Source organism: Bos taurus, chromosome 10 (genome assembly GCF_002263795.3).
Source record: "Bos taurus isolate L1 Dominette 01449 registration number 42190680 breed Hereford chromosome 10, ARS-UCD2.0, whole genome shotgun sequence".
NCBI classification, from domain to species: Eukaryota; Metazoa; Chordata; class Mammalia; order Artiodactyla; family Bovidae; genus Bos; species Bos taurus.
Genome location: NC_037337.1, coordinates 71,695,416 through 72,272,131, shown reverse-complemented (window position 1 = coordinate 72,272,131; position 576,716 = coordinate 71,695,416). Strand labels below are relative to the sequence as shown.

Genomic DNA, 576,716 nt, shown 5'->3' with positions numbered 1-576,716 from the left:
ATGAGAAGAGTTGACTCATTGGAAAAGACTCTGATGCTGGGAGGGATTGGGGGCAGGAGCAGAAGGGGACGACACAGGATGAGATGGCTGGATGGCATCACCGACTTGATGGATGTGAGTGTGAGTGAACTCTGGGAGTTGGTGATGGACAGGGAGGCCTGGCGTGCTGCGATTCGTCAGGTCACAGAGTCGGACACAACTGAGCGACTGAACTGAACTGAACTGAAAATTTTATTACACAAAAACTGTGAATGGTCAAGCCTCGTCACTGGCCCTGGATTGAATTCCTCTCCTTTGGAGGCCAAGAATCCTGGCATCTTTCATGGCTCAGCAACAACCTTTCATACCCACTCCAGTATTCTTGGGCTTCCCTTGTGGGTCAGCTGGTAAAGAATCTTGCCTGCAATGTGGAAGACCTGAGTTTGATCCCTGGGTCATAGTTAAAAGGAGATCATCCCAAATTCTAAGTTTTATAGCAGAGTAATTTAAAAAAGTCAGCCAGTTTCTACACCAAAACAAAACAATATTAAATTCACTGACTAACAGAACTCAGACACAAGTGCTTGCTTCTACTCTTATAAAATTATAATTTACTTCTTTTTATGTAACATTTAATTGGAGCTAAGAGCCTACAGCATGACTAAACAGTAAGATCTAATGTTTTAAAACATTAAACACTTCTCATAGTGTATGATAGCTTATGAGTAAATAGTGAAATGACATGTTACTTAAATATAAGGACTATTTTAAAACTAGTCACGAGTGCCTGCAAACACACACACACACACACACACACAGCCACACTAAATATTCTATGCAAGGGTATGTTCACAACCATAGTTAATTTTGTGTAAGTAGTAGAAAAATAAAGTAAATAATAAAAGTTATAATTAACATTTACAGTCAATCTTCATAGAAGTCAGAAGACTACTTCATAGAAATCAGATCACTTCGACATCTACATACTGTTCAGCAATGCAGTTTCCTTGCCTATAGTTAAAGGGCCCTAATTTTTAGCTTTCCAGATTGTTTGTAGAATTGTCCTTTAATTTAAAACAAATCATTTTATTATGCATTTGACTGCACTCAAACTTATCAAGACATTTGCTAGGGGGTAAAGAACTAATTTTACTGTAGAAATTAAACATTTTCCCTAAGCTAAATACACTGAAAGAAAATGAATAGTTTGCAGTTTCTACACACATTAGGGAGCAACAACAGCTGATTCAACAGCACATTAGGAATGATTACATACCAGTTCATTTGCAGTAATTGAAAAAGCAATGAATTTAGAGTTGAAAGAATATAGAATTTGGTGTGATATCTTTTCCTGTTAAGGCCCTTTTTTTTTTTTTTAATCTATGAATGGAGACAGTGCACGCTATATCTACTTCATAAGTTATTAGGATTGTTGTTGTTTGTCATTTAGTCACTAAACTGTTTTGCAACCCCATGGATTATATAGTCCACCAGGTTCCTTTGTCCATGGGATTTCCCAGGCAAAAATACTGGAGTGAGTTGACATTTCCTTCTCCAGGGGATCTTCCCAACCCAGGGATCAAACCCGAGTCTCCTGCACTGGCAGACAGATTCTTTACCACTGAGCCACTAGGGAAGCCAAAAACATAGACAAGTGGTTTATAAAAATAAGCACTACTTGCTTGTTTTGTTATAATTGGTGGTGAAGTGTATTATGAATAATGTAAAATTTCACAGTGGATTTACTTAAAAAAATCACTTAGAGCAGATCTAAAGCAGATCTGTAAAAACATCTCTCATATTCAATCATATTTTCATTTGTTTTGTTGAACAGGAAGGGGATGAAGTTATATTGCTTTAAGAACTTCACATACCAACAGCTTAACCTGTCTGGGCATTCCTAGGGGAGTATGTTGTATCATCATCTGCTTTCATGGTAGAAAAATCTTCAGAACTACTATGCCAATCGTCTTAGTAATCATCCCCTCATTGCTTTCATATGGAATTATTTATTATATTTAATATTAAAATGTTCTTAAGGTTGAGTCAGTGTCTTGTTTCTGTACAGCACCCAGAAATGCCTAAATATGTTTGTTATTATTCTCAGTGTTTGTTACTATTAAGTATTACAAATTTACTTTCAGGAAGAAATTCAGATTAAAATGTTATAATAAAAATATCTCAATTGAACAGTGTGTTCATAAAAAGTCAAATGGTAGATCTCAAATATATTAGAAATGCATAGAAAAAGTGGCTAAGGAAAAAAAATTTCAAACATTAAGTGGATGCTGAATAAGGTATGTTTTTCCTGCTTTATACTTTTCTACTCTTATAAATTTTTCTCCAGTGAAAACCTGTTTTTCCCATCCAGTTTATTATTTACAAAGACACTTTTTACTATAAAAGTAGAATATACTGAGCATTTCACTTACACATAATCATGAGAGGAAGAAAAAGCAAATGATGTCAAGTTAGTAGCAAATAATAATGAGCAGATGCTTATCACAATACTAGTGAAAGCAGTTTTCAAAACTAAAGGGTGACAAAGACATCTTCTGGACATCTTAAGAACTGCATAGTTCCTTTTTAAACAAAGGATCTTATTTGTACCTTAGAGTAATAGTTTAAACACCACGCATTAAGAAGGGTAAAATCAATCTGTATTAGGTTTGAAATTTTAAATATTACATGATTAAGTTACAAACATACAGTATTTAAAGAAGACTCAAAATTATTGCATGCACATTGGAATTTCCAAAATATCCTTACAACTATTTCCAGATAGATTATAAAATACAAGTATTTTAGTAAAAATAATTTATTTTCATGGAAGGAACACATTAAATAATCTGAAAATTATATGCAATGTTGAACCGCTTCCTGAAAAATTTAAACAGAATACTTCATGAATCATGGAACCTTTTGATATAAATATGATTGGCAATTTAATCATTAAAAATAATAAATGTGTTTAATACATTCAAAACCACATTTGATTGATTTGAGATTTGTCCTAGTAGTATGCAATATAATTATTTTAGAAAAATTATTTCCAATGAAATATGAGTCCATATTTTAAATGTGTCCACTCATTTTGAACATCTGTTTACTTAGCCTACAACTTGTTTGTAAAATTATATCACTATGGGCACATTGAATGAATTTTGTATATGAAATAGGATTCTTTTATTCTTGTAGCATGAGTTGCACTCATAGTTAGCCACCTTTAGGAAGTATTGATGCCTATGATTTACATCTCTAAATAATTCTTAGGATAAACCCCGTTTAATGCTATTTTTTAAAAAAAAGTATAGTCCTAAAAAAACTAATCTGTAGTTCAACTAACAAAACTCAACCTGATTTAAGAATAGTTGTGTTTGGTAAGAAATGTATGCTTTAGTTTTAGATAAGCCTAAATGGATAGATATTCTACAAATGAAAACATACTTATTTCCTAAAATTACCTTTGCTTAGTGTCTTTATATATCAAGTCAAAATGAGATTTTACAACTAAATGCTTCCAATAACATGACTAAATATTTGATTCTTTGGACTTGATTTTCTGTCACTTGTATCTTTTCAAATTGTTGTATATTTCATGATTTTTCTAACATAGAAAATCAAATGAATAAGGTAACTGTAAAGAAGGTTTAAGAGAGGTGATATTAAATAAAATTCACCAAGGATGATAGAGATTATCTTCATATGGAACTGAAGTGCTTCAGTAACATAAGTACCATGATTATCTTATATATATTTTTTATCACCAACACTGTCTGCTAGTTTTTGCACAACTTCTAAGTGGAAATTGGTTTCTTGGTGTATATTCAGTTCTCTTTAGGCAGTTACATTCGATTTGATCTTGGAAAGTGGCTGCCAGGAATTCTGTCAGAAACAAAATATTTATGAGTTAAACAGTGGTGACAATTTCTTAATGGATCAGCTAACTTAAGGTAATTCTGAAGTAAATAATTTTTGTATTTTATATGTGTACAATTTCAAAAAGACACCACAAGAGAGAAAAATATCATGAGGATAACTCATTGATATAAAAATATGATATTAACATAAAGTGAAGTGCAAGTCACTCAGTCATGTCCAACTCTTTGCAACCCCATGGGACTGTAGCCTGCCAGGCTCCTCTGTACATGGAATTCTTCAGGCCAGAATACTGGAGTGAATTGCCATTCCCTTCTCCAGGGAATCTTCCTAACCAGGAATTGAACTGGGGACTCCTGCATTGCAGATTATCAGCTGAGCTACCAGGGAAGCCCGTGATATCAACATAGTATACTCAGTAAATATATACTTAGTGAGACATGCCTGATTATAGCAGGAAAGTCAGTACAGCAAGAGCCAGGCTTAATAGGTGTTCCAGAGATTGGCTACAAAGAAGCTGCTAAGTCACTTCAGTCGTGTCCAACTTTGTGCAACCCCATAGAAGGCAGCCCACCAGGCTCCCCCGTCTTTGGGATTCTCCAGGCAAGAACACTGGAGTGGGTTGCCATTTCCTTCTCCAATGCATGAAAGTGAAGTTGCTCAGTTGTGTCTGACCCTCAGCGACCCCATGGACTGCAGCCCACCAGTCTCCTCTGTCCATGGGATTTTCCAAGCAAGAGTACTGGAGTGGGGTGCCATTGCCTTCTCCGACAAAGAAGCTAGAGGGCAAATATTAACTGGAAATCTGGGTGGATAGGCTTTGGCAGCAGAGTGAAATCTTAATAAGAATATCAGGTTCCTTGGCCTTCAGCTGGTCTCTAAGGACTAGGATCCAAACTGGAGGAAGGGCAAGTGGGAATTATAAGAAGTCTGAAGAATTTACATAATTCTCAGCCTTTGTGATTTCAGAGTTGAATTTATCTGTTGTTTAAAATATAAGTGAACTGCTTTGCATATTCAGGAAGTAGAAATGACTTGAAAGACAATACAATTAAAAGTGGTTCCCATAGTTGTTTCAATATTCCCTCAAATAAGTACAAGGTGAGCACTATTCTACCTTGAAAGCCATTTCTGTTTGAATTATGATGTATATGCTGGACTTTGAGAAAGATTTGGTGAATGTGAGAGAATAAGCCTTATGCTGACAGTCTTCCCCCAGCTCACAGAGTAAATACATAATAGTATATAACAATATTTCCTATTTCTATACGTGATTAGCAAATTTGGGAGGTTTTATGATGAGAAGCAGACACTTTACTGTCTGAGCCACCAGGGAAGTCTATTTCTGCTTTATTGACTATGCCAAAGCCTTTGACTGTGTGGATCACAATAAACTGTGGAAAGCTCTGAAAGAGATGGGAATACCAGACCACTTGACCTGCCTCTTGAGAAACCTATATGCGGGTCAGGAAGCAACAGTTAGAACTGGACATGGAACAACAGACTGGTTCCAAATAGGAAAAGGAGTACGTCAAGGCTGTATATTGTCACCCTGCTTATTAAACTTATATGCAGAGTATATCATGAGAAATGCTGGGCTGGAAGAAGCACAAGCTGGAATCAAGATTGCCGGGAGAAATATCAATAACCTCAGATATGCAGATTACACCACCCTTATGGCAGAAAGTGAAGAGGAACTAAAAAGCCTCTTGATGAAAGTGAAAGAGGAGAGTTAAAGTTGGCTTTAAAGCTCAACATTCAGAAAACGAAGATCACGGCATCTGGTCCCATCACTTCATGGCAGATAGATGAAGAAACAGTGTCAGACTTTATTTTTTTGGGTTCCAAAATCACTGCAGATGGTGACTGCAGCCATGAAATTCAAAGACGCTTACTCCTTGGAAGGAAAGTTATGACCAACCTAGATAGCATATTCAAAAGCAGAGACATTACTTTGCCAACAAAGGTTCGTCTAGTCAAGGCTGTGGTTTTTCCTGTGGTCATGTATGGATGTGAGAGTTGGACTGTGAAGAAGGCTGAGCGCCGAAGAATTGATGCTTTTGAACTGTGGTGTTGGAGAAGACTCTTGAGAGTCCCTTGGACTGCAAGGAGATCCAACCAGTCCATTCTAAAGGAGATCAGCCCTGGGATTTCTTTGGAAGGACTGATGCTAAAGCTGAAACTCCAGTACTTTGGCCACCTCATGCGAAGAGTTGACTCATTGGAAAAGACTCTGATGCTGGTAGGGATTGGGCAGGAGGACAAGGGGATGACAGAGGATGAGATGGCTGGATGGCATCACCGACTCGATGGACATGAGTTTGAGTAAACCCCAGGAGTTGGTGATGGACAGGGAGGCCTGGCGTGCTGTGATTCATGGGGTCGCAAATAGTTGGACACGACTGAGTGACTGAACTGAACTGATGATAAGAAGTGATATTAAAACACAGAATAGCTTTACCTTCCCTCATCCTGGTTGTTCTGGTACATCTGTGCACTTGGAGATGCCATATTCTGGTGCGATAAAAGAGATGGAGAGAGATTTATCCCCCTGAGTTGCCGAAAAGCTATTTCTGCATGGATGCTCCGAGGATTATTTGTTAGAATCCCTGCGTTCTTGGATTTTTTGTCTGAAATTAGAATTATGAAACAATGAAAGGCATTAATAAAATAAATTAATAAGCTATGGTTGTCCTTCAATTGACTGTATGCTATACACATTTCACAGCATGAATTAAAAATTTTAAATAAAAGTTAAAATTGGAATATATTTCTAGCACTTAAATGCTGTTTAAATTTTTCTGAGTTAGTGAATCAATTTGATATTTTCTTGGTAATTTTAAAAAATATAAATATCCAGAGCTGTGTGCTGTAAAGAAATACATAGATAAAGTGACCATACTTCTCAAGCAAAAATTGGGGTACTATACTCAGAAAATAGGAAAAAAATAGGACTTTTCCAGAAAATCTTAAAAAGTAGTTGCACAATGAATCTTAAAGATATCTCAGGAAAAAATTATGGAAATGAATCCAGGGTTGAACTAATCCCCAACCCCCACCCCCACCCCCCAAAAAAGATACTGAAGACATTCCTGAAGATGATAGTGATGAAACTGTACTCTTAAGGAGGCTAATAACAATTTGGTATACCAGTTTTACTGATAGTTATGTCTTCTGGACAAAAGCATTAAAATTCTCACTATGATTAAATCTTAAAGCTATAAGGAAGTAGAAGTATAAAGAATAAGTTTAAAAATAACATCTTAGACTAAATTACATTGGATTTTTAAAAATTGAGTTTCTTTTTAGAATAACTGCATAGAAAGATCTACTATTCTTAGTAGGGTTTTAGATCATTTTATCATTATTGTGATACTCAGTTTTAGAATTTTATTGTCTAACAGTAGTCTGAGGCAAAGTGAGATGTTAAAAAGAATGGAAGAGGTGAGCCCTCAGGGAAAGAGTTGTTCAGTCACTAAGTCATGTCCGACTCTGCATCCCCATGGACTGTAGCACACCAGGTGCCCCTGTGCCTCGTTATCTCCGGGAGTTTCCCCAAGTTCATGTCCATTGAGTTGGTGATGCTATTTAACCATCTCATCCTCTGCTGCCCTCTTCTCCTTTTGCCTACAGTCTTTCCCAGCATCAGGGTCTTTTCCAATGAGTCAGCTCTTCGCAATCATATGGACAAAGTATTGGAGCTTCAGCTTCACCATCAGTCCTTCCAATGAGTATCCAGGGTTGATTTCCTTTAGCAATGACTGATTTGATCTCCTTGCAGTCCAAGATACTCTCAAGAGTCTTCTCCAACACCATAGTTCAAAAGCATCAATTCTTCGGTGCTCAGCCTCCTTTATAGTCCAACTCTCACGTCCATATATGACTACTGTAAAGACCATAGCTTTGACTATACAGACCTTCATTGGCAAAGTGATATCTCTGCTTTTTAATACACTATCTAATTTTGTCATAGCTTTCCTTCCAAGAAGCAAGGTCTTCTAGCTACCCCCAATTTCATAAAAATGATAGCCAGACAACATCTGGAATTAGGGAAAAGGCTTCATCTAAGCCTGAATGCAAATGTAATAATAGAATGAACCATTTCCATGCCTTGACATTTTAATATACTTCCTTCCTTTACAGAGCTACCTCTTGAAACACTTCCCTACTAATAGCTTCATGAATATACAAAATAATATTGTGGTTTCAAGGATGAAGTTTGATCTTCTCTTTGTAAGACACGTTTTGAGCGCCAAGAGTCTGTTGTTATGAATATTTTTAAACCTCTACTTTTAGCAGAATGCACTACAGGTTTTAGTAGTCATTTGCTATGAAATACACAAAATGGAATAAAAGCTTTGAAAGGAAATACCAAGAAAAATCCAGTAAGTATCACAAAGTTCTAAGTGCAAGCAAATCTTTAACTACAACATATTAGTAGCTGAGTAGAACCAAAAAATACAATAGATTCTTTGAAATCAGAATGATCACATGAAACTTGAACACAAATTCACTTTTAGGAAGTGTAAATTTGTAAATTTAAAATAGGCAATTTTAAGTAGTATTAGAAATCAAAGTGAGATTTTTGTATCAAATGGAGTGTTTTTTTTGTTTTGTTTTTTACATTCATTCAGAAACTCTCAAAATACCTTCAACTTCAGGAGTTAAAGTGAAGTCAGATCCCAAGTAATGGCTAAATCCACCAGGCAGAATTACATTTGTTATCTTTATGGGAGGAGCTTTCATTTGGCTAAACGATGTACCATCCACAGGAGAGCTGGTAACAGGAATAAACTACATGATAAAAACAAAAGTTAAGAACACCTTGCCTCTAAAACTCAGATCAATAGGCTTAGCCTTACCACAAGCCCCATTTGAAATTCAACTTAAAATTTTTAGGTCAGAAATTAAATGGTTGCCTTAACTCAGAGTTGGTAGAGAGGCAAAAACAGTGAAATAGACAGCCTTTGGGGTCCTTAACCCCCCATCAGAACCTTATTTTTTATTTTTTTCAGACTGCATTGTACGCATCACTACAATTTAGTGTGATGGCACCTCCCCATTCCAAAGGGTCCTAACATGGTAATATAAAATTAGGAAAATGAGAAATAAGCCTTTCCTCTTTTGTAATATCTTTTTTTCTGAACAGGAGTTTCTGGATGGTAAGAGTTATATCTTCTACATCCTTGTACTCCTCACATTACCTCTTCAATTGTCTTGCAGTTAATTAGTTTTTCAAAAACAAGTAAATAAAGTGGGGACTAAGGAAAGCATTTGGCTTCCCAGGCAGTGCAGTGGTAAAGAACCCGCCTGTCAATGCAAGAGACATAAGAGGTATGGGTTTGATCCCTGAGTTGGTAAGATCCCCTGGAGGCGGGCATGGCAACCCACTCTAGTAGTCTTGTCTGAAGAATCCCACAGACCTAGAGGAGCCTGGTGGGCTATAGTCCGTGGGGTTGAAAAGAGTCAGACAGGAATGAAACGACTTAACATAAGAAAAGCATCTTACAAGAATCACTTTTAGTGAGTGCACTAACCCTCTAAACAGTGTTTACATTTTGTGTTAATTGAGAATTAAAGTGAAAGTGTTAGCTATTCAGTCCGACTCTGGGACCCCATGGACTATATCCCACCAGCCTCCTCTGTACACAGGATTTCCGAATTAAGAGGTTAAAGAGCTTCAGGAATCAACAAATTAAAAGAGCTTCAGGAATCAACAGATGGAGGAGAGGGGTATTATAGACTGGACACTATTAGTGTCACTAATAGTGTCACTGGACACTTATTAGAAATGTATGCCTGCTCTGTCTTTAGTAAGACTGACCTCGTTTATACTTTAAAAAATATGAATTCTGAATATATAATTCAATTTATCTAGAGATACAGGCTTACGCATTTCTGTAAAATTATACATTTCCCTCATATTTCAGAAAATGTAACCAAAATGCAGCTTTGTCATGAGCACTAAGGTATCAGGCCTTTTAGTAAAGCAGATCCCAAATTCCTTAACTAATTCCTTCATTGGAGTTTCTTCCCATCACTAATCTAGAAAGCTGTCAAATTTCTTCTGAAACCAAAGCACCAAAATGTTATGGTTTAAAGGGCAACTTTAGATTTCATTTATTCCCTCTTTATTTGCTGTTAGAATAAAAGAACAACAGCAACTAAAACAAAGGACAATACATTAGAATGAACTGATAACACTTGAAAAGTATTCTATTCTTATGTCTTCTGAACAGCTAAATGAAATAATAACTCAATTTTGTTCTGGATAGGAAAATAAAAATTATTATTGTATCTTAAAAAATAGATTTATCTGAAATAAAGACTTCAAATACTCCCTTTATTTCACTAATCATATATAAATGAATATTAAAAAACCTAACTGTAAAATAAAAAGAAAATATATATATATATAGGATAAATGGAAAGATATTCTTTCTATTCTTACATATGGCACTGATTCAAATAGCAACAATAGGTATCTAGAATCACTGAAAACAAATCATAGTATGCTGCTGCTGCTAAGTCGCTTCAGTCGTGTCCGACTCTGTGTGACCCGATAGACGGCAGCCCACCAGGCTCCCCCATCCCTGGGATTCTCCAGGCAAGAACACTGGAGTGGGTTGCCATTTCCTTCTCCAATGCGTGAAAGTGAAGTCGCTCAGTCGTGTCCGACCCTCAGCGACCCCATGGACTGTAGCCTTCCAGGCTCTTCCGTCCATGGGATTTTCCAGGCAAGAGTACTGGAGTGGGGTGCCATTGCCTTCTCCGAAATCATAGTATACACTGGGGGAAATGTTAGTTCACTATATGATAAATAGAAAAGAACCAAAAAAAAACATTTAGTGAAATACACATCCATCAATGACTAAAATTTGAGTTTATGTTTTGTTTGTTTTTTTTTGCTATATTAAAGCAGTTAAAAATATATATGGAAACTGATATCTTTGAAGTTGCTCTGAGTGATTTCTTCATAAGGAATTTAGTATTTATGAAGTTATATGGAATTTTTTAAACGTAGCCAGCGTTACCTTAAAATAGAATTTATAAAATTTAATGTTACAATTCATACAGGTCTCTCACTGGAGGCCTCACATATGTGGTATGGTAGACATTATAATGCTACCCCCCACCAAGATGTCCACATCCCAGTCTCCAAAACCTGTGAATGCTTTATGTGGTATAATGGACTGTACAGATATAATTAAATTAAGGATTTTGAGATGGGGAGATTATGCCGTATTAACTAGGTAGGCCCATCACAATCACAAACATCCTTATAACAATGGAGAGAAGATGTTATGATGGAAGCTGAGGCCAAAGTTATGCTATTTGTTGGAAGAGGGCCACGAGCCAAGGGATGCAGATAGCCTCTAGAAGGCTGAAAGGCAAAGACCAAATTCTCTTGAGGAGCTTCCAGAAGATATTGCAGCCCTGCCAATACTTGTGCTTTTAGCTCTACAGGACTAATTTTTGGACTTAGGATCTCTAGAAATTTAAGATAATAAATTTGTGTTGTCTGAAGATACTAAAATTGGGGTAATTTGTTATAACAGCAACAAGAAACTAAAGTTTCCTTTAGTTTTTCACTTCTGGAAGGAAGAAGTGACTTGCTCATGGAATATAAGAGAAAGGGAAAGGAAGCTTAAATCTTTGGACTAAATTTTATTTGTTCTCTTTTTAAAGACTAGAGACTGTGACAATAATTTTGGTAGATGACATTTAGATGGTGCTCTCAATTGTATCATATAGATTAGTAGCTAACATTGTTTTTCACAAAGCATAGTTCTTAGAAAAACTTTTGTAGATATAACCTGTATATGAACCAATTTCCTTTGCCTAATCTAGATAATCTTTATTAACATTGTACAACTGTAAGTTTCACATGTCTCTACAGCTATTTTGATCTATAATAGAATCCCCTTGGTTAATAAAAAAAAAAGTCCAGGAAATAATAAGAATTAGACCTTTAAAAGATTTTAAAACATAAAAGTACATGGGCCCACCCATCTTTGGATGAAGGGCCAACGCCTTTTCTGTAAGGAAGTATCCTTTGCCTGGTATTTGGTCTGACTGATAAAGCCATCACAATTTCCAGTTTGGTTTCATTAAAGTAACAAGAATTCAACAACATATGGAGAAAATTTGAATACAAGAAACTGCCTAGATTTTTAAAAATTTCCCCACATATTTTATCTGACTTTTTATAATTCTCTCCCTTATTTTGCAGGGTTTTTTTTCTCCCAACCTAATTTGATATTATTTGTGTATGTGTGTAGTTGATCTTTGTCCAGATTCTGCAGAGGATTTCATTTGGTTTTCAAAAAAACATGGAAATAATAATTTAAAATGTGTATTTGTATATTTATTTAAAATAAAAGATTGGCGTAAGTTTTTGAAAAAACACAGCCAACTTTTAATAAATCTGTGATTCTATTGCTGAAGGCAGACGTCAGAGAGGAGCCTACTAGTATTAAATGCTAGGAATTGGTTAGTTTGTTTTATAGAGGGAATGGAGAGTGTGGAGTAAGCCAAGCATCTACAGTAGTCTTATCTCTTTCCTCTTCAATTAACTTTTAAAAGTAATCTTTGTTCACTGACTAATGCCCTTGCTCTCTGGCTTCAACTTACATTAGAGGTTTACTTACATTTCACTGCCCCACCCTAGTCCAGGTCTTCATAATTTCTCTCTTGGATTATCCTAAAAACCTCTTAGTTTATTTCTCTGCCTCTAGGCTTTTCTTCCTTAAACTTTTCAAAGGCACAGCTCTAATGATATTACTTCTTTGCTCAAAAACCATAGCTTTTCTGTGTTAAGTTTAGTCTTTTGAAGATGGCTATGAAAAATCCTGGTGGTCAATGATAGAATTACCAAATGATATGCTTCTGTGGCTTCTTCCGTCTCTAACCTCTTCCCTATCACAGTCAGATATCTTACTAGGATTCATGGGCAAAAGGTCCATGAACAATAAAACTCTTTCCATTTAGGAGATAGAAAGGGAAAGAGTTTTATTGTTAGTCACAGTTTATAAGAGTGATATGTTATAGTTTCTTAACTTCTAGCAGCACCTGACATATGGAACAAGAGGCACACGGTTTTAAATAACTTGCTCTACATTAAAGTATGTTTTTATAATAAACAGCTTTCCTAGTTTCTATGTGTGTGTATGTGCTCTATTCACCAGATCAAGTTGCTTTTGACAATAATCATTAAATACATACTAAAATAGTCTACAGAAGCATCATATACTAGATTTAAACATTTAAGTAAAAAACATGACATAATGTTCATCTACTACTAATTTATATATTTTAAAAGGAAAAGTGTAAATAATTATTACCGAATTTTTCTTTGCTTGTAGTTCAGAGAAGTGAAATTCAGCTTTTGCCCTATCATCTGAATTCACAGGAATTCCATCTAACATCTGTAAGTTAGGCAGTCGAAATATAAGCACGTGGCGATGTAGCATTTTTCTACAAATCTGAATAAAGTTAAAAGTAACAATTCATTCCTTAAAAAAGCTCTTTATTTCAATAATTAACCTTTATAGAGAAGGATATTTAGCACAGACAGCAAAGATGACAGGTAACAGCTAATATATAATATTAAATGATACAAATACAAACTCCCTTTTAAAAAGATTTCTCAATTTTCTGTTACGCTAAATGAAGATGAGAGCTTTTTTTTTTAAACCAAAGCTATGTGGAGGTTTAGTTTCTTTGAAGAGTATATGATATTGTTCATTAACTACAGGCAATCCCAACTCATGAATAGGATTATATTATAAAAGTTTACTTATAAGTAATTACTTTGAAACTTACAATTTCCCATAGGTACTATGCAATTTAATTCAATGCATATCTGTTGAACTGTATGAATCATCACTTCATAGTGTTAACCTACTCTAAAATTACTTGCATATATGCATGAGAAAGTGTGTGAAAGAGTTAACATAGTCAGTTTGAGGCTGTTAACTTTAGAAGGATCTGTTTGCAAGGGTAAGTTTTAACAAGTGTTTGGTACTTGGATTTTGGAAGATTTCCCACCATTCCTTAAGTGATAAAGGTAATTCATTATGCCTAGACTACTTTTACAAACAGTAGGATTCTTGTGCAACCTGCTTTCCTTCTCAGGTCCTGGAATTTTTGTATGTGATAGGCAGAGGGTACCTATGTGACAAGCCTCCAAAAAAAATCCTTGAAATCCATTAAATCTAATGGGATTTCCTGGTCAGAAAACAACATTTGTTATTGGGTGAGGAGTGTACACTGTGTGATTCCCTCATGTGAGGAAAAAAGCATAAGGAAGCTTGCACATGGATTCCTTGACTCTGGTTATGTTTTTTTTCTTCATCACCTGGCTTTGTATCCTCATTATGTCACAGTAATAAACCTTTAGCCATGAGTACAACTATATGCTAAGTCCCATGACTTTTAGCAAATCTTCTAGCAAATCTCTGAATATGGATATGATCTGGGGGACTGACAACACAGATGTATGCAGCACTGTTTGTGATTGAAAGAAAGGAAGGAAGGAAGAAAGAAACATTATCAAAAGGGAATAAATAATCTATTTTTTTAATGTAGTAGATACATATATATTAATGAAGAGTGATCTCTAAGTCATAAATTGAGTTTAAAAAATAACCACATTCTAGGCCACAAAGCAAGTTTCATAAAACCAAAGACTGTATAAAATGTCTCTTCTGATTAAAATATAGCAACACTAGAAATAAATTACAAAGAGATAACTAGAAATACATAACAGGTTTGAAATTATCACACTTCAATAATTCACAGTTAAAGAAGAAATCTTTTGTAAAGTAGATTCTAAGAAATAACTGGGAAAACACTACATACCAAAACTCTTAGGCTGTTGCTAAAGCAGTATTTTGTATCCTAACATTTATTAATTTAGAAGAAATATTAAAAGTTAATGAGTAGGCATTCTACTACTTCAGATTTTTTTTAAAGTAATTCCAAGAAACTAAAGATAGAGGGTAGAAATTAATGAACTAAAAAAAGAAAAATTATACTTGATAAATCCAAAATATGGTTATTTGAAGAGACTAGTATGATAGTAAGACTCCTCAAATACAAGAGCGAAAAAGCAAAAAAAATAATTTAGCTATGAAATAGGTGACAAAACACAGATATAATCAAGATTTTAAAAATTTATGAAAGTATTATGATGGAAGTACATTTAAAAGTTAGATAAAAGGACAATTTTATTGAAAAATGTAAGTTCTCAATATTGAACTTAGTATCTGTTCTTAATGGAGAAGGAAATGGCAACCCACTCCAGTATTCTTGCCTAGAGAATCCTGTGGACGGAGGAGCCTGGTGGGCTACTATCCATAGGGTCACACAGAGTCAGACATGACTGCAGCGACTTAGCATGCATGCATGCATTGGAGAAGGAAATGGCAACCCACTCCAGTATTCTTACCTGGAGAATCCCAGGGACAGAGGAGCCTGGTGGGCTGCCGTCTATTGGGTCGCATAGAGTCGGACACGACTGAAGTGACTTAGCAGCAGCAGCAGTGTATGTTCTTAAGTATACTGTAGTATATGTTCTTATCAGTTTAATAGAAAATGACAAGATATATATCCAATTCAGTTCAGTCTCTCAGTCGTGTCAGAGAATTTGAATAAGTTGTTCAAAGTCTAACTTCAAAAAATATTAAGTTCAAATGGTTTTAGAGATAAGATCTAATTATCCTTCAAGGAACATACAAGTCTTCTTTTATATAAATTAATTCATAGACTAGAAAAAGAGAGGAAGTGGAAGTGAAAGTCACTCAGTCATGTCCAACTCTTTGTGACCCCATGGACTATATAGTCCATGGCATTCTCCAGGCCAGAATACTGAAGTGGATAGACAGTTCCCTTCTCCAAGAGATCTTCCCAACCCAGGGATCAAACCAAGGTCTCCTGCATTGCAGGTGGATTCTTTACTAGCCAAGCCACCAGGGAAGCCCAAGAATACTGTAGTGGGTAGCCTATCCCTTCTCCAGGGGGTCGGTCCTCCCAACCCAGGAATTGACCCAGGGTCTCCTGCAATGCAGGCAGATTCTTTACCAACTGAGCTACCAGGGAAGTTCAACATATCTCTATGGAAATAAGTAAAATTATTATGATTTTATTCTCTTATGCTATTCTTTTCAAGTTGATCAATGCTGTTTTGCCTCATAAAATTAATTGGAGAGTTCTCTCTAGCTCAGCTGGTAAAGAATCTGCCTGCAATGGCAGGAGACCCTGGTTTGATTCCTGAGTCAGAAAGATTCCCCTGGAGAAGGGATAGGCTACCCCACTCCAGTATTCTTGGGCTTCCCTGGTGGCTCAGCTGGTAAAGAATCCGCCTGCAATGTGGGAGACCTGGGTTCAATCCCTGGGTTGGGAAGATCTCCTGGAGAAGGGAAAGGCTACCCATTCCAGTATTCTGGCCTGGAGAATTCCATGGACTGTATAGTCCATGGGGTCACAAATATGTTACATGAAATTTTAATAAATGAATCCAGTAAAGTATAAAAGATGACCAAGTAATATTCATCCCAGGAATTTAAGGATGGTTAGCACTATATTCTATTAATTTAATTTGCATATTAACAGATTAAAGATAAATACTATATTACCAATTAGTTAAAATCCAGTGTCCATTCCTGATAAGAACAAGTAGCAAACTGGAATTAGAAAGGGACTGCCTTAAAATGCTGAAGGTTATCTACCCATGGCCTATAGCAAACATCATATTTAATAGTGACAATTTAGAAGCATTCTTTGAAGTCAGTAACTGTGAGTGTGTTTATTGAATACTGTACTAGACGTCCTAGTCAGTACACTGAGAGGTGTAAAGGAAATAAAACCATATAGATTGGAAAGAAAGGTTAGAGTCATTGTTTGCAAATATTATGATTGTCTACAGAGAAAATCCAACAAAATTTACAATCCATTAGAATTTAAGAGAGAGTTCAGAAGCTATTTGGATAAAGAGTAATATGCAAAAAATCAGAATTTATATACTCTAGCAGCAAACAACTAGAAAAATATAAAAAAGATATTGTTTAAAACAGCTATTAAAAGAACAGAAATGAAAAAAAATAAAACAACAGGATGATTAAACCAAAGATGACTAAAACTTTTAGGAGAAAATCACAGATCTTTATTGAAGGACATAAAATAAACATAGGGATATTTACATTTGTGAATGAGAAGAATGAAAGCTAAAAATATTGGGGGAGACTGCTTACTGTGTTTCTTTCTTGGTGGAAGTAACTCTGTGATGTGGCACTACGGCTGTCTCAGTCCCTTCACTCCTCTACTTGGGGAAGTAGAGTGACTTAACTAATAAATCTGGGAAGATTAAACTGGTCATTTAGTTCCTGTCTTTTCTCTTCAGAAAGAGCTTATTGCTTTTGCTCCTGCAGGAGAAGCTCTCCTTCCATGTGGAAAGGCCTCAGTCAAACCATTCCTGCTACTGAGTCATCAGGATTAATTCTGGCAACTGTTGGCAGGGCCATTTGGCTTTGTCAAAATTCTAAACTAAGCACAACATTCTCACTTCTCTGTCTGCCACGGTCACATTTCTCAGTTTGTTCAAATTTTAGGTGAGTAAGGGTGGTTGCTTATTTTATCCCTTCAAAGACTCCAACAGTAAAAGTGGCAAATTTTCCCCCAAATTAATTTATAAATACAATGCAATTCCAATTCCCAATTAAATTATCAACAAGATTCTCAGATAACTTGAGAAGCTGTTCCCTGAGACTCACAGGAAGTGTAAAGGTCCAAGGATAGCTAAGACAGTGAAGGAAAAAAGAGAGAAGAAGGAAGAGAGGGAAAATTAGAGGTTCCTACTCAACCGGATATCAAGACTTACTATAAAACTTAAGTAATTAACATAGACTGATAATGTTATAGGGACTGACAAATAGACCAATGAATACAAAATAGAACCAAGAAGTAGACCCTGTTGTATATGACAATGGCAATTTATATTGTAATCAGTTGGAAGAAGACACTAGTCAATAAGTTGTATTTGTCAATAATAAATTGGATAACTTGTCTGTGCATGTGGAAACAGATAAAATTAAATATTTTATCACAGTATATAAAAATAAATTATATACAACTATAGATTATATTTAAAGTAAATTAACTGATAAATTAGAAAAATAACACTCACTGGATTGCCATAAACTGTAAGTTCTCTGAGGGAAGATATACCATCAAGTTTTTCCAGTTCTGCCATATCCTATTAAAAATTAAGCAGTAAATTATTATTTGGTTATCCAACATCTTCAAATATATGCTGATTTGAAGTTATTATATGTAGGTGTTGGACTGTAATGAGTTGAATCTTCTGAAATGAGCTTGAGTGACAATATTCTGTATTGTTGATTAAAGATAGATCTGTTTACTATTGATTTCAAATACATGATTGGGTAAAGATGATGTGCCAACATGGAAAACAGGCCACACAGCAGTCCTTGTTAGGAAAGACCCTATTTTTTCAGAAGAGTTATGATCTATTCTAAAACTCAGATTGTATTTGGTTAATTCCTAAGAGGACTGACCTAGATGTATGGAAAAGGAGGTGAATTCTAGTCTAAACAATTTCAAAGGTATATATCAAGCACAACCTTAACCAGGATGGAGCATGTCATGTTGAATGGACTGAATACTGACATATTTGCTGGGAATATATATGGTAGAAAAACTGCTTCTCTAATTAAATGAGTTGCTTTTGCTACTGAATGGGATTATTTATCATTATTTAACATTGGTGAAAGTTTGCAAATACATTTTCGTTTTTGCAAAATTATTTTTAAAAACGCTATTGCTGACAAAATTTAGGCAACACAATCAGCTTAAGGTGGTTGCTGCTGCTGCTGCTAAGTCACTTCAGTCGTGTCCGACTCTGTGTGACCCCATAGATGGCAGCCCACCAGGCTCCCCTGTCCCTGGGATTCTCCAGGCAAGAACACTGGAGTGGGGTGCCATTGCCTTCTCCAATGCATGAAAGTGAAAAGTGAAAGTGAAGTCGCTCAGTCCTGTCCGACCCTCAGTGACCCCATGGACTGCAGCCTTCCAGGCTCTTCCATCCATGGGATTTTCCAGGCAAGAGTACTGGAGTGGGGTGCCATTGCCTTCTCCATAAGGTGGTTGCTAGTTCACAGTAATGAAACGGTTCTTGATATGCTCCTATTCTTATTTGGAATGCCAAGTGGGTTTAGCCAATTCATCGAGTAACTATAAAAAAAATTTACACCTATTTTAGAGAAGGCCCCAAACCATGTGTATCCTTGAAATTATTAGTAAAGCTTGATACTGGGTAAAGTCTCAGATTCATATAAGTCTGATTTGACAAATCCTTTGTGTTAGCTCAATTTCTATCACTGAAAAGAGTTCCTATAGGAACGCAATTTTCCTAATTTAGATTTCTTCTAGATAAAGCTTTGAAAGAACCGTTGCCAGCTTTGGCATTCATCTTCTCAGATGAATGTTGTTTGAACCTTGATATATTGATTGTATGTTACTTTCTCTGTATATATATTTCCTAGTTGCTAGGTAGAAAAGGGTACTGCTCAGGCTTTTATATCACTCCAGAAAATCTTCCTGAACTTCAGCAAGTAGAGCCACAAACAAATATTAATCATGTATTTACTATGTACCAGGCACAATGCTATATATTAATACAAATTTGGGCAAGAAAGACTTGGTCCCTGCCCTTGTGGGGCAGTACACAGTTCAGTTTGTCTTCAAGGTTGTCTTAGAGGTATGGGAAGAAATAACAAAATTGGTACAAGGAGGGCTAACCAATCATCAGCGAAATACTAAGAGAAATGTTAGGATTGTGTATGATTATGTGTATACTTATCTGCATACTATCTCAGAATAGACCTTGGACAGGGCTGGTTGGGGCAGTGGCCTAATGGAAATAGGCTGAATTATGATCAGGTGAAACAAAGGCAGGAAGCCTTTAGTGGGGAAGATGAAACATTAAAGCCAAGTCAAAGTTCATTATCAGGAGTTGATTCAAACGTAACGTAGACCAAGTACAAATGTTAAGCTTAAAGGCCCAGAGGGAGTCTGGGGTTGAGATGCACAAACAGCTCAGACCAACAGCAGTCAGGAACTAAAAAGATCTCTTAGAGGATATCCAGGCAGATGCATGTGGGTTGGTCAGGTTTATAAGTCTAGAAGTAGGGTGAGCATTTCTGCATCCCAGAGTATTTACATGTCATATAAGTGATAAGTAGCTCACTAGCAAAATATTCATTGGTGTGTTTGACAGCTTTCTGTTTAGAGGGGTTAAGTCTTGCAAATCTTATAACAAAACAAAATAATGTTACCTGGATTTTATTATATCCTAGGAAGAGTTTCTCTAGTTTTACCAAAGGTTGTAATTTGCTCAGCTCTCGTAGTCTGTTTTCCTCCAGGTGAAGTGCCAACAGAGAGCTTGGTTTGGCAAAGGCACTGTCATTAAACGCTCTGATGCGGTTATGGTCCACTACCAATTCTTGAAGGACTTCTAAGTTGTCAAGTCCTTCAATTTGACTGATTTCATTTCCTGAAAAAAGGTAACTCATGATACGTCAAGTGAGCCCAAACTGAATAAGTTAACTATCTTTGTTTAAATATTTTTATCAAATGATTTTTTAAAAGTGAAGTATTAAAAGAACATGTTTCCAAGGAGAAAAACATTAATTTATAGGAAGGTAGCATCATCATCAAATAATACTAGGTAAAATTATTCCTTTATGTGTGAAAGATCAAGATACGATGTAGAAAATGTAGTGAATTGACCCAATCTGTCTCTTCAACAGTTAAGTGCTAAAATAGTTGATACTGATAAAAGTAGATGTATAAAATGGTGCAAAAGATATGCTTCCTAGCTCATACAACTCAGTAACAAGAAAAACAAGCAACCCAATTAAAAAATGGGCAGAAAACCTAAATAGACATTTCTCCAAAGAAGAAATACAGATGGCCAAGAGGCACATGAAAAGATGCTCAATATCACTCATTATTAGACAAAATGCAATTCATACTACAATGAAGTGCCACCTCACACTGATCAGAATGGCCATCATGAAAAAGTCCACAAATAGCAAATTCTGGAGAGGGTGTGGAGAAAAGGAAACCCTCTATACTACTGGTGGGAATATAAATTGGTGCAGACACTGTGGAGAACAGTATGGAGCTGCCTCAAAAAACTAAAAATAGAGTTGCCATATTATTCAGCAATCCCACTCCTAGGAATTTATCTGGAGAAAACAATAAACCAAAAAGATACTTCCACTCCAATGTTCACTGCAGCACTATTTACAAGAGCCACTTCCATTTACAAGACATGGAAACAACATAAATGTCCATAGACAGATGAATGGATAAAGATGTGGTACATGTATACAATGGAATATTACTCGGCCATAAAAAAGAATGAAATAATTTCATTTGCAACTACATGAATGGACCTAGAGATTATCAGGCTAAGTGAAATAAGTCAAAAAGAGAAAGACAAATACCATATGATATCACTCATATGTGGACTCTTGAGAGTCCCTTGGACTGCAAGGAGATCCAACCAGTCCATTTTGAAGGAGATCAGCCCTGGGATTTCTTTGGAGGGAATGATGCTAAAGCTGAAACTCCAGTACTTTGGCCACCTCACGCGAAGAGTTGACTCATTGGAAAAGACTCTGACGCTGGGAGGGACTGGGGGCAGGAGGAGAAGGGGACGACAGAGGATGAGATGGCTGGATGGCATCACTGACTCGATGGACGTGAGTCTGAGTGAATTCCAGGAGTTGGTGATGGACAGGGAGGCCTGGCGTGCTGGGATTCATGGGGTCGCAAAGAGTCGGACACAAGTGAGCGACTGAACTGAACTGAATCATCAGAAAACTGAGGGTCAGAGAAATTGTCTTGCTGAATGACATAACGGTAGCAACACTAGGCCTAACCTGGACCTTTTACGGTGCTGCTACTACTATGTCATTCAGTCTTTCACCCACTATTTATCCTCGTTTATTATTGGACTGAATTGTGTCTCCTCATATTTATATGTTGAAGTCCTAACCCCTAGTCCCTCAGAATGTGACTGTATTTGGGTTTTCAAAGAGGTAACTAATGTTAAATAAATGAGGTAATTCAGTTCAGTTCAGTTCAGTCGCTCAGTCGTGTCCGACTCTTTGCGACCCCATGAATCGCAGCATGCCAGGCCTCTCTGTCCATCACCAACTCCCGGAGTTCACCCAGACTCATGTCCATCCAGTCAGTGATGCCATCCAGCCATCTCATCCTCTAGGTGAGCACTAATCCAGTATCACTGGTGTCTATATGAAGAGGAGATTAGGACATAGACACAGAGGGGAAGACCATGCAAAGATACAGAGTACAATTACAAGTAAAGAAAAGAGGCTGCGGAAGTGACCAACCCTGCTGACATCTTAATCTTGGACTCTGGCCAAAAACTGTGAGGAAATAAATTTTTGTTGCTTAAGTCATCCAGTCTGTGGTACTTTGTTATGGCAGTCCTAGAAAACTAATAAATTACTGAATATGTGATTCCACTTTCTTGGAATTCTTCTCTTTGTAAGTTAACATATTTCATAGAATTTAAGATGTCAACATTGTTAAGATAGGTAAATATTTTGTGTATGCTAAGAAAGGGAAAAAAATCTCAGCTAGATAAACTATGCCATCAATTAAGGTACCACCTGATTTCAAGATGTTAAAATATTAAAGGGAGTGTTTCAGAATGGATGAAATATGGGAAATTTATCTTATTTTATTTTATTCTTTAGAGAAATTGATAACATCATAACCTTCAATAAAATTGAAAAGAATTAAATCACACAATTAAATTGAAACATTACCAGTGTCTTACTTATAAATGAGAAGAAGTCTATTAAGTCAGATTAAGAAAAATGACTCAGTTGTAAGTCACTTTCAAAAAATTATGTATTTGGACTGTCACTTTTAATATTTAAATCTAGTGGTATAAAAATCACATGAGATAGCTTTAAGTGTTGAATAATATCTACGGTAGCATGTTTTGGGGCATTATTCACTTTAGAATGCCCATTAAACATATTTAAGAAAGAGAACTCTAAAAAAACAATGCTAAATGTGACTTCAGGGATCTTATATTTCTATGACTAGCGGAATTTGCCACTCTTTAAAAATTTCCACTTATTTAACTAGTTACATTTTAGATATATTTAGCTCTTAATCCTTAAGAATCTAATTTGCTTCCCTACAGCCCCACCCTGCCCTTTCCCTAAAGACTTTTCTACCATCTTAGCAAATTTAATCCAGCAGGTGAAATGTAGATTCATTAACTCTCTGATATATCCTGGCATGACCTTACCTTATTACTGCCCACATTTCTGTACTTCTCTACAGCTTTTTACCTCTTCTCCTTTTAAACTGACCTTAGAATTTTCTGTCTCCTCCTGTTCTGTATCTTTAACCTAACTGACCTCTTTCAATTCAGTTCAGTCGCTCAGTTGTGTCCGACTCTTTGCGACCCTATGAATCCCAGCACGCCAGGCCTCCCTGTCCATCACCAACTCCTGGAATTCACTCAGACTCACGTCCATCGAGTCAGTGATGCCATCCAGCCATCTCATCCTCTGTCGTCCCCTTCTCCTCCTGCCCCCAATCCCTCCCAGCATCAGAGTCTTTTCCAATGAGTCAACTCTTCTCATGAGGTGGCCAAAGTACTGGAGTTTCAGCTTTAGCATCATTTCTTCCAAAGAATACCAGGGCTGATCTCCTTCAGAATGGACAAGTTGGATCTCCTTGCAGTCCAAGGGACTCTCAAGAGTCTTCTCCAACACCACAGTTCAAAAGCATCAATTCTTTGGCACTCAGCCTTCTTCACCGTCCAACTCTCACATCCATACATGACCACCGGAAAAACTATAGCCTTGACTAGACGGACCTTTGTTGGCAAAGTAATATCTCTGCTTTTGAATATGCTATCTAGGTTGGTCATAACTTTTCTTCCAAGAAGTAAGCGTCTTTTAATTTCACGGCTGCAGTCACCATCTGCAATGATTTTGGAGCCCCCCAAAATAAAGTCTGACACTGTTTCCACTGTTTCTCCATCTATTTCCCATAAAGTGATGGGACCAGATGCCATGATCTTCGTTTTCTGAATGTTGAGCTTTAAGTCAACTTTTTCACTCTCTTCTTTCACTTTCATCAAGAGGCTTTTTAGTTCCTCTTCACTTTCTGCCATAAGGGTGGTGTCATCTGCATATCTGAGGTTATTGAGATTTCGCCGGCAATCTTGATTCCAGCTTGTGATTCTTCCAGCCCAGCATTTCTCATGACGTACTCTGCATATAAGTTAAATAAGCAGGGTGACAATATATAGCCTTGACGTACTCCTTTTCCTATTTGGAACCAGTCTGTTGTTCCATGTCCAGTTCTAACTGTTGCTTCCTGACCTGCATACAAATTTATCAAGAGGCAGGTCAGGTGGTCTGGTATTCCCATCTCTTTCAGAATTTTCCACAGTTTATTGTGATCCACACAGTCAAAGGCTTTGGCATAGTCAATAAAGCAGAAATAGACGTTTTTCTGGAACTCTCTTGCTTTTTCCATGATCCAGTGGATGTTGGCAATTTGGTCTCTGGCTCCTCTGCCTTTTCTAAAACCAGCTTGAACATCAGGAAGTTTACGGTTCACGTATTGCTGAAGCCCGGCTTGGAGAATTTTGAGCATTACTTTACTAGTGTGTGAGATGAGTGCAATTGTGCAGTAGTTTGAGCATTCTTTGACATTGCCTTTCTTTGGGATTGGAATGAAAACTGACCTTTTCCAGTTCTGTGGCCACTGCTGAGTTTTCCAAATTTGCTGGCATATTGAGGGCAGCACTTTCACAGCATCATCTTTCAGGATTTGGAATAGCTCAACTGGAATTCCATCACCTCCACTAGCTTTGTTGGTAGTGATGCTTTCTAAGGCCCACTTGACTTCACATTCCAGGATGTCTGGCTCTAGGTCAGTGATCACACCATCATGATTATCTGGGTCATGAAGATCTTTTTTGTACAGTTCTTCTGTGTATTCCTGCCACCTCTTCTTAATATCTTCTGCTTCTGTTAGGTCCATATCATTTCTGTCCTTTATTGAGCCCATCTTTGCATGAAATGTTTCCTTGGTATCTCTAATTTTCTTGAAGAGATCTCTAGTCTTTCCCATTCTGTTGTTTTCCTCTATTTCTTTGCATTGATCGCTGAGGAAGGCTTTCTTATCTCTTCTTGCTATTCTTTGGAATTCTGCATTCAGATGTTTATATCTTTACTTTTCTCCTTTGCTTTTCACTTCTCTTCTTCTCACAGCTGTTTGTAAGGCCTCCCCAGACAGCCATTTTGCTTTTTTGCATTTCTTTTCCATGGGGATGGTCTTGATCCCTATCTCCTGTACAATGTCACGAACCTCATTCCATAGCTCATCAGGCACTCTATCTATCAGATCTAGGCCCTTAAATCTATTTCTCACTTCCACTGTATAATGATAAGGGATTTGATTTAGGTCATACCTGAATGGTCTAGTGGTTTTCCCTACTTTCTTCAGTATCAGTCTGAATTTGGTAATAAGGAGTTCATGATCTGAGCCACAGTCAGCTCCTGGTCTTGTTTTTGTTGACTGTATAGAGCTTCTCCATCTTTGGCTGCAAAGAATATAATCAATCTGATTTTGGTGTTGACCATCTGGTGATGTCCATGTGTAGAGTCTTCTCTTGTGTTGTTGGAAGAGGGTGTTTGCTATGACCAGTGCTTTTTCTTGGCAAACCTTCAAATATGCTCATAACTTCACTAGCTACCATCTCTTACCTATTTTTCAAGGACAAGTTCCTTAAACATGCAGCCTCTAACCTCTATTGTTTTTACTGCCTATCCAATAGTTTCCCACAGTTCCAAATCTGATACTCTGAAGGTTACCAGTGTTTCCTTTTTGTTGAATCCAATTGTCTACATCCAATATTCTTTTCACAGGCCTCATTCTTTTCCTCATCTGACTTTGGTCAATCACCCTTTTTCTCCTGACATCGCGAGTTTGTATTTCTTGGTTTTCTTTCAAAATTTCTTGAATGACTCCTCTGCTCGTTCTTTTTTTCCCAGCCTTCTTAATGCCGGGAATGGGGTGTGGAAGGGAATTATTGAGAGGTAGTGGGGGGAGTTGTGTCTCTACATGTCTTTTCGGCTTTTCATTCTTTCTCTTTTATCATTATTTCCTAAAGAAGCACATATACTATGACTTGACCTATCACCTCCACTGGGATAATTCTAAACTATACATCTCCAGTTCTGATCTGTGGTCCAGTACCACTACTTGAAAAAGTTTCCATTTTTATGTCTCAGAGTGGTCACAACATTATCCTCCCCCTAGCTTTAGAAATGTGTTTGCCAATGTCTTAATGAAAGCATGAAAACATCCTGAACTATTTTTCTCTCCTTGTATATTTAGTCACTAAGTCCTAATATTTACTTCTTTTAAACAACTTTTTGGACTCCCCCCTTTTACTCACCCTTTCCACTGACACCATGACACCATTCTAGTCCCAGCCCTTATTATGTCATTCATACTGGATAAAAAATGCATGTGCTTTGGTGAGCTAGAATGCAATCTTCTATAGCCCTAGAATATTGCATTTACATTATTTATATAAATAACTCAAGATAAACCCAGTTGTGATTACTCAAATATTTTTGTCAATGAATCTGTTCTAACAGTGATACTTATAACTGCTTTCAAAATAGAATGATAATCAAGTCAGTTTTTAATAATAAAGACTCACACATTAATAATGTTGCTACTCACCCTGAAGAAAGAGAAATTTTAAATTTCTTAGTCTGTTAAGTTGCAGCTGAATCAAATTACAAATTCCATTGTAGCCCAAATGAAGAACTTCTAAACTGTTCATTATTGGAGGCAAATTTTCACTGCTCGTTGTATCTCTGAAACACAAATGTCAGTTTGGCCCATAAACTTAATTTCAAATTAGCTGTTTGTATAAACATAAAACGGAGAAGGTAATGGCAAACCACTCCAGTACTCTTGCCTGGAAAATCCCATGGACGGAGGGGCCTGGTGGGCTGCAGTCCATGGGGTCGCTAGGAGTCAGACACGACTGAGCGACTTCACTTTCACTTTTCACTTTCATGCATTGGAGAAGGAAATGGCAACTCACTCCAGTGTTCTTGCCTGGAGAATCCCAGGGACAGGGGAGCCTGGTGGGCTGCCGTCTATGGGGTCGCACAGAGTCGGATACTACTGAAGTGACTTAGCAGCAGCAGCTGCAGCAGCATAAACATAAAAAGGCAGTTTATTATGCTGCTGCTAAGTTGCTTCAGTCGTGTCTGACTCTGTGCGACCCCACAGACGGCAGCCAACCAGGCTCCCGTCCCTGGGATTCTCCAGGGAAGAATACTGGAGTGTGTTGCCATTTCCTTCTCCAGTGCATGAAAGTGAAAAGTGGAAGTGAAGTTGCTTAGTTGTGTCCGACTCTTTGCGACCCCATGGACTGTAGCCTACCAGGATCCTCCATCCATAGGATTTTCCAGGCAAGAGTACTGGAATGGGTTGTCATTGCCTTCTCCGAGTTTATTATGTACTTACTATAAATTGAAGGAAAAGAATGAATTTACTAATAGAGCAAATTAAGCTATATCATTCTGCCTTTATAATTCATATAATAATCACTTTTTCTTCTTTAAAATCAGTTTTATATGATAAAAAGCAAAGAAATACAGAAAGTGTTACTCAGAATAAAAAGCAACAGCTGGCACAATCAGGCAAGAAAAAGAAAAAAATTAGTGACAGACTTTATTTTCTTGGGCTCCAGAATCACTACAGATGGTGACTGCAGCCATGAAATTAAAAGACACTTGCTCCTTGGAAGAAAAGCTATGACAAACCTTGACAGTGTATTAAAAAGTACAGACATTACTCTGTCAACAAAGGTCCATCTAGTCAAAGCTATGGTTTCTCCAGTAGTCATGTACAGATGTGAGAGTTGGACCATAAAGAAGGACGAGCGCTGAAGAATTGATGCTTTTTGAACTGTAGTATTGGAGAAGACTCTTGACAGTCCCTTGGACAGCAAGGAGATCAAATCAGTCAATCCTAAAGGAAATCAATCCTGAATATTCATTGGAAGGGCTGATGCTTAAGCTGAACCTCCAATACTTTGGCCACTTGATGTGAAGAGCCTACACATTAGAAAAGACTCTGATGCTGGGAAGGATTGAAGGCAGGAGGAGAAGGGGACGACAGAGGATGAGACGGTTGGATGGCATCACTGACTTAATGGACATGAGTTTGAGCAAGCTCTGGTAGATGGTGAAGGACAAGGAAGCCTGGTGTGCTGCAGTCCATGGGGCTGCAAAGAGTCTGACATGACTGAGCGACTGAACAGCAACAACTCTAGATTGGAAAGGAAGTGGTAAAACTGTCTTTATTCTCAGATGACATGATCTTGTATTTAGAAAATCTGAAGGAATCCACCAAAAAAAAAAAAAAACCCTATCATTGCACCAATAAATTAATTCATGAAGATACAGGGTAAAAGATTAATATACAAAAATCAATTGAATATCTATACATCTGTAATAACTAAGAATGAAATTGAGACTTTGTTTACAATACTATAAAAAATGATAAAATACTTCAGAAAAAATTAATAAAAGGAACTGAAAATGTATACATAGAAGACTACAAAACATTGCTGAGATAAATTAAAGATCTAAATGAATAGAGAAAAATCTCATGTTCACACAGTAGAAGACTATTACTAAGACAGTAGTTCTGCCAAAATTGATTAATAGAATCAATTCAATCTCTATCAAAGTCTAGCAGGTTTTCTCCCTTTTCTTTTTCTCCAGAAAATAACCATCTCATCATTGCATTTATGAGGAAATGCAAACAACCCAGAATATCTAAAATAATCTTTGAAAAGAATAAGGTTGGAGGGCTTATATTTCCTGATTTCAAAACTTATAAAGCTGCAGTAATCAAACCAGTCTGGAAATCGTAGGAGGACAGACTCACAGATCAATGGAATAGAATAAAGAATCCAGAAATAAACTTCTACAGTTATAGTCAATTGATTTTCAACAAAGTTACCAAGGCTATTCAATTTAGCCCTCACATTTTACTTCACAATATATACAAAAATAAACTCAAAATGGATTATAGTCCTAAATGTAAGAGAAAAAAAATTTCTTGAGGAAATCATGAGAAAATCTTTGTAACCTTAGGTTAGGCAAAGAGTTCTTAGGTACAACAACATGATAATCTGTAAGAGAAAAAGTTGATAGATTGGACTTTATCAAAACTTAAATTCTTTTAAAAGATATCATTTAAGAAAACATAAAGACAAGCCACATGTTTAGAGAAAAATACTTGTAAATCATTTATTTGATAAAGGTGTTGTATCCAGAATATTTGATGAATTTAATAATAAAAACCCAAACAGCATAACTGAAAAATAAGCAAAATATTTAAACAGGCAGTCACCAAATAAGATAAAATAATGGCTAATAAGCATATGAAAAGCTGCTCAACATTAGTCATAAGGGAAATGAAAATTAAAACCACACTAAGATACTTCTTTAACTCCATTAGGATGGCTGTAATAAAAAGTGTAGACAAATGTTGGTGAGAATATGGGGAAATTAAAACCCTCAAAACTTTTTTTGGTAATGGAATTTGGTACAACCACTTTGGAAAAGAGTGTGGCAGTTTTTTAAGAAGTTGACTCAGGAATTTCACACTTAGATGTCTACATTTTTTATTACAGCCATTCTAATGGAGTTGAAGTATCATATTGTGGTTTTAATTTGCATTTCCCTCATGACTAATGTTGAATTGTACATAAAGGGTAAGTGTTATGGTATGTGAATTGTATCTCAAAAGAAAAAAAAAACACAACCCACAGTTCTTAAACATACAAGGTTTTTTCTTTTACTTTTTTCTTTTTTACAATAAGGGTATGAAATGGAAGAAGCAGGGAAAAACAATAATAAAGGAGTATTTTGGTGTCTTTTTATTTATAAAGTTTATTTTTGCTAGGCAGCTATTAAGTATTAAATAAGCTAAATGTATGTTACTACTGGCATTGATATGACTGCTTTTAAAATTCCCAACCAAAATTATTTATAGTTGTAAAAAAAGAATAATACCTGTTCATTTTTGAAGTTCCTTGCTGCCCATAGCCACTTGAAGGCACTTTCTGGTAGAGCAGTTGTCTACTGGTCAAGTGAGTCTGAGGTTTTAGTCGGGGTATGATTGATTCAATATGGTTATAGTTTAGGCATAACACCTACAGAAAGAATCCATGATTACTCAGCTATTAAAATATGAATGATGCTGTATATATATCTTTGGTTTGAGGTTATCACCATCCTAAAAACTGTTAAGATGCTATGGATAAAACTTGGACTATACAACATAATTTAATATATTAGTGTTAACAATGACAAATTTTTATGTCCCAAATTGTCTGGATTTGACTTTGAAAGTGTTTTTTATTATTTGACATGCTGAGAAATGACACCATTTCAGACAAAATAATGAAGACCCTAGAAAGCTGCTCAACTTTCTCAATCTGTACTCCTGACTTCTCCAAGCTTTATTTAGATGAAATAACTCTTTAGTTGGAGAGATTGTTATTTCCCTAAGTTTAAAAGGCCTTAGTAAATGTCTCAAACCTATAGGACAGGAGGCAATGAGGCTGCTTTGAGAACCACAGTGCCCTCCAACTTCGCTCATGACAGAGGCAGCTTTCCATCCCATCTCCTATTAGAGAGGAAGATTCACTGCTTATAAGACAATCACATAAAATTGAGGGGCAGGAGGAAAAGGGGACGACAGAGGATGAGATGGCTGGATGGCATCACCGACTCAATGGACGTGAGTTTGAGTGAATTTTGGGAGTTGGTGATGGACAGGGAGGCCTGGTATGCTGCAATTCATGAGGTCGCAAAGAGTCGGACACAACTGAACTGAACTGAACTGAACTGAAATCACTTTGGGAAGTAATACTTTTTTTCTTGGTGAAAAATTGCTTTAGGAAAAATAATTTCTTTAATGACATGAATATACATTTTAGTCTAAAGTAAAGAAGATTACAACCTGCACTGAAAATCTTAAAAGAAGAAAAGAAAATTTGTGAGTGACTCACCTTCACATTAGGCAGATAGATTAATCCACTGAATGAGGTGAGATTATTGTTCTGTAGATTCACATTACACACATTTCTGAACTGGTCAACTGGAATCAAATCCACAGTTCTGAATTGAGACAGAGTAAATACAGTTATAACTTTAATGGGCATATTATATTGGTGAAATCTCTCACATGTAACACCAAAGCCATTTTGAAAAATTTATCTGACAAATTCTATGAAAAACAATTGCCATAATATAAAATGTATGGATCAAATGATCCGATAAATACATATTTTTGTTGGGTATATGTGTAAGAAAAATTACATAGAATTCCATTGACTTAAGAAATATGTCTATTACCACATAAACAGCACTATCATAAAAGAAACATCCAATTTCTTTATAAATTCACATACGTGCTCATGAAATCATAGTGAAGTTGATACGGTAATCCAAAAGATATTCAGTTGTAAACTGTAGAGGATATATATGAAACAGGTTATTTCTGAAATGCCAGGAAAAGGTTTGGGATGGGAAAGAAAAGGAGAAAGTAGGTAAGGTCTTTGAAAACAGTTTTCTGTGTAATTTCCTGAAAACTTTTATGGCATTCCACCTTATACGGATGTTTTGGTAATTAGTCAGAATGCTTGATTCCTAGTTGATAGCTTTAAAACTTTTTTACCTTCATTTGAGTTATGAAGAAAAGCATAAAGCTAAATCACCTTGCTCTGATTCCTTCTTTTTAAAGATATATCAGTTTATTTCATTTCTTTCTTTTCTAAATTGAGGTATAGTTGATGTACAAATGTATATAAAGTTCAGATGTACAACATAGTGATTCACAATTTTTAAAGATTACACTCCATTCACAGTTATTGTAAAATATTGGCTATATTCCCTTTGCTGTATAATATATTCTTGTAGTTTATTTATTTTATACAGACTATATGTAGCTCAGTCTCCTACCCCTATTTTGCTCCCACCTTCCCTTTCCCCAATAACCACAGGTTTATTCTCTGTATCTGTGAGTCTTTTTTTTTTTTGTTATATTCACTAGTTTTATTTTTTAGATCACATACAAGTGATATCATATAGTATTTGTCTTTCTCTGTCTGACTTATTTCACTTAGCATGATACCCTCCACCTATGTTACTGCAAATGACACAATTCTGTTCTCTTTTGTGGCTGAGTACTATTCTATGGTACACATATATACTATATCTTATGTATTATCTGTTTATGGCCATTTAGGCTGCTTGCATATCTTGGCAATTGTAAATAATGCTGCTATGAACATAGGGGTGCATATATTTTTTTAATTAGTATTTTTCATTTTTTTTTTCCCAGATGAATGCCTGGGAATAGAATTGCTGGGTCATATGTTAGTTCTGTAAAAATGTCAACTCAGATCTTCTGCCCATTTTTAATCAGGTTTTTTTTTTACACTGAATTGTATGAACTGTTTATATATTTTGGATATTAACCCCTTGTTGGTCATATAATTTGAAAATAATTTTACGCATTCAGTAGGTTGTGTTTTCATTTTGTTGATGGTTTCCTTTGCTGCACAAAAGCCTAACCACATCTTTAAATCCTCAACTCTTAAGTTATAATTATAACATACTTTATCCATTAGTAAGCTGCTTATTCTTTCAACATGTTTTCATTAGTTATTTCCTAAGTGCAGAAGATGTGTTTAGAAAGTCTACAAATATGAAAGACACTGTCCATGCACTCAAGAAATGGGATACAGAAAAACTAATAAAAAAAAAGGAAAACTGCCACAATACGATTAGGTATAACTGAATTTTAGGGAAAGAAAAACCTATTTGGGGAAGTCAGAAATGACTTCACCAGGAAGAAAGATCTTAAAATGAGACTTGGAGAATTTGGGGCATCTGTCAGGCAAGAAAGAGTTCCCGGCAGTGAAACAGCTGCAAGCAAAGGTAGAAACATGAAACAGCATTTTGTGACTGAGATTAAGGAATAGAATATTTTAGAATTTCTGGAGTATAAACAGTTATGGTGCAGTAAAGGTAATGAATGATTACAAGAGATAAAAATGGACTGGCAATGAAAGGGCCTCCCATGTCATCAAAGAGATTTAAAATTTTATTCTCTCTACAGTGGAAAGCCACTGACAGATGTTGAGAAGGGAAGTGATCTGATAAAACTTGCATTGTAGTAGGCAGTATGGATAATAGACTTGCAGGTAAGGTTATATGAGACAAAAAACAATAGTTTCTAAAATAGGTAATTCTCCAATCTAGGACAATGGCAATGACTATGGAAAGAAGGTAGAGGGAACTATGACACAAACTTAAGACACAGACTCTGGAGAATGTAGTGATTAATTAAAAATGGAGGACAAAGGAGAGAGAGATGTGGACCCTAGATTTTTGGCTTGGGCAACAACAGGAGAATATTATTTCCTAGATGCTATCTAGGGAGCAAATATTCAAAAGAGGAGCCCAGGTTCAGGCTAAATTAGGGGTTCATCATAAATTAAAACTACGGCTGAAGATATCTGCCTATGAAGAGTACAGAATAGAAAAAAGAAGAGAAAAGGATTTATTAACCATTATCATTATCTAACAATGATAACATTCATGAGAACAGCATCAGAGGAATGCTAACAGTGAAAGCCAGATAATGCTGGATTAGAATGATACAATGTGATGAGCAAACATAGTATGTTCCCATTTAAAAAACTTGGTTATAAAATAAAATAGAAATAAAAAGTCTTAGAAAGAGCTTGATGACATTTTTAATCATAATGTGTGATAATAAAAGTTATTAATGCACTTCAAAGATGGAAAAATTAATATGAGATTGTGAAGTAGGGTGGTCAATTTTCTGAATTATTGGCTATATTTGGATAAGACGTATAAATTATAAACCTTACAAAAATAATAATGACTACACATTTAATTATAATATCAAATTGCTATTGTTTAGTCATGTCTAAAACTTGGGACCTTATTGTCCTTGCAACTGCCAGGCCCCTCAGTGCATGGGACTTCCCAGGCAAGAATACTGGAGTGGGTTGCCATTTCCTACTCCAGGGGATATCCCCGACTCATGGATTGAAACCACATCTCCTGCTTGGCGAATGGATTGTTTACCACTGAGCTGCCAGGGAAGCCCTCAAATATCAAATAGCATATAATAAAATGATTGTACCTGATGGATGATGAAGTCCAATTTAGTTCTTGCATTTGGGTGAAGTTTGGGTGTCCTTGTCGTTCAGCAATCATGTCAGAAGTAAGTCTGCCACCAAACAAATCTTTTGCACACTCAGTCTCTGGTGGTTCCTGTATATGAGGATATTTAGAAAGTGATGTCCTCTCTTACAGATGATTGTGCTGTGCTTAGTCACTCAATTGGGTCCAAGTCTTTGTGACCCCCAAGGACTGTAGCCCATCAGGCTCCTCTGTCCATGGAATGCTCTAGGCAAGAGTACTGGAGTGGGTTGCCATGCCCTACTCCAGGTTTACAGATGACTAAATGTCTTTAATTCTTTGGTTCCAGGTCAAAACGGAGTGGACTCATTTCTCCCTATTTCATACTAAGTACAGCCAAACCTTCTGGATATTACATATAAAATACACATAGGAGACTGAAAGGTTCAGAGAAGAAGGCAGACCAGCTAGAGACCTTGGGACCTGAGGAATAACACCGTGGTGAGTTCTCTGGTGTGTTACTCTGATAATAATAAGAAACCTTCATCTACTGTTCCTGCTTGGCCATATGGTCAGGCAGGAGAACAATGAAAACCTGACCTGTTAAAATGATGTCCATATGGGGCACAGCCCTATGGAAAATGATGGGTATATTAAAGTAGGGCACGTTGATGCCCATCTGAACTCACTTTCAATTTTGGAAGGTGATTGAAATCGACAAGCAGATAGGCCCATATGTTCACTTAAGGTGGCCACCTGGGTCTATAAAATAGGTGGACATTGGGGGTCTACAGCAATGCAGAGATAGGCTGAATCTAGACATATTCCTCTTGCACCCTCTTAGGTACAAAATGCCAATAAGCACTGTTCCGTCTGCCAGCAAAAGAGACAGAGACTGCAGATGGCTGTGTGGCAGATTTCCCTGTGGGAAGGCCCTGAACATAGCTGGCAAGTCAGACTGAGGCTGGTAGCCCTGGGGAGCTACAAATAGGTCCTGACAGGAATAGATCCTGACCCTGGACTGGGATTTGCTTATCCAGTGTAAATGCAAATGCATATAGTGGTATAAAAGAGCTGGAACTGAAGATATGACACCAATTTGGACAGTTGATGGTTATTTCTTCAGACCAAGGAACATGCTTTACAGCCCATACTGTGCAACAATGGGCAGGAAACTATCCTTTTCAGAGTAGTAGTTTGATAGAGAATTGGAGCGGGCAATTAAAACATTGGTTGTCTAAAACAGGGGGGATAGAATCATGACAGTCTGGGGTCTGGCTTACACGTCTTTCTGAGTGTGCTCACACTCAGTGAACATGAGTGGAGCTAAAAGAGTGTCCCCAGTGGATAGACGTCTGTTTTCTGGTGGATCTGGGGGACAGGGGAAGGATGCTGATATGACTATGCACTTCTTACTAAGGAAGGATGATGCTGGTAAAATCATCATACTTTTTCTTTCCTTCTTCCTCACATCACCTCAACTTTTTTTTTCCTACCCGATGCAGTGGTCACAGAACCACACCTGTAATTATAAGTGCTAGAAATAGGGATCATTTTTAAGCAAGAAACTATGCTTTTAAACATTTTGTCAGAATTCCTACAGGCCTGATGGGGGTAAATTTTACCTTCACTCCATCTGGCAAAATTGGAATTAACAATGAATGTATCTGTATTTCCTGGTAGCAAAAACAGCCCACTTGTTTTGCACCTATTATCACCTTGCCCAATCTTAAGCGAGGTGGGCTGAGGGAAGGTATGGTAGACTAGTATCGCTGTCTGCAATCTAGACCAGCACAGTGGCCAAACCTAATGTCCCTTCCAGAGGTGGAAAAATATGGGTATAAATGGAAAGGATGGGGAAGAGAAGTTGTGGGTAAAGGAATTAATGAATACGTAATGTAATGAGGGAAATCCAGTATTATTTATATTACCTCAAAAGAGGCTAGAGCAAGAGTTGATATTGTCTCAGTTCAATTATAGCAGATGCTTGAAAGGGTGAAGCTATGTTTTCTGAGACTACTCCTGTTTTAGGAAACTGACAAACGTCTCCAATGGAAAGCTGTAAATCTGAGTTGCCTCACCCTGGGAGACATTTCCATGATTATGGACTGTATAATAACTGAATGGGATTATAGCAATATTCTAAAATCTTTTGAATTTATGATCATTTTGCTGTAAAAAGACAAGGGCATGAGCTATGATATTGTGATTTATAACAAGAAACATACATTTGGTCTTTGTCTACTGTTCCTGGCACATAGCTCCTAAAACCCTTGTAATTTCCTGTTCAGCCACTCAGTGATGTCTGGCTCTTTGCAACCCCATGGACTGCAGCATGCCAGGCTTCCCTGTTCTTCAGCATCTCCTGGAACTTGCTCAAACTCATGTCCATTGAGTTAGTGATGCCATCCAACCATCTCATCCTCTCATTTCCTTCTTCTCCTGCCTTCAATCTTTCCCAGCATCAGGGTCTTTTCCAATGAGTCAGTTCTTTGCATCAGGTGGCCAAAGCATTGAAGCTTCAGCTTCAGCATCAATCTTTCCAATGAATATTCAGGATTGATTTCCTAAAGGATTGACTGGTTTGATCTCCTTGCTGTCCAAGGGACTCTCAAGAGTCTTCTACAATACCATAGTTCAAAAGCATCAATTCTTTGGTGCTCAGGCTTCTTTATGTTCCAACTCTCACATCTGGGAATCTTTTATTATAATATTGTGGTTTTTGTTTTCGATTCCTAAAATAGCTCCAGAACCACCAGGTGAAAGGAGCGTGCTTCCATTCCTAACAAGCCTTTCAACCACACCTGAGTTTATCTTAACAAGATGACTTTTGGAAAGTCCCTGAGAATGGGGACTGGTTGCCAGGAAAATCAACATGATTACAAAGTTGGAACTTCCAGTAACATTACCTTACATCCTGGTATGATTATATACCCATGGAGCCCTGGAGACAGAGTGAGACTTAGCTGTCCATGCTTTACCATTAAAAAGTCATGTCACTTCGAATAAGGCATTTAAATTCTCTGGAGTTCTTTGTGTTCATTCACAGAATAAAGCCTTTGGACTATGTTATTTCTAAAGTCAATGTATATTTACCTCTCAAACACTTTAGGATCATGTTGCCTTCTACCTCCTGCTACATCTACTTTTGGTGGCTTCTTTTCCTCTTTACATTTACTAAATGAAGTTATTAAAGCCTCACTTAGATTTACTTTCTCTACTCTCTTTCCTTAGTCAATGGTATATGCTTTTGGTTTTAACTAGGCAACGTTCTTTAAATTACTTCCAAATCTAAACAAATGTAAATTAAATGTCCATATCTGATGTTAGTCCTGTGTTTTCAATTGCTTGTTTGCCATCTCCAATCAGATGATTCACTATCATATAAAACTTAGTGTGTCCAACACTAATCATCTTATTCCTGAAACTACTTTTCCTCCTATAATATTTCTGTTATGATATCTCTTACTGGCATAGACTCAAGCCTTATAGACCTCTTTTATTCTTTCCTTTCCTCATCTTTCAAATTTAATTGGTTGCCAAGTTCTGTCAACTCTTCCTAGTATTTCTACCTTTCAACCCTCCATTTATAATACTATTTCCCCTTGGTTCATTTCAGTTTCTCAGTACCTCATATCTAGATTAAGCTAATAGACTCCTATTGGTTTTTTTGTCCATTGCTCTAAACACTGCTGTTAAATTTCCTAATATATAATTTTGAATTATGTTATTCCCCTACTCAAAAACTTCAATGCCTTACCATTACCTATCAATTAAAGTCTAGGTTATTCAGACTAATCTTCATGTCCCATTATCAATTCATATATTCTACCTCATCCTACAAAAATTTTGTGGAGCTTACAGGAGGAACATATAATTAAATAGTAAAATAGCAGAGATTGTGAATGATGTAAGTTAGAAGAGATCAAGTGTTGGGATAGGGAGAGAGACCTTAAGTCCTACAGGGTTTCTGTTACTGAACCACAAATTTGGCTCTGAGGTTTAAGGTAGTCAAAGTGAAAAGGAAAATAGTTAAATAGTTAAATAATTAAATAATACTCATTGTCAGTGAGGAGAGCATAACTTTTCTTCAGGGGGAAATGTTTTTCCTACACTTACTTCCAAAAGCACTTTCCGAGGTGGCCCTACAATTGAGGGCACAGAGTGATGGGAAGGATAATATTCTCAACACCACCCTGGTGCACGTGCAGTACTAGCTTCATATGCCTGTTTTAAAAACAACCCTTAGTGAAAACCAACACCTGAAAAAAACCCAGTATGCAACATGCTAGAGAACTGTTCATGTTTGGGGGAGAATAGTTTTGATTCTTCATTCTGAGGAGGGTCTTGAAAAAAGCAAGGTTAGAATTAGTAATCTTATCAGAGTACCTCAAAGTCCCAAATAATCATAAACTATCTCTCAATTTTCTAGAAACTTGAAGTTTTATTGTCTGACAGGTGCTAGGCAGTGTTACACAGGGAACTTTCTATTCTCCACACATTTGTTGTGCATGTATCCTATTACGTGGAAATCAGAAGCCTTGAATGAACCTGCTTGTTACAGAATTCAGGTTTCCAAATATTGCTTTCATAGTCAATCCTATGTTCTGTGTTATTTTTTAACACAGTAAAAAAAGTTATTTTTTACTAGTACAGTTTACTAGTAATGTTGACATACCATTTGTTGGTTCAAATATGTTTTTCTTAAATCTTAACTGTATTTTTCCAGGTAACAGGAAGCAGTTTTTAGGCCCAAGAAGATGGTAGGGCTCCAGGGCAGTTTTTCTATCCTGTCTCATAAAATTGTGCTCTTTATTTGTTAGGCATTGGATTCAGTGGGTGTAAATGTAAGCAGTATCTTCCCTTCTGTGCCACCTCATTTAGACAATTAAAAACTGGCCAAAGGAGAAAAAATTAAAACCCAGATCTAAAATGTGCTTTGGGGATCCAGATTTTAATAAGCATAGTAAGTTTACATACTAGTGATTAAGCAACATTCAAAATGACTATGACTTATGGATATATATTAATATGCAGTTTGGACCAAATGCTATGAGTCAACAAAAAACTTACAATTGAGATTCCATCCAAAGCTTTCAGTTCTGGAAGATGAAATATTACAAACAACCGGTAGTTTTCTTGATTCCACACAATAATGTTTCCATACATGTCTAGAATAACCAGGTTGCATAAACCCTGCATAATAAAAATGCATTTAATGCGATATACATATATACTCACTCTGTTTTTTTCCCCTTAAGAGTTTAATCAGCCTTGAATTTTAATATTTGAATTACTCTATCATTCCATAGTGATTTGAGATCTTTGGAGTGTACTATTTACAGTACACTTTCAGACTATTAAAGTATAATTTTGTGCAGTATTTCAGTGGTCTATACTATATGATCAGAATCACTTTTTGGATATTGGTGCTAAATATATTACCCATGATAAAGACTTATAAAGAACTTAGCAAAGTTTAAAACATACGCTATGTTTATGGAATAACAGTCTATTAAATAGTACATGGCTATTATGCAGTATATGACTTCCCTGGTGGCTCAGACGGTAAAGCATCTTGCTTACAATGTGGGAGACCTGGGTTCGATCCCTGGGTCGGGAAGATCCTCTGGAGAAGGAAATGGCAACCCACTCCAGTACTCTTGCCCGGAAAATCCCATGGATGGAGGAGCCTGGTAGGCTACAGTCCACGGGGTCGCAAAGAGTTGGATATGACTGAGCAACTTCACTTACTTAGTTACTTATTATGTAGTATACAAATATGGGCTTCCCAGGTGGCTCAATGGTAAAAGAATCCACCTGCCAATGCAGGAGGCAAGGGAGATGCCAGTTCGATCCCTGGGTGGGAAAGATCCTCCGGAGGAGGAAATGGCAACCCACTCTGGCATTCTTGCCTGGAAAATCCCATGGACAGAGGAGTCTGGTGTGCTACAGTCCATGGGGTCTCAAAGAACTGGACATGACTGAGCACATACATAAGCACATATACAAATATAATAGTGAAATGAAGCAATGAAAAACACAGTCTTCTGATGAGGGATAAAACTGAAGTGCTTCTGCCTGGTAAGGGAGTAGCAGACTTCAATGTGCTTCCTTATTAGATATTTTGATGTGCCTTTGTTGTGAAGGAAGGGCCCTGACTTTTTACCCTGAGGGGGTAAAACTACTTACTCTGTGTCTATAATGTATTTATGTAGCTATTGTTGATTAGGTTGACTCTACAGCTCTAGAAGTAGTTGTATTGGGGGAATATGATGAGGATAAGTTTGCAAGCAAGAAAAGACAGGAAATGGATGTAAGTTTTTGGTAGGAGATAAAGTCCTAGCAATGTGGTATCAGCAAAAGGAGAGAGGCCATTGGGAGTCTCAGTGGTAGGAAATGACCTTTGAACTTTAGAAACTATGAAGTCCCACATTACATTTGAAGTAAATCCCTATTCTTTGTTGTAGTAAACTTCCATTTTATTAAAACCTCCAGTAAAACCTGTTATACAGAAGCCTCAATATAAGAGGTTTCCTGGGGAGAATTAAAGAAAGCAAAACTGGGCAAAGCAGACATTACTTTGCAAACAAAGGTCCGTCTAGTCAAGGCTATGGTTTTTCCAGTAGTCATGTATGGATGTGAGAGTTGGACTGTGAAGAACGCTGAGCGCTGAAGAATTGATGCTTTTGAACTGTGGTGTTGGAGAAGACCCTTGGACTTCAAGGAGATCCAACCAGTCCATTCTAAAGGAGATCAGTCCTGGGTGTTCTTTGGAAGGACTGATGCTAAAGCTGAAACTCCAGTACTTTGGCCACCTCATGAGAAGAGTTGACTCATTGGAAAAGACTCTGATGCTGGGAGGGATTGGGGGAGGAGGAGAAGGGGACAACAGAGGATGAGATGGCTGGATGGCATCACCGACTGGATGGATGTGAGTTTGGGTGAACTCCAGGAGTTGGTGATGGACAGGGAGGCCTGGCGTGCTGCGATTCATGGGGTCGCAAAGAGTCAGACACGACTGAGCAACTAAATTGAACTGAACTGACCAGAGAGGGTAGAAGCCATAAGTGAGAACCAGAAAGTAGTGAAAGATAATCAAGAACTGCTCTGAGAAGAGGAACTGTTAATGAATCTTATCCCCCAGTCAGGTTAGGTGATCCTTGGAAATACTTAAGGAAGGCACAGTTAGAAGGAATGGAGATCGGGTTATTTTATTTGAGGACTAAAATATATTTCTGTGAAGCTATCAACCTGGGGACACTATCAACTATGGTTACACACTCGCATGTTTGTATGTGTACATAAATTGAATGCAGATACGTTTTAACAAACCTTGTTTTTCCTAATTTTTATTTTCTTCCTTACATTATTCTGTATTTTCCAAATTCTATATAGTGAGCATGTATTACTTTCATAGTATAAATAAATAAAATTTTTAGAAAAATAAAAATATTAGTGCCCCCAGATAGTCACCTTTAAATTGTAGATCTCCTGATTGAGAGCAATATAGTTATTGCTTACGTATAATTCAATTAGTGTAAAAGCTTTTTGTAGACCACTCAGTGAAGTGATTCTGTTGTTCTCAAGAGAAAGGGAATGCAGATGAAGCATGTTATCAAAAATATGCTTTTCCAAACCAGTGAGGAGATTATTATTTATGCTGAGGTGGGTTAATTTAGTCAGCTTGGAAATGCCTAGAAAAATAAGCAAATTCAAAAAAAGATTCAGACAGCACTGAAAGGTTAATTTAAAAAAAAAAATAAGCTGCTGGTTGTTTTACTGTTTCTCTTTTTCTAAGTTCAAGTTACTTGACAGATTTTATAGTATTGATCATCACTGTTTTTCCTTTTGTTAAAGAAGAATATAATGTGCATTAAGTCCCAACTAATATATTAAATTCTAATTTTGGATTTCTAAGTAGACTCATTTTTCTTAGATGTTAAAGGAAAGCACTGTGTAGGAATATTGAATTAAGCTTTCAAATAACCTTTTAATGATGTAATTAATTAAGGTTTTCATCATCACAATAATATAAAGCTCTACACAAAGCTTCAAGTATTCACCCACTCCTTCAAGTATTCACCCACCCGTACTGTAAAACATTAAGGGTAAGGAACTAGAATACAATGCTCTGGAAAGTATTCCTTACTTTGGCATCATTTGTAGTAAAAAAAAGAACTCTAATTCTACCTTTTTATGTTTAGAAGTACTTTAAGACAGAAATGTTACCTCTCACTACAATCTGATCCCTATGTATTAACACAATATATACTGTAGACACTTTGTAACTGTGGATAGGGTGATGCAGTTGAAAGACAAGAACTCTGGAGTCAGAGTTGATTTCAAGTGTAACACTACTAGATTTAGGACCATAGGTAAATTATGTAGAATTGTGTAAACTCTGAGCCTAATTTTCCTCATCCATGAAATAAATATACCTAAATCTACTTCTAAGGGCTATGGAATTAAATAGAGTGATATTTGGAAAGTATCAGTTCTAACTATTGCCAAATAAATAATGAATACTCAATAAATTTTATTCATGTTCCTCTCTCACATCAGCCTTTATCATGGGACTATGAAATGCTGAAAGTAAATCAATCTGGGGCCAGTTAGGATGTACTATCAAAGCAAAAATCCTCAAATTGGATATTAGGCCTATCTGTGTTTGGGAAAAAAAAAAAGATAAATATCTGTTAAAGTTTAGTAGGGTAGCTTGCCGGGAGCCAGTGTGAGGAACTCCGCCTGTGGCAAAGATCATGAGGAAGGAGGCTCGGCATACGCAAAGGCAGGATCGAGCCTCAGGAGTCCCCCTGGAAATTCTCAAGCATCTACCCCCAAAACCAGAGTCTGCCTACTTTACTGCTTTGTGCTCTCACCTACACCTCTGACTTTACGAGGGGCTGTCCTGGGTGGGACAAGAATGTTTTAGTTCACAACCGTGAGAGGCATGAGATGTTCTCAACTGTCTGAACACAGATTCCTTTGAGCAGTTAAAAGATTGATTAGAAATTGTATTGGTGAAGGGTTTTTCACGTGTTGGGCCAATGTTTGCTGCTAAGTTTCCATATCCCTTACCTGCTGTGTCCCTGGCAGTGTATTGATTAATATAATTGGTGTAAGTAGTAGCTTTAATGTTTGTAACCTTGGACCCTTGAGTTAATTCTTTTTCTTGTTATAGCCCACCACACCTTTGCCCTATAGGAATGCAACTTTAATGCTTTTGGAGGGTGGCACCTGACTAATCACCTTGAGAGAAAAATAAGTTTTCTGAAGAAAGGGTCTTAAAATGTTAACAGGCCTCCGGGCCAGAAGATGATGCAAATCACCTAAACTTTTGCATATGATAAGTTTGCAGGAAGAAAGCCTGGCTTACTGCATGACTCTACTCCTTCCCCCATTATCCTCTATGCATAACTTAAGGTATAAAAACTACTTTGGAAAATAAAGTATGGGCCTTGTTCACCAAAGCTTGGTCTCCCCATGTCATTCTTTCTCTCACCTTCTGGCTGAATTATTCAGCCTCTTTTCTCCACTGAATTTCCTCACTGAGCTATCCTTATTTAACCACTCTTTATATCCTTAATTAACGTTTAATTAAGCAATTGTTTCCTGATCCTCGCCAACGCCATCCCCGCTTCGAATTCCCTGGATCCACCGGGGCTGGACCCCGTCAGTAGCTATCTTTGAAAAGTGGGTATAGGGAAAAGACAGGTTGAAGGATTCTTCTTTTCAATAAGCATATGCAGGGAAATAAAAAGGAAATGGGTTCTCAGCTGTATATACAAAGCAAAATTCGCACCCTATTGTATGGGAATGGAAGGCTAGTGATGGTTCTAAACACAGATGCCTGAGCTAAACCTCTCTACACTCTTACTCAGCTGAAATCTATAGAAGAGAGGCCTGTGAATCTGTACATATATTTGATTAGTGGTGATTGCAGCCATGAAATTAAAAGATGCTTACTCCTTGGAAGGAAAGTTATGACCAACCTAGATAGCATATTCAATAGCAGAGACATTACTTTGCCAACAAAGGTCCATCTAGTCAAGGCTATGGTTTTTCCTGTGGTCATGTATGGATGTGAGAGTTGGACTGTGAAGAAGGCTGAGCGCCGAAGAATTGACGCTTTTGAACTGTGATGTTGGAGAAGACTCTTGAGAGTCCCTTGAACTGCAAGGAGATCCAACCAGTCCATTCTGAAGGAGATCAGCCCTGTGATTTCTTTGGAAGGAATGATGCTAAAGCTGAAACTCCAGTACTTTGGCCACCTCATGAGAAGAGTTGACTCACTGGAAAAGACTCTGATGCTGGGAGGGATTAAGGGCAGGAGGAGAAGGGGACAACAGAGGATAAGATGGCTGGATGGCATCACCAACTGGATGGAGGTGGAGTTTGGGTGGACTCCAGGAGTTGGTGATGGACAGGGAGGCCTGGCGTGCTTCAATTCATGGGGTCACAAAGAGTCAGACATGACTGAGTGACTGAACTGAACTGAACTAAGTGATTCTTATGATCAAGCACTTTTTTTATAAACTACTGTTAATCACCATTAAAATAAAGTATAACGAATGTTAAACATTCTATTTTAAAGATAATTAACACTTGTTTTGCATATGTAATTTTTTTAAGTAAAAATTTCTATTTTATGAAAAAGGTAGTACACACACACATGCTAAAAACAATTCAAAAACAAATAAATTAAGCCCCTTTCCCAGGCTTTGGTTTTCAATTTTTACCTTCTCTCAATGACAACCCTGTTACCAAAATGCACATGCAGAAATATTCTATACCTAGATAAGTATGCTGATGTGTGTGTGTGTGTGTGTATGGCTACTTATCTTTTTCAAAAGTATGCCTCATTCATTCATTTATTAATATATACGCAATGGTATAGATCTTGACTACTGCCTAGTTTGTTACATGCTAAGTTTGGTAAGAGATGGTAAACACTGGTTCAGAGATGGGAGGGAAGGCAGAGGAAATGAAAGTCAGCTGGTTGGGTGCATTATATATAGTAACCAACCACAGATCCCACTAAGAGGTGTTTAGAATACTCTGGGCTTAAGAGATGGTAAACACTGGTTCAGAGATGGGAGGGAAGGCAGAGGAAATGCAAGTCCACTGGCACTAAGAACCTGCCTGCCAATGCAGGAGACGTGAGAGATACAGGTTCTAACCCTGGGTCAGGAGAATCCCCTGGAGGAGGGAAGGCATGACAACCCACTCTGGTATTCTTGCCTGGAGAATCCCAAGGACAGAGGAGCCTGTCGGGCTACAGTTCATAGGGTCACAAAAAGTTGGACACTGCTGAAGTGACTTAGAATATTCTACTCCAAACCTTCTTGGGACTTCTTGGAAGATCTTCCTCTTCAGAAATTCCTTTATTAGTGTCACTCACTTTTTATTCTTCTTAATTAGACATTCATATTTTAAGACTCTAGGATTATCTAACATCTTACCTTCTATCTTTGAGATGCAGTTTCCATCTAATGTGAGCTCTTCCAAGTTAACACAAGATTCCAAGCCTTCCATTTTAGTGAGATTATTGTTGCTGAATGAAGCCCATTTCAAATTTTCCAGTTTTTCTAAATTTGTGATTTCAAAAAGATGTTGCCCATCTAAATTTAAGGCAGTTATCTGTAGAATGATTCACTTTATATGTTATTTCTGAATCATATCAAAATTCACTGTTATAAAAAGGCTAATGAAATAATTCAAATGTGGTAACATCAAAAAAAATTTCCTTTAGGAACTAAAGACATGGCAAAGCTCTTAATTTACATAAAAGTAAAATTTTGATTACTTTTTGAGATTATAACTCAAAGAGGGACTTAGATGGTTTTATAGAAACTGAGCTGTGCCAGTCAGCTTCCCAGTAGTGAAGGACTTGGCTCAGCTGCTGGGAGTGCTATTGGCAGAAAGCCTTCAACTGTCAGTCCTTTCAGGGACAGCATCAGCTGCAGAGAGCAGCCTTGCTCAAGGTCATGCCCCTTCCCAGGTTGGCACCTACCCAATGATGAAGGGAAAGAAGGGCCTGGCCTTCTCAGCCCAACTTAGGACAGATTTAAAGGGCCATTGCTATTCCAGAACTGCCCACAGGGTCAGCTAAGACTATAACTGAGCCAGCATCACAGCTAAATATCTCTGTATCCTGTAATAAAATCAATGGCACTAATATCTTCCATTTTCAAGGGTCAGATTCTCTTAACTCAGTTTCTACCTTTGGCAAGAGGTTACATGCTGCTTTATGAAGAAGCTGTGGATGTTCCATAACATTTTTCCTTAGCTTTGGGTGAATTCTGACTAGTTCCCCTATTCCCTTGCCAGGATTCCTGATTCTTTTTATCTTACCATCCAAACTTTTGACTTGGTCTCTGGCTCTGAGCTTTAAAGTCCTCTTGTTTATTACCCATTGGTTTTGTAGTGTACCTTAATCCTAAATTCCTGTGCTAGAGTGACCACTGTTGAGGTCTCAGTTCAGTTCAGTCACTCAGTCGTGTCTGACTTTTTGTGACCCCACGGACTGCAGCATGCCAGGCTTCCCTGTCCATCATCAACTCCCAGAGCTTGCTCAAACTCATGTCCATCACATCAGTGATGCCATCCAACCATCTCAGCCTCTGTTATCCCCTTCTCCTCCTGCCTTCAATCTTTCCCAGCTTCAGGGTCTTTTCTAACGAGTCAGTTCTTTGCATTAAGTGGCCAAAGTATTGGACTTTCAGCTTCAGTATCAGTCCTTCCAAAGAATATTCAGGACTGATTTCCTTTAGGACTGACTGGTTGGATCTCCTTGCAGTCCAAGGGACCCTCAAGAGTCTTCTCCAACACCACACTTCAAAAGCATCAATTCTTCAGTGCTCAGCTTTCTTTACAGTCCAACTCTCACATCCATACATGACTACTGGAAAAACCATAGTTTGACTAGATAGACCTTTGTTGGCAAAGTGATTTCTCTGTTTTTTAATATGCTTTCTAGGTTGGTCATAGCTTTTCTTCCAAGGAGTAAGAGTCTTTTAATTTCATGGCTGCAGTCACCACCTGCAGTGATTTTGGAGCCCAAGAAAATAAAATCTTTTACTGTTTCCATTGTTTCCCCATCTATTTGCCATGAAGTGATGGGACCAGATGCCATGATCTTAGTTTTTTTAATGTTGAGTTTTAAGCCAACTTTTTCACTCTCCTCTTTCACTTTCATCAAGAGGTTCTTTAGTTCCTTCCTCTTTGCTTTCTGCCATAAGGGTGGTGTCTTCTACATATCTGAGGTTATTGATATTTCTCCTGGCAATCTTGATTCCAACTTGTTCTTCATTCAGCCCGGCATTTCACATGACGCACTCTGCATACAAATTAAATTACAGCCTCGATGTACTCCTTTCCCAGTTTGGAATCAGTTGGTTGTTCCATATCCAGTTCTAACTGTTGCTTCTTGACCTGCATACAGATTTCTCAAGAGTCAGGTCAGGTGGTCTGGTATTCCCATCTCTTTAAGAATTTTTCACAGTTTGTTGTGATCTACACAGTCAAAGGCTTTGGCATAGTCAATAAAGCAAAAGTAGATGTTTTCCTTGGACTTTCTAGCTTTTTCTATGACCCAATGGATGTTGGCAGAGATCGAATTCGATCTCTTCTTCTGCCTTTTCCAAATCCAGTTGAACATCTGGAACACTGAGGTCTAGCCCTGATGTCTAGCCCTGTGACACAGCTAGTCACAACTTGACTTCTCTTTCAATTTTAATTTGTCTCTCCCAGTTTTCTGCCCATTACCTATCTGTACCCTCTTTATGACATAAAGGGCAAAGCTGACTAAAATCAACTGAACTTAAGATATTTACATTAAGTTTAATAGAATTGCTTTTACCTTCAAGTACCAATTTCCACTCATATGTGAATGTGGTCCTAACTTTGAAGTCTGTGTCAGAATTTTGGCAGAAGGCCAAATGCTGAGAATCCGTGGTCTCTCTTCTTTAGTACTAGAATGCCGTAAGAGAGAGAACTAATAAGACAAAAAAATACATGATGAATAAGGAAATATTATGTAAAGGTCCATTTATATATAGTTAAAAGAACTGTCTCTTAGATGGCTGGCCCAATGAATAAAATATGACATTTTCTATGTCTTAAAGTGTTTTCAGTAACTTGATGTACTTTAAATCATATATCTCGCTCATTTTTTATCAGTTATTTAACCATAATAAAATAATATTTATAAAACTGTGAAATGATTATTATAATACAAACACCATGTAATTCATCCATGGAGCCATTTTAAGAGCTAGAATATTCCTACTACCCTAGAAGCTCCCTGTGTGTCCCATCCTAATCTTTTTTCTCTGCTGCTCAGAAGCCATCACTCATCTCAAGTGAATCAATCAATTCTCTTATGAAGCAATCAAATAATCTCAAAATTTGTATCTACCATTACTTGTTTTCTTTATAGACCTATGTTTATATCCATAAATAAAATATTAGTCTTACACATATTTGAACTTTGTGAAAATTTAATAATATTTGTATTCTTCTGTAACTTGTTTTGCTCAACATTGTATCTATGAGATTCTGTAGCTGTAGTTTATTCATATGTCATTGTTATATAGTATTTCCTTATCAAAGTCAATGAACACTGAGCTGATTTCAGGGTTTTTTGCTATCATAAACACTGCTGTTATGAATATTCTTGTGCATGACTCTTGGTACACATATGCAAGAGTATCTTTGGAGTATATAACTTGCTGGGTTTAGGGTATGTATATATTCAGCTTTACTAGATAGGGTCAATTTGTTTTCCAAAGTGGTTACACCAGTTGTAATAACTTTTACTTCAAATCTTTGCTAAAACTTGGTATTGTCAAGAGTTTTTTTTTTCCCCAATAGTGGCCATAAATTGGTAGATCATTAAAGTTTTAATGTTTATTTTCTTGAGTATTAATATGGTAGAGCATCTTTTCCTAAGTTGTTTGGCTGTTTTGATTTCCTCTCGAGTGAAGTGTCTGTTTAAATCTTTTGCTCATTTTTCTGTTTCATTGGTTATCTTTTTCCTAATACATTTTGGATATATAAAGAATTGTGTAATTTTGTCTAATTTTATCTACTTTTGTCAATTAGATATGTTGCAAATTTCTTTTCCCAGTATATAGCTTGTCTTTTGACTTTCTACCCTTTGAGGATTAGATGTATTAATTTTAAGATAGACGAATCCAATCTTTTATAGTTTATGCTCTTTATTTCTTACATAATAAATTCTTCCCTAATTCAAGGTTATAATGATAATTTCTGATCTTTTCTTTTAAAATATTTTGGTTTTGCTTTTTGCAGTGAAACCTTAATGCACTTATCCCATTACCTTCGGGGAGTGAGCTCCGCCCCTGGCAAAGGTCATGAGGAAGGAGGCTTGGCATACGCAAAGGCGGGATCAAGCCTCAGGAGTCTCCCTGGAAATTCTCGAGCAATCTACCCCCAAAACCAGAGTCTGCCTACTTTCTACTTTGTGCTTTCACCTGTCCCCCACTACCTCTCTCTGAAAAAAGAGTTAGCTTACAGCTCCAGTTAGTAATTCCTGGGTGTGACAGTGTTTCAACCTACAAACTCCTTTGGAAGTCCTCTAGCCTGCCTGAATAGGTTTTTCCGGCCACATGTGATTGCTCAGAGCCTCCAAACTGTGAGAGGCATGAGATGTTCTAAACTGTCTAAATACAGATTCCTTTGAGCAGTCAAAAGATTGATTAGAAATTGTATTGGTGAAGGGATTTTCACTTGTTGGGCCAATATTTGCTGCTAAGTCTCCATATCCCTTACCTGCTGTGTCCCTGGCAGTGTATTGATTAATATAATTGGTGTAAATAGTAGGTTTAATGTTTGTAACCTGGGACCCTTGAGTTAATTCTTTTTCTTGTTATAGCCCACTACACCTTTGCTCTGTAGGAATGCAACTTTAATACTTTTTGGAGGCTGGCGCCTGACTTTAGAATAATCACCTTTAGAGGAAAAGGCCTCCGGGCCAGAAGATGATGCAAATCACCTAAACTTTTGCATATGATAAGTTTGCAGGAAGAAAGCCTGGCTTACTGCATAACTCTACCCCTTCCCCCATTATCCTCTATGCATAACTTAAGGTATAAAAACTACTTTGGAAAATAAAGTGCGGGCCTTGTTCACCGAAACTTGGTCTCACCATGTCGTTCTTTCTCTTACCTTCTGGCTGAATTATTCAGCCTCTTTTCTCCACTGAATTTCCTCACTGAGCTATCCTTATTCTATTACTCTTTATATCCTTAATTAACGTTTAATTAAGCAGTTGTTTCCTGATCCTCGCCAACGCCGTCCCCGCTTCGAATTCCCTGGATCCACTGGGGCTGGACCCCGGCAATTACCATTTATTGACTAGACTCCCTAATCTATATGGTCAGCTCTGTGATTTATCACTTTTTCATGTATGTGTGGGTCTACACTGGGTCTTTATATTCTGTTGTGTTGGTCTATTTGTCTAACTCTGTCAAATCCACACTGTCTTACAGGATTTTAGCAAGTTTTGATTTCTGGTAGGGTAAATCCCCAAGTCTTCTTTAGGAGTCAATGATATTTTGATCAACAAAAAAGTTTCTTTCCTTCACTTTAAACAGATCCAAAATTAAACATTACATTAAGGAATTAACATTCAAATATTCTACAGAAAGTAAATACCTAGATAACTAGAGTGGAGATATTAAGGATATTGAAGCAACTTTAGTTAAAGTAGCATTCTTAATCTGGATAATACAGGTACTTCCCCTTCCCCAAGTTAATAGGTTTTGTTTTTTTTCAGCCAGACACATATAATATCAATACTAGGTAAATAAGTCATTAAATTCTTTCTCAAGGTCTCTAGGCTTACCTTATCCACAGAAAGTTGCTTATTTTCATGTAGGCTCTAGAAAGGACTCTGGTGAGTTCAGGTTGACTAGGAAAAAAACAGTTACCCTAGAGGTATTTTTGAGGTAGTGTCCAGGGATGAGAATCCATAAAACCACTTGGTATTTAAATAGGATACATTTAAGCAGAAAAAAAAATTTCAAGTGATATGATTGTTATAGATGAACTTTTTCATTAGCATGCTAAGAGAGAATACAAAATCTCAATAATGAAATAAGAGTATAGGAAATATTATTTGTATATTCTAAATAGAACAAGAAATATTAAACAGTAAAAGCCAACCTGAGTAATCTTTGTTCCAGAAATAAATTTCATAGCTGCTGTTGCTTCTTCTTCAGAAATGAGGACTCCATCTAAATGAGTAAGAGTCTTTAATCTGCCAATAACACTCAGCCTTAATGTGGCTGGCTTGGGAAAAATAATAAAAGTTAATTTTTACAAAATATTACATAGTGTTATGACATGGAAAGGAGTTTTTCTTCATTCCTTCCCACATAATTCAAATTATGCACCTCCTACTTTATTATATATGTCTAAAAATAAAGGCCTAACTTAATTCTTTAAATAATAGTTGATATTAAATTATATTTAAGAATTAATCTGTTTTGTTTGAAGCTGGATACTTCTACTGTTGTGAAGGGAGGAAATCCCACTAGTTGTTGAAAAGTGACAGTGATGAAAAGTGTTCAAAAAACTGCAGTGCCTCCTGTTTATCTAGATCAGCAGTTAGCTACTCAGCCAATTGGGTGAGCCAATACAGATCTTCAGCTCTTGACATTTAATTTGGCAGCATGGCTATAGCTCTACTATGATCAATCAGGAAGTCTGATTTGGCAAAAGAAAAATATGCTTCAATTTTATGGAGTGAAAAAGGAGAAATACAACAGTATAAACATAGTAATATGGCTAATGTAATAGAAACAATCATGCTTTTAGTCTCTTTTTGAAATGTTGAACACGGTCTATATATATTTTTGAAAAGCAAGAAAAGATGCATTCTTTAAATTATAAACTTGGGGCTTATTTTAAATACTTGGAGATACTCTTCAATATAATCATTGAATATCGAAATTTCTTAGCATGAATCTACATATGTTTGTGATGAGAAAAAACAGTGCTCAAATTTCCTTTGATAACAGAACATATATAAGACTTTATAATTTAGGTTTATTGGAGAATGTGACAAATTTGTTCCCCCTTTAATAGTATGTTTCTCTCACAGTATAGTATTCTATTATTCTTGGTTCCTATACCTCACTACAGTAGGATTCTAGCACACTGAGCTATATATACTACGTTATAAAATTTGAAAACTAAAGATTTTCAAATGGCAATGAATGACATCTGATACTCTTAAGACCACAATACTCTCAAACTATTAGAGGCTGCAAAAAAAGCTGATGTGAAATTAAAAACTTTTCTATAGTAACATTTGATTCACTTGATCGATACATTATATTCAAATTACAAAATACTTCAAGGAATTCTACTGAGACAAAGACAGTTTGCCTGTTTCTGGGTATTATTGAATAATTGTGAGAAAACAGCTTTGAAATAAAAGTGATTGTTTGCTTTTTTATAAACATGTCTGTTACATACCTTTTGCCATGGATTATGTCGAATATCAAGAGTGAGAAGGCTTGTGGTATGTTTGCATAACATATTTATTTCATCGCCAGATTTTTTCAATTGATTCCAGCTCAAGTCTAAGTGCTTAAGTTTCATCAGACCTCTAAATCCTTCAAGGGTTATCACATGGTTATGACTTGCATCCAAATATTCAAGGTTATACTGCAACACATACAAATAGAAGTGATGCTAGAAGGATCATGGTTTGTATTTACAGTTCTTTTTTTCTCTCTCTGATTCTTTAAGTACTTTACATGCTTTTTGGTAATCCTTACAGAAAACCTAAACAGTAGCCTATACTGCAGTAATGGCATCAGTTGTGTCTGACTCTTTGCGACCCCATGAACCGCAGCACGCCAGGCCTCCCTGTCTATCACCAACTGCCGGAGTTCACTCAGACTCACGTCCATCGAGTCAGTGAGGCCATCCAGCCATCTCATCCTCTGTCGTCCCCTTCTCCTCCTGCCCCCAATCCCTCCCAGCATCAGAGTCTTTTCCAATGAGTCAACTCTTCGCATGAGGTGGCCAAAGTACTGGAGTTTCAGCTTTAGCATCAGTCCTTCCAAAGAAATCCCAGGGCTGATCTCCTTCAGAATGGACTGGTTGGATCTCCTGCAGTTCAAGGGACTCTCAAGAGTCTTTTCCAACACCACAGTTTAAAAGCATCAATTCTTCGGCACTCAGCTTTCTTCACAGTCCAACTCTCGCATCCATACATGACCACTGGAAAAACCATAGCCTTGACTAGACGAACCTTTGTTGGCAAAGTAATGTCTCTGATTTTGAATATGCTATCTAGGTTGATCATAACTTTTCTTCCAAGGAGTAAGTGTCTTAATTTCATGGCTGCAGTGATTTTGGAGCCCCAAAAAATAAAGTCTGACACTGTTTCTACTGTTTCCCCATCTATTTCCCATGAAGTGATGGGACCAGATGCCATGATCTTCGTTTTCTGAATGTTGAGTTTTAAGCCAACTTTTTCACTCTCCTCTTTCACCTTCATCAAGAGGCTTTTTAGTTCCTCTTCACTTTCTGCCATAAGGCTGGTGTCATCTGCATATCTGAGGTTATTGATATTTCTTCCGGCAATCTTGATTCCAGCTTTTGCTTCTTCCAGTTCAGCGTTTCTCATGATGTACTCTGCACTTGATAAATATTGCCAAATAGTTTTAAGGAAATTTGTATCAGTTTTTTCTTCCAACAATAGGATTTGAGAATGCTCATTCCTTGAATATCCACCAACCTACCTGCTTTATTTTAATTTACATTATTACCAATGAAGTTGCACACCTTTTCCATGTTTGAGATCCCATGGACTGTAGCGCAACAGGTTCCTCTGTCCATGGGATTTCCCAGGTAAGGATACTGGAGTGGGTGCCACTTCCTTCTCCAGGGGATCTTCCTGATCCAGGGACTGAACCTGGGTCTCTCGCACTGCTGGCAGACACTTTACTGTCTGAGCCACCAGGGAAGCCTGTATCTATACTAGCTATATTTTTGCTTGTTGTCTTTCTCATCTTTGGCCATTTAAATATTTAGATCTTTATTTTACTTAACTTGTAAGAAATCTTTAAAACAATTTGCTACATCTATTCAGTGCAAACAAAATTTTCTTTTAAAGTATATACTACCTCAGACCCAGAACCAGAAAGTGATAAGAAAACATGAAGAAAATATTTTGCAACATATTTATAAAAATAAAAATAATATCACTATAAATTAAAAATAAATTTGATTTCTTTATAACTTAATTATTTGAATTCACCATAGAATTAGTTACTGCTATATAATGCATAGCTCATATTGTTGTAATAACACCTATTACAATGACTCAGGTTTCAACAGTTGAGTGTTCAGATCATTAAAATCTAAAAAGTTTCTGGAAATTAAATAGTGTTACTGATTGTTATTATAAGTAAGCATAATAAAAAATATCCTATAATTTACTATCATTATAATTTCTTGAAAAAAAGGATATTTGGCAGTAGAAAGTATTAAGGATATAATCTTAGAACAGTCTTTTTATTTTTAAATTAAATAAATTTAGATTTATAAAATTTTACTACATGGTCCACCTTTTGCCATTTTTCATCAAAAAATGGTTAAAAACTTGTCCCAAATTCTGACACTTGCATGCTGATTAGCATTTGGGAACAATTCATTATATAAAGATAGCTATCTTCTTTTCTTGAAAACAGGGGTAGGATCTTCACTTTTTTATATTCCCAGAATATAAAAGAGACTTCATACACTCCATAAATATTCAAGGAATAATATTTTCAGTTTTGCAGGAGAATTTGGCATTTTAGTATTTCTTGCGTTTTGGTTTAAATCTTTTGTAAGTTATGGTACAATTCAGCCCAAATTACAAAGATTAAAACTGACAAGACCTCTTTAAACTATTTTAGGGATAATAGTTCAATCTCTAAATGTAGATTAGCTGTCTTGAGGCATTAGAAATATTTTAACACTAAATTTGTCATTGGAAAAGGTAAGACAGAAGTATTATTTCTATAATCTATAAAGTTGCAAATAGCCATACATATTTGTCTATCTCTCCTTGGCCAACTCTGACTATGGTATAGTTATTTTCAGAGAAAAGAAAAATCTGTTCCTATTTCTTTGGCTTGGATACTCTCCTTTCCTGATAGTTCAGGTGAATGAATGACAGACATACAGCTTTTGATATTTCAATTTTACCTTATGTGGATGTCTTGCTTAGATTTTTAATTTTTAAAAAATCTATAAAAATTATATAATGTATCTCCGCCATTTATGAAGCCCAGGTCTTTCATTATATAAACAGTCATAGATTGGGAATTCTGATTCACAAGGCAAAGACAGGGTAATGAATACATAGTAACCATCCGTTTACTTTCTGCAGCCTAGTAGAACCTAATGCCTAGCATACAATAAAGTATAGAAACTCTCCATGTTAGAGACATAGTTAAGGAAAATGATAGTAAAAATGAGATAAGTAAAAGTGAAAGTCTCTCAGTCATGTCCAAGTCTTTGCGACCCCATGGACTGTAGTCTTCTAGGGTCCTCTGTTCATGGAATTCTCCAGGCCTGAATCCTGGAGTGGGTAGCCTTCTCCAGGGGATCTTCCCAACCTAGAGACTGAACCCAGGTCTCCTGCATTGCAGACAGATTCTCTACCATCTGAGCCCCTGGTGGCTTAGCTGGTAAAAAATGAGATAAACTAAAGGCAAACATAAAAACTTAGAAGATGATAAAAGTATCAGGTGAGTGATTAAATTAGGGCATAGCCTTTTGTGATACAGAGATAAATATAATTAATATTAAACATACATACAAAGTTGATTATTGGAAAATATGTAGGCAGAGGCAGCATAGGTATTCGATCTCTCTGAATCCCCACATAAAAAGAAAGTAAAAATAAGACCAAAATCCCATGGACAACATTTATAATAAAGCTACATAACAAGGTAGCCCCGTAAGTCCCAAAAGAAGTTGGTGGGGATAAACCACCAATAACCACAAGACTACATGGTGTCCATGTTGATGTGAGAGGAAGAAGGAAGCATCAGGGCATCATCTGACAGGCCTGAGAATAAGAGAGCCCCCAAATAGCCAACCAATATTCAGTGGAATATCTGAAGGCACACTGAGTGCAGTTGAAAGTGGGAGTTTTGCCTTCTCTGATACCAGATGAGTGCATGAGATCCACAGTAAAAAGGTCTGAAGGGGCTGGACCAGTCTAGCACCTATGAATTTTCAAACTACCCCACCAGGCTCCGGTGAGAACTGAATCCTTCTTGGAGAAGAAATTGCTGGGCTGAGTCAAAATTAAACAGGATAAGGACAAAGGAGGCAAATAAAAGAGAAAGTTCAGACTGAAGTGGAAGAAGGAAATAGAGTCAGGAAATCTCAGAAAATAAGTGCTACAACTGTTAACAGTACATATAAACAGCAGAAGAGGGAGATCTGTGAAATTACAAAAGCTTCCCCAACACCCACTTTCATTTTAAAAGTTAAGAAGAATTTCACTGAAAAATGAGCAACAGAAAAGTATTGAGGTAAAATCCCAGACAAAGCTAAACAAACTATGCATGCATGAAAGAGAGACAGAAATATTGCTGCGAGCAATAAAAGTATATCAGAAAGACATTGTCAAGAAACATACCATAACCATAAACCTATTATTTCAAAACAAGCAAAAAGATGTTAAGAATGATACAAGATACAAAATAACAACAGAAATCTGGATTAGAAAAACTCAGAAGTGAAGTGAAAGAACCCAGAAGAGAATCTAAAATAAAATAATAAAATCATTTTAGAAGTGAATACTAAACTAGTTAAAGACAAAAGAAGTCAACAACAGACAACACCTTAAGAGAAACAGAAAGTGAAAAAGATGGAAATTTAAAAAAATCAAATCAATTTAAAAATCTAAATGGAGATATAAAAAGGACTCAAGAGAAAGTGACAAACAGTGAAGAGAAGATTCAACATATGGATAATGTGAGTTCCTAAAGAAGAAAACCAAAGCAAGGAAACAAAAATTGCTAAAAACTTTCAGTTAAAAAAATGACTTTAATATTTATTTTGGAAGAGCATACTGTGAATCTGAAATCTTGACCCAGAACAACCAATGCCAAGACATACTCTTATAATAAAATTACTAGACTTTAATGAAAACAAAAAAACTTCCTTTGGACATCTAGAAGAAAAAAGCTTGTGACTTATAAGAGAAAAAATTATATATTCTAATCAGACTTTTTTACAGCAACACTTTATGCCACAAGAAAATAAATAACACTTAAGATGCCCAAGAAACAAAATTGTGAGCCAAAGATTTTATACCTAACAAAACTGCCTTTTGGGTATAAAGGACATAGATAAACTATTACCAATATGTAGTAACTTAAGGGATATTGTTCCAAAAGCCTTTCCTGAGGAATCTATAATAGAATATTTTTCTGACAATTAAGATATTTGATACCAATCTAAGGACTGGTGATGAGAATTAAATATACAATTACCAATGAACTAAAAAGTAGAGTGTACAGAGTATAAGGGCTACATGTTCAAAGTAGATATAGTATGATAATTTTAACTTTTTTAAAATAGGGAAGACTGGAAAGAGCACACACAAAATTAAAAAAAAAAATAGTTATGGTAACATGCTGATGAGGGTATTAGCTCTATCATTCCAAGACTGTTGTGTGTGTAACAGGGGATAAAACAAATAAATGATTATTAAATATCCTAATTCTATCACCTTGTAACCTTGAAAATCAGGATTATTGTTGTTTGAAAAAAAGATATAGATACATGTAACAGAGAAAACTCAATATCCCCAAAAAATAAGATCATGGCATCCAGTGCCATCACTTCATGGCAAGTAGATGGGGAAAAAATGGCAAAAAATGTTTGGCAAATGTTTCCAAAAAATGGAAACAGTGGCAGATTTTATTTTCTTGGGCTCCAAAATCACTGTGGACAGTGACTGCAGTCAGAAATTAAATGACATTTGCTACTTGGAAGAGAAGCTATGACAAAGTTAGACACCATATTAAAAAGCAGAAACATCACTTTGCTGACAAAGGTCCATATAGTCAAAGCTGTGGTTTTTCCAGTAGTCATGTAATGGATGTGAGAGTTGGACCATAAAGAAGGTTGAGCATCAGAGAACTGATGCTTTCAAACTGTGGTGCTGGAGAAGACTCTTGAGAGTCTCTGGACAGAAAGGAGATCAAACCAGTCAATCCTAAAGGAAATCAACCCTGAATATTCATTGGAAGGACTGATGCTGAAGCTGAAGCTCCAATACTCTGGCCACCTGATGGGAAGATCCAACTCTTTGGAAAAGATCCTGATGCTGGGAAAGATTTAGGGCAGGAGGAAAAGGGGATGACAGAGGATAAGATGATTGGATGGCATCACCAAATCAATAGACATGAGTTTTAGCAAACTCTGGGAGATAGTGAAGGATAGGGAAGCCTGGTGTCCTGCAGTTCATGGGGTTGCAAAGAGTCTGACACGACTTAGCAACTGAACAAAACAACAACAGAGAAAAGGTTAAGCTAAATGATTTCCAGTCTTGAATTGGAAATATCAATATAAATCCATAAGGTTAGTTTTAGTTACACATATGCACATATACCAGCCCCCCTCCCACACACACCTGCCTCACAACAAGTCCTGTCCAGTGGAAAGACTTACAAACAGTGACTAACACAGGTTGTGGTCCTGAAATACCACTTCTCTAAAAGAAACCAGGGCTTCTTGAAGAAATAGTTGACTCCATGTGTGCAGTAGAAAAACACACAAAATGTGTATGGAAAATCATTCATCCTAGGTGGCAAAGAAGCTATCACAGACCACTAGAGTCATTGCTAAAGGATATAACTTTATGATGCTTCCACTGGCTAAGTATGAGAAAATCTGAGCTTCGTCATGATAATAATTGCAATAAATTGAGTATCATCAAATATGTTTAAGTCCCTGCATTCCTAATGACATTAAAACAGAAAAAGAATTGCTCATCTTTGGGAAATCATAAGGAACTAATTCATTATCTTCAAAGTTGGTAAATAAAGGCAAATAATCAAATATCTTTTCTGCATTTTCTATATGAATGATTCTACTAGGTATCCAAATAATAGATAAAGGGAAATGTCTCTATGTAAAATATTCCAATTAATAAATGAAAAAGAAATGAGAATAAGAATATTGCTATTTCATAATTTTCAATGAATTAATGAATATTTAATGCCGGGCTGGATGAATCACAAGCTGGAATCAAGATTGCCAGGAGAAATATCAATAACCTCAGATATGTAAATGACACCAACCTTACGGCAGAAAGCAAAGAGGAACTAAAGAGCTTCTTGATGAAGGTGAAAGAGAAGTGTGAAAAACTGGCTTAAAACTCAACATTCAAAAAACTAATCATGGCATCCAGTCCATGGCATATAGATAGGGAAACACGGGAAACAGTAAAAGACTTTATTTCTTGGGCTCCAAAATCACTGCAGATGATGACTGCAGCCATGAACTTAAAAGACACTTGTTCCTTGGAAGAAAATCTATGCCCAGACAGTGTATTAAAAAGCAGAGACATTACTCTGTCGACAAAGGTCCGTCCAGTCAAAGCTATGGTTTTTCCAGTAGTCTCATTGTGCAGATATAAGAGTTGGACCATAAAGAAGACTGAGTGCTGAAGAATTGATGCTTTTGAACTGTGGTGTTTTGAGAGTCCCTTGGACTGCAAGGAGAACAAAGGAAATCAACCCTGAAAATTCATTGGAAGGACTGATGCTGAAGCTGAAGCTCTAATACTTTGGCCACCTGATGGGAAGAGCTGACTCATTGGAAAAGACTGATTCTGGGAAAGAATGAAGGCAGGAGGATAAGGGGACAATGGAGGACGAGATGGTTGGATGGCATCACTGACTCAATGGAGTTGAGTTTGAGCAAGCTCTGGGAAATGGTGAAGGACAGGGAAGCATGGGGTGCTGTAGCCCATGGGCTGGCAAAGAGTCAAACATGACTGAGCAACTGAACAACAATGGATATAGGCTCCTTGAATCAGAAGAGTGACGACTAGACATTATGTGTCTCTTACAGTCTTGCCAGAGGAATGGAATCTGAATCTGATCCAATCTCTGGATCCAGTTGCCAATTTGGAAAAAAAACTGGTGGGTAGAGGGCATATAGGGTTGTATCATAAGTAATATATTGGCAGGGTCTAGACTGTGGGACAGAGAAGGCGATGGCACCCCACTCCAGCACTCCTGCCTGGAAAATCCTTTGGACAGAGGAGCCTGGTGCGCTGCAGTCCATGGGGTCGCACAGAGTCGGACACAACTGAAGTGACTTAGCAGCAGCAGCAGCAGCAGACTGTGGGAAACTCTTTGGGTTGGAAGGTGCAAGTTTTTCTACAACTGTTTTACTACACTGCAACTTCAAGGACTGCAGCCCACTAGACTCCTCTGACCATGGGATTTTCCAGGCAAGAAAACTGGAATGGGTTGCCATTTCCTTCTCCAACAAATAAACAGTGGGGAGTGAAAGAGAATAGAAGGGAAACTTACAAGAGACTTAAAAAGTAGAGTACATTTAAAAAGTGGGGGAAACCAAACTGCTGTGCTAGGGATGCACACTTGGGTGTTGGAACTATGGGGGGGAAACAGCAGGGAGAGGATAACTACAGAAGTTAGGATAATGATTTCTGGAAGGAATGGGGCATATATAAGGATTTATGCTCTGGGTGGCAGAGTTTTATTTCTTGACCTGGACGATACTTACAAGCATGTTCACCTTATATTAATTTATTAAACCACATATTTGTAGTATGTGGTTTTCAGGATCTGTGTTTTATTCTACATATACAGTGTCTCCTCTCTTTGAACACCTGAAGATCCTGATAGTCATTTTTAGAGACTTATTTATATATCAGATTCTTGATGTTTGAGGAGTCTATACCTAGTTCTAAAATTAAAAAATAACACTTGGGCATAAAATTTGTCCAGTTCCCTTACCTGTAAAATGACCATGGTAATAGTTATTCAATAAGTAGGCTGTGTGTCTGTGGTGATGAAAAGAACATAACCACACTGCAAAATACACACTGGGCAGCTGGCTAAACTCACTCATCCTGTGTGACTTAAGAGTTTACTCTTTATATTTGTGCCTCAGCAAAATCACAGTGCTTGTTACAACCTTTGGAACTGCTAGAAAATCATTAGGAAAAAATTAAACAAAAAATGCCACCAATTAATATATAGTCCTGGGACCTCTATTAAACTATCTTCTTTTCCCAGTTGCATACCAAACCCTACAGGAATTCTGTTAAAAAGGACTTTGGCCTTACTTGTGCCTATCCGGTTTCCTAAAACCATTAAAATTCCTAGAAGAAATAAAGGCAATATGCTCTTTGACATGAGTCTTAGCAATGTGTTTCTAGATATGACTCCTCAAGCAATGTGGACAAAAGCAAAAATAAAGAAATGGCACTACACCAAACTAAAAAGCTCTGCATGGCAAAGGAAACCATCAGCAAAATGAAAAGACAACATACCAAGCTGGAGAAGATATTTGCAAATCATGTATCTGATAAGGGGCTGATATAAAATATATATTAAAAACTCATAAAACTCAACAACAAAAAATCAAAAAACCCAATTTAAAAAATAGGCAGAGGAGCTAAATGGTCATTTTTCCAAAGCTATTTTCAGATGGACAACAGGTACCTGAAAAGATGTTCATCACTAATTATTAGGGAAATGCAAATCAAAACCACAATGATTTGTTATCAAAAACGCAAGAAATAACAAGAGAGGATGTAGAGAAAAGTGAACCCTCATGCACTGTTTGTGGGAATGTAAATTGGTGCAGCCAATTTACAGTATGGAAAACAGTATGGAGAGTTCTATTTTATATTGAGAATAGAACCCCCATCTGATCCAGCTATTCAACTTCTGTGTATTTATCCAAAGAGTATAAAAACATAAATTCAAAATATTGTACCCCTGAGTTCATAGCTGAATTTACAATTGCCAATATACAGAAGCAACCTAACTGCCCATCAATGGATGAATGTATAAAGGAGATGTGGTATATATATACTATGAAATACTACTGAGACATAAAAAAGGTGAAATCTTGCCATTTGCAACAACATGGATGGAGGGTATTATGCTAAGAGAAATAAGTCAGAGAAAGACAAATACTGTATTATATCACATATGTGGAATTAAAAACCCAAATAAAGGAATAAACCAAACCAAATAAAGATAAACACACAGATAAAAGGAACAGAGTAGTGATTACCAGTGGGGAAGTAGGGTGGAGGGAGGGCAACATGGGTAAAGGTGGTCAACTGCTTGGTGATGGACAGAAGCTAAACGTTTGGTGGTGAGCACACTGTAGTGTATACGGAAGCTGAAATACAATAATATTGTACACATGAGACTCATGTAGTGTCATAAACCAGTGTTACCCCAATTTAATAAAAAAGATTCTGGTTTGCTAAAAGAAAAAAGGAAGGGAGTTTAAATACTAAAATCTAACCTCAGATATGCAGATGACACCAGCCTTATGGCAGAAAGTGAAGAGGAACTAAAAAGCCTCTTAAAGTGAAAGAGAAGAGTGAAAAAGTTGGCTTAAAGCTCAACATTCAGAAAACTAAGATCATGGCATCTGGTCCCATCACTTCATGGGAAATAGATGGGGAAACGGTGGAAACAGTGTCAGACTTTATTTTTTGGGGCTCCAAAATCACTGCAGATGGTGATTGTAGACATGAAATTAAAAAACGCTTACTCCTTGGAAGGAAAGTTATGACCAACCTAGATAGCATATTCAAAAGCAGAGACATTGCTTTTCCAACAAAGGTCTGTCTAGTCAAGGCTATGGTTTTTCCAGTGGTCATGTATGGATGTGAGAGTTGGACTATAAAGAAAGCTGAGCGCCCAAGAATTGATGCTTTTGAACTGTGGTGTTGGAGAAGACTCTTGAGAGTCCCTTGGACTGCAAGGAGATCCAACCAGTCCATTCTGAAGGAGATCAGCCCTGGGATTTCTTTGGAAGGACTGATGCTAAAGCTGAAACTCCAGTACTTTGGCCACCTCATGCGAAGAGTTGACTCATTAGAAAAGACTCTGATGCTGGGAGGGATTGGGGGCAGGAGGAGAAGGGGACAACAGAGGATGAGACAGCTGGATGGCATCACCGACTCGATGGACGTGACTTTGAGTGAACTCCGGGAGTTGGTGATGGACAGGGAGGCCTGGCATGCTGCAATTCATGGGGTCACAGAGAGTAGGACACCACTGAGCGACTGAACTGTACTGACTGAAGGCCAATAAACAAAGTAGCAAACTCTCACCACAGTGGGAGAAGTAATGGTGTAAGAGCCTTGAAATGGTTACGAGGAGGAAGAAAATGGGCAAGAGCTGAGATGTATTTTGAATATATCTCATTCAATATATTCTGAAAAGGTATGTCGATGACCTGAGACCTATGGAAACAAAGATGCTGGATTGCAGTTCTGGAACCCATATGTAATTATTGTCGCTGCTGCTGCTGCTGCTAAGTCGCTTCAGTCATGTCTGATTCTGTGCGACCCCATAGACGGCAGCCCACCATATTCCCCCGTCCCTGGGATTCTCCAGGCAAGAATACTGGAGTGGGTTGCCATTTCCTTTTCCAATGCATGAAAGTGAAAAGTGAAAGTGAAATTGCTCAGTCGTGTCTGACTCCTAGCGTCCCCATGGACTGAAGCCCACCAGCCTCCTCTTTCCATGGGATTTTCCAGGCAAGAGTACTGGAGAGGGGTGCCATTGCCTTCTCCGATATAATTATTGTTATATGACATATAACAGGGAAAAAAATCCAGATAAGATCCATACCTATGTGTACATGTGTATTACTATATTTGTCCTTTGATTTATAAGAAGGGAAACACAAGTCAAACAAGATCTATGTATTTGAAGTTTGGGTAGAAAGGACAAGACAGAGAGAAAGAGAAATAACCATAAGGATAATGAACAGATGGGAAGAACTGACAACATTAGCTGTGAAGTGGTAAACCAAAAAGTAAAGAAGAAATAAGGACTCACAAGAAGGAGGAAAAAAAGACCGAGAAAAGAAAGCAGAAGAAATTGGAAATGACAGTTTATAAATGACATTTTAAAAACAAGTCTGGAGTAGTTTTACATTTATTTTCAAGTAGCTAGAACTCAGATATGATCACAGGTGTATATGTGGTTTGTAAACAGAATCTAAATCTAAGACCTATTTTAGACAAAGTAACATACTGTAGTTTTATGTATGCTTTGTTCCTAATTTGGGCTATATATCTTTAATATGGTATAGATGAGGTCATTATTACAAAAATAATTTATCCATTAAATTAATAATTTTATTTTACTTATATAATTTCAAAAAAGTTCTTACCAGGTGGTATACATCATCTAAACAAGTAAATTCGTTAAAGCTGATATTAAGTTTTCGAAGTCCTGTTAACTTGGAGAGATCTCTCAATTTACTCAAGCTGTTTCCATGTAGATTCAGACTCTAAAGTAAAATAAAATGTAAATAAAAAGTAAGACAAGTTATATTCTAATTGTAGCTATTAAATAACATTAAGAGAAAGCCAATGAGAAAAAAATCTGATTTTAAAGGTACAGTCTGTTTTTATAATCTGATTTTACAAGATGAAGTTTATAATAGCAGCATTGGACCTGGTACTTGATTAATCTGATTTTCCACTTGCTCTAAGTTTACTAATAATTGGCATGAAATTCTTTTTAGAAGATGAGTAAATATTTTGTTGTTATATTCATTAGGGCAGTTCTATTTCTCAGGCTAGCTGGTGAACAATGTAGGCCCTAAAGATTTTGGGTATTGGCTAGGTTGCCTCACAGGAGAGGGGATGGCAAGGATATACCCTGATTACAGGGAACCAAATGAGGGCCCTGGACTAATGAAGAAAGGCTGAGGGGGTTACAGTGGGAGGATACAACGTCAAAGAAGATACAACGTCAAAGAAGGAGTTGAGAGAGTGTTTAAGTCTCTGCACCACAAACTGACCCAGATGTTCCCTGCCCCTTTGATCCTGGGCTATATGAAAATGACTGTTACCATATTTTTATATTTAGGGGTGACTCTGATATCTGCATGGGCTTCCCAGGTGGCACTAGTGGTAAAGAACCCACCTGCTAATGCAGGAGACAGAAGAGACGTGGGTTTGATCTCTGGGTGGGGAAGATCCCGTGGAGGAGCGCATGGCAACCCAATCCAGTACTGCCTGGAGAATTCCTTGGACAGAGTAGCCTGGCAGGCTATAGTCCATAGGGTCGCAAAGAGTCCTAATGTGCCTCTAACCTCTCATTCTTTCAGTCACAGTCTCAGGTATCTTTGTATTCTACACCTATATTCCCACCATCACACACCCTAGATAAGACACTTGGTCTTTCAAAACCATGTGCTTACAGATAAAGTATGCCTCTGCATGGAAGACAAAAACAATGAAATCTTCCATATCCTTCAGAAATTCACACAAACCCACCTCTTTCTGTGGACCTCTCCCAGCAGCTCTAAATGTCTTGTATTTGTTTATATATCTGTCTCCTTCACTAAAATAACACCCTTGGAGCAGGGAAGAAAACTTATTCATTGAACACCTAATACTTGCTTCAATGGCTAATATATAGCAAATTCTCAGTAAATGCTAGATGAATAAATCAGTGCAAAAGCCAGACTTATAACAACTCTAATTTTTAGTATTTAATTGTGCTGTAAGAGAATATAAAATTATATTACTCTAGGCTTTTCATTTCTATATATTTTATTTATTTTTATGGATGTCTTCATAAAACTCAATCTAGTGGGGATAACTGAAAAGAAAATAATACATGTGTACCTTCAATTTCTCTTATAGTAATGGCACAAATAAAGGAGAAAAAAGGGTGTGATGTCTAAATATCCTTCTTCTAATATCTAGAATTCTTACTGGAAACTGTAGAAAACTTTCTGGCTTTTAAGAAATATAGACAAATTTAAGATGAATTCTTAAATTCTTATGTTACGGGTACTGACCAAATTAATAGTCAGGTGGAGGTCACACTGGCCTAGATATTCCAAAGTCTTAAATTCTTCTCCTTTCTGCTTATCTTACAAACCAAAGATAATAAAAAAGACCTAGCTTCTGGTGCTATTTTTTTTACTTTTATTTAATCTCTTTAAATCTATAGGAATACATGTTTTAGAAGCTCAATCCTATCAGAACACTGATTTATTAAACCTTTCCTATTGAGGCTTTATTATAAAAAATGTATTACTCAAATATGAAATCTTGACGTTATAGTTCAGAAACAATTTCTCCATAGTGTCAGCTGGAAGATTGTTCCTGTATTAAGTATATTGCATATTTATGATAAAGATGGTGATATTGCTATCATGCTATAAAGTTTTACTTCATCTCTGATAATAATTCTCTAAAGTAGACTTTAGATGGATGGCACATCACTGACTCGATGGACGTGAGTCTGAGTGAATTCTGGGAGTTGGTGATGGATAGGGAGGCCTGGTGTGCTGCGATTCATGGGGTCGCAAAGAGTCGGACACAACTGAGCGACTGAACTGAACTGAACTGAACTGAACTGAAAGTAGACTTAATCTAGACTTGAAGATTTGGTGGATGATGCTAATACAGTTTTACCAAAGCAATTTCATAAACTATCTTAAAAAGATGTTTTGAATATTTTTAGAAGCAGACTGAAAACTGTTGAGCTCATTTATTATTTTAAAATATATGTTTTGCATTCTCTTTCTGCTTCACATAATCATTTGGAAAAAACTGTCATCGTAAACAATGGATTTAAAAATGTCAAAATGGAGCCAAGTAATTGACTTTCAAGATAAAAATAATTTCTGAATTTTTATCTGTACCTCAGTTTTCAGTAAATGCATAGAAAGATATGTCAAGTAAGAACACCTTGTCTTAAGTATTGTTAGCATTTATCAAGTAATATCAATTTGTTTACTCCTTCCTTCTGTAGGTTCAAGCAGACAACTCACTTTTTCTGTAAGAACCACTCAGACATTCTGTTTTAGAACAAATATCCAATGAGTATCTCATATGTGCTAGGTATTGTGCTAGCTGGTCCACACAGTATTTATGAGTAAATTATAAAAAGGCATCCTTACCTCAAGACACTTTTATTTCCGGCTTTTAGATAACTGTCACAATAGACTGATTTTGTTAGTAAAAGAAATTCCACCACCAGTCATCAGAAAGTTGTTGTAGTAAATATCAGATCAGATCAGATCAGATCAGTCACTCAGTCGTGTCTGACTCTTTGTGACCCCATGAACCGCAGCACGCCAGGCCTCCCTGTCCATCACCAACTCCCGGAGTTCACTCAGACTCATGTCCATTGAGTCAGTGATGCCATCCAGCCATCTCATCCTCTGTCGTCCCCTTCTCCTCCTGCCCCCAATCCCTCCCAGCATCAGAGTCTTTTCCAATGAGTCAACTCTTCGCATGAGGTGGCCAAAGTACTGGAGTTTCAGCTTTAGCATCATTCCTTCCAAAAAAATCCTAGGGCTGATCTCCTTCACTACTGTATATTTAGAAGTTGCCCCTTAGATGTGGCCCTTCTGTGCAATGCACACTGCACAGTCTTATATTGTTACCCTCATGCTGGCAATATAAATGACTAAGAACAGCCATAGCCTCTGTCCCTGTGGAATTTATAGTTTAGGAAGGATACAGAACACATGACAAAGGAATCTTACTTATATTCTTGATTAGACCTATAGGTAAGAGAAGGACTTAATGCTTAAGTATAGATCTAAAATGTGTGGGAGCTAAGTAAGAGAAACAGGGTCATGTGAAAACATTCTGTGCAGATGAAGTAGCTAGTGTGGAGACTCTGTGTGGCTGTAAACGATACATTTAGGAAACAAAAAGGAGGCTGACTACAGATTGCTACAGGGAGGGTAATATGAGAAGAGCCTGAAAAGACAGGCCTGGGACCAGGTCATATAAAACCTTATAGGCCATATTAAGGACTTTGGTTTTATTTTTAAAACAATGAAAAGCATTTGTGCATTTCATATCGGAGTGGTGAGGGATGACAAATCAGATTTGCACTTGAAAAGACTACTCTGGCTTCAGTATGGAGAATGGGTTGTGGCCTTGCAGCGGAAGTAGGACAAAACCTCTGTTGCATAGCTCTCGTAGGCATGCACCCCCACCCCAACACATACACACGCACACACACACACACACACACACACACATGCACACACCCCTTGTATTGAGTTATACTTAGCTATATACTGAATGCCATCCAAAGAGCACATTAATAGAATATTATGTGCATGGTACCTCCTGAAATTGTGTAATAGCCCCATGGAAGTATCTAGGTTGGTGATAAAGGGAGTCTGGATAGAATGGTAGCAGATTTGAAATGGACAGACTGAAAGTCAAGATATAGAAGGAAGCTTAATATCTCAGAATATCTTAATATCTATAGAATTTCCTCGTAATACTCACCACAATATGACCATAAACACTAGTCTTGGCAAGGGAAAGTATTGTTTTATCATCCAAACTAATAAGTTTTGGTCTGGGCTTGATCCTGGGATCCATTTTTATAACTTCATCATCAAATTTCAAATCCTGGGACAATACTGATCCTTCTGAATTTTTTTTGCTTTCTTCTAGAATAACATTGTTGAATGAAGAAAATAAAGAGTGAGCCTTGACCTAAAAAATTTATTAAAAACATTGAAAATCTGGTTGCTGTATTTATCATTTTGAAAAATAAGCTATGTAGGAAAGATGAATTAAAACTTTTTCCATTTATAGTAATATCTATGATCATCTGTATCACATTAGGAAATCTATGAGAACAGATTAAAATTGTGGACTAAGAATGGGTGTGTTCATCCCCTCCTCCTGAAAATTCCTTAAAACTGGCAAAAGACATTTAAAAAATAGTTTATAACAGTGGAGAGGGCACCAACAAAATACTAAAAGTTGTGAAATATAAATTAGAAGGGACTGAACTGACAAATAAGAAGCAGAAATGTAACCTGCAGCCAAAATATATGCAGGAGATAACCACTTCAAAGAGCAGACTCCAAGAAACCTGGTGTTTAGAGTGAACAAGTAAAGTGCAGGAGGAAGCGCTAGGTAATTATTAGGCACTTCAGTTATCATAAGAATTGTGGATGACTGGGCCAAAACAACATGAACAAACAGAAATGGCTCTACAAAAAACCAAAATGGTCCATAAGAGAATTCTTTTTAAAATCTAGGAGAACAAAACATCTATAAAAGAATAGATGGCTATAGAAAAAAAAAAAAGGGTAAATGCTTCAAAGTCACCATAAAAACAATTAGTGAAGTATGAAATATTCAATAAATGTCCTGAGAAACCAAATGGATACATCTACAGCAAATCAAATTAACTGTGTGGAAGCTAATATAGAGGGCATCTTTCACAACAAAGAATTTAAAGATGGAAATGTAAAATACAGAGAAAAAAAATTAAAATACATTGGGGGAAACAGTTCAGAATGTTCAATGTTTACCAAATAGGAGTTCGAGAGGGCTTAACAGAGAACAGAAGAGAAGTAATGATAAAGGAATTAAGAAAAGGAAACTTCCCAGAGTTAAAGGAAACATTTGATCTTCAGATTAAAACAGCTCATAAAGGGGCAAGCAGGATGATGGAGCTCTTATCTTTGCTGACATCACTTTGTTGTGAAGTCAGTCACAACAGCAGGGACTTGGCCTCTCCACTTCTTGTTATTTCAGTTATTTTGTTTTCTGTTTGTTTGGGTTTCTGTGTCTTTTGCTGGGAGTGTATTTGACTGATAGAATTCTCTTCATAACAACATAAAATATAAATGCCCAGAACTATACAAGAAATATAAAAAGAAATGTTTAAGACCCATATAAAGGAAAATATGGGACAGGACTTGAGTAAATGGAATAACGTTATCATGTTCCTGGATGAGAGGCCCAATACTACACAGAAGTCAGTTCACCCCAAATTAAATTTAAATTCAATACACTTACAATCAAATCCTAGTAGGACATTTAAATAGAACTTAACAAGATGTTTCAAAATTTAATTTGGGAATGAAAACGGTCAAGAATGTGTGCGTGCATGCTAGGTCGCTTCAGTCATGTCCGACTCTGCAACCCAATGGACCACAGCCCGCCAGGCTCCTCTGTCCATGGGATTCTACAAGCAAGAATACTGGAGTGGGTTTCCATGCCCTTCTAATGTTCAAGAATAGCCAAGAAATTTTTAAAAAAATAAGTGGAAGAGAATTTGCCTTATCACATATCCAAACATATCATCCGGTTGTAATAACGAAAACAAGATGGTAGGGGTCCAAGATTAGACCAAGAGATCAATGGAATAGAATATAAGGATCTGTATATATTAAAATAATTTTAATAATAAAGATAATATTTCAAAATAGAGTAAAAAAGATTGAAAGCAAACCCACAAAGCTATTAACAGTGAATGCCTTAATGAAAGGGAGTGGGGTAGGACTGAGGTGAAAGCAGATTTTCATGTGTATTCTTTTTTTTTTTTTTTTAATGTATTTTTATTTTTTTTTTTTATAATTTTATTTTATTTTTAAACTTTACATAATTGTATTAGTTTTGCCAAATATCAAAATGAATCCATCATAGGTATACATGTGCTCCCCATCATGTGTATTCTATATTTTGCAATAAGTTTGAATTTTTTCTAGTGAGACTACAGCTATATACTACTCATGTAATATATTTTCAAAATAAAAAAATTAGGTGTCATAATGATTTTCTTTGAAAATTAAATCCCTCACAGAATAATCACTTTACATTTATATATTAGGCATACCTCATTCTGTTGCATTTTACTTTATTGGATTTCTAACAAATTGAAGGCATCAATCAAGTCTATTGGTGCTATTTTCCAACAGCATTTGCTCACTTCATGTCTCTGTCACATCTGGTAATCCTCATAATATTTCAAAGTTTTTCACTAAGATTATATTTGTTATGGTGATCTGTGATGTTACTATTGTAATGCTTTTGGGTTGCCACAAACCATGCTCATATAAGACAGTGAACTGTGTTTGGAGTACTCCATTGACCAGCCATTTCCCTGCCTCTCTCCCTCTCTTTGGGCCTCCCTATTCCCTGAGATCGGAGAAGGCAATGGCACCCCACTCCAGTACTCTTGCTTGGAAAATCCCATGGACGGAGGAGCCTTGTCAGGCTGCAATCCATGGGGTCGCTAAGAGCTGGACACGACTGAGCGATTTCACTTTCACTTTTCACTTTCATGCATTGGAGAAGGAAATGGCAGCCCACTCCAGTGTTCTTGCCTGGAGAATCCCAGGGACGGGGGAGCCTGGTGGGCTGCCGTCTATGGGGTCACAAAGTTGGAAACGACTGAAGTGACTTAGCATAGCATTCCCTGAGATAGAACAATCTTAAAATTAAAATTTAGGCAATTAATTACCTTAGAATGGCTTCTCACTGCTCAAGTGAAAGGAAAAGTCACATACCTCTCACTTTAAATCAAAAGCTAGAATGACTGAGTTTAGTGAGGAAGGCATGTTGAACACTGAGACAGGCTGAAAGCTATGCCTCTTGCTCCAAACAGTCAAGTTTTGAATGCAAAGGAGAAGTTTTGAAGAAAATTAAAAGTACCACTCCAGTGAAGTGAAATAGTCTTATTACTGATATGGAAAATGATTTTGTGCTCTGGATGGAAGATCAAATCAGTCACAATATTCCCTTTAGTCAAAGCCTAAACCACAGAAAAATCCTCTCTTCAATTCTATGAAGGCTGAGAGAGGTCAGAAAGTTGCAGAAGAAAAGTTTGAAGCTAGCTGAGCCTGGTTCATGAAGTTTAAGGAAAGAAGAGATCTCCATAACATAGAGAGCAAAGTGAATCAGCAAGTGCTGATGTAGAAGCTGCCGCAAGATATCCAGAATATCTAGCTAAGATCACTAATATAGGTAACTACACTAATACATAGATTTTCAATATAGATGAGACAGCACTCTATTAGAAGATGCCATCTAGGATTTTCTATTAAAAGAAGATGCCATCTAGGATTTTCATAGCACTGAAGTCAGTGCTCAGCTTTAGAGATTCAAAGGTCAAGCTGACTCTCTTGTTAGGGGCTCTTTTAGTTGAAGCTAATGCTCATTTACCTTTCTGGACACCCTACGGCACTTAAGAATTATGCTAAATCTACTCTACCTGTGATCTATAAATGGGACCAAAAAAGCCTGGATGACAGCACATTTGTTTACAACATGGTTTGCTGAATATTTTAAGACCCCTGTCTAGACCTACTGCTCAGAAAAAAAAAAAAAAGGATTTCTTTTAAAATACTGCTGCCTATTGACAATGAACCTGGTTACCCAAGAGCTCTGATGGAGATGTGCAATGAGATTTACACTGCTTTCATGCTCACTAACATAACATTCCTTCTGCAGCCCATGGATCAAGGACTAATTTCTACTTTCAAGTCTTATTATTTAAGAAATACATTTCATAAGGCTATAGTTGCCAGTTTTTAATTACAATCTCAAAGAAGGGCAGTGCCAAAGAATGTTCAAACTACTGCACAACTGCACTCATTTCACATGCTAGCAAAGTAATGCTCAAAATTCTCCAAGCTAGGCTTCAACAGTACGTGAACTGAGAACTTCCAGATGTTCAAATGGGCTTAGAAAAGGCAGAGGAACCAGAGATCAAATTCCAAGTATCCACTGGATCATAGAAAAATCAAGAGGATTCCAGAAAAATATCTACTTCTGCTTCATTGACCATGCTAAAGACTTTGACTGCGTGGGTCACAACAAAATGTAGAAAATTCTTCAAGAGATGGGAATTTGAGGCCACCTGACCTGCCTCCTGTGAAACCTGTATGCAGGTCAAGAAGCAACAGTTAGAACCAGGCACAGAACAACAGACTGGTTCTAAATTGAGCAAGAAGTATGTCAAGGCTACATATTGTCACCCTGCTTATTTAACTTATATGCAGAGTGCATCATGAGAAATGCCAGGCTGGATGAAGCACAAGCTGGAATCAAGAGTACCAGGAGAAATATCAATAACCTCAGATATACAGATGACACCACCCTTATGGCAGAAAGCAAAGAGGAACTAAAGAGCCTCTTGATGAAGGTGAAAGAGGACAGTGAAAAAAGCTGGCTTAAAACAACATTCAAAAAACTCATGGCATCTGGTCCCATCTCTTTATGGCAAAGAGATGTGGACACAATGGAAATAGTGACAGATTTTATTTTCTTGGGCTCCAAAATCACTGCAGATGGTGACTGCAGCCATTAAATTAAAAGATGCTTGCTCCTTGGAAGAAAAGCTATGACAAACCCAGACAGTGTATTAAAAACCAGAGACATAACTTTGATTACAAAGGTCCATCTAATCAAAGCTATGGTTTTCCAGTAGTCATGTATGGATGTGAGAGTTGGACTATAAAGAAAACTGAGCACCAAAGAACTGATGCTTTTGAACTGTGGTGTTGGAGAAGACTCTTGAGAGTTCCTTGGACTGCAAAGTGATCAAACTAGTCTATCCTAAAGGAAATCAGTCCTGAATTTTCATTGGAAGGACTGATGCTGAAGCTGAAACTCCAATACTTTGGTCACTTGATGTGAAGAGCTGATTCATTAGAAAAGACCTTGATGCTGGGAAAGACTGAAGGCAGGAGGAGAAGGGGATAACAGAGGACGAGATGGTTGGATGGCATCACTGACTCAATGGACATGAGTTTGAGTAAACTCCAGGAGATGGTAAAGGACAGGGAAGCCTGGCGTACTGTAGTCCATGGAGTTGCAAAGAGTCGGACACAACTGAGCAACTGAACAACAACAACAACAATAGCTTCCCCAGATAGAGATTTTCCTGAGGTTATCTGAGCAAAGGAAATTGAAAACTTTTTGGAAAGGATTTACCATCCTATATGTCATTAAGAACATACGTGATTCATGGAGAGTTCAAAATATCAACAGTAACAGGAATTTAAGTTAAGACTTCCCTTGTGGCTCAGATGGTAAAGCATCTGCCTACAATGTGGGAGACCCGGGTTTGATCCCTGGGTCAGGAAGATCCTCTGGAGAAGGAAACAGCAACCCACTCCAGTACTCTTGCCTGGAAAATCCCATGGACGGAGGAGCCTGGTAGGCTACAGTCCATGGGGTTGCAAAGAGTCAGACATGACTGAGCGACTTCACTTTCTTTCTTTCAAGACTTCAGTGGAGGAAGCATTTGCAGATATAGTGGAAACAGCAACAGAACTAGACATAGAGCCCAAGATATGACTGAAATCCTACAATCTCGTGATAAAACCTTACAGATGAGGAGTTTCTTCTTACAGATGAGCAAAGAATATGGTTTCCACTCCTGGTGAAGATGCTGTGAAGACTGTTGAAGTGACAACAAAGGATTTAGGATACTTCATAAACTTAGTTGGTAAAGCAGTGGAAGGATCTGAGAGGACTGACTCCAATTCTGAAAAAAGTTCTGTGCGTAAAATGCTATCAAACAGCACTGCAATGCTACAGATAGGTCATTCATGAAAGGAAAAGACAACACATGCAGCAAACTTCATTGTTACCTTAGTTTAAGAAATTGTCACAGCTACCAGTTATCTTCAGCAACTACCACCTGATTAGTCAGCAGCCATCAACATGGAGCCAAGATCCTCTAGCAGCAAAAAGGTTATGACTCACTGGGCTCAGATGATGATTCACATTTTTTAGCAATAAAGTCTACTGTTTTATGAAGGTATGTATATTTTTTAGACATTTCATACGTAATAGACTACAGTAAGTATAAAGGCAAGTTTTACATGCACTGGGAAACCAAAAATTAGTGTGACTATTGCAATATTTACTTTATTGCAGGGTCTGAAACTGAACCCACAATATTTCTGAGGTATGCCTGTACATATAATATAGCATAAACTCGACATAACATTATTAGGCTTCAAATTACTGTTCTGTTCTCATTTAAGGAATTCCAGTTTTAAAAATGCATTCATACCACTGTAATATACTCAAATTCCACGATGTATTCAGGCAAAACAAGGTCATGATCAAAGACAAACCACTTGCACTGCCGAACACTGCAATCACAGTTTCTTTGTCCCATGATAGAATCTAGGATAAAATAAAAATAAAAACAAGCAAAATAAATAAACGCTCTTCAAAGTGAAACGTAACATACACTTTTCACCCTTACACAGATTAATAAACAACAAACTCAAAATATCATGTTATTGAGGTTTTTTTCTATCTTCCTACCATCCTCGATAATTTCTTAATTCTATCAAGACTAGTCACCCTTTCACTATACAGACTAGTAGGGTTTAGTTTTATTCATATTCTTTTCTTTTTCTTACTTTTTCACTTTTCTAATCAGAATTTGACCATATAGTTTTTGATAAATATATTACTCTAAAACCTTTGTTGTTAAAAGTTGGGTAGGCTCTATCTTTTGAAATACATACAATATATTATGCACATATGTGTGTGTATAAAATAGAAAAGAAACTTTTACAAAATAAAATATCTATGCACAGAAATATAAAACTGTCATTGAAGTAGGGAACAGAAATACAGAAGTTCATTAGTGGCTAGGAACATGGTTTTACAGAGAAGTTTATAAGCTTTGTTAGATAGAGGTTAAATTATAAGCATATCTTTATTAAATGAAAATATTCTGTAGTCAGAAAGATGAAAAAAGATTTATTTCATGGCAGACATACTTAGTAAATATTTTCGAGGAATGAACACTGAATTAATCATTGGGTAGTTGGCTTGACTGATGGAGTCGTGATCATGAGCCTGAACACTCTGGCCAAGGAAAACCTTTGTAATCAGGAGGATGCCTAATATGAAAAAACAAAACATTTTAACATGAATTCATCTTAACAATTTTCCAATTTTACCTTCCTTCCTGGCCCCAGACTTGATTGTATATTTATTCTGTAAAGGTAGGGATCCTAGCTATCCGTACAGCACATAGCACACTGCTTGATCCAAAATAGAGGAGCTCAATAAATATTTGTTGAATAAATAAAATGGTTATAAAAGAGGATTCCTGTGACTATATCAAGCAAAGTTTTACAGACAAGAAAGAAGGAAATAAGGCAATATTTAACAATATTTTCATGAAGTAATTTAAGAAATTTGTTGTTCTTGTTAACTGGGTAAAAATTCATCCCTGTATCATCAGTATCTAGCACATAGCACTCAATATGTCTACTGAATGGTGAACATTTCCTTTCCCTTAAATTATTAAGGAACCTTGAAATTCACCAACTTCTAGGAATCTCTAGAGTCACTGAATCCTATGAAGTAACTTGTAATTACTATGCATAAAGTATTCAGGTACTTCTTAAAACTATGTACAAGCTATGAAATGTAAATCGGGAGAACCTAACTGTTTTGTCCCTTGAACTGCAAGATCAAACCAGTCAGTCCTAAAGGAAATCAATTTTGAATACTCATTGGAGGGACTGATGCTGAAAAGCTGAAGTTCCAATACTTCGGCCACTTGATGTGAAGAGCCAACTCACTGGAAATAAGACCCTGAGACTGGGAAAAGGTCTTTTGCCAATTTTAGATTTATAACCAGGTTTTTTTACCATCTTATATTTTGTTAATTAAGGACAAATAAGGCCTGACTTCCCGAGTGCTTTATATGATGATTATTACATAAAAGGGCAGAGTTCTCTTTTCTCTTTCCAGTGAATCTGGGGTTTGTATGGTGAGTGTGTATAACATATACATATTTTTAGGACACATCTTAATGAACAAAAGCATATTGTGAAAAGTGTTTATTTCATATAAGAGAGATTAAATATGAGTAACAAATGAATCTCATGCTATTGATGTTGCTGATAATAATCACTCAGTAAATATTTGTTGACAGACTAAGTAGTAGATCAGAAAGTCATGTATTACCTCACTACTAAATACTAAATAAATAAATACTAAACACTAAATACTAAATAAAAGGGGTTTCAGAAAACTTCCCAGGTTGATAAAATCAAGCATCAAAAATGTTATGAAAGTAATTAATGAATTTGAAGACTCAGAGCTTAAAAGTTCAGAAACTGCGTATTTATAATACCATGTCTGAAGAGCTCATGCTCAAGAGAGTTTTTCTTCTCATCCTTGTACTTTTGCTGTAGTATTTCAATTCTGGGACACTCACATATACTTAAGCTATTAGCAAGAATGACAGCTTCTTTTCTGAGAGGCAGCTATAAAGAAAAAGCAAAGTCTGAGAATTTTTATAAGATTGACAATATTTCAACTTTACTACAGATGGTTTATCACTTTATGTCCATGTGTCTGGGCAAGGAACCTTCAGGTCACTCACGAAAAGAAGTAGATAAACTTTAGGGACAACTTCATTCCATGAAACCATTCATGTATTTTAAATGTATATGCAAATAGATCTATGAAATATAATATTCAGTGGATATTACACTGAAGATTCTTATTTAAATAAACAGTCTAATAATTAGTCTAATAGTCTACATTATTTTCCAGATATATCTGATTGTACTAATGTATGGAAATTTTAGCTTGCATTGTGACTAGAGTTATTTCTTTAAAAGTATTTTATCAGGAATATTCATATTACTTGCTGTGAAAGCAGCTCTTAAAAAAAAAGAAACAATCTGTTTTTATCAGTTAAAAATAACTAGAGCTAAGAGAGATTATATAATCTGTTTAAGACTGAAGCAGAAATTGTAAAGTCATGATTTAGACTCAGGTCTGCTCCTCCTTGTCACTATCTCGGAGTTTTGAAATTACTAGGTTGGCCAAAAAGTTTGTTTGGGTTTTTCTATACTATCTTTATTTTATTGTGGTAAAAAAAAAAAAGGTAAAAGCTACCATTTTTAAGTGTATAATTCATTGGTATTAGTATACTCACAATGTTGTACAACTATCACCACTACCTATTTCCAGAATTTCATTCCAAATTAAAGCTGTATACTCATTAAACAATAACTCTCCATCCCTCTATCCTCTCCAACTCCTGGAAACGTCTACTTTCTGTCTCTACCAATTTGTCTATTCTAGATACTTTATGTAAGCAGGATCAGACAATATTTGTCCCCTAGTGGCTTGTTTCTTTTACTTAATATAATGTTTGCAAGGTTCGTCCATGCTATAGCATGTATCAGAATTTCATTTCTTATGACTGAATAATATTCTATTGTATGTATATACCACATTTTATTTATCCATGCATCCGTTAATGGACATTTGAATTCTTTCTGCTTTTTGGCTATTGTGACTAATGATGCTATGAACAAGTATCCAAGAACTTTATCATGTATATCTTACTAAATCCTCACCACTCTGTGAAGGAGATACTATTATTACCCTCATTTGCCAGAAAGGATCAAACAGGCACAGAGAGGTGAAGTCACCCAGCTGGTCAGTAGGAAAGCCAAGATTCAAATGCAGCAATATTTTCAGGTTATGTGTGCCACAATGAGAAAAGGATTAGGAAATACTGCTCTATACCCGTGTACTCCAGCTGTCTCATCAAGTGGGTGGAGGACTGAGAAAGGTTGATTGGATGTTTTGGAGCTCATGAGTGATCAAAGATAAAACAGTATCAGTATCAAGGTGGGGAAGATGAAGTGGAGAATAAAGAAATGGTGGTAGTAAAAGTAAAGAGAAAAACAGGATGACAGAAAGCACGGCAGTGTTAAGTGAATGATTTTTTTCAAGATGGAGAAAATCTTGGAGTATTTAAAACAGATTAAAGAAGTGGATTTCAAGATCATTCACAAAAGAATCACAATATAAAATGTAAGATGCCTAAAAAGATTAAATAGGCAATCATAAAGGTAAAATAATTCATGATTAAACCAACTGTAGATTGAAAATACTTGGGAAAAAAAAAAAAAGAATTTCGTAAAGTTCCAAAAAGCAAAACTTAAGTTTGCCCTGCTTCTACAATTATTTACACAAAATTTATATTGTATTTATAACTCTTTAAATAGCATTTACATTATATTAGGTATTATAAGTAATCTAAAGATGATTTAAAGTATACAGAAGGAAGTACATAGGCTATATGCCAACAGAACACCATTTCATATAAGGGACTTGAGCATCCTTGGATTTCAGTATTTGTGGGAGGTCCTGGAACCAATCCCTCTTGAGTACTGAGGGACTGTACTTTTCAGGATAGCACTAACTTTTTTGTGAAACAGTAGAAGTTTGCTATAAATATAAATGAAAGGATTGATAATCAAACTATGCTTAATCAGTGGCAGAGCTTTATTCATCAGGAAGAAAGCATTATTTTGAATAACATTTTATGCTACCTTGCTTGTTTCACTGTCTTTGAATCCTTTTTCAAGTATTTGTAGCAGATGCTTTTTCTTCACTGTAATTTCAGGATCAAAAACATAAAAAAGGCATTCCAGCATCTTTCGATAGCTCCTTAAGAATAATTAATACAAAAAAAGTTTTAGAATTGATTTCAAAAAAGCCTGGCCACAGGTAGGATGACAATATGCCCTAGCCAGGATATTTCCCATTTATGCTGAGTGTCATTCTTAAATTTCCACTCCTCCTCAGTCTCAAAAAGAGCTTCAGTGTGGATAAACCATGAGGTCATCCTAGTCAGGAAGATGCTTTACTAACAAGGATATTTTCAATACTATAAACTTTTAACCAGAAAGACTTTTTGTTGTTGTTACAAAATAAAAGCAGGCTGTTGTAAAAATGTTTCTTATGGAAGTTAGCTTCTTACTCTGAATCATGCATATGTTCATTGTCCAAAAACTTTTGGAATTTCTCTTCAAATTTTAGTCTCAGAATACGGTTATTAACCTTGATGACACGTTTTACTTTCACTCCTGTAATACCATATGTTCTGAAGTCCCACGTACAAAAACGTGACAGAATTAATTCATAGCAGGAATTAAACCTATATGGGAATACAAAATATATACAAAGAAAATAACAGACTTTCCTTAAAATGTTGAGAACACAAAGTTACATATGAAAAAAGTAATAGCCCATATTTTACCTTTCTGCTAAAGATACATGCTGTTTTGTTTCGTATACAATCAATAAAAGAACTGTTAAACTCTGAACGTGTTACTTAGTCGTGTCAGACTCTTTGAGACTCCATGGACTGTAGCCTGCCAGCCTCTGTCCGTGGAATTCTCCAGGCAAGAATACAGGAGTGGGTTGCCATTCCCTTCTCCAGAGGCTGCCATTCCCAACCCAGGGATCGAACCTGGGTTTCCTGTACTGCATGGATTCTTTACCATCTGAGCCACCAGGGAAGAATAATAGCTCTTTTATTAATAATAATATATTTGTTCTGACTAAAAGATATGGAGCAATCCTCCAACATTGTAATAGTTTCTTTTGGGGGACGTCAGTGAAACTAGACGCTTCTGGCTTGCATCTTACTGGCTACTCTTTCATGATTTTATTTGCAGCTTCTTTTTTCTCTGACAGACTTCTAAATGTTGGATTGCCCCAGGAATCAGTCTCTGGCTCCCCTCTTGTTTCCATAAACCCTATTAATAGGTGATTTCACTTGGTCCTTTGGCAATATATATTTTAAATATATATGTGTATATACATATACACACACACATACATATACACCTATATTTATTATACTAGTAAATTCCAACATTTTATCTTCAGGCGTTACCTTTACCCCACTTAACTGGATATACCCACACTTGAATATCTAACTACCCGCTTGCTATGTTCACTGGAACACGTAATAGGCCTCTCAAATTTAACTCACCCAACACACCTGCCTTTAAACCTGCGCCTCCTGTTTTCCACCTCAGCGTATGGCACCACCATCTAACTAGTGGCTTAGGTTAAAATCCCAGGAATAAATCATGCCTCCACGCTTCTTTACCAATATCCAACTCTTCAGCAAGTCTGTTTGGCTCTATATCTAAAATACATCCTGAATATGACTCTATTTAATCACCACTACTATTATCCTAGTTAAAATCACCATCACCTCTCAGTTGGACTATTGCCATAGCTTCATAACTAGGGATACAGAAGTGAAAGAGGCAGGATTCCTGCTCTCATTGACCCTATAATTCCAAGGGAGTTGGACAAAAAAACAAGACATAATAAATAAAATACATAAACTGACAAGTGCTCTGAATAAAGAAAGGTTTGAGGTAAGGAATGAAGCGTGGGCTACTTAAGAGAGGTCTTGGGTAAGACCTTTGGAGAAGATATTTGAGCTAAGAATTGGAGGAGAAGTAGGGGCCTGCTATATGAAGATCTCAGAAAAAAGTAACTAAGGGCCCATGTGCTCTCTGCTGCCCTCACCTGGTCGTGCTCAAAGTAATTCTGGCCCTGTCTTACAGTAGCACAGAATTTAGATTAATTTGAAATTTAAGATAAGGAGGATCAACTGTATGGTGACTCCAGTGATAAAAAATCTGCCTTCCAATGCAGGAGATGCAGGTTTGATCCCTGGGTCAGGAAGATCTCCTGGAGTAGGAAATGCCAACCCACTCCAGTATTCTTGCCTGGAAAATTCCATGGACAGAGGGGCTTGGTGGGCTACAGTGCATGAGGTCACAAAGAGTCAGATATGACTGAATGACTGAGCATGCACTTAACGGTATGGTGACAGATGGAAACTAAATTTTTGGTGGTGAGCACGCTATAATGTATACAAAAGTATAAGTATACTGTTGTACACATGAAACATATAATATTATAAACTAATGTTACTTTAATGAAAAAGAAGTTAAAAAAATTTTTTTTCCCAAAGAGAAACAAAGAAAAACAAATCTCAACATCTGGAACACTGGAACACTGGCACCAACGGTGCACACTCCCAGAAAGATCCATCTGATGAAGCAGATGAAAGCCGTCACTGTCTTTTCCCACAGCATTGTGGAATGGACATTGACCGTGGGAATTGTAGGAAAGAGCCATTCTGACTCCATTATGGGTCTCTTTCTTTGACTTTAACCTTTGTTTTTTATTGCTTGCATGCTCAACGAATGGACAATTACTCATTTCTAGTCTGGTCTTCCAGGAATGCAAGAACCAGAAATGGCACAGGAAACTCTAAGAAGTATGATCCTTTCATAGAGCTTTTCTTTGTCTGGGAATTAATCAGTTGATCCCTTCTTTATATGAAATTCCTAGAGCCTTGGAGATAGAGAACCCTAGTACAAAGAGGACAAGGGCTCTGCTATCCGGGGTCACAGAAGTAAAGCAATTCATTCAATCACCTGGCCACACTGTGTGCATGGGGAAACGTCATTCAGAGGCTGGAATACTGCTGGAGGAGGGAGAACAGACCTATACTGACAGAGAATTAATGAGACTTACAATATCGTCCATACCTCATGGAGGATGGTAACTTCTCACAGCTGAATATATGCTACTGCACTGGGGAGCACGGCAGCACTGCTCTGAGGCGTCTGCCTTTTAGTCTGAACCTGAAATCCTGAAACCAAGACTCTCTAGGGCTTTGTATAAAATAATATTGAAATCTGCTACACCTTTCCTTCAGAGAGTCCCGTAGATTTAAGGGCAAAATTCAAACTGCCCAGCCTAGCCTGTAAGACCGTTAATGATCAGGCCCTTGTCACGTGAAACTACTGAGTTCTCAAGATGTGTTAAACTACTTACACACCCTTTCACGTGCTGTTGTTGCCTCTGCATGCAAAGTCCTTCCTCTAATTCTTTGTATAGTTAACGTCTATCTGTCCTTCAAAATTCAGATCAGAGCATCTCCCTCAAGTGCCCCACTTACCACTAGCACCTAGTATAGAATGTGACTTATGGCAGAAGCTTAATGGATGACTGCTGAGCAAGTGAACAAATAGAAAAGACTCAGTCTCTATATTCACTGAGTTTATAAACCAACAAAGTGAAAAAGTAATAGGTCAAGTATAAGCAAAATTATAGAGTATAAAAGAGATACAAATCAGTGCTATGAAGATTCAAAAAGAAGAAAGAATAACAATGACAACAGATGATGGGATTGAAAAGAAAATCCCTCACAAAGGGCTGGGGATGTAAGGCATTCTGGGGGAAGGAAGCAAAACAAAGAAAACCACCTACGTGATGGTGTACCAGGTATACTCCAAAAGCAGTGAGGCATGCATAGTTTAGCTGACTCTGAAGCATTTTAAAAAAATTTAAGGTAATTTGGAGACGCTACAGTGAAGGACACTGAATGTCAGTGAAGAGTTAGAATGTAATTTGGAAGATAACAAGTTGGTACAAGAGGCTTTTATTATTTTTAACAGAGTGGTTGGCATAGGAAGGGAGCATATGGGAAACCAGGTGTCTTTACTGACTGGCTGGTAAACGCTGAGTGCCCACTACAGACAAACACTATACTAGATGCTGCAATAGTCTGAAGTGAAAGTGTCAGTTACTCAGCTGTGTCCAACTCTTTGTGATCTCATGGACTGCAGCCTGCCAGGCTCCTCTGTTCATGAAATTCACCAGGCTAGAATACTGCAGTAGTCTAAGAGGAAGGTTATGAGGGCAGGTAATTTTGTTACAAAGGAGAGAATGAATTCAAGAGACATTATGGAGAGAAACTGAGGGTCTTGTTTAGACTGATTAGATATGAATATTGAGGAAGAGAATAGAGTCAAGAATGGCTTCAGTGTTTATTGTGCCTCCACGACTAAAACAATGGCAGGACTACAAACAGGAATGGAGGAGCCAGAGGAAAAGGATGGTTTGCAGGCAGGATGAGGAAAACAAAAGCAAAAAGATTAAGGACTAAAGATTTTTACATTAACTTGTCTAATCTTAGCGGTCGCCTTTTGTGATAGACTTTCATTTTTCTTATTTTACAGATAACGTTCAGATGGATTACATAACTGCTTTAAGACTATGCAGATAGAGTGTGAACCTAGGCTTTCTGATTCTAACCCCACTTTTTATTTTATTACTCTCTGGGTGAGCTCCCTTTCAAATGTGTTGAGTGTGTCTTGCCGCTGGACACTGGGCTAGATTCAGCACTGGTGCAAAGGAGAAAAAATTAAGTAATTTTGACAGTGCAGGTGCAGAAGAAATGATCAAGGGAGAGTGTAAAAAGAAAAGCAGGAAGTGTCTAAGTACAAAAAATAACTAGAGAGGTGAGGTTATAAGAAAGGAATTGCTAAAAGCATCAAAATCTGCAGAGGTCAGGAGAGTGAAGGCCCCTCATTTCACTGGGTGCCCTCACTCATTGAATGAGACTGAATGTGTGAGCATCCATAGTGGTGATACGCACATAAACTAAGGTATTCAGTTACACCGAGAGACGCCTACAAATGTTCACGAATACACAAATGATGTACTCGTCTAGCATAGTAGAATGCATATGATTTTAAATGGAGCTTAATAAAATACATTAAAATGCACTTCAAAATCCTGAACAAGCATTTAGTAAGTACATTAGCTTGCTGACTTACACCATATCAAAACCAAATATAAAACAGTATAAAGCAAAAAGTCTAAGTTTCTGTAGCTGCCTAAAACAGGGCTGCACGAAATGTTTATAAATAAAAAGATTAATTACTAAGTTATTTTATAGACAAGAGTGAACCTGTCAAGTATCTATAAATTGATATGGAGGCTTCAATTAGTAGTTACTGATTGAATTCAGCTACCCCTATACTAGATTTATAAGGCATGTTCTGTCTGTCCCCAGGGAGCTCACAGAGTCACATATTTTGTTCTATGGTACTTAGAAGTGATTTCTTTACATTGTAAATGCCCTGTATCTATAACTAGGTTAAAAGCTTCTCAACTACGAGGACAGTATCTTTGATGCTTTGGAGTCCCCCGTTTGATAAATGCTGTCTGATGTCAATAGATAACTAAATTGGCAATGTAGGTAAATACGATCTGTAACGAACATGCTATAGTGGCAACAGTCTACTCAACAGCCAAGTCTCTGTAAAGTCAGGACTTTTTTAAACTGAAAAATAAAGCCCTTTAATTTTATAGAAGAAATGAAGTTAAGAAATATGCAGCAATACACAATTAGAAATCTGCAATGCTCTTGTACTATAAACAAAGGTTTTTTTGGTAAAAAACTATATTTTCCAGTTTATATTTATAGTTTATATAAATATACAGATATTTATATAAACTTTATATTTATAGTTCTAGCTCTATTCCAGTACTTTTTCATTAAATGGTAAGTCATTGGCTTTAAAAATATTACTAACGATCAGTGTTTAAATAAAGTAACTAGCTATGTGCCACATAGAGTAATTTAAAGCATTTGAACAGTTGTTTCTTAATATACATAAAAGATCAGGGCTAAGGTAGTCATCAAGCTTGTAGTATGGTAAAAAATAACCAACAGTCCTTAAAATTCTGCCAACATATATCTGATGGTCTCCTTAAAATGGATCCAGGTTATTCTTATTAAAACCAAGTAAAAATTATTAATGCTTATTAAAAATCCACCAATGACACAGTTACCTAAATGGCTTTTTAGTTATCTTGCTTTTACATATTTTTGTAAAAGCTAATCTACTTGTTTTATAAAGAGCTTACTTTGTGGTAAGTTAAAAAGAAATAAATAACAAAAAAATAACTCATGTAGGTTGAGTGAATACAAATGAATGACTGAAGAATGATGCATACATCCTGCAAGAGACACCATTCAAGTCTTACACTTGAAAAACCAAGGCCTCCACTTGTTTCCATGGAAAGTGGGGTAACTTTTATATGAAAAGGCACTTTTTATAGGAAAAGTGAAAGTGATAGTTGCTCAATCTTGTCCAACTCTTTGTGACCCAAGGACTGTAGCCCATCAGGCTCCTCTGTCCATGGGGTTCTACAGGCAAGAATACTGGGGTGGGTTGCCTTCCCTTCTTCAGGAGCTCTTCCCCTACCCAGGCATCCAACCCAGGTCTCCTGCATTGTAGGCAGATTCTTTACCATCTGAGCCACCAGGGAAGCCCACCTTTTATGTTTGTACATAAAAAACAAATTATGTGGTTAAACAAACAGTGATAATCACTGGGCAAGTGGGTGTACTGAAACAAAAGAAAATATTTTAAAATATTCCTTTTCCCTTGGGTAGAGTGTCTTATACTTTTCCACCAAAGTTCCCCAGGAACCTTCAGTAGCTTTTACTCACAGAACTGAGTTAGAGCCTCATCTAATAGAATCAGGGGGCTTGGCTTAAAGTGCGTGCATGCTTGCTGCAGTGCTAAGTCACTTCAGTCGTGTCCAATTCTGCAAAGCCATGGACTGTAGCCTGCCAGGCTCCTCTGTCCATGAAGTTCTTCAGGCAAGAATACTGGAGTAGGTTGCCATGCCTTTTTCAAGGGGATCTTTCCCACCCAGGGATCGAACCCGTGTCTCCCTGCAGCTCCTGCATTGCAGGCAGATACTTTCACACATGTTTCTTTCTAAAAGTTACTGAAGTTTTGCATTTTAGTCCATAAAAATCAGTGTTTGTTTCAACACTGACTGTGAGTAAAACCATCCTTGGGGGTGAAATACCAAGTCCATTCTGTAGCTTTAAACATTTCCTGGTTTCTCCCCACAATTCAAGTTTGTAGAATGTTTCTAGAGTTCGAGGGAAATCTTCAGCTCATTCATAGGCTTCTTGATTTTGAGAAAATGATTGCAGAAACGTGAAAGTTGTAATTATGACATTTTTGTGCCAAGGCTCTTTTTTAGGATCATTCTTGAGGGTTGTACCCTCTAGTTGGGCTTCCCCAGTGGCTCAGCAGGAGACACGGTTTCAATCCCAGGGTCAGGAAAATCCCCTGGAGTAGGAAATGGCAACCCACTCCAGTATTTTTGCCTGGGAAATGCCATGGACAGAGAAACCTGGTGGACTACAGTCCATGGGGTTGCAAAGAGTTGGACCCGACTGAGTGACTGCGCGCGAGCGCGCGCGCACACACACCCACATCCACACACACACACATACACACACTCTCTAGCTGAAGCAACACAACCACTTCCTTGTTCTACCAGTAGGCCTTGATTCTGAAGTGCAGATGCCTGCTTCTGGCTTCTGTTTTGGGTGGCTATTCTGTTTTTGTCCAGATGGACTTTTCACCCGAATTCCTAGTTTTTAAGTATCTGCCTTATTTTAAAACTCATAAAGTCTACGTGCACCCTGACTCTGGCTGGTTCTAGACGACTAGTTTGACTCTGTGGACTCCCAGGCAGGATCCTCCAGTGTTTACAACCTGCTGCTGCCAATCCTGCCTTGCCATTCCTTTTCTGCTCTAGCTTCTCACCCAGTAGTCAGAAACCAGGGCTATATTCAGTCCAGAAATAAACAGTATAGACATAAAATAAATGTTTAACCATAACTTTTCTAAATTATATTCTGCTCTTGGGCTAAGGGAAATTGAGTAAAAAGTAAAGAATTACTATTAGGATGTTTTCAAGTTAGCTCATGGCAATTGTGTAAACAGAGAAATGTATAGGTGTAAAGTAAGTAACTGCCAATTTTCAGTTGATGAATACTCTATATGGAAAGTGTGTTGAAATGGTACATTTTAAGATTTTTATAAGTTGATATTTTGGTCTATGATCCTAAGCACTTAAGATTAGTTTTAAAGCTATAACTAAATTTCAAAAGATTTACCAGTCATCAGATCGAGTGCCTTCTTCAAAGTGGATATTTCCCACCGTCTCCAATTCAATTAACAAAAATGGGATTAATAAACTATGACTTTTCTTCTTTCGCTTTACTTCAATACGATAAATTGCTTCAATTCTATTTAAGAAAAAAAACAAACATTAAAATTATCTAAAAATCACAACACTAAAATTTATGATAGCTTCTTCTAAGTTGATGTCAAAATATAAGGCTTTCATCAGTGGATAAAGAAAGCTTGATGTTAACAGTTAAACCAAGTAAAAGACATTCTATTTTTGGCAATTATAATCACCTCAAATTTTGTTAACCTCAGAAGAAGTGAAGGTTAGAAGACTCCTGGCTTTACCATTTATGATTCTCAGATTTTAGACAAATCACAACATTTTTCTACTGCAATTTCTCAGAAAATAACATTATTGACAGTACTTATACCTGAATAGGCCTTTTTGAGGATTATATGCAAAATATATGTAAAGCTCTTAGAAAAGAATTTGGCACTGAGGAAGAACTCAGTAAGTATTAGTTATTATTTTGTTAGTATTATTATAGGGCAAACTAACTTATCCACTTAGTGCCCTCTTAAGTAAAAGGAAACTCACAGTACTTACTAAGTCTTCTTGATTTCTGTTTCTAGTTGATACTCAACCTGAATTTGTTTCTACATATTTCCAGACAACTTTTGTATGTGCTTTGCCCAGTCTCATCTATGTTGTGAGTTTCTGCACCAGTAGCAGCTAATGTTAAAAAAAACTAATGTTTTTAGTTTGCAGATACTAGAGTAACGGTGCAACAAGAAGCCACTCAAAGGAAATGCACTGTTTCTAGTGAAGTATTGCCTCTGTAAAAAACTAAATTTAGCTTTGAACCAGAGATGCCCATCTCGCCTAAGAACTGGGCTGGAAACACATTTTGTATTGTACTTCATACTGTAATTCTTTCCATTCCTGAAGGAGAGAATTGGGCTCAACTAATGACCTAGAACTTTCTTTTTCTTCATGTTTCAAATTTGAACAACTAGATAATTCATTAAACATACTCATCTAGTTTTTTGTTCCAGAATGTTACCCTTTCATTCAAGGCATTTAGTTTGATCACTATCTTCTGTTGAAGACTTGGTTCTTCTGTGACAGTTTCACAGATTTTTGATTTTTCAAGCTCAGTTACTTTATTGTTATTGGATCTATCATTGTGTCCTTTCCCAGATCCTTTGAGTTCAGTCAGTTCCCGTTCCAACTGTTGAAATCAATGTGCCAGAGAGCAAAATCATTTAGTGGAATCTATTAAATATTTAGTTAACTTAAATTAGTAAAGTAGAAACCTATATATAAATAAGTCAAACTTCATAAAACCATGGCAAACACATGATTATAACTTTAGTTCAAGTTCAGTCACCCAGTTTCTCTTGCCCAAATGAAAGACAATATTAACTACTTCAAACATAGCAGTCCTCTCAATTGAAAATGAGAAAAGCAAAGAAGTAAATTTTAAAATATTATTGATGAGTTAGCTTCCATTAAAGTAAAATGATAAGAAATGCTGATTTTGATACAAAGAAAATACCTAAACTAGAAATAATGTGACTTTTACCACTCCTACTTTTCAATTTTTCAACTATTCTGGTATTCTGGGAAAAATTAACATAAAAATACATAAAAGCATGGGTATAGCAGTGCACATTTTTCTCTTTGCCTCAGTCTCCTATATGACTCTGCAAAATAGTTATCAACATAACTATTGATATTTGGGATTTTTTTTTGTTCATAAAGGACTTTTTTGCATTCATTGGTATTTTTAAAATGTATTATATTAAAGTATAAGATTTATCTTTATTATGGAGGTTTTGAACCTTCCCTTAAATTTTGAGCCCAGAGTGAGTGCCTCACTTGCCTTACCCTAACCCCAGTCTTGTAGGATGGATTTCAAGATAAATCCAGACAGGTATATACTGTACTGTACTGTACACAGACAGGTATATACAAATAGACTAATTTGTTAAGTTTCCCTACTCCCTTCTCTGTAATGGCTATATATAGTTGTTAAAAAACCAAGTAAGCATATTTTATAAAATTGTCTGTAGTTTATAAAACCTATAGCTATTATTTTTCACATATTAATATATCCATTTGCACATGAAAATGGCAGATAAAGAGTGATTTCCATATACTGGTTCTCCTGTGATTTCTTATTCAAATAAATAATTTAAATTATGTTAAGGTTTTAACTTTAAGAATATTTTTTGACTATAACTGAATTTAAACTTGTTCATTTCAGAAAGAGTATTAATGTATTTAAAAACTTGGTTTTTAATGGCTACATACCATTCTATCTTAAGAATGAATAATTCTTCCTGTCTTTTTAAATTTAAACATTTAGGTAGTTTCCAGTTTTTATTATTATTAATAGCACAGTGATGAATATTCTTATATATAAGTATTTATCCAAATCTAGTAGTAGATTTACTGGGTCAAAGGCTATGAGCATTTTTAGACTGTTAGTAATATATATGACCCAATTACACTCTCATCAGTGGTGTAATAGTGTCATACCCATCTTTACCAGGTGGGCTTCCCAGGTCGTTCAGAAGTAAAGAATCTGCCTGCCGATGAAGGAGATGCAGAAGACTAGAGTTCAATCCCTGGGTTGTGAAGATCCCCTGGAGTAGGAAATGACTATCCATTCCAATATTCTTGCCTGAAAAAATCCCATGGACAGAAGAGCCTAGTGGGCTACAGTCCATGGGGTTGCAAACAGTCAGAAGCGACTGAGCATGCACACATGCATCTTCACCAGGCAGGCTACGACAAATTTGTAGGTGAAAATGGTTGCTTGTTGTTTTATTTCATACCCAGAAATTAACAGTCAGACTGAGGTCTTCTTTCAAATGTTTATTAGTCAGTTTTTATTTCTTCTATTGTAAAATGAAAGTTCATGGAATTTGTTCAATTTTTCTATCTGGATATTTCCTTTTTGTTTTGTTTACGAGTACCTTTATCCTAAACAAAATTTTTCAGATTGTCATTTATTATTTATTTTCATTAATGATGCTTTTTAGTACAAAAGCACTTTTTAAAATCAAATCTTAATTCTGTCCTTCATGATTTATAGTGTTTTTCTAGAGTTTATAGTATTTTTCTTATTTGGCAGACTGAGATCAGTCAAATATATTAATCTATATATTCTCTGCCTTTTTATGATTTTATTTTTACATTTAATTATTTTTCCCCATTATATTAGCTTTTGGTAAAGTATAAAGTAAGGACTCAATTCTCCTACTCCCAAGTAGTGTGACTATTTTCGTAACACTATTGTTTAAATACACCATTATTTTCCTATACTTTTTAAATACAATAAATTCTGATACATACAAAATTCTGTTTTGAGGTAATTCTTCATTTTTCAGAGTCCACTTTTAGTAAAGGAAATTCAATTTATTCTAAATAAAAAAGGAACATATAACTACTAAAGTATAGCTTGTTATAAAGTTCCCACCATGTTGTATACCTTAATAGTGTTAGTGAAGGAATATTTTAGCTCTTTAAACAAAAAATGAATTTTGAGCACAGCCTGCTGGTATCTAATAAAAATGCAGTGAAATAAGTCTCACAGATCTCTATAACTCAGTGAATCATATTGAATTACCCAGTATTTTTAAAATTCTGTAAATTAATAAGCCTATACCCTTTTTAAATTGCAGACTTCTAAGCACAGAATGAAGCCAAGTTAAGTACCTAGAATCAAAACATTTTCAGGGCAAACTTACTTGAAACTTGGTACTAATGTATATGTATAATTCTATACATATATATAAAATTTAAAAGATAATGCCATCTGCCAGTTTTCTTAAGACATGGCTATTAAAATTTTACGATATTATCTTACATTTTTTTTCAAAAAGTTGAATAATTTTATTCGTTCTTCTGGCAACTTCTGTAATTTACATTTTCGATCATTTAGTTTTTCAAGATCTTCATTAAGATGCCTCTGAACAGTTTTTATACGCATATTGTAATACATTATTTTTTTCATTGCTGTGGTCTAAAAGTGAGAAAAAACCCAGAAGGTTAGCTGAAACAAAACATTATAGGTAATTATTAGTGGTATTATATGAGTATGGTGTGTTTATATAAAAATTTAAAGTTTTACATGCTCAGTTACTAATAATATTAGTTGAAATGATAATGGTTATACAGAATTCTCTACTCAAATTTAATAAGCAAAATATAAAAATCTCAAAGATTTTCTCTGTGGGTAATATTTTAAGTGTGGGGCATATTTACATTTACTTTCAGGATGCCAACATAAAGAGAATATAGATAGAACTCAATTTATAAATATCATTTAGGTAATGCAGCAGTACTACTAAAGCTAATGTATTATTCCTATTTGATTAATTGAAAAAATAAATTTCAGATAATAAAAGCAAAGGTAACATTATTCATTTTTTAAAATCATGTTTAAGAAATAGCATTTCATGTTTTTTTTTTTACAAATTTGTAAAATGATGCTCTAGATGAATTTGTTTTAGATTAAGCAAGTTACTAAACTGTCAATCTAATTCAGTTATCTTGAATTTCTTAATATCAATGGATCATGTAGTTATTAATGCTTATCATGATAAACTGATTAAATCCACCATTAAGTAATACACCAGGCACCAGGAGCTTTGCAGGCACAACTAGCTTCTCCCCATTTTACGGACTGGAAAGTGGAGGCTCGAGAAATCTTGGAAAGCACTTCAGGTTTCTTAAGAGAACCATGGCCAGCCTGCCTCAGAAACTCCTGTTCTTTCCACGGCACCTGGGAGTTTCCTTGACCTTGAGCTTCTTCCTGTTTGGATTTCTTGATATGGGTGTGGTGGATTCTTTACCAGCTGAGCCACTGGGAGTATTATCACATTTGATAAAGACATCATAGTGGTGAACCAGACATGTTCCCAGTACTGCACATGATTTACAGTTTAGTGGGAGGATATAGATCAAGCCCTGAGCCTTTGGAGTGGGAGCACTGACTCCAAGATCCTAGACTACCAGAGAACTAACCCTCAGGTCAGTTCAGTTCAGTCACTCAGTTGTGTCCAACTCATTGTGACCCCAAGGACTGCAGCAGGCCAGGCTTCCCTGTCCATCACCAACTCCTGGAGTTTACTCAAACTCATGTCCGTTGAATCGGTGATGACATCCAACCATCTCATCCTCTGTCGTCCCCTTCTCCTCCTGCCTTCAATCTTTCCCAGCATCAGGGTCTTTTCAAATGAGTCAGCTCTTCACATCAGGTGGCGAAAGTATTGGAGTTTCAGCTTAAGCATCAGTCCTTCCAATGAATATTCAGGACTGATTTCCTTTAGGATGGACTGGTTGGATATCCTTGCGGTCCAAGGGACTCTCAAGAGTCTTCTCTAACACCACATTTCAAAAGCATCAGTTCTTCAGCACTTAGCTTTCCTTATAGTCCAACTCTCACATCCATACATGACTACTGGAAATACCAGAGCTTTGACTAGATGGACCTTTGTTGCCAAAGTAATGTCTCTGCTTTTAATATGCTGTCTAGGTTAGTCATGACTTTTCTTCCAAGGAGCAAGCATCATTTAATTTCATGGCTGCAGTCACCATCTCCCCAAAATAGTCTGTCACAATTTCCATTGTTTTCCTATCTATTTGCCATGAAGTGATGGGACCAGATGCCATGATCTTAGTCTTCTGAATGTTGAGTTTTAAGCCAACTTTTTCACTCTCCTCTTTCACTTTCATCAAGAGGCTCTTTAGTTCTTCTTCACTTTCTGCCATAAGTGTGGTGCCATCTACATATCTGACGCTATTGATATTTCTCCTGGCAATCTTGATTCCAGCTTGTGCTTCATCCAGTCCAGCATTTCTCATGATGTACTCTGGACATAAGTTAAATAAGCAGGGTGACAATATACAGCCTTGACGTTCTCCTTTCCCTATTTGGAACCAGTCTATTGTTCCATGTCCAGAATTTTCCACAGTTTGTTGTGATCCACACAGTCAAAGGCTTTGGCATAGTCAATAAAGCAGTAGTAGATGTTTTTCTGGAACTCTCTAGCTTTTTTGATGATCCAACAGATGTTGGCAATTTGATTTCTGGTTCCTCTGCCTTTTCCAAATCCAGCTTGAATCTGGAAGTTCATAGTTCACGTACTGTTGAAGCCTGGCTTGGAGAATTTTGAGCATTACTTTGCTAGCGGAACTAACCCACAGTTCAGTTCAGTTCAATTCAGTCGTTCAGTCGTGTCCGACTCTTTGTGACCCCATGAATCGCAGCACACCAGGCCTCCCTGTCCATCACCAACTCCCGGAGTTCTCCCAGACTCATGTCCATCGAGTCAGTGATGCCATCCAGCCATCTCATCCTCTGTGGTCCCCTTCTCCTCCTGCCCCCAATCCCTCCCAGCATCAGAGTCTTTTCCAGTGAGTCAACTCTTCGTATGAGGTGGCCAAAGTACTGGAGTTTCAGCTTTAGCATCATTCCTTCCAAAGAAATCCCAGGGCTAATCTCCTTCAGAATGGACTGGTTGGATCTCCTTGCAGTCCAAGGGACTCTCAAGAGTCTTCTCCAACACCACAGTTCAAAAGCATCAATTCCTCGGCACTCAGCCTTCTTCACAGTCCAACTCTCACATCCATACATGACCAGAGGAAAAACCATAGCCTTGACTAGACGACTAGGGAGTATCAAATAGTGAGAACTCACACAAAGGAAACCACTTGAATACAAGACCTGGCATCACCCAACCACCAGTAGCACCTTGTGCAGGACACCTCGTCTAAACAACAAACAAAACAAAAATACAAATGCAATCATCAGCATTTTACCAGTAGTCATGTACAGTTATGAGAGTTGGACTATAAAGAAAGCTGAGCACCAAAGAATTGATGCTTTTGAACTGTGGTGTTGGAGAAGAGTCTTGAGAGTCCCTTGGGCACCAAGGAGATCCAACCAGTCCATCCTAAAGGAAATCAGTCCTGAATACTCATTGGAAGGACTGATACTGAAGCTGAAACTTCAATACTTTGGCCACCTGATGCAAAGAACTGACTCACTAGAAAAGACCCTAATGCTGGGAAAGACTGAAGGCAGAAGGAGAAGGGGCTGACAGGATGAGATGGTTGGATGGGATCACTGACCTGATGGACATGAGTTTGAGTAAGCTCCAGGAGTTGGTGATGGACAGGGAAGCCTGGCATGCTGCAGTCCATGGGGTTACAAAGAATCAGACATGACTAAGCAGCTGAACTGAAATGAACTGATTCATCAGCAGACAGGATTACCACCTCAGTCAGCCTTGCCCATCAGAGGAAAAACAAACAAACAAACAAAAACTCAGCACAAATCTCACCCTATATGAAGCTTACACAAACCACTGGACTAACCCTAGGAGGGCAGAAACCAAAAGGAAGAAAGAATTCAACCTTGAAGCCTGTAAAAAGGAGACCTCAAACACATTAAGTTAAAAAAAATAATGAAAAGGCAGAGAAAAACTACACAAATGAAGGAACAAACTAGAAACACAGAAGTCCAAATAAATGAAGAGGAAATAGGCAAACTACCTGAAAAAGAACTCAGAATAATGATAGTGAAGATGATTAAAAACCTTGAAAACAGAATGGAGAAAATGCAAGAATAAATTAACAAAGACCTAGAAGAATTAAAGAATAAACAAACAGAGACAACACAATTACTGAAATTAAAAATACCCTAGAAGGAATCAATAGCAGAATATCTGAAGCAGAAGAATGAATCACTGAGCTGGAAGATTAAATGGTGGAAATAACTTCTGAAGAAAAGAAAGTAAGAAGAATGAAAAGAACTGAGGACAGTCTCAGAGATCTCTGGGACAATATAAACATATCAACATTCTAATTACAGGGGTCCCAGAAGAAGAAGAAAAAAAGAAAGGGTATGAGAACATTTTTTAAGAGATTATAGTTGAAAATTTCCCCAACATGGAAAAGGAAATAGTTAATCAAGTCCAAGAGGCACAAAGATTACCATACAGGATAAACCCAAGAAGAAACATGCCAAGACACACACTAATCAAACTAACAAAGACTAAACACAAAGAAAGAATATTAAAAGCAGCAAGGGAAAAGCAACAGGTAACATACAAGGGAAACCCCATATGCTTAACAGCTGATCTTTCAGCAGAAACTCTGCAGGCCAGAAGGGAATGGCAGGATATATTTAAAGTACTGAAAGGGAAAAATCTATAGCCAAGATTACTGTACCTGGGAAGGATCTCATTCAAAATTGATGGAGAAATAAAAAGCTTTTCAGGCAAACAAAAGTTAAAGAGAATTCAGTACCACCAAACCAGCTTTACAACAAATGTTAAAGGGACTTTATAGTCAAGAAATATAAGAGAAGAAAAAATATCTACAAAATCAACCCCAAACAATTAAGAAAATGGCAATAGGAACATATATATCAATAATTACTTTAAATGTAAATAAGCTAAATGTTCCAAACAAAAGACACAGACTGGCTGAATGAATACAAAAACAAGACCTAAATATATGCTGTCTACAAGAAACCCACTTCAGACCTAAAGACCCATATAGACTGAAAGTGAGAGGATGGAAAAATATATTCCATGCATATGGGAAGCAAAAGAAAGCTGGAGTAGCAATCCTCATGTCAGACAAAATAGACCCTAAAATAAAGAAGATTACAAGAGATAAGGGAGGACACTACATAATGATAAGGAATCAATCCAAGAGGAAGACATAATTGTAAATATCTATGCACCCAACATAGGAGCACCTCAATACATAAGACAAACACTAACAGACATAAAAGAGAAACTGACAATAACACAATAATAGTAGGAGACTTTACCACCCCACTCCACACCAATGGAAAGATCATCAAAACAGAAAATTAATAAGGAAACACAAGTCTTAAATGATACAGTACATGAAATGGATCTCACTGATATCTTCAGGACTTTCCATCCAAATGCAGAAGAGTACACCTTCTTCTCAAGTGCACATGGAACATTCTCCAGGATAGACCACATCTTGGGTCACAAATCAAACCTCAGTAAATTAAAGAAAACTGAAATCACATCAAGCATCTTCTCTGACCACAATGCTATGAGACTAGATATCAATTACAAGAAAAAAACTATAAGAAACACAAACACATGGAGATTAAACAACACGTTTCTAAATAACCAACAGGTTACTGAAGAAATCAAAAGGGAAATCAAAGAATTTCTAGAGACAAATGACAATGAAAAGACAACAATTCAAAACCTATCAGTTCAGTTCAGTTCAGTCACTCAGTCATGTCCAACTCTTTTTTTTTTTTTTAATTTTATTTTATTTTTAAACTTTACATAATTGTATTAGTTTTGCCAAATATCAAAATGAATCCACCACAGGTATACATGTTCTGACCCAATGGACTGCATCACGCCAGGCCTCCCTGTTCATCACCAACTCCCGGAGTTTACTCAAACTCATGTCCATTGGGTCAGTGATGCCAATCAACCATCTCAGCCTCTGTCGTTCCCTTCTCCTCCTGCCTTCAATCTTTCCCAGCATCAGGGTCTTTTCTAGTAAGTCAGTTCTTTGCATCAGGTGGCCAAAGTATTGGAGTTTCAGCTTCAGTATCAGTCCTTCCAATGAATTTTTAGGACTGATTTCCTTTAGGATGGACTGGTTTGATCTCCTTGCTGCCCAAGGGACTCTCAAGAGTCTTCTCCAACACCACAGTTCAAAACCATCAATTCTTCAGCACTCAGCTGTCTTTATAGTCCAATTCTCACATCCATACATGACTACTGGAAAAACCATAGTTTGACAAGATGGACCTTTGTTGGCAAAGTAATATCTCTGCTTTTTAATATGCTGGCTAGGTTGATCACAACTTTTCTTCCAAGGAGCAAACATATTTTAATTTCATGGCTTCAGTCACCATCTGAAATGATTTTTGAGCCCCCAAAATAAAGCCTGTCACTGTTTCCACTGTTTCCCCATCTATTTGCCATGAAGTAATGGGACCAGATGCCATGATCTTAGTTTTCTGAATGTTGAGTTTTAGGCCTACATTTTTACTCTCCTCTATCACTTTCATCAAGAGGCTCTTTAGTTCTTCTTCACTTTCTGCCATAAGGATGGTGTCATCTGCATAGCTGAGGTTATTGATATTTCTCCCGGCGATCTTGATTCCAGCTTGTGCTTCATCCAGCCCAGCATTTCTCCTGATGTATTCTGCATATAAGTTAAATAAGCAGGGTGACAATATACAGCCTTGACATACTCCTTTCCCGATCTGGAACCAGTCTGTTGTTCCATGTCCAGTTCTAACTTTTGCTTCCTGACCTGCATACAGATTTCTCAAGAGGCAGGTCAAAACCTATGGGATGCAGCAAAAGCAGTTCTAAGAAGGAAGTTTATAGCAATACCTCAAGAATCAAGAAAAACATCAAATAGACAACCTAACTTTACACCCAAACAACTGGAAAAAGAAGAAGAAAAAAACCCCCTAAGATTAGTAGAAGGAAAGAAACATAAAGATCTGAGCAGAAATAAATGAAAAAGAACTGAAAGAAACAATAGTAAAGATTAATAAAACTAAAGCTGGTTCTTTGAGAAGATAAACAAAATTGACAAACCGTTAGCCAGACTCATCAAGAAAAAAAGAGAGAAGAGTCAAATCAACAAAATTAGAAATGAAAAAGGAGAGGTTACAACAGACAATGCATAAGTACAAAGGATTATAAGAGACTATTATGAACAACTATATGGCAATAAAATGGATAACCTGGAAGAAATGGACAGATTCTTAGAAAAGTTCAATCTTCCAAGAGTGAACCAGGAAGAAACAAATTATGAACAACCCAATTACAAGCACTGAAATTGAAGCCTGTGATCAAAAATCTCCCAAAACACAAAAGCCCAGTACGAGATGACTTCACAGGAGAACTCTATCAAACATTTAGAGAAGAGATAATGCCTATCCTTCTAAAGTGAGAGTTTCTCAGTTGTGTCTGACTCTTTGATACAGTCCATGGAATTCTCCAGGCCAGAATACTGGAGTGGGTAGCCTTTCCTTTCTCCAGGGGATCTTCCCAACCCAGGGATTGAACCCAGATCTCCCAGATTGCAGGTAGATTCTTTACTAGCTGAGCCACAAGGGAAGCCCAAAGTTAATACCACCTATTATCTTGTCCAACTCTTTGTGAGCCCATGGACATCCATGGAATTCTCTAGGCCAGAATACTGAAGTGGGATCGAATCCAAGTCTCCCACATTGCAGGTAGATTCTTTACCAGTTGAGCCACATGGTAAAACTCTTTCAAAATTTTTCAAAAACAAAAAAACTCTTTAAAAAAATTGCAGAGGAAGGAACACTTTCAAACTCATTCTATGAGGCCATCATCACCCCGATACCAAAACCAGACAAAGACATGAAAAAAGAAAACTACAGGCCAATATTAGTGATAAACACAAATGCAAAAATCCTCAACAAAATCTTAGCAAACAGAATTCAGCAACACATCAAAAAGCTCATACACCATGATCAAGTTGGGTTCATTCCAGGGATGCAAGGATTCTTCAATATATGCAAATCAATCAATGTGATACACCATATTAACAAACTGAAAGATAAAAACCATATGACCATCTGAATAGATGCAGAAAAAGCCTTTGACAAAATTCAGCACCCATTTATGATTAAAACTCTTCAAAAAATTTGCATAGAAGAAACCTACCTCAACATAGTAAAGGCCATATATGATAAGCCTACAGCAAACATTATTCTCAATGGTGAAAAACTGAAAGCATTCCCCCTAAGATCAGGAACAAGAAAGGGTGTCCACTTTCACCACTATTATTCAGCATAGTTCTGGAAGTCCTAGCTACAGCAATCAGAGAAAAAAAAGAAATAAAAGGAATCCAGTTCAGAAAAGAAGAAGTAAAGCTCTCACTGCTTGCAGATAACATGATACTGTACATGCTGCTGCTGCTGCTGCTAAGTTGCTTCAGTCGTGTCTGACTCTGTGCAACCCCATAGATGGCAGCCCAACAGGCTCCCCTGCCCCTGGGATTCTCCAGGCAAGAACACTGGAGCGGGGTGCCATTTCCTTCTCCAATGCATGAAAGTGAAAAGTGAAAGTGAAGTCGCTCAGTCATATCCAACTCCTTGTGACCCCATGGACTGCAGCCTACCAGGCTCCTCCATCCATGGAATTTTCCAGGCAAGAGTACCGGAGTGGGGTGCCATTGCCATAGAAAACCCTAAAGATAGTATCAGAAAATTAGTAGAGCTCATCAGTGAATTTAGCAAAGTTGCAGGATACAAAATCAATACACAGAAATCACTTGCATTTCTATATACTAACAATGAAAAATTAGAAAGAGAAATTAAGGAATCAATCCCATTCACCACTGCAACAAAAAGAATTAAATATCTAGGAATAAATTTCCCTAAGGAGAGAAAACAACTGAATACAGAAAATTTTAAGACACTGATGAAAGAAATCAAAGATGACATAAACAGATGGGAGTGATATTCCATGTTCCTGTGTAGGAAGAATCAATATTGTGAAAATGACTATACTACCAAATGCAATCTACAGATTCAATGCAATCCCTATCAAATTACCAACAGCATTTTTCACAGAACTACATAAAAAATTTTCAAAATTCAAATGGAAACACAAAAGACCCCGAATAGCCAAAGAAGTCTTGAGAAAGAAGAATGAAGCTGGAGGAATCAACCTTCTTGACTTCAGATTATACTACAAAGCTACAGTCATCAAGACAGTATGGTACTGGCACAAAAACAGAAATATAGACCAATGAAACAGATATAAAGCCCAGAAATAAACCCATGCACCTGTGGGTACCTTATTTTTGACAAAGGAGGCAAGAATATACAATGGTGCAAAGACAGCCTCTTCAATAAATGGTGCTGGGAAAACTGGACAGCTACATGTAAAAGAATGATATTAGAACACTTCCTAACACCATACACAAAGATAAACTCAAAATGGATTAATGACCTAAAGGTAAGGCCAGAAACTGTAAAACTCTTAGAGGAAAACATAGGCAGAACACTCAATGACCTAAATCAAAGCAAGATCTTCCATGACCCACCTCCTAGAATAATGGAAATAAAAACAAAAGTAAACAAGTGGGACCTGATTAATTGTAAAAGCTTTTGCACAGCAAAGGAAACTATAAGCAAGACAACGCTCAGAATGGGAGAAAATGACAGCAAATAAAACAACTGACAAAGGATAAATTTCTAAAATATACAAGCAGCTCATACAACTCAATACCAGAAAAACAAACAACCCAATCAAAAAGTGGGAAAAAAGACCTAAACAGACATTTCGCCAAAGAATACATACAGATGGCTAACAAACACATGAAAAGACAGATGCTCAACATCGCTCATTTTTAGAGAAATGCAATTCAAAACTACAGTGAGATATCTCCTCAAACCAGTCAGAATGGCCATCATCAAAAAGTCTACAAACAATAAATGCGGAAGAGGGTGTGGAGAAAAGGGGACACTCTTGCCCTGTTGGTGGGAATGTAAACTGATATAGCCACTACAGAAGACAGTATGGAGATGCCTTAAAAAATTAGGAATAAAACCACCATATGACTCAGCAATCCCACTCCTAGGCATATACCCTGAGGAAACCAAAATTGAAAAAGACACACGTATCCCATTGTTCACTGCAGCACTATTTACAATAGCTAGAACATGGAAGCAACCTAGATGTCTATTGACAGATGAATGGATAAAGTTGTGGTACATATACACAATGGAATACTACTCAGCCATAAAAAGGAACACATTTGAGTCTGTTCTGATGAGGTGGATGAACACAGAACCTATTATACAGAATGAAGTGACTCAGAAAAAGAAAGATAAATACTGTATTCTAACACATATATACGGAATCTAGAAGAATGATACTGAAGAACTTATTTACAGGGCAGCAATGGGCAAACAGACATAGAGAATAGACTTATGGACATGGGGAGAGGGGAGGAGAGGGTGAGATGAATGAAAAGAGTAACATGGAAACTTACAAATAGATAGCCAATGGGAATTTGCTATATGGTTCAGGAAACTCTTTAACAGGGGCTCTGTATCAACCTAGAGGGGTGGGATGGAGAGGGAGATAGGAGGGAGGCTCCAAAAGGAGGGGAAATATATATACCTATGGCCGATTCATGTTGAAGTTTGACAGAAAACAACAAAATTCTATAAAGCAATTATCCTTCAATTAAAAAATAAATTAAAAAAAAATTTAAAAATACAAAAAAGAAATACACAAAGTAAATGGTGCTTATGAGTTATACTAGTAAAAAGAACTAGCTGAGAAGAAAATAAACAAATCAGGTCATATTATTAATATATATTATTAATAATATTATTAGTATAATATGACCTGGTTTTAACTATTTACCTGAAATAATGAAGAGATTTCTTTTTATCAGGAAATCTGTACTCAAATAAGTTGGAAGGCTTGTATACTGTTATCTGATTTACTTAGTAGAGAGTAGATAGTCAAGATCCCAACAGAACTATTTGGCATAAAAGATGGAATGGAAGCAAATATATGAATGCTGAAAAAGCAAAATAATTCCCTTTCCCACACATGCTATGAAATTCTAAAACTGAAATCATTAAATCCTTGTGCAAAAACAAGGCATTCATAAAATTGGAGCACTTAAGAGTGGGGAAAGCTGTTTTGGGTGATGATTAGCAGATAAAAATTCCTGACCAAGAAGAGCTTGTTTCTTGGGTGCCACTAAGGAAAAAAAAAAAAATCATTAACTAAGGAAAGGGCCAATGGTGCTTTTTTTTTTTTTTGCCTACAAGTAGCAAGTAAAGTCAGGACCTACCTACCCAAGTGACATACCTACCCTACCTTCCCATCCACACCATGCCCTTGGTGATTCATCCAGTCCTCAGCTTGGTACTATCCTTCTGCTTTCAATTCTCATATTTATATCTTCAACCTAGGCGACTCTATTAAATAGACTCATATCTATCTCAGATGTTCAAAAGATTATTCAAACCTTCTGTGCTTAAAATTAGACTGTGATTCTTCCTTCTAAATGTATTCCTCCCATACTCTTCCTTATCTCATCAAATAGCAGCTCCTTTTCCTTCAGTTGCTTGGGCCAGTTGCTTGGAATTATTCTCTACTTTGTTCTTCTACACTTCAAATTCAATCTATCAGCAAATCCAGATGGGTCCCACCTTCTAACTACTACCACAATTTGATTACTTTTTACTACCTCCACTATAGTGTCCTGTATCAAACCATCAACATCTCTCATCCAAGTTTCTGGAACCTAACTGGTCTCTCTGCTTTCACCTTTCCCCTCAAATCCTCTATTCTTAATTTATTATCCAAAAAAAGATCCCTTTGCTTCTCTGGTGGCTCAGGCAGTAAAGAATCTGTCTGTAGTGTGGGAGACCAGGGTTTGATCCCTAGGTTGGGATGATCACCTGCAGAAAGGAATGGCTACCCACTCCAGTATTCTTGCCTGGAGAATTTCATGGCGGGCTACAGTCCATGAGGTCACAGAGTCGGACATGACTGAGTGATTAACACTTTAAAACATAAGGCATCTTGTTTCACCTCCTCTCAAAGTTTTCCAGTGGCCTCATATCACTGAAAGTAAAAGCCAAAGTTCTTACACCATTCTTCAGTCTCACATGGTTTGCCCCCCACCCCCCGACCCCGCCACTCCTGTATTCATCTCTTTCTCTCCTCTTTATTTCCTCAGCTCCAGCCAGACTAGCCTCCTTGTTGTTCTTAAAATATGAGAGGCATGCTCCTGCTTAAGGTCTTTGTTCTTGCTGATCCCTGAAGAGCTTGCCCCATTACTTCCTCAGTTCTCTGCTCAAATGTTGCCTAAATAAATAATTTCCAAACAATTCTTACAAAAAAGGCAATAACCCTTCCTCTGTGCCTACCAACAATCTTGTTTCCTTCACTGTGTTGTTCTCCATAGCATTTATCACCATCTGACATACTAGTTTTTTACTCATTTAGTCCTTATTATCTGTCTTCTCTCACTAGAATGTAAACTCCATTTGGAAGCAGGGGTTTTATCTATTTTGGTCATTTTATTTCTAGTGCCTTGAACTGTGTCTCAATGTCTAATAGGCATTAAATATTTGTTAGATAAATTAATCAGACAAGTAGTTTAATGAAGCGCATTCACCCTGCTCACCTTTTAGAAAGTGTGTGATTAAAAAACACAGAGACGATAATGGAAATTTCAAAAATATGGTGTCACTGTGAAGTTTTGTAATTATTTTTGACTTAACACTGTTAGAGAAAACATTCCTACCTGACCCTCTAATGACTCTGAACCTCTGCTAGTAGACAATAACTATCTAGCTCTTTGCTCAATATTACAAGACAGCTCACTTCTTAGATTGGGATGGGAGAGAGGATAATCTCAGTTTTGAAAAGAAGAGAGGAAAGAAGGGAACTTGACAATAAATCCTCAGGCTAACAAGAGAAGAGAAACAAGATAAATGGGTAAAGACATTCTTCATCTGTGTTGAGATAATGGATGAACCACAAGGAAAGGATGGAAGGGCTTTATGTGGGGGCATCCACATGCTTGGCACATTCTAGATACTCATAAACTGTTTATTGAATGGTTAACTAAATGAACAAATGGGACTCAATGGACTGGAAGGAGAAGTAGAAATATAATGTGGAAAGAATATTAATAAACATGGTAAATTCCTATGAACTCTATTCTCAAATTACAAAACTTTAGTACCATGTCAAAGTAGCCCCTTTACTGAGAGATTCACCATCAGTGACAGCCCAGGAAAAGCTCTCTTCAAGATTTTGGTCATCTTCAAGATTTTGGACATCTTCAAGATTTTGGCAGTGCGAGTGGATCCACTTATACTTACACTTATACTTACAGAAAACCCCAAACCATCTTTAATTAGATTAAAATCTACCTAATCCTAGCATACTACAATCAACCATGGGTATTTTCTAATTTTGATATATAATATTCCAAATAAGAAAAAGTTACTTGTTTCATTTCTACTTTGTTTAGGTTTTATTAATTTTCATATATTCTTAGCACTGATGATAATTTTTCAGATTTTCTTCTTTAAGCTTTATATAAATTATAAATATTTTTCTATTATTTTACCTTCCAGTATTGTCATCAAAATTGAGGTTCTAGTACTAATATTATTATTATTTATATGCATTTATGTGAAATATCCAGCTCACTGGGCAAAAGTAGAATTGGTGACAACACTGACAAAATACTACTACCTACCACATGTTGACATAGCCAGAAAGAGGCAGTTAATTAAACTTAAGTCACAGATACCTGATTAGGGACACACTTACATCTGCCAGTTCCTTGATCTGCTTTGGTGACACATCAAACGTATCGAGTCTTTGAAGGCACGGCAAATGATATAACACATGTGTGGAATAATTACACAGCAGACAAACTGGATTGGTTTTATACTGAGGATCATTCAGACATAAATCCTTTAAGTGACGTAGCCTGGTTAAGTTAGTAAGGTCCTAGAACAGTAATAAATTAATTAATTTCAACTGTCCATTTCTAAAAAAGGCATTTGAATTCTTAAGATCACCCATAATTTAATTAATGCATTTTAATTATGTACCTTAATATGTGGAAGGGATTTAGATGAACAAATGTTATTCTCTAGTGAAAAAGATGTTAAATACTTGAAAAATGGATCAATACTTAAACAGCAGACTCTGTTTCCATGCATTTTAAATGTAAAAGGCCAAAGAGTATTTACTGAATCATGTATTCCACATGAAATCTTGGAGCCCATTTATTCCTTCAGACCCCATTCCCTCTTTGCACACAGCCCCTTTGCCAACAAGTGCCCAGCAGTAACAAGGGTGCAGGTCTCCTACAAGCTTCATCAAACTCCCCACACCAACCACCACTCACTCTTTTCCTTAGCCTCCAGGTCTGCTATTATCACCAAAGACTTATGGCACCTCTGTTCTATCATAATTACCACTGATATCCTGAGTTTTAGGTTTTCTTTTGGTTTGAGGTTTTTTGTTTCTATAAATTCCATTTCTGCCTATTAAAGCCAACTGACATCTAGCTTTCTCCTAAGGCCCTCATTTTCCTCACAGACTCTGGAAGGGTAAGGGTTGTTAATGTAATTACATCTTTTACCTTGAAATTAAAATCATATGGAATACATACATGATTTAGTAAATACTCTTTGGCCTTTTACATTTAAAATGCATGGAAACAGAGTCTGCTGTTTAAGTATTGATCCATTTTTCAAGTATTTAGCATCTTTTTCACTAGAGAATAACATTTATTCATCTAAATCACTTCAACATATTACTTTCCACCAATCTCTAAGACATCCTCACATCTTTCTCAATAATAATATTACTAGGGGGGCCTGGGGTAGGAGGGTACGATGGTAGAGTGGACTTGATGGAATGCAATGCTAGTTAGGAGACTCAGAATCAGAATTAAAGGAAATCCAAGGCAAGAATCAGGAGGTTCTAAATTAGAAGATAAAGTACAAATGGAATCAGGAAGCAAGTAATGAAGTCAGGCTGCCAGAATCACCAGTAAGGAGGAGGTGGACATGTGTGTCCCGGCTATCTATGGACAAGTGAGAACTTGGCTCCCTGGCTGGACCTGAGGCTATGGCTGGGCCCACAGCCCAGGAGTGGCACTAAGCAGTGTTTCTCTAGAAAGGAGACTGCTGGATAGACTTGTGCAGAGAATTATTTGGTCAAATTCTGCAGGACAAGGAAGGTAAACCACTGATAGTTCTGAAGTATGAAGATACTGTTTTCTGGGTGGCTGGTTTGCATCTGACCATGAGTCTAAGCTATGATGGGTGTGAACTTTGAAGTCTTACACAGGAATCCTCCACCCACACTCTAAAGTTAGATGACACTGGAGTCTATGAAAGCACAACATCTCACTGAAAATTAGTGGGATGGTACCTGGTACAGATGGAAAGGGCACACAAATTTTTTCATCACCACCAAGATAGTATCTCTTTAGGGTGACTGGAAAGGTTAGACATAAAAATTCAGAATAGTAGTATTTCAGGAGCATTCCTAGAATGAGAATAGTAAAAGTTGCTGTGAGTTATGCTCAATGTTTTTTTGAGAAGTAGCTGCCATTATCGCAGAGAGCCTTTTTAATTTTATGCCATACAGTGAATCTTCACAATAGTCCTATTTAATCCCATTCTTTTGGTGAGGAGAGTGAAATAGGTTAACATTATAACAGTAAGACTAATAATAAAATAGCCTATCTATTGAGTGATGTTCAGTCTTTATTCTAAGAACCTTATTTTATTATGTCACTTCAGCGTCACGTTACCATTGTACTGCGCTGCCCCTGGTTTGTGGCAGGGCTAGAAATGACAGGTCTTCCTGGCTGTGCAGCCTCTGCTCTTCGCCACAAGGCTGTCATGGCAGGCCAGGGTGAGATAAGCTACCATATGGCTCCTTGGCAGGGTGATACCTCATCCTCCCAGCATTCTGCACTTATCTTCTTCAGCCTCAACTCATACTCTCTCCCTCGTTCTGCTCCAGACAGAGGATTTCTAGTTTTTTGAATTTTCCACCGTCTTTCCACCACCTAGGTCCTGCACACCTTTGCCTGGAATGTTCTTTCCTTAGGTAACTCCTGTTCATGTCTCATTTGTTAGCTTAAATATTACCTACTGAGCAAAACACTGAGCATAACTCACAGCAACTTTTACTATTCTCATCCTAGGAATGTTCCTGAAATACTATTCTGAATTTTTATATCTAACCTTTCCAGTCACCCTAAAAAGATACTATCTTGGTGGTGATAAAAAAATTTGTGTGCCCTTTTCCATCTGTACCAGGTACCATCCCACTAATTTTCAGTGAGATGTTGTGCTTTCATAGACTCCAGTGTCATCTAACTTTAGGTAATATTTAAGGTAACAAATGAGTGTAGGTAATACTTAAGTGTAGGTAATATTTAAGTGTATACATATACACATTTTGAATATATGTTTCATAGCTCCCTCTGATCTCTGTTGCTGCTGTTACTACAAATAAACCCCTTGATTTCCTACCTCCACTTCTTTCTGCATGCGGTTCTTCTCATCTTTGGAATGCCTACTTCCAACTATGTTGTAGAAGATTCTCCCTACATTGCCTGTTGAAGTTCTGTCAGCCCTTCAATGTTCACATCAAATATTTCCTCTTTAACTTTACCAATAAAATTAAACTTTATTTAAATTTCTTTTAAGGTGCTTATAACATTCTGCCTCATGGTAAAGAATCTGCCTGCAATGCAGGAGACCTGGATTCAATCCCTGGGTTGGGAGGATGCCCTGGAGAAAAGCATGGCAACCCACTCCAGTATTCTTGCCTGGAGAATTCCTGGACAGAACCTTGTGGGCTATAGTCCATGCGGTGGTAAAGAGTCAGACACAGCTGAGTGACTTTCACTTCAAACATTCTGCCTCATTCTATAGCTTTTTGGTGTTCTATAATCTGTTTTGAGGAAAAGAATGCCTACTTTAATATCAATCAATTCAGAATTATTTAAATGGTAAATCTGCCCACCTTTCTTTAGTATTACCCTAGAGGAAGTGTTTGAATATGTACTTCATTCTGACACTGTCAAAATTATGAATGCTATATATTTTTACCCACACTATATGCCATAAACATTGTCTTATTTGTTTTTTTCTCTCTCATTTATGTACCTCACAAATGTTTACTGAGGTTTATTACAAGTCAAATACTGCTTTAAGTATTGTGCATAGAGCAGTGAATAAAACAGGTGAGTTCCCGTACTCATGGAGCTTGTATTCTAGTAAGCTTTCTGGATAAGTTCCAACAGGAAAAATAGAAAAGGAGAAAAATGATGGGAATGCTTCCAGTTGCAAGAGGGTAGTAGGGGATTGTTGCTATTTTATTTCAATTAGGCAAGAAAGGCATAGCTAAGAACATAACATTTGAATAAAGTCTGAAAAGAAATGAGATGAGCTATGAGGATATATGTGAGCACGCTGTGCACTTAGTCGCTCAATCGTGTCCAACTCTTGCAACCCGATAGACGGTAGCCTGCCAGGCTCCTCTGTCCATGGGATTCTTCAGGCAAGAATATCAGAGTGGGTTGCCATTTCCTCCTCCAGGGGATCTTCCCAACCCAGGGATCGAACCCAGGTCTCTTGCATTGCAGTCAGACTCTACCAACTGAGCTACGAGGGAAGCCCATGAAGATATATGGGGGAAGAATATTCCAGCAAGTGCAAAGGCTCTAAGGTGACTGTCTTAGATATATTTAAGGAATAGTGAAGAGACCAGAGAGGCTAGAATGATGTAAACAAAGGGGACAGTGATAGAAGCTGTAGTCAGAGAGACAGTGGGGAAACGATTATATAGAATCTGATGGGCCATTGTAAGAATTGGCTTTTACTCTGAAAGAGATGAGAAACCAAGGACGGGTTTTTGAGCAGAAGTGATTTGATCTGACGTATATTTAAAGGGGCAGGATGCTATGTAAAGAACAGACTGAGTATAGTGAAGGGTAAACACAGGGAGAACTGTTAGGAGGGTTTTTTTTCAGTAATGCAAGAAAGAGAAGATGGTGTCTTGAATCAGGCTAACAGTGATACAGGCGGTTAAAAAATGGTCAGACTCGACATATCCTGAAGGTAGAGCCAACAGAATTTGCTGATGCACTGGATATGGGGCATGGAATAACTAAGGATTTTGGCTTAAGTTATCAGAAGAATAGAGATGCCTTTTAGAGAAATGGAGAAGGCTGCAGGAGATGAAGGTCTGGCAAAGGGAAACTCAGTTTGAGTTAGGATAGGAGATGTCTATCATATTTTTAGGCAAAATAGAGATACCAATTTAGGAGTAATTAGTGGATAAACGTATTTCAAGTTGTAAGATGATTAGAGTGATTAGAGAATGAATGCAGATAGAAATGAGAAAAGATCTTGGACTAACTTGGGACAATCCATTTTTTAGGTGCTAGAAGAGAATGAAAAGCCAGAAAACTGAAGAGGTATAGCCAGAAAGATGGGAGAAAAACTAAGAGAAAGTGGTATCCTAAAAACCAACTGAATAGTTATTTTTTTTGGTTTTAATAGTGTCAGATCATTAGGGCCAATTTATCAGATGATGTGAAAATTTGTGGAAGTATTCGGTAGCCCAAAACAATTAAATTATTCTTTAAGAGGGGAATATTTAGTCTATTTTCTTCAATAAGATGGCTCATGATTCAGATTGATAAATAAAAATAAATTATTCCACTTAAACATACCTTGAAAGAACATATTTGGTTACCAGAAAGGTTTAATCTTTCTAGTTGTTCATTGGGATCAAGACATCGACCTTTAATTTAAAAAAACAAGATGAGAAAAAAATTAAATTTCTTATTTTACCTCCTATTCATATCTTGCCATGTTTCTGAGTTGTATATGACCATCTTTTCCTAACAGTAACATTGCACAACTAGTAACCACTGATCAATGGGTAGTATTTCCATATCCTTTAACTATAGATTTAGAAATACTTTGTAAAGACATCATACAAAAAGTCTAAAAGAAAGAAACCTAAGACTGTACTTTTTATACAAACAAAAAATTATTGTAACATTATCTCATATTTCAAATGAAACTGTACATACCAATGCTGCTTATTAGATTTCCAGCAAGGTTGAGATCACTTAAATTCTTCAAAGTTTGCAAGCCCTAAAAAATTTAGGCAACATATAATTTAGAAGAAATCATTAAAATCTATGTTTATAAGTCATCTGAGCAAGCTGGTTAGCTCTCCTGGTGTTTCAAGCACCAGGTGCTGTTTACTTTACAAGCTTAGAACTCAGTGCAGCCTACCTTGTTTTCTGGAATCTGGAGAGAATTACTGAAGGAGAAGGGAACAGGGAGCAGAGTAGGGAAGAAAAGAAGAAGAGGAGGAAAAAGAATACATACAGAACAAGTTATATATAAAACTTCTCCAAACCTCCTTTTTATTTTTAACCCTCAAAGAAGAAATAACATCTTACCTCCCAGACATGGTAGAAGAAATAAAGAAAATTATGTATATGAGGTTCTCTCTATGTTATAATATGCTATATATGCATTAGTTCTCAACAATAATTAAACTAGTCATGAATATTTCTTGGACACTGGTTAAGCTCTACAGGAGTCAGTCAGTTCAGTCACTCCGTCGTGTCTAACTCTTTGCGACCCCATGAATCGCAGCACGTCAGGCCTCCCTGTCCATCACCAACTCCCGGAGTCTACTCAAATTCATGTCCATTGAGTTGGTGATGCCATCCAGCCATCTCATCCTCTGTCGTCCCCTTCTCCTCCAGCCCCCAATCCCTCCCATCATCAGGGTCTTTTCCAATGAGTCAACTCTTCGCATGAGGTGGCCAAAGTATTGGAGTTTCAGCTTTAGCATCAGTCCTTCCAATGAACACCCAGGACTGATCTCCTTTAGGATGGACTGGTTGGACCTCCTTGCAGTCCAAGGGACTCTCAAGAGTCTTCTCCAACGCCACAGTTCACAAGCATCAATTCTTCAGCACTCAGCTTTCTTCACAGTCCAACTCTCACATCCATATATGATTACTAGAAAAACCATAGCCTTGACTAGAGGGACCTTTGTTGGCAAAGTAATGTCTCAGCTTTTGAATATGCTATCTAGGTTGGTCATAACTTTCCTTCCAAGGAGTAAGCGTCTTTTAATTTCATGGCTGCAGTCACCAACTGCAGTGATTTTGGAGCCCCAAAAAATAAAGTCAGCCACCGTTTCCACTGTTTCCCATCTATTTCCCATGAAGTGATGGAACCAGATACCACGATCTTAGTTTTCTGAATGTTTAGCTTTAAGCCAACTTTTTCACTCTCCTCTTTCACTTTCATCAAGAGGCTTTTTAGTTTCTCGTCACTTTCTGCCATAAGGGTGGTGTTGTCTGCATATATGACTGACTTTAAATATAAATCACTGAAATTATCTTACCTCAATATATTTAATTGCATTGTGGTTCAGCCAAAGAACCTCCAATCTGGATAATTTCTCTAAATTTTCTATTTTAGAAATTTTATTATAATATAAGTATAGCTTTTCTAAACTTCTGCATTCTTGAAGACCTCCAATTTTCTGTAAAAAAAAAAAGAGGAGACTGAACATTTATATTTTATTAATCCTTTCAATAAGGTACATTTTAAGTACATTTTCCTTTAAAAATCACATTTTCAAAATAGACTGCAAAATCAATACCCAGAAAAATGAACTGAAATTAAAAAATCATATAATTGCTCTACTTAAATACAACTATTTTCAATTTTCATATTCTCTGCTGCTGCTGCTAAGTCGCTTCAGTCGTGTCTGACTCTGTGCGACCCCACAGACGGCAGCCCACCAGGTTCCCCCGTCCCTGGGATTCTCCAGGCAAGAACACTGGAGTGGGTTGCCATTTCCTTCTCCAATACATGAAAGTGAAAAATGAAAGGGAAGTCGCTCAGTTGTGTCCGAAGTTTTAATCAATTTGATACCTATTTTATATGGTTATAATCATAATAACTAGACAATTTTGAGGGATTTTTTTAAAGTCATCTAAAAAAATGTTTTTATAATCTTTCAAATTATAGTATTTACAAAATATTTCATGTTTATAATAATTTTCTTAGAAATAATCTTATATGATTATTTGTTTCAAAATTTTAACTATTATAAATAATATTACAACAAATAAATTTATGTATAGAGTTTTCTGCTTTTAATTACTTCTCTAGGATAAAATCTTAGAGTAGGGATTTCTGAGTCAAAAAGTATATACTTATCTCTGGCTCTTGATTTATTTTGCAATATGGCTTTTCAATACAGATGTTATAATTTTCACACAAGCAATAGTGTTAAAATAAACCAGTTTTATTACAAAGCAATACTGGGTATTAGTTGATCTGATTTGATTATTAAAAAGTAGAATGTGTCTATTTTTTCAATTATTTCTATTTTATCCTTTGTATACATCTATTTTTATATTTTGCCCATTTAAATGTTTCTTTTGTTTTACTGGGTAAAGGGTTTAATTCATCATGTATGAATTTATCTGTTTTGATCCATACCTCAAGCATATACTTCAATGAATTATTTAACGAAGCCAAATAATTTAGTACAAATACTTCATGTAAGGTTATGTTTAGGCTTACCTCTATGCAGCATTCAGCAATCCAAAGTTCTTTAAGCTGTAAACAAGTTTCTAGTCCTGAAATTTCTTTTATATCTTGAGCAACAATTGTGAGACTTGTTAAATTAGGAAATAATGACAATCCAACTATACGAGGATACCCTGAGAAAAACATTTCCAGTTTTGAAGTATCTGATCCTTCTTGTCCAATCATCTCATAAGACAAACCATTGCATAAACACTGTTTTCAAAAAAGAAATTGGGTTATTACCTTTTTAAGATAATAAATTATTTTTGATATTAGAAATTATAAACTGTTTTACTGATGACATTTTGACTCACAAGAAGAAAAGCTGTACCGCATACATGGTTTTTCTCTACTTCCAAAGATCATAGAAGAAATCTTTAGATAAACTCCAGAGAGAAGTGTAAAAATGTTTCAATTAGTATTCTTACAAATGTAGTTGAAAAGAAATCTGGTTTTGACTCACCAGTTCTTTAATTATGTCGTGTTGGTTTATGTTTTCACATTCAATCATCTTCCATTAAAAATAAAGGTTATAACAATATATCTATTAAGAAAAAGGAAAAGTTGAAGTAAGTACCAGAATCATGCCATATTATTAAAGGGACCTTAACATTACTTAGGTGGACTTACTCATCTGTGACTTAACATTTTCCAACAGTACATTACCAAGAATGTCTGGACCCTAAGACAGTCCATTCCATCTCTGAAATTTTCTCTTGGAAAGTTATTTTTTTATTCTGAATTTAATTGTCTCTCCATAACTCCTCCCCATTCACTGCCATTTTACCTCCTGCTGAAACAAGCATAATTTTTCTTCCACATTATGAGCCTTTAATACTTGAAGAACATAATCAGCTCTCATCTATACCTTTATCTTGCCCCAAGTTCATGACTTTTAGTTCTCTTACTAAAAAGATTCTTGTTTTTCTTCCTTGAATCAGTTCCAGTTCATTCTTTCTATTATGTTGTAATGTCCCAAACTGAATACAGTTTTCTAAGTATAGTTAGCAAAGAAAAGAATCCTCAGGGCTTAGTAACATACCAGAGGCATGGCAATAAATGTTTATCAAAATGAACTAGTCAACTTCTTAATGGTATGAAATACTAAATAACTACATAGCTTCAATAAAATGTAGGCTACTGTTTCATTAATTTTTAATATATTCATTATATTGTTCCAGATATATACTATTTAGAAAAATATAGGAATCTGGTCTTAATATGTTGTTGTTCAGTCACTCAGATTTGTTTGACTCTTTGTGATCCCATGGACTGCAGGACACCAGGCTTCCCTGTCCTTCACTATCATCCGGAGTTTGCTCAAACTCATGTCCATTGAGTCGGTGATACCATCCAACCTCTCATCCTCTGTTGCTCCCTTCTCCTCATGCCCTCAGTATTTCCCAGCATCAGGGTCTTTTCCAATGAGTCGGCTCTTTGCATCAGGTGGCCAAAGTTATTGGAGTTTCAGCTTCAGCATCAGTCCTTCCAATGAATATTCACAACTGATTTCCTTTAGGTTTGACTGGTTTGATCTCCTTGCTGTCCAAGGGACTCTCAAGAGTCTTCTCCAGCACCACAGTTCGAAAGCATCAATTCTTCAGTGTTCAGCTTTCTTAATGGTCCAACTCTCACATCCATACATGACTACTGGAAAAACCACAGCTTTGACTAGATGGATGGATCTTTGTCGGCAAAGTGCTGTCTCTGCCTTTTAATACACTGTCTAGGTTGTCATAGCTTTTCTTCCAAGGAGCAAGCATCTTTTAATTTCATGGCTGCAGTAATTGTCCACAGTGATTTTGGAGCCCAAGAAAATAAAACCTGTCACTGTTTCCATTGTTTCCCCATTTGTTTGCCATGAAGTGATAGAACCATATGCCATGATCTTAGTTTTCTGATTGTTGAGTTTTAAGCCAGCTATTTCACTCTCCTCTTTCACCTTCATCAAGAAGCTCTTTAGTTCGTCTTCACTTTCTGCCAATAGGGTGGTGTCATCTGCATATCTGAGGTTATTGATATTTCTCCCAGCAATCTTGATTCCAGCTTGAGTTTAATCCAACCTGGCATTTCTCATGATGTACTCTGCATATAAGTTAAATAAGCAGAGTGACAATATACAGCCTTGACACACTCCTTTCCCAATTTTGAATCAATTCATTGTTCCATGTCTGGTTCTCACTGTTGCCTCTTGACTTGCATACAGGTTTCTCAGAAGGCAGGTAAGGTAGTCTAGTATTCCCATCTCTTGAAGAATTTTCCAGTTTGTTGTGATCCACACAATCAAAGACTTCAATGTAGCCAATGAAGCAGAAATAGGTTTTTTTGGAATTCCTTGCTTTCTGTATGATCTAACGGATGTTGGCAATTTGATTTCTGGTTCCCCTGCCCTTTTTAAATCCAGCTTGTTCATCTGGAAGTTCTCAGTTCATGTATTGCTAAATCCTAACTTGAAGGATTTTGAGCATTACCTTGCTACCATGTGGAAAACTGGTAGGATGTGAAGTCAGAGAAGTACTGTGGGGTGGATTTCTTCTTGAATAAGATGTAAAGCTATATGAGGATTTTGAATGAAAGAATAACACAAGCTGTCTTGGGTTTTGAAAAGGATTGCCCTAGCTACTGTGTTGAAAATAGACTGCAGGGGTTGATGGGAGAAGCAAGGAGATCAGTCAAGGAGCAGTTGTAATAAGGTGAGAAAGGGTGGCGGCTGGAACTGGGTGGTGGTAGTGAAGACGGTGAGCAGTAGTTAGATGCTAGATCTATGATGAAAGTAATATTGACCATTCCTTCCCTGCTTTCAATTGGCAGCTGTCTCTTTACACTATTCTTGGATAATCCCCAAATATTACAGCATAGGAGTGGGCAGACAAGGGAGCGTGCAGCAAAGAACTACCTGAAGGAGTTTAGATACTCCATCAGAGGCCCATATAGAGATGCAGACTGCAGTCTTTCCTCCTAGGTTTACTTGGATGGCATCCCAAGTAAAGGAGGGCCCCTACATTCTGGTTTAATGTCTGTGAGCACCAAAGGAAAAGCCTGTCTGCCCACCACCACACAAGGGACAAAGCCTGCCTTTAGCACCCCCAGAGTCACCAAACAGTGATCCAAGTTTTCTAGCCTATAGTCTATGCCCAAGATATCTATTAGAGAAGACATTAACTGCTCCCTTCATTATTCACTAAATTATTATACGTAGCTGAGTCTAATTTTGGACTTTCTAATCTGTGCTTTCCGTTAGCTCTATTTATTCCTACAGTATTATCCTGTGTTAATAATTATGATTTATATTGTAAATTTCTACCTCATTTCTTTTTTTTTGAAATTTCCTGGTTACTCTTTCATATTTATTTTTCCAAGTAATATTTATTATTATTTTGCATTTAGTTTTAAAAATTCACTTGGGACTCTGACTGAGATTAGATTGTAAATAATTTAGGGAGAACTTCCACCTTTCCAGTATTGAATCTTCCTTTAGAACAAGATATAACTAACTCTCCATTTATTCAAGAAGACTATTTTTTCTTTCTTTTTTCAAACTTTTTATTTTATGTTGAAGTATAGTTGATTACAAATGTTATGATAGTTTCAGTTGTAAAGCAAAGCGATTCAGTTATACATATACATGAATCTATTCTTTCTCAAAGACTACTTTTTCTTCAGAGAGAAATATTCATATTTGCGATATCAACCTTTCTCTCACTTCACCTTAACTTCTCTTCACCAGTGCCCTCACTTAAGAAAAACCTTGTTGTAATTCAGTAGTTAATTAGTGAAACAAATTTAACTTAAAACCCTCAAATTATATAATTTTTATAGCCACATCTGAATTACGTGATTATGCATAATTAATAATACATAATTATGGACCTTCCTGGCATTTACAAACCTCCTATGTTTTCTCCAAACTCAAGTAGTCCCAAGGCTTCCAACCTCTGATTCCATCTAGAGGTGAGTGTCCTGATGCCCAGCTTGTACTTGCTCTCCTGCACCTGGGAAACCTCTTTTTAGGACCTGTCCATCTAAGAAACTGCAGGTCTGCTCGAGTTTCTCCAGGGAGCCAGGAGCCACCATCTATAGCTTTCATCCTTCAAATCTCAAACCTTGGATTGATCCAGTCACCTCTGATCTCTGCTCTGGAGTGCTCCTCAAAGATTTCACTTGACTGGTTGGTCATGTGAGTTGAAATCACTATGAATGCAATGAGTTGAATCCAACAACAGATATCTTATATTTTCCTCTTCAACTTCCTCTCCTAAGGAGTAGGACTAGAGATACAGACCTGAGATTCACAATATCTGGACTATTTTAAACTTTCACCACTCACCTCAAGTTCTCTCTCTCACTCAGTAGATGATCTTGTTCCTATTTTCACAGAGAACAGTGATGCCATGATGCCATGAGATAAACACTTCTTAAATGCCCATACCTCTTAAAATATATAGCTGACCCTTGAGTAACACAGGTTTGAACCACACAGGCCCACTTATATGCAGATATTTTCCCACAGTAAATACTACAGTACTACACGGTTCATCATGCGAAATGCTGGACTGGATGAAGCACAAGCTGGAATCAAGATTGCAGGAGAAATATCAATGACCTCAGATATGCAAATGACACCACCCATATGACAGAAAGCTAAAAGGAACTAAGAGCCTCTTGATGAAAGTGAAATAGGAAGGTGAAAAAGTAAGCTTAAAACTCAACATTCAGAAAACTAGGATCATGGCATCTGGTCCCATCACTTCATGGCAAACAGATGGGGAAACAATGGAAACAGTGACGGACTTTATATTCTTGGGCTCCAACAATCACTGCAGATGGTGACTGCAGCCATGAAATTAAAAGATGCTTGCTTCCTGGAAGAAAAGCTATGACAAATCTAAACTTAAAAAGCAGAGGCATTACTTTACTGACAAAGGTCCATCTAGTCAAACGTATGGCTTTTCCAGTAGTCATGTATGCTTATGAGAGTTGGACCATTACAAAAGCTAAGTGCTGAAGAATTGATGCTTTTGAACTGTGGTGTTGGAGAAGACACTTGAGAGTCCCTTGGACTGCAAGGAGATCGAACCAGTCCATCCTAAAGGAAATCAGTTCTGAATATTCATTAGAAGGACTGATGCTGAAGCTGAAGCTCCAATACTTTGGCCACCTGATGTGAAGAACTGATCCACTGGAAAAGACCCTGATGCTGGGAAAGACTGAAGGCAAGAGGAAAAGGGAACGACAGAGGATGAGATGGTTGGATGGCATCACCGACTCGATGGCCATGAATTTAAGCAAGCTCCAAGAGTTAGTGATGGACAGGGAAGCCTGGTGTGCTGCAGTCTGTGGGGTCACAAAGAGTCGGACACGACTGAGCAACTGAAAAGACTGACTGACGTGGTCCATGCCTTCCTGAATTTGAGGATAAGGAGAAACAAAGGATAAGCTGGCTGACTATGAGTTATATGTGGATTGTTCAAGAGTCAACTGTGTTTATTTCTTTTTCTGACCCATCTAAGAAAAAATATTCTTTCTCCTGTCCCAAATGAATCCCTTTTCCTGTGTACTCATCCCATTCTCTTCAGACTCGTCAGAATATTGATCTGCCAAATTTTTCTTCTTTTCATTTATCCCCATCTTTCCTTCTCTAGGGTCTCTTTTCTCTTCATACACAAATATTAGGTCATTACTAAAAAAAAAAAAAATTCTCCTATCCTGTATTCAATATTAGCTGATTTTAGATCCCTTTACAAAAAACTTTTAGATATAAGTCATTAGCACCATATTTGGAGAAGGAAATGGCAACCCACTCCAGTGTTCTTTCCTGGAGAATCCCATGGATGGAGAAGCCTGGTAGGCTGCAGTCCATGGGGTCGCACAGAGTCAGACACGACTGAGGCGACTTAGCAGCAGCAGCAGCAGCACCATATTAGAGCATTAGCAAACATAGGGAGTAATTAGCAACACTTCAGTACCTCTATTCAGTTCTCAATTTACTGCTGTCTCAGTGGGGATACTTCAGGCAACTGCATCTTCTTTTTCCAGGTCAACACTGGTTTAATGCCAAAGACACTGGACAAGTTTTAGCTTTTAACTTAATTTGACTCTGAGATGAAATCTGATGATGCTGATGACTCTAAGTTTTCTTCTTTGGTTTGACTTTTTCTCCTTGACTTTTCTCTACTTGTTATTTAATGCCTAATTTTCTGATTAATAGTCTCCTTCTTGGTGAAAAATTACTAATTTTTATCTTGCTTTCTTTCTGTGCAATAACCCAACTACCCACATGGAAAGCTCCATCAGAATGTGTCTCAAACTCAGTATGTTCAAAACTGAATCATTATATTTTCCAGCCAACCTGCTTCTCCGAATGCATATTTTCTCTCGGTAAATAATATCATTGTTCTAATTATTCAAGTAAGAAGCCTGGAACTGATGCTTAATCACTCTTTCATTCTTCCCCCCACTTTTGCTCACTTATTAAATCATTTCGCATATATGTACCCTTGAAATACACCTGCTAAATGTCTGTCAAGTTTCTTTGTTCCTCCCCTCTATCCAATTGCTTCTGCCTTGGTTCAGGTTTTCATTACTTCAACTTAACTGAAGTTTTCCCTATAGTCTCACTTCCTGCCAATCGATCCACCACACTTCCATGACGCGAATTACTCCATCATGTCTGACTCTTTGTGACTCCATGGACTGTAGCCTGCCAGGCTCCCCTGTCCATGGGATTCTCCAGGCAAGAATACTGGAGTGGGTTGCCATTATCCTTCTCCAGGTGATCTTCCCAACCCAGAAATCGAACCCACATCTCCTGTGTCTCCTGAATTGCATGCAGATTCTTTACCACTGAGACACCTGGGAAACCAGCAACCTCCCAAAATGGAAATTTGCTCATACTACTCCCCTTGCTCTACACATGGACATCACCAGATGGTCAACACTGAAATCAGACTGATTATATTCTTTGCAGCCAAAGATGGAGAAGCTCTATACAGTCAGCAAAAACAAGACCGGGAGAGCTGACTGTGGCTCGGATCATGAACTCTTTATTGCCAAATACAGACTGAAATTGAAGACAGTGGAGAAAACCACTAGATCATTCAGGTATGACCTAAATCAAATCCCTTATGACTATACAGTGGAAGTGAGAAATAGATTTAAGGGACTAGATCTGATAGAGTGCCTGATGAACTATGGATGGAGGTTCATGACATTGTACAGGAAACAGGAATCAAGACCATTCCCAAGAAAAAGAAATGCAAAAAAGCATAATTGCTGTCTGGGGAGGCCTTACAAATAGCTGTGAAAAGAAGAGAAGTGAAAAGCAAAGGAGAAAAGGAAAGATATACCCATTTGAATGCAGAATTCCAAAGAATAGCAAGAAGAGATAAGAAAGCTTTCCTCAGCGATCAATGCAAAGAAATAGAGGAAAACAATAGAATGGGAAGATCTCTTCAAGAAAATTAGAAATACAAAAGGAACATTTCATGCAAAGATGGGCTCAATAAAGGACAGAAATGGTAGGGACCTAACAGAAGCAGAAGATATTAAGAAGAGGTGGAAGAATACACAGAACTGTAAAAAAAAAGATCTTCACGACCAAGATAATCACGATGGTGTGATCACTGACCTAGAGCCAGACATCCTGGAATGTGAAGTCAAGTGGGCCTTAGGAAGCATCACTACGAACAAAGCTAGTGGAGGTGATGGCATTCCAGTTGAGCTATTTCAAATCCTGAAAGACGATGCTGTGAAAGTGCTGCACTCAATATGCCAGCAAATCTGGAAAACACATCAATGGCCATAGGACTGGAAAAGGTCAGTTTTCATTCCAATCCCAAAGAAAGGCAATGCCAAAGAATGCTCAAACTACCACACAATTGCACTCATCTCACATTCTAGTAAAGTAATGCTCAAAATTCTCCAAGCCAGGCTTCAGCAATACATGAACCGTGAACTTCCAGATGTTCAAGCTGGTTTTAGAAGAGGCAGAGGAACCAGAGATCAAATTGCCAACATCCACTGAATCATCAAAAAAGCAAGAGAGTTCCAGAAAAACATCTATTTCTGCTTTATTGACTATGCCAAAGCCTTTGACTGTGTGGATCACAATAAACTGTGGAAAATTTTGAAAGAGATGGGAATACCAGACCACCTGACCTGCCTCTTGAGAAACCTGTATGCAGGTCAGAAAGCAACAGTAAGAACTGGACATGGAACAACAGACTGGTTCCAAATAGGAAAAGGAGTATGTCAAGGCTGCATATTGTCACCCTGCTTATTTAACTTACATGCAGAGCAATGCTGGGCTGGAGGAAGCACAAGCTGGAATCAAGATTGCCGGGAGAAATATCAATAACCTCAGATATGTAGATGACACCACCCTATGGCAGAAAGTGAAGAACTAAAGAGGCTCTTGATGAAAGTGAAAGAGGAGAGTGAAAAAGCTGGCTTAAAGCTCAACATTCGGAAAACTAAGATCATGGCATCTGGTCCCACCACTTCATGGCAAATAGATGGGGAAACAGTGGAAACAGTGGCTGACTTTATTTTTCTGGGCTCCAAAATCACTGCAGATGGTGATTGCAGCCATGAAATTAAAAGACACTTACTCCTTGGAAGGAAAGTTATGACCAACCTAGACAGCATATTCAAAAGCAGAGACATTACTTTGTCAACAAAGGTCTGTCTAGTCAAGGCTATGGTTTTTCCAGTGGTCATGTATGGATGTGAGAGTTGGACTATAAAGAAAGCTGAGTGCAGAAGAATTGATGCTTTTGAACTATGATGTTGGAGAAGACTCTTGAGAGTCCCTTGGACTGCAAGGAGATCCAACCAGTCCATCCTAAAGGAAATCAGTCCTGGGTGTTCATTGAAAGGACTGATGTTGAAGCTGAAACTCTAATACTTTAGCCACCTGATGCAAAGAGCTGACTCATTTTAAAAGACTCTGATGCCGGGAAAGATTGAGGGCAGGAGGAGAAGGGGACGACAGAGGATGAGATGGTTGGATGGCATCACCGACTTGATGGACATGGGTTTGGGTTGGCTCCAGGAGTTGGTTATGGACAGGGAGGCCTGGCATGCTGCAGTTCATGGGGTCGCTAAGAGTCAGACACAACTGAGTGACTAAGCTGAACTCCCCTTGCAAGGTATTCATGGTGTCCAAACTCTTAACTCCTGCCTACCTTTCAAGCTCATCAACTAAAAATTCCTGACAGCATCCCAGGCTCTGGCCACAACTATATTTCTCTGAATGACATGGGATATTTCTATACTTTGGCATATGCTGTTTCCCCTCCCTAACTTTCCCTTGACTTTATGGCATACTCCATATGCCTTTAAAAATTTAAATCAAGGGTCTTCTGTGTGAAGACTTTAATTCTGTCAGTATTATAATCATTCTCCTGCTCATAATTCCAATAAAGGCCAGAATATGGCACATATACAACACCTGTCCTCTGTACTGTGATACTTCCAGGTCTTTGTTCCTTACCAGGTTACATCACTGAGGGCAGGAACAATGACCCTATCACAGTGCCTGACACATGCTTGGTATTTGATAACAATTTATTGGATGGTTTGAATTAGTTGCCATGCCACAGGGTCCTATATGCTATAACTTAAAGAAATATTGGGTTGGCTAAAAAGTTTATTTGGGTTTTCCACAAGATGATACCAAAAGCATTTGGCCAACCCAATACCTTAAGTTTTACATGACTGGTCAGAGTAGAACAATAATTAGAGTTCAAAGGACCATGTTTCTGTCTGCCATGAGAGCTGGGGAGAGTGTCATTGTGAAAAAATCAAATTTCTTTTCTACAAACTAGAAGGCCTGTATGGTCAAATTGTTTCCTGCCTTGGGTATAAAGGGATCAGAATCCATCCATTATTACTGATGCACCAAACAAATGCCCTTCCAGTTCTAGGTGAGCGGTATCAAGGGTGTCCAAGGAGCACTTCGTTCTCTCAGTAAAGGCTGCACGGATGGCTGTGTGCCACCTTCCCTCTCCGTTTCCTCTTCAGCTTTGCCCCGGTAAACCTGACGGCCTCAGATAAAGTCACGTCACTGTCTCTCATTATTATCATCATCTCCACTGCACCATTACAAGGGTCTTTTGACCTCAACGTTGCTTTTCTCTTGTCTTCCTCCGGGTGTGGCCAGAGAGAGAGGCGAGGGGAGCAAAGACTCCTGGGCCTTGCCTAGAGGTGAGGTACTCCCAAAGGCCACCAGGTTATAGTCACTCACCTTATCCCAGAGACAGGATGGATTCCGGAGCAGTTGGAGACAGAGTAGAGTCCACTCCCGCCTCTTAATCCTGGTCCTGCAGCAGCAGGCTGGACACCCTCCCTTTCCTGGGGCCTGGTGTGTACACAACTGCCCGCTGCGGTTACCTAGGAAACCTGCTCTCCGCCTCCCGCGACCTCCGGGTGGGGAAGGGGTGAGAGGGGCGGGGAAAGCGGTGGCTGACCCGTTTCTGGATCACGTGGCGGCAAGCTACAACCAATCAGCAGAGGTAGGGGTCCATCCGGAAGCCCCCGCTGGTGCTCCTGGGAAATGGTGGGGAGGAGCGCCCGTCTCCGCGGGTCTTTTAGACTCTGCATGTGTCTTTTCACCCGCCTTCGCCAGATCACAGGCCCGCATGGGAAGCAACGACTTACAGCGGGGACCTAGTCGTTGCCTCTTCCAGTCCCGGCTGTTTCCCACTGAAAATCTTTGATCTTCGGGGTCTGGAAGCCCGGAGCCTCGCTGAACCTGAACCCCAAAGCGTGATGCTGTGATGTCACAAGGCGGCCAGACACCCGTATCAGGCCCTGATATCCCCACGCGCCCCTCGGTCCAAACGCCGGCGACCGCCGCTCTCCAGGAATGTACCTGACCGCAGCCGGAAGCCGCTGAGCGCAGAGCAAGCAGAATCGAAGGACAGCGCAGGCCAATCTAATGCCCTAGAGACCTCCAGAGAAGACCTGGACCCTCCAACGGTCTTCTTGTCGTTCGCCGACAGGCTTTTGAGAGTCGTTTAAGCACTCCAAAGTATACTGGTGGCCAAACTTTTACAAAATAAAGTAAAATTTAAAGAGGGAATGAGGAACTTTTAAGAGTGGGCTGAGAAATGAACTTAGGCAATCAAAGTAACTGCTGATCTCATTTCATTCTCTAGATAGGCGCTGTTCCACATGTTAGCCATTTAGCTACAGCCGCGTGAAAGGTGGCTTGTCGGAACTGAGATGTGCTATGAAACACACAATGTGTTTTGAAGACCTAGCATGAAAAATATATGTATTGATCACATGTTGAAATGATAAATAGTTTTCATATATTGGTTTACATGAAAATACTGTATTAAACTACTGGGGTTCTTTTACATTTTAAAAGCAGCAATTAGAAAATTTAAATTACCTATGTGATTTCTATTATGTTTCTGTTGGACAGCGCTATTATGTTTTTTGAGGTTATTTGTGTAGAATACTTACGACGTTCAGTTCATGCCAAATAGTGTCTGTAAGTTCTGTTTTCTGTCACCAGGTGGCTGCCTCATTCAATAGACTATATTTTAAAACTGCGTTCTCATGAAAAATATGAGTGCAGATATTTTACTATATTTTCATTTCAAATATTTTATTGTAATATTGACCGTTTGTAAACATACATAAACATAGAAAAATATAAATTTTACTTACATGTTTTTTATACCTCAGAAATTTCAGTTTGTCATTAACTAAAATTAATTAAAAGATTTGTGGTTTAGGAGTTTTAAAAAAGGACTAGAAAAATCTGATTCATATTATCATCTCTGAAAATCTAATTGAGCAAGATGACCTGACTATAGAGTGTAAAGACTAGATAACAATAGTTTCAATATCTAAATGTTTAGATTAAGCAATTGGATCAGAAATCAAAATCATCAACAGATGAATTCAGTTCAGTTCAGTCTCTCGGTCCTATGCTACTCTTTGCGACTCCATAGACTGCAGCACGTCAGGCTTCCCTGTCCATCACCAACTCCCGGAGCCTACTCAAACTCATGTCCATTGAGTCAGTGATGCCATCCAACCATCTCATCCTCTGTCATCCCCTTTTCCTCCTGCCTTCAATCTTTCCAGCATCAGGGGCTTTTCCAATGACTTGGTTCTTCACATCAGGTGGCCAAGTATTGGACCTTCAGCTTCAGCATCAGTCCTTCCAATGAATATTCAGGACTGATTTCCTTTAGGATGAACTGGTTGGTTCTCCTTGCAGTCCAAGGGACTCTCAGGAGTCTTCAGCACCACAGTTCGAAAGCATCAATTCTTCGGCACTCAGCTTTCTTTATAGTCCAACTCTCACATCCATACATGACTACTGGAAAAACCATAGTTTTGACTAGACAGACCTGTGTTGATAAAGTATTGTCTCTGCTTTTTAATATGCTGTCTAGGTTGGTCATAGCTTTTCTACCAAGGATCAAGCGTCTTTTAACTTCATGTCTGCAGTCACCATCTGCAGTGATTTTGGAGCACCAAAAAATAAAGTCAGCCACTGTTTCCACTGTTTCCCCATCTATTTGCCATGAAGTTCAGTGGCTGACTTTACTTTTGGGGGCTCCAAAATCACTCCAGATGGTGATTGCAGCCATGAAATTAAAAGACGCTTACTCCTTGGAAGGAAAGTTATGACCAACCTAGGCAGCATATTAAAAAGCAGAGACATTACTTTGTCAACAAAGGTCCATCTACTCAAGGCTATGGTTTTTCCAGTAGTCATGTATGGATGTGAGAGTTGGACTATAAAGAAAGCTGAGCACAGAAGAATTGAAGCTTTTGAACTGCAGTGTTGGAGAAGACTCTTGAGAGTCCCTTGGACTGCAAGGAGATCCAACTGGTCCATCCTAAAGGAGATCAGTCCTGGGTGTTCATTGAAAGGACTGATGTTGAAACTGAAACTCCAATATTTTGGCCACCTGATGTGAAGAGATGATTCATTTGAAGAGACCCTGATGTTGGGAAAGATTGAGGGCAGGAGGAGAAGGGGATGACAGAGGATGAGATGGTTGGATGGCATCACCAACTCAATGGACATGAGTTTAGATAAACTCCGGGAGTTGGTGATGGACAGGGAGGCCTGGTGTGCTGTGGTTCATGGGTTCGCAAAGAGTCTGACATGACTGAGCAACTGAACTGAACTGAACTGATGGCACCAGATGCCGTGATGTTAGTTTTCTGAATGTTGAGTTTTAAGCCTACTTTTTTCCATCTCCTCTTTCCCTTTCATCAAGAGGCTCTTTAGTTCTTTGCTTTCTGCCATAAGGGTGGTGTCATCTGCATATCTGAGGTTATTGATATTTCTCCCTGGCAATCTTGATTTTAGCTTGTGTTTTATCCAGCCCAGCATTTCTCATGATATACTCTGCATATAAGTTAAATAAGCAGGGTGACAGTATACAGCCTTGATGTACTCCTTTCCCAATTTGGAACCAGTATGTTGTTCCATGTCCAGTTCTGTTTCTTCTTGACCTGCATACAGATTTCTCAGGAGACAGGTCGGGTGGTCCGGTATTCCCATCGCTTTAAGAATTTTCCAGTTTGTTATGATCCACACAGTCAGAGGCTTTGGTGTAGTCAATAAAGCAGAAATAGATGTTTTTCTGGAACTCTCTTGCTTTTTGTTTGATCCATCAAATGTTGGCAATTTGATCTCTTGTTCCTCTGCCTTTTCTAAATCCAACTTGAACATCTGGGAGTTTACGGTTCATGGACTGTTGAAGCCTGGCTTGGAGAATTTTGAACATTACTTTGCTAGCATGAGATGTGAGTGCAATTGTACAGTAGTTTGAACATTTTTTGGCATTGCCTTTCTTTGGGATTGAAATGAAAAATTACCTTTTCCAGTCCTGTGGCCACTGCTGTTTTCCAGATTTGTTGGCTACTGAGTGCAGCACTTTCACAGCATCATCTTTTAGGATTTGAAATAGCTCAACTGGAATTCTATCACCTCCACTAGCCTTGTTCCTAGTTATGCTTTCTAAGGCCCACTTGACTTTGCATTACAGGATGACTGGCTCTAGGTGGGTGATCACACCATTGTGGTTATCTGGGTCATGAAGATCTTTTTTGTATAGTTCTTCTGTGTATTCTTACCACTTACCTCTTCTTTGTATCTTCTACTTCTGTTAGTTCCATACTATTTCTGACATTTATTGTGCTCATAAATGTTCCCTTGGTATCTCTAATTTTCTTGAAAAGATCTCTAGTCTTTCCCATTCTATTGTTTTCCTCTATTTCTTTGCATTGATCCCTGAGGGAGGCTTTCTTATCTCTCCTTGCTATTCTTTGGAACTCTGCATTCAGATGAGTATATCTTTCCTTTTCTCCTTTGCCTTTCACTTCTCTTCTTTTCTCAGCTATTTGTAAGGCCTCCTCAGACAACCATTTTCCCTTTTTGCATTTCTTTTTCTTGGGGATGGTCTTGATCACTGCCTCCTGTACAGTGTCACGAACCTCTGTCCATAGTTCTTCAGCACTCTATCAGATCTAATCCCTTGAATCTATTTGTCACTTCTACTGTATAATCATAAGAGATTTTACTTAGGTCATACCTGAATGGTCTAGTATTTTTCCTTACTTTCTTCAATTTAAGTCTGAATTTGGCAATAAGGAGTTCATGATTGGAGCCACAGTCACCTCCTGGTCTTGTTTTTGCTGACTATGTAGAGCTTCTTCATCTTTGGCTGCAAAGAATATAATCAATATGATTTCAGTATTGACCATCTGGTTATGTCCATGAGTAGAGTCTTCTCTTGTGTTGTTGGAAGAGGGTGTTCGCTATGACCAGTGCGTTCTCTTGGCAAAACTCTGTTAGCCTTTGACCTGCTTTGTTTTGTACTCCAAGGCCACATTTGCCTTTACTCCAGGTATCTCTTGACTTTCTGGTTTTGCATTCCAGTCCCCTATAATGAAAAGGACATCTTTTTTGTGTGTTAGTTCTACAAGGTCTTGTAGGTCTTCATAGAACCATTCAACTTCAGCTTCAGCTTCTTCAGGTGAATCATGTACATCAAACTTCTCGTTTTGGGAGATACAACTCTTTTGCATAACACAGGAGTTATCTACTTTGGATTGTTAGAAATCTGTGTGGCTTATCTAACCAGTAAAAGATTGGGAGAGAGCTAACAGTTTTCTTTATATTTTATAGATGACTAATTTTAAGAATGTTATTTCTAGGTAAAGGTCAAGGCTTTGGTCAGCAGTTGAGTCAGAGTTTACTATATGGCTGTGGACAGGTAACCACTGATAAGTTGCCAAGCTAAAGCCTTTGTCCTGAGCAATTCTTAAAGGAAGAATTGCCTGTTGTTAGCATATTCTGGATGCTATTTGGAGCAAAAGATGATTGCAGTTAAAACCAGAAGAAGAATGCAGAATCAGTGACCATTCTTGTTAATCACCTTTTCTCATTTTAAAGCTTCTTTATGATACAGTTTCATGTGTCTGTACAAGAAACAATAGAAATTGAAGCCATTAAAAGTCAAAATAAAACAGTCTAAGTGAAATAAGACTTTGCTTCATTCATCAGTCTGTTCATAACCCTAGACAAGGGCAAAAACATATAAATTTACATCTATTTATGGATAAAGGAATCTTGAACCTGAAAACAATTGGGAAGATATAGTACCACTGATTATGGCACACTTATCATGTCACCACTTGAATTAAAGAAGAATCATTTAAACAAAATAAAGATGAGTTTATAGACCTAAATAAGAAAATCTTTCTTAACTAAAATCTTGAATTGATGGTCAGAATGATTTCCTCCAAAGCCCTATTCTTACTGGTAATAGTGGATATATCTAATTACAATTTGGCTTTATAACATCTTCAAGTTTAATGCCAGAAAACAAAAAATCTGGAGATTTCAAATGCTATTATATTTATATATTTATATTCTTGTTGACATTTGATCCTTATGCAAATGAGTATTTTCCAGTTAATGATTTTTCAGATTATCTGTGAAAATTTGCTGTCACATGTTTGAGCTTGCTATATCATGAAAACATGAAGGTAGCACAATTTAGGATTTACTTTAGCAGTGGAAGAGATGATTATGTGGCAACATAAAGTCATCAGTTGGGGCCCTCTTATTACCAGTGTCTGGTAATGAATATATATGATTCAATTAAAAGGTAAGAGTTGTCCTGAAATAAAATTTTAATTAGACCAACATAATGCTGTTTCTGATGAGTCTATCTAAAAAAGTCATATAATCTCTGTCCATGATTTGTTGATATGTAATTAATGCACAAGCTTTTCTTAAAAGGCAGCTAGAATGGAATTGTAAAAAGGCACTTACTCTGCTTCAGATAACATAACCTCCTTATTTACCTTCCTCATTCTGTTTGTATTTAGATTTATGGTAGCAAATTGAAGGACAGTGAATTTAAGAAGAGATGGTCATCTTAATTCACTAGAGAGCTGATCAGCTCTTTGTGTGGGAGAATTCTTTCCTCTGCCTTCTTTCTTTTCAGACATGACTGAGCACACACACACAAACAGGCTCAGAAGGTTGACTGTATCCTCAGCTCACAGCACAGTATCATCATTTGTTCATATAAGGCTCTTATTTTATTTTATATACAGTTCCACCCCCATTCCAATAACAGGCATTAGTTTGATGTTTCTTTTAAAGCTTGAGTGGTGCATCAGAAAACAGGCAGTACTATTTTGTGTGTCTGTATTTTTTATGTAAAAGTTAGTGTGCTATAAATTGTATTTTATTTCTGTTTCCTTCAGTGCTATTTTAAGATTGATCCTTATTTCTGTATATCCATGTAGTTTGTTGCTGCTGTATTACATTATTCCATTATATACATCTATCATGTTTTTATTTGTTTCCCTAGTGATGGGCATCTAGGTTGACTATAGTAAGCAATGTGATATTGAACATCCTTGTAATTATTTTCTGAAGGACATTTTCTCTGGGATATATGCCAGGAATAGAATTATTGTTTTGCCTTTTGCCTCCAATAATTCTAAATTATTGGACTTCACTAAATACCATCTGAGAACTTTCTAGAATGGCTGGCCCAGATTTCCCTTCCACCAAAAGTGCTTGAGAATTCTCATTCCCCTTTATGGGGAAACACAATTAAACCCCAAATCTCTTGGCAGCTCAGAAAACCTCTCCACAGAGGTAGAAAGCAAAGCAAACAGTTTTATTACTAAATAAACATTAAACCAGAATATGATTTGTATCACAGGAAATCCCCTGCAAAGATGGCAGATGGAAATAAACGTAATCCTTTTATATTGCCAGGCAGATACAAGCCGTCCCCTGCACGCTTTCAGGTGATTAGCGAGGCCTCCGACAAGAGGACATGACAACACCGTTTGCTGGTGTTCGTCCTTCATTCTCCTGGTGACTGGAATGGCCGTCTGTGTTAGCCAGTGGGCTTTATCCAAAGAGGAAAACTCGTGTCTTTATGAAAGAAGGTAGTTTTGGAGCAAGGCATCTGCTGAAGTTAACTCTTACTCTCCCACAGAAACTGGGAGATAGCAGTGCTATGAAGAAAGACTCTGTCTTCAATCAAACTTTCCTGACTGCCCCGAATCCTCTCTGAAGAGGCCTCACACTTGAGATTGTTCTTGGCCCTGTAAGACCAATTTTAGCAAGAATCCTGCTGGCTCATCCTAGTGGAAAATCTTCTAACCATGATATCTGATTAAATTCCTCCTTCCACCCCACCCCTCCCCCAACCTCAATACCTTACCATCCTGGCCTGCCTTCCTTAATAATTCCATAAAATCTTTTTAGCCAGAAAACAAGTTATCTGTGATGTTTCCTTTAAGTAATTTTTTATCCACAAACCCCTCTTCACCTTGCTTCTTGGCTGTAAGTCCCCACTGACCCTTGTTGTATGCAGAATGGAACTCTGTACTCAGGTCTCTCTTCCCCTATTCCAATAGTTCCTGCATAAAATATACCTTCACCACTTTAACTTTTGTCTGGCTTTTGTGTCCTTTCACACTATATTCCTTGATTCCATTTCAAAAAGATGGATCTCAGGTCCTTGAGAAAGACATTCCTGGGTTATAAAGTTGGCAAAAGGCTTAGGTTTTTAAAAGAAACAAAGAATTTGCAATTACAAGTATTCTAAAGAAATGCACTAAAAGAAAAGGGAGAGAGAAGAAGCTCTTTACCATTTTTATAACAGGGAAAATTAAAATTTTCTTCTTTCTGGATTTCTATTTACTCTTACACGCATATCTTTGCTGAATGTTTAACGTCTGCCTCCACCACTACACTTTGAGCTCTGGGAGGGCAAGAATCACATCTCTCTCATTTCCCGTTGTGTCCACAGCACCTAGCTTAGGGGCTGTCACACAGCGAGTGCCCAAGAAAGATTTGTAGAATGTATGAATACTAAGTAATGTGCCAAGAGCTTTATATAAATAATCACTTATTTTTATCATTTTGGTTTAATTGGCCTACAACACCCATAGCATCCTATCTCTCCTACACTTGGGGAAAACAGGAAGTTAATAATTTTGTTTTTGTCCACAAACTTACAGGAAATTCCAAGTTTCCTCCACTTTAAGCAAACTAAATGCTGTATGACACTGTGATTTATAAAATCCAAATTTATAATAATAGTTTACTCTAAATGTCTAACTCCTTTCTCTGGAATTGTCCCTCCAAAATTCAAGTCCATGTGGAACTTCACAATATGCCCCTATTTGGATTTAGATTCTTCATAGATGTAATTAAGATGAGGTTATACTGGATTTGAAGAACACCTGAATCCAATGACTGTGTCCTTGTAAGGATGTCATGTGAAGACACAGACACACAGAGAGAAAAGCATGTGAGACAGAAGCAGAGATTAGAGTTAGGTAGCTGCAAGCCAAGGAGAGTATCTTCCCTAAAGTTACACATACAGGAAGGGATGCAGAACAGGACTTGACCCAAGATACAGAAATAACATTAGAGTTGAGGGCAGAGCCAAGTTTGAGTCAGACAGAGACAAGAAGGGTATAACTGCCTCCATCTTTTGTTTGAAGCAGGTTAAATCATACTAAAGCCCTCTACACATTAGGACCATCTTGTCTTTCCTAATTTCTACCCCAGTTGGTCCAGCTCATCTCCTTTTATTTCTACCACCATTGTCTTAATTCAAGGTGCAGTTTTTTTGTTTTTACTAATAGCCTCTAAATTGTTTTCCAGCCACTCATATTTATCTGGGCTTCACTGGTGGCTCAGTGGTGAAGAATCCACCTGCCAATGCAGGAGGTGTGTGTTCCATCCCTGGTGTAGGAAGATTACCTGGAGTAGGAAATAGCTACCCACTCCAGTATTCTTGCCTGGGAAATCTCATGGACAGAGGAGCCTGACTGGCTACAATCCACAGGATTGCAGAGTTGGATACAACTGAGCAACTGAGCATGAACAAGCACGAATCTTTGTCCACTAGCCCATCTTCCTCATCCAGGTTTATGGATTTTAAAAAACAGATCTGATAAAATCATGCTTTAATAGATCTCCCACACATCATCCTTTACATGTCTTTTCATTTGTGCATTCAAATATTTATTGAACTTCTTCTGTGAGTCAAGCACTCTTCTAGACACTGCTGCTGCTGCTGCTAAGTAGCTGCAGTCGTGTCTGACTCTGTGCGACCCCATAGACGGCAGCCCACCAGGCTCCCCCATCCCTGGGATTCTCCAGGCAAGAACACTGGAGTGGGTTGCCATTTCCTCCTCCAATGCATGAAAGTGAAAAGTGAAAGTGAAGTCGCTCAGTCATGTCTGACTCTTAGCGACCTCATTGACTGCAGCCCACCAGGCTCCTCCGTCCATGGACGTTTCCAGGCAAGAGTACTGGAGTGGGGTGCCGTTGCCTTCTCTGCTTCTAGACGCTAAAGACACAGTAAACAAAATAGGTTAAAATATCTATCTTTATGTGACTTGCATTCTAATGGATAAATGACAAAATATATAGCAAGTTAGCTAGAGATAAGTGCTAAGAAGTAAAGAAGAGAAAAGAGGTAAGATACGTGTGTGTATGTAATCTCAAATTGGATGTCCAGGGAAGGCCAATATCAGTGGATGATATTTGAGTAATGACTAGAAGGAGGTGAGGCATGAGTCATGATGTCTGGGATACAGTGTTGAATGTAGGGTTTAAAAGAGGATGATTCTGAGGCTTTGATCTGAGTAATTATAGAAAAGACATGGCATTTTATGAAATGGGAAAGTGCAAATGAAAACAGGTTTTAAGCGTGGGGTGATATTAAAGCATAGACTTGGATATTTTAGGTTTGAGATTCCTATAAGAAATGCAAGTAGAGAAGCTAAGTAGAAAGCTGGGCTTGAGTCTGGAGTTCAGGACAGAGGTCCAGGGTGGAAATACAAATACGGGTGTTATCAGCCTAAAGATGGTATTTAGAGTCATTAGACTGAATTAAATTTCCAAAAGAGTAGGTGTGGGTAGAAAAGAAGTTGAAGGCCTAAGCTGTGGGACACTTGAATATTTAAGTTAAGGGAGATGAGAAAGAACCACCAAAGACTAAGAATCTTAGCCCAAAAGTGGGAAGAAATAGATCCAAATGACAGAAACTGAGTAATGACAGATCAAGGAAGAGGAAGTCCAAGAATTGAGGTCACTGATGCTACCAAAAAGACAGTTTCTGCAGAGTGGGTTCAAGAAGAATGGAAGGAAAGAAGTTGGAGATCATGCATATTACATAAAATTCTTTCAAGGAGTTTTGCTATAAAAGGAAGAAGAGAAATGGGGCATACACTAGAGGAGGAGTAGGGTAAATAAAGATATTTTTCAAGATGGGAGAATAACAGCAATCTTTTATGCTAATGAGAGTGATGCAACGGGAACCAAAAAGTATCCAGAAGATAGAGGGAGAGGTTGCAGCAATATCTTTGAGGAGTTGAGAGAAAGTGGGTATGCACAGGTTACAGGGTTAGTCCTGGCTAAGAGCCTGGATAGGAGATCGGGTAGAGTGAATTGGTACAGCAGCAGGTAGGTATGTACAGATGGTAGTGGAGGTGTGTTGAAGCCCTCTTCCCATGGTTTCAGTTTTCTCAGCGAAGAGAAAGAAGGTCACCTGAGAGTAAGAACTTGGAAAGGTGTTGAGGTTTGATGAAAGAGGAAAAAGTGTGATGTAACGATCCAGGTGAGTGAGTGGACTAGGACAATGGCATATGATTGCCTAAGAGCATTAGTTTTCATGAGTTTAATGATCAGGAATGTAAGTGACTTGTCAGTGTGGTTGTGATTTTTCTCCATCCACGGTCAGCTGTGTGTGTGCTAACACAGAAGTTAAGAGTTGAATTTGGCTAAAGGAAAGTGGGCAGATACCTTGAGAGTGTATTCACAGGAAGGTTGATAGTGATTAATCTTGGAATTGAAGCTGAGTGTGGAAGAAAGTGACTTCATGAAGAAGGTAAAGGGATAAAAGTGGTAGGATCTATGGATTATGTAAACCAGTGGGGCCACACAAGAAAACCTCAAACTTTTAGCACTTCATATAATACAAGCTCAAATTACCTCTTGCTTCCTCATCCCCAAACCATATTTGGAAGCAATTTTTCCATCTGTATCAAACTTACCATTTCCAGAATGCTGCATGGCCTTGCACCACATTAACCTTTTGTATCCACTAGTTCCTAGGCCTCAAATGCTTTTTCCCCCTTTCTGCTTGCCTATCCTACGGATCTATTTCAGCACCTTCGCTCAATACCCCAGGAGAGTAAGCTGTTCTTTCTTCCCCAGCTTTCACCCAGATCTTGGTTACGCTTCCATTACAGATGTAGTACATTTATTTACAGTGAATCTCTTCAACCAGACTGTGATCTTTATGAATCAGGGCTACGTCTCATTTATCCTTGCTTTCCTCTGGACAGGTTTAACAAAGTAGAAATAATGCCTGAATGAATGAATAAGTGAATGTACACCAGCAGAGTAAAGAACTACCACCTCAGTTGAAACCAAAATAGACTGCAAACTTTTGATTGTTTGCAAACCTGTTTATTACAATCTCTCACGAAATGTTTTTAAGATTCTAAGGACTTATCCCAGAGAATACCATTCAGTAGATTTAGACTGAGATTTACAAATTTATGTTTTAAAAAGCTTTCCAGATGCTGTTAGTAATCAGTCATGTGAGATGTTGTTGTTTTAGTCGCTAAGTCAGGTCCGACCCTTTTGAGACCCCATGGACTGTAGCCCACCAGGCTCCTCTGTCCATGGAATTTCCCAGACAAGAATTCTGGAGTGGATTGCCATTTCCTTCTCCTAGGGATCTCCCCAACCTAGTGATTGAACCCATGTCTCCTGCATTGGCAGGCAGATTTTTACCATTGAGCCACTAGGGAAGCACCATGTTGAGATACCTTGGCTAATCACCAAGATCTAAGCAGAAGCTGATTTGATGATGAAGAAACTAGCTTCTTATCTCTTCATTTTCCTTAGAAAGAAAAAAATACAAGAATCCTTCATAAAAATGTCCATCGTTCCCCTTTTTTCCCCCCTCAAAACTGGTAAAAAACTTAACACTAAGATGATAGTTAGTATAATACTAAGAATTGATAGGATAACACTTCTCCCAGGAAAAAATTCCTTTTGTGGCACAATTTTAGGTTTCTGAAAAAATATATATTTTGACAAGAGAGTTTATTAACCTGGAATCTTTTCATGTTAAATGAAGAAAACCTAATTCAAACCTTTAAGAAAACTAAAAAAAAATGTTGACCTTTACAAGCAACAGGTCAAATGTCCAGGGGTAGGAATAGGTTTAGGCAAAGCTACACATCCAGGATTCATTCAAATGAAAATATGTGGACTCAATTTCTCCATCAATCTAATCTATTTTAATCAGCTTCATTTTTGGAGAGGAGCATCTCCACATAGCACCATCTGCCAGCTTAAGCACCCTAATGGAAGGATGGTGCCTTTTTCCTACCTCTTTCAACACAAGTTCTGATATTCATTGATTGATATGATCTAACTTGGGTCCCTGCTCAACTACAGTGCTCTGATTGGCCTGGGCTGAGGAGTGGGGTTCCTACCAGAATGTTGAATGCTGGGAAGGTGAAAACAGATATGCACTGAAGAGAGAGTGGCTGTCCTCATAACCTTTATATCACAACATGTACATAAACATTAGCCCAGATACCCTAAACCAGGTCTCCTTTGACTCTGTATAGATTTATCCTCATTTCTTTTCCATCTATAGTATTTTACAATAAACTATTTGAGAAGTTAAGAGAACAAATGTGAGAATCCACCCCCCTACTCCACTCCCAGTCTCCCACAGGAGATTTGCTCTGGATTTCACCCATTTGTGCCCCAGACTAGAGGGAGGCAGCAAATTTGCCTAAGTGAATCACCTGAATAGACTCAAATTTTCCCTTGAGTGGGATCTAGCAAGATCTGTTGGGAATAGGGGATATACAGATAGACAACCATTCCCCTAATGACTTTCCAGTATTAAAGCTGGTATTTTAATCTCCAATTATCTCATGCCTATTTCCCAGTTGGTTCCAATCTTGGGAAGAAAGAAAGACATATTATTTATTTCCTTTTTAAAGCATGATTCTATGGTTTGGGTTAAGTGTTCAATTCAGTTCAGTCGCGTCTGACTCTTTGCGACACCATGAACCGCAGCACACCAGGCCTCCCTATCCATCACCGACTCCCAGAGTTTACCCAAACCCATGTGTTGGTGATACCATCCAACCATCTCATCCTCCATTGTCCCCTTATCCTCCTGCCCTCAATCTTTCCTAGCATCAGGGTCTTTCCCAATGAGTCAGCTCTTCACATCAGGTGGCCAAAGTATTGGAGTTTCAGCTTCAACATCAGTCCTTTCAATGAACACCCAGGACTGATTTCCTTTAGGATGGACTGGTTGGATCTCCTTGCAGTCCAAGGGACTCTCAAGAGTCTTCTCCAACACCACAGTTCAAAAGCATCAATTCTTCTGCACTCAGCTTTCTTTATAGTCCAACTCTCATATCCATACATGACCAGTGGAAAAACCATAGCCTTGACTAGACCTTTGTTGGCAAAGTAATGTCTCTGCTTTTGAATATGCTATCTAGGTTGGTCATAACTTTCCTTCCAAAGAGTAAGCGTCTTTTAATTTTATGGCTGCAGTCACCATCTACAGTGATTTTGGAGCCCAGAAAAATAAAGTCAGCCACTGTTTCCACCGTTTCCCCATCTATTTGCCATGAAGTGATCGGACCAGATGCCATGATCTTAGTTTTCTGAATGTTGAGCCAGCTTTTTCACTCTCCTCTTTCACTTTCATCAAGAGGCTCTTTAGTTCTTCTTCACTTTCTGCCATAAGGGTGGTGTCATCTGCATATCTGAGGTTATTGATATTTCTCCCGGCAATCTTGATTCCAGCTTGTGCTTCCTCCAGCTCAGCATTGCTCATGATGTACTCTGCATGTAAGTTAAATAAGCAGGGTGACAATATACAGCCTTGACGTACTCCTTTTCCTATTTGGAACCAGTCTGTTGTTCCATGTCCAGTTCTAACTGTTGCTTCCTGACCTACATACAGGTTTCTCAGGAGACAGGTCAGGTAGTCTGGTATGCCCATCTCTTTCAGAATTTTCCACAGTTTATTGTGATCCACACAGTCAAAGGCTTTGGCATAGTCAATAAAGCAGAAATAGATGTTTTTCTGGAACTCTCTTGCTTTTTCCATGATCCAGCGGATGTTGGCAATTTGATCTCTGGTTCCTCTTCCTTTTCTAAAACCAGCTTGAACATCTGGAAGTTCATGGTTCATGTATTGCTGAAGCCTGGCTGGAGAACTTTGAGCATTACTTTCCTAGCGTGTGAGATGAGTGCAATTGTATGGTAGTTTGAGCATTCTTTGGCATTGCCTTTCTTTGGGATTGGAATGAAAACTGACCTTTTCCAGTCCTGTGGCCACTGCTGAGTTTTCCAAATTTACTGACATATTGAGTGCAGCACTTTCACAGCCTCGTCTTTTAGGATTTGAAATAGCTCAACTGGAATTCCATCACCTCCACTAGCTTTGTTCATAGTGATGCTTCCTAAGGCTCACTTGACCTCACATTCCAGGATGTCCGGCTCTAGGGGAGTGTGAGTGATCACACCTTCATGATTATTGGGTCGTGAAGATCTTTTTTGTACAATTCTTCTGTGTATACTTGCCACCTCTTCTTAATATCTTCTGCTTCTGTTAGGTCCCTACCATTTCTATCCTTTATTGAGCCCCATCTTTGCATGAAGTGTTCCCTTGTTACCTCTAATTTTCTTGAGTACTTTTGTCTAATCCAAATATTTGAAATTTAAAATGAATACTAACACTGATAAAAAACAGAGTATTCCATTAGTCAGAATAAGGAGATCTTTTTTCTTATTATTATTTTGGTAAGGTGAAAGTGTGCTGTATTGTTACTACCGGCCTATCTCTTAGCCGCATGTACACAAAGATGACAGTATCTATAGAAATTAGAGCCAGGCTATATTGAAACTCTTGATTTGCTTTACAAACCATGACTAATGTGCACGTTCGTGCAGACAAAAGGTCTTGGAAAGAGATGTAGCACTGCTATTAAATACAGAGAACTCTGAGACAATTACTGGTTGTGGCCAGCACCACTTTTCAGACTACACCAGAATGATCATTATATAAGCCAACCTGCAAACACAACACCTGGTAGAAGCAGAATTTCAATCATACAAATATAAGATAAACACCAAGCTGAGCACTACATTGTAATTAACTTTAAATGACCCTCCACTCAGATCTAGGACCTCAAAAATAAGCCATTCATGTCCTTGAAAACACTAGTAACATGCAGTAAAAGCTAATAAATATATAATGTTAATGTCTCACATGTGTTTTCATTTGTGTAAGCCTCCTGGTGGCTCAGCGACAAAGAATCTGCCTGTCAATGCAAGAGGCAAGGGTTTGATCCCTGGGTTGGGAAGATCTGAAGAAAGAAATGGCAACTCACTCCAGTATTCTTAAGTCCCATGGACAGAGGAGCCTGGCAGGCTATAGTCCGTGGGGTTGCAAAAGAGTCAGACACAGTTTGGTGACTAAACAACAACATTTATACATATATTGAGGAATTTTACCTAAGATAGTGGGTTTTGTATCAGAGTTGTTAAAATGTTTGTGCTTATGAGAACTTGGCCATTTAGTTCACCTTTTATCTTAAAACAGAGTCACATTAAAACCATCCCAGGGACTTCCCAGGCAGTCTAGTGGTTAAGCCTCTGTACTTCCACTGCAGGAGGCACAGGTTTGATCCCTGGTCAGAGAACTAAGATCCCACATACTGATGCCAATCCTGCATGCTGTGTGGCATGGCTAAAAAAAAAATAGTAAAAAGAAAAATCACCCTAGATACTTTTTATTTAAAAAATATGCTAGCAATCTTCCAGAACCCTGTTTATCCCCAAACCTGGCCTAAATCTAAAAGGCTATAAACTCTACCTTTTGTTGCCTTTTTTTTAATCTTCAGTGAATATAGCTACTGAACCCTATGTTTAAAAGTTTATATTTTATTATAGATCAATTCTGTTTATTAGAAATAAAATGTGGGTCATATATGTAATTTTATTTTTATTTATTTATTTTATTATTAAAATAAAGTTGGTTTACAATATTATATTAGTTTCAGTTGTACAACATAGTGATTCAACATTTTTATAGATTATACTCCATTTAAAGTTATTACAAAATAATGACTCTGTTTCCATGTGTTATACAATATATCCTTGTTGCTTATCTATTTTGTACACAGTTCTTTGTATCTCTTAGTCTCATATGCATATATTTAATTTTAAATGCTCTACTAGCCATAGCAAAAAAGTAAAAAGAAATAGGTAAAATGAATATTTTTACAATATTTACTAAATCACATTTATTATCATCAGAAAATCTTTTTTAAAATTGAAGAATAATATACATACAGCATTTTATTAGTTTCAGATGTACAATGTAATGATCTGATATTTGTATGTATTATGAAATGATCACCGCAGGAAGTCTAGTTAATATCCATCATCATACTCAGTTACAGAATATTTTTCTTTTGATGAAAGCTTTTAAGATTTACCCTCATAGCCACTTTTAAATATGCAATGCAGCATTATTAACTACAGTTGCCATGTGATGCATTACTTCCTCATTACTTATTTATTTCATAACTAGAAGTTTGTACTTTAGACTCCATTTACCCTTTCACTGCACCTCCCCTCATCCTCCACCTCTGGCAACCACCAATCTGTTCTCTATATCTTTGCTTAGCATGATGCCTGAAGGTTCAATCCTTGTTGTCACAGATGGCAAGACTTTATTCTTTTTCATGGCTCAATTATATATATATGTATATATATGTATATTATATACTTCCCTGTTGGCTCAGCAGTAAAGAATCTACCTGCCAATGCAGGAGACACAGGTTTGATACCTGAGTCTGGAACATGGATTGACCTTAGAAAATTGAAAATTCTTAGTAAGACTCTACTGTATATATTGAAAATGATCACCACTTAGTAGATTCTTACTACTATAGAAGAAAAGGAAATGGATAATAAGGAGGAAATTAATAGTCTTTATTTCAAGAGGGTCTTTGAAAGCTCAATAGGTTTTTGAGGAGATTATCTTAAATATACTCATCACTGTTTGAAAGTGGAATAAGACATCTTTAGGGTTATATCTGCATGCGAGGTCGCTTCAGTCATCTCCAACTCTTTGTGACCCTATGCACTGGAGCCCACCAAGCTTCCCTGGAGGTCCATGGGATTCTCTAGGCCAGAATACTGGAGTGGGTTGCCATGCCCTTCTCCAGGGGATCTTCCTGATCCAGGGATCGAACCTGTGTCTCTTGTGTCTCCTGCATTGGCAGGTGGGTTCTTTACCACTAGTGCCAGCTGGGAAGCCCAGGGTTATATCTACTTTGATAGAATTAACCAGTAAATTTGTTAATTTACTGGCAAATCTACTGACGTTTAATGTTTCAGAAGATAGAGATGCAAATGGGTTATGTGACCCTAGAATTATAACAGTATGGAGAGCTGGAACTATGGTTGTGTAACACTCAGAGAGGCTTCTGCCACAGTAGAAAGGTCCCCTCGATCTAGGTTTATAACCAGATCACTTGATGTGACTTTTCTTATTCCAGCTTCCCAATCTTGTATTCTTATGTGCACATATTTAAATGCCTAGTTATTTGAGTTGTTGTGTGTTCAAGAAATGCATTAAATCCAAAATTTCTCTAAATGTGGACTAATTTCTAGATTTAAAATGGGCTAAATGGAGGGAGGACTCTATTTCTCCTTCTTTGGCAAGTTTACTTTTTTACCATTTAATCATTTTGTCTTCCTAAATATCTATAAATATCCAGAAGGAAAGGACCTATGTTTTATTGTTTTTGTGTTTGCCAGACGCAACTTTAGTAGAGTATTTGAATAAGCAGATGTTTGATATTTTTAACTAAAATGCTACTGCTGCTCTAAGGCTATGAAATCTAAGGCAAATATCCAAGGATCAAGATTACAGAAATACAAAAAACTCAAAGCCATACTCTTCCTGCTTTTCTTCAAAAAATAGTTTGCCTACTTTCTCAAGATACTTTCTAACAGTTGAAATAAAAATTTTCTCATCCTCCCTCCCACAATCATAGTCTTAACTTCTGATCCAACAAAAAGCATCACTGTTTCTAGAAAATTCTTTAAATTGTGTGGAGACTTGAAGCCTGATGATAAGTAAATGGGTTTCCAGCTGAGGTTTTATGGCACCTTGGAGTGACTTCAATAATCTAAACAGTTACAGCAAAAATCTCAAAATGAATTTACTTTAATTTAATAAATGAATGCATTAGTAGACAGTTTAGGTTTGTCTAAGAAAGGGCTTCCCTGGTGGCTCAGAGGTTAAAGCGTCTGCCTGGAATGCGGGAGACCTGGCTTCGATCCCTGTGTCGGAAAGATCCCCTGGAGAAGGAAATGGCGACCCACTCCAGTACTCTTGCCTGGAGAATCCCATGGAGGGAGGAGCCTGGTAGGCTACAGTCCATGGGGTCGCAAAGAGTCGGACACGACTGAGCGACTTCACTCACTCACTCACTCAAGAAAGGGAAGGAGAGAGGTACCAGCCAGGGGAAATAAAATGTCAAGCAATCAAATAAATGGGAAGGAAACACCATGTCAGATGGAGTCCTACTGTAGTTTTGCCCACTAGACTGGGTGGCTGTAAGGGGACAGGGTCTCTCTCGGTCTTCTCCTGCCTTCAGGTCTCAGGAGCACACTTACCACACAGTGGTTACTCAACATGTGTGTTGTGAAATGAAGAACAGTTAAGACTCCTTCTTATTACAGTGGCCCCAGGAAATAATTCCTGAAATGCTGCCAATATTCTTTTACTAACCAAATTGGTTTAGTTAAAATGATATCTGAATAAAAATGACGACTTTAAAGGAATCATAGTTGCTTTTCCCACATCAAACTTTTTAGCAAGTGTAATCATGGTTGCAATTCTCATTTAGAACTATTTCAGCAGCCACTTGATCAGATTCAATGGGAAAACACATGAGAAAAGATTTAAGCCCCTTATGAAGCTGTAGGTCAGCAAATGGGGAAGAGAGGATAAATGAAATGATTGCAGATGATGTCTTCAGTTGTATGCATTGCCCCTTCCCCTTGTTCAGTCACTCAGTTGTGTCCGACTCTTTGTGACACAGCACGCCAGGGTTCCCTGTCCTTCACTATCTCCCAGCATTTGTTCTAACTCATGTCCATTGAGTCAATGATGCCATCCAACCATCTCATCCTCTGTTTCCCCCTTCTCCTCCTGCCTTCAGTGTTTTCTAGCATCAGGGTCTTTTCCAATGATTCTGCTCTTCGCATCAGGTGGCCAAAGTACTGGAGCTTTAGCTTCAGCATCAGTCCTTCCAAAAGCTTTAGTTTTTCACTTTTGTTTCTTCCATATTCAGCTGAAGTGATTATTGAATTTATCTGCCAAATCTTGTTTTGAATACCTCAATTTTTTCAGTTGCCATAAAGAATTTTCCTAATGGATATTCCGTTTAAAGAAAAAAAGCTTATTTTTTTTAAGGCTTTAAAAAATATTCTCAGATTTTGTTACTAATTTTCTTCCCTTAGGTTTTATTTCCTATTTCAATTTAAATGAGTTGATAATCATTATGAATGTTATTAGAGCCATAAATGTGGTCATGTGGGCCAAAGTCACTTCAGTTGTGTCCTACTTTTTGTGACCCTTTGGACTGTAGCCCACCAGGCTCCTCCATCCATGGAATTCTCCAGGACAGAATACTGGAGTATGTTGCCATACCTTCCTCCAGGGGAATCTTCCTGACCCAGGGATTGAACCCATGCCTCTTATGTCTTTTATATTGCTGGCAGATTCTTAATGCTGAGCCACTAGGGAAGCCCCAGAGCCATAAAAACAGAGGCTCAAACGAGAGCTAGGCCGGACATTGATGGGCACTGTTGATGAGTAACTGACAGTTATTTCAAATCACAAGTTTCTCGTGTTTCTTTTTTTTTTTTTGTAATAATAATACACTGGATTAATTTGTAGAATTTCCCTGTTTTCTAGAATATCAATGCATGTTTATTAGAGAGAGATTTTAATTTAGAACTTTACCACAAAAATATCCTAATTAGAACAGCTATATTCAAACATTTTTGTCTCGTTTATACTGTTAGAAATTACTGAGGACCCCAAAGAACTTTGGACTTCCCTAGCGGCTCAGATGGTAAAGAATCTGCCTGCAATGCAGGAGACCTGGGTTTGATCCCTGGGTCGGGAAGATCCCCTGGAGAAGGAAATGGCAACCCATTCCAGTATTCTTGCCTGGGAAATCCCATGAACAGAGGAGACTGATGGGCTACAGTCCATGGAGTTGGACACAACTGTGTGACTAACACACTTTCCGAAGAACTTTTGTTTATGTGCGTTATATCAGTTAATATTTACCATTTAATTCAAAATTACAACTCAGAAATTTAAAACACGTTTATTTATTTTAAAAACACAGTTCATGGTAACATAAACATACATTTATGAAATATGATGGTATTTTCTGAAAAAAATCTTTAGTGAGAAACAAAGCATTGTTTTACATTAAAAAAAAGTTATTCAGTGTCTGACACAAGGGAGGATATTTGGATTCTCGTATCTGCTTTTGCAGTTAGTCTGTTACAGAATCTCAGATCATGTAGCTTCTCATTCTCCACAAGAGAATGAGAGTGAAACAACTTAATATTGTTATCAGTTCAGTTTTGACCTCACAAACCCCAAGCATTATTGGCTACACATTGAGAACCACTGGTTTAGAACAATATTTGGCCCATGAATAGAAAAGGTATAATATCCATGGTTGAAAGTAAATAAATGTACAATTCTAAACCTAGATGCTACTCCATTAGTTATTGGGAAACAATCTTAAAATACATTTTAAAATAATTTCTTTGCTATTTAAGTTGCAGAGTTAGAAATTAGTTTTTCTTTATTTTTATATTATTTGTTAGATTATAGTGTTCATTTGTTTACCAGTTGTTATGAGGAGAGGTAAGGGGTAGACTCTAGACACCAGTCTTAGAACATGGATGAGATCATTTCTTTGCTACTCCATTCTCTCTCTCCTTTGAGTGAGTGAGTGAAAGTTGCTCAGTCATGTCCGACTCTTTTTGACGCCATAGACTATACAGTTCATTAAATTCTCCAGGCCAAAATACTGGAGTGGATAGCCGTTCCCTTCTCCAGGGGATCTTCCCAACCCAAGGATCGAACCCAGGTCTCCCGCATTGCAGGCAGATTCTTTACCAGCTGAGCCACCAGGGAAGCCCATTTTCTCCTTTTAAAATGATAATAAATCAGGTTTCTGGGGATTTTAGAAGGCATTTCTTTCATACTGTTTTCTTTTCTCCTGAGTTTGCAAAACTAAAATTGCATCAGCCGAATAGTTACTACTATAAGATGTTATAAGGGAGTGTGGTTTTTTTTTGAGGGTTAAATTCTGAAAAATTCCACATAAGTGTTTAACATTGTTGAGTGCCAATAATAAAAGGATAGATATACACATTGAGCAGAACTTTAAAAAATAGTCTTCAGAAGTTGCCGTTTGTGATATTACAACCAGTTTGTGATATTTCAACCAGTTACCACTGTCATATTGCCTAATGGAGTCAGCTTAAGATTTTGAATTCTAACTTCAGAATTGACTTTGTGAGTTTGGGCCAGTTACTTCACTCCTCTAGGTCTCTAAAGCCTTAGTGTCCTCATTTGTGAAATGGAAATAATAGTGCCTGCACTGCAGAATTCTAAGAATTAGAGGGTGTGTGTGTGAAGTCAGAGAGCTTACAGTTATGACTATAAGGATTAAACTCCTATCTCACAGTTTGGGACTGATTTCGATGGACAGCCATGTTGAATTCCATGTGATAACAGGTGGGGGCAGTGGTAAACTTCATGAGTTGGGAGGCTTTGGTAAACCTTAGCTGAGATGAACTGCAAAGACCCTCTTGAAAGAACATCAAACCAAATGCAAGCAAGATGCAACAATCACATAAGAGAAGTATGCAAATCAGTTACAAAGAAGCCAGAAAGCAGGGTGAATCTAGGGAAGAGAGCAACAGAGTAAGCTGCCACATCATCAGAGAGAAGAGTCAGGTCAAGGCCTGGAACTATGAACAAGTAAGGATCTAGAGAGGGTGCAAATAATCTTGAGAGATAAATGTCAGGTCCTGATAGAGATTAATGAGGGATGAAACCCTTTCAGGTGATGGCCTGGGCAAGTCACACAGCCCAAGTTTGATCTGAAGGACAACGTGCCCCAATGTTGCCATAGAGGAGGGGCAGATGGGGGCTTTCATCATGCTTTGAAACAGGTACCAGGTGGACCTGGCCTGGGTGAAGCCTCTCTTCCCCCTTCATTTTATAACAGAAGTGCTCTTTCATGTGGAGAGCTCATTCCATATAGAAAAAAGGCTGATTCCACCTAGGGTGATCAGTCTTCCAGGTTTGCCTGAAACTGAGGGGCTTCCCTCGAGCACAGACCCTCAGCTTTAAAACTGGAAGGATTCCAGGCAAACTGGGACAAGCTGGTCATGCTGCCCTGCAGTATAACCAACCCTCATTCTAAAGGGCTTCCCTGGTGGCTCAGCTGGTAAAGAATCTGCCTGCCATGCGGCGGACCTGGGTTTGATCCCTGGGTTGGGAAGATCCCCTGGAGAAGGGAAAGGCTACCCACTTCAGTATTCTGGCTTGGAGAGTTCCATGGACTATATAGTCCTTGGGGTCGCAAGGAGTCGGACATGACTGAGCAACTTTCACTTTCACTTTCATCCTAAAGGATCTCACTTATCACCCCAAGTCTAGGCAATGGAAGTCCTCTCCAGGGCATTCTCCTCAGAGTTATCAGCAAAGAAGGTTCTATTGCTCCTGGCTGAACTAGATAGTCTAGCGGGATGGATATTATGTTCTGCCAATGGTCATTTCACCCACTACAGGGAGAATTCCTGTCTAAGAGATAAAAATGAATCTTGATCCCTGATTGTCACCTCAACCAGTGAGCCTGAACTTACAAATTCTCTCTTCTGCACCAGGAGAGACTTAGAACCTGTGAATGGATCTTTGTCTTAATTTTTGGACAACTGGATGTTCTTGGTTGGAATAACCTGGTTTTATCCTTATTGGAAACATGGCCCTCTTCCAAATAATACTTTCAGGATTTCTGTCCTTTGGTTGTTAAGGGCTTCCTATCCCATATCATGTAACTTTGGGTGGTTGGAAGGGCAAAGGATGGGAGTGGTAAATTTGTGGAATAAATTTGTGAAAATGCTGAGTCAGGGCTGAGTTAGGAAAGATGATTCTATAGCTATAATTTTCGAGTTTTAGTGAATATAAGAATAATTTGAGCTGCTTATTTAAATTGTGTATTCCTGAGCCTATTTTCAGTGAATCTAACTCAGTAGGTCTGGGGTAGGGCCCAGGAGTAAGCCTATTAAACAATAATGTCAAGTGATTCTGATATAGCTGGTATCTAGAACATACTTTGAGAATTATTCCTCCATAGTTTATTCAGAACAATATGCTTGAGGTCAGGGGAAGGACCTTGATATTCTGGGTATACTAGAATAGATGCAAGGTGGACCATCTTTCTGGTTTGTAAATGTCTTTTGGGCCTTTAATGATGCCTGGCTTATTTTTCTTAAGCAGTTCAGTAAGCTTGGAAGTCAGGATGAAGAAATATGGCAGGAAGTATATTTATATATCCCTCCCACGTCTCTCCTGTAATATTCCGCAAACCCCAGAAGTACTACTGACTGTTGGAGCTTGGTGGCCTGCCCCCTGCCATGGAATGTTTTAAGGGAAGATGATTCCAGAGAACTGACCTTTATATCTCATATTTGGGCTGATATAGCTCATCAAAGAGCCAGTGTTGCCAGCAGCAATTTCATGTCATATGAGAGAATGGGCCAGAACTCCCTGGAGTTGTGAAAAAAAAATGATCCAGAATATGATTACACTTCAATTCAGCATTAAAGAGTGATGTTCCTCAATTGGAGCACTGCCACAGACTGGTTGGGAGGAAGTCTCAGAATACCTGAATTTGTATTCTCAGAGAGATGAACACTCCCATAAGAAGTGGGGCTCCCAGAACCAGGATGGTAGCTTCCATGGTACTCTAAGTGTACTGGAACTTCTGATACTTCCTGCATATCTCAGGAACATTTTCCTTGGCTGCTGGCTTTTGGACAGAGTCCAGAAAAACCACAGACCTTGTTAAGGGAGCAAAATGCCAGCTATGAGGCAGACCACAAATTATGAGACCTAAAGGGAAAAAATGGGATATATATTACACTCAGGTTTATAGTCTTTTAGAGAAACAGAGTACTTATCATGAGTAGATAGTTCTCAAGGTGGGCTCTTGTGGTTTCAATTCCAGTGGGGGTGTTGAAGTCTGCTGCAGTGTTCGGTTCCTGGGAATGTCATTCTCATAGAACACAGTGGGCATGGAACTCCATGGAATGCTTTAAGTATGGGGAAACATTGGGTAGAAGTAGATGTGGTCCTTAGTTATCAGTCAAAGTGTATAGTTCCCAAAGCTTCTTAGGTTGGTAGAAGTTGTTGAACTGTAGAATGCTCAAGCAGGTTCTAGGATTGCTCCCTGAAGAAATTCATCCTTTGTTAGGTGGCTCATTGCATCAGAGCTGGATTTTTCCATTCCCTTTCTCCAGTGCTCCGTGTGCTTAGTCACTCAGTCATGTCCAAATCTTTGCTACCCCATGGACTATAGCCTGCTAGGCTCCTCTGTCCATGGGGATTCTCCAGGCAAGAATACTGGAGTGGGTTGCCATGCCCCACTTTTCTCCAGTGGGGGCTTGTACATGGCATAGAGATTTGTCTGCCCAATTCAAAGAGGAATTAAAAAGCTAGAGTCAGTTTAGCCTAAGTGTATCAGTTTAAGATAGTGCCTGAGAAGGCCACCAAGTTTGAGAAAAATTATAGTCACACCTGAGCTGGTATTTAAGGGGCACTGAATCAGCTTTAGTCAGTAGGCACAGTAATCTGGACAGAATCACAACTATATCCTATTACGTAGCCCAAAAGGACTAACTATTCAGACATTCCTTAAACGCATTGTCTAGAGTGGCTTTATTCCAATCCAGACCGAGTGAGCTAGTTGAAATGAGTAACACAATATATAGGAAGAAGTTCATTTTTGCAGGACCAAAATAACTTTTAGTCAAATGTATCAGTCTTTACAATGTACTTTCCTAGGAGAACTCCTGGCAGTGGGTCCAGCTGGTCTACCCACCACTACTGTTTCTTAGCATTTTGTAACCAAGCAGGGGCATCATTGCCTCTGGCTCTGCATCCATTGCTTTTTATGGTGTTTCTTCAGTTTGCAATTATTTCACTTTTTTCTTTATGTCAGAGCACCTACTTAAAATCTTGCTCTGTTTGTGCTATGTATATGTCCTTCTCAAGAGCAGTGTTAAATATCCTTCATTTCTGGGTAGTTTTCAGCAGCTCAACTTTCTACAACTGTGTGAAAATGTATCCCATTAGTGGTAGCTGGAATGTGTGTATTGTCAACTAGGCTTTAGGTAAACCACTATTTATAAAGGAATCAAAGTAGTCTTGGGGTTTCACAGGTGGCACTAGTGGAAAAGAAAGTGAAAAGTGAAAGTGGTAAAGAACCCGCCTTCTAATGCAGGTTAGACATAAGAGATGCAGGTTCGATCGCTTGGTTGGGAAGAGCCCCTGCAGAAGGGCATGGCAACCCACTCCAGTATTCTTGCCTGGAGAATGCCATGGACAGAGGAGCCCGACAGGCTGCAGTCCACAGGGTCGCACAGAGTCGGACATAACTGAAGTGACTTAGCACGCAGGCAAAGTAGTCTTAAAGAGACACTAAAAGCTTTCCCTTTAGAATAATTTAGAACAATTTACTGAGTGCTGACAATACAATATCAGGCATTGTGCTGAATATAAAACAATAGTATTTATTTTAAAAGTCATTACGCATTAGGCACTATGCTAAGCCCTTTGTATTTCTTAAGGATTTTATTTATTTATGGCCACTCTGGGTCTTTGTTGCTTTGTGAGGGCTTTCCTCTAGTTGCAGCGAGCAGGGGCTCCTCTTCCTTGCAGTGGGTGGGCTTCTCATTGCGGTGGCTTCTCTTGCTGCAGAGCACAGGCTCTAGGCGGTTGGGCTAGTTGTAGCATGCAGGGGCTCCTCTTCCCTGCAGTGGGTGGGCTTCTCTTTGCAGAGGCTTCTCTTGCTGCAGAGCACAGGCTCTAGGCGGTTGGGCTTCCGTGGGCTTCACTTGGGCTCAGTAGGTGCAGCTCATAGGCTCTAGAGCATGGGCTTTGTTGCCCCGTGGCATGTGGAATCTTCCCAGACCTGGGATTGAACCCATGTCCCCTGCATTGGCAGGCAGATTCTTATCCACTGGGGCACCAGAGAATTCTTTAAGTCCTTTATATTATCATGCCTTTACAACAGTCCTGTGGAAGACATACTATCTTTCCGATTTTCCAGATGAGGAACCTGAGGCATAGAGAGTAGCTTACCTAAGGTCTCAGAATTAGCCCATGACAGAGCTGGTATCCAAGCAGCATGACACAGAGCTCATGCTCTTAACCCTACATGTATGACCCACCTCATGCAACCTTCACCATAGTCTTATGTGTCTACATGATGATTGCACTTGTATTAGTATCACAGATAACAGAAACTGAGGCTTGGGGGGAGTTATTTCCCTCAGTTGAATAGCTCAGAGAGTCATAATTTGGACCCAGGAAGTCTGATACCACAATGCCCTTCTGCTCTTTCTTGCTATACTATACTGTTGGTAAGTGATGCAATAGATAATCAAATTCTGCCTGACTTCAGAATCCCTAACCAATCCAGTCTGGAAAGTCAGTCTCAGGTGGCTTTCTTTGTTTGCTCATCTGTTTGTTTTGGATAGATGTATACTGAGTGGAATAACTATTGTGGACATTTAACATTTAACTCCACTGGAGTTATTGAAGAACTTTTAGAAACAGAACACCTTAAAACACTTTGATGAAAATTCAAGTTGATTATTCATTTGACAGTATTGCCTTCCAGAGAGAGAGCATATTAGAATGCCTTTGATAAAGAGCAGTCAGAAAACTATTTGATAATTTTGTAATTCTCCGTTTGAAGAATTAGAGTCTAGCAGAGCTGAGAAAAATGTACTATAAAATTATTGAGTTGGCTAGAAAGTACATTCTTCTTTTTCCATAACATCTTACAGGAAAATCAGAATGAATTTTTTGCCAGCCCAGTATAATAGCAGTCAATTAGAAAAGGCAATGCAAATTATAAATATTAAGCTTATAAGCAATCTTTCTTCTGAAATCCTACTGCTGCCACCTTGATGCTTTGCAGATGACTGCCTTACGCTCAACTGTCTGACATGAATCTCCCTCATCTCCAGCTCGGACTTTTCTTCATCTCCGTTGTAGTCTCTTTTTTCTATCTCTGAAAAATAATTAGGTTTTCTACACTCTAAGTTTAATCCTTACCCTCAAGGGCTTGCTTGTACCTAGTCCTATGGAGGTCCTATGGAGAGACTAGATTGGGCAGGATTTTTTTCTAGGCTAGATGAAAGCTGATAAAAGTCTAGAAGTGAGTGTGAGCTGTGGATGAAGAGGGAGGCCAATGTGTCAGAGGTAAGTATCAGGCATCTGCTGCAAGGAGAGCTTTCCAAGCTCCAGAGCAGCAGTGTCCAAGGAAGGCAGGAACAGACCAGAAGGTGATGTTGTTGTGTGTCCAGATAAAATGAATTAGTATTAATACATAGGCAAAGACAAAGAGAGGGGGTGGATAATTGCTTCTTTGGGGCAATAGGTATAGGGGGCAAGGAGAACCAGGTGCTGATTCTGTCTTCATCCACTGGCTTGATCAATTATTTCTTGTCCTTTTTGAATCTACAGTCCTCCCCTCTCCATTGCATTCTCCCCCTTAGCCTATATGTTTCTCCTGTCTTTTTTCTAAAAGCCCACACTTTCCTTTAATCCTTTTATTTCTTTAAGCAAGTATCACCTTTCTTCCCTATCCCTCCTAGTGGCCAAATTCAATAACCAATTTAGTCATCATTATCATCAGGCTTTTTGTGGGATTAAACATTATTGAAAGTGCCCACACTTGAAATTACCCCCTTGAGTGTCCTGCCTCCCTCTGTCTTCTTTCTTCCTCTCTGAACTCAAATAAATATTTCTTAAGGATGTGCTCTTGGCCAGCTTCTCATATCTCTATATACTGTCTCCCCCGTCTCTTGGCAGATTCATCCAATCTTATAACTTGGATTATTCCCCCTACCTAGATGACTCCTAACTCTCAATCATCAACTTTGATTTCGGCCTCCTTTTCTTTTTTAACCTTTTCATATTCTAGTAGTCAGCTAGATACCTTCACCTAAGTGTCTTATCTATACTTTAGGTTCTGCTTTGCCAAACATTAACTAGTTATTCTTCTACAACCAGCTTTTCTTCCTGTGTTTTAAAATTTCCATTAATGACATTTATGAATTCAGTTCAGTTCAGTCACTCAGTCATGTCCAACTCTTTGCGACCCCATGAATCGCAGCACGCCAGGCCTCCCTGTCCATCACCAACTCCCGGAGTTCACTCAGACTCACGTCCATCAAGTCAGTGATGCCTTCCAGCCATCTCATCCTCTGTCGTCCCCTTCTCCTCCTGCCCCCAATCCCTTCCTGCATCAGAGTCTTTTCCAATGAGTTAACTCTTCGCATCAGGTGGCCAAAGTATTGGAGTTTCAGCTTTAGCATCATTCCTTCCAAAGAAATCCCAGGACTGATCTCCTTCAGAATGAATTGGTTGGATCTCCTTGCAGTCCAAGGGACTCTCAAGAGTCTTCTCCAACACCACAGTTCAAAAGCATCAATTCTTCGGCGTTCAGCCTTCCTCACAGTCCAACTCTCACATCCATACATGACCACTGGAAAAACCATAGCCTTGACTAGATGGACCTTTGTTGGCAAAGTAATGTCTCTGCTTTTGAATATGGTATCTAGGTTGGTCATAACTTTTCTTCCAAGGAGTAAGCATCTTTTAATTTCATGGCTGCAATCACCATCTGCAGCGATTTTGGAGCCCAAAAAATTAAAGTCTGACACTGTTTCCACTCTTTCCCCATCTATTTCCCATGAAGTGATGGGACCAGATGCCATGATCTTCGTTTTCTGAATGTTGAGTTTTAAGCCAACTTTTTCACTCTCCTCTTTCACTCTCATCAAGAGGATTTTTAGTTCGTCTTCACTTTCTGCCATAAGGGTGGTGTCATCTGCAGATCTGAGGTTATTGATATTTCTCCCGGCAATCTTGATTCCAGCTTGTGCTTCTTCCAGCCCAGCGTTTCTCATGATGTACTCTGCATATAAGTTAAATAAGCAGGGTGACAGTATACAGCCTTGACATACTCCTTTTCCTATTTGGAAGCAGTCTGTTGTTCCATGTCCAGTTCTAACTGTTGCTTCCTGACCTGTATACAAATTTCTCAAGAGGCAGGTCAGGTGGTCTGGTATTCCCATCTCTTTCAGAATTTTCCACAGTTTACTGTGAGTTTATGAATTATCTGTCCCCAAATTCTTTGGATCAATTTTTACTCTTCCTGTATTCAGTCAGGTACCAAGTTCAGTTGACTGAAATATTCCTAGTATTTGTCCCCCGCATTTATATTATTATTTCTTCTTTCTCAGTGCCCTGCATCAAAACTTTAATAGCCTGCTAGTTGGCCTCTTTACCATTAGTTTTCTTCCTCTCAAATCCATTTTAATTGCTGCTGTCTTTTCCTGAATGACATCTATTTATGTCTCATTAAAACTCTTTTTTAAAAAAAATCCAAAGACTAACCTGGCATCTAGGTCTTTCACAACCTGAGTCCAACCAATTCTTCTATTTTTAATTCCCACTTTACCTACATTTTGGAGAAGGCAATGGCACCCCACTCCAGTACTCTTGCCTGGAAAATCCCATGGACGGAGGGCCTGGTGGGCTGTAGTCCATGGAGTCGCTAAGAGTCGGACACGACTGAGCGACTTCACTTTCACTTTCACTTTACCTATATTTAACTCTAGAAAAATGTACCTAGTCACTCATCTCTGTAAGTGCTCTATAATTGTACTCTTCCATTCCCTGGCTATTTCTTAGATCAGAATGATCTCTATTCATCAGTCCCCCATGTATAAATCCTACAGTTTCCAAAGCCTTGCTCAAATATCTTGCTTCCCATGAAGCTTTTGAGCTATGAGGGAAGCCCTTGATATCTGCACTTGGCAGTAATTTGCCACATCACTTTATCTGAGCCTTTTCCCTCATGCTTATAATCTTCTACCTCGGATTTTGATTTTTCTTGGACACATCTTATTATCTCCATGATTTGATTGTAAACATCTTGAAAAATTGATTCATCTTTATGTTCTCAAAGTCTCTCTGATGTGAATATTTGAACAGTTTATTAGGACTCACCAAATATCCCCTCTTTATATTTCCCAGTATCCTTTAGACTTGGGGCATATAACCTGTTCTGACCAATATTCTATAAGAAGTTATATGTGAAACTTTCATTATGAGGCATTTTGGAACAGGTGAGAATTCTACACTCTTTCTTCCCTTTTCCCCTTCTATGACAATCTACAGAGCTGTGTGTTCCAAATGGTTTAGTTGTAAGTTGATGGACCATATAAACATTTTCAAATCGCAGAGATAGTTTCTGCTACACTGTCACAGTCTGCAAGGCTTGCTGAGCATGTCCATAATTTGCTGAAATATATTCAGCCCTGGTAAAGTTAAGAATCTTCCTTTGACTCCAAAGGGCCTGCAGTTGCAGTCCTGTGGGCTGTTCTCCCTGGGAAGCATGAAGTGTTGGCGCTTCTCTTCCTCTTATCAAAATCTAAGCTTAACTTAGTAAAGCTGTCTGATAATTCACTGTAAGATAGTAATACTGTGAATACTGAGTTACCTTTTGGGAGGATGCTACCATTTACAGCAGTCCTGATCTTCCAAATTTATAAAATAAGAATGTTGAATTTCCAACACCAATGACAGACTAGAGTAGGAGCAACATTTGTCTGCAAGATATTTCTAGTCTCCAAAGTAAAGTTGTACAGGAAACCTTGATTCTGTTGAAGAATTACATTATTTCAGAGCATCATCTAGATGTTTCTGCAGAGTAATTGATTCTCTATATAAGACAGTTGGCCTATTGCTTTTAAAACAGAGCTAAACCCCTTGACTGATATTCTAGGATGTTAGCCTATTTCAAAGACACAGAGCCCAGTGTTCTCCCTTTTGCTTATATATTCAAGTAAGTGTTTCTTTTTACTGACTGTGTATAGATATCATAAACCATCTCCGCACTAGGGACATCTGTCTGGAACCTTCTACTATCATCAGGAACTTCACGTAGGTTATTTTCCCAATTATGATGGGCTTATCTTGTTTTATCAGTCTCTTATACCTGTAACAAAAGAGGGCTCAGTGAGATAGATGATCAACAATAGGACAGTTCATAAAGCATACAAGCCACAGAGTTGGCATGGTCCTTTCTGCTCTGCGACAATAGTGGTCAAGCTATTATATTATGGTGTATATGGAATTGTAAGTCTAGCCTGGCTCTGACCCTTTTGCCTCAATATTCCCCTTAATCCCCTTGGCACTTTCATGTAAATGTAAGCTTCTTGGCAAGTACTATTTCAGGTTCCCACTTAGAGTGAATTTCTTGACTAGTTCCTAAATTTAATGAATAAACTTTTTTATGGATAAAGAGCTTCAAGAAAGAAAAGAAATAAAACATTTTCTCCTCAGACCAGGGTAACTCCAAAGAATCCCCAGGACTGGGATTTCCTAACATATCTTTCAGGCCCAAAGATGAAGGCATGTCATCTAACAAGACTACAGACCCTTGGAAGATGGGTATGACCCTCTTCCCCAAGAGAGGTTGGGGCCACATGAGTAAAGCCAGAGCCTCTTAAATTGGAACTAATCCAATAAAGTATGAGTCAACTACTAATCTGGGGTTGCAGTGTTTACAGTCTAAAGTTAGAAGAAAATGAGTTTTTGGCTAATGCTCATACTGAGCTGTCCAAGGTTCTGACTTTGGCACAGGACATTCCAACCCTTGGGCCTGATGCTGGTGATTTTGCTTTAAATTCTGAATACTTTGGATGTAGTTTCTTACCACTAATCTTGACTATCTCTCTAGTTTACCTTGAGCTTTATTGATCTAGGCTATTGTTAATAACATACTGCATTGTTGTTGTTGTTTAGTTGCTAAGTTGTGTCCGATTCTTTTGCAACCTCATGGAATGCAGCCCACCAGGCTCCTCTGTCCATGGGATTTCCCAGGCAAGAATAGTGAAGTGGGTTGCCATTTCCTTCTCCAGAGGATCTTACCAACCCAGGGATGGAACTCACATATACTGTATTGGCAGTCAAATTCTTTATCAATGAGCCATCAGGGAAGCCCCACAAACTGAAAAATTGATTATACGTTGTCAGGACTTTTAAGCTGGAAAGCATGAGTTATAGAATAAAAAGACTTAGACTTTAATAACAACTGCATTAGCCATGTGATTTTGAAGGAGCCTCTGAAGATATTTCAGAACCTTGGTATTCTCATCATCCCTGAACAATATAGTATGAAAAATATCTACAACATGAATGACAAAAATACAATGCAAAGAGCATTTTAAAATAGCTGGGAAAAAATACCTGATTGGAAAAGAAAACATGGGGCACAAAAGGCAATTTACAAAATAAGAAAGTCAAATTATCCACAAGATATGTAAAAATTAACTCAAAGTGGACCAAAGACCAGATTATAAGACCTGGAACTATAAAACACTTAGAAAAAAACATAGCTGTAAAGTTTTTGACCTTGGTTTAGGCAATTGTTTCTTAGATATGACATCAAAATCACAAGTGACAAAAGATAAAATAGATGAATTGAACTTCATAAACAGTTTTGTCCTGCAAAGGACACCATCAAGAAAGTAACAAAGACAATCCATAGAATGAAAGAAAAATATTTGCAAATCATATATCTAATAAAGGACTTTTATCCAGATATTTAAATAAGGTTTACAACTCAATATTAAAAGAAAAATAACCCAATTTTTAAATGGGCACAGGATTTGAATAGACATTTCTCCAAAGAACATATACAAGTGGCTGATAATCACATAAGAAGATGCTGAATACCATTAGCTATCAGGGAAATGCAAACTAAAGCCACAATGTGCTACTACTTACTTCACACCCACTAGGATGGCTGTAATAAAAAAGATAACAATTGCTGGCAAGGATGTGGAGAAATTGAAGCACTCAAACACTGATGATGAGATTTTTAAATGGGGCAGTTCATTTGGAAAACATTATGACAGTTCCTCAAGTAATTAAACACAGAGTTCCCATAAGACCCAGCAATTCTAATGCTAGGTATGTACCAAGATAAAAGAAAGCATACCCACAAAAACTTGTACATAAATATTTATAGAAGAATTATTTATAATAATAAAAAAGTAGAAACAACCTAAATGTCTACCAACAGATGGATGGATGAACAAATTGTGTTATATCCATACAGTGGAGCATTATTCATCAATAAAAAGGAATGGAGTGGGGACTTCCCTGGTGGTGTAGTGGCTGAGACACCATGCTCTCAATGCAGGGGGCCTGGGTTTGATCCCTGGTCAGGGAACTAGATCCCACATCCCACTAAGAGTTCCCATGCAGTAACTAAGACTCGTTACAGTCAAAATAAATAAATAAAAATTTTAAAAAAGGAATGGGGTACTAATATATGTTATAACATGGATGGACTTTGAAAATCTTATGCTAAGGGAAAGAAGCCAGTCACAGAAGGGTATTATTCCATTTATATGAAGTGTCCTGAATGGGCGAACTTATGGAGTCAGAAAGTAGATGAGTGACTGCCAAGGACTGAACATGAGGTGATGGGGGTAGAGAGTGACTGCTAATGGGTAGGAGGGATTTTTTTTTTTTAAGTGATGAAACTGTTTTAAAGTTGATTGTGGTGATGATTGCATAACCATATAAAGATACTTAAAATCATTGAAATATATACTTTAAATTGTACTGTATGCAAATTATATCTACAAAAATCTGTTATTTTAAAAAATACAAATTATCAAGAAGCACATGAAAAAACTTTAAATTCACTGGTCATTAAATTTAAAAAATCAGTTAGGAGATATATCTTATCAAATTTTGTAAATTAAAAGCATGTATGTGTGTGTATTAAATGAGCTCTGTTTGTAAACTTCAAAGAAACTATTCAAACAGAATTTACCTTTATCATGTATATATTTGCTTCTCAAGCTCAGAATGTTTAAAAGATGCTTTGTGAGTCCAAAGTATGGAGATTTCTAGTTACGTATCTCCCAATTCATGTTTTTGCCCAAAGAAATTAAAGTCTTTGCACTTTTACTCACATGTGCAAATTAAATAAGAAAAAGGAAACTGGGTTCAGTGAAAAGTAATCAACTCTCTTTTTCCCACCCCTACTGGAGAACATTAGAAGCTAAGTAACAGCAGTCACTCCCCATGGACAGGAGCCTGGTGTGTTTCCAATGTGCTGTGTGACATTTGTGAATGCTATGGTGGTCTTCCGGTGAAAACACAGCTGTCTCAGGCACCAGCCTGTAGCCTCTATAAAATAGTTTCAATATAAACATTCTTTTATCACAGTAGGAATTGGAGAACTCTTCCTTATCAAATTCAAGAGCTTTTAGACATTGAGGAAGAGTGAAAACCATGTTGCAAATGAATGGAATGCTCCACAGACAAATTAAGCCTTGAAGCAACCCCAGACATCATGATTTCAGAAATCTGAGGCTCTAGTGTGAGTCTCATCTTGAGCCAAATACTTATCTTACTAAGTCGATGGGAGTGTTTCCACAGTTGCATTCTTCTCTCCTAAAAAGATTCCAAAGTAGAGCCTTGGCTTGGGTGCTAACAGCTTTAAAATTAATCAGAGAAGGCAAATACTTGGCATATGCTGCCTTCACTTGCCTGAGTGTAACTATTGCTGACTTTTCTAGACACTCTATTTCACTGACTGTGAATGTGATCTAAGACTCTTTCTCAACACAGTGCCGCAAGCATTCATTACCAATCTATCAATAAGTTCTATTTGCCATTCCTGATGTAAAAAGGCAAATTGAAATATGTGTACGTGCCTACATGTGTGTGTTTTACACAACTACTTAGAAGAACCTTTGAAGTATATTTATCTTCATGTAAGGTTTGCCTCTCAGAATATAGAAACTACTAGTAGAAAGAGATCAATAGTCATTCAATATCATTCTTTATCTAATTTGCTTTGAATGCCTCAAGTGGTTACTGTTGACTCTCTGGTCTTTACAAATATAAATACCCAGGCAGAGCTCTAACCATTATAAGCCATTTTCTAAAAATAATTTGGCATGTGCAATTATATCTTAATAACATGCATTACCTATGTCTACTCATTTACTGCTCCCCCAACTGCAGATGGTGACTGCAGCCATGAAATTAAAAGACGCTTACTCCTTGGAAGGAAAGTTATGACCAACCTAGATAGCATATTCAAAAGCAGAGACATTACTTTGCCAACAAAGGTCCGGCTAGTCAAGGCTATGGTTTTTCCTGTGGTCACGTATGGATGTGAGAGTTGGACTGTGAAGAAGGCTGAGCGCCAAAGAATTGATGCTTTTGAACTGTGGTGTTGGAGAAGACTCTTGAGAGTCCCTTGGACTGCAAGGAGATCCAACCAGTCCATCCTAAAGGAGATCAGTCCTGAATATTCACTGGAAGGACTGATGCTTAAGCTGAAACTCCAATACTTTCGCCACCTGATGTGAAGAGCTGACTCATTTGAAAAGACCCTGATGCAGGGAGGGATTGGGGGCAGGAGGAGAAGGGGACAACAGAGGATAAGATGGCTGGATGGCATTACTGACTTGATGGACGAGAGTCTGAGTGAACTCCAGGAGTTGGTGATGGACAAGGAGGCCTGGCGTGCTGTGATTCATGGGGTTGCAAAGAGTCGGACACGACTCAGTGACTGAACTGAACTGAAACCCTTTGTAGAAGGTGCTATTAAAATATCCAGATTATAGTTGAGGAAACTTAGGTACAGAACAATTAAATTTCATTTTGAGGCTGGAAAGGACTTCATTTGGTTGAAGTGTTACTTGTGATGCTCTTTCTGCATATCCCCACACTCCTTTCCCCATGATATAAGCTTTGGTCTAAGTTAAGAAGCTAGTGTTAAATGCTCTTCACCAGATTCCTTCTTTTGAAACAGTGAACAAAACTTCTCTTCCGAAAAACAATAGCTTAAGACAAAACCTGACAGTTCTTTTGTCTCAACTTTCCTTGCTCTGAATCCTTTAAAAGTGCCAACTCCATTTTCGTCTCAAAAGCATTTTAGAAAAACTCATAACTTGAAGCAACTCTGCAAGCCCTGGAATCCCATTGTTGCCTATGTGTTATGGCCATACATCTTCAAATGAGTCAAGCTTTGTTAGTTCACAGGGGTGCAAATGTAAAATAAATGAAACTGATAGACATTGGTAATTTCAAATCATAGTGTAAACTTGCAAATTTCCTCACCCAAATAGATAATTATTTGTCATCCAGAAGTAGAATGTAATGAATAAAGATAGTTGTGAAAATTGCTAAAACTAAACATTGTGAACACCTCTTTTCAGCAGAGCAAAGTAGAATAATTTATCAAAGCAGAATTTCAATTAAATGGTAAATGGAAATGAAATTTCTCAATCAAAATGGATAATTTCAATTTTCTCTAACAATTAGAATCTGAATATACTTTGGCTATTTCTTCCACACATTCTCAATTAGAGTATTGATCAGTATCTGATGAAATATGAAAAAGATTTGGAATCATATCCCCAAACTCCTTATCAATTTAGTTATAAGGAAGTTGTGAGGCTTGCATAGTTTCTTCAGGTTTTTTTAAGTGATGACTCATTAATGTTTGTCAGAGAAACAAAATAACATTCTCCATATAACTCTGTATGTAATTCACTTACCATAAAATTCTCAAATATTCAGTACTTATTGATAACCACTTGATATTAAATCATTAGTTTTCTATATTTTTGGCATGTTGTCAATAATGAAATTGTGAGAAATTTCCATCTGGTATTTCTGATGTTCTAAACAATAGATTTGGGAAAAAAAACTCACAAATGTCTTCTGATTATGTGAAAGGATTAATCTTCATGGAAAGACAGCAGTGTAATAACTTTTCACCTTAAAGATTTCTTAAACAGGCTCATTTTTTCCCCACAAAAAGATTTGGAAAACCCTGATGGTTCAGGATAACCAATTTTTTTTTTGTTTGTTATTGTTGAAGGGGGTAACTTTAAAAAATAGCTTTATTGAGGTAAAATTGACAAACACTGAATCACACATATTTATAGTAAGTGAACTTATGAATTTTGACATATGTACACATCTGTGAAGCTATTACCACAATCAAGCCAATGGACACGTCTATCATAAGTTTTGAAGATAACAATAATGTAAAATATTGGTGATCATCACATCCCCAGGGGTATCTGGCCTTAGAAGGCCATGTATATTCTCTATTGAGTGAACACATTTTCTCTTAATTAGTCACTGAATAGAACAAGGTTGGGCAGAATTCAGGCTTTTAACTTTCAGCATCTTTGAGGAGTATCTGCATGGTGCTGAAGTTGGCCTTGGAATACATGAAAATTGACATATATGAAATCAGCATGTCTATGGTGGCTTAGCAGTTCCACAAGCCTCATGGAAGCTTGCCCCATGCCCGACCTTTTCTAGAGAAGGAGCAGTGCATGGGCTTATTCCTCCACCCTGTGCGTTATTATTTTTTCCAACCACATCATTTCATAGACAGTTTAGGAACCAATAAAGCACAAGTCTTGTTTGAAAGATGTATCTAAATATAGGAATAATACATTATAAGCCAAGTCACTTCCTTTCTCTGAGTTTCTGTTTATCTGTCAGGTATCTTCCATCTTATCAGAGAGCTGTAAAGGAAAATGGGGGCGAGGGAAGCAGCAGCAAGCTTCCTGGAATGTCCAACTTCTCAAAGAAAGCAGACTGCACAGACAGCTTATAATCTGTATGGCTTTGGCTCAGGGTTTCTGCAAGGAAACATAAGTTGTTTTTGTCCTGCTCATTGCTATCTTATTCGCCCTCAGTGCTGGTAGTAATGAAGTCTGGTAAGCTTTTTTTCGGAAGCTATCCTGATAGCTCTTTCCTGTACTCCACTATTTTTGGTTCTGTTTTGGAAATAGTTTAAGGATGCAACATTTAACCCCAGCGTTGCAGATTCACTCGTCTCCCATCTGTCAACCCTCACTTCCACCCCTCCCCGCCAAGACCAGTCCCCATCCACAGATGATACTGGTCACCCTCAGAACTGTGGCCTTGATGGCTCCAGTTTCCTTTGACTCGGGTCCCAGGACACCAGTCCGGGTTTAACTTTATGAGTTGGGTGGGCAGCTTGCCTAATCAGTCACGTTTCAGCTAGGGGCTGCTTCTACCTGCTCATCCTCTCTGGTTCCTCCCCACCTGAGAGGAAGATTCAAGTGGATTTGGCACATCTCCTAAATCGAGGCCTGCCATTAGCAGGCCGGGGGCTGACGTGTGCAAAGGAAGACTCGGACCTAGCAGGCCTTTTTCACCTGCGTAATAACAGGCTTGGGAGTAGCCAGGCGGCCGTGGCGGCGGCGCCAGGAGTAGGAGGAGGAGCGCGGGCAGAGGCCGCCGCGGGGCCGGGAGGAAGAGGAGGGGGAGGAGGAGGAGGAGCTGAAGCGCCGAGAGCTGTAGGCAGCAGCTCGGCCGGAGTTGCAGCAGCAGCGGCGGCGCTCACACCGCAGCCTCCCCAAGCCCCGAGTCCCGGCGGGGGCAGCAGCAGCGAGCGCCCGCCCGCCCACCCAGTCACTGCACCTCGGCCCCGCCAAGCCGCTGTCGCCGCGCCCGGGGAACTGCCAGCCATGGCCGCGCCGCCGGATCCCCGAGACGAGCTGCTGCCGCTGGCCGGCCCCGGGTCCCAGTGGCTCGGGGACCGGGGGGAGGGGGAGGACGAAGCGGTGACGCCGAAAGGAGCCAAGCCCGAGACGCTGGCGGGGGAGCCGGGACCGGGGTTGGGCGCCGGGGTCGCCGAAGCTGCGCCGCGGGAACTGGGCTCGGGCCCCGCCCGGCCGCCGCCCGTTGCCATGGAAACTGCATCCACAGGTAAGGCGGGCGGGCGCCTCGGCCCCGCAAATGGCGTCAGGAACTCGGGTCCCCTAGCCGGCCCCCTTCTCTGCAACTCACCTAGGAACCTACTTTGCGTTCTCTATCTTCAGTACCAACCTTAATCCGTCCCCGCCCCTCCTCCTTTCGCCACAGGCGCCTGTAAATATTAAATGACTGGTAGGAACAGAAATTTTATTTTTTTCCAAAGGCTCAGAAGAAAACAAAATGCTATTGATCCTTTTATTTCGTTATGATTATTTTTCTGGCTTTCAAAGTTGTCCTCAGAGGCAAACCGCAGCATCCTAGCTGCTGGCGCGCCTGTGTACAAGTTTCTTCCTTGGGACTGGGGGCTGCAGGGCCCGCTTGGCCAGTTGGGACGATTTAGGGGGCGGGGGGCATGTTTGCCTGCAGGGCTCGCGCCCGCGACAGGGGAAGCTGACGACAAAGCGACCGGCAGGCCCGCTGCCCCTAGACCCGGCTCAATCTAGGGCAGAGATGTGACTTTAACTCTCCCTTTCCTTAATCTCCGAGAGTCGCCACACCCTACTTCCTCCCATTTCTCTTCCCTTCCTCTAGCTCACCGCACACTAAACTGAAACGCCTTAGGTGTGTTTAATTCCGGAGGGACTGCGAAGCCAGAAGGTTGGGAGTTGTGGCAGTCCCCCGCCCAGAATCCTTCTTTTTCAGCTCCCCGAAGCTCCCACCTCGAAGGAAGCTTTGGAACTTGGAACCCTAATTTAGAGCGGCCGCTGGCTGCAGGCTAGAGATTGTTGAGTGACGGTGGGTGTAGCTAGGAGGCACAGTTTGCCAGCAGTCTGAAACAGCGAGGGCGTTAGGAAATTGCCCTGGGTTTGTCCTCCCTCCACTTGACTTCACCTTCTGAACTGGATCCCATCGGAGACCTGAGATCATGAAGCATCCTGCCCAAAGGATGCCTGAAACGAGCTTTGGAGTGGGACTGCCGGCTTAGGAACTCCGTGTTTTCGAGGAGCGGGGAGGGCGGGGGGAGGGTGCTGTGTTGTGTAGTTCTCCGAGAAAGCTTTGCCGGGTGGAATGAGAGTTGTGTAGTTTTGGAGATGTAGCTCTTGAAGGCCGAGTGCTAGGTGATCCTGGGGGAACGGAATGGGGGCGGGACTGGCATGCTTGTTCTTGGCAGCTGATTTAGGGGAACCCTTTTCTTAAGCCACTGCCTCTCTTAAGGGTCACATGGAGTGCTTTAGGTAGTCTTGATTATGCTTTATACTAAAGATTTGAGCTGAGGAAAGGAGGTTTAGGGAATGTTTTGAATAAAACATTCTGAAGGGAAGAGAAAAAGACCATATACAAACAAAAAAGAAAAAAGACAGACTCAAAAGCAAAAAACCCCGTTTGTCCAGTATTAGTTATTATATGGGGGAGGGGAAGATTTCCGACTAAGATCTCAACTTAATCTAAATGAAAACAAAACTTTGTAATTGCAAAAGAAGATGGCAAAAGCTAATAGAAAAAGGAAGGTACTTTTTGGTTGATTTACCATCAGCATTCTGTGTTGAGAGTAGCTTCTAGTACAGAACCTTTATCCACCGTCATCAAAATAAATCATTTATAAACATTGCCCACCTCTCATTGGTGTTATCAGGGTCAGGTGAACTAAGGAAAGGAAACTTAGCTTCCTCTCAATAACATACTATCCACTAAAATAGTTGCTGTATATAAAATGCTTAGAACAATTGTGACAAAGTAGGCATTTGCAATTTTTAACATTATTACTATTATTTTAGAAATAGTTTGTTAGATATACTAGGGATTTCCTATCCTAGGCAACAAATGTATTAGTAAAATTAAACATAGTGCTGAGTTTGGATGGGAAAAGAATGAAGGGAGGGGGACGAAGCATAAGTTTGCAATTTATACAGAAAATTTAAAGTTTATTATTGCTGCTTGAAGGAATTTGTCATATATTTATTGGTTATTTAGTGTTTTCAGTTTGCATTCAGTATTCAGTATGGACTGTTATAAGAGGCCTAGATGCCAAAAATGATATCTAAATAAATTACTAGATCTTGAAAAAAATTAAACAAAATCTGGGCCGGCTTCCTTATCTGTTATTTTAACAGCTCTATTGCAATAAGTAAAGTTAGCAGGTGCATCCTCAACTTAATCAGGGACAAAATCCAGAGGAAGCCTATTAAGCTCATAATTTTACTTTTTTAAAAGAATGATGCTCTTTTGGACTCAAATCAAACTAAGAAGTAACTTAGAGGTTGAGTGTGATACATTGTAAACAAATTATGTTTCTTTTTCAAATGGAATTCTAAAATGTAAGACAGACATTGATGTTTTAAAACTTTTTTTCTCTGAAAAAACCACTAATCGTGCCATCTGGACAGAAATTCTGTGATTCATTTTTATACATTGATGGTAATTAAAGTTTTTGAAGAAACATTTCTAAAAATATTTCTCTGTGATGTCCTGGAATGAATATATGTTTAAATATCATTAGCATTGCACGATAAAACTCTATCAGTACTGTATTTCCAGGTATTCTCATTGCTTCTGTCCCTTTAGTGGGATGAAAATGTTCTCAACAAAAAGTAACACCTTATTCTAAGGCTACAATTTTTCATGTCTAAAATTGATAATGGGCATATGATATGTCTGTTGCCAAGGGAACATTTAATGCACCATGTGTAGGCTACAACATGTGAGGTTGTTAATCATGAATCAGTGCCATCATCTAGTAACGTTATACAAAGGGTGTTAAGAGCAACTGTTTTGTTTTTTCATGATTAGTTATTTTATTCCTGAAAACTATTCAAAAGGAGCATACAATAACACAAGGATAGAAGAATGGCCCTTTGTTTAAAGGAAGAATTTAAAATAGAACATTTGAACAAAATGCAATGGTAAGATGTTAATTCATTGGCTACTTTAGAAATTAACTCGTTGACTGATTCATGCATGGAAGGCAAAATGAATAAGAGAATTGAGAATGGCCTGGAGAAATCAGCCCAGTGTGATGATTTGCTTTAGTGATATTGACCTATAGATAATTTACCTTACATTTCTAGATGATTGCTGAGTTAGGGGTGACAGGGAGAGAGAGAGAGAGAGGGAGGGAGGAAGAGGGACAGAGAAAGAGAAATTCTCCTAATTTACTTGGACCACAGTACTCATAATTTTCAAATGCTGAATATGATACTCCATTGGAAAAACTATTCTTAATCTATCATGATTTAAATACCTTTCAGAAATGTTTATATATGCTGTATTTATTCTGTTTAATATCATAAATTGTACCACACATATTACCAATCATATTTTAAAATCCACATAGAGGCTAGATTGACTCTTTTCTTGTGGATATGTTTGATAGATGTGTAAGTATTTTTTATTTGGAGTCATTTCCAGCAATCCTCTTCAGAAGGTATAGATTTTAATCTTCTGTTTTCTTTCATCTTTTAAGAAAACTGCAATTCTGTTGAAATGGGAAGGAACATTGCACTTACTTTTACAGTATTTTACAGAACCTTTAAGAAAATAAGAGTTTCTAACGCAATTTATTTCTCTGGGCATAGACTCTGAATATAATCAATGACATTTCTGGCAGTAACTACTGTGCATGTCTTTCATATTGGGAATTCAAATTGGTTAAATTAAAATGTAGAATCACATATACTAAAAATACATTGATAAATAAACTTTATCAGAGCTTTCAGCATAACTTCCTCTTCATGAACTCACTGTTCCAGAAACCCCATCCTTATCATTGTCCACAAATACAGCATAAACCTTCCTGCTCCCATCTCTTTTTTTTAGGCTGTTCATCTACTTCTGACTTTGAGGATTTGGAAAAGAGTGGATTATTTTGTTCACTATACTGTCTATCTTGCATAGCCTGGATTATGGAAAGTGTTTATTATCTATAAAATGAGAGACCATTGTGATTCAACTCAATTTAGTAAACATTTCCTGAATGCCTCCTTTGTGTAAGGATCTGTACTGAACACAAGTTGTGGTTTCCTAGAACGTGTGCATCTTTCTACTTCACATTAGTATTTAGTTTAAAAAGGTTTTTTTTTTTTTTTTTTTCAGTTTCCTTATTCCCAAGTCACTGGTGGAAGCTTGTTTAGAAGGGTATTATAACAATCTAACCACACTGGCACACAGGCGTGAGTTACTTCTCTGAGGTCGACACTGAATAAATAAATACTAGCATAGGTTGCCCAAAGTGCACAGCTGGGGGAAAATAAAATCCATCGATCTACCTAACTGTCTAGCTAATTCTGTCTTTATGGAAATAGCTGGCTGAATAGTACTCAAAGATCCTTGTATTAGTTGGTTGTGCTTTTATTTTAAAGTTAAAGAAAATTATTTCAGTGGTGACTAAGGAAGATTTGGAAAAGGCACTATAAAATATAGACAGCAGTGAAAATAAAAGACCTATTTCAAGAGACTAATATATCACATAGGAATACTCTCTGTGAAAGAACATAGTTGAAAGATGTAAGACAACTGACTTTTATTTAAGTAATATTGGGGGACAAAAAGAACAATGAGAAGAACATGAACCGGAGAGGCTCACTGCTTGTGGAAGATGCTCTCGTGAGTAATGAAAAAAGGAGAGGGAAGAGTTTCTCAATTCATATTTAAGCTATGTTATTTAAAATGGATAGTGATCACGTTGAAATGTATACAAATACTGAACCACTATGTTATGTAACAGGAACTAACATAGTGTTGTAGGTCAGTAATACTTCGAAAACAAACAAACCCATAGAAAAAGAGATCAGATTTGCAGTTGTCAGAGGCTTGGTGGGTGGAGGGAGAACTGGATGAAGGCACTCAAAAGGTACACACTTCCAATTGAGATAAGTAAGTACTCAGGATGTAGCGTACAACATGGCAGGTATAATTAACAGTGCTGTATGTTATATATCAAAGTTGTTAAGAGAGTTAATCCTTTAATCTTGTGTCTGTGTGAGATAATGGAAGTTCACTATAAGTTATTGAGGTGATCATTTAAAAATAAAGAATTAAACTGGGTATGAGTGAGTGAAAGTCACTCAGTCATATCTGACTCTTTGCGACCCCATGCATTATACAGTCCATGGAATTGTCTAGGCCAGAATACTGGAGTGGGTAGCCTTTCTCTTCTCCAGGGGATCTTCCCAACCCAGGGATCGAACCCAGGTCTCCCACATAACGGGCTGAGCCACAAGGGAAAACCATTAAAGTGGGTTAGAATTCTTAAGTCGGACAATAGAAAACGTACAGAAAGACCAGAAGCCCAGGATAAGTAAACAGCAAGTAAAATCCTGTACCATTACTCCAGTAAGCTTGGCTCTTCTGAGCTGACTACTTTGCGTGTGGTATAGAATGAGTGCAGTGAGCAGTTTTAATGTCATTCTAGTGTCTCTTGAGAATAAGACTAATTTTAGAAAAGCTGAAGTGGGGAATGATTTTAAAAAATGAGAAAATGATAGATATTAAAAACGTACTAAGCCAATATATTTGTTGCTGAGTGCTTGTAGATCTAAGAATGCATTATTATGCCAAATATTTTTATAAGCACTTAGAAAATAATAAACATGCTGAATTTTGAAATTCAGCATGTTTATTAATCATGAAAATAAACATGAACATTGCCAGGAATATCCATTGATTCACTAAAAAAATAATGCCTATAAAACATTATTTCTGTTTTTCATATTCTGAATCACCAACATATGCACGGCATGTACTATGCCCAGGAACTTTAGAAGTACCCAGCTTACTTTAGAAAGCACACTGTTTATCAAAAAAACAAACAACCCAATCAAAAAAATAGGCAGAATACCTAAATAGACATTTCTCCGAAGAAGACATACAGATGACCAACAAATACATGATAAGATGCTCAGCATCACTAATTATTAGAGAAATGCAAATCAAAACTCCAACAAATACGTGATAAGATGCTCAACATCATTAATTATTAGAGAAATGCAAATCAAAACTACAATGTGGTATCATCTCACCCCCATCAAAATGGCCATCATTAAACAATCCACAAGCAATAAATGCTAAAGAGAGAGTAGAGAAAAGAGAACCCTTTGGCACTGTTAACAGGAATGTAAACTGATACAGCCACTAAGGAGAACAGTACGGTGGCTCCTTAAAAAATTAAAAATAGAACTTACCATATGACCTAGCAATCTCACTACTAGGCGTATACCCAGAGAAAACTGTAATTCAAAAAGAACATGCACCCCAACGTTTATTGCAGCATTATTTACAATAGCCAGGACATGGAAGCAACCTAAATGTCTATCAACTGAGGAACAGATAAAGAAGATATGGCATATATATAGAATGGAGTATTACTCAGCCACAAAATGATTAAAATTGGATCATTTGTAGAGACCTGGACGGACCTAGAGACTGTCTTACAGAGTAAAGTAAGTCAGAAAAACAAATGTCATATATTAATGCATATATATGGAATCTAGAAAAATGGTATAGATGGTCTTACCTGCAAAACAGAAATAGAGACACAGAGGTAGAGAACAAACATGGACACCAAGAGGGAAAAGGAGGGGAGTGGGGTGAATTGAGAGATTAGGGTTGACATATATACACTATTGATACTGTATATAAAAGAGATAACTAATGAGAACCTACTGTATACCTCAGAGAACTCTATTCAGTGCTCTGTAATGACCTAAATGGAAAGGAAATCCAAAAAAGAGGGGATATATGTATACGTATAGCTGATTCACTTTGCTGTACAGTAGAACCCAACACAACATTGTAAAGCAACTATACACCAGTAAAAATTAATTGAAAAGAAAGAAAACATGCTGTTTAATTTTGCAAATGGCACAAAGTTTCAAAAGATTGTTGATATGGTAGAGGATATCACTGCTATTTAAAAAATCTTGATTTTAATGTTAACTCAAAAGTGAATTCTTTTCACTAAAATAATTTTTTACTCTAATTTAAAAAATTCCTTTTTGGAATAGGAAGCATATGCATGTGATATTAAATTTTAACTGAGTAAAGTAAGACAGAAAAGGAGATATAGTGTATGACATCCCTTACATGTGAAATCTAAAAAGAAGTGATATGAATGAACTTACAAGACAGAGACTCACAGGCTTAGAGAATGGACTTATGGTTGCTGAGGGGGTGGGGAAGGATGGGGAAGGAATAGTTAGGGAGTTTGGGATGGACATGTACATACTGCTATATTTAAAATGGATAACCAACAAGTATTGTATGGCACATGGAACTCTGCTCAATGTTATGTGGAAGCCTGGATAGGAGAGGTGTTTGGGGGAGAATGGATACACGTGTGTGTTGGCTGAATCCCTTTGCTGTTCACTTGAAACTATCACAACATAGTTTGATAATTGTCTCTACTCCAATACAAAATAAAAAGCTTTTAAAAAAATAAAATTTAAAAGGTGCAAAAGGGTATACAGAGAAAAAGAAGTCTTCTTCACACTCAGTCTTCCAACCAGCCCTTGTTCCTCTTCAGCAACAACCATTGTTATCAAATTCAGCAAGGGAGCACTGTTAATTCATTCATTATTACACTATTATCGATTGAACTTCTGCTATATTCTATGCATTGTTCTAAGCACTAAGTATATGGTACAGAAAGGGACAAATGAAAGTCTATTTCCAATAAATTGTGTGTGTGTGTGTGTGTGTAAGAAGGAAAGGAGAGAAGAGGGAAAGGAGACAGAGAACAAAAAATATAGTCAAGGTATGGTAAGTCCTGTGTGTGTGTGTGTGTGTGTGTGTGCACGCTCAGTCAGTTGTGTCCGACTCTTTGCCACTCCATGGACTGTAGCTTGCTAGGCTCCTCTGTCCATGGACTTTTCCAGGCAAGAATACTGGAGTGGGTTGCCATTCCCTTCTCCAGGGGATCTTCCCGACCCAGGGGTTGAACCCTGGTCTCCCGCATTGCAGGCAGATTCTTTACCACCTGAGCCAGTGATGTAGAGGGAGAATTAAATAAGGTAGACAGTAGAGTTAGCAGATGCATGCAAGGCAGTGAGATTACTGATTGATCTTAGAATCTGGGGAGGAGGAATGAGGACAGAGGACGATGAAGCACAGAGAAAAGATGATATGAGCAGTGTGCTATTTGATATGGAGATTAAGGAGGGAGTACAGTTATTGAGGAGATTGGAAGACCAGGATGGAGTAGAGGACAAGGTCATCAGAAGATTGGGTTCCAGAAGAATGGCAGGCTGGGAGTGGAATGATCACCTACGTGATTACTGAAATTGCGAAGAACCATGGCAGAGATTGTAGAGTACAGTGAACCAGTGCTGTTGTGTTTAGGAAAGAACATAGTGTCTTGGGCTTCAAAGTTACATAATTTTAGAGATGAGGGAAGAAGAATAGCCTGTAAAATCATAAATATAAATTTCTGACTATGGGTTCTGCAAATTCTGCTTAATTTGTTCAGAGTGTATGAGATGCAACCTAAAATAGTTCATTGTGAGGGATGGAAACTTTGAGGACTGTAATTAACTAAATATGAGCTAGTGGTATGGTGAAATTACTAAAATATCTTATGTAATTTGAGGTAATATTAATAGAAAGTCTTGGGTACACATTATATGAGGTAGTAGTTCTCCTGGATTCTGTCCTAGGCAGGCCAAATATGGAGTGTTATACTAAGTGATGGGTGCCATGGTTTATAGAAACTGTAGTATGGTGAGAGAAAGGTGACTAAATTGGTGTGGCTTCTGGGGGAAAAAATTGCTGTTTGAGAAATGATCGAAAAAATTAAGAATTTTTAGCCAGAATAAGAGAATGAAAGGAGATATGAGTGTTAAATTCAAACACTAGAAGAAATCTTATGAAGCAAATAAAGACTTGACTGAGGTGATACTACAAGGCAGAATTGGGACTAGCAGGTAAATCAGAGAAACACATTTCAACTTAATGAAGGAGAAAGTTCTGATAATTAGAATTGCTCAGAAAAAGAGATGGATTACCTCTCAGTTACTGATATTTAAGAACAAATGAGGTTGCTGTTTACTGGAGGAAACTTAGAATGGAAAGTGTTATACCAAGATCTTTATTCCTTCATAAGAGAAAGCAATACCCCTGACCTTACCTGTGATTGTTAAAGAAGGCATATTGCTTAAGAGTGAATAGCATACAAATGAAATCAGAAACAGTGCTTATTACAAAAACCACAGCTAACTTCAAATTGACTTCCTAAAAAATGTACTTTCCATGGAAGGCCACTCTTCTTTAGGGAATCTAGAAAAATGGTACTGATAAACCTATTTGTAAGGCAGGAATAGAGACACATAGACAACCAACTTGTGGACACAGTAGGGGAAGTAGAGGATGTGACAAACTGAGAGAGTGGCACTGCCGTATATGCACTACCATGTGTGAATTAGCTGATGGGAAGCTGCTGTGTAACACAGGAAGCTCAGCTTGGTGCTCTGTGATGACCCAGAGGAATGGGATGAAGGCTGGGAGGCAAACTCAAGAGGGAGGGGAAGCATGTATACTCATGGCTGATTCGTGTTGTCATACAGTAGAAACTAACACAGCATTGTAAAGCAATTATCCTCCAATTTAAAAAAGAATTCTATAAAAAAATTCTTCTCTAATTCTCCGTTGTTGAGACAAGCTCCATAATGTAACATACTTGCCTCTTGAAAACAACACAGTTTTATATAATTAACAGTTATTACCTTAAATGCAAAACATGCTATCTGCAAGCATCCGTTTTATTCTTTTTTCCTGAACTGTACTTTTCATTTTTTACTACAGACTCTAATTCCATAAATATTTAATATATTCTAAAATGTTTGGGGAATTCATTAATTAATGTCTTATCACAAAAAGCATCATATGATTCTGTCCTTAGTCCTCTGTCTCACTACTGTACATTTATGCCAGATTATTCATTGTAAAAGCGTATTTGCTAAGCTGCCTAATGATTTACATTTTTAGCTGGAACAGTTCTGCATTCTAACTTCCATGTCCAGTCCCCAAGTGGAATTTTTAATTCATCTACTACATGAGATTGTTATAAAACCAGTTATAGAACAAATTCTTGCTTCCTGAATATGGGGAATTTGTTGAATATCTCACATTCTTAAAAGTAGCTAGGATTTTGTTTTATGCATAGCAAGTCTTCATTTTTTTATAAACAAGTCTTGGGCAACCGAAAATGTGTATTCAAATGATTGCTGATCTAGTTGTCATGCATAAGAGTAAACAGCAATGTCCTATCTCCCTTTTGGCATGGATTGTTCAATGAATCCCGAAAAATCAGTGCTTCTTAAAATGTGGTCTGTAGACTTCCTGCTTTCAAAATAACACAAAATGATTCACAGACTTCACCTCGGGGAAACAAGCCTGCCAAATGCATGTCAAAACTTTAAGAAACACTGATATATTGACTCTCCTCTCCTTCTGACTTACTGGCTCAGCATTTTTCTAGGAGCTGTGGGGAATGGAGGAACATGAGCTATGTCTTCTCTATTCCTCCAAGCTTACTATCTAGATGGGAGATGTGACTAATCCACATAAAACAAAGGTAAACAACTCAAGCAAGAGTCAAGTCTGGTCCTTGGATGGATGCTACAAGCTATAAGCGCTGCAGGAATTTCATAATTTTATGAGTTACAGGGTACCTGGTGTCTTGAAAGAGGTAGAATGTGCCTTATGCCTAAAGGATGGATAGAATAGAAATAAGCAGAAGTGGCAGAAAGGCAGTTTTATGTGAGGGGAGAGACATGGGTGGTGACATAGAGATGAGCAATGACTAGGGTATCTTAACCTGCCTGTTTGGGTGCGGGGAGACAGATTCTGGAGGAGAGATGTTGAAGGCTATTCAGGACTTCAGACTCCTTTTATATGGATTCTGGGGCATTTGAAGGTTTATATTTGGGGGAAGTAATACATTCAGCCTTCTGTATCCTTTGGTTTCAGAAGGGCCGACTGTACTATAGCATATTATATAAGGGACTTGAGCATCCATGGATATTGATATCTGCACAGGGTCCTGGAACCAATTCCCAGTGAATACTGAGAAATGACTGTAGAAAGCTAGGTTAGGAAGATTAAATGTTATGCATAGATGATGAACTCAATGGGGGTGATCTAAAACCTGCACTTTTGCTGAAAGAAGGTTGACCAACAACGTCACTTTCGGAGCCTGGAATAAATAACCATGAGAATAAAGAGGAAGGTACCTGGAAAGAAAGAGGAGGAAAGTTGAGCACTTCATCAGAATATTCCATAGGACTTTGTGACTGACAGGACAAGGAGGATGAAGGGAGGAATGAATCAACTCTAAGGTTCTGTGCCTATGGCTGGGAGAATGACAGTGCTAAAGAGGGGTGGGAGGGGGAACTGGTCAGAGAGATGAGGATGATACATTCATTTTTGTCATATGGGGCTCAGAATGAAGAAAAGCCATTTGAACGGAAGTCTCCACTTGGCAATGTATATTAAGGAATGGATTTTGGAGATGATAACAGGATTGTAGATAACAGGGTTAGAAAATCGGAAGAGAAGCCATAGAATAATTTTGTTTTTGGAGATTGTGTAGGATGAGGGCTTCCCTGGTAGTTCAACTGGTAAAGATCCCATCTGCAATGCAGGAGACCTGGGTTCCATTCCTAGTTAGGAAGATTCCCTGGAGAAGGAAATGGCAACCCACTCCAGGATTCTCACCTGGACAATCCCATGGACAGAGAAGCCTGGTGGGCTTGCAAAGAATACGCCTGAGTGACTAAAGAACAAAGGGCCAAGAAGAGAACGTGTGCTCCTTGTCTCATACTAGCTGAGTGGCATTAAGGCTGCCTCAGCCTCAGGTTCTGTATGTGTGGTCCTAGGTCGTCTAGAGTGCTTGGCAATCAGATGGTAATTACCCTCATTATTATAGTATCAAAGAAGCCAAGATGGCATGGTATAGAATGAGCCTTGACTGAGAAGACAGATTTGTCTTGGCTTTGGTCTCTACTATCATGTCAATGTGGGCAAATCTGCTTTATGTCTCAGTTTCTTCTATATAAAATGGACTTGATACCATTGTCCTGGCTACCTTGTGGTTGTGAAGATAAAATGAGATAACCTGAGGAAGTACATGCAAATTGCAAATTACCGGACATCTGAGGGGCTTCCCAGGTGGCGCTAGTTAAAGAACCCATCTGCCAATGCAGGAGGCATAAGAGATGCAGATTCGATCCCTGGTTCAGGAAGATCCCCTGGAGAAGGATAATGGCAACCCACTCCAGTATTCTTGCCTGGAGAATCCCATGGACAGAGGAGCATGGCAGGCTACAGCCCATAGGGTGGCGAAGAGTTGGACACTACTGAAGTGACTTAGCACGCAGGCATACATCTGTAAGGAAGTACTAACAGGAAGCCTGATCAGTGCTGTCAGATGCAGGAGAGCAGTCTAGGAGAATAAAGATTGAGAAAAAATCACGTCACCTCAGCCCTAGGTGTTTTAATAGAAAATACTGCTGCACTTAGCTGAACCTCAGCCAAGTCTCAGTGGGGAATGGCAGGAGAGCGAGGAAGAACGGTGCTGGCCAGAAGTAGGTTCTGGCATCCACACTGGAAAACATTTCGGCTTCAAAGAGTGCACTTGGAGTGGCGACCCACCCCATTCTTCATGTCCTAAAGAGTGAACTGTGCCTCGAGCAGGCCTGATACATGCCCACGGGCGCCAGCTGAGTGGAGGATAGGAAGCTGGGTCTATTCTGAATCTCCTGCTCAGCACAAGGGTAGTGAATGCAGGGAGCTACCCCAGGTATGCCTGGAGGCCTGGAAGGCTGCTTCTCTCACAGAGAGGCTATCAGAGTGAAAGCCAGCCCCCGTACCTCACCCTCACCTCAGCCCCTGATGTTAAATTAATCGGCCCTGTGGGCAAGCGAAGGTACTTGCAGGCTAATCTTACAGCTCTATAGGTTTAAAAGTCTTCCGTAAATAGATGAACACTTCTGGAAAGATGGAGTAGACAGTTTTTCCTTATCCCTATTGCTAAGTACAGCCAAAAACTCTGGACATTATATATGTAGGATAAATATAAAAAGACTGTGTAGTGAAAGTAGCATTCTTGTAAGACATTAACCTAGATGAAAACCGATCTGTACTAGAGCAAGAGAGAGAAGCTAGGTAAGGGGGATGGTAGCTAAAACTTGGAATGACAGAACTTGAGAATGCAGAGGACCCTCAGCTAAAATAAACACTTAAAAAGTGGAAATTTGACAGGGATAGTTATAAAATCTTGTGGTAGGATTCTTTAACTATATGAATAGAATAGGAGGGTCATGGTGAAATTGCAACATATAAATAAAAAATAGAGGAGGTTTATTTAACCATAAGTTAACTCTTAGTTAGCGGGGCAAGCCAGCTTCCCCCCTAGGTGAAGAACTGTTAATCTTGTTAAATCAAGGTTAACCCAGAACCAGGAGCTGAGAGTTGACCATACCTGGGGCTGGGCAGAGTCCTGAATGTACTGAGAGCTCCAGAGCAGAGATGGTGGCAGAAACATGGACTCTGGTTGAAAGAACTGAGGATTTGCAGTCTGCACAAGAGAAGATAGGGTGGGTTATGATCAGTTCAGTTCAGTTCAGTCACTCAGTTGTGTCCAACTCTTTGTGACCCCATGAATCGCAGCACGCCAGGCCTCCCTGTCCATCACCAACTCCCGGAGTTCACTCAGACTCACATCCATCAAGTCAGTGATGCCATCCAGCCATCTCATCCTCTGTCATCCCCTTCTCCTCCTGCCCCCAATCCCTCCCAGCATCAGAGTCTTTTCCAATGAGTCAACTCTTCTCATGAGGTGGCCAAAGTACTGGAGTTTCAGCTTCAGCATCATTCCCTCCAAAGAAATCCCAGGGCTGATCTCCTTCAGAATGGACTGGTTGGATCTCCTTGCAGTCCAAGGGACTCTCAAGAGTCCTCTCCAACACCACAGTTCAAAAGCATCAATTCTTCGGCGCTCAGCTTTCTTCACAGTCCAACTCTCACATCCATACATGACCACTGGAAAAACCATAGCCTTGACTAGACGGACCTTTGTTGGCAAAGTAATGTCTCTGCTTTTGAATATGCTATCTAGGTTGGACATAACTTCTAAAAATACATAAAGAGTTGTCAAGTGGCATAGAGACTGGGTGTGTTCTATAACTGGAGGATGGAGCTGTGGTCAACCAGAAGTTAAACGTGAAAAATGAAAATAGCCTGGATTGCCTCATATGGTGGTGAGTTTCCTATCACTGGAGGTGTGTAAGCAAAGTTGGGCTGGTCATTTATATAACAGAGGAGGTATAATAGACAGTATACATTAGATTGTTAATTTTGTATCTTTTCAGAATCACAGATTCCTGTTGGAGAATCTGATAAAAACTTTGGAATCTCTGCTCAGGAAAGTGCACTTACAAATACCATTTGGGGCACAAATTCTGGGATTTTCTGGAGACCTTTTATGGATGGAGGAATTAAATAAATTCCTACTCTTAAAAAATCAGTAATTCCAGATACTCTCATGTAGATCACTGTTTATACAGCAGCAGTAGTTTCATGGTTTAATAAAATCTCATTTAATCATCCATTTATTTATTCAACAAATATTTATTAAGCATTTAATATGTGTGTGTGTGTTTGGATACATATACACACACAAAGTATGTAGCTGAATGAAAGTGAAAGTATTAGTCGCTCAATTGCGTCCCACTCTCTGAGACCTCATGGACCAGAGCCCTCCAGGCTCCTCTGTCCATGGAATACTCCAGGCAATAATACTGGAGTGAGTAGCCATTTCCTTCTCTAGGAGATCTTCTCAACCCAGGGGTCAAACCCATGTCTCCTGCTCTGCAGGCAGATTCTTTACCATCTGAGCCACCAGGAAAGCCCATGTAGTTGAATGGTGATACCTATGTACTTAACCAGAATATAAAAATTAATGCAATAATTACAGCATAGTCTATTATGAAGAGTCTAAATTAAGAAGAAGTCTGCATTCCATAAATTCCATTTTGTTAGTTTCAGAAATGTGCTGTAACTGAATTTGTGACTCTCAAAGGGTTACTGAGCCATGCTCTTTCCAAACTGGCCCTGGTGAAGTTGGAGAGAGTGTGGACTTGGAGACACCAAGCTGGATACCCATCTCAGCTCTTCCAATGGCCTATGATAGCTAGTCTCAACCTCTATGGGAAGGGCTAAACGGTGGGTCTGTATGATTCTCCAGCATCCAGATAGTGATGTGTCATTTGTCTATTCACTGTTTCTATGTACATGGTGCACATCTGTGTATACTTCAGTCATTACTAAAGTTTTTAGAACCAGCTTTACTGATTATAGGAGATCCTGGGGTTGGGGTAGAGAAAGGTGTTAATCCTCTCTCTGATAATCTCCATCAGCCATCTAAATAAACAAACAAACAACACTTTCTCAACTTGATATAAAATATACATATGTATTTAAAAAAATCTACTACTTTTGTTATTTACAAATGAACACATCATCAAAGTAAAAACAAGGTGCTCCCTGTACAAATGGAGCTTCAAAGTACTGTCACCTGACTTCTACTCCAGCCAGTCTGTAGCCCCTAACATCATCGTGTATAGAAATTTTGGACATACTACTATGTATCACACTATTAATTTGTTTGGTGAACCTTTTATTGTAGATAATACAAGGTAAATTGCAACCCAGCAGGTTTACATTATCAGCATTGAATTTGAGTGTTTATTTTTTAAAAAATTTAATCCATGGCCTTAAGAGGTGTGTTCCTGTTTTCTTTTTTACCATAAATATGAGAAAGGATAAACACCTAGTATTGTTTCCTGGAAGTTGTATAACATTTTAAAGGCCAAGCAGTTCCTGTTTATAATTTGTATGTTTGCATATCAGAAGTCTCAGAAGTAAGAATTGGTTTCATTTCTATGAATAGTGTAGAGCAGTTTAAAAATGATTTTCTTTAAAGAGGGGTAATGTACCTATCCTGAAAGTAAACATATATTGAGTAGGGATGATTACCAGTGGCCTGTGAAGGCCATCTGTGTTACTTTTACTTTTTTTTTTTTAAGTGTAGTACTCTTCTCTGTGCTCAGCAGTTATCTAACCATTGTAATAACTCTCAAGAACATTGGTTCCTGAAAGGAATTTTTGTCGATCTGTTAAAAACAAAAAAGCTCCTGTATCTGGATGGGGGGCATCAAGGTCAACCTTTAACTGTATCACTTAACACTTAATTAACTTAATTAACTATGCTTGCACTGTGATGGTTCATGTGAAGGTATCTTTTGGATATTGGATTTAAGTTGACGTGCTGCACTGTATAATCACATTATTATGAATCTTTAAAACATAATTTTTAGTTCATAAAAGGCAGGGTTGGTATATCAGTTGATTACAAGAGCCTAGAACTTCTTTTTCTTTGAAGGTCTCTGTCTTTCAAGGAAAAAATATAAGTAAAATGGGACCTAATTTAGTTGATTTTCTTAGTTAAGTGGGAAGAGTCAACTCTATAGCCTTGTTTTAAAATTGTAAAAACAATAATAAAACAATGTTTGCAAGAGAAAACATTTATTCCTGATCTCACTTTCTCTCTCTTTAAAAAATCTCACCCTCTCTGGACAACTCTTAGTGCCAATTTCATATGGTGGTTTGAGGATTCAATAAGCTAATACTTGTAGTTCTTGACATACAGTAGTGACTATATAAATGTTTGTGGTTCTTATTATTGGTATTAATTCCCTATCAATTTAATTTATTTGCATAATAATCAGCAACCTGCCTTAAGTACTTTAGAATGGATGAAACACTGATGTTCTTTATGGAGTGATCCTCTTTTTATGAATTGGATTCTGACCAAGGCCAAAGCTGCATCTCTGGCTCCCAAGTCTCGTGCTCTGTCTACTGTACCAAATTTCCTTTCTGCCTTTGAAAGATAGCATAAGGAAAAAAACACTGTTTTACAAGACAGCAAAGCCAGGACATGGAATTCAGCTCTATCTGCAGGGAGAGAAGAAAATAATAGGAGTCTCAGCTGGATAAACTGAAGAGACAGGAGGAGAGATGGAGGTGGAGAAGAAAGGGGGCATTGGGGTCTGAGGAGGGATGGTGATGGAGGGAGGAAGCTTGACCCCTGGAATGGACACAAATAGACAAAGGGGAGGGGTGTTGAGAAGACATGGAAAGGGAGAGAGGTAAGGAACAGAGAAATACATAGAGGGAGGAAGCCCCTTGGAGGAAGCAAAAAATATGTCTGTATTTCTATTTCTACCTCTATCTCTATATAAAGGAATGGATTTGTAAAAAAGGAAAAGAGAAGTGGGTAAGAAAAGCTTTCCTAAAATCTGGAGTCTGGAGTGAGACCAGGTTCTTGGCTTTACTTCCATTTGAAATTGTAATTTGCATTTGTAAGATTACTTAGTTTCTTAAACCTCCAGTGAGTTTTTTAACTGGGGTGACCCTGGCAGGCCTCTGTGGCTCTGGGGTAGGAGTTGTTCTCAAGGTGTTCTGTACGGGGCTGCCCAGAGCTTTCTCACCCCAGGCTGGATGAAATCAGGCAGTGGCCTGAGTTAGGCCTGTGGGCCAAATGTTCCTTTCTCTGTCTGGGGGTTTTCCAAAAGATTCACATTAACTTTATCTAAATGGAGAAGAATTTAGCTCAGGGCTTTCCCTTAGATGAAAGAGATTATTTATAAACTTTTCCACCAACCCCCAATACTATCATCCCTAGCAAAGGGTCAAGTACATCAATGTCCGAATTTCATTGTTTGATGGTTTATTTTTTTCTTTGATTACATAAAATGGGCTTGAGATCATAGTACTGTATTGGGATCATAGCACATTTTCTATAAGCTTTCAGAGTTCACAGAATCAATGACTATTCTTAGACATTAGAAGTAGGATATGAATCTTTTGGGTATAAAAAGATTCATGTGAGTAATATTAAATCTATTACAGTGTAAATTCATGCGCCTATCTCTATGAGTTATAAGAATAATCAGCAAAAAAATTGTCATATGTCAAGGCAATGGCACCCCACTCCAGTACTTTTGCCTAGAAAATCCCATGGACGGAGGAGCCTGGTAGGCTGCAGTCCATGGGGTCGCTAAGAGTCGGACACGACTCAGCGACTTCACTTTCACTTTTCACTTTCATGCATTGGAGAAGGAAATGGCAACCCACTCCAGTGTTCTTGCCTGGAGAATCCCAGGGACAGGAAGCCTGGTGGGCTGCCGTCTATGGGGTCGCACAGAGTCGGACACAACTGAAGCGACTTAGCAGCAGCAGCATACCATTTTTAATTTCTCTTAAAAACTCTAGGGTGCTAACTTAAAAAATAAAAACAATTCTTGACAGTTATGATTAAAACTATCCGATGATAAATGAATTCTGTTGACATTAAAAAGTTAATTGGATGGATGTCCTTGATAAGGTGTCCAGTTATCCTGAGAATTTACATAATAAAATGTAGCAGTTTGCCCTGAGATTAGTTTGACACAATTGCCATTAACAGCTCCTCCTTCTTAGCACCTGGCAACTCACCTGGCACCTCTGCCCCCAAGAAGGGGATGATACATGGAGGGGCAGACCATTACAAGCTGGGTCTTCATTTGCTATTAGTACTAAGAATAATAGTGGTGGATTAATTTTTTATTAGTTTGTGGAGAGCAAGACATTACAGTCTTTCCTATTCAACTCTAGTCTCTTAACGTCTGAGCAGTTACTAGAGATGAAAGAGGCTCCAGTGAAATGGAACTTAAAAGCAGGTTTGGGCCTGGTGAAAAATTTATTTCAGGAGCCCCTGGCGAAGATGGCCTGGCTAAAAGTCTTCATATGGGATTTGTAAATGAGTTCAGGCACTGAGCCCACTTCCTGACTGCTGGGCTGGATAATCTGTGCCAGCTTCCTCCATCTCTACTCGACCCTGCATGTGTGTGTTTCTGTCTCTTATATGGCAGGAAAAGTCTGGGGTTCAGGAATTAGAATTCAAAGGGAGTGTAGCATGAAGTAGGGTTTTTTCCATCCCTGAGGTTTCAAGAAGAGACTGCATAATCACTTATCAGAGATGTTTAAAAGTAGGCTTATTTTCAATAAGTGAAATGTTGAACTACACTACTTCCAATAATCTTTGTATTCCTTTTGTCTCAGGATTCCATGGTTTTACAATAAAGTCAGGTGAGTGTTATGTACTAAGTCCTATGAAAGACATTGTTAGGGCACCTATATTTTGAATACTGGGGATCTAGACCTTGAGCTAAAATTTGTATGAGCCCCTATAAGCAAACCAAAACTCTAACAGTCTAAATTAGCAAGTAAATTTAACACAAAAATACTTTGGGCTTATTATTTTTATGGCATGCTCAGGTAAAATATCATTAGTTAGTAAAATAGAAACACTGATTAATCATTATGTTCTGTAAAATACTATTGGCTGGCAAAAATATTTTATAACGTGGTGCTCATGAGGGACAACAGCAGGGAGATAGGAGCTAATTACTCATTATTATACACTTACATGCCAGGTATTATGCTAAGTGCTGTGGGCAGAGCATTAAAAAATCTCTTTCCTCAAGAAACTTGTAGTCTAATGAAAGAGCTAAATAAAGCATCAATTATATTTTATTGTGAAATATGGTAGAAGGACGTACATGTTGCTATGCCAAGCATCTTAACAGAAGGGAAGGTTAAAAGAAGATTTTTAGTGGAAGTGGTTCTGGAACTGAGATTTAAAAGATAAGAAATTAGCAAGATGAGGCATGGGGAAGACTATTCAGAGAGGACAACTCTGGTTAAAACTATGTTTCTCCCTTCTTGCTTTTTCAAAGAGGAATCTTTTGTGTGTGGGGTTTTTTTTTTTTTTTTTGCCTCTCAGATTCTAGATTTCTAGAACAATGATGAAGGGGTGCAGAGCTGTTTGTTTTATTAGCATCTGTCTTTAAACCTCTGGATGATTCCTGACTCATAAGCAAAATCAGTCTGTGCAAAGTGGCTGCTTCTCTGAGAGTGCATATGGCCCTCAGAATTGGACAGACTTTGCATCTCAAGCAGGTATGCAGACACTTGGCTAAGGGTCAAGGGCACTTAGAGCCAGACTACACAAAATCAATTTTCTCCAGTAGTAAGCCTTTTAAAACACTGTTTTTTTTTAATTAAAAAATAAATGGATGCATTGAGGTATAAATTTACATGCCATCTTCAAAATTGAGACTTTAAATAAACTTCCTGCATCATATACCTAGGCTTTATCGGCAGGCCCTTGGCATGCACATTTGCTCTTCTTTGTCTGTTGTGCTTACTTGGTGGGAAATATTTGAGAACTAGTAGGTAGAAAGGTGTCTGGGTAGGTGCTCTGGGGTGAGTGCTGAGAACCTCAGAAGCGAGGTAGCGGATGAGTGGTACACGTGTGGGTGTGCGTGCGTTTGTGTTGACGTGTGTGTGTGCATGCAATGACTCATCCATATTGAGATGAGAGGAATGCTGTGATAAAGACTGCTGGGACTAGTGAGTGATGTCTGCTGTAGGTGAAAAGTGGGAAGGAAGAGAAGCAAATTTGGGCCAGAATTTATGCTTTAGATCATTTCATTTCTCCTTCCTCACAAAAGCACCAGTGAACCTGGAAGGTCAGGGGAAATGTCACAGTCCTGGTCCTGGTTCTTGCTTTGCATCATCCTTATTATGCAGTATCACTGAGCTTCTGTTATGTCCCAGTCTGGCCCATTGTCACCCACCCCAGGGCTGTTACTACAGAGTTCTGTGGATTTTTTCTTTTTTTTGCACTTGTCCAAGGTCAGATTTTTTAATGTATAGCCTTTGTTAATGATATGTTTATAGTTCCAGCTACTGTTCCTAATCTACTATAGTGGAGGTATGTATGATGCTGGAATTTAAAAGATGTTTTTTTTCTCCTCCCTTATGTCCTCTTTAGAATTGTCCACAGCAGCTGCCTGAACTAGCTTCTTTTTTTCTGGATCTTGAAGGATGTCATGAGCTGGAAAACTGTGCGGGGCGGGGGGTCGTTGGGGGAAGACCCCCCAGGGAGGAGGTCCAAGGAGTACAAAAGAATAGAATTGTAAAGCTGTCATGATGGGTTAATGACAAGTGGTTCAAGGTGTGCCTAGACCCTCCTCGTGAAGGGAAGGGAGAATGGAATGGAGGGTAGGACTGGACTCTGAGAAACTTGAAGCTATTGGATGGCATACTAAGAACTGTAGATTTTTTTCTCTTGACAGTAGAGAGTCATTTGAGGTTTTTTCAGTGAGGTAGGATCTCTCTTAGCTTGGTGTTGCAAAAGCACTCGGGCAATGCGGAATGTTGAAACGGGAGCAGGTGAGGGGTGGGAGGTGAATTGAAAGGCTTCCACAGCAGTCTGATGAGACATGGTGAGGCAGAAACTGGCAGTGGAGAGCAAGAGGGGTTGGGATGGAGAGACTTTATTTGAAGTACAGATATGATTTGGAGAATTATTTCTGTTTCTGGCTTGGACATGTTGGTGCATGGTGATAATGTTAAGTGAAATGTGGATACAGGAAGAGAAAATCAATGTAAAACACTTTCAAAGATAATAGCATGCCATTGTAAATGTAATATATTAATATTAAAATCATGTATCAATTAAGGTATCACATTAGGAATCACAAAGCAAGTGGTTTTATAAACACTATAAAACTGCAAAGTATGAGCACTTAGAATTTTTGATTTCTAATTGATGCAGGGAATCTACAATGTCAAGTTCATGTTTAAGGTGATTACATTTCACTTTGGTTATAGATTTTACTTTATTAGGGCTTTAAGATGTGGAGAAACATTGACTAGTTTTACTGATTGAATGTAACTGGACTCACAGTTCTTTCTCATAATCTCATTATCTAGCATCCATAAAAAGTAACTGAAACTGCTAAGTCTTAATTAGAGAACAAATTAAAGTTTGACAGCCTCTAACAAGATGCAAAAAGAAAGAGCCTTGATTATATCTTAACCCATTTGATAATTTATTAAAACATCAGAAGAGGATTCATTATTTAATTTCCCCCTGTTATCATCTTTTAAAAAATATTATTTCCAATTGTGATAAAATGCACATAGTATTTGCCATCTTAGCCATTTTTAAGTGTACAGCTCAGTGGTATTAAGCACATTCACACTGCCCTGCAGCCATCACTACCATCTCTCCGCAGAGCTCACTGCATGCATTCAACACTAACTCCCTATTCCTTCCTACCCCAGTCCCTGGCAACCACCATTTTACTTTCTGTCTCCATAAATTTGACTATTCTAGGAGGACTGATTACTTTTGAGCAAGAGAAAATAGTTTTTCTATAACCTGTTATTGGTTGCCTGGGTTGGCTCACATGTTACTGATTCATGATCAGAATAACCTCTGAGAGGTTTCACAGCACACAGTGCATTGGTAAGAAAGTAGCACGTGGGTGGTCTTTGGACACGTCCTTCAGATGCTGCCCAGTCTCTATCAGAGTCAGCAGTCTGATTATGGTCTGCCAGGTAGGGAGCATATGCCAGACATTATGCCAGTCTGAGAGCACAGCGTCTGGAGTAGCTTTGCCCAAGTTTGAATCCTGGTCTGCCATTTTCTAATTGTTGGACGAGTTGATTGAACCCAGGGAGTCTCAGTTTCCTCATCTATAATCAGTAAAACATGCCTTATAGTGTTGTTGTGAGGTTTCAGTGAGTTTATATACAAAAGCATTTAGAACAGAGCCTGGCACGCTGTAAGCATTTAATCAGTGTCAACTACTATAATTTCTCGGGTGAGCTTTTACTCCAAGTACCTTGTGTTGTCCATCTGAGCTGACCAAGGACATGACTGAACCGTGATCATGGAATATTTCAAAACCTGCAGAATTTCCCTGGTGGTATAGTAGTTAAGACTGTGGTTCTAATGCAGGGGTCATGGGTTTGATCCCTGGTTGGGGAACTAAGATCTCAGGTGCCATATGGCCAAAAAGAAAAAAGACCTTACCATGGTGTTTTTAAAATCAGCTACAACTGGGATGTGAAATAAAGTCATGGTTGGTAAAATTTCTGGGGTCAACTTTGGGCCTAATATATGTCTCCAGTTTTGATAATAGAAATATGAAGTGTGAACATAGTGACTCACAACGCTGAATATGCTGTGTATTATTCAAGAAGATTGTGAATCAAAGCATTGCATACTAGAAGGGTTGCTCAGGCTCCTCCATGTCACAACAGAAACTGAGCAGGAGATAGATTATGGCCCTGTGTAAGGATTTCCTCCTTTACATTAGCTGGAATTGACTGCTCTAGTTGAAAAATCAAGAGTTCCCCATCCTCTCTTCCCACTGCAGCTTGACAACTTCTTTCTCATTCCACATTCTCAGATGAAAACAGGGTTATTCTTTCGTCAAGAATAGAGGTTTTGACATTTACTTATTCCCAATGTTTTCTGACAGACTTGAGGTAAGCGAGGATTGTATCAGCAGCTCTGTGTTCGGAAACCTGGGGATAACAACTCACTTACAAGTATCTGGTTTATTTTTCATGTTTGGAAACTTAATGTTCCCTGAAATCTCACTGTTATATCTCCATGGACTAGAACAATACTTGGCATATAAGAGTTTTCAAAACATGTATATTGAATGAAAGATTGAATACATGAATGAATGGCTGGATTTCTTTGGTGAAGCCCTGGGGAGATTACTGGGAGACATCTAGAAGCAAAAGAAGTCTAAGCCCTGAAACTTCCAGGTTCTCCATTTAGTTCTTTCCTGTTGAGAAAGTGTCATGTGCTTCTTCACTGCATCTTGCTTATTTTACTTTTGTATTTTTCTGCTTTAAAGCATATTTTTCTACATAATAATCACAAACTCTTCTGTGGCTCAGACAGTAAAGAATTTGCCTGCAATGCAGGAGACCCAGGATCAGTCCCTGGGCCAGGAAGATCCCCTGGAGAAGGGCATGGCAACCCACTGTAGTATTCTTGCCTGGAGAATTCCACGGACAGAGGAGCCCGGTGGGCTACAGCCCATGGAGTCGCAGAGTCAGACATGACTGAGTGACTAACACTTTCACTTTTTTTCAGTAAGAGCACTATTACAATCTTGTTTTTATTCCCTTTCCATCTTGAAAACTGTATTTATGAGACCTGTAATTGTACCTGTGAGAACACCCACAAGCTTTCCTTGTTCTTCTGCCCAGATGGGACTCTCTCCTCCATTGCTGAACCAGTCTGTGTTCTTGCAGAGGCAGGGAGCACGGGTGTCCCAGGAGGATGCTGGGATTCTCAGAGCAGCTTTTTTCATGGAGCAAATTAAGGACAAACACAAATCGTTTTGGGATTTCGACCTAAATCTTAACCCATTTATTTTCTTAAAATAAATCTCTTTTTTTTTTCTCCTAGTGCCTTTAAAATATTTGCAAAAAAGCACTATTCTCTAATTGTTACTTTTCAAATTGAAGACTTTGAGAATAAATGACACTAGTAGCAAAACTCCAATGGCCATGTAATATATAAACATTTTATGAGGTTTATCTGGCCATTCATAGGGCATAGATTCTACAAGTTTTGTATTATTTCTGTTGTCTTACTTTTGACTCTTAGCGACCCCATGGACTGCAGCCTACCAGGCTCCTCCATCCATGGGATTTTCCAGGCAACAGTACTGGAGTGGGGTGCCATTGCCTTCTCCTCTCTTACTTTAGTGAAGTTAAAATGTTAGTTGCTCAGTCGTGTCTGACTCTTTGCAGCCCTGTGGACTGAACCCCTCTGGGCTCCTCTGTGCATGGAATTCTCCAGGCAAGAATACTGGAGTGGATTGCCATGCCCTTCTCCAAGTATCTTCCTGACCCAGGGATCGATGACCCAGGAGACCCAGGTCTCCTGCATTGCAGGCAGATTCTTTACTGTTGGAGCTACCGGGAAGTTGCAGTCAAAATTTCCTTTCTTTTTTCAATTTGTTTTAGCTTCTCTTTCAAAAGGTATACAGTTACACTTGCTTAGCAGATATTATTAACAGGTATTTAAGTTAAAATAACAATAATAGCTATAGTTTATGAAACATCATTCATGAGTCAGGCTGATTCTGTGATTTAACTTGATACCATTTAATCTTTCAAAAAGATTTGATTTACATATAGAGATGTGATTTACATATAGAAAAGCAAACAGATGTTATTTGTACAGTTTGGTATATGCATATCCATGTAACCATCACCCAAATCAAGAAAGAATATTTCCATCATTCAGGAAGGCTCTTTCATGCCACTTCCCTCAGTCAACCCCCCATTCTCAGAGGCAACGATTATTCTGGTTTCTATTACCACAGAATAGTTTTGCCTGTCTTTGAATATTTATTAAGGGAATAATTCTCTGTTGGCCTTTTTAAGGAAAGTTATGACCAACCTAGATAGCATATTCAAAAGCAGAGACATTACTTTGCCAACAAAGGTCCATCTAGTCAAGGCTATGGTTTTTCCTGTGGTCATGTATGGATGTGAGAGTTGGACTGTGAAGAAAGCTGAGTGCCAAAGAATTGATGCTTTTGAACTGTGGTGTTGGAGAAGACTCTTGAGAGTCCCTTGGACTGCAAGGAGATCCAACCAGTCCATTCTGAAGGAGATCAGCCCTGGGATTTCTTTGGAAGGACTGATGCTAAAGCTGAAACTCCAGTACTTTGGCCACCTCATGTTAAGAGTTAATTCATTGGAAAAGACTCTGATGCTGGGAGGGATTGGGGGCAGGAGCAGAAGGGGACGACAGAGGATGAGATGGCTGGATGGCATCACCAACTCGATGGACGTGAGTCTGAGTGAACTCCGGGAGTTGGTGATGGACAGGGAGGCCTGGCATGCTGCGATTCATGGGGTCGCAAAGAGTCGTACATGACTGAGTGACTGAACTGAACTGAACTAAACTGAAGATGCTTTTGAGAGTCATCCATGTTATTTTCTGTGTGGAGAGTTATTTTTTTGTATCACTGTGCAATAGCCTACAATATGAATGTGTTACATTTTTTACCACTCACTTGTTGATGGTCTTTTGGGTTCTCCCGTTATTTTTTGGCTATTATGAATAAAGCTGCTGTGAACATTCTTGAAACATCATTTTCTGGATCTATGGAAACATTTCTCCTGAGTATTTACCTAACAGTGCATCCTACCAGGCCTATATGCCTCTGTTTAAGTAATTAGAAATTCCTAACAGAGGGCAGTGGCACCCCACTCCAGTACTCTTGCCTGGAAAATCCCATGGTCGGAGGAGCCTGGTGGGCTGCAGTCCATGGGGTTGCTGAGGGTCGGACATGACTGAGCGACTTCACTTTCACTTTTCACTTTTCACTTTCATGCATTGGAGAAGGAAATGGCAACCCACTCCAGTGTTCTTGCCTGGAGAATCCCAGGGATGGGGGAGCCTGGTGGGCTGCCGTCTATGGGGTCACACAGAGTCGGACACGACTGAAGTGACTTAGCAGCAGCAGCAGCAGCAACAGTTTTCTAAGATATGTGTATCATTTGCACTCCTACTACCAATACATGAAAGTTTCGGTTATTCCACATCCTCACCACTGCTTGTTATTGTCAAATTCTTTAATTTCAGACATTCTAGTGAATGTGTGATGGAATCTCACTGTCGGTTTTTTTTTTTTCCCAGCTGAAATGTATCAAGATATAATTTACATATAAAATGCACTCACTTTAAGTGTATAGCTTGATGAGTATTAAAAAGTAAGTAAATTGAAAGTGGAGAGGAGAGAGTGCATTTTACAGCTCTTCTGGACTCTATTTCACGTAAACCTCACAACTTCCTGAAGTCAGTAAATGCAGTTATTATTTTAATGATGGAAAAATGTAGACAGTGGTTAGGTGAGCTCAGCAACATTCAATATTGCTGTCAATAAAGGTCTACTGGGGTCCAAGTCTCCTGGTGATGAGGATGGATCCATCCTAAAGTGGAGTCAGAAGGAGCAACCATATCAAATGAGGTGCAATGCAGGCAGAGGGTTCCAAAGGCTAAAAGTGGAAGAGTTTGGAAATGATTCTGGATAACTGTCTTGAATAGTTTGAGAGAGAGAAAAAAAAAGATGGAAAGAAAGAATAATTACAGAATACTAGGAATTCAGATAATTTTAGAACAGAAAGAAAGGTTAAGTTTACAAGGCAGGAAAAAGCCAATTAATTTTTTCTGTGTGTTTAACAAAAAAAAAAAAACAGATTCTCAATTATTCTTTGTAGAAATGAAAATTCTACAAAGGAAATTCATTGCCTAAAATAGAGAGTCCCTTGGGCTGCAAGATCAAACCAGTCAATGCTAAAGGAAACTGGCCCTGAATATTCATTGGAAGGACTGATGCTGAAGCTGAAGCTCCAATGTTTTGGCCACCTGACGCAAAGAACTCATTGGTAAAGACCCTAATACTGTGAAAGATTGAGGGCAAAAGGAGAAGAGGGTAGCGGAGGATGAGATGGTTAGATAGCATCACTGAATCAATGGACATGAGTTTGGGCAAACTCCAGGACATGGTGAAGGACAGGGAAGCCCGGCATGCTACTGTCAACAGGGTCACAAAGAGTTAGACATGCTGCAGTCCATGGGGTCGCAAAGAGTTAGCAACCAAACAACAATGTATTAGAGAGAAAAAAAGCTGAGTTTTCCCTATAGGTTAAACTGAATTTGTTAAACTTTTTCACCTTAATTTATGTGTCAGAATTATAAAGGTTGAGTCACTTTGGATATATTTCCACTGATTTTCTTACAAGTATGTGAATACTTGTAAGTAAGTGAAAGTCATCTTCGACTCTTTGTGAGCCTATGGACTGTACAGTCCATGAAATTCTCCAGGCCAGAATACTGGAGTGGGTAGCCTTTCCCTTCTCCAGGGGATCTTCCCAACCCAGGGATTGAACCCAGGTTTCCCACATTGCAGGCGGATTCTTTACCGGCTGAGCCTCAAGGGAAGCTCATATAAGTAAGTATGTAGATTAATACTTTGGAAAACCACAATACATTTTGTCAACGGTCTGAATGTTTGCTTTTTTTTTCACGCCTGTAAGACCAAAGTAAAGCAATGTTTTAGAAAGTGCCAAAGGATAACAGCCAGTTAATCTGTTTTCCTTAGGAGAGTTGGATTTAGGTGGAGGGAGGAAGATTATCAACTCTGTGTAGTTCTCTTGGTTCTTTGACAGGTTATAAAAAGTAAGCTGGCTTTACTTTGAAATAGCAATCATTACAGCAAGAGTGAAAGGAACTCATAATGTATTTTATGAGCTGGAGCTAAAGACAAACTAATATGTGTTTTAAACATTCTTAGAGGAAGAACAGGGTTCCTATAATGAAAGTATTTTTGTAGTAGTAAATACATAGATTGGTGATATTTAGTATAAACCTAGTTACATCTGCTTGTATTTGTTAGGAACATGAAAAAATGACCGAAAGCAAAAAAAATATTATCTATTCAAATGAATTCACTTGATCATCTAATTCTATTGATCATTTTCAGTCTTTCTTTTTGATTCATAATGTGGAATTTCAATGAGAAATCTGGAAGATTTTGCCAGTAAAAAATAGAAGACTTCTCTTAATTTTTTAATGTTGTCAGATGCTGTTTTTTTATTAAGCTTTAATAATATGTGCTACTGCTGGTTAGTCACTAAGTCCTCTCAGACTCTTTGCCCTTGGTAACGTATACTACACTGCAAAGTCAGTGGAAAGGGCTAAATAAAACTGGACCACTGGAGAAGGAAATGGCAATGTTTGAGATAAGCAGAGATAGGTTTATAGGAGATTTTCTAGGTCAGAAGCACAGCTGTACTTTAATGATCTCAATATCCTCAATCATACATGTCTGTGATGGCCAAAATACTACATGTGATTTTTTTTTTCCTGTGTATGGATCCAGAATGGTTGTAAGCATATTGGTTGTTAAGCTTGTGATGGCATTGCTGACTGGGAGCTGTAGCTCTCTGTCCTGCCCAGCATCACTAGAGAGGATTGCATATCACTAGCCTGGGAAAAGATCAAAATTCAAAATTTTGAAGTATAGTTTCTACTGAATGCATAATGCTTTTGCATCAGTGTTAGGTCAAAAAATCATAACTTGAACCATTCTAAATTAAGGACCACTTACACATACAAAAAAGTCAGTGAAAAATTTTGATTGAAATGAGTATATCTCTATTCAAGTACGGTTTTTCAGAGGAACTTGACAACTTTCCTTCTTCTGTATGTTCTATATATTTCTATATATCTTCACTTTTTGCTTCTCTCTTTCCCATTTAGTATACATTTTGGGTAGTTTGCCTAATGCTCTCCTATGGTTGTGTCATCCCAGGTTTCTTGTTTCTGTGGCCCACCTTTACTTAAGTCCAAATCTTTATCCTCTTCCAAGCCAGCTTCTGCCCCCTCCTTTCCAATTGTATCACCTCCTTCTCCCCAACACACCCCTTTTGCTCTGGATGTCCTGGACTCCTTGTCTTTCCTCAATGAAGAATTTAACTTTCCTCCCTCCACCTTTGTTCATACACTTTTCTGTCTGGGCCCAGCGGTTTCCTGCCTCAGGCCCTCCAGGTTTCCCAGGTAACTTCACTCCTGTTCTGTGCTCTGCCCAGAAGTTGAACATTGGGAGGCACCTGGAAATCCCAAGTCTGGAAAGTGAGGCCTCAGCTTGGAGCTTGATTCTGTGAGTCTGGTCTGGTTCAGAGAGGCCTGGCTTCTACTTAGCTGCTACATTTTCTTGCCTTCCTTCAGACTTGCAGGCTTCCCTGATAGCTCAGTTGGTAAAGAATCCACCTGCAATGCAGGAGACCCTGGTTTGATTCCTGGGTGGGGAAGATCTGCTGGAGAAGGGATAGGCTCCCCACTCCAGTATTGTTGGGCTTCCCTTGTGGCCCAGCTGGCAAAAAATCCACCTGCAATGCGGGAGATCTGGGTTTGCTATCTGGGTTGGGAAGATCCCCTGGAGAAGGGGAAGGCTACCCACTCCTGTATTCTGGCCTGGAGAATTCCACACACTATACAGTCCATAGGGTTGCAAAGAGTCGGACATGACTGAGCAACTTCCACTTCAGGCTTGCAAGGGGCTCAGGAAGGGCTGCTCCTTAGACTCTAGCTCTTGGGGCTAAGAGAGATTTGGGGCTAGGAGGGAGTACAGCTGGACCTCTTGTTTTTATATGTTAAACCTGTGCTGTGAACCTCTATCTGCACTCTTGGCCCTGGCTCTGCAGATGTTAGAGGAGGACCTGCTCCTGACTCCAGCAGTTTCTAAACTTTTTCCTGACCTTGAGCAACTAATTTTATTTGTAAAAATGGAGATAATATTTTTAGAGAGGATAACAGAAGGGATTTTTGTCTACAGGTAACCATTAAACAATGTGAGAGATTAAGGGAGCCAAGCCTCTGAGCAGTCATATATCCATGTATAATTTATAAGGGTTCCTCTGAATCCTGGATTACTCCCTGTCCATTATTCCTTAGCAATGGATTCAGCCCACCTCGGATCCATCTAGTACTGTGGTATTTACTATTGAAAAAATCCATCTATAAGTAGACTCTGGTAGTTCAAACCTGTGTTGCTCAAGGGTCAACTGTGGCTTATTACTATTGTATCCTATACTATAATGGGCTTCCCTAATAGCTCAGTTGGTAAAGAATCAGCCTGCAATGCGGGAGACCTGGGTTTGATCCTTGAGTTGGGAAGATCCCCTGGAGAAGGGAAAGGCTTCCCACTCCAGTATTCTGGCCTGGAGAATTCCATGGACTGTATAGTCCATGGGGTTGCAAGAGTCAGACACGACTAAGTGACTTTCACTTTCACTTTCATACCTGTAATTGTGCCTGGTACAGAGTAGATGCTCAATAAATATTGAATGAAAGAATAACATTTTTTTCTTTTAAAAATAGTTGTGTTGAGGAATAATTGAAATATAATAAACTCTACATCAGTTCCGTTCAGTCACTCAGTCGTGTCTGACTCTTTGCGACCCCATTTAATGCAGCATGTCAGACCTCCCTGTCCATCACCAGCTCTCGGCATTTACCCAAACTCATGTCCATTGAGTCAGTGATGCCATCTAACCATCTCATCCTCTGTCATCCCCTTCTCCTCCTGCCTTCAATCTTTCCCAACATCAGGGTCTTTAAAAATGAGTCAGCTCTTCGCATCAGGTGGCCAAAATATTGGAGTGTCAGCTTCACCATCAATCCTTCCAATGAACACCCAGGACTGATTTCCTTTAGGATGGACTGGTTGGATCTCCTTGCAGTCCAAGGGACTCTCAAGAGACTTCTCCAGCACCACAGTCAAAAGCATCAATTTTTCTACACTCAGCTTTCTTTATAGTCCAACTTTCACATCCATACATGACTACTGGAAAAACCATAGCCTTGACTGGATGGACCTTTGTTGACAAAGTAACGTCTCTGCTTTTGAATATGCTATCTAGGTTGGTCATAACTTTCCTTCCAAGGAGTAAGCATCTTTTAATTTCATGGCTGCAGTCACCATCTGCAGTGATTTTGGAGCCCCCCAAATAAAGTCAGCCACTGTTTCCACTGTTTCCCCATCCATTTACCATGAAGTGATGGGACCAAAGGTATAATGAGTTTGACATATTCATAAGCCTGTATAACCATCAGTACCATCAAAGGAATGAACATTCCCACACCCAGAAGTTTCCTGGGACTTCTTTGTAATCTATCCTTTCTACTCCCACACCTGCTTTCTGTTAGTATACTATTTCATATTTCCTAGAACTTTCTATAAATGCAGTTTTACAGAATGTACTTTTTTGGTAGCTTTTTTCACTTAAAGTAGTTATAAAATTCATTCATATTGTTTGTATAAATATTTCATTCCTTTCTACTGCTGAGTCCATGTATGGATGCACAATTTGTTTATTCATTTACTTTTTGATAGCTTTTTGAATGTTTCCAGTTTTTGGCTGCTGTAAATAAAGTTGCTGTGAACATTATGAACAGGTATATGGATGTAGTAGTAGTAGTGTTAGTTGCTCAGTAGTGTCCCACTCTTTGTGACCCCATGGACTGTAGCCTGCCAGGCTCCTCTGTCAATGGGATTCTCCAGGCAAGAATACTGGAGTGGATTGCTATTCCTTTTTCCAGAGTATCTTCCCAACCCAGGGATAGAACCTGGGTCTCCTGCATTGCAAGCAGATTCTTTGCCGTTTAAGCTACAGGGAAGATCATATGGATTTAAGCTTTCATTTCTTTTGGGTAAATACCTGAGTGTAGACTGGCTGACTCCTAAAGTAGGTACAGTTTTTGAGTTTCTGATAAACTGAGAAACTTGTTTTTCCAAGGTGACTGCACTGTTTTGCATTCCCACCACACATATGTGAGAGTTCCAGTTCCTTCATGTCCCCACAAACACATGGTGGTGTCAGTCTTTTTAATTTTGGCCATTGTAACAGGTGTTTCATTGTACTTTTAACATGAATTTTCCAAATGACTCATGATATTGAACATCTTTTCTGTGCTTATTTGCCATCTTTATATCTTCTTTGGTGAAGTACTCAGGGCTTTGCTCAAGTTGTTATTAGATTTCCCCCCTTGTTATTGAGTGTACTTTATATATTCTGCACACAATTCCTATATCAGATGTGGTTTGGTTCTCTCAGTCTGTGGCTTTTTTTTTTTTTTTTTTCATTAGCAGTCTTTTTGAAGAGCAGAAGTATTTATTTTTATCAACTCTAATTTATCAGTTTGCTCTTTTATGGGTTACGTCTTTTTTGGATCTCGTTGTTGTATATAGAAATATTTGCTTAACCCCAGGTGACAAAAGTTTTCTTCTGTTTTATCTTCTGGAAGTTTTATAATCTCATGTTTTATCTATAGGTTTGTGATTGATTTTGAGTTAGTTTTTGTATATGGTGGAGAAGGAAATGGCAACCCACTCCAGTGTTCTTGCCTGGAGAATCCCAGGGATAGTGGAGCCTGATGGGCTGCTATCTTTGGGGTCGCACAGAGTCGGACATGACTGAAGCGACTTAGCAGCAGCAGCAGCAAAGTATAGATAGAGGACTTTCCTTTTTTATGCACGTGGATATCCAATCTTTCTGGCAATATTTGTTGAAAGACTCTTTCTCTGCTAAACTGCTTTTATTGAAAATAAGCTGTTCATATGTGTGTAGAATCTGCTTCTGGGTTCTCTATTCTATGCCATTGACCTGTTTTTCTATCTTTAAGTTAATACTGCAATCTCTTGATTTATTGTAGATTAATAATGTCTTGAAATTCGGTAGTGTTTGTCCTCCAAGTTGGTTTGTCTTAATGAAATGATTTTTAAAACAAAGGAAAATTCTGAAATATTGTGTAAAAGAATCTTGCAGTGTTTCAGAGCTAGCATTTGCTTTGGAGATAAACATGTCTGCATGACCTTTCGTATTGTCTGTGCACTGAATAAATGGAAGTTACCATATTATTTACCAGCATGCATGTTCTCTAAAACTAATGTGTAAATCATGTCATTAAACTTTTCACTATTATTTAATGCATTCCTATAATTAAATTTTTATAGCACCAGTTTAAATATTTGTTAATCACCATGAGATAGTCAATATTTATTATATTTTTTAATTCTTTCTGTCCCTCTTAGACTCATATTTCCTATTTGAATCTACATGGATATGAATGTCTCATTTTCAGCTAAATCTCTGAGTTATGAGCCATTTCTCTAGGTTTGTAGATTCTGCTTCTTGGAAAATATTTGTTCAGGCTTCAGTTTGGCAGTTACCCAGATGCATCTTATCATTCATTCTTCTCCTGAGGCCCTTTGTCATATTCTCCGGAAATGCTCTGTGTGCCTCGATTATAAGGACTCTTGCTAGTGTGTCATCTCTGTAGAGCACAGTTCTCATTGGCTCTGCGTAGTTCTTTTCTCGACTCCCTGTGCTCTAAGAGGAGTGCGAGGAAAAGTGAAGAAGTGGAGTCAATGACCAGTTATGGGCCCTAGGAATTCACAGATAAAAAATGAGAAGAAAGATAAATAAGCCATGTATACCTTATTAGAGGTACTTACAAATAATTCATAAATTATTCATAAACCTAAAATTATTCATAAATAAATTGAAGAATAACTATAATTATCTTTATATAAGCTATCAGGCTTTTAAATCTTTATGAAAATATAAATTTAATTATTTATATTTGTAAATAAATATAATGACTTTTCAGATCCTTACAACTCTAATTTCAGATTGTAATTTTCCCATCTCTGCCCTTCAGGTGCTTGGCATATACTGTGAATCTCAGAAACCTGTGATCTTGAGCTAAGTGAGATTTACCAGGGTGTACAGGGATCATCAGTGTTAACATGGGGGAAATACCGCCTCAAAAAGCCTTGACTTAGAGAGGCATCTTCTGTCGGGTCGGGGTGAATAAGTCAGAGTGTTGGTTAGGTTGAGTTAGTGTGGCTCTTCTTTCAAGTGTAGGGAAGGAAAATTGGATTTTTTCTAGTATCAAGAGGGTAGCCAAAATTTGACATTTTTTTCTTTTGATTTATAACCCTACTTTTAGCTTTAAACTGATACTCATTGGGAAATTGATCTAAAATATACTTGTATTGTGTGTGTGTGTGTGTGTGTGTGTGTGTGTGTGTGTGTGTCTGAACTGGTCCAGGACACAGAGCTGAGAGCCCTCAGGGTTGTTTCTATGTTTTCCATTTTTATTATTAATAATAATAATAACAGATAATAATTATTTAGCCCTTACTACATAGCAGCCCCTGTTCTAAGGGCCTTATATATATGTTAACTCATTTGTTCATTGCAACCATGCTGTGAGCTAAGGCCATTACTATCTTTATTTTACAGAAAACTGATATACAGAGAGATTAAGCACTTGCTGAGGTCACACAGCTAGTTAGGGACAGAGCTGCTGTTCAAACACCAGTGACTTGGCTCTGAATTAGGAAGGTGCTCAGAGATGATCTGGTGCAGTCCTCTGACCTTAAAGACACAGAAAAGGAGACCGAAGAAGGGTGAATAATTTGCTCAGAGGCACAGGCTCTCCAGCAGGCAGAGCTGAGGTTTGTCCTCGGGTACCTGTCACCCTCTCCTGGGTTCTTTCCCACGAAGCTGCCCCTGCTTCCCTCTGTCATCCAGCTATAGTCACTGTCCTTTGGGCTCTACGGGCCACACTCAGCATTTTACCTTATTGCTGCCTGGGCCAGAGAACTCCCTGAGTTCCTTGGCTCCATGAGCAGACTCCAGGGGTAAAGGAATTGGGTTGGTCTCCTTGCTGCTTGCCATTTGATCATTTCCTTACAGTATACACCCAGAGAGTCAGCACAAATCATCTTTAATGTTGGCATTAAAGATGTTGGGCCACTTTAAAATTCAGACTCAGATCTGATGTAACCAGAATTGCTTTCCAGCCTGCATTATCCACATTGATCCAGATTTCTCTAATGACTTCAGGAAGGCATCGTAACAGCAGAGTGCTTCTGGCAGGCAGACAACTGAACCAGCAGAGAGGGCCTCACACTTGCTCATTCTGTGGCTGACCAGATTGGGTGACTGCGTTCCAGTTAAATTCCTTTTAGAATTTACTCTGTTGTTACAAGAAAAATCACACTTAGGGCATGTGCCAAAAATACCTGAGATTATCTGACATAGAAAACTCCTCAAAAACCAGTGCCCAATGATACAGTTTATGTTCTTGGGGGCAGAAGTCAATCTTGCTATTTGCCAAATAGTTTTGGTTTTCCTCTGGGCACATCCTTGTCCCCTGGAAGCTAGATGTGGCTGTGTGATTTGCTTGGTCAATGAAACAAAAGTGTTGTGTACCTCTTCAGGGTGGAAATTTTAAGAGCCAACATGTACTTCACCACATGTTATTCAGGTTATTCATCCTGCTTCCTGGAGGCACAGAGCTGGAGCCTCCCTCTGCCTGTTGGTGGGTAAGACTGCCGAGTACAGCCAACTTGCCTAAATGAGCAGCATGAGCAAGAAAAGAAATGTATTGTTCTGTACCCCCTCATTCACATGTCTGTTTGTGTATTTGTTCTTTTCATATTGCAGTAACTGTAGATTTATGGGCTTCCCTGGTGGCTCAGACATCTGCCACAATGTAGGAGACCCGGGTTTGATCCCTGAGTCGGGAAGATCCCCTGAAGAAGGGAATGGCTACCCACTCCAGAAGTCTTGCCTGGAGAATTCCATGGACAGAGGAGCCTAGCGGGCTACGCAGAGAGTCAGACATGACTGAGCAACTAACACTTTCCCTTTCATAGATTTATAGGAAGTTACAAGAACAGTACCAAGCGTTTCCTTGTACCCTTCACTCAGTTTTCCCTGATGGTTCTATCTTAATGTGGCCATGAGGTGTTGCTTTAAGTCACTGAGATTTTGCGGTTACATCAGCATTATCTAATCTCATTCAGAGTTTTCTTTCTAATCTCATTAGATAGTTTTCTTTTCCTTTTTTTTAAAAAAATGCACACCTTAATTGCAAGGACATAAAAATCTTGTCACATCACATTTTGATTTCTTCTCTTTTACCAAATGGAGTGTTTTGTTGTGTATTGTAGTTACTCATGTATATTTTTATTCTCCTTCTGCCAGATCACAAGATCCCTAAGAGAACACATCTAATTTATTTTTGAACCCCTCCCAAACAGCACTGTGTGTTTACAAGGCACTCAGATGTTCATTAGTGATTGAATGAGGGATTGCTATGTGGTTGCTAGCCTCTTGAGTAGAAAGAATGGGAAATAAGAAGCTCATTTTAGGGCCAAAAAAAGACCAAATATCCTGAAGTTCATCATTAACTGGCTGTGTCAATACAGAGCTATGAGGTCAAACAAAGATATGGTGAAAGGCAGAGAGGCTGAAAAATATAGTATTTGGCAGAAGTGGAGTAAGCAGACATAAGGATTTACCATCCAGCTTTACTTGATTAACATAGGATTGTGTATCGTACCTTTTATACCCTATCTTGCTTCCTTATTACTTATAGATGTTCAGTGCTTCAGAAAACTGGTTTGTGACTCTATGTCTCTTTAGAGCCAAGATTTTCATACTGAAATCATAAGACTTCGCTCTCCCCCACTGTTAGATTTTTATAACTATCTACCTTTGGGCCATGGGGGTGAAAAATCACCTGTCAGTTGCAAGCAGCAGTGCCTTTACTCTTGTGGTGTAGCAACAAGCAGCTGTCCAGGTGTTCTATGATGAGGACCCTTCTGTAGCTGCATCTGTAGAAAGTCGTTGCCTGAGATCTAAACTGGGAGATAATTAGACCACTGACATCTGGTTTTAAGGCAGTTTGCCGTTACTCTGCTGCTGGTATGTAAATGGATGTTCTGCAGCCTTCCTTCCAGGCTACATTAATAGCTGCTCTTCTTCACCAAACTCTTCTTTCAGGCCTCTATTATCATCTCCCCTCTGTGCTCTTGTCCAGTGCCTGCCACAAGGTGGGCACAAGAAATCAGCACAGCCCTTCAGGGAAAGTCAGAACACAACCCTTGCCTTCTGCTTAGGTATTACAGCCAGTCTCTTTCTCTTTTCTCATGATACACTTAACCCAGTACTTCAGTATTGCAAAAATGATTAGATCTTTGGATAAACTTGGTCATGTATGTTTAATTCCAGCTACTCACACCAGTATTCTGGCCTGGAGAATTCCATGGACAGAGGAGCCTGGTGAGCTACAGTCCATGGAATCACAAAGAGTGGGACACGACTGAGCGACTTTCACTCTTACTTTCTTCTTTCTTTCTTTATTTTTATGTGGACCATTTTTAAAGTCTTTATTGAGTTTTTACAGTGTTGCTTCTGTTTTCTGGTGTTTTTTGGGGGGTGGCGTTTGCCCCAAAGTGTGTGAGATCTTAGCTCCCTGATCAGGGATCAGACCTGCATCCCTTGCATTGGGAGCATGGAGTCTTAATCACTGGACGTCCAGGGAAGTCCCTAGCTTTCCTTTTAGAATAAAAACCAGGGGCAAATATTTGAAAATCTTCAGGAAGTGATGGCAGAGATGCATGGAAAGAATTCCCATGTCAGGAGAAATGATTCTGAATTGTTAAAGATGTAAAATTGTATTTGCCAAGCTACATCCCAGTGTGAGGCAAGCAAAAGTAAGCAAGTCTTCCCTGAACTCATTTCCTGGGAGGGAAGTGGGGTGGCAATTTATTTTGGTCCTACATGGCTCATTAAACACGAAAGTCTCCTGTTCATTTGCTTGTATGGGGGAACTTGAGTTATATATCACAGATGAGTGAAGCAAACTGTACATAGGCTGCAACTTCTGGGAATATGTCTTATAGAAAAATCTGAAATGAGAAGAGTCTGAAATGCAGATATATTCAGAGGGAAAGTACAAGGAAGTTTGAGTACAGAGGGGTAGAGAAGAACCCCATGTGGCATCAGACAGGGCTGTTCTGGGTCACTTGGTTGGCTGATCAGAGCCTTTTGTTGAAAGCAAGGTAGAGGCTGGTTTGAGAAGCTGAACTTATTATTTGTGAAGGAGGGGCAATGACGGAGGATTTCTCCTGGGACAGGGCTGCCTGATTTATTTTCAGTTAGAGCTGAATAGTCCTTGAAGCTGATGTAAAGAGTTATGGAGTCTATTGTTTTCTCAGTAATGTTTCCATGACTAGTTGCTAGGATTGAGTGTGTGCCAAGTGTGGGCTGATGAGTGACTTGGTGGGCAAAATAAAATGGTCTGCCTAGGTTGCTATGGCAGCCAACAGGAGGGCAAGTCCAGTAGAAAATGAACTCAAGTGATGCAAAGAAGAAAACTGCAGTAAGAACCACACACGTACATGTTCTTGTTGGCTGTAAACCCATTTATTGCCTCCAAACTTTTGCTCGGCCAGGTGCTTCTTATCAGCCAGGTAGTAGCTGTACCGTTACTTCCTCAGAGGGGCCCTCCCTGACCACCCACCGTAAATACCACGCCCCACTTCCCAACCCTCCCTGTCAGTCAAGTCCGTTTTATTTTCTCCTTTGGACTCATCGCTAGCTGCTTTTGTGTTTTTGCTTATTTGTTTATTGTCCTTAGAATCTAGTCACTGTGAAAGCAGGGGCCTCTCCTTCCTCCATGGTATCCTCAGAGCCAGGCATGGACCCTAGCACAGAGCAGGAGCTCAGTAAACATTTGTTAGCTAAAAAACTGTGTGCTGCTTGTGTGGAAGCCTTACGTTTTATTCATCTCTGTGTTTTGAATTTCTGGCTTAGAAGCATTTCTTGAGCAAGTGTAGGCCTCTATAGAGAGATTATCCCTGGACCTTTGTCTTCTTTGTCACTTGTCTCCAGGAGTCATTAGCCAATGCAAAGTCTGGAAGGGGCTTCCAGTGAGCAGCTCAGAATTATGGTTACATGGCTGGACTGGGATCGGAAACATGGAGGTGAAAAAGACACAGCTTGCTAGAAAACAGAACAAGAATTTCTGACAGTTATGAAATCATTACTCTGTGGCAGCCACTGTGCTCTACATTTTATATACATTTAATCTTTTAATCCCACAACTATATAGAGAGGTACGTTCTATTATTATACCCATTTTACAGGTGAGGAAGCTGAGGCACAGAGAGCCTAAGTAACTTACCAAAGGTAACTGGTTGTTCAGTGGTGGAGTCAATATTCAAATGTACATCATAGGATCATGTTGAGAACCAACCGAGACAATTAGTTAAAAGTGTTTAGTTTGTGCTCATAAATGTGTGTTCTCTCCTTTTCCACTCTCCTTCTCTCTTCTTTTTGGTGCTTTTCTGATCTCCTGATATTATGGTTTAGTGCTTTTTTATCAACTTCTTTTTTTTTAAGTCTGTCTGGTGGGGAAATATAGTAAGTGTATTATGATATGTTTAATAGTATAAAACATACAAATGCAAAGAGAAAATCCAGTACTAAACAATGAAATGTATGAACTATGATATTGGAAATGGGTACCACAAACTGTTCCACCATGCCTGGAATGAGTACCATGTGATGAGATTATAGGCTTCTGGTCTGAATTCGGTTGCTAAATAGCTTTATGACAGTGGGCATGCCATTTAGCCTCTGCAGACCTCTGGTTTATCTTCTGTAGAACTGAAGGTGAGATGGGGCACCGAGGCAGTAAAACTCCAAAATTCTCTTTACTTTTAAGAGCACATGATGACATTGTTTTATGGCCTTTTGTGCTTTGTATACACTCCTGGTTTGATGACTGCTGGCCTGAGCTGTGGGGAGCTGTGCCCTTGGAGGCCAGAAGCCCAGATGCGCCATGGCTGTATTTTTCTCGCACTGTGGGCTGCATAGCAGGCAGTGAGACTTTGAAAAATCAGAGAACACATTTTAAACTATTCTATTATTATTTTACAACAACTTTCTCTGTGTTAGAGCATCTTTCTGGATACTCCAGGTTTTTAATAGTAGGGAAAGCTAGGAGGAGAACAAGAGCAGTGTTTGTCTAAAATGTATTAGGGCTGGCAAGCAAGGGCCACAGATCAGAGAGCCAGAGGTCAAGTTTAAGAGGGTTAGCTAACTCCTCAACAGGAGATGTGGGAGCAGTGTTCTCCTCAGGGAGCGTTTGGCAACATCTGGGGACATTTTTTTATTGGAATATAATTGCTTCACAATGTTGTGCCAGCCGCTGGCACACAGCAAAGTGAACCGGTCGTACCATGTATCCCCTCCATCTTGAGCCTCCTTCCCACCCCTCTTCCTGCCACCCATCAGGCCATCACAGAGCACCCAGCTGAACTCCCTGTACTACACAGCAGCCTCCCACCAGCCATCTGTTTTACGCATGGTATGTATATATGCCAATGCTCTTCTCTCAGTTTGTTCCACCTTCTCCTCCCCTTGCTGTGTCTGCAAGTCTGTTCTCTGTGTCTCTTATTGCTGCCCTGCAAATTAGGCTCATCAGTACCATTTTTCTAGATTCTACATATATATGTGCATTAATCTATGAGATTTGTTTTTCTATTTCTGACTTACTTCACTCTGTGTGACAGACTCTAGGTTCATCCACATCATTACAAATGACCCAATTTCATTCCTTTATATGGCTGAGTAATATTCCATTGTATATGTGTACCACATCTTCTTTATCCATTCATCTGTTGATGGACTTAGGAGACATTTTTGATTGACATGACCCAGGGACGCTTTGGAATCTAGTGGGTAGAGACTGGGGATGTTGCTAACCATTCTATAGTAACACAGGATGGCCCTTCACAACAGAGAATTATCCAGTCCAAAATGTCAATATTGCTGAGATTAAGAAACCCTAAACTAAGACAGGATAGCAGATAAAGAGTCACATCTACAAAATCTAAGATCAGATATCAGGATCCAGGCAAGCAAACTGAACAACAGCAGGGCATGCAGCTCAAGGCAGGAGGTCTGGGCCACAAAGCTTTGGGAACCTGGCTAAGGATTAGGATTTTGGACAGACATCTGGACATAGGCACAGGGCACCAGCAGAATGAAACTTCTAATGTGCCATCTGCTTTCTGAAATAGAAACCTCTTTTAATTATTGTAAGGAACTTCCTGATACTGGCTTCCTTGCTTGGGGTCAAACCTGGCATCAAGAAATAGGCATAATTCTAGCATCTGGTCCTCACTTCAGCTATTTGAGATAGACATGGTCAGTATTATTTTATTATCTCCACTTTACTGCTGGGTCCTCTGAGGCTGAGAAGGGTTAAGTGATTCCCCTGTATTACCAGTAAGTAAATGACAGAGTCTTTAGACTTCAAGTCTGGTACTTGTTTGACTGAGGAGGGTAGAGGTCAAAGTTGAATCACGTGGCTGGAGCAGCGAGGCAGAAAGTTAGGCTGTGGGTAGTTTTGAGCCCTTCCCCATCTAAGCTGGAAGATGGGAAGGAAGTGCTCTTAGAAGGACTGTGTGGCTTAGGCTCAGATTTTAGCACATAGGAAGTTTATTACCTTTTATTGAACAAGTCTCATTAATGAAATCAGGAATTTTATACATTATGATAATTCTAATAATGCCTTGAATTTGGGGATCTACACTTCTCAGTTGGTGAGTATAAAAATTAAAGAGTAGAATGCAATACAGTTGCTTTTTCAGCTAGTTGCTTGCCAGAAGTTCTTATTGCTGCAGTTCCTAAAACTGTATTTTGAAAAAAAATCAGCTAGTTCAGGTTAAAGGGAAGGACTTCAGCAAGGGAGCTGTCGCTGCATCTTTGTGTGAGGGGTGTATTTCCCGAATAACAGATTTCAGGAGTCACCACAGATACACGCATCTGCATGGTAAATACTATACAGCATCTTACTTTTCTAGAAAATGACGTTCTGGGCAATTTTCTTGGTTTTGAAGTAAGGGTGAACTCTCCTCCTCCTATAAACTTTTAATTTTTGTTGGGGTAAGTTGATTTACAATTTTGTGTTAGTTTCAGGTGTACAGCAAAGTGAATCAGTTATACATATATCCTGTCTTTTTAAGATTCTTTTCCTCTATAGGCCATTGCAGAGTATTGAGTAGAGTTCCCTGTGTTGTCTATACAGTAGATCCTTATTAGTTATCCATTTTATGTATAGTAATGTTTATATGTCAGTCCCAATCTCCCAGTTTATCCCTCCCCTCCACCCACTAATTACCATATATTTGTTTTCCTCATCTGTAATTCTATTTCTGTTTTGTAGGTACATTAATTTGTACCCTTTTTTAGATTCTCATATAAGCTATATCATATGATATTTGTCTTAGTTTGTCTGACTGAATGTCACTCAGCGTGACAATTTCTAGGTCCATTCATGTTGCTGCAAATGGCATTATTTCATTTTTTTATATAGCTGAGTAATATTCCATTATATATGTATGTATGTATGTGTATATCTAGGGGCTTCCCAAGTGGCTCAGCAGTAAAGAATCTGCCTGCAATGCAGGAAACATGGGTTTGATCCCTGGGTCAGGAAGATCCCCTGGAGGAGGGCATGGCAACCCACTACAGTATTCTTGCCTGGAGAATTCTTTGGACAGAGAGGCCTGGCAGGCTATAGTCCATAGGGTCGCAAAGAGTCAGACTTGACTGAAGCAACATACCATGCACACATGTGTATATATATATATAAATAATGTATATATATGTTATATATGTATATATACCACATCTTCTTTACCATTCATCTGCTGCTGCTGCTAAGTCACTTCAGTCGTGTCCGACTCTGTGCAACCCCATAGACGGCAGCCCACCAGGCTCCCCCGTCCCTGGGATTCTCCAGGCAAGAACACTGGAGTGGGTTGCCATTTCCTTCCCCAATGCATGAAAGTGAAAAGTGAAAGTGAAGTCGCTCAGTCGTGTCCGACTCTTAGCGACCCCATGGACTGCAGCCTACCAGGCTCCTCCATCCATGAAATTTTCCAGGCAAGAGTACTGGAGTGGCGTGCCATTGACTTCTCCGTACCATTCATCTAACCCCCCTATAAACTTAAACCATCAATATAGGGGTCACAGAATCCAGAAAATAAAGCTGAAATATCAATAGAAGTCCATGGACCCTCCCTCAAAACATGTTTATTTTACAAAGCCTTCTCCATTTCCTTCTCCAGGGGGTCTTTCCGACCCAGGGATGGAACCCATGTCTCCCGCATTGCAGGCAGATTCCTTCCTCTCTGAGCCACCAGGGAAGTCCCTTCTGTATAAGAAGAACAAGCAAAATTAAGACAATAAAGAAAATCATAGAATGAAAGAAAATATTTTCAATCATTTTCCCAAGGTTGATGTTTATTACCTAAAACATAATATGAGTACTCACGAATCTAAAAGAACTAAATTGATAATGAATAAATAGGCATAGTAGTTATCATCTGTTGAATGTTTATTACATCCCAGATGTTGGGTTTAGCATTTGAAGAACATTATTTCACTTGATTCTTAAGCGACACTACAGAGATGAGTATTGTTATTATGCCTGTTTGGCATATATGGAACATTAAGCTTAGAGAAGGTAAGTAATTATTCAAAATGACATAAAAGAAAAAGCCCAGCAAACTGTTTTTTGAAAACTGTTTAACTCCCAGTAAAGAGATGAAAATTAGGCCCTAGTTTGCATCTATTCAACTTGCAGAAATAGAGAAGCTGTTGAAATGTGCTGCTGTCAAAGCTATGGGTAGTTAGGTGCACACTCCAGCATCAGCACTGCGGGATGAGGCGTGGAAATGCTTCTACTATTAAACCAGCAGTTCCACTCTTCAGAAATTTTCTTATAGAAAAACAAATCAAAGGGAGAATAACCTTGTAGATAGACAGATGTTTTAGTGTTAGCAATCGTCCATTAATACGGAAGAGGTTGAGGGCGTTGAGGCATATTTATTGAGAGGGCAACATGCCTGTCTTTACAAACAATAAACATGGAGACCATCTTCTTTAGGACTCCGCCTTTGTCAGGACAATGGGATGCACGTCTATTTTGACAGATAGTTGGAGGAGAATATAGGGCAACTTGATTTTTTAAGAAATTGATCCACGTACACCTTTTTCCTGCCTTAAAACAAATGGAACCTCTCCCCACCTTGAAGCATCATCTTGGTTAGATCATCCTGCATATAGTCTCATGATCCCTTTCATTTTTTTCTTCACAGTTCTTATCACCATTTGCAATTACGTTTCATTTTTATTACTACTAGTTTGTTAATGTCTATTTCACTAAACATTAAGTAGAGGTCCTGTGAGGACAGGGACTAACTATCATTTTTGTAACCCCTACTCTTGGCTGAGTGCCTGTCACATATAGGCACTTACTAACAATTTCCTAATTAAGTGGGTACTTGTATATTAGGACTTGAGCTCCATGTTTGACTATTCCCTTCAAAGCAGAAACATTTCTTATGGTGCCCCCTCCTGTTTTCTAGTAAATTTACCACATATATTTATTTATTTTATCATGCTGAGATCTGCCATTAAAACATACATAAAACAACCCTTATTGGGCTTCCCCGGTGGCTCAGATGGTAAAGAATCTTCCTGCAGTGCAGGAGGCAGTCCAGGGCACTGCAAAGAGTTGGGCTTGACTGAGTGACTAACACTTTCACTATTGGTACTGAGTATTTTATAACTTAGTCTTTCACAATATCTTTTTGTATGACTTCCCTTCCCCCTCCACCAGATCTTAATCTTATCCTGGGTATTAGTCAAAACCTAGTTTGAATATTCCATCTCAAAACTCATTTCTGTATGCAATAAATGTTTATTAAGCCCTTACTTTGTCTCAAGCACTGTGTGAGATGCTGGAGACAGAGAGCTAAATATGATTTCATCCTGATGTCCTAGAAGTTCCTTGGGGATTGGCAAGGCAGACAGTGAGCAGCATTACCGTGTGGTCAGCTCTGTAGCAATAGAGATGTGGACGAGATGCTATTGGAGATGGGTGAGGATGCAGAGCAACTTCCTGGGGACTGGCTATTTTGTTCTTTGCAAAAAGTCTGAAACGGCATTAATTACTTGAGAACCTGTTGTATTTACATGCATGTTTAGGGGCCTGTGTATTTGCACTCCTTTCTCTAAAATGATCCGTATAGCATTAAAGATAATCATGAAAGAAATAGGAGACAAGGATCATACATTAAGCATCAGGGAGAAATTGGGCTTCGGTTTTTTAGGGGAGATTGGGTAAAATAAGCGATGTGAGGATTAATCAGGGAAGTACATGGAAGGACTTCATATCTGTCTAAGGACAGGAGGCGTAAGTGACTGCACAGTGGTAGGGACCAGGGACACCACTCGCCGAAGCAGTGCTCTGAGGAAAGGCATGAAGGGGGGAATTGTTCAACAACAGAGAAAATGGAGAGCAGCTTACCTGGGCAGCTAGAGAAGGATACAGGTAGACAAAGGCCCTGGAGTCCTCTGTGCCTGAGAATCAGCATTAAGCAAATGAGGAAGAAAGGGGGAATCTAAGGAGGAGGTAGGGTACTAAACAATTTGACTGCAGGATTCAGGCCGGGAAAGGAGGACTGTGTGAAATTAGTATGGGATGGGAGAAGGGCTGAGTGGTGGAGAACTTGGCGGGGAAGGAGAGCCACCATGAAGCACCTTTGTGTTGCCTGGAGGACACAGAGATGCTAAGTGTCCATAGATAACTTCTGCAGAAGTCCCAGCTCAGTAGGCATTGGTTGGTGGACCAGGAGCTAGTGGAGAGAGTGAGACTCGAGGGTGATGACAGTACAGATTCCCATCTAAGAATCTTGGCCTGAAGAGAATGAGATAGAGAGGCCTTGGCAACTTCAGGGGTACGTAAGGTTTAGGAGGGGGTTTTTGAAGTCAGGCAAGAGATTTAAGCGTGAGAGGGAGAAGGGATGAGCAATGCAGTGCCGTCCCCAAGGGAGAAGCAGGGATGGCTCCTGTGGAGTGGAAGGAGGCTTTTGCTTGTATTGGGGGACCCCAAGGACTCTTCTTTAGTTATCCCAGAGCTCTTGCCCTCAGAAGGTGAGATCCAAGAGAGAAAATTCTGTTTTAGGTTGTGGAATGGAACTTTACCCAGTGCAGGGTAAAGAATAAACATTTTTAAGAGAAGCATCGGTGCCTGTGACAGTGACCTTGAAAAAAGCTTAAAGAATAAATCGTTTTTCAGAGTAAATATGAACTGTCTTGCTTTAAGTGGTTGCATCTCAGCAGTAATTTATTACATGCCCTGTGTGGAGTATATGGAAAATACACAAGACTTTTGAGTCTTGAGCGATATAAAACAGCTTGGACATCCTATTGTGAGAGATATACAATCTTGGCCTTAAATGTTACTATTGCTGCTGTTTTAACAAAGAAGCTGATTCTGACTATTGCAGAGCAAGAATTTCAAAAGTACTGTATGTGAGAAAATCACACAGAAGTTAAATCAGGATAACTTTTCTTCTTCAGGATAAAAATCATCCCAGAGAGAACTTGGCTGCCATTCTAAACTGTGGACTTTCTATATTTATTTTGTTGTTTGGGTTGCTTGTCGTTAGCCTAAAATCATTGAGTTTGCTTTACATGGGTAAATGAATAAGATCCTTCAGAGAATAATTTTTTAGCATTTCCAATCAGGGTTTTCCCAAAGAATACTTTGAAGTAGGGCCCAATCTAGCTTGCTAGATTGTAATTCCGTAGATACACTGATGAATTATTGTTTGAAAAAATGAATTAATGGGTTTAAAAGTATGAGATGGAGTGGACTTGTGAGAAGTTCATTTAGCTAGTCCTTTTCATAGTCTTTCTCTACATTGAACTGATGGCTCTTTCCAGAGAAGTGCTGACTTTATGTCTTTATAGCCTTTGCTTTCAGATGTGGGGCAGGTGCCAGGCTGCTGCACAGCGAGGACCCCATGAACACCAGCCCAGGACACCAGCCCTGGCTCCAGTAGGCCCCTCACTGCCACTCCAGTACTCAGTCAGCTAGAGATCAGGCTTTCTGTTTGCTTCTCTACAGTGGCTCTTGTTGATGCCCAGCTTTTGGGCTCTGGGTCTATTATCTGCCATGATGTGTATATATGTACGTGTGTGTGTGTGTGTATGTGTATAATACAGTAAGAGCCTTAACTGACCTCTCTGGATTTTTTTTCCCTTGGGTGCCTAGCCCTGGGTTATCTGTGGAGGGCCTCAGCTAATGTGCATGATCTGTCTTTTTCACTTCACTTTTCCCTCTTCATCCTGCCTGGAATGTGGACATGATATCTAAGGGTACAGCAGTCATTATGTCTGCATGAGGGAGAGTCCACATTTTAAAGAGACTTTATAGAAGGAGTCTGGACCTTTTATGAGTCCCAGCCTGGGACTGTCCTACACCTAGGGTTCTTTTAAGAAAATTAAACCCAGAAGTAGAATTTCTGATAACTTGTAGTTGAATGCATATAGTTGATTATACATATAGTTGAATGTAGTTGAATGCTCAACAGTTTAATCTCCTCATCAACTCTAGCAGTGGTCTTTAAACCTTTTTTGATTGTGACATCTATCAATAAAATTTTTGAACATGTATATGTATATTAATTTGTATTTTTATTTATTTATAAACTATCTACATATACTTATATGTTAGACATAGAGGAAAATGGATAAGTTAAAGACAAAATACATGTATTTTGTATTTGATTTTTATTAATGATACTTTTTTTTTTACTTTTGATACTGAACAACATGATTGCAATTTAATATGCTTTCAAAGTTTCTGAAAATCTAAGTCTAACACCTTCTGATGGAATGATCTGAAGATCTGTCTTCAAGGCTATTTTAGTTGCATGCTTGGTTTTATTAACTCTCAAGTCTGAAAAAGATACCTTACAAAGGCATGCATTTTCTAAAGGAATAAGTAGATCATTGGTTGAACTTATTACATCCAGATACTCAATTTTCAGTTCCATCCCTCAATCATGCAAAGGTTTGTTTTTTTTTTTATATTGAATTTGGCCAATAAACCTCTGTCTTTGATAATAATTTCCCTGCAAAACTAATTAGAAGTGATGCTGTGTATACTTTTCACAGTTGGCTTCAAAACCTATTGACAGAAAGTCTTCAGTGGAAGATTTTTAGATGGATTGGAAAATTCAGTTTCCAATTTAATGTGTGCAGGTATGAGAGTTTTTATATATGACACACATCATTTTCAGCAAAAATTACCTGATAATGGAATCATTTCCAATTATTCATTTTCAGTATGCTCCCTTCAGGGGTTGTCTTGTTTGAAAAGCCATTATTTCCTCCCTTGTGGTTAAAATGCCACCTTTATGATGAAGGGAGAGTTTATGTGTCTACTTAGTACCGCATTGCAGAAGGCTTTTGTCATATCAGGAGATGTCAGCAAATTTAGAGACTTGTCTTTTTTTGTGAGATAAAAATGGATAACTAAAAGTTCAATAAATCTTTTTTTTTACAGTGAGATAATGTGCAAACTTTGATTAGATGTAAGAGTTTTTCTTGGTCACTATCCATCTCATTGCAAATTATTGAAAGACTGTGTTGTATTTCATTGCATTGTTTTTTGTAATTTTAAGTAGTCAGTTCTGCTATAAAACATATGAAAATGTGAGTTTGTTCCAATGCAATGGATATATTTGGGATTACTTTGAGCATAACACAACTTTGTGTTTGCTTATGCACAGTTTCTAGAGAAGGCAATGGCACCCCACACCAGTACTCTTGCCTGGAAAATCCCATGGACGGAGGAGCCTGGTAGGCTGCAGTCCACGGGGTCGCTAAGAGTTGGACACGACTGAGCGACTTCACTTTCACTTTTCACTTTCATGCATTGGAGAAGTAAATGGCAACCCACTCCAGTGTTCTTGCCTGGAGAATCCCAGGGACAGGGGAGCCTGGTGGGCTGCCGTCTATGGGGCCGCACAGAGTCGGACACGACTGAAGCGACTTAGCAGCAGCATGCACAGTTTCATCCACAAGAAATACTGTGTGAATCTGGGTGAATACAGAAAATTGCTGAATCAGGACACACGTACACACACCTACTCTCAAATGTTTATTAGCTGCCTCAGTTTACCGTGTTGTGTGTTATGAGATGAGTCATACCTGTTCACATCTGGTGTTATAACTTTCCATCCAATTTCAGATAACCCTCCTTCACCACTACACAACGACCCACAAGCTGCAACACAAACCTTCAGGCCTTTTTCAAGGGTCTTAGCCATTTAAGACATGTAAAACTGTGTTTCTGATTTTATTAAAATTTTATCTCCTTAAAAAAAAAAGAAAAGACTCAGTTGGTAAAGAATCTGCCTGCAATGCAGGAGACCCTGGTTCAATTCCTGGGTCAGAAAGATTATTTGGAGAAGAGATAGGCTACCCACTCCAGTATTCTTGGGCTTCCCTTGTGGCTCAGCTGGTGAAGAATCTGCCTGCAATGCGGGAGACCTGGGTTTGCTCCCTGGGTTGGGAAGATCCCCTGGAGAAGGGAAAGGCTGCCCACTCCAGTATTCTGGCCTGGAGAATTCCATGGACTGTATACTCCATGGGATTGCAAAGAGTTGGACATGACTGAGCAACTTTCACTTTAACTTAAAAAAAAACAAAAACAAAAATTGGTACTGACCAAGTTTTTAAGTGCTTTGCTTTCACTCCATTGTCTTCATAAGCACTGTGATTTTTGTTGCAATTTTGCATAGTGTGGTGCTGTGATTATGAAGATTGCATGTCATGTTATAACGGAACTGACTATACACTGATGAGCTCTAGTAGCAATTTGTGCAGTCCTGGCTTTAACTTTTTTGTAGCAATAGTTTGTTTTTAAATGATTCAGGAATGGGTTTCACAGTGAGATGCTATCACTGCAACCTTCCTTCCTTTCCCCTTTCCTAACAAAAGAAGTATTTATAGTGATTCCAATTTAATAGGTCTAGGATGGGACCTGGCCTTGGCCAGGTTAAAAAAAAAATACCCAGTTAGTTCTGTTGAGCAGTTCGAGTTGAGAATCACTGCTTCATACATCACCATAAGCAACTTTGTGTATTTTATCCTTGAAACAGATACTAGTAAACACCATAAGCTTAGACATGTTGAAACCCCAGGACTTTCATCCAACTGTATAGCAAACCTCCCACATTGTGTAATTTGTACTAATACACATCTCTTCAAATATACAGCAATTTCTAAAAATTGCATTTCTTCCTTTCTTTTTGCCACAACACAGTTTGTGGGATCTTAGCTTCCCAACCAGGGATCAAACCCAGGCCCCTAGCAGTGAAAGCTCAAAATACTAACCACTGGACCACCAGGGAAATCCCACAGCAGTATTTTTAATGCATCTTGCAACACCATTTTCTGAGTTGAAGCACATATAACATTAAGTAACACTGAAAAAACTGAAATGGTTACCTCCATGTTTAGAATGCTCAGGTTTTACAATGTCTTGCGGATTGTGGTGACTTGACACCAGCATTACCTATTACCTCAAGAATTATTACTTATAATGAGGTTCATCTTTACTGATGGTGGATATTGATCCATATTTCAATTAATAAGGAAATGAATTCTTGTGGTTAGATCTGATTAAATTGTCACTGATTTTAGCTTATAAGGTGGCTGGTTTGTCAGACTACTTTCAGGTCACTTGTTTGTGTATTTGCACCGTTGCTGATTACTATCGGTCTGCGGTTTCTTTGCTGAAACCCTTTCTAGCCGGTTGTCCATACTGTACGTGCATGCTCAGTCGCTTCCGTTATGTCCGACTCTGTGCGACCCTATGGACTGTAGCCTGCCAGGCTCCTCTGTCCATGGGGCTCTCTAAGGCTAGAATACTCAAGTGGGTTGCTATGCCCTCTCCAGGGCATCTTCCCGACCTGAGGATTGAACCCGCTGAGTCTCCTGCATCTTCTGCACCACAAGCGGATTCTTTCCTGCTGAGCCACCCGGGAAGCCCATCCGTATTGTGTTAGCTCAATAAAACAAGGTAGCATAATCTACACATATTCTTAACTGAGTACTCATAGATTGTAATGTTATAACATTCTAAAAGCCCACCAGTGATTGAGGAGCTTAGCCTCTTCCCTTGGGAATCTCTGTGTTCTGTGTGACATGGAATCACCAAAACTATAGATCAAGTGAGGGAGGCAGTGTCAATCCATATATTATATATTAATAAAGTTAAATTATATTTTCAGTAAAGCTTACATATCTGTATATTCTAATATATTTTTCTGGTGTCACAATGGATTGGCTTGTATGCCTCTCTTTGTCTCTTGTTGTGGCAGGTTGATTCTTTACCCCTAGTGCCACCAGGGACGCCCCAGGTGGTTCCTCTCTTTGGAAACCACCAAGTACAACCAAAACTTAGGCTCCTGTAGAGAAATATGGGCTTCCCAGGTGGCGCTAGTAGTAAAGAATCTGCCTGCCAATGCAGGCAGTGCAAGAGATGGACGTTTGATCCCTGGGTCGGGAAGATCCCCTGGAGTAGGAAATGGCAACCTGCCGGGGTCCAGCCCCGGTGGATCCAGGGAATTCGAAGCGGGGATGGCGTCGGTGAGGATCAGGAAACAATTGCTTAATTAAACGTTAATTAAGGATATAAAGAGTGGTTAAATAAGGATAGCTCAGTGAAGAAATTCAGTGGAGAAAAGAGGCTGAAATAAGGATAGCTCAGTGAGGAAATTCAGTGGAGAAAAGAGGCTGAATAATTCAGCCAGAAGGTAAGAGAAAGAACGACATGGGGAGACCAAGTTTCCGTGAACAAGGCCCGCACTTTATTTTCCAAAGTAGTTTTTATACCTTAAGTTATGCATAGAGGATAATGGGGGAAGGGGTAGAGTCATGCAGTAAGCCAGGCTTTCTTCCTGCAGACTTATCATATGCAAAAGTTTAGGTGATTTGCATCATCTTCTGGCCTGGAGGCCTGTTAACATTTTAAGAAACTTATTTTTCTCTAAAGGAGATTATTCTAAAGTCAGGCGCCACCCTCCAAAAAGCATTAGATAAAGTTGCATTCCTATAGGGCAAAGGTGTGGTGGGCTATAACAAGAAAAAGAATTAACTCAAGGGTCCAAGATTACAAACATTAAAGCCACTACTTACACCAATTATATTAATCAATACACTGCCAGGGACACAGCAGGTAAGGGATATGGAAACTTAGCAGCAAACTTTGGCGCAACAAGTGAAAAACCCTTCACCAATACAATTTCTAATCAATCTTTTAACTGCTCAAAGGAATCTGTATTCAGACAGTTTAGAACATCTCATGCCTCTCACAGTTGGGAGGCTCTGAATAATCACATGTGGCTGGAAAAACCTATTCAGGCAGGCTAGAGGACTTCCAAAGGAGTTTGTAGGTTGAAACACTGTCACACCCAGGAATTATTAACTGGAGCTGTAAGTTAACTCTTTTTTTTCAGAGAGAAGTAGTGGGGGACAGCCCCCCGTAAAGTCAGAGGTGTAGGTGAGAGCACAAAGCAGAAAGTAGGCAGACTCTGGTTTTGGGGGTAGATGCTCGAGAATTTCCAGGGGCACTCCTGAGGCTCGATCCCGCTTTTGCGTATGCCGAGCCTCCTTCCTCATGACCTCTGTCATGGGTGGAGCTCTTGCTCCCGGCAGTAACCCCTCCAATTCTTGCCTGGAAAAATCCCATGCACAGAGGAGCCTGGTGGGGGTATAGTCATGGGATTGCAGAGTTGGACATGACTAAGCACACAGCACACGTTTTGAGTTTTGGAGAAATACAAGGGTCTCTGTCTTCAGGCCTCTGCCAGCCGTTCCAGCTGTAGTCTGGATCAATGCCAGGTTCACATTTGACCCTTCAGCATCAGTAAAGTGTTTACTTCTCTACACACACCATGTTTGGCTGCCATGGAAACCTCTCCTGACTCTTCCTCTCCACTGATTTCGCAAAGGGCCCATAAGTATATGTCTAATACTCCAGGTAGACATTGTTTTAAAATATGTTTTCTACTTCTCCCAGAAACCTGGAGCTCCTTGATGTGAGGAACTGAACGTGGAGAACTATGAGGAGTTGGAGATTCTATCCTGCTTGCCACCTAACAAGCTAGTCTGCCACAGTTCCATGGAAGCTGACAGAGGAGTGGGGACTCCTGGGTCAGGGACAGAGGACATACTTACTGACCGTATTGCAGGCACCATGAGCTTCATGTTTGAGTCAGTTCCTTGCCTGCAATCCCGAATCCCACGGGAGTGATGCAGAGCAGCCCAGGTGGGTGCTGCACACATGGTGGGCTTGTCGAAGTCCAGGAACTCTAGCTTAGGCAATCTTCCAATCTCGTAAGGCAGCAGTCCCCAACTTGTTTGGCACCAGGAATCAGTTCCATGGAAGACAATTTTTCCATGGACCAGGGTTGGGAAGGTATGGTTTCAGGATGATTCAAACACATTACGTTTATTGTGCACTTTATTTCTATTATTATTATTACATCAGCTGCACCTCACATCTTTAGGCATTAGATCCCAGATGTTGGGGACCCCCGTTCTAAGGGCCCGCCAGCAAACCTGCTCCACAAAAGTCTCCCAAGGGAGACTTCTTCATGTCCTGGATGGGAAACAGACCTGCCCCTACCTGGGAGGGAGACTCTCCCTATTTTCCAAGGCTCTTTGCTACAAAGACATTCTTGAAAGGATAGTCAAGACCTCATTATAAGACATACAGAATTACGAAGGGACTCATGGAGAATTATCTCCCAATATGAATCTTCTTTTTTCTGGCAGCTAACCCAGGGTTGGGAACATAGTGGGTACTCAGTAAATGCTTGTTGTTGAAGAATGAGTGAAAGCAGCTGGAAGTTTTTAAACAGTCTTTGAGAGGAAATGAAAAAGCCCCTGTTTGAGAAAGATTCTTTCTAAAATCCTTGGACAGGGACCAATTTCTTTTAAAATTTCAAAAAAAAAAAAAAGGCATGAAAATCAGCCTGAAACACTCTTACTACCTTATGAGGAGCCTCTGGGTCCTCTGCTGTGCCCTCTACACTGAGGCAGTCCTCAGCCCTCATTCAGCTACTCTGTGGGGTGGACCCAAAGTAGGGAGGCCTTCATAGGAAAACCTCCAACCCAACTGCCAGGCAGCCTGTGAAGTTCTGTTCTTTCCTGTCCACTGGATACGTTAGAGCTAAGTACTGAATACTGATGCTCACAATAAGGAAAGACAATTAGCAGATTCATTAGTTAGGCTCCTGTTTACCCTTCTATCCCACTAAGCCATTAATTTGTATAATTATGGCCTTTTGCTTTGACTTAGTGATATTGGAATAAGAAAGTGTTTGCTAAACCTGACTCCCTGGTATAAAATGTTGGGACATTCCAACATGCTTGTCAAGAATGAAAACAAACTTTTATTTATTGTGAGTAAGAATAATTAATAATATATTTCAGGGTACATTGAAGTGGCAGGCCTCATAGGCTTCAAATACAACCTTTATTCTTCCTTCCTTACCCTTTTCCAATCTGCTTTGTGGGGCTGGTTCTTCCTTGCTGTTTTGGATGAATGCTAGGGTGATTCCATAACTTTTCTGGTCACTCTGGGAAAACAAAATGTCCTCAGCTACCTCAAGTGGCAAAAACATAGTCACATATTGCCTTCAAAATGTCATATCCTTATAAACTTCTTCCTAGTTCATTTAAAGTTAAAACTTTCTCTACCACAAGGCTATATAGTCAATAGTCAAGGCTCTTCTGTGTGGAAGCCTGCAGTAGAAGAGAGGGGGCCAGTTAGCTTTTTTGTTAATTCAGTCAGGTCCAGGCACAGCTTGTGACCTTCCAGGGTAAAAGTGTGGCTGCAGAGAGGAAGGGTCAAGACAGATTTTGCTTGAAGGGCAATGATGTAAAAGCCAGTTGACTTCCTCTGTGTGTGGCAGGTGTTTAAAGCTTTTATGGAGCATAGTGGATTCTTTGTATAGATCACCCTCATCCCTAAAGATCTCTCATCTGCAGTTCCTTTGCATTTCTAGTGAATTTCCACATCCTAAGGACCAACTCTGGCCTCTTTTTGCCGAAGTCTCCTAGCAGCTCTAGGCTGACCTCTGGGGCTGGATCCAAGACAGCCTCCTGTCAACTTTCCTTTGGCCATAGTAGAAGACTGCATTTACTTCCCAAATTTAGCTCTGCACTCTGCAGACACGTACCTGCTCACTGGCCACTAACCCACAGTGCTTCAGTCACTAGAACATGTATTAAACTTGGATATGTTCTCCAGGAAGACCATCTCATTTGACTTGAGATCACACCTTCAATGAAATATTCCTTCCAGCTGCTAACTCTTTTAGTTTCTCCAGCTTTAACACTTTATTATGTTGCATGAATTAGGGACAAAGAGTTACAAAGCTGGTTTTCTTATTTCCTTGGTAATATGGAAGTACTAGCTACATATTTTGTTCTCAGCCTTTTGGAGCCTCAGCCAAATCTGAGATAAAAAATCCAATTAAAAATTTAGCTTTAGAAGAACTTATTTATAGGGCAGCAATGGAAAAACAAGCATAGAGAATAGACTTATGGACATGGAGAGAGGGGGAGAGAGGGTGAGATGTATGGGAAGAGTAACATGGAAACTTGTATTACCATATGTTAAATAGATAGCCAATGGGAATTTGCTGTATGGCTCAGGAAACTCTTTAACAGGGGCTCTGTATCAAGCTAGAGGGGTGGGATGGGGAGGGAGACAGGAGGAAGGTTCAAAAGGGAGGAAAAATAAATAAATTAGACCCTTAAAAAAATTTAACTTTGAAAGATAAAATATAAAAATTTACTGCCATTTATGTTAACTCAGTTTTTTCCTGTTGGATTATAATCAGACTTTTAAAAAATAAAAATGGTATCTCCACAGATCAACTTTGAGGAGAAAATGTTTGATAATGAAAAGAGAAAGAAATGTAATTTTATGGGCTATGATTCATAATTTTATTAAATCAAACATATATTTGTTTGTCATTCATATCATCCATAGCAAACTTCCTCTGATATCCATTTTATGAAACCCACTCAAATAAGATTCAGTTCAGTCAGCAAAATGAAAGATATTATGCATTCTTTATCTTTATTTTGTGCTCTTTTCTTTCAGGGTGTTCTTTGATGTCATTTGGGAAGTATCTGATAATGTAGAATTCATAATGTCTCCTTTAATTTTAAAATTTTGGAGGTATCATCTTGGTAACCTAACTGATAAAGAATAAAGACTTTCACAGAAGAAACTTTCTGGACAATAAATTTAGGTCAAAATTTTGTTTTGTCGTAATTAAGGTTTATGACACTGTGTAGGCCTTCTAGGAAAAGACTCATTTATAGATGTGATTAATCTGAGCATTCAGTGTTTAGTTCTTAGCTGTTTAGGATCCTAAGGTTTCATCCTTTGCTGTAAATCAGGGCCTTGTGGTGGAGCAGGTGGGCGGCCACAGTTTAAGCCCAATCAGAATGTTCAGTGAGAGACCTGGTCCTCACAAGCTTCTTAGGTGGTTCACGCTGCGGACCTCCCTCTTTCCTTACCTTGCTTAAGCCTGTGAGCTTGTATGCCAGAAACTGTTTTGGAATTTGGGGACAGAGCAGTGAAGAATAAAAATCCTTGCTGTTACGGAGTTTACATTCTAGTGGGGATGGGGTAGCACAATAAACTAACAGTATCAGAGTGTGTAAGTATCGGAGAGGAAAATGACCAGAGTCAGGAGATAGAGACTAGGACCTGGGGTGCTGTTTCAGATGGAGTGATCAAGAAAGGTGTTCCTGTGGAAGGGATCTTTGAATAAATGAGACTATACATGAAGAGATATAGCATGTTTGAAGATACATCATGACATATATCTAAAATGCATATATATGCTGCTGCTGCTGCTAAGTCGCTTCAGTCGTGTCCGACTCTGTGCAGCCCCATAGACGGCAGCCCACCAGGCTCCCCCGTCCCTGGGATTCTCCAGGCAAGAACACTGGAGTGGGTTGCCATTTCCTTCTCCCATGCATGAAAGTGAAAAGTGAAAGTGAAAGTGAAAGTGAAGTCGTATCGGACTCTTAGCGACCCCATGGACTGCAGCCTACTAGGCTCCTGCATCCATGGGATATTCCAGGCAAGAGTACTGGAGTGGGGTGCCATTGCCTTCTCCGATGCAGATATATAAATATATCTAATATCTGTACTTAGATATTAGATAAAATTATACTATTATCAGTAATTCATGAGTAGCACATGAAAAAGTCTCTCATAATTTAATATATTTTAAGTTAGTGTTTAGCAAACTTCTGAGGCATTAACATGCTGTTCCACCTTATGTAGCATTTCCCAGGTGTATTTGAGTATGGAAACATTCCACAATTCTCTTATGTTCTAAAGAAATCGATCTGGAAAATGGTGTCTGTACATAATGCATCATGAACAACTGAAGTTTTTGAAGTAACTGGTAATGTTACTAATGTTGAATGAAATCTGAAAAAAAAGGGGGGGGTATTTTTTCTCTTTGGTCCCATTTATTTACTGGAAATATCAATAACCTCAGATGTGCAGATGACACCACCCTTATGGCAGAAAGTGAAGAGAAACATAAGAACCTCTTGATAAAAGTGAAAGAGGAAAGTGAAAAAGTGGGTTAAAACTCAACATTCAAAAAATTAAGATCATGGCATCTAGTCCCATCACTTCCTGACAAATAGATGGGGAAACAATGGAAACAGTGACAGACTTTATTTTCTTGGGCTCCAAAATCACTGCAGATGGTGACTGCAGCCATGAAATTAAAAGACACTTGCTCCTTGGAAGAAAAGCTATGACCAACCTACACAGCATATTAAAATAGAGACATTACTTTGCTGGCAAAGGTCCGTCTGGTCAAAGCTATGATTTTTCCAGTAGTCGTGTATGGATGTGGGTTTGATCCCTGGGTTAGGAAGATCCCCTGGAGGAGGGCATGGCAACCTACTCCAGTATTCTTGTCTGGAGAATCCCCATGGACAGAGGAGCCCAGTGGGCTATAGTCCATGCGGTTGCAAAGAGTCAGACATGACTGAGTGACTAAGCACAGCACATGTATGGATGTGAGAGTTGGACCATAAAGAAAGTTGAGTGCTGAAGAATTGATGCTTTTGAACTGTGGTGTTGGAGAAGACTCTTGAGAGTCCCTTGGACTGCAAGGAGATCAAACCATTCAATTCTAAAGGAAATCAGTCCTGAATATTCATTGGAAGGACTGATGCTGAAGCTGAAATTCCAATACTTTGGCCACGTGATGCAAAGAACTGACTCACTGGAAAAGACCCTGATGCTGGGAAAGATAGAAGGCGGGAGGAGAAGGGGATGTCAGAGGATGATATGGTTGGATGGCATCACTGACTCAATGGACAAGAGTTTGAGTAAACTCTGGGAGTTGGTGATGGACAGGGAAGCCTGGTGTGCTGCAGTCCATGGGGTCACAAAGAGTCGGACCCGACTGAGCGACTGAACTGAACAGCAAAGGAGACTTCTGGATTTACCTAAGAATTTTCATCACTGGGGGCACTTGACAGGTTTTGCTCTCCCAGCATCTGACCATAACCTAAACCAAAATCTCACTTGCTAAAATGACAGCTAATTTAAGTTGTATTACCAAGTGTTTTTTCTTTGTCCAGAATGATGTCTCCATCTCGCTAAGATAGATTACTTTTGCAAAGAGGAGAAGTGGAGTTGGGAAATTACAGGTGACATTTAATTCTCTCAGCTTTCACTGCTGGAAAAAAAAAAAAAAAAGAATCTACACAGCCACCCACCATCCTCTTGTTGAAACTGATAAAGATAACATGCCATTTACTCCGGGATAAACACACAGGCCAGGCAGAAAATAGCTGTCTATCTAAGTGAAATCACAAGGACAGGATGCTCCTATTCTCATTTGACTAAAAACAGCTGGTCAGAGGACAACTGTAATCAGAGTCCCCGGGAGCTGTGACTCTGGCAGCTTGCCTGCTGCCCATTGAAGGGAGAGGGAGGTCAGGTCCGTCCAGTTTCCCTGTGCTGTGTGTGACTTGCCTCTACCCTAAAGGATGTTACCAGGGAGTGAACCCCTTTACAAGCTCATAATTCAATCCAGATGGGAAAAGTTTCCAGACCTTTCCATAAGTTTTCATCCTCCAGGAAGGGAATGTGTATCTCAGGGAATGAATGGCCTATTTCCCTCAAAGGCCAGGTCTCCACAGTCAAAGCAAAGAATTAGGGCAACTATCCAGATAATTCAGGCCACCCAAATCTACTCTGGCCTGAATCATTCAAGTTAAAAAGCAACTTTCTTTGCAGAGGCTGGCCCCTCATATAATTCAGAGGGCTCAAGAGCCCACAGCATTTTCTGCCCTGGGAAATCAGCAACATCGACTTCCCCAGATGAGCAAGAAGTGCGAATATTAATGTGACCCACTTCTGTCTCCTGGTTCTTTCTGCCTGGATACATTATATTTTGCTTTCCATTCTAAATAGCACTTTCCTTTCCTGAGCTGCACTACCTGTGACCTGAGGGAGAAATAATAGTAAATAACAGGTGAGTTAGTAAGCAGGCAGGTGGTTTGGGCCTCTTGACTTGGAGCCTCAGAAATCTGAGGCTCCAGGATTCTATGTTTTGTTGTCTGTATTGGGATAGAGACTGCCATTTTTACCCTGAGAGTTTTATATATTTATTTATGTATGATTATTCATTTTGTTGTTGTTTAGTTGCTGAGTCATGTCCGTCTCTTTGCAACCCCATGGACTATAGCCCACCGGGCTCCTCTGTCCATGGGATTTCCCAGGCAAGAATACTGGAGTATGTTGCCATTTCCTTCTCCGTGAGATCTTCCTGACCCAGGGATCAAACCTACATCTCCTGCATTGGAAGGTGGATTCTTTATACCTCTGAGCCACTAGGGAAGGCCAATTATTCATTTATTTAAACAATATTTTGGGATCACGGGAAGGTGGTCTCACAGGATTCAAATTCCTCTCACTGTGGATAACTCTTATCTTGTGCTTACTGTGGTCATATAGTGCCAAAGGGTTTTTTCTCAGTCTTCCTGCTTCACTCTCAGCTTGCAGCAGGCACTTTGCATCCACTCCATAGAAGGAATCTCTCTTTGCTTCTCTGTCTCCCCCACCAATAGACTTTTTTTTTTCTTATTAATGGAGCAAAGCTTGTAGTAGTACAGGTGGGAATTCTCCTTGTGCAGCTTTGGTTTTAAGCAGGCCCTTTGTGCTTAAAATAAGGCTCTCTCAGTGTTCTTATTTCTGTCCCTCTTCAGCTGTCAAACTCTGCCTTGTATTTCTGGCAGTTCCTGAGAAGAATACAGTCCTCTCCCTCAACCACCCCTGCCCATGACAGCTGACCTCTGCGTTGTCTTGGTATAGGATCCTGGTCCCCAGTGGTCTTCTTGCCCTTCTAACCAGAGGCAGAGGACTCTTATTTCTACCCTCCTCCAGAGGCAATAGAGTTTTGCTTGAGTCCTGGCAGTGGGGAACCTTCCTGTCCCCTTCCCCAGTGAGGTAAGGTGTTTGTTTGCAGGAAAGAAGAATCTGTTGAAGTGGTTGTGTTTTATGTCTGCCCCACACTGGCAGGCAGTCACCATCTGCAAATCTGTGCCACCAAGTGAGGCTTCCATGGTCTCCTGCCCTTTTCAAGTCTTTCTTGTGAGCACTCAGTGGAGATCTATGGAGAAGAATGTTAAGGCCCTCCATGTCTGAAGCTCCTAGTTATTGAAAATTTATGCACTAGCCTACATTCAGCCTCCACAAATTTGCTAAAACTCTAGCTTATTTATTCTTTTATAGTGTCCATCTCTTCTTCCCATGCTCTGTCAAAAGTAAAAGAGTTTGTGTGTCCTGTATCTCCTTGGGGAAGACTTGACCCTCCTGAAATTCAACTCAGTTCATTGACTTATAACCTATGCTTTCTGATGGCCTTGAGAAAATTGATGACTTTGTAGATTATCCAAAATGTTCTCAGTGTTAGAATGGTAGTGATGTTCGCTTGAAACTTTCTTCCTAAGCAGCAGCATTTGCTTCTTGATGATTATTATGATGAGTGACATTTGATGAGTCTGGCTCACCAACTCAGTCTCATTCCATAGGCATTTTATTTTTGTTCAGACTGAATGTGCTGCCCTTGGCCTCTTTCATGAGTGCTATTAGGAGAGAACTTTTAATTCTTCTGTGTCATCTCAGATTGTGAGGTAATACCCCAAGTTGTATAAAGCAGATTATGTTTTTAGAGTAATAGTACATTTGTTTATGCTGTCAAGGCATGATTCAGTTGACCTCATTGGAAAGAATTATTACATTTTTAGAAAATTCAGATACATCAGTAGCTTAAAATGTTTGGGAATTGTTTTTCAAGTGATCTTGGCAAATCATTGGCTGTTATTGGGGAGCTGAGGATGCTTTGCTGTTGTCATTTTGGGTCACTTTTTAAGTCCTCAGTATTTGAAATGCTTTATCTGTACAGTTATTAATTTCAGCGTTGTTGAAGACAGAATAATGCCCCCCTCCTTCAAAGTTGTCTATGTCCTAATTCCTAAAATCTGTAAATATGTAGCTCGTACCCCTTGTAGCTCAGTTGGTAAAGAATCTGCCTGCAGTTGGAGGAGCAAGGTCGTGAGGCAAGGAGCGGTAGGTTTGCAGCCGCCATTTCTTCCGCCTCCGGTCTCTGGATCTTTCGTAGAGCGTCCAACAGCGCTATGTTGGGACAGAGCATCCGGAGGTTCACAACCTCAGTGGTTCGTCGGAGCCACTATGAGGAGGGTCCAGGGAAGAATATACCATTTTCAGTGGAAAACAAGTGGAGATTACTAGCTATGATGACTTTGTTCTTTGGGTCTGGATTTGCTGCACCTTTCTTTATAGTAAGACACCAACTGCTTAAAAAGTAATCCATGAGACAGATAGGAAGAGGAGCATATTAAGAGGTGCAGTCTCTTAAAAGGATCAATCCCTTGAATTCAGCATCCTAGATATGTTTGTAAATAAACTTATAGCATAAAAAAAAAAAAAAAAAGAATCTGCCTGCAATGCAGGAGACCTGGGTTCAATTCCTGGGTCAGAAAGATCCCCTGGAGAAGGAAATGGCAACCCACTCCAGTATTCTCATCTAAGAAATCCCATGGACAGAGGAGCCTGGTGGGCTACAGTCCATGGGGTTGCAAGAGTTGGACATGACTTAGCGACTAAACTACCACCTTCAAAGTTGTCCATGTCCTAATTCCTAAAACCTGTAAACATGTTACCTTATATAACAAAAGGGACTTTCAGATGTGATTAAGTTAAGGACATTAAAATGGGGAGATTATCCAGGTGGGCCCAGTGTAATCACAAAAGTCCTGATAAGAGAGAGGCAAGAGGATCAGAGTCAAAGAAGGAGATGTGATGATGGAAACAGGGTCATAATCAGAGAGGGAGATGGAAGATGCTGCCCACTATGAAGATGGAGTATGGGGCTGTAGGCTGAGGAAAATAGGCAGCCCCCTCCTGAAGGTAGAAAAGACGAGGAAGCTGGCTCTTTCCTAGAGCCTCCAGAGAGAACCTTTCCCTGCCAGTATCTTGATTTAGAGACTTTGACCTGCATAACTGTAAGGTAATAAATTCATGTTGTTTAAGCCACTAAGTTTGTGGTAATTTGTTGTAGCAGTAATAGAAAGTCCATATAAATTTTGAAAAGCTAACATCCAATTTGCCGTCATAGCATGAGAAAATAAATTACCCAGTGGGTGTGACCTCCTCTTTTGGCTATGCCATGCAGCGTGTGGGATCTTAGTTCCCTGACCAGAGATTGATTGAACCCAGGCTCCTTGCAGTGGATGTGTGGAGGTGTAACCCCTGGGCTGCAAGGGAATTCCCCTGGATGTGACCATTTTAAAGAATATCAGTCAAGTGAACATTTAGTTGGTAATCTTGAAACGGGTCCTTTATAATATCACTTAAAAAGTTGTAATGAATTTTGTCGTATGATTTTAGCAGCTATAAATTAATGCTAAATGATCCATTTTAACAGAAGGAGGAGAGTCATTTTAAGAGTCATTATTTTTAGTGGCCTTTCCTGGGAAAGTGGATACTAAACCCTTTATTCCAGAGATTTACTATGATGCCCTGTCTTATCATGGATAATAAAAGATGACATCCTATTTGTATAATGGAGAACATATTTTGTTTTTTTCTGGCTTAATATTTAATACACTGTCTCTTCACTTTGGTTGTGATGGCCGTGATGAGTTATGCCCTCCCTCAAAGCTGAGCCATTATCATTTGTAGTAGCAACAGTAACAACAGCAGCAGCAGCAACAATGCTGCTGCTGCTGCTGCTGCTAAGTCGCTTCGGTCGTGTCCGACTCTGTGCGACCCCATAGACGGCAGCCCACCAGGCTCCCCCGTCCCCGGGATTCTCCAGGCAAGAACACTGGAGTGGGTCGCCATTTCCTTCTCCAATGCATGCAAGTGAAAAGTTTAAGTGAAGTCGCTCAGTCGTGTCCAACTCTCAGCGACCTCATGGACTGCAGCCCACTAGGCTCCTCCATCCATGGGATTTTCCAGGCAAGAGTACTGGAGTGGGGTGCCATTGCCTTCTCCGAACAACAACAATAATGATAATAATAATAGGTTTCCATTTATTATAGGCCATATACTCTGTTAGGCACTTACATTTATCTCATATAATCTTTATAACTTTAGCAGTAAGTTTTCTTGTCCCTATTTTACAGGTAATTGAAGCTCAGGAGCCTGATGTAACTTGTCCAGTGTCATACTGGACATTGGAAGAGCTAGATTTGAATTAAAGGACATGTGCTTCCTGATTGTCATCACTATAAAACCCTGCTCCTCAACAGTGTTAACAGGGACAGCACTAGGCAAAAATAATGAAAAGGCAGAATTTTATCTTTAATATGCCTCCAGTGCCCCCGCTCCCCTGTAAGGAATGTCTAATGTCTTAAAGCAAAGAAATGGCTCTAATCATGGGCAGATAGTTGACGGCATTCAGACCTTATCTCTATGGTTATGCCACATAGGTAGCCACCAGTTTTGCTATGCCGAGAAGTATCCCGGGTTGTTATTCTCATGAAATAGTAGGTTCTGGTTACTGGCTGCACAATGGACTTTTGAATAGCCAAAAAGAAAGGTCTCTTTACAGCTTCATAAGAGGGAAGACTGCCGGATGTTGCACAACCTTATCTGAATCAGGATCCACTGGTTCCCACTGTAATGCCTTGCAATGTTGATGTTTAGATGGCACAGCAGGCTGCATTACCAGTACGAATAGTCCTTTTGAATTAGGGAACCCAAGGTGATTGTTCATCAAGGGGATTTTCCCCATAGTAGTATATCACTGTCATATATTCTCTGTGCTTATAGAAGTTGTTCAGAAAATGGTGCAGAGTAGTGGTGATGAAGATTTATTTCATGTTTAGCAATAATTTGTTACACGGAATAAGAATTTCAAATGGCTTGTCCATAATCACTAAATCTTCCGAATAGTTATCTGTGGAAGCCAAAACCAAAAGTTATTCCAAAAAATGATGGGCAGGGGGAGATGTTCAAAGAATTCAAGCAATTGCCTTAGAATGGGATGGAGTTATTCATAGATTACAATGATTTTCATTGAGTTCCTTTACAAATTTAACACATTTGAAACTTTACTCTTTCACTCAGACTAGTTATCTTGGACAAGGCACTGTTCTAGGCATAGAAGATATGAAGATGGACAGGATAAAATCACTGTCCCCCAGGAGCCCACATTCTAGTGCATGAAAGAGGTCAGTAAATTGACAGTGAGAAATAATGTGATGGATGCAGCCAGAGAATGATTTCTTTGGAGAGAACTAGGAGGAGTAACTAATAGTGTTTAAAGATGCTGGGGGAAAATTTCTTTGTAAGGGAGGTAAAACCTAAGCTGAATGTTGAAGAATGAGTAGTTAAACAGTGAGACCAGGCTGAGGTGGGAGTTTCTATAAAGGTACAGAGACATGAAACAGCATAAGATGTTTTTGTGGCTACGAGAACTGATGTAAGGTTAGGGTATAAGGTGATACAGGGACGTGCCAAGTTAGCAAGAGACAGGACATTATTAAACTCCTGTGTGTTTTGCCAAGAAATACGGGTATTTCCTGTAAGCACTGGGGACACTGAAGTTTTAAACAACAATAAAAAATGACACGAACAGCGCATTATTGATCCACAGTATTGCCTATAATATCCATCTGAACACGTCACAGCGTTGTTGGTTTCTTGTCTCATTCTTCTTTATCTGTCCCTCACATAGTATTTGGGACATAGTTTGTGATTCTACATGATTTTTGGATTGATGTGGATTATTTAACAATTACATTTATTCAGTTCAGTTCAGTCGCTCAGTTGTGTTGGACTCTTTGCGACCCCATGGACTGCAGCACATCAGGCTTCCCTGTCCATCACCAACTCCCGGAGCCTGCTCAAACTCATGTCCATTGAGTTGGTGATGACATCCAACCATCTCATCCTCTGTCATCCCCTTCTCCTCCCACCTTCAATGTTTCCCAGGATCAGGATCTTTTCCAATGAGTCAGTTCTTCACATAAGGTAGCCCAAGTATTGGAATTTCAGCTTCAGCATCAGTCCTTCCAATGAATATTCAGGACTGATTTCCTTTAGGACTGACTGGTTTGATCTCCTTGCAGACCAAGGGACTCTCAAGAGTCTTCTCCAACACCACAGTTCAAAAGCTTCAGTTCTTCAGCACTGAGCTTTCTTTATAGTCCAACTCTCACATCCAAACATGACTACTGGAAAAACCGTAGCTTTGACTAAATGGACTTTTGTTGGCACAGTGATGTCTCTGCTTTTTGATATGTTCTCTAGGTTGGTCATAGCTTTTCTTCTAAGGACCAAGTATCTTTTAATTTCATGGCTGCAGTCACCATCTGCAGTGATTTTGGAGCCCCCCAAAATAAAGTCTCTCACTGTTCCATTATTATCCCATCTATTTGCCATGAAGTGATGAGACCGGATGCCATGATCTTAGTTTTCTGAATGTTGAGTTTTAAGCCTACTTTTTCACTCTCCTCTTTCCTTTCATCACGAGGCTCTTTAGTTCTTCTTCAATTTCTGCCATAAGGGTGGTGTCATCTGCAAATCTGAGGTTATTGATATTTCTCTTGGCAATCTTGATTCCAGCTAGTGCTTCATCCAGCCTGGCATTTTGCATGATGTACTCTGCATGTAAGTTAAATAAGCAGGGTGACAGTATACAGCCTTGAAGTACGCCTTTCCCCATTTGGAACCAGTCTGTGGTTCCATGTCCAGTTCTAACTGTTTCTTGACCTGCATACAGATTTCTCAGGAGGCAGGTCAGAGATGGTCTGGTCATTCCCATTTCTTTAAGAATTTTCCATAGTTTGTTGTGATCCACATAGTCAAAGGCCTTGGTGTAGTCAATAAAGCAGAAGTAGATTTTTTTTGGAACTCTCATGCTTTTTTGATGATCCAGCCGATGATGGCAATTTGATCTCTGGTTCCTCTGCCTTTTCTAAATTCAGCTTGAATATCTGGAAGTTCATGGTTCATATACTGTTGAAGCCTGGCTTGGAGAATTTTGAGCGTTACTTTGCTAGTGTGTGAGATGAGTGTGATTGTGCTGTAGTTTGAACTTTCTTTGGCATTGCCTTTCTTAGGGATTGGAATGAAAACTGACCTTTTCCAGTCCTGTCACCACTGCTGAGTTTTCCAAATTTGCTGGCATATTGAGTGCAGCACTTCCACAGCATCATCTTTCAGGATTTGAAATAGCTCAGTTGGAATTCCATCACCTCCACTAGCTTTGTTCATAGTGATGCTTCCTAAGGCCCACTTGACTTCACATTCCAGGATATCTGGCTCTAGGTGAGTGATCACACCATCGTGGTTATCTGGGTCATGAAGATCTTTTTTGTATACTTCTTCTGTATATTCTTGCCACCTCTTCTTAATATCTTCTGCTTCTGTTAGGTCCATACCATTTTTGCCCTTAATTGTGCCCATTTTTGCATGAAGTGTTCCCTTGGTATCTCTAATTTTCTTGAAGAGATCTCTAGTCTTTCCCGTTCTATTGTTTTCCTATATTTCTTTGCATTGATCCCTGAGGGAGGCTTTATCTCTCCTTGCTATTCTTTGGAACTCTGCATTCAGATGGGTATATCTTTCCTTTTCTCCTTTGCCTTTCACTTTTCTTTTCTCAGCTATTTGTAAGGCCTCCTCAGACAACCATCTTGCCTTTTTGCATTTCTTTTTCTTGGGGATGGTCTTGATCACTGCCTCCTGTACAATGTCATGAACCTCCATCCATAGTTCATCAGACACTCTGTCTTTCAGATCTAATTCCTTGAATCTATTTGTCACTTCCACTGTATAATTGTAAGGGATTTGATTTAGGTCATACCTGAATGGTCTAGTGGTTTTCCCTACTTTCTTCAATTTCAGTCTGAATTTGGCAACAAGGAGTTTATGATCTGAGCCACAGTCAGCTCCTGGTCTTGTTTTTGCTGACTGAATAGAGCTTCTCCATGTTTGGCTGCAAGGAATATAATCAATCTGATTTCAGTATTGAACCTCTGGTGATGTCCATCTGTAGAGTCTTCTCTTGTGTTGTTGGAAGAGGGTATTTGCTATGACCAGTATGTTCTCTTGGCAAAACTCTGTTAGCGTTTGACCTGCTTCATTTTGTACTCCAAGGCCAAATTTGCCTGTTATTCCAGGTATCTCTTGACTTCCTATTTTTGCATTCTGGTCCCCTATAATGAAAAGGACATCTTTTTTGGATGTTAGTTCTAAAAGGTCTTGTAGGTCTACATAGAACCGTTCAACTTCAGCTTCTTCAGCGTCACTGGTTGGGGCATAGACTTGGGTTACTGTGATATTGAATGGTTTGCCTTGGAAATGAACAGAGATCATTCCATTATTTTTGAGATTGCATCCAAGTACTGCATTTCAGACTCTTTTGTTGATTATGATGGCTACTCCATTTCTTCTAAGGGATTCTTGCCCATAGTAGTAGATATAATGGTCATCTGAGTTAAATTCACCCATTCTAGTCCATTCTAGTTCACTTATTCCTAAAATGTTGATGTTTACTCTTGCCATCTCCTGTTTGACACTTCCAATTTGCCTAGATTCATGGACCTAACATTCCAGGTTCCTATGCAATATTTTTCTTTACATCATCGGACTTTACTTCCATCACCAGTCAAATCCACAACTTGGTGTTGTTTTTGCTTTGGCTCTGTTTCTTCATTCTTTCTGGAGTTATTTCTCCACTGATCTCCGGTAGCATATTGGACACCTACCGACCTGGGAAGTTCATCTTCCAGTGTCCTATCTTTTTGCCTTTTCATACTGTTCGTGGGTTCTTAAGGCAAGAATACTGAAGTGGTTTGCCATTCCCTTCTCCAGTGGACCATATTCTGTCAGACCTCTCCACCATGACCCGTCTGTCTTGGGTGGCCCTAGATGGCATGGCTCATAGTTCCATTGAGTTAGACCAAGGTTGTGGTCCATATGGTCTTTTCTTTTTCCCAAGTATGTATTATCTTCCTGAGTAGAACTCCTACTGGGGCATTGGAATGAAAACAAACACATCTTCAGTGACATTAGTTAGCAACAATTACATGTACATGCAACTAAATCTTTCAGTCCACATAAACTATGTGCTGTATATATACCACCAAATATCAGTGTCCTGGTTTGGGCCTTTATCTTTCAGGGAACACTCTAATGAGATGTTTATTTCAAAACTCTGCAAGTGAATGCATCTTCTTAAGCACTGGGAAGTTATTCACAGTAGACTACATAGATGAACACTAACAGATAATGCAAACAGACAGATTTTATGTACTGGAACAAGTTCAGAATTCTAGCTAAGTTTACCATTGTCTATAACAGGGGTCCTCAACCTCTGGGCCATGGACCAGTACCTCCTATCGGATCAGTGGTGGCAGTAGTTTAGAAATAAAGTATACAATAAATGTAATGTACTTGAATCATCCTGAAACCATCCCCCCCAACCCCTGGTCCATGGGAAAAATTGTCTGCCATGAAATTGATCCCTAGTGCCAAAAAGGTTAGGGACCACTGATCTATAACATTTATTTATAAATCTGGTTATTTGTAAACAGTTCCAAAAGCAAATCATTCTCTCATTAATTGGCCATAGGATAAACCCCCCACACTGGCTATGCTATGACTTAAAAAAAAAAAAATTAAATGTCATTAAATGAAAACAATTTAGATTAATTCCAGTTTGTCCTATCAAATATTAAAATTAGTTACTGAATATTGAAATCAGCCAGAGTTTGAACTTTAGTTGGTGCGCACACAAACATACACACAATATGGAATTATCTTCATGTAGAACTCAGCAGATGGGACTGAGGCTGTTAGACTGGGGTCGGTTTAAACGAACAAATGGAAATGATTTGGTAGATCATAGAAGACCGATTATTTTACCCATAAGGGACAAACTGTGGTAAAGGTCAGAATGAAGAACTGCCGGGTTTCCCGCAGTATTCATTCTTTTCTTCCCTCATAGTGGAAGACATTTTAGCTGGACGTATGGCTGCCCAGACAAAGACTACATATCTCAGTCTTTGTTGTGGCTAAATGTGACTGTACAGCCATGTTCTGATCAATAGAATGTGACTATGAGTGGTATTTGCTACAGTTACTGACACCCTTGAATCAATTCCTATCAAGAGTCGTTCTTGGCAATAGAAAAAGACTGAGATCATTTCAGAAGCAAAGGAAAGCTTTATTCTTTGATCAAAGAGTAGAGAAGTGGGAGCTGTGCTCTGGAGTCCACGATCTCACAACAGGCTGTGGATGAGGCCACTTTATAGGGTTCTTGTCAGTGGGTGGGGAACAGAGTTCTTACAGGGGGGCTGCAGCTACACTGCTCAAGTTCCAGATCGCAGTGCTGGGCACAGTGTCTTCACAGGAGCTGGAGCTCGTGTCCTGGAGTTGAAGTGTAAGCACAGTCATGTTGCACCAGGAACTCTGGTCTGAAGTACTGGGGGCCCATGGCATCCTCTGAGCAAGGAAAACTAAATGAAGCACAAAGGAAAAGAAAATTGAAAAGGTTAGACTTTATTTTATTACTCAGATTCTGTTTTTTCCTAGGACTTGCTAATAGACTTTGCCAGTGGGACTATCTCTGAATTGTGCCCTTAAAAATATACCCCTTCTTTCCTCTTTTTCTCTCTTGCTCATCCTTCATCCAGGAACATGGGCTTGGTAGTAAGTCACCTCCACCACACAGATGACACCACATCCTAGATAGACAGGGCAATAAGATTAAAAGAACCTGGGTCCCAACACCATGAAGCTGCTTTATTGATCCTGGACTAAGCCATTGTTATTTTGAATCTTTTTATAACAACCAAAACTTTGTACTACTACATCTGTGAAGCAGTAGGAACATGTATCACTCAAGTGCCTTTGTGTTACAGATGTAGACTGTCAATCTAGTCTGTCTAAATTGTCAGAACAATATATCAATGTCAGTGTCAGAACAAGTCAATCTCGACTGTCAGAACAATAAGGAAGTCTTTTGACTGATGAAACTGGAAGCTAGAGGTAGGCAGGCTTCAGTTCAGTTGCTCAGTCACGTCTGACTCTTTGCGATCCCACGGACTACAGCACACCAGGCTTCCCTGTCCATCACCAACTCCCGGAGCTTGCTCAGACTCATGCCCATTGAGTCAGTGATGCCATCCAAGGATCTCATCCTGTGTCATCCCCTTTTCCTCCCTCCTTCAATCTTTCCCAGCAACGGAGTCTTTTCCAATGAGTCAGTTCTTTGCATCAGGTGGCCAAAGTATTGGAGTTTCAGCTTCAGCATCAGTCCTTCCCATTCAGTGGTGATTCAATACCATGGCTTATGATACTTTCAGGGCTGTGATGCTTTTGTCCATAATTCTTTCCATCTGTCTTCTTCTGTAAGTCAACAAGATATTGCTAGCAGTTCTTAGGGCTACATGTATTTGTTAACATCCAAAAGTGGAATGGGATGCAGTGGGATGAGAAGAGCTTCTTGTTCCTCCATCAATGAACAAAGAAATTGAGTTTCATTTTGACTGGGAAAATTTTAGGTTACATGTCTATACCTGAGTTAGTCACTGTGGCCATGATAATTCTATATACCTATTGACTTATCTTTGAGTTATCAAGAACTGTGGTATACCATTCTGGGTAGCTTCAGTCATTGAGCATCTGTGAGCCTGGAGGAAGGGTCAGTCTAACTCAGGACCCTGGTTGCTGGTCAGTGCTGTTCTGGGGAGGCATCTAGACAATATCCAGTACTAAAGGTGGGCAGACCTAAGGAGAGCGAGGGGGGCTTATGTGGCTTGGAGTGGGTACAAACCTTGTGGTGGTGGTGTTCAGTCGCTAAGTCGTTTCTGACTCTTTCCAACCCCATGAACTGCAACATGCCAGACCTCCTTGGCCTTCATTATCTTCTGGAGTTTGCTCAAACTCCTGTCCACTGAGTCAGTGATGCCATTCAACTATCTCATCCTCTGTTGCCCCCTTGCCCACTTGTCTTCAACCTTTCCCAGCATCAGGGTCTTTTTCAAGGGTCTTTGCATCAAAGTACTGAGCTTCAGCTTCAGTGTCATCCTTCCAGTGAGTATTGGGTTAATTTCCTTTAGGATTGACTGGTTGTATAAAGTTGGGTGGGGCTCCTACAGAATGTGTTTGCAACTTATGATCAGGATTTTGTTTATAACATGGGCATTTGGGCTGAGTCTAAAGCAGGGCTCAAAGAAGGTGATTTTTGAGTATAGCACACCAGCAAGTGTAAATCAATATAATGACCCCTAAGAAATTCTAAGGGAATGAATGTCTCGGTAGATTTTTTTATCTTATTACTCTGTGTGGTGTTTGTATAATCCTGAAAAATTAGTGGTGTTTTTGTAAATTCCCTGTTAAAAGGTCCTGGGCACAGGGAATAAAACTTATGTGATTAAAAACATACCCACACACTTACATACAGTAATCAGTCTCTTACTAGATTTCTAAGGTTAGGAATTGATTTTTGTTGTTGATGTTGCTCTTGTTTTGATTTTGGCCTAAATTATCCAGATAGTTGACACAGCCATCTACTTTTTCTTGGCTGAATAGACATGAAATGGAGCCTGCTGCTTCTGTACTTAAGAAAGAAGGGTTGCATTTATAGTTTAACCTACCTTTGATTCTAAGAGCAGGTGAAAGTAAAGGTGGAGAGATAATTTACATGTCCTGAACCTGTCACTTGGCAGGAGGAGTAAAACTGAAAAGTCAGGTTTCTGTAGGGAAAGAGATCTTAGGAATATTTACAAAAGAAGACAAGATAGCAACTGCCTTAGTTTCACCAGGAAATTTAAACTAGAATCAACAACACTCTTTATGGTTCAGTTCTAAAAAGAGGAATCGAAATCCCCCATTTCATGCTTCTTATATAAATACCTGAAACTTACCTGATTAAATATGTTCAGTTCTCCATTTGGTTTTCATGTTTACTTACACTTGTACACACATACATGCAAATATATATGTGTGTGTGTGTGTGTGTATAGATAGATAGATATATGGATCTTACTTCAGAGATCTTTTTTCTCCTCAGGTTTAACTGATAGTCTTTTATGTTTTCATTGTTGAAGAGTAAAACTTACTTAGAGTTACTTGGAGAGGAGAATCTCTGATCTATATAGCCTTAACTCTACTTCCAGGAGAAGATGGTAGAGTGAAGTCAGTCACAAAATCTCCCTCTCCCAAAAGCCAATGGCATTCAAAAAGATCAAATACAATTAAAAACCAGCAAAAGGTATGACCCTATTGACCGTAGCCTGCTAGGCTCCTCCATCCATGGAATTCTCCAGGCAAACATGTTGTTCAGTTGCTAAGTCACGTATGACTATTTGAGACCCCATGAGCTGCAGCACACCAGGCTTCCGTGTCCTTCACCATCTCCTGGAGTTTGCTCGGACTCATGCCCATTGAGTTTGTGATGCCATCCAACCATCTCATCCTGTCATCCCCTTCTCTTCCTGCCCTCTGTCTTTCCCAGCATCAGGGTCTTTTCCAATGAGTCGGCTCTTCATTTCTGGTAGCCAAAGTATTGGAGTTTCAATTTCAGCATTAGTTCTTCCAATTAATATTCAGGGTTGATTTCCTTTAGGATTGACTGGTTTGATACTGGAGTGTAAGCCATTCCCTTCTCCAGGGAATCGAACCCAAGTCTCCTACATTGGCAGGCAGATTCTTTACCATCTGAGCCACCAGGGAAGCCTCCAAAATATGCTGTCTGTCATCATATAAAGGCAGAGGTACAGCTCCCTATGGGGCTTCCCTGATGGCTCAGTGGTAAAGAACACACCTGCCAATGCAAGAGATGCAAGAGATGCGGGTTCGATCCCTGGGTAGGGAAGATTCCCTGGAGAAGGAAATGGCAACCCACTCCAGTGTTCTTTCCCAGGAAATCCTATGGACAGGGGAGCCTGGCTACAGTCCATGGGGTCACAAAAGAAACGACTTAGTGACTAAAATAACAGCTTCCTATAGTGTAACAGCTGGGGAAAAAAAGAAGCACAAGACTCCAGGAAACTTCATGTCTCCTAATTTCATTCCTTTACTTCCCATTCCCCCTGAGGGAATAGAATGTGAATGGACTAAGTCCTAAGAAGTCTCTCTAATACTCTTCAGTTTACTTAGAAGCCCTGAGAGAAAATTTGAAAAGCCCTCTATACGCCATCAGTGTCTCACCAAAGAGAGAAAACACATCAATACTAACCTTTATGAAACCCATCAAGTGGAAGAAAAGCTGAGAGGGAATGAGGAGTGACTGTAATTACCCTGAGCAAATTATCTCCAGCATTAACAGTGATTTAGCCAACTGGAGGATGAAGGGTAAAGTAAATACGGAAAGCAGGAGGGCAGAGGAACAGGTATAGGGAGGGTCCCATTATTAGACCACAAGAGATACTAATGTGGCCAGTATGCTTTTCTTTGGCCTCTGTTAGCTGGGAAGAGAGTGGGATCCACTATTGGGAAAAAGAAAGTGATGCTGAGAAGGTAGATACTGGGTCTAAATGAAGTTTCCTTGGCTCTGCCTTTTTGGTAAACTGGGAAAAAGTATAATGTCCCTTGGCATAGGGTGAATTAGAAAGTGTACCCCCAGATGTTAGTCCTTTATTTATTCTGAGCAGAGATTTGAAAGCAGCAGGCAGGCCAACTAGCTAAACTTCCGATAGGCCCAGCTGAACTCACTCCTGGATAGAAACTGAACTTCATAAATCTCTGACTGAAAATAAAAGGAGAAGATGAAGACGGGTCAGATAATATGGAGGAAAGCCAAGACACAATTATACTTTCTTGACAGAGGACTGTTCAGGTTCAACATGAGCAAGGTGAAAGCAAATGCAAGGAAACTGGGCAAGGGAAAAGAAGAAGAAAACAAAGGAGAGTTGGATAGAATACCAACATGAGGGTGAGAATTTGTTTGCTGTGAAATGGAAACATGTGATCTGAATGTTGCTTTTTTGTATAAAGACCTTTTAAAAGCTTGAATTCAATGAAAAGGGAAACAAAGACAAGTTGATACAGCTACAGAATGAGATAAGGAAATGTCAGAGTCAAAAGGAAATTGAGGGGCTGAAACCTTGCTGTTATCCCAGTGACAAATAATTTAGAAAACAGTTGACAGAAGACAGTCATGGATAAAACCTGCAATAATGACATAGAGGGAAGGTTTGAAACAGTAAGTTCAGCTCAGTTCAGTTCAGCTGCTCAGTCGTGTCTGACACTTTCCGACCCCATAAATTGCAGCACACCAGGTCTCCCTGTCCACCACCAACTCCCGGAGTTCACTCAGACTCACGTCCATCGAGTTGGTGATGCCATAGTAGTTGTAAAGGGAAAGATACAGATTTAAATATTGGTAGGATGATTTAAACACTGCCAAGGAAAATTGATAAACCAAGTTAGAAGTAGTACAAAAAGGACAGAAAAAATACTAAAAGAAATTACCACTCTCCCAATTCTGAAATAACTGGTTCTCTAGATCAAAAGAACATACTGTGTTCCAGTAAAAATTGATACAGAAACATCAATACCATTACATCCATTCTCTGATTAAACTTTGAAGCTAGAGAATGAATTCTGCAAGCATCTTCTTCATGCATAAAAACAAATCACCTAAAAGTAGGAAAAATCAGAATCATCTCATAATTCTCCAAGGCAGTAATCAAAGCCAAGGGAAAGTGGAGCAAAGTGTGCAAAGTTTTGAAGAAAAAGAGTGATTTGAGAATTTAATGTAATTATTAGTTTAAAATTTAATTATAAAACAGCAAAAAAGAAAATCTATTGTAGCCACTCAGAAATAACTACTATTAATTTTTTTCACATTCCTATTACTTTTTCCTAAGTGTGTATGTATATCAGACATAATGAATGACTATGTTGTTATCATTTAAAATAATATGATAGCTGGTAAGTTAAATGTTACAAGACACATATCTAGACTCTAAGTTTAGTATGTGTATCATCCCAGTTTCCATTTTATAATTTATGTGTGTACCTATAAAAACCATACAACCTTTTTGTGTTTTCTTTTATGTATAATAATAGTATGACTCTGTATGCATCATTTTCAACTTGATTCATTTTTTAACAATTTTAGATCAATCTTCATTAACACTGTTAATGTTCCTTATTCTTTTTAACTTACATATCTTCTTATATTGTTATAGATATTTAAATTGTTTCTAATTGTCTTAGTTTAACAAATAAAGTGGCATTAGACATCCTTAGGTGTCTATGCACAAATGTGACCGTTTCACTAGGGTAAATATTAGAATTTCTGAGTTGGCAGGTTTGGTATATTTTTAGTGTGTTCCAAGCATGTTACCCAGCCAAATTGTTGTTGAAGTCCAAGGCCAACAGGGTATTTTCAAACATGCAAGAACTCCAGCATATACTTTCTAGAGAAACATCCATTTCAACCAGGATATCAAACTTACTTGCATAAGTTTCCAAAGTGTTCTCTTATAATTCGCTTTGTTTTCCTTGGTTAAATTTTCTTAAAGGATAAAAAGCATATGGTCTTTTAACATATGCCAATATGTACTTAATACACTTCAATTTTTAAAAAAAATGAACAAGCAACTTTTAGCAAAATAGGAATAAATAACCATTTTCTTAACATTGGTTTTTTAAAAAGGCATACAGCGTTAAAAATTTTTTCTCATTAAAATCATGAGCAAATTCTATTTATCCTTATTACTTAGCATTTCCCTGCTTTGACAAATGCATTTAGACCAAAGAAAGAAATAGGGAAAATACTTTATAGCAAGAAAACCAGAGAGAATCAAGCTAAAAAACTGCAAATATTACCAGAATATGGTAAGCTCACTCATTACATAATTGTTAAAGACATAAGTAATAGAAAATATAAAGGATGAAGAGATGCTATTATAATAATAACCAAATTATAAAAAATATATAGGAAAAAATTAACAATATTACATAATATGCAAAAGCCTGGTATAAAATTAACATCAAAAACCTACCAGATGACATACAAGAAGACTTATGTAAATTTGTACCTTATTCTTGAACAGGAAAACTCTAAAAGATGCTGCTGCTACTGCTGCTAAGTTGCTTCAGTTGTGTCCGACTCTGTGCGGCCCCATAGATGGCAGCCCACCAGGCTCTGCCGTCCCTGGGATTCTCCAGGCAAGAACACTGGAGTGGGTCACCATTTCCTTCTCCAATGCATGAAAGTGAAAAGGGAAAGTGAAGTCGCTCAGTTGTGTCTGACTCTTCACGACCCCATGGACTGTAGCCTACCAGGCTCTTCCATCCATGGGATTTTCCAGGCAGGAGTACTGGAGTGGGTTGCCATAATTTTCCTTAAATCTCTAAATAAATACTAGATATCAAGATATCCATTTTGGAATTTGACAAAATCATAATCAAGTCCATCTGGAAAAATAAATCTGTATGAAGCCAGATTACAGGCAGAGGGGAATGATAACCAGTCAAAATCAGATGGAGCTCTAATAACCAAAACTGTTTAGAGCTGAAAAATAGAGAAGTGGAAATGTATACAAATTCTAGAAGTAAACTCAAATTCATATTAACATTTGGTATTAAAAAGTGAAGTACTTGAAATTAATATAATAAAAAATATTATAAGCGGCCAATTTGCTTAGCTAACAAAGAGAAAAAAGAAAACTTAAAAAAAAAAAAAATAGAGAACTAGGGGACTTCCCTGGTGGTCCAGTGGTTGGGACTTTGCCTGCCAAAGCAGGGGGTGCAAGTTCCATCTCTGGTTGGGGAGCTAAAATCCCACATGCCTCCAGCCAGAAAGCAAAACATGAAACAAAAGCAATATTGTGACAAATTCAACGAAGACTTTAAAGATAGTCCACATCAAAAAAAGTACTTTAAAAAATAGAGAACTGGACAAAGAATATAAACAGGAATTTCATAGAAAAATAAATGTAAATGCAAACAAACATGAAAAACAAGCAAATGCTGTGTTGATATCCTTCATAATAAAAATGAGATGCTACTTTTAATGCAATTAATGGCATGCTTTTGGCATTTGCTAACCCTCAGTGTTGGCCAGGGTGAGTGGAAGCAAGAAGTCTCATGCTGTGGGTAGGTGTGCAGGTTAGTGCCTTATTTTTAAGGAAATAATTGTCAATATTCTTAACAGAAAAAAAAAATTGCATAAACTTTTCACTTTAGCAGCCCCATTGCTAGAAATTTACCCTCTGGATAAATTTGCAAAAATATATGTTTATGTGTACAAGGATGTTTATTGAGAACTTATTATCCTTCAATAATATTGAAATGTTGTTACTATAAAATGCTGAGAAAAAATTAAATATTCATTGATAGGGGTCAGGTTAAAAAAATTAGAGTATATTCCTTCAGTGGAATACTTGTACATCATTGTAGAGAATGAGGCAGATCTATAATCACACATGTGGAAAGAGCTCTGAGATGAATTATTTGATGAAAAAAGAAAGCAGTGGGAAAGATCACATGTAGCATAATCCTTCTGTGCAAATAAAGAGTAAGAGGTTTTGACACAGGTATAAGGATAGGAAAAGAAATAGAGATTGTTTAGGCTAATCAAAGTGTATAAGAATTTCCTGAGGGGCACACAAGAATATACAATGATGGAGTATCAGAAGGGGAGGAAGCGTTTTCTTTCCATCTGATGTTTTTGTCCTGTTTGCATTTTTAACTATGGTCTGGGCTCCCATAGTTTAAAGGGTTAAACAAATTACAGGGCCTACACCTACTCCTCTTTCTCCCCGTGAAGGGAGTACATGTCTACCACATTCATGGCCTTTTCTTTAGTTCTGACTTCAGTGGCAGGTGAGAGCTGCATAGAAGAGAGATCAGGCTTTACTTCTGTTACTAACATTAGTGGTCACTGACATTTACTGAGTGCTGATTGTTTTGAGCACTTCCCAGACACAGTTTTCAGTTCCTGCACGCATGGACCCATGAGACTGGTACTATTTTCCTGTCCATTTGACAAAAGAATTCTACCATTTAGGACCATGTGAATGGACCTGGAAGACATTATGCTGAGTGAAGGAAGTCAGAGAACAAATGCCATAAAATTTCTCTTATATGAGGCATCTGAAATAGTCAAAGGAGACAATGGAATGATGGTTACCAGGGGTAGGGGGAGGGAGACATGGGGAGTTGTTTTTCAATGGGTATAAAGTTACAATTGTACAAGAAGAGTAAGTTCCAGAGATCTGGTGTATAAAACAGTTAATAATATGATACTGTGGACTTAAAAATTTGTTAGGAGGATGTGTGCTAAGTCACTTCAGTTGTGTCCTACTCTTTGTGACCCCATGAACTGTAGCCCACCAGGCTTCTCTGTCCATGGGATTCTCCAGGCAAGAATTCTAGAGTGGGTTGCCATGCCCTCCTCCAGGGGATCTTCCCAACCCATTGACAGGCAAATTCTTTATGACTAGTGTTATGAGGGTAGATTTCACATTAACTGTTCTTACCACAAAAACAAAAGCAAATGAAAAAGGAGCACAGGAAACTGGTGGAGGTAATAGATATATTCATTACTTGGATTGTGGTGATGATAATGCAAGTATATACATTTGTCCAAACTCAGCAAATTGTAAACATTAATTATGTACAATGTTTCTTTACCAATTATACATAAATAAAGCTGGGGGGGGGTAAAAAACAAACCTTAGTCTTCTGAAGATTACAGACATGTAGTTACTTGCCCAGGTGTTCACCGACCTAACAAACTCAGGTCAAAGGTTCAAACCCGGATGTGCTTAACCTCAGCTAGAGCTTTCGACATTATTACACTTCCTCTGTTGCACTGTTCAGAGGACGGCTCAGCTCCAGGGTGAGTCAAACAGAGTTCCCTGGCCCCAGGAAAACCACCATTTATGACTTCTTTTTCTTGATGGGGATGTTTTTCAGGTTCCAAATACTGACTCAGATGGACTTTGGGAAATGCAGCTCCTTTATAAGCAGAGGGCCATCTGCACTCAATGCTCTTTGCAATAATATATGTACAGCGGGATTTTCTTAGGTACTTTTCTGTCCCTTGTCTGTTTTCTCCAAATAATTCCTGATTGCTCAGTTTTACAGTTGTCAGGACCATTTTTGGCTCTTCAAATCTATATTTTTGGAATTACTTATTTTGCTTTAGTTCAGTTACTGAGTTCTGATACGATAACTCTTGGAGCTAAACACAGTCCCAGGCAAGTTGCTATTTTTCTCTCATAATGGCTGTGTTGCTCAGACAGCAAAGGTGAAATAATTGGCCAGAGGTTTGTGCTGATGATAGAGTTTTAGTTTACATATTCATCAAACTCTTTGAACAGAAATTAAAGGGGAATTTTCCACAGGTTATACATTTTTGCCTTGTTGTGTTCTTGCCTCTTCTTTATCTTACAGTCTTACCCTTTCTCATAATTCTTTTCTGCCCTTCCCTAAAATCTAGATGCTGAAAGGGACCTTGACAAGACCAGTTGTAATCTTCCCTATAAATAGTTATAGTGGTGATGATGATGATAATAATAATAATACCATTTGGGTGCCCATTATGGATCATGCATTTTTGCAAGTAATTTACATCCAGTATCATTTTTTCTACGTAAAAGATAGAGAAACAGAGGCCTATTCTTCTGCTACTGTAATCCTAATTATAACTGCCCTTTACTGACTACTGTGAGGTGGGTCTATTCACCCCCTTTTATAGATAAGTAAAAGGTCTAAAACGTTGCACACAAAGTCACATAATAGAAAGTAGTGTCACTGGAATTCAAACCTAGCCTCTCTGAGTGCAAACCCTTTTTTCTTTCCATGGACTTCTGTTCAAGATACAATTTCATCTTAGACACACAAATTGGTTTTAGTAAAGTCTAGCAGAATGGTGGTCTTTTTCTCTGTTGCCTATGATCCTCACTGGGCCATTGACCTCGGTGAGTTATTGATGGAATCTTGCCCCTTCCAGGGGCTTCCCTGAAATCTCAGTTGGTTAAGAATCTGCCTGCAATGCAGGAGACCTGGGTACAATCGCTGGATTGGGAAGATCTTGTGGAGAAGGGAAAGGCTGCCCACTCCAGTGTTCTGGCCTGGAGAATTCCACAGACTGTATAGTCCATTAGGTCTCAAAGAGTCAGACAGGACCGAGTGACTTTCACTTTCACTGCCCCTTCTAGATAATGAGGCAAAGGGCTTCTTTCTTCATCTTCCTTTCCACAGATTAAAGGGAACATTTTGGACTTTATGGCCAATGAAAGAACATTCAGGAAAGATTTTTGAAAGAAAGATGAAAGGACTGCTTCCATGGGTGACCCAATGTTGCCCATACCTGCTGAATCTTAAGAACTCACTCTCATGCACGCTTTCCTAAAAGACACCATTAAGAGCTCCTACCTACCTTGGAGTCAAACAACATCAGACTGACCTTCATAGATGAGTGGAAGGGTTGAAGTGTCATGTATTGGGAAAAATAGAGGGTGTAAAGACAAGGCCAGTTCAAATTCCAGTTTTACCACTTGAGAACTGTCTGACTTTAAGCAAATTACTTAACTTTTTCAGATTTAGTTTCTTTGTTTGTATACTGTGAATAATAATAATTATAGCATAGAGTGTGTGATGGCAACTAAATAATAAAGTATGCAAAGTTTTCTTCACATCAAGATATTTGTCATTTGATATGGAAGCCAGATTAATTCTGAGAGACATGTTGATTTACTTAAATAAGTTTCCAAACAGATGGGAGAGAAACAAATGTACTTAGGTAGAGACAAAGCACCAGATGACAAAATTTTATCTTGGCACTTAGATTTTATGTGTTTTACTTTTGTTATAATTTTTCATATGGGTTTTAGCAATGCACTGTGTCATTAGGTACTAAAATTAACTCTTATAATGCAAGATGAAACTGTTTTAAGAAGAAGAAAAATGAATTTAGTGTTGCAGGAAGAATTAAGTGAAACAGCTTGAGCACTGATCAGTTTTATTGATTAGATTAATATAATGGAAAGCACATAATTTGTAATGGAAAAGGTGTTGAAGGCAGTACCTGTTGCATTAAGGCTGGTAAAAACTCAGACATCTAGAATATGAGCCAACATATTTTCAATTATAAGACACAGAAACCTTTCTGTTTGAAGCAGTTACTGAAAGTAAGGTTAACTCTGGATCAAGGTTTACAGGGTCATTGGATCAGTGAAAATAGGTAAAATTGGAAACAAAAAGTGACAATCAGTAACCAGAAATATATTTTTATATTTATTTTTAGTTGGAGGTTAATTACAATATTCTGATGGCTTTTGCAATGTAACAGCATAAATTGGCATTAGGTATACATATAGCCCCTCCCTCTTGAGTCCCCCTCCCACCCCTCTCCACATCCCACCCCTCTAGGTTGTCATAGAACTCTGGGCTTTGGGTTCCCTGTGTTATACATCATACATCCAGCTCCCACTGGCTTTCTAGTTTACATACGGTGATGTTTCTGTTTCAATGCTGTTCTCTCAGATCATCCCACCCTCTCCTTCCCCCATGTATCCAAAATGTCTGTGTCTCCTTTGGTGCCCTGCAAGTAGGATCATCAATACTATGTTTCTAAATTACTTATATGCATTAATATACAGTATTTGTTTTTCTCTTTCTGACTTACTTCACAATGAATAATGGGCTCTAGGTTCATCCACTTCATTAGAACTGACTCAAATGCATTTCTTTTTATAGCTGAGTAATATAAATGGGAATCTTCCTGAATCTAAGACTTTCTTTTACTAAATGTATCAATTAAAATAGAATCATAAGTCCAAGAAGTTTACCAGTTCCCATTCCAATTTCTTTCCTGTTTTTCTTACATTATATGCCCTAGTGGTTACAGGATCAAAAGTATCACTAATTACTTACTCTTCAGCCACTAAGAGTCACTTAACTACCCCAGAAATAAGAATTTGCATTTTGTATACAATTCTTTTTATGAAAACAAATGAAAAAAGAGGGAATAACATGTTTCACTTCTGTTCAGTCGCTCAGTCATGTCCGACTCTTTGCAACCCCATGAACCACAGCACACCATGCTTCCTTGTCCGTCATCGACTCCCGGAGTTTACCCAAACTCATATCCATTGAGTCGATGATGCCATCCATCCATCTCATCCTCTGTCGTCTCCTCCTCCTCCTGCCCTCAATCTTTCCCAGCATCAGGGTCTTTTCGAATGAGTCAGTTTTTCACATCAAGTGACCAAAGTATTGGAGTTTCAGCTTCAACATCAGTCCTTCCAATGAATATGCAGGACTGTTCTCCTTTAGGATGGACTGGTTGGATCTCCTTGCGGTCCAAGGGACTCTCAAGAGTCTTCTCCAACACCACAGTTCAAAAGCTTCAATTCTTTGGTGCTCAGCTTTCTTTATAGTCCAACTCTCACATCCATACATGACCACTGGAAAAACCATAGCCTTGACTAGACGGACCTTTGTTGACAAAGTAATGTCTCTGCTTTATAATATGCTGTCTAGGTTGGTCATGACTTTCCTTCCAAGGAGTAAGCGTCTTTTAATTTCATGGCTGCAATCACCATCTGCAGAGATTTTGGAGCCCCAAAATAAAGTCTGTCACAGTTACCACTGTTTACCCATCTATTTGCCATGAAGTGATGGAACCGGATGCCATGATCTTAGTTTTCTGAATGTTGAGCTTTAAGCCAACTTTTCACTCTCCTCTTTCACTTTCATCAAGAGGCTCTTTAGTTCTTCTTCTCTTTCTACCTTAAGGGTGGTATCATCTGCGTATCTGAGGTTATTGGTATTTCCCAGCAATCTTGATTCCAGTTTGTGCTTCTTCCAGCCCAGCATTTCTCATGATGTACTCTGCATATAAATTAAATAAGCAGGGTGACAATATACAGCCTTGACGTACTCCTTTTCCTATTTGGAACCAGTCTATTGTTCCATGTCCAGTTCTAACTGTTGCTTCCTGACCTGCATACAGGTTTCTCAAGGGGCAGGTCAGGTGGTCTGGTATGCCCATCTCTTTCATAATTTTCCACTGTTTATTGTGATCCACACAGTCAAAGGCTTTGACATAGTCAATAAAGCAGAAATAGATGTTTTTCTGGAACTCTCTTGCTTTTTTGATGATCCAGCAGATGTTGGCAATTTGATCTCTGGTTCGTCTGCCTTTTCTAAAATCAGCTTGAACATCTGGAAGTTCATGCTTCACGTACCGCTGAAGCCTGGCTTGGAGAATTTTGAGCATTACTTTACTAGCATGTGAGATGAGTGCAATTGTTTCACAAAAGTGAATTTTCAGTATGGAAAAGAAACACTGCTAAAATTCCTTTCCAAAAGGCTTGAGCAAAGTGTACTTCCAAAATATATTCTAGTAACATTTTCCCCTCAATACACAAAACCCAAAAGACGTAACAACAAAGATTTACAGGTTTGACCACATGTAAACTAAAATTTCTGTACAGCCAAAGATACCATAATTAACGTCGAAAACAGTGAGAATGGAGATTTTTGAAACTATATATATAAAGATGAGGTCAATAATCAAAACATATTAAGAGTTTCAACACAGTAATATAAAAAAGATGAATGATCTAATAAAAATATACAAAGGATATGAAGAGTCATTGCACAGAGGAAGAAATGACAAATAGCCAATAAACATTTGTAAAGATTCATACCTTTGTTGGAAACCAGGAAAATGCACACTCAAACCTTGAAGTATGTATTTTTTTGGCTACCAGATTGGAAAATTTTAACATAAGATTTTATTTTGTTCATTTTTCCATTTATTTGTCCATACCACACTGTGTTTATTGCTAGAGATTTATAATATATTTTGCTAGCCCGTGAGGAAAATGCCCCTTCATAATCTCTCCCCTTGTGTGTTTCTCAAAGGAAGGAACAATATCCTGGCTGTGGCCCTCAGCCATACCCCCGTGTTATCAGGTGTCACTAGCCACACGCTCTTCCCTCCTTTGTTACAGGGAAAGCAGGTTTTGTCTCATGTTTCCATTGCATCTGTGATTTTGACTCTGGAGACTGTTCCTTCACTGTTCTCAAGAAGAAACCCCGATGTCCAAACCCTTTTCTCAGTTGTGTTTCTTTGTTGAAAAGTAGAAGGCTGTGAGAGAGGAAGCGAAGCATATCTGACATCACACAGCTTTGACCACCTCACCTACTGCTCCTTTCTTCCCCTTTTCCATATCCCCAGTCATCTCACCCTCCACCCCTTGGAAGAGTCAGGCATTAGCATTCCTCAGCACACCCAGCCTCCTGGGGAATGTAATCCAGGCATCACTCTAGCTGCTGACCTTGTGGGATGTGGCCCCCACAGGGTCAGTTTCTTGCCTGGTTCGCTCTCTGTGCCCCACTTCATCCAGAATTTCAGTGAGTGTATTTGTCTCCATCTTATTGCACATGCAGTGGAAATTTGGACATATATGTGATTGACAGAAACACATATACATAGGCATATAGGGATGGCAACACAGCATAGGGAGCAAGAGATAGATCTGGATTAGAAACTTAACTATTGTGTGTTGTTCAAGTGTTCTTCACCTCTCTCTGTCTTGCTTTCTTCATCTATACAATCAGATGGACAGAGCTTTCCTTATGTGGTTGTTGAGGGGCATAAATACAATGGTATATGCAAAGTGTGTCAAATGCTTAGCACAGCACAGGGGTGATGGTAATTGGGGCCACTGTAGCCATCACTGAACCGTCACTTAACATAGCCCACAGGTAGACTTGGCTCTAACCATTCCCACCTCCCCCTTGTGGATGATGCTCACCCACCCATTCTCCTCAGCAAAAGAGGGAAGCTCACAGATGAGTCAGGAAAGAGAAAAACTGCATGGACAAATAACTTGCAATTCGACAACATTCCATAGCAGCCACTTGAAAAAGGTGTTGGTGAAGTGCATGCCTCTTCTTGTAGTAAAAAGGCAGCTAAAATGAAGGCCTCAGCCTGAAAAACAGACCATTATGGCCTCTTAGGAAATCAGAATTACATATTATTCTGCCTCATCCATTTGGTTGCATTTTGCGTCTTAATAATTAATTTAGGTAAGAGATTTGGGATAAAAGGCTGACAATGCCTTTCCATTTCTGCAGTAATGTGCAGTGAAGTTTTATTGGTGCTTAAAGATGGCTCTAGCTCTTTTAATCCAGGGGGGAAATTGCACTCTCTAAACTAACAGAGCTATTTAATCTTTTCAACTTTAATTCTTGCTCCTGGCTGCTATTCATTATAAAAGAAGAGTCTAAAACCAGGGGATTATAACACAAATATGCTTTCTCCTTCCCATACATAGATTTATTGGATAGTATTTCTGGGTACCGGTCTTCCAAAAACAGTACCTGTATGACCCACCTTTCTGTACTGAGAATCTATATACTCTTATCGTATCTTCCCAAAATGTCTATCTTTACAGAGATATTTAAAAAACCATCTGTTCTTTTTTTAAGTAATTCTTATGATGAAGGTGAAAGAGGAGAGTGAAAAAGTTGACTTAAAGCTCAACAAACTAAGATCATGGCATCCGGTTCCATCACTTCATGGCAAATAGATGGGGAAACAGTGGAAACAGTGACAGACTTTATTTTTTTGGGCTTCAAAATCACTGAAGATGGTGACTGCAGCCATGAAATTAAAAGATGCTTACTCCTTGGAAGGAAAGTTATGACCAACCTAGATAGCATATTGAAAAGCAGAGACATTACTTTGTTGACAAAGGTACGTCTAATCAGGGCTCTGGTTTTTCCAGTGGTCATGTATGGATGTGAGAGTTGGACTGTGAAGAAAGCTGAGCACCGAAGAATTGATGCTTTTGAACTGTAGTGTTGGAGAAGACTCAAGAGAGAGTCCCTTGGACTGCAAGGAGTTCCAACCAGTCCATCCTTAAAAGGACTGAATATTCATTGTAAGGACTGATTTTGAAGCTGAAACTCCAGTACTTTGGCCACCTCATGCGAAGAGCTGACTCATTTGAAAAGACTCTGATGCTGAGAGGGATTGAGGGCAGGAGGAGAAGGGGACAATAGAGGATGAGATGGTTGGATGGCATCACCGCCTCAATGGACACGAGTTTGGGTAAACTCTGGGAGTTGGTGATAGACAGGGAGCCCTGGCGTGCTGCAGTCCATGGGGTCACAGAGAGTCAGACATGACTGAGCGACTGAACTAAAGTGAACTATCTAACCTAATCACTTCAATGTTTTTATAATTTTAATCAAGTCAGGCATCTAAGGAACTCAATGAAGAAAAGTAAATTTTAAATGATAGGCACGTTATAAATTCTTATAATTTGTAAATACCTTAACAGTAATTTGGAGAAGGTGATGGCACCCAACTCCAGTACTCTTGCCTGGAAAATCCCATGGATGGAGGAGCCTGGTAGGCTGCAGTCCATGGGGTCATGAAGATTTGGACACGATTGAGTGACTTCACTTTCACTTTTCACTTTCATGCATTGGAGAAGGAAATGGCAACCCACTCCAGTGTTCTTGCCTGGAGAATCCCAGGGACAGGGGAGCCTGGTGGGCTGCTGTCTATGGGGTCACACAGAGTCGGACACAACTGAAGCGACTTAGCAGCAGCAGCAGTAACAGCAATTAATTAAAACTGGATGGGGAAAAGGTACATGAAAAGTATCCATGGTTATTTGGAAGGAAATCAAATAGTGATCAGAATAGAATATTTCTTTCACAACAGGTAATGTGAACCATGTCAGAAGATGGGGCTGGGTTTTGAAATAACATTCAGTAGGAAAAGCAGAGGCTCAAAATTATATCCTAATTATAACTAAGTAAAATCAGCATATATAGTAACAACAATTGGAACAGAACAATAACAAGAACATAAACACTAACAAGAACATGAACAGTTGATGACTGAAATGCTGGAGATTTTTGTTTTGTAAAGATATTAAAGAATACCATCGAGTGATTAAAAAAGAAATAAAATGTCCACGAGGTCACTCTGATTTTTGTCCTGGTCTACTCTGAAAAAGTAGGAAGGAGATGGCTGAGTGATTAAGAACCGGGGCTCTGGTGTCAGTGAGACCCGGATTCAGATGCCCTACACTGTCCATGTAACCTTGGTCCAAATATTTCCATTTTCTTATCTGTATGGTGAGGATAAGACACCAGTTCCACAGGGTTGTTGTGGGACTGAATGAGATGACAGAAGTAAAAGGAGCTTTGTACATTCTGCTCATTATTATGATATACTTTGTACTTATTAATTCTGCTTTCCTTGCAGGTGCCATGCCTGGGAGTAGCATCCCATGATAGTGCTATAAGGAAAAGGGTATCTGAAATCAGCATCTGTGCGGCTTTCCTTCTACTTCTGAATCAAATGCTTCCATCTCTAACACTGTATCTATTGCTATTACAAGTTGCAAGTAAAGTGAATGAATATTTGTGGAACTACTGGTTTTCCGACACCTTCCTGTATTTACCTTGCTCTCTATGATATAATTGGATTTCACTGCTGCCAAAATGAGTTTATGTTGTGTTGATTCACAGTCTCTTCTGTCCTTTACTTGCTAGAAGCAGTGAAAAGAAGCAAATCGAAATGGAGATGCCTTTACATAGTTAAAAGAAAGTGGGAGAAAAGAAAATCTGGTGAAGTGTCTGTGTGGTAGACCTTGGTTCTCTACTTTCCATAGCTTCTTTGCTCAGTTAAAATGGTTTGGGTCCAAATTTTCTCTCAAGTTTGGTAACCACCAGCTTTGATTACCTTCTGGGGATTGGCACCATTAGGTAACAGTTGCTTCTGCTATGATTTTTCTTCGCCCAGACTTCCTTTTGATTTCACGACAGTTGGATATAAATCCAAGATGACATGCAGTTTTATTCGTAGGGGCTTCCTTGGTGGCTCAGACACTAAAGAATCTATCTGCAGTGCAGGAGACCCAGGTTCAATCCCTGGATTGGAGAGATCTCCTGGAGAAGGGAATGGTTACCCACTCCAGTATTCTTGCCTGGACAATTCCATTAACAGAGGAGCCTGGCGGGCTGTAGTCCATGGCGTCACAAAGACTCTATTAGTAAACTCTCTTAATTTATTGAATTTATTTGTTTTTATGGTTGTGTACATGCTAAGGAAGCTAGGTTTCAGGACAAGCATTGCATCTCCTCTCCAGACCTGGGGACAAAATCTGGCACCCCTTGTCCACCATTGATGGCACCTGCAAAGACTTCTTTCACAGCACAAAGCACAGTCTCTTCTGTCAATTGGTTCAGCCTCCAATGGTGTGGAAGCTGCCTGAGGACAAGGATCATGTGTTTTTACCTTTATCCTTAGTACTTATGCAGTGCATGGCAAAAGAGTGGCGAATGAAGGACCAAGGCCAGAATGTACAAGAAATACCAATTAGTGCAGGGTTATCCACAAATTCTTTTCTCTCAAACCCTGCCCTATTATTAACTAGTGATGTAATCCTTGCTGAATCATTTAACATCTTTGCCTTAGTGTTCTCCTCTGAGATTTCAGGGTGGAGGTAGAGGGAAGAAGAAAAACAATGAGGTTGTGAGCAATCATTAAAGAAGTTGGCATTATATAGACAATTTAAATATGCATGCACAGAGCTAGACTGGGTTCTCTGAAAGAGGTCAGGCAAATTCTCAGAATCACTAAGCAGACTGGTTAGAATTTGCCAAGACACCATGAAAATGCCCCCAGAGGAACCTATCAGGAGGAGGATCTGATTTTCCTTACATGGTTGAAACCTTTTTCTATTCTCTGTTGTTCAGAATAAAATTGTGCAGAACCAGTATCTCTTTTGCTGGCTCCTGTTCTTCAGTCTTCACCAGAAATGTAGGTTTGGTTTCTTGGAATTCTGTCTTCCCTCTCTGCAGCCTTCTTTATGACCTCAATCACAACCATGGCTCCACTTAGCAATATTAAGTTTCCTGTGTTCGTTTCTCTAGCCTAGTGGACAGCTACACTCATATGTTTTTCAGGCAATTTAAACTCAGTGGGCCCCAATAGAATTTAATTTCTGTCTTCCCAAGCCTCTTTCTACCCTTCATATGTGGGAAAGTTGTAATATAGTCCATCCAGTCAGCCACACCCATAACTCAAGAATCACTTCAAATCCTCTTAGCTTGCGAACCCGATGCATATCAGATAACTGTTGATTTCTCTTCCTTTAATGTCTCCTACCCTCTATTCCCACTGCTACTGCCCTAATTCTAGTGTTTATTACCACTGACCTGGGCTACTGCTGTATCTTTTATTCTTTTCAATTTTCCTCCAGTTACCATACTCACCTGTTATTCATCTATCTACTTTCTCCACTTTCAGAGTAACTTCCTGAAATCTGGTCAGATCTCTCTTGCTCAAGACCCTTCAGTGACTCCCTGTAGCTACAGCATAGTCTCTGAGGTCCTTTAAGGCATGCGAGGGCCTCCCTAACTTGACCCTGCCCACTCACTCCAATCTCATAACCTCTGGAGGCCTGCCTCTTATGGTCTTTGTGCCTTGCTTCTGGGACTCCCTCTGCCCTAATGCCCTTATTTCTAGTCTTTTTGGTGAAGAAGTGAAAGTTCCTCAGTCATGTCCGACTGTTTGCAACCCCACGGACTATACAGTCCATGGAATTCTCCAGGCCAGAATACTGGAGTGGGTTGCCATTTCCTTCTCCAGGGGATCTTCCCAAGGCAGGGATCGAATCCGGGTCTCCCGCATGGCTGGCTGATTCTGTACAAGCTGAGCCACAAGGGAAGCCGAAGAATACTGGAGTGGTAGCCTATCCCTTCTCCAGCGAATTTTCCTGACCCAGGAAGTGAACCCGGTCTCCTGCACTGCAGGCGGATTCTTCACCAACTGAGCTATCAAGGAAGTCTTTTTGGTAAGCACATGCTAATATTTCAAGAGTCACTGCTCTTCTGATAGACCTGACCATCCTCCTTTGAGTATGCCTGCTGTATGCTGGACAAACAAACCTGTGTAATATTTTATTTGACTTATTTGTTTACAAACTTCCCTTGCTCAAATAGACTAGGAGCTCCTGAAAGAATTGTGATATATTTGTTATTTTATTCCACTCTCTGGCACAGAGCAAAGCAGACAGTGGGCAGTGCACAAATACCGGATAAATGCATGAAAAATATGGCCTCAGGCTCTCCTAACTTACTGTAACTTGGAAAAATCACTTAGTCCAGCAAACAGTGCTTCTTTATCTTAAAAAAATTTGTATTTAAAATATCAGTAGCACAAGATTTTCTGAGAATTTTTTTAAAGGCTGCTCATTCATTAATACATGGCTTGAACAACCATCATGAGCAGAAACATACATAATCCCTGCTGTCATAAAGCATATGATCTAGTTAGAGAGAAAATAAAATAATCATAAAAATAAATGTAAAATTACAACTGTGATCAGTGCTTCAAAACAGAGCCTCGTGGGGATGGAGAGTCTGTGATAAAAGGATGGACCTGGTCAGAGAAATCAGGGAAGACTTCCTAGAGGAAGCGGTGAGCAAGCAGAAATCTGGATGAGGAGGAGCTTTCAGGTGAAGAGGGAGGAAAATTTTCCAGGCGGAGAACGTTAAAGCATAGCATGTCTGAGGAACTGAAAGGAAGTTGGTGTTCCTGGGATGCAGAGAGTAAGGGGTGAACGTGGAGCGGAAAACAGGCAAGTGGAGGCTGCATAGTACAGCCCTGTTTGGGCACAAAAACATTAATTGTCCTAGTCTTGCCTTTCTTTCATCTTTGGTTTCTAAAGACTTAGAAAAAAACTGAAGGAAAAAGATCATTCTCTTTTGCCGAAGATGTAGTGTTGATCTCATTAGACACCCGCGCGTTCCCCGTGAAAGGGAGGACATCCTTTTGTTCCTAAGGGTACTCCTGAAAAAGGGCACAAGTCTCTGAGATTCAGAGTCCAGAATTAAAGCATCCTTCAGCAAAAAGCGCCATTATTGTCTTTATTCTGAAAAGTGATAGTTAAGTGCCACCAAGTTAATGGCCAAAGGGAAGAAAGAGCCAGTGGTAGGTAACCAGTCACAACAGAAGGGCATTTAGACGCCAAAGCCACTGGATTGGCACTAACTTAAAAATGACTGAAGTGGGATGCGGTCTCATTCTTGCAGCTTTAACAAGCTTTCTTTCCAACTAATGAGTAACTACTGTTGGGAAAAGAGGAAACACTTTACACCGGTAAAAAACCGGTGGACCATGATCAAAGACTAACAAACAGAAAAAGCAAGCTGCCTCCCCATGATTTTAGAGTATGCCTCCAAACCAGGAGAAGGTGCCTGACGCATCATGCTGTCGACGATGATGTATAGCGTCTGCTCTCCTCGGATAACGTGGCACCAGACAGAGCGGGTACCAGCTGGAGAGTCCGCATGCTTCCCTATGGCATGGGCAGAATTCTGACACCAAGGTTCCCTTGCTTACGGACCACGTTTACTGACACCTTCAGTTTTCTTAGGTGAGGGGTGTGCCACCCCGAGATGAATGCTGTCAGCCATGGCAGGTGGATTATTTTTAGTTTGGAAGCAATAACTCAGTAAATAATGTAGGATATCTGTGGGAGTTTCTGAGTGCCGATTAATCTCCCTCATTCCCCTGAGTTCTGAACCAATCCAGTCAGATTCGAGTCTACATGGTTACCTTATTTCTGAAAAACCTGGCTTGGAGGCCACAGCCTGGATCTGTGATGATAAAATGGGTTTCTTATTCCTTCCTTCTCTTGAAGTGCATTTTGCATCCAGTCCCCAGCCAAGGTTCCTACTGGGTGAAGGAGAGGAGTCACATGCAGCTCCAAAGGAGTATCAGAGAGGGTGAGAGGCAGGCCCAGGGTCGGCTCTGGATTGAAGATCCTTGGCTCCATGCCGCAGAGGAATGGTCAGCCTCTTTTCTTGGGCAGGGCAAATGAGGCAGAGAGACAGGTTTTAGGGAGTGTATTTCCCTCCCACAAACCCCAAACTTCCAAAATGAAGGAAGTCCCTATTTTATGGACATGTCCTGAAATGACAAGAAAGGAAGAACAATGGCTTAGCAATGTTTTTCTCACAAGTGTTGGTGCAAAGTATTTATTCAAGACACAGTAGCTTTAGACTGCAAACTAAAAAGGAAGTGACAGAAATGAGCTAAATTAGATGATAATGTGGTATCTTATTGAAACAAACTTTATCTAATTTTAAAATTATTAGATAGTATTTATATTGATTGATCTCTGCAACTTCCAGTTTAGATATTCTTCTCCTTGGTTGTGAGAGGAACATTTTAGACTTCAAATAGCTTCTCTTCTTTATTTCAGTTATTAGAAACAACTTACTATTCAATGAATGCATGGTCTTTTTTTAAAATTTAAATTTATTTATTTTAATTGGAGGCTAATTACTTTACAATATTGTATTGGTTTTGCCATAAAATGAGGCTACGAGTCCACCATTTTTATTGCCTATTTTTGGGATGTATAAAAATATGCATTGATAAAGAGGACCTTGATATTTTTCACATAAAATATAGAATACAAGGTGCTTTATTGTTGGTCTGGAGATACATCATTTGGTATTTCAGTTCATTTTCTGTTGCAATATGTTCTTAACCTCACGGTACCTCAATTCCTCATCTGTAAAGTAGGAATAATGAATAATACCTACCTTGTGGGGTTATTATAAGGACTGAGTGAGTTGATAACCAGTAGAAGATTTAGAACATGGTCCAGCCCCAGATAAGTAGAATATTGTCCCACCTAGGAAGGGAGGTGGGAAATGTAGTCCCCGGCTGGGCAACTACATCCCAGCAACACCTGTACAGTGTGGACGGGAAGCATGAGCAGGTGGACAGGCAACCATTGTTGCTGTAGCTCTGAAGGAGGTTTCTGTTTGTTATGGCAATATTTCCACCTGAAATGTTCTTTTAGTAAAGTAACAGAGAAGTGGTTACTTGGCCATCTTTTCCTTTTCAAATAATGAGGAAAAGGTAGTGCTTTAATTGTCAAGAATACTTTTGGAGAAGTGACTTCCACTCATGTGGTCTCTCTGTGGGGATATCTGTGAATGTTTTGTGAGCTGGGTCTTGGTGGTGGTGAAACATTGTGACCAGATTTATGCACATCGATTGTAGTTTGTTCAAGAAGGGAACATTAAAAAAAAAAAAATATATATATATATATACACACACACACATATATATGTATATATGTATTCGATTCCAAATGAAAATTACTTGAATGTCATTGACTCCACATGTCTTAATTTGAGGTCTTTGTAGAGGAAAAAAAAAAAGTAAAGAATTGGATTAGTTCATAACAGTCCAATTTTGATCAGTGTAGAGAAAGACTGCCAAATAGCTTTTTTCTCAGTCAAATTTTTGGCTTGAATTATGTGTCTAATTACTTCGGCTCTCAAGTTTGCCCATGTTGACACAGCTAAAACAGTAGGTGACATAGTTAAAACTGCAGATGTTGAAAGAAATCAACCCTTCAGAGCCAAATTATAATTATCTGTACAGTGTTTTGTAGATTATAAATCACTTTCACACTTTATTGAGTTGATTCCACAGTCTACAAAGTGGGATGCAGAATGCTTTGGGGGAAAATTCAGCAATTTTTAAAGTCAATTTAGTAAGAAACTCACATTCTTTGTCATAGAACAGTTAAGTGCTGTGCTGTTATTAACTTGGTGGTTGCATTATAGTTTAATTCTGCTACTTAAGGCATATAAGCTTTCATATAAGTTTACCTGACAGTTCACTAAAGATACTCTTTTACCCATAGTGTGGACACTAGCCCAAGATTTGTAAATCTGATATTCTAGTTAGCAAAAATGCAGGTTTATCCCAATATTTTAATAACAAATAAGGTAGTTTTCCTTTATTAATACAAAAGAAAGGCATAAGTAGATAAAATCTTCAGATAATCTTAAATCCTTATTTTAGTCACCATGTTCCATCATCCTATTAATGATTTTTTTTTTTCCTGAAAGTGTCAGGAATGAAGTATTAGAGGATGAACTGAATATTCATGTCTTTTCTTATCTCTTGTCCTTTTCTGTCATCTTCTCTTGGCTAAGATAATGAGATGGTCTAAGCAGAGTAGAAGGAAGAAGAGAGACCTTTAATGAAAAGCCAAGATAAATCAGCCCCTGAATACCTGAGAAATGACAGTGCTCCCAGCTACTTTTAACTTTGTGGGTTTGTCTCATTTTGTCTTAGGTACAGAGATAAGAGTTGGCAACTCAGGAGGGGACCCTGCAGTGTCTTCAGGTTACTCTCCGCTTAATGGAAAACGTACTTCTGATACTCTATTATTGAAAAAAAATACCTTTCATGAGATATGTATTTGAAGTCTTAATCCAAAACGAGAATATTTCTACTGTGGTGGTGATGGTGGTTTAGTTGCTAAGTCACGTCCGATTCTTGAGACCCCATGGCCTGTAGCCTGCCAGACTCCTCTGTCTATGGAATTTTCCAGGCAAGAATACTGGAGTGGGTAGCCATTTCCTTCTCCAGGAGATATTTCCAACCCATAGATCAAACCCAGGTCTCCTGCATTGCAGGTGGATTCTTTACCTACTGAGCCACCAGGGAAGTCCTATTTATATCTGTAAATGAATATTAGTGGTTTAAAGGGAGTTCTCATTTATTTGTCAGAAATTAACTTTTTGCATCAGAAGATGCATAATAGTTATATGATGATTCCTTATTTATTGGAACAACTACAGTAAATTACATGATATAGACTATATTTAGTTTTTTCTGAATTAGATTTAATAAGATTGTTTTTACTATTACAAGAAATAAATGATGAGAATTTTTCTTCTGGTATAACTAACTAGGTATTTTAACAGTTTATATCTAATGAGATAGAATACCCATATGTCTCGTAGATTTACACTTTATTGTTTTGGGAGTTCTTACCTAAGAAGCCACTTAAAATACTTAAGGAAACAATAATGTACTTAAAGCCTAATTTATGAATTCCTGAAAGGTAAGGAATTAATTAACAAATTTGCTATTATAGTAATTTACAGCCAACCATCTGAAATGCATTGCTTTGAAAGTTTACTGTAACATCATTCATTAGAAACAGAATGCAGTATGAGTTGGTCATACCTTGAGCCTCCTCAAAGTGAAAGAAAGTGAAAGTCACTCAGTTGTGTCCAACTGTTTGTGACCCCATGGACTATATAGTCCATGGAATTCTCCAGCCCAGAATACTGGATATGGGTAGCCTTTCCCTTCTCCAGGGGATCTTCCCAAGCCAGGGATCAAATCCAGGTCTCCCATATTGCAGGCGGATTTTTTTTACCAGCTGAGCCACAAGGGAAGCCGAAGAATACTGGGGTGGGTAGCCTATCCGTTCTCCAACGGATTTCCCGACCCAGGAATCAAACCGGGGTCTCCTGCATTGCAGGCAGATTCTGCCAGCTGAGCTGTCAGGGAAGCCTAATGAACCTCCTCAAAGGGAGTGCAGTTGCTGATTCACTGAAGAGCTCCATTTACCTAGAGTTTATTCACAGGGATCCCAGAGACATAACCACTGCATTTCATAAGTAATACATCTTTTTGTTTTTTTCTAAGCCCTAAATTTTCCATCTCTAAGATGCCAAAAAACTCCCTTATTGACTAATAAGAATATTATTAGCATGTTATCCACATTCTTTGAGAACTTGAGATGTTCAGTAATGAAGGATAGGCCTGTGTCTCAGTCTCGCTCATCTTAGGGGATGAGTCACGGTCTGGGAGCTTCCTAGAGCAGAAAACTATAACTTTAAAGATGCATAGTCACAGTTGTGTGATTTAGCATCGTGTTCTAAGGAATCAGCCAGCAGCAAAAATTTCCTCTTGGTGTATTTTTTTTTCCCCCTTAAATTTTGGAGAAGGAGAGGAAGGAATTAAGACTGTCATGGAACTTAGTTTGCTGCTAAGTCGCTTTAGTCGTGTCCAACTCTGTGCGACCCCATAGATGGCAGCCCACTAGGCTCCTCTGTCCCTGGGATTCTCCAGGCAAGAATACTGGAGTGGGTTGCTATTTCCTCTCCAATGCATGAAAGTGAAAAGTGAAACGTGAAAGTGAAGTCGCTCAGTCGTGTCTGACTCCTAGCGACCCCATGGACTGCAGCCTACCAGGCTCCTCCATCCATGGGATTTTCCAGGCAAGAGTACTGGAGTGGGCTGCCATTGCCTTCTCCGGGAACTTAGTTTGGAGAGACGTAAATTGTTATTTTGACCTTCTTTTGCTTCTTTGGTAGCACTCTAATTACCTAATAAAGCAATGAGAACATTGAAGGCAGTTATATGTACTTGTTGGTAAGTTGAACAATGGAATTAGCATATAATGAACAAGTTTGTAAATGAAAGTGACTAAAGAGTCAAAGAAAAATCTATGAGGTATAACAACTCACGCAGATTTAAGAACATCTCAGGATCATTCAGGGCTTCTCAGATGTCTCAGTGTTGAAGAATCTATCTGTTAAGCAGGAGACATGGGTTCAATCCCTAGACTGGAAGATCCCTTGGAGAAAAGAATGGCAACCCATGCCAGTATTTTTGCCTGGGAAACCCCATGGATGGAGGAACCTGGTGGGCTACAGTCCATGGGCTTGCAAAGAGTTGGACACCCAGAGAGACTGAGCATGCATGCATATATGATATAAAAACCAAAAGATTTGTTAAATGTTCTGTAGACAAAGCATTAGTCGACTAACTAAAAAATTTTTTTTCAGCATTCATGTCCTCAGCCTCCACATATAAAAAGTAATTTCAGTACTATTGTCGTCAAATGTTCTATTCATATTTTATGAATTTTTTAGTCTATATATTCTCAGAAGTAAATACAAAAGGCAATAGCAATAAATAATGTGTGGACTCCAGCCTAAAATAAAATGGTTCTTCAACAATTTAAATGTAGATATTTCTTCCCATTGTGTTTTTTATTGTCTCGTAATTTTAAAAACACAGTGCAAAAATGACATGAATTCACCCATATATGAGTAATTCTTCTGAGAATATCTTGTCATATCCACAAGAAGCATAATTGGAATTGTGTATGATCCTTTTTATTTACTAATAAGGATAATTGAACAAGTATTTCAGTGAACATTTCACCAGATGGGAGAAGTTACCCCATTCCACTGCTTATTTGAAATTTAGAGTGAGGATATTCACAGTAAAAGAATGATCTTTATGACCTCCATCAACAGCTTGGCATTTTATTATGAAATATTCTCACAGCTGAAGATACAGCATTCTGTTGCTAAAGTGCCTTGCACACTGCCATTTGTATGCAGCATGTGGGCATTTAATAAATACTAGTTGATGATAAGACTTAATTTAGGCATGACATTTTATGAATACGTATGATTCACATACCTCTGTGGTGCTCACAGATGCACTTGGGTTTTAACTGTATAAAAGTTAAGGAGCCACTGGTACCTTAAAAAGCAATGCCTGCACTTCCCTGTGGGTTTTTTGACTACAGCTGGTTCCCTGCTTCTACCCAACCATTTCTCAAATAATGTACCAAAATATCAGCTGGAGAATGAGAATGTAAATGGGTTGTCACTTGCATTGGCTATTAGAGAAATAATTCACAATATAGATTCTGTGATGATGGATGATTTCAATATAGGAAGGAATTCGTGTCACTACCCAATGCTTAAAATATTCAAGGCTACAAGCCTTTTGGGAAACAAACCTGATTTGAAATTTTAAATATTTATTTTCATTTCTGAATACCTGCTAATCACTATTAATTTCCATGAATTTCTAATTTATGAAAATAAAGATATATATATACACATACATACATACGTACATAAGCTTGACCATAACATTAATATTTTAGTTGATAAATTCTGGGAAAGAACCATAAAAATGAATAGAGTTCTGAAACTATTGAACTGGCCTTAATACAAACTTGATATTTTTCTAGATCCCAACTATCTAAACAAAAGGAAATCATGCATTTATCATTGAAATTCCAAGTCCTATGTTGTTTTTGGGTTTTGGTTTATGTGTTCTATTGTATTCCCCATATGTGGCATGTACTCCACGTGACAATCTTTTTCTTAATACTCAGACTTTCCCATGGCTTTGCTTATTCTGTGTTCTCTGCCTGAGGAGGGTGGGGCTGCTATCTCCTCCTGTTGCCATCCTGTCCATCCACCTAAACACCAACTCCTCTGGAATGCTCCTCCACGTTCCACAAGTCAGAAAGGACCGCTTTGTCCTCTGTGTTCCCACGGCACGTTGTCCTTCCTGTATCTTCTGGTCATTACCTTTCATCACAGCTGTATCCAATATACTGTACCAGGCTATGTCTTACCTTTTATCATGAGACCTGCTTATTGATGCAGTGTCCTTTGCAGATGGGATTCCAGCGACCAAATGATGGATCAAAACAGAATCTTTTTCCCCCACAAACCAGCTAAGAGGTGCTTAGGCCTTTGATGTTGTCAGAGATTGTGTAGACGGTTATATGATAAAGCCAAAGAGAAGTAATACTTTTTATTTTAATTCTGTTTATTTTTAATCTTAAGCAAAACAAAATCTGCATGGCCTCTCCTATAAGACTGCATCTCAGCATTCTACTTTCTCAGCTTCTTGCACAATGGGACAGATTCTGCATGGAGCAGGGCTTGCTCCTTCTGGGTTCCCAGAACAGTTCTCATCAATTATTTTGGAATTCTAGTGGCAAAACAGTCATTGCTGGGGAAAGTAGCCGTGGAATTTTTTTTTTCATTTATAATGAGGTTTAGTGGTGAATCTTTTCATATTCATATTCAAAAGGAACCTCAGAAACGCTATGTATTGATAACTGACTTTATTCAAGTGCCAAATCAAAAAGCATCTTTCTTAAAGTGTATGTTAATAGTGTCTTGAAAAACACCCTAATGGAAATTGAAGTGCAGAATAACATGATGTCATGTAAAAGACTTTCCGGCTATTACTGTTTCCATTTATCATTCGCTAAATACCCATGGGCTTCCCTGGTGGGTCAGAGGTTAAAGCGTCTGCCTGCAATGTGGGAGACCTGGGTTCAACCCCTGGGTTGGGAAGATCCCCTAGAGAAGGAAATGGCAACCCACTCCAGTATTCTTGCCTGGAGAATCCCATGGACAAAGAAGCCTGGTGGGCAACAGTCCACGGGGTTGCAAAGAGTCAGACTCAGCTGAGCTACTTCACTTTCACTTTCAAATACCCATGACTACCATGGTGGCTCCATGGTAAAGAATCTGCCTGCCAATGCAGGAGATGTGGGTTCGATCCCTGGGTTGGGAAGATCCCCTGGAGAAGGAAATGGCAACCCATTCCAGTATTCTTGCCTGGGAAATCCCATGGACAGAGGAGCCTGGCAGGCTACAGTCCTTGAGGTTACAAGAGAGTCGGACATGGCTTAGTGACTAAACAACAACAACAAATAGTCTACAGAGAACTTCATTCTTTTTAGTAGTTCTCTGCTGCTGCTGCTTCCGCTGCTGCTGCTAAGTTGCTTCAGTCGTGTCCGACTCTGTGCGACCCCATAGACAGCAACCCACCAGGCTCCCCCATCCCTGGGATTCTCCAGGCAAGAATACTGGAGTGGGTCACCATTTCCTTTTCCAATGCAGGAAAGTGAAAAGTGAAAGTGAAGTCACTCGGTCTTGTCTGACTCCTAGCGACCCCATGGACAGCAGCCTAGCAGGCTCCTCCGCCCATGGGATTTTCCAGGCAAGAGTACTGGAGTGGGTGCCATTGCTTTCTCCTATATCAGCTCAAACTGTTATAACAAAATACCATAACATGGGAAGCTTATAAACAACAGAAATTTATTTCTTCCATTTCTGAAGCCTGGAAGTCTAAGACCAGGATGACAGCTCTGGTGAGGCTCTCTTCTGGGTTGTAGAATTCTTGCTGGGTTGCCACATGGTGGAGAGCAGAGAGCAGCAAGCAGCAAGCTCTCTGGTGACTCTTGCAAGGGCACTGATCCCATTCATGAGGGCTTCACTCTTATGACCCTGTTTAATCCTAATTACTTCCCCAAAGCTCTGCTCCCTCATACCATCACATTGAGGGGTAGAATTTCAGCGTATAAATTTGGGAGGACACCGTCTATAACAGTAATGAATACTTAAAAAAAAAATTGGAACCACCTAAGTTCCAATTCTTCTTCAGCTATTTATAAAGTAATCAACTTACTATGGTTTGTCCACAGTAAGCCCTGAAAGCCCTACACCCTGGAAAACCCCCTAGTCCTTGGCAAACTAAGATGATTATGACCCTAGAAATCTGGTGTCATGTTCAAGACATGTACTTTCTCTATTCTCAGTTTTCCTATCTATAAAATGAGGATAACAATAGTGCCCACCCCACAGGATTGTTAAAAAGTTAATATATGTAAAGCTTATATATATGCGTAGCACACAGGAATGTTAAATAAACGCAGCTATCACCATCCTTATAATTAGCTAGTATAATGTCTTTGAAACAATGAGACACACAGAATTAAATCAAAAGAGGTGAAGAGAACCATATTAATGTGTTAGTGAAAAAGCTCAAGGCCCTGATACAGTCATTTCATGGGTAAGACTCCCCTGCCTCATCCCTGAGCTGTTGATAGAGTAGAAGTCTGGGTGGGGGATGAGGGTGAGGAGATGTGTAGCCCTCTAAACACAGTCCAGGCCTATGGGGAAAGATGACAGGAATAGACCCGGTCAATGGCAGTGATGCATCCATCGTTCTAAGGCAGAGCTGCACATCAGTTACCTCTAGTGGTCCAGCCTTGTGAGGGCAGGACAGGTGACCTAAACCCTGATTGTAGTCATTGGACCATGACCACATTTTTGAAGAGCTGTATTAAAAGATACACTTGTTTTGATGTCCTATTTTTGTTTCCAAAGGAAAGATGTCTTTGTTAACCTAGTCATTCAGTAAGAGTTACTGAACCCTTATTAAGTGCTAACTACCATGCTAAGGATGCAGAGACAGAAGGACCATTCATGTCTTCAAATATCTCACAGTCTAGTGTGACTGTAAGTTGGTAGATAGTCATTTGATACAATTTGTCACTGGCTGGTTTATTGATGTACGTGGCTTTTCATATGAACTTGACAGCCATAGCACATCCAGAGAGATCAGGTACTCTGGTAATGGACTTATCCTAGGGCTTTATGCAAGTGTACAGTAGTTGCACGTTGGCAAATATAGTATTAGCCCATGGGTAGGGGTAAGAAGAACAAAGTAGTTGAAATATAGAGAGGAAAAATTCAAGGATTCCATATGTTTCAACAAAAGAAGACAAAAAAAGTCATATTGCCTCTTCTTATTCTGTAGGTCTCAGCCTAAGTGTCACCATCTAAGAGTGACCTAATCATCTTTTCTAAAGTCACTTATCCTTCCCCACTGATAACCTTTTATTTTTTCTCTTATCTAGTTGTTTCCTTCAGAGCACTTGTTATAAGAGTTACTTTGCTTGTCTGCTGTATTAGTTAGGGTATAGGCTGAGTTTCTATAACAAAGAGATACAAAAACAGAGTAACTCAAACAAGTTCAAAGTTTATTTCTCTCTTATTTGACAGTCCAGAGGCAGGTGAACAGTCAGGTGAGGGTCTGTTCCAGGGCTCCCAATTCCTTCTGTCTCCTTCCCTATCTTCTCCACACGTGTTGCCTTCATCACTGTTAAAGTCAGCCCAAAAGAGACCTTGTTCATGGACTGGGTCAAGAGAAGGGCAAAGAAAGTGAAGGGCAACCAGCTTTTTTTTTTTTTTTTTAATTTATTTATTTTTGGCTGAGTCAGGTCTTAGTTGAGACACTTGGGATCTTTCCTTGCTGAGCACAGGCTTCTATCTAGTTGCAATGTGTGGGCTCAGTAGTGCGGCTCCTGGGCTCAGTTGCCCTGCAGCACGTGAGATCTTAGTTCCCTGATGAGGGATGGAAGTCACATCCCCTGCACTGGAAAGCATATTCTTAACCACTGGACCCCCAGGGAAGTCCCAACCAGCTCCATCTTGAAGCACATGATCTAGAGGCACACACCTCACTTCTATTCACTTCGTGGTCTACACCTAGAGGGAGGTTGGAAAGGTAGTCTTTAGCTAGGTGGCCATATGCTAAAATTGCTTGAGGGGGTCTATTGCAAAGAGGAGAGGGACAGAATAAACACTGGGGGTCAATTAAAAGTCTTTGCCATGCCAGCATGGTTGTGTTGCTTGCTGCTTGTTTCTGTCCTTTGTGGAGCCAGAGACTATATATCTGTCTTATTCACTGTTATTTCCCCAGAAATTGGAGTAAGTGCCTAGCATATAGTAGGCACTCAGTATGTATTGAATGAATGTAGTTAAACAACTAAACACTGAAAAACACCATTTGTTATATCATAATTGGGTTTGGCTTTTCATAATTCTCATAGTACTACTAAATAGTTATTTTAGAATGTTCATGTGGTTATTGCTTGGCATGATCTAACATGGTGACTGGCAGGCATATAATAAGTATTCAACAGATGCTATTTTCTTCCATTATTTTTAGTTAAGAAGAAAGGATTCATGTTTAGAATACAAATATATTTCAAGAAATAGCATTGAAATAATTTTGACATTCAGAGAAGAAATATGAAACATTAAATAATTAATCTTAAAGGATATCATTTTCAAAAATAAGGTCTCTCGAGGCTTATCTGACAAACAATGACGAATAGCCAAACGGCAATTGGCTAGCCATGTTTTAACTATTGGTTTCTTCTCAAAATATAAGTGAATCTTATTGGCGTCTGACTTACCAACTTTGAGGTAAATAAAAAATACATTGAATAAAATAATTGAATTTGGAGCAAAAATAATAAAAACAAAGATAGAATAGGGAGTGTATTGACTCTGGCCTATTCCTACACACCAAGGAAAGGGAAAGCTTGATTCTGTGTTTTCTTTCCAGTTGCTTTTTTCCAAGAACCATTTATTTTGAAAACAACTTTGTGTTAAGGGACAGATTAAAATTTCAGCTGATTGTTAACCAAATTAAAAAAAATTTAATGAGATTGATTTTTGTTTGTGGCCCCATCTGTTAATTTAATCCTTAAATAGAACAAAGTACAGTTCTTAGGAGTCATGATTAGAAGGCTTCAAACAGCAAATGTAGGAGATAATGTCCTGCAGGTTATTTTTAGGAGTTTTTTTAAAAACCATGAAAATTTAATGCTCATATTGAATTATTGACATAGTAATGGGCCACTGGTTCCTCTTCCAGGATACATTTGGTTTTGGCTTATGCTCTCATTTTATGAAATCTTATAGAACAAAGAAATGTAAGCAGGCTCTGCAAGCTCTTATTTATTTATGATTTTATCCAGACCATTTTAACTGTTCACATACTAGCTTGGTTAGGGAGTCTATACTTTGGTCCTCAAACCTGACAGATTGATTTCAGACTATTCAGAAAAGATAAATGTAACATAGTGTCCACTGCTACATATTTCAGAATATGTAGAAATTCAAATAACTATCTGAATATATTTGAACATTGAAGCATCAAAGCTTCTGTCCTTGGAAATATTATTTATACTTTAGCCTATGCAAATCCCCCACATCCTTCAAGACTGAGCTCAAATCCCTTCATTTCTGTGAAACTTCCCTAGCCAGGCACTTCTGTATTAAAGGACTTTCCTTTGAACTGCACCTTCTCTGGTCTCTTTGAGAGCTGTGTTATCTTGAGCCTAGAACTCCAGGCTGTACTTAAATTCTTCTAGTCCTAGTGAATGTTCACTATTTTTTCTTGGCATCTGCTGAAACGACTCTCTCTCTCAGTGTTTGTGTAATTCTATATTTTAAAAATGTTGTAGTCATCATGTAATATTGCTTTTATAATTTTTTTTAAATCACAAATTCATTTGACATGACTCCCAAACCCGTATGCTGCCATCGTGGAAGCTATTACTGGACTAATTGTTCTAAAACAATCACTGGATCCTTGTTTCCTACGATTACTATGAAGCCCTCACACTGGCTTCATAATCCCAGCCACCCCTTCTGGCCCGAGTTCCCACCATTTCCCAAGCTCTCCTGTTGGAGTTGGGATTCTTTCCTACTCATTACTTCATCTTTGCCTTTGCTATTATTTTTTGCTCCCCAAATAACTTCATATTGTTTTTCTCTGCCTTTCTAAAATCATATGTGTTTTCAAATCCCCAGTGTAAGTTTCACTTTCCTCACAATAGCCATCCTTCTCCAAATTCCCAAAACACAGTGCATTTTTGTTGATCATCATGCACGTAGCTTATACTAGAGAAGTGTGATATTTTAGTTATCCCCTTCAAATGTGCAGTTGATTGAAATGTTGCATTGATGTCCAAAATTACGTGTTTTGGAATTATTGCTTATTATTTATTGTTCTTTTTCTTCTTGGTGATAGAAAATGGGAAGAAAAGAAATCCTGGTGTAACTTTCTGACTGAGCATTCACACCACTTGGATCAATACTCTCAAACTCTGGCACATCAATGGCTGAGTTGCTGTCTTGCTTTAAACACACAGTTTACTTTGACCCATAGCTCAGATAGTTCAGAGGAGCAGAATGAATGCTACTGTTGAAGAAGGACACTAATCTTTCTTTTCTTTCTCCCTGATTAGTACGGCTACCTCTGGGCTCCATTTTCTGTACACCTTAATAGAATAGAATAAATTTTCTACATACGTTTTGCTTGCGACTGCATATGAGTGTGTTTGTGAGTGTGTTCAAGTCAAATGATTTGCCTTTAAGTCTACCAATTGATAGAGCCTGAATTCCAGGTTTATGTTAGTCTCCACATGTCATCACTCCAGTACTCTTGCCTGGAGAATCCCATGGATGGAGGAGCCTGGTGGGCTGAAGTCCATGGGATCGCTAAGAGTCGGACAAGCGGCTTAGCAGCAGCAGCAGCAGCCACATGTCATTCACCTGTTTCTGTTCTTATAACCTGCTTTCCACATGAGATTATGTTTAAAATTAGGGTCTCAAAACCTCAAATTAAATTTCAGATATTCCAGAACATAGGAGCTAGATTTGGAAAACTTGAGGAAGAAGGCATACTGTATAAACACAGAGTGGTAGCTAATGATAATCATGTTATCAGGTCTGACCCCCAAAAAGGTCCTCCTAACCAGTGTCACTCACGCCAATAGAACAAGACTTGAGTTTTCATTTAGGAAATCAAGGAAAGCTTTATTTGATAAATAATGGAGGGATGGGAGCTCCTGCTCCAGAGCACATGCTCTCCTTAACAGGCTATGGGCAGGGCTCTTTTATAGGGCTCTCAACAGCGGGAAGAGCGAGAGCGGTGGAGTTCTCAACAGCTAGGGCGCGCCCAGCGTCTCTGCTCACGGCCCGCTGCCGCCATCTTGAATTACGTGCTGTGCGCAGCGCTTCTGCACATGGCACACCTACCTGGGGTGTTGACACAGACCTGTCGTACTGGGACCTTTGATCTGAAGGTCCGGTGTTTAGGCCTCTGCCTGTGGCGCCAATGAGCAAATGAAACTAGACTAAGCATAAAGGTAAAGAAAAAAGATTAGACTTTATTTATTACCCAGATTCTATTCTTATTTCCTAGGAATTGTTAGTGGGTTTTGTTGGTGACAAAACCATTCTGTCTCCTTTAATCCTCACATTCTTGTCTGGAGAATCCCATGGGCAGAGGAGCCTGGCGGGCTACTGTCCATGCGGTTGCAGAGCCGGGCACAACTGAGTGCGTGCGCGCCTACACACACACACACACACACACACACACACACACATACAAGCATGCAATTTGAATATTTTTGTTATCTTCCTTTTGCAAATGGAGAAAGAGGTTTCCTGAGAATTTAATGACTTATTAAAGGTCAGCAACTTGATGGAGATGGAACGCCTCTCACACCTGTGACTTTTCAGTCATAGAATGCCACACTGAAAGCACCCTCACCAAACACACCACACCATATCTTGCTCCCCCATACAGCCTGCTCTGTTACGTCAGGCCGCAATACAGCACAGCACAGCACAGCACAGCCCATGTCATGCTGCACCAGGCATGCTGTAACGTACTTCAAAGACACCATGTCATGTCCTGTCCCATGCCAGCTTTCTAACAGAATCATCCATCAGTCATCCTTTTTTGTCCTTCCTTATGTGCCTTCCAAGGCATATCACTTTACATAACTTTGTTTTATCTATTTTTTTATTTTTGTGGTTTCTTGGTTTTGTTTTTATTTATATATATATTTTTAATTTTTGTTGGAATATAGTTGATCTTAAATGTTGTTAATTTCAGATATACAGCAAAGTGAATCATTTATGTATATACATATATCGATTCTTTTAGATTCTTTTCCCATATAGGCTATTACAGAGTATTGAGTAGAGTTCCCTATCCTTTACAGTAGGTGCTTACTAGTTATCTACTTTATATATGGTCGTGTGTATATGTGAGGAGGGAATGTCAACATACTCCAGTATTCTTGCCTGGAAAATCCCATGGGCAGAGAAGCCTAGTGGGCTACAGTCCGTGGGGTCACAAAGAGTTGGACGTGACTGAAGTGACAGAGCATGCATGCATGCAGTGTGTATATGTACATGACACTGTTTTAGATTCCAGTGACCTGTGTTCAGTTCTCAACACGGGCACAAAATCCAAGACTTTCAGCAGAGAATGCATGTCTCAGGCATAGATGGACATCTGTTGCATTTTTTCAGTCAAGACACAGTATGGGCTGATGGTACCCTTACAAAGTTGTTTGGACATAGATTCCCCTTTATAAAACACATTCTAATGAGACACCCTAATTCTAGCTTTATCTTGATCTTATGGATTATTCCAGACTGAGATAAATTTGTTTCCTAGTAGCCTCTTCAGTCTGTTTTAAACGCTGGAAGCAGGTCATAGGCAATTATGAAAATTCTTTGCATCTGACTTTAATGTCAGTCAAACTTATGAAATACACTCAGTGCTGTGGCTAAAAGTACAATTTGAAATTATGCATTATTAAAAAAATTTTATATACCCATATATTTTAATTGGCTACAAATGCTACATGAATAGTACAGGGCAGGAAATGTAAAAATTTGTGAATAAAAATAGAAAGTTTAAGTCAAGGGAATCAAAACTGTAAAGGGAAAGTGTCTCTTGTAGTCAGGTCTGGGTCAGATTCTTAGAGGGACAGTGACAAACTATTGTTCATCCCCTGGTTGTAACCAGTATGATGAATCTGGAAACATATGCATTGATGTATTCCGTAAGTATTTACCAAACAAAACCTATGTGCCAGAAAGTGTGCTTAGCATGAGAGAAACAGTGAGGCACGAGGTACAGTTCATGTCTCTTAGGAGCCTCCAGGGTGAGGAAAACAAAACATGTGAAAGGGGGAATGAAGAAGGTTCTAACCCGAGCCATGGGAACTAAAGAGGGGACACATCTGCTTCACATCTTTGGATATCTGTCCTGTGGAAGAAGGAAGCTGGGTTGGGGGTTCGCATCACAGTTGTGCAACACTACTACTATCTTCCCACATTGTGTTCTTTTTCTTCATTTTTAAATGAAATTGAAATTTTAAAGAGTAATACATTCATTTGGTTGGAAGAAGAAAATAAATTTTTAAAAGAAGTGCATGATGAAAAATCTCCCTTCCACTTCTGTTACTTTCTATTCTGTCCCACTTCCATGGCTAATAATTAGTTTCTTGAGTATTTTCCCAGGGTTTCTTTATGAAGATACAAGCAAATACAAGCATATGTTCTTGTTTCCCCCTTTGCTTCCATAAAAGTTAGCATTTTATATATCTGTGTCCATATAGTTGTATCTATAACACATAGTCTGTATCTTACTTTTTCTCTTAATCATTTTTACCTGAAAATATTTCCATATCAGAACATGGAGATAATTTTTAGTCTTTTGTGCAACCACTCAGTATATGTGTTGAAATATATAGTTTGTTTAACCAGGCCCTGATAGTGAATATTTGAGCTGATTCTAACTTTTGTTATTTCATGCTATGATGAATAACTATGTTCATATTCATTTTATGCATGTGTAGGTATGTCTACAGAATAATTTCTGTAAGTTAGATTGCCGGTTTAAAGAGTAAATGCATTTGTACTTTGGACAGGCATTGCCAAATTGCCATCTGTAGGCATTATATCCTATTTGACTCCTATCAGACTCCTCTCAGTGAGTGAGTGAGTGTTTTCCTTCAGCCCTACCAAATGTGTATTGCCAGACTTTTTTGAGTTTTTCCCTGTTTGATAAGGGAGAAATCAATTTAGGGTTGTTTTAATTTGCACTTTTATGCTCCAGGATCATTTATATTGCTCTTTATATGAAAAATGTTTATTTTTACCTTTTTAAAAAATTTTTATTTTATTTAACTTTACAATATTGTATTGGTTTTGCCATATATCAAAATGAATCTGCCACAGGTATACATGTGTTCCCCATCCTGAACCCTCCTCCCTCCTCCCTCCCCATACCATCCCTCTGGGTCATCCCAGTGCACCAGCCCCAAGCATCCAGTATCGTGCATCGAACCTGGACTGGTGACTCGTTTTATATATGATATTATACGTATTTCAATGCCATTCTCCCAAATCATCCCACCCTCTCCCTCTCCCACAGAGTCCAAAAGACTGTTCTATACATCAGTGTCTCTTTTGCTGTCTCATATACAGGGTTATTGTTACCATCTTTCTAAATTCCATATATATGCGTTAGTATACTGTATTGGTGTTTTTCTTTCTGGCTTATTTCACTCTGTATTTTTACCTTTTGTTCACTATCTGAACAAATGAATTGATAGTCTTATTCTTCTTGATTTCTAGGAACTCTATAGATTAGGGAGGTTATGTGTTGTATTGTTTTCTGACTATTTGAGTTGTCTGTTCCCACTAATAGATTCTGAAGACAAACATTGGACTAAAGGCTGGAAGCAGCAGTGGAGAATCAAGTTCAATTCTAAAAAAAATAATGAGCCCTTAATGTGTATCAGGCATGATTCTTAGCAGCGTTATGCTAAGACCCTGTGGAGAACTCAGAGAAACTTAGGCAGTGGTTTGCTGCTGGGCTAGTTGTTTTCCTCTTAGAGAATTTTCTGCTAAAGGGATAACTCTGCAAGGCAGTGCAAGCCCTGGCTCTTCATAGTGGAGGAAAAACCCAAAACTTGCTGAATCATTTTTTTATTAAACATTAATTTTGCAGTTCCGACAGCTGAATCTGTTATTCTGACAGGCAAACTTTAAATAAGGCAGTGAGTTGGGGAAAGGAAGAGTACTCACTCATATTCTTAAAGTCCAAGCATGTCATCAGCATTGACTTCGTGTCTTTTGCTAGGAAATGCGAGTTCATCTTCTCCTTTTTACTTGATTAACTAATCACATAAATACATTTTTTAAAGAATGGATGTCCCTGGATTTCTCAGCACCCATTTGTCATGTTAAATCACAGGGTACTTCATTGTAGAAGAAGAATGCTTTCTAGGTGACATAGAAGCTCCTGGTACCTCCCTGGCATATCCATCCCTCAGAGATGACTGTTGTCAGACGTGTCACAGCCTCCATACTGTGGGCCTGCTGATTTCTTAACATTTAGAAAAGATAGGTGGGAGTTTCAGGGAAAAAGCCTTACCGCCTACGCCCTGTGTGGGCTACTACTATCCATCACATGGGCAGTCTAAGGGCAAATGATTCTTAGAAAAGTGAATGCAGATTCACCCTAGGTCACTTGTTTCTGGTCCGTAATTTTTGAATTTTAACATGCATCTCCATCCTACTCCCAATGTCATTCCAGGTTTTCATATGCCCCTCGCCTAAAATATCTCTCAAATTAATGGGACTGTATACCTATACCTATACCCCTTAGTGTTGGCTCTATTTAAACAATAATTGGTGTTTTTGTTTTGTTTTTATTTTTAAAAGATGTTTCTCTAATGGAGCACATCTACCTCTGTGCTCAGAAAACCTTTTCATATATACTGTTCTTTATTTCTGGCATTTTCTATGTTTCCATTTCAGAGCAGTAAGAGGGTCTTTATGAGTTACAGGAGAATCATCTTAAACCACTGTCGACTTGTCTCTACCCTGAGGAGTAAGAATGAGCTCAGTCTACAAGAGAGAAACCTCATCTGTTGGCACAGAACATTCTCCTGCTTTTTCTATTGTCTTTGTAAATTTCAGCATTTCATACTTGTTAGGCGTTACCAGGCATTACCATTTCCTCACAGGATCCATCAGTTGCATCACTCTCTTGGGACTTCAGGATCTAAGGCAGACCCCAGAGGGCAACATGAGTGAGGACTGGCTATATTCAACTCCTTTTGGCCCAAAAGACCCTGATCACATGTCAATAGATAGGATGAAGTACCAAATGGATGGATGGTATATGTTGCAAATTCTGGTGTCCTCCCTGTAAAACAGAGGTAACTATAAAGCTCACCGCTCTCATTTACTGTGTGTACTATGTGCCAGGAAAGGAGCTAAGTGCATTATCTCATTTAATCCCTGTAACAGCCCAGTAACATGGGAACTATCTTTGCCCCATTTTAAAACTGAATAAATAAGGCTCCATGGAATTCTCCAAGCCAGAATACTTGAGTGTGTAGCTGGTCCCTTCTCCAGGAGATTTTCCCAAACCTAGGGATCGAACCCAGGTCTCCCGCATTGCAGGCAGATTCTTTACCAGCTGAGTCACCAGGCAGCCCCAAACAAGGCTTAGAGAGGCTACCTTGCCCAGAGTCTCACAACTGATAGGCTAGCAATTGAATGAGCTTGATTCAGTAAGAATGAGTCAGTCAGAATGAAGATTTGTGGATAGAAAGTTTCCTCGAGAAAAGTCAAATACTAAGTCATTATTCCTTAGTATTGCTGCTGCTGCTGAGTCACTTCAGTCGTGTCTGACTCTGTGCAACCCCATAGACGGCAGCCCACCAGGCTGCCCCGTCCCTGGGATTCTCCAGGCAAGAACACTGGAGTGGGTTGCCATTTCCTTCTCCAGTGCATGTAAGTGAAAAGTGAAAGTGAAGTCGCTCAGTCGTGTCCGACCCTCAGCGACCCCATGGACTGCAGCCTACCAGGCTCCTCTGTCCATGGGATTTTCCAGGCAAGAGTACTGGAGTGGGGTGCCATTGCATTCTCTGTTAGTATTGCTAGAGAAATTTTAAAAAATAAAACACCCACCATTTAGGAGACTACTGAATTTATCTAGCTCATGATTAGTGTTTCTGATCTAGGACATCAGTGTATTCAAAAGCCTGATTTTATCAGCACATACGATTTCATGGCAGCTAATTTAGCTTATTTTCATGCTTTCTTCCACTTAGCTTTTGACTAGAGATAGTGACTTGGGATCCTTCAACTTTCCTAAAAAAATTACTTGTAAGATGGAAATTTGAAAATCAATCCCATTTTGAATTTGCTGTGCCTTGCTGTCCAGCCACCTCCTGAAGGAGCATGTGTATGTCTACACATATATGTGCATCTGCCTTCATGCAAATCCGATTTCTTGATGGCCAAGGAAACAGCCAGAGAATGGGGAAGTCAGATGTTCCCAGGAATCCTTGGTTGTATAAAGAAAGTAGTAATTTCTAGTCTAGACAAGGAAAGCCTTTTTATTTAGTGGATTTGTATCTAACAATGTAACAATATTGGTTCCTGCCTGGGGCAACTGGCTGATGTGCTCTGCCTCAGTCCACACAGCTGCCAGCTCTGCAGGAAGCGCTGACAAGGATTAATTGGCTTTCCTGAGCCCTGAGGCTCAGCTCTGCTTCCCAGTTCCAAGGATCCCTCAGGACTCTGCTCTCACATAATTTATTGTCTAGAAAGACTTTCTATTTTTGAGAGTTCTATCCAATAGGCCCTATGTAATGTATACACATTTTCAAATTCTTTGAACCTTGAGAATCTTTTAGGATATTTAGCTCAATTTACATAGGAAAAGAGGTAGGACATGACCACATTCAAAGTATTTAGATTATTTGTTGATTTTATGAGGGTTTTGACATGGTCCCATTTAAAATGTGTGATTTACACAAATGATCTTGTCCCTCTTCCTCTATCTGGTAGTATTTGTTGAGTTTGACATCCTTTCAATTTTATGCTGGGTTTTCTGGGCAAGAGGAAGCTAGTAACATGAGAATTTCAGGAGTGGGAGTTCTTCCCAATTATTGATTCTATCTATAGTCTCTCTAGTAATGTTGATGTGATCCAGAGTTTATCCCCTCAATTATTACTATACGTCCGGGAAGCCCCTATTCTCTGTGGCATCACCTTCAGGAAAATTATATTGATTCTGCTGTACAGGTAAAGAAGAAATAAAGCAAGTTGTGTCCCACTATGGTGAAGCCAATTGATATAAAAATCATAGACAGTTGGAAGAGTCTTCTGCTGTTGTCCTATCCAACTTTCCATCAAATGCTGGTTCCTGCCTAGATGGATGCTGGGCCTCTTTCCATCTGCCTGCCACTGGGATCATAATAGTCTTGTTCCCAAGATGCAGCTCCAGCCCATTGTTGGATAACTTGAATTCTAGACAGTTTTTTCGTATAAGAGATTAAAAAAATCCTCTTTGTAACTTCTCATCAATTAGTCTTAGTTTGTTACCGGGGTCCAGCCCCGGTGGATCCAGGGAATTCGAAGTGGGGACGGCGTCAGTGAACTGGATACAATAGCTCTAATTAAATATTAATTAGAGATATAAAGAGTAATAGAATAAGGATAGCTCAGTGAGAAAATTCAGTGGAGAAAAGAGGCTGAATAACCTGGTTTACATGGAAAGCTAATAAAATTCCAAGGCAAAGAATTTATGTCACCTACGTAGGCCGCAGGCATCCTCCCATTCTCCCGATGGAGAGGAGACACTAAGGCCTCCCGGGTCAGATCTTAGAAGCCCAGGCATAAGTAGTAGGCTTGACGAGCCTCCACGCTCCAGATGGGATTCAGCCGGAAGGTGAGAGAAAGAACGACATGGGGAGACTAAGTTTCGGTGAACAAGGCCCGCACTTTATTTTCCAAAGTAGTTTTTATACCTTAAGTTGTGCATAGAGGATAATGGGGGAAGGGGTAGAGTCAGCAGTAAGCCAGGCTTTCTTCCTGCAAACTTATCATATGCAAAATTTAGGTGATTTACATCATCTTCTGGCCAAGAGGCCTGTTAACATTTTATGACCCTTTCTTCAGAAAACTTATTTTTCTCTAAAGGTGATTATTCTAAAGTCAGGCGCCACCCACAGAAAGCATTAGATAAAGTTGCATTCCTATAGGGCAGAGGTGTGATGGGCTATAACAAGAAAAGAATTAACTCAAGGGTCCAAGGTTACAAACATTAAAGCTACTACTTACATTCCTATACACCAATTATCGGAGAAGGCAATGGCACCCCATTCCAGTACTCTGGCCTGGAAAATCCCATGGACGGAGGAGCCTGGTAGGCTGCAATCCATGGGGTCGCTAGGAGTCGGACACCACTGAGTGACTTCCCTTTCACTTTTCACTTTCATGCATTGGAGAAGGAAATGGCAACCCACTCCAGTGTTCTTGCCTGGAGAATCCCAGGGACGGTGGAGCCTGGTGGGCTGCCGTCTATGGGGGTTGCACAGAGTCAGACACGACTGAAGCGACTTAGCAGTACACCAATTATATTAATCAATACACTGCCAGGGACACAGTAGGTAAGGGATATGGAAACTTAGCAGCAAACATTGGCCCAACAAGTGAAAAACCCTTCACCAATACAATTTCTAATCAATCTTTTAACTGCTCAAAGGAATCTGTATTTAGACAGTTTAGAACATCTCATGCCTCTCACAGTTGGGAGGCTGTGAACAATCACATGTGGCTGGAAGAACCTGTTCAGGCAGGCTAGAGGACTTCCAAAGGAGTTTGTAGGTTGAAACACTCTTGTCACGCCCAGGAACTTTATCAACTGGAGCTGTAAGTTAACTGTTTTTCAGAGAGAGGTGGTGGGGGACAGCCCCCCATAAAGTCAGAGGTGTAGGTGAGAGCACAAAGCAGTAAAGTAGGCAGACTCTGGTTTTGGGGGTAGATGCTCGAGAATTTCCAGGAGGACTCCTGAGGCTCCATCCCGCCTTTGTGTATGCCGAGCCTCCTTCCTCATGACCTTTGCCACGGGCGGAGTTCCTCATGCTGGCTACCGGCAGTTTGTTCTGAGTAATTGCATAGAACATCTACTCGTTGATTGATTGATTAACTGGTCTATTCATTCATTTATTCATTTTTTGGGGTGCCTACTATGTACAATATATTGTACAAGAACATGAGTCTCAAACTCTAGGAGCTGACAGGTTAGCAGGTGATAACATAGACATATCAAAGTCATGTATCGTACATGTGACACAAGCAGTATAATTAAGTGCTATGGGAAAGGAAGGGGAGAACAATATGAAGGGGTCAGGTCCTGACAGATGTGGTCAGCAGACTCATTTTGTTGATGGTTTAGTAGCTAAGTCATATTTGACTCTTGCAACACTGTGCACCTCTGTCTGTGGATTTCCCAGACAAGAATACTGGAGTGGGTAGCCATTCCCTTCTCCAGGGGATATTCCTGAGCCAGGGATTGAACCCAGTTCTCCTGCATTGCAGGCGGAGTCTTTACTGACTGAGCTACCAAGGAAGCGCATGGCTTGAAGTTAAAAGGTGGAGATTTGGATGTGGAGATTGTAAATATTAGTTGTTGGAGAAGTCATGGGTAGTTTGTATTGACCAGAGCTCAGCGTTTGAATTGGAGAGTGTAAGACAGGGCTAAAAAGGGTGGTAGAATGAGTGTGCGATAGTGAAGGGCTTTGTATGCCTAGAGTGGAGGGTAAGAACAGTGGAGTCAGAGCTGTGAGGCCAGGTGGCATTCACATCGTCTCAAATGACAGGCTGCAGGGTTTAAGGATTATCCAGTGAGGCAAAGCAGAACCCTGGGGCCAGTTGCTAAACAGGTGACAGTTGTGTTTAGTGTGATGACTAGTGGCAGAAGACTGTGGGCTAGAGGGTTATGTAACATGCCAGATACGGGTGATAAGGGTCAGAAGCCATGTGGTGGCCCCTGCAATAGAAGTACTGACTGAGAGTTGAATGATAATGATTTGACAGCCCTGAAAGCTATCTACTGTGTCTTCCCCTGGAGAGCATCTTCTCCCCACTTCCACACACATCCAGACTATTTACATCTAGCAGCAAACCCCTCCTTACTTTCTGGTGAACAATTGCTTATTAACACATGGAATCTTTCCAGGTAATTGTGGTAGAGAATATCAGGATCCAAATGTCTGTCGTGAAATAGCTGAGAATTGATTTCCCTGCCTCTAATGTGGTCTACATTATCAGTTCAGTTCAGTTGAGTCGCTCAGTCGTGTCTGACTCTTTGCAACCACATGGACTGCAGCATGCTAAGCCTCCCAGTCCATCACCAACTCCCAGAGCTTTGTTAAACTCATGTCCATCGAGTTGGTGATGCCATCCAACCATCTCATCCTCTGTCATCCCCTTCTCCTGCTCTCAATCTTTCCCAGCATCAGGATCTTTTCCAGTGAGTCAGTTCTTTGCATCAGGTGGCCACAGTATTGGAGTTTCAGCTTCAGCATCAGTCCTTCCAATGAATATTCAGGACTGATTTCCTTTAGGATTGACTGGTTTGACCTCCTTGCAGTCCAAGGGACTCTCAAGAGTCTTCTCCAACACTACAATTCAAAAGCATCAATTCTTCAGCACTTAGCTTTCTTTATGGTCCAACTCTCACATTCATACATGACTACTGGAAAAACCATAGCTTTGACTATATGGACAGAGTTCTGACAATACTTGGTCCACTGGAGAAGGGAATGGCAAACCACTTTAGTATTCTTGCCTTGAGAAGGCAAACCACTCCCTCATCTTGCCTTCTCAAGGCAAAAATGCTGACGTGTTTTGCCATTCCCTTCTCCAGTAGACCACGTTTTGTCAGAACTCTCCACCATGACCTGTCTGTCTTGGGTGGCCCTACACAGCATGGCTAATAGTTTCATTGAGTTAGACAAGGCTGTGATCCAAGTCTACATATAGGCTAAGCCCATATCACAAAAGAAGCTTTAAATATCCTTTAGGATAAAGGTGTGTGTGTGTGCACATCGATTTAAATTTAATAGCTTTTTCTTTAGTGTTCTATGTGTGTGGTAGGGAATAAGACCTGTCATTATTACCATTCCTTTTGTTATTGAGTTTGTTTTTATCTAGCTGGAAAAGCAGAGGTACCATGGATAAAGGAAGTGTATCTAGAAGACTATCTGAAATGAACAGATTTAAATTGGTCTGTTGCTCACAAAATTAGGCTATTTGTTGAATAAAGTGAATGTCGTGAGCAATTTAGGGGAATGTTCCCACGTGTCTTCTCACACATTCTGTTATTTATGCTTTATTCTAAACTTTAAAGTTACTTTCTTTAATTTTTCAAATATTTATTAAGTCCTGGGCTCCAAAATCACTACAGATGGTGACTGCAGCCATGAAATTAAAAGACGCTTACTCCTTGGAAGGAAAGTTATGACCAACCTAGATAGCATATTCAAAAGCAGAGACATTACTTTGCCAACAAAGGTCCGGCTTGTCAAGGCTATGGTTTTTCCTGTGGTCATGTATGGATGTGAGAGTTGGACTGTGAAGAAGGCTGAGCGCCGAAGAATTGATGCTTTTGAATTGTGGTGTTGGAGAAGACTCTTGAGAGTCCCTTGGACTGCAAGGAGATCCAACCAGTCCATTCTGAAGGAGATCAGCCCTGGGATTTCTTTGGAAGGAATGATGCTAAAGCTGAAACTCCAGCACTTTGGCCACCTCATGCGAAGAGTTGACTCATTGGAAAAGACTCTGATGCTGGGAGGGATTGGGGGCAGGAGGAGAAGGGGACGACAGAGGATGAGATGGCTGGATGGCATCACTGACTTGATGGACGTGAGTCTGAGTGAACTCCAGGAGTTGGTGATGGATGAGAGGCCTGGCATGCTGCGATTCATGGGGTCACAAAGAGTCGGACACGACTGAGCGACTGATCTGATCTGATCTGATGTGCCAGGACCTGTTCTAGATTTTGGGCCCCATTAGTGAACAAAATAGTCAAAGATTCTTGCTCTCATGGAATATACCTAGCAAAGGAGGGGGGACAATCATTAAGTAATGAATAAATAAGTTAATTATGTGATTTATTAGGAGGAGACAAATGTTAAGGAAAAATAAAGAGAAAAGGAGGGAGGGACAGGGTTGCTAGGGTGTGTAGGGGAGTTGCAACCTGAGACAAAGTGGTCAAATTTGCCTTCCTTAAGAAAGTGACATTTGAGTGAAGACTCGGCAGTGAAGGGTTTAGGTACATAGGTATCTGGATGAAGAGAATTCCAAGGAAAGAAAGCTGCTCTTGCAATGGTATTGAGGCAGGAGAGTGCTGGAAGCAAAGAGGCTCTGTGCTTTTCCATTTCCCTTAGACTAACCATGCTCATACAACCAAGAAGATAGCTTGGAAAAGAAAATTGCTAAGTGTATTTGCAATAGAACTGATTTAAAATTACTTAAAAAAGAAAAACTTCACAAACATTTAAGGAAGTACAAAGGGGACTAGGGGCGCTTTTCTAACTTCTAGATGGCTTGGGTTTGAACCCTGGCTCTGCCACTTCCTGCCTTTTTGGTCTTTGGTGTGTCATTCAGCCCTTCTGTTCCTCAGTTTCCTCATCTGTAAAATGAGGCTAATTATAGTACCGATGCTTTTGAACTGTGGTGTTGGAGAAGACTCTTGAGAGTCCCTTGGACTACAAACAGATCCAACCAGTCCATTCTGAAGGAGATCAGCCCTGGGATTTCTTTGGAAGGAATGATGCTAAAGCTGAAACTCCAGTACTTTGGCCACCTCATGAGAAGAGTTGACTCATTGGAAAAGACTCTGATGCTGGGAGGGATTGGGGGCAGGAGGAGAAGGGGATGACAGAGGATGAGATGGCTGGATGGCATCACTGACTCGATGGATGTGAGTCTGAGTGAACTCTGGGAGTTGGTGATGGACAGGGAGGCCTGGTGTGCTGCGATTCATGGGGTCACAAAGAGTCAGACACGACTGAGTGACTGAACTGACTGGCTGGCTGACTGATCCTCTAGGATTGCTTTGATGACTAAATGAGTCAATATTAATGAAAGCTTGGCACTATGTCTGACACATAGCAAGCAGTTAAGTATTAGCTAGTAATATTACTACTGCTGTTACTACTAATAGTTACTGTTACTACTTTCATGACTTCGTGGCCTAATCTGTAATATTCTTTAAATGTGTTTTAAGGGTTGAGTGTGTGTGTGTGTGTGATCTCTTGAGAGTGTGGGGCTTAATTTAGAACATTAAAGAATCAGGTGAAATCCTACTCATGAGCAAGTGACAAGGTCTCAATAAATGTTAGTTTCTTCCCCTTTGACAATATTTTACAGCATAGAAAAATAATAAAGGTTTTCTTTCTTCTCCTTGCTTTTAATGAACATTTTGGCTGGTTTATAAATAAAATGAAGGCCAGGTGAAAACATTCTGTAGACTCAACCTTGGAAACTTGCTTTGCCCTTGGCACCACCAGTAGAACCAAGAAATTCTCAGTGGGTCATTTTGAATATACTGGAAGGCAAATAACCTCAGTTATTGGTGGGTAACTGAGGAGAAAAACAAAATGAGGAGAAAACCAGAGAAGAAGGGAAGCACTCTGTTAAGGTGATACCACTTTGGGATGAGGCCAGCAGAAAACTAGGATTTTCTTTCTCTGAGTACCTTTAACAAGAGAAGAGATGGCATCAATCCAGGTAGAGCAGGAGTCCCTGAATGAAAGGACTGGACCAGAGAGTTTGTGAGCCTTCTCCAAGCTCACCGAGCAGCCCTTCTCCCCAGTGGACTATCCTATTGTTGTATTTACAAACCTGAATTAACTTATATTTCCACGTCTGTTTAAAGAGTCACTAGTGCCTTAGATACAAAGAAGTGTTCTGTTGACTAATACCAAATAAGAACCAGTCACTGCATATTAAAGTAGTAGATTTTGAGAATCGACTTTCTAGTTCTCTGGGGTCGTCTCCAACTTCTCTGGATGTGGCAGCTCATGCAGTCTGCTGCCAGAAAAATACCAGTGCTGGGGGCTATGCTGGAGACGAGGAAAAACAACATGAGAGCAGTCTGAGGGAACTCTGAGGCCTTGAGGAGAAAGGATGTGGTGCCTGCACAGGCTGGGGCGGGTGGTGGGTTAGGCAGGTGCAGAAATGAAGCCAGGCTCCCCCTCACTCTCTACTGCTGTTTTGATTCATAGGTGCATCGGATGTCTCCAGGGCCATGGATCATACCTTTTCAACAGTGGCAAAGGATGGGGAAGGAGTGTGTTATACGTCTCTGATTTCTGACGTCTATTATCCACCTCGGGAGGATGCTACGTATTTCACTGGAATTCTTCAGAAAGAAAACGGCCACATTGCTGCTTCAGAGAGCCCTGAGGAGTTGCGTCCCCCTGGACCCTCCTTACCAGATGTGCCTGGGACGGAGCCTCGTGGCTTATTTAGTTCTGATTCTGGAATAGAAATGACTCCGGCAGAGTCCGCTGAAGTGAACAAGATCTTAGCAGACCCCCTGGACCAGATGAAAGCAGAGGCCTATAAATACATTGACATAACTAGGCCAGAGGAAGTGAAATATCAGGAGCAATGTCACCCCAAGTTGGAAGAGAAAGACTTGGACTTTAAGAATAAGGACACTGAAATCTCAATAAGGTCTGAAGAGACCCGTGAGGCTGAGAAACCAATTCCCGTGGAGGGGAAAATCCTCAAGGACCATTTATTTGAAGAATCAACCTTTGCGCCGTATGTAGACAATATCTCTGAAGAACAGCGCAGTGCCCCTCTGATGGCTGCCCCTGTCAAGATCACGCTGACTGAGATCGAGCCTTCTATTGAAACTGCTACCCCAGAGAAGACCCCCGAGAAGCAAGATATCTGCCTGAAACCGAGTCCTGACACAGTCCCCACAGTCACCGTCTCAGAGCCTGAAGACGACAGCCCAGGATCCGTCACTCCTCCGTCTTCTGGAACAGGTGAGTGGAAATCTGAACTTTAAGGACTGAAAATTTGCATTCAGAATACTTCCATCTCAATTTAACTGATTTAATTAACATGTAACATTTTCAGTCTTGTGCCCATTGTACAAAGGTTGACATCTGGGGTTTTTTAAAAAAGCCCTATCAGATTTGCTTTGTAAAACATTTCTTTCTTTATTTGAGGGGAGAAGTAAAAATGACACACTGGCGACATTAGAACCCTCCTGAAGCTCTGCTGTTCAGAGTAGAGAGGGCGGTGCTGCCAGGGTCCAGGTTAGCTCTTTTCCCTGCCCCCTGGGCATCTTAGCTGTTCTCTTCAGACCAGTTGGACCACCTTGGACAGTGCATTTTACATCCTTGGCTCCAGCTCCGAGTCTGTATGTACCATGAAGGGTGATAGGGTGGACCTTAGGCTCTGGGGGCTGGGCAGTGAGAGGAAGCCTAAACAAGGGGTGCACCTCCCTCCCCCTTCAGTCTCAACACAGTCCTTTTCATCTTTTCAGCTGATTAAAGTTCTGCTTACAGTTTCATATTTTAAACCAACAATTCTATTTGGTTAGAAGTTTTAATACTTCAGAATTCACTAGGCTGGGATCTTTTTCAGCTTGAACCTGCTACTCTGACTCAAGGCAGAGTGTTGTTAGACCACATCAATACATCTTCGCAAGCACAAAGGGGACCTCTCAGACCTGAGTGAAAGTCCAGAGTGGTAGCCAGAGTTTCCCCACCGCACCCCGTGCCACCCCTTCGCAGGAGGTGGGAGCAGAGCCTTTGCGTCTCTTCTGCTCTTGGATGCTTGGGGGCATTAGGATAAAGACAGGGAGAGATCTTGAATCTTCCCCTACCTCAAATGGCTGGAATTCTGACCCTACCCCACAGTAATTTACAAACCTCTTTATTTACAAAAAGTAACCTTCAGAACCTCAGGTAAAAGAGCTTGTACTGAACTCTTAAAACAAATCTGAACCCTTCTGATTAAAGAGTGATTGCTCTAAATCCTGATGAAGCAGTCAGTTCAAGTGTTAGAACAGAGCAGGTATTTAACGGAGGTCCCTCCTGTCTTGTTTCCCTGAAGATTTTGGAATCCCTTCCTCCCTTCCCCTGACCTTACCTCAGACTTATTCAACTGTAAACTCTTAAAGATTCACTGCACCCAGTTCCTGATTTTCAAATTCATTCATTTGCTCAACACACACTTTCTACACACTTTCTTTTAGTCAGGCACTTGAATAAGCACCGATGATGTTGGAGTTGAAAAGCAAACAAAAATCAGTCTCTGCCTTCCAATGGGATAGATGACCAGGGAAATAGTCACATTCCAGTGTGACTTATCCCAGCTGACAGCTGGAGGTAGGGACATAACTGAGTCTCAAAGCCTCCTTGTGATCCTTCTGCCACGCAGGTAAAACCCTTCTATTAATATTATCCCATGACATAAAGATACTGACACTCTGAAGATAACTACATTATCAGCTGTGTTTCAAAGCTCTAGGGTTGTCTGGTGATGAGTACAGAAGAACTTTGGCCAGTCTTTGGGAAGGGTGAAATGCCCTTGCTCATTCAGGTCTATTTACATGGCCACATGGCTTATGTGAAAATTACAGTTTATGAAGCTGGAGATAAAAACTTGATGTGTGCATGCGTGCATGCGAAGTCGCTTAAGTCGTGTCCAACTCTGTGCGACCCTATGGACTGTAGCCCACCAAGCTCCTCTGTCCATGGGATTCTCCAGGCAAGAATACTGGAGTGGGTTGCCATGCCCTCCTCCAGGGAATCTTCCCAACCCAGGGACTGAACCAGTGTCTCTAACATCTCCTTCATTGACAGGTGGATTCATTACCACTGAACCACCTAGGAAGTCCAAAGACTTGATATCAGATCAGATCAGATCAGTCGCTCAGTCGTGTCCGACTCTTTGCGACCCCATGAATCGCAGCACGCCAGGCCTCCCTGTCCATCACCAACTCCCGGAGTTCACTCAGACTCACGTCCATCGAGTCAGTGATGCCATCCAGCCATCTCATCCTCTGTCATCCCCTTCTCCTCCTGCCCCCAATCCCTCCCAGCATCAGAGTCTTTTCCAATGAGTCAACTCTTCACATGAGGTGGCCAAAGTACTGGAGTTTCAGCTTTAGCATCATTCCTTCCAAAGAAATCCCAGGGCTGATCTCCTTCAGAATGGACTGGTTGGATCTCCTTGCAGTCCAAGGGACTCTCAAGACTTGATATAGGGTTCATTAATTATGAGGGATTTTTTTTTCCTTTGGTTGTCATGACTCAGGTTCTGGAGCATCTTGAAGAGAAGACAAAATCAGATTTGGCTCTCATGATCTTGGAGTTTTATGATCTATTGGTGCCTGTTTGACAGCATGGGATAGGACAGTGGTTTTCTCTGCAATTACTCCAAGTAAACATTCTAAGTAACGTTTATTCCAGAAAGAGAAAGTCCTTGTCCTATTACACAATTGTCTCTGATGGTCAGCTCCCCTCTCCACATACCCCCCACATCATAACACCTGAGTCATACAACAACACATAAGAATAAAATTAACAAAAGAGATAGGAGGAGTCAGCTTGTCATTGAGGCTTTTCTTATTCTTTTTATCCCAAAGTGAAAGTGAAAGTCTCTCAGTCATGTCTGACTCTATGCAACTCCCTGGACTATATAGTCCGTGGAATTCTCCAGGCCAGAATACTGGAGTGGGTAGTCTTTGCCTTCTCCAGGGGATCTTCTCACCCACAGATTGAACCCAGGTCTCCCGCATTGTAGGCGGATTCTTTACCAGCTGAGCCAAAAGGTTACCTTAACTCCCTTCTCATCTTGTGAGCCCCTGGTACTATGAGACCCTATGCCCATAGACACTGGAGGATTTGGGCTTTATTTCATCTCTTGGGTCTCAATTCTGTCTGCCATTTCCAGTGCTAACTGGTAAGACAAACACCAAGAATTACATATAATCTTACATAGAAACTGAGGAAAAAGCAATCATCGTAAACAAAAGGAATTCAGTTTATCACTTTAATAAATATGGAAATTATCAACTAACTCTGGGGAATAATTCTAATTATGTGAATCATGAATCAGGAGAAGTTATAGTTTAGAAAGGTTTTAGCTACAGACCCTTAATCTTAATCAAGGAGTCAAATATACTTTCTTCAATTCCAATACATTATTCCATTTTGCAGTTTTCTCCAATGTACTTAATTATTTTCATCATATTAAATAACATACCCTGAGGTATGGAGGTAAAAATTCTTACAACTCAAATATTGGAAGTGTCTTCTAAGTAAAGATCAGTCATGAATACAAGCGAAATGTTTTAGGAAAATACAGTAAGTGCCCTGAGGCACCAGAACATTGATCTGTCGGCAGCATGCTGTTTCTGACACGCATACCTAGAAGTATATTATGGTGGTCATGGATGTTCTTTGAGGTGTTATCTTCAGAAAAGATAATGAATAATCAAGAGGCTATGATAAAACCACCCATGTCCCTTAAGAAGAAATAGCAATACAAAGTAAATCAATTCAAACTCTTTGAAAACTACTGTTGCTATTTATTTCCTTGCATCGATGAGGTCTGTGATTCTCCTACCCACTTTGCAAATTTATTCTTTTATTCAAAATGCTTATTGAGTGACTTCTATATGTCAGACATGTGCTAGACACCAGACACATTGCAGTATACAAGGTGTAGAAAGTCCCTGCCCTCATGGAGCTTACTGCTAGTGAGAGACGTCAGTAAAAGGAAGCACATAAATAGTGTAATTTCATGGAGTGTGAACACTGTAAACAGTGATAGAATGTTGGGTGTGAGAAGGTCAAGGATGGCCTCTGTGACCTGAGATCTGTAACCTATGATCTGAAATCTAAATGAGAAGAAGACCACAATTCAAAGAGAGGGATTAACAGGGACCCCAGGTTTAGAGGTCAACTAAGGCACAGGCCTCAAGGCTCTATTATTTGGGAACTGAAAGATGATACAAAGGAGCAGGGGAGAAGGATGAGACAGAACAGAATTGGAGAAGTAGACAGGGCCTAGAGCATTCAAGGCTTCGCATGCAAGAGCAAAGAATTTGAATTTTGTTCCAAACGCATTGGGAAACCATTGGATAATTTTAATCTGGGAAAGAATGCCATTCATTCATTGTTTCACTTAACAAACATGTAATGACCATTTACTCCATGTCAAGCATTGCTTAATCGCTGCTCTGGCTATAGTGGTGAAACATAAGATTCCTGCATGCCTGGAGTTTGCATTTTAATTGACAAGACTTACATACAAATAAGTAAATGATATACTATCAGGTTGTTATAATGCTTATGAAGAATGATAAAGCAAGGTAGAGTATAAGAGAGTGATGGGGGCAGTCATGAGGAAGTGCTTTTCCTTGCCAGTGGTTTTCAGTAGAGACCTGAATGGGGTGAGGGAACAAGCCATGGAGACACAAGGAAGAGGTGCCAGGCTGAGCTGACAGCCAGTGCAGAGGCCCAGAGAACATCCTAAGTGTTGTAGGAGCATCTGGAAAGTTAATGTGGCTGCAGTGGGGAGAAGGAAGGGAAGAGTAGCAGGATCAGATTTGTGTTTCTAAAAGATCCTTCTGGATGACAAGTGGAGAGTGAGCTGGGAACAAAGGGAAGGGCTGAATGTCAGCACTGCTCATGGTTGGACCCTGGCATCTGTGACTTGATGGCCCACATTCACCTTCCTTTTTTTTCCTTCTAAATGAAAGCATCGTAATTAGTAGCAGCAGCAAACATAATCTTCCCATGCTGGTTGGTTCTAACCTTCACAGTTTCTATACTCTGTTTAATTATCAATGACTCTCTAGCTTTGCTGTGTCAGTCTTGTGCTGTGCTAGGTTGTGTCTGACTCTTTGTGACCCCATGGACTGTAGCCCACCAGGCTCCTCTGTCCATGGGATTCTCCAGGCAAGAATACTGGAGTGGGTTGCCATGGCCTCCTCTAGGGAATTTCCCTGACCCAGGGATCGAACCCACATCTCTTAAGTCTCTGTGTGTAGCAGGCAGTTCCTTACTACTAGTGCCACCTGGGAAGCCCAGTGTCAGTCTTGACATAAACCCGTACGTTTTTAACAAGGGTAGGAAAACTTCTGTTTTGTTCTAAAATTTCCCCTGATTTCTCCTAGCACTTTGTTAAACTTTTAGTTCACTTTTAGAGTAGAGGGTAATGTCTACAATATCTACTGAGTCCCATTTCACTCACAAGAAAGATGATTTTTTTTTTTGAAAGTAGTACTTTTACTTGCCTAACATGAAACTTACCAGACCTTTTCCTCCCACACTCCACTGGTACCATCCTTGTGTGTTAGTCACTCAGTTGTGTCCAAATCTTTGCGACCCCATGGGCTGTGGCCCTGCCAGGCTCATTTGTTCATGAATTCTCCAGATAAGAATCCTGGAGTGGGTAGCCATTCCCCTCTCCAGGGGATCTTCCTGACCCAGGGATCAAACCCGGGTCTCCTGCATTGCAGGCAAATTCTTTCCTGTCTGAACCACTGGGGAAGCCCCTACCATTCTTACCTTTGAGTAAATAAACCAACATCCTCAAGCCTTATTTTCTGAATGCTCTAACATAGTGGTTTTCAGCTGGAGAGAGGGTTGCCAGATAAAAATATCAATATTTCCTAGGACATACTTATGCTAAGAAAAAGTTCATTGTTTATCAAACAGTCCTAGTTAACTACGTATCCTGTATCTTTACTTGCTAAATCTGTCAACCCTAACTGGATGTGATCTTTAGAATCACCTTTGGAGTTATAAAACGCTGATGCCTGGGCCTCCTCAAGACTTAACTTCTACTAAGTCAAAGTTTCTGAGGGCAGTTTTGAGCCACACACCACTCAAAATCAGTGAAGAGAAGGAAGGCAAGAGCTGCAGGATCAGATTTATGTTTACATAACTCAAAAACAGTTTCACCACTGTTCTGGGACTTCCCCAGCCGTCTAGTAGTTAAAAATCTGCCTTCCAATTCAGGGAACATGTGTTCAATCCCTAGTCAGGGAACTAAGATCCCACATGCCATGAGGCCACTAAGCCCATACACTGTACTACTGAGCCAGTGCCACAACTAAGCCTGGATGCTGCAACTAAGACCTAATGCAGTCAAATAAATAAATTAATTAAAAAAACATAAACAAAGCAAGACCAAAGGACCAAAAGTCACCCTTAGGAAAAAAAAAAAGAACCATTGTTTTAACAATTGAGCTAATTCTCTCATGAGCTCTGTTTGTTGAGTACATCCTGTGTGCCAAGCACTGTACCTGGTACTGGGGGTAGGGTATGGGTTGTTTCACTTTTTTGACTGTTACAGACAATGCTGTTATGAACACAGTGTATAAGTTTTTGTGTGGACATAGGTTTTCAATTCTCTACTTATGAGTGGAATTTCTGATTTATATGGAACTCTAAACAGTTGAGGAACTGCCAGACTAGTTTCCAAAGCCACTGTATCATTTTATGTCCACACCAGCAGTGGCTGAGTGTTCCAGTTTCTCCACATCCTTCTCAACACTTAACTACTCTCTGACTTTTTGATTCTAGGAATCCTAGTGGGTACGAAATGGTAACTCATTGGTTTCGATTGGTACTTTTCTAGTGAATTATGATGTTGAGCATATTTCTGTATGCTTTTCTGTTATGTGTAAATGCTCTTTGGAGAAATGTCTCTTCAGATTATTTGCCTAGGGTTGTCTTTTTATAATTGAATTGTAATAATTTTTAATAGATTTTAGATGTAAGTCCCTTATAAGGTATATGATTTGTAACCCATTCTCTGGATTGTCTTTCCACTTCCTTGATGTTTTCCTCTAAAGCACAAAAATGTCTAATATTGATGAATTCCAATTTGTGTATTTTTATTTTGTTGCTTATGTTTTTGATGTCATGTCTAAGAAACCACTATCTAATCGAAGGTCATAAAAATTCACTTCTGTGTTTTCTTCTAAAGTTTCTGATTTTAGTTCTTACATTTAGGTTGAATCCATGTAGAGTTACTTTTTAATATGACATGAGGTAGGGGTTCAGCTTCATTCTTTTGCATGTGGTTATCTAGCTCATTTTTCCTCTTCTCATTTTCTGAAATATAATTTGTCCTATCTCAGACCCCCACCCACTTTTTGAACAGATGTGGGCTGATATAGTGAGAGATGCATGAAACATAAAGACTTGGGTTCAAATTTAAGCCAAGTCATTTCTAACCATGTGGCTATATCATTCAGGGTCCTGCAGGAAACGAAAGTGACACACTCAAAAGTTGTAACTGAAGAGGGTTTAAATAAATGGCTATTTACAAATGTAAAGACATTTAAAGACAGTTAAAAGAACCAACAAAAAATGGTAAAGCACCCAAGGACTGGCAACATTAAGGATCTGTTAGTACCCTGGACCCAAAGCAGGAAGGGGAAGGAACAGCATTCCCAAAGCCTGGAGCTTCAGAAACAGCAAGAGGTATAAATACCCCAACATTCTCTTCCTTCCACTTCTTCCGTGATTGCTTGGCTGAAACCAACCAGAAATCAGAGAGGAAGGAATTCCAGGTAATACCTGAAGGTCAGCCTCTCAGAACAGAGAACAGGACAGAGAAAGGTGGGAATAAGTCCAAGGAGGCAAAGATGGAAAAACCAGTACAGTGATCTTGGACACGTCACTTTGCCTGTTGCCACTAGACTCTAAGCCCCGTATGCGAAGTGCCTGTAACCCAGAAAATCTCAGCAAGTGGAGCGGTGATGCTGCTGCTGGTGGTAGTGCTCTGGAGGCGCGGGCTGCTCCTTCATGCACACTGGGCTGTTCCTTCATGCACACTGGGCTGCTCCTTCATGCACACTGGGCTGCTCCTTCATGCACACTGGCCTCTCCTTCCCATCTTCTTCCTCCTTCTTCCACCCTATCATTGCAAATTAATGTGATTTTTACACTTTTATGCTGTTTGAAATCACAGGTGCACAACTTACTAAGGAACTAACTTCTATAAAAATAGAGTTAAGGATCATGCAGTAAATCTTTTTACACATAAACTGTGTGTGAGATAATGAGGTTCTTGTTGTTTTAAGTTACTGAAAAAAAAACAACATAAATCATATCACTTCTCTACTCAAAATCCTCCAGTGGCTTCTTATTTCACTCAGAATAAAAGCCTGATGAGATCCTACATGATGACCCCACTTCCTTGAATGCATTTTACCTCTTTTCCTATTTACCTATTTTCCTGCCCCCTTACTCACTTTGCCCTAGATGTGACTGCCTTCTTTTGATACCTAGATCATTGCAGCTCCCACCTCCAGACCTTTGTACTGTCTGTTCCCTCTGCTTGGCATGCGTTTCCTCTGGATATCTCCATGAATCACTTGCTCACCTTCTCAAGTGTTGAATATAGATTACCTTCTCAATGAAACCTGTCTTGATTACCCTATTTAAAATTACAAACTCATCCCCATTCTGTCATAGTCCCCCTGAGCCCTTTACTCTGTTTTTTTTCCATAGCACTTAACATCTTCTAACATACTATATACTTTTTGTTACTACATGCATTATTTGTGTATTATATTCTTCTCCCACTAGATATAAGCAGAGATTTTGTTTCCTATTTCATTCACTAATACATCCTAAGTGCCTATAAGGGAGCCTAACACATAAAAGGCTGTCAATAAATAATAGATGAATGAATGACACATGGATAAAGGATAAAATCATTTCAGCTTTTAGAGAATTAGACAAATCTAAACTGTTTTATCCATTGGGGTTCACCCATAGTCCTAAAGTGACAAATTACTTAGCTATTGATAGTCTACCCTTTACCCTCCCATTGACCTCAAAGCTTTGTAGAAATGACAAGTAGTTCTTGCTTACAAAAGGGCCAGAAATCACTGTCTAGGATATTCTGAGATAAGGCCCTTTTGTATTGGCAAGGGGAAAACTGAGCTCTTGAAAACTGTTGTCATGGCCATCCCAAGTAATTTCAGCTGAGAGAGAAATATCAGTAAGATTGCTCATGAGGTTTGGGGGCCATCTGAATATACATCAGACACTTAACCAGAGGATGTGACTATTGGGTTTTGTTCTCAAGAGGAGGTGAAGAGATGAAAAAAGAATGACAGTGGACTCTACCATTAGAAGCCCTGTGGGATTGTGCAGTAGTCTACACAGCCTGTTTAGTGGAACTGGCAAAAAATTATTCCTTATATTGCTTCACTTTGTTACACTTTTCACTAAAAAAGAATAAATGTATTGATTCTTATGGAAAATGTGAAGGTTGGAAAGCATGTTGTACATAAGGATCCAAATTAGCTTTCTTTGTCTTACTGAAGCAGGGGACATGGACAGGAGTTCATGGACAAGGAGTTATTACAGATTTGTTGACACTCACTGGTGGGCCAAATTAGAGAGTTATATATATCAGATTGGGGCTTCCCAGGTGGCGCTAGTGGCAAAGAACAGGCCTACCATCTGCAGGAGACATAATAGACGTGGGCTTGATCCCTGGGTTGGGAAGATCCCCGAAGGAGGGCCTGGCAACCCACTCCAGTATTCTTGCCTGAAGAATCCCATGGACAGAGGAGCCTGGCAGGTAGGTGACAGTCCATAGGGTTGCAAAGACTGGACATGACTGAAGTGACTTAGCACACAAGCATACATTGGATTATCTGATGAAATCTGTGATACTAGAAAACTTCCCTGAGAGGCGGATTAGAAATTAAAACCATGACGTCTAGAATCTTTCCCATATTGAAACAGAAAAATCAGCCAGGTGCTACTGCTAAGAAATTGCTGCGTTATTTTTAAAAATAGCTAAATTTAGATATAGGTATATGAAACACTGATTAACTGGGCCCTAACAGTAATTAGCCTTTTAGTTCAGGTGGCCTTTCTAGCATAGCCCTGGAAACAGACTATTTTGGGGGCTAATAAGATATGTGTTTTTTAAGCAAGGAGAAAATATCTCCCCTAATGGAATTTTGTTTTATTTCTTCTCTCCCTGTTCATCTGTCTGTCCTTATGTGTGCCTCTTTGGCGTTTCTTCGCTCTGTGGGACGACAGAACCGTCTGCTGCAGAATCCCAGGGGAAATGCGGCATCTCCGAGGATGAGCTGATCACTGCCATTAAGGAAGCAAAGGGGTTATCCTACGAGACAACGGAGAGCCCACGGCCAGCGGGCCAGAGGGCCGAGAGGCCCGAGGCCAAGGCCAGGTCTGGGCTGCCCACCATCCCCAGTCCCCTGGACCACGAGGCCAGCAGCGCGGAGTCAGGGGACTCAGAGATTGAGCTGGTGTCCGAGGACCCGCTGGCCGCTGAGGATGCGCTGCCCTCGGGTTACGTGACCTTTGGTCACGTGGGCGGCCCGCCGCCATCGCCGGCCTCGCCATCGATCCAGTACAGCCTCCTGAGGGAGGAGCGTGAGGCCGAGCTGGACAGCGAGCTCATCATCGAGTCGTGCGACGCCTCCTCCGCCTCAGAGGAGAGCCCCAAACGGGAGCAGGACTCGCCGCCGATGAAACCAGGTGCCCTAGACGCCATCCGGGAGGAGCCGGGCGCCCGGGCCGAGGAGCGAACCCCCAGCCGGCGGGGCCTGGCAGAGCAGGAGCCCTTCCTCAGTTTCCCCTCGGCTGCCCCGCGAGCCGGCCCGGAGCTGCCCTCCGGAGACCCAGCCCCCGCCCCCGAGGGGCCCACCGCGCCACGGACACCCGTGGAAGCAGCGAGTTCCGACCAAAGCTCCGAGGCCACAAAGGCCCCCGGGCTTCGGGGGCCTGGCGTCATGCCCCCTCTGCTGTTTCTCAATAAGCAAAAAGGTAAAGTGACAGCGTTCTTGATTCACGTAGGTTGTCTGCTTACAGTTCTACCCCTGGGTGTGCCGAGATACTCAACAGAGGGGCGTTGGTCTGGCTCAGCCCTGTAGTCAGGTCCTGATTGGTCGAACAGTTGGCCAAGAACCATTCCAAAGAGGGTGGCGAGGAGAAGAGAGGATTCCGATTCTTAGCTGGGACTTCCATGGCAAAGCTCAGCCTGGCTGGCTGAACCCTAGCATCTCCAATAATCAGTTTTGTGGACACTCCAAGATCTCCTGAATGGAGTGAATGTGTCCCTCCTTTCATTCCAGGACTGGATTTCCTCACTTGGGATGGGATGGGGTTTGTTATTGTCTAAGGCTCATTTCCAGCTTCCCACTCCCTCAGTGATAGAGTGGGCTTACAGTCCCTCTAGGTGCTGAAACCCAGCATTAGCACTTCCATTTTGCCAACCAAAAGTTCTTCTTAAATGGACCAAGAGGATCTCAGTGCCATCCTTTCTCTTACCAAAACAAAGCAACCACAACAACAGAGTTTCTTGTCCCACAGTAAGACCTAAGGTGACTAATTTTAAAGTCACTTTTTACTTAGAATTATTTTAATCTGGCCATTATATTTTCCCTATGAGAGATCTTAAGTTGAATGAAGTCTTCAAATTCAGAAAAAATGGAAGTCATTACTTCGTCTTTCGGGCTTTCTTACCCCCAAGTCATCCTCTACACCAGGTTGCAGCTGTGTTATGGAATTCAGGAAGGAAATTAAAGTCAGGTGAACAGTAATAAATTAGGCACTGCACAGTCTAGTTAATGGGGCTACATTAAAGGTACAGAATCTCTCCCCAGATCCTGGGGAGAACTTGTAAACAAACCCTAAAAGCACAGCTCTGTTCAAGGTCCCCTCTCCCCCATCTCCTCTGCTTTGTGTGTGTGTTTGTGGGGTTTTTTTTAGAAGTATTTTTCTTTTTAGGGATAAATGATTCTGAGGGTAACACCCTCCTTCCTGTTTATATGCTAATTTCAATGTTAGTAGCAATTAAAGTGCCTCATATAAAAATAGAGGACAAAATCTTTCTCATTATAGATTGGAAGCTCGCTTCTAAATTCTTTAAAATGAACACATTGCAAAGGGGGAAACAGGAGGAATGCAATGAAAAGATAACCTGCTGCATGGTTACTGGTGGCCTAGACACGTGGCATCACGTGGGCCCTGACATAATTGACTCCTGATATCCCAAATAATTCATCCCTGAGAGTTTAAAGTATATTTAGTGTGTGCAATAGGGAGGCTCTTCTGTGACAGACTTTGCAGTGGAAATGTGTATTTGTTGCGCGAATATTAGAACTAATTTGGATTCTTTTGCCACCACTCTGACTGTGGTGGGACAGGGCCCTGCAGCTTTCAGGGAGCTTGAAGCAGGAACTCTTGAGTCATTCAGAGTATGGGTTCATATCACTGTACTGTAACAGGCATGTATTTCCATTTTATCCCCTAATTAGCATCCCCGTAGTGAAATGGTCACATGTGCACGGTGTTGCTCAAATATATTTATCCTCCAAAGTAAGGAAATCTGAAGTCTAATAAAGAGAGAATGGTATTGTGCAGGCCCATTCCCCTCATTAGTATATTTGAGAGACAAGTACCGCAGCAGGACTGACCGAGCGACCAAACGTCCAATAAAGAGCTAAGGCGATGGAAAAGTACTGCTGTGAATGCAAAGGCTTCAGAGCATATTTTACAGCTGAGTCTGGTACCATTCTAATCTCTGTGCAAGTTGCCCCATATGGCTTGGACCCTCTGCTGCCACGTTAGACATTAGAAAAGAGAAAGTGGCAGTCTTTTCAAACGATTAAGGCAGACCACGGTGAATAGCCTCTGCTCTCCTCCGCACTGAGGGATCCTTTGAAATCCAGTCTCCCACTGAAACTCGGCGCTCTCAGCCTCATTATCTATGAAGAGAGTCTGAAAGGTTGTTCTGAGGCAGCCGAGCGCTGGCGGTGCTGCGCAGATGACTCGGTGCTGCCAGCAGGTTATTGGAGCCCTGGGGTTCTTCTGGTCTCACCTGCTCCACCTCAGCGGGTGGGAGGAGCAGCCTCCCCCAGGCTGTTCTTAATCACTGTCTGTGGACAGGAGGGTTGCGCTCAAGTCAAGTGCGACTCCCCACAGCAGTGGGGTCAGGTCAGCTTCTGTGGTTTCCTCAAGCCTCTGACAGTGTAAACGCATTCATGTTCATATATTCACAAGTACGCTCTTCTCCCTGGCTTTGAAGTTATCCTGCTAATGCTGGTGCTGGGCTAAGTTTTGGGAAGGTCCAGAAATATTTAGAATGAGGTTTGGCAAATATCATAGCACATACTGTCAAGGAGCACTGGGCTTTATTTACTGGCATGTGCTTGTCCTGACAAGGTCTATTTATGAAGCTTTCTTACCTTTCGGAGACCTCTGCTGCTGTTGCACTGAAGACCAGATGAGCTTCATCATATTCCAGTTTCCCTTCTCTGTGCACCCCCTGAGCTCCTACTCCCCTGTTATTTTGCTTCGCCACACCCTCAAGGATGGCCTCTCAACATCACAGGGTAGATAAATTTTCACTGTTGCAAGGTTGACCCTTTTAGGAATGTCTTAGTTGAAAACAAATGAAAAATTCTCAATAAAACATTAATACCCAATGTGACTCATCAGGGTGGGAGTGCAGTATATTTCCACCTATTTGATTGCAGAATCTTTTATTAGAGTGTGGTGTAGGCTTCATCATCTACGGAGCATTCTTTGAGAAGTAGTGGTCTCTGGGTACTCACCTCCATTCCCAGCATTCTGATTACTTTTCCTTGCAGTTCAAAAGCATAGTGTCAGACCAGCCACCAGGACGTCATGTGGGAGCCTGTTAGAAATGTCAGGCTCCTTCCCAGACCTACATACTGATTAGAATCTGCATTTTATCAAGATGTCCAAGTGATTCCTATTCATGCTAAGGCTTGAGAAGCAATGCTTTAGACCATGGAAGTCAGTATTAACATTCTGACCTGAAACTGTTCTGAAGAACGTCACCAACAACAACCAAAAGACCTCTTTTCAGTCTCATCTTTCTTGTTCTCCTGGATACTTTAATGTTGTACTGCTGAACAGTCCTTAAAACATTAGTGAGAAAATAATGTATGTTCAAAATAAATAAATGGAACATAAGAAATGGTGCAAAATAAAAAGTTTAAGTTCTCCTGATCCAACCTTACATTTCTAAGTCTTAGAGATAACTGCAGGCTTCTGTTTTTGTTGTTCTTATTGCTTTCAGAAATTTTCTTTGTGTATTTTGGTATACATGGGTTTTTATTGCACAAGTGATATCATATTGAACAGACTATTTTAACTTCTTTTAGCAGTAAAATCAGGGACACCATTAGCTCACATGGAGACTGTTCTCTTCTCAAAACTGTCTTCCTTTATCTCCCTGATGTTTCTCCTTCTTGGTTATCCCCTCAGTCTCTGACCTTTCCCCCAATCTCTTTTGCTACCTTCCTCCTGATTCCTTTGTTTGACCTGAGTCCTTTCCCTGTCTTCCTTCTTCCCTCATTTTCTTGCTCTCATCCACACAGATTTTCAGCCACTGCCTCATGTGTAGCACCTCCCAGGCTTTGGAGAAGTCTTTCATTCTGGGCTCCAAGTCCATTTCCTCACTCTTTAGTGAACATCCTATAGACTACCCCCCTCCACCTCACATTTAGTACATTGATGTCCTTTGTCAAAATCTGCTCCTTTCCTTCTTCTACTCCCTTCCTGAGTGAATGAAGGGATATCATTCAGGCTTCACTCTGGTATGGATATTCAGATCAGGTCTGGATCTGAGTAAAGGCTGAGTAAAGACTCAGTGGCCTGAGACCAAGTTAGAGGAAGAACCTGATTGTAAAACTTCAGTGGAAGTGTTGGCAGTAGTATTTGGCTGTACAAGTATCCATATTATCCAGGATGCTCTTAATATTTGAAAAATTACCAAAAACAAAGTGCAAAATGTAAAAAAATAATTATTTGGAACTTTCAATAGGGCATCCAGTGATCCCAGTTTGAGAAATACTGGTTTAAGCCAGTGGTTCCCAGAGCATCCCAAAGCCTCAGCACAGGGTACCTCATAGTCTCCTGCTGACTGAAAATGCAGATTCCTGTTTGGCCCCTGCCCTAGAACTGCAACATCAGGATGAGCATAAACTTGCACTTTTAATAAGCATGCTAAAGAGAATTTTTTCTGTAAGCAGATGAGCTAAGCAGCCCAACCTGTAGTGAAAAACACCTTGGTGAGCGTGCCCTGGGCATATGGTGCTTTTTAATGAGAGAGAGTGAGGGGCACTCGGCTGTTTCCATCCCATCCCGTGCCCTGGGAGGCAGGCCTCTGCACCTTCTCTCTGCAGGCACCAGCTGCAGCAGCTGGAGCTTGCAGGGCTTAGCCCTCTGTAGCAGGGAAAAGCTTATCTCCTTAGGGGAGTGATTTGCAAGAAGACTCCCAGATGGAGGTCTTCTCAAAAAGACCTAGCATTTATGATGTTTATTATTACTTTTCATTATTATTAATATACTAGATAGTGCTTCTGTCCTAAAATATTTTGGAGAGAACCAGAATAAGTGTGACCCATTTACTTTTCTTCCTGTAATTCTTTTTTTTAAAAAAGTTAACATACTTTAGTCCCATATTTATTTGCTTCCATGAAACTGAATTAGTAAAACAGGCCATAAAGGTTCTTGGACAGGATCTTTCTTTCACAATGCAGGTTTCACAATTGGCCCAAAGACTGATGTCCCTAATATTACAGCCGCTTCCCCCATGCCAGATTTCAACAAGATGGACCAGAAACTGCTGGGTAAAGTCTGGCTTCTGTGAGGATGTATGCAGTGTAAATATTTAGATGGAGACATTGAACCTTCCATTTTAGACTATTCAAAGCTATTAAGTTACTTTTATGAGATGCTGCCCAGTGGTAGAAGGTATTCTCTGTGCTGGTTTAGCAGCACAGAATGAGGCTGCCGATAGGCAGTTCACCTTATTGGTTTTTCCTTCTGCAACAGTTACAAGGTTAGCATTGTCCCAAATTGCATATTGATCTGCCTTTTAAATCGTGGCTTCAGGACCCTGGGAAGGTTTCCTTCTCAACCTTGAAGAGATTTGCTCCAAATCTTGGTGACCCAGCACTTAAACTGTTTCTAGGGACAGATATTTTTGACACTTCACCTACAGGATGTATATATAGATCCAAAATTGTTGTTGTAATATTTTGATGCCAAGTCCTTCAGACACAGTGAACCCAACTCCCTAGTAAATTTTGCCTGGGCACAGAGTGGGGCATCATTTCAGTTCAGTCACTCAGTCGTGTCTGACTCTTTGCGACCCCATGGACTGCAGCACGCCAGGCCTCCCTGTCCATCACCAACTCCTGGAGTTTATATAGACCCACATTCATTGAGTTGGTGATGCCATCCAACCATCTCATCCTCTGTCGTCCCCTTCTCCTCCTGCTTTCAATCTTTCCCAGCATCAGGGTCTTTTCAAATCAGTCAGTTCTTTGCATCAGGTGGCCAAAGTGTTGGAGCTTCAGCTTCAGCATCAGTCCTTCCAGTGAATATTCAGGACTGATTTCCTTTAGGATGGACTGGTTGGATCTCCCTGCAGTCCAAGGGACTCTCAAGAGTCTTCTCCAACACCACCGTTCAAAAGCATCAATTCTTCAATGCCCAGCTTTCTTTATAGTCCAACTCACATCTATATATGACTACTGGAAAAACCACAACTTTGACTATACGGACCTTTGTTGGCAAAGTAATGTCTCTGCTTTTTTTTTTTTTAGATATTTGAAATACAACGTTATTCTGATTCTAAACGAAAAGGAATGGAAATGACAGTAACAAACAAGATCCCACCTCTCAATATTGTTGTGTGACTACAGCAGTCTTATATTTGAAACTCAAGGAGGAAACAGTTGTGTTCCAAACCACCTAAATATGCAGGTCCAAAAAATGAAAGTTTTTTTTTTTTTTTAAACTGCCACATTCACTCCAAAGCCCATCCATCTCCTTCAGCATCCAAAGATTAAGCACATGTTCTGCTTAGCTATATAATAAAGTGGCAAACACGCCACACCGCTGACATCACAGGACAGTTGCCTATAAAACTAGACTTCTGATGCTGGGCCCCAGCTTCACTTTCTCACAGGTCACCATCTTCATCCGGGAGAGCAGTTGTCTGAGTAGCCTCTAAATCGTGCTCATACTGTGCTGCCAGGGCTGGGTCCATGACCACCTCTGGCGGGGCAAGAGCAGACACAGCAACAAACTCCAAGTTAGGGTCTCCGGTCAGTTTTCTAGCAAGCCAGAGGAAGGGCTTTTCAAAGCTGAAGTTACTTTTGCCAGAAATGTCATAGTTCTGAAGATTCTTCTTTCGGTGGAAGACAATTGACTTTGCCTTAACCTTTCTGTCCTTAATATCCACTTTGTTGCCACACAACACAATTGGGATGTTCTCACACACTCGTACCAGTTCCCAATGCCAGTTAGGCACATTCTTGTAAGTAATTCTTGTAAGTAACTCTCAATGTTACATCAAACATAATAATAGCACACTGAGCTTGTATGTAATAGCCATCTCTCAGTCCACCAAAATTCTCGTGACCAGCTGTACCCCATACATTGAACTTAATAGGTCCTCTGTTGGTATGGAACACAAGAGGATGGATCTCCACACCCAAGGTAGCTGCATACTTCTCAGATTCACCAGTCAGATGACGCTTCACCAGTCAGATGGTTCTTCCAGTACCACCATCACCAACCAAAAAAAGTTTGAACTGAACTTGGGGTTCTCCTTGGGCAGCCATTGTGCTATTACTTCCAGAAGCATCTGCACGCCTGTCTGACTGAGCTGTCTCTGCTTTTTAATATGCTCTCTATATTGGTCTTAACTTTTCTTCCAAAGAGCAAGTGTCTTTAATTTCATGGCTGCAGTCACCATCTGCAGTGATTTTGGAGCCCCCCAAAATAAAAGTCTGTCACTGAGTGGGGCATAGATAAGCCCTTAAGATGGATCCAAGTCCAACCTGCCTGTAGAGATAAGAGTTCACAGATGGCATATGTTTTGGTGCCTCTGAGAAATAATGACCCTATTTAGATGGTGATCCTGATTCTCTATCTAGTCCCTTTATCCTTCACATAAATCATCTTTGCTTACCGATGCAGTCATGGAGATTGGATACTATAATCCACGTACATCTAATTTTCAGCATCAAGACTCCAGAGGAGTCTCCACTCCTTTCAAATGCTAACTTCACTTTCCTCTAAATCTGTGTGGGGCACTCACAGTTATGGTCTCTGCTTCTGAATCCTATCTTTGTAACCCCACAAAACACTGCTGTAATACAGATAACATAAATTTTACCCAAGGTTATGCCAGCGCCACCAAAGGAAGACCTAATCAATTCAATTCATTCTTCCTTCCTTTCCTTCATTCAATATGGTATACTGCCTGTCTGATGCAGGCAATATAGTGATGACCAAGGCAGACATGAATCCACCAATTGCAGGGCTTCATTTGGGTGGGGGAGGGGCTGACATTAAATAGAAATCAACAGAATGATGTGTTCTCGTGAGAGAGTACTTGGTGGTAGTGGAACTTGGATCAGAAGGTCAGAGAGGAGGAACTAAGGAATCAACTATGGCAAGACATCATTTTAAAACATTCTGGACAACAGACAATACAAAAGCTACAGGCAAGAAAGTTCTGGGAGCGTTCTAGAAACTGAAAAAAAAAGTCTCCATGGTTAGAGTTGTTTTGTTGTTGTTGTCGTCGTTGGTTTCCCTGGTGGCTCAGTGGTAAAGAATCTGCCTGCAGTGCAGGAGATATAGGTTCAGTCCCTAGGTTGGGAAGGGCCATGGAGAAGGAGATGGCAAGCCACTCTGGTATTCTTGCCTGGGAAATCCAATGAACAAAGGAGCCTGGAGGATATAGCCCATGGGGTCTCAAAAGAGTTGGACATGATTTAGTGACTAAACCACAGCAACAAGGTTGGCAGTGCCTTTTCATGCCCAGGCCACAGTGCAGAGTTTGGCCTTTATCATGATATGACAGGGAGAGGGAAGTAGCAATGAAAATAAAGAGGAATGGCTGAATTTTAAGTTTATTTTGAAGATTGTCTTAATTGGACTTACTGATTGGTGGATTGGTATTTGGGGTGACTTTATTCCCACATCTCTCAATTATATTTCAGTTTTTGTCACCATAATTATTATAAATAGATGCAAAAATATTTATAATAGGAAAAATACCCTAAACCTCAATGCAGTTTCTTTATTCACTGAAGCCAATTTTTTTATGTCTACTATGGGAAAATCATCCATTTGGGTAATGCTGGCTCTGAAATATTCTCTCCCAGGTTGAGCTGTATATCTAGTATATTTTTATGGCCAAGCATTGGGGGGTATAATAGTTATTAACGTGTTTTGGTGACAGTGATGTTTGAGTGGCTGAGACCGGAGCTGGAATAAGGGTCAAATATGGTACCTATGGAAGTTAAATAGGACATAGAGTGAGGTAGGCAAGGATGGGGGACAGCAAGTTGGTTCTTTAAAAAGAGTTAGGTATAATTTTGGCGAGGGCCAGGAACTCACAAAAGCTTCAGAAAGTCTAAAGTGAAATTCCAAATATGGATCAAAATTATACTAACAAGCAAAGATGGTAGCTTGCCAGAAAGCAGAGGATAAAGTCAGAGAAAAGGTAGTTTAAGGCAAACATTCAAACTGGGGTCTGAAGTGGGAACAAGTATATCACTGGCCCTAGTGAACTTCAGCTCAAGCCTGCAGTTGATTATTGTTATTTGTGATTACTCAGTGCTTCCTGAGTCAGCCTTATCTCTTTAATGGTCCTTTTGTGTTTTAAATGACCTAGGGGTCCTCTTCTGCCAAGGAAAGCCTTGATCCAGGACTCTTTCTCTCTTCTTATGGAAACTGAGGGCATGTGGCAGGGAGAGTGGATTAGGGACTCAGTGGAGACATTTGTTTTTCTAGACAGTGTTTCTCAAAGTGCAGTTGGGGACCATTGACATCATAAACTGTTTGATAAAATACAGATTCCTAGGCTCACCTCCAGGATCTCCTAAGAATGGGCTGAGGAATCTGCTTCATTAAGTGGCTCCCCAGTAAATCCTAGGCACACCAGAATTTGAGAACTATCGTTCCAGGGACTGTGTTGAGGCTGATCTCTTAAAGCCCTCAGAGTTATCTTTGTCAGGTTTTTTTCTCTTAAGTGTCCCATCTTTTTCAGGGCCTGGGCCAGAATCCTGCCAGGCAGGTTTTCTGATTGAGCTTGCTGCTGCTGCTGCTGCTGCTGCTGCTAAGTCGCTTCAGTTGTGTCTGACTCTGTGCGACCCCATAGACAGCAGCCCACCAGGCTCCCCCGTCCCTGGGATTCTCCGAGCAAGAACAGTGGAGTGGCTTGCCATTGCCATTTCCTTCTCCAATGCATGAAAGTGAAAAGTGAAAGTGAAGTCGCTCAGTCGTTTCTGACTCTTTGCGACCCCATGGATGGCAGCCTACCAGGTTCCTCCGCCCATGGGATTTTCCAGGCAAGAGTACTGAAGTGGGGTGCCATTGCCTTCTCCTGATTGAGCTTAGGTGTTTTAAATGGTTTATATGTGGGATTTAGAATGAAATTTGTACTGTCAACTCTGAGACGTCCACCTCCTTATAGGAGAAGTGGAGGGGGGATAGTGTGAGCACCACCTGGACTTACAGGCTTATTCTGGAGGTGCTACTGCTATCTTCCCACCCCACAGAGGCTCCAGAACAAAGACCTGCAAAGGGCGGGCAGGGACACAGCTAGCTAACAGTTCATGTTCCCAGTAGTTTGGGGCCTTCTGGTGATTTTGGAGGGAGAGCAATGAGCAGTCCTGAGAAGAGATCTTAGTTCCCTCCCCAGGAATTAAACCTGGGTGACCTGGATGAAAACCAAGAATCCTAACCACTACATCACCAGGGACCAGAGGCTAGAAGCAAAGTGGCCCTGGCTCTTGCCACTATTTGAAAGCAAGAATGTTTCAAGGAGGCAAATACTAAAAGCAGGTACAACATTTATTATTAGAGACACAGCACAATGTATGAAAGAGCACACAGGAAAACAGTTTATCCAACTCAGAAGCAGGGCAGAGATACACACCCAGAGAGAGTGCGGACACCGAGGAGCTCAGGAAGTCAGACACTAGGCAGAGACACACACCTGGAGAGGAGTGTGGGTGTCCTGAGTAAGGAGAACCGCGGTACAGAGGGACATAAATCACTTATATAGGAAAGTCCTTCCGCGTCTTTGTTTCCTTTTGGCTCATTATCTTGTTTCTTTCTTCATACTGCTGGTCCATGGACCCTCCCCAAGATGCGTGTGCAACTTTTTCCAAGATGGATCCCACGGCAGAGGCCTATGAGTGCATGTCCACGTTTATTATGGGTTGGGGTCCCCTCCCTTTTCAACCCCCAAGAAGCCTGTGCTTGTGCAGACAGGCAGGAGTGGATACCTTTTCTCTTTGCTTTAGCAGAGCTCAGCTTTTACCACTAGCTTTGTCCTTGGAGGGTCTGGGTGAGAACAAAGCTTGAATTTTACTCCACTTAACAGATACCAGGTGTCCAGCCCAGAGGCCCACTGTTTCCTACCTCACTGGGCCAGAGGAGTCCTCCAAATGGCCTCTGCCCATAGCTTAGAAGATTCATGGGAGGGGGAGAAAGCCTCAGCCTGGGGTTGAACTGTATGCTTCCAGTGACAAATGAAGTAGCAAGCTTAATCTTCTTACACAAGATCAAAAATTTCACTACCGCTGATAAATAATTCAGCTCAAACCTGCATACTCTGGTAAACACAGCATTCTGATTTAACTCTTCTGGCTGGTACCTCTTTTACAACTCAGCTGAACACTGAAATCTTGGGAGATTTCTCTAAATGCAAAGCACTTACAAAAGCAGAATATGTGTTCCAAAGCTATCTTTTTTTTTTTGTTTTTGCTCTCAAATTCACTTTTGTTTACCTCCCCCTAACATCTGTAGGAAATTCAATGCTATATCTAAAAACGCAGAAAAAGCCAAGTAAAGCCGAGAATGGCTTTCATATTGATTTTCTCCACTCACTGTAAATGTCTGTTGCCATCCAGTGGTTGTGATGAAAATATCCAACCTCTACTTTTTAACCTCATCTGAAGCCACTAGGATTTGAAATTACACATTTCAAATTTACAGAGTTCCTGGGTTAGGATGTAAGAAAATGTATCTTTCAGTGATTTTCCAGTGTCCATGTGACTGCACCGTTTGTATAGGGATTGATCATTTAAATTGTCATCCATATTTTCCTTGAAATAAGCACGAGGACAGAGGTCCAAAAAAATTCCTAAAAGGGTAACCTGGTTTGTACCAGAATTAATTTTAAGTTAGCCATTTTGCCTGTGCCAAAAAATATAATATCATATAGGATTCATGAATCAAAGTTTCATACTAACTGGAGTTTTTTGATCAACACCCTCCTTTTATATTGAAGTCAGGATTTGAGGTACAATTAGTTGTTCTCAGTGATGTTGCAGGGGTAAAAGAACCAAAATTTGAGATAAGGTCTCCTGGCTCTGATCCAGTGCCCTTTTCCAACTAAATTGATTTCCAGCTAGTTGACTTGTTTGTAAGTAAACCTAAATGCTTCTCTATGTGATGTGGCTTTATAATTTGGAGGTTAAGATCTAATATCTTAAATATATACTGCTGTAAATAGTTTTATAATGGTGCATGAAGCACAGTTAGATCAAGTGGTAGTGTGGTGAGTGATGTGGAAATTCAGTCCAATCATCTGGAGAGGATTTAATTTTTTTTTTTTTTAATTTTTAAATTTTAGGTTAGCCAAGTGATGGTCAAATCACTTTACATAGAGTCACAGTTTTCTCAAATGTTAGGCAAATAAAATCATAAATAACTTGGTTCTAGATAATTTTGATATAAGTAGAATGGCCTCACTGTTGATGTGTCCTTTTTATTTTTTCTCTCTTCCCTTTGTTGGGGTCCACATTTTAAAGCCCTTTCTTATTCTGAAAACAGAATCTTGAAAATTTGAGTAGATTTTATTTATCCCACAAGTCTGTGCTCTACTTACAAAGCCAAAAATCCTGGCTTTCACTTTGACTTCTAAACCCCTAGTTCCTGTGTAGACCACAACTTTCCCTCAGATCCTGTTCAGTTCAGTTCAGTTCAGTCACTCAGTCGTGTCTGACTCTTTGCAACCCCATGGACTGCAGCATGTGAGGCCTCCCTGTCTATCACCAGCTCCCAGAGTTTACGAAAACTCATATCCATTGAGTCGGTGATGCCATCCAACCATCTCATCCTCTGTTGTCCCCTTCTCCCACCTTCAATCTTTCCCAGCATCAGGGTCTTTTCCAATGAGTTAATTCTTCATCAGGTGGCCAAAGTATTGGAGTTTCAGCTTCAGCATCAGTACAGCAGAGACCAATGCCCTGGAGACTGATGGCAAAGTCCTCTTTGAAAAAGATACTTTCAGATTTCAGCTATACTGTTCATCTGTCAAATCTGGACTGATTGCCTCTAAGATGAGGCATAAGATCGTTCACTTGAAGTGTAAGTTTTATCTCCCTTTTGTATATTTGTTCTTGTGATTTATATAATGCTCATTTTGTAACAGGTAAAGATAGATCAGTTTCCACCAAATTGATACTTCCTCTTCAATATTTTGCTTTCCTGGAGGCTCAGCTGGTAAAGAATCTACCTACAATGCAGGAGACACTGGTTCCATTCCTGGGTTGCCACAATCCCCTGGAGAAGGGAACAACTACCCACTCCAGTATTATGGCTTGGAAAATTCCATGGACTGTATAGTCCATGGGGTCTCAAAGAGTCAGACCCGACTAAGTGACTTTCACTTTCACTTCACTTCCGTAGTGTAGCATCATTGCTGGGTAAGACTGTTTAGTCAGCCACTGCATTTTCTAGCCCTCTTTGCATGTAGATGAAGCTAAACACCTGATTGTTATCAGTGGAATGTAAGTGGAAGCGATGTGGGTCACATCTGGGGGCAGGGCGGCTAAGATGTAGTTGTGCCTTTTCTTCCTTCAGGCTGTAAGGGATAACAAAAGGGAAGGAGCCTGGGCCTCTGAATGACTGCTTGGAGGGAAGCTGCCTGCTAATGAACACACATATTGCTCTATTAAGTTAGCCCCAAAACAGATTGTTCCCATGGTAAGGGTTATTTGTTACCATAGCCAGCCTCATCTTGACTAGTATGGTAACTCATGATGTAAAGGTGAGGTTAAGAAAGAAGATCTACAGTTAGAATGTATGTTGCACCATATGTTCCACGGTTGTATAAGTTTTATGTTTTGCCTCTCCTTCTCTCTACCTTTCTCCTTTGTACTCTCCTTTGCTGATGCTAATTGATCCTACTCTTAGAAATACTGGTGAGGTGTGGTTCAGTTCAGTCACTCAGTTGTGTTCGACTCTTTGCAACCCCATGAACTTCAGCACGCCAGGCCTTCCTGTCCATTGCCAACTCCCGGAGTTCACTCAGACTCACGTCCATCGAGTCAGTGATGCCATCCAGCCATCTCATCCTCTGTCGTCCCCTTCTCCTCCTGCCCCCAATCCCTCCCAGCATCAGAGTCTTTTCCAATGAGTCAACTCTTCGCATGAGGTGGCCGAAGTACTGGAGTTTCAGCTTTAGCGTCATTCCTTCCACTGAAATCCCAGGGCTAATCTCCTTCAGAATGGACTGGTTGGATCTCCTTGCAGTCCAAGGGACTCTCAAGAGTCTTCTCCACACCACAGTTCAAAAGCATCAATTCTTCGGTGCTCAGCCTTCTTCACAGTCCAACTCTCACATCCATACATGACCACTGGAAAAACTATAGCCTTGACTAGACGGACCTTTGTTGGCAAAGTAATGTCTCTGCTTTTAAATATGGTATCTAGGTTGGTCATAACTTTCCTTCCAAGGAGTAAGCGTCTTTTAATTTCATGGCTGCAGTCACCATCTGCAGTGATTTTGGAGCCCCCCAAAATAAAGTCTGACACTGTTTCCACTGTTTCCCCACCTATTTCCCATGAAGTGATGGGACCAGATGCCATGATCTTCATTTTCTGAATGTTGAGCTTTAAGCCAACTTTTCACTCTCCACTTTCGCTTTCATCAAGAGGCTTTTTAGTTCCTCTTCACCTTCTGCCATAAGGGTGGTGTCATCTGCATCTCTGAGGTTATTGATATTTCTCCCAGCAATCTTGATTCCAGCTTGTGCTTCTTGCCGCCCATCATTTCTCATGATGTACTCTGCATATAAGTTAAATAAGCAGGGTGACAATATACAGCCTTGACATACTCCTTTTCCTATTTGGAACCAGTCTGTTGTTCCATGTCCAGTTCTAACTGTTGCTTCCTGACCTGCATATAGGTTTCTCAAGAGGCAGGTCAGGTGGTCTGGTATTCCCATCTCTTTCAGAATCTCCACAGTTTATTGTGATCCACACAGTCAAAGGCTTTGGCATAGTCAATAAAGAAGAAACAGATGTTTTTCTGGAACTCTCTTGCTTTTTCGATGATCCAGCAGATGTTGGCAATTTGATCTCTGGTTCCTCTGCCTTTTCTAAAACCAGCTTGAACATCTGGAAGTTCATGGTTCACGTATTGCTGAAGCCTGGCTTGGAGAATTTTGAGCATTACTTTACTAGCGTGTGAGATGAGTGCAATTGTGCGGTAGTTTGAGCATTCTTTGGCATTGCCTTTCTTTGGGATTGGAATGAAAACTGACCTATTCCAGTCCTGTGGCCACTGCTGAGTTTTCCAAATTTGCTGGCATATTGAGTGCAGCACTTTCACAGCATCACCTTTCAAGATTTGAAATAGCTCAACTGGAATGCCATCACCTCCACTAGCTTTGTTCGTAATGATACTTTCTAAGGCCCACTGGACTTCACATTCCAAGATGTCTGGCTGTAGGTAAGTGATCAAACCATCATGATTATCTTGGTTGTGAAGATCTTTTTTGTACAGTTCTTCTGTGTATTCTTGCCACCTCTTCTTAATATCTTCTGCTTCTGTTAGGTCCATATCATTTCTGTCCTTTATTGAGCCCATCTTTGCATGAAATGTTCCCTTGGTATCTCTAATTTTCTTGAAGAGATCTCTAGTCTTTCTCATTCTGTTGAGTTACTGGTGAGGTAACTCTGAGCAAATTAGAAAATGACACTCTTGTCCTCAAGATGTTCTGTTGCTACTTATCTAAATATTGTCATAAAAACTGAACAAATCTTTAATAACCACAAGGTGATTAGTTCATGTTCTCTGGAATTCTGAAAATCAAGAAGCAGCTCTGCTGGTGACCCTCAGGTCCACTAGAACAGAAGCATAGAAAGTTTCTGTGAGACAGAACACTGGGAGAACTGAAGTAGTCCCACTGGTAGGGCTAACCCAGGGCAGGATCTTGGGGTCCTCTACCTCCCACATCTGGTGTATCCCTGACCTGAAGCTACTCAAGACCCCCACTTTGGAACCCAGTGCTCCTAAGATCACCTGCTTCCCTTTCAAAAATGCATTTTCTGTATCCTATTTCCCTGGGGTCCCTGATACTCTCCATTTCCTAGAGTGCACTATAGAGGTAATTTAACAAACCAATTCTTTTGTGTGTGTGTGTTAGCGAGCTACTGTGTGATCCCTTCTATGTAACAGATCTGAAGGAATGAACCACCCGATGGTAGAGCTGATCTACTCTAGAGAGTAGTTTTCTCAGTCCAAGACTCTGTTCTCAATACTAAGTGTTCTGAAACACAAATGTATCTGAATCTGATATAAACCAGAATGCCCATTTCCAGTTTACCTGGAGATGTGTCAGGAGAATTCCACCCCAATGTGGAGATAAGCTCATTGTTGCCTGGTGAGCATAGAATTGGGGCAAGAAGAGTAGATTGTTTCATTGAAAATTTCCATCATACTTTGGCAGCCTGTGAACTGTTCTGTTCTCTAAGGACTTGGGTCCTTAACTAGAATCAGAGCAGCTATTCCCTGCTGCTGCTAAGTCACTTCAGTCGTGTCTGACTCTGTGCGACCCCATAGATGGCAGCCCACCAGGCTCCCCCGTCCCTGGGATTCTCCAGGCAAGAACACTGGAGTGGGTTGCCATTTCCTTCTCCAGTGCATGAAAGTGAAAGTGAAGTCGCTCAGTCGTGTCCGACTCTAGCAACCCCATGGACTGCAGCCTGCCAGGCTCCTCCATCCATGGGCTTTTCCAGGCAAGAGTACTGGACTGGGGCGCCATTGCCTTCTCCGAGCCATTCCCTGAGCCCGTGCCTAAAGTGTTTCCCACCTGGTGGCCCCTTATCTAGAGTACCTTTCTCTAAACTCTGTATTGTTTTAACTGCGTATCGTGAACCAGCTGGGTTTGGATCCTGGTTCTACCATTTGTTACTAGCTGTGATTTTCGGCAGTTACCCTGTCTGCACTTAGATTTTTTCACTTGTTCTAAGTGGAGAATAGTACCAGCATCACAGGATTCTTGTGATAATTAATTTAGATGATTTATTACCCTCTCATTTTATTACTATTTAAATATTTATGTTAATAATAACCATACAGTGAGTGGAGCTTTGGAAGAATCTAGTCCAGCTACTCATTTAGTACAAAAATTCTTTCATAATATTTCAAATATCTTGCAGGTTATCTCTATATGCTGCAGTTTGATTGGCTGTTTTCCAATGATTAATATGAAGTTGACTTGATCTCACTAATAAACTCATTCCTAAGCATATTGTTGAATGGGTTGCCCATAGAGAGGTTTCTTAAAGCCAACAAATCCAACTGATCATCTTTTTGAGTAGTTTTTTTTCCCCAAAATACATATGCTTAGGCCCTACTTTAAATATCCCAGAGTATAATCTTTGAGTGTTACATATGTAGATGAGTGCTTTCAGTGTCCCTTGGGGGATTTAAGATGTCTATCCAGTTAACTGCCACTGCGTTAACTCCATCCATGGTGTATGGGCTCCCAATAGTCTCATTTGTTGTCTCTCCCTAGGCTCCAGTGTTCTCTACTTAGTTTGTTTGAGTTAGGCTATACTTTAGTAAGGAACCCTCAAATCTCAATGGCTTATCTCAACAGATGTTTATTTCTAGGTCATATAAAATCTTATGCTCATTGATGGGAGCTCTTTTTTTATCCAATTACAAAGGGATCCAAGCTTCCTCCCTCCCATGCCACTAAATATCAACATATAGCTTCCCAGGTTTCCACGCCAGGGGAAGAGAGAGCTGGAGGGGCATATTAGCTCTTCAAAGCTTCCTCCTGGAAATGAAACATGTCACTTTTGCTTATGGTCCATTGGCCAGAATTAGTAATGTGACTCTCCCCTGATGCATGGGACACTGTGGAAACTGGATGCATCAAGTCTTTATCACAGACCTCTTGTGTAATTATCTCTTACTGTAGATCTTCATAGTACTTATCATTACCCAGTATATTAAATATGCATTTTTATTGTTTATTTCTTGTTCTTACCACATAGATCTCAAGCTCTTTGAGATTACATACTTTCTTTCAGTGCTCTATTTCCAGTGCCTACAATGGCACCTAATAAGTTTGTAGAGACTCAATAAACATTTGGTGACTAAATGAGCAGTGACTCTAGACACACGGATGAAGCCCCAGAAGTATATTATGGGATTTTATTGTATGTCAGTGTGTTTTATAGATTGTGCTCTTTTCTAGGAGCTCATTTAAATGTTATTGAATCCAGTGAAAGATTAAAGAATAATAGGCTAATTAAGAAGAGAACATTGCTTGTGAATCCCCACTGTTGCTCATGAAGGGCATCTACCTCTTGGCTGAACTCTCCTAGAGTGATCAGCCCAGGAAAGGGCAAATGGAGTCAGCAAAGAAAGATGCTTTCTGAGGTTCCGCTGATAAAGCCAATAATAGATTTGAGTTGACAAAGCAGAAGGTGACATCACTGTAGGCCACTGTCCAGCTTTTCTTTGCTGAGCCTATGGAATTTGTGCAAGACTAGTCTGTTGAAACTTTATAACCCTCATAAAATGGGAAAACTTTCTGCAGCAAATGCTTCTTGTTGTTTTGAATACAGCACAACTCAATTAAAATAAGGTTTGTTATTAAAGTTGTATTACATAGTGATTAAGGCATGAGCTCTGGAATCAGACAGCTTTGGGTTTGAACCCTAGTCTACCACTTGCTGGCTTAAAACTTCTGAGGCTTCATCTGTAAAATGTGGCTAGTAATTCCTACTCTCTTGAATTGTAATGAAATGTAAATTGAATACACTGAAACTGTTTTTAAGGAGCTTAGGCTAGTAGAAGACCTGGCACATTGTAAATGGAAGTAATTATTATCACATTTCATGATTTGATCATGTTTTCTGTACAGGCAGGCTGCCATCGTAATGGTGGTTATGAAGGGTAAGGCAGCACAGATGGGCTCCCCTTGGTAGATCACCCCTTGGCCTTCTGAGGCTGTCTGTATGGCAGGCCTCCAGATCATAGCCACAGTAGCCTGGCCATGCACCTGAGCTCCATCAGCATCTTGCCCTCCTTCTGTGCACTCAGCATTTCTGTTATCCAGAATGCGGAAGATCCAAGTGGACTGCTTCATCACCATTTGATGCTCTCCTGTCACACCTCATCTCATCAGTATTTAGCTTAAGCTCCCAACTATGGTCCAATCAGATTTCTCTCAACACAGAATGACCAGGCAGTAGCAGCTTAAACAGAAATAACCATTAAGACTATTTTCCATTACAGGGCTTCCCTATAGCTCAAATGGTAAAGAATCTGCCTGCAATGCAAGAGACCAGGGTTCAATCCCTGGGTTGGGAAGTTCCTCTGGAGAAAGGAATGGCAATCCACTCCAGTATTCTTCCCTGGAGAATTCCATGGACAGACAAGCCTGACAGGTTGCAGTCCGTGGGCTCGCAGAGTCGGACACGACTAAGCAAGTAGCACATGCACACAATGAACACACATACACTTTCCTTTAAAAGGGATGAATTCATGGCAGACTTGGAATGTTGCAGATGCCTCTTCCTCATTTCTCAAAGCATGACTCTACACAAAAAAGATTCACCTCTCTGATTTGTTTTTATGGGAAACTATATTTGAAATAACATTGGGGGCAAGGTTTAGCCACCTTCTCACCATTATAAACATGAAACCTCCCCTTTAGAATTAGACAGACAAACCCTTGAGGGTTTCTTATATAAAATGCTTCAGATGATGGCCATTTCTTTCAAAAATCACTTCCATTTTTTTTTTATATACTTTCAGTTATCCTAAGTGGGGAGGAAACTTTGACATTCTTCCACTCCAGGGCAGTGTCTTGTCTGCCTGGTCCCCTATAAGCAGGCAGACTGGCATCAGGCAGGGGCAGGATTTGTGCAGTATTTCTGTCCCCATCTAGGGAGGTTTCTTACAATATCTTGCTTACTTGGTAAATTTTGCTTTATCTTCTTTGTCCAACATTTTCATGATTTCAAAAATAATTGTTCATTAGCCCACTCCAGAAATCCACACAGGGTATTTCACAATAATATTTAAGCACTGACAAAGTGCTTAAAATAGTATGTATTTTAATCATTCTTTAAAGGAGACAAGATTAGGGTTGACCCTTCAAATACTTAATTCTTACCTCTGATTTGAATGAGCACTCATGCTTCTATTTTTTTCAAGATATTTAAAATAGATTATTATAGAAAATTTCAAAGATACATTGGAGAGAATAGTATAATGAATTTCCAAATATAGAGCTACAAAATTTAACAGTACCATTTTTATCATGTTTCACCTAATTTTGGGGGGAGCATTTGAAAATTAAGTCACAGCCACCAATATGTTTCCTCTCCTAAATACTTCAGTGTGCTCTCTAAAACTAGGAACTTTTCTTATGTAACCACAGGACCACTGTTACATCTAATGCCCAGTTCATATTTAAATTTCTTTAAGAATCCTCTACATTTTTTCAGTTGGTCACTTTTAATTAGCCAATGAACAAATATCCCTCTTCTATTTTTCAGTTATACTAACTGTAATAAGAACATGAAACAGTGGAAATTTCCCTTGGTTAGTGTTTTATATGATGATTAGATATATTTTCTTTTTTCCCAATATTTAATATGAAAATTTTCAAGCATACAGACTAATAATACAGAACAATTGAAAGAATTCTTCAGCGCATACCTGTTTACATGGTCTTATTTTAAATTCTTTCCCTACCTTTTTATTGTGACTGGGACTTGATAGTCTTTATACCTCAGATTCAGTGAGAAAGTGAGTATTCTGTGACTCCTTTTTAGGTGGAAGCCTTATATAATGTTTGTAAAGCAGATGGATAATATGCTGATTACTTTGCATGGTTTATAAATCTTGAGGGTATCTTCTTCTCCAACTGGGTAGCCTATGCCAACCTATAAATATTCTTAAGCCTGGCTTTCAGTTGGCAGTATTTTTCTGGGGCATCCCCAGAGAGCCAGGTGCTGTGCTGTTGACAGCGGCATCACCATTGCGGGTTAAGTGAGAAAAGAACAAGCCATCCCATCTAATAATGAAGCAATTGGAACAGGCAGTGTGTTTACACCTTATGCAGTGTCAGTTGTATTTCAACAGTATCCAAAAATATCATGGAAAGGTACTTAGAAAAGAGAAAAACAAATCTGGTTTTTTAAATGTCTATCTGAGGGTTGCTGCTGTTGCTATGGAGATCAGAGAAGCAGATTTTCATGGCTTTACCACACTGAGCTTGCTTTTGAACAGATTCATGAGACTTATGAGCCTTTTTTCCTCCTATTCTAGGTGGTTTTGTTAGACATAACTTCGCCTGAATAACATTAACATACCGTTTGTGTGAAAGCACGTTAGATGCTAATGCTTGGAGTTGTTTTTAGCAGAACAGTTTAACAATACCAGATTCATTTTTCATCTGCATGTTTTTAAATAGACTCATTCTCCTAATCAGCGTTAACATAGAGCTCAGCTTGGAGCATAAGGAAATGTTAGTTTAATATTTTAGTGCCATCTGCTGTAAGTTTCATGGCATTCTACCCCATCTGGTTTATTTGCAGCTATTCCTCCCCTCCTTTTTTTTTAGTCTTAGTAGAACGCAGCAAATCTCTTTCCAGATCTTTTGTAATATTTGGCCCTGTTCCTTCCTACTGATCACTGGCTGAGGCTTTCGTCAGAGGAATATGTTCCCTTGGCTCTGGGTGTTCATTTCCTGAAGACTTCGGTTTCGATTTAGTGGGATATGTGTGTGCATGCTTTCATATATGTGTGATAATGATCAAGCAGTTAACACATTCATAGACTTCTTTGCTTTATCTCAAATGATAGTTTGACTGTTGATGAGTGAATATTTGTAAATTCAGCAGCATCACTAGGTAAATAATTATTGAAAGCCTATTAACATGCCAGGCTTTTTCCTAGGCACAGTGAGGGTCAGGGGGAGAGTGGCAAACAAAGCAGATGCCCTGCTCCCGTGGAGTTCAGTTAGTGGAGGAGTCTAACAATATACAAGGAAACACATACTATAGTATCACATATTATAGTATAGTGATAAGTGCTGTGAATTAAAAAATAAAGCAGGCTAAGGGGAGCTGCTTTAAATAGGATGGTCAAAGATAGATGATAGAATTAAAATATTGCAATGAACACCTCTAACCTTAAGGTCACTAACAAGGACAACAAATGCGCCCTTCAGCCCTGTGCCTTGAGGGTCTTGTTAAAGTCAACTTATTGTTAATCAGTCATCTTTTAACATTAAGCAGAAACATTACACAGATGAAAAAACCTGTCCTTTAAGAGCTGTCAGACAGTTTGTGCTGTTGCTCTGGAACTTGGTGGACCTAGGATTTTATTTAGGTGAGCTGTAATTCAGCACATGATTAGAGCTCCCATATGTGTCTAATTCTCTGCTAGGTTCTGTGGGGACACCTGAGGACTTTAAGTCAGAACCTGCTCTCCAGAAGTAGCTTTTAAGTGAATATTCCACTAATCCTCAACCCATCCAGGGGTTAGAATAAATACAAATGGAAATGTAAATAATAGCACCACGTACCGTTATGATTAATTCTCACTACAAATACTGTCAGTTTTAAGTTCAATATTGGGTGTCAGAGGAGGGAAAAGTGTGAAGATATCCAGTGCACTTCTCTGTACCTACCCTCTTTAAAGATCGGTTTGCACCAAAGCATTGAGCACATGGAGATTGCTAATATTCCTGTCATTAGAAACAAAGGATTTTCTCAATTACGTAATTAGAGCAATGAACAACCCAGGTGGATTCCGGTGTACATATTCTATGTGTTTGCTCACACATGTTAATCTACTGACACATTCAAGTGCACATTCATTCATTAAGAATCAAATCTCTGGCACCTACTGCATGGTTGCGACGGGGCTGTGTCTGGACAAAGATAATAACAGTCTTTGCCCATGAGGCATTTGTAAGGACAGACAAATACACAAATTAATGCAATAAAGTGTTATAGGAGTAATAAAAGCCATACCTTTCCTAGCTCTCTCTATGTTACTGATTTACATTGCCATGATTGAGATGTTGTATGAGTACTCTGACCTTCCTGGCCTGGTTTTCCAATATCTTAAAAAATCTGGGGCACGGAAAAGTATTAGTAGAATAATGATTCCTATCCCTTTTTTACCTTGAGGAGAAAGATTGAATTGTCTGAAGTGATGACAGTATTTGTTTTGGCTTACTGTGAAATGAGCCACATAAGTAGAATTGTTTATTCAATAGCTTGAATACCATCACTAGATGCTGTAGTGATAGTACACCAGTGGGAGTTGAACAAACGGTAAAAATGTATTTTCTCTCTGTTTTTCTGTTTATACAGTGTACTTGAAGTCACTGGATAAGTTCAGAGACTCATTAGCCTTCTGTATAATTAGATAAAAATGCTTACCTCAGTAGAGGCTGATCCCAGGGTAGCTGCAAAGTGAGGTGGGTTGGTGCTGTGTTCATTCCTAAGGATGCACAGCTCCTCTGCCCTATGCCTGGGAGCTTGTGGTAGGCTGCATGAAAGCAAAAGTAAAATTGATTTTGGGAACAGGGGGAAGCTGTTGAATGACTAATTTATCATCCACTCTCTGGGGTGCTTTTAATAAGCTTTTTCTGTGTATAAAGGAGAATTTAAAGTCCATTCTATTACCCTTACTGTATATAAAATTTTCATCCAGTTGAGTACTACTTTTCAAAGCCAAGGAAGTGTTTGTTTGGCTAACTAAAAACTATAAATGCTGCTTTTTGCTGAGTGTTTATATTGATGGTCCAGGTTTCTGATTACTCACTTCTCCTCCCATCCCCCGATCCAATATGTTCAGTTGGCATCAAAATGGTATTTTTATGGTCTTTGGTGCAACCTTTGTGAGAGGTGGATTTTCCTCCTGATCTTTGTGTCAGGGAAAGTCAGTAGTAGCAGCAGCTGCAGAAGGTCAAACTCCAGGAATAACATTGGCTCTTTCCAGATGGTTTTCTCTTCTCTCTTCCCTCTCACTAACTGGCAGCTTGATTTTTTCTATAATTTCCTTTTAGCTTCCCAGATGGTGTGGTGATAAAGAATTCGCCTGTTAATGCAGGAGATGTGGAGGCCCAGGCTCAATCCCTGGGTCTAGAAGATTCCCTGGAGTAGGAAATGGCAACCCTCTCCCTTATTCTTGCCTGGAAAATTCCATGGGGTTGCAAAAAGTAGCAGACAACTCAGCACACAGACATAATTTCCTTTACTTCTGTGCTGTCTACACAGGACAATTCTGAATTCAAAAAAGAAAAACCTGGCCATCACTTTATTCTATTGTAGGGTCATCCTGTCAATGGAAACAAGGACTAGTGTGTAGATGCTATTGACTCGAGGCCTTTGGAGTTCTAAAAGCTGACTTTTAGGTGCCAGCAGGTTTTCAAAGGTCTGACTATTTCTTCCCCTGATGGCAGACCATATTGTGCCCACTGCTTTTTCATTCCATCTTCACAAAGGCATAAGGAGTAGTTTGCTGAGTGGGAACATTGTTAAATATTGGATGGGATTTTTGAGTAATGTTGTTTAATCTCAATAGATCTCTGAACCTCACAGAAATTTGACTATTTGAAGGTTGTTCATAAAAGAATTAGAATTCTTGAATTTTTATGATGGGACCATGATATGGTCTGAATATTTGTGTTCCTCTCCAAAATAAATTCCTATGTTGAAATACTAATTCCCAAAGATTATGAGGTGAAGTTTTTGAGAAATGCTTAAGAAACCATTGCCTATCCAAAGTCATGAAGATTTACTCTTGTGTTTTCTTCTAAGAGTTTTATATTTTTGGCTCTTACATTTAAGTCCTTGATGCATTTTGAGTTAATTTTTTATTTAGTGTGAGATAGGAGTCTGACTTCATTCTTTTGTATGTGGATATCCAGTGGAGGTGATGAAATTCCAAATGAGCTATTTCAAATCCTAAAAGATTATTGCTGTGAAAGTACTTCACTCAATATGCAAGCAAATTTGGAAAACTCAGCAGTGGCCACAGGACTGGAAAAGGTCAGATTTTGTTCCAATCCCAAAGAGAGGCCAAAGAATGTTCAAACTGCCATACAGTTGTGCTCATTTCACATGCTAGCAAGGTAATGCTCAAAATCCTTCAAGCTAGGCTTAATAGTACATGAACTGAGAACTTCCAGATGTACAAGCTAGATTTAGAAAAGGCAGAGGAACCAGAGATCAAATTGCCAACATTCATTGAATCACAGGAAAAACAAGGGAATTAAAAAAAAATCTACTTTTGCTTCATTGACTATGCTAAAGCCTTTTACTATGTGGATCACAGCAAACTGTGGAAAATTCTTCAAGAGATGGGAATACCAGACCACGTTACCTGCCTCCTGAGAAACCTATATAAAGGACAAGAAGCAACAGACTGGACATGGAACAACAGGCTGGTTCAAAATAGGGAAAGGAGTACGTCAAGTCTGTACTGTATATTGCCACCCTGCTTATTTAACTTGTACGCAAAGTACATCATGCGAAATGCTGAGGTAGATGGCTCAGAAGCTGGAATCAAGATTGCTGGGAGAAATATTAACAACCTCAGATATACAGATGATACCACTCTAATGGCAGAAAGTGAAGAAAAACTAAAGAGCCTCTTGATGATAGTGAAAGAGGAGAGTGAAAAAGCCATCTTAAAGCTCAACATTTAAAAAATGAAAATCATGTCATCTGGTCCCGTTACTTCATGACAAATAGATGGGGGAAAAGTGGAAACAATGATAGATTTTCTTTTGGGGGGCTCCAAAATCACTGTGGATGGTGACTGGAGCCATGAAATTAAAAGACACTTGCTCCTTGGAAGAAAAGCTATGACCAACCTAGACAGCATATTAAAAAGCAGAGACATTACTTTGCCAACAAAGATCCTTCTAGTCAAAGCTATGGTTTTTCCAGTAGTCATGTACAGTTGTGAGAGTTGGACCATAAAGAAGGCTGAGTGCCGAAGAATTGATGTTTTCCAATTGTGCTGGAGAAGACTCTTGAGAGTCCCTTGGACAGCAAGGAGATCAAACTAGTCAATCTTAAAGGAAATCAACTCTGAATATTCATTGGAAGGACTGATGCTGAAGTGGAAGCTACAATACTTTGGCCACCTGATGCAAAGAGCCAACTCATTGGAAAAGACCCTAATGCTGGGAAAGATTGAGGACAGGAGAAGAGGGCAGCAGAGGATTAAAAGGTTGGATGTTAAAGCGTTTGTCTACAATGCAGGAGACCTGGGTTCGATCCCTGGGTTGGGAAGATCCACTGGAGAATATAATGGCAATCCACTCCAGTACCATTGCCTGGAACATCCCATGGACAGAGGAGCCTGGTAGGCTATAGTCCATGGGGTCACAAAGAGTCGGACATGACTGAGCAACTTCACTTTCACTAGCATCACTGACTTAATCAATAGACATGAGTTTGGGCAAACTCTGGGATATAATGAAGGACAGGGAAGCCTGGCATGCTACTGTTCATAGGGTCGCAAAGAGTTGAATACAACTTACTGACTGAACAACAGCATCCAGTTGTTCAGGAATCATTTGTTAAAAAGACAGTTTTCCTTTGAAACATCTTCTTATCCTTGTCAGAAAATAATTGAAAACTTCCCTGGTGGTACAGTGAATAAGACTCTGCCTGCCAATGCAGAGGACATGGGTTCAATTCCTGGCCCAGGAAAATTCCATATACCACAGAGCAACTAAGCCCATGCACTGCAGCTACTGAGGCTGCATGCTGTAACTACTGAAGACCATGGACCTGGAGCCTGTGCTCCTCAATAAGGGAAGCCACCGCAGTGAAAAGCCCAAGCACTGCAACTAAGGATAGCCCCTACTCACCACACTAGATAAAGCCTGCTCACAGCAACAAAAATCCAGTGCAGCAACGAAGATCCAGCGCAACTAAAAATAAATTTAAAAATTATTTAAAAAGAACAGTTGACCATAAATGTGGGACTTTATTTCTAGATTATCAGTTATATCCCATTGATCTATATGTCTAGCCTTATGCTAGTACCATACTATTTTGATTAATGTAGCTCTGGATAGGGCTTCCCTGGAGGCTTAGATGGTAAAAAATCTGCCTGCAAAGTGGGAGACCTGGATTTGATCCCTGGGTTGGGAAGATCTCTGGGAGGAGAGCATGGCAACCCACTCCAGTATTCTTGCCTGGAGAATCCCCATGAACAGAGGAGCCTGGTGGGCTACAGTCCATGGGTCTCAAAGAGTCAGATATGACTGAGCCACAAAGCATTGCACAGCTCTGTCTAAGTGAAATCTAGAAGTGTAAGCCTTCTAACCTTTTCTTTTTCAATATTGGTTTAGCTGTTCTGGGTCCTTTGCATTTCCATATGAGTTTTAGAGTCAACTGAAAAGCAGAAATTGATAAAGGTTTCTTGGATTTTGATAGGGATCGCTTGATAGGGATTGTGTTGAATTTGTAGTTTGGAGAATATTGCCATGTTAACAGTATTAAGACTTTTAATTCATGAACATGGGCTATCTTTCCATTTAATTATAATGGAAAATAACTGTTAACAATTTAATTTCAACAATTGTCAATAATTTAACAATTTAGTTTCAACAATTAAATTGTTTTTTAATTATCTTTGCATAAATCTTGCACTTATTTTATTAACTTTATCCCTAATTACTTTATTCTTTTGATGCTTAGTATAGCACCACTCATTAGTTTTTAAATATAGTTTTATTGAAACAGCGTACTGAATTGCTTACATATTGTCTTTGGCTTTTTTTGCTACAAGGGCAGAGAGGAGAGGTTGTCACTGAGACCATGTGACCCACAAAGTCTAAAGTATGTACTCTTTGGTCCTTTACAGAAGAAGTTTGCTAATCTTTGTCTTAGAATATAATTCAGTTTTGGAAAATGCCACTTCTCCTCTTTTTCTCCCTCAGAGATGCTATGTGGTAAAATGGAAGAAAACTCAGAGTTCTTTTATTTAATGTTATGTGTGTGTGCGTGTCCTCAGTTGCTCATGCAAATTATATTAGATGGAATGAGTTGTGGGGTTAGTGAGAGCTGGGTCCAGTACTGAGCCATCACTTTCTATTTGGTCTCTCTGAAATTCTGTCTCTCCTTGAAATTTTAGTATGCTTTTCTTAAGAGGGCAGAAAGTGACTTACTAATGTCATATGTTATAGCATATGTCAAGAACTGGGCCCAGAACTCTATAAACTGCTACCCTTTTGTCCGTTTTCATTTCCAGTGATTGGAAGTTAAATTCTTGTGTGTGTGTCTGTGTGTGTACTCAGTCGCTCAGTTGTGTCCGACTCTTTGCAATTCCATGAACTGTAGCCTGCCAGGCTCCTCTGTCACAGGATTATCCAGGCAAGTATACTGGGATAGGTTGCCATTTCCTCCTCCAAGCAATCTTCCCAAGCCTGGAATCGAACCTGCATCTCTTGCATCTCCTGCATTGGCAGGTGGATTCTTTACCACTGTGCCACCCGGGAAGCCCATTAAATTCTTACCAGGAGATATAAGCTAAAAGTAGCTTTCTCCCTATTTCCCTCACTAAGTTCTTAATATCAACTTGCTGGATGCACCTTTACTACTTATTAAACCATGTTCTTCTTTTTCGTAAAAACTTAAGTGCAGAAAAATATGCTGGTTACTCAATATTTAGGTGATTTTGGAACAAGTTTTGTTTTCCACTTAAGAAAAAGATGTTACCTCCATTTCTTAGGTAATGACATTCTAACCTGGTTCATATACATGTAGAACACTTTTATATTAGCCGCAATGAGATGGAAAACATAGCTGTGAGACACCAAAAGTGTATCGCCTGTGGTGTCTATTTGGTTGATATCAATGACAACAGGCTTCCAGCTGGAGAAGATTCAAATGGGTTTCCACTTGCTACTTTATTTGAATCTACTCTAGAAAAACACTGACTGTACCAAAACAGATAAAAATATTACCCAGCAACTCTGGTTGTACAGGTATTAATAAAATAGACTACCACTTACCACTAAAAGTTTCAGAATGCTCCAGAAGCGTGGTTATCTGGAAACAATGATTATCTGAGAAACAAATCTTAAATCTAGTGCTTACAGAAAGATAGAGGACTTTCTCAGTCACAATATATTTTTAGCTTGATTCTTAATGCTTTACAAAAAGTAGGTGTTGTAATCTATTAATAAACTGACAGACTATTATGACTACTCATTCTTTCAGTGGGATGTAATACTAGAAATTATCACTGTTGAGATGTTGTTATCTTTTTCTGGAACCTCGATTTTTTTAAACTTGAATGATCAAAGATCTCAGAATCGAGAATTTCTGGGTTGGAGGGATCTAAAAGTTTATGATTCTTAGTGACAGGAAACTCACTGCTTCCAAGCTTACTTTCCATCTTTAGCTAGTTCTTATTAATATATTTATCTCATATGTTGATGATATTTATTGTGGTTGGAACTTTGGGTAGAAGTACTAGACCTTGCATTTTATTCCTGCTAAACATGATCTTGTTAGGTTAACCCCGTTTTTCTAGTCTGTCAAGATTTGAGAATATTATTTCACTCAGTGCCAAAGAATTGATGCTTTTGAACTGTGGTGTTGAAGACTCTTGAGAGTCCCTTGGACTGCAAGGAGATCCAACCAGTCCATCCTAAAGGAAATCAGTCCTGAATATTCATTGGAGGGACTGATGCTGAAGCTGAAACTCCAATACTTTGGCCACATGATGGGAAGAACTGTCTCATTGGAAAATACCCTGATGCTGGGAAAGATTGAAGGTGAGAGGAGAAGGGAATGACAGAGAACTAGATGGTTGGATGGCATCACGGACTCAATGGACATGAGTTTGAATAAACTCCAGGAGTTGGCGGTAGACAGGGAGCCTGGCATGATGCAGTCCATGGGGTCGCAAAGAGTCAGACGTGACTGAGCGACTGAACAGAACTGAACTGAGCTTTCATTCAGTGCATTTGCCATCTCTGCCAGTTTTTACATTATCTGTAGGTACGATCCCTAGCTTCCTACTTAATGTGGATGGAAGGTTTGGGAGCCCAAATTCTATGATGGGCTATTAGAATATTTTTCAGATTTAAGTTCAATCCTGTAAGCATTTATTCAGCATTTGCTTGGTAATAAACAGTACTCTCAGTTGAGAACTCAATGATTAGGAAGATAGGATGGTGCATGCATGTGTACTCTATCACTCAGTCATGTGCGACTCTTTGTGACCCAGTCGACTGCAGCCCACCAGGCTCTTTTGCCCATGGAACTTTCCAGGCAAGAATACTAGAATGGACTGCCATTTCCTTCTCCAGGAAATCTTCCCAATCCAGGGATCAAATCCACATCTCCTGCACTGGCAGGCAGATTTTTACCACTGAGCCACCTGGGAAGCCTGAAGGATGGTAGTCTCAAGAAAATCATCACTCTATATAGAGGGAAAGACATCATACAGATAACCACAGTGTACAGTAATGAATAGAATAACAAAGATATGAACATGGAACCAGAGGAGAAGCCAGTAATTACGTGGGGAAATTAATGATGTGTACCAAGATGAGATGATATTTGAACTAATCTTGAAAGAGGATGAGGTGTTTTTGAGAGGAAGGGAGGAGGAGAGTCTGATTGCTATTCATTAGTTAGCATTTATTCACAGCAAAACAAAATGTTGTTTTTCTGAGAACTCTTCCCCTGGGGAACAAGTAGACCAAAAAAAATGAGATTCTACCACGTAACCTAAAGTAACCAACGTAACCTAAACTCGAGATTATCCAGTGGTTACTTCACAGCATTACAGCAGTCATATTCTTTGAGAATAACCAGTTTCATTTAAAAAGTTTCTAGATCATGTATTCCCTGCTTTTTGCCTATTGAGGTTGATGAAGAAGGTCTTACTGATGTAATGTTTCTTAGACTTAGGGTCTAGGAGCCTGGAATAGGAAATCCTGAAAAATTGTTTCTTCATCATCTGTCCTTATTGATCTGAATCTCTGCTTTGTGACAGACCCATCCATCTTGGAGGAACGACTCTTGTCTAGATTACATCCTTTGACTGTTAGGTTATAGTAGCTTCCAGCTTCTTCAGTGAGTATTTAGGACCCCTGAGAATCACAGGAGGGGTTCCATACCTTTGTAGAAATTCAGAAATTTGTTGCTAACAGAATGTGAATTTGTCACTAGGCCTTCTGGCCCTGATCCTAGAATCAGTTCATGTAGCTGTAGTCAACTGCATTTTCCATTAATTCAGCAAGAGACTTTCTCCTTTAAAAAAATGAAACAAAATTACAATAGCCTCTCTTCTTTCACAACAAGACCTAAGAATACACACACACGCACACACAACTTGTCCCTTTATTAAGTTATGCTATTGACCTTTTAAGTGATATCTTGGCCCTGGGAATGAGCCATCTGAAGACACCACGGTAATTCTGTTGTGGGCCAAGTCATTCATTTAGTTGGAAGTGACCATGCATTTAGCAATGCTCCTGAAGCTTTAAAAGCAAAGTCATTCTACCTGCGGCCTCAGCATAAAGGCACATGACCTTGTCCTCTGCCAGGCAGGTAAATGCAGGTATTAAATTGCTGTTGACAGTGGAAAAGTCGAGAAGTTTAAAACTTAGCTAAACTGTTGGAAACTTCGCTGAATACTTGCTCTGACATCAACTTCACTGTCTAAATCTGTAAATCTCCAGGGAAGCCAAGAATAAAATGAGAGCCCTAAGAAGTAAAATTTTCAAACCACATTAAATTTCTAGTAGCTTGATATTCTTTGTAGATTTTATCATCATTTTAAACTACAGATTTATTCCTGTATTCATTCACTAATGAGCATATCCCTGATAGAGTATAAGCTCTAGAAGGGCGTAAACATTGTCTTATTTGTCATTGTTTTATGTTTACCACCTAGCACAGTGTCTTCCTTGACCTGAAGGAGCTTGAGATCCAGTAGAAGAAAACAGTACCTGGTTGCTTCTTCTGCCTTTGCCTTCTGAATCCGTAGTCTGGCATCCTTGATGGTTCTGCATACATAAGCCTAGAGCTGAATGTTCCTGGAGAGTAGTACCCCTAGTGAAGGTTGTTAAGACAAAGTGAATGCTCAGAAGACTCTTCTTGGTGATCCCTTTCCTCCTTGTCAACTCCTATTCGAAGGCAAAAGTGAAAGCAGCATTTATAGACAACATGTCTAGGATGAGAAATAGTGGGTGTAACTCGCATGTATTTTCTATCAAACTCTTCTTTGTCAGTTAAACAATAGGGAATTGCACTATGCATACAATCATTCTTTTTACTCATTCAATAAACATTATTAAATGTCTATTATTTACAAGCCTTGTACTAGGTTCCAAATGAAAATAATGAGTAAATAAAATCATGACAAACATATTATCATTTCCTTTCAGGGGGTTCCCTCCTAGGCTGGGGGATAGTGTATTGGTGGATATCAAACTGGAAGGTCGACCAGGGTGGCTCAAAGAATTTACCTGCTTGAAGGAAGTGTACATGGTAGAAACTGAGAGTGCCTCTGGGCTCCATTTCACCACTATTTGGTCACCCTTTAGTTCTTCCACATAAAGAAAGCTTAAGATTACCACTCCCCCGTCCGCCCTATGTCATCATTCTAATGTGTGGTCAGTATATATAAGATTTTGGGCCAAGTCAACATATCATTTGAATATTTTTATAGACTCAATCTGTAAAGTGCTAGAATTTTTCTGATATTGCTAGGTAAGTGGATAGATAGATTCTATACAGTTAAATAGAGCCTGTGCTGAAATAATGAAATGTAGGAATCAATAAAGTCAGAAAAGTAAAAGATTATTCTTAATTTATGCGGACAAAGCAGATGGTAAATTCTTTTGTCACTCCCTAAATCCATGAATTCTCTAACTTCCTCTAGTTTATAACAAATAAATCCCAGAGCTGAGTGGTTTACAACAATAGTTTTTCTTCTGCATGTTATATCACAATTTGGCTCTGCTTCAAGGCTATGGTTTCTCCAGTAGTCATGTATGGATGTGAGAGTTGGACTATAAGGAAAGCTGAGCGCCGAAGAATTGATGCTTTTGAACTGTGGTGTTGAGAAGACTCTTGAGTGTCCCTTGGACTGCAAGGAGATCCAGCGAGTCCATCCTAAAAGAGATCTGGCCTGGGTGTTCATCGGAAGGACTGATGTTGAAGCTGAAACTCCAATACTTTGGCCACCTGATGCGAAGAGCTGACTCATTTGAAAAGACCCTGATGCTGGGAAAGATTGAGGGCAGGAGGAGAAGGGGATGACAGAGGATGAGATGTTTAGATGGCATCACCGACTCCATGAACATAGGTTTGGGTGAACTCCGGGAGTTGGTGATGGACAGGAAGGCCTGGTGTGCTGCGGTTCATGGAGTCACAAAGAGTCAGACACGACTGAGCAACTGAACTGAACTGAACTGAAACTTTGGTGGGCTCACCTCCATGTGCTTTTCCATTTTGGAACCCAGGTTAAAAGAGACATGCTGTTCTCCTGGTGTAAGGATGAATGAAGCAAGAGGGCCCCAGCCCAGCCACACTTCACATGAAGTTTCTGCTCAGATATGGAAGATGAATGTTCTCTCACATACCATTAGCTGAAGTGTGCCATATTAACAAGTCTGAAGTCAATGGTTGGATAAGCAAGATGAAAGAAAGGAGAAACAAATAATGTACTGAACAAATAATTACAGACTATGAATCAGCATTAAAACTGTAGTCAGAGTCCTTGGACTTTCTGGCATTCAGCTACATTGCTATAAAAAATAATGTTCTGTTTTGAAAATAACTGAAATTAAAAACATTTTAGTTCAATGTATACTGGGGAGATTTGTGAGGCTTTAACTTATATATAGTGCTAAACATGAAACCTTAAAAGAATCATTACTGTATCAGATCCTTTTGATGCACATGGCAAAACTTTTGGGTTAAGTTCTTTCATAGTTACTAGGACTGATAGTTTTGTAACAAAGCAGAACCCTTCTGATGGGCCTTTAGGGAAAAACTAGGATGACCACCAAAGAACCCTCCCAAGATATAATGTGCAATTTAAGTAAATACGTAAGATGGATAGTGTCACTGTTGCCCTAAATGAGTAAAAATGGAAGGATCTAAGAAACCATTTGTGTTCTGAGCATTATTTGAATAATGTTAACATCAGTGACCATTGTTGACATTAGAATAAAATACTTTCTTGAAATGTATAATTAAGGAATTTAATAAGTTTAAGTCAACATTAATCAAATTTCTGACTAGAAAATGCAGAAATGTCCCATTTCAAACTAAACATTGCAGACAAGTCATCTGTAGGTCATTTCAACAAATGCAGCAATATTAATAATAGAGTCATTTCAAATGAAGGATTTAATTCAAGGTCTAAGAAAATATATTGCTTCTAATAGTCTAATTAGACTATTCCATATTATTTAAGGTATTTTTAATATACTGTCGCTGTGTCAGAGTGAGCAAATTAATCCGATCAGGTCTGAAGACATAAGACACTTTCTGATAAACAATGATAAATGTTGACTGAGCCTACGACTTTCAAAGAGCATACAAATGGATTTAATATGTCTGTGAGAGTGAACAAGCTAAATCTTTTTTTAATCTGGAAACCTCAGTTTCTGCTTAGGCACATAAAATGATTGGCTATTGGTATATGGCAGTAGTTTTCTATTCATGATGAATGTAGGGAATGCACTCCTCAAATGCAGAAATACAGATTAATCATGTTCTTTAATATGATTATATGGATACTTATCAATCAGTGAAAGGCCCCTCTCTGATTTTGTGTTATTTGATTTTACCTCTTCTTTCTGCTGACTCACTCCCATTCCCTTGTCCTTCTCATCATCCATTCTAAAGGGACTAATATATATCCTTGGGTTTGTGTGTATAAACTAGCTGTTTGGTATACGTGTTTTGAAATTTAAAAAGTGATGCTGTGCTATTATTCTCATTTTGTTTCTTATATATTCTACTTTAACTGTGTTACATGTGCAACTAGTTAATTTTTTCCAACTGCATCATATCTCATTGTGTACTTCCGTCAGAGTTCACTTCTGCATTCATTCCTTGCTCCCTGATGATGGACTCCTAGGTGGCTTCCAATCCCCCACTCCAATCCCCCACTACACAACACTAATGTAAGTATCCCACATGTGTCTTCTTGTAAACCTATGGCAGAATTTCTATAGTCTATACGTACTGTGAAGGGTTTGCTACTTCATTAGGTATTTGTATATCTCAATTCATACTGTTCATGGGGTTCTCAAGGCAAGAATACTGAAATGGTTTGCCATTCCCTTCTACAGAAGAACTAAAGAAGCCTCTTGGTGAAAGTGCAAGAGGAGAGTGAAAAAGTTGGCTTAAAACTCAGCATTCAAAAAACTAAGATCATGCCATCCAGTCCCATCACTTCATGGCAAATAGATGGGGAAACAGTGGAAACAGTGACAGACTGTTTTCCTTGGGCTCCAAAATCACTGCAGGTGGTGACTGCAGCCATGAAATTCAGCTCAGTTAAGGTATCATTGAACTGAAACTCATTGAATTTCATTGAATTCATTCAGTTGAATTCAATGAGTATCATTGAACGGAAATTCAATTCAGTTCAGATATCAGCCATGATACCTCAGTTCAGTTCAATTCAGTTCAGTCACTCAGTCATGTTCAACTCTTTGTGACCCAATGGATTGCAGCAGGCCAGGCTTCCCTGTCCATCACCAACTCCCAGAGCTTGTTCAAACTCACGTCCATTGAGTCAGTGATGCCATCCAACCATCTCATCCTCTGTCATCCCCTTCTCCTCCTGCCTTCAATCTTTCCCAGCATCGGGGTCTTTTCAAATGATTTGGTTCTTCACTTTAGGTGGCCAAAGTATTGGAGCTTCAGCTTCAAAATCAGTCTTTCCAAATAATGTTCAGGACCGATTTCCTTTAGGATGGACTGGTTTGATCTCCTTGCAGTCCAAGGGACTCTTAAGAGTCTTCTCCAACACCACAATTCAAAGGCATCAATTGTTTGACACTCAGTTTTTTTTATGGTCCAATTCTCACATCCATACATGACTACTGGGAAAAAACATATCTTTGACTACTCAGACATGGAAAGGTTTAATTTCCTCTTCCTCTCCCCTCTATTCTTGCTAACATTTGGTATTATCTGAATTTCTAATTCTGATGAATCTGGCAGAAATAAAAGGCTCTTTCTTTTTCTTAATTACAAGTGTGGTTGAGCATCTCTTTATGTACTTGTTAGCTGTTCAGGCTTCCTTATATGTGAATTGGCTAGTTATATTTGATTTTCCATCTTTTTCTTATTTATTCTCTTACTGGTTTAGACCTTTTAGTTAGTCACCTATTTGTTAACTCTATTGTGCAGTTTGTTGAGCAAAAATTCTTATTTTAATGTAGTCAAATTTTCAGATTTTTCACCTTGTGGTTTCTGCTTTTTGGTTAAAACACATTTTCAAGGCACAAAGTTATTTTATTGCATTATCTTTTACTATCTAGATTTACATTTAATTACTTTCCATTTGTAGTTTAAATATACTATGAGTTAAGAATCTAGCATTCTGTACTTCATGTGTAATGAGTTGATTTTCTTAGCAGAATTTATTGGACAGTTTATCCTACTCCTCAGAACCCATGGTACTACCTTTATCATATATCAAGTTTAAATCTGTGGTTCGGTTCATGAACTCTTGATTCTCTTCCATTGGTTTAATTTTCCATTCTTGTGTCAAAACATTTGTTTTATGGCCATTATAGTTGACTTAGTTTTGATGGTTCTTTATTCTTACATATAAGTTTTATAATAAATTTTTTAGGTTGTTCTAAAATCATACTGGAATTTTTCTTAGAACTGAATTGAACTCATGTATTCAACTAGGAGAAAATTGACACTTTATAATCTTAAGTTTTTCATTCATGCACAGAATATGTACCTCCACTTACTTGAGTCTTTTGTTTGTTTATTATTGGATTTTCAATGGAGTCTAAAATTTTTCTGCATAAAGATCTTGTACCTTTTAGGCTAATTCCAGTATTTTCCATTGCTGTTGTAAATTCAACAGTGTATTTTTTGTTGGCTATTGTTGGTATAGAGGAATGCTCTGTGTGTATACCTGTGTGTGTGTGTGTGTGTGTGTGTTGGTTACTCAGTCATGTCTGACTCTTTGCCACCCCATGGACTGTAGCCCACCTGGCTCCTCTGTCCTTGGGGTTCTTCAGGCAAGAATACTGGAGAGGGCTGCCATATATACATATATATTTTATATCTGACACATTTGCCAAACTCACGTGCTAGTTCCATATCATGTCTGTTGAATCTTTTGGAATTTCTGTATAGGTGATCAAAATTGTCTTATGCTTAATCATACAAGGAATGCATTTAAACTTTCTCCATTAAGTATGATGTCTGTAATTTCTACATACAGTTATAACAAAGAAATTTTCTTTGATTCCTACTTCTCCAATATTTTTTAGTCATAAATAGGAATTTAAATTTTTTATCCACATCTACTAAGATTATCATGTGATTTTTCTCTTTTGGTCAATTAATGTAGTACATTTAAACTGATAGATTTTCTAAAGTTAAACAGTCTTACATTCCTAAAATAAACTCTGGTTTAATTGCTGTTTTATATAGCATTTTAATATCTGTTGGTTAGCTAACATTTATAAATTTGATATTCATGTCAGTATTAGCAATTACTAACACTTTCAGGGGTCCCCAGTCTCCAGGCTGTGGACTGGTACCTCCTGTAAGATCAGTGGTGGCATTAGATTAGAAATAAAGTGCACTATAAATGCAGTGTCCTTGAATCATCCTGAAAACACTCTCCCCACACACGACCATGGTCCACGAAAAACTCCTCTTCCTTGAAACCAGTCCCTAGAGCCCAAAACTTTGGTGATCTCTGACTTATAGGATATTTACTTTAGGATGTTTATAGGATATTTACTTATAGGATTTTTATAGGATATTTATTATATATAGAATATTTACTTATTTATAGTATATTTCATACCAGGCACTGACCAAGGACTTTGACACACTCACAGATTATGACATATATACTAATTCTTGTCATTCTCATTTTACTGATGAAGAGACTAAGACACAAGGAAGTCAAGTAACATTCCCAAGGCTGCACAGCTAGTCAATGGTGAAGCTGCAGTTGGAGCTCAGAGAACTTGACCCTGGAATCCCTGAACCTACATGCTGTGCTTTACTGCCTCTCATAAATGACTGGAGCCTGCAGTCCTTTCTCTTATACTGCCCTCACTCATCCCATTTTGGAATCAAGATTATACTTGCAACATAAAATTATGTGGATAGTTTTCCCGCTTTGTTTCTGGAACAACTTGCATGAAATAAGCATCATCTAATCTTTGAAAGTATGATAGAAATGAACTGTAAAGCCACCTGGAATCTATGAGTTTCTTTTATGGAGGAAGTCTTTGATTATTATTTCAGTTTCTTTGAAGACTGTTGTTTAGTGTGAAATTTTGTCTCCTTTTTGTACTAATTTTTACTGTATTTCCCCCAAAATATGCATTTTATTCTAGTTTCCGTATAACTGACACATAGTTGCCCATAGTGTTATTTTGTGATCTCTGTTTGTAGCTATTTCTTCTTTGTCATGTTACATTTTATTTATTTTCTTCTTCTTTCTCCTTTTCTTGATCAATCCAGTCTGTTTTACTAATCTTTTCAAATAAGCAGATTTTGGTTTTTCATCTTCCCCATTTTTGTTATTTTCTTCTCTATTTATTGATTTATTTTCATATTATTTCCTTCTCACTTGTTTCTTTGGATTTCTTTCTATTGCTCTTCTAACACTTGAGTTGAAAAATACAACTCATTTATTTTTAGTGCCTTGTTTTCTGACTAATATATTTAAAACTCTCACAAATTTTGACATGTGTTTTTCACTGTCATTCAGATATAATTTTTTATAGTTTCCCTATGATTTTTAATTTTATTACATTTTGGTTAATCTTGAATGTCTATAATGTTGATTCTTTGAGATTTATTAAGGTTTTCATTGTGCCCTGGCAAGTAGTTTATTTTTGCAAATGTTTCATGTATGCTTAAAGAAAACAAAATATCTATTCTGTATTGCATATAAAGTTCTCTATTAGTTTGAGCTAAATTGTGATATTTAAATCTTATAAATTTTTGTTAATATTTTGTGTGCTTGATCTATGAGCTTCTGTTCAGGGTTCATTATTCTATGCAGCTTTGATTTTTGATTAATCATTTTACCCCATAGTTTGATCAGTTATGTTTTATTTATTTTGAAATTCTAGCTTGGGCCCCTCATAGTAAGCCTGCTGCTGCTGCTAAGTCACTTCAGTTGTGTCCTACTCTGTGCGACCCCATAGACAGCAGCCCACCAGGCTCCCCTGTCCCTGGGATTCTCCAGGCAAGAACACTGGAGTGGGTTGCCATTTCCTTCTCCAATGCATAAAAGTGAAAAGTGAAATTGAAGATGCTCAGTCGTGTCTGACTCTTCGCGACCCCATGGACTGCAGCCCACCAGGCTCCTCCGTCCATGGGATTTTCCAGGCAAGAGTACTAGAGTGGGGTGCCATTGCCTTCTCCAATAGTAAGCCTAGGGAGTGGCAAAGAGAGTGTTCTTCAGAGTAGAAGGTCTCTGCTGTTATGGTCTGGGCTTGATGTTGCCTCCTTCTCCACCAGCTCACCACTGACCGCCTTTACCCATCACTCAACCAGAGCACCCCCAAATGCCTTTACCTTTCTGGGAGCCTCTCTGTCTCTTCACCCTACAGGGTGGCAGAATGCTCCAGTGCCACCCTGAGAGTGGGTACTGCTGTTTTTCTGCCTCCAGTGGTCTACCCCAGGGCAGTAAGGGGAGAAGAAAACTAGGATGCTCCATTCCAGTCTTTCCCCTGTGGCTGCCTGTCCTCTCACTCTGGACTCCTATCTGCTGTGCACACTGGCACCCAAACACTACTCTCCTTGAAAGGACTTCTCAGTCTGTATATGAGTTTCCAAGATACATTACTCCTTTTCCTTTCTGTGGCATCTCCAGCATTGGGTTTGGGAGAGAGAAAAGGAGCCAATATAAGTTCACAATCTTATTAGGCTACTTTGTGTTGTGTAACCAGTAATTTGCATATCTAACTATAATTTGGTTCATAATGTTGAGAACTTGGCAGTGAATACTGAATATTGTAGAAGGTAGAAGAATATAACAGATTTTTCTTTTCAACCTGAAGCTTTGAGATTCTAAGTCACCATATGGCAAATTCTCAGTTTTGTAATTGATGTACTTTAATATTTTTGCACCATGCAAATATTCAGAATTATTTTCAGAAGCTTGCAAATAATATTTCTTGAAAAAGATATTTAGTTATCCTCTGTCATATGAAATATCTTGTGATTCAATTCCAACTCTCAAAAGAAGTGTGCTGTACATAAGTTAGTACACACACTCACATATGTTATTTTTCCTTCCGTTTTTATGGTGTTTGCTAATCTTTTATGTCCACTGAGAGTGATTTTTCCCTTCTTCCCACTTGAGCTATGGCTCTCATTGTTTCCAGATAGGTAATTTAATTGTCATTCTAGCATTACCTTTGTTGAGAGTTGACTATGATTGATAATTTATTGAAATAAAAAATAAATCCTGATTTAAAAAACAAAATAGTGACTGGCCAACTGAGTAATAAGAGCTGAATAACAAAACACCTGAATGTCTTCTTTGGAGAAATGTCTATTTAGTTCTTTGGCCCATTTTTTGATAGGGTCATTTATTTTTCTGGAGTTGAGCTGGAGGAGTTGCTTGTATATTTTTGAGATTAGTTGTTTGTCAGTTGCTTCATTTGCTATTATTTTCTCCCATTCTGAAGGCTGTCTTTTCACCTTGCTGATAGTTTCCTTTGATGTGCAGAAGCTTTTAAGGTTAATTAGGTCCCATTTGTTTATTTTTGCTTTTATTTCCGATATTCTGGGAGGTGGGTCATAGAGGATCCTGCTGTGATGTATGTCAGAGAGTGTTTTGCCTATGTTCTCCTCTAGGAGTTTTATAGTTTCTGGTCTTATGTTTAGATCTTTAATCCATTTTGAGTTTATTTTTGTGTATGGTGTTAGAAAGTGTTCTAGTTTCATTCTTTTACAAGTGGTTGACCAGTTTTCCCAGCACACCAATACAGTATACTAACGCATATATATGGAATTTAGAAAGATGGTAACAATAACCCTGTGTACGAGACAGCAAAAGTGACGCTGATGTATGGAACAGTCTTATGGACTCTGTGGGAGAGGGAGAGGGTGGGAAGATTTGGGAGAATGGCATTGAAACATGTAAAATATCATGTATGAAACGAGATGCCAGTCCAGGTTCAATGCACGATACTGGATGCTTGGGGCTAGTGCACTGGGACGACCCAGAGGGATGGTATGGGGAGGGAGGAGGGAGGAGGGTTCAGGATGGGGAGCACATGTATACCTGTGATGGATTCATTTTGATATTTGGCAAAACTAATACAATTATGTAAAGTTTAAAAATAAAATAAAATTAAAATTAAAAAAAAAAAACAAAAACACCTGAATGAAGAATGCAAATGCAGGTGAAGGCCCTATGCTGAAAGACGGTGTTTAGAATGAGAGTAAGATTTCATAACCAAATGGACCATTTGCTTTGAGATGCATCTCCTTTAAACCAAACTGCTGATGCTGCTAAGTCGCTTCAGTCGTGTCCAACTCTCTGCGACCCCATAGACGGCAGCCCATGGGGCTCCCCCGTCCCTGGGATTCTCCAGGCAAGAACACTGGAGTGGGTTGCCATTTCCTTCTCCAATGCGTGAAAGTGAAGTCGCTGAGTCTTGTCCGACTCTTAGCGACCCCATGGACTGCGGCCCACCAGGCTCCTCCATTCATGGTATTTTCCAGGCAAGAGTGCTAGAGTGGGGTTCCACTGCCGTCTCCAAACCAAACTGAGATGTACACAAAAGTGAAGGAACTAAAAAGTCAGTCTGGTTCTGAGCATCTTCTGAATGCATCAGAAATCATCTTTGGGTGTGTATTGTGAAGCAAACTGATTTCCTTTTTTGGCAGAACTTGCCTATTGTAGTATAGACTAGCCTTGCCTTGGATTCACAAGGATTCTTTTATTGCATACATTTTTCTATAGTAGCATTGTCTGAATGCATTATAAGCAAAAGTAAGGCACAGGGAGAGAACAGCTTTGGGCAACAGCATCCATATCAAATTGGGCTACTAGAGTTAAAGCATACTTTGTGCAAAAAGTTAAAACCAGGATCCATAGTCAATTAAATGAACATAGAAATGTGCATTAATAGTCTAGTAAATGAGTATTGCACTAACTGTTCTCTTTACCTAGCATGTTCTCTGTTCCTGATTTTTCTATGATTGTTTCTACCTTTTTATTCTGTTCTCAGCCTACATGACATTTCCTCACAGAAGACTTCTGTGACCACTATATCTAAAGTAGCCACCGGGTTAGTTGCTTGTACATTATTCTATTTTAGTTCTTCCTCTAAAGTAGATTTACTAAACTCTGGGGGAGCCAGAGTGTTCTAGTTATATAATATACTAAGGTCCCGCCTCTCTATATTTAAAAGGTATTTTATACAGAACACCCTGATTTTCAGATAGTGGCAGAATCCTATTCTAAAGACAATTTTATAATCCTTAAATATTAATAATGGGAAGAAATTTAGAAAATCTCTATTAGCCCTCTTCTATTTAAAAATGAGGAGAACCAACACAAAGATGTTAAGTGAGTTTCCAAATAACTCCAACTGAGTTATAGCAAAGGCAGGAACAGTTATGTATTAATAAAACACTGGTTACATTTTCTGAGGAAAGTTTGGTGACGGAGTTAAACTCTTACCAGGCTTTAGAAGACATCCAGAATGGTTTGAGGGACTCTCAGTCTAAGACGACAGAGCAAGCAATTGTGTCCACCTTCCTCCCATTTTTCCATTGAGATGACAGAAAATATTTTTTAAATTATACATTTATATAAGCATTGGAAAATATGAACTAGTAAACTCAGTGGACAAGAAGTTTGAAGAATTTCTGAAAAATAGAAAGCAGATCAGATTGGATTGGCAAAGAAATTGCAGAGGAAACCATAATCCAGACACTGGCTCTCGGTGCAGTTCATCCCAAGAAAACCCAGAAAGACCCCCAGCTTAACAGATACCGCAGCAAGCGGGGCTGGGGAACCTCTCTGTGTGCATAGGACTGGGAGGGCTTGAGACCTTTGGCTAAAGCTAGAGAACACTTTCTGGTCTTTTATTTTAACATTTTAAAAATTAATTAATTTCTTTTAGTTGGAAGATAATTATTTTACAATATTGTGGTGGTTTTGGCCATACACTTTCTAAGGAAAGCACTCCTTCCTGCTAGGGAAGGCACCTTAAAAGAGAACTCTGGTTTCCAGGAGAAGAAACTCCAGACCTCCACAAAAGATATAGAGGGAGAAGAAAAGAGAGGATAGGCATTTCTTTCCACAAACACTAAACACTTCCTTTCCCAAACTGTAGCCCTCTTGCTCTGGTAATTGTGAGCCCTGGGCATATGAGCTTGTTTTCCTGCATACATACCTAGTAGCAGTGCTTCTTAACCACTCTCCACATTAAAACACCTGAAGAGCTTTAAGAAAATACTAATGCCTAAGCCCACTGCTAATTTAATTGGCCTGAGGCAGGGCCTGGACATCTGCACTGTTAAAAATATCTTTTTATGATGCTAAGATGTACTTAAGGTTGAGAATTATTTCCTTACTGGAGAATCTTACCTATTATCAATGGGAAAAGGTGTCTATCAATAGCGTATAAGCTATCTTATCAATTGTGTCCTTCGTTCATAGGTAAGAATCACAATCAAGATCATCAGATTTTGATGAATTGAAAATTTCGTATGTTACACCTCAATAAAGCTGTTTTTAAAAAGATAAAAAGGAAAAGAAGTCACTAGTGAGAGTGTTCAGGACACACTACCCTAACATATGGTATCATGGCATGCTGAATATTTCAAACTGAAAGGATTTGAGAAATGGCATGTATAAGAAGGACTTTCTGACTTTCCGCTGAAGCAAGTCATAAGACTCTAATGTAAGAGGTACATTATCCATACCTAGAGGTGAGGAGCATCTTTATCTTCAAAGACAAAGGGACACAGAGAGAAATCTGAATGAACAGGCCTTGCTAAGTGACCCTCAGTTTATACTTACTTCATACTCTTTTCCCTATCATATCTTTCCATGACTTTCCACTCTTTAAGAAACCTAATATAAAAATACTCAGGTTTAACCATTTCTTTGAGTCTTCATTTCCTTATGAAGACTTCCTGTAACGTAAAACTTAGATTAAATAAGTTTGTATGCTTTTCTCCTGTCTTTGTCTATTTAATTTTCAAGCCCAGCCAGAAACTCTAAGAAGGTTGAGGAAATCTTTTTCCTCCCCTCCACCAGATTTTGAGAAAAACCAACAACATAAAAATGGAAACCAAGATGGGAAACAAATTTTAAAAAGACAATTACTCATTTTAAAAAGACAAATGAGTAATTGGCCAAAAGGAAATAGAGATAAATCAAAGAAAATGGGTGGAAGGGGTGAAAGAATCTTTTAAAAACTCTAATTAGTATCCTTACAGTGATTAGAGAAAAGCATTTTAACCACAAAATGAAAACAATCTCTGTGAGTGAAGGACAAAGGAGAATGAGTTCCTTGAAATTATGAATATGATGTTTAAAAATCCAGTGGATTAACTTGAACAGTAGAATGATAGATAAGGCTAAAGACCAACCTGATGATCTGAATTTGGTATCAAAGAACTCTCCCAGAGAGTAAAACAAAACACTTAAAATCACCAAAAATGTAAAAGACCTGGAGCCTACATAAGGAAGCCCATAATCTAATCAGAGTTTCAGAACAATGGAAAGGAGGAAGCAATAATAACCAAAATACTGATAATAACAGAAAAAGAACATTTCCTTGAGCTTTAGAAGGATATGAATCTTCAAGCTGAAGATCTCTACCTAGTATGGGGAGAATGGAAGGAGATGCATAGCTAGACATAATCTGATGAAATTTTAGAACTGTAAGGATGAAAATACTTTTTAGTATCCCAGAGTGGGGAAATTGAAGGAAGAATAGAGAATGAAGAATAAAGAATGAAGGAATGAAAATCGGTCAGATATTCTGTTTCTTATCAGCAGCACTGTACACAAGAAGACAGAGGAACGATAATTTGAGATTTGTGTGGAGGAATGATATTGAGTCTAGACTTCCACAGTCACTCACCTGAACTATTATTCATGTAAAACAGCAAAATCAAGATATTTTCTGACTTGCAGACTTTGAAGGTTTTGCCATTCAAATAACTCAGATGACCATTATATCTACTACTATGGGCGAGAATCCCTTAGAAGAAATGGAGTAGCCATGACAGTTAAACAAAAGAGTCCGAAATGCACACTTGGATCTCAAAAGAGACACAGATGTATAGAACAGTCTTTTGGACTCTGTGGGAGAAGGCAAGGGTGGAATGATTTGAGAGAATAGCATTGAAACATGTATATTATCATAGGTGAAACAGATCACCAGTCCAGGTTCAATGCATGGGACAGGGTGCTCAGGGCTGGTGTACTGGGATGACCCAGAGGGATGGGATGGGGAAGGAGGTGGGAGGGGGGTTCAGGATGGGGAACACATGTATACCCATGGCTGATTCATGTCAGTGTATGGCAAAAACACTACAATATTGTAAAGTAATTAGCCTCCAATTAAATAAAACTAAAAAAAAGGAATGATCTCTGTTCATTTCCAAGACAAACCATTCAATATCACAGTAATCCAAGTCTGTGCCCTGATCAGTAATGCTGAAGAAGCTGAAGTTGAATGGTTCTATGAAGACCTACAAGGCCTTCTAGAACTAGCACTCAAAAAACATGTCCTTTTCATTATAAGGGACTGGAAAGCAAAAGTAGGAAGTCAAGAGATACCTGGAGTAACAGGCAAATTTGGCCTTAGAATACAAAATGAAGCAGGGGACAGGCTAACAGAGTTTTGCCAAGAGAATGCACTGCTCATAGCAAACACCCTCTTCCAACAACATAAGAGAAGACTACACATGAACATCATCAGATGATCGACACCAAAATCAGATTGATTATATTCTTTGCAGCCAAAGATGGAAAAGCTCTGTACAGTCAGCAAAAACAAGACCAGGAGCTGACTGTAGCTCAGATCATGAACTCCTTATTGCTAACTTCAGACTGAAATTGAAAAAAGTAGGGAAAACCGCTAGACCATTCAGGTATGGTCTAAATCAAATCCCTTACAACTATACAGTGGAAGTGACAAGTGGATTCAAGGGATTAGAGCTGATAGACAGAGTGCCTGAAGAACTATGGATGGAGGTTTGTGACACTGTACAGAAGGCAGTGATCAAGACCATCCCCAAGAAAAAGAAATGGAAAAAGGCAACATGGTTGTCTGAGGAGGCCTTACAAGTAGCTGAGAAAAAAAGAGAGCAAAAGGAAAAGGAGAAAAGGAAAGATATACCCATTTGAGTGCAGAGTTCCAAAGAACAGTAAGGAGGGATAAGAAAGCCTTCCTCAGTGATCACTGCAAAGAAATAGAGGAAAACAATAGAATGGGAAAAACTAGAAATCTCTTCAAGAAAATTAGAGATACCAAGGGAACTTTTCATGCAAAGATGGCACAATAAAGGACAGCAATGATATGGACCTAACAGAAGCAGAAGATATTAAGAAGAGGTGGCAAGAATACACAGAAGAACTATACCAAGAAATCTTCATGACCCAGATAATCATGATGGTGTAATCACTCACCTAGAGCCAGACATCCTGGAATGCAAAGACAAGAGGGCCTTAGGAAGCATCTCTATGAACAAAGCTAGTAGAGGTGATGGAATCCCAGTTGAGCTATTTTAAATCCTAAAAGATGATTCTTTGAAAGTGCTGCACTCAATTATGTCAGCAAATTTGGAAAACTCAGAAGTGGCCACAGGACTGGAAAAGGTCATTTTTCATTCCAATCCCAAAGAAAGACAATGCCAAAGAATGCTGAAACTGCCACACAATTGTAGTCATCTCACATGCTAGCAAAGTAATGCTCAAAGTTCTTCAAGCCAGGCTTCAACAGTACATGAACTGTGAACTTCCAGATGTTCAAGCTGGATTTGGAAAAGACAGAGGAACCAGAGATCAAATTCCCAATATCCATTGAATCATTGAAAAAGCAAGAGTTCCAGAAAAGCATCTACTTCTTCTTTATTGACTATGCCAAAGCCTTTGACTGTGTGAATCACAACAAACTGTGAAAAATTCTTCAAGAGATGGGAATACCAGACCACCTGACCTGCCTTCTGAGAAATCTATATGCAGGTCAAAAAGCAATAGTTAGAACTGGACTTGGAACAACAGACTGATTCCAAATCAGGTAAGGAGTACGTCAAGGCTATATATTGTCACCCTGGTTATTTAACTTATGTGCAGAGTACCTCATGAGAAATGCTGGACTGAATGAAGCACAAGCTGGATTCAAGATTTTCAGGGAAATATCAATAACCTCAGAGATGCAGATGACACCACCCTTATGGCAGAAAGCGAAGAAGAACTAAAGAACCTCTTGATGAAAGTGAAAGAGAGTGAAGAAGTTGGCTTAAAACTCAACATTCAGAAAACTAAGATCATGGCATCTTGTTCACTTCATGGCAAATACATGGGGAAACAGTGGAAACAGTGACAGATTTTATTTTGGGGGCTCCAAAATCACTGCACATGGTGACTGCAGCCATGAAATTAAAAGACACTTGCTCCTAGTAAGAAAAGTTATGACCAACCTAGACAGCATATTAAAAAGCAGAGAGATTACTTTGCCAACAAAGGTCCATCTAGTCAAAGCTATGGTTTTTCCATTAGTCATGTATGGATGTGAGAAATAAAGAAAGCTGAGTGCTTGAAGAATTGATGCTTTTGAATTGTGATGTTGGAGAAGACTCTTGAGAGTCCCTTGGACTGCGAGGAGATCCAACCAGTCCATCCTAAAGGAGATCAGTCCTGAATATTCACTGGAAGGACTGATGCTGAAGCTGAAACTCCAATACTTTGGCCACCTGGTACGAAGAACTGACTCACTGAAAAGACCCTGATGCTGGGAATGATTGAAGGCAGGAGGAGAAGGGGATGACAGAGGATGAGATGGTTGGATAGCATCACTGACTCAATGGACATTCTGCTGCTGCTGCTGCTAAGTCGCTTCAGTTGTGTCCGACTCTGTGCGACCCCATAGACAGCAGCCCACCAGGCTCTCACATCCCTGGGATTCTCCAGGCAAGAACACTGGAGTGGGTTGCCATTTCCTTCTCCAATGCATGAAAGTGAAAAGTGAAATTGAAGACGCTCAGTCGTGTCCAACTCTTAGTGACCCCATGGACTGCAGCCTACCAGGCTCCTCCGTCCATGGGATTTTCCAGGCAGGAGTACTGGAGTGGGTTACCATTGCCTTCTCACCAATGGACATGAGTCTGAGTAAATTCCAGGAGTTGGTGATATACAGGGAGGCCTGGTGTGCTGCAATCCATGTGGTCACAAAGAGTTGGACACAACTGAGTGACTGAACTAACTGAACTGAACCCCATGTTAAAAAAATATTCTCAAGGAGAAAACCTTGACAGAATAAAAGTAAATTCAAGGAAGTGGATGGTGCAAAATATAGAGAAGACTGGTACCTGAATATGAACTATAAAAGCAAAGAAAGTTGAAAAGAAGTTAGTAGAAAATGTACTGAATTCTTAACAATTGAAGCTTTTTCCTGTTGAGCAGTGGGAGGTTTCGTGATATGGATCACATGCCCTTTCTTTGAATCTAAATACATCACTTATTTCTATATAAATATTATTTAAATTTCTGTAAAACAGCTCTATATATATACCATAAATTTTGTTATCTACTCCATGGATAAGGCAGAGAAATTCCTAATTATAGCTCTTTAAAAGAATGTACATTTTATAAACCTTGGTATCAGAAATAAGTGAAAAATCTGTAACTGGAAAGGAAATTAGTAGTAGTGAAAATACATCAAGTTTTTTAATTTTTTTGTAACAGATACCACTTTTAATTAATAAATCAAGAAATAGTTGCAAAAAAAGTTCATTTAAATAAATTATATTAACCACTATAAGTATAAATACCAGAAACTAAGAAGAACTGATTGGAATGAGGAACACTTTAAATTGTTAAAAAAAAAAGAAAAAGCCTTGTTCTAATTAAAACTCAAAGTCTTTCTCAGTTGTATGATTATACAATTGCAAACTAAATATTCATGCTATATATCTTAGTTGATTCATTACAAAGCTTTAAATTCAGAAGTTTTCTGAGTCTGTAAAGGTCAATTACTAAAATTATTACTTTTGAGAAACTAGCTCAAAACACAGTACTTGATAATAAGGATTACACAAAGGCTATCAAAGCACTAGGGTACTATTCATAGTAAAAGAGTCGGCTTTGAGAAGAATGGAAAAATCAAAGAAGAGCAGATTAGATGGGTCATCTGTTCTCTTTCGTGGCATACAAAAGCCAAAAACACTTTTCTTACTATTAAGGTCAACTACCTGAAACCAGATTAAGGAAATAAAGAGTAATTCTAAAGCAAGAGAAAGGAGCCCTTCAATGAACCAGTTATTGAGCTAGAGTATCTAATCTTTCAGGAAGTAGAAATGAATAAACAGATTTGAAACTTGGCTCTCCTGGTTTGAGGAACAAAAGAAGTTTTCACAAGTTGTGGTTAGACCCATCATTTGCAACATTCAATCCTACAGTGAGTGGATCTTAGGAGAATATATCAGTACATCATAGTGTTTGGGACCTGACCAAAGACATCCTCTAACCATGCTTCTTTCAATTTCCAAAAGAAAGTTAAGAGAGAGAGAGAGAAGTCCTAGTCTTAAATGCTTAATAAATTGACAAAGATTTATATTGAATCTGAAAGAAAAAAAAGTGTTAGTCACTCAGTTGTGTTTGACTCTGCGACCCCATGGACTGTAGCCTGCCAGTGTCCTCTGTCTATGGAATTCTCCAGGTGAGAATACTGGAATGGGTAGCCATTTCCTTCTCCAAGGAAACTTCCCGACCCAGGGATCAAACCCAGGTCTCCTGCATTGCAGGCAGTTTCTTTACCATCTGAGCCATCAAGGAAGCCCTATATTGAATCTACATAATTTGAAATCTGAAAGATATGTTTTCTATCTCAACCATATTATAAATGTGCAGTTTTTCACTTCCCCTATCCAAGGATAATTTGGAAACACTTAGATTAAAAAAAGTTATAGTGTTAACTTATGAAAATTAATATCATCTTGTACATTTAAAAATTGATTAATGTATTTATTCAGTGAAAGAAAGCAAAAGGTAGATGCCAATTAGCAATTTTTAATAGAAATAGAACATAAGATTGAGTTTGGAATAAGCCTCAGTGTAAAACCCAGAGAATGTCTTTATAAGAGAGAATGGAGTTGACAGATTCATACATCAACCACAGAGTGAATGTCAAATATTTTGTTTGACTTTTTAAATATTAATCAAGAACCACAATGTTACTTCTCTAGCTGTAAAGCTATAAATCAAATTTCTGCTCTTTTCTCTTGCCTATATCTCTAAACGCTGAATAAAACCACAAGATTTCTATCAGCCAAATTAGTGCAGCATGGATTAGAAATCAGTTTCTAGAAGTGGACTTCAGTGGGACTAAATGTGCTCTCCTATGTCACTTTAATTATGGATTATGAACTCAGAAATTATCCACTCATATCTCAAAGCATCTTTAAAGACTTGAGCTGTGTACTCTCTGAATGCAGTTGACTTTGCTCCATGGAAACATAGAGGTGTGTTTTTCTCTAATGTAGAGTATCAAGCACTACTCATTGGAAACTATGAGTTACTTTAACAGTTGTAAAATTTCATCATTCAAAACACTGTAGTCAAAACACTGCTGTTTCAGTTGGTTTAATACACACTTATTAAGTACCTACCTTTGCCAAGTTCTAAGAATGCAAAGATGATTATGATCCATTCCATGCCCTCCAGCACTTCAGGGCAGAGAGAGGTACAAATAAGCAAGGCAGTAAAAATGTTGGGAGTCCCTCTATAGATATATCTATTCATGTCTGTACATCAGCAACAGATACAGTGAATGGCATAATATTGAATGCATAGTAGATTTTGGTTGAATAAATAAAATATCATGAGAATATACAAAGAAATTGTGATGCCTCAGAAGAAGGGAAACAAGAAGCACTGAACCTTAAGCTAAGTTTTAGAAAATGTGTAACTTGCATAGAGATGAAATAGATGAAAGGAGACTAGTTGAAGAGAAGAGTATGTGGAAAGTCCCAAAGGGAGGAAATAGCATGTAGGTTCAAAGAACCAGATTAGCAGTTTTCCTGGATTGCTGGATGTCAGTGGTGAAGGCATGAGAGAGGAAGTTGGGCAGGTGGGAAGGTGCCTGAACAGGTAGGGCATGCTAAGCAGACTTCTGTCTTCTTAAAGAGAAGTGCCATGATCCAATTTACATTTTAGAAAGATTTCTCCATGAGGATAGATTGGTAACCAAGAGGATAGTTAGAAGATCATAACAAAAATCCCAGAGGGATGATGAGTGTTTAAAACGGTCGGATGGACTTGAGAGGTTTGGAAAGTAGAAATAAAGGTATGAGAGTGGACGCAAAGGGGGAAAGAACAAGGAATCTGAGGCGATCCTTGTGTTCTGATTTGGTTGATTGTGTGAACAGGAGTGCTGGTTACCAGAGCACAGTCTGAGAAGAAGGTGATGCAGGAAGGATGGGCTCATAGATGCTTGTGAAACCTTCATATGTACAAATTAAGAATTGTTCCCATGGTTAGCATTTGATGAATGGGTACTAGTGGAATTCCGCAAAGCGATTCGTGTGTGTGTGTGTGTTCTTTTTCAGATTCTTTTCCATTATAAGTTATTACAAGATACTGAATACAGTTCCCTGTGTTATATAGTAGGTCCTTATTATTTATCTGTTTTATGCTTAGTAGTGTTTATCTGTTAATCCCAAACTTCTAATTTATCCTTTACTGTCCCTTTTCTTGGGTTTCCCTGGTGGCTCAGACAGCGAAGAACCTGCTTGCAATGCAGGAGACACAAGTTCTATCCCTGGGTATGGAAGATCCCTGGAGAAGGGAATGGCAACCCACTCCAGTATTGTTGCCTGGAGAATTCCATGGACTGAGAAGCCTGGCAGGCTACAATCCATGGGGTCACAAAGAATCAGACACAACTGAGCTACTAACACAACAACAATATCCCTTTTCTTAACCTTTATCCAAAAGAATCTTAAAATGCAGTTTAAAGCACAAAATAGTCTGTATGTTTTGCTTGGTCTTGAAGCTTGGAAATGTTTCTCTAAATGAAAAAAAAAAAATAAGAAATGTTTCTCTAGCTGGTATGGAGGGGTAGAGGGTTTACTTTTATGAAATTAGTAAGTATTTAGCAAGAGTTAATTTCTTTTGGAGGGGTTTATGGCTTCTTTTGAACAAGAAAAAAACAAAATAGGAAGTCTCCCATTTATTTATTCAGCAGCAAAGCTTTTAGGATGCAGTAGCCAAAAGCTATATTTCTAACTTGATTGTTCGAAGAGAAGTGCTGCTCAGCTGCCATGGTGATAGGTGCCATGGAAATAGACGCACTTTGTCAGATGTATTGTAAGTGCTTTGGGGTATGAGGGCAGCCGTTGCAGCCAACATCTTATTGTGTTACATTGTGGAGGTTGTACAATGTAAGAGGCTTATTTAGAGTCTGCTGATAAGTGTGACCTGGATTTAAAAGAAGCATTCTTTTTAAAAAAATAATGAACAAAAACAAACTGCAACCTATTAGACCTAAAATGAAATGAGAGCAATTTGCAAGGCTCACAGCCATCTTTTATGAGAAAAAGCAGGTTGGTGTGGAAGCTTCAGAAAATTATATGATATTCCAAAGAGCTGTAAACTTTGAAGTGTCTGTGGGAGGAGGTGATAGGCAGCATGTGAATAATTTAAATCCATAAATATTCCTCAGACTTTAGCTAAGCAGTTCAGCTTTTCCTCATTGGCCAGTGCAGCATTAGTTTTCATTAACAATAATGTGAAATTATTAACAGTGATTACTAGTATTAATATCCATTTTGTGTCCTGCTTTTTTTTTTTTTTTTGCTTTTCAGCCTCCTTTAACAACCCTAAAGGTACAAATGACTGGTACCATAAGCACATCCATTCCATAATGGGGAAAATTAAGGCACAGAGAAGAAATAAAGACCTCCTAGTCTCAAGTGACAGACAGAGTTGGAGTTTGAACTGAGGAAAGCTAAAGTCCCAACCATCAACTTATTTACAAACATCTCAACAATGGTAAACAAAACCTAAGTCAAAGGGCGTATGGGCTATCGTCATGGCCATTTAATAGGTAATGTGACTCAGGAGCGAGCACTGTACTGCTGTTTCATTTTGGAGCAGCTACACAGCCCTCACACTTAAGAGGGAAATCCAGGATACTTCCCCAATTCACACCCAGGCCACACTTACAATTATACTAGCTTGTGTTACTTGATACAGTCGAGAGAGGGATGCTGTTGGCCTTTTTCTACTAGGTTCTTCCCTGTCCTCAGTCCTTCCCAAATACATTATCCCTCACAATCCAGTCTCTCACTTTCTAAATCCTAGGACACAGGATCCAAATGCTGTTCTTTACTTTTCAAATGCATTATTAGACTCAAGAACAAATAGATTTAGAAATTAAAACTTTAGATCTATGGTTATGTTTCTTAAACCTATACATTCAGAAGAAGAACCTGGGGAGCATGTTAAAAAAAGTGCAGATTCCCTGACCCCCATTCTGACTCAGGAGGCCATATTTTAACAAGCTCTTGTGATGCTTCTGAAGCAAGTGGTTTGCATATTGCCCTTTGAGACACCAAGAAGCAGCTTGTCAGTCTGTTAGAGCCTCATCCATCCCTGTGGTCCTAAGCCTAATGGAAGGAGTGGGGAGGTTATGGAGGTGGCGGTAGTGAGAAGGGAGTCCTGGGCCTCTGTGCCTGGGAGCCCAGCAAGGAGTCTTCTGCCCTTGAGGTCCCAGCATACGCTGTGGCCCAGACTGGATTCGTCTACGTGTGAGAAAAAAAAAGCAACAAACTTTGGGTCTTCACAGAGAAGAAGCATGGGAAAGAAAAACAGATGCCACACGGCAATCTGTAATCTGAGTAATTGGTTCCTGAGTCGGTGAGGGCATAAGAGTTGAAATCAATTTTCTTCTCTCAGATATTGGACACCCGAAGATAAATTAAACAAAGACCAGGCCCCAGCCTTTGAGAGAAATGAAACGTTTTGTAACGTGTTGGTGCTTCTTTCTTATTGTTAGGAAGGCCTGGCCAGAGTAGCTGAAATAATGGAGCTGGGCAACTTGAACATTAAAATGCAGTCCTTGAATAAAACTGGAGAAAAGACCCCTCTTCTCATCCCCTATGTACCCCCACTGCAGCCCTTAAGCTTTGGCAGCGTTTCAAATCCTCTCTGAGCCCACAGCAGGACTTGTTGCCTTGGCTTGTTTTCTGGGACTTATATGATACCCTTGTTTTCTTCTTGGGAATTCAAGCAAAGCTCTCTATCTCTGGCTGCAGCAGTGGTAGTCATTGTTGTAAATAGCTTGGACTAATTTATCTTTCTAAAATGCTTAGAATAGCATTCAGATGCCAAGATATTTGGAGTGGGGAAAAGAATGTTATTTTTATAAGAAATACTATTTTGGGGAATTGTTCTAACATTAAAAGACAGAAATGGGCCATATGGTTTGTCAGGAAATATCCTTGCAAAGCTAAAATCCGTGTTACTGCCCACATGAGTAGGGTAGTTAGCCATTTTCCCACTTCCTCTTAAATCAGATCATGATTCCTGAGTTATAGCCATCTCTCAAAACTAGAAGGATGCATGAGCTTGGCCAAGTGCTTTGAACTGAGTCAAGGGAAAGCTAACACAGGCCTCATTTGTTTCCATCTACTTATGGAAGCCAGGTCCGTATCTTCCTTGGGCTGAGTAATTATGACCATTTGTATCTCCTTCCACAGGGCCAGATTGTTTGATAGTTTCATTTTAGTGATTAAAAACTCCAGTGATAATGTCAGCCAATTGTTTCATTTTCTTTCACATCATGCTTTAGCCACTTAATGAAGTATTTGATCCCTTGAGCTACATTTCAAACTATAAATCTCTCCTCATGCCTCCTAAAAAAAATAATGAGTTTTTTTTTTTGTTTCTTTATTTCCTGCTTTTATCCCCAAATGATAACCACCATTTCCTCCATGACCAGAGTGATGAGGTACTATCAACCCTGGAAAAAGATATCCTAAATAACCTTCAAGGAAAATCAAATGAAGAAAGCCTTTGGTTCTTTAGATGTTCAAAATCTGAGAAAAATCAACCTGATGTTTTTTAAATTCAGAAACGTGGCAACTATGAGTACATCAAATCAGCATAACTTAAATATTGGCATCTCTAGGTATCTTCTTTATAGAAGGACTCAAAAGACTGGGACTCTGGGGAAAGGGGCCAGGAAGCACAACAGAAGGAAGAAAGACCAAGATCTAAAGACAACCTGGAGCCAACAGCCAGCCCCTACCCTCAGAGACACGCGCATGAGGGCAGAGGGGTGAGGAACGTGTGACAACCTGGAGGCAACAGCCAGCCCCTACCCTCAGAGACACGTGCATGAGGGCACAGGGGTGAGGAACGTGTGACAACCTGGAGGTATCAGCCAGCCCCTACCCTCAGAGACACACGCATGAGGGCAGAGGGGTGAGGAACGTGTGACAACCTGGAGCCAACAGCCAGCCCCTACCCTCAGAGACACGCACATGAGGGCAGAGGGGTGAGGAACGTGTGTAGATTGGTGGGATCTCCCTTCCTAAATAAGGCACAATAAATATGGTGAGTTGGTTCCTGTCATCCTAATTCATAATGCCTTTTCAATGCTCACCTTACTTAGAGAATTTAGCCTATGTTTCATGCATTTAAGAGCTAGCAGTCCACTGGGTATTTTTAGTGCTTAAAAATGACCTGAGAAACCTGTTAAAATGCAAATTTGTGGGTTCCATCCCTATCAGTTCTGATTTGGCTAATCAGGGGTGAATCCAGAAATTTTCAATTTTAGTGAACATACTAGTTGATTTTAAAGCTAGTCAACAGGGCTACAGTGCTATACCATTTGCTGCTTTTTATCTTCCTCTTTCACAGTCCTGCCTCCTTTCTTACATTCTTCCAACACACACCATAGTTGTGCACGTGTCCTTTGCCCTCAGAATTCTTTTTCAGTCATCGATTACCTAGGCACGCACTTAAGCTTCAGCTTCTGTCTTGGGTTTCTCACAGAGTCTCATTATTGTTTCTTTGCGGCAAACTGTTTCTCTCTCAGGCCATAATACTATTGATAATTAATTGAAGTTGTTCCCTTATTGCTGCCACTGCAATTATAAATGACAATGATATTCTCAAGGTGATTTATATACCACAAAAAATAAATGGTGTTTGCTTTATGCACAGAACTTTCTGAGGACCTGGTGTATAATGCATTGACTCATTAATCTGTACAGTCCATGTGCAAAAACTAGATAGAACTACTCCTTCCACTTTCCAATTGAAGGCAACAGATCAGAAGTACACATTCCAGTGTCAATTTTTTCTATTAATCTTGACTTAGAAAATTCATGTTGTGGATATTTATAGACTACTCTATGTCAAGCTGCCGTCTATGAGGTCACACAGAGTCAGACATGACCGAAGCGACTTAGCATACGTCAAGCGTTATGCTAGGTACTAATGATACAGTGATGATCCTGCCCTCATGAATCTTACAGTCTAGTTGAGAAGCAGAGAGGAAGACAAAGGGAATTATGAGCACATGTATGGTGGCACCTAATGCAGTATTAAGGGCTTCCCAGGTGGTGCTAGTGGTACAGAACCCACATGCCTATGCAGGAGATGTAAGACACATGGGTTCGATCCCTGAGTCTGGAAGATATCCTGGAGGGGGGCTTGGCAACCCAGGTATGCATGCCTGGAGAATCCTATGGACAGAGGAGCCTAGAGGGCTACAAGTCCATAGGGTCACAAAGAGTAGGAAATGACTGAAGCAACTTAGTATGCATGCATGCAACCCAATATTGAATAGAGGGGCAGGGCTATCAAGGAGACTGAAAGTTAAATTGGACTAGAGGTTGAATATGTTGACACTAGATCATGTCCTTGATGGTTGGTTTCATTTAAAACAAAATTCTAAATTTTATTTTCTTGTGGTTTTATCTTAATTATAAAATTTCAATAGAAAATAGGTTATAAAAATAAGCCAGGGTGTTGGAATTGGACCTTCTGACTTTAAATCTGAGCTCCAGCCCTTATATGTTTTATGACTCTGGACAAATTAGTTTATCTCTCCAAATCTTAGAGTTTTAATGTATGAAGCAGAATTAATGATCCCTAAACCACACATTAGCATAGTAATACTCAAAATTCTCCAAGGCAGGCTTCAACAATACATGAACCAAGAACTTCCAGATGTTCAAGCTGGATTTAGAAAAGGCAGAGGAACCAAAGATCAAATTGCCAACATCCGTTGAACCATAGAAAAAGCAAGAAAATTCCAGCAAAACATCTGCTTTATTGACTAAGCCAAAGCCTTTGACTGTGTGGATCACAACAAACTGTGGAATTTTCTTAACGAGATAGGAATACCAGACCACCCGACCTGCCTCCTGAGAAATCTGTGTGCAGGTCAAGAAGCAACAGTTAGGACTGGACATGGAACAACAGACTGCTTCCAAATCGGGAAAGGAGTAAGTCAAGGCTGCATATTATCACCCTGCTTATTTAACTTATATGCAGAGTACATCATGCAAAATGCCCGGCTGGATGAAGCACAAGCTGGAATCAGGATTGCCGAGAGAAGTAGCAATAACTTCAGGTATGCAGATGACACCACCCTTATGACAGAAAGTGAAGAAGAACTAAAGAGCCTCTTGATGAAAATGAAAGAGGAGAGTGAAAGAGTTGACTTAAAACTCAACATTCAGAAAACTAAGATCATGGCATCTGGTCCCATCACTTCATGGCAAATAGATGGGGAAACAATGGAAACAGTGAGAGACTTTATTTTGTGGGGCTCCAAAGTCACTGCAGATGGTGACTGCAGCCATGAAATTAAAAGACACTTGCTCCTTGGAAGAAAAGCTATGACCAACCTAGACAGCATATTAAAAAGCAGAGAGATTACTTTGCCAACAAAGGTCCATCTAGTCAAAGCTAGGTTTTTCCAGTAGTCATATATGGATGTGAAAGTTGGACTATAAAGAAAGCTGAGTGCTGAAGAATTGATGCTTTTGAAGTGTGGTGCTGGAGAAGACTCTTGTGAGTCCCTTGGACTGCAGGGAGATCAAGTCAATCCTAAAGGAAATCAGTCCTGAATGTTCATTGGAAGGACTGATTCTGAAGCTGAAACTCCAATACTTTGGCCACTTGATGTGAAGAACTGATTCATTTGAAAAGACCCCGATGCTGAAAAGGATTGAAGGCAGGAGATGAAGGGGACAATAGAGGATGAAATGGCTGGATGGCATCACTGATTCAATGGACATGAGTTTCAGCAAGCTCCAGGAGTTGGTTATGGACAGGGAAGCCTGGTATGCTGCAGTCCATGGGGTCACAAAGAGTTAGACATGACTGAGCAACTGAACTGAACTGATAGACTTCTTTCAGCATGGAAAGAACTTTTTTCAGTATGAAAGATGAAAATCTTTCAATATGTTGAATACTACACAAACACATGTACATACTCTCACACACTCCCTATATGCTTGGGTTTTCTTTGATGTGCTTTGTTAAATCATTTGGTAGTAATCCCCTTGTAAAAAGAATTTTTAGGGACTGGCAATTTTTAGCTGTCGTTAAAGTATCTCTTCATCTCTCCCGCTCTGTGCTCCTTAGTCTATAACTAGAAACCAAGCATTTGAAAGAAACTGTGATCTCATCTGCATTGCAATTACTTCATTACATTTCTGTCTTCTAATTTTTGATAACCCATCTGTGCCTTACTCATCGTTGTTTTCTAACACTTGTACATGACTGGAACACTGAGCACTCAAAATCTGTGGCTCAGACAGTAAAGAATCTGCCTGCAATGCAGGAGATTTAGGTTCCATCCCTGGTTCAGGTAGATCCCCTGGAGAAGTGAATGGCTATCCACTTCAGTATTCTTGCCTGGAGAATTCCATAAACAGAGGAGCCTGGTGGGCTACAGTCCATGGGGTCACAAAGAGTGAGACATAACTGAGCAACTAACCCTTTCACTTAAACTTTGGCTTTGAACTTCCTGGTTGGGCAAAAAAGTCAAAGCAAAAAGATATTCTTTGTATTCATTCATTCAATAAATTATCTGTTAAATAATTATCACTATTTGACTGTGTGGATCACAATAAACTGTGGAAAATTCTGAAAGAGATGGGAATACCAGACCACCTGATCTGCCTCTTGAGAAATTTGTATGCAGGTCAGGAAGCAACAGTTAGAACTGGACATGGAACAACAGACTGGTTCCAAATAGGAAAAGGAGTTCGTCAAAGCTGTATATGGTCACCCTGTTTATTTAACTTATATGCAGAGTACATCATGAGAAATGCTGGACTGGAAGAAACACAAGCTGGGATCAAGATTGCCGGGAGAAATATCAATAACCTGAGATATGCAGATGATACCACCCTTATGGCAGAAAGTGAAGAGGAACTCAAAAGCCTCTTGATGAAAGTAAAAGTGGAGAGTGAAAAGTTGGCTTAAAGCTCAACATTCAGAAAACGAAGATCGTGGCATCCGGTCCCATCACTTCATGGGAAATAGATGGGGAAACAGTGGAAACAGTGTCAGACTTTATTTTTCTGGGCTCCAAAATCACTGCAGATGGTGACTGCAGGCATGAAATTAAAAGATGCTTACTCCTTGGAAGGAAAGTTATGACCAACCTAGATAGCATATTCAAAAGCAGAGACATTACTTTGCCAACAAAGGTCCGGCTAGTCAAGGCTATGGTTTTTCCTGTGGTCATGTATGGATGTGAGAGTTGGACTGTGAAGAAGGCTGAGCGCCGAAGAATTGATGCTTTTGAATTGTGGTGTTGGAGAAGACTCTTGAGAGTCCCTTGGACTGCAAGGAGATCCAACCAGTCCATTCTGAAGGAAATCAGCCCTGGGATTTCTTTGGAAGGAATGATGCTAAAGCTGAAACTCCAGTACTTTGGCCACCTCATGCGAAGAGTTGACTCATTGGAAAAGACTCTGATGCTGGGAGGGATTGGGGGCAAGAGGAGAAGGGGACGACAGAGGATGAGATGGCTGGATGGCATCACTGACTTGATGGACGTGAGTCTGAGTAAACTCCAGGAGTTGGTGATGGACAGGGTGGCCTGGCGTGCTGTGATTCATGGGGTCGCAAAGAGTCGGACACAACTGAGCGACTGATCTGATCTGATCTGAATATAATTTATTTGAGAATTGTTACACACACCATGATATTAATTTGGAAAATAATTTGTCATATAGTGTGTCTTCTTTGTGGATTATACGAAACTCAAAGCATCATAGCAGGAAGAAAATAATTCTTGGAGTACAGCAATGTTTTAAAGTAACATCCTTTAAGGTCCTGCACTTGCTTTGTTCAAGCCAAGTCAACTTGTTAGCACTTTGCTTTCCTCTAAGGAATGACTTTGTGTTGAGGTGTTCTGCAAGTGAAAGTGTTAGTTGCTCAGTCATGTCCAACTCTTTGCGAGCCCATGGCTCAAGTGTTCTAATTTCACCCTCTTCCGAATTCCCCCTATCTGCTGGCTGTTGACCACCATAAGCGCTGGCCTATTTACATATATGTGGCGAGAAGTGGTATCCTTCTTCTGCTGATGAAGCTGAGCTCAGGGAAGTCAAACAGTCTGAAGTAGTCAGACTAGTAAATGGCAGAGACAGAACTCTTTCCACTGCCATTGCTGCATCTGGACCAGACTAGATTCATATCCTGAAGCCCAGAGAGAAAATGAGCCTGACGTTAGAGACTGTGAAAGTCTCTCGGTCGTGTCTTACTCTTTGTGACCCCACGGACTATACAGTCCATGGAATTCTCCAGGCAGTGTTCTGGAGTGGGTAGCCTTTCCCTTCTTCAGGGGATCTTCCCAACCCAGGGATCAAACCCAGGTCTCCTGCATTGCAGGTGGACTCTTTACCAGCTGAGCCACACGGGAAGCCCAAAATTAGAGACTGCCAAAATTCATGCCTCCAGCTAATCCCTGCAGCATCAGGCTGTCTGGTATCTGCTTCAGGAAGGAGAAAGGCAGGAGCTAGATGTCAATATCTGAGCTTTCTTAGTTTCATTCTGTGGGCAGAAAAAAACTTTAAACACATATTATCCTCCCCTTTCACTGAATTCTGAGCCCAAGTCCAGCTCCAGACATACTGGGGAAGCTCAAAACTGCCCCTTAGCTTGAGATTGGCCTTTTCAGCTTCAGAAACTTTAGACCCTTTGTTTTGCCCAGCCCCGGGCCTCTCCGGTGCAGACAGTATGTGGCTGTTAGAAAATGTCAGTGTGTAGTACAGTATCCTGAATCACAGCTGGCGTTCTGAAGCCAGGCAGACCTGGGTCTGTACCTGACTGCTGCGTATGGCTTCTGGGGATGGAGTCAAGTTCCCTAATCCGAGTCATACTTCCCCTCTGGTGGAATGGATATATTAGCAGCCCTTCTTCATAAATCTGTGGTGAGGATTAAATGAGAGAATCCATGTGAAACACTTAGCCCAGTGTCTATCACTTGTATATGTTAATAAATGTGTGCTCTGATATGGTTTTTATTCTTTTAAGTGTGGACTGTTTTTCTCTACTCTTTGATTCATGTCTGAGTCACATATAATCTTCATTCCATGTTATCCGACAATTGCAAACAAAGGAATAAGGAGGACTTTTTTTGTAAATTCCTGGTGGTTTATCTTAAACTAATGGAATTTTAAAATGGGAAGTTAAAAATCCTTCTCCACAAATCTGGTAATACTATGTGAAGAAGGATGTTTAAATAGGGAAGACTTTGACATTTTCTCCTTTCCTTCTAACAAGTTTGATTCTATGACATGTATCTTTGCAAGACAAACATTTCTCTAAAAACTTGAAAATAACCTTCTCTCCTCCCCATGCACTCTTCTGTCAACTCCCAAACAGCCATTGTACACTTGTGTAGAATCCACCACCTTGAAGACGGTAGGATGGAGTGGTGTGTGCTCATTGTCATCGTAATGAAGGCACTGCTATTCACTCTGTGTTGTGGTCTGGGTTAGAAGTCCTCAGGGAATGGTGTGCAAGCATAACCTGCCCAGTTTTTCTTTATTTTCATGGCAATTGCTTAAGAAGACTTGATTAATAATCACATTAATAGGAACATTCTAAGGAAACCACTACTTGATTATATAGCAAAACATCTTCTGAAATCTCTTAAAATACACATGCAAAATGTGCTAGACATTTATGATAATAGGATGTCGTTTACCTTTTTTTGCATATGATAGCTTAGTATGTAAACACTTGTTTAGTATATTGTTGCTGTTTAGTCGCTAGATTGTGTCTGACTCTTTTGTGACCCCATGGACTGTAGGCTCTTCTGACCACAGGATTTTCGAGGCTAGAATACTGGAATGGGTTGCCATTTCCTCCTCCAGGGGATCTTCCTGACCCAGGGATCAAACCCACATCTCCTTCATTGGCAGGTGAGCCACCTAGGAAGCATATCCTAGCACATATCTTTTTTATCTTCTAGCAAATGAATGGGCTGAAAGGTGGCTGTACGCCTGCTCTCATGGAGGTATTGAAACACGTTGCTGAAGGAGATTGGGCCAAACACGCCAGAGTTCTTTTCACTTCAAGTTTAACGTTAGATGTCAGTTTTCTTGAATTATCTTTAAGTAACTGTCTCTAACCTTTAAGACTTTTAAAAACCATCCATACCTGGAACACTAGAGTAAAAGAAAAATAAGAATATAATTTGAGCACAGCTCTATCATTATTTTATACCCAAAGAGTAAGTCTGTGCTAAGAACATTGAAGTTGAATCAAGAAGTGGCTCTAGCTCTGTTGCTGAGACCAGGAGTCCTGTGGTTGGATCTCCTTGCAGTCCAAGGGACTCTCAAGAGTCTTCTCCAACACCACAGTTCAAAAGCATCAATTCTTTGGCTCTCGGTTTTCTTCACAGTCCAACTCTCACATCCATATATGACCACGGGAAAAACCATAGTCTTGATTAGACAGACCTTTGTTGGCAAAGTAATGTCTCTGCTTTTGAATATGCTATCTAGGTTGGTCATAACTTTCCTTCCAAGGAGTAAGCGTCTTTTAATTTCATGGCTGCAGTCACCATCTGCAGTGATTAGAAGGTCCCTTTTGTGATGATTTATTGAGAATGTTTCTTTTTACCTTGAATGTATAAGGCAGATTTTTGTAATACCAAACCATTCATTTAGTTATTCTATTTGCTGTGGTTTTCTGTCAAAATGGTCAATAATGACCTTCAAAGAAAATATCTAAGTCATTAATGGTGAGAAGAATAAGCAGAAAATGGAAACATAATGTAGTGTTGCTCTTCACTGATACAAAGAATCTGTAAAATGAAGACGGGAACCAGGAAAAAGTACAACTGTGCTAACCCTGTCAGTGAGTGTATCCATAGGAATGCTTTTGGCTGCAGTGACAGAAAATCCAACTAGCATCAGTGTGGACTGTAAGGACATTGACTGCTTACTTAATAAAAAGTTCAGAGGTAGGAGATTCCAGAGACACAAGTGGCTCAACAGACCTACAATGTCAGGGCACCGGGCTCGCTACAGTTATCATGGCCTTCTCCTCATGACTTCAGGATGACTTCAGTAGTTCCAAGCTTCATGGCCTCACAGTAAGTGGGGGCAATCAGAGTGAAAAAAGAGTTTACTCTGCTTTTCATCAAGGGAAAAAACCTTTCACAGAAGCTCTCCAATAGACTTTTCTTTATATCTCATCGGCTAAAACCTGACTACATTGCCACCCCTATGGGCAAGGCAATCTGGAAAGAGTATATGTTCATGTCATATAGCTATATGCCACTATATGTTTTTATAGGCTCTGTAGTAATAGGAGAACGTGAGAGAGGAGGGTTTAAAACGACTATGGCATCTACCAGGGTGGGCCAACCGCATTTTAGTGTGTTCAGTACATGCACTCTTCTCTGTCACAACCTCATCTAGCATGTTCCAGATTTCCCTTTCAGGCCTTGTCAGTTTCCTTAGAGTAAATTTGGCCATCAGTATTTGCCTGGAAAAATCAGAACGTTCCTTTACAAAAACAAAATAACACAAAGATGTTATTATATTAGATATTTCACCTCAGCCATTTCTTTCACTGTATATGCAAGGTTACCAGTTCATGTCCCAGCACAGATTCAAAGTCCACATGCCAAAACTAAACCTCAGCACCAGCCTGTATTGATTAATCAGCAGAATAAACGGGAATGGGTTTCCCAGGTGGTGCTAGTGGTAAAGAACCCACCTGGCAGTGCTGGACATATAGAAACTAGGCTTCAGTCCTTAAGTGGAGAGGATCCCCTGGAGGAGGACATGGCAGCCTACTCCAGGATTCTTGCCTGGAGAATCCCATAGACAGAGGAGCCTGGCAGGCTACAGGCCATAAGGTTGCAAAGATTAGGACATGACTGAAGCAACTTATCATGTACAATAAAGAGAATAAATTAGGACACTCCTGGTTATGATGGTAGTGAGAAGAAGGACATTGTAGAAGACCTTAATATCTGTGATTGGCAGTTTTATTTAAAAAGTAATTAATGGAACTTCTGGCATAGATCTGTTTCTGCCAACTCACTTCCTCTAAGCACAATTAAAAACCCTGGAAATAATGCAAGGGACAACCAAAGGAGAATTCTAAAGGGTAGTAAGGAGGCAAACTAGTTTGGAACCCCAGGACTGGAAGGACTACAGAGGCAGAACATCTCATATTCCCGCCTCAACAGAAGACCACTCATACCTAGTGTTATCTGATCCTCAACTTGGCAATAGAAGGAAGCCCAGGTAGGTTCATTTCTCCCTCAGGTCCAGTGGGACTTTTTCTGAAAACACCAGGCTAGCCTGGCAAAGCTGGCAAAGTAAGGTCAATCAGGAGCCCTGCCAATAATAAGCATCTAGGGGAAACACTCTCCTTCCCATCCAGGCCAGAAGCTCCGCATCTCTACCAAAAGAAACTGAGGCAGGTAGGCAGAGCTGGCAGGAGGAGTCCAGCTGCAGCAAGTGGCCTAGTTCTGGAAGCCTCATTGCTGTGTGGGATTGAGATTTTTCTCCCATGCCAGCAGATACCAGGGCAGCTGGGAGGCACCATTTGGGGGATCCCATCAGACCACTTCCTACTGAGACACTGGTTGGCACAGTCTGGTGAAATCTCCTCTGCTGTCTCTGGCAGGACCAGCAGATACCAGTGGGAGCCCCAGTTGCAGCAGAAAAAATAGACCAAAAGAGTCTGCACGGGTTCTAAAAGTTAAACTGCCTTTAGAGCTATAGTTAACAAAACTTGATCAAGACTCAAGACCCATATGCTAAACCTAAACAAGAGTACCTGCCTACTAAAATAAAAGACTTAAATAGGAAACAAAGTCTCCTGACATAAATACATCAAATGCCTAGGATACAATAGAATATAATCCATCATACCAAGAATGAAGATAATAACAGTTTGAGAAAAAACAAATAACTGATGCCAATGCCAAGATAAATCATGCTGGAATTGTCTAGAAAGGATTTTAAAGCAAACATAAAAATGCTTCAACAATCAAATACAAATGCTCTTGAAACAAAACAAAAATAAAAAATCTTAGCAAAGAAATAGAATTCATAAAATAACCAAATAGAAGTGCTAGTACTAAAAAAATTATAGAAAATTTTCAAAAATTACTGGATAGCTTAATGCTAGAGTGGAGATGACCTAGAATAGAATCAGTGAATCTGAAGACAGAACAATTAGAGTTTACCTCATCTGAACAATAAAAAGAAAATATACTGGAATAAATCATATGAACAGAGCCTTAGGGACCAGTTGAGAAATAACAAAAGATCCATGATTTGTATTATCAGAGTCCCAAAAAGAGAGGAAAAGGAGGGAGGCTGAAAGAACATTTGAAAAACTCATGGCTGAAAACTAACCGTACTTGACAAAATACCAGCCTCAAGATTCAAGAAGCTAAGCAATCTTCCAAAAGGATAAACCCTCCAAACCTATGTCGAAACATCATAATTAAACTTTTGAAAACTGAATACAAATCCTGAAAACAATTAGAGCTAAATGACATATCAATATGGGAACAGCAATTCAAATGACAGCAAATTTCTCACCTAAAATCGTCGAAGTCGTAAGAAGTGGTACAATATTTTATTTTAAACTGCTGCAAGAAAATTGTCAACTATAAATTATATACCCAGTTAAACTATGCTTCAAAAATAAAGGGAAAATAAAGACATTCCACCCTGGAGAAGGGAATGGCAACTGACTCTAATATTCTTGCCCAGAGAATTCCTTGGACAGAGGAGCCTGGCAGGCTATGTGGTCCATGGGGTCACAAAGAGTCTGACACAACTGACGACCGACTAACACACACACACACACATAAAGGCATTCCAGATAAAGAAGAAAGCCCTAAATCCTCTGTGCTCTGCAGATTCATCTCTCTTACCTCACCCCTGGCAACCACATTGTCTCCATGGTTTTGCTTTTTCCAGAATGTCATATGTGTGCATGTATGCTAAGTCACTTCAGTTGTGTCTGACTCTTTGCAACCCTATGGATTGTAGCCCACCAGGCTCCTCTGTTCATGGGGATTCTCCAGGCAAGAATATTGGAGTGGGTTGCCATGCCCTCCTCCAGGGGATCTTCCCGATCCAGGGATCAAACCCACATCTCTCATGTCTCCTACTTTGGCAGGCAGGTTCTTTACCATTAGCGCCACTTGCGAAGTCCAGAATGTCATATACTTGGACTCATATAGCACATCGCCTTTTCAGATCACCTTCTTTCCCTTAGAGGTGTGCATTCAAGTTTCTTCTTTGTCTTTTCGTGGCTTGATAGCTTTTTACTACTGAATAATATTTTGTTTTCTGAATGCACCGCAGTTTATATTTATCCATTCACCTACTGAAGGTCATCTTGGTTACTTTCAAGTTTTGGCAACTTGCTACAAACATTTGTGTGCTGGTTTTTGTATGGAGACAAGTTTTAAATTCCTTTGGGTAAATACCAAGAAGCACAATTGCTGTATCATATGATAAGAATGTGTTTCATTTTGTAAGAAACTGCCAAACTGTCTTAAAAGTAGCTGCAGCATTTTGTATTCCCAGCAGCACTGAACAGGAGTTCCATGGTTTCACATCCTTGCCAGCATTTGATGTTGTCATTGTTCTGGATTTTGGCTATTCTATTAGGAATACAGTGATGGCATAAAATTTTAATATTCTGTGTTACTGGTTTCTTAATCAGGTTATTATTTCTCAAGTTACAATCAACGTAAAAGTGAATGTCAGTCTTCTCAGCTGCATTTATTTTTATTGTTGTGGGTTGATTTTGTGACTTTCATGTGTTTATTATTTAAAAACTTCCCTCTTTTGAATTACATGTGGATTAGGTGTCCTATTTTGCTCTAAGCATAAAATGTTTTGTGTGTGCTAAGAAAAATAAAACTGAGAATCATGCTAATTCTTGTGAGTCAGCCATTGACTGACCTTCATCTTTGGCAAATTTGTTCAGCTTCATAATTGGTTTTGGGAAAGATAATTTGCCGGCTTCTTTACTCCACAGTTGCCAGAAATTATGTTGTATATATCCTTTTTCAATTTGTATTTTTTTTAACTCAGTATTCTATTTTCAGAGTTATGTGTGCTACTTCATGAAATCCTCATTCATTACTTTTAAATGCTATATAGGCTTCAATTGTGTGAATAAAGCACAGTTCATACAGTGAAATTCAGTTTCACTGCTAGTATTATAGGCACCATTGTAGTAAACAACCTTTTTCATATCTTCTTGTGCACAAGTTTGAGAGTTTTTTTTCCAGAGTAGGTACCTAGAAGTAGAATTGTTAGATCATAAGGAATAGATACCAACTTTACTAAAAGTAGCCAAATTGTTCTAATGATCCAGCATTATATGTGTTGCTTCTTCCACATCTTTACCAACACTTAGTAATATCAAACATTTAATTTTTTCTAGTTTCACAAATGTAAATATTTCACAGTGGTCTTTATTTTTAGTTCCCTGATTAGTAGAAAACCACACTCTTACTCAAAAGTATTTCCAGTTAGACAAATTGCTTATTGTGCTTTTTCCTATTTTCCTGTTAAATTTCTTTTAGTATTAATTTGAAGAAGTTCTTTCACTGATGCCTTCTTCTAGTTTGTGGCTTTTCTTTTCACTTGGTTTATATTTTCAACTGTCAAACTTGAGGGCTTTAAAGTAATTAAAGTGATCACAATTTTCCTCTTACATTTGTGACATTTCTACCTTATGCTGATATGGTAAAGCTATATGCTTTTATTTTTTCTTAAAAATATTTTCAAAGTAAGTCTTTAAATCATGTTTTTTAAATATATAGTGAGTTAGGAATTTCGTTTTGTCTTTTTCCAGATGGCTAGCCAATTATTCCACTACCTTTTATTGAATAACTATTCCTTTACCCCTGAATTAAATCACCATATAAAATGAATTAATATCTATAAAGTACTGAAAAAATTTTCAGACTATTTTATAGGTAGCAGTGACAATAGTAGTAATACTTATACTGCTGTATCAAAATATTACATATAATGGGTACATTTCTAGGTTTTCTAGTTAGTTCCTTGGGTCTATTTAACTATTGCTTACCAATATTTTTAATTACAATACTTATACAAGTCTTGATACCTAGAAGAGAGTTTTTTTTTTTTTTCCTTTTTGTCTTCTTTCTTTTCCCCTTATTCCTTTATCCTTTTCTCTTCAAAATTGTGCTGTTTCTGGCCTTTCCTTCTTCCACATGCATCTTAGGATTTGTTTGTTCAGCACTATGAAAAAAATTATTGGAGTTTTGATTGAAATTGTTTTGAATTTATAAAATCATTTTAAGAAGTTCTCTCTGTTAAGAGATAGTGGGTCTCTCTGCAACAGTGGGTCTTCCTAGCATGGAATATCTTTGTATTTAAGATTCCTTTATATCCTTAAAATTTTTTTTTATATTTTTCTTTTTATGTTTCTATAGAACTATGTATACCTAATAACATTTTACATCTGTTACTCTTATGATAGGTAACCTAAATATGTCATTTTCCAAGTGACTGCTATTTTATAGGAACACAATTTTTGTATATTGAACTTTTGTTCAGCAATACGCCATGACAGCTCACTTCCTGATTGAAATGATGTGATAAACCTAGCTTCTTAACAAAAGTCGATAATGCCTTTTTATGGGAAAGCAACATCAGCTGTCAGTCTTCATGGTTTGTGTGTACACAGTATCCATTATACTATAAAAAATTGCTAGACATGTAAGAACTAAGAATATGTAACTGATAATCAAACAAAAAAGAAGATAATAGAAGCCGACCCACTGGTGATCTGGATATTGGAGTTAAAGTTTTTAATGACTATTATGAATATATGAAACAAGATGGAGACTTTAAATAGAGAAGTGGAATTTATAAAAACAAAATCAAGTAAATTTCCTAGAACTGGAAATTAAAATTCTGAAATTAAAACTTAATTGGCTACATTTTATAGGTCTTTGGACGTAGAAGAAGACAATTATTGAACTCAGAGAGCTCAATAAGAAATATTCAAAATGTATCACAACAAACTGTGGAAAATTCTTCAAGAGACGGGAATACCAGACCACCTGACCTGCCTCCTGAGAAATCTGTATGCAGGTCAAGAAGCAACAGTTAGAACTGGACATGGAACAACAGACTGATTCTAAATCAGGAAAGGAGTACATCAAGGCTCCATATTGTCACCCTGTTTATTTAACTTATGTGCAGTGTACATCATGCAAAATGCCAGGCTGGATAAAGCACAAGCTGGAATCAAGATGGCCAGGAGAAATATCAATAACCTCAGATACGCAGATGATACCACCCTTATGGCAGAAAGCGAAGAAGAGCCTCTTGACGAAAGTGAAAGAGGAGAGTGAAAAAGCTGACTTAAAACTCAGCATTCAGAAAACTAAGATCATAGCATCTGGTCCCATCACTTCATGGCAGGTAGATGGGGAAACAATGGAAAGAGTGAGAGACTTTATTTTGGGGGGCTCCGAAATCACTGAGGATGGTGACTGCAGCCATGAAATTTAAAAGATGCTTGCTCCTTGGTAGAAAAGCTGTGACCAATCTAGACAACATACTAAAAAGCAGAGACATTGCCAACAAAGGTCCGTCTAGTCAAACCTATGGTTTTTCCAGTAGTCTAAGAGTTGGAGTATAAAAAAAGTTGAGCGCTGAAGAATTGATGCTTTTGAAGTGTGGTGTTGGAGAAGACTCTAGAGAGTCCCTTGGACTGCAAGATCAAATAAGTCAATCCTAAAGGAATGTCCTGAATGTTCTGAATGTTCATTGGAAGCTGAAACTGAAAGTCCAGTACTTTGGCCACCTGATGCGAAGAACTAACTCATTGGCAAAGACTCTGATGCTGGGAAAGATTAAAGGCAAGAGGAGAAGGGGTGACAGAGGATAAGATGGTTGAATGGCATCACTGACTGGATGGACCTGAGTTTGATCAAGCTCCAGGTGTTAGTGATGGACAGGGAATCCTGGTGTACTGCAGTCCATGGGGTTGCAGAGTTGGACACAACTGAGCGACTGAACTGAACTGAACACAACTATCAATGTGAAAATAAACAATAAGGATAGTTAGAACAATCCTCAAAATCCTCAAAATTACAATTCTTACAATCAGTGGACCAAAGAAAAAACTCTCAATGCCAATTGGAAAACATTTTGAACAATAATATTGACATAATGTATCAAAACTTGCAGGATGCAGCTGTAGTGTTTAGAGGGTATTTAATGCTTTTCAATGAAATATTAGAAAAGAAGAAAGACTGACAATAATCTAAACTTTCATTTTAAGGAGCTAATAAAGGAAGTCAAAGCTATGGTTTTTCCAGTAGTCACGTACAGATGTGAGGGCTGAACCATAAGGAAGACTGAGTGCCAAAGAATTAATGCTTTCAAATTCTGGTCTTAAGAAGACTCTTGAGAGTCCCTTAGTCAGCAGAGAGATCAAAGCAGTCAATCCTAAAGGAAATCAACCCTGAATATTCATCAGAAGGACTGATGCTGAAGCTGAGGATCCAGTCCTTTGGCCACCTGATGAGAAGAACCAGCTCATTGGAAAAAACCCTGTTGTTGGAAAAGATTGAAGGCAAAAGGAGAAGGAGATGACAGAGGATTAGATGGTTGGATGGCATTACTGACTCAGTAGACATGAGCTGAGCAAACTCCAGGAGATAGTAAAGGACCAGGATGCCTGGCATGCTGCAGTCCATGGTGTTGGTCGCAAAGTTGGACATAGTTTAGCGAATGAACAACAATAAATGAAGAGCAAATGAAAGTAAAGTAAGATAATGATTATAATACGAGAATAAAAGAGAGAGTATATATACAACAGAGAAAAGGCAATAGAGTAAAATTTTATTCTTTAAAACTAATTCATTATATTGAAAAATCTCCAACAAAATGATCAAGAAAGAGAGAAAAAGCTTAAAATATCATAAATGAAAAAGGAAACATGACTATGACTCCTTCTGATTATTAAAAAATTAAAAAATGATATTATGAGTAACATGCCAATAAATTTGACAATATATTTTAAATGGATAAATTAATCTGGAAAAAATGACCAAAATTGTTATAAGCAGAAATTTAAAAATCAGAATAAACCTACACTATTAAAGAAATCTGTAGTTAAAGATCATCTCACAAATAAAACTCCAGGTCCAAATGGGTTCCCTGGTGAATTCTTGCAAACATTCCGAAATGAAATAATACAATCTTACATAAACTCCTGGAAAATATTAGAGGGATTAACACTTTCCAACTCTTTTGTGTCACCAGTTTAACCCTGATGCAAAAACTTAAGAAAATATTATAAGAAGAGAAAGAAGAGGACAATATCCCTCATGAATATAGATAATAAAATTCTACACAAAATATTAACAAATTGAATCCAAATTAGAGCAACAATATATAAAAAGAATGTCACATCAGGGCTACATGAAGTTTATTCTAGGAATGCAAGTTTGCTCTAACACTCAAAATTCAATCCATGTAATGTATATATTAATAAAATTAAGGGAAAGCCCATGTGATCATCTCACTAGGCTCAGTAAAAGCATTTGATAAAATTTGGTATCTATTCATGACAAAAATTCTCAGAAAATTGGTACCAGAGGGAATTTTCTTATTCTGATAATGGATAGCTAAAAATTCACAGCTTGCATCATGTTTAATGGTAAAATTTTGAGCACATTTTCCCCCTTAATTCAAAAAAAAGACAGGATAGTCCCTGTTAACCACCTCTACTAAACATTATACTAGAAGTCCTAGCCAATGCAGTAAGTTAAGGTAAAGAAATGAAATATAAAGATTGGAAAGGAAGAGATAAAGCCATCTTTATTCAGAGAAGATATTCTTATGTATGCATAAAATTCAAAAGAATCTACAAAAAAATTAATAAGTAAATCTAGCAAGGTCACTATTACAAAAATTAATCTTTCTACTTAGAACATTTCTGTGTCAGTATGTTTTAGGGTTTTTTTGAAAACATCCTTTGGCTAGATCTTTTTCATCCATTGTGAGAGCTTTCATCTTTTTTTAGTTGGCATTATTTAGATATATTTAGAAACATTTTAATGCTTTATTTTGTGCTTTCAATTTACTAGTTATTTTCTTTGCTTCTCATTTTTCCTTTGCCTAATTTCTGTTTGATTAAATTAATTACCTTGCTTGTAAATTTTATTCTTGTGGAAGTTATGTATTTAATTATTTTCTTTTATTGGAGACCATTAAATATTTAGCATATAAATATGACATTTTCATGGTCTAAATATCTCTATCCTCCTCCTGAACAATACTAGGATCTTAGAATGCTCTTGCTCTTATCACTGCTTTCTACCTATGTTCTATTTTGTCCACTGTTTTACTTTCATCTTTCATTTATAACCCTTTCATTAAGTTAATCGTTACTGATCTTTATGCTCAGCATTCTTTCATGCATGTCACTTTTACCTTTTAACTGAATTTAGATTCAGTTTTATTCTTTCTGGAGTACTGTTTTTGGTATATTTTTCTGCAGAGTCTGCCATTAGGAAATTCTCTCATTTCTTATTTTTTTGAAAATGCCTGTATTAGTCTTTCTGTGTATATAATTCTAGATGATGGTTATTCTCCTTCACCACTTTGAGAATATTATTTCATTGTCTTCTAGCTTCTATTGATGAAAAGATTGCTGTTCATCTCATTTGTCTGTTATTTATATCTGCTTTTAAAATTTCTCCTTTGTTTTGATGCCCTGCAATTTCACTGTGATGTGAGTCAAGGTATGGATTTCTTACTTGTCTTGCTTGGGGCTAGAATTTATGTCTTTTGTCAATTCTGGATAACTGGATAACCATGAGGGTGTGGCCACTCATCTAGAGCCAGACATCCTGGACTGTGAAGACAAGTGGGCCTTAGGAAACACTACTACGAACAAAGCTAGTGGAGGTGATGGAATTCCAGCTGAGCTATTTCAGATCCCAAAACATGATGCTGTTAAAGTGCTGCACTCAATATGCCAGCAAATTTGGAAAACTCAGTAAGTAGCTACAGGACTGGAAAAGGTCAGTTTTCATTCCAATCCCAAAGAAGGGCAATGCCAAAGAATGTCCTAACTATCACACAATTGTGGTCATTTCATATGCTAGCAAGATTATCGGAGGAGGCAATGTCAACCCACTCTAGTACTGTTGCCTGGAAAATCCTATGGACGGAGGAGCCTGGTAGGCTGCAGTCCATGGGGTTGCGAAGAGTCAGACACGACTGAGCAACTTCACTTTCACTTTTCACTTTTATGCATTGGAGAAGGAAATGGCTTCACTCCACTCCAGTGTTCTTGCCTGGAAAATCCCAGGGACGGGGGAGTCTGGTGGGCTGCCATCTATGGGGTCGCACAGAGTCAGACATGACTGAAGCGACTTAGCAGCAGCAGCAGCAAGATTATACTAAAAATCCTTCAAGCTAGGCTTCAGCAATACGTGAACCAAGAACTTGCAGATGTACAAGCTAGATTTAGAAAAGGAAGAGGAACCAAAGATCAAATTGCCAACATCCATTGGATCATAGAAAAAGCAAGAGAATTCCAGAAAAACATCTGCTTCGATGACTGTGCTAAAGCCTTTGACTGTGTGAATCACAACAAACTGTGGACAAAAGAGATGGGAATAACAGGTCACTTTACCTGCCTCCGCAGGTCAAGAAGCAATAGAACTGGACATGGAACAATGGACTGGTTCAAAATTGGGAAAGGAGTATGACAAGGCTATATATTGTCACCCTGCTTATTAAACTTCTGTGCAGAGTACATCTTGTGAAATGCCAGGCTGGATGAATCACAAGCTGAAATCAAGATTGCTGAAAGAAATATCAACAACCTCAGATATGCAGATGATATCACCCTAATGGCAGAGGTGAAAAGGATCTTAAGAGCCTCTTAAAGAGAGTGAAAGAAGAGAGTGAGAAGTCTGGCTTGAAAATCAACATTCAAAAAGCTAAGATCATGGCATCTGGTCCCATCACTTCATGGCAAATAGAACAGGAAAAAGTGGAAACAGTGACAGACTTTATTTTCTTGGGCTCCAAAATCACTGCAGACCGTGACTGCAGCCGTGAAATTAAAAGACACTTGCTCCTTGGAAGGAAAGCTATGACAAACCTGAGCAGCATATTTAAAAGCAGAGACATCACGTTGCCAACAAAGGTCCATATAGTCAAAGGTATGATTTTTCCAATAGTCATGTATGGATGTGAGAATTGGACCATAAAAAAAGCTGAGTGCCGAACAATTGATGCTTTTGAATTGTGGTGTTGGAGAAGACTCTTGAGAGTCCTTGGACTACAAGGAGATCAAACCAATCCTAAAGGAAACCAACCCTGAATACCCTAAATATTTATTGGAAGGACTGATGCTGGCATTAAAGCTCCAGGACGTTGGCCACCTAATGAGAAGGGCTGACTCATTGGAAAAGACCTTAATGATGGAAATGATTGAAGGCAAAAGGAGCAGGAGGCAACAGAGGATAAGATGGTTAGATAGCATCACCAACTCAATGGACATGAATTTGAGCAAACTCCAGGAGATAGTAAAGGACAAGGAAGTCCGGTGAGCTGCAGTGTATGAGGTTGCAGAGTCAGACATGACTTAGTGACTGCACAGCAAGAGTCGATTCTGGAAACTTCTCAGCCAAATTTGGATAAATTATGCCACTTCCCATGTCACTCCTCTGCTTAAAATCCTGCTGGGTCTCCCTCATCTATTGACAGTATTACTACTCAGGGCTGTCACAGTCTGGCTCTACACATTTCTGAAATTAAGTTTCCACTTCTGTCTGCCAGGAAAGCCCATCACTCAAACTGCTGATACATTTCTTACTCATAACTTAGCTTAATTGTCACCTATTCTCTGAAGCCTTTCCTGAAACCTCTGCCCCCAAGAACTCTGTGTACCCCTGGTTTCCTGTTCACACAATCCACTGATTGCATTTATCTATTTATATGTAAATTTCCCTCCAATAAACTCAAGTCCCAGTGGGCAGTTCCCTTTGTATTTACAGAGACAGGCACTTAGTGTGGGCTCCATAAACAGTTGTAGATTGAATGAATGAATGAATAAAGAAAATGAAAGGAAATACTGTCTACCTCATAGGGATCTTGTAACAACTAAACATCAGTGCATACCACAAGATAAAGCACCTGGAAAATAACAACTGCTAACCTCTTATTTGAATTGAAGACAATTCATGCAGTGTTTTGGTACAGTGGGTTATGTACCTAATTGGTTTTTCCTTTAAATTTCCTTATTCCATATGGCATAGAACATAGTTCTTAGTGTTCTTCAATTATAATGAAGTATTTTTTTGGTTTTGTGCCTTTTATTTCGATTGCTGCACTTCTGAGCCTAAAAAAACCAGGGAGTTCTATGAGAATGCTTGATATAGTTTACTAGCTGTTACATTCTGTTCTGAAAATTGAGTTCATCTGTGAATACTCTTCTCCCATACATGTTAATGGCTTTCTCCTTTCTTCCCTTAGGTGTCTACTCTAATTTTACCACGAGTTAGGCCTTCACAGACTCTCATTATAAAATAGCAAATGTCCACCCACATCCTTTTCTATCCTCTTTTACCTGCTTTATTTTCCCCAGTACACTCCTCCACAAGTTAAATATATACAGTATTTACTTCTTTTATTATTTTCTGCTCCTCCCGTACACACTGGCATATAACTTCTTAAGGGTAGGAACTTTGCTTTATGCTTAGAGCAGTATCTGGAATATAGTAGGTGCTTGGTACATGTTCCTTAAATAAGTGTATCAATGCAGGTGCTATTGAGTCTCATCAGTATAAATCCTGACGCTATAGTAGACAAACACTATGCGGCCATTCTGGACGTGGTAGCCTTCAACATTCATCTAGATCTGGGATGAGGTTACAAAACTTGGCTCCTTTGCTTTTCCCTATAATAGACTAATGCACGATTTCATCCTGAAAACTAAAGAAATCACTTCCCTTCCTGGCAGTACCTAAACCAAGTTCTAAGCTGGCTGCATACAAAGCCCGTCTGTTCTCTCCTGGTTTAAAGACAGAGGCAGTTCCTGCCCGCTTTCAGCAAGCTTTATTTTGCTTTCTGTTTTCTTTCACTGCTAAAGGACAATTTACATATCTTTTCTACCCATTCTATCGTTTTGACCTTGCCAAGAGCTTTCAATTAATACTTTGTGTGCACTTGTGCAAAGAAAGCACCCATTTGCAATGTCTATGGGAAACAAATTCTTATTACTTCATAGAAACAAACGTCTGAATCTGTAATTCATGTGTATGTTATGAGAGAGAGGTTCAGATGATAAATGACTTGTTGAAAGCCACAGAACTAAAGTTTGTGACACAAGTGGATCTAACACCCACATCCCCTGTCAAGTTTGTACTCTTCTGCCTGATTTTCCTTTAATAAGATCATTTGTGCTTCTCCTAAGCACCTGGGCATTAATAGAAACCCCTCAGTTCTTACTAGTGTGCATCTCTGTCTGTGACATCAGACATCTTACCTCCTCAGTCTTCAGCTGTCAAACTGTTGTATTGATTTTTCGGGTGCCATCAGGCTTCTCTTTCCAGGTTTAGCATGACTGAAAAGAATGTGGTCTTTCAGCTAAGCTGACGTTCCAAGGTCAGCTTTGTGGCCAGTGAAAACTCATGGCCTAAGGATTCTGACACAACTACCCGACACCTGAGGGAGAGCTTGCCTCTGCCTACTCGTCCTTGCTAGGGACATGCTGCTGCTCAGTACTGACTGTCAGAGCCACACACTGGCTCCAGCAATGTGACTGTGAACACTCACGGTTCAAGATACCTGGGGCACCTTCTGTGTTAAGGCTAATGCCTGGGCTATCATTGGACAGGCAGTGCCTCCTAGTGGCCAAGGCTCCAAAGGTTTCCAGCTGAAAAGTGGCCAGGACAGCAACAACCCACCGGGCAACCCTTTCTCTCTCCTTCTGAGTCTTGTCCCTACCTTTTTGCAGTGTGTCCAGCTCCACATCATGCAGTGAGCATTCATCATCAGGTCCCAATCTTTTCAGTATTTTGCTGACTGAATTCCCAATCATGACCATGATGATGAAAAAATTGTGGGAGGACAGTAGGAAGTATAAATATAACAAAGTCACTAACACCTCCAGAGCAAGTCAGTTTGAAAAGTGCTTTGTAATCATGTGGTCACTGTTCCTCCTTCTCATCAGCCAAATGGGAGCTCTGACAACCCCACTTTTATAGGAGACTTAGGATGCCCAGAAGTGCCGAATCATCCTGCTGAAGTCATTCTTCTTAAACTTCCTTAAGAATAATTCCAGATGTGTTACAGAGATATGCAGAGGCTTAGCTGGTTTCTCTGGAAGCTTTTATTCTAAAAGGAACATTCATGATTCTAAGGATCATATTTTAAAGTGTATATGCTTCATAAAATGAAAGGTAAATCATTTCCAGAAGCGTAACCTTGAGATTAGGTCCTTAGGCTCTCGCTGGCACAGCATGTACAAATGCATATTTGGGTCTGGGAAGGAACGCATCTGGGAGCTGCAGAGGAATTATGGAGGCTCCACTTCTCCATGAGGGAGAGAAATTCTATACAATGGATAAGGCCATGCTACAACAAATGGAAGTGGGAGCTCTTCCTTCTATAAACCCCTTTGGTCCCCAAGGCATCTTTGTCTTCATGCTATGTCTTGTCTCCTCAAGGGTCCCTTCTACCAGGACTTTCCCCAGAAAATGCCTAAGTTCCAGTCATTTCTCTGTGCTATTTCTACCTTTTCCTCATCAAAACATACCTATCCCCTGTCCATTCTCTCAACTGCCTTGGAAAGTAATCTGATAAAGCATTCATGCTAAAATTTGAAAAGTAGGTCACCACCCACTGCTGACAAAAATCTGTATGGTCAAGCTATGGTTTTTCCAGTAGTCATGTACGGATGTGAGAGTTGGACAATGAAGAAGGCTGAGCGAAAAAAAAATTGATGCTTTTGAACTGTGGAGTTGGAGAAGACTCTTGAGAGTCTCTTGGACAGCAAGGAGATCAAAGCAGTCAATCCTAAAGGAAATGAATCCTGAATATTCATTGGAAGGACTGGTGCTGAAGCTGAAGCTCCAATACTTTGGCCACCTGATGCGAAGAGCTGACTCATTGGAAAAGACCCTGATGCTGAGAAAGATTGAAGGCAGGAGGAGAAGTGGGTAACAGAAGATGAGATGGTTGAATGGCATCACTGATTCATTGGACACAAGTTTGAGCAAACACTGGGAGATAGTGAAGGACAGGGAAGCCTGGTGTGCAGTAGTCCATGGAGTCACAAAGAGTCAGACACAACTGAGTAACTGAACAACAACACAATGTTCTGCTCCTCCAATTGACATTCACATTGTAAGTGGGGACACCTGAAACCCTTGAATCACTGGGCTTGGAAATCAACTTTATCTCCCGAATTATGCATACCACTCACATCCATCATCCCCTAACACTCAGCCCCAAATATGACGCTGTTGAGGAAGCAGGCCCTTTGCTTCCTGATCTCTGTTTGGAAGTCCCCACGACTGACCACTCTCGGCGTGTCACTATAGTGACTAATTACTCCATGTGCCAGAGTCCAGAGGCTTTGATCCCAACCTACTGGCACCACATTCAGACATTGTCGAATATTCATTCAACCCACAAGCAGAGCTGAGAAGAGACACTAAACCTCCAGGGTTTCTTTGCAATGGTTGCGGCTTGCCAGGGAAGGTTTTGGATAGCCATGGGCTGTTCCAAAAGAGGGAAAGACTGTTAATTGTCTGGAAGATGTCAAGCAATTAAAGTGTGGCCAGAATGTAAAGAATTGGAGGCTGGGTGAGGGGAGGTGAATGAGCGTTGCGGACATTTAGGGGATATGATGCTGAAAGCCTGAGGTTTGTACTGCCATCGTCAAGTTCTGGGGTTTCTAAGACATTTCTAGAAAATGCACCATGCCAGTAAGACCCAGAAACAGCCCGCGTATTCTGCTCTCATTCCTACCCTTGGCCCTTTCTCCTCCTTCTCTCAAACTCCCCACCCCTGGTCAGCTTTTGCACCTCCCGGGTGGGACTGGCTTTAAACATCTCCAGGGCAGCCAGCCTCTGCTCTGGAGTCTAGCGGCACCCGCATCACCGGGCGCGCAGGCTGATCCGCACCGCACCGCGCTGATTCGCTGCCGCGGAGACTGCGGCGCCCGCGCCGCGCCCGCCCCTCGCCGTGCACGCCGGCTGGTGCAGCCTCAGTCTGTCTGCAGCCGCGGCCACCGGGAGCAGCGCTGCAGCCGGGGCACCGACGCCTGAGTGCCCGCTCAGCGCCCCCGAGGACAGCAACGGCGAGCCCTCAAAGCGCGCACGATGCAGGCCACCGCCGATTCCACCAAGATGGATTGTGTTTGGAGCAACTGGAAAAGTCAGGGTATTCTCTTTATTTCAGTAGTGCATGCCTGCGGCGCACGGGAACCCGGGACCCGGAATCAGCCATTGTGCATCATTTCACCTGTGGGACCTATGCATGCTTTATACCCAAGAGCTTTCTGTTGCGGGGGGAGTAAACTTGTTATGTCAAAAATCAGAGTGGATGGTGTTTGGTTTTTTGTTTTTGTTTTTTACTTTTCCCATCTTAAAAAAAAAAAAAAAATCCCCCACCCCCACCCCTTTGTTTTCTTGTTGTCAGGCTACTGTTTTAAATAATGCATCTTTTGCCTCCTCCTGGAGCTCTTTTGGGTTCCGCTAAATGTTCAGTATGTGTTTAATCTCTTCTTATTCCCGGAGTTAAAATGCTTTCTTATTGTTCCATGTATCCCAGTACATTTAATTTGTGCCTAAGGATTGAAATCTAGTAGAACCGTTAACTGAGTGGGCTCTAGTGCATCCTTTTAAGAGGGACACACCCATTTTAGGGTTATTATTTGTGGTCACACAAAGGAAACTGGAAATGCAGAATAGCTCTCAAAATCCTGAAAATATGATGGCGTAGACACATATTAGGATGATTCACTTTGAAATATTTCGGGGTTTTTTTGTCTGTCATTGGGGTAACTTGTAACTACTGTTCATTAATAATGGGTATATCTGGAACAAATGGAGGGAAATTAAAAAACAGTGCCAGTTGCTCTCTGATATAACACATTTATTTTGAAACAGTCCATATTAGCACTGGGTGTGGCCACCCTCCAGCCTCGCTTGGATTGCTTTTCAGCCATTTTTATTCAGCCTCATACTTCACACATCTCCATCTCGCCTTTGTTGCATTAAGATTCTCTCCTTCACCTTCCTCAGTTTGAGATTACTAGGAGAAAGGGAGATTTTGCAAGAATGAATTATGTGTTGTAAACTTGGATGTTTGTAATATGAAGTGTCTTTTAATGTTTAACAAATGGTTCTGAAGAAGGTGCGTTTGACTTAACCTGCAGGGTTGCAGCATCCCTCAGGGGACCAAGAATACTCTGGAGCAGAAGCTGATTAAAAAAAAAAAAAAAAAGGCACCTTTCTCTTGTAATATTGTATCACAAAAAGAATGGGATGTTACCATCCCCATAGAGTTTTTCTTTGGTAAATTTTTTAAGCAAAGAAAAAGTAAACATGAACCTCAGAATTAAGAGCATATTTCCTCTGCCTCTTATTTGTTAGTTGGGTGGCAGAGACATAAAATGCAATCGTCTAGTTCAAATTATTTGGATCTATTGGAAATAACAACTATCAAAAGTGAATAAAAGGACCTAATAAATTTAAAAGCGAGGAAACAAGAAATGTATGGCCATTCAGGGGCATCCTTTTAGAGAATGATGGTAACTACATGACCTGGCATATGTTTTATACAGAAGCCAGCTGTGAAAATTCTTGGTAACATTTCATTCTTGCTACATGTTTAGACTCATCCAGTTTATTCCAAATACACACTCAATGGATATCTGTGGCTTGATAGAATACCAAGTTTAGTTGGATATAAAGTTGGTTTTTTAAGATTATTCTTACAGATTTCCTCTATTCTTACCAAAAGTAGGTAGCAGAAGTGTCAAATTTTATAATATGTGTCAGATCTGAGACACTGTTTCATCATAATCCTATGTGTTTTGCCTCTGTTGACATTTTCACTGGGGGGTTAAAAATATGGACATTTATAATCAGAAAACAACACAAAATGCTGTAATTTGTCCATTAAAGACTGTTATTTTCATTTGCAGTGTACAGCTGTTTATGAAGATTAATGCAGGATCATTGAGGGTCTTTTATACTCTGTGACCTTTGGTAATCTTCAGTACCATTGATTTCCTTTTGTCAGATAGAACAAAGCCATTATCCTGAAAATTGACTGATAACTGGATGGGTGGGTTTATAGGCATAAAAGAGGAATTATAAGTAAATTATTCCTGTTTCTCCCCACTAGGAGAACTTTCATCTAAATTAAAATCTACAATAAGATTCTTGTTTAGTATTTTAAGTGTATCTTCATTTTAGTTCTCTAATTATATAAAAAAAGCTGTTCTTAACACTGGCTGCATATTAGTATCACCTGGGAAGCTTTAAAAAAACACAAAGGATTCCTGTGCCCCACCCCTAGAGGTTCTGATTCCATTGAGCCAAGCATCAGTATTTTTCAAAAGCTCTCACATGAGTTTAACACGTAATCGGGGTTGAAACCACTCATGTGTAATAATTCTTAGCCCAATCCATAGACCAGCACATCTAGTATACAAATGATGAAATGGGTTTGATACAAGAGCAGCTGTGAATGTAGTTAAAAGAAGTCAGTATAACATTGGGGATAATGTCCTCCAGAAATAGTGAGAAGTGAAGGTTTTGCTTGGAAAAGGGAATAAAGGGAGCCCCAGGCTTCCTCCATATTATTAAACAATTCCACAGAGAAATTGTAGTTCATTAGGTATGTCAGGAAGACTCTACTGAAACTAATACAATGTGTCCTAAAAACTATAGTATACATGCAAAAGGAAGCTTATATTTATTTTATTAATATATATGATTTTAGCTGTAGACAAGAATGTTTAAAGAGAGACTAAATTCCACATTATACTACATTACACAGATTCTGCTTCCATTAAAAAAAAATGATATTCATACCCAATTTATTATAAACCAAAGCCCAATCTGCTCAGTGAAGATGACATAAGACAATAACCTAATAATATGTGGCAATAAACCTGGGATTCTTCAGATTACTAGTTATTACTGTTAAATATTAACATTTATTGGGCACTTTTACTATTTTACTCGTATCATTGCAGTTAATCTTCATGAATCCTATGATGTGTGAGTTTTATTATTATCCCATTTTAGAAGTGATGAACTGAGGCTTCTTGCCAGCGCACACAGCTGGTAATGCCAGAGGCCAGATTCAAGCTGAGGCTGTCTGACTCCAAAGCCCTTTGATTCTTCTACTCTACCATCTGCCTCCAAAGTAGATGGCTTCTTCCTCAATGGTTTTTCTAAACATGCAAAGAATTATCTAGGGAGTAGGGGCGTGCTAAAAACCCCTCCCATTTACATACCTTTCATTTTGCCAAATGTCTTCTCATTTGAGCTTTTCAGTTTACTCTTGAACAACATGAGGCTCAAAGAGGTTATGTGACTTGCCCAAAGTTTTTCATTAAGTGACAAGTGGGGTAATGAAAAGGTGACTGTGACCGAAAATCCTGAACTCTTCCCATCTCACACACTGCCTCTTTCACTAATGCTGAGTTTCAGAAAGTGAACTCTCTTTTACCCCTTCCAAGATATTTTCGCACAGCTTATCTCTTTAAAGACAAAGCAATGTTGAGCAGTTGAATCAGTGATTTTGATCAATTTACACCATTGTTGTCATCATCATCATCATGAACTCATCATTAAAAATTCTCCATCATTATTATCCATGTGTTGGTCATTGTCCTAAACTCTTGTTACAGATCTTAATCTCATATCTTTCTGAGATTATTATTTTACTCTCACTTCCCTGGTGGCTCAAACAGTAAAGAATCTGCCTGCAGTGCAGGAAACCCGGGTTCGATCCCTGGCTTGGGAAGATCCTCTGGAGAAAGGAATGGCTACCCACTCCAGTATTCTTGCCTGGAGAATTCCATGGACAAAAGAGCCTGGCAGGTTACAGTCCATGGGGTCGCAAAGAGTCGGACACAACTGAGCAACTAACACAACATTTTATAGAGGAGGAAATGGGGTTTTAAGGTTGAGATGGCTAGTAATTTGTGCTAGGACTTAATGAGTCCCAAATGCAGAGCAGTCTGCTCTTTTGACCACTCTACTATACTACCTGAATCCAAATGGTACTGTGGCAGGGGAACAAAGTTTGACCAAACCACTCATTCATATCATTTCGCTTGTACTCTGAAGATTGCTTTTTTTTGTTTCCCAAGTATCACTGCTTTTGACAGTTTCATGGGCAGGACACTTGGATGTGGGAAGTTGAGACTAATAGCTCCCACTTACTATATGTGGCAGCATTTTGTACTTAACAGATTCCCCTAAAATACTGTAAAATATTGAAGGGTGATGCACCTTCCAGAGAATATAATCTCACATATTTCTCATTTTGTTAGAAAATAAAGTATTTTGAAAACTTTATGCTGACCTATAGTTCTCTGTGAAAACAGTGTTGAGGGTAGTCTGTTCTCAAAGGTGCTAGTTCAGAATGCCCACGCCTCCCCAGATACAGAGGAAATGTCTGTTTTAGCCATAGGAATTGAATTGTATGCTTGTATTTTGAAAATGGCAATTAATAAAGACAATTTTACATACAAACATAAAGATAGACCAGTCCCAATCATTCAGCATTTTATTTAGGTTCAGTATTATTAGAACACTTGTGCGAACTTTACAGCATAAATAATTTCATTTTCAAATTCTCTCTCTCAGATTCTAAAGAGATCTAGTGGGAAAACTTTCTTAGCTGATGATCTAGTGATTTGTTTTTAATGAAAGAAAACTCATTATACAGATAATATACCAAACGTAGGTAGTTATTACTTCACTGAAAAATAAAATTCTCCTTTTTCACAATGTATAATCACTTTCAAGAGAATTTTTTAAAGGAATATTTCAAAATTTGGGGAGAAAATAGTGGCTTTTTTGGTTTTCTAAAAATAATACATGTGCATTTTGAAAATTTCCATTTCAACAAAGAGAGTTTCAAATGAAAGCCACAAATCACCCAAAGCCCTTCCATCTAGGGTTGATTAATGTTAATATTTGTTGAATATCTTCCAATATATATATACCATATAAAATGAATCTAGAGGACTAGGTAGAGAACAAAAGCAGTTTTTATTAAATAAGATTGTACATATCTTAAAAAGTATCTGAAATAATTTAATGTCAGGAAGAAACTGACATGAAAGAATTGCTCGACTTCAAATACATGTTTCTTTGTGTTATGAGCTCTTCCTTACTAAAATTAAGGAAAAAACTATGGTAAGCATCAATGGCGTAGACTCATTTTTTAATTACATGTTTTGGCTTTAGACTGTATAGATGGACTCTGCAGTGTTTTTTTTTTTTTACAAGGAAGATCCACCATGGGTAAGAAAGGTTGACAAAAATTCCAGTCTAAATCTACATCTTCAAATCTATGGTTTTTCTCATATTTCCATGAATTAATATTTCTTTCATTAAAAAATAATAATGTCCCTGATACTCCATCACCAACGCATTATGATTAGTATATATCAGTAGGGGTTGTGGATGAAATCTTCTGTCATAATCAGCAGGCCCTTCCTTCATTTTTAAAAAGTCCCTCCTTGCCTCCTTCCCTCCCACTTTTTTCTTCTAGTATTTGAAATGCTGTTCTTTACTCAGTTCTTTTTCATCTTTAGGAAAATTAATACATTCAGGAACAGAAATCTGTGGAGTAATTGACCTATTTTAAGTTCATTTAAAATAGAGTTCTAAAATCCACAGAAAGCTAATTAAATTTGCATCACCACTAAATTTCCCATCCTTCTCAACCTGTTCCCTAAGTTGTGTGCATACTTGACACATACTTGTGTGTTACTATTTACATTTGTCACTTTTCCAGTTCCATGGCTACCTTATAATTAAGCTCACAATTTGAAAACTAAGAACTTGACATTAATAATTTTTTAAAAACCATCTTCTGCCTATATTATGGATAATAATAATAACTATATTAAAACATGAAATTATAATTGTATTCTAACTTCATATAATATATTTCAAATAAAATAAGATTGTTAGGAGTTTTAGAACATAGAAGTATAGAGTTCTATTTCCCCCAAATGTTTGAGCTATGAAGTTAAATCTGAGTAATTATCGTATTGTTTCACAAGAGAAAATCCTTAGGTTCTTTCTTATTTCTTATATTGACAAAGGCAGAAAATAATTCAAGCCTTACTTACAGGTTCTTTGACCAAACTGGTGTTTAATGTTTAGAATTTATTACACGCATGTTTAGTTGCTCAGTCGTATCCAACTCTGCTTCCCTGTGGACTGTAGGCTGCTAGGGTGCTCTGCCCATGGGATTTCCAGGTGAGAATACTGGAATGAGTTGCCATTTCCCCCCTCCAGGAGATCTTCCCAACCCAGGGACTGAACCCAGGTCTCCTGCGTGTCCTACACTGGCAGGTGGATTCTTTACCACTGAGCCACCTGGGAAGCCCCAGAATTTATTACAGTTAGACCCATTTCACAGTGGGCATAGTTCAAATGTAGTCCTATCTTAAGTTCGGCCTTCAGAATCATTTCACCAAACTGCAGACCAAATCTAGTGGTAATGGAGGTCAGGAACACATAATGTTTTATTGAATTGAACAAAAGTGAGAGATTATTCCTTTCCCTTGTCATATCTTTTCAGTTCAAGAAATATTTTAGCCGTTATAGTTTTTGTCAAGTTTTTAAAATATATTGTTTAAAAAAAAAGAACCAACAGCAGTCTTCCTCCATGGTTCTCTTCTATTCCGATACAGTGATGGATTTTAATAAAGGTATGGCTCAGACTAAAGATTTTGTGACTAATTATGACTGATGACAAACCAACCAATGAACCGTTTTGTATTTTGATCAAGTCAGAAGGCTTATTAAAGAAAGAAAAAGCACACAAACACATTCATTATTCAATCTCCTGAAAATTTTTCTGTGTGCTTCCCTCAACTACCATGTCCCCAAGGCCTATCGTTCTCTCCACGTGACCATATCTCTTCCTTTAATCCCAAATGAGCCCATTTGCTGGAGGTTTAGCAGGAGGAGCTGACCACCTCATCTTAAATACTGGGCCCTACTGTTTCATTTCCTGGCCAGGCCTACTCTACCAAGGTAACAATGGCCTAAGCAGCATTGTGTTAACTTTACAGCATGGAATGTGACCCTTTAGAAGCTTTAGGGCTTCCCTGGTGGCTCAGATGGTAAAGAACTCACCTGCAACATGGAAGACCTGGGTTCAATCCCTGGGCTGGGAAGACTCTGGAGGAGGGCATGGCAACCCATTCCAGTATTCCTACCTGGAGAATCCCCATGGACAGAGGAACCTGGCGGGCTGCAGTCCATGGGGTCACAAAGAGTCAGACATGACTGAGCAACAAAGTATAGCACAGCAACTGGTTCATTTCCTGCCAGGCTTACTCTACCAAGATGGCAATGGCCAGAGCATCACTGTGTTAACTTTACAGCATGGAATGTGACCCTAGTGGTTAGGAATCACATTCAGCTGCGAAGTCCAGGAAAATGGTAAATCTTACATGAACATACAAGTAGTTTACATTGCCAGTCTAATCTGAAGGGTAGTCGTTAGAAGAATGTGTTTGCTTTTGTGTCCCATGGAAGAAAAGTCCCAGAGATTGTTGCTAGCTGTGGCTTTCGAGGTAAAATCCTTCACTTCCCATTGTTCTGCCAAAGCTGATTAGAGTAGATCACCTGTGTGGGTTAAATGCTGTGCTCTTTTACTGTCTATATGGAGCACCAGGCTTAATGTATCTTTCCTTTCAAAACATCCACTGAATTACTTAACTGTCTACAAATAATGGTGGCATTTTTCTCTTGACAGTCATTTTGACTGCATTTAAAAGATGTGAAGGAAGGACCTAGAAAATGAAATCACTGCAGGAATCTTATCTGCAAAAATCTTTTAGCAATTTCCCCTCTGAATTCAGGGCTCCTGCATTACCTTTTTAAATTTTACCTTATGTAGAAGACTGTTTCATGGCAAATGAAACTCATGGATTAGTTGACCAGACAATGTCATCTTTGAGGGTCTCTGTGTATGTTTAAAGTATTTTCTTACATCTATTTCCATTATGTTTCTCTAGTTTAATGGCAAAATGAGGGAATAAAGTAGGAACAGTTTACTACTGTTTCTTCTTGTTAACTTTTTGTGGTGATATTTTGTTTACCTAACAAAAATCAGAGTAATGGGCTTTTTAAAAGATATGTTCATAATAATCATTAAGTTTTTCTTGGTCACTCCATAAGGCTTTCAGGATCTTAGTTCCCCAACAAAGGTTCAAACATCATGCCCGCTGCAGTGGATGTGTGGAGTCCCAACCACTGGCCACCAAGGAAGTCCCATAATCACTGCTTTAGACACTGAGTTATAAAGAATTGAGGTTTTTTTAGCCTTGTAATCCTTTCCACAAGGTAGTCAATTATTGGAAGCTTGCTAAAAAGTAAATATAAAAGTCAGGTGAAAGTGAAAGTTAGTCGTATAGTCGTATCCAACTCTGCAATCCAGTGGACTGTAGCCTGCCCAGCTCCTCTGTCAGTGGGATTCTCCAGGCAAGAGTACTGGAGTGGGTTGCCACTTCCTTCTCCAGGGGATCTTCCTGACCCAGGGATCGAACCTGGGTCTCCTGCATTGCAGGCAGATTCTTTACCAACTGAGCCACTATATCATTTTTCAACAGTTCTTTTGTTGAAATGCTGATGTCATTTGTGAACAGGAATCTCACACATTTTCTGATCTTGCCTTTTAAAAAGTAGCACTAACTTGTCACATAGCAAGTGGTGCAGTGCTACCTGAAATCTTTTCTAGACCAAGATGAAATATAAATAAACGCATTTAAGAATATGGTGCAATAATGCAGATAACTGTGCACAATTTATTGCTATTTATATTATCTACATTTTGCCTTATAAATAGAATATGAATAGCTGCACCACTGCCTTTTCAGTTCATACATTTTTAAAATACTTTCTGAATACTGGCATTACTATTAGATCATTTAATTTTACATTTAAATGTTTTACACTTAAATATTTTACATTTAAAATAAGGTGCCAATCCAAAACACTTAGGACTGCCGCAAAAAGGCTTTCTCCCTAGAAATTTGACATTGAATTTTATTTCCATTTAGCTATTAATTCAAACCTTGGATCACTTCTGTTTTATTGTTCTTTTCTTGCCCAGATTATGGAAATGAGGGTAGCACTGATTTCAGCATTTGAGATTAGGATTCTTCAAATCCTCCACTCCACCCCTGACTGAACTAGTTCTAAGTCAGCTTCAGGCAGGCTGCAGTGTGAGCTCCCGCCTGTGGTTTGGGGACCAAGATGAATTCACTAAGCCCTGTCTGTTTATTAGATTGATAGAAGTCACTGATCTCCCATTTCGTTTCATTGCTCCTTGGTATTTAGCAAAGTGATTTTTATAATTGGCAAAGCAATACAATAATTTACCTGTCTTAGTGAATGTGCACTTAGCTGTTTAAACTCTCACCTAGCCTTCCTGTATTAGGAGGATATTGAAGGAAGAGACAAGCTATTTATTACTGTATCCAAGGGCTACGTGTGATCATTTGCTGCAATTACAGAGATGCTTATTTTTTTTCTTACTTGGACTCTAAGGAAACTTTATTCAAATACGGATTTTTCTGGACCAGGTACTATAAAGCTTCCTACACAAGTTTACATAACTCTAAGCAAAATTAAAATGTGAAAAATTGGCATTTATACAGCAACTTTGGAACACAGAAATTCTCTTCTGTGATCACACTTTATCACTTCCTACCCTTCCCACTGAATCCTCAGAACTTCAGGCTGTTTGCTGGCTTTCCTGACACACACAGCCCTTGCTGCTCTCCCACCACATAAGTTCCCAAAGATCTTCACTGCTCGTCATTCCCAGCCTGAGCCCAAGGTGGTTCATTTCACTTCTGTCCTCTTGGATCTTTGACTCCTCTAACCATGCCCCTGTGCCAGCTCACAAATCTGGTCCAGCCCGATCATCCACAGATCACAGTGCTCAACCTCTAACCCTGTTGACTGGATCCATAGAGATCCTTGACTCTAACCAAACCCTCTTACTTCCTGGAAGTTCTTTATTAATTTGTTTTTGAGTCCTTACTGTATTTTTCTAGATCAGTTCTGTCCAAGAGAAATATAATGTGAGCCACACATGTCATTAAAAATTTTCTAGTAGTCACATTAAAAAGCAAAAAGTAACAGGAAAAATCAATTTTGATAATATACTGTATTTAATCCAGCATTCCTAGAGTATAAACTTTTCAACAACAAAAGATCACTATAAAAATGATTAATGAGATATTTTTATGTCTTTTTTATACTGTCTGAAATCTGACATGTACTTTACACTTGCAATGTATTTTAATTGAGACTAGCCACATTTCAAGTATTCAGTAACTACTATGGCTTATCACTGCTGTATTGAACAATGCAGGTCTGGACCTCTCCCAATCTCTTTAAGCCCTGCTTCTATCCTCCTCAGTCTCAAGAGGACCTCAGGACTCATTTTCCAAAGAGTAAATCCACCTTAAGCCACTTGATGATGTTCTCTTTCCTCCTCAGTATATATGTAGCCACACCCATCCTTTAACAAAATGTTCCTCCATCTTCATCCAGCCTTTCATGCTTCTTCCTTCTTTGAGAAGAAAATGCTGTGACAGAGCCCATCCTTTCCCTGCCTTTTCTTTCACTTTGCTCAAACAAATATCTCCTCGTTCCAGGATCTCATCTCTCCCCTTTCCACTAACATTCCCAAGTTTACTTAACCTTGAAATTTGCTTATTGCTGCTCCCTGAACTACCATTCTCTTTACCATCTTCTTTACTACTTTGAACTTCCCTCCACTGACTCAATCCTTTGTGATAGAGCTTCCATCCTCACTCTGTGCCAGTTATGGGTGACTGCCAAGTCTCCAAAACCAGGGGTCCTTTCTCATTTCCTTCATTGCATCTATAACATCCCACACTGTAGCCTACCCCTTTCTTCTGGAAGTTTCCTTCTTCTTGACTGCCATAACCAACACTCTTGAGGGACCCTTTCTAATACCTAGACAGGACTTCTTTTTTTTTTTTTTTAATTTTATTTATTTATTTTAAGTGGAGGCTAATTACTTTACAATATTGTAGTGGTTCTTGCCATACATGACATGAATCAGCCATGGGTGCACATGTGTCCCTAATCCTGAACCCCCCTCCCACCTCCCTCCCCATCCCATCCCTCAAGGTCGTCCCAGTGCACTGGCCCTGAGCACCCTAGACAGGACTTCTTTTACAGCTTTATTCAATCCCCTGAGTAAAGAATGAATTATAGGTCATCCTCTATTATACCCCTTAGTCTCTCCTCTCTTGGAGGTTTCCTCTAGTCTCATGGCTTGAATCATCATTTCCACTCAGAATACATCCAAATGTAAATATTCAGCCTTCTTATCTAAGAGGGACTTCTCTGGTGGCTCAGACGGCAAAGCATCTGCCTACAACTCAGGAGAACTGGGTTTAAGCCCTGGGTCAGGGAGATCCCCTGGAGAAGAAAATGGCAACCCATTCCAGTACTCTTGCCTGGAAAATCCCATGGATGGAGGAGCCTGGCAGACTACAGTCCATGGAGTCACAAAGAGTCGGACACGACTGAGCAACTTCACTTTCTTTCTTCTTTCTTATCTAAATGTCAGCCCAGCACTTCCACTTGTCTGCTGTGTATAACCATCAGAATATCACATGGATATTAATGTCCATTTTAGCTCAGGGCTACTGTGACAAACCTATGAAAAGAAATCATTTTATTTCCAAACCTCTAAAAAATTACTGTGTTGTGTGTAATTGTCAGTGTCATTTCATTTGTGATCCCTGTCCCATCTCTGCCCCAGGCTGTGTCAAAATGCCCTGCTTGATGTCATCACAGTGGAACCTGGAGATATAAAAACAAGTGTCAGCTTTTTGCCAAACCAGTTTCCCCTAAGATTTCCTATTTTTGTCACTAATCATTCTATTACCCAGCTTTGAGATATTGCTTTCCCCCTTAATTAGTTCTTCCTCCTTTCTCCCACAGCTAATTAGTCACCATTCTTGTCAACTAATCCTTCATAATATTTCCCTTTATTCACCCCGTCTCCTTAACAAACTGTTCACTACATTCCCAAACCATCCCCCATCCTCTTTCATCAATCCCAGTACTGTCCCTTTCTTGAACTCGGCTTTTGCCACTGCTGACTACACAGGATATATTGGTACTGATGCAGCATTTTTAAAAAATGAATGTTCAGTCTTCCCAGCTAGATCTTAAGTCCCTTAAAAGCAGGAACAGAATGTTATGATCTCTTCATGCCTGTGCTTACTAAATAACAGATGACCAGTAACTGTGTGCTGTTGATAATGATTTTATTTCCCTTAAAGAGAAAAATCACCTTAAATATCTAGTTCTGGAAGCAGATTTAAATATAATCAAGTGGTCCCAAATTAATTTAGCATACTTTGGGGGACAGTTAACTTCCAACCACATAACAGAACAGAGGCAGCTGTTCTGAGAAACACATAAAACTTAGGGTTTGATCTTGCTTCTTCTATTAACTAGTTAGTATGTTGTTGTTTAGTTACTAAGTCGTGTCCTATTCTTTGTGACTCAGTGGACTGTAATCTGCCAGGTCCCTCAATCCATGGGATTTCCCAGGCAAGAATACTGGAGTGAGTTGCTATTTCCTTCTCCAGGGGATCTTCCCCACTCAGGGATCGAACCTGAGTCTCCTGTATCAGCAAGCAGACTCTACTGCTGAGACACCAGGGAAGCCCCAGCTAGTCAGTATATGAGCTTCTTCAGTTCCCTCACCTATTATATGCCTGTATAATGAAGTTTATCGTGAGGTTTAAATGAAGTAATGTGTGAAAGGGCTTTGACTATTTCAGAATCTGTGTAAATAGAGACTCATGTCACAAAATACCCAGAATCAACCTCTCATTGATGTTTTAAGATAAACTTTTGCTAACCTCCCAGTTAGAAACCTCCAGCAATTTTAAAAGTTGGTTGAAGGACCTGTTGTGTAATTACCCTACACCAAACTAATGTTACTTCATGCTAAGTCACTTCAGTAGTGTCCGACTCTGCGGCCCTATAGACTGTAGCCTGCTGGGCTCCTCTGTCCATGGGATTCTCCAAGCAAGAAAACTGAAATGGGTTGCCATTTATCCCTCCAGGGGATCTTCCCCACTCAGGGATCCAACTGGGTCTCTTATGCCTCCTGCACTGGCCTGCAGATTCTTCATCCAGAGCACCACCTGGGAAGCCCAGTTACCTAGCTACCAGTTAGTGTTCTCTGCCATGCTGCTTCTAGTAGGTCCCTACCTGGTGCCTGCCATTCTCAGGCTGTTTGAACAGGGGTCCAGAGAGTCAGAAGGCTTTTCTAGAGGCCACCATCATTTTTAACAGGTGTTATGCAATTCATTAAGTGGAAATTCACTTGAAAAAGCAAATTCTATCTCCTCTTTGCCCGAAAACTACCTGCAGGGTCCCCAGTGCCCCTTTACATCATCTCAGGGGTGGGTGAGCCTACCACCCCTAGCACTGTGTGCTCCCATAGCACAGATCATGCTGTCTTACAATGTGTTGGCCTCTAAATCTGTCTGTCATGGAAATCTGTGGGCGTCATAAAACAGAAGATTACAATTTATTTATTTACAGGTAAGTTTTCTTTTTTAAAACATTTTATTTATTTCGATACCCCTGCACCTAGCACAAAGCATGGCACTTGGTTCTTGCTCAATAAATACTGAATAAATGAACAAAAGTGGAAGCGGTTAACACTGCTGGTAATGCTGATGTTTTAGTCTCCTTTTTGGTCTCCTTCCCCTTTCCTAAACTTACCATGTAAACAAAGGAGGCTCCTAGCTCCCTGGGGGCTAGACTTAGACTCCTAGGCTTGTCTCAGTTTGTTGTCTCCCCAGCCACTCAAACAGGGGGAGCTGGGCTTCTTTGGAGATTTCCTCCTTCTCCCATTTTTGTCATCTACCCTCAGGGGCGCAGGAGTTTCTTGTGTCATATCTTCAAAAAGATCCTTCTTCGGGGTACTCTTTCTACCCCCTTCTGATGCCTATGTCAGAAGCTTTCTCTATCTCCTTTATACTTTAATAAAACTTTATTACACAAAAGCTCTAAGCAATCAAGCCTCGTCTCTGACCCCAGATTGAATTCTTCTCCTCTCAGGGCCAAGAATCCCGGTGTCTTTGTGTGATTCAACAACAACCTTTCAACTGAACTGAACAATAATTTATATTATAATAATATATATATTATATTATTATTAATAAATAATATAAATAATATTTAATCTGTTATATATAGTATATAAATTATATATTATATAATTTATTTAATATTTAAATATATAATTATAATCATATAATTATAACATTGTATTAATATATTTTTTATATTATATATTATAGCATATATCATTATAATAATATTATCATAAAATAATTATATTAATACAATTGATATAATTATATTAATAAATAATATAATTATATTGTAATATATAATTTATTTAATTCATATAATTTAGGTTATAAATATATAATTTATATTTAATTTATATTATAAATTATATTTATCATTATATATAATAATATATATTTACATCCGTGTCCTTTCATTCTTTTCTTCAAGAGAACCTATACTAATACATATTGATTCTAATACTGGTTCTAGATAATTAGAATTTTAAAAGGAATTTTCAGAATTGGTCCTGGGGTCTGTAATATAATTAGATTTAAAGACTTTATGACTCTAATTTCAGTAGTAAAGAGAGCATTGATAACCCATGGCATTATCTGGTAATACAGAGTATCTTCAGTGCATACCCTAATCAAACCTTATAAGCAGTTAGGAGCCATACAATATTTTTTAACATTTTGGCAAACTAATGAATATAACAAAGTTTCTTCCTTTGAGAGTGCTTAGTCAGGTCAGACTCTTTGCAACCCTATGGACTATAGCCCACCAGACTCCTAGAAGGAAAAAAAAAAAAAAAGATCCTTCTTCTCTGCCCAAAAAGGATTATTATTTCGGTGCTCTGTTCTCAACAGCTGTTCTGAAATGAAAATCATTTAGTGAACTCATTCAAATTTTTTGTTAATGACATATCCCCTTCTAGGTCTTTGCATTAAAAAAAAAAAAAAGACACCAAATACTTTGACGATTAAAAGGATTACTCCAAATAAATGAATTTCTAATAGTGAAATGTCAATGTGACTGGGGCTGGGGATTGGGGCTGGGGAAACAGAGAGACTTTGGAGCAGCAGTGCCTTCACTTTGTCCAAGAAACTCATGTGTAGAACCGGCACCACTCAAAATAGACGGGGGGACGGGGGGCGGATCTTTGTTTCACCCCAAAACAAGCTTGTGATCCCTCCTTCCTACACTGCAGAAGTGTTCTAGGAGGAAGGGAACATATTTTTTCCCTAACAAAATGGCTGACTATTGTAATCTTTGTGAGTTAATGTCATTGGTAGACCAAGCAGTGGTGAGTGGGGAATAGATAGACGTGAGTGACAGATCCGTTCAGAAGTAAATTCTCTCTCCAGCTTCAGACTACTGGAGTGTCCTCAGCCTGTTATAAAAGATCCCCCCTCCCACTTTAAGCCCTTGATCTGATGTACTCTCCATCCAGCCTGAGTTAGTCTGGTTCAAGGGTTGATACTTGGCAACACTCCTCGTATCCTCTCCACAGCCTGGGGTTGTCACTAGGCTGTGTGACCTTTCCAGTACTGTCTCTCAGCTAGTCATGTACCAGAGTATGATGGGAGCGGTTCCCTGCTTTCTTCAATCTAGTCACCTTTGTTTTCCATTGAGCTGATGACTGGTGCCTTAAACCGGGTGCCTCCATTTACGCTGCATATGAAGCTGGTAGTGTAAGCAACGGCCACTTTCATTTGGTTGTAAGATGGGAATTTCATGTCTTATTTTCTTTTTCTGAGAATTTGTGTAATATTCTATAAAAACCATTTTTTGTGACAACATAGATAGACCTTGAGGGCCTTCTGCTAAAAGAGACAATAAGTCACACGAAGACAGACAAACACTGTAGGATCCCACTTATGTGTGGAAATCTGAAGAAGCTGAATTCATAGAAGCAGAATAGAAGACTGGTTACTGGAGTTAGGGGGAAGGGGAATTAGGGAGATGTTGATCAAAGGGTATAAACCTGCAACTAGCAGATAAAGAAGTCTGATGGATCTAACACACAGCAAAGTAAATATAGTCAACAATACTGTATTACAGACTTCAAAGTTGCTGGATCTTACATGTTCTTAACATAAAAAAGAAATAACTGTGTGATGTGACAGAGGTGTTAACTGGTGCTGTGTCGTCGTTGTGGTTGTTGTCATTGTTGTTCAGTTGCTCAGGTGTGACTCTTTGCTACCTCGAGGACTGCGGCACGCCAGGCTTCCCTATCCTTTACTGTCTCTCAGAGTCTGCTCAAACTCATGTTCATTGAGTCCGTGATGCCATCCAACCATCTCATCCTCTGTTGCCCCCTTCTCCTCCTGCCTTCAGTTGCTATACTGCAATATATAAATATATCCAGTCAGCATGCTGTACACCTTAAACTCACACAATGTTATGTCAATTGTATCTCCCCAAAAAAGAAACCGTATGTTACTTGCCTAATTGGAGAACAAATTTGCATACATTCTTGAGCAAGTCTTCTATACTTTTTTCATAATCTAGTGACTGAAATATTAAAAATATTTCCATTTTGTGTCATATTTGAAGCACCATGGCTTTATTCTTTTGAATTAATTTTTTGTTTCTAAGTTGAAAGAGAGAAATAACTGAATGATAGGTACAATGTAGATTTTAAAATTTATATTCCAGGTTTTTAAGTCACAAGAATGTAAGCGAACAAATCATACGATACAAAACAGTTTAACCCAAATTTCAGCTCCAGGGATTCTTGAGATAGCTACTAACTACTAATGCTTGGTTTTACTCATTTTAGAGGTAGACCATATCTCTATTCAGAAGTTTTTGGCATTGCCTGGAGTCTCCCAGACCAGCTGACATGCTTCTGAGGCTCCACTTCTGCTTTCATTGTTAGTGCCCCTTCTCAGCAGCAGGGACGTGTATGACTGACGTGCTTATCTCTGGGCCGCTATTGAGACATTGAGTTGTAAGCAGGGTATCAAGATGCATGCCATCAATGCCATCCAAAGGAAAAGAACAGGTACTTTAGAGTGCTCTGAATTTTTAGTCTTGTTTCAAAGGCATATAACTGATGCCCACAGTTGTAACCCACTGAGATTTGTTCATGGAGATATTGTCACTGGAGGTTCAACAGCCTTTTCTTATCTGTGAATTTCCTAATTGACCTCAGGGATGGAAAAGATGCTTCCAAAGCAAAACGGGAGGATGGGAAGCGCCCTAGGAGTAGCGCTATGTGTGCTCACCTGTGTTTAGGAAGCCAAGAGCTGGGGAAACCTGTAGCGGCCATGGCTTTGTGGAATGAGCCGCGGCAGCTCCCTGGAGGCCCTGCCCATGCTGAGTGCTCTGTGTGAATGTGCGTGTCTCCTCCCACAGCTATTGACCTGCTGTACTGGCGGGACATCAAGCAGACGGGGATAGTGTTTGGGAGCTTCCTGCTGCTGCTCTTCTCCCTGACGCAGTTCAGCGTTGTGAGCGTCGTGGCCTACCTGGCCCTCGCTGCGCTCTCAGCCACCATCAGTTTCCGCATCTACAAGTCTGTTTTACAAGCTGTGCAGAAAACCGACGAGGGTCACCCTTTCAAGTGAGTGTGCAACCCGACCAGCCCTTGCCCCACCTCTCACGTGACTCTTTCCTCGGCCTCTGTTTCACTGCCTGTGCACTTTGGGTCCTGCTTCTTTTGACCTTTAACAGGCCTCTTAGAGTCTCCTTTAACGCTGTCTTTTAATACCAGATATTTCTGTTAAATTTCTAAAGCAGACTCATCCCTAGTCTAATGCTTACTGCTTTATTGAGCTTTTAAAACTTTAATCACTTCTAATTAAATGTTAAATATTTATCTTTAATATATATTTCTATAATTTATATAATATAAATCCTTGTGGGTGAATTTATGAAATGTGAAAACATTTAATTTATGTTTGATATTAATTTTGTATTTAATTACTTCTCATAGTAATCATAATTCATTTATATGCAAACAGTGTTTTATGATTTAAAGTGTTTCAACAATTATTCTCCCAACTCTGTGATGAAGGCAGAACATTATAATCCCTTTTCACAGATGGAAAAACAGAGGTTCTAAGAAGTAAAGTGACTTGCTCAGAGTAAATAGCACAGAGCCAGGACCAGGGTGTTTGGATTTTTATTTCTGTGCTCTTTTCAGAAGTTTAATGTCAAAGGGCCAAATTCTGTGGGATGTAAAGTTCATCCCTCAGAATCTGTATAGTATTATGTACTCACAATTGAATAGTATAATGTACCCTCTTCTGCATTTTAATACAGGGGAAATCTGATTCGAGTGAGTACTGAGAAGGATTTCTTTAAGGCAGTGTATTAAGAGGATATATGAAATGTGGCAGAGGGAGATATTAGCACTGCCAGCTGCGTGCTCTCCAACTCTGCCCCAGTTTACTCCAGATTCTAGCTTGTAAGCCGTGGTATTTTAGCACTGACCATCAGTCATACCATCACCTGCTGCAGGCCCCGCTGCAGGTGTCCTCACCTCCTATAACTGAGGGATATTTCTGCATCCTGGATGAGACCTATAGATACTGCTGCATAATGGCTTCTGAGCCAACCGCAGTGATTCCCTGGGGATGCCTCTGAATCCTCCCCGGCTCAGCCTCATCAGCCAGCTGAATCAAGGTCTCAGGGCACCAGGCTCTTAAAAGAAGGAAAAGATGCCAGGGCCTTGTCGACAAAAGGCAAAATGCCGTGTTTCACACGTCACTTCCTAGCCTCTGGTTCCTATGCTCATTGTCAAACACGGTTACAGTCTGACCATCCTCACCCTTGGGATGTATTTGGCCTTCTTCTAATGCAGTTAATGGGTCTTCTAGGCTATAACTTGGTTGCCTCCCCAAAGGTGGGAAGAATAGAGAAGTGGAGTGTCATCTTACCAGGGTGAATACTATACCTACTTCAGTGACCCTCACCTGTGACCAGGATCCACACCTTTAGAGTCCTGTCCTGCTCCAGCCTCTATCCTTAGCCATACAAGAGAGGTTGGCTTCTCCCACGTTCTTGGATCCAGGACTGTCAAGTTACACTGGGGATTTACCTCTCACTTGACTTATTTCTTCTGTAACTACCCAGTTGTAGGACCAAGAGTCAAACTGTAATTAGCTCAACTACTTTATCTTCCATTTGGAGACTCATTTAAAACCTAAATGTTCCTTTGGCTTAATTGTTTCTATCAATAAAAGGAATGTCTAACTCAAGAGTACATTTTGAATCAAAACATATCAGCTAGACAAATCCACTTTCCTGATTATTTTTCTAAAAAGCCAAACATAAAAATTCTCAATCCTCAGAGTTAGGTGAGCACTGTTAGAACTCTAGAAGTAGACAACTTGGCAGACAGAAGGAAGGAGAAAGAGATGATGGGTCTCGTTGGCGGCCGGGGATAGGGATGGGGGGCGGGGAGCATGGTGGGTATGGTCAAAGCAGGAGGATCGATTGACTTTTATAGATTCGTAGAGCCTGGGTTATCTATCCAAGAGTTCAAATTAACCCTTTGAACAAATGGAAGATGCAGTTACTAAAAATACCACTCTTACTAGAACCAGTGAGCATTTTAGTATGTCCCAGGTCACTTGTGTTTTCAGAGCTCTCTAGAATAAAACCTAAAAGTACTTTCCAGAATTTAAACATGAAATCTTTGAGATTTGATGAGACATAGTAATTGGCAGCTAAGATTTTGAGATATCTTAATTATTTAAAAAGACAATTAATCTTCATGCAGCCGAGAAGAAATAAGAACTTTTCACAATTGCTCAGTGAGCCAGATGTACAGAGAATTCAGCAAGTGAACTGATTTGGGACTGACTTTTCTCTGCTCCTCGCCAGTTGCTCTGAATTATCAGCTCACACTATCACATTGCCTATGAGAGACAGAAGCAGCCACATTGCCCCACTGAGTGCTGTGATTCCTGTGTTCCCTGGTGAACTAACTGTGGGTATGGGTGTGGTGCCCTGCAGCCTTCTGACTGGCATAAATCCTTCAGGATGACCTGACTGTGGTCCTCAGGGTTGGAGAAGGGAAACCTAGCTGTTTCATGATTCCCTCTGATGGAGTTCTCTGTGGGGATGCTCTGTTGACAGGGCCTACTTGGAGCTCGAGATCACCCTGTCTCAGGAGCAGATTCAGAAGTACACAGACTGCCTGCAATTCTACGTGAACAACACTCTCAAAGAACTGAGGAGGCTCTTCCTTGTCCAGGACCTGGTGGATTCCTTAAAAGTATGAGTGCTTAAGCCGTTTCATTTGACAGTCTTGAGTTTTGTTTTCCCTAAAGGTACACATAATGTTATAAACTTCCACATGATGGAGAATAACGTAAGTGCTAATTATATTCTAGGGTCTGAAAATGTCCAGCTGTACAGTACCATGGAGCTCATCCAGTCTAATGCCATCATTTTACAGATGCTGAAACTGTGGTTCAGAGAGGTTAAGACACTTGCCTGAAGTTGCCCAGTGAGTCACTGACAGAGCTGGGACCAAACCCAGGTTACATAGCTTCTAGTTTTGTGCTACTTACAGTACCCCAGGCTGCTTCTTGTTCCCATTTTCAATTCCTCAATTTCCTAAAATTATTTTAAAAATAAACATCTAGTTTAGGGAATGTGAAAAATACACATGCTTCTTCTTAGAAAGAAACACTGTACTCTGCTAATAATAAGGACCTGTGGGCTGTGAGAATGAGCCCCTGAAGTGTAGAGGAGGGGCACCTGGGTGTTATTCCTGGTTCCATCATTGAACTCACTGGGCTTCTTGGAACAAACTGCTAGGACCACCACATGGCTTATAGGGAAAACCAAAGTCAATCAGTCATGACTCAACAGGGCCATGAGCAGAGGGGTGGGAGCCCAGGCAAGGATTCTGTCAGTTCTCCATTCTCCCAGAGCACTGGGAGGGATCTGTACCATGGGCTGCTCCTTAATGAGAAAGAAAGAGCAGAAGGAAAGTGAGTGATGAGTCTTTGATGCTCAAGGTGCTTTACTGGAATAACATCTTGGCAAATAATGACTAAAATAAGAGAGTAGGGAGATTAAAATTACTTAACCTTAGAGCTTTTAAGGTAACATGTCTACTTAAATTTGTAATGTGAAAATTGTGGGCTAGAATAGGGATCAGCAAACTTTATCTATTATATAAAGGGCCACCTGGTAAATATTTTAGGCTTTGTGGGTTACACAGTCTTTGTTGTAGCTACTCAACTTTGTCACTATAGCAGAAAAGCAGCTGAAGACAATACATAAATGAATAACTGTGGCTGTGTGCTAACATTGTTTATGAATACTGGACACTGAATTTCGTATCATTTTCACATTATACAAAATGTTATTTTTGTTTTAACTTTATTCGACCATGCAAAATTCATTCTTAACTTGTGGGCCTATATGAAAACAGGTCAAGGCCAGTTTGCTGACCCCCGCCCTAGTTTATTATTTCACTGAGTCCCTCAGATCTTACAAGGAAATCCACAGGGTTCTGAGACACGTAAAGACTGGATCCTCTTTCAGTAATTCTGTGACGAGCTTTAAATGCTCTTATACTTCCTATTGAAACCATGATGTTTGCCTCAAATTTTAATCTAAACAAATCAATGAAATGAGACTCTTATCTGTCATAATGGGTTTAGAAGCTCTGATCATCATTTCATTTGTTAGTTTGCAGTCCTGATGTGGCTCCTGACTTACGTTGGCGCTCTCTTCAATGGCCTGACCCTGCTGCTCATGGGTAAGGACAGCCAAGGTGTTATGTCTCCCTTCACATACTCTGTGAGCATCTCCCTAGGCTGTTAGCTTGCTTGAATGCGTTCCTAGCAACAAATTCCAGATTTTCTGAGTGCAGAGCATTTCCCTGACCATCATAGTTCAATTAAAGAGCATAATATATCAATATATTACACAGTAAAAATGAATTTCTTAAAGTTTTTTTCTTTTTCTTCAACCATAGCTGGTTTTATCTGGCTTCAAATATATATCTGCTTCAATGGTGTTATGTATAGAAAATCATTTTTATCTTAGGAGGTCATTCTCTCATTCCAGAATTAATGACTTAATATTTGTGAAGGTCTCAGCATTTTTTTGTTTTCTTTATGAACTAGCCCTGCCATCTTTTAGCTAGAATGCTGGCCACTGCAAATAATGTCATTATATCACATAACTATATAAAAATGTATCTATAAGATTGTTCCACTTACAACTCTCAATTTTAATACTATATCTGTTTTTCATCCCAGCTGTGGTTTCAATGTTTACTCTACCTGTAGTGTATGTTAAGCACCAGGTAAGTTCTATGTGATGTCAAACATGCATGTTAAGTTTTGACCTTGTGAACTGTGGATGTGCTCATGATTTCTTCTCTTTGTAGGCACAGATTGACCAATATCTGGGACTTGTGAGGACTCACATAAATGCTGTTGTGGCAAAGTAAGTTGCATAGTGCAATTTATAAAAAGGAGAGACTGCCTTAGGCAGGCATTTGACTGGATTAGATAGGAGTAATAAAAGGATAATAAAGTAATAGACTGATTTATGATTATTCACTTATTTGAGTCATATGTTCATACCCTTACCAAATAGATTATTTCAGAAGTAAAGTATAAATTTTTAAAACTTCCAATTAAATAAAACTTTTAGTGGTTTATTTCAGGTATCATGAAATGAATTTTAATAAATGAATGATATTAATGTCTGTCTGGGGACTGGCTCATGTCCAAGAATAAGATGGATTGGAGGAAGGAAAAAAGCCTGATTTAGAAAAGTAAAATTATTTTAGTAAATTAATCAAAATAAAAGTGTTAACATTTTCAATTTTAAAATAATAAATATCATTAAGTTTTAAATCATTGAAATTATTTTTAAAACAAAACATTTTTTAATCTTGAGAATTTTTATTACCTTTTAGATTACACCATTTAAATTCAATATGTGTGTGTATTTGCCTATTTTATTAATACCATTGCTTTTTAAACCTGAGTCTTAAATAGACTCTACTTTATGGATACTTTATATATTAGGAGATAATGATTCCAGTTATAAAAGTATTTACAGTTAATATAGTCATTAACTTAGTAGTTTTCCCTAATTCTTAAATTAGTGTTTTTAGATACATCTTCATCTAAAATGAAGTTTTTCTGTTGTTATTATTACTCACGATTTTGTTTTAATTAAAAGCTGACCTTAGTTTTGACTACAAATACACGTCTGAAAAATACTAGAGTTTCTCTCCAGGAATCCTAGAATCATGTGGCTAGACCTAGATGATAGTAGAATTAAATGCAAGTATTTTAGATGGTCAAAGATATACAGAGAAAAACAAATAAGGGAAAAGCAAGTGCTTTAAAGTTCCTCTGCTATTTGATTTGTGTGTCATCAGTTACAGTTCTCTCCTGAAGTTTAGAAAGATTTTTGTTTTTATTATGTATTGTTTATATTCTTCCTCTTAAATTCATGGTGAATTTGGATTCAGACATTTCAAAATGCCTGAAATTATCAGCTTAACACATATGCAATGAATACCTAGTGAAAATCAGCATATTGAAGACAAATATTTATTACTTTGTAATAGGAAATGACAGCATGGTATAACATGAGATTGGTATTTGCCAAACCTGGGGAACCTGTTAAAAATATGAATTCCCAGATTCTACAACAAACTTATGGAAATAAAATTCCTGGGATAAGGGACCCATAATCTATATTTTAATGAACTTCCTAGGTGTATTTAACTTCTGGCAGTTAAAACTGTGTTCAGGAATGACAGCAAAGAACACCAGAATAGGAGCTTGGAAACTGGAAGACAGAAGTTCTAGGCCTCGGCTGTTCAGTACTTAGTCTGAGGATCTTAAACAAATCACATCTCTTAATTTTTTATTGATTAGTTGCTTGCTTCAAAAAAAAAAAGACATTATTTTCCAGGCATTTCATTAACAGGTACAAAGAGTATAAAGATGAATAAGATGATCCCGCCTAGCAGAGCTCTTAGCCTATGGATACAGACAAAACCGTAAAGAAATAACCATAAGACAATATAAGAATGACAGTAGAATTGTGTAAAATATTAAGGTGAGAGAGATATGGAAACTACTGTTCTTACCTGGGGGATAATGGAAAGCCACTAAAAAAGGGCCCTCACTAGCATGGCTGGGTTCTGTTGAGGACTTCCATCTGTGTCCTCACATGGCAGAAGTTGATGGAAACTCTCTGGGTTCTCTTTTATAGGGCACTAATCCCATCCATGAAGGCTCCATTCTCATGACCTAATCACCTTCCAAAAGCCCCGCCTCCTAATACTAACATATTGGGGATTAGGTTTCGGTATATAAATTTGGGGGTGTTGGGTAATGGGGTGCAGCAGGACATAAACATTCAGTCTATAGCAGCCCTGAAGGATGGTAAACACTCATCAGGTGCATGATGAGGGGAAAGACACTGCAAAAAGAAATAACACAGGTAGAGGCAGAAGCATGAAAATGTAGGTCAGGGTCAGGGAGCAGTGAGGCAACCAGTGTGTCTAAAGCTTAAATGAATGAAAAGATGAGCTAGAAAGGGCCTAGAAAGAGAAGCCAGGGCCACGTATAGCATGCTCTATGGAGTTAGGACTCAACAGGACATCCCTGCCCTTGATGTTCCTATGCAGGAGATTTGTATTTTGGACAGATTACTATGGCAGTCTAGTGGGAGGAGAATTGGAAAGTGAGATGTGGTAATTAGCAAGGAGGCTGTTGAATTCAAACAAAAGTGGTAGGGATATAAGCCTGTTAAAATAGAAGGGAAGGAGAGATGGCAGAAACGAAAATGTATGAACATATGTATACAATATGGTTGGCTAAATTAAAATTGGAAATCAATGCTCTGAACAGGAATAGAAAGGAAGCTAAGGACAAAAAGAGAAACTGAGTGGGCTTCCCTGGTGGTCCAGTAGCTAAGACTTCATGCCTGCAGTGCAGGGGGTCTAGGTTCAATTCCTGGTCAGGGAACTAGATCCCACGTGCTACAGCTAAAGATCCCGTATGCTGTAATGAAGACTGACGATCATGCTTGCCACAACTAAGACCTCATGCAGCCAAATAAATAAGCAGGAATAAAATATTTTTTAAAAATTTTTAAAAAGAGAAACTGGATAAGTTACGTAGTTAAACAGCAGTTCTCCAAGAGAATCTGTTTTGCCTGACACTAAATTTTGAAGGATATTTCTTAGTGGAGTCTTACCTCTAAGATTTCTTCAACCTCTGGAATCCTGATTACATGTTAGAATAATTCCACCAAAAGAACTGATACCATTTTAGTGAAACTGTTAAAAACAGGAACTTTGGAATCAAATAGACTAGCTTGAGTCCATTTCTGGAATTTTTTAGCTATATGAATTCATTATAAGTGTTATTTGACTCCCTGAGTTTGTTTCTTTATATATACATTGAAAAGATAATGTCTGTAAGGTATTCTTACTTGGACATAGGGAGGACTCAATAAATATTCAGTGATCATAACCATGATCATCCTACTCCCACTGCTTAGAGATCAGTTCATGGTGAGTGTGGAGGACAGCCCCAGACTAGGCAGGAAACCTTGGTGCCCCTCCCACGCCTATACTGAGTGAATGATAACCCTGTCCAGGTCATTTAACCTCCCTGTGTCTCAGTCTTCCACCTCTAAAATGGGGCTGCGTGCATGCTAAGTCACTTCATTCGTGTCCAATTCCTTGCAACCCCATGGACTATATAGCCCACCAGGCTCCTTTGTCCATGGGATTCTCTTGGCAACAATACTAGAGTGGGTTGCCATGCCCTCCTCCAGGGGATCTTTCTGACCCAGGGATCAAACCCGAGTCTCTTACATCTCCTGCATTGGCAGGTGGGTTCTTTACCACTCGTGCCACCTGGGGAGCCCCTAACTGGGGATAATAACCCTAACAACACATTCTTAGTATTTCATTGAGGTACTTGAAAAGTCTTCCTGGTGTCCTTGAGGAGAAAATGGAGATGTACAGTCCAGATTATAGCACAATTGGTAGAGTTCCAGAATGTTGAAATAGTAGACCCTATGGAGGTTCATTAGTCCACCGAAAATCCATCCAGGGCGAGGTGTAGTAATGTGACACAGGGCTCTGCCCTTGACTCCATGACTTTCCATACCAGTGTTTCACATGACTATGTGAAGACAAATCAAGTATACTCATCAGAGTTCTAGGTGACACATAGCTTGGAGCAAAAGCACATTCAGAAGACAGCAAGTTCAAGATTCAAAATGAATTAAGTGATCTTGAGTAATGTAGAATGCGAAACTGAAGTTAATAAAATGAAATTGACAGGGAAAGCAAAGTCCTATATTTAGATTTTTTTTTTTAAGTCAACTTTTGCATATACAGAATGGGAAGAGGGGCAGATGCAATAGAGTACAACAGTAGTGTGTGTAAAAAATATCTGGGGGGGTGAGTGATAAATAGATTAATTGATCACAGCCAAATATGAATCAGTAATGTACAGAGGCATATTTTTTAAAATATATGCAAGTTTAGATATTATTAATAGAAGTATATGTCAAAATCAAAAGAGGCTATAGTTGTTTCATATCCCATATTGTTATTCCATAGATGTGTTAAATTTCAGAGTTGAACATTTTAAGAGCTGCAGTTATACACTGAAGTCATGTCCAAAAGATGACTGGGTATTGAAGTATTGGAAATATGACAGTAATGTGAGTGACAACCAAACTTTACTGGAGATGATTATTCTGGAAAAGAGATAACTTTAAAAGAACACATTTGGACGTCTAACATTGTGAGAGAAGTAATCATTCTCTTTTTCTCTAAAGAGCTATGAATGGAAAGGCCAGAAGTTCTGAGATTTGAATGAAACATGAGGGGAAACAGTACCAATTAGAGTTGTTCAACAATGAAGCCATTTGCCCTGTGAAACAGTAAGCTCACTGACACCCATTCAAGTATTCACATAAAAGTTAGTTGACCACTGTCACAGATATGGTTTAAAGGACTTCTGCAATGGGAGAAAAGTAGAATTAGTTAACGCTTAGTCTACTGTGATATTCTAAAAGCATTTCAAAACTAATACATATATGTTATACTTTGGAGAAGACCAGACCTAAGGTGTCTCTATTGAAATGTTTCCCATTCTCTGCTGCATTATCAGTTTCTGCCTCTTCTGGCTCATTTCCACAATCATAATCTCTCCAGTCTTTCCGTCCTTGCTGGCTCTAATGCTTCTCTCCCTACCTCACTGCAGTCAGGCCTGCACCCTGAGCACTTAAGTTGCTCTTTGTCAGGGTCCTAGTGACCTTCATATTGCTAAATCCTGCAGTCATCACTCCATCCTCAACCTTCTCAACCTCTCAGACACTCTTTAAGATTACTGCCATCTTTGTTGAGCACTCTCCTTGACTCTTGGCATGGCTTGAGTCTCAGCTGCTTTCTCGCAGTGTCTTCTCTTGGCTCTTCCTTCTCTGGTTTACCCTTCATCCCTAGTGGCCTCAAAGATTATCTCTATGTCAAAGACTCCAAAATGTGTGTCTCCACAATCTTAGGTTTTTAAAAAGTCCACTTTACAAATATAGAATGTGAGGAGGAGGAGGTAGAGATGAGATAGGATACAACAGTAGTATGTATAAAAAATACTTGGAGGTTTTCTAATTTGTCACAGCCAAATATGAGTCAGTTATGTGCTTGCGACATTTTTTAAAAAAATCAATGCAAGTCTCAGTCAGTTCAGTCACTCAGCTGTGTACGACCCTTTGCGACCCCATGAACCGCAGCATGCCGGGCCTTCCATCACCAACTGCCAGAGTCTATCCAAACCCATGTGCATTGAGTCAATGATGCCATACAACCACCCCATCCTCTGTCATCCCCTTCTCCTCCTGCCCTCAATCTTTCCCAGCATCAGGGTCTTTTCAAATGAGTCAGTTCTTTGCATCAGGTGGCCAAAGTATTGGAGTTTCAGCTTCAGCATCAGTCATTCCAATGAATATTCACAACTGATTTCCTTTAGGATGGACTGGTTGGATCTCCTTGAAGTCCAAGGGACTCTCAAGAGTCTTCTCCAATACCACAGTTTAAAAGCATCAATTCTTCAGTGCTCAGCCTTTATGGTCCCAACTCTCACATCCATACGTGACTACTGGAAAAACCATAGCTTTGACTAGATGGACCTTTGTTGGCAAAGTAATGTCTCTGCTTTTTAATATGCTATCTAGGTTTGTCATAGCTTTTCTTCCAAGGAGCAAGTGTCTTTTAATTTCATGGCTGCAGTCACCATCTGCAGTGATTTTAGAGCCCAAGAAAATTAAGTGTCTATTTCCATTGTTTCCCCATCTATTTGCCATGAAGTGATGGGACCAGATGCCATGATCTTCGTTTTCTGAATGTTGAGTTTTAAGCCAGGTTTTCACTCTCCTCTTTCACTTTCATCAAGATGCTCCTTAGTTCCTCTTTGCTTTCTGTCATAAGGTGGTGAGGTTATTGATATTTCTTCTGGCAATCTTGATTCCAGTTTGTGCTTCATCTAGCCTGGCATTTTGCATGATATACTCTGCATATAAGTTAAATAAGTAGGGTGACAGTATACAGCCTTGACGTACTCCTTTCCCAATTTGGAACCAGTCCATTGTTCCATGTCTGGTTCTAACTTGCTTCTTGATCTGCATACAGATTTCTCAGGAGGCAGGACAGGTGGTCTGGTATTTCCATCTCTTTCAGAATTTTCCACAGTTTGTTGTGATCCACATAGTCAAAGGCTTTGGTATAGTCAGTAAAACAGAAGTAGATGTTTTTCTGGAACTCTCTTGCTTTTTCAATGATCCAGCGAATGTTGGCAATTTGATCTCTGGTTCCTCTGCATTTTCTAAATCCAGCTTGAACATTTGGAAGTTCTCAGTTCACGTACTGTTGAAGCCTCACCTGGAGAATTTTGAGCATTACTTTGCTAATGTGTGAGATGAGTGTAATTGTACAGTAGTTTGAACATTCTTTGGCATTGCCTTTCTTTGGGATTGAAATGAAAACTGACCTTTTCCAGTCCTGTGGCCACTGCTGAGTTTTCCAAATTTGCTGGCTGATTGAGGGCAGCATTTTAACAGCATCATCTTTTAGGATTTGAAATAACTCAACTGGAATTCCATCACCTCCACTAGCTTTGTTCATAGTTATGCTTCCTAAGGCCCAGTTAACTTCATCTGCTTACCTAATGTTATCTCTCAAATGTCCCACAGACATTTCAGATTCAGCGTGGCCAAACAGATCTTGCAGTTTCAGCCCAGAATTTATTCTTACTTCAGTTGTCACACCATCTTTGTAAATGGCATTATTATTCACCTGGTTGCTCAGGCCTAAAACCAAAGCATCTTCCTTGATTACTGTCAATCTTTCCCCCGCCCACACATTCAACCCATCAGCTTGGCAGGTGGGTCCTGTCTGCTCCATCCCCTCACTGGATACCCAGAGTGAGCACTTTACTCCACTGGCAAGGCTTCATTCCATATAACCCAGGCCATTGCCATTCAGCACCTAGACTGCTATAGTTGTCCTCCATCCCTTATTGCTCTGTTTCCCCACTTTTTTCACATAACCACTATCATGATCTTCTTTGATCACATCATTCCTTTGCCTACAATTCATCAGTGGCTTCCCAGCCACAGAATAGAATCTAAATTCCTTTTACCGCCTGCAAGTTTCAACACCATCTGGTTACCTCCTGCCTCTCAGACCTTCCCGCCTCACTCCCCAAGCACACTGGTCTCATCCTTGACTCCTAAGCTTGTCCTCACTTTTTGGCCTCTGTACTCCCTGCTTCGTCTTCCTGAAACACTTCAACCCAGTGGCCCCTTCTTATCCTGCAGACATCTGTTTCTCACATGAGGGGACTTAAAGTAAGCATCTCCCACCTAATGGAAATCAACCCTGAATATTCATTGGAAGGACTGATGCTGAAGCTGAAGCTCCAATAGTTTGGCCATCACCAACTCATTGGAAAAGACCCTGATGCTGGGAAAGATTGAAGGCAGCAGGAGAAGGGGGCAACAGAGGATGAGATGGTTGGAGGGCATCACCAAGTCAATGGTCATGAGTTTAAGCAAACTCTGGGAGATGGTGAAAGAGAGGGAAGCCTGGTGCCCTACAGTCCATGGGGTTGCAAAGAGTCAGACGTGACTGAGTGACTGAACAACATCTCTCAACTATCACCACTGCTCCCTCATTGCCTATCATTCCATCTTGTTTGGGTTTTTTTAATAGCATTTGTCACAATATGTACTTCTCTTGTTTGTCTACTTGTTTATTTCTGGCTCCTCAACCCCTAGGAGAATGAAAGCTCCATGAGAGCAGAGCCTTCTCCCTTCTGTTCACTGAATTCCAGCATCTGCAAGGGTGCATGACACAGAGGAAGGTCTCAGTCAAACTCTGCATGGGGAGCTCATTAAGCTTTGATTTAATGACGCATAATGCTTCCAGTATAAACCTACCTAAAATAATACTGCCATTCTGCGAGAATCACAGACCTTTAGGGGCATTAGAAATATCTAATTTGCACCCGGTAAATGCTCTAGGACCAGGAAGGCTCATTAGCTGCCAGATGGCACACAGCTAATTAGTAGAGAGCTTAAACTAGGACTCAGTTTTCTTCATTCCAGTTCTAGCAGTTTCTGCTGAGGATGACCATATGTTTCTTCACCTGGAACCACCCCTGTTCATGCCTGTTGTCCTGGTATGGTTAATAACAGCACTGTCTTTCTCTTTCAGAAGTGTCCCAGACTGAGTGATAAATGGTCACCTACGTATATCACAGCTTCTATAATTCTGAAATAAATCAACATCTTTTGTCTACCTAAAAAGTTATAATTTAAGAAATATGGCTTCCTGGGGTCATTCATTATCTAATTATACTTCCTTATTGCATAGAAATGCATTTATAGACACTCATACATAAAAATTATGCTATTTTTTGGAATATTAAGCTATTTGGTCACTTAGCTAATTAAAGCAATGACACATAGTGATGTCATAAGATGATTTCATTAATAATACTTGTGATTTACCACCATCTGATATTGTCTTTTTAGGATTCAGGCTAAAATCCCAGGCGCTAAAAGGCACACTGAGTAAGTGGATACCCCACCGGGGACTGAACACCAAGAGGAATGTCTGAAGTGGTAACAGCTCTGTCTTACATGTTACTGCAGATTGATTGTTTCTTCCCCCCAGTACCATAATCTTAGAGACAAACTTTAAAACAGCTGTTTTTAGGCTGTTTCTGTACCCTTAGGATATTTGAGTCACTTGTGTCAAGCACTAAAGTATAGCAAAAAGTGTATTAGATGTGGTTTTTAATTTTGTGTTGCTAAAAAAAAGTGCATGATGGTGAGAACCCAAGTTATCTTTCCTTCGTCGGTGTTCTTCTCTCTGCAATGCTTCTGTAGCTTCTCATGTTCCCTGTGGCTAGGCCTTTCCTGCCCAGTGCACTGATGCAATAGTGGAAATCGCTTCTATGTCCTTGGGTTGTTGGTTGGATTAATCTTTAATAACAATATATAGACTTGTAAACCGATGTTTAAGTGTTTTTCCAACACACACAACATAAAAATAAAAACAAGTCGACCGTACTTAGAGTAATCAGTTTTGTATAACTTAAAATAATTAAATAAATGAATAAACCCGAAAACAAACATGCAGTACTTTTGTTGTGTGAGACTGATGGGCTGATTTACATGTATGGTAACTAAAAAGTACCAGCATGTTAACTTTATTACAGTTTGTATTACTTTCTCTGTAGTTCCTAATGGACTTAATTATGGATTCTGGATATTTGCACTTATGTACTTGATACTGAATGCATAAATAAATGTTACTAAGTGTAGAAACTTCTCCCTCTCTTCTCGTGATCGCACCAGAAAACTCAATACTCTAAGAAATAGCATCTGTGGATGTGCCGGACAGGCTGAGACCAAGTACTCGCTTTGCTCCTGTTTCCAGAATCCACATAGTCCAACTCCAGCCTAGTATATGGCTCATTTGAGTTATTAATAGAAATCACTGGAGACTGGTAAAACTGGAAAACATTCTTCATATTGTACTTGGTGGGGCTTATGTAGATAATTTAAATGGTTTTTTTAAAAACTTGAACGTGATATAAATACTCCCATAAACTTCTTATAATAACATGCAACACTATACTGGCATAAAACAATTATAATTGCTATGAACTCTCTGTTTTGGTAATTATTTATTGAGCCTCTACTGTACTTGATACTGAGTGCCTAGCACTCAGAACAGGGTGGTGAATAAGAGAGACAATGAGTCCTGCCCTCACCAAGCTGAGTCTTTGGGGTTATTTACTGCTCTTTGCAGAAGTCCAGTTGCCTGTGTTATGTCACCGTTAAAGTCAAAGTCAAAGATGCTGGGGTAATGGGGGATGAAAGTAGTAGCAGTGGGAGAAATAAAAATGGGAAAAAGGATCGTTACTTATAAAAAGCTGCCTTTGAGCAGTTTTGGACTTGCGTTCAATAAGCACTCGTGGAGTTACCCTTCTGTGCAAAATATTGTGACGAACACACAGTCAATTAACTTGACACTGCCAACAGCCAAGACTGGGGGAGATGGGAGGAGGTTATGTGGAAATGCTCACTAAGTCAAAAGCAGCTGAAAACAGCTGCAATATAAAACTAGAGCAAACAGAGGATTCTCAGAGGTGGACTTTGGGGCTGGGTTCTGATCTGGCTTTTTCCAGAGGGAGACGGTTCATATCCCAGTACGAAGAAAGAACATGGACTAAGATGCTGAGACGTGGGGGCATGTCTCAGTGAGTAATACGCTGTAAGGAGTATTACGCTGTAAGGAGTATTACGCTGTAAGGAGTATTACGCTGTAAGGAGTATTACGCTGTAAGGAGTAATACGCTGTAAGGAGTATTACGCTGTAAGGAGTAATACACTGTAAGGAGTAATACGCTGTAAGGAGTATTACACTGTAAGGAGTAATACGCTGTAAGTAATACTCAGAGAACAGTGAGTAATACGCTGTAAGGAGCTTGAGTGGCAATGTAGGGCCAGGTAAGGCTGAAAGGGTGGGTTGAACCCATGCTAAAAAGAAACTTGAATGTTAAGGAGCTTGTGTTCTGTTTCTTAGATCTCAGCGAGTCAGATAGACACAGTGAGTGTGCATGATACTGGAGAGTAGAAGAATATAGGAGGTAATTGTGATATAACTGACAGACAGGTGACGCATGACAGAGCTTCTGCTAGACAATGACAGTGACAATAGAAAGGATATATTCACCTGTCCCTCATCCTCTGTATCAGCTCAACATGCCTAGCACCCACTGTGCCCAGAGGAGCCACTCAGACAGATGACGTGGAGGGGGGTGGGATTGGAGATGGTGACTGGTTACATGTGGAAGTTCAAGACCAAGGCTAACCCTGAAAGTAAGCGCTTCCTTAAATTCTGCACGCTAGGCAGCTTGCCTGCATCGCCCTAACCCCAGCTCTGTTAAAGACTAGCTGATCACGAGAGTGCAATACCATTTTTCAGGTTATAAAGCCCAGAAGAGCTCATCTGGGGAAGGAAAAAAATAAACTTGGTGTGAGGCCTGCTTTTTTCATGGTTACTAGATAGAGGAGAGGATTGTGCGTGTGTGTGTGTGTGTGTGTGTGTGTGTGTTTCAGTGTCCAACCTCTGAGACAGAGTTTCTTTTAAACAGCTTTATTGTGTCAAATTAACCTTCAGAGTCTGCTTTTGCAGTATTTTCCTCCCTCCTGAGAGCCCAGAATTCCTTTCATAAGCAGCTGCTTATTCAGAGGATCTAATGAGGAATTCTGTTTGCTAGCAGTGGTGAAGACAGTTTCCTGAGGAAACTCCAGCCTGACAAAATGATAGGTATGGATGTAGAATTTAACAGGTGGACAACACAGGGCACAATGATCCTGCTTTATAAATATCAATATCAAATGATATTGGAGATGATGGAAATAATGTGAGGACCCAATGACCAGGTAACAAGCAGACCAAGAATAGAGCCCTCAGGGGCCCAGAGTGAGTGAGGTTATCCTGAAAGCTGTGAACAATAGAAAATTCTTAGAACCTAAGCACAAGTTAAGCAAGAAGCGGGTGAGTAGGTGAAGAAGCCGTGGTGTGTTACAGATCATTTCAGGAAAAAAGGAAGTAGGATAGCTCATATTTTCTCTGCTCTTTCCCCACCTATATCAGTTTCCTAGTATTACCCTAAGAAAGTACCAACACCTGCGTGGCTTAAAATGACAGAAATTTATTGTGTCACAGTTCTGAAGGCTACAGGTCCAAAACCATGGTGCTGGCAGGGCCGCACTCGTCTCTGATAGCTCTGGAGAGGATTCTCCCTTGCCTCGTCTAGCTTCTGGTGGTGCCAACAGTCCACGGCATTCCTTGGCTTGTAGATGCATCACCCCAGGCCCAGGGCCATCTTCTCACTGAGTGTCTTCACATCACCTTCCCTCTGTGCCCAAATCTCCCCTTTCTATTAGGATGCCCAGTCACATGGATTAGGGCCCCCTCGTGACCTCATTTCAACGTCATTGCTCTGTAAAGATCCTATTTGCAGATCAGCTAACATTTTGAGATATTGGGGTTTGGTACTTCAACATAGGTTTTGTTGGGGACACAATTCAACTCATAGGCCTCCCTGAGCATGATAGTGGCCCTTAGAACACTGTGAAGGCTTTTCCTTCTGGGCAGAGCCCAGACCTGTTTCCCCAGTTGATTCTCACTATAGGGCATTACTACTGAGAAGTAGTGGAACATCTCCTCCCTTACCTGAGTGTCCCTGAGTGTAGCTGGGTGCTGAGCCTTACTTCACTACCATGGAGTTCCAGCAGCTGTCCCATTGTCACTGACTAGGGCAACTTCAGGCACTGGAACTTTAGCACTCCCTTCTGGAGAAGGGAAGGGCTACCCACTCCAGTATTCCTGCCTGGAAAATTCCATAGACAGAGGAGCCTGGCGGGCTACAGACCACGGGGTTGCAAAGAGTCAGACACGACCAAGCAACTAACACTTTCACTATTTTTTTTCTTTTCTAAGTATGGGAAGTAGGTGGGGGATACAGGAGCTCCCACTGCAGTTTGGTATCAGCTAGTGTGCCTGGAGAATCCCAGGGACGGGGGAGCCTGGTGGGCTGCCGTCTATGGGGTCGCACAGAGTTGGACACGACTGAAGCGACTTAGCAGCAGCAGCAGCAGCAGTGTGGTTGTGGTTAAGGTGCAATAAACAAGCTCTGTAGATCTGGGCAAAGAGTCAGTTTGCCTTCACACTCCAGCCTTCTTATCTAGTGCTTTATATTGGCAGCAATCTCAAGCTCCTCACTATAATTTTTTCTTTAAAATTTTTTAGTTCAGTACATTCGACATTACAGAATTAATTTGGCGGGCCACATTTTCTTTGGTGAGTAAATTGAGATGAATTATTTTGTATCCTGTGTACCAGTTACCTTTTAAAAGAATTCTGCTGGAGTTAGTTCTCTCTGGTTGCTCCCCAATATGCTGAAAGGAGGTTTTCAAGTAGAAATGAAAGCACACTATATGACAACATGAGAAAAGTATATAAAAATCCAAGTAAGCATGAACAATCCTCTGCTGCTACCTTTCTAAAAGAGGATACCACCTGAAACATCAGTGACTTAAGCTAATAATAGTAATTTAAAAAATAAGACATTCTTGCTAAATATGGCTTTGGTTGTTTCTGGCCCAATTTAATTTCTGACTACTCTGCAGATGCTCACTTGAAAAACACTGGGTGCCATAATTGATAATGATATTCTGCTGCTGCTGCTGCTGCTGCTGCTGCTAAGTCACTCAGTCATGTCAAACTCTCTGTGACCCTATGGACTGTAGCCTGCCAGGCTCCTTTGTCCATGGGATTCCCAGGGCAAGAATACTGGAATGGGTTGCCATTTCCTTCTCCACAGGATCTTCCCAACCTAGGGATCGAACCTGCGTATCCTGCTTGGCAAGCATGCTCTTTACCAGTGAGTCACCTGGGAAGCCCTTACCCAGCCCCAACCCCTGCCCTGGTTACAGAGCCACAGCACAACACGAGCACAGCAAACAGTGCCCTAGTTCTGGAGTCAGAAGGACGTTAAGGGCCTAACCCAAGGTTATCCCCAAGGTCACTGAAGCTTTCATCTTAGTGTGATTTTCTGAAAAATAGGGTAATCATCATAATCACCCTAAAGAGTTATGATAAAGATTAAATAAGGCACAGAAACAGTTACAAAATGTACAGTTTCTCAAACATACCGCTTTGCAGGTGTGCTTCAAAATCTACTCTTCTTTCTCTGCCTTCAGGGCCATTTTCTTAAAAACAGGGGCCATATCTTGTGCATGAAAGTGAAAAAGTGAAAGGTGCTCAGTCGTGTCTGACTCTTGGTGACCCCATGGACTATACGTCCATGGAATTCTCCAGGCCAGAATACTGTAGTGGGTAGCCCTTCCCTTCTCTAGGGTATCTTCCCAACCCAGGGATCAAACCCAGGTCTCCTGCATTGCAGGCAGATTGTTTACCAGCTGAGCCACAAGGGAAGCTCAAGAATCCTGGAGTGGGTAGCCTATCCCTTCTCCAGCAGCTCTTTCTGACCCAGGAATTGAACTGGGGTCTCCTGCATTGCAGGTGAATTCTTTACCGATTTAGTCAAAGCACTAATTAGAGTGTTTGGTATAAACGCTCATTACATGCTGGCTGGAGTCATCAGAGAAACTGAACTTTTAGGGAAAACAGAGAAAAAGGAAGATCACAGGAGAGTAGACAGCTGACTTCTCTGGATTCCTACCCCTATCTCTCCCCTTCCTCCTTTTATTTCTCTTCCCTCTTTTGCCTTGTCTCTCTTTGACCTCTGTTTTCTTCCACTAAGAGACTAATTAAAGAAGCCTGGCTCCTTCTCACCACTAGTGTCTCCCTTCCCCAAAGAGGCCTTCCCTGGTGCCACCTATGGGTTTCTTTATATAAGTTCAGTGCCCAGCTCGATGCCCAGAACACAGCCTGCACATCCCAAACATGTAAACCAATGAGTCCGATGCCAACACGTGCGGCCACACCTTTCTCTGGTAACCTGACGAGCATCTTTCTCTGCATAGCCTCAGAATCCTCCCTAACTGAGCACTCCAGGCAGTCACTCATATCAAGCAGAAATAACATGGATATAAAGCCCATTCCCCATCTCTGGGACAGCAATTGTTGATTTAATTGCAGTAATTGTCACTAAGGGTTGAATGACCAAGAGGTTTAAGGAAGGCAAGGGTTGCGAAAGGACATTAACATTTGTATTTCAGAAGAAATGTTTCTTATTTTCCATTTAGTAGAAATAAAAGATGGGAAATAGCATGTACTCTGTGCTAAGCACATTGTTATTTACTTAAGCTTCATAATCCCAGGATGTAAAATTCAGTTTTACAGATAAAGAATGGAGATTAAGAGGTAAACTACCTAAACCAATCTAAAACCACCAGCAAATGATGCCATGAGTATTTGACTCAAATCTATTTAGCCCCAGGAAATTGCTGATGATGGATAAAAACAAGTGTTCAAGAGACAAAGTTGAAAAGGAGAGCCCTTATAAAGCGTTGTTACAAACAGTGACATGGTCTGCCTTTCCTTGGAGATGCTCTGCTATCCTTGTTTGGCATAACTTCATCAGGGACACTAATCCCATCTGTTTGCTTCTCTAACCATCTGGCATTACCTAGGGGACACGGTCTTCCTGCCATTTCACCACAAATGACTGTGTGATAGAATTGCTGTAGCTGAGAAGTGCAGCCTGATCACAAGACAGGTACTTTAGAAGCTGTGCAAAGCCCAAGGGTTACGGAATCTTTGCCTAACATGCAAGCATCTTGCAGACTAGGCATAAAGCCAATACAAAGCCAATATGAAGGCTTAAATGGGGGAAATCCTACTGGTACCAATGAGCAAAGATCAAGCCCCCCTTTCTATTCAATGCTAAAAGCTTCACTGATTCCTTTACCACCCCTAGGAAAGGCCCACCCAGCCAGCTGTTTGGACCTAATGTTTGGGTTAGTTTGGACCTCATGTTGGGGTTAGTTTGGAGAATGTATGTGTGTCTGACATTCCTTGGGTAACTGTCCAGCTGTTCTGAAGCCTCTTCTCTCCTGCCACCTGCACAGAAGCTGGAAACTCAGATACCCCTTGTCCTAACCTCCCCTTGATGGGCAGCCAGTGTGTAGGACTCTGGTCAGATTTCCTTCCCTGATGGAAGAGGAGAGGGAGGGGCTTCCACAGGTGGATCCTTTCCACTCTTTCCCACTTTGTACAAGGGCATGACGTCCGGGGTTGCAGTAGCCATCTGTGACCATAACGCAATAAGCCTAAAGGTGAAACACAACATGCCAAAAGGTGGCAGGGCATTAAGATAAATCCTACTGATCAACCTTGATGGGCAGACAGGGCCATGTGCCTGTGTTGTTGTTATTCAGTTGCTAAGTTGTGTCCGGCTCTTTGCAACCCCATGGACTGCAGCACGCCAGGCTTCCCTGACCTTCACCATCTCCTGGAGCTTGCTCAAACTCACGTCCATCGAGTCGGTGATGCCATCCAACCATCTCATCCTCTGTCGTCCCCTTCTCCTGCCTTCAATCTTTTCCAGCATCAGGCTTTTTCCATTGAGTTAATTCTTCGAATCAGGTAACCAATGTATTGGAGTTTCAGCTTCAGCATCAGTCCTTTCCATGAATATTCAGGACTGATTTCCTTTAGGATTGACTGGTTTGATCTCCTTGATGTAACTCTCAAGAGTCTTCTGCAACACCACAGATCAAAAGCATCAATTCTTTGGCACTGAGCCTTCTTTATGGCCCAACTCTCACAACTGTCCATGACTACTGGAAAAACCGTAGCTTTGACTATATGGACCTAATATGGGCACATACCCTTTCATGGATCACAGCCTTGTTGTGGCAAAGGGCTTGCATAATTCAATGAAGCTCTGAGCCATGCTGTGCAGGGCCATCCAAAATGGACAGGTCATAGTGAAGAGTTCTGACAAAACATGGGCCACTGGAGGAGGGAATGCAAACCACTCCAGTATTCTTAGCACAAGAACCCCATGGACTGTATGTACCCACATTAGTCCCTGTATTTGTTATCATTAGGGTCAGAGTAAGGAAGACAGACTCTATTTTCTTGAATTTTTACTCCTCAGGAGGATTTGAGCATAGTCCAGTATTGAACCATCAGAGATCCTTAAATTCTGAGCAGAGCAAAGCATTGAAACATGCAACCACTTCCTATACATGAGATGTTTAACCAAGACTGGGACCTTGACCTGGTTTAACCCAGGGTCTAGAAACACAACCAAGAAGTTGAGGTTTTCCCTAGAGGTACCAGATTTATGCAGAGGCAGGAACAAGAGCGTGTCATCATCAAATACCATATAAACCTCAAATACTGTAGGAAATGCAAATATACCAGAATACAGGATCAGCAACACTCCTGTGCAAGTTAGGGGTCAAACTCATGCAGCAGCTGGATTCTTTGATGACCCTGTCAGCAACGGGAAGCAGAAGCAAACCTGCTTATCATAACTAAAAAAATAAATGTCAGCATGGGACTGGGGTATTCTAATGTGCTGTTCTGCTCTTGAGTTAAAGTCTGCCTGAAAAATATTGACTGGAAGAGGAAGTGTCTGTTTATGTCACCAGAGAAAAACAGGAGAGAAGTTGGGCCTGACTTCTGGCCCGGTGAACACCATCTATGGCTACTGAAGGATAAGAATGCTTCTTCATGTTCTCAACTATTTTAAGTTTGTGTATTTTCTTTTTAAAAAAGTTTTTTTTTTTTTTTAAATAATAATAAAATGCTTTACTGTCTTTTGTAATTACAAAGGTATGCAACGCCCCCTCAGGGATTGGCCTCACTCATAGACAGTGGAGAACAATGTGATCCAAATGAAGTGATAAGTAGGAAGAATATTCTGGTGAGAGCAAAAAGGTTGGCTTAGGGTGGTCCAGTCAGGATAGTTCAAGCAGAGGAATTTACCACAGGAAATTTGCTACAAGGGGTATAGAAACCAGAGGGAAGGAACATAAAGGAGATCCCAGAGACCAGAAAGCTGCCGCAAATCTGGTCCACGCCCACATGCCTGCACTGACTGATATACAGCTGGAGACTGCTAGAGGCACTGATTCCCACTCTTGCCACCTCGGGAGCCGCCAAAGTTGCTAGGACACAGTCGATTGCGGTGGCCTGAAACTGCCACTCCAGGGGATGGCTTCTCTGCCAGCTAATCTCCCAGCAGTGTCTGCAAGCAGCCAACAAGTGTGTTTGAGGAATGTGGTTTCTAGACATCCTCCCCCTGACACACAGAGAAAAACACAGAAGGGCAGGGATAGATCTGAATGTCAAATCTTGCAGAAGAGACCCAGGAAGGAGGCCAGGATGTGGATCTCCATGGAGGAAGGAGGCCTGGATTCTGGAGCTAGCTCTGCTGTTGATGTGCTGTGTCCTCTCCAAGGTGGTATAGCACAGTGATCCAGGACATACATATACTCTGTGTCCTCATAAGCAAAGTGGGGAATAACACCCACCCCAAAGGATGGTTATGAGGGTTAAATAGGATACTGTGGGTGAAGCAGGACAAGGCCTGCAAGATAGTCCCATTCAACAAGATAGTTGTTATGTTATTTTCCCTTTGATTTCAATTTCAATCTGTAAAGAAAAGTGAAGAAGGAGGGGTTAAATCATCTTTGCTACTCTCTAACCAGCCAGAGGAAAGAGGAACTAACAGTTACTCTCAATCTGAGCCTGATTCAGGGCTGGATTTTAGAGACACAGAGAAAAATTAATAATATCCCTGCCTTGAAAGAGCTCACAGTTGAATGAGAAAGCAGAAGAAATTCACTGATTCAAGGTAAAATGTGCTCAGGGTAGAAGGTCTCCAGGGAAAGGTCTTGAAGAATACAATGACGGGTTTTGTAGCATAATGGAAAGATTTACACAGGCTCCACTTTAAACTCAAAAATGATTATCTGGTGACCCTGGGCAATTCACTTAGTCATCCCTGCCTCAGTTTCTTTGTCTGTTTAAGTGGAGATTATAAAAGAACTTTCCTTACATAGCCGGTGTGGACATTAGGGAGCTGTACATAAAGCTCCTCCCTTTAGTACCTAGCACTGAAATGCGCTCAAACATGATCAGATTCCCGCCCCCCCCCCCCCCCCCCCGCCCCGGTCCGTGAGAAGGGCACAAGTGTTCAGCTACAAGGCCTGAACTAGAGAAATGGAAATGCAAAGAGGAAATGACGGCTAAAAAGGGTCTCATAGCTACAAGATCCCTTAATTATTGTGGATAAAGTTAGAGAAACTGGCTAGGCACCCACCCCAGGTGAGAGGCACGAGCTGGCGCACTGCCTCAGCGTCCGCGTTGCCCGTGGCAACCGGCAGTCCTTACCTCTGGCCTGGTCGAAAATGCGCAAGAGCAGTAAGATGGCTCTGAGCTCCTGGTCCCCGGAGCTAGGGTTAGGCAGCGAGAAGGCGCTGCCGGTGGCCGCCGTCTCCACTGGCCCCTCCCTGGAATTATGCACCTTCCCCTCCACGCTGGGCTCCTCGGTAGCGACCGACGCTCTTGAGCAGCTCCTTGTTGTGGGTGAGCGGCCCTTGGGCTCTCAGAGGGACATCTCCGAAGTGGTGCTTAGAGACCATGAAGCGGAAACCCTAGAGGGAACCTTCTCCAGCTGGTTGTGGGGGAGATGGGCGACAGAGTGGGACCCGAGGCTCAGCTCACACTAGTAGCTGGTGACAAATCCCAGACAAATCCTGAACTCCCAGGCTATTGCCGTTTCCTTGTAATTAGAATGCCCAACTGCATTTAGGCTATGTGTTTAATTTCACTTCGTCTCTTTCTTGCTTTTTCTTGGCAAGTTAACTTTCTCCAACACTTAGTCATGGCAAACTGGAGACTTTAACTGGTAAATCAGAAAGTGAGTGTTCAAGAAGCTCCTGTTGCCTTAGGCAAGGAACTGTGTATTAAGCACAAATACTTTTTCTGCTAACAATTTCTGGACTGTCAGAAAATTTGTCATAGGAGAAAGCTTCATTATGCTTTCTTGCCCTAAGTGTGAGTTATAAAATATGTAGCTATCCAGTCCAGTTGCAAGTGGGAACATGCTTGTACTCATTCATTCCATAGAAGAATCGAAAGGAGATAATGAAGGACAGGAAGTCTGGCGTGCTGCAGTTCATGGGGTCACAAAGATTCAGGCATGACTTATCAACTGAACAACAGCAAGCCAAGCATGCCTGTCCCTCCCTAACACACACTTGCTTGGAACCTCAGGAACTGGTTTTCACTCGGTTTGAGAACTTAGTCCATTAAGAGAATCCAAGTTCCCTGGAATGAAGGACAGAAAACAGCATTTCTTCTGGGAGGTGAGGGTGGCCACTCAGGGCATGGACTCTGGAGTCACACGCTTTGTGTCTGAATCCAGACTCAATCAGTGATAGGTTCTGTCACCTAAAGCACATCACATAACCTCAAGTCTTAGATCTCTCACTTGTGAAATGGGAAGCATCATGGAGTTACAGCAATCAATTTAGATTATACAAACATGTGAAAAATTAAGCTTATCAAACTCATGCTGCACATGAGGATGCAGGCCTGGAATCTGTTTAGACAGAATTTGTATAATGTGATGGTGACAGAGCCAAGGTGAGTGGAGTTTCCTCTGTTGGCTCTCCTCTTCCTTTTTTCTTTTCCTTCTTCTCTGTCTGCATGTATCTTGTCTTCCTTACTTTTGCGAACATTTTCCAAACCTCTCTTCTCGTGTGTTTTCATCTTACAGTATGTGAGAGAAAGGTAATATCTTTTATATGGCAGTGAATGAAAGGGGTTAAAAACTCTTATCTAACTCACACCTACCGGTTTCACAAATATTTACTCTCACCCCATGATCAAAATACTGGCACAGAAGTGAAAAGGACATGATGGATTTTTAAAGAATTAAGTGTTTTTTGGTAAAATATTACATTTAGGATATATATATGTGTGTGTACATATATATATATATATACACACACACATGAGGAGAACATGGCAACCCACTCCAGTATTCTTGCCTGGAGAATCCCCATGGATGGAGGAGCCTGGCAGGCTACAGTCCATGCGGTCACAAAGAGTCAGACATGACTGAAGCGACTCAGTAGCAGCAGCAGCATATATATACATACAAATATATATATGAAGACTTTCTTAAGCCCACATTATGGGCATGTTATATTTATCCCTTTCATAAAATATTTATTGAATTATTGAATTTTTTGTCCTATACTATACAGATTCCTTCTTTCTACCATGAATTATACAAAGGTGGAAACTTAAGAGGAGGCTGGCCTCAAGAAACATGAAGTATATCCCTAAATTTGTACACTGTAAAATAAGAAATAATAAGTACAAAAGAGATTCATATTATTTACTATAAAAATTAAGAGAAGATGTAATTTTCAACTGATTAAGCATTTGAGCTAGACCTTTAAGGGTTAAATAGGATTTGGATAGATAAGTAAGAGATCTTAATTTTCTGATTTTTTTTAGAACAATCACTGCAAAGTGACTATTTTAAATGCAATGAAGAAGCTAAGAACTTTCTTAAGGACGTTGCTATCGCTGTTAAGAAATTGGTATTGTATTACCTATAAGAGCTACTTTTTCAATCTTCCACTTATTTCTTCTTCAAACTTTAACTTAGTACCAACTCTGTTCAACGTACTTCAGTAGATGAATAAGGAAAATATTTGCCCTGAATGAAAATTTCTCTCAGTTTACTAACATTTGCACCAGTGTGGATCAGCCGTGGATTGCTGCCCAGTTTCCCAGGCAGAGCACTGAGTTAAGGACCTGTGCTATGCAAGAGGGCAAGACTGTTCAAGAGAAGAGGCCCTGGTGATAACAGAGCTCAGTTAAGAGTGAGTCACGTGCCATCAATATGTGAACATTGCTTAAAACCAGCAAACAACCTCTGGGATAAACTGCATGCATAGTGCCAATTTTCCCAAGTCTCTATAAGCACTTCCTCACAAAACTGGTGAAAGATTGTTTGGGACTTACTCCATTAACATAGACAGTGCTTTTCAATGAAAGCAAACAGGTTCTCTTTCAGTTATGCTAACTGGGCCCCATCAAAGTAATATTTAAAGACTTTCCTTTTGAAGTGTCACAACCATGTCTATTTGGCCTTGGCCCTGAATGATATTTCAGAAAGGTGACATCCCATTTGATTTAAAAATATTGAGTAAAAATCTCCTACGTATCAAATATCTTAAAATGTAGAAATATGGCTATAAAATAAATGAGTCTACAGATTGCTGAAAAAAGTTAATCTCGTTACTTTGTATTTTTATGGAATTATACGTAGTTGTACATGTATACTACAGAATTAGATTTTATAATCCCAGTAAATTAAGTACATATATGTAAACACTGAGAGTTTGTGTGTGTGGTACTGCATTGTGATCCTGTGGAAACCTTTCCCTCGTTTTGTTCTTTTATTAAAATGTTATGTCTTTCTCCAGGATTTGAAAAGTTCAAAGTATTTATTTTGGCTTATTAAAGTATTTAGCATGTCTCCATATACTATATGATCTGTGAAATCCCTTAAATAGAGATAAGTCCTCTCATTTTTTACGGTAACATTTTCACTATAATAAAAACATTGTGTGTTTACCATGGGAAAGTTAAGGAAAAACAGACAAGCAAAAGGAAGAAAGTGTAAAAAACATCATGATCCCACCCTAAAATAATCATGATTAACTCTTTGATGGATGTCTTTCCTACTTTCAGGATATAGATGATGCCTGTATTGAATTTTATTTTTTACCAGAAAAATGATCATACTAAATATACAGTTAGTTAACCTGCTTTTTATGATTCATAAAATATAATGGCACTTTTTCAGATCATAAAGAACTATACCCACTACCACCATTTATTTGAAACAGTTTATCTGTTATTTCCACTATCAGATTATCAATTTTTTAAATGTTTTCCCTTTTTTTAAAATAGTCCCACATATATATCCCCACCTGACTATTTGTTTGGATTTTTAGGTAGATATTAGAAAACTATCATTCTTTTTATACCTAAGCATGCTTTTACAGTCATGTCCCAGTTTATTAAGGAGATTTTTCTCAATGTCACTCTTTTTTAGGAGTCTTTCCTAAAACAGAACACACACATAGTGAAAAAATAATTTCTGAGTAGAAGAAATTAAAAGATAAATGAAGAAAGATACCTTAAAATCTGATTGGAGAACAATTATTTCCCACTTTCTATTCCAAATAAAAATGACAGCAAAAGATGTTTACTGAAAAGCAAATTTTGATGTCTGAAAACATTTGTGGGCATTGTTTAGGAAATCAATCTCATTATTTTAATGTCTTAACTTTTTAAATATGTAACTTACATTTTCAGGAAGAAATGAGAAAGTCCACAATAGATCTTCTGGAAATTGAAAGCATGGAACTCAGCAGATTATATTTTGTGTTGGAAACTCTCCCCACTAGTGTTAGCAGAGAACTGGAAGGTACTTTGAGTTTATGAACTGTAGAAATTTAGTTTATCTTATAAGGCAGTAATCTAGTACTTGTAGCAAGATGAGTTGAATAGTTATTCCATATCAAAAAATATCCAGAAAGAGTATACAAGACACATACAGTGAGATCCAAAGTATGTTTCCCTTTTAAGTGGGATAACATATATGAGTTGAATTTATATAATTATTATAAATAGACTAAAGTCAATATTTGTCCTTTTGTGACTGGCTTATTTCACTTGGCATGTCTTTAAGGGTAATTCACGTTGTAGCATATGCCAGAATTTCTTTTACAGATGAACAATATTCCACTGTATGTATATACCATGGTTTGTTTATCCATTCGTCCATCAGTAGACCCTTGCATTATTTCCATTTTTTAGCTATTGTAAATTATGTAGTTACAAAATAATAAAAATAACAATTATAATAGTAAATAACAGTGCCATTACAAACGTGTGCTTATATCCATTGTATCAAGTGTGCAAATAAGTCTCTCCTTCCAACTCTTTGGGTAGAAATTTAGAAGGGAATTGCTGGATTGTATGGTAATACAGTAATTTTGTGTTTCATTTTCCAAGAAGCTGTCATATTGCTTTCCACAGTGACTGCACCATTTTACCTTCATTTGCACAATGCAAAAGCATTCCAATTTTTCTACATTCTTGCCAGCACTTGCTATTTTCTGTTTTTGTTTTAAATAACAGCCACCCTACTGGATAAGAATTGCTGTCTCTTGTGGTTTTGATTTGCATTTCCCTAATGATTAGTGATGCGGAGCATCTTTTCATGTGCTTATTGGCCATTGGTATATCTCCTTTGGGAAAATGTCTGTTTATTTCCTTTGCCCATTTCTTAATTAGGTTATTTGCTTCATTATTGTTGAGCTGTGGGAATTCTTTATACATTCAGGATGTTAACCCCTTTTCAGATGTATAATTTGCAAGGATTTTGTCCCATTCAGTGGGCTACTTTATCACTCTTGTTGATAATGACTTTTGATACACAGAGGTTTTTAATTTTGACATAGTCCCGTTTATCTATATTTTCACTTGTTGCCTGTGCTTTTGGTGTCATATCCAACAAATCATGGCTAAATCCAATGTTATGAAGATTTCACCTATGTTTTCTTCTAAGCATTTTATAGTTTTAGCTCTTGTATTTAGGCCTTTAATCCATAGTGAGTTAAATTTTGTATTTGTTGTAAGATCAGACTCCAACTTTATTTTTCCAGCTGCCAGGAGTGTTGGCTGAAGCTCATAGCTCAGTTCCTCTGCAGGAATTGTCCTTGACAAAAGAGAAAGGCTTCAGTCCAGGTTACAGCCTCCCCTAGTGCTCCCTGCGTTCAGTGACTGCTCACCGGGGGAGCACAAGGTTCCGCCTCTCTCCATCACTGTAGAGTACCTCCGAAGTGTCACTGCAGCTTCAAAACTCATTATCATTTAAACCCTCCACCCTTCTGCAACTCTTATCTCCTCAGAGGAGATGTTCCCCAGCTCTATACAAATTTAAAAATTTGTTTCCTAGGGAGTCCAACCTAAAACAGTGGTCTAAATAAACTGAAAAAAAAAAAAAAGATTTTTAAAGTAGCTGTTCCAGTTATCCATTTATTGCCTTGCAGCTCCGAATCTACCTTCATTGTCTGCTCTGTCATAAGACAGTTGGGTCCTGTAAGTTTCTCCCTTTGCTAGTAGGCCCAGTATTAAGCTCTGTTAGTACAGGGCACTGGAGGGACACTGGAGGAAGAGGGGGTTCTCTTCGTGTTCCAGTGTGCTCAGCTTGGCCAGCTCCTGCAGTGCGGGTAACTTCTCCCAGCAGCGTACAGCAGCCCTCGGTGCCCGGAAGCTCCCACCCATATGCCTCGGGCAGCTTCATGGTGGATTGCTACCAGTGCGGCACCTCCCTGTGAAGCTTCTCTGGCACTGTTTGCAGTGAGTTCTGAAGTGTAGCAGTTCCCTGTGGGCAGGTCTCCCCAGTGCCCCCAGAAGCCATATTTCTAGTAAGTTCTGCCAACCCAGCATTTCATGAAGTTCTTTGCCATCCAATGATCCACAGCCCTCTTCAGTGGGGTCTGGATCTTGGGACTGGAGGTGCTGCTTCCTAGAAGGCACTCTCTCGGCCTTCGGGATAGTGCTGCTCCTTGTGCTGGGTATTGCTGAATTCTTTAGAGTCCTCTGTGTGTGCTGTGCTAAACTGCTTCAGTCGTGTCTGACTCTTTGCGACCCCATGGACTGTAGCCCACTCGGCTACCCTGTCCATGGGATTCTCCAGGCAAGAATACTGCAGTGGGTTGCCATGCCCTGCCCCAGGAGGTCTTCCTGATCCAGGGATCGAACCCACACTCTGCACTGGAAGATGGATTCTTTACCACTAGCGCCACCTTACTTTCTTACTATTCATTCTCTCATTACTCTAATTCTCTGAAGTGAAGTGAAGTGAAAGTCACTCAGTTGTGTCCTACTTTTTGCAGCCCATGGACTGTAGTCCATGGAATTCTCCAGGCCTGAATACTGGAGTGGGTAGCCTTTCCCTTCTCCAGGGGATCTTCCCAACCCAGGGATCAAACCCAGGTCTCCTGGATTGTAGGCAGATTCTTTACCAACTGAGCTAATTCTCTGATCAGATCAGATCAGATTAGATCAGTCGCTCAGTCGTGTCCAACTCTTTGTGACCCCATGAATCTCAGCACGCCAGGCCTCCCTGTCCATCACCAACTCCCCGAGTTCACTGAGACTCACGTCCATCGAGTCAGTGATGCCATCCAGCCATCTTATCCTCTGTCGTCTTCTCCTCCTGCCCCCAGTCCCTCCCAGCATCAGAGTCTTTTCCAGTGAGTCAACTCTTTGCATGAGGTGGCCAAAGTACTGGAGTTTCAGCTTTAGCATCAGTCCTTCCAAAGAAATCCCAGGGCTGATCTCCTTCAGAATGGACTGGTTGGATCTCTTTGCAGTCCAAGGGACTCTCAAGAGTCTTCTCCAACACCACACTTCAAAAACATCAATTCTTCAGCGCTCAGCCTTCTTCACAGTCCAACTCTCACATCCATACATGACCACTGGAAAAACCATAGCCTTGACTAGACGAAACTTGGTTGGCAAAGTAATGTCTCTGCTTTTGAATATGCTGTCTAGGTTGGTCATAACTTTCCTTCCAAGGAGTAAGCATCTTTTAATTTCATGGCTGCAGTCACCATCTGCGGTGATTTTGGAGCCCCCCAAAATAAAGTCTGACACTGTTTCCACTGTTTCCCCATCTATTTCCCATGAAGTGGTAGGACTGGATGCCATGATCTTCGTTTTCTGAATGTTGAGCTTTAAGCCAACTTTTTCACTCTCCACTTTCACTTTCATCAAGAGGCTTTTGATTTCCTCTTCACTTTCTGCCATAAGGGGGGTGTCATCTGTATATCTGAGGTTATTGATATTTCTCCTGACAGTCTTGATTCCAGCTTGTGCTTCTTCCAGCCCAGGATTTCTCATGATGTACTCTGCATATAAGTTAAATAAACAGGGTGACAATATACAGCCTTGACGAACTCCTTTTCCTATTTGGAACCAGTCTGTTGTTCCATGTCCAGTTCGAACTGTTGCTTCCTGACCTGCATACAAATTTCTCAGGAGGCAGATCAGGTGTTCTGGTATTCCCATCTCTTTAAGAATTTTCCACAGTTTACTGTGATCCACACAGTCAGTCAAAGATACAGTTAATAATTCCTGATGTTAAAATTTCCCTATTCAATGTGAGATTTCTATCTCCCAATTAGACTCTGAATGATATAGTCAGTTATGAAACAATATGCTCAGTTAGTTGACAGGGAAAATCCAGCAAACTCCTACATGCTGATAAAAAATAAAACTTAAAAGAATCTGTGCTCAAAACAGAATTAAGAATGTTTTTGTTTTATTTTCTTCGGTTGCTTTTTTTTTTTTTACTATCCAGTTACTTTTATAAGCAAGACAAATATTTTAGAAGGGAAAAGAAATACTGTGCTAATTTATAAGGTCTTTGATATACATAAAATACTTAACCAAATAAATTTAATTGGCCTTGTATTATGAAGCTTTTCAACTCAAAGTATGGTCCTTGGATCAGTAGCATCAACCTCACCTGGGAGCTTGTTACAAAATGCAGAATCTCTAGGTCCTCCTCAGACCTGCTATATCAAATTCTATATTTCAACAATACCCCCCAGGTGATGTATATGCATATTCAAGACATAAAGTTTGAGAAGCCCTACTACAATGGGCAATTTAACTTATAACCTATGAAAAAAATAATTTAGTTCTCTCAGGGGAGCTACCAGTTTCCAGGGAATTTGTTGCATAGAAATGATAGCCCAATACTCATTTTTAAACAACAGTTCAAAAATTCATGCATTTTCATCATCTATATCTCAAGCACGGAGGTGATCCTTTGAAGTCTTCTGTGATTTAAGCCTTATGTGATTACACAGATATGTTATTTATTGATGGATAATTTAGTTTTTTTTAATACACTGGCTTCCCCAGAAAGCAGAGCTAGAAGCAGTGGCTTTTGCACTTTTATTTATTTATTTTTAATTTCAGTACTCTATTTATTTATTTGGCTGCTCCAGGTCTTAGCTGTGGGACTCAGGATCTTCAATCTTCATTGTGGCATTGAGGATCTTTTTTACTTTCTGCATGCGGGATCTAGTTCCCTGACCATGATGGAACCCAGGCCCCCTGCATTGGGAGCATGGAGTCTTAGCCACTAGACCACCAGGGAAGTCCCTGCACTATTATTTTATTAGGACATACAGTCCAGGTGGATGAGAGTGGGATAAGGAACCAAAGCAGGAAGAAGGGAGAGTTAATATGGAGGCAATATGATGCTGACTACTGGTGACAGCAACTAGTTAAGTACGAGAATATGCCCCCAGGACACAGTGGTACCCCTTCTCAGGAACATCCAGGCAGTCCACTGGTGCATGCTTGCCACATCTCCCAAACTTGGCGTTACACATACACGAGGGGTGTGAGTATCTCAAGATGTCCCATAGTAGAGGTGACAGGAAAGTCCTGGATAGCTGAGAAGTGGATAGGACAGGCAGGAATCAGGAGCTGTCAGACTGCACCAGTCTAAAGTTGTGCAGAGCTCATAGAAAGCTGGTCACTGACCACAGCAGCAGCTGAAATTAGGGATATAATTGATAGGTGAGATTGAGAGGGTCCAAAGAGGTGAGGGAGAGGTGTCTGATCCAGAACATACTTAGAAGAATATTTCAAAGAAAGACATAATTTGTTTATGACTTGAAAGGTCAGTATCTACAATTGTGCAGTTTCTCAAATAACTGAGTAACATTTCTTCCACTTTTAAGAATGTGTCAGGGATGCACGCAGAGTGAATCTTGTTGAGATGAGTGAACTACACACAAAAATTACAAGGATAAATGATGAAATTGAGTTTCTAAAGAAGAAAATACTCCATCTGCAAACAGATAATACAGCTCTAGGGTAGGTATTTTTGTTTGTTTGAAGAAGTCAGGGTCTGGGGATAAAGTGGGAAATTTTTCTTAAGGGATTTGTCCTCTGGTCTGATCTTCCCTGTAGCTCAGTCAATAAAGAATCTGCCTGCAAGGCAGGAGACCCAGATTCAATTCCTGGATCAGGAGGACATGGCAACCCACTCCAGTATTCTTGCCTTGGAAAATCCCAATGGACAGAGGAGCCTGGCAGGCCAGAGTCCATGGGGTCACACAGAATCGGACACGAATTATCGACTGAACCACCTCTGAACTGGTGCCGGGCAAGTTAAGAGGCAGAGATAACTTGTAGAAGATGACTGGGCTGATGAGGGATGTGTGATAGCTTCAGAGAGCTGGGAAGAGAGCAGAAAACCTTCTACCACCATAGCCAGGAGACTGTAGGATTTCAGAAGGAATTAACTTTCCCACAGCAACTACACACAACTTACTGTGTGTAAGTCACACACTGCCTCGCACCCCAGCTCCAAAGGTAGAAACACAGTGACTTTCATTTCATTTTTAGTAAAATTAAGTTTACAAGCCTCAACCACCAAAGCAAGAAATCTTGCTGGGTGTTGTGTTGCAAGTATAATATCAAACCAGGTATACTGTAGCTAGATGAGTTCTTTAAAGACATTCAGGTATAGTCTTGTGGAGGGCTGAGGATGGGATTGGTCCTAGATATTTATTACCTGCAATTAAATGGAAGCTGACATCTGTTAGTTTCATTTGTTTATTCTTCAGCTATGTTATTAGCACTTCCCCTTCTGTGGGCTTCATCTTTTCCATCTGTAAAATGGAGATTACAAATCTTGACTTACCCAGTCCATGAAGGAAGAGATATTCTGAAAGAAAAAACAATAAAATCCTGAAGAATATCTCAGCTCTATGAGTAAATTTGCAAGAGTAATGTATAAATGTCAGACTTCCAGTTTGTGAGAGTAAGAAATACTCAAAGAGCCCTTATTATAGTGAAAAAATCTTCTTGGGAAGGTAAAATATTCAGAAGGTTGCTTTGGTGCAAAAGATATCAAAGCATCAGGAATTAGGTGGGATCTCAAGGCCCAGGGATAGTTTTCTCGGAACACCTATTTTGGAAGATGCTCTATGAAAAAGAAAGGTCCTTGACCACAGAAGTCTGAGAAAGACTGCGTACACTAACCCCTCTTGAAGATTCACAATGCATATTTATGCATGGTGCATGCTAGCCACAATCACCGGAGACCACAGACTATCAATTCCTAAACTACTAACAAGGAAGCTAATGCCCAGGCTGGAATATTCACATCAATTGGCCAGCACCATCACACCCCTATGGACCAATGACTGTCAAACTTGAGTGTACATTAGCATCACCTGGAGTGCTTGTTAAAACACAAATTACTGGGCCCTCCACCGCAGATTTCTGATTCAGTAGGTCTAGGGAATGAGGGCAAGAATTTCCATTTTTAACAAGTTCCTAGATGCTGCTGCTGGTCCTGACCACATTTTGAGAATCACTGCCCTAGAAAAATCTTCATGGAAAGCCAAATTACAAGTGAACATAACGTGGGTTGCCTGATGAACCAGCATCACCAAGCTACAGTCAATTATTGCATCCATTTTTGGAAGAAAGATGTACATCAAGGTGCCTGCACTCTCTGACAGGCTGGTCCTCCCCTGGACAGTCCTCAAAACCTGGGCACATGCAAGCTTTTCAGGGGTTGGGGAAGGGGATTTCCTCAGGTCCTGAGAATTGGGAGACCAACCCATCTCAATATACCTAGTCAGGTATATTGATTTGATATGTTTTGCTTTGCTTCCTTATGGCTACTCAATCCTTAGTCTGCTTCATTCTTAGCAGGCTTCCTCTACTAAACCTACAAAATACCCATTATTTGACACCATCTAACCTGGGATTCTTTCAATTGCCTTTCTGTGGTGGAGTTAATTCTGGAAAATAAACTTACCAACAACCTGTTTCTATTTTCCTGAGCCTTTGCCCACAATCCCCCTGAACTTAAATGTTTAGCTTTGGAGATTAGAAGAAAGTCTTTACATTGCAGGAGATTTGAAAAAAGGAAAACAGAGAAATGGCATCACTGTTCTTCCTCCAAATCTTTTATTGTCATTCCTGGGGCAGATGTTTCTCACAATCTTAGGGTCTCCTTCAGGTGGGAGTGGCCAGCAATGAATATGTAAGGTTAACCTCTCCTCTTGAACTCAGATTCAGCTATGGCTGTGAGAAGATAGGGCTTCCCAGGTGACTCAGTGGTAAAGAATTCGTCTGAGATGCAGAAGACACAAGAGATGCCACGAGTTCAATCCTTGGGTCAGGAAGATCCCCTGGAGGACGGCATGGCAACCCACTCCAGTGTTCTTGCCTTGGAGAATCCCATGGACAGAGGAGCCGGGCAGGCTATAGTCCATAGGGTCACACAGAGTCAGACACGACTGAAGCGACTGAGTACACACAAATGTGAGGAGTTAAGAGAGTTTAAATTAGATTTTAAACACCCTCTGAACCATGAAGACAGACTCAGATCCCTCTTCCCCAATTCCGTCCTTCAGAGGGGGATTAGGTTTCTCCTGGACATTCTATGCAGGGCAATGGCATCAGAAGGTGACTAGAAGAGTGGTGGGATGTTTATCTATCTTTGGCTTAAGTATGTATCTCACGATGATAAGGTAGTCATGGCAAAGTTACATATCAAATCTTTGTCCAGCGAGATTCCACTTGCCTGTTCAAAATGGTTTTTGAATCATTGTAAGCTTTAAACCAAAATATCCCATAGTAACTACCTGGTATATGAAGATGGCTGGGGTGAGGTGGGACCCCAAGACACTTTGGCAGTGATAAAGAGTTGCAAGATGGATACCGTGTTTCCATCTGTCCTTCGTCTCAACCAAGTTTAGGCCATGACAAATACAACTCTAAAATAAGCCAGTCCAGGTTCGATGCACGGTACTGGATGCTTGGGGCTGGTGCACTGGGACGACCCAGAGGGAGGGTAGGGGAGGGAGGAGGGAGGAGGGTTCAGAATGGGGAACGCAGGTGTACCTGTGGCAGATTCATTTCGATATTTGGCAAAACTAATGCAATATTGTAAAGTTTTAAAAATAAAATAAAATTAAAAAAAAATAAAATAAAATAAGTGTCCCTTAAGTTTCCCTCTCTATGGTGGTTCATCTCATCAAACAGACTTTAAATTTCTTTCTGGAAAAAGCCATTCTTTTTATGCCAAGAAGGATTCTTTTTCTCTAGTGAAAGGCAAGAGGAGCTAGCGAAGCATTATGGAAAGATTGTCCTGTCAGTCAACCACGCAATGAAAGAAAAAGCCACTACCACTATTTACATCAATGAGACTTATACCAAAATTAATTTGGAGAAAAAAGAACTCGAATTGCAAAAAACCTATATTCAAGAAATAGAGGAGCAAATAGAAAGAGAAAGAGCAGAATATTTGAAGAAAAAGGAAAAACTGAATCAAGAGGTAAGTGGTATGATTTTTTTTAAAAATAGAGAATTGTACAGAATTGAAGCAGGATATGAGAAATAACGTATTTGCCCTTGAAGATAGCAAGTGTTCCCATGGTATCTTCTGCAGGAATAGAGCAGAGGCTCCAGGACACTGGAGCCCGTGGGGGAGATTGATTTGTCCCGTGATCTCAGTTCATGGGAAAGAATACAAGTGATAACGATGGCAACACTGGGGTGGCCCCTTGCTTATATGCAGCCCTATAGGAAGTAGAAATTTGCTTCCGTGCATTTGGTTGTCTTTGACAGTTCTGAGGCCCTGTTTCTGTGGATAGGATCAGTGAGTTCAGCTCTGCTGGAACTGATGCGGAAACTTGGCCTCTATGCGCTGTCACCGAATTGAATCTTGGAAACAGAGTTTTGGGTGAAGAAGAAAAGAATAGCTTTATTGCTTTGCCAACAAAAGGTAACCACAGTGGGCTGATGCCCTCAAAATCATGTGTCCTAAGCCAGTGAGGAGGGAGTCTTTTGGTCAAGGGAAGGATTGCAGACAAGGATCAGGGTGCACATGGGGGTCTACATTCCTTCAATCCAGAGGTTATCTGGCCTGGCATCAGGTGGTCTTGTGATGGCTTCTGTGATTCTCAAGGTTATTGAACTGTGACCTTCTCTCTGAAATGAAAAATGCTTCAACAAGTAGTTAATTATATCCATGGAAAAGAAATGCAAAAAAAGCAAAATGGCTGTCCGGGGAGGCCTTACAAATAGCTGAAAAAAGAAGAGAAGCAAAAAGCAAAGGAGAAAAGGAAAGATATAAGCATCTGAATGCAGAGTTCCAAAGAATAGCAAGAAGAGATAAGAAAGCCTTCCTCAGCGATCAATGCAAAGAAATAGAGGAAAACAGCAGAATGGGAAAGACTAGAGATCTCTTCAAGAAAATTAGAGATACCAAGAGAACATTTCATGCAAAGATGGGCTCGATAAAGGACAGAAATGGTTTGGACCTAACAGAAGCAGAAGATATTAAGAAGAGGTGGCAAGAATACACAGAAGAACTGTACAAAAAAGATCTTCATGATCCAGATAATCACGATGGTGTGATCACTGACCTAGAGCCAGACATCCTGGAATGTGAAGTCAAGTGGGCCTTAGAAAGCATCACTATGAACAAAGCTAGTGGAGGTGATGGAATTCCAGTTGAGCTATTTCAAATACTGAAAGATGATGCTGTGAAAATGCTGCACTCAATATGCCAGCAAATTTGGAAAACTCAGCAGTGGCCACAGGACTGGAAAAGGTCAGTTTCATTCCAATCCCAAAGAAAAGCAATGCCAAAGAATGCTCAAACTACCGCACAATTGCACTCATCTCACACGCTCGGAAAGTAATGCTCAAAATTCTCCAAGCCAGGCTTCAGCAATATGTGAACCATGAACTTCCAGATGTTCAAGCTGGTTTTAGAAAAGGAAGAGGAACCAGAGACCAAATTGCCAACATCTGTTGGATTATGGAAAAAGAAAGAGAGTTCCAGAAAAACATCTATTTCTGCTTTATTGACTCTGCCAAAGCCTTTGACTGTGTGGATCACAATAAACTGTGGAAAATTCTCAAAGAGATGGGAATACCAGACCACCTGATCTGCCTCTTGAGAAATTTGTATGCAGGTCAGGAAGCAACAGTTAGAACTGGACATGGAACAACAGACTGGTTCCAAATAGGAAAAGGAGTACATCAAGGCTGTATATTGTCACCCTGCTTATTTAACTTATATGCAGAGTACATCATGAGAAATCCTGGGCTGGAAGAAAAACAAGCTGGAATCAAGATTGCTGGGAGAAATATCAATAACCTCAGATATACAGATGCCACCACCCTTATGGCAGAAAGTGAAGAGGAACTAAAAACCTCTTGATGAAGGTGAAAAAGGAGAGTGAAAAAGTTGGCTTAAAGCTCAACATTCAGAAAACGAAGATCATGGCATCTGGTCCCATCACTTCATGGGAAATAGATGGGTAAACAGTGGAAACAGTGAGAGACTTTATTTTGGGGGGCTCCAAAATCACTACAGATGGTGACTGCAGCCATGAATTAAAAGATGCTTACTCCTTGGAAGGAAAGTTATGACCAACCTAGATAGCATATTCAAAAGCAGAGACATTATTTTGCCAACAAAGGTCCATCTAGTCAAGGCTATGGTTTTTCCAATGGTCATGTATGGATGTGAGAGTTAGACTGTGAAGAAGGCTGAACGCCGAAGAATTGATGCTTTTAAACTGTAGTGTTGGAGAAGACTCTTGAGAGTCCCTTGGACTGCAAGGAGATCCAACCAGTCCATTCTGAAGGAGATCAGCCCTGAGATTCCTTTGGAAGGACTGATGCTAAAGCTGAAACTCCAGTACTTTGGCTACCTCATGCCAAGTGTTGACTCATTGGAAAAGACTGTGATGCTGGGAAGGATTGGGGACAGGAGGAGAAGGGGATGACAGAAGATGAGATGGCTGGATGGCATCACTGACTCGATGGACGTGAGTCTGAGTGAACTCCGGGAGTTGGTGATGGACAGGGAGGCCTGGCGTGCTGTGATTCATGGGGTCACAAAGAGTCGGACACGACTGAGCGACTGAACTGAACTGAACTTACTTGATGAGGACTCCAGTTCTGTGTAAGAGCTCAAAGATACTGTTTTGTTTATCTCTTGAGGAATCACATCCTTGCCTCAAGGCTGCACTATTGTTTCCTACTGCTCCTCCCTTGTTCCTGCATCTCCTCCCTTCCTTGATATAGCAACTGTTTGAACTGCCTTTTGGAACCCAGGGAAGGTCATGGAAGCTGTTGAGTTCAGTTCAGTTCAGTTCAGTTGCTCACTTGTGTCCAACTCTTTGTGACCCCATGGACTGCAGCACACCAGGCTCCCTGTCCATCACCAACTCACAGAGCTTGCTCCAACTCATGTCCATTGAGTCGGTGATGCCATCCAAACATACTCTCTTCCCATTCTTCTCCTGCCTTCAATCATTCCTAGCATCACGGTCTTTTCCAGTGAGTCAGTTCTTTGCATCAGGTGGCCAAAGAATTGGAGCTTCAGCTTCAGCATCAGTTCAGTTCAGTTCAGTCACTCAGTTGTGTCTGACTCTTTGCGACCCCATGGACTGCAGCATGCCAGGCCTCCCTGTCCATCACCAACTCTCGGAGTTTACTCAAACTCATGTCGATTGAGTCAGTGATGCCATCCAACCATCTCATCCTCTGTCCTTCGCTTTTCCTCCCACCTTCGATCTTTCTCAGCATCAGGGTCTTTTCAAATGAGTCAGTTCTTCACATCAGATGGCCAAAATATTGGAGTTTCAGCTTCAGCATCAGTGAATATTCAGGACAGAGTTCTTTTAGGATGGACTGGTTGGATCTCCTTGCAGTCCAAGGGACTCTCAAGAGTCTTCTCCAACACCGCAGTTCAGAAGCATCAATTCTTGAGAGCTCAGCTTTCTTTATAGTCCAACTCTCAAATCCATACATGACTACTGGAAAAACCATAGCTTTGATTAGATGGACCTTTGTTGGCAAAGTAATGTCTCTGCTTTTGAATATGCTGTCTAGGTGGGTCATAACTTTCCTTCCAAGGTGTAAGCATCTTTTAATTTCATGGCTGCAGTCACCATCTGTGGTGATTTTGGAGCCCCCCAAAATAAAGTCTCTCACTGTTTCCACTGTTTCCCCATCTATTTGCCATGAAGTGATGGAACTGGATGCCATGATCTTCATTTTCTGAATGTTGAGCTTTAAGCCAACTTTTTCACTCTCCTCTTTCACTTTCATCAAGAGGCTCTTTAGTTCTTCTTCACTTTCTGCCATGAGGGGGTGGCATCTGCATATCTGAGGTTATTGATATTTCTCCAGGCAATCTTGATTCCAGATTGTGCTTCATCCAGCCCAGGATTTCTCATGATGTACTCTGCATATAAAATAATAAGCAGGGTGACAATATACATTCTTGACATACTCCCTTTCCTATTTGGAACCAGTGCCTTGTTCCTTGTCTAGTTCTGACTCTTGCTTCCTGACCTGCATACAGATTTCTCAAGATGCAATCAGGTGGTCTGGTATTCCCATCTCTTTCAGAATTTTCCACAGTTTATTGTGATCCACACAGTCAAAGGCTTTGGCATAGTCAATAAAGCAGAAGTAGATGTTTTTCTGGAACTCTCTTGCTTTTTTGATGATCTAGTGGGTGTTGGCAATTTGATCTCTGTTTCCTCTGCCTTTTCTAAATCCAGCTTGAACATCTGGAAATTCAGAGTTTACATACTGTTGAAGCCTGCCTTGGAGAATTTTCAGCATTACTTTACTAGCGTGTGAGATGAGTGCAATTGTACAGTACTTTGAGAATTCTTTGGTGTTGCATTTCTTTGGGATTGAAATGAAAACTGACCTTTTCCAGTTCTGTGGCCACTGCTGAGTTTTCCAAATTTGCTGGCATATTGAGTGCAGCACTTTCACAGCATCCTCTTTTAGAATTTGGAATAACTCAACTGAAATTCCATCACCTCCACTAGTTTTGTTCATAGTGATGCTTCCTAAGACCCACTTGACTTCACATTCACACCATCATGATTATCTGGGTCATGAAGATCTTTTTTGTACAGTTCTTCTGTGTGTTCTTGCCACCTCTTCTTAATATCTTCTGCTTCTGTTGGGTCCATACCATTTCTATCCTCTATTGTGCCCATCTTTGCATGAAATGTTCCCTTGGTATCTCTAATTTTCTTGAAGAGATCTCTAGTCTTTCCCATTCTATTGTTTTCCTCTATTCTTTGCATTGATCCCTGAGGAAGGCTTTCTTATCTCTCCTTTCTATTCTTTGGAACTGTGAACTCAAATGGGTATTTCCTTCCTTTTCTCCTTTGCCTTTCACTTCTCTTCTTTTCTCAGCTATTTGTAAGGCTTCCTCAGACAACCATTTTGCCTTTTGCATTTCTTTTTCTTGGGGATGGTCTTGATCACTGCCTCCTGTACAATGTCATGAACCTCCGTCCATTGTTCTTCTGGTACTCTGTCTATCAGATCTAATCCCTTGAATCTATTTGTTATTTCCACTGTATAATCGTAATTGATTTGATTTAGGTCATACCTGAATGGCCTAGTGGTTTTCCCTACTTTCTTCAATTTAAATCTGAACTTGGCAATAAGGAGTTCATGATCTGAGCCACAGTCAGCTCCCTGTCTTGTTTTTTATTTTTGCAGACTGTATAGAGTGTCTCCATCTTTGGCTGCAAAGAATATAATCAACCTGATTTCAGTATTGACCATCTGGTAGAGTTTTCTTTTGTGTTGTTGGAAGAGGGTGTTTACTATGACCACTGCATTCTCTTGGCAAAACTCTTTTAGCCTTTGACCTGCTTCATTCTGTACTCCAAGGCCAAGTTTGCCTTGTTACTCCAGGTATTTCTTGACTTCCTACTTTTGCATTCCATTTCCCTATAATGAAAAGGACATATTTTGGATGGGTTAGTTCTAGAAGGTCATGTAGGTCTTCATAGAACCGTTCAACTTCAGCTTCTTCAGCATTACTGGTCAGGGCATAGACTTGAATTACTGTGATATTGATTGGTTTGCCTTGGAAATGAACAGAAATCATTCTGTTGTTTTTAAGACTGCATCTAAGTAGTGCCTTTCGGACTCTTTTGTTGAATATTTTGGCTACTCCATTTCTTCTAAGGGATTCTTGTCTACAATAGTAGATATAATGTAGATATAGTAGATATAAATAGTAGATATAAATCATCTGAGTTAAATTCACCCATTCCAGTCCATTTTAGTTTGCTGATTCCTAAAATGTCAATGTTCACTCTTGCCATCTCCTGTTTGACCACTTCCAATTTGCTTTGATTCGTGGACCTAACATTCCAGGTTCCTATGCAACATTGCTCTTTATAGCATCGGACTTTACTTCTATCACCAGTCACATCCATAACTGGGTGTTGTTTTTGCTTTGGCTCCATCTCTTCGTTCTTTCTGGACTTATTTCTCCACTGATTTCCAGTAGCATATTGGGCACCTACCAACCTGGGGAGTTCATCCTTCAGTGTCCTATCTTTTTGCCTTTTCCTACTTTTCATAGGGTTCTCAAGGCAAGAATACTGAAGTTGTTTGCCATTCCCTTCTCCAGTGAACCACGTTTTGTCAGAACTCTTCACCATGACCCGTCTGTCTTGGGTGGCCCTACACAGCATGGCTCCTAGTTTCACTGAGTTAGACAAGGCTGGGATCCATGTGATCAGATTGGTTAGTTTTCTGTGATTTTGGTTTTCTGTCTGTCTGCCTTCTGATGGAGAAGGATAAGAGACTTATGGAAGCTTCTTGATGGGAGAGACTGACTGAGGGGGAAACAGAAAACAGAAACAGTCTTGTTCTCATGGGCGGGGCCATGCTCAGTAAATCTTTAATCCAATTTTCTGTTGATGGGTGGAGCTGTGTTCCCTCCCTGTTATTTACCTGGGTCCAAACTATTGTGCCATTAATGAAGATAATGGCCTTCAAAAGGTCCCATGCATGCACTGGTACACTCAGTGCCCCCAACCCTGCAGCAGGCAACCACCGACCCATGCCTCCATGGGAGACTCCTGGACACTCCCGGGCAAGTCTCAGTCAGTCTCTTGTGGGGTTTCTGCTCCTTTCTCCTGGGTAGTGGTGCACACAAGGTTCTGTTTGTGCCCTCCAAGAGTCTATTTCCTCAGTCTTGTGTAAGTTCTGGAAGCTCTATGGTGGGGTTAATGGGCAACCTCCTTCAAGAGGGCTTATGCCATACCCAAGTCTGCTGCACCCAGAGCCCCTGCTTCTGCAGCGTTCCACTGCTGACCCATACCTCCATAGGAGACACTCAAACATAGTTCTGTCTCAGTCTCCGTGCGGTCTCTGGATCCTGGTGCACACAAGGTTGGTTTGAGCCCTCTGAGCCTCACTGGCAGGTATGCGGTTTGATTCTAAACATGATTTCGCCCCTCCTACCATCTTGCTGGGGCTTCTCCTTTGTCCTTGGATGTGGGATATCTCCTCAAAGTCACTCTAGTGCTGCATGGCTGTTTTGGGTGAGGGGTGGGGATTTTCAGAAATTTGGTCACTGCCCGCTTTCTGGCTTTTTATGGTCAGCTTTCAAATTGTCATGGCACTTGTGGGTGTGTCATTTAGCATATGCTAATATATTACAATGAGCCTATAAAGAGGCTCGAGGTCAACTGAAAGTCAAACTTTCTGCCATCCTGGGCCTATCCAGTTTAACCAGTTTTTGTAGTATCCTGTTTTTCTCCATGGCTTTGTCCCCTGCCCTCTTCGTTCTTGTCCCAGTTTGGTTCTGTGATTGTTTCCATGATGTGTGCAAAGTTGCTTCAGTTGTGTCTGACTCTTTGTGACCCTATGGACCATAGCCCGCCAGGCTCCTCTGTCCATGGGATACTCCAGTTATGAGTACTGAGTGGGTTGCCATGCCCTCCTCCAGGGGATCTTCCTAACTCAGGGATCGAACCCACAACTCTTACATCTCCTGCATTAGCAGGCAAGTTCTTTACCACTAACACCACCTTTTTTCATGATAAGACTATTCATAGGTTCCAGTTGGGTCTGAGAGTTTTTATCCTTTAAAGCACCTATGTCTTCAGAAACAGTTTTACACTAAAACCATGGATTTTTTTTCTTTTTTTTTTAAGTGTAAATAGCTCAGTCTTAGTCATCCTCAGAACAAGTGCTTTTGTGAAGTCATTGACAAGGGGTCCCTTGGGCAGTCTGCAACCACTAACCAAAATTTGTAAAAGGTCGAGCTCCATGGACCTTTTCAGGGGATGAAGCCATTGTCAGCCTGCACTGCAGTGCTGAGTCAACTGAAATCCGTGGCTCCTGTCATTGGGCTAGACCTTGCTTGGATTTATTGTTATTACAGTGAAATAGTGTCAGAATAATAAGAACCAAAGCGGTGTTTCCTCTTTTCTTTCTCTACCCGCAACAATGCTGAGAGGACTTCTTTTCACCCATTGTTTCCAGCCCTCTGCTTGACTCTGAGCAGTCCAGAACTCCCACACTGGAGAGGCTCACTGAAGTTACAGGGGTAAAAAGCGGGATGTGTCTGCATGGGCACAGCTTGAGGGATGATGTGCAGGGCAGTGTAGGTGGGGAGTGGGGAGAGCCTTGTCTCTCTTTTTTTTTTTTTTTACTTCTGCTGGGGCTGAAACAATGGTCAGTGGTGGCCTGAGTACTACTGACATTTGCCCACCAGAAGGAAGACTCCACCAGGCAGGGATTTTGTCTGTCTTTTTGTTGCTGAATTCTAGCACCATGATGGGTGCCTGGCATACCTTGCGTGTAGTAGACACTCTATAATATTACTGTATTGAATGATTGAGTTTCTAACTTCATTTTAAGCCCTCGAAAGAAGTTTCCACCCTCTTCCATCCCTTCCTATTCTTTAATATAAATATAATATATTATATAAAATATGTATATTACATAAAATTTTTAAAAGGAAGCCCAGAGGGACTTCAGATTGAGAATTTGAGAACATCATAGGTTCTCCTTCCTTTTGTGGATAGTGTTTCTCAGTCAAAAGCACTAATTAAACGAATAAGTGTGGCTTTACAAAAACAGGTAGTGGCTGGATTTGGCCAACAGGTAGTGGTTTGCCTACCCTTGGTCTAGTGCCCTGGGAGAAAAGGAAACGCATTAGAGTACTCAGATGCAAATAGCAAAAGCCTTGACTCAAACTTGCTTAAATAGTAAGGGCATTTATCATCTTACACAGTAGGAATTCCCAAGGTAGGGCAGACTCCAGAACTAGCTAATTCGGTGGCTCATCCCTCTTCCATCTTTCATTTTAAGGCTGGTTTCCCTCATCATCACAAGATGCCTGCCAGTGTCAACTGGACTATATGCTTCATATTCACATAGAAGAAGAAAACCTTTCCCAACCAGGGACATAAGTCTTCTTGCCAGGTTAAGATAGTGCCCACCCCAGAATACTAATGGATCCTAAGGGAATGCATGTACTAGTGGGCTAGACCAGCTAGGGTGGATATTAAGGAGTCAACCACTGATGCTCACTAAATACACATCATATGCCATGGTAACAGCTTGTTAATTCCCTTTATTTCCAATAAGAAAGGAAAACCTGTTTACAGCTGTCAGAGTCTTCAAACCCATAAGATCTCCTCTAACACAAAACAGAATTGTTTTTACTAATATTATTTCTATAATTGCAAGACTTTAGGAGAAGATTTAAGCAAAAGAATGAGGACAGAATATCAATTTTCAACAAAATTTATTATCACCAAGTTTCATTTAATGCACCTGTGCTCTGGTGCAGAGATAATTGATAATGATCACATTCATTCAGAGTAGCCAGTTTGAGTGAATTGGCTGATGACTGATGGAAAACCACACCACTGTACATTTTCATTAATTCTTTAATACAAAGTTAAATATGCTTTCTCAGGCCTTACTACTCACTGGCCTTGCTCTTGATAATTCATCTTGCCAACAAATCCATGATGTGTTTGATTTTGATAAGAAGGTGACTTATTTAAGTAGGATCTGACAGGTAATCACAATATGTTTGGTCTTAGTAAAATTGTTATTTATCCTGTTAATGAAAATAGTCAATAAACAAAATCTATAATAAGAACAGAAAAGAGTTTTATTTGAGCCTAACTAAGAACTAGTTCAGAAACCAACTTCCCAGATTACTCCAAGGAGCTGTTCTGGAGAAGCAGGGTTTTCAGCACAGTTTTATATCTTGTCAGAACAAAGACAACTGAACAAGTCAGAGTTACATTTCTTCAACGTTCTGAAAAAGAAAAATAAAGAACATACCAGCACCTGGGGAGGGAGTCTTATCATCAAAGGAGTAACAGCATACTTAGCATCCCAGGAAGAGGGACATTTAATCTTTATTTTTAACACAAATTTTCTTTACTTATTAATATTTCCTTTTCTTAAATAGTTACAGCTGATGTAGAATGCAGGTATGATAGACCACAAAAAGGCTATTTTAGTTAGCATAAAATTCAGGTTAGCTGATGTATATAAGCCAGAGTGACTTCCTTATATCTCAATATGTGAAAATTTATCAGTCCCCAACAGGTTGGTGACCCCTCTCTATGGGTCCTTTGCCCAGTGTCGCAAATGCCAGTCAAACGAAACAGGGTTCAGTATAGCAAATCAGAAACTCAATTCATTAAGGAACAGAGAAGAGAGAGCTTGTGCTCTAAATACACCATCTTCCTGAAGGAAGGAGAGTAAACGAATTCTGAGGAGTAGGAGTTAGCAGTCATCAGGGCTCTAGGAAAGGGGCGGAGATTTATAGAACCAGGGCGGCTGGAGCATGCGCCGTCTTTCATGCTTCCTTGCACAGGGCATGAGTTGCGCCTCCTGCTGCTGCTGCTGCTGCTAAGTCGCTTCAGTCGTGTCCGACTCTGTGTGACCCCATAGACGGCAGCCCACCAGGCGCCGCCGTCCCTGGAATTCTCCAGGCAAGAACACTGGAGTGGGTTGCCATTTCCTTCTCCAGTGCATGAAAGTGAAAAGAGAAAGTGAAGTCTCTCAGTCCTGTCCGACTCTTAGTGACCCCATGGACTGCAGCCCACCAGGCTTCTCCGTCCATGGGATTTTCCAGGCAAGAGTACTGGAGTGGGGTTCCATTGCCTTCTCCTGAGTTGTGCCTGCTGCCGCTGCTGCTGCTGCTGCTAAGTTGCTTCAGTCGTGTCCGACTCTGTGCGACCCCATAGACGGCAGCCCACCAGGATCCCCTGTCCCTGGGATTCTCCAAGCTAGAACACTGGAGTGGGCTTCCTACAGAGTACAAATACCCTGTTTGGGCAGAGATCTTAACATGGTAAAGAAGCAAAGTTAACTTTCCGACACCTCAAGGTCTTATGTGCACAGGAAGGGCATTCCTGTGGTCAAGTCACACAGCCAGTTCAGGGCATTTGACCACTGAATATCTCTTAAGGCATAGCCACAAAGCATTTCTGCCAAATACCAGGTGCTTTTGAAACAGAGATAAATCAAAGTAAGGATCTTTTAGTTCTCGGAGCTTGTATGGGTGACACAATGTTAAGTTGTTCAGGGCTGTGAGCTGCCGTACCTTCAATAATTTTGGTTTTGGTCTGTTTTATTCCTCATTAAATAATGTGAATTTAAATTTCTGAACAATTCTTGATTCCTTCCTTTGCTCTCCTAATGTGCTGTAAATCTGTTTTTTTATTTTATATATTGTTGTATTTTACCAGTAAATTTTTTTATGTTTTACTAGTAAATTTTAGAACAAAAGCTACTTTTATAATTTGCTTTTAATGATCATTGTTTTTTTGTGACTTTAAATTTACTAGTTCAACATTTTATAATTACAGTTAGGTCTTTGTGATTTGTTATTTTTCCTTTGATGCTTCAAAATAAGCCCAAACCTGGTTGTTTTAATTTGATAAAATACTTAGGTTAAATATGGTATGAAAGTGAAGTCGCTCAGTTGTATCCGACTCTTTGCGACCCCATGGACTGTAGCCTATCAGGCTCCTCCATCCATGGGATTTTCCAGGCAAGAGTGCTGTGCTGGAGTGGATTGCCATTTCCTTCTCCAGGGGATCTTCCAGAGCCAGGAATCGAACCCTGGTCTCCTGCACTGTAGGCAGATGCTTTACCATCTGAGCTACCAGGGAAGCCCAAATATGGTATATGTAAATATGGATTAGGTTGGCAAAAAATTTTTAAAGGATTTCCTAAGTTTTGTTGTCATCTTAAGCTTTCTGATTGGTTTATTATGTTTGTTAATACAGATTGAAGAATATAAAAAACTCTGTGAACTTAAGAGAAAAGAAACTTATGCAAAGAAGAAAGAATTGGATAAATTAAGGCTTACAATGACAAAAATGAGAGAAACTGTTACTACGAGCACAGTGGTAAGAAAAAATAAAAACTGGTTTTTCATGTCTGACCACAGGCTTCTCAATATACACTGCCTTAAAAATAGCAGGAGTTTTTTAAAAAAAGGAGTTGATTTTAATTCATCTTCATGCCATTCTGGGGAGAATGTTTTGAGCATGTTAATGTTTTCTGACATATTATTTAAAGTGTCATAGTGTAGTTATGTTTTCTTCAGGAATATGATGAAAAGAAGTAAGTTTGAAATTCCTTAGGTATAAATTGCATTTAATGGACTGCCCAACCCAGAAATTGAACCCAGGTCTCCTTCAGTGCAGGCAGATGCTTTACTGACTGAGCTACGCATGAAGTCCCTTTAATGGGCCAAAATACTATAAAACTGGTTTTAAAAAACACATATAGAACTGACCAAATGCATACAGAATCTTATGTAATGTTTCTGTGAGATTGCTTTATTCTGTATAACAAAGTGAATAACCACGGACAGGTTCCTTATTTCTGAATATGTGATAATCAAACAGAATTTGGGCTGTCCATTTATACTGAGTACAAGAACATTAATATGCACTTTTACTTTTAAAAATTGATAACATTGATTGAAAAAGCCAGTACTGTGGTAGTCAGTACTTTAAAATGAGAGTTATCCTCATTTTAAAGATGAGAAAACTGATCTTATGGAGGTGACTATAGTTGAAGAGGTCAATGCTGATACTACTTCTATGTTAATTAAAATAGAAACACCTGTAATCAATCATAATTAGTTGAATTAATGAGTCTTTAGTGATTTCTTCTCTCTGTTTTGAATTGTTGTTGTTTAGTCACTAAGTCATGTCTGATTCTTTGTGACCCCATGGACTGTGGCCCACCTGGTTCCTCTGTCCATGGGATTTTCTAGGCAAGAATACTGGAGTGGGTTGCCATTTACTGCTCTAGGGGATCTTTCCCATCCAGGGATTGAACCCACATCTCCTGCATCGGCAGGTGGATCCTTACTGCTGTGCCACCAGGGAAGTCCTCCATCTGTATTGAGAATTACATGTAAAACTACATGGGGCAATAGTAATACTAATATATATATAACATTTCTTATTAGAATGTTCAGTTAATTCCATTTATAGGATAGTTCTGACCATTATGGGCTTTCCTGGTGACTCAGTGGTAAAGAATCTGCCTGCCAATGCAGGAGACATGGGTTTGATCCCTGGGTTGGGAAGATCCCCTGAAGGAGGAAATGGCAACCCATTCCCAATATTCTTGCCTGGAGAATACCTTGGACAGAGGAGCCTGGTGGGCTTCAGTCCATGGGGTCATGAAGAGTCGGACACAACTGAGTACCCATGCTTTTTTCCTTGACCATTATAGTTACAATACATCTATTATGACATCCAGTTACAAAACATTAGTAAAACAAAAAATTTTCTCTGCATACAAGATCATTATCTGTTTTTTTCAAATATCAATGCAATAAGGAAGCATGAATCTAGCTAGGTTCAAAGGAGAAGATGGGTTGGATAAAACAGATTTTATCTGCATGCCTAAGCTCATATATTATGGCCTCATAAATTATGTCACACACATCACTTAGCTTGGAAAAATGAAGTATATGTTCCTTAACCTGTACTCCAAAGATCTCTACAACCAAATAAGACAAGGCTTGAGGTGTCAGGGATACTCACCTCAAGTGTCTCTCTCTCTCTAGTCGTGTCCGACTCTTGCAACCTCATGGACTATAGCCCACCAGACTCCTCTGTCCATGGGATCCTCCAGGCAAGAATCCTGGAGTGGGTTGCCATTTCCTTCTCCGGGGATCTTCCAGACCCAGGGATCAAACCTGGGTCTCCTCCTCTGCAGGCAGATTCTTTACCGACTGAGCTATGAGGAAAATCCAGTGTCTCTCTACCTCCCCGCAATCCAACACCCCACCCACCTTACTGGTGGAAAGTGAAAGTGAAGTTGCTCAGTCATGTCCGAACAACTCTTAGCGACCCCATGGACTGCAGCCCACCAGGCTCCTCCGTCCATGGGATTTTCCAGGCAAGAGTACTGGAGTGGGGTGCCATTGCCTTCTCCTTACTGGTGGAGAATAGTGTTTAAAGCACAATGGCAGTATCACAGGGGCTTCCCAGGTGGTAAAGTGGTAAAGAACCCAGTGGTAAAGAACCAGCCTGCTAATTCAGGATACACAGGTTTGATCCCTGGGTCAGTTAGATCCCCTGGAGTAGAAAATGGCAACGCCCTCCAGTATTCATGCCTGGAAAATTCCATGGACAGAGGATCCTGGCAGGCTACAGTTCATGGGGTCTTGAAAGAGTCAGACATGACTGAGCATGAGCTTCAGATACGTATCAGAGAAACCTGCATCTGAATCTTGGCTTTACTAACCCAGAGTTTCCTCGTCTATAATATGGAGGTCGTAGGACTGCCTACTTAGAGGACTTTTGTAGAGAAGGAATGAGGTCATGCCTATAAGGCTTTTAGCTGAGTGCTTTGTATTTGGTAAAGTTTGTTGTGGTTGATGTTGTTATTTCCTGAGATTAGAAAACAACATTTTGGCCATGAACTTGAGACTACTGGGAATTTCAGGTTCACCTTCATGTTGGTTCACCTTTGGTTTAGAAAACTCTGCAACCAGGTCAAGCTAATGTGATTCTGGCAGAAAAGAAGAACAGTGTATGATTGCTTCTCAAGGTGCCCTACAGTCCAGGGTGGAGAGGTTAAAGGGCTAGAGGCAACGAAGATCAGGCTGGATGGGCCTTGAGCATATAGTCACTAATGATGATCAGAGTCCCTTGGACAATCTACTGATCTCTGATGGCAGTTCTAGGATTTCAAACTCCTGTTAACTCTGGAACTATAGTCCACAAGTTCAGTCATGTGAGTGCTTTAGAGAAAAAAAGGAGTTTGGGGAGCTTTCACTCACCTGTCTCGTCTGACATGACTGAGAGTGCCTCTACACCCCTGACACGTGTTCTCTGACCCCACATTGGTGTGCAGGATTGGGGGAAGTTAAATGATCTGCCCAGGGTAACTCCATGCAGTGAGCAAAGGAATCTGTTTGATTAGCTTTCCTCTCAGCTCCACTTTCCCTCACAAGTGGAAATGCAGATCTAAGCTCCAATAAATTTGCCTTCCCTTTTCTTTTACTAAAACTGTGTTATAAAAATATCTGTTTCACTATGAATTTTCTTCATTCATAGTTCTTTCTTTTCATTATGCTAACATTTTTCATCATACCCAATTTTTCCATTTCCAAAATGCTGATTAAGTATTAAGAAAAAATCTTCAGCATGAACATAGCTATCAAATAAGGCAAAAGACCCAATTTGTTTTGACTTTTAAAATAATACTCATTCCAGTATCCTGGAATAACATTTTGAAAATAATTCTTAAAATGTATATTTAATTTTTAAAATGGTAGTCAAGAATTCATGTCTTTAAAGTTTTTTTTTTTTAATAGTTTTTACATTCCTATTGCTGTAATTCATTTCTATCCCTCCCAAATTTTGTTTTCTTTTCTGATGATTTCAGGATTATTTCTGTCTCAGTTTGTTTTATAAAGAAACAAGTAATATAATGATTGATTTTTATTTTAACTAAAGGCACCCCCAATATAAAAGATGAATGGATGATACATGACTATTTAATGAATTGAACTGCTGTCATGAGTCATTTGATGATTTATTGAATTTTCAACAGGTTCTTAGTGATCACAATTTAGAATTAGCACGACTACAGGAATCAATAAGAGAGTGGGAACACAAGATTGAAGACATGAAGAAGTCTTGTAAGATCCTGGAGGATAAAATGTAAGGATAATACCTTCTTTTCACTGAAGCATTTCTAGATGTGATGTTACTTTCATTAGAAAATTTTTTCTAATATTAGATGAAAATTATATTCTCTTAGTTTACTAAAGTTTCTGTGATTTTCAGCTTTACAGAACCACGTCTTCTTTTTGAAATTAACCAGTTTTTCAGATGATTAGGAGAAACAATTGAGGATGATATGTTTAATTTAGGAAGAGGGATTTGGGGGTATGGATTATCCTCCTTTCAGTTCCTTACTCCCTATAAATATGCCCCTGGAGAAAGGCATTGGTGTAATGCTACAAACTCACCTAACCATGCTGTTACAATTGTTGTTCATAGTCAAAGGGGACTTGCAGAACTTGAGAAAATACAGGGAAGCCTCAAGGCAAAAACTTTTACCCAAGGAATGGAAACCAGAAACATAAGAAAATATTCCTTCCATTTCAAAGGTCACAGTCTTTGCTTCCTTTTATTAACCTCTTTATCTACATGCTGTGTTGTCTTCTTGGTGAACCCGTGGCTAAGCATGGCCAATCTAAACACTCTGAGTTTACCTGGCACAGGTTCATCTACTTTAGAGACTGACTAACAGATTCTCCCAGGAGAATTCCCAGATTGCCCAACAAATACTGTTTAGCTCAGCTCTGGACAGGAAGGTGGGGTCTTTCAATATAAATACGGCTTCTGGGCTTACCCCTAGAGTTTGCGGCAGTTTAAAAGACAAATTGTGGTCTGAACAGTTTCCAAAAAAGGCATGTAATTTCACATATAGAATCCTATTATAATATGACTCTTTTCTACATAGGTTTGAATGTATTGCACTTAAAGTTGTATCTCTAAAATAACAATTGCACCACAATGCTACTCTACCATCAACAGTCCAAAAAATATGCAATAATCTCTATACTCAGTACTAGATTTAAAAACAGAAAGCTCAAGTAACACAACAATTAAAAATCAGAATAAAAAAATCTTTTTCTTTGACAAAGTTAGTTTTAGTTGATATCTATTTCTTAAATTCCAGGCAGAGACTCATCATGGAATTTACAGATTAACTCTTGAAATGATTTCTAGGGGTTATCATTAAAAGCCTTGCTGCTACACTGATGAAAAATTTTAAATTTATAAGCAGTCTTCATGTTAGCTAACTAGTTTTAAAAGTGTGTTCCAGAAGGAAATGGGGGTCTTCCCTGGTTGGCTCAGTGGTAAAGAATCCACCTGCCAGTGCAAGAGACACAGGTTCGATCTCTGGTCTGGGAAGATCCCACAGGCCGTGGAGTAACTAAGCCCATGCACCACAGCTACTGAGCCTGTGCTCTAGAGCTCGGGCTCTGTAGTTACCGAGCTCAGATGCTGCAGGCACTGAAGTGTGTGTGTCCTAGAGCCCATGTTCTGAAACAGAAGAAGCCATCACGGTGAGAAGCCAGTGTATCACAGCTAGAGAGGCCCCTGCTCACTGTAACCAGAGAAGAGCCCACACAGCAACAAAGACCCAGCACAGTCAAAAATAAATACATAAAATAAATAAAAATTTTTTTAAAAAGAAGGAAATGGGGATTCATTGATCCTTCATTTTGAATGGCTCACCTTTCTTTAAAAAAAAAAATTCCAGTTTTTTTAGGAGTTTTCATGTAGAATCTCACTGAGAAAAAGTGCTTTTGACTAATTTGGTGATTGAGGATATTGACCTCCTCCCTTTTTATTAATTAAACTTTACTTTTTCCTCTTTATTACTTGGCAAATTAAAAGAAAATTCTCTGTATTTTTATTTTCTCACTTAGTTCCTTTTTTCTAACTTTGGTGGTAGAGAGAAGCAGCTCAGTTCTTGTTTGGTGAATTTAAAGAATCAAAATGTTATTTTCATAATATCTATAAAATTCTTTAAATTAAACAAGAAACTAAATAATTTGCACAGGTTATCTTCTTAATGATCTATAAGTCGTAATTCCCCGTGTCCCCTCCACCATGAATTCTTTAACTTACAAGCTCACCATCTATTTTGAGGTCAAAATATTGAGAGAAAACAAAAATTACTAAATTCCAAGTTTAAATTAAATATGTAGAATTTTAATTAAATTTAAATTATGTGGACAGTTAAGAGTACCTAAAATTTACCACAAGTCCACGGGAGGCATTGCTAGTTTAATCCTTCTTCTTTGTTATTTTTAATATCCAGAATGATGTATTTGCATAATAAAAGGCAAATCAGTACCTATCTTTCTAAATTGCTATGACCTTTCTTTGTCATTGAGCTGGTTATCAGTATATGGGAACTGAGAGATTAGAAACTAAATATTGTATGTAAATAACATCCAATTTGTGACCCAAAGTATATACTTGCCATTATAGTGCAGGAGGCTGTAACAATTATAGATGCTTTTTTTTCTTTAAAGTGCTGAAGTGGTTTCAAAATTGTCAAGGTTACCAATAACTTTCATCCTGCCAAATTTCATTGATCTGGTCTAAAGTTTTTGAATTCTTAATAGAATTTGACACAGATGCTTACTTTCATCTTCTTGAAATGGTTTCTTCATTTGGCTTCCCAAATATCACCTTCTCTTATTTCACTTACCACACTGCTCCTTCTCAGGACCCTATACTTGTTCCATTTCTTCTTTCTGTCTCTAAATTTTGGACTTCTCAGCCATTCACTACCCTCTATTCTGTACTCATACTCTCCATACATGACTTCATTCAGTCTCATTCTTTCTGTATCCCCAATGACTTCCATATTTATATATTCAGCCCTGACCTATAAATGCATACAGTCTGCAGCTTATTTGACCTTTTACTTGGAAAGTTGAAGTGATACTTTCTCAGTTGTGTCTGACTTTCTGCGATCCCATGGACTGTAGCCCATCAGGATCCTCTGTCCATGGAATTCTCCAGGCAAGCATACTGGAGTGGGTTGCCATTTCTACCCCAGGGATCTTCCTGACTCAGGGATCAAACCCAGTTCTCCCACATTGTGGGCAGATTCTTTACCATCTGAACCACCACACTTGAAGGATATCTCAAATATACATGTCCCAAACAGAATTCTTAATTTCCCATCTCCTTGAAATAGCTCTTCCGTTAGTCTTCCATATCACTGTTTACCTAATTACTCCAGCCAAAAAACTAGAAGTTATCCACCATTCCAGTTTTCCTCACTACCTTACCCTAACCCAACTAGGTATCTAACCTAACCTAACCCTAATCCAGCTCTAACTCAAGCCAAATCCAAAGGCTTGACCTATTGCCTTCATCTTCAAATTATGTCCTGAGTCCAACTACTTCTCACCAGCTCCACCACTAAGCCTCAGTCTGAGCCACCAGTATCTCTTCTGGATCCTTGCCATAGACTCTACATGGTCTGTCTTCCTGTGCTATTGTCTTTCTCTACTAAGTAGCCAGAGTCATCTTTACAAGATGTGAATCAGTTCCTGTCATTCCTTTCCTTAAAAAGTCCTTCCCTGATTTCCTTCAAAATAAAATCTAAGACCCTGTGTGATCTGGGCTGTGTCTGTCTCTTCAGCCTTCTCAAACTCCTGTCTTCATCTAATACACCAGGCATGTTCCTGTCCAGGTTATTATCACCTGCTGTTCTTTCTAGATGAAAAGCTCTTCCTTAAGGTCTTCACATACCTGGCTCCTTCTCATCCTTCAGATCTTTCACAAATTATTCCAAGAGATGTTCCCTAATCACCTGTCTGCACTACCATCACCATTCTCAGGATTTCGCTATACTTTACCCTACTTAGCGGTCTTTGGATCATTTAACACGATCTGAAATATATGTTTTTTGATAACTTGCTTCTATTCTGCCTACTTCACTAGAGTATGATTTCCATGATGGTAGAGACTTTGCCTGTGCTGTATCTCCACTCTCTATATCATGTTCAGAGTGTAGGTATTCAAAAATTGCTTCTTAATGTATAAATAAATATTAATACATCATATCAAAAGAGTAAAAATTTTGACTAGTAAATAAATATGTTGCATAGGGAGATGGGGATTGGAAGTTTCTGATATCATAAGTAAATGTGGTTTTTCTGGAAAATATGTCCTAATAAGAATTTATTTGGTTTCCTTTGGTCATAGGCTTTTTTTTAAGAATAACAGGGAAAAACTGGATGATTCATCAAATTTTGAAAAAAGTGAATTACTGCTGAAGATAAAACAGGTAGGAAGATAGAAATGATGGCTTTAAGATTATAATTAATTTTTAGTTAACATTTTAAGTATGTGTGAAAATGTGAAATTCTCTCAAGATAGTATTATTTTCATTAACTAATAATAATCATGATCATTCACAGTAACTGATTTAAAGATTTGATCAGAAAGCTGGAAGAAAATAGTGAAAATCACCTAAGCTGAACCTAAAAAAAAAGTTTTGTTTTTTTTTAAATGAGGATAGTTTAAGAGACCTCTGGGACAGCATCAGTGTGCTCTAATACTCAGATTATAGGGGTCCCAGAAAGAGAAGAGAGAGAAAGGGGCAGAGAACATAATTGAACAAATAATAGCTGAAAATTACCCTAACCTGAGAAAGAAAATAGATATCTAAGTCCAGGAAGCACAGAAATTCCCAAACAAGATGAACCCAAAGAGGACTACACCAAGACACATTGTATATGATGTTGGCAAAAAAATAAAGATAAAGAAAGACTCTTAAAAGCAGCAAAAGAAAAACAACTGGCTGTATACAAGGGAACTCTGAGAAAGCTATAAGCTGATGTTTTAGCAGAAGCTTTCTAGGCCAGAAAAAAAGTGGCATGATAAATTTAAAGTGATGAAAGGATAAAACATACACCCAGTTCTCTACCTGGCAAGGCTGTCATTCAGATTTTAATGAAAGATGAAGAGTTTTATAGATAAGCGAAAGCTGAAAGAGTTTAGCAGTACTAAACCTACTTTACAAGAGATGTTAAAGGGACCTCTCTAAATAGAAAAGACCATAGCTAGAAATATGAAAATTATGGAAGAAAAAATTTCACTGGTAAAGGCAAGCATAGAGTAAATGTCAACCACTTATAAAGTTAGTGCAAAGGTCAAAATATAAATGCAGTAAAATCATCTATCAACAATAAGCAGTTAAGTTATTCAAAAAACAAAAAGATGGACAATATGACATCAAAAATATTAAATGTGTAAGGGGTAGTAAAAATGCAGAGTTGTTAAAATATTCAAACTTAAGATCATTAACTTCAGTTCAGTTCAGTTCAGTCACTCAGTCGTGTCCGACTCTTTGTGACCCCATGAACCGCAGCACACCAGGCCTCCCTGTCCATCACCAACTCCCGGAGTTCACCCAAATTCACATCCATTGAGTCGGTGATGCCATCCAACTGTCTCATCCTCTGTCGTCCCCTTCTTCTCCTGTCCTCAATCTTTCCCAGTATCAGGGTCTTTTCAAATGAGTCAGCTCTTCGCATCAGGTGGCCAAAGTATTGGAGTTTCAGCTTCAAGATCAGTCCTTCCAATGAACACCCAGGACTGATCTCCTTTAGGATGGACTGGTTGGATCTCCTAGCAGTCCAAGGGACTCTCAAGAGACTTCTCCAACACCACAGTTCAAAAGCATCAATTCTTAATTGCTCAGCTTTCTTTATAGTCCAACTCTCACATCCATACATGACTACTGGAAAAAGGGAATGGTTACCCACTTCAGTATTCTTGCCTGGAGAATTCCATGGACGAAGAACCTAGCAGGTTACAATCCATGGGATTGCATGAGTGAGTGACTGACCATGCTTGTTAGCTTTTAATTCACTTTTTTTCAGAGAGCGAAGCTCTCTAGGATTCCAGACTAAAGTGGTGGAAGGTTTTATCAGGCTTAATATCTGAATGAGCTCTGTTTACTTTTGTCCCCCATGTCAAGTAAGAGAACCAAACCTCAGTTTCCAAATGATTTCTTCTATATTAATAAATGTCCCCAGAGTAAAAGAACTTTCCTGGTGGCTCAGTCACAAAGAATCTGCCTGAGTGCTGGAGACCGCCTGAAGTGCAGGAGATGTGGGTTCAATCCCTGGGTCAGGAAGATCCCCTGGAGAAGGAAATGGTAACCCACTCCAGTATTCTTGCCTGGGAAGTCCAATGAACAGAGGAGCCTGGTGGGCTGCAGGCCATGGGGTCGCAAAAGGTGGACACGACTTAGTGACTAAACCACAACCACCAATATCAGAATAAAAGTTTTCAGTGCTAGGTTTACCAATCTGGATTTTTGCCTTTTTATAGAATTAGGCCTACTAACCTCATTATCTTATTCTGCAACACGTTTAAGATCCCTTTTCATCCTGCTATTTCAGTGATCCTTAGCCCACCATTCCTTCCTAACTTTTTTACCTCATTTGAAGCCATTCAGTAGAGATATCCAAGCACCAAGTTCTTACCTCATTCAGAAAACTAATGTTTACTGTCTTTTGTCCTTGAATAGAAATATTTAAGAAAGGGTAAGCATCCGCTGGATCATGGAAAAAGCAAGAGAGTTCCAGAAAAACATCTATTTCTGTTTTATTGACTATGCCAAAGCCTTTGACTGTATGGATCACAATAAACTGTGGAAAATTCTTCAAGAGATGGGAATACCAGACCACCTGATCTGCCTCTTGAGAAATCTGTATGCAGGTTAGGAAGCAACAGTTAGAACTGGACATGGAACAACAGACTGGTTCCAAATAGGAAAAGGAGTTCGTCAAGGCTGTATATCGTCACCCTGTTTATTTAACTTATATGCAGAGTACATCACGAGAAACGCTGGACTGGAGGAAGCACAAGCTGGAATCAAGATTGCGGGGAGAAATATCAATAACCTCAGAAATGCAGATGACACCACCCTTATGGCAGAAAGTGAAGAGGAAATCAAAAGCCTCTTGATGAAAGTGAAAGAGGAGAGTGAAAAAGTTGGCTTAAAGCTCAACATTCAGAAAACGAAGATCATGGCATCCGGTCCCACCACTTCATGGGAAATAGATGGGTAAACAGTGGAAACAGTGTCAGACTTTATTTTTCTGGGCTCCAAAATCACTACAGATGGTGACTGCAGCCATGAAATTAAAAGACTCTTACTCCTTAGAAGCAAAGTTATGACCAACCTAGATAGCATATTCAAAAGCAGAGACATTACTTTGCCAACAAAGGTTCATCTAGTCAAGGCTATGGTTTTTCCAATGGTCATGTATGGATGTGAGAGTTAGACTGTGAAGAAGGCTGAGCACTGAAGAATTGATGCTTTTGAACTGTGGTGTTGGAGAAGACTCTTGAGAGTCCCTTGGACTGCAAGAAGATCCAACCAGTCCATTCTGAAGGAGATCAATCCTGGGATTCCTTTGGAAGGAATGATGCTAAAGCTGAAACTCCAGTACTTTGGCCACCTCATGGGAAGAGTTGACTCATTGGAAAAGACCCTGATGCTGGGAGGGATTGGGGGCAGGAGGAGAAGGGGACGACAGAGGATGAGATGGCTGGATGGCATCACTGACTCGATGGACGTGAGTCTGGGTGAACTCCGGGAGTTGGTGATGGACAGGGAGGCCTGGCGTGCTGCGATTCATGGGTTCGCAAAGAGTCGGACACGACTGAGTGACTGATCTGATCTGATCTGATCTGGAGTATAATATCTACTCAAAGAGGTTTTGAGAAAGAGTTCCTACTGATGTTATTTTTTTTTCCCCCGGTATAGTTTATCTTCTGGGAAAAGAACATATAGATCTTGCTAAATGATCCTACTTTATTAATTCTTATTTTAATATGAATTATTACTTTATGGCTTCTCATCAGTGTTTATTACCTTTCTACACATTTGTCATCTTTGAGGCCCCAAGTGTACAATTAATATCTGATGTAGAATTAAATCACTCAACATTTAAGGCATAGTCTTATATGGGTGTTAAGTAATATGCCCAGTGCTCTAGTGAGTTGCCCATCAAAGAAACCATGACACAAATCCTCTACTTCAATTCTTTTTTTTTTTCCCTAGATGACTGAAAAGTTACACAATTGTCGTTTAGAGAACAAAGCTCTACGAGAGAAATTGCATACAGTTTCCAGACAATATAAGATTGTCTTAAATGAAGAGGATAAAGTTTTCATGCAGAAACGGAAAATTTATTCTGAGTATGTTTCTATCCATGACTTATACGTGACTCAACATACTATAGTTGTGGGTTGCATCTCCATTTAAGCTTATCCTAGTTTTAAAATCTATTGACAACAATGAAATATTCTTTATCCAGCCATAAATACGCCCCGAATTTGCCTCTATACATACTGAATAATGCTTTCCTCATATGGGTCAGATCAAATCCGTAAAGAGCAAACCTATTATTTTTACTTCTACATCAGATTCTTGAAAGAATAACCATGTTTTTACTCCATAAGATTGCTTAGAGAAACTGAGATCTGCTGTCATCAGAAACTGGCTCTGCACTTAAATTTCCTATCTCAGAAAAAGGTCTGGTCATTGACATAATCCCCTAACCCAGAGACTGGGAAATTATTCAAGGAAACACCCATATTTTACCAGGAAGCACCAATGTTTGTCAGTTCCACCTCCCAGATATTTCTCAGATATATCCTGTCCTCCTATCCAACTCCACTGTTTTCACCCCCTTTTAGCCTCTTTGCTTTGGTCTGCCTCTCAGAAGTTCTTCCCACTTTCTGTTTTACCACCCCTAACTTATCTGTCTCCATCTCACCAGAATGGTCCCTGTGAAACATCCCTCTGAGGTCACTCCTTTCATTAGTCATTGCATTGTTATCATCTGGGTACACCCCACTTTGTCCCACTGAGCTATGACAGATCAGCGGAGTTGCTCCATCTTAGCACTATATCCTCAGGACCTTGTCCATTGCTTAGCAGGTAATGGGCATTCACCAGCGTTTTCCTCATGAATTATATAAGTAATAATCCATTACTACACTTAAAATGAAGTCACATAGAAGTGTAATTATGGCGTCCAGGCCCACTTATGTGAAGCTGAATTTATGGTCATTGTTGTAGCATTTATGAAACAGTTACTACAATCATTTTATCTCATCCAATTGAATAGCCTACTAAGAATGATACGGTTAGTATTATTTGGGCAATAACTTCCTTAGATCAATACTAAGTTATCAGTTTGAATCATAAAATGTTCTGGTGACAAAGAATTGTAGCCCTGAAACATTTACTACTGTTATTGGTATTTGTCCTCTTCAGCTTGAGCTGCCATAACAAATTACCATAGATGGGGAGATTTAAATGACAGAAATTTATTTCTCATATTTCTGGAGACTGGACATCTGACATCTGGGTGCCAGCATGGCCAGATTCTGGTGAGAACTCTCTTCCTAACTTGCATAAAGAAGATGGTCAACCATCTTCTTGCTGTGTCCTCACAGAAGGGAGATAGAGAGACAGAGCTGGCTGGTATCTCTGCTTGCTGCTACTGCTGCTAAGTTGCTTCAGTTGTGTCTGACTCTGTGCGACCCCATAGACGGTAACCCACCAGGCTCCCCCGTCCCTGGGATTCTCCAGGCAAGAACACTGGAGTGGGTTGCCGTTTCCTTTTATGGATGGCAAAACTGAGGCTCATCCATAGGTGAAGTCTCTTTTCAAGATCGCACTGCTAGGAAGAGGTAGACCTCTATCTAAAGTTAGTCTGATTGATTCCTTCACATTTTCCCAAATCAAATACCAGAATTGATAAATTCATTAAAAGAGACACACCCACTCAGAAAGGCAAAGTGCTATTGAACTATTCTTATGGTTTTATAGTTACTATTACAATTAATGTTCTTTTCATGGCTTGAAGATTTTCATAAATTTAGAGTTAGCCACTACTGGGAAAAAACTTTGTTTCTATTTTTTACTAATTTATCTGGTAAATAGTTCCTGAACCGAAATTTCAAACTACTTTTTGAGTTCTTGGTTTTGATTGCATATTTTCTTATGCTAAGCAGTTAAAAATGATTTCAATGTTCAACATATGATAACTATTTTTTCATGGTAGAAATCAAAAACAACTGGCATTTATAGCTCAGAAAGAAAACTTCCTATCAAAAAGAAAAGTAGACATCAAAAATATGGAAGAAGGACTTATTACGCTTGGTGAGCTTCATCGGTATGTTTATTGCCTTTGAACATTTTAATCTTCATTCCTCTGCATTTATTTCTTAATAAATGGTAACAAACCTATAAAATTTGGAATATACTATAGAAAAGGAGGTTCATAATTGGCTATCTCTTGTTTTACAGTCCAGAAAGGTCATTATCATTGAATTTTTCAATGAAAGGATAGACAGGTGCTGAGTTCTATATAAGCTGCTTCTAATACCTACGTTAGAGTCTCCACATTCCCCTCTACCCCAGATCCACAAGCACATCTTCCATTCTTAATTACTGCTACTGCTGCTAAGTCGCTTCAGTCGTGTCCGACTCTGTGTGACCCCATAGACGGCAGCCCACCAGGCTACCCTGTCCCTGGGATTCTCAAGGCAAGAACACTGGAGTGGGTTCCATTTCCTTCTCCAATGCATGAAAGTGAAGAGTGAAAGTGAAGTTGCTCAGTCGTGTCCAACTCTTAGTGACCCCATGGACTGCAGCCTACCAGGCTCCTCCATCCATGGGATTTTCCAGGCAAAAGTACTGGAGTGGGGTGCCATATTTACTACTTATCCCTAATTCCAGAATATATATTGGCTTTCTAAGTTATGGGAGAAAGTGAAATTTACAGTCTCTCAGTCGTGTCCAACTCTGAGTTCCCATGGACTGTAGCCTGCCAGGCTCCTCTGTCCATGGGATTTCCCAGTCAAGAATACTGGAGTGGGCTGCCATTTCCTTCTCCAGGGGATCTTCCCCAACCCAGGGATTGAACCTGAGTCTCCCCACTGCAGGCAGGTTCTTTACCATCTGAGCTACCAGGGAAGCCCCCTATACCCGTGTATAATGTCTAAATTATACATTGAAGCAAATCAGAACTCAGTCTAAAATCCAGTTCCTCGCCAATTTGTTGACCTAAACCCTTCCTTTGTCATAGGGTTATTTCCCTTCATGTCCTCTGTATGCAATAAGTTTGCCTTAGTCCCAAGCTTCCTGACTAGCTGCTCCTTTCCTCTGTGTGTTTGCAAATGATGATGTCTTTTCCTTGGTGAGATATTACCTCCATGTTCCTCCCTCTATTAAATATTATTCTTTAATAACCTGTCCACAACTGCCTCACCAAAATCTGTTCTTCCTTATTCTTGGCTTCAAAACTTGCAAAATCAGTTTGCACTGGCCAAAAAAATTTGTAATTGTCTTTCTATTAGTCTGGCACTAAAATCTTTAGTTGTGCTGGTCTGTTTGTCTCCCAATTAGATGGTAGCCTTATTGTGCTACCACAATAAGGTTGCATTATTTTGAAGAATTATACATTGTCTATTATATATTTAACAGCTCCCATAAATGCAAAATCTAATATGTTCTTATTTTTAGAGCAACAAAGGAAGTATATCGGAAACAAATAAAAATCCTGAATGAGAACATGGAAAGAGAAACTCAGAGATGGTAAAAAAAAAAAAAAAAAGCTTATTTATATCTTAAGTACTGTATGTTGTCTTAATTAATAGTGCCCCAAAGTTGGAAAAAATAAGAGTGCTTGTTGGTTGCTAGAGTCCATGGAAGTTATTTCCCACAAAATTAAATTGTGTGAGTTCTCTTGGCTCTAGATGTGTTCGTTAGTTTGATATTTTGTTCATTGAACAGAAACAAAGTTTTTCATTCCAGTCATGTGAAGTCACCAGAGTATACTTGTCAAGGTTGGTGACAATGAGTCTTACTCAGCCAGGTGCCTATGTGGACCAGTAAGGAAGGTGACGTGAAGGGACAGAGGAGAGTGGTTAAGCACACAGTCTCAGCAGATGGACTACTTTGGTTGTTTTGCCTCTTGTTAGCTCTATGACCAGGGCTGAGTTATTTCATATCTGTCTGCTCCCATCCCTATAAAGGGAGGAATGATAGTAGCACCCGCCTTGTAAGATTGCGTGAATGATGAATGAGATGATCTATGTGAAGTATATAGCCCAGTGCCCAGCACCAAGAAAACACCCACAGAAACTTAGATATATTTTATTGTTGTTGTCATTGTTGTTATACTATTTATAAGACTCTGGTTGCACATTTTTACTCTTCTCTAGTTATCTTTTTTATGTTATGGTGGAGAGAAAAATTCGAGAATTCAGAAGCTTGAGACTTCTTACTAGCACTTTGAGTGATTTAGGTAATTCCTTTACCGTTTCTATCTGGGACTCCTTTTTCTTCACCCACCCCAGAGCCTTCCCCATTTCTATCCTTTTCTAGAGGAGGTAAGCTATCAAGTGTGGTTTGTCTACTGTCCCGCTGGATGTACTCACACAACTTCCTGTGAAGCAGCTTGCGGAGATGGCATTTGGGCCGTTAATGTTTTTTATTAACATCTTATTTTTTCAGCTAATGTGCCTAGTCTGTATCATCAATAGCACAGATAATTTTATATGATCATAATATGATTTGTTTTGTTTTGAATTCTTTCATCTTTTCAATGAACTGTGATGTCAATTTGACGATAACTCTTTTTGTTCTCATCTCCAGTATTATAACTCAGTGGAAAATAGCTTGTTTGCGGAAAAAACATGCACGTTGGGTCAAAAAAATAAAAGATGAAATAAAAGAACTTATAGATAAAATTCAAGAAGCTGAAAATAGGCGCAGTGAATTAATAGAAGAGGTAAAGGAACCCAAGGAGCTTGTGTTCGCTCCCTATATTGATTGCATATCAGTAACTCTTCAGTATTTCATTACGCTTTACCTTATTGCTGATTTCATGTCTAGAGTAAATTATGTAACTTTCTTAAGAAATGTATCCATTTGCTATGTATTAACTGTAGGAATTTAGCAAAGTAGAAATTCTCTCCAGCATATGATTTTGAAGTATGTAACTGAAACTTGAGAACAGTGTTTAGGAAAACTATCTCTAAAAATAAAGGGACTAAACGTCATTTATTTATTTATGCTCTGCCTACCCTCCAGCCCCTACTAGTTCCATGCCCAATTTCCTAATGTCATTTACACATGTTGTTTGGTGACGAAATTAATCTCTGAAGGGAAAAAACATCCCTCCCTCCCCAGTAGTTACTGAGACAAATTAGCCAAATGTCATGCAGAAAGGTATTAATTTATCTGACTGATTGAAAGTATTAATACTGACTGCTACAAGACAGATGATAAATTCTCATTTTTCCCCTAATTAGACCAGTATTAGAGAACACGATATCAACGAGTTTTTGGCAAAGATTGAACAACTTACATTAGAATTAAAACAAGAGGAGGATGCATTTGTTATCAAAGAACGAAAGTTAATTCAAGAATTAAGCAAGTTTGAAGTAAGTTTTATTTTATATCTAAGAACAATTTTATGTGGCTGTATGAAGGGGAGGGTATATTTCATGCTATTCAGTTAGTGAAAGTGAAAGTCGCTTAGTCGTATCCAACTCTTTGTGACCCTATGGACTATACAGTCCATGGAATTCTCCAGGCCAGAATACTGGAGTGGGTAGCCTTTCCCTTCTCCAGGGTATCTCCCCAACTATTCAGTTAAATGTAAAGTAAATCTTCTAGTTTGAACAGGACTACAATTAAATTCTGAATATTTATTCTTTTCCTAAAAAAGAAATAGAGCAATAAGAAATATTTTAGTTAAAAAAATATCACACACTCCAAGTTATGTAGAAGTGCTGGCAAAAATCCATGGAGGTAAGGTGGAGTGTTGGAGAAAATCATGCGGAGGAGACAGTGGGGGAGAGGAATGAAGGGTGAGGGAGACCAAGAAGGGCAATCTCAGAGGTTCTCCTTAAAGAGAGGGCATGGTACTGACCTGGAAACTGCCAGGGGCTGCCCTGGCATAGAATAGAACATGGATGCTGGAAAGAAAGACTCGCAGGGCAGAGAGTGGAAACACAACAGAAAACAAAAACCTTTTCAAGGTGCTGGTGTTACCTTGACAGGCAAGGGCATGTTTTTTGGAGACCACCATTAATAAAGTAGCTGAGAAGTAAAGAGATGGTAATAGAAGGCTTCCTGAACTTAATTCAGTTTGAAGACAGGGAAAAAGGCCTGGCTACCCCAAAGAGGAGCTTTATTTGAAGGCAGCAGTGCCTTGCTGTAGCAAGGGAATAGGCAGTCCTTACATTTCAAAGTTTAGATCTTCCCCTGATCCAAGCCCACTCTCCGCCCTCCACCACGGCCACACACACTCTGCCATGTCCTGCAGAAACCCTCTGCAGATAACTGGTCCCAGAAAAAGTCAATTCTAGAAGCAGATAAATCTTTTGCATAAAAATACTATGAGAAAAACAGGTGAAGGGGGAATGAAACTTTCATAAAATTGTTCTGGAACGCTTGAAAACTATGATTCAACATTCATCTGTGAATTCAGAAAAAAACTTCATAGAGGTGCCAAGGAAGATTAGGAGTATGGAAATACAGGAACTCAGGGAAGAGACGTCAGAAGGGGATGGCCAGAAATAGCAAGAAGGGAAATGGAAACTGGCACAACTCAGGGAACAAACAAGGGGAAAAAAGCATTGCACAAACGTGTACAAAATTAGAAGGAACAGAAGGAAGAAGCCGCAAGGTGGAAGGCATTTCTCCATTGGTCGCAGCATGTCTAGGTGCTCAGTATCCTTCTACATCTTGAAAAACAGAAATTTATAAAAGAGAGGGGTGGGAAACAGATAAAGAGCTTTGTCCTTATGAAACATTCCATTAGGGTGGGGGGTGTCTGAAAATAAACAGTAGAACATGTGATATTTTCAATGGCAATAAATGCTATAGAGAAAATAAAAATAGGAAAGTAGACTAGGGTGAGTATATATAATGCAGTCTATGTGCCCTTTTAAACAGGGAGTCAGAGAAGGGCACAGCCCTGAAGGATATGAGGAAGTGTGATGTGCAGACATCTGGAGAAGGTGTCTCCAGGCAGAGGACATGCTGAGCCTGAAGGTTCTGAGACAAGAGTTTCTATTTGAGGGATGACAGGGAGGCAGCGTGGCTGCAGCAGAATGGGGGAGAGTGCCAGCCGGGTGGGGACTCATCTTCCAGAAGCAGATGCTGACATGGAGTTAGGAGTTCAAAGGTTTATTAGGGTGTAATGCCTATGAAAGAACTAGCCAGGGGCCACTATGTAGGCTGAAACCTCTAGGGACCTCCAAAGCCAGGATTGTCCATAGGAAGAGGCCTGCCTTGGGCAGAAATGGCCTCACCCTGTACCATCTCCTTGCTCACACAATTAGTTGGAGGCCACTGAAGAGCTTGGTCTTGGCTAGATAGCCAAGGTCACTCTGAAGGAGCCAACCACCCTGGAGGCTGTCAGCTAGCCCCTTTCCTTGTCACAGGTCAGTGAATTCTTCCTTGAGGGGAGATCTAAAAGGGGCAACTCCAGGCCTGCCCCTCATTGTAGGTCCTCATGAATACACTGTCTTTTGCTCTGCATGGGCTGGGAAGCCATTGGAAAGTTCTGAGTGAAGATTATTTATTCTGAAATAATATGGCTTTCACTTAAATAGGATCGCTCTGGTTGCTATATTCAACAGAATTTAGGAAAGCAGTGGTGGATACAGGAAGACCAATTAGGAAGTGACATCAATATGCCAAGTAGCTTGACTTAGAATGGTAACTGAGGGGTGGTCAGAGGTAGTCATCATCTCAGATGATTTTTGAAACAGAGATGACAGAATTTACCCATCATACTTAATGCTAAACCAATGAGGACAGTCAGGAGTAAGACGACACCATTTGACATTGCATTCAAGCTTATACAATGAAATAAGGCAAAACAAATAAATTAGAAGTGGAAGACTGCAGATAAGAAAATTTATGCAGGTAGTCTGTTTGCCAGGCTATGTGCCCCCTGCAGGGCTATGTCCACCTGTGCCTCATTTACACAAAGACATGGACAGATGGCAGCCTGGATGCTACTATTATAAATCCCTTTTCCTTTTGAAAATCATCATCAATAACCCCAGGCACATTGGAATCCCATTTCTGCCTTTAGTTCAATTGGCATGAGGAGCCCAAAATTGAGAGGCAGTAACCTAAGATTTCTGAGAAGGCAATGGCACCCCACTCCAGTACTCTTTTGCCTGGAAAATCCCATGGATGGAGGAGCCTGGTGGGTTGCAGTCCATGGGGTCGCTAAGAGTCGGACACGACTGAGCGACTTCACTTTCACTTTTCACTCTCATGCATTGGAGAAGGAAATGGCAACCCACTCCAGTGTTCTTGCCTGGAGAATCCCAGGGACGGGGGAGCCTGGTGGGCTGCCATCTATGGGGTCGCACAGAGTCGGACACAACTGAAGCGACTTAGCAGCAGCAGCAGCAACAACCTCAGATTTTGGTTTATGGGAGTATTATTGTACCCTTGGTGGGATCATTCTCACCGGTAGTAAGACCTCTGGATGGACAGAGCCCAAATTCACAGGGAGGGAAAGTAAAATCAGTAGGTTTCATAGTGAGTCTTTCATCACTGGGCTACATATGCACATGGCTCAGGACACAGGGAAGCTGAGGGAAGTTTTGAATGATCTGAAGAAGCTGCCCACCTCCAAGAAGCCGAGCCAGCAGGCAAACACCCCCTTGCCTGAGCTGCAGCAGCACCTGGTACCCAGTCCTCTCTCCAAGCATAAAACAAAGAGCATGGTTTCTTGTTAGGGTGGTGCTGGCAGCCTAACCCTTGTGCAGGCATGGGAATGAATTAAAGTATGCACATATGTCCTTATGTGAGGAAGGCAGCCATCACTAGGCCATTCTTTTTTTAGAGAACATAGTATAGGTAATACATGATTGAGTTTCTGAACAGTGCAGTCTGGAGAAATTTACTCCTGATTCTACATTGTAATAATTTTATATTATGGTGTTTTATGTTGTTTTTGTCTTTCTGTGTTATTCATAAGAATTCTAATGACAATATGGAAGGGGACCTATCAGGCCATTAAATCACTGTATTATTGTAATTAGGGCAAGCAAGGTGCTCTATCAAAAAGAGGCCAAAATACAGTGAACATAAGCAAGATGTGCACTGAAGGGTTAACAGTCCTCTGTCTATTATTGGGAAATTGATTTTGGCTTAACTTTCTGGCTCCTTCCCCTGGTAACCTGATAAAGATGGATTCTCAGTGGTATTATCCGGCAACATTGCTTGTGCAGAACAACACTTTATTGGTGTGCTGCATCCTGACCAGGAGAATAACTAATGGGAAACCAGAGCATTGGGCTTTCCTGGATTTGGTGCCTCTTTTAAAAGGGCATGTCCCTGGTATGGACCTGGAAGCTATGCCCAAGAGATGTTGGCTCCAATTTGAACATGAGGCTTCTAAGCCAGGGAGGACTTCACATCCACCCCTGTGGGACTCTTTCTCTTGGGCTGAGTTATCACCTTGGTGGGGTCAATGGACATTAGCCTCAGGTTGGCTGTGTTGAAAGGGCACCTCCTGTTGGGGAGACAGGCCTGATGTTGCTGGCATTGAGGTTTCTTTTAAATTATGTGTATGTTCAACTTAGATAAAAATAAAAAATAAAAGTAAACTGGGTCAGTTGTGGCCTGTTTAAACCTTAAGAATCTTAGTATCTAGTTAAGAACCCCTGACATGGTCATTACAGAAGAGAGATTTTTATTTCTCTTCCTGGTACAGGCTGAAGGGAGGGGGTTGAGGGCTGGAAAGGCAGCTCTGCCATCCTCAGCATGAGGCTAACATCTGCGGGTCCAAGTGTCCTTTCTCATCCTCTTCCAGCAAGGGGAAAGAGGAAGGACCCAAGAGCCGTATACTTCTTCCTGTTTTAGGGCCAGGACCCAGAAATGGCATACCCCACTTCTGCTCACAGACTCACTGGTCACACCCCCCTGGGAGGAAAGCTGAGAAGTCACTCTCGTTGGCAGCCATCTGCTCAGCTAAAACTCAGGAGTCCTGACAGAACAGGAGAATGGATGCTATATGTCAGTTGGCTGTTTTTGCCTTAGTCATTAGTTTAAGCCCACCCTGACTTTCTCGGAGAGACTCAACTATATTCCATTTGAAACTAAATAAGACCTGAGTTTGAATAAGTAAGCAGGCATGCTCATGTTTTGCTTTGGGCACTTTTAACCCATGTATTGTAGTATTATATCCATTTGTTTCTACCCCCTCCCCACTTCTTACTTACATCCACATTTCTTGGAGCTGGCATATATTTTTTTTACTGTGCTTGTGCTTAGTCACTCAGTTGTGTCTGACTCTTTGCGACTCCATGGATTGTAGCACCCCAGGCTTCTCTGTCCATGGGATTCCCCAGGCAAGTTGCCATGCCCTCCTCCAGGTTTCATAATGTATGATCAATCAAAAGAAAGTTTCACAAATAGTTTTAGGGCACATATAAGGTAACAGCAATAGAACCATAGCAGTCAAGCTGTAGAACTGAAAGGATCTTTGGAGAGCCCAGCGAATTTATCTCCTAACATTATAGATTGCCAGAGAGTCAGTGAGTCAGCCAACAAATATTTATTAACTATCTAGTGTGTGCCAGATATCTTTCTATGCAACTTAGGATAAGAAGTGTCCAAGACAGAAGTTTCCACATCAATGAACTTACCTTCTAGTCTAGAATATTCTGTGAATTCTCCATAATCATACCTCACAATCAGCTTTCTGTCTTTCAAGCAAAGATTCGCTGAAGAAGCACAAATTAGCAAAGAAAAGGAAGTTGAGTTAGACAAGTGTCTTCCACAGCTTCAGGTGGCAGAAGAGGAATTCACAGACAAAAACAGAAAATTTCAAAATCTCATCGAAACTGTTACAGGTAGATATGAAGTACTTAGTAATTGACTTCAAGCCCAGGTACGGATTTCACTGTCATCTGCTAACACAAGGTGGGCCATTCATCACAAGCCAATGGTGAAATTCTCTCAAGCTTTTTCCATCATCTTTAATTCTCCATTCTCTAGTTTTTGCCTCTTCTAGTTTCCTCTTCTCCACACCACAATCTTACTGTTAACACTTGTCAAAATTTTCTTCTCTTTTAAACACTATTTACAACTAAGAATTAGTAACAACTATATTATATAGTTTCTGTCTGTACTTGGTAAAGGTATAACCAATTTCTTTACCTTCTACCATGCAGAAAATTTTTTATGTTTCTTAACATAAGTTTACAAATTATATCTTTTTCCAGCTATGACTTTAACCATTTATCAAGTAGGTACTCCTTAGATTTTTTTCGCTAATCTAACCCCAAGGCAGAGATAGATACGAACTTGTCTCAGATCTGGGGGCTTCATATAGGATATGAAATGTGTCTGAAAGCATGTTTTGTGTTTTAGTTCATGGCACAACCATGTGTGCATTTAATATAAAAACAATTATTCTCCCCCAAAAGTTGGCCGTTGTCATCTAAACCTGAATGCAAAAGTTCAGATCTAGAACCATCCTAGAGGTGTGACTCTTGTCTTGAATCTGGGGAGTGAAGGGTCATTAGCCGAGAATTTAGGTTCTTAAGCAGGACAACTTCCAGCATTTCTATCTTCTAGATGATAGAAGAAATGCCATTGCAATCAGGAGGCCAGGACCAAAATTACAGAAAGTACTGGAATGGGAGTAAAAAATGTGCACTGTGCTGGGACTGACCAGCTGGCAAAGATGACTATGGGGATAGCAATTAAAACGGTGTGTCAGAACAGGGCAGGCACATGGAAGCCCATACGCTGCAATGTGAAACAGATATTCAAAGTGAATAGTGATAATTGTCACAGAGGGCAGATTTTTAAGAATATAAGAATAAGAATAAATGCCTAGGTAACTGGTCTGGTTCCCAGTCCTCAGTTGGTTTCCACTTTTGCCACGTTTCCATTTGGTTAACCCAGTTAAGTTTCCTTCATCTTTTACCACTTTTAGCAAGACTTACAATGTGTATATATTCTGTTGCCAGGTATCTACTTCTCCAACTTCCCTCCATCCCTTCTTGCACTGGGTGGGGCATATAAGAAACACTATGAGTATAAAAGTAAGCAATATATTGCAGTATACTGCAAGGACTGATTCTCTTAAGTCAAAACAAAGGGGTAAAACACCGAAGAAAGTAGAAGGGAAGGCAGGAGAAAAGAAGGAAAGGGGACAGAAGAGCAATGTGCTTCAGATAGTAGGAACTAAACCTTTTAGTCCCTTACTCACAGATAGGATTAGATAGTCAAAAATCACCAGGCATCTCAGGAAAAAACTCCAACATGAATGACAGAAACTAAAGCAGACAGAAAGAGAATTTGGTAGAAACATGGACAACACAAAGAACATAATATAGATTCTCAGGGAGTACATATTCTCTCTATATTATTATATATAATGCATATATATTCTCTATTTATTGCAGAGAATATATATTCTTTCTATTATAGAGAATATATCTTAAAGGTGTATTCTTAGAGAAATAAAATAAGATATTGCATTTATGAAAAAAGATGCTTAAAAGAACAGAGAACATGAAAGAGTAGAAATAAAAAATGTAACAACTAAAATTTTAGAATTCAATAAGAGAATTATAAAAAAGTTAAGAAGATTTCTCCAAAAATAGAAAAAAAAACAAGGAGATAACAGGATAAAGTTTAAGGAAATTATAAAACTATTCTGAGGTATCAAATATCTAACTAACAGGAAAGACAGAGAAAAATGGAAAGTATAAATTTATCAATAAAATATTACAAAAATATTTCTCAGAATTGGACAATATGAATTTCCTATTTCAAAGGGCCTATCAGATTCCCAGTACAATATATGAAAGAAAAGACACTAACTAAGCCACATCACTGGATTTCAGGAGGGAAAAAAAAAAAAGATTGTAAAGGCTTCTAGAGAGAAAAAGAAGATTTTACACAAAAGATTAGGTACCAGAATGGTTTCAGACTTCTTAGCATCAATATAACAGTAGAATTTAGAAGATATTGCCTTCAAAATTTTGAGAGAAAAAAATTTCTTAACATTAGATACCCATCCGAACTATCAGTCAACTAGAGATGTAGAATAGAGATATATTTAGATATATAAGACCTCATCTACTGTGTCTCAGGAAGCTACACAAAATTTGCTTCAACAAATAGAAGAAATAAATTAAGAGAAAGAAGAGGGTATGAGTTTCAAGAAGCAGGAGGTCTAACATGAGAGAGATGCCAGGGGAAGTCTCAGGAGGCCAGCTTTGCAGTAGGACTCAAGAAAAACGCACAGAAGACAGTGGGGGAGGGCAGAAGAATGGAACTGCTGGACTACCTAAGGTGTCTGACCACATGGGAAGTAATTTTCAGAAAGATTTTACAATGCTATTATAGATTTTGGTGTGAATCAATGATATATATGTGGAAAACTAAGCATTATTTTTTAAAAAGGGAGGTAATTTTTAACTCCAGGAAAAACAAACAAAAACTATACAAGAAAAGAAATATAGTCATACTGTACCATTTGTCTCATCAGTGAATAAACTTTGCACTATCATAATGATCCAAACAGTTGGAATTCATTTGAACAAAATCTGTAATTAATGAGGAGGTTAGAGGAAGCAAACGTGGAGGTTGTGAGTCTTCACAGGAGATGTGACGATAGGAGTAAGTGTCTATGTCCTCCTCAACTGTATCAGGAAGTAAGTAGGAAAAAATTTAAGAAAGAAAAGGAAAAAAATTTTATAAAGAAAAAATTTTTCAGAAAGAAAATTTTGAAGGAAGAGGAAAAAGTAAAAATGAGTTAAAAATGGTTGATTCTGAAGAGTCAAACACAGGGGTGGAAACAGCAATGGGGAACACCTGACTTCTGATTTTGATCATAAGCCTTAAAATAGTATTCGGCTTTTAAAACCAGGCATATGTCTTATTTTCTTTTATTTAAATAACATTGTGAGTAGTTATTTTTTCTCTCTTTCTTTATAGCGCAAAAAAATGAACAAAATTTACTGAATAATAATATTTCTCAATTTACAAGAGACTTTATACGATACATTAACAACACGGTAAAGTATAAATATATTCATTCTTTTTTCATTTCATCAGAATATTGGTATATATAGACAATGGTACTTACCTAGTGCCACTAGAGTTTTCAAGAAAGTCGCATTGTTTAAACTTACCCTATTAAACCAATGTTTTGAAATTTTTAGTCACAGCATACACACTTGTATATAGATACACACGTGTGTATATATATGTGTGTATATATACATATATATATATATATATACACATGTATATATATGTATATATATGTGTTCAGTTCAGTAGCTCAGTGGAGTACGACTGTTTGTGATCCCATGGACTGCAGCACGCCAGGCGTGCCAATTCCTGAAGCCTGCTCAAACTCATGTCCATTGAGTCGGTGATGCCATCCGATGATCTCACCCTCTGTCATCCCCTTCTCCTCCTGCCTTCAATCTTTCCCAGCATCAGGGTATTTTCCAATGAGTCAGTTCTTCACATCAGGCGGCCAAAGTATTGGAGTTTCAGCTTCAGCATCAGTCCTTCCAATGAATATTCAGGACTGATTTCCTTTAGGATTGACTTGTTTTGATCTCCTTGCAGTCCAAGGGACTCTCAAGAGTCTTATCCAACAGTTCAAAATCATCAATTCTTCGGCACTCAGCTTTCTTTATAGTCCAACTCTCACATCCATTCATGACTACTGGAAAAACCATAGCTTTGACTAGATGGAACTTTGTTGGCAAAGTAATATCTCCGCCTTTTAATATGCTATCTAGATTGGTCATAGCTTTTCTTACAAGGAGCAAATGTCCTTAAATTTCATGGCTGCAGTCACCATCTGCAGTGATTTTGGAGCTCCCCTAAAATTAAGTCTCTCACTATTTCCATTGTTTTCCCATCTATTTGCTATGAAGTGATAGGACCAGATGCCCTGATCTTAGGATTTTGAATGTTGAGTTTTAAGCCAACTTTTTCACTTTCCCCTTTCATTTTCATCAAGAGGCTCTTTAGTTCTTCTTTGCTTTCTGCCATAAGGGTGGTGTCTTCTGCGTATCTGAGGTTATTGATATTTCTCCCAGCAATCTTGATTCCAGCTTGCTTCATCCAGCCCAGCATAGCGCATGATGTACTCTGCATATAAGTTAAATAAGCAGGGTGAGAATGTACAGCCTTGACATACTCCTTTCCCAATTTGGAACCAGCCCCTTGTTCCATGTCCAGTTCTAACTACTGCTTCTTGACCTGCATACATGTTTCTCAGGAGGCATGTAAGGTGGTCTGATATTACCATCTCTTTAAGAAGTTTCCAGTTTGTTGTGATCCACACCAAGGTTTAGTGTAATCAATAGAGCAGAAGTAGATGTTTTTCTGGAACTCTCTTGCTTTTTCCATGATCCAGCAGATGTTGGCAATTTGATCCCTGGTCCCGCTGCCTTTTCTAAATCCAGCTTGAACATCTGAAAGTTCACGGTTCATGTACTGTTGAAGCCTGGCTTGGAGAATTTTGAGCATTACTTAGCTAGCATGTGAGATGAGTGCAATTGTGCGGTAGTTTGAGCATTCTTTGGCATTGCCTTTCTTAGGGATTGGAATGAAAACTGACCTTTTCCAGTCCTGTGGCCACTGCTCAGTTTTCCAAATTTGCTGGCATGTTGAGTGCAGCACTTTCACAGCATCATCTTTCAGGATTTGAAATAGCTCAACTGGAATTCCATCACCTCCACTAGCTTTGTTCATAGTGATGCTTCCTAAGGCCCACTTGACTTCGCATTCCAGGATGTCTGGCTCTAGGTCAGTGATCACACCATCGTGGTTATCTGGGTCATGAAGATCTGTTTTGTATAGGTCTTCTGTGTATTCTTGCCACCTCTTCTTAATATCTTCTGCTTCTGTTAGGTCCATACCATTTCTGTCCTTTATTGTGCCAATCTTTGCATGAAATGTTCCCTTGATATCTCTAATTTTCTTTAAGAGATCTCTAGTCTTTCCCATTCTATTGTTTTCCTCTATTTTTTTGCATTGATTGCTGAAGAAGGTTTTCTTATCTCTCCTTGCTATTCTTTGGAACTTTGGATTCAAATGGATATATCTTTCCTTTTCTCCTTTGCCTTTCATTTTCTCTTCTTTTCTCAGCTATTTGTAAGGCCTCCTCAGACAACCATTTTGCCTTTTTGCATTTCCTTTTCTTGGGGATGGTCTTGATCACTGCCTCCTATACAATGTCATGAACCTCCATCCATAGTTCATCAGGCACTCTATCTATCAGATATAGGCCCTTAAATCTATTTCTCACTTCCACTGTATAATCATAAGGGATTTGATTTAGGTCATACCTGAATGGTCTAGTGGTTTTCCCTACTTTCTTCAATTTAAGTATGAATTTGGCAATAAGGAATTCATGATCTGAGCCACAGACAACTCCCAGTCTTGTTTTTGCTGACTGTATTGAGCTTCTCCATCTTTGGCTGCAAAGAATATAATCATCTGATTTCAGTGTTGACCATCTGGTGATGTCCATGTGTAGAGTCTTCTCTTGTGTTGTTGGAAGAGGGTGTTTGCTATGACCAGTGTGTTCTCTTGGCCAAACTCTTTTAGCCTTTGCCCTCTTCATTTTGTACTGCAAGGCCAAATTTGCCTGTTACTCCAGGTATCTCTTGACTTCCTACTTTTGCATTCCAGTCCCCTATGATGAAAAGGATATCCTTTTTGGCTGTTAATTCTAGAAAGTCTTATAGGTCTTCAATGAACAGTTCAACTTCAGCTTCTTCAGCATTACTGGTTGGGGCATAGACTTGGATTACTGTGATATTGAATGGTATGCCTTGGAAACAGACAGAGATCAATCTGTCATTTTTGAGAATGCACCCAAGTACTGCATTTCAGACTTTTTTATTGACTATGATGGCTACTCCATTTCTTCTAAGGGATTCTTGCCCACAGTATTAGATACAATGGTCATCTGAATTAAATTCACCCATTCAAGTCCATTTTAATTCAGTTCAGTTCAGTCCAGTCACTCAGTCATGTCCGTCTCTTTGCGACCCCTTGGACTGCAGCATGCCAGGCTTCCCTGTCCATCACCAACTCCCGGAGCCTGCTCAAACTCATGTCCACTGAGTTGGTGATGCCATCCAACCATCTCATCCTCTGTCATCCCCTTCTCCTCCTGCCTTCAATCTTTCCCAGCATCAGGGTCTTTTCCAATGAGCCAGTTCACTGATTCCTAAAATGTTAATCTTCACTCTTGTCATCTCCTATTTGACCACTTCCAATTTACCTTGATTCATGGACCTAACATTCCAGGTTCCTATGCAATATTGTTCTTTAAAACTTTGGACTTTACTGCCATCACCAGTTACATCCACAACTGGGCATTGTTTTCACTTTGGCTCCATCTCTTCATTCTTTCTGGAGTTATTTCTCTACTCTTCTACAGTAGCATATTGGACACCTACCGACCTGGGGAGTTCATCTTTCAGTGTCATATCTTTTTGCCTTTTCATACTGTTCATGGGGTTGTCAGAGCAAGAATACTGAAGTGGTTTGCCATTGCCTTCTCTGGTGGACCACGTTTTGTCAGTACTCTCCACCATGACCCATCCATCTTGGGTGGCCCTACACGGCATGACTCATAGTTTCATTGAGTTAGACAAGGCTGTGGTCCATGTGATCAGTTTGATTAGCTTTCTGTGATTTTGGTTTTCATTCTGTCTATCCTCTGAAGGATAAGGGTAAGAGGCTTCCTGATGGGAGAGACTGACTGTGGGGGAAACTTGGTCTTATTCTGATGGGTGGGGCCATGCTCAGTACAAATTTAATTCAATTTTCTGTTGATGGACGGGACTGTGTTCCCTCCCTGTTGTTTGATCTGAAACCAAACAATGGCGGGGGTAGTGAAGATAATGGAGACATCCTTCAAAAGGTCCTGTGCACACACTGCCACACTCAGTGCCCCCGACCCTGAAGCAGGCCATCACCTACCTACGCCTCTGCTGGAGACATATATATATACATATATATATATATATATATATATGTATGTGGATGGAGGAGCCTGGTGGGCTGCAGTCCATGGGGTCGCAAAGAGTCGGACACGACTGAGCGACTTCACTTTCACTTTTCACTTTCATGCATTGGAGAAGGAAATGGCAACCCACTCCAGTGTTCTTGCCTGGAGAATCCCAGGGACGGGGGAGGCTGGTGGGCTGCCATCTATGGGGTTGCACAGAGTCGGATATGACTGAAGTGACTTAGCAGCAGCAGCAGCATACATATATACACGTGTGTGTGTGTATGTGTAGAGGGAGAGAGATCAGCTTTAGAAGAGATTAACATGTAACCTGTTACCACTGAAAAATCACTCACTGGGGGAGGGTTCATTTTCCTTACTTAAAAGGTGCCATGCATGCTTTATTTATAAATTGCAATAGTTCTGTCCGACAATTTTGTGACCCAAGGACCGTAGCCCGCCAGGCTCCTCTGTCCATGGAGATTCTCCAGAAAGAATACTGGAGTGGGTTGCCATGCCCTTCTCCAGGGGATCTTCCTGACCCAAGGATTGAACCCACAGCTCCTGTGCCTCCTGCATTGCAGGCATATTTTTTGTCACTGAGCACCTGGGAAGCCCTATTTAAAAAGTAGAGATTGGATTATGCTTTGTAAGCTTCTTTTCATATCTGTTATTTTGGTAAATTCCTATGAAGACAAGGATAATGGGCAAAGGTTGTAGGGGTTAGGAGAGTGAATGAAACAGGAGCAGGTAAATGGATGTTTACTACCTTCTAACATTTTATAATGAATAGTTAGTGATAAACATATGTATGTGCAGTTGATTAAACATAAAATGTATTCTTTGATATCAAAAGTAACTTTTAATGTGTTATTGAAATAGAAAAATATGAAGGGGAAAATTACAAGTGTACTATATATATGAGCTTCTCCATCGGCTCAGCAGTAAAGAATCTGCTTGCCAATGCAGGAGACACAGGAGATTCGGGTTCAGTCCCTGGGTTGGGAAGATCCCCTGCAGAAGGAAATGGCAACCTACTCCAGTATATCGTGTGGGAAATTCCATGGACAGAAGAGCCTGGTGGGCTACAGTCAATGGGATTGCAAAAAAGTCAGACACCACTTAGTGACTAAACAACCAGCAGAACAACATATTATATATATAATTCTATTTTCCTAATAGGATGCTGCTAGGGGCAATTATACAATATACAAAGATTATGTGATTTATAACAGCATAATAATTTAAAACTGACTAGAGAATTCAGAAAAATCCATAAAGTAATATTCTTTGAGAAATAGCAAATATCAAATCCTCCCTGAAAAAACCTCAATAAATTCTACTCCCTTCCTCCTCATTTTGCCAGGCAATTGTTTATATATCAAGATATATTCTATTTTGTGAAGTTGTCTCAATAGCTTGACTTTAGCTCTGAACTTGGGATCCGTAGACTTGCTTCCCAGAGTCCATTAGCTTTGGAGTTAAAAGTTTTTCAAGGGAAGATGTTCATAGCCTCTGCTGATGGTCATGGAATTACAGTCGGCCCTTTAGCAATATGGGTTTGAATTGCATGTGTCCATATCTTTGTGAATTATTTTTTTCAATGAATGCACTACACGGTCTGTGGTTGGTTCAATCAGGAGATGTGAAACTGGTAATAGAGTACCAATTGTAAAGTTATACCCAGATTTGTGACTGGGCAGGGGTTGGTGCCCCTCACTCCCGCATTGTTCAAGGGTCAGCTGTAATTAGAACCCTTCTCTGAATGTGGTACAGGCAGCTTAATACACTGGTGCCCTGCTAGTTGAACTCTATAAGGTAATTGTGGATTTTATGTTTGAGCAGAAGAAAGTGAAGCAGGAGTTGAAACAGTTAAGAGAGCATGAAAGCTATAAAACCAAAGCTCATTTTGAAATTTTAAAAAGCTTAGAAAATGAAATCTATTTACATGACCTAAAAACAGATGCTTTGATCCTGGAAAATAAAAGATTAAAAGAGGTAAGTTCAAGAGCACTTTACTTTGTACGATGGTCATGGTTGATTTCCATATCTGTACTAGTTATGAAAGAAAAGGAGAGAATAACTCTTAAAACTTTCTAAGTGAAACTTAAAGTACACAGAGAGAAGTGCCCACATCATACACAGCTTAATTAACACACTGAATAACCAACACCTAGATCAAGAAACAAAGCATCCATCAACAGAATCCAGATACTGTCTTCTATGTCTTCTATGGGCCTTCCTGTTATTGACCTTCCCACGATATACCATATCATATACTATACTCTCCCACAATATGCTATACTGACTTTTAACACTATAGACGAGTTCTGCCTGCTTTTGAACATTATATGTATGGAATGATACAGTACATATTCTTTTGCCCAAAATTATGCTTCCCAGGTTTCTTCTTATTATTGAGTGAAGTTACGGTTCATTCATTCTCAGTTCTGTATTTTACTGTTTGTACGTATTGCATTCCATTGTGTGACTATACTATAATTTATACACTCTGCTCTTGATGGAGGCTTGGAGAGTTTCTAATTTGGACTACTACCATGAAAATTCTATTACATGTATTTTGATGAATATAGTTACGTATTTCTTTTGGGTAAACAGCTCGAGTGGCATTCTAGAGCCGTAGAGGGTCATATGGTCCCCCTTAGTGCACAGGGGCGGTCTCCCAAGGACACGGCACGAACTGCCACTCCCGTCTGTCATATAAGAGAGTGTAGTTATTCCTGATTCTGAGCAAAATTCAGCCTTTTTCAATTTAATCATTCTGGAGGGTGTGTAGTGGTGACCCACTGTGGTTTTAATTTGCATTTTCCTGATGGTTCAGGAAATGATTTGTATGTTGTTCACTACACTTGGAGACCCTCTTTGTGAAGTATCTGTTCAGTCTTGTGCCCGTTTTAAAAGTTAGATGGTTTCAGATTGATTGTAGTTCTTTTTATAGCAAAGGAATTTGTTCACCCAACCCCTAAAATGAAAGTCTCAATCTCAAAAGATTAAATTTTGCTTATTTATACTTAAGATTTACTTCTTTGAGTCTGTCACTCAGTAGTAACCCTGTAGTGTGACTTTGGGCAGTCCTACAGCACTAAGACTGTAAACGGCAACAATTCTCTATCTAATATCATGTGTTTTTTGGTATAATTAAATGACATAAGAGATAGGAGTCTACTTTGAAAAGGCAGATGTGCTCCACAGAGCCCAGGTGCCACTGGCAGTAACCCACACGCATCCAACATCTTCATCCTTCTAGCCTTGAAACAACCTTGTAAAGGAATTTCATCCACCTATGAAACATTCCACAAGACTGTCTTCCTATCAAGATGATGTAGATTATTTATTGATTTAGTTGGAATTTTCATTGCTATTTTGGTAATGGGTGACCAAATGGATGACTATGTGAAACATTGATTCTAAAAGTTCTGTTTTGGATTCAAGGTCCATCTACTAGGCCCTGGATGACCCTATGCTTATATCTTATTCATTCATCACTCTTTGTTTTGATGATCTCATCCCTTCATTCAACAAACATTTTAAGCATCATTGAGTCCCAAGTTCTAGGGAAAAAACAGTGAATACAAATATGGGTAAGACACTGTCCCAAACCCTTAGAGAGCTCACGGTCTGGCTGGGGAGACAGGTATACAAATGTATAATTACAATCTGGTTGTTAAGTGTGACAATCCACCCAGGGCACATATACATAGTCACCCAGAGCACGAGCATTTAATCACACCAGGTGAGGAGCTCCAGGAAGAAATCTGACCTGGTGCTATTAGCATAGAGGTAGGATTTACACCTGAGAGATAATGAGATTCCTTGAGGACAGTTAATGAGAACAATGAAGTGTGAACAGAATTCGGAGGAAAGATAGTTTTGAAAGAGGAAACAGTAGAAGTGGAGACCAAGAGGGGACTAAAAGACCAAAAAGGGGACTAATGGAGAGTTACAGGAAGCCACCTGAACTAGACAAGTCTATAAACAGTGAGCCTTGTTCAAACAGAGCAAGAATGATGACTTGGATTTGGCTTATGATAGCTTTCACTTAGATTTACTACAAAACCTGCCAGCAAGCTGTGCAAAGACTGACACGGGGTAAGGCTGCAGGAGAGCCCCTCTGGCACATCCTCATGAACAGCCCTGTGGAACAGGTCCATGTCTTCTCCTAGGGCACTGGGACCATTTCTAAGATTTTTATCAGGAGTTTCTAGTGTTTGATAATTTCTCTATCAAAACTGAGCCAGTGCCTACTTTATGTCCCAAAGCCCACATTTTCAGAGTTCCCAGACTTTAGAGTTCCTGAGCACTGGGTAGTCAGAACAGAAAGCCATGTCTCTGATATCCAAACCACTGCTGTCACTGCCAGCCAACCCAGTGAAACATCCAACTAGAGTGAGCAATTCCATAGGGTCTCCCGACTTGATAATTCATCCCTCTGCGGTCCTATGAATACCTCCAGTGAGGCAACATTGCTGCCTTGTAGCATATACTGAACACACATTTTGCCAAAAGGAAAATTTTTTTCCTGTGGACACAGTGCATTTAGGCAGCATACATTTTAGTTCATTTTTGTGGGAAATTCAGAATATCATGTTTATTTGGGTGACGTTGAAATGCTTACTAGGAAGCAAGGTCCTTTATTTCCCTCAACAGAATATTAACTTAGCAAGGGCTGTGCTTACCACTGTCACCTTGGCAGCTAGAATGATGGGACACACAGAGGAGGGATCAATAAATGTTTGCTAAGCGACTACACAGATAATTAACCTACTATAATTCAACAGCTTAAAGCAACCATACACCTTTAATTTCCAGTATATTGCATACCTAAAGGACAACATAGAGCAATACGAAAGGGGAGGAGAAGACCTCGTGCGCTCCTCAAGTGACCTGTCTTGTCAGCTGACAGATCTTCAGAGTAAGTAATGTGTCATGAGTGACCTTTTACATATAAAAAAATAAACTTCTGTTTTGTTGAAATCAATGTTACTGGTTTGATATAATAAAATGTACCCATCTTAAGTTCAATGAGTTTTGACAGGTGTACATATCACCAGAGCCACTACAAGAAAGAACAGAACATTTTCATCATTGAAAAGCATCCCTTGTGTCTCTTTATGGTTGATTTCCCAGTCTGCTTCCAGTTCCCAGAAACCACTGAAGGACAGTGCGTCTGTCCTTAAGGACTGGATATAATGGGATGATAGAACATGTACTGTTTTGTACCTGGCTGCTTTTACTCAGAAGACTTTTTAAAGATCCATCTATGTTGCTGCATATATCCTTGTTTGTTTTTTTATAGCTGTATAGTGAAAGTGTGTTAGTCGCTCAGTCATGTATGACTCTTTGCGACCCCAGGAACTGTAGCCTGCCAGGCTCCTCTATCCATGGAATTCTTCATGTAAGAATACTGGAGTGGGTTGCCATTCCCTTCACCAAGGGATCTACCTGACTCAGGGATCAAACCTGGGTCTTCTACATTGCAAGGCAGATTCTTTACCATCTGAACCACCAGGGAAGTAGCTGTATGATAGTGGTCCTTTAAATGGATGTACCATATTTTGTTTATCCCTTCACTAGCTGAGGAACATTTGGATTGTTTCCTTTTGGGGGTTACTATTTGTGTTTTTGAGAATATTTTAGTTTCTCTTGGGTAAATACAAAGGAGGGGAATCATTGGATTTATAAGAAATGGCCTGTTTGCCAAAGTAGTTGTACAGACTTATCATCCTAATAGCACCACATCCTCTCCAGCACTTAAAATTGTCAAAACACTTAAAATTGTTGTCATTTTAACCATTTACTAGCTATGAAATCGGAGAAGGCAATGGCACCCCACTCCAGTACTCCTGCCTGGAAAATCCCATGGATGGAGGAGCCTGGTAGGCTGCAGTCCATGGGGTCTCGAAGAGTCAGACACGACTGAGCGACTTCACTTTCACTTTTCACTTTCGTGCATTGGAGAAGGAAATGGCAACCCACTCCAGTGTTCTTGCCTGGAGAATCCCAGGGACCGGGGAGCTTGGTGGGCTGCCGTCTATGGGGTCACACAGAGTCGGACACGACTGAAGCGACTTAGCAGCAGCAGCAGCAGCTATGAAATGGCATTTCCTCTTGATTAAGATTTTCTGTTGACTAAGGTTAAGTATCTTCTCATGTGTTTTTTGGCCACTTACATATCATTTTTTATGTTATGTTGTTGACAAATTATCTGTTACAACATAACAAGCATTGCAGATTATTTTGCTTACAAATTGTCAGTTTGGTTAGAATTTAGTGGAGGCAACTCCTGCCTGTTCTACTTCACATCAGCTGGGGCAACTTGATGGCTGAGGAATAATTCAGCAGCTGAGGACTGGAGTCCTCTGCAGACCCGCTCACTCATGTGTCTGGTGTCGATGCTGGCTCTCAGCTGAATTCAGGGGAGACTGCTAACCAGAACACCTCTGTGTGGCCACTCCATACGTGCAGCTGCTTGACCTGCTGTGTTTCAAAAGCTAACGTTCCAAGAAAACAAAGTAGAAGTTCATGGCATTGTGACTTGACCTTAAAAGTTAGTGCCACATGTCTTTCCAAATCTTTGTGTTTCCTATTGAGTTAAAATATTTATATAGTCTGGAAATGATTCCTTTTTAAGTCTAAGGCTTGACTTTTCATTTACTTATGGTGCCCTAGAAAAAAGTTTAAAATTTTCTTTTGAGCAAAGTCTGCTTTATCTAGTTTTTCTTTTTAGCATTAGTATGTTTTGTGTCCTTTTTTGCCTAAGCCTAGTTCTCAGAGTTTTTCCTATGTTTTCTCTATTAGTTTTTCAGTTCAGTTCAGTTCAGTCGCTCAGGCGTGTCCAACTCTTTGCGACCCCATGGACTGCAGCACGCCAGGCCTCCCTGTCCATCACCAACTAGATTTTTAGCTTTAATGTCTAGATCCCTTTAACCAGGGGTGAAAGTTAACTCTTTCATGTGGTATGAGGTAGGGTTGAAATATAACGGTGTTCTCTTATGCATATTCAGTTGTTCCAGCACCATTTTTGAAAAGACTTTCCTTCTTGCATTGTATTACTCAATGACTTTTTAAAAAAATCAGTTTTATGAATCTGTTCCTTTATTCTAAGTATCTGAATTTATACCAACATCACACTGTCCTGATTGCTATAGTTTCATATTCAATCTGTAAATATCATGTAATGTTAGTTCTTCTCATTTGTGCTTCTCTGTTAGAATCATTTTGGCTATTTTAGATATTTTGATTTCCATATAAGCTTTAGAATTAGCTTATTAATCTACACACACGCGTACCCCTGCTCGGATCTTGATTGAGTTTGTGTTGAATCTATAAATCAATCTGAGGAGAATTTACATCTTAACAAAGTGAAGACTTCCAATCCAAGAATACAGTGTATACCTCCATTTATTTAGAACTTACTTAATTTTTCTCAGCAAGATTTCACAGCTGTTAGTAAAGTTTCAGAGGTCCACAAGAGCATCCTCAGTCCCAGTGATTAGCTGGAAGGATTCACAGGACTCAGACATTGTTACGCTTGATGGTTATTATCTGTTCAGTGAAGGATACCGAGTAAAATCAGGGAAGGGAAAAGGGCTTGGTGGAAACTAGATGCAAGCCTGCGGGTGGCCTCTCCCAGTGGAGTTACAGTAGAGTTACACCGCAGTGGCATGCATTTAACTCCCCCAGCAGTGGTGTGTGACACATGCAAACTGGTGCCAGGTAGGGGAGCTCACAGGGTTGGGTGTCCAGGGTATTTATTGGAGGGGGTCCGTCACATGGGCATGCAGTGCCATTGTGAGTGACCTCAGCGACTCAAGCAGCTACTGAGATGCTCAGGTGGTGTTTCTCCTTTACAAGGTTAGTGCGGAAAATTGCACTGATTGACTTTGGAATGTCAAACCAATCTTCCACTCCTGCAATAAGATCCACTTATTCAAAAGCTGTTACTGTTTTCATATATTGCTGGATTTGATTTGTTAATCTTTGAGCAGATTTCTGTGTCTGTGTGCAAGCCTGTCTTGCTCAGCTTGCACGCCCCCAGGAGAGCCCAGTGACCGGAGGAGAGCTCCCTTCTTTTAGGTGTCACTGTTCCGTGTTGCCCATTCTCCAGTATCTGAAAACTGGATATTGCAGCAAATTTATTTGTTTTATATATTTAGTCCCATTTTCTCCTTTTTTTACAGTGGCAGGGCAAGTGTTAGTCTGACATTTCAGAAGTAAAAACTTATAGATAAAAATGGTTTTTGAAAAACAAATAGCATTACTTTAATAAAATGTTCAAATTATTTCAGTAACCTTTGCATTTTAAAAATCTTTAATTTAGCACAATATTCGGATTTGTGGGCTGAATTTTGGACTACACTTAAGGTGAGCTTTTTTATGTTGCCTTGGTAAGTATCATATTTCTAAGATATCTACCTACCTAATAAGTGTGTGTGTAAGGAAGGAAGACAGAGCTCATGTGATCATCACATTCTAAAATGTGTTCTTTGTGTTGTCACAAATCAAATCTCAACTGAATCAGTTTTAAAGATTTTATTGGCTTTGTGCAGTCAGTCAGTCAGTTCAGTTGCTCAGTCGTGTCCGACTCTTTGCAACTCCATGAATCGCAGCACACCAGGCCTCCCTGTCTATCACCAACTCCTGGAGTTCACTCAGACTCACGTTCATCGAGTCAGTGATGCCATCCAGCCATCTCATCCTCTGTCGTCCCCTTCTCCTCCTGTCCCCCAATCCCTCCCAGCATCAGAGTCTTTTCCAATGAGTCAACTCTTCCCATGAGGTGGCCAAAGTACTGGAGTTTCAGCTTTAGCATCATTCCTTCCAAAGAAATCCCAGGGCTGATCTCCTTCAGAAAGGACTGGTTGGATCTCCTTGCAGTCCAAGGGACTCTCAAGAGTCTTCTCCAACACCACAGTTCAAAAGCATCAGTTCTTCAGTGCTCAGCCTTCTTCACAGTCCAACTCTCGCATCCATACATGACCACTGTGCAACACCTCATAAATCAGGCAGCATTTTAGCTAGCAGACAGGAAGAAGCTCTGGGGATCTGTACAAAATGAAAGACTTTTATAGGCAGAGGGAGCAAGAACAAGGAAGTCATTCCAGGTAAAAATGGCAGGTTCCATATTGCAAGGCCACTTCCCTTTCAGGGATGGCAGGGATCGACCAGGCAGATTACCTATTTAGTGCTGATCAGCTAATTCCTGATGGACTGGTTAAGATTCCATTTCTAAGAGAACTGAAACTAATTAAGTCTCTCAGTTTGGTGACGTGGGATTTAGTATAAGTGACTCCATTTTGGGCCTGTTGTCTTATTCTTAAGAATATAAAATGTCATTATGAAATCTTCACCCTTTGGGAAGCTATCTTCCCACTCTACCACTTCAGCTAAAGTGGGAATGACATTTTTATTTCCAAGCATAAACGGAAGACAGATTATTTTAGGACAAATTTGTCAGTTCTGCACTCTCTCTTTCCTCCACATTTTACCAGCTATGCACCATCTCCATCTCTCCCTGCTTTAGAAGCAGGTAGACTAGAATATAGATCCTGGTTCTGCTACTTTCTAAGTAACTAAAGATTACCTGTGATCCTTGTTTAACCCTTAAACAGAGGCTAAGAGAAGTGCTAGTAATGCCTTTTTTAGATGAAGCAACTGAGACTCAGACTTGCCCAAGACCAGACTGTAGCCCTCCAGGCTCCTCTGTCCATTGAATTCTCCAGGCAAGAATACGGAGTGGGTGGCCATTCCCTTCTCCAGGAGATCTTCCCAACGCATGGACTGAACTCAGGTCTTCTGCATTGCAGGACCATGTAAGCCACCAGGGAAGCCCATTGATGAACTTTCGGGATTTAAAGCTCAGACCTCCCTGATTGCAAGATACTTTCTCTTAAGCTGCAAGCCGCACTGAGTCTCCTCTGCAGTTCCGTGGTGCTCCTAAGATGAGCTGGCTTTTTTATGCCTCCATCATTACTTCCCTACCCAGTTAGAATTTTGAGTTTAGTGAGCATTCTATTAAATCTCATTTGTTAATTCACTTTTCTAACATCCTTTACAGAACTTTGTGAATTTTCTGTGTAAGACACTTACTTTACACAACTAGTACCAATATTGTGTATGTATTTTTGTCTTGTGCATGACTCACTTGTACAAGATATTTTTATTTATTTTGTTGCTATTTATATTCACATACCCCCAAATGCTATTTTTTTAAGGAACTGATAGAAAGTGGTAATGAGACCTTGAGAGAAATAAAAAATCTGATAGGCAAGCTGTGTGAAAGAGATGAAAAAATCGAGCAAATCAGTATTTTGCTTCAATCAGACCTTGATGAGATGCGTAGTCTAATGGAAAAGGAATCGGAGACAGACTTTCTCAGTAAGTAACATCTCAAGAACTTTCTGCTATTTTACTGTCACTGGTGACATCAAAAATAGCCCCCCAAAAGAATGCCAACCAATAATTTAGTTATCTGCAATAATCTATTCCCAATAATATCACATATGTTCACTGAATGTTTATTCTCATTTGTGGGATTGAATATGGCACTGTAGCAGTGTTGGGCAAGCTTCTCTTTTTATCTTAGTGAGTCTCCTAAATAACTGAATCTCAACTTCTTTCCGATTTTTAAAAATATTCCTCCCCCCAAATCTTTTTAAACTCTTTTACATGCTTCCTTATCTTTTAAAAGAAAATAGTGAACATCATTTTGCCCTTTCTTCCTGAGCTGAGTTTAGCATTAGAAACAGGAAGTGTTGCCTTCTCTGAAAGTCTAATGATGGTTTCTGGGTCTTCTGAGATGTTAACACATCGATTATAACACAACTGACTCAAGAACAAGCAACCCAGTCTTTTCAGAGGAAGATCAACCTTCATCCTCAGTCCCTACTCTAGAGTCGTGTTTGACACCAGGGCCACAGAACTGCCCATACCAGGACTCCAGTGAGAAGCAGAGGTGAATCCTTGGCCAGTACAGCCCAGGGATCCCAGCGCTGGAATCCCTTGAAAAGGTGGGATGGTGGAGGTAGAGGGCGCTGTCAGAAGGAAGGAGAATAGAGCATAGGGGAGAGATGGAGAGGTGAAATGAAAATGGTATTATCTGACAAGTGTACAGATCTATTAGAGGTTATTAAGATTTAAGAGCATCATCATTAGATAAGCCATACTAAAGGTGAGTTGTAAAAAATAAAATAAGTGAAATAAAAGTAAAATGAAAGAAAGCGGCACAATTAAAAACATCTAGATATTTGGTTAAAAAAAAAAACAGTGTTCTGAGGGTGTTGCTTGATAAAAGAAATAATGTTTTAGCAGCTACTAAGGAATTTTGTGGGTGAATCTTCTTATCAACCAAAAAGTTGTGTTTATCATCATGTTCCACCTTGATGATACTTATTATGTGTGCATGCTCAGTGGCTTCAGTCATGTCAGACTCTTTGTGATCCTATGGACTGAAGCCTGCCAGGCTGCTCTGTCTGTGGGATTTCTCAGGCAAGAATACTGGCTCGGGTTGCCATTTCCTCCTCCAGGGGATCTTCCCGACCCAGGGACTGAACCCGAGTCTCCTGCACTGCAGGCAGATTCTTTACCCCTGAGCCACCAGGGAAGCCCCTATACTTATTATATCTTATTGCACAAAGAGTCTGTGCCATCTTGCTTAAGTCTGCATTTTCTTTGTTAGGTCAGGCCATCCCTAGTAACTGTAGATCAAGTCGACTTTTAAGAGCTAAATAGTTTCTTCAATTGCACTGTTTTCACATGAGAAAATCTTCCCTCTTTGTCTGAAACCTGATGGAATCTTTACATTGGAGCAAATTTAAATGTACTATATTGAAAAGCTAAATCCACTGAAAAACTAATATCGTATTCCCCTTTTCTTGTACTTTGAGAACTGATAACCTATTGAAAGTGGAGGATTGCAGCATGGAAACAATGGAAGGCCCCCCCAAATTAGAACAAGCTGAGGCATAAAGCTTGGTGGAACAAGGGAGTCAGTGTCACCATCACTTGTTTTTGGCAGAGATTCAGAGGCAGGCAGCGGAGTGGGAGAGGTTCAGTGTTGAGGGTGGGGAAAAGGAAAGCTTCAGGTGTGTTCTGACTGGAGGTTGTTGGCATTGCTGGCAACAGGCTGACTAGAAGCTGGATAGCCTATGTGATAGATTAGTGAGCATATTTGGCTCTTCTCTGGTTGGTCCTGAGTTAGAAGAAGGATTATAAAGGAGGGAAGTTGGCAGTCATTGATTAAATTATGACTATTCTGGGCTAATTGCATATATGGTCAATTCATGGGTCTATTGTCATGTATGGTCTGGCCATTGTCAGTTTGTATATTCTATTTTTCAGCATGGATTTTAATTTTTACTTCCATTTCAAGATATCGTGTCCAGAAGAGAGTAATATTAATAGTTGCTTTGTGTGAAAACCAACCCAAATAAAATATAAATAATGGGCTTCCCTGGTGGCTTAGCTGGTAAAGACCCTGCCTGCCAGCGCAGGAGATGCAAGAGACATGGGTTCAATCCCTGGGTGGAAAGATCCCCTGGAGAAAGAAATGACAACCCACTCCAGTAATCTTGCCTGGAAAATTCCCCAGACAGAAGAGCCCGGCAGGCTACAGTCCATGCGGTCACAGAGTCGGACGCAACTGCACGCACATCAGGATGGGTCGATCCAGTACGTGGCATTCGTTTTTATATCATCCAAATGGTACAGTCATTTCATTAAAATTTAACTTCATTTGATAGGCAATCAGTATACATGACTCTTAAGCTGTGCTTATTCTAGGCAACTGGAACAAGTTCCAGTTAATATTAATTATGAAATATCGCAAGTATGAAAAGCATAAAAGTCACACACACACATATACACACCATCAGGCAAAAATTTTAACATTTTTGCCATGTTATGATATTCCCGCCACACAGAACAAGAACATAATTGTTGTTGTCCAGTTGCTCAGTCGTGTCTGACTCTGCAGCTCCAGGGACTGCAGCATGCCAGGCTTCCCTGTCTACCACCAACTCCCAGAGCTCGCCCAAACTCATGTCTATCAAGTTGGTGATGCCATCCAGTGATCTTATCCTCTTTCATCCCCTTCTTCTTCTGCCTCCAATCTTTCCCAGCATCAGGGTCTTTTCCAGTGAGTCAGTTCTTTGGATCAGGTGGCCAAAGTGTTGGAGTCTCAGCTTCAACATCAGTCCTTCCAATGAATATTCAGGACTGATCTCCTTTAGAATGGACTGGTTGGATCTCCTTGCAGTCCAAGGGGCTCTCAAGAGTCTTCTCCAGCACCACAGTTCAAAAGCATCAATTCTTCAGCACTTAACTTTCTTTATAGTCCAACTCTCACATCCATACATGACTACTGGAAAAATTTAGTTATCTCTTAAAATTTCTGTCTGATATTGTACACAGCATTATATATATTTATAGTGTATAAATAAACTGGGGCACATGATACAAACTCAGGAGAGTTTGGAGAGCACTCACCTCAGTTTCCGATGCTCACAGTTTTTGCTCAGGTTGTCATTATAACCAAACCACAAACTGTAAGGAAACTTTGTTGTAGTCTGATGAAAACTTTAGAGAAATCGAAGCTTGGGGCTTTCAGTTTTAAACTCCTCCCCTATTCTCAGTTGCTGCCTGTGTTCCTAGATATCAACAATGGTGTGGAGATTCCTGAGCAAGTCCTACCGCCTACAACAAGGGTCATTAAACTACAACCAAGGGGCCAAACCTGCTTCCCTCCTATATTTGTAGGGCTCAGAGCTAAGAATGGTTTTTGTATTTTCAAATGGTTAGAAAAAATCCAAAGGATAATATTGGCCAGTACCAGATTCAATAACCTTAGATATGTAGATGACACCACCCCTTGGCAGAAAGCAAAGAAGAACTAAAGAGCCTCTTGATGAAGGTGAAAGAGGAGAGTGAAAAACCTGGGTTAAAATTCAACATTCAAAAAACTAAAATCATACGATCTGGTCCCATCACTTAATGCCATATAGATGAGGAAACAGTGGAAACAGTGACAAACTTTACTTTCTTGGGTTCCAAAATCACTGCAGATAGTGACTGCAGCCATGAAATTAAAAGATGCTTGCTCCTTGGAAGAAAAGTTATGACCAACCTAGACAGCATATTAAAGCAGAGACATTGCTTTGCCAACAAAGGTCCATCTAGTCAAGGCTATGGTTTCCCCAGTAGTCATGTATGGATGTGAGAGTTGGACCATTGCTGATTCATGTCAATGTATGGCAAAAAAACCATTACAATATTGTAAAGTAATTAGCCTCCAATTAAAATAAATTAATTTTTAAAAAGAAGAAGGCTGAGCACCTAAGAACTGATGCTTTCAAATTGTGATGCTGGTGAAGACTCTTGAGAGTTCCTTAGACAGCAAGGAGATCAAACCTGTCAATCCTAAAGGAAATCAACCCTAAATATTCATTGAAAGGCATGAAGCTGAAGCTGAAGCTGCAATACTTTGGCCACCTGATGCAGAGCTGACTCATTGGAAAAGACCCTGATGCTTTGAAAGGATAGAAGGCGGGAGGAGAAGGAGATTACAGAGAATGAGATGGTTGGATGGCATCACTGACTTGATGGACATGAGTTTGAGCAAGCTCCGAGAGTTGGTGATGGACAGGGAAGCCTGGTGTGCTGCAGTCCAAGGGGTTGCAAAGAGTCAGACATGACTGAATGACTGAACACCATGACCAACTAGAAAATTATATGAAATTCAAATTTCTATATGCAGAGATAAAGTTTTATTCAATCCCAGCCATGCTCATATGTTCACACATTACATTTGGCTGCATTTGTTCTACAACGACAGACACTGTGACAGGGACCCCATGACTCACCCCACCTAAAGTATTTACTGTTTAGGCGAACAGTAGATAAACAGTAGATGTTTGCCAAACTCTGTGAGGTACCTTTTCCTTTGATCACTCATGGAGTGGGTGCACTTTCTTGGCAACATGGCAAACCCTAAGGATCATATCCACTGAGACAAATAGAGAATAAGGGATGCGATGATTTCTTTGTTCTAGGCCATTCAGTGATGAACAAGCTCTGTTATATGATGCCTATTCTGGAAAAATTTAAATGTTCTCCTTTTGTGGTTGGAAATGAAAAGAATATCACTAAATTTTATAAGAAAAAAACATATATTTCTACTGAATATATTTTCAGTCAGATTTTTGAATGGAGGAATTTCAATGTAAAAAGCCAGTACTGTTTGCAGCCACTGAAATGTTTCTAATTGGGCATACTGATACTTGAAATTCCTCCTGTTTTTAGGGTTGCATCCACATTTCACTATTAACTCTAAACTGAATTCCAGAAGTTTACTTTTTTTTTTTTACTGAAGCCTATTTTGTGCCAAGTACCATGTTAGGCTCTAGGGTTATAGTGGTCAATGAAAACAGATATAATCCCCACCAAATAGAACTCATAATCTAGCACAAAAGTCTGCAAATATTAAAGGGCCATAGTATTTTTTTAGCTTTGTCACGCATGAGGTCTCTGTAGCATCTACTCAGGTGTGCCATCATTAGCAGAATTGTGCCTGCAGTTTGCCAACTCCTGACACAGTGGGAGAACCAAGAATGTATTAAGCAAATGTGTGTAAAGTCTCATGTCATATGGATTTTATAGATGGGGCATGAGAACCATGAGAGAACCTGAGAGGGAGAGAGACTTGACCTGGTTAAGGAATTGGGAGAGAGGTCTCTAGAGAACTGGAAATGGCGATGAGCTGTAAAGGAGGATCTCTGGATTCTCCATCTCCACTTGTTTCTGCTCCTGGAGGACTGGTACCACGTGGGCTTTGGAGGAAGGTGGACCTGGGATCAAATTTCAACTCTGCTTCTTAACACATTATTTAACCTCCATTCTTTAGTTGCTCCAAGTAGCTCAGTGGTAAAAAGAATCCGCCTGCAATGCAGGAGACACAGGTTTAATCCCTAGGTAAGGAAGATCTGGAGAAGGAAATGGCAAGCCACTTCAGTATTCTTGCCTGGGAAATCCCATGCACAGAGGAGCCTGGCAGGCTACAGTCCATGGGGTCTGAAAGAGTTGGACACAGCTTAGTGACTAAACAATGCAACAGGAGTAGTAATAAATGATGCCTCAGACACAAATTAGGCACTAATATTTCTGAAGTCTTCTTACCTCCTGAGGAGATAATAGGCCCCTTGAATTACTCTGAGCTACCAGCTCTTGGATATTTCGTATCGAATGGCTTCTGTCACGGGTGGACTTCTAGAGAAGCCCTTGATCTCTTCCAGCTTAACAGCCCTCTCCTGCACCCTCTTCTGGACACAGTGTATCACTGCAGCCCTGCCGGGTCTGGTGTGCTCCTACAGTCACAGCACTAGCTGTATTAGCATACTGAATATCTTTGAGCCCGGCACTAGACCATGCCTGTGAGCTTAGTCATTCAGTTATGTCCCACTCTTTGAGACCCTATGGACTCCTCTGTCCATGGGATTCTCCAGGCAAGAATACTGGAGTGGGTTGCCATGCCCTCCTCCAGAAGATCTTCCCAACCCAGGGATGGAACCTGTCTCCTGCGTTGGCAGGCAGATTCTTTTACCACTGAGCCACCTGGGAAACCCACTAGAGCATGTGGCTAGTTACTAAATTGAACACGACTTGGTCCCTGACCTCAAAGCATATACATTGTGAGAAACAGACAAGTGAAGAGATGATTAGACTACAGTGGATTCTCCCAAGTCAGTAGCAATGGAGGGTAAAGAGACACCTCTGTTCTTTGGGGTGTTGAGAGTACATGGGATGTCTTCCTGAAGGGGCAGTAGATGCAGACTGGCCAGGGAACAGTAATGATGTGGCTGAGTGGAGATCTTCGGGAGGTCCTGGTTGGCAAGCATGAGGGATAGGCTTGGCAGAATGTGAAATGCCAGACTTCATCCTGAAAATTAAAATCATTACTTTTTGCTTTAATAGTCTTTCTTATAAATTAATTTTTGGTGTTTAGCAAACCTAATTAACCTGCAAAGATTACTTTTAAAGAAGTATTAAAAATAATTTTGTTTTAAAATTCAAAAAAATCCCTGAGTATTATACCATACAGTATAATTTAGATAACAGATAAACAATCTGTGTACTAATCAACTTGATATGTGCTCTACAGAAGACTTTTTTAGGCCAAGAGATATTTTTAGATAAAAAAATTTATGCTTTCTGTTAGCTTTTTGTGATTGTGATCAAAAGGACTTGATATAATTATCTATGTTTCGATCTCTTAGTTCTGGAAACAAACCTGGTTATTGAAGCAGAATCAAATTTTCAGTAAGAAATACTTAAAAATGTAATTCACTCAGAAATTTTCTAAAGCTCTCTTGGAAAAATTAAGATCTGAGCTAAGAAGAGTTTAGATCTTAGTTTTCAAACAGTAGCGTCACCTGGGGAAGTTTTGGAGAAGGCAATGGCACCCCACTCCAGTACTCTTGCCTGGAAAATCCCGTGGACGGAGGAGCCTGGTAGGCTGCAGTCCATGGGGTCGAGAAGAGTCGGACGTGACTACACGACTTCACTTTCACTTTTCCCTTTCATGCATTGGAGAAGGAAATGGCAACCCACTCCAGTGTTCTTGCCTGGAGAATCCCAGGGACAGGGGAGCCTGGTGGGCTGCCGTCTATGGGGTCGCACAGTCGGACACGACTGAAGCGACTTAGCAGCAGCAGCAGCAGGGGAAGTTTAAAATTTCCTCTGCTCAGCCAGACCAATTCACCACAAGTCTGGGGGGTGAGACCCACGAGTAATTTTAGAATTCTCTCTAGCTGGCTCCACTGTGTAGCCAAGTATGGAAAACCATCGGTTTTAGACAAATATATTAACAGTGTAATTGTTAAATTTATCAACTGACCTAAATTAAGAAAATTTTAGCTTTTAAATTACCTGTCCGGTGATGAGCAAAGTAACTACCATACACTGCAGCAGCGAGATCTAAGACAAAACTGTGTATTTTCAATGACTTATAACAAATTAACCTGAGCAACCATAGCTACTATAAATTATCCCATCTTGTTCATAAGGAAGCAAATTAAAAATGCAAGTATGTATTAAGTATTTCTGAAATCCTTTGCATTTGAGGACTTGTATTACTTGCATGATTTCTCCTTTTGCATGCACATTTTTCTGCTAGAAGAGGACATTGGAGGGAAAGATAATTATTTAAATGACTCCAAATGTAGTGAGACAAAAAGATAGCCCTGGTAATCAGTTGCATGATCCCCCAGCACCATGCCCACCCCTCCACACCCCACCCTCTGCTCATTATACAATTGTCCAATTGAGGATTCTTGGGGCAATTTAAAGTTGTAACTACCTAAACTTATGTAAGATACACATAGAATTTTAACATTTGATTTATTCCTATAGAAAAGAAGAAAAAGAGTCCTGTTAAAGTAATCCGCTTCCCAGCAGTAAAATGTACTATGAAAAAAACATCGACGAAGAAAAGCTAACAAAATACTGGATACAACTGCCGTGAATTCAAAAGGTACAAAACTACAGAAAAAGTGAGTGCACGTTCTTTCATATTTTACAACTGTCAATGGGAGTCTTAAAAGTTTGAGATTTAACAACTCTCACCAAGGAGGAGAATCAGGAAATAATCTTCTAAATAATATAAACGGATAAACTAGGTCAGATTATTAAGTGCAAAAATCTTATTTTGCTTCCATGGTTGCAACCATGAGTCTCCTGAAGGCTTTAGAGCATAAAAATCACAGCACACATTACCAACCACAGGAAAACCACTGGCTTCCTAGGTGGCGCTAGTGGTAAAGAACCTGCCTGCCAGTGCAGTAGACTGAGACATGGATTCCATCCTTGGGTTGGGAAGATCCCCTGGAGAAGGAAATGAAGCTCACTCCAGTATTCTTGCCTGGAGAATCCCATGGACAGAGGAGGCTGGCGGGGTGTAGTCCATAGGGTTACACCAAGGGGGACACGACTGAAGCGACTTAGCGCAGGAAAACTACGTACTGTATACACTCCTCTGGATTTTGTTAAACCTAAGAAGCCATCAACTGAGATGTCATAATGTGACAAAAATTATGTCTTGAGATTTATAAAATACGGTATGTGTGTTTATCCTTCAAAAATGAGAGAAATGAGGTATACTCTTCAAAAATGAGCAAGTATGTAAATATTCATGTTTATTCATTTAGGAAAGAGACATTAACTACTTAACATTTTGAATTATTTCCACAACTAGTGTGGCAAACACAATTAAATGCCAGACATTTGAGATTTTTTTTGTAATTAAGCTTTTTATTATTGTTTTTCTTTATAGGAATAGGAATAACCTGAGGATATCTTCAAGCAAATTACCTAAAAACAAAAGACCTGTTATATAAATTATGCTCTATTTTTGTAATAGATCAAAATACTGTATTGGTGAAAATAAATAGATAGCAAACATAAAGTATGTTGTTTTTGTTATCTGACCCCACAAATACGCTTGACTTTATAATTCAGTATATTTGAAAAACAAAGTGAAACATAATAGGCATGCACAATTATGCCGATGTTAAGGACTTCAGATTATACTCAATAGATTTTCTTAATAAAAATAGGAACATCACACATTGCTAGGTACACAGAAACATGATTTTGCTCTAAAGAACAGCTAAATTGTTCAAGAGGTAAGTGCTTCCTAATAGGCCTCCAGTGGAATATAACGGAGTGCTGTAAGTGTGCAGTGTGTTATATACATAATGGAGAATCATGGTGTTTTGCATTTTCCTTGAAACCATAAATTCTGTTGAACTGAAAAAAGAAAACAAACAACAAACTCCCCAAAACATCAGATGTACTGACAATCATATTCCCTTGTATGACAGAAGAGTACTAATACATTTTTTATTTTACTTTTTTTTAAAATTAAGAACACTTCTTAGGTTTTTTTGGCATTTTACATTCAGTGTCCATTGGCTCCTTCAGAGAGTATCCGTGAAGGCTCGGTAAATTTTGCAGTGAACAAGTAAAAAAGGGCTGGTGTGGGTACCAATGCCAAAAGCGGTAAATCTTGCTCGAGTTTATCCACTCTGGAAATAGAGATGATCCCATAGGCATGGAGTAGCCAGTGGCTGAAGAGAACAATAAGTCTTTTCTTTCTGACCAGAAGATCATAGCAGTTCTATAAAATTTTGTAAAAGAAAGGAGATAGATACAGATTATTGGGCTGAATCAACTAGATAATTTATTAGTTTTAATTTGAAACATATTATTTTCACATACAATCATAACCTCAGAATCATAGGGACACAGGAAATCACCCAGTCTTGCTACTATAGTTTACAGATGAGGAAACTCAGGCCTCCTATGTTCAGCACGCCAGTGGCCACGACGAGACAGGAGCCCACATTACTAGGTTCTGGTCTACACCCCCATTCGACCCTGGAAACACTACGGCTGCTTCTGAAAAGTCTGAACTGGAAGGGAACTCCAAATTTCGTGCCTTCTTCCTGCCCTGATCCACAGCATCTGAGTCTACAGATGGGAAGCAGGCGGTATATACACCCAATTTCCAGCATTCCTAGAGTCAGCTGCCTGGATACTTAGAAGGGAGCAGAAATGACAGGTGACTACTCTGATTTCCCTTTAACCTTTAATATCACTCTATAATATACAGAAATTGGAAGGACCAAATTAAAAGTAATATCTAAATGTGCTAATAAACACACTAAAATACAATTTGCAACTTGCTAGTTAACTTTCTCTCATTAAATGGCTCATCAGCTTGGTTCTATGTAAAATAAAGAATTTATGTTTCCCTTAAAATACTGTTAATAAGGTTCAACATTTCAATAATCAAATATTTTCTATGTGGATAAATGATGTGAAATGATTTTTTTCTCTAACATGGTGGAAAGTTAAGCCTGATTAATTTCCCAAGCAAATACAGTCTAGGATACAACTTTTTACAAACTGATGAGCCAAAAGCTACTGAGTGACCCTGTTTAGCCAAGGATTACTAAAGCAATCAGCTGTAACATATTGTATCATATATGCTACTGTCTATTCAATAGTCAAATCTATTTAAAAAAAAAAAAAACAAAAAACTCTTTAACAAAAGAAAAAAGACATCCTACCTCTATTTCAGAAGCCGACATGTACACAGCCAGAGTAACCAAAGATAATACTAATATAATGTATGGGAAGGCATAGTCTGAAAGACAAACATTGGTATTATGCTGAAAATTAAAATTTCTGAATAAACCATCAAAAAATTCAAACAGTATAATTCTTTTCCTAGACAAAAACCTTCTCAACCAATCCTATGAGATGGAAGCCCTAACGCTCTAAGACAGGGGTCCACAAGCTTCTGTAAAGGGCCAGATAGTGGCTTTGTGGGTCATCCAGTCTCTGTGTCAGTCACCCAACTCCACAGTGGGAAAGCAGCCAGGTCATACGTAATGAATACATGTGTCTGTGTTCAGTACAATTAACTTTATAAGTTTCTAAGTTATGACATATAACTTATTCAGACAATAAAATTCAAATTTTATCTAATTGTCACATGTCAAGAAATACTACTACTCTTTTGATCTCCCCCCCCCAACACTTAAAAGATGTAAAACTATCCTTGGCCTACCTTTGAAGACTCCTGCCTTAAGGCTTCCACTGATGTAAAAAATTAACCTCTCTCCTATGCATACTAGCTATGTATCAAACTTGGGAGAATTGGGAAACTAATCACTCAATTTTTGATGTTTTGTGGTCCAGATTGGGGAACTTTGGTTGAGACAGGCTATTATATAAGGGTAATTCCACTTTAATTAAAAGGTGATATGTCAATAAGCCTCAAAGACTAAATGGATCATTCAGTGCTCTTAATGACAAACTTCTAGACATTTCTACTTCAAATATAGTACAGTAAAATAATACTTTAAATAAATTTTTTACTTTAAAATGCCACTTTTAAAATGTTTTAAACATATACAGCTCACTAAAACAAATAGACAAATTGAAAAAAATCTTGAATTATTTTTATGCAATTATTTTAAAACAATTAACTTCAGTTAGTTAGGTTGGTGCAAAAGTAATTGCAGTTTTGCATTGTTGAACTTTGCTGTTTGATATTAGAATACCTTCTTAAATAAACGTAGTTATGTTATACATCATTTAATGTGCATTTCTCACTTTTTCTTGCTAATGACTTATTACTTGCTGTGTATTTTGTATTTATTTTAGTTTATGGAAATGATGTCAGACAAAAAGCAAATTCAAGCGATTTTCTTATTTGAGTTCAAAATGGGTCATAAAGCAGCGGAGACAACTCGCAACATCAACAATACATCTGGCCCAGGAACTGCTAACAAACGTGCAGTGCAGTGGTCAGTTCAAGGTTTGCAAAGGAGACGAGAGTCTTGAGGAGGAGGAGCATAGTGGCCAGCCATCGGAAGGTGACAACAATTGAGAGCCATCATCAAAGCTGATCCTCTTACAACTACATGAGAAGTTGCCTAAGAGCTCAGTGTCAACCATTCTATGGTTGTTTCACATTTGAAACAAACTGGAAAGGTGAAAAAGCTTGATAAGTGGGTGCCTCTTGGGCTGACTGCAAATCAAAAAAATCATTTTGAAGTGTTGTCTTCTCTTATTCTACCCAACAACAATTTCTCAATCAGACTGTGACATGCAACGAAAAGTGGATTTTATACAACAACCTGCGACAATCAGCTCAGTGGCTGGACCGAGAAGCAGCTCCAAAGCACGTCCCAAAGCCAAACTTGCACCAAAAAAAGGTCATGGTCACTGTTTGGTGGTCTGCTGCCCATCTGATTCATTACAGCTTTCTGAATCCTGGTGAAACCATTCCATCTGAGAAGCATGCTCAGCAAATTGATGAGATGCACCAAAAACTGCAAGCCTGCAGCCAGCATTGGTCAATATAAAGGGTCCCGTTCTTCGTGCCAATGCCTGACCACAGGTCTGACAAACAGTGCTTCAGAAGTTTAATGAATTGGGCTACAAAAGTTTTGCCTCATCCAGCATATTCACCTGACCTCTCACCAACCACCTACCACTTCAAGCATCTCGAGAACTTTTTGCAGAGAAAATGCTTACACAACCAGGAGGCAGAAAATGCTTTCCAAGAGTTCCTTGAGTCTTGGAGCATGGATTTTTATGCTACAGAAATAAACAAACCTATTTCTTCTTGGAAAAAATATGCTGAATGTAAAAGTTCCTATTTTGATTAATAAAGATGTACCTGAGCCTAGTTATAATGATTTAAAATTCATGGTCCAAAACTGCAGTTACTTTTGTACCAAACTAATAAAACTACTCATTTCTCTGTAATGCAGTAGAACCCATTTGGAACACTGTCAGAAACTGAAATATCTATACAAGCCTGATTCCAACTTACTAAATACATGAATGACTTGTTTGACATTTAGAACCTTTTACTGCCTGAACAGGTTAGGTCCTAACCAACCATTCAAAAAAATCCCAATTAACTTATAAATAGCTAAACAATGTTACTAATGATACAAATTTAAGACCTAGTAGTAAAAAGGATAAAGAGGGAATTCCCAGCATGGCCCAAACTTTGGGGAGCAGAGGGAGGTTCTGGGCTCAAAGTAGGATTTAGAATTGTTCTTATTCTAGGGTCAAAGACAATATAAGATTTTAAGCAACTAGGTCTGAGGATAGTGCCTAAAAATCTGCATTTTAGTTCTGCAGGTGGTTCAGAGGCAGATCACACTTCAAAATGGGCTTCAATAATACTTCCAAACAAGTAAGTTTGTCACTGACATCTTCCTAATTACTCCCAGTGTCTCTTTCCCTGGACCCTGGTATCCTGAGCTACCAGAAGCCTCTTGCTGCTCTACTTTGCTCAAGCTTGCTATATTCTCTTGTCATGGACTAAATGTCTGTGTCCCCCCAAATTCTTATGTTGAAATCCTAACCCTCAACGTGATGGTGTAAGTAGGTAGAGGGCCTTTGGGATGATTGGGTCATGTGGGTGAAGCTCTCAAGAATGGGATCAGTGCTCTTATAAAAAAGACCTCAGCGAACTCCCCTTTTCTGCCATGTGAGGACTCTGAAAGAAGACAGCCACTGATGAACCAAGAGACAAGTCCTCATTAGACTCCAAATCTGCTGGTGCCTTGTTCTTGGACCTCAGTCTCCAGAACTGCAAGAAGTCAGTCACTGTTGTTTGTAAGCCACCCAGTCTATGGTATTCTTTTATAGCAGCCGGAACTAGGACACCCCTACAAACCAAAAATTATCTCTCTTTCAACATCATAAAACTGAGTTGTTATGATACCCTCTAGGAATGATCTCAGCAGACTGCATAATTTTATAGTTAGTACACATAAACAATAACTCCTTGACCCTCCCTTGATGAATGTGCTCTGAGTGGAGGCTTGTTAACAAAATTATCTAAAGACATTCAGTGTGGGCAAAGGCATTTTTCAATATAGGCAGCTACAACATAGGAAGCAACGCTATCTGGCAGTCTCCTTAGGTTAACTTCCCAACCTGTCCCTGCTTTCCACGACTTTCCTCTCTCCCCCATTTCACAACCAAGAAGTTCTCTACAGTAGAAGCAGCTGCTGTCCAGGACACAGGGATCTGAGGGCTGACAATTCTTACATCTTTACAGCTAGTCAGCTCTCCCAGGTTTGTCCAGTATAAATAACTACCTGTGCTCTTTTGGATATTCCATGAATACCAACCTATTTGCTTCTTCTAACATTCATGATTCATGCAATCACTAGTTACTAAGTTAGGTATTTCCTTTATTGTATTCTCCTCCCAATCCCTCAACCGCTGTATTAGTTTCCCAGCTTAGTTAACTCTGTCTTTGAAATTGTTCTTCACTCCTGGTGTTTCTCTGCTAGGTCACACAGACAGGTTTGGTTTCTGGCAGTGATCTCTTAACTGATGCCCCAGGGTCTCTTCCCAGCCAATCCACCTTCCACACTGCTACCAAGTTATCTTTCTTCAATGCAAATCTAGTCATGTCACTCTTTCTCCGAAATCCTTTTAAGAGCAGGTCCCAAGAAGAGCAACTTCAAATGCTTACACAGGTCAGTTAGGAGAATAAAATTATAGGTTTTCAAACACCATGCAGGCCAAAGGAAACAATATATCTGTCAAATCAGAATATGAGGGTTAAAGACCCCTAACTAGCCTCCAGTTTCCTCTCCCCTTGGCCTTCCTCTCAGCTCCACCCTCACTTTGAACCAAATGCATTACTAAGCTACAGTACTTGCACAGTGATGTCATCTTGCCCAGTTCCTTCCGGTCAGAAGCTTGTCCTCTGCACCCTGGCAAGCTCCATACACAGATGGTATCCAACCTCCTTGCAATGTTTAATGTCACACGTTCAAAAAGCACCACTCTATGTTCTCAGCTACTTAGTATAGATTTCCTAGTAGCGCGTGAGCTCTTTAACACCAACTTTCATTCTTCTTTTGAGTCACAGATCAGTCTAAATGGTTGCTGAATACATGAATGAATGGATGCATTAAAATAAAAAAATATACTGATGATTTTTTTACTGTTTCTAAAAGTTTTTTGATAAAAAAAACTTAGAAAACTAAGACCTAACTTGATGGTAAACATCATATGATATCAAGAGTTATTTCCATCTGTAATATGTAAAAACCAGTTTTTGTGTCATTTACACTCAGATTTTAAAAAACCTTCCTATGAGGCTGTGAGCATCAAATACAAAGTATCTTCTAAACAAGTTAGTTTTGATGAAGAATGATGATGTGTTTTAGCAAAAACATATAGTATGGCTTATTTTCAAGGATGAAAACAAAACTACTTTAAAGAACAAGGTCCAATATTATACTCAGAGAAAATATTGTTTATCACATATAATAAATATATTTCATTGATGTTACCCATCAAACTTACATAAAAGGCCTCCACCAACTGCCTGAAGCACGGTTAAAATTGGGAAGAAGTAAAGTGCAGCATAAATACTTTTAAATCGATCCGACTTCCCTAACCCACAGGCAATCTTTTTTACCAGAAGAGGTCGGAGCAGCATCATTAATACCAAGCAGAATGCATAATAGATAAATACAATGGTGTATCTGGGAAATAAAATAGAAAATTGTTACATCACAAATATGTTTTAAAATGTCCTTTAATCACTGATCATTTTAAAATCAAAGATCCTGAAAAAGGTTTAAAAAGTCTACCGGTCAAATATTCAGATTGGTAAAGGGTTGGCCAGAAAGACTCTCATATATTGCTGTAAAGAGCATGCTGGTTCCCTTCTGGTAGGCAGTTTGGAAATGTGTATCAAAAATCGTAAAATGTTTATATCTTTAATCCAGAAAGTTTACTTGTAGAAATTAATCAAAGGGAAACAATCAGATATACACAAAAACCCAATGAACAAGCATTTTTACTGAATCACATGATAAAGAAAACCCAGGAAGAAAATATTCAACAATAGGAAAGTGGTTAAATTTTAGAATATATTTATGCTGGACTACTATGCAGACATTAAAAATCCAATTATGAAAGAAACGTTAACAACAAAACTGTGCCTCATACATTAAATGACAACAGATTATAAATGGCATGTGAATAATATAACTTTAACACTCTTAAAAAAATACATACATACATACAGAAATGCAACTGGTCAGTTGCATTTTTAGCAATGATCATCTTAAGAAATGGAAGAAGACATTTTTAGCAGTGATCATCTTAAGGAAATGGAATTATAGATTTTTTTATCTGGGCTATGCTTTTTCTGTTTTCCAAATGTCCTATAATGTAATTTTTAAAAATCACAAAAAAAGTTGTAAAAAGATACTCTATTAGCAGATTATAGTTTCTAGCTCTTTATGTTGAATAATGGAATTTCTGTACATATATTTCTAACTTTCTTTTCATGAGGATTTAAAATTATTTTTACTAACTTACACTCAAACCCTCTCCTGTGCAGAGGAAAGTTGAGGGAAGCACAAGAGTTGTCCCAAATTACTGACCCCATGCCTGTTCACACAGCTCAGTGACCGAGGACCCCTGCGCTCTCATGACGCTTTCAGGCCCAGCCCTGTACCGTACTGCATTATTTCAAGCCTGACCTCTTGGAGGATGAGTTTTTTTCTCTTGTTAGGCCTCCTCCTATCAACATCAAAACAAAGTAAAATCTGTCTATTCCTTAAGAGCTCCAAAAAGTCTATTATTTTAATCAGTTTATATGTATAAATTATATATCTGACTGTCTCTATATATAATTTTATATATATAAGGAATAAATAATTTACAGGACTTAAAAGGTAGGCAGGCAGTTAGAAAAGGTTCTCATATCTCTATATCTGGATCTTATTTTTAGATCTCATTTTTTGAAAATTATCTTTTTACATACGTGCATTTTTTTGGACACTTAGTACTACTAAGATTTGCACAAAAAGGTCTGCTTTGTTCAGCATATTACATAATGGTAAATTTCTATAATTATAAGAATATAAATACCAGACTCTTCTATTGTACCTTTACTGAGAAAAACACATCAAAATGAACACCAACAATTCACAGAAATTCTAAAAATGTAGTCTGAGATAGTATTTTACAAAATCTGATTAATTTGATATTAAAAAAAAAAATTCTGGTGAAAGTTACATGTATTTGGGGGGGTGGGGAGAAAGAACATTAACCCAAGTACTCTAATAATAATGCCAGCTACTTGGAAGTGCTTCCTTAGGTAAGGCGCACTTATTTAATCCTCATGGTCACCTTACAGGCCATTGTTCTTCCCATTTTTACCAATGGGAAGGTCGAGGTTACAAGAGGTTCTTAACATGTTCAAATTAACAGCTAACAGGCTTGGGATTCAAACTCCACAGCCCATATTATTTCCTATAAGTCAGATATTGCTTCTCTGTTCTATATCAAAAAGGTTTTCCTTATAACCCTTTTTAAGAAACATATAGTTTATTTTAGAAGTGCTTAGATACTTCAACATCAACACTAAAATACTTTCACTTCTATTATACTAAGATGTACTTCTATTTCCTCTTATCAGACTATCACTTTAGAAAAGAAAATAATTTATGTTTATCTTCCCTAGTGCCTAGGAGCCATTTCACAAGGCTCAATCTGCTGAAATGAATGAAATCTACAATCACGATTTTAAAAAAATGATCTTAATAAATACTTACAATGGGTAGACAGCTTCATGAGTGCAGTGCACTGTGGTCACGTAGTCTGGACTTGGGTTGTAAAGCATGGTGTACCAATCAGAAAGCATCAGTACTCGACAGGAACGGATATGAAGCACACCAACTGGCTCGCTCACAAGTAAGGTGACGAGAGCTGCCACAGTGCATTCGAACAACGCAGTAATGTGCTGGAAAAGGGCACTGGAACTGAGAAAACAAAGGAAGGACGATCACCAGAGAATTCTCAGCGTGTAACTGGCTTTTAATAAAACCTCTTTAGGCTTCAAAATACGGATTCTAAAAAGAAGTTGTAACTGATCAATCCTGAAACAAAAAAATCTTCTACAAGGTAAGAAAAGCAAAGAACATACAAAAACTACATGGGAAGAATTTAACCTTGTTTACTAAAAAGGGATAAATACTTATCCCAGATAACAATGTGCCTATATTGTCTAAATGTGTAGAAGAGCAGAAATTGGATCTACTTTTATATTCAATATCTCTCCAAACTATTAAAAATGTCTTAAGTTATCTATGCATCATTTTAAATTATTTTAAACATTAAAAGTACATAAAAGATTATATGTAATATACATTAATTAAAAATATAATAAACATTGTAAGCTCATCACCTAACCCAATAACTAGAACATTAACTTATATCTACCTGTTCCTCCCCATTCCATATTCCTGTCTCTCCCCTAGAAATAACCATTATATTAAATTGCCTTAATCAGTTTTGCTGAACAGTTTTTATTCCATCTGTATTTATACTTCAAAATCACTATTTAGTTTTGCTTATTTTTCAACACGATAAAGAGATATAACCTTTCTCAGATTTTTTTTTCCACTCAGACAGAATTACATTTCTAAGATTCATTTATAGCCCTGCTTATAGCTGAAGTTCAGTCATGTTCATTGCTTTATAATATTCTACTTGTGATCTTTCTACTATTTGTCTATCCTGCTTTGTTAGTTAAGTGTGTTACAAATGTCTTCCTATCAGTTTATGGGTTGAATTGTCATTTTTCTTTGTGATGTCTTTTTATGAACAAATGTTCTGAATTTTAATATAGTTGGCTTTATCAAATTTTAAATTTCTGGTTAACAGATTCTCACTCTAAGAAAAATATTATCTTGTATTTTCTTCTAAAAGTTTTAAGGTTTTGCTTTTCATGTTTCGATCTTTCATACATTTAGAAGAGATTTCTGTGTATAAGTTAATATTTTAACTTATAAGAGATTTCTGTGTTTAAGTTAGAATGTAACTTTAGCTTTTCCCATTTGAATATCCAACTGTCCAGGAGCAGCATTTTATTGAAGAGTTAACTCTTTTCCCCTCATTAAGCTGCCATGCCACCCCTGCCATAAGAAGTTCCCTATATAACCAGTCTGCTTTTAGGTTCTCCGTTTCATTCCTGGGGTTCACTTATCTATCCCTGAGACAACAGAATGATAGTAATTTCCTGATATTACATATATTCTTCTACTTTTTCAGTGGTTTTGGTGGTTTTGGGCCTTTGAACTTCGATATAAATTATAGAACTAGCTTGTCAAGTTCTACTATATAAATCCAATGTAGCTTAGCTACCTTGGTCTTGGCTACCTCACAGAACTGTGATTCTATAAATGAAATATAAGGAAGGAACTGATTTTGTATACTTATAGCCAGCCTCTTAAACTCTCATCATTTATAATATCTAGCCTATAGATGCTTTTGAGTTTTCTCCTTGAACAATGTTTCAGTTATCTACCACTGCATAGCAAACTACCCTAAAACTTAATGGCTTAAATTGAAGAAAGTAGGGAAAACCACTAGATCATTCAGGTATGACCTAAATCAAATCCCTTATGATTACACAGTGGAAGTGAGAAACAGATTTAAGGGCCTATATCTGATAGACAGAGTGCCTGATGAACTACGGAATGAGGTTCATGACGTTGTACAGGAGACAGGGATCAAGAACATCCTCATGGAAAAGAAATGCAAAGAAGCAAAATGGTTGTCTGGGGAGGCCTTACAAATAGCTATGAAAAGAAGAGAAGCAAAAAGCAAAGGAGAAAAGGAAAGATATAAGCATCTGAATGCAGAGTTCCAAAGAATAGCAAGAAGAGATAAGAAAGCCTTCCTCAGGGATCAATGCAAAGAAATAGAGGAAAACAGCAGAATGGGAAAGACTAGAGATCTCTTCAAGAAAATTAGAGATACCAAGGGTACATTTCATGCAAAGATGGGCTCGATAAAGGACAGAAATGGTTTGGACCTAACAGAAGCAGAAGATATTAAGAAGAGGTGGAAAGAATACACAGAAGAACTGTACAAAAAAGATCTTCATGACCCAGATAATCACGATGGTGTGATCACTGACCTAGAGCCAGACATCCTGGAATGTGAAAACAAGTGGGCCTTAGAAAGCATCACTACGAACAAAGCTAGTGGAGGTGATGGAATTCCCGTTGAGCTAATTCAAATCCTGAAAGATGATGCTGTGAAAGTGCTGCACTCAATATGCCAACAAATTTGGAAAACTCAGCAGTGGCCACAGGACTGGAATAGGTCAGTTTTCATTCCAATCCCAAAGAAAGGCAATGCCAAAGAATGCTCAAACTACTGCACAACTGCACTCATCTCACATGCTAGTAAAGTAATGCTCAAGATTCTCCAAGCCAGGCTTCAGCAATATGGGAACCATGAACTTCCTGATGTTCAAGCTGGTTTTAGAAAAGGCAGAGGAACCAGAGATCAAATTGCCAACATCCGCTGGATCATGGAAAAAGCAAGAGAGTTCCAGAAAAACATCTACTTCTGCTTTATTGACTATGCCAAAGCCTTTGACTGTGTGGATCACAATAAACTGTGGGAAATTCTGAAAGAGATGGGAATACCAGAACACCTGATCTGCCTCTTGAGAAATCTGTATGCAGGTCAGGAAGCAACAGTTAGAACTGGACATGGAACAGACTGGTTCCAAATTGGAAAAGGGGTACGTCAAGGCTCTGTATTGTCTCCCTGCTTATTTAACTTATATGCAGAGTACATCAAGAGAAACGCTGGACTGGAAGAAACACAAGCTGGAATCAAGATTGCTGGGAGAAATATCAATAGCCTCAGAAATGCAGATGACACCACCCTTATGGCAGAAAGTGAAGAGGAACTCAAAAGCCTCTTGATGAAAGTGAAAGTGGAGAGTGAAAAAGTTGGCTTAAAGCTCAACATTCAGAAAACGAAGATCTGGTCCCATCACTTCATGGGAAATAGATGGGGAAACAGTGGAAACAGTGTCAGACTTTATTTTTGGGGGCTCCAAAATCACTGCAGATGGTGACTGCAGCCATGAAATTAAAAGACACTCCTTGAAAGGAAAGTTACGACCAACCTAGATAGCATATTCAAAAGCAGAGACATTACTTTGCCAACAAAGGTCCGTCTAATCAAGGCTATGGTTTTTCCTGTGGTCATGTATGGATGTGAGAGTTGGACTGTGAAGAAGGCTGAGTGCCGAAGAATTGATGCTTTTGAACTGTGGTGTTGGAGAAGACTCCTGAGAGTCCCTTGGACTGTAAGGAGATCCAACCAGTCCATTCTGAAGGAGATCAGCCCTGGGATTTTTTTGGAAGGAATGATGCTAAAGCTGAAACTCCAGTACTTTGGCCACCTCATGGGAAGAGTTGACTCATTGGAAAAGACTCTGATGCTGGGAGGGATTGGGGGCAGGAGGAGAAGGGGATGACAGAGGATGAGATGGCTGGATGGCATCACTGACTCGATGGACGTGAGTCTGAGTGAACTCCGAGAGTTGGTGATGGACAGGGAGGCCTGGTGTGCTGCAATTCATGGGGTCGCAAAGAGTTGGACACGACTGAGCGACTGAACTGAACTGAACTGATTCTGTGGTTTGACTGGGCTCAACTGAAATAATGAAAAGCAAGTTCACAGAATTTTTCCTAGGAATCAAAACACATTCCAAGCAGAATAAATAAAAAGAAATTCACACCAATACACATAATACTTAAGCTTCAGAACACCAAAGATAAGAGCTGCTGGTGAGCAGCGCCCATGTGCTGACAGCTGACAGCCAGCACCTATTCTACCAGGAGTTACTCACTTTGCACACCACAGCCGAGTCCAGCCTCGAGATGAGTGCATCCCAACTCAACATCATGTGGAACAGAAAGAAAGGACTACCCAGCTACTGTTGGCAATTAGCCTTAGGCAACCCAACCCTATTGCGTGCTGTGGCTCCAGCTCAGGGTGGGTTTGCTTATTTTCTGAAAGAGAAGAGTTCTCAAAGATCCACCCCACCCCACCCCACTCCTGTGAGACCAGCAGTGTCTTCCATAGCATGTCTCTTCCAGACTTTAGGTATTCCACGCAGGAAGATCACCGAAGCTCCTAATGAGCCCAAGGTGTTGGAAGCAGAACTCCTAAGCCGTTTTACACAGATGAAGACCGAGTACGTAAATAAATGTGTACACTTTCATATTATAGAACCCAATCTTTTGCTTCTTTATAGAATTCATATTTTTGGAGGCAAAATCCAAACCTTATTAATTCTTGACGTGACTTTAGTAACGTTCTTACTGGCTTTCTACTCATCATCAGATCAGATCAGATCAGTCGCTCAGTCGTGCCCGACTCTTTGCGACCCCATGAATCGCAGCACACCAGGCCTCCCTGTCCATCACCAACTCCCGGAGTTCACTCAGACTCACGTCCATCGAGTCAGTGATGCCATCCAGCCATCTCATCCTCTGTCGTCCCCTTCTCCTCCTGCCCCCAATCCCTCCCAGCATCAGAGTCTTTTTCAATGAGTCAACTCTTCACATGAGGTGGCCAAAGGACTGGAGTTTCAGCTTTAGCATCATTCCTCCCAAAGAAATCCCAGGGCTGATCTCCTTCAGAATGGACTGGTTGGATCTCTTTGAGAGAGAGAGATCCAAGGGACTCTCAAGAGTCTTCTCCAACACCAGTTCAAAAGCATCAATTCTTTGGCACTCAGCCTTCTTCACAGTCTGACTCTCACATCCATACATGACCACAGGAAAAACCATAGCCTTGACTAGATGAACCTTTGTTGGCAAAGTAATGTCTCTGCTTTTGAATATGCTATCTAGGTTGGTCGTAACTTTGCTTCCAAGGAGTAAGCGTCTTGTAATTTCATGGCTGCAGTCACCATCTGCAGTGATTTTGGAGCCCCCAAAAATAAAGTCTGACACTGTTTCCACTGTTTCCCCTATTTCCCATGAAGTGGTGGGACTGGATGCCATGATCTTCGTTTTCTGAATGTTGAGCTTTAAGCCAACTTTTTCACTCTCCTCTTTCACTTTCATCAAGAGGCTTTTGAGTTCCTCTTCACTGTCTGCCATAAGGGTGGTGTCATCTGCATTTCTGAGGTTATTGATATTTCTCCCAGCAATCTTGATTTCAGCTTGTGTTTCTTCCAGTCCAGCGTTTCTCATGATGTACTCTGCATATAAGTTAAATAAACAGGGTGACAATATACAGCCTTGACGAACTCCTTTTCCTATTTGGAACCAGTGTGTTGTTCCATGTCCAGTTCTAACTGTTGCTTCCTGACCTGCATACAGATTTCTCAAGAGGCAGATCAGGTGTTCTGGTATTCCCATCTCTTTCAGAATTTTCCACAGTTTATTGTGAACCACACAGTCAAAGGCGTTGGCATAGTCAACAAAGCAGAAATAGATGTTTTTCTGGAACTCTCTTGCTTTTTCCATGATCCAGCGGATGTTGGCAATTTGATCTCTGGTTCCTCTGCCTTTTCTAAAACCAGCTTGAACATCAGGAAGTTCATGGTTCACGTATTGCTGAAGCCTGGCTTGGAGAATCTTGAGCATTATTTACTAGCATGTGAGATGAGTGCAGTTGTGCAGTAGTTTGAGCATTCTTTGGCATTGCCTTTCTTTGGGATTGGAATGAAAACTGACCTATTCCAGTCCTGTGGCCACTGCTGAGTTTTCCAAATTTGTTGGCATATTGAGTGCAGCACTTTCACAGCATCATCTTTCAGGATTTGGAATAGCTCAACTGGAATTCTATCACCTCCACTAGCTTTGTTCGTAGTGATGCTTTCTAAGGCCCACTTGACTTCACGTTCCAGGATGTCTGGCTCTAGGTCAGTGATCACACCATCGTGATTATCTGGGTCGTGAAGATCTTTTTTGTACAGTTCTTCTGTGTATTCTTGACATCTCTTCTTAATATCTTCTACTCATCATACTCTCTTTCAATCCATCTTCAGTCAACTATGTAATCTTTTACAAAATGGAATCTGCTTCTAAAACTCCCCTTATTAATCTTCTTCGGTGAGTCCCATCTGCCTTTCAGGAAAAATACTTCCTGCCAGCCTTATCTCCCATACTACCTGGCCTTACAAAGCTGCTTGTTTCCTCACTGCTTCACTCATGGGCATGCGCCGTGCTCCACCTCAAAACACATGTCACCCACCTGGCAAATGGTGTATCCTTTAAGATCAGATCTGGGGTTATCCCAGGTCCTAGGAATATTTCCTAAGACTCTCCCAGCCCCAGATCTCTTTATTTCTTGGTCTTATTCAGTCCCTATTTCTCAAAGCACCCTCAGCTCTCATTTCTTGGTTATACTGTGCTCTCTCTTGGCTCTAGATTTTTGCACGTTTTTCCTGCTGATAAACTCTCCCTTCAATTTCTCTCAAAAACGACTCATTTTTCAAAGTTCAGTTTAAAGTCAGTTTTTTCTCCTGTGACATCACCCTATTCCCTCTCTAAGATAGCCTTAAAACTATGCACATGCCTCTACCCGAGACCCTCACAAACTCTGTGACGGTTTGCTTACCTCATCCACTGGGCTGTGAGCATCCACACTAGTCAGTTCTGAATCCCACAGCCTAGTACAGCGCCTGGCACACTGCAAACATCCCTAAAGACTGTTGCATGGATACATTTGGAAAACAAATTACAAAAGAAGCACAACTTCTGGCTTCATTACAAAAAAATATGCATTTTCTGCCTATCTCTGCCCTGGCCTTAAAGAAAAACAAATTTAACACTAAACTCTGGGAAAAGCAAACAGGCCAGAAAGGGAAGTTTTGATTAGTGTCTAGCCTATGTTTTTGAACTGTGGTGCTGGAAAAGACTCTTCAGAGTTCCTTGGACAGCAAGGAGATCAAACCAGTCAATCCTAAAGGAAATCAGTCCTGAATATTCATTGGAAGGACTGATGCTGAAGCTGAGTTCCAATACTTTGGCCACCTGATGCAAAGAATGGACTCACTGGAAAAGACCCTGATGCTGGGAAAGACTGAAGGCAGAAGAAGTGGATGACAGATGATGAGATGGTTGGATGGTATCACCAACTCAATGGACATGAGTTTGAGCAAGCTGCGGGAGTTGGTGATGGACAGGGAAGCCTGGCGTGCTGCAATCCATGGGGTCGCAAAAGAATCAGACACAACTGAGCGACTGAACTGAACTATGCATCTCAGTGGGCACTAGGACTCCCAAGGAGATAAGAATTGACCCTTGAGTATAAAATAATATTACACTTCTGATATATAAAACACATATATACATACACTATATAAATCAATAAACAGTATATCTGTGATACTAAAATTTCATGGGGTAGTTGACTCATTGGAAAAGACCCTGATGCTGGGAGAGATTGGGGGCAGGAGGAGAAGGGAACAACAGAGGATGAGATGCCTGGATGGCATCACCAACTCAATGCACGTGAGTTTGGGTGAACTCTGAGAGTGGGTGATGGACAGGGAGGCCTGGCGTGCTGTGATTCATGGGGTTGCAAAGAGTCGGACACGACTGAGTGACTGAACTGAACTGAGGTGAAATTAGGGGGAAAAAGTATCTTAAAAAGCTCTTTACGGAGGAAAGAATGAAAAAATTTGAGAAACATGAGTCTAGCCTAAGACAGGTAGGCCCCTGCTTCCTTGATTCTAAGTACAATGTCTCAGGAAAACATAAGAGATGGCCCTTGTATTTCTTGCTACCAACTTCTTAGGTAAAACATAGATATGCAAACTCCTTTTTAAGCCCACCTCCTTTCCTGTCTAAGCACTGATCATATCTCGGCTTTATCCCCAAACCAAAGTTCTACCTTCTGCTCTAACATTCTCTCAAACCATATCTGATGTTTTAGTTCAAATGTATTTGGTGAGGTACATTCATTAACCCCACCTCTTCTCCATTCCAAGCTATAAAGTTCCAAATGAGCAATTATTTAACTTGAGCTCTGTTAATCACATTTCTTTTCTCACCCTCATCTCTCATCATTCTACAACAGAAACTAAAAGTAGGATGAGAGCTGCTTTAAAAAAAATTTAATGGCTTCTTTTCTGAAAAATAATGAATGCTTTTCCAATGTAAATAATCAATGCGGACTTATCTGGTAGGTCCAGAAAAGTACTGATTCTACTTCCATCTGACCATCCTCTCTGCCTCCATTCCTATCACTGGAGTCTAGCCATCACTACTTTTTGGACAACAGCTTTCTAGTATGTCTCACCTCTAATCTGCCCTCCACAGAAGTTGTCTTCTTAAAACATATACCCAAGATACTCTTTCTCCAAACAAAAACCTTCACCAATAAATCATTCATTGGCAAGTACCTAGTATCTATCATGTGCCAGCAACTATGCTGGTCTCTGGGAAGTCCATAGATAACAATGGCGACGACCACTGCCCTCATGGAGCCTATAATCAGGGGTGGGAGAGAACATGAAATGAGGAGGCAAACATAACTGCAAATTGTGTTGAGTGCTAAACACAAAGCAACAACAACAAAATAACAGTGCTTTTAAAAAAGAAAAATAATGAGGCCAGGCCTACTTTAGATTGGGCCAGTGAAGGCTTCTCTAAGGAGGCGTGATTTAAACTGAGATTGCAAGGGGGAAAAGCTGCTAGGTCAAAAGGTGCAGGGAGAAGAGAGTATTTCAGGCAGAGAAGAGTTTGGGGAAAGGGACAGGACCTAAAGCAGGAAAGATGCTGAGACGTTAAGAGGAACCAACAGTCAGGATGGCTGAAATGTACTACGGTAGAATTTGGTTCCTCACTCCCAGTGCAGTAAGGTTCACATCATTACCAAGGACTTTCACGTTCTGGCCTCGGCCCCGTTCTCACCCTCCTTTTTTATTACCTTTCTCTCATGTGCTATCCACACTTTGAACACCCAACTACTCCCTTTCCCACCCATAAGAGATCACATGTTTCATACTTCTATGCCAGTGTTCACACTGTTGCCTCTGCCTGAAATGTTCCTTTTTTGATGTGTTTCAGGTGACACCAGGCACGATTTCATCTCTTCCATTCTCTGTGACTCCAGACCATTTAGTTTATAAAGCTTTTATACACTTTTTGATTCTATACTTTCAAGACTGGTATGTATTACAAGGAGTTGTGTATGTATTTGTCTTCTCTATAAGATTAGGGCTATCAACCACATCAATTATTTTTGTATCTCTTCTTCTGATCTTCTAAACATCAAACACAATGCTCAGTAAGTTTTTGTGGATTTTACTATAAGTTTTCATAATTAGGTTGCAGCCATAACACTTAAACTACAGTATTAAACTGCAAAGATTTTTGTTTTAGAACAATAAACAGTTTGTAATCACAGCCAATTCTTTGCAAAAAACCAATAAAGATAATTAAGAAATAAAAATTAAATAAAATATTCCTCCAGCTTCACTCAGAGGAAAACAAAGGACATTTCCCTTAATATTTACTGAGGCATGCTCTAGCAGTTTTCTGGCCACAGTCAAAAGTAATCAGAAGATAAAAGAAAAACAAGCCTGCCACTTGTAAAATAACAGAGGTATAATTACTTGATAAGGTCTTCTAAATGACAACTATTCCAACATCAGTGCATTCAGATACATTTAGAGAACAGTGCTAACCTCTTTTTCCCTGAGTACCATTCAATGAAGAACCAATGTAAAACAAGAGGAAGCATAGCCATAAAGCCAAGATAGAGCCAATCATAAAGTTCTGGAGACTCTGTGCAAGGCTGACAGTATTTCTGTGCATTTGTTCTCTGCCCTCTTGGACACACCTACAATATATAAGAACAGTATTTTATGTACAGATATTATTTTAGAACATTAACACCCTCCCAAAATTGTTCACTAAGATGTCACATTTCAGTGTAAACATCTGTTTACATGTGCGTCTTTTAAAGATAAAAGAGAAAACATAAATAAAATTTTAAAAGTTTAAATTGTATTTGTTATACCTGCATAATAGTTACTAAAAATAGTTGACTAAGTTACATGAAAATCTAGTCATTAACACCATATAAAAACTGCAGAGTAATGCTCTGGAGTTGTAATGTTAAATTTTTGTCCAAGTCACTTTTCTATATTAATAAAAAGTAATTAGAAATTATTAAATTATCCATTAAAAAATACTTAGTAACTGTGACTGTCACAAAGATGTATTATAGACAATATGACAACACAAATGAGAATTTTATCAATGCCTCCATATTCTTTTTTAGGTTGAAATACACTGAAGAAAAAAGTTATTCTACATGTCCCAATATTTCAGAAGCAAACAGATTTTACAAATGAAATAACATACAAAGTTAAGACTTACCCCACATTCTCCATATATTTCAGTTGAGCCATTTTTAAATAACAGGGTCTTCCCACAATAAAGTCCAAGGCATGCTGGTTGAATATCGACAGCTTTTTAAAAACAAATGCCAGTATAGTAACATCTTTTGTGATTATAAAAAATTAGGTAATAACAGCTGAAACAGTTGGCAGAAATTATCTCAACACAGTTTCAAGGAAAAAAATATGTATTAGACAGAAGTCTTGATGCCTGTATTTAGTTCTCCTTTTACACTGTGACACTACTGAAGGTTACATGGAACCTTGTTGCTAATGCTGTTCCTTAAGATCAAGGTCTACAGCCAGGCAGACTCTGCCCAGGACTCAAAGCCCAGCCTGGAATGTCTCCAATGGCTCCAGCCAGTCACTCACCCTGACTGGATGGTCTAGACTTTTGAATTTCCCCCCTTTTTTTTTTTTTTTGAAACTAGAGGATTAATAGAGGATTTTTGCCCCGAAAGAACATTAAGTCATGCCTTAAAACACATGAAAATTATCATCACCTCCCTTCATGAAAGAACACATTTTAATGCCAGAAAAGCAGAAAGGACACAATTTCAGAATAAAAGGACTTTAAGGTAAATAAATTCACTTTATAAGAAGCCTAGTAAGTTATCCTAACTTTGGTCATTTTTGTAGAGGACAGGTGAAAATTTCATCAAGGCTGTCAATGGGCTTCTGACCAGTACTTAGGAAGCACTGCCTTAGAATCAACCCTCTGATCTCAAGCCTTAGACAACATACAAAGCAGCTCTTTTTAACCAAACACTCAGGGCTGATTGCCTTTGACCTCACCTACAGGGAAAAGTTATCATCAAAGGAATTTTTTTCATCAGTGACATCTGATTCCCTTCAATCACTGATATGTTCACTCAGTAAACATGCATTAAGAGTGATTCCACTGGTGAGAGACCCGGATGGATCCACAGGGGAACACGACAGAGGCCATACCCTCAAAGAATCCATACCCTACTGTGGAATAAGTCCTGGTCAAACGTGAATTTGGGAAATTAACCTTTTCCTGAAAAATCATTTCCCAAATTCTTCATGAATTCACAATCTAGAGACTGCCTGATCCACAATACTTTCTTCTTTCAAATTGGAGTAGACTCTCTTCTTTCTCCTTGTGCTGTTGAGAAAAATAGAAATAGCACAGACTAAAATGCCTCAAGTTTAATATGTTCACCTTTGTCAAATTTCTGACTTAAAAAAAAAAACAAAACCCATGGCTTCTTTACTTTGGCATTAAAATTTTTTTTCACTATCGCAATCACTTCTTTTCATTTATTATTTATGTATTTATATTTATTTATTATTTTTGGCTGCCCTGGGTCTTCGCTGCTGCTCTCTGGCTTGCCGCCAGCTTCTTCCTCGTTGTCGCCTCTCCTTGCCAAGCACTGGGCTCTAGAGCCCTGGCTCAGTAGTTGTGGTGCAGGGGCTTAGTTGCTCTGGGGCATGTAGGATATTCTCAGACCAGGGACTGAACCCCTGTGCCCTGAATTGGCTGGCAGATTCTTAACCACTGGACCACTAGGAAAGCTCAGCACTTATTTTTAAATCAACTGTAATCACAAACTAATAGACGAAAATTAATAGACCAAAGCGAGTTGTTTCAGATTTTTTGAGAACGCAGAAGTTAAAAAATTGGAAACTTCTACTATACCAATTTTGCATCTAACAGCTGCTTAATAAATACATCTGACTGTAAATAATCCACAACTTCAGAAAACCAAAGACCTGAAAATCAGCAATGATAAATTGAAAACAAAAGCTTATTGTTTAGTCGCTCAGTCGTTTCCGACTGTTTTGCGACCCCAAAGACTGTAACCTGCCAGGATCCTCTGTCCATGGGATTGCCCAGACAAGAATACTGGGGTGGGTTGCCATTTCCTTCTCCAATAAGCAAAAGCTTACTGTCCACTAAGGAAAAAAAACAAACAAACAACCCTAGCTCCCACTGTCCGCTCACTTTCCCCTTTTATTTCCTATAGTAAAGGAGATCTGAATTTTTAACTGTTTTGCAACCGTCATGGTCCTTTGGGAACGGCCCCCAAAACTTACGTTTGATGCTGAAGCAAGACACAACAGTAAAGCAGCATTAATTTCTGCTTTCTTTACTGTTTTCCTGCACTTAACGCCTGCCCTTTAAATTGTCAAGTTAACCCTCAGGAATATTAAACAAAGGGACTGAAAAAAGGAATTGAGGTGACATTTTGAATAAACAAAGGCCTGGCCTTTCCCGCGTACGCAGCCGGCCTTCTCTTTGCAGTCGGTTCCCCAGTTCGGTTTGCCTGGGGCAGAGACTATCCCCATCCCACCTCGGTCCGGCCAAAAACGCGTGGGAACAAAGGACAAGGACTCGCCGCTATCGGGAGGCCACCCGCTGGAGCCAAGCGCAGAGCTGGCAGCGTAGGGTAGAAGCAGGGACTAAGATAAACGCTTCCCAGGACCTTGGCGACCACTCACCCATCAGCAGCTTGTAGGTTTCCTTGGAGAGACTCGCAGATTAGCAGACCAAGCCACGGCGCCCGGACATCCGGGCCAAAGCGCCCTGGACGGCTCCGCCTCCTGGTAACCCGGGCGACCGCTCCGAAGCCCCGCCCTTCCTCGCGCTTCCGGGTCTCGGTTCCTAGGCCCGGCCCCCTGAGCCGGGGAGACGGCCTGCCTCTCTATCGCGGAGGGAGCGAGTGGGTTCGCAGCGTGAAGCGCGTGTCTGCGTGGCGGTAGAGTTGTCTCCCGGAGGCAGACTATGGCGGGCCCGCTGACTGTGCCCTGGATGCCTCCACATGACCCGGGGACGCCGGCGCTGTCGGTGGTGGACATGCACACAGGCGGCGAGCCCCTGCGCATTGTGCTGGCGGGGTGTCCGGAGGTGGTCGGCCCCACGCTGCTGGCCAAGCGGCGCTACATGCGCCAGCACCTTGACCATGTGCGGCGACGGCTCATGTTCGAACCCCGGGGGCACCGGGACATGTACGGAGCTGTGCTGGTGCCGAGCGAGCTACCCGACGCGCACCTGGGCGTCCTGTTCCTGAACAACGAGGGCTACAGTTCTATGTGCGGCCACGCTGTGCTGGCGCTGGGCCGCTTTGCGCTCGACTTCGGGCTGGTGCCGGCGCCCCCGTCCGACGCCCAAGAGGCCCTGGTCAACATCCATTGCCCGTGCGGGCTGGTGGCCGCCTTCGTGGAGTGCGAGGGCTGCCGCAGTCGCGGTCCGGTGCGCTTCCACAGTGTCCCGGCCTTCGTGCTGGCCACAGGTAACCGGCAGGACCCTTCCGGCCCTGCAGCCGGGGACCCAACTAATTACACTAACTGTCTCTGTGGGCTGGAGCCCACGAGCGCAACTAACCCACCCCACAAGCTTTTACAATCAAACAGAAGGTAATTCTAAATCCCTGCAAATGTATGTCAGCATCTTAGCCTTGTGAATTTGTGTGGTGCATGCAATTCGATTGGGGCTTCTCTAGTGGCTCAGCAGTAGAGAATCCACCTGCCAGTGCCGAAGACAGGAAGCTAGGTTGGGAAGATCCCCTGGAGAAGGTAATGGCAGCTCACGCCGGTATTCTTGTCTGGGAAATCCCATGGACAGAGAAGCCTGGCAGGTTGCAGTCCATGGAGTCGCAAAGAGTGGGGCACGACTTAGCCATTCAGCAACAATACTCATATTGTCTATCTCGCAGACGTGTCCATCTGTTATTTGGGGAGAGCCTCGAGGAGTACAGAATTACGAGTTTCCCTTACTCAACGCTTCGTTCCCCTCTCTCAGGCATTCCAGAAGATTTTGCAGTTGGATAAAGCAGGGTCCACTAGGGTCAAGAAAAGTGTAAAGAGCAACCACGTACGGGGCTCCAGGATGGCTCAGAATATGCTTGCTGAGCACGTTATCGACCCCTGACAAGTTAGTAAACACAGGTTGCTGGAGCTCATCTGTAAAAAGTGTCTTCCCCACTTCTTGGGGGAAGAATTAAATCTTTTCAAGAATATACAGCTGTTGCTGCTCTTACTTTTTAATAACAGGAAAAAGTGTATGGGTCCAAATCCTGACTCCTCTTTAAAGCTATGCAGCCTCATTCGCTTTCCATTCCTACTGTGTCTTCATTTTTATCTCAATTGAGTTTTTTTGAGGATTTTGTATACGTGAATGCAAGGTACCTAGAAGTTTAAAAAATGACTTAGCAGCAGCAGCAGCAGAGACATAAAGACTGCGGAATATATCAGGTTGCTAGTTCTCTAGGAGTGCAGAACCTTGAAAAGGTTTTGGTGGGTTCTCTAGTACAGAGCCTGTATGTGATGCTAAACAAGGTAATTATAATCCTTACAAAGAGGGAGATCCTTAAAAATCCTATCAGTGAAGGCTGAATTCTATCAGAGGAGGCTTTAGTAGTCTGACTAGAACTGAGCTGGGTGCTAATTTAGTCAATACAGGTATAGGGTTATCACTCCTTTCCCTCAAAGACTTCAAGCCATGTAAATCATTCTGTTAATTTAATCTTGAGCCTCCGGGTGGATTGGGGTTCCCAATTTACCTGTTTATGAATGTTATGAACCATGCAGTAATAGCCCAGGTGTTTGAGAGTCTTAGAACAGCCTCAGGCAGCTGAAACACACAAGTTGGTAAAAGAATGCCACTGGGAAAACTGATACTGTTTGCCCAGAAGAAATGGTGTCACATTGGATTGGGAGGGCACATAAGGGAGATGAGAATTTATGTTAGGGTTGCATCTTTAAAAACCTCAACTGTTAACTGGCTTGGTTACCTGACTCCGTCCCCCGCCCCCAAACCGCCAGGCCATCCCAGCAGCGGATTAGAAGCACTCTAGATTTTGTGGGAAATGACAGCTGGCAGCAGGATCACCAGCTGTGTACATCATAGTTTGGGGTTGGTTAGGGTGGGAGCAGCCAATACGACAAGCACAGTAGTTCCTGAAAGCATCCTTGTGTGACCATAAGATAATCAGTGGGCATTTATGGTCACTTTGAGTCATTAAGAAAATGAAATCCTTAAATTCTCTACTTTGAAAGTTGCTTAAAAGGCAGACTGATAGTGTTCAAGATCATTGCTCTGCCCCTTCCCATCTCTGTAACCTGTGGAAGGGATTCCATGCCTCAGTGTCATCTTTAAAGAGAGGATAACAATAGTCCCCACCTCAGAGCTGCTGAGTTCATTGCTATGCCACCCAGCTAAAGTGAAAACTAATTTTCATCACTGTATTTAAGTACTAGAACAGTATGCAGTCAGTGAATGTTTGTTGAGTAAATAAATGAAACTCAGAGCAGAATATGTTCATTGGTCCTCGTAAGAGCCCTATTCCTGCTGGAAGTTAAACTTTGGGCTTTCATATTGATATTTATTGCATTCCTAATCTGCCAGGTATTCCCCATGCATTATCACATGAAATTCTCAAAACAATCGTCTTCGGAAGGAAACAATTCCATTTTTCACATGAGGACTCCAAAGCCACACGTAGCTTTCCCCATTCTGGCAGTCCCTCATTTCCATCTATTTCCTCAGTCTCCTCATTAAACCTGCTTTGCACGTTGCATCAACATCAAGATAAAGCATTTTTCTCTTTTGCTGTTAAGTTCCACTGGCATGTTTTACTCTTGATTATAAATATGCTCTGACACATTATGTGTTAAAAGGATTCTGTGATTCTGCTCTGAAACTGATAGCTCCCTGGTGTCTTTGTATGACTCACTGTGCAAAGCAAGGAGTATAAGAACTATTTTACTTTTCACAACTTAATTTCTAAATTGAGACCCCTTTACCCTTCTGGTTGACTTTGCCTTATCCTTCCAAGGGCCCTTTTCTGACATATGTGTGAGCAAAGGTTTCTTAAAAGTTCCATCTTGGAGACAAGGGCCTTAACCACTTGCATAGTTAACCAGGGAAACATCATCTACCCCATCCAGTGGCCCCTGCCCCTGTCTCCTCTCCCTCTTCCTGTGGCTATCTCTGCCTCCTCACTGTGCTGTGGGACAGACCACACAGGTCTGCAGTCAGAACCTTCAGTCTCTTTTCTTGGCCTAGAGGAAATTTCTCTACTGCCCAGGAGGACTGTTCTCCCTTTGGGACATTCCTGTGCCAACAAATCTTCCCCTGATAACTTAGGTTTCCGTGAACCAGAAACAGAGAGACCTGCCTTCTCCCCTGCTATATGCCTCCCCCAGAGAAAGTGATCATTAAGCCTATTTGACTTAGGGAGGAGAAAGAGAAAAAAATGCAAAGAAAGGTCAACAGTTTTAATGTCCCCAAATATCACCAGCCCCATTCCTTTGGAAATACAAATTCAGGATTTCAAACAACTGCAGTTTAGGTGAAATTTGGGGTATGTCAGGGACTTAAAATACCCAAATAAAAACTCTGATGCAAAATGATACTGTAAAGGCCACTGATTCTATAATGGCTTTATTCTGGATATTTGCCTGCAGGTTACTTCCTTGAGATGAAAATTTCTAGATAAATGAGTATCTGAAACTTGGATAGAAAAATGTTTTGTTTTGTTTTGTTTTTCCCATTTTGTTTTGATGTTGTAGCTGAAGAAAACCAGTTTGTGAATAGGATCCCAAATCCTCACTGTTTTAAACCATTCCCAATAGTATGAGAGGGACCTACATTTTCCTTCATAGTTTTCACACATTCATATCCCAGAGTTTCCTCTCTCTCTCTGCTTCAATGATGTTTTCTAGAAAAGATCCTCAGAATGGTTAACAAAATATGTAAGTATGATTTAGGAAAAACATGGCATTCAGATGTTCTAAAACTTTACGCGAACCTCATTGAAGTTAAAAATAGAAAGATGTACTTAGCTAAAGGTCTGTTATTATTTACTTGATGCACATTCATTTTCAAAATTGATTTTTGCTGCATTCCTAAGATAGGAAAAAGTACTCTTTAGCCCACCACCCATAAATACACATGAATTTAAAATGATGTGAATTTTATTGCTGAAATACTAAAAACAAACTTATTTTCAAACACATCTCTTTTAGATTTCCTGGTGGATGTTCCTGGTCGTGGGAAGGTGGTGGTGGACATTGCCTATGGTGGTGCATTTTATGCCTTTGTCAGTGCTGAAAAGTTAGGACTCGATGTTTGTTCTGCAAAGATGGGGGACCTCGTGGCTGCAGCAAGTGCAGTGACAGAGGCAGTGAAGGCTCAGGTCAGTACTGATGCTGCCGTCATAGCTGATAGCCTCCTCTGTGACATGGAGGAGATATAAATGACATGTCTACAGAAATTAAATATCTCTACATTTAGATTACCAGTCGTACTAAGAATAGGGTGCTGGTTGTAATCTTAAACTCTAGAGCAGGACTACCTGGGTGTTGTGGATTTGCCGTTTGTAACTTGTGTAACCTTGAACAAGTCACATTGCCTCTGTGTGCCTCGGTTTTCCCATCTGTAAATGGAAATTATGAAATTGGTGCTTCATAGGGAGTTGTAAGAGTAAGTCAGTACGTGTAAAGGACTTAGAATAGTGCCTTCGCCATAGTAAATGTTCAACAAATGACAACTGTTCACTTTAAGAATAACTTATAATATAATTTGTGGTTATTTAAACAAATAGAAAATAGATAATATTACACTTTGAAATGCTTTTGATATACGTGGTCATTCTGCACCACTTGAAAATAATGAATGTCAAATATAGCTTACAAAATGGATTTCATTAAATCTGATCAGAATTTCTCTTATTTTACAGAGAATATTAATTCCTAGTTAGTGAATTTTTTTCTATATTGTTGCAAAGTAATAACTCCAAGTAATAACTCAAGTAACTCCAGTTTGATTTGGGAAAACTGTTGTTATAAAATCAGTTTAGATAATAAGTAATTCTAGAATATTCTTTCACTTCTAGCACAAGTCTGACATTTTACCTAATTGGGACCTGTATATAAAACTCATATACATACTTGAATGTTTTAGCATATGAAAATTTAATTATCGTTCTAAGTGAACAATAACTTAGGAAAGATAGAATCTAGAATACTTCTAATAATTAAGGCCTATTTAACATATCTGAGGCTTTAATTTAACATAATAACCTATAACTTTATGACCTAAATGGCAAAATGAAAATATATACTATAACCCTGTTCTAAATTATCATTTTTCCAGGACTTCCAATATAAATATGTAGAATTATTTTATCATGAAAACTTCTGAAACTCTGGACTTATATCTGTTTTCTGTTCCAGTAAGCAGACAGCTAATAGTTTGAGTTAACAATTTGACACAAAATAATTTGACCTTATTTTTTAATAAAATCAAGAGGAAAAGGCATTGTTTTCTTAATAAAAGGAGGAAGTTTAAACGTCTCATTAAAGCTAGAACATCTCACTAAGGTGGTAAGGGGTGGACTTTGAGGGAGGAAGGGTTCTGAGGAAAATATGAGAAGTTCTGTCAGTGATGAAGCAGGCAGTAGGTCTACTTTGTGAATTGCTGACCACTTGGGAGCCTGGTGGGCTGCCGTCTATGGGGTTGCAGCAGCAGCAGCAGCATCCTACTTATGCAGATTTAGGCAAAGGCCATTTGGGAGGGAAGGGGACTAAAGTAGATGTAGTATAAATTTGTCCTTATCCTTTTAACAAACATTTACCAAGGACTTATTGTATGTCAGATACTATGTTAGATGCTGGAGACCAGAGGAAGAACAAACCCCACCACCTTCAAGGAGCTCAGTCTAGTGGGGGCAGCATCCCTGTGTGCAGTGTGATGTAACTGCATGGGTGCTTTAAGGGGATGGAGAACAAAGGTCCAATATGCAGGCTTCTTTAACTGGGTTATAGATGGACTCCTTGGATTTTAGGACTCCAATCTCTTCAACTGCTTTAAATGATAGGTAAGTGGTAGGGGAATGTACTAACCATCGGGATACAGTAGAAGTAAGATTATAGTCATCTTGGCCAGGCTAACAGACGTTACAGAAATCCAGAAGTTAAACAACCAGACCTCCCAAGAAGAATAGGAAGCATTGCACATTTGAGCCAGACCAAGCTTTACTGCTCATGTGACTTAGCTGCCCTGCCATTGCCTGCTTCTGTGTGTACCTGCTGCTTTTTAATGATACTGACTTCAGTCCTTTATAATAGCCTTTTTGCCCCATCCAGTTGCTTCTCTTAACCTAATAGCTTCTGCAGCCTTATACTTTTTGCTTGCTCATGGCCTCTTACAGTTCTTGTGTTTATCAGTGATACTAATTTCAGCTCTAGATACTCATTGCTTGACTTTTCTGCATTATCCTCTTCAAGTTCCTTAGGGTGAGATAAGGATTGCCTTTCTCTTCCTGTTTGAGCAGCCATGGCTGGCCTGTGAATTGACTGTCCTGGGGTCAATGCTGAGGTCAGTGCTTCAAAGAGTGCATATGTTTGGGGGTTAAGTGTATAAAATACGGCTGTTCCTTTAGTAGAGGATATGTGCAGGATGACCTCCTTAGAAAGGGCTCAAAGTGTAAGAATCATAACTTCCAACGAAAGTATCTTTATTCATCTAGAAAAATGTGTAATTTCTAATATCAATATTTAGTGTTGTGACCCAAAAAATATTTTTTAAAATGATAAAGATGGAAAAATTATATCTAAGAGTACCCCATATCTGTTATTTAAAAGATAGATTTGAATGAAAATATTTATTTTACATGTGGTTGTTAATTATTTTATTTACAGTTTAAAATTAGTCATCCTGACAGCGAAGACCTTGCTTTTCTATATGGAACTATATTAACAGATGGAAAAGACACTTACAATGAGGAACCAACCACCAATATCTGTGTGTTTGCAGATGAACAGGTATTAAAGCTGGGATTTTTAGACACAGCCAGGTAATATGGAACTAGAACTCTGTGAACACTATCTTCATTTATTCTGAAACAGGTTGACAGAAGTCCTACCGGCTCAGGAGTGACAGCCCGAATTGCCCTTCAGTATCACAAAGGGCTTCTAGAACTGAACCAGACCAGAGCCTTTAAGAGTAGTGCAACTGGCTCAGTATTCACAGGGAAGGCTGTGAGGGTGAGTGGTACCTGTAGCTTCTTGTCTCTAAATATCTTACTTTTGATTCTCGAGACCTGAGTTGGATGTTAGGTAAGTTTTTTCATTAAGCTCTTAGAAGAGGACTGAAAAAGGACTGACAAAGGACACAGGACTGGAAAAACTTCTGTTCACCTAGGATATTGGTTTTCAAAGTATGGAAAGGACCTTGGGGTCCTATCCATGGGTCCACAAGGTCAAAGCTATATTCATAATAATACTGAGATGTTGCTTGCTCTTCACTTTCATCGTTTCACAAATGTACAGTGGAATTTTCCAGGAGCTACATGGTATGTGATATCTTAACTGATTGAATGCAGAAGCAAAAATGAGAATCTAGCTGCCTTTAGTTAAGCCAGACATTAAAGAGGTTTGTTAAAATGTAAAAAATGCCATGTTTCCCATTACATTTTTTTTTTGTTGGCAGATGTAGCTATTTTCACAAAAATTTGTTTATTACAACATGCAACAGATTTATTATTTATAAATGAATTAATGAACAAATATGTTTAATTTCCAAAATCAGAGATCAGATCAATCGCTCAGTCGTGTCCGACTGTTTGCGACCCCATGAATCGCAGCACGCCAGGCCTCCCTGTCCATTACCAACTCCTGGAGTTCACTCAGACTCATGTCCATCGAGTCAGTGATGCCATCCAGCCATCTCATCCTCTGTCGTCCCCTTCTCCTCTTGCCCCCAATCCCTCCCAGCATCAGTCTTTTCCAATGAGTCAACTCTTCGCATGAGGTGGCCAAAGGACTGGAGTTTCAGCTTTAGCATCATTCCTTCCAAAGAAATCCCAGTATAGAAAATATTAATTGATATAACCTAAAAAACTCTTTGAGGTCCATATTCATTTTAGGATTGTTTGTTCTGGTTCTGTAAAAAGTGGCCTAGTATTTTGATAGAGATTGCATTAAATCTGTACATTGCTTTGGGTGGTATGGCCATTTTAATAATATTATGTTTTCCAGTGCAAGAGCATGGAATATTTTTTTGTTTCTTTACATCATCTTCAGTTTCTTTAATCCATGTGTTATAGCTTTCAGTATGTAGATCTTTCACCTCCTTGGTTAAGTTTATTCCTAGGTATTTTTTGACCCAGTTTTAAATGAGATTTTTTTTTTACTTTTTCTGATATTTCATTATTAGTGTATAGAAATGTGACAGATTTCTGTATATTAATCTTATATCCTGCAACTTAGAACTTTATTAGCGCCAATAGTTTTAGGGTGGAGACTTTAGGGTTCTCTATATAGAGTATCATTTCATCTGCAAATAGTGACAGCTTACCTCTTCCTTCCCAATTTGGATATTTTTTTTTCATATCTGATTGCTATGGCTGGGATTTCTGATACTAGGTTAAACAGAAGTGGCATAAACGGGCAACCTTGTCTTGTTTCTGAATTTACCAGGAAGGCTTTCAGCTTTTCACCATTGAGTATTACATTGGCTGCACGGTTTGTCATAAATGGTCCTTATTATGTTGAGATATGTTCTCAGTATACCCACTTTGATGAACATTTTTAATTATGAATGGATGTTTAATATTCTGGGATGCTTTTTCTGCATCTATTGAGATGATTATGTGGTTTTTGTCTTTCCTTTTGTTAATGTAGTGTATCACATTGATTGATTTGTGTATGTTGAACCATCCTTGTGACCCTGGTATAAATCCAGCATCATCATGGTATATGATCTTTTTTTTGTATTGTTGGATTGGTTTGTTGAGGATTTTGGCCACTATATTCATCAAAGATATTTACCTGAATTTTCTACTTTTTTAGTGTCTTGGTCTGGTTTTTCTATTAAGGTAATGGCTGGTGATATCCTCAAATCTTAGGATATTAAGGGATCCTGAGACCGAAATGTTTGAGAACGATTAAACTAGGTTTTGGATTTTTTTTGTTTTTATTCTATAGGAATATTCCATTTTATATAGTAAGATGTGAAAGTGCTGAAAAGTTTTGGAAAGTAGAGTTCTTATTAACATAGTGCTAAGTATCTTCAGTCATGTCCAACCCTTTGAGACCCCATGGACTTTAGCCCACCAGAGTCCTCTGTCCATAGGATTCTCCAGGCAAGAATACTGGAGTGGGTTGCCATTTCCTTCTCCAGGGGATCTTCCCAACCCAGAGATCCAACCCAGGTCTCTTAAGTCTCCTGCATTGGCAACTGAGTTTTTACCACTAGTGCCAACTGGGTACCCCTTATTAATATAATGTAATCAAATTTTAAATGTGCTAGCAGAGCTAATTAATGAATTACTCATAGTAGTAAGTGAAATCTACTATAGTATGATTAAATTGCATCTGGTAAATTAATATACTCACGAAGAGTCCTTTAATATACCAAATAATTTATCCTAATAAAGATTTTAAATCTAATATAGCGGTTTTAAAGTTTTGTTTTTCTGAACACTGAATTTTGTTTAAGTTAGGGGTTTCTACACATTACAGTAATCTTGATGGAATACTGCCGGAGCCAGCCGGCAAAGTCGATCAGGTCCCGAGAACGTGCACGACGCGGCTGAGAAAGAATACTACAGCAAAAGAATACTACAGCAAAGATGGGGTTGAGAGGATCAGACACGACTCCACAAAGGGAAGCGGTCTGACCACGACTTTATTCAGCATCTTATATTTATACAGGAGAGCAAGAGAAAAACAAGACAGTTAACATTTTTCTTGGTTGACCTATACATCTTACAAAAAGTCACAAGAAATCTTGAGAGCATGGGAATGGCACTCTGTTATTATTTCTTACACCAGATAACATTTCCCTGTGCGTGAGAAGTTTGTCCAGAACCCCAGGTGTCTGCAATAAATAATCGCCTAATCTCTGGAGTGGCGGGACAAAGAGCTATGTTTGCAAGCAAACCCTCAAGGACTGAGGCAGCTCCCAGAGCTGTGTCCTTCAGATAAAGGACCCTGTTCTCATGGGCAGCTCCCCGCAGAATACCATGTTATATGCAGAAATTTGAAATACATTGTCTTCAAGTCTGAGATTTAAGATAAAATAGTAATTGTCAACATTTATTGGGTGCTTCACTACATGTTAATTTCTAAGCTCAGCACTTCATATATACCATCTCATGTAATTCTCACAAGAATCCTATGAAAATTTAGAGTTTAGATACTTTGTCAGAGGTCAAACAGACAGCAGAGCCAGGCTATGAAGATGGGTCTCTCTGAGCAGACCCTATACTGTTAAACACCGTATTTTCTTGCTCTTAGGCAAAACATTTGATGCAGATGGGCAGTTTCACCCATATGAGAATGAACTCTATTCTCAACCACCCAAATCTTCATCCCTACCATGCTTATCTGTGCCTCTCTCCCAAGTCTAACACTGTCCACTAAACTTATTTCAAGATGACTGTCCCAGAGATACCTCAACTCATTAAAATGTTCTTCCTTCCTAAATACGTTCTTTCCTGTCTCATTCCCCATCTTGGTTAATGGTGGCACAACTGCACTTCCAGGCTAGACACTGTGGTCATATTTAACTCATCTCTATTCTCACCACCTGTGTACATCAGCCCCCAGGTCTATCAATTCTGCCTCAAAAGTGTCTCTATATTTTGTTCTGCATTCTCACTAAAAACTGCCCTCCTGTCTCTAGATTTAATTGATGAATTAAAGTTGCCTCTTAACAGGTTGCTGGGTTTCTAGTTTCTGTCTCTTCCCCAATTAGTTCCCCACTTTACAGCTAAACTTAATCTAAAAACATGAATACAGTCACTTACCTTAAAAGCCTCCCAATTGCCCATATGATCGCCGTACTCAGTTGCATCCAACTCTTTTCGACACTATGAACCATAGCCCACCAGGCTCCTCTGTTCTTGGGATTCTCCAGGCAAGAATACTGGAGTGGGTTGCCATGCCCTCCTCCAAGGGATCTTCCTGACCCAGGGATCAAACCCACATCTCCTGTGTCTCCTGTACTGCAGGAGATTCTTTACCACTGAGCCACCGGGGAGGCTCACTTAACTCTTGGATTCTCTTTAAAATGATAAAATTTGAGAATACAACTTTTAGGCTAGGTAAACTATGCAGGCAATACCTTGATATTCTCCTTTCATCATCTTTTTTCAGGAAGCAAAATGTGGTGATTTTAAAGCTGTCATAGTGGAAGTATCCGGACAAGCGCATTACACAGGTACCGCAAGTTTTATAGTAGAAGATGATGACCCACTGAGGGATGGATTTCTTCTCAAATAACTTCTATGGCTCATAAGGGCTTTCTTTTCCTAGAAATTGTTATCATTACTTATTTTTCTCTGTGTTATGCAGAAAACTATAAATCCAAATTGTACACATAAACCAACTGAGATTCTAAAATACTGTGGCTAAATATAAAGTCATTATTCCTCAGTTTGTACATGTATATTGATATAACTATCACTTACAGAATATAAAGTATCCAAAATTCAGAATACTTTTCTAATTATTAACACATCAGGTAAAATTAAAACCTCAGTTTTTACTTACTTAGTTCTTATTACTCTGTGGTAGTCACTGTGATATTTTTTTTTAAATGCTCTAAGCTTGAATTGTAGCCCTCACAACAATGGGTCTTACAAGTTCATTATTTTAGTCTTCCAGTTTTTATGTAAAATCATGCCCCCTCTCTGGAGAAGGAAATGGCAATCCACTCCAGTATGCTTGCCGGGAAAATTCCACGGACAGGGAGGCCTGGTGGGCTTCAGACTGTGGGGTTGCAAAGAGTCAGACATGACTGAGCACACAGTACCTGCCCTCTCTCTAAGCACAATGCATGGGAGATATATTATTATAAAGTCCTCAACACTTAGCAGTCATAAACTGGGAAAGAGGTGGGTGGTCAGCTTCTTTGGGTGAAAGTTGTTGTAGCTGCTGCTGGGATGTCCTCTAAGCTGCAAAGACCAGCTCCTATCCCCATGAACTTGAGAGAAGACCAAGAATCAGGCTTCTGATATATCATTAAGGTTCTTATAAAAATGGTTGTTTATTGCAATTTTTTAAGTATAGGTATACAGTCAGAGTCAATCAGTGAATCTCTATAATGGGGCAAATCTCATACTCTACCAACTACATGGTAGGTAATTTAAAACATGAAAGAAATGTTAACTGTTGGCATTCTTGCTAGTTAATTGTCTGTGAGTCTGTTAAAAAAAATAACATTTGATTATTATCAGTCATTATAAAATGAAATAATAAAAATTAATCAACATGTGATTCTTTTAATATTCAGTAAACTTTTTTTGAGGTAAGTAGTAGTAGTTCTTTTTCTTAGCATACCGTGAAGTATTTAATTCATTTCAACTGGCTCTGTCATCCAGCAAGTCTGTACACATCCCGTTATTAGGTCTGTGATTGAATCACCTGTCCAAAATGAAGACTATAAAGTTAATGTTCTTGATTTCCTTATTAAATGCACAAAAACTAATGTTTTCCACTCATTATCTCTTAAAATTTGTAGTAAAGAATTCATTTACCTCCAAAAAAAAACACTAAATATGACCAAGAAATTTTCTACAGATTAAAGAGATTTTCTTTTTTTTTTGGCCAGAGAAACATTTTTTCTTTTTTTGAAAGTATTTATTTTTTAATTGAAGGATAATTGCTTTACAGAATTGTGTTGGTTTCTGCCAAACATCAATATGAATCAGCCAAAGGCATACATAGGTCCCCTCCCTCGCCCGTTACACTTTTGAAAAATAGAAACAGAACCACTATTTTCTCTCTAAATTTCACAAGTCACATTAATTTTTTAAAAATGCAGACTGACATTTAGTAGTCTAAATGTTTGAAACATTGTTTCAAAATTCTCTACAGACAGTGCACCTTCTGATCAACTGTACCCTGGCTAGCACTCCCTCTGCCCGTCCCTGGTATGCCACATTTATGAATATGAGAGAAATGGAAGTCAGATGTGTTAAATTACTCTATTAACGTCACATCTGGGGCTTCCCTGGTGGCTCCCTGGTAAAGAACCCGCCTTCCAATGCAGGAGACATGGGTTCGATCCCTGGGTCAGGAAGATCCCCTGGAGAGTGAAATGGCAACCCACTCCAGTACTCTTGCCTGGGTGGCAAAGAGTCAGGCGTGACTTAGGAACTAAACAACAACAACAAGGTCACATTCGGGGCTGTCATTCTAGCTCTGCTGACTCCAGGTCCAGTATTTTCCTGCTGCACTTCCTCCACTTGTGAGACAGGACAGCTAGAACTTGTTTTACAATATAGTACTTTAAACAAAAATATTGTTAACTAAACATTGAAAAATTAATACTGCCTAAATATTCTTAAATTCTAATCCGAACCAGAGCCAAACCCTTGCAATAATATTCATTCCTTCTGTATTTCACCATGCCTTCCACAGAGTCAAAACCACTAGGGAAATCAACAGCTATTCCTCTTGCTTCCACATGTCTAATCAGTCATGAAGCCTTATTGATTCTGCCTTCTAAATACTATTCACTTCTCTCCCTTCCCATCCTTGCTAAGGAGCCTGCCTCATCACTAAGCTTTTTCAAGCAACCTCTTTCCTGTCACTGGTTCCTTCCTCTAAGCTATTACCAAGTATCATCATAACAAAATGAAACAAACACCCCATGTCCACCTTCTCTCTTCAGCCTGCTATCTGTCACCCTTTTCCCTTCCTTTTGTAGTCAAGCTTCTAGATTCCTTACTCTCTTATTAATATATTTTTTATCTTCCATTTGCTACTCAACTATTACAGTCTGGTTTTGACTTGATTACTCATTGGAAGCTGTGCTTGATCTAACCTAGATTTAATGGTCACCCACAGGTTTATATGTTAAAAAGCAGATTCATTACTTTGCCTACAAAGGTCCGTGTAGTCAAAGCTATGGTTTTTCCAGTAATCTTGTACAGATGTGAGAGCTGTACAATAAAAAAGGCTGAGCACCAAAGAATTGATACTTTTGAACTGTGATGTTGGAGAAGACTCTTGAGAGTCCCTTGGACAACAAGGAGATCAAACCAGTCTATCCTAAAGGAAATTGTCCTGAATATTCATTGGAAGGACTGATGCTGAAGCTGAAGCTCCAGTACTTTGGCCACGTGATGCAAAGAGCCAACTCATTGGTAAAGACCCTGATACTAGAGAAGATTGAAGGCAGAAGGAGAAAGGGATGACAGAGGATGAGATGGTTGGATGGACCACTGACTTAATGGATATGAGTTTGAGCAAACGCCAGGAGATGGTGAAGGACAGGGAAGCCTGGTGTCCTGTAGTCCATGGGGTCGCAAAGAGTCAGACATGACTGAGCGACTGAACAACAACAAGGGTTTACTTAATCCATGGTGGATGCTGGTGCTTGCTTCCGGCAGGCAAGTGTGGTACATTTTGGAGCAGGAACCTCTATACCCTTGGTGCAGAGCTCCAGGGAATAGGAGCCAGGAACTTGGGTTCTATCCTCGGCTTCTTGTTTGTGCTCTTTCGACCCATCTGCTGATGCTCTGAGGTGGATTTCTATGGATTTGGTCAGCACCATTCCTTTCCCCTTCTTTTATCAACAACACTCTCCTTTTCCTTTGGGAAATTATCCCTCCCCAGCATGTAGCCTTGCTGAGGCGGCCAGGAAAGGGTACTCCAGTCAGAGTCTCCCCACCAAGACCTGGGATCTTGCGAGAAATGACAAAAGGTCTGAAAAATGGTTGAAGCAGACTTATTCCTGTAGATCCCTAAAGAGATCGTTCTCAGTTCCTCTACCTGTAGAGTTGCCCTGACTTCTCGTGCTCTTGGAGTTAGCTATTAAAGACTATCCTTTTGAACTCCCCGCATCCTTCTGGCCAATTCTGTTTTTGCTTAAATGAGACAGAAACCTCATTGTATTGCTTATATCCAAAGACCCCCAATCCAGACATGAATCCTTAAAATCTCTTCCCCTCCTTCACTGTAAATGCTTAGTTCAGACTTGTCATTTCTCTCCTGGGCTATTACAGTGCCTTTTCTTAACTGGTCTCCCAGTTGCTAGACTCTTCCTATAGTCATTATATGTTTAAACATCTATGACATTGTAATATATTTGTGTTTGCCTAAATCTGTAAGGTTCTTTGGTCTGGGATCCTTGTTTCTGAAAACTTAGTACAGAGAAGGTTTTCAAAAGAAAACAAAAGTAATCTATTATATATTTTTGTCTTAGTTCAGTGGTTTTCAGCTGAGGCTGGCCCCCCTCTCACCCTCTTCCCCAACATTTTGCAGTCTGAAGACATGTATAGCTGTCACTGCTGCCATCCCATGGTAGCAACTAGGGATACTGTTCAACATCCTACAATGCATAGGGTCGCCTCCCCAAGAAAGAATTATCTGGCTCAAAATGTCAATAATGCCGAGACCAAGAAAGCGAGTCTTATTTTACCACCCTGCTGTGCTGTGTTAGTTGCTCATTTGTGTCCGATTCTTTGCGACCCCATGGACTATAGCCTGCCAGGCTTCTCTGTCCGTGGGGATTCTCCAGGCAAGAATACTGGAGTGCGTTGCCATGTCCTCCTCCAGAGGATCTTTCCAACTCAGGGATTGAACCCAAGTCTCCCGCATTGCAGGCAGATTCTTTAACATCGGAGCCACCAGGGAAGCCCTTTTACCACCTTAAACGAACTTTATTTTATACTGTAAATTTTCAGTAGGATATCTTTCCCCACCCAAATGAGCACCCAAAACACTAATATTGTTGATACTGAGACCTGAAAGTATACTAATCATTCTTTAGATCAGTGTTTCTCAAACTTGCATCAGAATCACTTGCAGGGCTGGTAGCTGGGCTCCATCTGCAGAGTCTCAGATTCAGTATATTTGCGGTAGGGCCTGAGAATCTGCATTTCTAACAAGTTCCCAGGTCATGCCAGTGCTGCTGGTCCAGGGTCCACACTTTGCAGACCACTGCTTTAGAGAACTTGAGGGTTTATTAACACTGCCCCCCGTAAGATGCCATGCCCAGAAACTTGAGATGCAAGCTTCCCTGAGCAGGCACACTCTTGCTGTTCCCGAAATCTTGCTGCCAGATACCTGGAGTGCATCTGTGGCGACTCCAGCACCTTAAACTCAAAACATATCACCTTCCAGAGAACTGACAAAGACTGAAAGCAGGGCAAGGAAGCAGCGACTCTCCCCTCTTCCCTGACACGTGAGACAGTAACGGTCCTGAGGGCCAGGCCCTTGAAAGCAAGGTGACATCCCTTCTCCAGGATCCGTATCCTAGCTCTCCAGAGCACCTGTATCAGAATCACATTGAGGACTTAGATTCATGGGCCCATCCTCAGTAACCCTGGGAGTCAGCCAATGACTGCATTTTAATAAGCTTACTACATCAGTGGTTCTCAAAGCCTGGTCCTTGGACCAGCAATATCATACACCCAGTAACTTGTTAGAAATGCACATTTTCAGACAGGACCCCATACCTACTGAATCTGAACCCCTGAAGTTGGACCCAGTCACTTGTGTTTTAACAAGCCTTCCAAGTCAGCAGTCCCCAACCTTTTTGGCACCAGGGACCGGTTTCCTGGAAGACAATTTTCTCACAAACAGAGCTGGGTGAGGCAATGGTTTAGGTTTCACCCCCTGCTCACCTCCTGCTGTGCAGTCTGGTTCGAACAGGCCAGGGACCCCTACCGGTCTGTGGCCTGGGGGTTGGAGACCCCTGCTCTAGGTGACTCTTGCCTGGTCAAGTTTGAGAATACCTGGTTTAAGTCTTACTGCTCCCTCATGTTTAAGATCTCCGAATTTAGACTATTTTCCACTTCAGGTTCTAGATTCCTTTCCTACTTGTAGATGCCAGAAGCACCCACAGGAAGCAACCAACCCCCTCTCCCCTCCCTACCACTCTGTAGAACATGTATATGGAACCAGAATGTGAGAGTGAACCCCTATTGAATTTGGCCATCTATATGAGGGCCACTCCCGTTTTAATCTGGCCGGGCAATGGTCCCCTGGAGCTCCACCTGGCACTCTCTGAAGCCTACCCACCCTGGCCGCGAAACCTTAGGGAAAAGTGATGTCCTGGACACGCTTTTCTAAGGGTTCTCGGCCCGCGGCCCGCCCCGCGCTCCTGCGTAAACACGCGGTTCCCTTGACAACGCCTGGAACGCACGTCAAAGGCTCGGAGAGTCTCGGGCGACGGTCACCCCTCCGGCCGAGCGCGACCCCCGGCAGAGGCCTCTGGGCCCGGCCCCGAGCCACCTCGGGCTTGCGGCCTCCTCCCCTGGTGCGGGATGAGCAGACCTGCGGCCGCCGCGGGGCCCCATGGAGGAGCAGCCGCCGCCGCCGCTGGTCCGCCCGCCAGTGAGCACGGCCTTATCGGGCAGCCCACACCCCGGCGCCCCCTCCCCGGCCGGCACGCCTGGCGGGACTTCCTCCGCGGCGACGGCGGTGGCCGTGCTGTCCTTCAGCACCGCGGCGGCCGCGGCGCTGGGGAACCGGAGCGACGTGAGCGGGGCCGACAGCACTGGCGCCGCGGCTGGCGGCGGCCTCGGCGGGCGCGGGGCGGCGGGGGCGGCGGGGAGGCCACCGCTGGGCCCCGAGGCGGCGCCGCTGCTGTCGCACGGGGCGGCGGTGGCGGCCCAGGCGCTGGTCCTCCTGCTCATCTTCCTGCTGTCTAGCCTGGGCAACTGCGCGGTAATGGGGACCATCGTGAAGCACCGGCAGCTCCGCACTGTCACCAACGCCTTCATCCTGTCCTTGTCCCTGTCGGATCTGCTCACGGCGCTGCTCTGCCTGCCAGCCGCCTTCCTGGACCTCTTCACGCCGCCGGGGGGCCCGGCGCCCGCCGCCACCGCCGCCGCCGCGGGGCCCTGGAGCGGCTTCTGCGCGGCCAGCCGCTTCTTCAGCTCGTGCTTCGGCATCGTGTCCACGCTCAGCCTGGCCCTCATCTCTCTGGACCGCTACTGCGCCATCGTGCGGCCGCCGCGGGAGAAGATCGGCCGCCGCCGCGCGCTGCAGCTGCTGGCGGGCGCCTGGCTGGCGGCTCTGGGCTTCTCCTTGCCCTGGGAGCTGCTCCTCACGCCCCGGGAGGCCCCGGCGGCGGCGCAGAGCTTCCACCGCTGCCTTTACCGGACGTCTCCGGACCCCGCGCAGCTGGGCGCGGCCTACAGCGTGGGGTTGGTGGTGGCCTGTTACCTGCTGCCCTTCCTACTCATGTGCTTTTGCCACTACCACATCTGCAAGACCGTGCGCCTGTCGGACGTGCGCGTGCGGCCCCTGACCACCTACGCGCGCGTGCTGCGCTTCTTCAGCGACGTGCGCACGGCCACCACCGTGCTCATCATGATCGTCTCCGTCATCTGCTGCTGGGGGCCCTACTGCTTCTTGGTGCTGCTGGCCGCCGCCCGGCGGGCCCAGGCCGCGCAGTCTCCCTCTCTCCTCAACGTGGTGGCCGTCTGGCTGACCTGGGCCAACGGGGCCATCAACCCTGTCATCTATGCCGTTCGCAACCCCAACATTTCGATGCTCCTAGGGCGCAACCGGGAAGAGGGTTACAGGACTAGGAACGTGGACGCTCTCCTGCCCAACCAGGGCCGGGCTCTACAGGCTGGAACCCTCAATCTCCTTCGAAACCGCTGTACCAACCGCCTGGGGGCCTGGAGCACGATGTCCTCTTCCAACCCGACCAGCGGGGTGGCAGGGGATATGGCCATGTGGGCTCGCAAAAATCCTGTTGTGCTTTTCTGCCGGGAGGGACCACCAGATCCTGTGACAGCAGCGGCTAAACAATCTGAATCTGGGGATACCAGCCTCTAAGGAGGGTTGGGATGCACAGCTTATGAAGGCAGATTTCCACCCTCTTCAATTAACTAACGGGGAGAATCGTGCATTTCATAAAGCCAAACGTTTAAAAGAGACAGAGGGGAAGGCTTACCCCTTCCCTCCAAACAACATAACAAGACAATGTCCTTTCCTTCAGAAGTGCCAAAAGGAATGTAAAATGCAAAAATTAAAACGATCTTACATTGCACAACCAAGCATTGTGAACTGTCAGTGCCCAAAATGACAAAATTCACAATTACTGAAAAGCTCATATTACAGGAGTCACACTGTGAAACAAACCAAAAAACTCATTGAATGCGACTGGTATTCATATACATAGAGTTCCAGGAAAGAATGAAGACCTTAAGAACTGCTTGAAGGCCCCTCTAAATCACCAGCATTCAAAGGAACTTCAGATTTCTAGAACCTGCACCTCTAACACATGCCTAGGGTGCTTAGGTTAGGAGTAGAAATTTTTATCTGGCTTTACACACCTTGGTGCATTTCCTTCCCACCCCCACCCCATAATCTTTGTAGAAAATTTTAAATTCATATCCCATTTAAAACCATTTTAGGATTTTGAAGGTGGTTTATTACTATAAAATTCAACTGTTTGAGGGGCAAACAGAAGTATGAACATAAAGAAATGTGGCTAATTTTTAAAGTATTTTGAGATTATATTTAGAAACTAGTGTGCAGCATCAACCCTCCTCCCCCAAAATATTTGTCTGGGAATCTTTGAGACTTTGACCTTACTCTAACCTGCTACTTTTGTTTCTAATGATTTAGAGGTGCCACTCTCAGAAAGCTTTCACATTCTTAAATGATTTTCACAGTAGAAAGTCTTTGCATTTGAAGTAAATTTGATTTTTGGATGCAGCCAAAAATGTAATTTAAAGTCAAGTTGATTGAATCATGTGAATAATGCATATATATATAATAGGAGAACTCTATGAAGTTATTGGCTTAGCTATCCTACGCAGCTTTCAACTAATCGAAAATGATTCCAAAGAGGAATTCAAGAAATATTTTGAGAAGTGGATGCATTCTTGGAATGAGCATAAGGCTCTCCAAGAAGATTGACATGTTCTCCTACATTTGGAAGTTTGGGTATGTTTGTTTAAAAAAAAAAGTTCCTTTATAGACACAACATCTAAAATAGTGTGATCTTGATTCGAAAGGAGGATGCCTGTGAGATTATTATATGTAGTAGAGTATTCATAACTTAAGCATAAAGTCAGAGAGGTACTTTAATCACACTGGAAATACCTTCAGAAAGGTGCAAAACAAAGATTTTTTTTAAAAAATTCAAAGCACGATTCAGAATTTGTATGGGTGAAATTTCTCTTATTAAATGCCACTATACATAGAATCATTTGCTCAGAATTTTGAAAGATGTTTTTTGTGTTTTCACTGTTTCTTCCATCTTACTCCTCTTTTCTTCCGTGTTTCACAGCCTTAATTGAATAAGTACTTTAAACTAGACATGAAATGTCAGCTCTCTTATAAAGATTTTAATGTGAAATGGCCATCTTTTTTTCCTTGTAAAGTATTTAAACATTTTTGTTAGTATTTAATTTTGTGTGTGTGACAGATGGATATATGTCATCATTTTGTAATCAAAGATGGAAATATATGATTCTTGTCAGAACTAAAGATGTTTTAATGTTTTTCCCTTTCTCAAGGCATAATGCAACCAGAAGTTTATGAATTATCTGTATATATCTTCCTACACTAAGTGTAGTAAAGAGTAAATGAGATCATCTCTCCTCTTTAGTACTTACTATAACAGTCAGTGCAGCTGAACTCATGTTTAACAGGTATATCCTGTTAAAGGCAGAAAAAAAAGCAGTCATGTATTTTTCACACTGTGAGAAAATGGAAGTCATGTCTGATATTTAGAGGAAAAAGATAAAGTCTTCCAATTAGGAAATTGAAATTCAAGAACTGAATAGAGGCAGAAAAAGAGAAATCTTTGGGGAAGGAGCAAACATGTTGCAAAATAAGGTATTGCCTAGGAAGAAGAATTGAAGGAAGGGATTTAAAAATAAAACATAGCATGAGATAAATCTGCTTCATCAGTGAAGGTGGACATCCATGAGACTAGGCACTCTAGGGTGGTGGCATGAAGGACTGTAAGCAGAGAAGGAATTCCCACCCTAACTCTTGGTAGGCAGGCGTAGGAAGTTTTAGGAAGGGGATGGCTTGGGAAGGAGATTGTTCTGTTAGTGGTTCTAAGAGGCATGGTGGATAAGAATGGAGAGAGAAAATTGCTAATATGTTCCTGAAGAATTTACAGTGTTATGTTTGTTTTTAAATTTGAGGTTATTCAACTGGTCAGTGATAGAACTAGGACCTGAACCTCAGAGCTTCGTATTCCCTTCTCTATATCGCCCCCACAAAGATCCATGAACAGAGACACTGAGGAAGAGAAGCTGTGGTACTGTCCTCAACACCAACACCATAATCATCATCACCATCTACTGGTTTTATTTTGTATGTCGTGTAGAACAACTTCCTGGAGTGCTAAGGATACTAAAGGGTAGAAATCACATTACCTACCTTAAGAGGGCATCCAGCCTAATTGAGGACTTTGTGCTTTATAAAAATTGGTCGTAATCAGCACTCTTTAGTTTATCTGTGAGAAAGGGTGCAGCATTTTCAGAAGTGGTTATCAAAGAGAGGAGATGGATTTGGAAGCAAAGACATGTCGATAAAGTCCAAGAGCCATCCGGTCCAGCCGTAGACACTTGGAGACAAAAATTAGTGCCTTGAATAAAAGATATGAAAGAATGACCTGAATATTTAAAACTTAGACCTTTCCTCATGACTCTGTGGAAAAAGGAGAAAGAGAAGCTTTGCAATATTGGCATGTATTAAATATTGCTTAGACATAAGGCCAGAATATAATTCTTCGTATCTCATTATGTTCACAGCTCAAGTATTTCATTTAAATTGCAATAACAAGCCATACTTAGCATAGTACATGCATTAGCTCATTTAATCCTCAAAACAACCTTCTAAGTAGGGGAGGGGTGTTATTATTATCACACAACCCATTTTACAGATGAAAATACTGAAGCACACACGGGCTTTGTCTAAGATCACACAGGAAGTAAGTGCTAGATTTATCCCTAGCAGACAGTCTCATCTTAACCACTAAACAGTACTGTTTCTCTAATTTGTAAAAGATAATGAAAAACCTGGGAAAGAGCCCAGGAAGATAAAAACAGGACTTCCCAGATGGCGCTAGTGGTAAAGAATCTGCCTGTCAATGTAGGAGACATAAGAGACTTGGGTTCGATCCCTGAGTTGGGAAAGTCCCCTGGAGGAGAGCATGGCAACCCACTCCAGTGTTCTTGCCTGGAGAATTCCACGGACACAGGAGCCTGGTGGGCTACAGTTCATAGGGTTGCAAAGAATTGTACGCAACTGAAGAGACTTAGCACAGTACAGATAAAAACAATTATCAAAGTAATGGGAAATAGATATCATAAAATTTAAAAGAAAGTATTTGTTTAATTTGGGGAACAGCTATATAAGATGTGTGTTTTAAAAATATATGGACAGATTTTGAGCAGTTATTTTCTCATATAAACCCCAGTCCTGGATGACTCCAATCATTGGCCTTCTCCATTCCTGTTCCAGGGTGACTGAGCACAGCTGGAGAAAACTAAGAGTCAGATCAGTTAGTTCCCTCTGCATCTAGAACCCATAGTCTTGCCTGACCCTTCTGCCCTACCCAGCAATCTGAATTTCTTCTCATCAGCTCTCTCTTTCTGCCCACTTTAGTCACCCTTCAAACTTTCTCTGCTCAAACTTTTAACCAGTTCTTACTTTTTGGAAGATCAGTTTTGCTCCTACTTCTTGAAGAAAATAGAAGCCATCAGATACAGATATCTTCATATTTTAGCCATCAAAGGAAACACACTAGACTGAATTGACACCAGTTCTCAGCTCTGTCTAACAGTAAATAGTCTGGTCTCCTCACCAACCTCATGCTGTTAATCGGCTCCTTTTTGTGGTATCCTTTTGTGGTAGCCTTTCCTGCTGAACCAAATCCTTTCTGAGTTCTTAAGCATTCTCACTTAAAAGGAAAAAACAAAACCTTTCCAGTTTATCCATCTCGTTTCTCTCGCTCCGCTCCTGCCCTTCAACTAAACTTGTCAAAAGAATTGCCTACATTTTTACAGATCTAGATCCTAGTCCATAATGTTCATGGTGCAAGAAAGTCAGTTTTATGCAACTCAATTTTCCCAAATCCCCTATTCTTCCAGATAGCAGAAACTTAAGATGGGTTTAAATAAGCCCAGGCCCTATGGACTTTTCTAGAACCAAGGCCCAGTGAATGTCAGTCTTCAGTGGTCATCTGTATTGCATCTGCTGAAGTACCCATCCATGTGTCTCTGGTCACATCCATAGAAGGTTGTGTGAATTATCCCTACTCAATTTGAGAGATTAACAAAGGTCCGTCTAGTCAAAGCTATGGTTTTTCCAGTAGTCATGTATGGACGTGAGAGTTGGACTATACAGAAAGCTGAGCGCCTAAGAATTGATGCTTTTGAACCGTGGTTTTGGAGAAGACTCTTGAGAGTCCCTTGGACTGCAAGGAGATCCAACCAGTCCATTCTAAAGGAGATCAGTCCTGAATATTCATTGGCAGGACTGATGCCTAGGCTGAAACTTCAAATACTTTGGCCACCTGATGCGAAGAACTGACTCACTGGAAAAGACCCTGATGCTGGGAAAGATTGAAGGCCAGAGAAGAAGGGATGACAGAGGATGATTTGGTTGGAGGGCATTACCAACTCAATGGACATGAGTTTGAGTAAACTCCAGGAGTTGGTGATGGACAGGGAGGCCTGGCGTGCTGCAGTCCAGGGAGTCACAAAGAGTCGAACACGACTGAGCGACTGAACTGAATATGAGAGAACACAGCTCTCAAGTTAGCCAACTTTAGAGCCCTTCTTTGGACACAAAGATTATTACTCCATCTCAGCACCAACAGAGGGCTGTGACAACCCCTATAATGCTATCTCAGGCTGGTTTTTTTTTAATTGATTTTTAATATTTTTGAGGAGCCCTGTGACTTGAAACTTTTTAGTATCATTGGGTCAATAAATCAAAATGATAAATAAAGTATATGTTGGAGGTTCTACTTATGAAATGGCAGTGAGGAGCCCTGTGACCTGCTCTTCAGTGAAACAAGTGTAGCTGGTGAAAATTATTTAAAAAGCAACCATTTGAAGTCTTTGGATTGTCATAAGAGCAAAACGATGGGTAACAGTTAGTCAGATTCATTTCATCTGTCTTCAAGACTTGCATGTCCTCCAAGCAGCATATAGCCTAAGATGTTGGCCCAAGTTATTTTCCAGGAACTTGGAGTCAGCTGCATCTAGTTTGAGCTGAGCTGATTAAGATTGGATAGGAGCCCCAGCCCTCCAACTGGGCATGCTCCAGTGTCCTCTCTGTAACCTTTTGATGTCAGATGGCTGAAAACTCCACCCTCAGATGATGCTAAGCACCTACACGTTTGAACTGCAGACGCCTGTAGCTTAGTTACACCTGTCTTAGTTACAGTTACTGCGCCTTTTCCCAATGACCTTTCCCACTCTCCCCACACCTCAGACTGCCCAGCTTCTTTATTCCTTATCCCATGAGCACCCGCGCCCCTGCCTTTGGGGAGGCGGGTTTGAGATTCCTTCATCCATCTCGCTTGACAGCCATGGGAATAAACCTCTTTGCTACACAACTCAGTGTCTCAGCATTTCACTTGCTGTAAGTTGGGCAAGATGAACCTGGTTCATTAACAACAGCATGTAGCAAATGAAGAAGCGTTTATGCAAGAAAGTCCACTATAACTCAGTAAGAACAGCTACAGTGGGTAGAACTTGAATTATAACCCACTCCTTCTCCCAGCTCACTGCGACAGAGACTCCGTTTCAGGTGAGTACAGCCAAGACCCCAGGGCTCCCGCTTTCCCCAGTTCCCAGTCCAGCACTGCGGTAGCTTCTTGGGAGGAGCAGGTGACAAGAACTTCTCATCTTTCCAGCTACATGTTGCAGAGACTAAATCCCAAGGGCTGCAGCCATAGTGATTGGGAGTTCTAGCTGATCCCCATTCACAGGGTGGTTCTTAGCCTCGGGGCAGCGTGCTGGGAACATTGGCGCGTGATTGTCCTCACCCAGCTTGTTGATAGAGCAGAGGCTCTGTGCTAGAAAAGACTAGGAAGCTGAGAAGATTAGAGGCTACTGTCTCCACTACTGCCCTGCTCCTATAGAGGGGTATAACTCCAAAAGAGGCAGGTACCCCCGAGAAGTAACCCACTCTTTTCCCCAGCTTCAGAGCAGTGGTCAGTGTTCTGATCAGTGGTGTGGACAGGCCTTTAAGCAGAGAGTCCGGAAGCTCTCGCTAAGGAACTAACTTTACTTGAAACAGAGTGTGAGGAAGTTCAAGTTTAAAAGCATTCTCAGAAACAGTGCATTTTTGTGTAAACAAAATTTGAGGGCCTGGTATCTTCTTGAGCATTACAAACTAAGCCTTAGGTCATCTAGTTTACCAGAGAGAATCAGGGAAAGATATGTAAAAAATGTGTCATTTGAGCAATTCCACTGCTCAATTTATAAAAATATTCACAAATATGGACAGAGATTTAGAGATGATTTTCACTGTGTTATCACTGAGAATAACCAAAACACCCAATGATAACTGGTTAATAAATGATATGTTTATACAAAGAAATATAGTCATTATGAATTGTTTTGTGCACATTTAATAAGTTGGGGAAATCCTCATAATTTTAACTGAAGCAAAATTCAGAACTAAATGCTCAGTGTAACCCTACTTTTTTAATGAATGCACACACAGGAAAAGACTAGATATAAACATATCACAGTGTTAATAGTGGTGGTATTACTGTTCCAAGGGCTTCCCAGGTGATGCTAGTGGTTAAAGAACCCACCTGCTAACGCAGGAGACTTAAGAGATGTGGGGTTCAATTCCTGGGTCGGGAAGATCCTCTGGAGTAGGGCATGGCAATCCACCCCAGTATTCTTGCCTGGAGAATCCCATGGATAGAAGGCCCTGGCAGGCTAAGTCCATAGAGTTGCAAAGAGTCGGACACAACTGAAGTGACTTAGCACACATGACTGTAGCCTACCAGGCTCCTCTGTCCATGGGATTTCCCAGGCAAGGATATTGGAGTATGTTGTCATAGCCTTTTCCAGGGGATCTCCCCAACCCAGGGATCGAACTCATGTCTCTTAGTCTCCTGCATTGACAAGTGGATTCTTTACTGCTGAGCCACCAGAGAAGCCCATGTGCTCCAGTTATCCCCTTCTTAAAAGAACAACAATCATATTGCATTAGGGTCCACAGAAATGGGAGGGACCTAACAGAAGCAGAAGATATTAAGAAGAGGTGGCAAGAATACATAGAAGAACTGTACAAAAAAGATCATGACCCAGATAATCACGATGGTATGATCACTCACCTAGAGCCAGACATCCTGGAATGTGAAGTCAAGTGGGCCTTAGGAAGCATCACTACGAACAAAGCTAGTGGAAGTGATGGAATTCCCGTTGCACTAATTCAAATCCTAAAAGATTGTGCTGCACTCAATATGCCAACAAATTTGGAAAATTCAGCAGTGGCCACAGGACTGGAATAGGTCAGTTTTCATTCCAATCCCAAAGAAAGGCAATGCCAAAGAATGCTCAAACTACCACACAATTGCACTCATCTCACATGCTAGTAAAGTAATGCTCAAAATTCTCCAAGTCAGGCTTCAGCAATATGGGAACCATGAACTTCCAGATGTTCAAGCTGAATTTAGAGAAGGCAGAGGAACCAGAGATCAAATTGCCAACATCTGCTGGATCATCGAAAAAGCAAGAGAGTTCCAGAAAAAAACATCTATTTCTGTTTTATTGACTATGCCAAAGCCTTTGACTGTGTGGATCACAATAAACTGTGGAAAATTCTGAAGGAGATGGGAATACCAGACCACCTGACCTGCCTCTTGAGAAACCTGTATGCAGGTCAGGAAGCAACAGTTAGAACTGGACATCCAACCATCTCATCCTCTGTTGTCCCCTTCTCCTCCTGCCCTCAATCTTTCCCACATCAGGGTCTTTTCAAATGAGTCAGTTTTTCACATCAGGTGGCCAAAGTATTGGAGTTTCAGTTTCAGCATCAGTCCTTCTAATGAATATTCAGGAGTGATTTCCTTTAGGATGGACTGGTTGGATCTCCTTGCAGTCCAAGGGACTCTCAAGAGTCTTCTCCAACACCACACTTCAAAAGCATCAATTCTTCAGTGCTCAGCTTTCTTTTAGTCCAACTCTCACATCCATACATGACTACTGGAAAAACCATAGCCTTGACTAGATGGACCTTTGTTGGCAAAGTAATATCTCTGCTTTTTAATATGCTATCTAGTTTGGTCATAACTTTTCTTCCAAGGAGCAAGCATCTTTTAATTTCATGGCTGCAGTCACCATCTGCAGTGATTTTGGAGCCCCCCAAAAATAGTCTGCCACTGTTTCCTCTGTTTCCCCATCTATTTGCCATGAAGTGGTGGGACCGGATGTCATGATCTTCGTTTTCTGAATGTTGAGCTTTAAGCCAACTTTTTCACTCTCCTCTTTCACTTTCATCAAGAGGCTCTTTAGTTCTTCACTTTCTGCCATAAAGGGTGATGTCATCTGCATATCTGAGGTTATTGATATTTCTCCCAGAAATCTTTATTCCAGATTGTGCTTCATCCAGCCTGGCATTTTGCATGATATACTCTGCATATAAGTTAAATAAGCCCGGTGACAATGTACAGCCTTAATGTACTCCCTTCCCAATTTGGAACCAGTCTGTTGTTCCATGTCCAGTTCTAACTATTGCTTCTTGACCTACATACAGATTTCTCAGGAGGCAGGTAAGGTGGTCTGGTAGTCTCATCTCTTTAAGAATTTTCCAGTTTGTTGTGATCCACACAGTCACAGGCTTTGGTGTAGTCAATAAGGCAGAAGTAGATTTTTTTTTTTTCTGGAATTCTCTTGCTTTTTCTATGATCCAGCAGATGTTGGCAATTTGATCTCTGGTTCCTCTGCCTTTTCTAAATTCAGCTTGAACATTTGGAAGTTCATGGTTCACGTACTGTTTAAGCCTGGCTTGGAGAATTTTGAGCACTACTTTGCTAGCGTGTGAGATGAGTGCAATTGTGCAATAGTTTGAACATTCTTTGGCGTTGCCTTTCTTTGTGATTGGAATGAACAACTGACATTATCTTGTCCTGTAGCCACTGCTGAATTTTCCAAATTTGCTGACATATTGAGTGCAGCATTTTAACAGCATCATCTTTTAGGATTTGAAATAGCTCAACTGGAATTCCATCACCTCCACTAGCTTTGTTCATAGTGATATTTCCTAAGGCCCACTTGACTTAAAATTCCAGGATATCTAGGTGCATGATCCAGCCATAATGAATAAAACTGCTCGAATCATCCCTGAGCAATTTTTTATGTGCACATATGTTTCCAACTTATTTGGGTAAATACTAAGGAGCATGAATCCTGAATTGTATGATTAGAGTATGTTTAGTAAGAATCTGTCAAACTCTCTTCCAAAACGGCTCTATCGTTTTGTATTCCCACCAGCAATGGATGAGAGTTCCTGTCGCTCCACATCCTCGTCAGTGTTTGGGGTTCTGACCCTTCTAACAGGTATGTGCTTGTCTCATTGTTCTAGTTTGCTTTCCCCTGATGACCGGTGATGTATAGTGTCTTCTCATGTGCTAATTTGCCATCTGGATATCTTCTTTGTGTCTGTTCAGACCTTTGGTCCAGTTTTTAAGAAATGAGTTATCCATTTTTCTTATTGACTTTTAAGTCCTTTGTGTATTTTGAATAATAGTCCTTAATCATGTCTTTTGCATATATTTTCTCCTCATTTATGGTTCATCTTTTACCTTGATCTTTTCAAGATTTTTAAGAAACGCGTTAATCTGATGCTTTTCAGATTATGGTGAAAAGATAGAATTGCTGTTATTATTAGGAATATTATCCATTTCTAAGGGAGCATTTTGGAAATTGGGTGGGGGGATTTTGGGTGTCACAATGTCGGTAACACTTATTGAGCAGTGTCCAGGAATGCTAACTGTCCCACAAAACATAAGAATACTGCCTTGGGAAGAGTTATCCCACATCCCACATAATTATCAAGTATTCCATCAAACATTGAAATAGCTGACAAGTCTATGAATCATTGTGTAATTTTATAACTTTAATCCACTCTTCATAGAAATAGTTTTTAAACATGGTTTCATGTATTCTAAAAAGTTTAACTACAACTATTTTATATATAAAAGTGTATATTTATTTTAGATTTTTATCAAGCAGTATTCACCATTTTTAAAAGTTTCATCACAATTTGCTATACTTCTGGAGGTAATGAGTTGTGAAGAAAACACTAGTGTATCTGTCTACACCTGTAACTGGTCGCCCCTGATTCTGCATTTGGCTGTAAGTGTGTAACTACTTCACTGTTTACTTTTCAATAAACTACCGGCCACGCAATAACATAGATGAATGCTTGACATTTTGCCAAAAGAAAGAATCTGATATCAAAGAGTACATACTAGAGGACTCCATATAAAGTTCTAAAATAGAAAAAATAAATTGTAGCAATAAATAGAATTTTTAGGTCTTAGAGTCTCCACATGTTCACTCACTATGTCCACCTTTTAAGTCCTGAATCATATTTATGATAGGTGCTTTTTAAAGTTCTTATCTGCTGTTTCAAACAGCGGGGCTACACAAAAGTCTGTGTCGTTTGGTTTAATTTGTCCTGAATTATGGTTGGTATTTCTCTCTCTTTTTTCCCTTGTCTAGTTATCGTAAATTATATTGACATTGAGATAGTACATTGTAAACAATGAAAACTTTGTTTTCCCTTGAAGGACATTTTACTTAAATTGTCAGTGGCCCTTTAGATCCTCTCAGACTTGGTTTTTAATGTTTGAGCTCGTCTTCTTTAGTTGTGGCCTTGGTCCTAGGATATGACTCTTATTTGGGCACCTGATTTTCACTGGCAAGTTATAGTCTCTCTGTTGTCTTGAATGCCCAATATGCTCCGTGAAATCTCTCCATCTCTGGTTTGCCTATAGCTCCAACATCATCCAGTCTAGTATGATTTCAAATATCTGCATTCATTCATCTCCAGTTTTACCATAGTCACCCTCTCCTAGGGCTCCTGGCAATTTTTTCTACATATTTACACCCGAGTTCTATAACAAAGATCTATGGACGAATCCCTGTGCTGACTTCTGTCTCCCTCCATCACATCCTTTTTCTCTATTCTCTGGCTTGCTAATTCGTTATTCCACCTGTATTTCACTGCAGTGAACCCTTGGGTGTTAGGGACTGTCAGATGAAGGTACTTGCTTTTCTGCCCCGGAGAAGGTACTTTTCTTTACTGGCCTGGGCCCCTGAAAATATAACACCATAGGAGGAATTCTAAGTTGTGTGTCTGAGTAGTTCAACTGAATTTTCCTTATTTTTTTTACAGTGTATGCAGTCTTACCTTTTAATCATAGTTATATTAGCATTTGCTCTCTTGGATTCAGATAGTTCTTTATATCCTTATCTGTTTATCCTCTCCACGTGAGTGAAGGAGTACAGGATAATTCTATATCATAACACTCTTGTCCCTGAATATTCCTCCTTCAGCTAAATCTCCCTATATACTGGTGAAGAAAGCACAAGCCACCAGAATCTAATAGTTGTTAATCATGTTTGTTCATGAAGTTGAGCTGGCTGATCCGGATGGCTAGAACCTCTCCCTCAAAGCACGTGTGTTTGCTAAGTCGCTTCAGTTACGTCCGACTCTTTGCGACCCTATGTACTTGTAGCCCTCTAGGCTCCTCTGTCCATGGGATTCTCCAGGCAAGAATACTGGAGTGGGTTGCCATGCCCTCCTTCAGGGGATCTTCCCAACCCAGGAGCTGAACCCATGTCTCATGTTTCCTGCATTAGCAGGGTTCCCACTAAGAGGTCCAGTTTAAAAGTCAACAGTTGTCAGTCACCTTGTTTTCTTGCCAAAGAATCTAACAGCCAATTTAACTTAAAAAAAAAATGCTGTTAACCTTTGTTAACTGCTTTACCTTTAGCTACAAGGACTGTAGACAAGCCGAGGGGAGACAGCAGAGGTCACCGTTCCCAGTTAGTCATTCAGTGCCTGCTGACCTCCGTATGCCAGGGCTTCACCAGAAATACATACATTCCTGGAAGCACTACTATAGATGCTCTCACTGCAAATGAGGAAAAACTTAAGACAACATTCTACCTGTGATTTGAATGACTGAAGTTCTATTAACTCCCCACAAGGAGGCTCCATTATCAAGTACAATTCTCAAAGAGGGACAGGATCAACCATTTTAAAAGTGTCACAGCATGGTACATTTAAGTGCTTTAACATTCTTGTTCACAATTTGGTTCTCATAAAAATACAGTAGCATCTTAGTGCTATTTAAGTTAGTGCAAAGTTGAGGCAAATGGATCATGTGTTAGTTAATGTTAGTTATTTCCAACTCTTTGCAACCCCATGGACTGTAGCCTGCCAGGCTCCTCTGGCATGGAATTCTCCAGGCAAGAATACTGGAGTGAGTAGCCATTCCCTTCTCCAGATCTTCCCAACCCAGGGATCAAACTCATGTCTTGTATTGCAGGCAGATTCTTTACTGTCTGAGCCACCAGAAAAGCCCTGGTTATGTAATGTATTATACCCATAATTTAAATTAAGCTGAGGGCATAGAGTAAAACTGTGTGTTTGTGGGATAGAGAGGGTTAAAGGGTGGTAATTATTTTTTAAAACTATATAAAAATTTATTTTATTTTATTTTTTTTTGAATAATTTCTTAAAGATTTTATTGAGTTTTCTTTTAGCACTTTATTTATTTATTTTTTTTTATTTGATAAATTTAACGCCTTTTATTGCCATACCTCATTTTACTGTGCTTTGCTTTAGTGAACTTTATAGATACATGTTTTTTTTTTTTTTTCCTTGTTAATTTTCTGTTTAGTTGATCTATCCATAAGTGTGAGTGGGGTATTAAAGTCTCCCACTATTATTGTGTTATTGTTAATTTCTCCTTTCATACTTGTTAGGATTTGTCTTACATACTGCAGTGCTCCCATGTTGGGTGGATATATATTTATAATTGTTATATCTTCTTCTTGGATTGATCCTTTGATCATTATGTAGTGACCTTCTTTGTCCCTTTTCACAGCCTTTGTTTTAAAGTCTAATTTATCTGATACGAGTATTGTGACTCCTGCTTTCTTTTGGTCCCAATTTGCATAGAAAATCTTTTTCCAGCCCTTCACTTTATATAAAACTATATAAAAATTTAAAACAATTTCCTTATGCTTCAGTTTTTACATTTTCTCCAGCAGTTGTCACATAGGTTCAACTTTGGCTTTCTAAGTCAAGTAAGAAAGATTATTCATCTTTGGTTAAAATTCTTTCCGTTTATAAGACAACACTATTACCTGTTTGGTAGCACACAGGGCTGTGGCATTATATCACTCTTTAAAACTGAAGCAGTGATTACTTCTTATTGGATGATGTAATCTCTTAAAATATTGGTAATAATATTTATAAATGGCCAAAAAGTTAGTTGACGTATTTAATCAGAAATGTAGACTAAATGATTATTTATACAATTAATATCTGTGTCAACATAGGATGTTAAAAAACTAGATGTATGGTTTAACATTATACAGTGTTGCAACATTTTTTGCCTCCTGATTCTCTGAAAAAAGAACTTATAAGTAAGACTAATGCTGCCGCTGCTGCTAAGTCACTTCAGTCGTGTCCGACTGTGCGACCCCATAGACGGCAGCCCACCAGGCTCCCCCATCCCTGGGACTCTCTAGGTAAGAACACTGGAGTGGGTTGCCATTTCCTTCTCCAATGCATGAAAGTAAAAAGTCAAAGTGAAGTTGCTCAGTTGTGTCCGACTCTTAGCGACCCCATGGACTGCAGCCTACGAGGCTCCTCCGTCCATGGGGTTTTCCAGGCAAGAGTACTGGAGTGGGGTGTCATGTTCAAATCATTCATTTAATAAATTATTAAATCATTTATTTCATAACATGTGTTGATAAAGTGTCAGGGCAACTGAGAGACAGGTTTCTTTATGTGGAAAATAGAATGAGGCTTCTAATTTGGGAGTTCTAGTCTTCTAAGACTTTATCCTTTAGAGTGAGATTTTGAATTTAGTTAGAATTAACTAGAATCTCTGCTAGGTCCTCTGCTTACATCACTTATTTCATATCTGTGGGCCAGATATTGCTATTCCCATTCCACAGATGAAGAGACTGAGATTCAAAGAAACAACTTATTCAAGATCATATAGGCAGCTAAACAACAACTACAATCAGAAGTACTGGAACCCCCAGCAGGAGTGGGGGAAGGTAGGGATGAGGTATGGGAGGCAGGGTGATGTGAAATGAGCATACCCTCTCATCTGAGAGCTCTGAAAGCTGTGATTTATCTCTATTAACATGCCTCCCTCGTCTTCATCAGGCTCTCTGCTGCCAGATGCAGCTTGACTTTTTTTTTTTCCAGTTTGAATTTCAGCATCAATATTATATTTGAAATGTAAGAGTGAAATTGACATCTGTGATAACTTGTTAAATGATGACTGGGTGCCCAGGCAACCAGCTCCTGACTGTCCGTCCTCTCTTCCTAAGGGTCAGGACTGTGCGTGGCCCCTCTGATGATAGAGTAAACCTCGTGGCCATGTCTCAGGGCAGCCTGAGCCAGGTGGTCAGGGACTAACAGACTCACGCATGTCCCTGTGCGCCTGGAGGAACCTGGTTTCCTTGCAGATGCTCAGGCTGCCTGATGAACTCCCCCCTTCCCTCGTTGAGCACACCCAGCCTGACTGCTGCTGCTGCTGCTAAGTCGCCCCAGTCGTGTCCGATTCTGTGCGACCCCATAGACGGCAGCCTACCAGGCTCCCCTATCCCTGGGATTCTCCAGGCAAGAACACTGGAGTGGGTTGCCATTTTGTTCTAGAATGGAGTAAACCTGCGTGGCTTGGGAGCCCCTCCAGTCGTCCCCTCAGGGAGGACAGGAGGCTGTATTAAAGCTTGCTTCTATTGCTTTTACCTTGTAGGCAGACCCACCTCTTGAGAGGAAAGCAATTCTCTTAGTTCTTTGGAAATGGAAAGGGAATCTTACAGTCTTATGTTAAGGCTAAAACAGATTGACCTCAGATTATCCATACAGACTGCCTCTGGGAACTGGGATTGGTCAGTTTCTCTTACAAGTGATGCACAATCAGACAAGGGCTGGATGGGAATGTTTTTCGGTTGTGGATTCTTTCTCTTAATTTTGTGAGAACCACAAAAGAACAACACTCTTCCACCTCCAGACATTAATAAATATTAAAGTCGGGTCAATTCAGGGCTTCCTGACTATAAATGCAAAACACGAGAGGTGGAATAGCAAATGTGGTCATGTGTAAAGGTTCTGTTGTCTTTTACTGAACATTCTCTGAGTATCTCCTAAACTTCTTCCTGTGACATACTTTGAAGGGAGGGGAAGAAATCTCTTCCTAAAGAAGATAAAGGGGAGAAAGAAGAGGGGCCTGACAAGGGAGGGAAGGGGATAACAAGTTCGTCAAAAAGGAAAGAGACAAAGAAGTTGGCTGCAATTATAGGGTGTCAGATGAGCAACAAAAATATTAGTCTGAAATATTTACTGAGCATCTACTATGTGCCACAGTCTCAGTTAGACTCCAGGTGAAAGCAGGGGAACAAACAATTGTTTGTCTTACAGAGCCGGTAGATTGAGAGAAGCACAAAATCTATTTAAAGGAGGTTGCTAATACCTTCTTAGTTCATTCTGTTTTACTCTATTACTCTCATCCCCCATAGCTTTGTCCACGTTGTTCATTTTGCTCAGTTGCTAAGTTGTGTCTGACTCTTTGCAACCCCATGGACTGTAGCATGCCAGACTCCTCTGTCCTCCACTGTCTCCTGGAGTTTGCTCAAATTCATGTCCACCGAGTCAGTGATGCTATCTAACCATCTCATCCTCTGCCACCCCCTTCTCCTGTTACCTTCAATCTTTCCCAGCATCAGGGTCTTTTTCATAAACCTAAGTAAATAGAAATGAATTTACTTTGGACTATTAGGATATAACATTGCATAATTTTTTTTCCAATTTAACTTTCTTTTTGCTTTCCTAATTGAGGTAATGTTTTTGTATTCCTGCATGTCTACATATTTTAAAAGAGCTGATAAAAATATATTTGTTCCCAGTTAGGCTAGTTAATCAGCCTATTTACAAAAATTTTCCTGAGCAACATGTAGAGTGAAAAAAGTCAGTCAAGAGTGGATTTTGTTTTATATCAGTAACTGGAATAGATGTCAGATAAAACCTGAAATTAAACATAGTGTTGGATTTAGCATGAAGCAGATAACAGTCTATCAAAAAATAAGAAATTAAGTACTCTTGTGTACCAAAGTGTTTAAGTCAATAACAGAGGTAAACTTGAGGTCAGTGCTGTCATAAGTTCTATATTATAGATTCCAGATTATTCTTTGCTTTGGAGCCAAAAACACTGATGAACTTTGTATCTGCAACTTACCTTTTAAATGATCAAACTGCAGGTGGAAGAGAGCAGGAGGCAGCGTTGCTGTTACACAGTAGAGAGGGAAAGAATAAACCTTGTTTCAACTGGTCCCCTGGGCATCTTTTAGTATTCTCCCGCCTAACTTGGCAGTAAAGAGTAAGTGCTCTGAGGGGAGCATAGTGAGCAGGGATTTCGCTTACACAGTAATGAAGGTCTGGGTCACCTGAGTAGGTAAGCCATCTAGATTAGCAGAAGTTCTAGCCAAGGGAGAGGGGGATTTGAGATGTGTTAGAGGAAGAAGATGCTGAATATTCACTGCAGCTCTCAGATCAACTGCTATAGTGGGATCACCCCACTAATGTTTATCCCATAAGTTTCCCAAGGGAAAGAGATCAACCAGAATCGCATGGAAGCTGTACCCCTATGGAACAAATGCTTTATACAAACCAATTGATTCCACTCCGTGGTGGGGGTGAACCGTGGTGGATGCTGTGACACCATGTCCAGATACCCGTTTCTAGACCAAATCACTCATTTCTTTAGCTGGCAGATGTGTTACCTATTGATGGTTCATAACTAATCCCTCCCCAAGATGAAAGGAATTGCTTTACCCAGGATATGCCCACTCCCAGGAGTAGCCTATATCCAACGCCTGGTCAATTTCATTGTTCAGTGCTAAGTCGTATCCGACTCTGCGACCTAGTGGACTATAGCACGCCAGGCTCCTCCGTCCTTCACCATCTCCCGGCAGTGTCTATTGAGTCGGTGATGCTATCATGTCTCAAATTCATGCCTGTTGAGTCGGTGATGCTGTCTAACCATCTCATCCTCTGCCACCCCTTTCTTGTTTTGCCTTCAGTCTCTCCCAGCATCTGGTCAATATAAGGGTACAAAAATCCAGGCTTCTTACCTTAATTTGGGACAGCTCTGAAGGACCATCCCAGCTCTCAAGCTTCTGTGGGTTCTGCTGAGGCCATTCCTGAAATTTCATCACAGTTCAACTTCTTTCATCCATCCTGCTTCCTTAATGCCTCACAATCTTTACTTCTGAGAACAAAAATGTACTCATACTATACTATACAATAAACTTCCTACATAATGAATTTCTTTCCTGGGAAATATAATGTAACCTTTCCCTAATATTTATTTTTCTTATTTTGACTCCTTTTCCATTTTTTTCCTTATTGGAATAGACACTTATTATGGATTTGACTTCTCTGCTTGTCATGTTTTGCCAAGAATACCATCTGCTCATTTACTGAATGTCCAGTTATTATCAAGTTAAGCCAAATAATATTACTTCTAAGAAAATTCAATTTACAACGAAATAAGTAAGACAGTTGACTAATATTCATGGAATTTGCTAGTCTTGTGACCACCCCAAACAACTGGCTTTATGAAATATTGGAGTTATTTTTTTTTTGCTGTTCATTTGTTATTGAAGTGTAAATGGTTTGCAATGTTGTGTTAATTTAAGGTGTACAACAAAGTGATTCAATTAGACATATGTGTATATACATAATATATTTCAAATTCTTTTCCCTTATAGGCTATTAAAAATAGTGAGTATAGTTCCCTGGGTTATGTAGTAGGTCCTTGTTAATTATCTATCTTATATATAGCAGTGAGTATATGTTAATCCAGACTCCTACTTTATCCCCCTTCCTTTCCTCTTTGGTAACAGTAAGTTTGTTTCTATGTCTGTTGGTCTAATTATGCCTTGTCAATGTTTGTTTGTATCACTTTTTTAGATTCCACATATAAGAATATCGTATTTGTCTTTGTCTGGCTTACTTCACTTAGTATGATCTCGAGGTCTATCCATGTTGCTACGAATGGCATCATCTTATACTTTTTGTGACTGAGTCATATTCCATTGTATGAATATGTACCACATCTTTCTTCATCTGTCAATGGATATTTAGGTTGTTTGCATGTCTTGGCTGTTGTAAAGAGTGCTGCAATGACCCTAATAACTATTTTAAACATTTGTGGAAAAGCGTATGTTTGTGACGGATTTTTATCAAAAATATGCTAGAAATATGCTATAGTTGAGTTTAACTAGTTTAGCAAACCTTAGTAAAACAAGTGTTAAGGTTTAACGAAAGAACAATATTTGGTAATTAGGTCTAAATCACTAGGAACGCATTCTAAACATTGCTATTTTAAAGTTGTGTTTTGATAAGTATTAATATATGTTCAGTCAAATCAAATAAACTGCTTTAGTTCTTTTCATAATATTTGAAACTAATAAACACCAATATGATAGTGATCTCACTTTTCAAAATTTTTGATTTATCAGAAATTTTAGCTAAGCTTTGTAGTCATGAAACACATTTCTAGGCCTAAGGTTATATTTTTCAACCTCCTACTTTCCGTCTGTGTGCTGGGCTAAGTTGCTTCAGTCCTGTCCGACTCTTTGCAACCCTGTGGACTGTAGCCCGCAAGGCTCCTCCATCCATGGGGATTCTCCAGGCTGGAATACTGGAGTGGGTTGCCATGTCCTCCTCCAGGGCACCTTCCCAACCCAGGGTAGAACCAGGGTCTCTCACATCTCCTGCGTTGTCAGGCAGGTTCTTTACTACTAGCGCCACCTGGCTTCCCTGGTGGCTCAGATGCTTTCAGTAGTTGGTTTAATTTGTCTAATTCCTTAAAAATGTTGAAAGTTTATTTCTCTAAATGAAAGATTTTATGTTAGATGACTTAAGCTTCATTTCACAACCACTTTGAAATTAACAAGGCCTGAGATATAGTAAAAAAGTAACATTGTAAAAGCTTTACAGCATCTTTGTTTTAATAGCTTTGATATTATCATTTATACACCATATGATTCACTCTTTAAAGTATACAATTTAGCGAGTTATGGTATATTCATAAACTTGTGCAACCATTATCACTAGCTGACTTTAGAACTTTTCATCACCTTCAAAAGAAACCCCATACACACACACACACACACAAAAAGAAACCCCACACCCATTAGCAGTCACTCCTTGCTTCTCTCTCTTCCAGCTTTTGGCAACCACTAACCTCCTTTGTCTGTGGATTGGCCTATCATGGACATTCCATTTTTATGGAATCATACAACACGAGTTTTGTTGTTTTTAATTTGGTGATTGGGTTTTTCACTTAGCATATCTTCAAAAAAATTATTTTATTGAAGTATAGTTTATTTACTGTGAATTTCTACTATATAGCAAGGTGATTCAGTTATACTTATATAAACATTCTTTTTCATATTCTTTCCCATTATGATTTATCACAGTATGTTGAACCTAGTTCCCAATACTATATGGTAGGACCTTGTTGTTTATCCACTCTATATGTAATAATTTGCAGCTGCTGATCCCCAACTCCCTGTCCATCCCTCCCCTACCACCCTCTTCCTTGGCCACCACAGGTCTGGTCTCTATGTCTGTGAGTCTATTTCTGTTTCATAGATAAGTTCATTTGTGTCGTATTTTAATATTTGTCTTTAGTATTTGTCTTTCTCTTTCTGACTTCACTTAGTCTGATAATCTCTAGGGCCATCCATGTTGCTGCAAAAGACACTATTTCACTCTTTTTATGGCTGAGTAGTATTCCACTGTATCCATGTGTGATACCTTCTTTATCCATTCATCTGTCTATAGACATTTAGGTTCTTTCCATATCTTGGCTGCTGTAAATAGTACTGCAGTGAATATTGGGGTGAATGTATCTTTTTGAATTTGAATGACAGTGTTGTCTGGATATATGCCCAGGAGTGGGTCTGTAGGATCATATGAAAGCTCTACTTTTAGTTTTTTGAGGAACCTCCATACTGTTTTCCATAGTGCCTGCACCAATTTACATTCCCACAATGGTATAGGAGGGTTCCCTTTTCTCCACACCTTCTCCAGTTTTTCAAATGATGGTTATTCTAACTGGTGTGAGGCGGTACCTCTTTGTAGCTCTGATTAACATTTTTCTGATGATTAGCAATGTTGAACATCTTTTTATATGCTTGTTGGCCATCTGTATGTCTTCTTTGGAGAAACACATTTAGGTCGCCTGCCTGTTTTTTTTGTTTGTTTGGGTTGTTTGCTTTTTTCTTGAGTTCTGTGAACTGTCTGTGTATTTTAGAAACTGAGCCCTTGTCGATCCCATCATTTGCAAACATTTTCTCCAGTCTGAAGGTTGTCTTTCGATTTTACTTGTGTTTTCCTTTGTTGTTCGAAAGCTTGTATTTCACTTAGCATTTGTTGCTGTTGTTCAGTTGCTAAGCCGTGTCCAGCCCTTTGTGATCCCATGGGCTGTAGCACACCAGGCTTCCCTGTCATCCACTGTCTCTGAGAGTTGGTCCATTGAGTTGGTGATGCTATCTAACTGTCTCATCCTCTGCCACTCCCTTCTCCTTTTGCCTTAAATCTTTCCCAGCATCAGGGTCTTTTCCAATGAATTGGCTTTTTGCATCAGGTGGCTCAAGTATCAGGACTTCACCTTATTTTCAAGCTTTATCCATGTTATAACGTGTCAGTACTTCATTTTTTTTATTGCTTTCCCCTTTTATTGCTGAATAACATTCCATTGTATGGATATTCCATATTTTGTTCATTCATCAGCTAATGAATGGGTTGTGTTGTTTTGTGTTGTTTTGTTCCCACTTTTTAGCTATTACGAACAATGCTATTATTAATGTTATGAGTTTTATGTGGATATATGTCTTAGTTTCTCTTAAGTATACACCTTGGAGTGAAATGTTGGTTATACAGTAACTCTGTTTAGTACTTTGAAGAACTGCTAAATTTTTCCGAAGTGCTGCACCATTTTCTATTTTCATCAGCAGTGCCTGAGGGTTTTGGTTTCTCCATGTTCTCCCCTACACTTGTTATGGAGTATTATTTTAAATATCAGCCACCTAGTCAGCATGAAGTGGTATCTCAGTGTGGTTTCGATTTGCATTTCCCTGGTGGTTAATAACGGTCCTGTGAAAGATAATGAAGGAAAAAAAATGGATGTTTAACTTGGAAAAAGGAAGATTTTGGCAGGAGAGCCTAATAGCTGTCTTTAAGTGTTGGAATAGAGAGAATTTTATTTATTTACAGATGGACAGAGAGGTGATGTAAAATAGTGAAATTTAGCTCTGTGTAAATGCAAAGTCTAATGAACAGATTGAACAGGGAAACAGTAGGTCCCCATTCCCTAGGGATGTACAAGCAGATGGTGTAGAAGGATTCTGTAAGGGCTGCTCGAATATGCTATGGTTTGTAAACCTGTGTGCAAATTCACAAAGTGTGTCGTGGTTATTTTTTTAAACCATACATGGATAATCTTGGCAAGAACATTGTTTCAAGTCAAGTTGTTGTTGTTCAGTTGCCCAGTCGTGTCCGGCTCTTTGCAACCCCATGGACTGCAGCACGCCAGGCCTCCCTGTCCCTCACCAACTCCTGAAGTTTGCCCAGGTTCACGTCCATTGCATCAGTGATGCCATCCAGCCACCTCATCCTCTGTCGCCCTCTTCTTCTTTCCTCCATCTTTCCCAGCATCAGAGACTTTCCCAATGAGTCAGTTATTTGATCAGATGACCAAAGTACTGGAGCTTCAGCTTCAGCATCAGTCCTTCCAATGAGTATTCAGGGTTGATTTCTCTAAAGATCGACTGGCTTGATCTCCTTGGTGTCCAAGGGACTTTGAGGAGTCTTCTCCAGCACCACAGTTTGAAGGGATCAATTCTTCGGTGCTCTGCCTTCTTTCAGTCCAGCTCTCACAACTGTACATGACTCCTGGGAAAACAATAGTGCCGACTATGCATACATTTGTTGGCAAAGTGTTATCTTTGCTTTTTAACACACTGTCTAGGCTTATCATAGTTTTCCTTCCAAGGAGCAAGCATCTTTTGATTTCGTGGCTGCAGTCACTGTCCACAGTGACTTTGGAGCCCAAGAAAATAGAATCTGTCATTCTATTTTTTTCCCAACTATTTGCTGTGAAGTGATAGGACCATATGCCATGATCTTAGATTTTTGAATGTTGAATTTTAAGCTAGCCTTTTCACTCTCCTCTTTCACCCTCATGAAGACGCTCTTCAGTTCCTCTTCACTTTTTGCCATTAGAGTGGTATGATCTTCATAGCTGAGATTGTTGATATTTCCCCTGGCAGTCTTGATTCCAGCTTGTGCTTCATACAGCCTGGCATTTTGCATGATGTATTCTGCATATTAAGTTAAATAAGCAGGGTGATGATATACAGCCTTGAAGTACTCCTTTCCCAATTTTGAACCAGTCCATTGTTCCATGTCAGGTTCTAACTACTGCTTGTTGACCTCATACAGGTTTTTCAGGAGGCGGGTAAGGTGGTCTGGTATTCCCATCTCTTGAAGAATTTTCCACAGTTTATTGTGATCCACACAGTCAAAGGCTTTGGCATAGTATATGAAGCCGAAGTAGATGTTTTTCTGGAATTCCCTTGTTTTTTCTGTGATCCAATGGATGTTGGCAATTTGATCTCTGATTCCTGTGCCTTTTCTAAATCCAGCTTGTACATCTGGAAGTTCTTAGTTCATGTACTGTTGAAGCCTAGCTTGAAGGATTTTGAGCATCACCCTGCTAGCATGGAAAGTGAGTGCAACTGCCTGATAGTTGGAACATTCTTCAGCACTGCCTTTCTTTGGAATTGAGATGAAAACTGACATTTTCCTGTCCTCTGGTCATTGCTGAGTTTTCCAAATTTGCTGACAGATTGAGTGCAACACTTTGACAGTATTATCTATTTGAAATAGTTCAGCTGAAATTTCATCACCTCCACTAGCCTTGTTCATAGTAATGCTTCCTAAGGCCCACTTGACTTCCGACTCCAGGATGTCATATTCTAGGTGAGTAACCACACCATCATGGTTATCTGGGTCATTGAGACTTTTTTGTGTAGTTCTTCTGTGTATTCTTGCCGCCTCTTTTTAATCTCTTCTGCTTCTACTGTCCTTACTGTTTCTGTCCTTTATCGCGCCCTTCCTTGCATGAAGTGTTCCCTTGATATCTCCAATTCTCTTGAAATCTCTAGTCTTTCCCATCCTATTGTTTTCCTGTACTTCTTTGCACTGTTCATTTCAGGCCTTCTTATCTTTCCTTGCTATTCTCTGGAACTCTCTGTTCAGCTGGGTATATCTTTCCCTTTCTCCCTTCCTTTTTGCTTTTCTTTTTTCCTTAGCTACGTGTAAAGCCTGCTCAGATAACCACTTTTCCCTATTGCATTTATTTTTCTTTGGGGATAGTTTTGTCACTGCCTCCTGAATAACATTATGAAACCTGTCCAGAGTTCTCCAGGCACTCTGTTTACCAAATCTAATCCCTGAACCTACTCATCACCTCCACTGTATAATCATAAGGAATTTGATTTAGGCCATACCTGAATAGCCTAGTGGTTTTCCCAACTTTCATCGATTTAATCCTGAATTTTGCAATAAGGAGCTCATGATCTGAGCCACAGTCAGTTCGAAGTCTTGTTTTTGCTGACTGTATAGAGTTTCATCATTTTCGGCTGCAAAGAATGTAATCAGTCTGATTACAGTATTGACCATTTGGTGTAGTCCATGTGTAGATGTCTCTTATGTTGTTGGGAAATGGGGTTTGCTATGACCAGTATGTTCTCTTGACATAGTATGTGGTATGTGCGCTTGTGTGTGTGTATACATGTGAGTATGTATATATCTCAGTAACTTGTTACTGAAGCTCCAGTACTTTGGCCATCTGATGTGACGAGCTGACTGGAAAAGCCCCTGATGCTGGGAAAGACTGAAGCAGGAGGAGAAGGGGATGACAGAGGATGAGATGGTTGGATGGCCTCACTGACATGAGTTTGAGCAAACTCCGGGAGATGGTGGACAGGGAAGCCTGGAGTGCCGTAGTCCACGGGGTCACAAAGAGTCAGACTTGACTGAGCGACTGAATAACAATTACTTGTTGAATGAATGATTGGTGATGGTTCATGGAAAAGGGATTGAAGTCAGAGAACATAAAACTGCCTCCAAAATATGAAACAGAGAAAGAAGAGGTGTATGGACAGCTTAAGATAAATCTACTGTGATTTATTTGACTCCTGGTTTTCCAAAATGGAAATATAGAAAAGCCAGAATGCTGAGCTGAAATCATACAGAAGCTGAAACAAATTATATACTTAATAAACTTCCTGAAAGAATTCCTAAAATGTGCTTGTTTACTAGCAGAGTTCAAAAAATGTAGTCATTATAGGAGATCCAACATCTTGCTATGGGAGCCTACTGGTTTTTTGTAAGCTTTAAAGTACACAGTCAATGTGTACAGTTTATGCAAATCTTGCCTTCAAAATGATATTTCAATCAATTTATAAGAGAAAGTTCTTGATCTCTTATTTCTCTTTTCTTCCTATTTTAAACTTTTTAATGTATTTATTTTTTCATTGAAGGATAATTGCTTTACAGAATTGTGTTGGTTTCTGCCAAACATCAACATGAATCAGCCATAGGTATACATATGTTGTGATCTCCCACCCACCTCCCTCTCCATCCCACCCCTCTAGGTTGATATAGAGCCCCTGTTTGAGTTTCCTGGGTCATACAGCAAATTCCCATTGGCTATATATTTTACATATGGTAATATATGTTTCCATGTTACTCTCTCCATATATCCAACCCTCTCCTCCCTGCCCACCCGTGTCCATAAGTCTGTTCTTTATGTCTGTGTCTCCATTGCTATCCTGCAAATAATTTCATCAGTACCGTCTTTCTAGATTCCTTATATATGTGTTAGTATACAGTATTTGTTTTTCTCTTTCTGACTTACTTCACTCTGTATATTAGGCTCTAGGTTCATCCACCTCAGTAGAAATGACTCAAAATGGGTTCATTTTTATGGCTGAATAATATTCCATTGTATATACACACCACACCTTCCTTATCCATTCATCTGTCAATGGACATCTAGGTTGCTTCCATGTAGCTCTTATAAATAGTACTGCAGTGAATTTTGGGGTACATGTATCTTTTTCAGTTTTGGTTTCTTAAAGGTATATGCCTAGTAGTGGAATTGCTGGGCCATACAGTGGTTTTATTCCCAGTTTTTTAAGGAATCTCCATACTGTCTTCCATAGTGGCTGTATCAGTTTACATTCCCACCAACAGTGCAAGAGGGTTCCCTTTTCTCCACACCCTATTCAGCATTTACTGTTTCTACATTTTTTTTTGATGATGGCCATTCTGACCAGTGTGAGGTAACAACTATCTCATGGTTTTGTTTTGCATTTCTCTAATATTGAGTGATGTTGAGCATCTTTTCATGTGTTTGTTGGCCATCTGTATGTCTTCTTTGGAGAAATGTCTATTTAGGTCTTTTTCCCACTTTTTGATTGGGTTGTTTGTTTTTCTACTATTGACTTGTATGAGCTGCTTGTATATTTTGGAAATTAATCCTTTGTCAGTTGTTTCATTAGCTATTATTTTCTCCCATTCTGAGTGTTGTCTTTTCACCTTTTTATAGTTTCCTTTGCTGTGAAAAAGCTTTTAAGTTTAATTAGGTCCCACTTGTTTATTTTTGTTTTTATTTCCATTACTCTAGAAGGTGGATCATGGAGGATCTTGCTGTGATTTATGTCATAGTGTTCTGCCTATGTTTTCCTTGAAGAGTTTAGGAATTGTTCTAATTTCATTCTTTTACATGTAGCTGTCCAGTATTCCCGCACCAGTTATTGAAGAGGCAATCTTTGCCCCATTGTATATTCTTGCCTCCTTCATAAAAAATAAGGTGCAAAGGTGCGTGGGTTTATCTCTGGGCTTTCTATCTTGTTTTACTGGTCTATATTTCTGTTTTTTTTTTTTTTTTTGACAGTACCATACTGTCTTAACGGAGAAGGAAATGGCAACCCACTCCATTATTCTTGCTTGGAGAATCCTATGGACCAAGAAGCCTGGCAGGCTATGGTCTATGGGGTCGCAAGAGTTGGACACCACTTAGTGACTAAAGAGAGAGAGAGATACTGTCTTGATGACTCTAGCTTTGTAGTATAGTCTGAAGCCAGGAAGGTTGACTTCCTCCAGCTCCATTATTCTTAAGATTTCTTTGGCTATTTGGGGTCTTTTGTGTTTCCATGTGACTTGTGAAATTTTTGTTCTAGTTCTGTGGAAAATATCATTGGTAATTTGATAGGGATTGCATTGAATCTGTAGATTGCATTTGGTAGTATAGTCATGTTCACAATATTGATTCTTCCAACCCAGGAATGGAATCTCTCTCCGTCTGTTTATGTCATCTTTGATTTCTTTCATCAGTGTCTTATAGTTTCCTATATACAGTTCTTTTGTCTCCTTAGGTAGATTTATTCCTAAATATTTTATTCTTTTTGTTGCAATGGTGAATGGGATTGATTCCTTAATTTCTCTTTCTGGTATTTCATTGTTAGTATATAGGAATGCAAGTGATTTCTGTGTATTGATTTTGTATCCTGCAACTTTGCTAAATTCATTGATTAGCTCTAGTAATTTTCTGATAGTATCTCTAGGGTTTTCTATGTACAATATCATGTCATCTGCAGTGAATTTTACTTCTTCTTTTCCGACCTGGGTTCCTTTTATTTATTTTTCTTCTCTGCTGTCGCTAGCACTTCCAAAACTATATTGAATAATAGTGTTGAGAGTGGGAATCCTTGCCTTGTTCCTGATCTTAGAGGGAATGCTTTCAGTTTTTCCACCATTGAGAATAATGCTTGCTCTGTGTTTATCGTATTTGGCCTTTACTATGTTGAGGTAGTTTTCTTCTATGCCCATTTTTTGAAGAATTTTTATCATGAATGGGTGCTGAATTTTGTCAAAGGCTTTTTCTACATTTATTGAGATTGTCATATGGTTTTTATCTTTCAATTTGTTAATGTGGTGTATCACATTGATTTGTGTGTATTGACAATGAATCCTTGCATCCCTGGGATAAACCCAATTGATCGTGGTGATCTTTTTAATGTGTTGTTGAATTCTGTTTGCTAGAATTTTGCTTAGGGTTTTTGCATCTATGTTCATCAGTGATATTAACCTCTGATTTTCTTTTTTTGTGTGTTGTTTTTGTCTGGTTTTAATATCAGGGTGATGGTGGCCTCATAGAATGAGTTTGGAAGTGCTCCTTCCTCTGAAATTTTTTGAAAGCGTTTTAGAAGGATAGGAATTAGCTCTTCTCTAAATGTTTGATAAAATTCACCTGTGAAGCCATCTGGCCCTGGGCTTTTGTTTTTTGGCAAATTTTTATCAGTTTTGATTTCAGTGCTTATAACTGGCTTGTTCAAGATTTCTATTTCTTCCTGGTTTAGTCATGGAAGATTGAACTTTTCTAAGAATCTGTCCATTTCTTGCAGGCTATCCATTTTATTGCCATATAAAGTGTGAAAGTCGCTCAGTTGTGTCCAACTCTTCGTGACCCCAATGGACTATACAGTTCATGAAGTTCTCCAGGTCAGAATACTGGAGTGGGTAGCCTTTTCCTTCTCCAGGGGATCTTCCCAACCCAGGGATTGAACCTAGGTCTCCTGCATTGCAGGCGGTTTCTTTACCAGCTGAGTCACAAGGGAAGAGTTGCTCATAATAGTCTCTTATAATCCTTCGTATTTCTGTGTTGTCTGTTTTAACATCTCCTTTTTCATTTTCAGTTTTGTTGATTTGATTCTTCTCTCTCTTTATCTTGATGAGTCTGGCTGAAAGTTTATTAATTTCATTTATCTTCTCAAAGAACCAGCTTTTAGTTTTATTAAACTTTACTATTTCTTTCATTTCTTTTTCATTTATTTCTGCTCTGATCTTTATGATTTCTTTCCTTCTGCTAACTTTGGGGGTTTTATGTTATTCTTTTTCCAGTTGTTTTAGGTGTCTAGTCAATGTTTTTCTTACCTACCTTTTGATGAGATAGAGCTGTATTGCTGTAGACCTCCCTTGTAGAACTGCTTTTGCTGCATCCCATAGGTTTTGAGTTGTGTTTTCATTTTCATTTGTTTCTAGGAATTTTTTAATTTCCCTTTTGATTTCTTCAGTAACCCATTCATTATTTGGAAACATCATTTAATCTCCATGTGTTTGTGGTTTTTATAGTTTTTTCTTCTTCTAATTGATATCTAGTCTCATAGTCTTGTGGTCAGAAAAGATGCTTGATACAGTTTCAGTTTTCTTAAATTTACTGAGGTTTGATTTGTAACCCAAAATGTGCTCTATCCTGGAGAATGTTCCACGTGCACTTGAGAAAAAAGTGTATTCTTCTGCAGTTGGATGGAATGTCCTGAAGATATCAAGGAGATCCATCTGGTCTGATGTGTCATTTAAGGCTTCTGTTTCCTTGTTAATTTTCTGTTTTGATGATCTGTCCATTGGTGTAAGTGGGGTGTCAAAGCCCCCTACTACTATTGTGTTACTGTCAATTTCTCCTTTTATGTCTGTTAGTGTTTGTCTTATGTATTGAGGAGCTCTTATGTTGGGTGTATAAATGTTTACAATTGTTATGTCTTCGTCTTGGATTTATCCCTTGATCATTATATAGTGTCCTTCCTTATCTCTTGTAATATTCTTTATTTTAAGGTCTATTTTGTCTGATATGAGGATTGCTGCTCTGGCCTTCTTTTGATTCCTATTTGCATAGAATATATTTTTCCATCCTCTCATTTTCAGTTTATATGTATCTTTAGTGGATCTCTTGTAGACAGTATACATATGGGTTTGTTTTTGTATCCATTCAGACAGTGTCTTTTGGTTGGAGCATTTAATCCATTTGCATTTAAAGTAATTATTGATATATATATTCCTAGTGCCATTTTCTTAATTGCATGGGGTTTGTTTATATATGTCTTTTTCTTCTCTTGTATTCACTGTCTATATAGGTTCTTTTAACATTTGTTGTAAAGCTGGTTTGGTGGCACTGAAGTCTCTTAATTTTGCTTGTCTGTAGATCTTTTGATTTCTCCATCAATTTTGAATGAGATCCTTGCTGGGTAGAGTAATCTTGGTTGTAGATTTTCCCCTTTCCGTACTTTAAATATATCCTGCCATTCCCTTCTGGCCTGCAGAGTTCCTGCTGAAAGATCAGCTGTTAAATGTATGGGGTTTCCTGTGTATGTTGCTTGTTACTTTTCCCTTGCTGCTTTTAATATTCTTTCTTTGTGTTTAATTTTTGTTAGTTTGATTAGTATGTGTCTTGGCATGTTTCTCCTTGGGCTTATCCTGTATAGTACTCTCTGAACTGCTTGGACTTGATTGAATATTTCCTTTCCTGTGTTGGGAAAATTTTCCACTATGATCTCTTCAAAAATTTTCTCATACCGTTTCTTTTTCTCTTCTTCTAGGACCCCTATAATTAGAATGTTTGTGTTTAATATTGTCCCAGAGGTCTCTGAGATTATTCTCAATTCTTTTCATTCTTTTTACTTTATACTGCTCTTCAGTGGTTATTTCCACCATTCTATCTTCCAGCTCACTTATCCATTCTTCTGCCTTGGATATTCTGCTATTGATTCCCTCTGCTGCTGCTGCTGCTAAGTCGCTTCAGTCGTGTCCGACTCTGTGCGACCCCATAGACGGCAGCCCACCAGGCTCCACCGTCCCTGGGATTCTCTAGGCAAGAACACTGGAGTGGGTTGCCATCTCCTTCTCCAATGCATGAAAGTGAAAAGTGACAGTGAAGTTGCTCAGTTGTGACCCCTTGGACTGCACCCTACTGGAGTGGGGTACCATTGCCTTCTCCATTGATTTCCTCTGGAGTATTTAAAGTTTCAGTAATTGTGTTGTCTGTCTCTATTTATTTATTCCAGGTCTTTGTTAAATGTGTTTATTGATTCTTGCATTTTCTCCATTCTATTTTCAAGGTCTTTGGATCATTTTTACTATCATTACTCTGAATTCTTTTACAGGTAGTTTGCCTATATCCTTCATTTATTTGGACTTGTGTGTTTCTATGTTGTTCCTTCATTTACACAATATTTCTCTGCCTTTTTTTTTTTTTTTAACGTACTGTGTTTGAGGTCTCCTTTTCTTAGGCTTCAAGGTTGAATTCTTTTTTCCTTTTGGTTTTTGCCCTCAGTGGGTATGGTTGGTCCAGTTTTGTGGTTGGACCAGTTTTGTGGTCCAACTTTTTTTGTGGTCCAGTTTTGTGTAGGATGTGACTTGTGTTTGCATTCTGGTGGCAGGAAGTAAGTTTTTCTTTTTCCTTCTCTGATGGGCATGTCTGTGTGAGGTTGTAGTCCTGTCTGCTGATGATTGGGTTTGTATTTTTGTCTTATTTGTTGTTTGGATGAGGCATCCTGCACAGAATGCTGCTGGCAATTGGGTGATGCCAAGTCTTGTATATAGATGGTTGCCTGTGTGGGAGTTCTCACTAATTAATACTTCCTAGGGTTAGGAATTCTCTGGTAGTCTAGGGTCTTGGCATCAGCGCTCCCACTCCAAAGACTCAGAGTTTGATCTCGAGTTTTGCATAGTTCTATGTATTCTTTTCCAGTGGTCAGGTATTCCTGCCTGCTCTCAGCTGGTGTTCTGCAAAATCTTCTGTGTCTGACGGTGTATTCCTGATGTATCCATGAAGAGAGATGTACTCCATGTTCACCTACTCTTCTGCCATCTTGTTCTCCACTATTTCTCTTTTCTTCCTTTGATAGCTATATGGTATTTGAAGTCATGATATAGCAAGTTAAGGTACTAATTTCCTGTTGCTGCTGTAACAAATTACCACAAATATTGTACCTTAAGATAGCATACATTTATTCTTAAACTTTAGATATCAAAAGTCTGAAATGAGTCTTGGCGCACTGAAATAAAGGTGTTGACAGGGCTGATTGCTTCTAGAGGTTTCACAAAAGAATCCATTTCTTACCTCTTCCAGCTCTAGATCAGATCAGATCAGTCGCTCAGTCGTGTCCGACTCTTTGTGACCCCATGAATCGCAGCACGCCAGGCCTCCCTGTCCATCACCAACTCCTGGAGTTCACTGAGACTCACATCCATCGAATCAGTGATGCCATCCAGCCATCTCATCCTCTGTTGTCCCCTTCTCCTCTTGCCCCCAATCCCTCCCAGCATCAGAGTCTTTTCCGATGAGTCAACTCTTCACATGAGGTGGCCAAAGTACTGGAGTTTCAGCTTTAGCATCATTCCTTCCAAAGAAATCCCAGGATTGATCTCCTTCAGAATGGACTGGTTGGATCTCCTTGCAGTCCAAGGGACTCTCAAGAGTCTTCTCCAACACCACAGTTCAAAAGCATCAATTCTTCGGCGCTCAGCCTTCTTCACAGTCCAACTCTCACATCCATACATGACCACAGGAAAAACCATAGCCTTGACTAGATGGATATTTGTTGGCAAAATAATGTCTCTGCTTTTGAATATGCTATCTAGGTTGGTCATAACTTTCCTTCCAAGGAGTAAGCATCTTTTAATTTCATGGCTGCAGTCACCATCTGCAGTGATTTTGGAGCCCCAAAAAATAAAGTCTGACACTGTTTCCCCATCTATTTCCCATGAAGTGATGGGACTGGATGCCATGATCTTCGTTTTCTGAATGTTGAGCTTTAAGCCAACTTTTGCACTCTGCACTTTCACTTTCATCAAGAGGCTTTTTAATTCCTCTTCACTTTCTGCCATAAGGGTGGTGTCATCTGCATATCTGAGGTTATTGATATTTCTCCTGGCAATCTTGATTCCAGCTTGTGTTTCTTCCAGTCCAGAGTTTCTCATGATGTACTCCGCATATAAGTTAAATAAGCAGGGTGCCAATATACAGCCTTGACGTACTCCTTTTCCTATTTGGAACCAGTCTGTTGTTCCATGTCCAGTTCTAACTGTTGCTTCCTGACCTGCATACAGATTTCTCAAGAGGCAGATCAGGTGGTCTGGTATTCCCATCTCTTTCAGAATTTTCCACAGTTGATTGTGATCCACAAGGTCAAAGGCTTTGGCATAGTCAATAAAGCAGAAGTAGATGTTTTTCTGGAACTCTCTTGCTTTTTCCATGATCCAGCAGATGTTGGCAATTTGATCTCTGGTTCCTCTGCCTTTTCTAAAACCAGCTTGAACGTCAGGAAGTTCACGGTTCACATATTGCTGAAGCCTGGCTTGGAGAATTTTGAGCATTACTTTACTAGCATGTGAGATGAGTGCAATTGTGTGGTAGTTTGAGCATTCTTTGGCATCGCCTTTCTTTGGGACTGGAATGAAACTGACCTTTTCCAGTCCTGTGGCCACTGCTGAGTTTTCCAAATTTGCTGGCATACTGAGTGCAGCACTTTCACAGAATCAGCTTTCAGGATTTGGAATAGCTCAACTGGAATTCTATCACCTCCACTAGCTTTGTTCGTAGTGATGCTTTCTAAGGCCCACTTGACTTCACATTCCAGGATGTCTGGCTCTAGGTCAGTGATCACACCATCGTGATTATCTTGGTTGTGAAGATCTTTTTTGTACAGTTCTTCTGTGTATTCTTGCCACCTCTTCTTAATATCTTCTGCTTCTGTTAGGTCCATACCATTTCTGTCCTTTATTGAGCCCATCTTTGCATGAAATGTTCCTTTGGTATCTCTGATTTTCTTGAAGAGATCTCTAGTCTTTCCCATTCTGTTGTTTTCCTCTATTTTTTTGTATTGATTGCTAAAGAAGGCTTTCTTATCTCTTCTTGCTATTCTTTGGGACTCTGCATTCAGATGTTTATATCTTTCCTTTTCTCCTTTGTTTTTCGCTTCTCTTCTTTTCACAGCTATTTGTAAGGCCTCCCCAGACAGCCATTTTGCTTTTTTGCATTTCTTTTCCATGGGGATGGTCTTGATCCCTGTCTCCTGTACACTGCCACGAACCTCATTCCATAGTTCATCAGGCACTTTATCTATCAGATCTAGGCCCTTAAATCTATTTCTCACTTCCACTGTATAATCATAAGGGATTTGATTTAGGTCATACCTGAATGGTCTAGTGGTTTTCCCTACTTTCTTCAATTTAAGTCTGAAGGCTTCCAGTATTTGCTGGTTTACAGCCACCTCATTCCAATCTTTGCTTCCATCATCACACTGCCTTTTCTCTCTGACCTCTTTCCTCTCTTTTGTAAAAACTCTTGTGATTACATTAGGTCCACCTGGATAATCTAGAATCACCTCATCTTAAAATCATTGTTAATCATATCTGCAAATTCCCTTTTTCCGTGTAAGGTTAACATTCAGGGGATTAGGACATGAACCTCTTTGGGGAAGCATAATTCAGCCTACCATTGTATAGAGTATGCATTTGTAAAATAATACAGCTTAATTCATATTTGTAATTAGGTAAGTACATGCCACACCAACCAACCAGACAACTTATCTTCTTGATATTATTTAATCTCTTGTTTACTTTCACTGTCTTATCACCTGAATACTTAGCAGTTAAGATGTGAACGTAAAAGCAAGAGGTCAGTTTCCAGCACAGAATCCTGTGTTGATTCATGATTATCGGCTCAAGTAAGTGCTTTTGACTCCATTGGAAAGGAGGAAAGTTGAGTGTAACCTGGTATCTGGCATTTTCCTGAGAGGCATCATGACCACTTCTTGAGTAATAATATGATCAGCTCTAAGCAGGGTAAAACCACTGGCAAGTGACACCCAAATCATAGCTGTGGGGTTATGTCTAAAAAACTGCAGACTCTCATGCAATTCTATGAAATAAAAGAACCTGTGTGCCTTTTACCCAGTTTCTCCCAATAGTAACGTTTTACAGAACGATATTACAATCAGCATATTGATACTGATACAGTTAAGATAGGAGACGTTTCCATCACCCTCAGAATCCTTCCTGTTGCCCTTTTGATGCCACATCCTTAATCCCTGGCAAATGGCTCTATGTTCTCCATTTCTGGAAGCCTGTCATTGTAAGAGTGCTACACAAATGGAATCATACAGAATGTAACCTTCGGAACTGGCTTTCTTCTCATAGCATAATTCTCTGGAAATTGATCTAGGTTGTTCTATGTATTAAAAATTTGTTCCTTTTGAGTGCTAGGGAGTATCCTCTAGTATGGTTCCAAACTTGGCTTGGTTAACCATTCATCTGTTGATATCTTGGTTGTTTCCATTTGAGGACTATTACAAATGGAGCTCATGTGAACTGAACACTTGTGTACAACCTTGTGTGTAAATTTAAGTTGTCACTTAAATTCAGGAGTGCAATTACTGAATTGTTTAATTGTTGCACATTTAGCTTTTTAAGAAACTGCCAAATTAGTTTCCAGAGTAGTTGCACCATTTTTTATTCCCATGAGGAGGGTATGAGTGATCTTGTTTCTTGCTATACTTGCCAGTATTTGGTGTTCTGATGGGTGTGCAGTGATGCCTCCTGGTTTTCACCTGAATTTCCTTAATGGTTAGTGATGGTGAGCATCTTTGAATATGCTTATTTTAGCAGCTGTCTTCGGAGCATGCTTGGTGTCACTATGAGGTGGACATGACAGATAAGAGAGCTAGGCTCAGGCCCCCCTTCCTCTGCTTCTGCCAAAGCTGCTCCATTTTTTAAAAAACTCATTTTATTTATTGGGCTTTTAAGCAAGATTTTATTTAAATAAGGTTTCCTTTGTTAAAGAAAAAAAGTGTGAAATCAACTTACTTCATTGATTTTACTGATTATTTTGTAGAAAATAACTTGATGTCCCACTATCCTAGATAAAAATTAAATTCAGAATTAGAAATAAATTTGTTCAAACACATAAAATATATTCAGAAGCCAACCATTTAAGCCAATTTGTGCTCTTTTTGAACTTTCTACTGAATCATTGCAAGCTAACACTAATTTTTAAAAATGAAAATTGTGTCTTTCACTAATTTAAAAAAGGCTAAAACATCTCTCATGAATAGTTTGGAAGACAATTTCCTTTCCTGCAGGACCAGCACATTAATTATCTTTCTACATGTCAGGCAGGAACGGCACTAGTATGGAAGAATGGAAAGTGAAGGCTCTCATAGTCTGGTTGTAATATCTTGGATGAAATATACTCATAACACCTAACAATGATGGCAAATGCATGCAAAATGCTTGCATGTGGTCTGATTTTGTGATTCTGTAGATTTGTTCTTAGAAAATAAAACAGTCCAGGGAGTGTGAGTCATGCTCACTGTATTCTTCTGAAGGAAAGATTCTCTGGACATAGTATATTTTAGCCTTACTTTGCATATTCAGGTCCTCTTGCTTTTTCCTCAAGCGCAGATCTCTTTTGAGCAAGGCCAAAAAACTTGTCATGTTAAAACAAACAAAAAGCACAAAAACAGCGCTCTCCCTGCCCCACTTTTCCTAGTAATTTCACAGCCCTGTCGTGGGAGTGTCAGAGTTGGCCTTCCTGGAGGGAGGCACAAGAGGGCATTATGTAGCCGGCCGATGCTAATTGGCAGGAACTCGGCTGGCCTCAGTGAGGCCATGTGAGGTGACAGGCTGCACTGGACAGAGGCCAGAATGAGCTGCATCCTCCTGGAGGATGGAGAGACAGAGGTCACTCCATCCCCACTCCTGGGGAGCAGCACGACCTCCCCAACCACTGTGGGAGGCAACTGAGTCTCTTGGCTGCGTGTCCACGTGCATGTGAATGGCTCTCTGGAGGAAGAGGAACTGGCCACAGTGGAGCATTTTTCTCTCATGTCATCATCCACCCTGATCCTTCTGCTGGGAAATCTGTGAAAAGTCAAGGATAGGCCTGGTGAAAAGAAAATTGAAACAAAACACATTCATGCATCTTTCTTCTGCGCACGTACCTTCCCCAAATACTGAGGTCCCCATGGCTCTATTTGAGGGCTGCACACATGGTGGTCAGAAGGCTCTCTGGAGAAGTTCCATGCCGTTGGCTTGGTTTTCCTTGTCTCTGTGTGTGGTATAAGGAATTAGTTGAGGGGTGGGAATAGTCTCTTTTGGAATAATGTTTTATGATCCCACTGGACCTTGCATTCTCTAGCACAAGTTAAATGCTGAGTGCTTGCATCAAGGTAGAACAGAGGCCTGTTGGCTACTACACTTTGGGGAAAAACTGCAACCTCAGCTCATGCCTCATTGGATTCTCCTGCCCAGGCCCAGTCAGAACCCCAGCAAAACTGGAAGGTGGAAACTGGGTGCTGGCCAATTCCACCTTTCCCATGAAGAAGTTAATGGTGTTCCCACCAAACTGACTTTAGCACCAGCCAGAGGACCCGGGACTGGCAAAGCATTCATTCTTTTTCCAAGAAAGTAGAAGGCCCTAGTGTGTAAGAAAATGTGAGACTTGAGCCCATCCCCAAATATCTTTGGAATCAAGGCAGTTACAGTACCTGTCTGGTCCTGGCCTTTCCAAGTAAATGTGGTTGTAAGTTTTAGCACAAGAGCATTGTTGTTCTTAAGTAGTACACTATCAATTTCTGTCTTGATTTCAAAATAATCTACATGTATCAACAGTCAGAAGTGAGATACTTTGAAAAGATTGTATTTCAAAGTATTTTTCAAATACTTTGAAAAGATACTTTGAAAAGAAAAAGAAAACTTGGAATGAGCTTTTATAAATATTATCTCATTTAATTTTCATAACCATCTGTCAGGAAGGTATTATTACAGGCTCCAGTTTACGTACGTGGGAACTGAGGCCTGTTAAGCTTGAATGATTTTTCCCAGAGTCACAAACAGCAAGATGAAGTGATGGAAGCTGAATGTGGAGTTGGCTCTAGCGGGCTCAAGTTTAACCTTTCAGTAGCACCACCAAGAAGCATGCCGGGAAGGGTTACAAGGGCTCATGGGAGAGACACCAACAGACTGGGGGGCGGTGAGCGTGGGGGCTGAGACTGGGAGAATTCTCCTAGGACTCAGCACCTTGCTCAGTCCTGAAGGATGGAAAGAAGTTAGAAAGGCAAGAAGGGTCAGAGATGGGAAATATGATTAACCAGAAAGGGGAAGGGGATGTTCAAGTGCTCAAAGGCCGGGGGGATCACAGCCAGGCATAGGAATGCAGAGTGGTACTGTACACGCAGATCCTTGAATTGTGGTTGGACTGAGGGGTAAGGTGGTGGGCAGAAGTCGAGATGAGAATTAGAACAGGAGAGCTTTCTAATGCATGCCAGAGAGAGTTTCACTTTGAAGGTTAAGGGTAGCCAGTAAAGGATTTTAAGCAGAGGTCAGGGTGGTAAGCTTTGCATTTCAGAAAGACCACTGTTTGTTTAGGGAATCTGCAGGGAATGAGAGCCAGGGTGTGGCAGCAGGGCCAAATGTGAGACATAGGACTAGTTAGGTGAAAAGTGAAACTGTTAGTCACTCGATCCTGTCAGACTCTTTGCGAGCCCATGAACTGCAGCCCACCAGCTCCTCTGTCCATGGAATGCTCCAGGCAAGAATACTGGGATGGGTAGCCATTCCCTTCTCCAAGGGATCTTCCCAACCCAAAGATCGAATCTGGGTCTCCTGCATTGCAGGTGAATTCTTTACCATCTGAGCCACGAGACTAGTTAGGAGACAGTGCTTGATAATCCGGCAAGAAAAGAGGGCACAGGTGAAGAGTGGCCAATGGGGATGGAGAGGAGGGAATGGATTTGAGAGCTGTTACAGTGAGTGGGAGGACTGACTGAGTGGGGAGAGTGAAGGACAGGGAGTGTAGGGAGTGTTCATCGTGAAATTACACGTATCATTATGATGTGGTGGGGCGGGGGGAAAGGGGGGCAGGGCTGGGAAGGAGATGGAGAAGGGTAATGAGAGCGACTTAGAACATCATAGAGTTTGAAGTAATGATGGGACATCCAGATAAACGTTCCAGTAGGGAGAGAGGATTGGCTAAATGAGTCTATGGCTCTAGAGAGAGGCTTGGGATGGGGAAATATGTTTTATATTTTAACCCCCCTGTAGTATTTGAGGCTCTGGGGTTGTGCCAGTTTTCCTGTCTTGATCCAAATTCACTCTCTCCGCTCATTTTCAGATGCTGAAGTTGGGGCTCTGCAAACCACGTTTCTGTTTCACCAGTTGCCTTTTCTGCAGGCTTTGCCACCAGAGGGCAGCTGTGGGGCTGAGAAGGGAGAGCTGAGGCTCCCTTCTTCACTCCAGCAGTTGCAGTTCATGCCAGGAGTTGTCGGGCCAGTGTACAGTTTTTCTAACACTTGTGGAACCAGCTTCCTGTTGCTCGCCTGGAGGCATTCCAGCCCCCAGCTCTGACCCCTTCCCCATGGTCCAAGTCCCACGTTATGGGGCCTCTCCTCTAAATGCTACCTCTTCCTTTTGTACTTTCAGTCCTAGAGGTAGAATTTCTTCCTGCTATACCCTTAGAGTTCTCTTTTCACCCTTTCAGTTAACTAGTTAACACTTTATGCCTAGTTAACAATTCTATATATTAATGTATCTCAGTTAAAGTAACCGATGTGGTTCTGTCTCCTCACTGGACCCTGACTTTGTAGGTGAATATGGGGAAACCCTAGGAAAGTGTGGAGGGTAATGAAGAGAGCTTTACAAAGGACCCTGGGGCCACCTATATTTAAGGGCTGCCAGTCCTTAAGGAGTGGACCAGGGAAATGCTGGAGAACCCAGAAGATTCTGTGTCTAATGGGAAAAAATCAACAAGGAAAGAAAGAACATTCAGACTAGAGAGAGAATTATTAATGGGGCAAGGTTCCTGAGAAGGTGGAGGGAGTAGGCTTTTTCCTGGAAAGGAAGGAAAGGAAAGCAATGAAGGCGAGTGAAGGGCAGATGGGGAGGTCATGGACTGAGAGTGCAGGATGTGGAGAGGAGGTTTGCAATAGCCTCTGAAGAGGATGGAAGAGAGGGCCAGGGGTTTCCTGGGGGACAGCGCCGAGGGTCAGTGGGAGGGGGCAGTCAGAGAACAGGATGTTGACGCGATTCTAATCCACATCACTGTGTGTGTGTGTGCTGTTAGGACATAGCAGCCTTTTGTAGGGTGTTGACAGTGAGATTAACTCAAGGGAAGGAGTTTGCGCCAGGTGCTCAAGAGACATGGGTACGAGCATGAAGGGGATTATGTGAAGGACCCTGGGCCGTGGCTGGCTAGAAAACGAAGTAAAGCTCACGGGGGCTGAGGTACAAAACCACACAACTCTGTTTGAGCTTGTGAGTGTGTGCATAGGGTTGAACTCTCTTTAAAGCCATAAAAGGAAAAGTTTCCAAATATACTCTGGCCAGGCAGAAGAAAATCCCCCACAGAGACGGGACACTAGTTTTAATAAAACGTGGTGGTTCATTTTTAGTTCCAACCTAATTTACAAATTACCCAAGTCAAACAGCTTATAAATCTGTATACTTAAAGTCCTTATTTATTTAGGAAAGGAGCTGTTTTTGAGAAGTAGTGTAATAAAAAGCTTAGAAAACTTTAGAACACCTCAAATATGAAGAACCAGGGATATTGTTGGAATGAACACTACTTTTTCTTTTACTATTTAAACTTTCTTGTGGCTGAGATCAAGTCTGATAAGCACTTTAACTTGGGCAAATAACAACAGTAATAAAATACTGTGTCACTGTAAAATATACTAAATGCCTGGGCTTCCGAACTTTTCCAATAATTTTCTTGTAAATGCATTTGTATGGGGATAGTTTCCCCCTAGGACAGACTATAATTTAAAAAGCTTGAATTCACTACAGCCCAATAAATTACTATTTCCCCTTAATGTTGGCAACTAGTGATTTATTTTAGTCAAATTGCAGACCTCACTAGGCATGCTTTACTGTAGGAAGACTTTTTAGTGTATTATTTGGAGGAAGCATAAAAGCTATTAAATTCATAAACTAATTTGCCCATGAATTCCTAGTTTGCTCTGATTTGTAGAATGTTTTGTACAAAAATACTTGCATTATACACAAGCAACTAAAATATGCAACTGTTAGTAATTCTTACATTCTTAGAACTTTGTTATTGCTAAGTATCTTCAAATGTGTCTTTTTCACTTTTGCAATCCTGATTATGGAAAGCTATTTATACAATTTATATCTGAGACTCACTTTTTCATTGACACAAAATCTATTTTAATGCTTCTCTTATCACAGGTTTATCTAAGAAGGGCATAGGAAAAATATTTAAGCTGAAACAGGTGTAGTTTTCTTTCATTCAGTCATAGAGGCATTTGAGAATAAAATATAGCCAGAAAAATGTATGAAAAGGTGAATGTAGTATAAAACGATGGAATACTAAACGGTTTAGGGTAGCAGGGATCCAAGGCCATGAAGCACAGCTATGCCGTCACCTGGAGAGTATGAGTATTACTGCACTGGGGGCCATGGTGGTGAACAGTGTAGGGGTCTTCACACACCTGACAGAAAAGAAATTACTAGAAAAAACACGAGTTCGGCAAATAGATGTTCAACTTATAGCTCAGCCACTAACTAGCTTTTGACTTTGGTCAGCTTTAACTTAGTCACTATTTGTCTGAAAATTGGAGACAAAGGATCTCACAAGGCTCTCTCAAGGTCCTTGTGAAAAACCATTGTGATTACAGGTGTTGAGTGCTAGCAGCTGGAAAACTTGACGGCACAATGGCCTCCTGTCTTTCTGGGTCCTACCCTCCTCTAGCCTCAGGTTCTGACCAAATGAATCTGGGGAGACATGGAGTAAGATTTTGCTAGAAATTAAAAGGCACATGTCACCAACAGACCACCATCCTTTGACTGACTGCAAACTTTCAAATGTGGAACTATTTATATTTTGAAGACCTGATGCAAAATGTGTGATGGAGAAAAGTTTGTTCTAGAAATTGTCTCCTTAAAAGGGACAGTGGATGGCACTATCGATTCCTCCACCAGTTCCTTGTCACAGAAGCCCCCAAGAATTGTCACTCTAATTTGGAAGCATGACTGAAAATGCAGACTTAAAATGCAGTTGAAATCATTAGGAAAGTTGGACCGATCCACCTGGTTGTAGAGGAGGCATAGAGGAGAAAATCTCTTGTCAAAAATAGCTTGGCTTAATGGCTCCTTTGTTACTGTATCCTTTCCAAGGACTAGCAGTGTGATTACTTCATTTGACTGTTTCTCAGAACCATCAAAAAATCAATCCCAGTTGCACCACTGGTTGACTTTCTCCACAGCAGCTGTTCATTCTTCTGTTTCTCATCAATTTGAGTCTTTGCAGAGCTTGACAGCTGGAAAGGATTTTCCTGTTAGTAACCTCCTTGGGCATGTGAGACAGGTTTCATCCATCTCTCCTCAGTTCTTGTCCTTCTTGATGGCAGTTTCAACCCTCCCGTGAAGATCTGTCACCCACAGTGCTCCCCACACTCTTGGCAGGTACTGAGACCTCCAGAATCTCTCGCCTGGACCCTTTCATGATTAGTCCCCATTTCTACGTGTCTGCTCAACACCTTCACACTCATGTCTCACAGGTACCTCGAACCCCTCTGAGCCAAAGCTGAACTTATCTTTTCTCTTAACCGTTGTTCCTTGTTAATGACATCACTTTTCTCTTGGGTATAGGCTTAAAAGCTTCAGCCTCTCTTTTGCCTTCAAAATTTAAGCAGTTTGTGTGTTCTATATAGTCTGCCTTTATAAAAAGACTTTCAAATAGACTCCTCACTTAAATGTTTATGCTTTCTGCTTTATCTCAGACCCTTATTACCTTCTCCCAGGACTCCTGCAATAGCCTTCTGAAGAGCAGCCCAACTTTATCCCATTCCACAGGCTCTTGCCAACACTCAGCTCTAATGTTGGTGCTCCCCTACACCAGCATCTTTGTGATTCCTTACTGCCTAGAGATCTAACATTCAACTTCTCATTGCCCAAATGAAGTCTCTATGCATTATGAGTCCAACTTACTTTCTGCTCCTTTATCTGTACTTGTAATCCAGCCAAACCACTTGAAACCAGCTTTTTATTGATCACTTACTATGTTTTAGATACAATGATAAACGTTTAAAAATACTTCATTTAATCCATGTACTGTATGATGATATTACTTTTCCATATTACAAATGAGGACATTGAGATTGCCTAAAGTGTTACGGTTAGTAAGGAGCAGTGAGAAAATTTAAATCTGAACTCCCCAAATAGACCCTATCCTTTCTTATCTTTCTATAAACCAGAGGTGAGTTATTACTCAGTTCTTGTCTTGGCCAGAGAATTATGTAGTGATATTGGTAACAAAGTGGACTCTTTCCTGTGTGCATGGACACAGCATTAACCAGTATCTTCCCCTTTGTGTATTAGTTATGAAATCTGAGGGTGTTCAACATGGAAAAGCACTCAAAATGATGGAACCTAGCAATTTGACTCCATATAAAATGTATGAAAACACAAGTTCATACAAAACCATGTGCACTATTCTTCATAACAGCCGAAATGTGGAAAGAGTTCAACGTCTGTCAACCAATGAATGGATAAGCAAAATAGGTGTATAAATGCTTGAGTTCCTCAGAAATAGAAAGGAATGAAATTCTGATACATACTATAACATGGATGGACTCTGAAAATATGCTAAGTAAAAGAAGCCAGTCATGGAGGACTGTATATTGTATAATTCCATTTACAGAAAATGTCAAGAACATGCGAATCCATAAACACAGAGTTGATTAGTGGTTGCCTAGGGCTGGAGGGGTGGAGAAGGAAATGGCAACCCACTCCAGTGTTCTTGCCTGGAGAATCCCAGGGACAGGGGAGCCTGCTGGGCTGCCGTCTATGGGGTCGCACAGAGTCGGACACGACTAAAGTGACTTAGCAGCAGGGCTGGAGGGGAGAGAATGAGGGGAAATAGGGAGTGACAGTTAAAGGGTGTGGGGTTTCTTCTTGGAGTAATGAAAATATTCTAAAATTGATTGTGGTGATGGTTACACAATCTAGCAGATATACTAAAAGCCATTGAATCGTACACTTCAACTGAGTGAATTATGTTGTGTGAATTACATTTCAATAATGCTCTTATTTTAAAAGGCTGCTAAATGATATCAAAGACTATTATGGAATTAAGAGATATGCTAGTCAATTTTTACATAAGGTATTAAAAATTCTGTATGGAAAAGAAATTCAATACTTGAATAGGCAACTACCAAACTTTCTTATTCTTGAAATAGATTATAAGGAAGCAGAAGAGATGAAAGGGAAAAGGTATTTGGTTCTTTGCACAGAGCTCTAGGATCTTTTACTTTGAGCAAAGATTATGCTTTGGTTTAGATCAGACAGGAAATACATTTTCAAAAATACTTTTTACTCTTCTATACTTGAAAAGGCAAAAATGAATATTTTACCATTTGGATAATGATGAACTTTTATTTTTAGCTTTGATATTTTAATTTTAAAAGGCGCTTAACACAAATGAGCATTTTTACCCAGCTAGATATGTGTTTTAACACAATTTTAAACTTATCTAAGAATATTTAACAACTGAGCTATACATGGAAGCTATTAAAAAGAAAAAAAAAAGAACCCAGCTGTGGTGTTAATGACTATTGCGTACTCCCAGCCAACTGAGATTTGACAGAACATTGGACTCCAGAAGCCCTATAAGTGAATAACATGGGAAATAGTTATAAATAGGAAGAGTATCAGATATTCGCCAAAACACACAGATTCTGGTGTGACCACACAGAAAGGAGTAGGAACAGCATCAGAGTTTCTGACAAGCTGACTGAGCCTTGGACACACAGACAGCAATAAAGATATTATGTTCTCCCGAGCAGATGTTAGGGGCTAGCTCAGTCCTCTTCTCTTCCTTGGCTCCTTTCCAGCTCCCCAGAAGGGAAAGCCAAGCGTGGGAAGATGAAATGGGGGACTTGGGTTCTGATGCTGGCCTCCCTGTATTCTTAAAAGCCCAGGCACTAGAGCTGGAATCGCAGGGCCCATCCACGTGCTGCGGACATGCTGAAAGAGTCTGGGGGCCTGGAGGACCCAGGCCAACGTGCTCACAGCTGAGTGCTTTTGTCCTGCCCACCATCCTGGCGATGGTGCCTGTGGCCCTTTGAGTTTCTCCCAACAATCTTATTTATACTCCAGCTCTGCTGAGGTTCTCATCGTTTCCAAACACACTTGATCTGATACTGCTGCGTCTGGGCACATACCATTCCATTTAGTCAGAATTTCCCTCTTCTTTGTCTGCAAACCTCCTACTCATCCTTTCAAACTCACCTTTTCTGTAGAGCCTCCTCAGCTCCCTCAAGCAAAATTCGTCATTTCCACCTCTGTGCTCCCAAAGCTCGCTCCATCACAGCCCTTAGACCGAGCATCATTCTCCCTCCCCAGACAGTCAGTGTCTCAAATACCAGAGTTACATCTATATTTTACAGTATTTATCACTTTGCTTGTCTGGCATATAGTTAGTGCTTAATAAATGTTTGTTGAATTCCACTAGATTGAGACTCTGATATGCAGTCTGAGAACAGAGATGAGTAAACCAGCTGCCTGGCTCAGAAGGAGCTACATGTGTGTGTTTAATGTTGAGAGATTACTAAGCTGAATAGCCAAAGCCAGAGGACCAGCTGCCTCTCGTGGGAATATTCTGGGTATCAGGAGGAGAGAGAGTTGTTCAAATCATACTGTAGTGAGCGTATCAGTTTGCCAGGATTGCCACAGCCAAGTACTATAGACTACAGTCACTTAAACGACAGAACCAGTTTTTCCTTCTGATTTTAGAGGTCAGGAGTCTGAGACCCCTGCAGACTCATTTCATTCTGAGGCCTCTTCCAGGCAGCTGTCTTCTCTCTCTGTCTTCACGCCTTTTCTCCATGTGCACTTGTGTCCTAATCGCCTCTTCTTACCAATCATATTGGATTAGGGCCCACCCTAGTG

At 39.7% G+C, this 576,716-nt stretch overlaps 7 protein-coding genes and 1 pseudogene across 17 annotated transcripts; 5 read left to right on the top strand and 3 right to left on the bottom strand.

Moving 5' to 3' along the window:
• Positions 1–2,622: 2,622 nt before the first annotated feature.
• Positions 2,623–123,547, bottom strand: LRRC9 (leucine rich repeat containing 9). Of its 2 annotated transcripts, none has more exons than XM_024998076.2 (33): positions 123,459–123,547; positions 113,676–113,756; positions 113,207–113,425; positions 112,014–112,154; positions 110,674–110,737; positions 110,308–110,378; positions 105,363–105,545; positions 91,838–91,993; positions 88,995–89,191; positions 87,944–88,075; positions 80,105–80,281; positions 79,674–79,791; positions 77,450–77,582; positions 76,080–76,202; positions 75,356–75,471; positions 68,812–69,024; positions 64,704–64,823; positions 52,746–52,937; positions 51,429–51,554; positions 48,100–48,234; positions 45,701–45,878; positions 41,712–41,932; positions 39,309–39,431; positions 34,237–34,367; positions 31,067–31,175; positions 30,066–30,205; positions 26,704–26,840; positions 20,214–20,431; positions 18,044–18,112; positions 13,203–13,343; positions 8,508–8,652; positions 6,320–6,488; positions 2,623–3,864 (listed from the first exon to the last, which is right to left on the bottom strand). In XM_024998076.2, exons 2-33 carry the CDS (start codon positions 113,721–113,723, stop codon positions 3,825–3,827), a joined length of 4,485 nt encoding a protein of 1,494 aa, XP_024853844.1. In that variant the 5' UTR covers positions 113,724–113,756; positions 123,459–123,547; the 3' UTR covers positions 2,623–3,824. The 2 variants fall into 2 exon arrangements, with proteins under 2 accessions (XP_024853844.1, XP_059746867.1); XM_059890884.1 differs by having other exon boundaries at positions 13,203–13,286.
• A 39,073-nt stretch (positions 123,548–162,620) lies between these two features.
• RTN1 (reticulon 1) lies at positions 162,621–406,475 on the top strand. Of its 2 annotated transcripts, XM_005212061.4 has the most exons (9): positions 162,621–163,032; positions 283,087–283,860; positions 293,920–294,669; positions 391,974–392,181; positions 394,704–394,842; positions 396,273–396,342; positions 396,848–396,894; positions 396,979–397,037; positions 405,678–406,475. In XM_005212061.4, exons 1-9 carry the CDS (start codon positions 162,792–162,794, stop codon positions 405,718–405,720), a joined length of 2,331 nt encoding a protein of 776 aa, XP_005212118.1. In that variant the 5' UTR covers positions 162,621–162,791; the 3' UTR covers positions 405,721–406,475. The 2 variants fall into 2 exon arrangements, with proteins under 2 accessions (XP_005212118.1, XP_005212119.1); XM_005212062.4 differs by lacking the exons at positions 162,621–163,032; positions 283,087–283,860; positions 293,920–294,669 and adding an exon at positions 374,219–374,622.
• On the top strand, positions 224,962–225,341 carry LOC101902937 (cytochrome c oxidase subunit 7C, mitochondrial). Its single transcript, XM_010809533.2, has one exon. It carries the CDS (start codon positions 225,022–225,024, stop codon positions 225,211–225,213), a length of 192 nt encoding a protein of 63 aa, XP_010807835.1. The 5' UTR covers positions 224,962–225,021; the 3' UTR covers positions 225,214–225,341.
• On the bottom strand, positions 300,479–301,542 carry LOC781059 (GTP-binding nuclear protein Ran-like; annotated as a pseudogene).
• A 9,353-nt stretch (positions 406,476–415,828) lies between the features above and the next one.
• CCDC175 (coiled-coil domain containing 175) lies at positions 415,829–490,286 on the top strand. 5 transcript variants are annotated; one of them, XR_009496072.1, is made up of 21 exons: positions 415,830–416,235; positions 418,180–418,265; positions 420,055–420,166; positions 425,514–425,649; positions 428,905–429,133; positions 440,928–441,050; positions 444,730–444,839; positions 448,926–449,007; positions 452,803–452,939; positions 454,817–454,927; positions 456,280–456,351; positions 457,414–457,549; positions 458,073–458,204; positions 463,514–463,652; positions 466,756–466,835; positions 472,655–472,807; positions 475,640–475,742; positions 479,151–479,194; positions 481,045–481,207; positions 489,233–489,372; positions 490,152–490,286. XR_009496072.1 is itself a non-coding variant. In XM_005212054.5 (21 exons), the coding sequence occupies exons 1-20, from the start codon at positions 416,058–416,060 to the stop codon at positions 489,316–489,318; spliced, it is 2,412 nt and encodes an 803-aa protein (XP_005212111.1). In that variant the 5' UTR covers positions 415,830–416,057; the 3' UTR covers positions 489,319–489,353; positions 490,152–490,286. The 5 variants fall into 5 exon arrangements, 2 of the variants coding, with proteins under 2 accessions (XP_005212111.1, NP_001033310.1); XM_005212054.5 differs by having other exon boundaries at positions 489,233–489,353; XR_009496073.1 differs by lacking the exon at positions 472,655–472,807 and having other exon boundaries at positions 415,829–416,235.
• JKAMP (JNK1/MAPK8 associated membrane protein) lies at positions 489,998–512,171 on the bottom strand. 4 transcript variants are annotated; one of them, XM_005211953.5, is made up of 8 exons: positions 512,100–512,171; positions 510,649–510,762; positions 509,614–509,705; positions 508,917–509,071; positions 499,009–499,215; positions 496,742–496,923; positions 491,953–492,029; positions 489,998–490,997 (listed from the first exon to the last, which is right to left on the bottom strand). In XM_005211953.5, exons 2-8 carry the CDS (start codon positions 510,680–510,682, stop codon positions 490,779–490,781), a joined length of 966 nt encoding a protein of 321 aa, XP_005212010.1. In that variant the 5' UTR covers positions 510,683–510,762; positions 512,100–512,171; the 3' UTR covers positions 489,998–490,778.
• A 113-nt stretch (positions 512,172–512,284) lies between these two features.
• L3HYPDH (trans-L-3-hydroxyproline dehydratase) lies at positions 512,285–527,458 on the top strand. 2 transcript variants are annotated; one of them, XM_059890325.1, is made up of 6 exons: positions 512,285–512,890; positions 516,627–516,796; positions 519,303–519,425; positions 519,510–519,647; positions 523,764–523,827; positions 526,461–527,458. In XM_059890325.1, exons 1-6 carry the CDS (start codon positions 512,383–512,385, stop codon positions 526,550–526,552), a joined length of 1,095 nt encoding a protein of 364 aa, XP_059746308.1. In that variant the 5' UTR covers positions 512,285–512,382; the 3' UTR covers positions 526,553–527,458.
• A 2,353-nt stretch (positions 527,459–529,811) lies between these two features.
• On the top strand, positions 529,812–533,072 carry GPR135 (G protein-coupled receptor 135). The gene has a single exon (XM_005212060.5). It carries the CDS (start codon positions 529,917–529,919, stop codon positions 531,408–531,410), a length of 1,494 nt encoding a protein of 497 aa, XP_005212117.1. The 5' UTR covers positions 529,812–529,916; the 3' UTR covers positions 531,411–533,072.
• Positions 533,073–576,716: the final 43,644 nt, after the last annotated feature.

Excerpts from the sequence above, each read along its gene's own strand:
- LOC101902937 (XM_010809533.2), top strand. The coding sequence starts at position 225,022 with ATGTTGGGACAGAGCATCCGGAGGTTCACAACCTCAGTGGTTCGTCGG.
- LRRC9 (XM_024998076.2), bottom strand. The coding sequence starts at position 113,723 with ATGATTGAATGTGAAAACATAAACCAACACGACATAATTAAAGAACTG. Across the intron at positions 79,792-80,104 it reads GAACATATGCATGATTCAGA|GAGCTATCGAAAGATGCTGG; the intron begins GTAAGAAGCTAA and ends ATTATTCTTAAG. Across the intron at positions 6,489-8,507 it reads TTTAACTCCTGAAGTTGAAG|ACAAAAAATCCAAGAACGCA; the intron begins GTATTTTGAGAG and ends TTCTAATTTCAG.
- RTN1 (XM_005212061.4), top strand. The coding sequence starts at position 162,792 with ATGGCCGCGCCGCCGGATCCCCGAGACGAGCTGCTGCCGCTGGCCGGC. Across the intron at positions 392,182-394,703 it reads GACGAGGGTCACCCTTTCAA|GGCCTACTTGGAGCTCGAGA; the intron begins GTGAGTGTGCAA and ends CTCTGTTGACAG. Across the intron at positions 394,843-396,272 it reads ACCTGGTGGATTCCTTAAAA|TTTGCAGTCCTGATGTGGCT; the intron begins GTATGAGTGCTT and ends TTCATTTGTTAG.
- CCDC175 (XM_005212054.5), top strand. The coding sequence starts at position 416,058 with ATGCGCAAGAGCAGTAAGATGGCTCTGAGCTCCTGGTCCCCGGAGCTA. Across the intron at positions 416,236-418,179 it reads TGAGCAGCTCCTTGTTGTGG|AACAATCACTGCAAAGTGAC; the intron begins GTGAGCGGCCCT and ends GATTTTTTTTAG. Across the intron at positions 479,195-481,044 it reads AATTTTGGACTACACTTAAG|GAACTGATAGAAAGTGGTAA; the intron begins GTGAGCTTTTTT and ends TATTTTTTTAAG.
- GPR135 (XM_005212060.5), top strand. The coding sequence starts at position 529,917 with ATGGAGGAGCAGCCGCCGCCGCCGCTGGTCCGCCCGCCAGTGAGCACG.
- L3HYPDH (XM_059890325.1), top strand. The coding sequence starts at position 512,383 with ATGGCGGGCCCGCTGACTGTGCCCTGGATGCCTCCACATGACCCGGGG. Across the intron at positions 516,797-519,302 it reads CAGAGGCAGTGAAGGCTCAG|TTTAAAATTAGTCATCCTGA; the intron begins GTCAGTACTGAT and ends TTTTATTTACAG. Across the intron at positions 519,648-523,763 it reads TCACAGGGAAGGCTGTGAGG|GAAGCAAAATGTGGTGATTT; the intron begins GTGAGTGGTACC and ends ATCTTTTTTCAG.
- JKAMP (XM_005211953.5), bottom strand. The coding sequence starts at position 510,682 with ATGAAGAATTTGGGAAATGATTTTTCAGGAAAAG. Across the intron at positions 499,216-508,916 it reads TGGTACTCAGGGAAAAAGAG|TTCCAGTGCCCTTTTCCAGC; the intron begins GTTAGCACTGTT and ends TTGTTTTCTCAG. Across the intron at positions 496,924-499,008 it reads CATGAAGCTGTCTACCCATT|ATACACCATTGTATTTATCT; the intron begins GTAAGTATTTAT and ends TTTATTTCCCAG.